Raw genomic sequence first — 512500 nt, forward strand, 5'->3', positions numbered from 1 at the left:
CAAGTGCTTCCGCTTTGGATGGGTACAACTGAGCGACAACTTGGACTACGAACACTCAGCCAATCAGAGGACAGTATTCCAAATTTTAACCAATCACGATGGAAGAACTACTTTGGAGACACTTCGTTATTGTACATGAAGTGTCTTTAGCTCTTGTGCTTTCAGTAGGTTGCTTTCAAATTTGCGAGCAGTTAGTGGAGGTCGAGTTAGCGAAGAATTTGATGAAAAGCTTTGAAATTTTGTGCAGTTCTTCTTCTGATCTGGCATGCCGAAACCTGTGGCTGGAGTCGCAGAAGGTAAGCTTGTTTCTCGTTTACAGGGTCAGTTTTACCTTGATTTACTTGTTATTTTGAATTTTGTGTCATCCTCAGCGAAAATGAGCTTACTAAGCTTATTTCAGTTTGGACAGTTAGAGTGGTGCAATACCTTTCCTTAAATCTCATAGTATATATGTAAATAAAACAAATTAACTTTACAGCATATGGTCAGATCATTTCCTCTGTCGAAAACACTTTCCATTTCTCAGATTCGCGGTTTCATGCACCCGGTAAGCTTGGAAACGAAAGAACACGCTCTACTGAAAATATGGTTTGTTGACCGTAAACGTTTTGGGGCATAGATTATGTCTTGGAAATTCTTTACTGCGTAAAAAGTATTCTAACAAGAGTGGAGATTACTGAACGAACGTCCACGTATGAGAAGTGTAATTTTTTAGTAATGAAATATCGACTTACTTTGTACTGTAGTAGTATTTTAATTATTATTAATTGACGCGGACCAAATTTTTAAATGTTGAAATTTTAAGAGAGCTGGAATGTACCAATGTGCTGCTGTCATGAACTTTGTAGTCAGGAAATAAACAGCTGCAGTCAGTTGTTTTCTTCAATGTGTTGAGCCATTAGATTACTTATTTTGAAACTTGTAAACTATGTGTTATTGAACAAAAGGCAGATCATGACTGTACTAAAGGCATCCACGGCTTAGTGTCGATCAATACCCTGGACCGATATCCTCAATCAACATCTCGATCGGTACTTGATTGGCATCCTGATTGATACACAGTTGAGACTCTGTGGACACTTGATCAGCACCTGAACATTACAGTCAGTTGATAGTCAGCCAATTAAGTGTCAACCGACTCATATGCATCAATCAAAAATTAATTGACTGTCAACTGAGATTACAATGGATTGTTGATTGAGTGTCAACAGAGGTGTCGATGGAGTGTTGATCTAGAGTCGATGGAGGGTATCAATGGAGGGTATCAGTTGACACACGACTGGGGATGCCTTTGGTACAATTGTACACATGATCCCAGGAGGCTGTCTGATGTTGTATTGCTCCTAATGAGACCCTTCCCTGGTAACTTATTTAGGACACGAGGATGCCAGTGGCAATGGAGTTTATTGCTTCATTCGAGACTTGATTGTTGAAGGAAGAGATGCGAGATTTGTGAACAAAAAGGGACGCTATGTAATCAACTGGTCCAGAGCCCTCAAGTGTTACCACGATTACAAGTCCAAGAAAAACCCTCAATATAAGAGCAAGAATATCAACAGAAGAAAGGCCAGTAACGGTTTGAGGGCAGCCCTTCTTAATTTCTATAAAAAAGAAGGAGCTAAAGAGTACAAAGACTGCAAAAAAGTCAACGAAAAAGATGAGGTTGTTGAACGACAGTTTCAGATGCCACCCAGGGTGTTTGAATCACTGTTTGGATCCGATGTACAACTTTCTGATGATAGCAGTGAACATGAGACAAGCAGTATTGCCTCAGAGGTATTCTCAATTAAATAACATTTATAACAATAAATGCATCTGTAAATTGAAAACTTAAGTGACGATTTAATTGATGCTTCCATTGATTACAAAAATATTACATGTACATTAATTAGTAATAACAAAGAATTTCTAAGAAAATTACTAATCTATATGTATAGTCTATATACACTTGATTGAAAAAAATGTTGTTAAACAAGGGTATAGACCATAAACAATACAACTTTAAAAAGACTGGAAAAGGGTTTGCGTTATCATGAATATGCAAGATTGTTTCCTTGTGGCATTTAATAATCACAGGTCAGCTGACCAAAGGGGTGATTTAGGAAAACTTGGAAACTGCCCATGCCTTCCTAAAGGTAGCTAAGTTAGTAAACAAAAGAAAATTCGAATGCTAATGAGAGCTTTGAGATATGCCCAAGTTTGCAACAACAACAACAACAACAGACTTTATTTCTCAACAGTAGTTAGTGAACACCAGGTCCGTTTTAATGCATGTCCGTAAGAATGTAAAGTAGTATTAGTTGTAATCGCAAGTTTCCCAGAAAACCATGTTACTGTATTGTATTGTTTATGGTCTGTACCTTTTTCATGAACTTTCTTCAATTAGGTGAATACCACCAGCAATAATTTATGCAAGCCATGTGAATTTTTGAACCTAATGGAATATTAGCATTTTAATTTTCCTGACAGAGACACCTCAGAGAAGTTTTTGCATACATAATTATGTAAAATAAATCGTTAGTTTGTAGTGTATGTTGTTTATAGCAAACTATTTCAAACAAATTTTTTTATTCGGACACAGGCTGATGAAAAACCTCTAGCCACTCCTAACTCAAGTGATACTGGATTTGATGAAGCTATGGATATTTCTGATGGTAAGGACTCTAACATTTGATATCAACTTGTGTAATTGCAGGCTCATCCTGGGTGGTGGTGGTGGGGGGGGGGGGGGGGGATTGCTAAGAAAGCTGAAGATAAGTGCTGGACTGATGGTTCACTATGAATCGTATCTAAACAAAAGGGCATTAATTTTGGGGTTATTAAATTTGGCTACGTGGACAATTTCTGTTTTGCTTTGGTCATGATATACATGTACATGAAGCCTTTGTTTGAAACTTCTCTTTTGTACAGAGACTCAGTAAGAGGCATTTTTAATTGGTGGTATCTGTATTGGGCTGAAGTTATATTGTAGAGCCTTTACTATGAGCAAAGTATGGGGAGCAGGGCTGGCACAGTGGTGAGAGCGCTTGGCCCTTCCACCAATGTGGCCCAGGTGCAATTCTGGCCTGGTGCCATATGTGGGTTGTGTTTTTTGTTGATTCTGGCCTTGCTCTGAGGGTTTTTCTCTGGGTTCTCTGGTTTTCCTCCCTCCTCAAAAACCAACATCTCCAAATTCCAATTCAACCAGGATAGAGGATGTGCCTGAAAACCAGCTAAGGCTGATCTTGCTTCCTCTCTAACTTGTAATATTGTCATTTAAGCCTTGCCTGGCTCTGTCCATGTGTTCTTGGGCAAGAGTTTGTTGTTAGCAGTTATCCGATTGGACTAGTGGGCTTTTGATTGACTGCTACAAACTATCTCTGGTCAGGAGCGAACATCTTTCCATAATAATTATTACAAGACTTTCACAAGAATTGCTTGATGTAATTATACAACTTAGTCAGTTTACAATGTCTTAATTAAATGTTCAGTTATTTACTTGTAAACCTTCTTTTTAAGATTTATTCAATGCAAATGCAGAACCAAGCAGTGAGTGTGCTCTTGGGGGTTTGCCAACTGGTGATCCACTTTGCAGCAATGTCAAAACTGAAGAAGACCAAGTTGCTCCTTCAGACATCACCACCCCTTGTCAGGTATATGAATTTTGGAAAATTTATTTTCAATTGGCACTCTGCATCTTTGGTATATAATACCACTGTACAATGCCAAGTTGCCATAATGTGTACTTACAGTAGTGCACAGTCTAACTTGTAATTTTTACCATTTGGAGCAAGATACTCAAAAGATATGTATTCATGTTATAAAACTTGTCACAAAAAGAAAATTATGTGTAAACTTAGTTTTTCCGGATTTTAGGATCTCTCACAGTCACTGTGTGCTTAATTCATGCACTCAAGAGATAAGCAAGACTTGTCAACTCAATTTGGATACATGCATGCATCTGTGTGCATGTAATAACTTGGAAGTGAAAATTTAAAACTTTGCGACAACCAGTTGCCGTGCTGACAATATTTTTGATGATGATGATTCATGATGATTTACAAGTAATCATACTTTGTTAAAAGAATGTGTTGATCTGATTGTTTTTCAAATGAACCACAAAGAATGGATCTCTGAGAGAGCGGTGTCAGCAGCTTGTTTATCCTTAAGCTTAAGGTTTCTTTTACCTTTTAAGTAAGGTCTGACTTGATGTGTGTTCTGTTTTATATCTCGTCAGATGTTTGATATTTCTGAAGAGGAACTGGATTTGGCATTAGAGGAAATTTGCTCTAGTTCAGAGACTAATGACATTGACCTGCTGGGAGGTACAGTGTCCAGTGTATTATTTGTACTTGAGTTATAGTGTATATTTAAAAAAAACAGAGAGTTGCCTTGTGATTTCTTTGTTTAGTTTTCTCAATCAACATTTTGATCAATACTTGGCTGACATTAGATTGACACTCCTGCGACAACTTGGTCAATGCTCGGTCAACACTCGATTGACAGTCGGTCAATAATTGGCCGAGTATCATCCAACTCATATGTATTGATCGACACTTGATGACATGTCTGCAAAAATTAGTCGACTCTCGACTGATGGTCGACTGAGATGTTGATCATGTGTTGATCGAGATGCCAATCAATTGTCAATCAAGGGTTGATTGATGGTATTGACAGCTGACACTCGACTGCTGTTGCCTCTGGTACACGTTATCCATTTTTTTTATTATCACTAATTGCAAAGGTATCATTTAATTAATAATTTATGTTGTATTATTGCAGTGGTGCATGACATCTGCCCTTCATCTGGCTCTGTGAAGGTAATCATACATTGAGTTATATGTTCACCTTTGTCCTCTGAATTGGGGGATGGGGTCGAAACAGTGGGGAATCTTGGGTCATAACCTCAATATGATTGATTACCTGAATAGTGAGAGAACTTCTAGTATTGTTTTAATAATATTATGATAATTAATAATATTATGTACTTATTGACTAAGTGGGAGGGCTGGACGGGAAAATATTAATTTTGTCTCGAGGTCAGGACATATGGACTGAGTACAGTGAGGTCCGTATATCCTGACTGAGAGCCAAATACCTTCCAGTTTGGCCCGACCTAATTAACTAAGTCAATAAGCATTTTATCATATGACCTGAAAATTTTGAAAATTCTGTTTGAACCTAAAAAGAATGCGATTACATGACATCAGACAGCCGTGCGTGGAACAACTACAATTAAGATTTCACAGTCAAAACTTGTCATTTATTTCTTTGCGTTGAACAAGAAACTCTCAATTCATCGAAAAACATGACTTGTTTTCTCATTTTTGTTTTTCAATGTAAGTCCTCAATTACAATTCATGCTAATGGGATTGGTTAACCTGTTTAAAAACCAACAGAAAGTTGACATAGAGCTGTCAAAAATATGTCAAAACCATCAAAAACTTAGCGAGTGACAAAAGTTTGCTTCGCTAACTATGATGCTTCACTGAAATTGTTCACAAATCTTCTTTGTCGGAAGACTCAAGAAAATGTCAGCATCATTTCAAGTGATTTGTCAATGTCTTGGATTCTCTTGAACAAGGGAGAACCAGCAACTAAATATTATTGACATGGATGTTGGCTCCCACAAACAATGTCAGGGTTTGCTGACTTTGCTGGCTTTGCTGTGTAGTGGAAATTACAGTCTATTAAACACAAGCAAGTTTTATTATCTGGATGAACTGTACGGTAATGAACTTGTGTTCATACTCAGTTTTGTCTTTTCAAACAACATTAATGTTGAAACTGCTGAGCAATTTATCCTACTGTACACAAGGTATGTTTGTGATTTCTCTTCTCCCACTCGAAGAAAACATTTTTATATCGTACACGTACTTTGTTTTCTTCGTGACTAATGCCGGTTTTCCTGCTTTTGATCCACGATCAATTCTTTGATGCTTTCCACTTAAAGAAGTTTCGCCTCAAGACTGTTTACTTATTTGAAGGTTAATTATCGAACAATTCATCCGGAAAAGTTGTTTTCTTGACCGCCTGTTTGCGTGTTGTTGGCTTCTGAGAAAGTTTTGAACTTCTTCAGTTGTGTGGAGTGTTGACGTTCTTTCTTTGCTTTCAGAGTGAGTTGGCGACTGAAGTATTTTTGCCAGGGCTCGAAAAATATTTGAATTCCACCTTGCCCATTGGGCAAGTAACTCTCAAATTTTGCTTGCCCAAGGCACTTCCCCGCTTGCCCAAGTTTTCAAACTCATTAATGATTCATGAACCCAAAAATGGACAAACTACAGGCGTGTTTTAACGTAATACGTGTAAACTCATCTTGACTATAGTCCTTAGTGCTGATCACTTTCATGTTTACGCCATTATATTGTAATACTTCCACAACTTTTAACTTCTTCATTACGCTTTTATGGCGTCAAATTCAACTTTCCCTGGAATTTTCGAAATTATCATCAGGAATTAAATTTTGTCCCACAGCATCTTTTGCAGTGCATCCCAGTTGAAGAAACAAAGTTTGTGAAGTTGTAGTTGTTGTTGCAGTAGTTGTAGTTCATTGTTACACTGCCTTGAATCAATTTGATCAATTTGTCGAAGATCGTGTTTGACTCCTTGAATGTTCACCTGCATCTTGTCTAGCTCCACAAAATCATTGTGAAGAGAAGTGCGAGAAATTTATAACACACAGAATTAACAACAAGTCACCTCCCCACTTCAGTTTTGACACAGGCACAGTGTCGAATTTGAAAAGCTGGCGAGAGCATAATTTTTCATTTGGTTGAAGGAAAAATAGTTTCAGTTGAGGGAAAACATCTTCGTTTGAAAGAAACACTATTTTAAGTCATCTTCCAGGAACTCTGAAAGTATTTTGATGACTTACTTATCCATTTCTTTTTAATAATATAATACTTTTCATTTCGCGCAGCGGCGCCCAAGTAAGTTATCACTGGCAAACTTGCATGTTCGCCGAAAACAGAGATTTACCTAGATTTTAGCATAAAAAATGCTGGCTTCATTTTCATGGTAGAAATATGCGGCTTCTTTTCGTGTACGATTTCTACAGCTTTAATATATCATTGTTGAGCTAAGTTTTGTACGGAGAAACTGGAAAATGCTCGCAGAAAATTGCTAAAATTTGGGTGTCTGGAAATAGTCGCGAATAGCGAATAGGGAATAGTCCCGGATAGTGTGAATAGTCTCGAATAGTGCAAATAGTGGCGAACAGTCGCGAAAAGTGGCGAATAGTGATGAATAGTTGTCAATAGCCACCGCTTTAGATCTAATATCCAGCGTTAATTAATTATCCAAATAAGCAACAGAATTTCAGTGAATTTATTACCTTTTCTTCTCCGGACTCAGGCTAGTAGGCTGTCCATTGCTGACATTAAGAAAACAGAATACAGAAGGATAACCTAATAAAGACATATTTACGCTTTTGCAGTGGTTAAAACAGAAGAAATTAGGTTTAGAAACACCTTTTGTCCTGATAAGCGTCTGGGCTTTTTAGCGGAAAAATCCCATCATGAGTTGCTATGAGGTTGACTGCGAGATACTGGGTACTCTATTTGTTTCTATTTTCCACTATTTGCTACTATTTGCTACTATTCGCCACTATTCGTCACTATTCGAGACTGTTTGCCACTATTCGCACTATTCGTACTATTCACTATTCTCTATTCGGGACTATTCACTGTTCGCTATTCGCTATTCGCTATTCGGGTTTTCCAGACACCCCTAAAATTTTAAGAAATAAACACAGCGTTTTTGTGCCCAACGTGGCTATTTTTAATCCTGGAAAGAAATTTGATCGGGGCAGATTTTGATCACGTGCTAGGCAACCACTTGTGAGCCATGAGTGCGCGTCACGTAATCAACAAAAATATGCTATAAATTGTAATTTTTGTCAAGCTTCATCTACTTGAACACTTTATTACCCTCGAGCCCTGTTTGCATTGTACAGTTCACCTGGATAGTAAAATTCGTTCTCAGAATGTTCACTTTCATCACTCATTTTGAAGAGAACAAAATTTTGCAGCGACAAAATTGTTTTGTCATTAACTCGCATCGAGTTTCTAGTAGGGCCGTACGCATTTCTTGTACGGCCGTACGCATTTTTCTGGCCCTATCACTTCGACGCATACGGCCCTAATACGGGACTTTTTTCCTTATAGTTTTCCAAGGAAATTTTTACGGGGCTGTACGGGTCATATGATAATTTATTTTATTGTGAGGCTCATTGCCATTTGCCTTTGTCAACCTGTTGGAACTCCTTGTTGACCCAGGCTTTCCTGGAACAAGCCCTGAATGTCCAATGTCCAACCTGCAGTTTTACACAATGGTGAAAACTTAAAATGTTTTCTTAGTTAGCATTTACAACCAAGTGAACCACGACTCTGTAAAAACTTCCTGTTCTTTCGTTATGTTAAAATTAGAATGGTAGTTTTTCTACACTGCGCAAATGTGTCTAAGGTTACATTATGGTACTGGAGCTTATTGTGGTGTCTGTAGTTATCTGTGTTATTGGATGGTTTTAAATGACCAGAATTACTGTACAGCTTCTGAAATTCTTCACTCTGCTTTCTACCAGGGAAATTAGAGATACCTGTAAGTGCTAGCCAGTGATGGGTCACTAGGCTTGAACACAGACCTTACCCATTCATAACGTAAATTAAAGTACTTTCTTTCAACAGGGTGGACTGCAGTTCCACATTAGTTTGACTGAAGCGTTGTCTGAAGATGACAAATCAGGAAGTGCGCACTTCGATGGTATAGGTGATGTCTTTTTGGAGAGATTAAACTGCTATACCCTTGCTGGGATTATTCCTGGTAGGTTTAATACATGTAGGTACATGTATGCATCTTGACTACAAGTGAGCTTTTTAATATTATAGATTTAGCTGAGCCTAAAAACGGAGCTCCAGGGCAGTGGTTGTTCAAAGCTCGATTAAGCTAAGAAATTTGATTTGAGTTTTGTAACTTTGTGGTGAGGTATTCTGTTTATATTGTTTGGCCTTCTCTTTTAAGTTTGAATAACCTGAAAGTACAGAAAACATGAGCAATGAAAAACATTTTTGTACAAGATAAATTTATACTTTTGTCAACTTTAATCCTTGGTTAGCATTTACTGGCTTCAGAAAACCCAGCCCTGATTACAACAAGTTAATCTCGCTTGAGCCCATGATCCAGTTGAAACCGAGTACTTGGTCAGCAGTCAACTTAAAAAATGTGACCTTGATGGGCTCTAAATTTGAGTCTGCAATATGGTCACATGATATTGGTCAGCAGATATCTTGTTTTGACTGGTGTCAATTGACCATAAAATTGATGTCCAATATTAAAGTTGTATGCTGTAAACTAAGGCTACATGACTTGCGATGTCCTTGATGTTGTCATCCTCGCCATCCTCTTAGGGTGCTTGTGCCTGCAATCCTTGCCGCTAGTAATGTTGATCATGAAAAAAGAGTTGTGTGGTTTTATATTTCTATACACGCATGTGGTTCTGTTCCTATAGTTATGATGCTCCACTTGACGGCCCTTCGGGCTGCCAGAGCTCTGTGATAAATATGCACTACAGTCGAACCTTGATTATCCGTACCTCGATTATTCGGATTTCTCGATTATCTGGACTTTTTCTCTAGTTCCAATTTTGTCATGAATATTTATTAGTCATGATCAAGATCCGTAACAATATTCTTTTCAAAACTTAAGCATTGATAAAAAGTGCAGTCAAAAGCGAGTTTGTTTTGCTTTTTTAAAAGAAACACGTCAAATCGGCTTTGGACCTGCCTTTACCAACAAATAAGGTTAGAACATTTCAAAATTATCAGCTCTGTGTCTATTTCAACTTAACATAGGTCAAGTCATGTGGCGCATGCTAAAATATATGTCTAACCCATAAATTGGAATTTGACGACTGATGGTCAAATATTTGCATTTTTGATATACTTTGAAAAGCTCTCGTGTCGCTCACAATCATTTGCCCAAAGACCATCCTTCTGCGATTCAACCACCAGAAGCTTGATCCATTTGAAGGTTTCGCACATGGTGAAAATTAATTATATTCACGAAGTACTTTTAAGTGAATGAAATACATGTCTTGGAAATTTAGTTATTTTGCACCCAAAAAGACAACGCAACATTCCCTAAAATCAACCTAGTACACATTTAAACATTGCACAAAAATATTTGAGTGTTTTAAAGACGGAAGAATGATGTGGTTTTGCATGCGAGGCTCTCAAACTTGTGTAATAAAATGATGCGTTAAATGACGATTTTAACGGAATTTGGTAATTTGCATATTTCTTTGAAATAAAAGGATATTTTGCCAAAAAAACTATCCAGTAGTTTTTGCCATGCCCTAGCCTATCTAACATGAAAATATGAGTGAAATCGAATTTTCGACCCTTGCCGAGTTATTTTCCATTTTTATGCACAGGGACTCTTAAAAGGGGTTGGCTGCTAAATAGAGGTAAAAACAATAGAAAACACCTCATCGGGACTTTGATTACTGGCTGCCTAATAGGGGTGGCCACTTAAAAGGGGTTGAACTGTAAATGTTTTTTTAAACATTTCATTACTGGCTGCCTAATAGGGGTGGCCACTTAAAAGGGGTTGAACTGTAAATGTTTTTTTAAACATTTCATTACAGCCTCCCAACAGCCTGGCCCTGTTCCTGTGACAGTCAAGACACAAGATGGCCGTTTGCTGGGGATGACATATTTCATGTATGTCGATGAGATACAGGAGGTATTGAAACAGGTTGTTAAAGACCCAGCACTGCAGTCCTTGTACCTAACCATGTGGTCCCAAGAACACGGCTTTTTTGGAAGTGATGGTAACCTTGCACAGAACCTGGGTCCATTCACTTTGCAAGACCAAGGTAAGAAACAATAGGACTTGTGTAACAAGAGCCAATGCAATGGAAGATTTATGCCAACTGACATAATAATATTCTGTTGCCTGACTTGATTAGGTTCTTCAGTTCAAGGAACACATGCACAAGCTCTCAAAGGTCTTCAGCTACTTGTCTATACGGCAGCTCAGACAAATGCTCAACAGTTTATCCAAATGATCTTTAATACATCAGCTGGAAAACTCATATTTGATGCATACAAGGATCGACCTCAACTACCAGAGGATGTTGCCAGGGCCAATGGCCATGACGACTTGGCACAGTACTTGCAAGATGTCAACACAAGGTTAGTTGATGACCCCTATGGTGTAAAGTTCACATGGCTACTTTCTTAGGAAAATGTTATTTTGATTGCTTTTTGATCATTGAAAACTGTGTCTTAAGTAATAGTTTGGATGGATGTTTTTGGCATGGTTTATTTACATGTAATTGTAGATTTTACATTTCCTACTAGCAGAAGATTGCGGCATCAGTAATTCCCTTCCCAAATTAGTGCCAATGCATGTTGTTAGGCATGGTAGAGGAATTAATTGTGAATATCTTAGCTTGCTGTGTCATCAATCTTATTGATAACTAGTGATGTGTCGCTGATTGCCTTGATTTGCAGGTTATCCAAAGAAAGTGGCAGTGATGATAAGCCCAATGCAATTGATTGGTTAGAACTTATTGAAGCAGTCAACAAGATTCAGAAACAATCTTGTAAGTACATAATATATCTTTTCTATTAGAGCAATATTTCATGACAACGTTGCTGCAGGTCATTGATAAGGATAATCGGTTTGTGATAATGACATGTATGATAAATTATTAAAATTATATGAATTATTATTATTATTATTATGATATATTTTATTTTTATCAAGTTTTTTTCTGGAACAGAAACTAAAACAAATGTACTGGTAAATTACACATTAGAAACTCTTTTTGTCATGTACAGTAATTATGTCAGAGGCAATAACTTTCTGGTCTAATGGTCTTGAAACCATTAGACCATTAGACCAGGTCTTGAGATTTTTCAAGGATTACATACAAAATTGAGCAATATTTAAATTCCAGGCATGTGCATAAGCCAAAATTTGGATTTTTTTTTTTGCCATTAACCGTTTTCAATTTTGTTTGTTGCCCCTTTCCTTTCTTTTTTTCTCGGCCCTTTTACTCTGGCTACCTTTTGCATTGCATGTTCTTTCTGGCTGCCATGAGAAGTTGGATGTTAATTATGGGCAAAGCCTAGAAATGGACCTTGATCAATCATACTGTAGGAATAGTGGACCATTTTACCACCATTTTTGCACTGTAACTGATAACATTGTTTTTCGATTTGTGACGTCGGAATGTCGTCGACATCAAAACCTGACCATTGTACAGAAAGGCCTATCCTTATGCTACTATCTGCTTATCAAGAATATCTGATGACATTTAATTTGATGACGTCCCAAGTTGTACAAAGAACATGACCATTAATTATGCATATATGCGTAATTGGGGCTTAAAGGGTTAGTTAAGTAGCTTCCTGCCACACTACAAAAAGAAGCCGCTGACATGTAGTGAATACTGAATCCAAATGTGTTGTGGCTTTATTTCTGCAGCTGTTATTGAAGATGAAACAGATCTAGAGAGTGGAAAGTCAAAAGATGATGACAACCAAAGTGATTATTTCGCGGATGCTGAAACTTCTTCTTGTGGATCGTTTGATCTTGAAATTGGATGGTCTGATTCAGAGGATGGGGAAGGTGTGTAAAATGATTTAAATAGTTTTGTTTTGTTCTACAGATCGTTTATATGTGATGTTACCAAAATTCGAAAATTAATTTAGTATATCCTTGACATCACTGTCACTAGTTACTGCAGCAAACATGGGGTAGTTTGAAAAATCAGGGGTTAAATTACAGTGTTTGACTGAAGGGAGCAAAACAACTTTAAGCTTTTAGGAGGTTCAAAAAATCTAGGGTTTGGGAAATAGGGATTGTATTTTACGATGACTCAAAAATAAACATGGAATAACTGAGTAAAGCTATTGTCCTTTTTTCTGTTCAAAAAAAGTGATGTTGTTTTAGAGCTGTTTTCATTTGAGTGTTGAGAGGTAATTGGTTTTGCACTTACTATGCTACATGTACACAATTGGCTTAAAAAACTAGCACCACTTTTTCATCTAATCTGTAGTAAAACCAGAATTGTGCGTACATGTACATGTTTTCCTGCACTTTGCTTCAACTACATGTGATTACATTTGTACTATCAGTTTTGATTGGTCCACTAGATTGTCTGTGTCCTTTGTGATTTTTTTTTAATTTAACAAAACAAATTTCTTTATTTTTTTACATTGACAATTACAGTTACAAGCATATTTACTAGACGCACTTACACTAAAAACACTGAACAAATAAATAAATAGTAATATAATAATGCAACACTACAATTAGTCAATCAATAACAAAAAAATACACTAAAAACCAAAAGACAGAATAAATAAATTGAATAAAGTACAAGACGCATGCTCAAAAAACTTTAAGGTGGCCGCACACAATTTCCGCACACGCTCTTGATAATGCAATTCAGCGCACACACAAGGATTACACAAAGCAAACATGGCGTCGATACAACGATCATTTTATTTGGTCAATGCCCTCGCTATCTGTACTTTTTTCTTCATATTTGAACACAGTGTATGTATGGCTTTACTCTAAGAATCTTTTATTAAAAATGTATGCTAGAAAAGGTAACGATGCAAAGCACCCAGGAATTCTCAGTTTTTTTCCTTTTTTACTGAAAGAACCAAGTAAAATGCAGCGCATGCATAGTATTGCAAAAAATTGCGATTGAATGCAGAATAGCTTTCTTGGAAATATGCCTATTTCTCAAGAACCACTCGCTAGAATTTCACGAAATTTGGCATGGAAATACTTTAGAAAACAAGTAACTGGAATATTGAAAAAAATTTGAAATTTAATAGGGGCAATTCTAGATATCCCAATTAACCTTCTACAAGGGATAATTAGATTTCTCTGCTAAATTATTATTAAAATAGTGTTGAGTTGTGAGCATTATTACAATCTTGTTGCATACAAATGAAAAAGAAAATCTAACGACTAGATTTTCTGCAAACAGACAAAACCAATTTTAAAGACCTGCTTATAATTATTTATTCATGTTGCCAATTGGCAATGGCACATACGTCAGCTTAGCTATCAAAAATCCGAAGTTTGTGTTGTTAACTTGCGTGTTGCCATTTTTGGCGACCAAAGGATCAAGCATCTTGGAGATAAAGGAGGATGAGACACAGGTATCAAAACTGTGTTTGGTCGCCTTAAATTGATGCTCAGTTAAGAAGAGACATTGTTTTTTCCCATTTTTTGTAGTGCTTTTGGAGCCTGTCATTTCTTTTGGCAATTTTTCTCTCTATGTGATAAACTAAATATGATCTTTTCAAAGAAAACTCTTAATGTTGGTTTGGTTTTGTTCAATTTACATGTATAAATAAAGATTTAGTAATGAGTATTAGTGATTCAAAATAGCAAAGTTTTCATTGTCATTAAACACGCCAAACAGAATATTAATTCATGTTTAACTTAACAATTCCATAGATATGTTTTGTTTAATAATCCAAGATGAGAATGCAGGCCAAAATTTTTTTGTTATATTACAATAAAAGAGTAAATGCTCGAGGGATTCATCTTCTTTCTAACAAAACGTACACAAAGGCGATTCAATTCTAAAATGGGACAACTTATCATTGGTGTATACGATATCACTCAGTATTTTATCTTGGAACTCTCAGATTTTTGTTTCTACCATGACCGTAAACAGTAACAAATAGATTTTTTTCCAATCAGCCACAAGTTGGGGATTTGACAAATCGAATGTGGTTTAGCGTGGTCTGTGCTCTTATCGACAACGATATGCATCATCACGGTGGTCAAAATGTTGTGAGTCCTCAACAAATTTTGACCACTGGTTTTGGATTTACCACACTCAATTGAAAACCGCTCTGATGCAAACCTATTTTGCCATAGTTAAACTGGACTGATGTGCACTGTTGATTGCTGCTTTTGGAGACTCTTTGCATATACAATAACGTAGACTCTAGTTGTGAGAAAATTAGTTTTACCTCTTAATTTTTTCCAGCAAAGTTTTGTTATGACCACTTGCAGTCCAGATTTGATATGTTGTTTATTGCTTGATGTATGCAGGTCCTTGCTCAAAAGATGGAGGATCAAACAAAGAACCAGATGTAAAGTCAACCCCTTCCATGACGTCATGCGAGGCATCTGCTGAGGTGGAAACACAGTCAGACAATGATCTGGACTTGGCAGATAATAAAAACTATGAGGAACCTGCCATTTTTCATTCTAAACCAACCTTGAATTTACCTCCAGGAATGTTTAGATTGCGGAGGAAACGGAGGAAGGGAGATGCTACGACTTCCACACTGCAAGGGGCATGTGTGATTCAAAAAGTACGTCAATTTCCAATTTTTGGACAGGAAATTGGAGGTGGAACACAGAAGAGGGAGAACACCAGTGAAAGAGACCAAGAAGCAAGAGCATGTCTCGGTCAAGAAAAATGCATCCAACTGAAAAGTAAGATAATTTAATGTACACATTCATTCACTAGACTATTTTCAGGTCTTAGAGGTATTCTCCTGTATTTTACTGACAAGTATAAAGCACCTTGGGAGAGTACATCTAGTAAATGAAATAAGCCTGTACTTGTACATGTATTTTAACATCTAGGAATAATAATTTGTTTTGTTGATGATTTGACAAGTTTTGAACGTGTAGTTTAAAACTCACCTTCAGTCGAAAACCAAGTTTGTTTATCAGTGCCTTTGTTTAAGTTAATGTTGACTTGATTTGTTGTTTGCGCGGAATGAATATAGGTCGTTTCTCAAAAGATGAACAACTAAAGAAAGAGCCAGATGGAAGGTTAACCCCATCTGTGGAAGTTACATCATCTGAGGCACCTACTGTTTCAGGAACAAACTTAGACAATGAGGTAGACCAGAAAGATGATGGTAAAACTATTATTTTGTGCGGTTCAGCAGCAGTTGGGAAGTCTAGTTGGATTAGCAAATTGTCGAAGAAAGTTGCTGCGAGTGGCAGAGAAGAAGAAGAAGCAAGGACAGCTCCTAGTCAAAGAAAAACAACCAAACCGAAAAGTAAGATATTTTTAGCCTGGGGAGGGGGGGACTCCCATTGGAAATGGACGAGGGTGCCCGTCGGAAATTTTGAAAGGAACCCCTAAGAAATACAAAGGCCCTGTTTTGTAAACATGGCTTGAATTTTTTGTTTTCACCCCTAAGAGGTACCAATTCTAAAAAGGCAACACATTAACCAATACCAACTTTTTTGGCTCAATGCCCTAAAAGGTATTGCAAAAACTCTTGCTGTGGGACCTTTTGAGACTGAACATCCTAGGAGGTACCAAATCGACTTTTTAAACCCTAAATGGTATGACAAGCACCCCTGTTCATTTTATATGGAAGTTCCCCCTGTGGGATTTTAAGATATACGCCCATTCATTATTTTCTGATCCCAGAGGAATCCCTCTGTCTTATATTGACGCAAAAATGCAGTCCTGCTAGAATACAAATAACCAATGAAATAAGCTTGCTGTTGTACATGTATGTATGCATGGTAATGTTCCAGAATAACCATGATTATATTTTGTTGATTTTTTTGTCAAGTTGTAAATAATTCAAGTAGGTAAAAAGCCACTTCCAGTTGAAAACTACATGTCCTGTGAATGCTACATGTAGCTCTCTCTCTTCACCAAAAATGTGCTCTCTTTACCAGAAGTTTGGATTTAAAATTATATATAGCAAACACGAAAGGCTGTGTTTGACCGCATCTCACTTCGAGGTGTTTGGAAATGTAGTCAAACACTGTCTTGAGTGTTTGATATATCTTCTCAATCAAAACTAATACTAAGGAGACAATGATGAATTGAAGTTAAATTGTAAAAATCTGTACTGCATATTTAATTAAGATCAGGTATACAAATACCGTCACGGTCGTTATTTCCTTTGTTTAAACTTGATGAATAAGTAATGAGTTTGAGCGCAATAACTCTCATTTTAGATAGTTTAGGGCATAGTTAGTTTAGGGTGTAATTCTAAACCAAGCTGGAATTTATCTAATGGATATGACTTTCTTAAAGGGACAAGGAAATGGCTAAAAGGAGATGATGTCACGACTTCCAGTCAGCAAGGGGCATGTGTGAACGAAACACAAGAAGTGGGATCATTCGGAGGGGGAATTTTCCAAGGAGCAAGTGGAGGTGGAACTCAGAAAAGGGAGAACATCAGTGACAGAAAACAAGAAACAAGGACAGGCCCAAGTCAGGCGAAAAGTAAGATATTATAATACAGTCAAACCCTTATTAAGCCGCTTTAATAGGAGTTTGGTGACGTTGAAGGTGATCACCATTGGGTCAATTTCTTAGTGAACATGGAGTCACTTTAAGACAGTTATGAAAAACGTGTGTTTGAATGTTTTTATCCCTCGTCACCTTCTATTTCAGACTCTCCTCTGCCATGGCCTTTTCCAAAACAGAGTTAATTAAATATGTGTATTAAAATTTCAGTGGCTGTTTAATAGGCGTAAAGACAATAGAAAAACCTTCATTAGGATGACCAAAAGGTCGCCGCGGCCGCTTCAATAGAGGTGGCTGGTCACTAGGGGTTTTAGTTTTAGTTGACAATAATTTCGGGACTTTGATAAATGGCCGCTTAATAAAGGTTGGCTGCTTAATAGAGGTTCGACTGTACTCTCTCAGAGGGGTCTCAGAGGTACAAGTCTTGAATGAATAACTTATTAAGTAAATAAATAATAGGTATGACCTTTCAAAATAACAATTTGTTCATTTTCTCTTCCATTTTATATGAAACTAGCAGATGGTAAAAACCAGAAGTTCGGAGTTTGAACGATAAAGCTCTGTTTAGACAGTTAATTGTGTTCTATCGTTGAAATACAGCAAAACCTGTAAAAATAAGAAGCGATAGTGTTTGTAGTTAATCCCCTAGTCTCATGATCAGAATAGTACCATCAGATGATTGTTATAAACACGTATATTGCTTTATGTTTGGAGAATGTGGTTCTCCAAAGGGTTTGCCCCAGTGCCCTTAAAGTCTCAGGCAATCAGGACTTAACATATACACGTATTTTCATACAGGACATAATCAACGTAGCCAGTGGAGGCCTTCTAGAGGAGCTCTGTTGAAACACTTCCTTCTGTTGTCCATTTTTGTGACAACAGTACTTTTAGTACCAGAATTCAAGCTAGGAGGTGCGTGTTTTCCACAAACTTTAAAGTACAATTATTATTAAAAAAAAATGTAATTGGCCGTTTGGTCAGGCAGATACCCCCATCAATATGTACATCTATCATCGTTCCAAATGATTTAAGAGTAAATGCAAGGAATTGTTTTATGCTGTTGCAAGGCAAAAAGCTAAAAGAAAGGAGTGCTATATTTCGTGTAATTCACATGCCTGTCAAAAGAACTTGAAATTTGGTCTGAGATATCGCCCCTCAATGCGCATCTTTGTTTATGGACTATCTTCAAGTGATGCCCAATGCCCAAGTTATAACACTAACAAAGAAACTGTCTTGTATAAACCCAGCTACATTGTATTACATGTACATTTCTATGATGGTAAGATCTGTGACCTTTTCTTTTCGCGTTTATTTCCTTGCAGAGAGGCAGCTCCTTCATTGGGCGGTTCGTAATGGGCATATTCGGATTTCTCAAGCTCTACTGAAGTTTGTCTCGGACGTAGATGCTCCAAATTTCCGCGACGAGACTCCGCTTCATGTGGCGACAAAGAATGGATACAAAGACCTGGCGGAACTGTTGATGAAACTTGGAAGTAATGTCAATTCTAAAAACTATCAACAGCAGACACCTCTTCATTTAGCGGCTTGGAGTGGACGCCAAGAAATTGCGGATGCCCTAATACAACATGGAAGTGACGTGAAGGCTCGAGATGACTCCCAGCAGACTGCTCTTCATTTGTCTGCGTACAATGGACACAGAAACGTTTTACAAGTCTTGATAAAACGTGGAAGTGATGTCAATGCCGAAAATAGATTTGGGTCGACACCCCTTCACTTAGCTGTAGTGGCTGGACAAACAGAAATTGGAGAAGTTTTGGTGCAACATGGAAGTGGTATCAACGTTAGAACAACTTTCGGGTACACTCCTCTCCATTTGGCTTCTATGAACGGACATCTCCAAATGGTACAATTCCTAATACAACGTGGAAGTGATGTCAATGCCGAAAATAGATTTGGGTCGACACCCCTTCACTTAGCTGCAGTGGCCGGACACAAAGAAATTGGAGAAGTTTTAGTGCAATATGGAAGTGGTATCAACATTGGAAACAACCTTGGGTACACTCCCCTCCATTTGGCTGCTATGAACGGACATCTCAAACTTGTACAATTGTTAATACAACGTGGTAGTGATGTAGAGGTTCGAGATGACAAGTTCCAGTTGAGTGCACTTCACATGGCTGCCATTTATGGACACAAACCAATCGCAGAGCTCTTGATTCATCATGGAAGCAATGTGAACGCTGGGAATAAGTTTGGGGGGACTCCTCTTCATTTGGCTGCTTATAATAGACACAGAAACATTGCAGAAGTCTTAGTACAGAATGGAAGTGATGTCAACGCTAGAGATATCTTTGGAGAGACTCCCCTTCTAATGGCTGCTCGGAGAGGAGATCAAGAAATAACAGAATTCTTGATACAACATGGAAGCGAGCCTAAGACACAAGCTGACTCCCAGCAGATACCCCTTCATTTGGCTGCTCGGAATGGACACAGAAACGTTGCAGAAAACGTAATACGATATGGAAGTGATGTCAACGTTAGAGATAAGCTTGGAGAGACTCCCCTTCATTTGGCTGTTCGTGGTGGACACAAACAAATTGTAGAAGTGTCCCTGCACCATGGAAGTGATGTGAACGCACGCGATGGCTTTCAGCAGGCACCTATTCATTTGGCTGCTAGCAATGGACACAAAAACACTGCAGGCTGTCAGGCTGCTTACATTGTCAACTTTCCGTCACGTATGTTATGTTCAACTAAATTAGCCACAAACGGGAGACACAAAGACAGAGATGGCAATGAAGGAACAATTAGCCGCTCGTTTGGTTTCGTGGACAAGTGCATCAAGAACGGCACCAATAAGGTGCTGATACTCAGCGAATTGTTTCTTAAAGAGATCGCTTGTGAAGGACAGCGTCAGCTCTTGATAACGTTGATAATATGCACTGGGCTGTGCATATGGCTGTACGTTCTCACTGGAATACGGCATCGAAGTCGGCAATTGGGACATTCTCTGAAAAGCATATATACGTCTTGCACGAAGACAACCAGTTTAAATAGAGGTAAGAACATCTATAGTTCACATGTAGACATCCATCGACGTTGACTAATCTTCACGTGCAGTGCATAAGTATAAGTATAGTGTAACTCCCCTCCTCCCCCGAAGAATCCGTCTGAGAGTGGTAATAAGTTGTTTACTTTCACTACCAGGAGTAAGCCCTGAACTGTACATTCCCTTATTTAGCAGTGTCTCCTCAGAGCTCAGTGGTTAATGTCGTTAAGAATGTGTGGCTTGGCAAAAAAGGAAACCAAGTTGCTTTGAGTATTGGCCTGCTGAATACTGTTTTTTCAACTTTCTTGGATCTCGTATTGTACGGTATAGCTTGTCCTAAGAGCTTGTTTTTTATGAAACTAAAATACTGTAGGAGAAGGTTTAAAATCATAAATGGTGCGCAAAAAGGTGATCCTTGCCATAACGGCCACCTTCGGACCACTGTTTCATCAGTGGTCCAACAAGTGGATGTGAAAGCAATTGCTGATAAGAATGTGAGAGAAGAATTTACATTAAAACTATTTTCCCTTTGTGACGTCCATAGTCGGTAATTGCAATGTTATCACACTGTTCTATATTCTCCAGTTTTAACATATATTCTTCATTTCAGACGCGACGGGGTGCGAAACAAACGGATCACAAAATGGGCCATCCTGCTTGCCCGTTCGGAGCTACTGTAAAAGAGAAACAGACGAATGTTACGACGTTATGAGTCCAACGACCTGCTCTCCCGTTCGGAACAACTGCGAAGAAGATATCCGAGACTGTTACGACGTTAAGTCAGACGAAAGCAAAACGTCTGCAAAACCAAGTTCAAGTAATTGCATCACCATAATAAACACTAAGGCGACCAAGCAGTGCCTTTTCTCTGTAAGTCAATGCGAAGAGGAGGGAATGGTCTGGATGTAGCGGGACGAGGGGCACGTTTGCATATAGTTAACATTCCTATGAAAAAGTCAATATACAGCATGCCGAAGCCCTGTTGATCTTGCTAATGGCAATTTTTGTTTTGTGTCTAGGACGCGTAGTTATGAGGTGAAATTAGAAGAGCTATTGAGGTACAGATAAACGCAAGTGAGGCCGAGGACTCGGTCTCTTCTGTACCCCTCGAAATGCGTCTTTAAAATTCACATGAACAATTTACTGGAAGTCTGCAACGAAAAGGAATTGTATTCTAGAACAGACAATTTAACAATTAAGAAAAGTAACTGTTGTGAAAATCGGGCGAATTCAAATGCTTGGCTACACCAGTCACTCTAACTCGATCTCACAATGGCCTTCGGCTGAAAAAAAGGTCACAACGAATGGACGCAACCCGAGAGACCACACACTAAAAAGAGATAAAATGAACAATAAAACAGAAAAACACCGAAATTTTCAAGAACGAAGGCCGAAATATTTTCGCAGCGATAAAAACGTTGCACGACAACGTATGCGAAGAAATGAGCAAGAAAGCGTTACTAATAATATAACGGACTAAACTAATTAACTTAAAATAGATATTTGTACCGTACATGAATCATGTTGAACAATGTCTCGTCCGTTTTACAGACTGTAGGCTAGAACTAAATTTGGCATTAAATTTTAGATAGGATGGATGCATGTGCCACAAGGCAAAATTTGTACAATTTTGTAAGGGAGTAGAGTTAGATATGAGAGAGAAACTTGTTGAAAGAAAGGTGCTCTCCGCATGAGCAAATTCGTTGAAGAGAAAGTACGGTAGAAATTCGTTGATAATAACTAGGAAATGTTTTGGCAACAATTATGCCATGGACGAAACTTTTGTACATATGTATATATGATATTGAAACACGAACAATAAATATTACTATAAAAGTTTAAGTGGTAAGGTATAGTTTTTTTTTTTGCCTTTTTGGTTTTCTTCTGGTAACTAAATTACGACCATTTTGACTTGCTTCACAGGGTAAATTGTGCAAACCAATGACGTCACAAACGTCAAACTCATTCTTGCAGCCCCAAGAGTGATCAAAGACTTATTTCTTCAATTAATTTCAGTTCATGATTAATGATACAATCGTGAGAATTCGGGAGGGGATCTGTTATTGAATTACTGGGTAGATATGTCGTGATACTATTTCAACTGCAGTCAAATTAACCTGAGCTTGCGGACACCTGCCCCAGGCTTACATAGAGCGTGTTCCTAGTCACGAACAATGTAAACCCACCCCTTCTGAGTAGATGGACACATGACAGTTTCAAAACCTTGTTGTCTGTTAGGGACCCCTCCCCATAACTCTGTTTTGTCATCGAGGCATGGGGCGTGTTCCCAATCACGTGCAATTTAAACCCACCCCTTCTGAGTAAACGGACATTAAAGAGTTGCAAAATTCTACTAATGACCATTATGGGTAGGGAAGAAGACATGGTCTGCCATATAAGGTTGACACTAACACGGCGTAGAGACTCTTGAGGAGAATTTGTTTTCAAAGGATGCACGTATCATCAAATTCTCTCAGCTAAAACTACGGGTAATGTATGAAGACCAGCCCTGAGAATTTGTAAGTTGACCCCCTGGTTTGAAGGGTGTGTATCGTCAAACGTGCCAACAAGCGTTTTAAGAAATGTCTGGAGCCCATGTGTTTGTTGAGGGACCAAGCATAGTTCTGAGGTCCGATAAAACGGGGTGGGGGGGGGGGGGGGGGCGAGGGAGGAGGGTATTGGTATCCCACATTCCGCTAATTTCCCGTATCCTGTTAATTGCAGCTGCAAAAATTAACGAGTTTCCCACTCGATATCTGATTTCATGTCCCTTATTCCATTAACTTTGTCTCAAAATATCCTGTAATTCTTCAATGTTTTACCTAAATATTGACCCTGTATGCTAAAAATTCCTTATAAAGCCTCAGTTGTTTTAGAAATATATCTATACAAACATCACAAATAAAATCTTGCTGCTGCCATTAACTGAAAACGTCCCTTTCTTTCGGAAACAAAACGATGAAATTAGAACGCACAGTACTGAATAAAAGTTTACAGGAAGGGATCGTCTGAAGGAACTCCACGGAGAAGAGGATGGACAATTCCGTACAAGAACAGGATTTAATTGTGATAGAGTGGCACTGACACAGACAGACAGACAGACAGGCAGACATAAATAGTATATTTTACTTGGACAACACACTTAGCTATGGTAACGGTGCGTCACATAGACTTGATAAGCAGAGTCTACAGGACGCACCAGCTAGTTTACAGGTGCGCCAAGAAAACAAAATACCGACTACTGATTACTGGACTATTGTATTTTACATTTCTACAAGGTTTTTCTCTTGTCAATTGCATGCTGTTAAGGCGGGGGTCTACCTGAAATTTGGTGGAAAAATGGAAAAAAAATTTTCGTTGGAATACACATCTTTTACTATTTACCTTTCCATTGACAAATGAATTTTTTGACTATTTTTAATAATTTAACGTCAGCGAGGCACTTTATTGGACGAGGTGATCTATAAAAATCGCGTTGCCATGGCAACGGGAATGATAACTTTTGTTTTTCTCTTGTTTACTACCTCTTGAATCCCCAGGAAAGCGCGAAAATCGAACCACTGTCAAATAGGGCATTCTCTGTTACCTCTTACATGAATTGGGGTATTGCCAATTGCATCATGGTATAGAATTTTAGCTGTGGGAGCATTGGAGGTCGGAGTATAGACATATAGGAATATTTTTGGTTGAATATGGCTGGGAAAAGGCATAGAAGTCGTTTCAGAAAAACACGGAAAGGAAAAGGGTTTAGTGGGGTTCCTTGGTACGCAAAATCGGTGGAAAAACCAGTGTTGGAAGAGGATGAAATTGCTCGCTCAAAACCGGAGATGCCCCACGAGAGTCACGAGGAGTTATTGGAAACAAGTGACATGGAAGGCTCAGACACGGAGCTTGATCAACCGGAGAGTGCATCTAGAAAGAAGATGAAGCTGTACAACTCCGAAGATGACAGTTCTGAAAGCTCAGAAAGCGAAACAGAAACTAAGAAAACTAAATTAGTGGAGGCAGAGGATGGTTACAGACTGGTCCATTTGAAGAACTTATCTTCAGTCCTTTCCAATGTGCACAGATGCGAGGAAGGTGAGTAAAGCAACATGAAACTTGTAGGACAGTTTATTTAACCAAATGTGTTTGAAATTGAAATTATAAATATAAATGTATGTAAGCAAATTTTATATATTTTAAAAATTATTGTGCATTAGTATTGTGGGAGCGGTGGGTATAGGGGGTATATGACAATAAAATTTTTGGTTGCTTTTACATTTTTGAAGAATGTATCTGTTTTTTAAATACACTATAATTGGTTTTAGGGAATCTGACTATTGAAGAGAACACTGGTAGGCGTGCAGGGCTGATGTCTGATCTTTCCATATGCTGTGATGGTTGTGATGAAGACACCACATTACACACCTCAGTCAACATCTCCAAAAGAGGAAAGTCATTTGACGTAAACAGAAGGGCTGTCTACCACTCAATTAAGACTGGTTGTGGTTACAAAGGACTTGCATCATTCTGCAGTATTATGAACATGCCATGTCTGTCTAAGAGGGCCTATTACAAGCAGGTGGAGACTATTTTCGATGTCTTAGAAAGTGTGACCAAAGAAGAACTCTTGAGTGCAGGCCAGAAGCTTCGAAAGCTTATCACGGAGGAGAATGGAGAGTCTGATACTGGAAATATTATAGATGTGGCAGTAAGTTTTGATGGCACGTGGGCCAAAAGGGGCTTCACCTCATTGACAGGTGTGGTTTTTGTGGTTTCAGTGGACACAGGTGAGGTACTAGATTACCATGTTTTGTCAAAAGCATGTCAAAAGTGTGCATTGAAGAAAAGTCAGTGTGAAGACGACAATGAGCGATTTGAAGAGTGGAGAAGAGAACATTTGGCATCCGGGGAATGCGATATAAATTTTAAAGGGAGTTCACCAGCAATGGAAGCTGAGGGAGCTGAAATTCTGTGGAAGAGATCCATAGAGCTGCATAACATTCGGTACAAATGGATGGTATCAGATGGGGACAGTAAAGTGTTCAATGCTGTTGAGAATTTGTACAGCAGTGATTGCAAAGTTGTAAAGCTTGACTGTGTAGGCCATGTCCAAAAGAGGATGGGAAAACACCTCCTGAACCTAAAATCTCGAACAAAAGGAAAACTTGAGGATGGAAAGCCCATTGGTGGTCATGGCCGGCTGACTGAAGGCAAGATAAAACAACTTCAAAAGTATTATGGCTTGGCTATCCGTCAAAACACTCTCTCAAAGGCAAATCCCTCAGAAAGGGAAGTAGATGTTGCTGTGTATGCAATGAAAAAGAACATTGTTGCCATACTACATCACAGTGTCAAATCAGACAATCCTACAAAGCAACATAGATTCTGTCCAGTGGGAGAGAACTCATGGTGCAAGTGGCAACAGGACCAGGCAACAGGCACAAAAACATACAAAGGAGATGACTGTTTGCCAGTGGTGTTTTTGGAACTGTTGAAACCAACATTTCTTACTCTCAGTGACTCCAAGCTTCTTGAGAGATGTGTAAGGGGAACAACCCAAAACCCCAATGAGTGCATTATATCAATGGTTTGGGTCAGGTGCCCGAAACATAAGCACCATGGAGCCAAAGTGGTGCGCTGTGCAGCTGCATCTGCAGTATGTCACTTCCATAAAGGAGCAGAAAGCAGAAAGAAAATTATGGAAAGACTTTCTATTCCACATGGGTCCTATACAAGCAGCTTAATACACATCAAGGACAAGAAGAGACTTTGTAAGGCTGATAGCCAGGCAACAACAAAAGAGAAGAAGCGTCGCCAGGGCCTATCACTTGTTTGCACAAGGCGGGAAGAAGCCCTCCGTGAGATGGAGGGCATCACTTATGAGGCCGGCGGCTTTTAATTTACTTCCCCAGACTCAAATAATGAGAACATGTACTGTTTGACACTTATTGGGAACACAGTTCGATTGATACTGTCTTTTATTTGTGTTTATTGACTTTAAAGCACTATTTCTTAAAATGTCGATATTCCGCCTTTGAGCAAAGATATCTCAAGATGGATTTGAGATATTGAGCTGAAATTGTCAAGGTAAATACTTCTTAGTGTGTTGATGGTAATAAGCGATGGATTTTGTGGTAGGAGTTAAAGTAAAGAAATTGTTGAGCATCAAAAATTCAAATTTTACCTAATTTTGATCTTGTAACTTGATACTATTGCTTTTTTGTGCAAATTTACAACTGAGCAAATCCCATCGCTTATTACCACTAACAGTATGTATTCTGTAAGATAATATGAAAAACACAGTTTTCTGTAGCCCAGAATGAGATATCTTTGCTCAACTACACATCAGTCATGCACAGCAGGCGGCAGTTTGACCAGCCCGTGTCACGTGATACATGCAAGGGGTGTCACTAAAACAGCAAATTTTATAATCTTTGATTAAATAGCTTTCCAATGATATATAGTTGTCTGTGGTTTGGAATTATATCCTGACTGGTATAAGAGTTCAAAAAAGTTGCATTTTTTCAGGTATACCCCCGCCTTAAATTTAAAAATACGAAAATGTAGTAATCTCAATTAAACGCGACTTCCCAGCAAGCAAACCAGTCTCTTACAATCACAAAAACTAGTTCCCGTATAAAATACAAAAATTTGCCTATTCGCAAAAATAAACTTCCCCCCCCCCCCCCCCCAAAATAGAATTTAGTGCCACTCGGTATACTGTGGCTCAAAAGGTTAATACACTGTCCAGTTCGTCTAGTTAGAACACGAGATTTGAAAGGTAACATCGAATTCTCGCAACCAATGTTACAAGAAATATGTGGAAAACCGTAGGGAGAATCTGTGCTCTGACGCCGGGGTATCAGAGAGAAATATATGAAGAGTAATGAGGGGAAATTATCTGCAGATGTTCAGGCATGAGGCGGATCGTCTCTCGACTGCGACTTTTTTTCACCGTACTCTGATGAGGCCTCTGATGAGGCCTCTGATGAGGCCCCTGATGAGGCCCCAGTTATATGGTCTCGGGTACCCGAGACAACCCTACCCTCGAGGCAACTTTATCGAGCGTCTACATGTGAAAACGTAGTCCCTGTATGCCGAATCAAAGTTGACCCTGCATGAATCAAAGTTTCCCTCCGTCATTCGATCACAGTGGGTTTTGCCGAGTTAATTTTCACTTCTTTGATACGAATTTCTGCTTTAAATCATAAATCTAGGCATTACGTGACACTCACCACGCCGAGCGTTGTCCCGGTTAGGCGAATCAAAGCGTTTATATGAAGAAAAGTTGTCCCGCTTGCCAGGGTTACCCTACCTGCCGAGGCGAGACAACTCGCCCATCCGAGTTGTCTTGAACCCCCGAGACGGGCTCGCGATCCTAATGTAAACGGTTGGTTGAATTTTGCAAAGAAATAAGCTAAAAGTTACCTCGGCCAGGGTAAACTCGAGTGGCGGGGGGGGGGGGGGGGGGGAGGGTTGTCTCGGGTACCCGAGACCTTATAAATGGGGCCTGAGTTGTGGAGTCCGATTACGACATTGTTGCGTGTATATAACTTATCGCCCGCCCTTGGGTTACACCGTGTTACTTACATGCAATTTTGTCTCTTTCTGTTGGAAATGACTTTTTAAACCTTGCAGAGCTAGAATTCGCTAGCCTAAGAGTTTGATGAAAACAAAGTACTGGTGCACGTTAAAAGAAGCAAACGCTGTGAATATTCAGGGCGGAAAAACGTACTGCGCAGCTTTCTGCGATTTCCTAGCGTAACTTGAGGGCTCAGGTAATAATGGAAGCTGGAAAAGTTCGCAATTTGCCAAGGCTGGAAAGAGCGGTGGGCTGTAATAAGGTACGCGAAGGTGTCGTTCGGTCGATGTATTTATACTTGGACAAGCAAGAATTTTTTTTGGCATTTCGCTGTTAAGAAAACAAGGCTCCCCCTGCCTGCTGAGAGGCCCTATGCTTATATATTCAGTGGGTTGCTTATATGAGCTTATATGGATGCAATATGTAAAGAGTGTTTGTGGAAAAATGTGTCTTCGCACCGAAATTTCTTGTATACCGTGGGAAAAAAAAGTCATCTTTAAGTTGATTTTGTCCGAAAAAAATTGATTCCCCACAAAAAAAAAGATACACCAACTTTCCATTAGTGACGTTAAAATGTTGCTGCTTATGGGAAAGCATATAAAGTTCGTAGTTTTTTTTGTTACAGCTAAAACTCGCGCATGCTTATTACGTTTTTCCGCTCTCACCTGAACTAATAATATGGATATGAATTGATTCCCCACAAAAAAAAAAGATACACCAACTTTCCATTAGTGACGTTAAAATGTTGCTGCTTATGGGAAAGCATATAAAGTTCGTAGTTTTTTTTTGTTACAGCCAAAACTCGCCCATGCTTATTACGTTTTTCCGCTCTCACCTGAACTAATAATATGGATATGAATTGATTCCCCACAAAAAAAAAAGATACACCAACTTTCCATTAGTGACGTTAAAATGTTGCTGCTTATGGGAAAGCATATAAAGTTCGTAGTTTTTTTTTGTTACAGCCAAAACTCGCCCATGCTTATTACGTTTTTCCGCTCTCACCTGAACTAATAATATGGATATGAATTGATTCCCCACAAAAAAAAAAGATACACCAACTTTCCATTAGTGACGTTAAAATGTTGCTGCTTATGGGAAAGCATATAAAGTTCGTAGTTTTTTTTTGTTACAGCCAAAACTCGCCCATGCTTATTACGTTTTTCCGCTCTCACCTGAACTAATAATATGGATATGATCCGACCGCTGGTCAATGGGGATGCGGGCTTAGGGTACAATCTTGATAGGGCAGCAACCGAAGCTTAATTATTTTACAAGTTGGCTTTTATCATGATCTAGATCAATTGATTCCTAAATTGGAAAATTCAGCTTCTGTAAATTGTATTTTTTTAATCCATTTCAATCCAACCTTGCCTAAATTAAAAGACTTTTGGCCGGACAAGTAATAATACCTCTTTAGAAATGTTTCTACCTTAGCAAGCTATTTTTTTCGTTTTTTGAGATTTCTAAGCCCTGACATAGTATTTGGAAAGGCCTTCTAACAAGGTTGCGTCAATATTTACGGGCTGTCAAGTTCTTCCTTGCATGTGATAGCGAATTGATTAAATGAAAATTGATAAATGTTGTTAAAACTGGAGCTTTGAGCGATGTGCTGATTGTCAAATTTGATGCTGTTGGTTTTAGACGCAAAAGGAAAGCACGAAAATGACATATTCCGATTTGAGAAACTACGCGGCAAAATTGAAAGTGAAGGGAATTTCTGCTTGCTAAATGTCTTGTCAATAATCGAAAATTAGTTTGATGGAAATGAGTTTTATTCGAAAAAAATTAATGTCAAATTTCCTTTGTATTTGTTAAGATCGAAAACTTACAGAGAAATGATCTTTCATAGCTCTTTCTTTCATATTTTACGCCTCAACAGCAATTCAGAACTGCTTGACCACGTCCTCTGCCTCCATTTTGGTTTTGCTTCCTCTCTTGATGATTTCATTTCCTTTGCAGAGTAGCCTATTTCCGCAAAAACCTTTTGCAAAATAAATACACCTGCCCACAGTTGTCACACGATTGGGTGCAAAAATAAAAAATCGAGACTGAAAGAGCTTGTGAGAGGTATACGGTTTTATTTTCCACCCTACACAGAAGATATAACCGTTCATGTTCAGAAGAGACTCGATTTTATACTTATTATGTTTCAAGCAAGTTTGCTCTTTTTATTGTAAGCGAGAGCGCGCCAATTTTATCGGAGGTAGCTTGTCGTTGTTGTAAATTTGCCAACTCTTGAAGCGGGATTTACAGTTACCACGTCTTCAAAGCTGAGAAAATAAGGGGTGAGTTAAAAGCGCTAGTTATAGAATTACGTAGATAACGTTTAGTAGGGGTCTTCTACCGTTGGCAAGTATCGTCTTTTTTGTGGTCTATTTTCAGCCAATAACTTATCTGAAATGTGTCGTTACTAGAAAAACTCGATCGGCGCATTCTAAAATATTTAAGCAGCACTGATTGACCAAAGGGTTGATATTTGCCCACCTCTTGTCAAGTTGATTTTGAGATATTGCCTGCTTCTTTTGTCTAATAATCTGATTCGTTAATAAGCAGCATCGTCATTGCGTGCAGAATTTACAAACTTTGGAAATTGCAGGCATTTATAATAACACCACGAAAGAACCATGTGTGTGATGTGCATGTGTGAAAAACTTTTCGAATTTGATGCATACAACAAGCTTCTACTAAATCACAGCGAGCGCACTTTTGAGGATTTGAAATTTACAAACAATCGAGCAGCTTCTTTTATTTTCTAAAAAAGAACAAAATTTGAGTCAGTGGTCTTTCTCTGAATAGCAAACTCGTTCCTGACAGGCTAATAGCAACAACTTTCTCCTCTATAGATGTTAAAACGTTTGTTATAGAAATCCGATAGGCGAGGTGATTGCAGATGCAAAGTCGTAGCTACGTAGCCCTGAAACTGCACTCACATCGCTCAGCGGACTCTCCGGTGCCCCCGAAAAATGAAACTTTTGCGGACGAGAGAGTGGTAACAACACGGGCTTAAAAAATTCGTCAAAAAGGCCGAAAATGTGTGGTTGTTTGATGCACCTCATTCCTTCCATTTTTAAAACGACGGGTTAAAATCAGCGGTTGATGCATTAAGCATAGAAAACCGACAAACTAAACCTCGTTTATTAACGTTTTTTGACCACTATTAAGGCATTGAACCGCGAAATGAAAGCAAGAGTCGAATTTCTAAATCGTGAAATTCCGAGACAATCATCATTGCAACGAATTCTGCGTTATTCGAAAATAGATAAAAATATATTCCGAAGAGACTTGGCTTCTAAAAGTGCATATAACAATGACGAGAATGATCTCGGGGTTGTGTTGCTATGGTGATTCTGTTTTCCTGAACCTTATATGGTTTTGGGCTGATTGAAGTCACCCAGCCGTTGAAATCAATTTTGTTCACAAGGTGTTTTCAATTTCCCTTTAGAAAGTCAGTGACAAAAAATAAAGCAATATTAAAAGGAGCTAATTTTTACATTTTGTTTATTAAAATCCCATTTTTGATTCGTTTCACAAATTAAATTATGTTGGAATGAGCACTGGAAAACGAATGTCGTTTAACATCGATTCTCGTCAGAAATAAAGATCTAGTTTTTTCAGTTTGTCCAACCCACAATTAACACTTACAATGCATTTATAATTACCCTTTCTTCTAAGAAAAAGGCCGGAAAGCGACTGATAGAATAGCTTGAGCTTTTTGTAATTAAGACAATAAAAAATTCAAGTTTGGCAGCAATTTATTACAATCAGAACGTTGACTGATAATATTGTAAAATAAACATCTGCCGTCTTCATTATCGTGAAAAAAAAATCGCCCTTTAACATCCCATGTGAGCTTACTTTGACCAATATACATAAGCCATTGCTACTGAAAGGTAGGTTATTTTATTTACAGACCTAGAAATTCGACAAGCTCTTCAAAAAATGGCATTTGCACGCAGAAAAATCTTACAAAGTGTCAGTAAATCAGTTGAGAATTCTAGCTGTTGCGTTGGTAAACGATCTTATATATATGTAAATGTCTAGGAACACCGGAGACTGATTTTGACCAGATTTCCAAAACGCTTAACTTCTCTGTGACTGCAACCTTATTCAGGAAATTTTGGTATGAAATGGGTCTCCCTCTAGCTTGTAGCGGGCTTCTTGACTAAGTTTGCTTACTTACATATTGTAGTTAATTTTTGATCTCCGTTCATTTTTGATTTCAACTATAGTGGTTCACTCTCTTCGGGTTAGTTACGGATTTTTCTAAATAGCATATATTGAGTAGGGATTAATTAGAAGTTAACCAACCCGTAGGAAACGAACTACATAGAGTAGAAATAAAGCCTGAATTGAGATCAAAAGTTACTTCAACATACACGTTTATGCGTCATTTTTACTAGCTGGAGACAATTTCGAGTTTTCTATGATTTCTTAAACTGTTTCAGTATACTAACCGTTTTTAAACGTAGAAGAAGGTCAACTAACTTAAAAATATTTTTATCTGCGTCTTTTACGTGCTCAGTATATGTTTATGAGGGTTAATTATAGCAGTTTACTGACTGTTTTCAGTGCACGATGCCTGTGAACTCGCCGGCTTTCTGGTTCGCTTGCGTGACTTTTGTTCTGTCAATCACGATGAAGGATAACATTGTAACACCACTTCTCTATGTCCACAACATGTTCACCAAGAATATCGCCATAGAGAAACACACAATTCACTCTGTAAATGACTCCGACCCTTGGGTGTGTTTCCGTCACTGCGCGAAAGATTGTGATTGCGTGACATTTCAAGTAACACAAAATACGTGTGAACTGTTGGATACGAACCAGCATGGCGCGGCCGAAGACCTGGTTAATAGACAAGGAACTCTTATATTCAGCATGCAACAGTCAGTTCTTAAGGTGAGTTGACATACCTCCATGACCATGTCTCACATAAATAAAGCTTTAAAGTCAATCGTTAAAGCGCAGTTAATGGAGCGTGACGCTGTTTACGTACAGTCACTAGCTTACTGTTGTTAAACGTAACGCAATAGAATTGTTACGCGTTAGAACATTATAGAAGTCTTTCTTGTCTAGTTTAAACAATATTCACAATAGCCTTTCACGTATACATGTTGCAACAACGTCCGGTTTAACTATATCATGCTTTTTGTATGGCTAGTCTTTTAAATAGCCCCATTCTTGTTTCGTTCAAGGCCGCATGAACTCTGTACGTTTCATGGTACACGACTTTATATTGGTTTAAACCTAGACATCAGTCTACCTATAAAAGAGGCTTAGCTTGGACTTTAGCATCATTCGCTCGTTATATCACTATTGTCAATTTTAGTTAGCCCTCGAAATTGTAACTCCCACCCTTCCCTCCCTTTGGAGGTTTATTGTCGTTGTTCATTAATATAAATAATAAACTGGGGTTCACCTCTCGTGCCACGCTATCGGTTAAGTCTTGCAGCGACTTCCCCAAGCTTCGTTTTCGCTAATTTAGTGGCGCTATTTAACGCTCTTTTATGCCTCTTCTTGTCCGATCCAGCACGTGCCGGCGGAGTCGGCTCGTAGTGCTGGGGAGATAAGTAAGGCTTGAGAACTGTCTACACTCTAGCACGATGCTGACCGGAGGTCAGCTCGTAGTGCCGTTTAGAGTTACGCTACTAGGACGCGCAAGCTTTTGGCCTCGCCGACTTGTCCGGTCCAGTGCAGAATTAACCGCTGGGGAGATAAGTTTGGCATTTGGTCACGCAATGGAAGTTCGTCTGTCACGCCGATTACGGAGCGGTGTTCCCCGTTTTACGCCATAGAACGCGTGTTTATTGCTTGTGTTTGTCGGGATAATTAAAGCATTACTCCCTAGGAACTGCAACATTAACGTCGATTTACTTATGTCATTTGTCCTGCCTCGGGGGGCTGGAAAGAGGAAAATTCCCTTCAAGAGGTTCAGTTAAGTACGTGTTACCCCAAACCTTATGATTTTAGTGTTTTGCTATTTAGGTATCATGCTGGTCTAAAATATGTTAGGTAAAAAAGAAAATACTATGGATTCGATAAAATGTGAATAAATACCTGTAAAATAAGCAATAGCTGGTTTTCATATGACGTCACCAAAATTCGAACTACAAAACTATTGATCTTCCTGAGATTTTACTTTAATGATGTATAAGAGCAGCTGAAAACTAACATTCAGGCAAATTTTCGCTCCGAATGAGTTCTTGGTTTTGTAATACACTACGCTTGAATTTCTAAGCTTTTGCGTGACGCGGCATTTACATGACGGCCTAGGGAGTTGTCATGATGGTTAAAAAAGTGACTTATTTCGGGGAACTTGGCTATCTGAACAGTTCATGTCTTAGAAAAAGTATTATTTTAATGTTTTAGAGTTCCTCGAGGGATAAATTCACGCTTTTGTAGCAAAACTCATTGACGGATGTTTCTGTTGGTTTCCGGCCGCCATGTTGGTGCCCATACGGATGGGCACCAGCATGGCGTCTCCATACAAATCTCTATAAATTTGGGTAAAAAATTTCTCCGCATATCTCGCATAAGAAAAATTGCTGTGACCAGAATTTTGGCGAGAGGCTTTGCATATTTACCTTCTTTCATTTCCCAGATTCTGGACTTTATCAATTGACCGGTTTTGATTTTTATTTTGATCTATTTTGAATTGAGTGACACTGAAAACCAGCAATACCTTCTGAGTTACACCTGAAATGGGGTGAAAATACGGTAGCACTCCAATGAGCCTATAATAGGGAAATGTGGGGCTCATCCTCATCCTCGATATTTTATCCTGATTTTGGCAATTATGCTATGATCATTTCTAGGGAGCTCACAGCTGTTTAAATGGTTGCTGTAAATCAAAACCTTGCCTTCATGGCGGCACATGCATGGAAAAATGTGATGACGTCAGAGAACGGTACGCCTGCGCATGCCCAAATCACTACCAGGGAAAGCGATGCGAGATATTTCACCCAGAAGTAAGCTCGTGCCAAGCTTACATAAAGTTGAAACCAGGATCTCTCTCGGGTGTTTATGGCCTTAATGACACTATTCAGACTTATTGTGACTTTGATTCTGAAGCTGGAAAAGCCTGGACTCTGATTGAATCGTTCTCTCTGGCAAACAAGGCACTTTATCGAAATCAACCATTTTATTACAACTTTACCCAAAACGAGAGAAATTTTAATTGGAGCAACTTTCGATTGTCTAACCAAACTATGGTTAACATCCGGGACAACTCGACGCACTGGCGCGTGACATGCGACTTCCCATCAGGCCTCAATTTCACTGACTACGCACGTGCGTCTCTTCTAGAAACAGATATTCTCACATTTGTCAATCAAGACCAATGCAGGAGATACGAGTTCATATCAGTCCGTGGAATAAGCTGCTCCAATTGCACGGGAATGCTGGTTCAAAGAGATAACCAGCATATGCACACAGACTCATACTGGAGCGGACTAAACCGCTGTCAATGGAATCCGGGGTCTGGTGCAGTAACGAACGAAGATAATTTTGGTTTTTATAACGTTATCAACCCGCAGCACAAGTGCACGGAGAAACCTCATTCTACCACACAGTGGTGGCTTGGATCAGAAATCTAAAACTGTTCAGCTGAAGATCTGTACTGTTTAATTCAAGAAAGATCAGCTTCTTTCGATCTTCGGCTTATCGCTGTAACGATATATATCACCTTAGGGGCTAGGATAGGGGTTTCTTAGCAACAAAGTCTTATGAAAACATCCTTTAAGCTTGCTAGCTAGCCTAGATGGTGCATACGAGGCTTTTAACTTAGAAATTGGTAAAAGGGCAAAGGCCTGGGAAAAAAGTTGCGCATTCACAAAATGAAAGGACAAAAACTATGGGATAATACTCGATTGAAAAACTCTCCATGAAGTTTAAAAGGAGACTCTGATCTTGAACAGTCTAAAACTTGAAACTGGGGATCAGTTTACTTGACATTTTTCCTAAGATTTTAGTTGGTGCCTGTCGAGTCTCCTCCTCAGCTTGTTTCTGTTGACTAATCGTTTGGAGAAGTTTTGCTTGTTCTCCCAACAGCTCATATATTCCTTTGATTCTGCAAGGTGAACCGCAAAAAAGGTTATTATTTAGCCTGCTACTGTTAGGTTTTATTTAAATCTATCTTTTATTCACCTAAGCCCTATTGCCAACCATTTTTCCCGTCCAGATATATGTCAGTCTTCTCTTCTCGAATAGTTTTAAGTTGTTCTGAGTAACTTTAATCTAGCTGTCTCCCAAGATCTTTTAATACTCGTTTATCAGAAATAATAAGGTTGTAGTTAAATTCAAGAAGTATATGCGCATATTGTAATTGAGTTCATTCTCGTCTCCGTGGCCCATTCCGCGTCTCTTAGCCGGTGGGGTCTTGGCACGAGAAACGAAGCGCTCTGTCTCGTGACAAGGCCCTACCGACTAAGAGACACATAAAGGACTCTGGAGACGAGAATGTGTGAGGTTTTATTTTCACAGCTTTTGCTCAGTTGTGTAAGTCTCGAACGTCCAATTGCAAGCCGCGGCAATGGAATTTTAATGATAGCTTTTTGACCAACGTATTCAGACGAAATGCTCAAGGATTTTGTAATCCCGTGAAGCGTCATCAAATTTTTTGGACTCGAAAAGACAGGACACTGATTGGAGTTTCACCATTACTTTTTCAATAAACCATACTAGTTGAAAAAGACTTGTCTGTTACATTACGTGAAAAGCGACTGATCAACGGCAGTCTCAAGTCCCCGGGGGATACTCCCTATAATGGCCTATACGGGGAGGCTCCCGTCTGAAAGGGGTACATTTTTCAGGCCTCAGGTTCATAAATGGGTAGAGATTTCACAAGTTGAGGTATATGAAAGGGTAGGGAAATCTGTCATTTAGTTATTCTAAAGGGCCTTTAATTAAAATATTTCGAATAGACGCATCTCATGGCTGTGTCATTTCATTTATTAGGCACTACATGAAAATGACAAAAAGATTTCCTTTTTTTGGCAATTTATTCACGATACGGGCCAGTTATGAAAGTATGTGGGGGGGGGGGGGGGGCAAATGGGTACTTTTTCTAAATTAAAGGTATGAGAAAGGAGTACCTTTTCTTTGTAAATGCTATACAAAAGGGTAAGGGGTTGGACCTCAAAGCGAAGCCTCCCCGATAAGACGTTGTAGAGTATACCCCGGGGTCTCAAGTCTCACTGGCCTAAAATAAATCAATAACGTACACATCTCCCTAATGCGTTCTTCACGGTGCATAGCACACACTCGTACCTGTTCTCCTGCTCTTCCATTCTGTCCAGGAGCGGCTGAAATTCAGGAGGGAGCTCTGGGGTTGAATAATCTTCCTCTTCTTCTTCTGTTGGTCGACTAAAGCCTAAAAGCTGCTCATAGAGCTGATATAAAAAATAACATCACAAGTCTAACATTTTCTCTTTAGTGGCCAGCGCAAATAGCTTATGTTTGCAGAAGGTGATATCCTGGTCAAAATGGATCGTAACGTTTTGGGATCAAGGATGATACAGCTAAGCGAACGGTTCAAAATTACTATACATGCATGCTTAGGACACCAGAAGAGCAGGGGAGTAAGGATGGCGCAGTGGAGAGAGCCCTCGCCTCTAGCTAGAAGTTCAGTCACAGATCAGAAGCGAACATCTCCCAACCTAAGTCAGTGGACCGTCCTATTTTTATTAAGGGGTGACCAACTAATTGCGAACATGAAGAGGTGTATTAAAGAAGTTAAATAAGAACTTGAATAAAGGTGAATTAAAATACCTTGGATGCATCCCTGTTTGGATATTCCACGTGTTTTGTAACATTTGCTCTCTTAGCAAAAGATTCAGGGACTGTTTCCTCCATATCTAAAACCATCTCGACCTGAAAGGTGAAAAGAGAGAAAATAAAGAACCATTATTCAACTTACTGTCTGTACTTATTTGTTAAAATTAGATTTGTCTATGGTTAAAATAAATTTGTTATACCTCCAAATTCAAATACGTTTTCCGATTGTTGTAGAATGTGTCACATGTCATGGGTCAAAACTCCCTGACTCCCTAAAGGGCGAATACAACTGACTAACTCCTTAGAGAAAAACAACTTGAACATTCGACTCGCACGTGATCAGGTAGGCTCGATTACCAGCCGCTGTTCGGGAAAGGAGTCCGCGCTCCTCGAGGAACGTAGACCGCACTCGAGAAAGCGGCGGAAATCGAGCTTAGTGATCAGGTCGTTCACCTTGAAGCCGCGGCAAAATTTGTGAGCCAGCCGACGCCAAGCAAATATTTTTTTCCAGTTTTCAGTTGGAAGCGAGCATAACAAAATACTTTATGACTGTCCCGCGCGAAGCATTGAGGGTCTCGGGGAAACAAAACTCACCGGGTCAGTCATTATAAGTGCTTATTAATTGCTCTGGGTATTCTGAGGAATCGTGTTCCCATTGTAGTCTGGGTTGTTCTACCTGCATGACGTAGCGATCAATCAACGCATTGACTTGAATCTTGTCAATATCTCCCACTGCGAGACCGACCTGGAAATCACATGAAAAAATAGAATACATGTTCACGAATGAATATGTAAATGATTCCCATAGCTCTCGCGATATTTTGACCTGTAGTGGCGTAGTACGTAGCTGCCACAAAAATATTTATAGTTGTAGCTTCCGTTGTTTTGGACGTAAAAACATAACAATATATAGCCATTTGTGATTTATAGAGACTTGATTTAAGGTGGGTAAGCACTTAATAGCTAAAGTTTGTGGCCCTCGGAAAATAAAATTACAAACCTAATGAAAAATGAACTACTATGAATACAAATGTACAATTAAATGAAAGTTAAAAACCTAAAATAGAGACGCGAATAGTCGAATTACATTAATATTAAAAACTTCCTTAAATATAGATATAAAAGCTAAATCCTTAAATGGTCTGCGCTGCGAAGATCATTTTAAATAAATGAGTTTTTGAACACTTAACGGATTCTGATTTTCTGGTATTTAGAGGCACATTGTACATCATACTGGGGTACAGAGGGTTTAAATGGGCACAATTAATGAATTTTGTCCTCCATAGACTCGAAATTTGAGATCATCATCTAGGAATGTTACTTACCAACATGTTCATAAGAATGATGGGCATTCCCAGCACAAACAAAAAGAACAGGATATTCGTCAGCGTTGCGTATTCCAGTTTACCCCACGGCATAAACGTGTCGGCGTAGTTGAGTTCACCGAGCGTCATCACAAATATGGTCATCATGGAATACGGAAAAGTTGAGTAGGTCTCCTGAAAATGATAACAATTGTGTTTAACGTTGTGTGCATGCGTGCAGGTTTTTGTTCAAACCGAAGAGAGATGTTGTAACACGGCGTCTTTAAAATGGCGCGTATTTGACATTTTTATATACGCAGGTAAGTAATGTTAACCGTTAACCAGTAACTGTAAGCTAAGTAAAAAGGCTTAAATGATTGTAAACGTATCATGAAACAGTTTTTTTTTTTTGAAAACCTGCCATAGAAAACGTCAGTGAGTGAGAGTGTAAAACAACTTTACGTAAGTGAAGTGGATTCATTGACAGATTGGAAACCGCTCTGTTTTCGTTATTCAGAGTTTCTGACTTTCTGCTTCCAGCTTGATAAGACCGCAGTTTTTAACGTTTAACCAAAACAAGAAATAAACCTCTATAGTGTCGGAGACTCACATCTATCACATGAAATGTAATGTTATCTGTTCTGGTTACGCTTTTGATATAATATTAATATTAACGAGAAAACATGGATGTACTTAAGATCACTCTTGAACCAATATGATAATGATTACAGCATCTCACCGTTTCATCATCTAAGAGCAGAAAAAACGTTGTGCTGAATGCCATGACGAACAAGAAAAACAACAGGAGGACCTGAAAAAAACATTTGATACTTTGTTCAGTTTTTTGCGGCATTGTACACAAACAGGAGAGAAAACAAAATATACTTTGCTCGCAACTTCATAAAAAAGTGAAAACAATTGAAATTACGTACCTTGAAGAGAGTGCCAAACATGGTTGTAAGCATAATTATATATTGACCATACGAGGAAAACCTGTGATAAAAGACATGAAAATTGCTAAGACAGGGCTGTTTTCAATAGCAATGAGTACAGTCATACAAGGAGCTCGTCTGGAACTTTAAAGAGGATTTCTTAAACTGGCACCTTGTTCAACAGACTGGGAAAAATTCTGTAACACAAGTTTCTCGATGTTTGTTATATTAGAGACAAATATAGCCTTCGAGGGCAACGTCTCTTTGACTCTCCTAGTTCATGCGCTCTTAAAAGGCCGCGTACTGATTCGTAGTCTCGATATTGAACTGGAACGGGCTTGTAATGGAGGCTCATGCGGGGGAATATCATTGAAAAGAGATTTTGAAATGTCAGTTGCATTTGAAACGAATCCACGCATTAGCCTCATTTGCAAGCTAGTTCCAGCCCAACACCGAGAATACGAAAATGGTCTATTACCTCTACAAAGTTCTACAAGGGGACGCTCCGCCCCTTACCTTTTGTATACCATTTTGACAGAAAATGGTAACCCTCTCGCACACCTTTAATTAAAAAGGTGTCCCTTCCATATACTTTCATAACTGGTCCATGTTAGGAATAAATCGCTTAAAAGTAAGCCTGCTTGTCATTTTCATATTGTGGCTAATAAATGAAATGATACAGCCATAAGGTGCGTCTGTTGAGAACATTTTAATTATAGGCCCTTTAAAATGACTAAATGACAGATTTCCCTACCTTTTCATATACCTCAACTTGTGAAATCCCTACCATGTTATATACCTCAAGCCTGAAAACGTACGTACCCCTTTCGGGCAAAACCGGGGGTCTATTACAACAAATGGCCCATTACCTTCTGAGGAACAAAATTAGGTTCATCCATGCGATAAACAAGGCTACGGCTCCGAACTCCTGTTTGAATCCCAGCTTACAGTCACAGGGCGGTACAACGTAAAATAGTGTCATGCCATAAGCAGCCCACTCCAGATAATTCGTCAACGAACAAAGGTATTTCAATCCCTACAACAGAAATAAAGAAGTGCCATGTTGGGAGGCGCGTTGGCCTCATGGTTATTGCGTTAGTCTCCGGATTCAGGTAAGTGCCTCGGTTTGCTTGTTACTAGCTACGGTGCTATATACATTGATATTTTATAAATATGTTTATAAATGGCAAAAAAGTAAACCAAAAAACAAATTAAGTAAAAGATGCATACAATGAAGACAGGAAGATCGGAATAAGACGTACGGATCGAGGTCGAAACCAACCTGTTGTCTGAACTGAACGATTTGCTTTATCATGTGAGACAACGTGATAACCCCGACTGCAAATTGAATAATCTGAGATTCCTGCAAAAAAAAATATTTATCGCAATAAACAAAAACAGTAGCAACAATAACAATTGAAAAAACAATGTCAAGAATTCCGTGTTCTTTAATACAACTATTAAGTTGCCATTACCGTCTCCACAGTGGTATAATGTACCACACGCGCGTCGCCCGCTGTCTTTCCCGCCAAAACTTTCTCTCGCGATACGGCCGCAAATTCGCGAAATCCCCCGTTTTCAAGTCTGGTTTCAAGTCGAAAGTCACTGAATTGCTTTCGTAATTTGATTTATGCCATCGTTCGTTTCCGCTTTTTCTTTTTTCATAACGTAAAAGTCTTGCACACTTTCGCCTCAAACTCTTGGAAGACTTCGATGCCGTGTGTCGTTGATTTCTTTGCGTTTGATCGCTGTCACTCGTTACCTGGCCTTTTAACACCACCTGACTTCCAGAAACAACCTCGTACCCAGGATGTTCTCGGAAGGCAAAATCCAAGATGGCGATCTGATCTAGAGGGTTGAACTTTTAGTTTGCCGTTTGGCATGGAAACGAAGCGAAGTCGATACTACGATTAGTTAAGGTACGATTATAGTTAAACGACAGCTTCAGTGGCCCTCGTGGTTATTTTTATCGTCACAATTTTAATTTGCTGTTAAAGAACAAGATCATTGTGCAAAGACCCATACTGCATTCCAAAGGTCAAATAATCAAGTTCTATATTTTGTACGGAACCCTCTTCTCTAATTATTATAAGAGATGCAAATAGGTTTGTATGGTACATGTCTGCCTGTGTCTAATGTAATCAAGGTGTACGTCAAACAAAGGTTAACTCAGATATGACGGCTCGCTGAACGGTTATTACTGGAGGAGGTGTGGGGGTTACTGCACAAACATTTACGTCACAAGAAGTTATACCAGGTGGTGCCTTACCAGACGATTCAATTGACACGGCACATCAGTCTCAATGTATTCCTGTACACAATGTGAAAAATTATAAAAAATCGTCACATCTTTGTCAATCAATATCTGCTGAGAAACAGAGCACTTGAGTAAAATATTTCCTGAATGCTTCACATTGCATACGGCTAGTTCGCCTGAAATTTGAATTGGCCAATCAGGAATCAGTAGGCGGGAAAACTGTTTTGTCAAATGCATGTTCCTCCTTATTAACAAGAAAGACATTGAGGTCAGGCAACTGTTCTCAATGAAGATGTCATTGAATATTCAGGAAAATGAATATTTAGTTTCGAAACAGACTGTAAAAAGTGAACAATATTAAACATTTTGTGTCTCCAAGATTACAATTTGGTGCCAAAAATGGGTCGCCCGCGTTCGGCAACTCGCTCGTCGTTGGTCGAGTGTCGCCAGGCAGCTAGAAAAATAGTTGTGTTATTTTGAACAAAATATCTTGTTCCTCGTAAAATTAAACCCTGAACTCTCCAGGTAAGTTTTAGAAGAGACCGAAGCAACTTTAGTATTGTCTTTATTGGTTAGCCTCAAAGAAAAAGACTATTATCGTATCGTTTCGGTAGGACAGCTCGGTTTTGACTGCCGCTCGTACTGCGGGCGCAACCACCGTATGCAAGGCAACGATTGCTGCTGGCTCCTGCTACTGTGTCTCCAGGGTTACTTTAATTTTTTTTCATGGAAAACCATGGAAAATGTAAATGTACAACTTTACATTTCCTACGGAAAAAAAAAAAAAAACAAGAAAAGATAACAAATATTGTTACCTTTCTTGGTATAGTTTCATTCACACCACAAAGAAGCCTCTCATTAGCCCGCGAGTACACAGCAAGACCGGTCAGCGGAAAGACAAAGAGTAGATAACCAACCAGGTTGATTGTCAATGATTTCCATCCAAAAGTCTTCCTGAGGAAGGGAAGGACATGGAGCAATTTCAACAGGTGTCATACACTCAAGAAGAAAACACAAGACGAACACAAACAGAAAATTAATCGAAACATAACAGTGAGGAACGAACGCTGTTTTCGCTAAACCTTCGTTGAAGAATCGGAAGGCATTTGGAAGAGTTCACAAGCATTCTTTAGCACATAGAACTTTGTCGCGTTGACGTCATAAGGGTGAGGGATTCCACTTATCGGGGGCTCAGTCTATGTTATTGGTGAAAGAATATACATGCAGTCTAAATGATAGGCTAACTTTTTTTCGGATTGAATAACTAAAAAATAGTGTCTCTAGTGTTACAAGATCCTCTTTAAAGATCACGCTAAATGAAATAATCATTAATAATGATCTTACCATTTTTTGTTCATGGCAGCGAAACAAACTGGATGAGTCAAACAGTTAATGCGACGATGCTTTATCATTGTCTGGGATAAAGAGCAGACAGAATCATTTACGATAATTATCACTTTACTATAAAACATAGTCGAACCTCCATTAACGGCCACCTCACTCCAACGGCGTCTTTTTTTCTGTTCTTACAGACGGTCCATACATTTACTCTTGTTTTAACGTCTCTACAACGCTCACTGACCTCTCCACGATGGCAACGGCCTCTAAAGTGCGTTTCAACTCCCAAAATAACTTCTTGACCACAGACAGTTAATCAATGACTGACGAACGGTGTATACAAAACCCAAAGTTCGCATTGTAAAAGGTTAAGAAGCGTGATCCGTTCCGCGCTTCGTTGGTCTCTATTTTTGTTTTTATTGATATGATTTAATTGTGTTACAATTTTCATGTCACAATGAGCATTTTCTAAAAATAAAAATGTTGCAAACCCGAAGAAGGCAGATGTCATATTACGCTCCTACTTCCCCATAACTGCCACTTAATGTCCACTTTCCTCTGTCCCAAGGGTTGTCGTCATGGAGAGGTTCGACTATAGTAAGAAAAAACGCATTTTTGTATGTTCCTACCTTAAGTAAAATCAAAGGGTCTTCGTCAGGCTTCTGAGCTCCTTGAATCATCGTGAAATCGTAAGTTATCTGGTTAAAAAAGTAACAAAAGGTAAAAATCATCTGCGTCAGGTCATCAAACGGCCCATAAGGCCGGCATTAAATTCACCGGTACCCATCTATACTCCTGGGTGGAGAGAGAGAGACACTGTGAGAATGAAGTGCCCTCGCCAAGAACACAACGTAATGATCTCGGCCAGAGCTCGAAGTACTATATTGAATTTCCAAACTGCATGTTTGTCTCACAGAATGAATTAACTGCGCTACTCGTGATTGCAAGGAGCATAGGTGATACAAGCCAAACTTTCAAAGATTTTTGGTTAACTATACTACTATACAAATAGGCATACCGTACTGTACAAAGCACGTCCAAGTATCTAAGCTCATAGAACAAATACTGTCATTTATGACTCCTTGGTATAAGAATCGTTTCTACATCTACAAGCTTAGCCAACGAGCGGGCTTAAATCTCCCGCTTGAATCTGAATCACACAAGTGAGCGGCGAAGTCGTAGCAACGACTCGACAGCGGAGCGCAGTGGCTCGTATGTAACACAGAGGAGTGCTGTTTCCAGGATGTTACAACCTTAAAACATTCTCGGCACCTATGTTCACTACACGTCGTTTAATGTTAGTTCTTAGAATTTGGTAGCACATAAATGATTTCCCCTTTTTGATGATCTTCTTTATTCTCATCGTCTGTTTACTTGAAAATATATTGATTTTGTAGGAGAAATTAGTTCACTTTTAATTTGGTTATTAGACGCTTCATGGTGTTTGAACATACAACTTACTTTGTAATCTTCACTGTCGGGGTTTCCATCTTTTGTAACACACTGATCCATAAATCGCTAGAAAGGCGAAAAACAGGCACAGTTCAGTTGATTTCTACTGATGAGAGAAAACTCTAAACTCTAATCACTGGAATTCAGACAACGACTAAGTCTTTTCATGAAGATGCAAGAACACAGTACGTCTCCTTACTGTAGCGACTTCCGGCATCCTTATCACAAGCTTTTGCATGGTTGCCATGTGCCCTGGGGCTGACGACGTCAGCACTTCACGCCATCTGTATAAAGACAAGAAAGGCTCAAATAATGTATCTTTATATTTTTTATATAGCAGTCGTTACCCCTACAGAGTTTAGTGAATCCCGCTATTTTGAACTCTCAGGGGAGTGAAAAATCGTTCAAAATAGCTGATAGTAAACGACTGGAGGGAAAATTCAAGAGAAATAGTTTTGAGTTCGCAATAATGCAGTTCGAATTAGCGGGATCCAACTATACTTTGTAACGGATGATGGTCTGTACCAGGAATTAAAGTGCCCATAATGTCAAAACTTTTTTTTCGCTCGTCTAATTCTCCATTTCACCTGATGAGCTTCTGCGAGAAAATTTCTCGATTTGGATAAAATGCAATTTTTTTACGAATCTTTACAAATTTCAAAATTCTATTTTCTAGCGGTCGACCCCTGCCGCTGATCACAAGAATAACGAGCTCAAAATGGCCACGAGACTTATGCCTGTGACGTAGGTTCAGGAACCTACGATGAAGACTGATGTTGTTTTCTGGATCATTAACGTTGTTACAAAGAGCGGCAACGCACCTTTCAGGCATTTTCAACTAAATGTAGACAACTCTGAAGCAAAATTTCCACTTGTTTTCAAGTCAGATAAGTCATGACCCAAATCACGTGTTCCTGAACCTACGTCACGACTCACTTCAAACCAAGCAAGACTGGTGCGAATGGTGGACCAAAATGGCGGCAAATTTGAACGTCTTTAGAAACTTATAAAAAAATTGCATTTTATCCAAATCGAAAAATTTTTTCGCAGAAGTTCATTAGGTAAAATGTAGAATTAGATGAGCGAAAAAACGTTTTGGAATTGTGGGCACTTTAAACTATAGCAAAGAATACTAAGGGGTCAGTCCCTCCAACAGTTCAATACAGTTGAACCACCCAGAAGGACATCTAAAGACCCGCATCTAAGGACCCCTATACGCGAGAGGTGCTCCTATATGGAGCTGACAAGTGCAGTTTGGTCAAAAGAGAATGAATGTCCCTTGGCGGCAAATTATGGAAAACGAGCGATTAGGCAAAAACTATACATAATTCCCATGTTGATTCACAGTTCAAGAAACTAATTACATATAGACGTGTGTTGATCACGTGTAGCGCACGTGATTTGTCACGCGCAGAACACTGGATGCTTGAATCGAATGAGTGATTTTCTTTAACTAACCTCTCGTGACTGGCTATAGCAAGTGACACGCTTTTCCTGTCAGCATTCAATGCAGCGTCCAGAACATTATGATTCTTATTGTTCAAGAGGATCTCCTGGTCCGGATAAGACAGCAAGCACGATACAACTTCAGGAGAATCATGGATGGCGGCTAAATGTAGAGCGGTGTTCTGGGCGAGAGGAGAAAAGACGACAAGAAGTTGAAATAATGTATTGGACGAAAAATAACAACACACACAGAAGCAAAACAAAACGAAGCGAAACAAAATAAAATAAAGGCCCCCGGCTCGCTTCTTAATTCACGTATCACGAGAATAGTTAAGAGTAGGGTTGAAATAAAGTAGGGAGGGGGGGGGGGGGGTGGGAGTCCAAGCGTTGTGTTTTAGATGCGCGTTTCGGGTTTCTTTTAACATAAACAAAAAATGCAACAGTAGTAACAAAAGAAAGATTTACTGACCTGATTTTTGTCAAAGAGGTTAATACACTTAGGGTGATGTTGTAGAATATATTGCACGCATCTCTTGGATCCTCTTATAGCTGCAATATGGAGGGCTGTTCTGTCGTTATGATCCCTGACACCAAAAATATTATAGCTTGTTTTATTTTTGCCTGGAATTAAGACTGAAACATTCACCTCATACCTTAACATCAAAGTCTTTCAGGGTGGATTTAGGGAGGTGGAGGGTGGGGTGGATTGGTCGGTTAGTCATCCCCATTTTGAAGAAGCGAAATGAAGAAACAATTGAAAAAAATTATGAATATTATGGCAGCAAACGCGCTGGAAAGGTACCTCATTGTAATTTTTACTTGGTGGCATTGCTTGTATGCAATTCTCACATTGCATGCCCCATTGATTATGCAACCCTAAGGTACCAGATATACTGATAATGAAAAAAAAAAAGAAAAAGAAAAAAAACACGCACGATACTTGAAACTTAAAGGAGCTTCGTCACGGTGTGCGAATCTTGAAAAGTTAAGCGTAAATTTTTCAAGTTCGTCGTTTGTAATCCGCGTTAATCTTCTCCATCCTTATCCGTCCTTGTTACTTTACGGTATAGTATTATCTCTATAGTGTTTTTCTATCTTAGCAAACTATCATTTTCCGGTTTTCTTTAATTTAAAATTAATTCTTTACTTGGCCAAGATAACTCAAAATACCATGACTGAGCTCCTTTAATTGGAATTATCAACAAGTTTGAGAAGTTGTTTATGAAAGTAATTTCGTCTCATTTCATCTTTTGGGAGAGCAAGGGTACTAGGGCCCAGTGGCACACAAATTTTAAATATCTTAAATAACTGCAGTCCTTAATATTTCTGTAAGCCTACTTTTCCACAGTGGCACCAAGATTAAGCAAAAGTTCAACCACTCGGTCGTGCCCTTTACGCATGCGAAGTGTAGAGCTGTCTTTCCTTGACAGTCTTTGAGGTTAATGGAACGAATGTTACGATCAGTCAGCAGCGCTCCAACTACTTCGTGCCAGCCATATCTAAGATAGGAAAAGCAAATTATGGTGTAAAAACGGTGTGTTTTGTGGTCTTAAATCCATGGTTTTAAGGTGCCCACAACACAATTAGTACATTTTGAAGGATAAAAGCCATGTATTCGCTAGTGTGCGCAAGAACAGGCTCTGATCAGGAACTGGAATAAGCGATGTGTTCACAACAATTGAATAATACGTGTTCCCCCTACCGGCCTTAATGAATTAAGTTTTTATATGGAGAGAGTGACAAGCTAAGGACGGTGATGGGGATTGGGTATGGGGGAGGGATGTAAATTTCACGATTCATGTTTGCGCCCCCTTCGTTAAAAGATACATTTTGTAATGACGTGATTACATTCTCGTGTCTCCCGGTTTTCGCTAACTTGGATTTTCGTTTCCTACTCTCTTTTTTCTCCCCTCCGTAAGCTTTAGAAGAAAGTACTGAGCTTTCATGCGAGGAAAACTAACACACGTTTGTAACAAAGGTGTTTGACTGAAGCAGGTTTTTATTGTATTGTAGAAGAAAGCGCAGTGCAGAGCAGACTGGGCATTCTAAATCTGCGCAGTTAATTCTTTTTTACCTGGCGGCGGCGTGGAGTGCTGTGTCCAGTCCATATGACGTCACAGTAGTAGCTGCTTTATTTCGATCCATGAACATTAAGATGTCCTGTCGGATACAAAACATGATAAAATACCAAGCATTAATACAAGACAATGGTAATGATATGTATTTGGTTCTTAATGATTACGGTGACAGTATTTCTAGTAACCTATAATATCCAAGATTCTTTTTAATGTCTTTTTGATGGTGGAAATCAACCTTGAAATGATTTAAATTGGGACAGTTTTTCAAGGCGATGTCTTAAGCATCAGCAATGTCAAAAATCTAAAATTTCTAAAATCCCGAATTCAATTGGCCATTTTCCTCTATTTCAAAAGGAGTCCTTGTGCAAAACCTTTCGTTTGAAAATGGGTTTGATTTGCATGAAAATGAACCACTAGGTGGAACACATTTTCAAATGAATGGTTTTTTGCACGAAGACTCGTTTTGATTCAGAGGCAAAAGCCAACTCGGAAACGGCTTATTACTTTAGATCGTTCTTACCTGAAGATGGCCATGTTTTGCCGCGTAGTGGACTGGGGCAAACCCTGTGATGTCCTTTTCAGTTATCAACCGGAAAGCCGTGCGATCCTGAGAAGAAAAATATTCTTGGTAAAATTTTACAAAAGTGTTGAATTAAAACTTACCTCAAAATAATAGGTACATTGTGTTTCTGACGTCTTCCGTTTTTGGGAATTGAGAAATAGATCGAGCCGTCTAGAGAATTTGTGACTACCCGGGTGGGGTCTTTATTAAATTTCAGGCAACATCAAGGCTTAACCAGGTCTGTTACGGAAGTTTCTCCCTCTTTGGTTAAATAATATCATTACATTATTAAAATATTATTAATACCTGTAGTAATACTTCCAGAGTAGCTGTGTGTCCCACGGCCACTCTCACGCAAGATTGCAAATCTACATCCTTCACCGTGACGTCAGCACCAGCTGTTATCAGCGCTTGAACAGACCCTGTCCCACCTTCCGCGGCTGCTAAGAAGAGAGGGGTGCGGCAGAGTTTGTCACGGGGGTCAACTGAAGCACCCTAAACATTATACAAAACCAATTTAGTTTCAACATTATACTTAACCAATTTAGCTTTAACATTATACAAAGCCAATTTAGTTTTAAGAATATAGAGCTTTTTAACAAAATTAGGCAAAACAGAACAAGACACCACACAACTCAACAAAACACAGCACAACAAGACACAACCAAACACAACAAACCAAAATACAAGCAACCCGACTTGTACTCTCCGGAGTGATGCCCCAATATAGTGCGAATTCAAAGAACAGAACAAAACACTACACAACCAAACCAAACCAAACCAAACCAAACGAAAGCAAAGCAACGCAACAAAACAAAACTGAGCACAACTATTATGGAATGTCGGTCTCTACCCCATCAAGTGCGGAAGAATTCACGAAAAAGGCGTCAAAAAAGTCACGATCTTATTTTTAAAACTATTAAAAAGTTAATTGTTCTGGTTGGCACTTATGAACCATCATAGTTTTAGGTCGCTCGCGACACCGTGAACATTTTCATTTACCTGTTCTAAAAGATATTCTACAACGTCTGAGTGGTTGTTGCGCGCAGCCATGTGCAGGGGAGTCAAACCTTGGCTGTCAATCAAAGTAATTCGACAAATGGAGGGATCTTTAGACGTGAAGAGTTGAACTATGTCCAGAGATCCTTGAGCGCACGCCTCGTGGAATGCGGTAATTCCATGACTACCCTAAATCCATCAAAAATAGAGAAATGCATGATTGAATAAATCTATCTGTCATTCAGGAAGTCGGCTGAGGTATTGCTCAGTTTGTTGGTCAATCAACCAACCAACCGACCAGCCGACCTACCTACCTACCCATCAACTACCCAACAAGCTAACAGTCATTCATTCATTGATTCATTGATTCATTCATCCAGTCAGTCAGTCTGTCAGTGGGTGGGTGGGTGGGTGGGTGGGGGTTTGGTCGTATCGGTCAGTTTGTTGTTCAGTAAAGCTAGTCAAATAAATATAACGTTTGCTGTATAAAAGTACAATTTTTCGTAAAATGTAACTAACGGGGAAATGTTAAAAGAACTTATATTTTTAGTAATACTGGTTACCTTTGGCTGTCGAATGATAGCGCCATTTTCCAGACAAAGTTGTACAACCTGAAATCAAAACGATTGAAATCACCAAGCCTAATTAGAGAAGATTATGTGTCGTAAGAAAATCATTTAAAATTGTCTTGAAACGGTTATTAACCTCAGAGTTTCCACTTTCAACTGCCAAGTGAAGAAGAGTGCTTTTCTCAGAATCCACATTGCAAAGTATTTTCTTCATGTCTTTCTTCCTTGCCTTAGCTGTCAAAAAGAATAATATATTGTCATCGGACGCAGTCGTGTCGGTCTCAGTTATTCCTATGTAGAGTATTGATGTCGCATTGCATACTTGGCGATTGAAAAATCGGATATTTATCATTCTTGTCAAAGGGTGTTTATTCAAAGCTAGAGAGTCAGGCGTTCGTTCGGTCGGTCATTCAGTTAGTCAGTGAGCCAGTAATTCAGTCGTCAGTCGGTCAGTCGGTCAGTCAGTCAGTCAGTCAGCTGGTCAGTCAATAAGTCATTGAGTCAGTGAGTCAGTCATTCAGTCGCTCAGTCGGTCATTCGGTCGTTCGGTCAGTCGGTCGGTGAGTCGGTCGGTCGGTAGGTGAATCAATCAGTCAGACGTTCAGTCAGTCGGTCGGTCATTCGGTCATTGCGTCGGTCAGTCAGTCAGTCAGGCAGTCTGTCGGCAGTGGGTCAGTGGGTCGGACGGTCAGTCGTTCAGTCGTTCAGTCGGTCAGGCATGCAGTCAGTCAATAAGCGAGCCACTAAGTCTATCGATCGCAAACAACAATAAAAGCCGCTGACCATCATCAAAGAGAAAAGTCGCTGTGTTCTTGGATCCTTTTTCAACAGCACGCGTCAGTGGCGTCATTTTTTCGTCATCACGGCAGTCTGGAGAGGCTCCGTGCTCCATCTAAGACAAAAGCACACATCCAAAGTCATTTGGCTACTGGTTATACAAAAAGTATTGCCTGCCCGATACGTACAGATAACCTTGACCAATGACCTAACTTCATCCGGAGTTCTAAAGTGGGGTTTGGTTCATCATCCCAGGTTTTTAGGAGGGTAGAGTGGTGAAGATGATAACATAAAGCCCAAATAACCCTAACTGAGTCGTAAGGGGTTGGGGTAGCCCTATAATTAAGGGGTTAGAGTGGGGTTACATCCGCGATGTAGGTGCTTGTAAAGAGTTTTTGAAAAGCTGAAAAGTAACAGTTTTCATAGGCATAAATCAAATTTTAAGGGATGCAACACGTTGTAGGTGGGTGGAGGTGATACGAAATCCTCTGCATGGGGCTTATACGGGCGGCAACTTCGGATAATACAAGGATTTCATGGGAGGTTTTGAGGTCAAGGTAGCAATTACTATTTCTTCCATGTTGTGAGCATCTTCGAGTTCACAATTGGTAAGGATTCAAGAGTAAATAAGCTATTGTGTATGAAGGGGCCATTAAGCAGGGGCTTTCGGTTTACAACCAGGACGTGTTGTTATCAGCAGGAGAATGACATGTAGTTACTAACCAGTAATTTACAGATGGATACTTTGTCCATATCGGCAGCGATGTGAAGGGCGGTTCGCGAGCTGTGTCCTCTGATGTCTACGTCACTATAAGCACGTCTAAGAAAAACCTGAATAACGAAAAATTACAACTTCATATGATAGAAATCAAGACCTCAAAATTATAATGGGAGTGGCCTTAGGAAAAAGTCTCGTTCCTGAGATCGCAAAAATGAAAACTAGCGAAACTTTCATGGTTTCAAAACATAACTTCAAGACACATTATTTTAGTATTATTTGAAGCAATGTCATAAAAATAGTGTTCAACTGTCGGTCCATTTCCTGCAATGATGCAAAAAGTATAATTTCGATTTACATTGAGAACAAACATACATTTATTTTTTTATTCTTGTATATTCTACTTGCCATACACTATAGTTTTAGGAGTTGGCATTTGCTTTGCTTTTTCATATCACATTTGATTCGCGCAAAATTCATGTGTTACCGATTTTCAATTTCTTTGTTTATCGTTTCTATGGAAATATCAGTTGCCTTGTGTTATACCAAACTTCAATCCATTTCTACTGACTGGTGTAATTTTCGTATCGATCCAATTAATTAAGGGAAAACTGTTAGAAAGCTGATTGAAAAATGTTTGGTATGGTCCAGAACTGAAAACTGTATCGAGACACCTTAAGCTCCATTTACATGTAGGTTACTGAGTCAGATATCTACCCCAACAAGGTTCTCGTCCCCAGATCGAACCGCAGTTTGAAGCGGTGCGTCTTGACTCTCATCCAGACGAGTTGTATCAGCCCCAGCCTCCAAGAGCATCTCCATGATTTTCACGTGACGCCCTAATATGGCATTGTGAATTGGAGTTCTTCCTGACTTGTCCACGAGATTCACATCTGTGCAGAAAACATTGTAATAAAAATAAATATTAATAGTAATTGATTACTGTTATTTTCATTTTAACATCTATGACAGAAACTGGTCCATGATGAAACTAAAAGGCAGCGAGGCAGAAAAGGCAGGTCTGCTTCTCGACCATAACAAACGAATCGGAGAAGACATCTCAAAAAAAGTAAAAGGAGAGAGAATATGGTTAGATGTATTTCAACGTTCGCGCAGCTACAAGAAAAAGCTTGATAAATTAAAGATTTATATTTGTCAAATGCACCCGTCCTGTCCTGTTCAACCCTGGAGAAGAACCGGCAAGTGATCCTTGGGGAATGAAAAATAAACCCTCAATCCTGTCGTGTTTCATGATTAAGTAAAAACTACATTTACTTTGATATATTTACTCCTTACCAGTCTCTACTCAATATGTGTCTGACTTCAGCCTCGTCTCCGGTCAAAGAGGCCTGGTGCAGTTTCAATGGTTTCACTTTGTTTTCGTATTTATCCTATAGAGCAAATCATCATATTAACGTTAAGCCAACCAAGTCAGTAAGGACATTACAGACCAAAACGAGAGAGAGGATTTTGCTATTTAAAAACTGTTGCCATGCCTACCGATTCTTCATCATCCCCAGCATCTGCCGCGTCATAATTTTCGCTACCTAGTGATTGGAGAGACAGCTGGCTCAATGCCTTTGCTCGCTGGCGCTGATCCAGGTCAGGACTTAAAGTCATCAAAGGCAGCTCTTCGTCACCAGGTTCTTCAGGCAGCAGTGGGCCGGCGATGGGCTCCTGGCCGTCGTCACCAGGCTCCTCAGGTAGCAGAGGGCCGTTCGAGTTTGTTTCCATTGCAGTGTGAAGGATTTAAGGTAAGCTTCTGAATTGGGAAAAAAAACAAAAACAAAAACCAAATCCGGCCAAAGGTTTGAAAAAGCCCAGGTATCGTGTTTCAGTAAAAATATGTTATATCTTACTAGTAATGGTTCGAGTTCCTTTACCACATATTTGGTGAATTTTTATCTAAGTAAACCATGGTTTGAAGTTCTACTCTTGCCTACTAGTTCCTTGGTCTCTACGTCTCGCTACTTTTCATTTTCATGTCAAGCGCTTACGTCTCCCATGACGTCACCGGTGATCGCCTGGGAAGGCCGTTTAGGGATTGGGAGCTACTTCGATTTGGAAATGCTTTTGATTGACATTTCTCGGTTATTGAAAAAAGAACCTGACTGATTTTACCTACAAATCCTTGCTAAAGTTTTTGAAATGGCAGAGATAACAAGATAAAGTTTAAATGCCTCACGCGGTTCAAGAAAATGGTTTAAATTTACACAGGATAATTTGTGATATTATGTCTGCGCGCAAATCGAGAGAAACAGAGCAGAACATAAACATAGGAAATTTGCATACATTAAAGATGTCACAAGTTTATAACTTTCTTATAAATAATTAAAAGGAAAATCTGCTCGATTTAAGCACAATACTTAACTAAGTAACTTTGTGAAAACTTTCTCGCATGCGTATATCTCTGCCAAGAAGCTGTCTATGACACGAAGGAGAACCATTTTTAGCTGGCTTATGTAATGGTAATAAATTACGAACTGCCTACGGAGCTGGTAAAAAAAGCGTGTGATATCTAGTCACTAGGTTGTCGAAGGACGGTATTGACGAGTCCATTTCCGTAGAAGTGTTAATACGAACAATTTCTCGTTCGTTTGACAACGGCAAATTTCCAGAGGCAAACTCATAATTAATCGGATAAACGTTAACTCAGCTGGATTGTGGACAGTGATAAGGATCTAAAGGTTTAATTACTTAATAAAGTTTTGATCGCCGTGTTTCAGCTGTAGGATCCAATCAAAAAGTCACCAACATCTTACAACACTTCGCCATTCGTATGCGCTATAAACGCTTTGTTTATGTATAAAGTTTCAACAACTTACAGATATTCGCCCGATTGAAAGTTAGTAAAAGTTTTTTAAAAATACGGTCAGACCTCACCTTCTCTGTATAGCCCTTGACTCTTAAGGAGAATTTCAATTACATCTGGGAGATGATAGCGTTCAGATCAAGAGATGCTTCCTTAATGCAGGAAATTATGAGCGAATGTAATTCGTGACAAGTTATAAGGCTCTTTCATAAAGATAGAAAGCGGTGATGCGTGACACGCGTCACACAACGCACAATAATTGGCGCCAAACACTAAACAGTTTTAAAACGCGTGTTTTCAACTTTGAGCACAAAAATACCTCACAACCTTGTGGTCTCTCTGTCATTTAGGGTTTTTAATTCCTTAATTAACCCTTCTACAGAGTCTTAAGGTGGATATTGAGAATAATTATTTATAGTTTGTGGATAATTTAGTACGGCATAATTACTGAAGCGTATGCGATCAAAATTAATTGGCCTTTCGTTCAATATACTTGATGATCGTTTTATGCAAATATAATTAATCCTTTAATCTCGAATTTTTAACGCTTCTTCACGTTTTGCATTTAATTAAAGAGAACAATCTGCATGTCGAATGAATGGAATCATATTTAACAGTCAATGCCACAAAGCTCATTCTTTCTTTTCCAATTTTGGGACTTCTTGATTTGCGTACGGTGAAAATGAATAAAACATATTTCACGACATTCAATCATTTTTCGCGATTTCAGAAAAAAATAGACTTAAAGAGAGTTATTTGTCGGAAAAAAATCATCATTGTTTAATCACAATACCAGTAGAACAAAGAGGCATTAATTTTGTAGAACTGTCGCTTCACTGTGATTGACCAAGCGCAGGCCAGCTTTATGCTACTTGTCATATTTGAAAATTCTAACAAATGTAGGGAGGGATTAAGGAGCATATGAGGGAATACAAGAGAAAACAAACTTGAAGGAGGGATACATATGGCATGAGGGAAGGCTCTAAGGAACTCACGATGCAGTTAGTTGGCACAAACGTGTGTGGGAACTCATTTGAAACGCAAGGTGTAGGGGGGAACGCGATAAACAGGACAGGCAGGAGAAAAACTTGGGGGAAATGCTAAGGGAGGTATACCAGGAATGCATGGCGTTACGGAGGACAAAAGGTTCATTCTACCGCAGCGAGTAGGCCATGAGGGAGTTAAAATAGGACATGTATTGAGGAAACGCACGTGGAGGAAACAAAAATTAAATGGCCAGGGAAAGCAACCTGCAAACTAATGGGGAACACGGAATATTTGCTGAGTATTTGAATTTCCTAAGGCTAAATGACAAAACTTTTCTATGGTATTTTCTGGAAAAGTGACACAGGTTGAAAGCGATATTAAAACAATTTGGCTTCTTGAAAAAAAAAAATGACCTCAGTCTTAAGGGGAATAACATAGGGTCATCATCGCTAGAAGACTCATTGAAGTTAAATGGGCTCAACTTTCGGCGCATGGCTGGTGCGAGAAAAATTAATGACCACGGTGAAAGGGAAACAATTTTCTTTGAAAAGAAAATCTTTCCTTTGTTATTTCCAGTTTGTAAAGATTTTACCAGAGAATTACGGTGACATGGAACAATGTTCAGAGCTTGTTGCAAGAAAAACGACCTTGCTTAGAAGATAATCAAGTGCAGAGATAAACGCAGAGACCTCTAGTAATTAAACTCCATTAGCTTTATTAACAGTCAATACTATCCTCAGTCTTACAACTTGCTGGAAAAAAAAGCAAACTATTCCTTTGGGAATGGGTCATGTTAACTCGGAATAAATGACTTGAAGTAATTGAAAGAGAGACTGATTTTCGGCTCATAATACGTGTAGTTAAAATGCTGGTTGAGAAGACTAGGGGTTGGGTCACACAATTTTAGTCAAGTTTATGACTAACCAAATGATCATTACCACATTATATAACGGCTTAAAACTATGAAAAACTTAAAAGCAACACAGAAAAGCCAAAAGGAGGCATGGATGGGCAAAATTGAGAACATTGAAACGGATTGCATTCGGGTAAACTTGAAAAACAGCGGACCAACTTTTTTCAAGTTCATCTCAATTAGTATGAAGGCGCTATTTATAGCGGTCGAAAAACATCCCAGTTTGTTGTGTGGCTGTGATTTTGCTCGAAGAAGACAGTTACATTGTCAATTTGAAGTTTAAACCTCATAATTACCGAAAATAAACAGAATTAACTAAAATACCTTAACCCAGCCTCTTAACTGCAAATGTAATAGGTAACAGTGTTCAGAGGCTAAATATGATAAACTGCAGCGAATCATCGAAAAACTAAATACTTCTGGATGAAAAGAATGCAATGTATTGAAAACGCTTAACTTGAATCATTGATAAAGCTAAGTACGAGTAATACAGTAGGGAAGGGATTAAACCCTTTTTTTAGCAGAGAAACTCATTAACGTCACAGAGAAATACATTAATATTTTGCAGTGGAATTTAATTAGCCTGTGTATGACGTCGTTGTCAATTTATTCTTTTTGGCAACGATGATTGGTCTAATCTACTTTCTCAACTTTTCAATGAGATTGATAGTGTCTCTTATCTTTAGAATAATGACAAATGCTTTCTCTCGCTTTTGATTGGCTGTCATCGTTGGTACGACTGGCTTGACAGGTTTTTTCATCCGCTCGACAGTCAAATATTTGATTTGAACGATTAATAAGTGTAATAATGTCAGCTATGATGTAAAGAAAGGGGACTTATAAACTAAACCTAGAACCTGTGGGGAGCTAATCGTCTTGAGATTTTTCTCTGCTGTGACTGCCGAAATTCCTCCTCTGCGTGCTTCAGTTGATTTATCGATTTGAGCATTTTTGATTGTTCCTCTAACAGCTGGTATATTCCTTTGATTCTGCAAAGAGGAATGAAACAAGGATAGTTACAGTCAGGAGAGAATGAAGAGTAAGAAAGTTAATCCCCCATATAAGCCTCACTTTCAAGTTAATCCCTCAAGTTATTTTTAGATATGATTGATGCAGTCCTCGCGTGGTTGCCACAGTGTTACCACACGTGTTGCGTTGATCTCTATTTTGAAAGTGAAAACGATCGATGAAACGACAATCTGAAAGCACTTTGGTCAAAAATAGAGTAAAATAGAACGTTATACAAGACCGTCATAGCAAATCTCGTACCTGTTCTCTTGCTCTTCCATTCTCTCCATCAGCGGCTGAAATTCAGGAGGAAGCTCTGGGGCTGCATTCTCCTCCTCCTCTTCTGTTGGTCGGCTAAAGCCTAGAAGATGCTCATAGAGCTGATTCAAAGAATAACATCTCAAAATTGATACCTCGTACTGATCCTTTTTGGGTATTCGCTATGGTGTATTTAGCACTTCAAGTTAAATTAAACGACTAAAGCCGTTGCACTCGGACAAGAGACACTGTATCACATAATAGACGATGGTATCTTTTCTCTCCCTCCCCCCTCCCCTCATCAAAACTTCAGTTCAAATTATTCTTACTGACTTTGCTTTATTACTTGCCATTCTCCATTTAGCAGTATTAACGAGAATAAAAAACGTTGTGTTGTCGGTAAAACGTTCAAAAGATGAATGAATTTGTATAAAGTCAAAATACCTTGGATTCATCCTTGTTTGGATACTCTACATGTTTTTTAACATGAGCACGATTGGCAAATTTTTTCGGAACAGTTTCCTCCATATCTAAAACCAACTCGACCTGAAAAGTAAGTAGACGAAAAAAAAACAAAAAAAAAACAGAAATGAACGTGCAGTAACGGCGAATTGATTCAAAATAAGCAATTGAAGAGGGCAAGGAGAAATTCGAATTACTCACTATAAATTCATAGCTAGGAGCTATAGCTAAGTATCCTATCTGCACGAGGAATATGTTTACTCTCCATACTACCTCCTATAATTTACGCGGTAACTGCATTCTGACACTGCCTGTACCTAAAACTACTACTTATGGCCTTCGCTCTTTTTCTTGTCATGACGTTAAACAATGGAACTCACTGCCGGACACTGTTTGAACTTTGAACTTTAATGACTTGAAAAAGGTATTAGCTATCCTTTACTTAATGTAATTTTGGGACATTTTGTAAATTAAATTTCTGCTTAATATAGTATTTTAAAATATTCACTATACAGATTTATTTCATTCTAGCCGTTAATTTTAAATATTGTACAGACTTGTAGTTTGTATATTATGTTGATTTCTTTCCTCATTTTTCTCTCGGAAAAATTATCTTGTTAATAGCTTCTCTTAAATTCGAGAAAAAATATAGTTTATGTATGTGTGTATGTATGTTTGATAAGAAATCTTTAAATTTCATCATACAGAAAAGTATCCGATAGCAATGTCCTTAATGTCATTAAACCCATTTAACTTTTCAGGGGGAGGGAGGGGGTGATTTGGTATAGGCATGAGTTTTTTTAAACCCTTTGCGTCTCTAGAATTTTTTTTCCTGGGGACATGGGTATGCATGTTATTTTTTTCTCTATATAACATGATTTTTTTCGGCTCATTGAACGTGGTGAATTATTCTTTTTGATAGTGGTCCTTTGCATGAGTTCTTCAGTACAAGCATGCATGCTGGATATTTTTTCAAAATCACCCACCCCCACCCCTCATAAGGCAAATTGTCCATCCCTTAGTAGCTCTAATTTGTGTATCGTTTAAGCGTCAACTAGGCTGGAGCCACGTCCAGACTGAAATGGGCTTAATTTTAAATTCATCCATGTGCATCCCGGCCGTTCTAACATGGGAGTCCCTGCCCAAGAAGGTCTTTTCTTTGCGTTGATATTATTTTCTGAAGAATAATTATAGTAATAACTGTTTAGTGGCTCTTCTACCTGCATGACGTAGCGATCAATCAACGCATTGACTTGAATCTTTTCAATATCTCCCACTGCAAGACCGACCTAAAATAGAACCAGTAAAAACAAGCAAAGTAGAGAACAGGAGTGGTTGGTGAAGGGCTAATTAACTCTCAAAACGTCAACTCCACCAACTAGCTACAGTGCTTAATTTACCTTTATCAACTCCAAAATAGCTTAGCTTCGAGCAGTTTTCAATCGAGTGTCGTGAAACCAAACCCAAAGTAATCACTCAAGCCATTCACAACTAGCTTGTGACACCGCAATTAGTACAGTAAACCAATCAAACCTCGAAGTAGTTACAGGTAGTTGACCCTGCGCGAAGCGCGGGAAAACGAGTGCCACAGACCTACGATTGGTTTTGTTTTTACTGCTGATTGGATGAAAAAGTGGCGCAAGTTTTTTTAAGCCAATCGTGTAGCATATAATGCAATACCAATTGTCTTTCGACACTCAAATGAAAACTGCTCTGTTAGCTCAGAAACTAATACCTTTATGCAGAAGAGGTGTATCGTATGACCTTGCTCCTTTAACATAGATGAAGACAGAATGTTTTCGCGGGCAATCCCCTGAGTTCATTTCGAGTAATTACATTTGGCAATGAAATTTCGAAACTGTGAGTTCTAAAATCCCAGGATAGGAGCGTTCGGAAGTAAAATTACCGGGAGGTGTCCCGGATAGTTTGATGCAGGAAGTCTAATCTTGAATGATATTTGAGTTATTTCTTGGGCTTGAACTTTTTAAGTTGGGGGATCCGGAGGGAATTATTTTTGTCTTTCAGGATTCTTTTTTGTGGGAGTTTGATCTTTGCCTCACTCTTCAACCCCTGATATATGAAAAATTTCTTGGGTTTTTACCCTTTTAAGGGGGGAGGGGGGGGGGGAGGAGGGATTATGTTTGTCATCCATGGAGTTCAGGCCTCACTCTCCCCGATCACAATCCCGATACTTAGGTATAAAACTCACCAGCATGTTCATAAGAATGATGGGCATTCCCAGCACAAACATAAAGAACAGTATATTCGTCAGCGTAGCGTATTCCAGTTTACCCCATGGCATAAACGTGTCGGCGTAGTTGAGTTCACCGAGGGTCATCACAAATATGGTCATCATGGAATACGGAAAAGTAGCATATGGCGCCTGGAAATTATGATAAGTGAGTAAAATAACCTGTAAATAACTAACTTTTGTGGTGTGAAAGGGGCGGGGGAGGGGGTGGAGTGGCCCAACAATTTGCGGAACAGACTCTGGATCGGGGATTGGGCGGTTCCAATTCGTGCGCTTATTGGGAAAGACATTTTACCCTGAGACCTGACAAAATATAATTCCCTTTCCCCAGGGGGAGTAACGATAAACGGTGTAGAATCCCACTGAAAGGAAACATTAATCTAAGTCACTTAATTTTACAGACAACGAGATCAGCACAGTGTCAGTTAGTTAGCGCACACTTTTTTCCTCACTGCTTGCTACGCTAACATGACATCAAATTTAAGCTATTATCCTAACAGGCATCGCAAAGTTGAAAACAGTATAGTATAGGTAAAAATAATATTAATGTTCAAATAATCTCACCGTTTCTTCGTCCAGCAGCAGATAAAATGTGCTACTAAATGCCATAACGAACATGAAAAACAGAAGCAAAACCTGAAAAAAAAAAAGATGAATCAAAAATGTCTACAGAAACTAGCCGACGTAAGGACATTCAACGTCTCAGTGAATAAGGAAATAAGGCAAACCACGCACCTTAAACAGGGTGGCAAACATGGTCGTTAGCATAATGATGTATTGCCCGTACGATGAAAACCTGTGTAATGTAAAGTGATGGGATGATTTTAGATAGGATTATTCAGATCTTCGCTTATCACAACAGACAGGGATTTTCATCGAAGAATTTTGCTTACCTAACATTAGAAATGACAACTTTCTTCATAATAATAATGGAATAATTTATTTCTTATATAGCGCTAGAAACAACAGGAAGATTAATAGTATAATAATAATAAATATTTACAGGAGTAATGCCAAAAAATATCGACAGAGATAAGAGCTAAATTTTCATGAAAAGGATTTAGCCGAATGTTAAGTAAAAGTTTCTAAACTTAGAACAAAAGGTAACGTTCAAGGTCAACGTCTGCTGGTCTCTCCTAGTTCATGCGCTCTTGAAACATCTTAATTCACCTTCGAAGGAACAGAATAAGGTTCAACCATCCAAAGAACAATGCCAGAGCTCCCAGTTCCTGCTTGACTCCGAGTTTGCAGTCACAGGGTGGAAGAATGTAGAAGAGAGCCATGACATACCCCGCCCAATCCAGATAGTTGGTAAATGAAAGAAGGTAGTTCAGTTTCTGCAACAGCAATAAACATGTGTTGTTAGCATAAGTGTATCAGCTCCCGTAAGTTTGTAATTCTCTTCATTGTTAGCAGCTGTTATTGTTTTAGGGTTAGGGGCATTGTTTCTGTTGTTTGTTCTATTGTTCTCTCAAAGGGTAGCAACCCATTCATGTGAGACCTTACGAGAGCTGCTACTTCACCCGTTGTTAGTCGAAGCTGAGATGGATTTTAGGTCAGGTCATGTCAAATCAGGTCAGTCTAGATCAGACTAGGTGAGGTGAAGTGAGGTGACGTCAAGTGAGGTGACGTCATGTGAGGTGAGGTAAGGTGACGTCAGGTGACACCAGGTGAGGTGACGTTAGGTGACGTCAGGTGACGTCAGTTGAGGTGAGGTGACGTCAGTTGAGATAAAAAGTTAAGGTGAGGAAAGGTGAGGTGAGGTAGGGTCAGGTGAGGCTAGGCAAGGCAAAGGCACTCAGGGCGTGATCCGGATCAGTGTTCGTGATCCTAGATCATTCGGATCATGGTCTATCAAAGGAGCTGATGAAACCACTCTGAGCAAGAATTCATCAGTTCCTCTGACACACTATGACCCGAGTGATCTTGCATCAATGTTCCTGACCTCGATCATCCCAAAGGAGCCTATTATAGACTAACCTGTTTTTTGAACTGCAGCAATTCCTTTATCATGTGGAATATCGTGATTATCAAAACTGCAAACTGAACACCCTGAGACAACTGCAAAAAAAACAACAAACGTTTACCAAGGCGGATGACTGGATTTGCAACTGTCTTGGTACAGAAAATGGCGATAGCTTTAAGAAAGGAAAATTGCAACTTGTCAGCTTCTAAGTAGGCATAGCTGCTATTTCATTTTCTTTCAAGTACTTGGTGTAAGGGTATCTGGCATCCGAGAACAACCTCGATTCCAGGCCCTGCTTGGATAAATTCTTGCCTGTGATCAGTCACGTGATAAAGGGTGGATTATAAAAGGGATACGTAACATAACATTATATTTGTCTTACCGGATGTTTCAATCTACACGGGAGATCAAAGTCAATGTATTCCTGTAAACAATGAGAATAATGAAACGAAAACACTGTTACGTGTTAGTGAAAAATGTTTGAGAGGCAACTACGTGTATCGAAGAACAATTAGCTTTTTGTATACCTATGCTAGATAAGTCTAATTATGGGTTCGGAATAATTTTCGTTTCTACTGATTTTGGAAAAACAGTTTTTTTCTCACCTTTAGGCTGTGCATGATTTATTTTGGCGCATGGGCAATAGCTTGTGCACATTATTGTTTTCTTTTAACAGGACTTGGATGGTAGAAAACACTTAGCTTGCTCGATTTTTCCCCATGGCTCTCCATGCACGATTTGTTTTCATCAGTTTTTGGTGTGCAAGAATTTGCGGGGGGGATCGCCCAACCTTCTCCACCCCGTACCCTCAAAGAAATAATGGTCAATCCCTTACTGACGGCATAATGTGGATTTCCAGTTTTCTAATAAAATTGTAGAAACTGTATATTAAAATGTACCATTCATTTGCTTGAATTTTGTCAGAAATCCTGATACTGTTATTCCCATATTTACGAAATTACTTAATTTCAATTTTGAACTTCAAATAGTTAGTTTCACTGCCATCATAAGTAGTTTCAAATCGAGGTCCATATGCTAAAAAGTTGACATATTATTAAAAAAAAAACTGTAGAAACGTTAGCAATTGCCATTCGTCAAAATCCAGCTATAAAGGGTATCTCTATTGGCAAGGAAGAGACAAAACTATTACAATACGCTGATGACACAACAGCAATGCTCGCCAACACTAGCTCGGCCAAAGTACTATTTCAAGTATTAGACCTTTTTAAGAATATCTCAGGCCTCAAGATCAATAACACAAAAACCGAGGGTATGTGGATTGGTTCATCAAAAGGAAACAAAGCACAACCGTTTGGCATTAAATGGCCTAACGAGCCAATTAAAGCACTAGGGGTGTACTTCACGTACGACCCAAAACTATTAAAAGAAAAGAATTTCATTGAACGTTTGGATAGTATTAAAAAACTTATCAACATCTGGTCCTCTAGAGGATTATCTGTGTACGGCAAGGTTACAATCATCAAATCATTTCTTATTCCAAAGTTTGTTTATGTCTGCTCGGTGCTGCCTACACCTAAAGAATTAGTGAAAGAATTGAATCAACTGTTATTCAAATTTTTATGGAATGGGACGGATAAGGTCACTCGAGTTTCGGCTATAAATAAATACGAGGAAGGTGGTTTAAAAATGATTGATATAAATTGCATGATTAAGTCTTTAAGGCTGGCATGGATAAAACGTATATTTGATGACAACAACGGAACATGGAAATCATATCTAAAACACTTGCTGGATCCCATGGGAGGGTTTTTCTTTTTAAATTGTAACTATGATATAAAGGATTACAACATCTTCTCTCAGTTCTACAGTGAAATGCTCTCATGGTGGTCGGAGTTTCGTGATTCCTTTGCCCCTCAACGAGATTGGCAAAATATTATTTGGAATAATAAGGAAATTCGTATCGAAAAAAGACCAGTCTTCTACAAAAAGTATTTTGAGGCGGGAGTGATTCGTATCCAAGACCTACATTTTGATTTAACTATAAATGACGCACTCAGCCACTGGTCTGACAAGATAGCCAATATTAGTTATTTGCAATGGGCTGGCCTTCGCCATTCTATACCGTCCTTTTTAAAGAATATCATTTCCTGTCCATCTTTAGCTCCTCCATCCTTCTTTATTGACGACAGCATCTTCGACGTCAGAAAAAAGAAATCAAAAGACTATTACTCACTTCTTGTTCGCAAAATAGCACAATTGCCTAATATCATAAACAAACTGCAGAACGATTTTAACTTTTCTATCGATCAGCTGAGACAAATCTTCAGTCTACCACACTCTGTTGTTCTTGAGTCTTATGTGAAAGGATTTCAATTCAAAGTGCTCAACTCTATTCTGTACACTAATTCAAAATTACACAAAATAGGCTTTAAAACAGACGATCTATGTTCATTTTGCAAGGCAGAACCGGAAACTTTATACCACCTACTTTATCATTGCTCCTTTGTTAAACGATTCTGGAGTGAGTTTCAAGGTTACTGGCACCAAATCTCAAATCAGCAGGTTCATCTTTCCCTCCAAGATGTTTTATTTGGAATATTATCCAAACCATGCCCTTTACTCAACTTACTGAACTATTTTATAATCATTGGTAAACTACTTATATGGGACTGCAGAAGATGCCAAATTCAACCCACAATTCAAGGATTTCGTACTAAAATTGCCATCAAATATGAAACGGAAAGTAAGATCAAAAAGAAAGATTATTTTAAAAAAAAGTGGGTACTAATCCCAAATTAATTTATGTATTATTTCTTTTTTTTTGTTAATCACGTAGATGGCGTTATTATTATTTGAACTTTTTGAACAGCATGACAACTGTAACTGTTTTTTTTTTTTTTTTTTTTTTTGCATTGTTAAAAGCACAAAGCTAATTAAAATATTCTATCTTCTGTTGTATCTCTTAATTTTCAAGCTTTGTAGTATTGTTAGTATTAATTTTTGTGAGCAATGTAATCGCGTTTGTATATTTCATGTGAATAATCTATTAGTAAATAATCTCGGTACTGTTAGTTAATATATAAGTGTGTTCCTCATCATTGTATATTGTAGAGTTGTTATCGTAAGCTAATTATATATTTATTTTTGATTGTAAGTTAATTGTAGATATTTTATTCTTCTGTAAGTAACTTTAATGTAAATAACGTATGTCATTGGTAAATAAAAAAAAAATTAAAAAAAAAATAATAATAATAATAAAAAAAAAAAAAAAAACCTGCCAAAACTGGTTACCTTTCTTGGCATGGTTTCATTCAAGCCACATTCAAGCTTGGCGTGGAAAGAGCAAGAGCGGTCAGCGGAAGAACGAACAGAAGATACAGAAGCATGTTGATAACCAAAGATTTCCATCCAAACGTCTGCCTGGACGGGAAACAATTTGAAAACAACTTGACTAAGAAAGAGAGAAACTTATCACCAAACATTCTATTTTTCTCGTTTAACAACTCTTTTGATTAAGTACAGGCGAGAGAAAAAAATTAAGTTTTCGGTAAATCTTCGTCAGACTTTCCGATTGCTATCGACCAATCGAAGTGTGACACGAGTACTTGGTATTACACCGAACGTTGTCCCATGAGTTTGAGGGTACAAGGGTTCGTGCTGGCACTTAGCAACCTCTTTCACGAAAATTTCGAAAATCTTACTTGAATCTTGGAGGAACGATTAAAAACGAATTAAAACGAGCTAGTTTTGGCAACTGAATGAAGATCACGTTGACTTTACAATATTAACATTTACTATAAATCTACTAGCGTTCTATCGCGAATGCCATTCTCTTATTGGCTACGCTACTCACTATCTGTTCTGTGCTAAAAAATGAGTAGCCTTGAAGTGTGCGGTTGTTAACAAAATGGCGGCTACTGATTTGCGTTTTCGAAGTGTTTGTAAAGAGGATTTGAATAAAGTTTTACACGACTAGTAGATTTATATTAAAACAATTCGATTTTTCGTTCTCAATTTCTTTGCGTGATGGAAATCTCGAGCTTATGATCTAATTGTCACATACTATGCCCCTCTGGCCGCGCGAAAAGTGGGGCGAGAACAAAAACTCGATGAAGAGGGTGGTGGTGAAAAAAAGCTCGCTCGTACGCAAAGGTTTTCTAAGAAGTATATATTAAGGATAAACTAAAATTAAATCGATACTGTCTTTACCATTTTATACTCATAACGTTATAGCAAACAGGGTGGCTCAAACAGTTGATGCGACGATGCTTTAACATGGTCTGCGATAAAAAGCAGATAGAAAAAATTAATTGCAAGGACAAAATCTTGTCTAATAGGGGGAAAAAACCAACCTAAGCTCTCGTACCTTCAGTACTGCCAAAGGATCTTGCCCAGGCTCTGCTCCTTGAATCATCGTGAAATCATATGTTACCTGGTAACACCAACAATTATAATGCAATTACTGAAATGTCTGGGCTGCATGCGTACATTCCTTTCGGAAGATAAACTGCTAGGAGAAATCTCTTTACAAAAATATAGATGATAATTCTACACTGGGAATCCCGACTAGTGAAAAATTCATTGATTCAAGCTGGTATTGGAACCGCGATATCCTCGCTTTATATGTCCACGGCTCTACCACATTCAGCGGGAGGAACAACCGAGTCAGAATAGAAAATCCCACTGTACAGAATATTACTGCAACAAACATGCCTACATGTAACATGACACTGTTCTGATTCTATATTAGAGCCATCTTCACGTAAATAAAATGACAATTTCTGCGCTATAAATCATCTTAATGCGAAATATCAAAAAATATAACAAAACTCACTTTGAAATCTTCACTGTCGGGGTTTCCTTCCTTTGCAATACACTGATCCATAAACCGCTAGAAAGGCGAACAAAAAAGGCATACATAGTCATAACTTGTTTATACCGAAAATCTGAGAAAATCCTAATATGTATTATAAGGTTTCAAACAAACCCCAAGTCATTACTACGCTAGAGTATATTTTGCCTTACTATAGCAATTTCTGGCTTTTTTATCACAAGATGTTGCATCGTTACGATGTCTCCTGGAGCTGATGACGTTAGCACTTCGCGCCATCTATGAAAAGCAAGAAGAGATGCTTAAATATATTTTGATATATCAAGAGTTAATATGCCACCCTTTTATAATCTATTAACTACAGTAAACGCAAGAATTTAAAATAGAAAATGGAAAAAATAAAATAAAAAATAAAATAGAAAATAAGCAGACAGTTGTACTGTCGAAAATTTTGAAGCCTACCCTGCCCTAAACCGAAATTAATATTTCAATTCTCGATATTTTGTTTATGCCCTTATCTATATAAAGTTGAGCCGCAAAAAAAGATCACATTAAAATGACGACGGCCGAATACTTGCACCTCCATACTACATTCACAGTTCAAAAGAACATGATCGTATTAGACGTATTTTGATCACATGCAACGCACGCGCAAATGCCACGTGCGCAAAGCTGGAACTAGTCTACAAGCTTGAACTTTAGCGAGGGAATAGTTGGAGGCATTTGCCTCTTTGTTTGTTTGTTTGTTTGTATTTTTTCTTTCTTTGCTGCTAACATTCTTAACTAACCTGTCGTGACTCGCTATAGCAAGTGACACATTTTTCCTGTCAGCGTTCAATGCGGCGTCCAGAACATTATGATTCTTTTTGTTCAGAAGGATCTCTTGTTCCGGGTAAGACAGCAAGCACGAGACAACTTCTGGGGAATCATGAATGGCGGCCAAGTGTAAAGCGGTGTTCTGGGCGAGAGGAGAAAGATAATTAATCTCTTAAAACCAAATCAAAAAGCACCTCATCCGTAAGGAGTTCCACGCGTAATTATTCCAAAATAAATTATATTACATTAGCAAAGAGGGAGTTTGGAAGGGGTACCTGGGGTTTGATTCGAGTCGGTTAATGGTCGGTCAGCGAAAAATGAGTTCTGGAAAATTTTTCGGACGGGACTTCTTAAATTATTTCTTGGAAATTTCATGATTCAATATGACGACTGCGGCACTCAAACATAACATTTTTAGGTTTTCTTACCTGATTTTTATCAAAGAGGTTAATACATTTAGGGTGGCGCTGTAGAATGTACTGTCCACATTGCTTGGATCCCCTTATGGCAGCGATATGTAGTGCTGTCCTGTCGTTGTGATCTCTGAGAATATGCCATAAGGAAATACAAAACATTTGACACAAAATATATACTCACCCCATTCATTCTGGACTGAAAACGTCCCTTCAGCCTTTTTAACTTTAATCAAAAATTTTAATATTGCGCATTTATAATTAAATTAAACAAAATTACGAAACTCAGATCTTTATTGGGGGAATTCTTTCCCATTTTGATTTGTGTTCTCTTATTACTGTAACTAAAAGTTATTTTTATCTTTTCTGTTACTTTTTCAGTCTTGACCTTTCACGAAACCAACAAGCCGATTAGAGCATTATGTTTTTCCCGCTTTTGCGGCAAAAATCTAACTAATATCAGTTTTACAAACATAAACAAGCGAACATTAGAGTAAATAGCCGACGTTTCGGCGTCATCCTGACACCAATCTCAAGGTTTACAAAACAGTTAAAACTCCAAATTTCAAAGCACCGACGTTTACACCACATCGTCCTGTTATGAAGTTTGAATAAAAAGACCAACTGATGTACAACTGAGAGCAGTTTTCGCTTGAGAGTCGAAAACTAATTGCTTTTGCATCATTGGCTTAAAAAAAATTTGAGGACTCTCGAGAAACATTTTGAAAACAAAACTCGCGCCACTTTATTTCACTTTTAAGTAAAACCAAAACCAATCGTTACTCGTTCGCCCACGTGTTCCCGCGCTTTGCGTCATCTACACGTAATTACTTCGGGTTTTGATTGGTTTACTTAATTTTCAGCGTCCTTTGTGATTGGCCAGAGTGATAACTTTGGGTTTGGTTTTACGACACTCAATAGGAAACCGCTGTAAAATATGTCTGATAAATTTTTATTCTTAGTATATAATCTCTCAGCCTACTTTTCCACAGTTGCACCAAGATTAAGCAAAAGTTCAACAACTCGGTCATGTCCTTCCACGCATGCGAAGTGTAGAGCTGTCTTTCCTTGACTGTTTTTCAGGTTTATGGAACGAATATTCCGACCAGACAGCAACGCTTCAACTATTTCATGCCGGCCATATCTAAAAGGTAAAGCAAATGTATTATTTAAAACTTGAATTTGTTTCTTTTGATTGTTTGTGAGTTTTAGCGCGCTAAACCTCTTCTCTCTACAACCTTTTACCCCTAATTCTCGCCCCATTTCCTTCAAAAACTGAAACGCGATATTGTAATTTTTTACTCGTTTCTCCTAGTTCCCGCAATATGTTCCCACGTGGAATGAACTGAGGCAACTAGCATATGTGCAGTCTGACAAGACTTGGATGAATTTACTTCAAGGTTCGCGCATCTTGAAAAGTTTAACCTAAAATTTTCAAGTTGGTGGTTTGTAATCTGGGTTAATCTTGTCCATCTTTAACCATTCTTCTTCCTTTATATTATCTTAGTAAACTACTATTTTCCGTTTTTCTTCAATTTAAAAGTAAGTTTTGTACGCGGCCAGAGTAACTCAAAATACCGTGACTGAGCTTCTTTAATATATTTTTGGTACCTGGCAGCGCCGTGAAGCGCAGTATCCAGACCATATGACATCACTGTTGTGGCCGCTCTATTTCGCTCCATAAACAATAAGATATTCTGTTGGTGTAACAAATACGCTAAAATGTGTACTGACTTTATGCAAAATGGTTATACTCATAACCTACGAGTATTTTACTGCAGAAATAAAGGGTCTTTTAGGCCATGAAATTGGTGTGAAATAGTATAGGGAATCGAAGAAAGCGTTAACGGAATCCTGACTAGAAAAACAAAACAAACAACAATACAAAACAAAACAAACAACAAACAACAAACAAAACAAACCAAAAAGAGCAGGAATGGTTGAAAGATTGTTACACTTTCTTAAAGTCCTTTGCAGATTGTAGATAGTCTAGGCACAAAGCTGGTGCACAGTCTCCCTTGCACTCTTTTAACTCAAGTTGTAAGTGACATTTTCCTCTTACCTGGAGATGACCATATTTGGCAGCGTAGTGAACTGGGGCAAATCCTGTGATATCCTTTTCAGTTATCAATCGGAAAGCGGCGCGTTTCTAAGTAGAAATAAATGCTTGGTAACTTTACATAATACTTCATCGAATATTTACTTAAAATCGTCCATATAGGAAAATTAGCTTCGAGAGGCTCTTGGGACCAGTATTTGACTGGTTCCTAGTCTTCTCTCACTAGAAAAGAGAGCCATATATTGTGATGGTTGAGGAGGCTCTCTTTTATCATACCCAGGGCTTCGCAAAGTACTCCACGAGGCGACTGGGCACGACTCAGTCGAGTAGAGTGCGGCATTTTCAGATATCCCAGTGGTGTCAAAATATTTTAACAGGGTCTACATTGTCGAAGCCATTGGAACCTCATAAACTGCAGCGGCTAAATAAAATCAGCGATGTATTTCGTACCTGCAGTAATACCTCCATTGTATCTGTATGTTCCACGGCCACTCTTACACAAGATTGCATGTCCACGTCTTTGATCGTGACGTCAGCACCACCGTCAATTAATGCTTTAACAGACTCTGTTGCGCCCTCGGCGGTTGCTAAGAAGAGAGGGGTGCGGCGGAGTTTGTCACGAGGGTCTACTGAAGCACCCTGAACAGAAAAACAGTTAAATCAAGGTCGTTGCCTCCTTTAATTTGTGGACACTCGTTCTGCGCAACGCAGAATGGGGAACATAGATTTTAAGCTTTCTTGATGGAGCTTGTTCAGTTTAAACCGTAAGATGTACACCGTACGAGAAAGGCGTATTGATACATTAAAGATCACGTAAAATCTAGTGTGAATGCGCAGAACGTATACAAAAGAGAAACCGCTGTAGAGTTGACGTAGTTTTAGAAAGTCGACAAATGCCAACTTTTAACACACCTAATAATATACGTGAAAAAAATTACTCGATTCTGATTGGCTGAGAGCAGTTAAGTTCAAGTGTAACACAAGTGCAAAAAGTGTAACATCAGTGTAAATTACACATCGTAATTCTGGATTATGATTGGCTGAAAGACTATAGGGAATTTTCTAAGCCAATGATATCACGTAAAATGATGACGAAAATTTTGTGCGGGAACTTTGAAAAAAGTTTTCACGAATGAGAAAGAAAGAAAATGAGAAAGAGAGATCTTCCAGCATTTCTTCCACGCGAATTTTTTCATGTTTATGTTATTGATAAGCGGCTCGTGCAATTTCAGCTTTTTGAAAAACTCACTCGTGCAAATGAATTCCAAATAGCCCTTTTCACGGTTACCTTTGCTTATTTGCATTACAATAAAATCTAGCATGGATGAGAGGCAATTTCGGGCTATTTTGTAGTTTTATCCCGAAATTGCCTCGCATCCACGTTGGATTACATTGTAATGCAAATGAGAAAAATTAACCGTGAAAAGGGCTATTGAAAGAGAAAAACCGTATGATTACTTATACATATATATATGTATAATAATATATATATATTATTACCTGTTTTAAAAGAAACTGTACAACGACTGAGTGATTGTTGAGCGCAGCCATGTGCAGGGGAGTTAAGCCTTGGCTGTCAATCAATGTTATTTGACAAATGGAGGGATCTTTAGAAACAAAGAGCTGAACAATCTCCAGAGATCCTTGAGCGCACGCCACGTGGAATGCAGTAATTCCTTGACTTCCCTAAATCAATCCAAAGAAATTAAAAATAAGGAAAATACAGAAAAGAATGAATGGATGGAATGAATGGATGGATGGATGAATCAAAGAATGAATGGATGAATCAGCCAGCTAGTCAGTCAGTCAGTCAGTCGGTCAATCAGTGAGTCAATCGGTCGGTCAATCAGTCAGTCGTTCAGTCAGTCAGTCAGTCAGTCGGTGAGTCAGTCAATCAGTCAGTCGGTCAGTCAGTCAATCACTCAGTCGGTCAGTCAGTCAATCAGTCAGTCGGTCAGTCAGTCGATCGATCGATCGATCGGTCGGTAGTTAAGTCTGTCAGTGACATTTATACATCGATAAAGTTGTGATAGACCAATAATCTATTTTGAATATAAATTTAAAATAAATTTATTTTGTCATTAATACTGGTTACCTTTGGCTGTCGAAGAATGGCTCCATTGTCCATACAAAGTTGTACCACCTAAAGCAAAACGATTCAATTATTAAGTTTTGGCCTCACACTTAGAATTGTCATAAGAAGATTGGTTACCTCAGAGTTTCCACTTTCGACTGCCAAGTGAAGCAGAGAGCTTCCCTCGGAATCCACGTTAAAAAGTATGTCCTCCAATAGCCTGTGTTTTGATTTAACTGCCAGCAAAAACAATGCAGTGTTATTACGCGTTTCTTTACTGAGTCGAAGAGCCGGGTGGATAAATGCTTATCTCGAGGCCTCGCAGACCAACTCATTTGGGGTGATTTTGTGTTTTATTCGATTTTAACCTACTGTAAATTTTGTGAAAGATAATAAAATGCCCATAGTAAGTGGATAGAACGAGGAAAAAGCTCTTACGGCTTGGGTTGGAGTCCTTCAATGGAGTCTAAGAATTCCTACCCCGCCTCAGATAAAACAATTATGTCGGCCTCAAGAGTTAAATAGTATACCCATCAACAACCCGAAGTGAAGAACTCTCGAAGGACTCAACCCCAACTCATAACCCAGTCACATTTAGCAACACATATCCATATAGTATACGTCACTCAGTCGGTCGGTCGTTCTTTCAGTCAATCACTTGTTCAGTCAGGCAGACAGTCATTCAGTCAGTCAGTCCGTCCGTCCGTCAGTCATTCAGTTAGTCAACTAGTTAGTCAGTCAGTCCGTCAGTCCGTCAGTCAGTCAGTCAGTCAGTCAGCCAGCCAGCCAATCAGTCAGTCAGTCGGTCAGTCAGCCAATCGGTCGGTCAGTCAGTCAGTCGGTCGGTCAGTCAATCCGTCAGTTATGAAATAATTCAAAATCACACTAGATGATGCTGACCATCTTCAAAGAAAAATTCAACAGCATTCTTGGCTCCCTTTTCAACAGCTCGTGCAGAGGAGTCATGTTGTCGTCGTCACGGCAGTCCGGAGAGGCGCCATGCTCAATCTAGAACGAGATTACGCATCCAAAGTAGACTGGTTAAGTTTCACTCGCCCATACAGTGTCTACTAACTTGGGAATATTGTTGTTGCCGGAGTTGAATTTATACTAGCTAGTGGGACCGAAGCCGTTTCTACATCAGGATACAGAAAGGTATTCTTAGAGTTAAGTGTCTTGCCCAAGAACACGCACAACACAGTGACCCCAGCCTATATTTTGGACGAGACCACTTGGTCTTTAGTATTGCAAGGTTATCGTTAAGTCACCGCACCTCTCATTCATACAAAGTATTCTGACTAGATTTCACGAAAACATTTCACAGACTAGATTTATTGCTTCAATTCAGGCCTTGGGCTACTTAGGTGACGCGAATGATTAGAATATATAATAAGAGCAATGAGTCTAAATATGGTGATGGAATTTACGATAATATGCTTTATCACTTGTACTCATTGGCAATTGTTCATGTTATTGTATATTTCATGTTATTGTATTTTTCCCGTGAAAAATGTGTCGAACTCAGAGAACTTTTATTTCATTTTGAACTGCTTTACTTTGAACTGTTTTATCACTTATACGTATTGGGGATTGTCCATATTATCACTGATATATTTCCATCACCATATTTACACTCATTGTCCTTAATATATTCTAATCACTCGCGTCACCTACACCACTTTTATATCTTTCATTCCCTGATGATACCGTAGAACGGCGAAAGCTTGGGGAAAAAAAGTAGCTCAAGGCCCCAGTTGAATCAATATATCTATTCCGAAATGATACTGAAGGACACTCCAAACGTTTATTTCACAAACTATTAGTTTTTAGGTGAGTATGTTAATTATTGGGAGTTTTTTATTGGGGCGAGGCTCATCCTCCGAGATTTAATTTGTTCAAGACTCGCGAGTTGTCTGGCAAGAGTTGGAGGTAGGGAAAAGAAATCGTGAAGTATTTTACGAGATAGGGCTAACATGGAGAAGAGGTTGGAGCATGCTATCAAGGACTGGGAATTTGAACTTTAACTTCAATTAACTATTACAATTAATTGGGCGAAGAAAGATACTCTCTGAGTCAGTGGCGGATCTAGGGGAGAGGCCCGGGGGGCCCGCTCCCTTATTTTGGGTAAAATAGAAGAAATCACAGACGGAAGAAAAGCCGACAGGGCGAGAAAAACAAAACCGGGCCCCCACCTTAGTTGAACGTCTGGATCCGCCACTGTGAGTGTCCATCTCAGAACACAAGGCGACGATTCTGGTTCCAGTAAGGACCTTTTGATCTACTGCCTATTGAATCAGTTAATTACTAACCAGCAATTTACAGATGGGTACTTTGTCCATATCGGCAGCGATGTGAAGGGCGGTTCGCGAGCTGTGTCCTCTGATGTCTACGTCGCTCTTGGCATGTTCAAGAAAAATCTGAAACATCAAACAGTATTATAATTCAGGTTCCGGAAGAACTTTTGGAGCGCGAAAATAACCTCTACTTCCACCAGTTTCTCTCGCACAGGACAAAACTACCATATAACGACTATGACTCCTAAGGGACACAGAGAGTGTCCTCACTCAGCGGTTTGATATATTGAAGAGAAAATGAATGGTTTGGAAAACCTCTCCCCGGCCCGAAGGAGTGAGTTTACGCAGCTAAATGGGCTTCGCCGAGGACAATGTGTCGATTGGAAAATTATTTATATCCTAGCATACGGCTGCGCATAAAATGCTTCACCACGTTGTTTTGACTTTGTTTTTCACCTCCAGCAGTTTCCTAACAGCCAGGTAACACAGAAACTGGGATGCAGTAATAGCGACGCTTTCTCCAGTTAAACTGACCTGTGGAATGGTAACTCAATCACACGTCAGCTCACATCCAGTAAATGTCAATCACTTGTAAACTTGTTAAACAGGTTTCTAAACAGTGTGCTGTTGTGGTGCAAAAATCCTTCAATCTGTACAGCAACGGACCGTTTCTCAACGCTAACAGCCACTCCCTTGCACTAGAAGGACGCTCGCTTTTATTAGATTCCATAAAGGCAACTGAAAATTATATTGGTTTCGATCAATTGAATGTTTAACTGATTTTCAGTCACATATCCTTTTATTTTATGTGGTACTGAAATCGTAAAGAAACTGCTGAAAACAAATAAACATGGAAATGTACGTTTCACGTTTTAGACCGACAGCCAACACCTCAAGTTGTTCTTCTGATACAGCTGAGTTGAACATTATACTCATCCTAGGCTATCGAAAAGTGAAATGTTTGTGCAGAAGTGAAGGATTTACGAGGATGGAAGCGGATTAAAGTTCATCAAATAGGATTTTTTTTTTGTAATAAGCTGGTGATTGAAAAACTTTCAATTTTTTACTCAGAAACTAACATGATTGTAGACTAACAGTAAGGGTGTTGTTTTCAACAGAAAAATCAAAGGATTAAGTTGCAATTTGCTTTGAAATCAACTGAAAACTCGCCATTGGTTCTTATGTTTGAGCTTAATTAGTACGTACTCGGCCCTAGTTTAACGACTTTATGTCACACTTACAAGACCACAATGCATATTGCTCGCTTATATCATTATCGTTCAACTGAACAAAAATTAAAATTAACAGAGTAATATGAATACAAAACCTAATTCTGTTTTAAGATAATTACTTGATTCATTCAGAAGGCAGTAACAAAAACTGAAGACAAGATACTAGAGTGATAATTTGGGGTCTATTTACGTTGGTGTGTCAAGGGGACTGGGGTGCGAAAACCTTACAGAAATTGTCATGGTTGTACTAACTGCAAATAACAAAACTTTAACCGTCATCATCGTCATCTGAATCTTTGTTTTATGTTTGTTCTATTTTAACAAATTCAATCAAGGAAGGCGAAAGAGAACAGAAATAAAGGACCATTTTGAATGTACTGATTTACGTGAGTGTGGTAAACAGACTCACTGGTACCAGCCACATTTTTGATGGATCACACCAGGCATGCGCAGTAAGAGCCTAGTAGAAACAGTCATCATTGTTGACTGAGAATTAGGTAATATAGGACTCAGCTCTTTGCTTCTAACAAATTCAAGAAAGATAATAGCAAACAGAAGACAAAGTGCCACTTAGAGAGTCTATTTGTACTGATACGAAAAGCCATCATGCTTGTTATCCAGAATACTCAAACACATAACTAAGTGGTGATCTATACTTTCTATATTCAGTGTTATCAACAAAAAGCCTTTCTCAGTTGGTTCACAGAAGACTAAACACGCGATGCAAACAAAGCTAGTTGAAAGTCGCGCTTAACTGAAATTTACTAAAATTATGCTATTCCAAAGCTGAGGTAAAGCACCTGCACTATTTGAATTCTGAATAACGCAATTCTTAACGTAATAACTTAACTGAAATTTTGCTAGAATTATAGTATTCCAGAGCAGGGAAATTTGGTAAATTCGGAATAATTAAATTTAATTGCTTCAGACGTGCTGATTCGCATTCAGCAGCTGAATTCACGCACAGCATGTGCGAAATTGAAAGACGACATTTCCTTTCAACAAATAATATCAATATTTTGTAAATTTGTTGTGATAAAAGAGATATAGTTAAGTTTGACTTAAGTGTCCTTCCTCAGTTGGTTCATACAAGACTAAACACGCGCTTAACTGAAATTTACTGGAATCATAGTATTCCAGAGCTGGGGAAATCACCTGCACTATTTGAATTCTGAAGAACGAAATTCATGTGTTGCAGACGCAGTGATTCGCATTCAGCAGCTGAATTCATGCACAGCATATGCGAAATTGAAAGGTGACATTTCCTTTCAACAAATATCAATATTCTGCTAATTTGTTTTGATAAAAGAGACATATTTTTAAAAGTTTGGCTATAGTGTCCTTAAATTGAAGAGAAATAAAAAGCAATTTCCTCCCAAGAACAAAACACGTTGAACTTGAACAAAATTTCCTCTGAGTGTGAGAAAAGTATACGACGAAGTAGGCTTAGAATCCCTTTTTTTCTCGAGGGGGGAGGGGGGGGGGGGCGGGGGCGGGTGGAGTTCAGAAATACACAAAGTCAGATTTACAAACATTTAAACTCATCGTTAAAAACATTTATACAGGGTTTATCTAGATGTATACACTTGCACAGGCGTCGTGTTCTCATTGCTGTCAAATTAAGAAGTCCTGAAAGTTTGTTTGATTTATTGACAAAATTATCACAGCTCAGTTTTCCACGAGGGGGAAAGATCATTTAATTTTTCTCCCTCTAAATCGATTTTCAACAAACGTTCATGTTTTACGCAATTCTTCAAAAAATAATCATGTGTTATAAGATTTCGTGTCTACGAAGGAGAAAACTCTTCTACGATTACGGGTTTCAAAAAGTAAAATTATAACGTCACTATTTAATGGATCTGAATTCTGCTGTGCCACTTTTGTTGATTCAGGTGGAATCAAACTTAGAAGCAATTTTAATCAATTGAGCGTCACTGTATGAGAAAACAAAGGAGGATTTTGTGGATTGCTGTTCATCAAATTTGATTTATTTGTGATAGGCTGTCAAGGAAACAAAATTCAGACATTCTGGAGATTAAAAAACTTTCAATCATTTCAGTCAGAATGCAATATGACTGTATAGACTGAAAGTAAGGTTTTCAACAGAAAAATCAAAGGATTAAGTTGCAATTTGCTTTGAAATCAACTAAGAAACACGCCACTCGTTCTTATATTTGAGCTCTTTACTCTTAATAAATTATAGAAAGATAACAACAAACAGAAGACAAAGTGCCACTTAGAGAGTCTATTTGTACTTATACGAAAAGCCATCACGCTTGTTATCCAGAATACTCAAACACATAATTGAAGTGGTGATCTATACTTTCTATATTCAGCGTTATCAACAAAAAGCCTTCCTCAGTTGGTTTATACAAGACTAAACACGCGATGCAAACAGAGCTAATTGAAAGTTGCGCTTAACTGAAATTTACTGGAATTACAGAAAAACGAAAATTCTGAAAAAACGAAATTCATTTGTTGCAGACGCAGTGATTCGCATTCAACAGCTGAATTCATGCACAGCATCTGCGAAATTCAAAGATGACATTTCCTTTTAAAAAATATCAATATTTTGCTAATTTGTTTTGTAAAAGAGATATATTCAAGTTTGGCTATAGTGTCCTTAAATTGAAAAGAAATAAAAAGCAATTTCCTCTCAAGAACAAAACACTTTGAACTTGAATAAAATTTCCTCTGAGTGTGACAAAAGTAGACGAGGAAGTAGGCTAAAGATCTCGGGGGGCAGGGAGGTGGAGTTCAGAAATACAGAAGGTCAGCTTTACAAACATTTAAACTCATCGTTAAAAGTATTTACACATGGTTTATCTAGATTATGCACTTGCGCAGGCGTCATGTTCTCACAGCTGTCAAATTAAAAAGTTCTGAAAGTTTATTTTATTTCTCGACAAAGTTATCACAGCTCAGTTTTCCACGAGGGGCAAAGATCACTTAATTTTTTCCCTCTAAATCGATCTTCAGCAAACGTTCATGTTTTGCGCAATTCTGCAAAAAATAAGCATTTGTTAGAAAATTTCGTCTCTACGAAAAAAAAACTGTTCTTCAATTTTTTTAAGAATTCTGCTTTGTCAGTTTCGTTGATTCAGGTCGAATCAAACTTAAAAGCAATTTTAATCAATTGTGCTTTGCTAAGAAAACGAAACGTGCCATGCCCATTAACACTAATTATAATTAATAAAGAACTGATATTCTATTGGATAAATGCAATATCGACGAGTACTAAACAAACCAAGACACACATAAGATTAAGCGGCTCTTCATCAAGAGGCCCATAACGTTTTGAACGAGGAGCAGTAAGTATTGAACAAGCCATGTCTGGCTTCCTCCGTTTTAACTTGCTATTCTGTGTTTTGTTTTAGTTTGTATCTTAAATTTCATACTTTCTTCCTTTTTTGATTTATCATCTGTACTGAGCAGAGACTTTTTGTGTTGAGTCAATCAACGGAACTTCTTGAAGTTTTACTGCTTCAACGCACCTCCAAAATGTTCTTCCACGTTAGTTTCGCTTTGGTTTTACTCTCCAGCAGTGCTTTAACACCAAGGTAAGATAAATAAGATAACTATATAATTATCTAAATCGTTTAAAATGCGATTTTCTTGAATCTTTCTCATTTTAGCCGCTTTACTTGACAACTCCAACAAATAAATACATAACGTCCTCTGGAAACAAAAACTTTCGATATCGACAGTGGATGAAGGTTCCGCTATAGACTACGTTTGCGGTAGACCCGAATTCAATTCTTGAGCTAGGCTTAAAAATGTCCAACTGGTATTTCTGAAAACATGCATTTGTGATTTTGAACCTTGAGCCTTTAATTCTCTACCCAATACGTCACTTCCAAAGGTAAAACGTTTTAAAAATACTTAATATTATATTTTAGTCCAAAGCCGCCACTTTTACGATCATAACAACAGTCGTAGTAGTATTAAGTTGCTGACTTCCCAAGTCTTACGTTTTTAAAGGAATTTCATTCTTCTATAAAACTCGGTTTTTCAGTCGGGTATCTTTCTTTCAGTCGTATATACTCTCAAAATTCCTTGAAACCGAAAGAGGAACTATTATTAAATCATACTGTATTGTCTTTTAAAACCATCAGGGGTCAGGAGCAGAAGAGGAACAGAATGTGTGTGTTAGACATCGATGAAAAAGGCAATCTTTACATTTACAAATTTGCACTACTCTGCAAGAACGAAATTATCAAGCGACTGATCAATGGATCTTATCACCTCGCAGAATCGAGTGACCGACTGAGTACAATAGGTAATTCATTGATAAAACTCTTTTCATGGCATGTATGTGATCTTCAATGTGAGAAACTTACTCTTGAAATGATCGTTTCATATTCTTTACTAAGGAGAATATATATACTGTTAGGCTATGATTAAATAATCCATGAGGTTATTATTGTACGGCTTTTTCCTTGGGTCATCTGCAGGAAGCCTTAATCATTAATCTCTGAGTGCTTCTCTGTCTGAGATCTTGGCGATATACCGGGAGGGCTTATTTTCGCCGTAGGCGTATTTTGAGGGGGCGGAAAACAGTTTTGGGAAAGTAGCAGTATGTTGAAAACGTATTTTGCGTATTTTGAGGGGGCGGAAAACAGTTTTGGGAATGTTGCAGTATGTTGACAACAGTGCTTGTAAAAGATCCAGTTTGCCACGGAAATCCTGTAAAATTAAGGGTGGGTTCCGTTGAGGTGATCTGGTTCAGGATCAGTGATCCTAGATCTGTCTGGATCATGGTGTATCAAAGGAACCGATGAATCCATGACCAGAGTGGATTCATCGGTTCTTTTGATGCACCATGATCCAGACAAATCTAGGATCACTGATCCTGATCCAGATCACCCCAAAGGAACGCAACCTAAGAAGTAAATTTAAGGCTTTAGTTCTTGATTTTCTTTTCTTTTCGGCTTTGAATATACAGGACAAAGCAAAGCAAACCCAGCCTTGAATTGCAAGGACTTGAAACACAAAGCGCCATCACTCGTGTCAGACGTCTATTGGATAGATCCAGATGGTGGTTCCCATGATAACGCATTCCAGGCCTACTGCGACCAACAGACGGACGGTGGGGGCTGGACACTAGTTTGGAGCTACACCTTTACAGCTTACTCATATTTCACGAGTAGCTCAAACGCTGTCACGCCGCGTCCAAGCTGGATAGCTTATTATGCTAACACTCAATTGTCTACAACAGTTCCTTTGAATGAGACACATTACGAGGCCATGAACTTTTCTTTGTGGCGCACCATTGGCAAAGAATTCCTGATCAAGAGCAACATCAACAACTGGATCTCATGCAAGAATGGCTTTGGCAGCTTGGTGGAACAGAAGACGGGGTCAATCACTTGTAAACTGGTTAAACAGGTTTCTAATCAGTGTGCTGGAGTGGTGCCAACATCGTTCCGTTCACTGTCCTACGGACCGGCCCTCCAAGCAAGCGGCTACTACTATTTCTTTGATGGTAGCACACGATATTACTCGTCTTACCCTACCCATGATCCATGTGGAAGAGGCCAAGCAAATCAGTTAAAAGGTGTGGCTAATCCACACGGAAACATTTTCGTTCGTTAAAAGTTCAGCCTTCGCTAAGTTTGATGTAAAGGTCAGTTTTCCAATGCATACTTAATTAACGGTCTTTTTGGGTTATTTAGGTGCATGTTACTGTGGTAGACAAGACATAATTCAGTGTATGTAATTCACTTAAAAAAAGAAATAGCTAAGTAGAAGAGCAATTTTTCATGCATGTCAATTTTAATCAAAGTTAAAAATATGACATTTGTCACGTTTCGTTATATTATAGAAAGCGGCCAAAAAAATCAATAAATATGTGGTTTTATGTTTACGGGAAATCAGTGTGTGTTGATTCCATTCTTTCTCTCAAGTCTGTGTTCGTCTTCCTCTATTAACTCTACCCTTACACATTTTTTTATGTTTTGTGTTGAGTGATATCATATCCCTTGTGAAACGAAATGTTGCACTGTTCTAACTCTAAAATTAAGCCAAAGAATTTCCTACTTCCTACATGCAGATAAGAGAGTTTCTCTCGTTCACGTTCTAGCTATTGTTTTTATTTTCTTTCTTTTTCCTGCCAGACATCCTTCTCTATTTTTTTCCAGTCTGTCTTCTCCTCTTTTTTAGGTTTCGGTGTTTGAATCTTTTCTCTGGTAAAAAAAGGTCGCTACACCTTTGTCTTTTTACAGTTACATTGCCTGAGCCACCAATCAACGCACTTTTTGCGTTAATTGCTTTTCCTGAAGTTTTTCAACTGAGCCTGGCATGGTATAAAAAGCCAGTAGTAATCTTTTAGTTTGACTTGGGAAAGTCGAATGGACGCAAGGATTGTTTTAGGATCCAACAAAAGGCAAAATTGTACATAGGTACTGAGTTTGCGGAACAAAGTGTGATTGAGACATAAACCATTTAAAGGGCTGACCAGAAAAAGAAGGTTGTTCCCTTCAAGTTTATTATCTTGTTTGAGACCTTTTATAATATAGCTTTCGTTGTGCTTGCAAATATCTAGTAAGTTTTTTGCTATAAAAAATATATTTTTATAACAACGTGATGATGTCATAGAAATCCACAGAAACGTATGCCTAATACATGACATCGAATCAATTGCAGTTTTAAGATTTTTGTTCCTATGTATGCATTTATGAAAACTGTATCTAAAAAAAAATTACCCTTCGTGTAAGGCATGCGCAGACGATATAAAAACTCCAAAAAAAATTTCAGTCTGTTTGTTTTTCGAAAAACTGGTTCGAAAAATCGGATATTTCGAGAAATCGGGGTAAAATTACAGTGTTCGACTAAGGAGAGGGAAACGACTTTTGTTTCGATTTATCGGAAAGTTCGAAGAAATGAGGGTTCGAGAAATCGGGATTCCACAGAAGTTATTTTGAAACCTCGAATACTCTATGACCTCGATCGACAACCTAGTAAAATCAGGAACTTATAAAAGAAGCAATAAATTCTTCCTCGTACGAGAAGAAAATGTAAAACTGCTTTTTGTGGAGCCATTCAGAACGGCTCTTTTCAGAACAACCACAAAAACAAAAGTCTAGGTCTTAGTTTGCTTTGATTCTCTCATTATTTTGTTGATAGAAGTCATATCCATCTCGTGGATTTCCACGATACACATTTAAACGATATATGGCTTTTTCAACGCAGATTTCCTGAAGCATTAGATCATTTGACCTTAGCTCCGTCTTGACAAGGCAAACGTCAGAGAAAGTAGCCTACAAGCCTGACTTTAACTACCTTTTAGAATGTTTTCTCCCAAGTACTTTTGCCCGAATCATCAGCTTTTTGCCCGAAAAATTTCAAAAATTTCTGTAACTGGGGGGACTGCAGCCCTCCCGCTCCCTCGGCCCGTACTCCTATGCATGTTAAGGATACATAATGACACAAAAGGGTTTATAACACACTGGAATTATAAAATAAAGGGGAACTAAGAAAACAAGACCATGAGCGCAGACCGAGGATAAGGAATAATAGGCTGCAATCCCTTGGGGGAACATACAGGAACAATGAAATAATAAAACATAAAACAAAAGGGCAAGGAAGAGAAAAACAAAAACACAAAGAAACCACCAAAGGGATGGTAGCCTGAGCGCCAGTAATCCGGCTAGGGCATTAGACACCCTTTCAGGCTACCATAGGGAGAATTAAGAAATTTAGGACCTAAGCCCAGTAAACATATAAAAGATAAATAATGAAACAAAAGGGTTTGTATAACACGCTGCGAAAAATAAACATAACAAAGCCTTTTTGGCTTCTCAGCACTGGTAACGCACATCGTAATAAAAATGGTCTTGGCTTCTCAGCCCAGCATACAAAATAAGAAGGCCTCATTGGCTTCTCAGTCCAACTTAACAGGTCTTTTCGGCTTCTCTGTCCAAGTTATACTCTGAGGAAAGCAATTTAAAAAGACCTTTCCGGCTTCTCAGTCCAAATTAAAAGACCCTCTTGGCTTCTCAGCCCTAGCAACACACAACGGGGAAAGAAATTGTAACGAAATCATCTTGGCTTCTCAGCCCAACATCTACGAAATAATAAGACCCCCTTGACTTCTCAGCGCAACTTCATAGGTGTTCTCGGCTTCTCAGCCCAACTTAACAGGTCTCCTCAGCTTCTCAGCCCAACTAATACTCTGGGAAATACAGTATAAAAGATCTTTTCGGCTTCTCAGCCCAAGTTAAAATACCTTCTTGGCTTCTCAGCCCTGCTAATTGTACTCTGAGGAATGAGATCATGTAGTAACATCTTCTTGGCTTCTCTGCCCACATTCCGGGTGGACCGTAACAAAGCCGTGTACAAGCACGTGAAAGATATGACGAGCGGGCTAAACGAAATACAAAAACATGCCGGGACGGCAAAAAAAAAAAACAAAAACAAAAAAAAAATTACGCAAACGGCAAATAAGCAGCAACGAACGAAGCAAACGAAAAATATCGGAAGTTAAACCGTGAAAACAACTAGGAGAGGCAGCGAGATAGCGAGGGCGAAGGTACACAACAGAAAGACAAGCGAAACATATACATACGAACAGGGGAAATGAACGGAAACAAATGGCGAAGAAAGCCGGCACAAAACAAAGCAACTGAAAAACCTGCAACTTTTGGTGAAGAACTGCAGCCTGGACGGCCTCAGTGCCTTGAACGGCCGGAGCTTGAACAACTTCATCCGCCATGGAAGCAAATTATTAGAGCGAGCAAAGGATAAGGTGCTTCGAGCACGCTAGCTAGTTACGTGAAAGTGATCTGAATACATTGGGCAGTCGGATCTAAGACAAGATAATAGAGTGATAATTTGGAGTCTATCACTTACGTTGGTATGTCAAGAGTCTTACAGAATCTGTCATGGTTGTACTTACTACAAATAACAAATTCAATCAAGGAAGGCAATAGCGAACAGAAAAAAAAGACCGCTCTGAATCAACTGATTTACGTGAATTGAATGTGGTAAACAGACACGTCCCAGCCACATTTTTGATGGATCGCACGAGGCATACGCAGCAAGAGCCTGGTAGAAATTGTCATAAATGTTGACTGAGAATTAGGTAATATAAGACTCAGCTCTTTGCTTCTAACAAATTCAAGAAAGATAATAGCAAACAGAAGACAAAGTGCCACTTAGAGAGTCTATTTGTACTGATACGAAAAGCCATCATGCTTGTTATCCACAATACTCAAACACATAATTAAGGGATGATCTATAATGATCACATCTTTTATAATGTATGTATTCTGTAAATCCTAAAATTTCGCATTTTCATTTTCCTCTTTTTTTCAGAAAAATATTGTTTTTCCTGCCGAGGCTGAATATTTTTATTTTCCAGCCCATTTTAGGCTGAAAATATTCTTGTGAATATTCTTAGATTCAGGATCATATGACATTTCTATTTTCGATTGTATTTGGAGTCTGGATGGTGTTGAAGTAATTTTGCAGCGAGTCTGTAGGCATCAAAGCCTGACAGGACGTACATAACGTATTGCTAAAGTGTTGTAAGCATCGAACATACAGCTAGTGTTGTTTTTGTTGTGCGTAAATATGTGTTAAGGATACCTTTACGCTATCCGTTAAGAAGCGTAAAGATTCCTTATCGAAATCTTTACGCAATGCGTAAAGGAGCGCACAGCGAAGCCGTCGCCGAAAGAACCGAGAGTCGGCCAGCAAAGCGAGTCGGTCATCTCTCGCGACTTTGCTCCTGCCGCAACGCATTAGATATTCACCTCAGCTGAACAAGTAAAGACAGCTTACATTCAATTCCAACTTTTCGCCCTCGCTCGTAGTTTTGTTCCCCCTCGCGTGCTTTTGCAAATAATGAACGCTTGCTACGTAGTCTAATAATTGGGTTCGCCACGCTACTTTTTCTTCTAATCTGTTTTGCCCTGACGAGGGGTTAACACCCAAAACGTCCTCTTACAAATTCACTCCGGTGGTTAATTTAACTTTAACAACAGCTGAGGACTAAACAAAGCATGACCCGATCACTTTTATTCTGCCAAAAAACCTACTTTCACAAGGTTCTCGTCCCTTGTCCGGACCGCCGTGTGGAGTGGTGCATCGTGGCTCTCATCCAGAAGACTTGCGTCAGCTCCAGCCTCCAGGAGCATTTCTATGATTTTCACGTGACGTCCTAATATGGCATTGTGAATTGGAGTTCTTCCTGACTTATCTAGGAGATTCAAATCTAAACAGGAAAACATCGAATATCATTATTTTGGTTGTGGAAGTTTAAGAGTAAACTGGTACAACTCGTAAGACTCATGTGCGTCACCAAACAAAGTTGTTTGTCATTGGGACAGCGCTACAAGTGCTGAATGCGATACTCGCTGTGAAAAAATAGAACGCATTGATATTTTCAGTGTGGATTTTTAAAACTGGGTTGAATGGAAGAGGTCTTGAGATGCAGTTTCGATCGTAAGACTCGTACTCAACTATTTAACTAGTGTAACTGCATCTCATTATAGGCACTTAGAATTTTCAGATCGGGTGGAAAAAAGACTCCTTGTCAACGCTTACAAGTCTTACAAGTTACGATCGAAACTGCATCTTACAAATCAAAGACACTATACCATGTTGTAGGTCACCATACTCGTTTGCGAGAAAATGACGATTTACCCCTATGGCGAGGTCCAGCTGTAAAGAAAAAGCCGCCATTTTTTAATGGGCGCGCGCTAATCTTGCGTGAAATTATGCGCAGTAGGGATGCGCAGTGCAATACTGGGGAATGACCTTAATCGCGTCGTTTTGCCTAAGAACTCGTTTTGTAGTTAAAAATTACTCATTACCAGGCTCTTTGCTTAAGATGTTCTTAACTTCAGCCTCGTCTCCAGTCGAAGACGCCTGGTGTAGTTTAAATGGTTTCGCTTTGTCTTTATCTTTCCCCTGTAGACAAAAGATTCAAATTAATTGTACAAAACTGATGAAACTGATGAGGAACAAAACAATGAAGTATTCTCAGAAAATTAAACGTGCAAGGTACTAAGACGTTGCCCAGTGTTAAAATCACAATAACAAGGTGTTTGAGAATAAAGAAAGAACTATATGAGGAGCACATAGAGTGGCTTTCGATTGAGTGTGGCAAAACCAGTGCAGTCACTCTAGCCAATCACAAAGGACACAGACAATCCGGTGAGTCAATCAAAACTCGAAGTAATTACATGTCGCTGATACGAAGCGCGGGAAAACGAGTGCGAACGAAATCACGATTGGTTTTGGTTTTACTTCTGATTGGATGAAAAAGTGGCACGACCTTTTTTAAGCCAATCGTGTAGCGAAGTAACGCAAAAACACTTACTCTTATACACTCAAGTGAAAACCACTCTATGTGATTAAAACATGAATGAATGAATGAATGAATGAATGAATGAATGAGTAAATCAGTGAGTGAATACATGTTCGACATGATAATCGTGGTGTGTAGTCAATTTAGCAATCGAAAAAAATGAAAAAAAATAAAATAAAAGCTAGCGAAGCTTCAGACAACTATGTTTTGCTTAATTTACAAGAAACATTATTGGAAGATTTTCGAATTTTTCGGAATATTTTCGTATGTTTTTGAGCCTCGGGTCATTCCGATCAAATCGTTTCAATCTAACACTGTTGCCATGCTTACTGTTTCGTCATCATCCGCAGTATCTGTTGCGTCATAGTGGTTACTAGCCATTGACTGGAGAGACAGCTGACTCAATGCCATGGCTCGCTGGCGCCGGTCCAGTGGAGGACTTCGATTTAAAGGTACCAACGGTAATACCTCGTCACCAGGTCCCTCCGGTTGCAGTGAGACATTCGAGTCCATTGCAGTGTAAAGGATTGTAAGGTTGTCTTGTAAATTGCAACAAAATCAGGAAGTAAATCTTAGAATAAGTCGCCGTCCCCGCTTTATTTCTATGGTTAGGCCTACCGTCCTCACTAATCCGTGACCAAAACGGAGCTTTTCGAAAACGTTCTTCAAACCGGAGGAATTTTCGTGTGGACAGAAAACATTTCGAAAACGGGGCTTTTGGAAAACCATGCGATTTCCCTGCCCAAACAGAAATACAAAATAACCGGTGATTGTTGCGTTTTCAGATTTCTCTGGCGTAGTGTATGTAATTTGTCAATCCACAAAGCAACAATCCCAGTTTCACCCACGGTTTAGCAAAGTGATCAGTGGCGGACCTAGTGGAGGGACCCAGAGGTTCGGTGCCCCCCTTATTTTGGGTAAAAAAAGGAAAAACCACAGAAGGAAGAAGCAAACCACCCCCCTCCCCTTTCTTAGCTCAAGGTCTGGATCCGCCACTGGTGATTATCAGTATGACCAATGGAAAGTTAAGATAAAACGTCAACAAAAGTTGAGCAAAGTTAAATATTTGACGGCAGAAGTCGAAAAATCGATTTTTCTCTTATTCCGTTCACAAAATAGTCCCTAAGGCAAGATATTAAATGTGATCTATTTTATTCAAGTTCGTTAAATTCGAGACTAATCGACAGGAACGATGTTTCCCTCAACGATCGCCAAATTGGCCGAACGCAAAGGCTGGAAATTAGAAATCTAAACTTAATTTTAGTTCGCCTGTAAAAGAGAACCAAAACTTCTCGATACTTTTTCTCGGAAGACAAATTATTCAGCTATCAAAATCAGGTCATATCTTGACTTGAGTGCCATACAAGAATAAACAAATATCGAAAACGTCCGTTTGGATTTGAGTTACTTGGTCAAATTCCTATCAGAGAGAAAATACAAAGATATATTTCGACGTTTACCTTGACTACAAATTCCTTCAAACGTCGTCCTTTGTACGCGAGAACAATAGTGCTGGGGTATTCTGCAATTGGAGGGGAGGGGACGGTAAAGGAGAAATATCCCACAATGCCTATCGATCGCTCAATTAAGAAATTTCTTTTTCCACGTGTTAGCTTCGAACGAGATATTTGACTCGATTCTAAACCTCTTGATACGTAAATGAGCTTTCTAAGGAATATTGTTATTTGGTGGCTTTCTCTCAATTCTAGATCACAGAAAAAGAATGGAGTATAGGAATCTCGAGAAGCCGCCATATCGCATCCTTGTTAGGTTGTCTTGGTTTGATTCGAGCTAACTTACTTTTAATTCGGGCATATATTGCCAAAGAGCTTCTTGCTGTATTTCGTGTATTGCTGCCTGTTGTAATTTGCTGGATAAAGCTGATAAAATGGCAGTAAAATGGCGGCAAATTTAAAACCCAGATGTATCAAGGGAGTTCATATTGTCGTTAACCTTGAATATGCGTACATTGTTCACCAACTCACGTTTAAACCAACCTGCCAAAAAAAAAGAAAAAAACTTTAAACCTTGTTTATGGAGATTTAAGTTCATCCCTGCTGACAACCTATTTGCATGTACACATTTATATATTTTTGGTGCAAATATAGTTGTTATAAATAAATTATTATAAGTAATTTTAGTAGTTTGTCCATAAACATGTATCCCCAGTACAAATGCAAAATGCAGACTGCAGACTGTGGACTGCAGACCGGGTACAAAATGCAGCATAACGAGCTTTAAGGCGCGAAAAAATTTATGCAAATTAGTCTGACGGTAGATTGAATCTACCGTCAACCAATTAAGACCTGTAACATAAGAACGCAGTTCTCACATTCTCCTGACCAAGAATATAACTGATATAATTAGTTAATGGGATTTTCGGTAACACCTCATGCATTGATAAATTCCCACGAGCACACGCAGTGTACGTGATAAAACCACAGCGCGAGGATTCTCGTCTAGTTCGCGTGAAAAGTTTTTTTGGAATAGCCGGCCATTCACGCTTTTCTTGCAATTGAGCCCCTTCCCCTGTTTCAAAGACTAACGTAACATTAAACAAATCGCGATAAATTTAAGCAAATACACATCATCAAAGACAGCATAAATTTGTTTGTGTGCTAAGGGCATTTATTGCACAGTAAAACACCAACAATTCGTGTCGTCATATTGAAATATACCATCGTCCATCAGTCTTGACAGTTCTAATAGGCTAATAATACTGAAAGCGAGTTATGGAAAAAATGAAAATTCGTCAATTCATGCTAATCGGCTGGAATTGTTCGCAGTATAACAATGTGTAACAATTGATTGAAAGTCCCGTGTCTATAGAACAGCAGCAAATTCATTTAATGATGGGCGCTTTGCTGGATCGTCAGAGGTTAATTTCTTCGCCACTTTCAGAGAAAGCGCTGTTGCGGTAGGCAATAAATTTAAAATTTTCAGCGCAATCTTTCCGAAAGAAAAGACATCAGAAGCTACACTTTGCTGTCCTTTTCCACTAACAATTTCTGGCGCGATACGTGGGTAAGACCGCCGGTATTCTTCTTGTGCGGAAGTTGACAAATCCATCAATGGTTTTGGGTTGGCAATGCGTCGCGCTTTCCCAAAATCAATAATTACGGGATTCCATTGTTCTCCAGGTTTTTCCAGCACAACGTTGTTTGATTTGATGTCGTTATGAACAACACCGGCTTTGTGCATATGATTGAGAGCGTCCATTATTTTTTTCAGAATTGCTATCCAAGAAGGCTTGTCAAGTGTCCCCTTTTTGATAACCTTGTGTAATGTTGAACAAGAGTTGTTCTGGCCATGGAACTGAGTTATCAGTCGCAGCGGCAGTGATTTAGTGATAACTCCAAACAGTAAAGGCAGTCCACGGTGGTCACCGAGCTGGCCAATCATTTGAGCCTCTCTGAGAACTTCTTGCTTTATCTCATCCTGTGACCTTGACTGCCGAGGCTTAAATTCTTTTACTGCTACCGAAATCCCTCTGTAGTAGGCCAGGTAACACGTGCCAAAAGATCCACAGCCCAAAAAAATTTCTGATCTCACTACTTCCGAAGGATTTATCTCTTTCAATGGTGCAGATACCCGAGTTCGAGCCTCGTCCGATTTCTTGGTTTTGGAGGTTGATCCAAGAACATCTACCACGACCGGGCTTTTCTTTGCTTCACAATGCTTGGCCGGTTTTGGCTCAGCAAAACCTTGCTCTGGCTCGGGAAGCTGACAGCTCATGGACGGTCGCACTGCTTCGGCAACAACTGCAGGTTTAGCTTCTGACTCGCGAGCAAGCTCAACAGCATTCTTGAGACATTTGGCTTTCGCCTTCTTATTCCTCCATCGTTTCTTTGCTTCAATCCGAATGCCTTTCATTTTCTCTCTGTCTACGAGTTTCTTCCGCTTGTTTCTCGCCATTCTCCTTGCTTCCAACACCCACAGAAATGAAAGGAGATTGAGACGAGCACGAAATGCAAAATGCGTTCAAAGAGCAGCATACGATCAAATCTTACTCAGGAGCAAATGCTACAATCATGTTTTCCGGCTCTTATTGATCCTTTGTTCCAGCGTGTGAGAACTATAATCCCTTTCAAAAAGATCGAGAATCTGCTGTGGGGTAGTGGGAGTCGACAGTTCTCAAACAAAAAGTTTAGTAAATATAGAAACTGAAGAAATGTGCTGCAAAATTTTCGAGAAAACAAAAACAGCGATCAGGAACCCGAAGAATATCATCCAACTAACGTTGCACTACTTTTCACGGCAAAGAGATAAAGAAGTTATTCAGTGCCCCCTCCCCCAATAAAATACTAATTGTCTGTTCCGAATCATTTGTGTGATTGTGCCAAACTGACAGATGTCATTCCATTTCCCCTACTTGGCAAAGCCCTCTTTTCGCAACACAACATTGTGTATAATCGCAGAGCTACATTCAAGATCTGAGTTTTTTCGGGGGCCTTCTTTGGTTAATTTCGCATTTTGGTTTGGAAGTGATGGCCTTAGTGGTATATAAGGCACGCTGTGACCTTTGCCATTGCTCCTTCAACACAACGGCTGCGCTTCTGCGACACAGACTTGTAAAACACAGCCAAGCGGAAACGGTTTCATATTTGCCCTTTTACAAAGGCGAAGAAGTCGTACAGCTTCCGCGAACAACCAAGAAAGGACGCAGGTCGGCGACCTATAAAGAATGGATCGGGGGCCTTGTGGATAGCATGAATTCCTGTTTACATCCCAAAGCTCCTGGTAAGAGCAATAACAACCCTATAGATAACCTTTGACCAGGCTCTATTTTCGCTTCAATGGTAAACCTTTTCCCATGGGAAACGAAAATTAGCGAATTGCGACATAAGAGGACATAAGAGCGATGCTAAAATTGGGCCTGATCGCAGGTTATCCTATAGACGAGATAATAAAATCTCTTGCGAAGTAAATCTATGGAAGTGATATTAGATTGAATCTATTTGCAGGAATATGGTACTTCCGGTCGAGAAAAAAATACCATCATTGTTTCAATAGTAGGTACGAGCTCAGGTAATACGTTGAAACGCATTAAAAGTCACCAATTCAAATCGACTCACGAATGAACTCCTCTTTTGGTTTGACCATTTTATTTGAATGTATGGGAAGCTTTCAATACTTAATTTAACATACGAATGACATGGGAGACGCACACTTACTAGTCCAAAAGGAGAGCATGATTAAGACTTTTTTCGGGGGGAGGGGGGGGGGGGCAGCAGCGAGGTATCAATCCTGCAAGGTTTGGACTCTTATGACTCCTCCTTTACTGGCATTAGGTAAATGGTGTCGCGTGGAAAGATATGACGTGCCACAAGAATACTTCCAGGCTATGCTGGCGGATATGCCAAATGCATTCATCAACAGCATAGGGGAGAAGAGACATCTACGCCCCCCTATATGGAGGGAAACCTCCAAAGTACTGTCGTACAGGGATTATCACATTAGCGATCTGGTTGACGCCCTACAGAAACGGAGCGGCGTAAAACTGCATATAAAAAAGGCTTACCTGGGAGAAGAGGAGATATCTGCATTTACCGAAGAACAAGATGGAAGAACCGCACTTGAAGCAGCCAAAGCAAGGGCACACGAACGTACTGCGAACAAATTTCCAACGCTTCAAATTCAAATTGTTGTGGGACGTGGTGAAGGAAGGGCTACAAGAGAGTTTGAACTGTTGTGGTGGCCGGAAATGTTCTCGACTAACAGGCATGGAAAATTAACACTACGATTTTTTGTGTCGAAAGTAAATTTTTCCTAAAATACGCAATTTCCAGTTACAAATAAACAAGAGGCCATGTTTATTTCTCGGATATGAGATTGTGAAAAAAGTATAACGTCAAAACACTGTGTAACAAGACGCTACAGATGTTAACTTTATGCAATGACAAAACAATTTGGTGGAATATTGATGTTTCAGTAGCAGTTCCGAACGAAAATAAAGGAAAAGAAAAAAGCTGTAACTGAGCTGACTACCCGAGAAAGACAGAATAGTTTAAAGTTAGTTGAAAAGGAAATTATATTCTGCCCTCAGATAACAACAGCTCAAATGAACTGACCACCCAAAAAAGACAGAATAGTTTAAAGTTAGTTGAAAAGGAAATTATATTCTGCCCTCAGATAACAACAGCTCAAATGAACTGACCACCCAAAAAAGACAGAATAGTTTAAAGTTAGTTGAAAAGGAAATTATATTCTGCCCTCAGATAACAACAGCTCAAATGAACTGACCACCCAAAAAAGACAGAATAGTTTAAAGTTAGTTGAAAAGGGAATTATATTCTGCCCTCAGATAACAACAGCTCAAATGAACTGACCACCCAAAAAAGACAGAATAGTTTAAAGTTAGTTGAAAAGGAAATTAAATCAACAGGAAACAAAAGATAAATTTTGGTGTGAGATAGCAACAGCTCAATTTGAACGAACTGCAGCGGAGCATTGTCACTGCAAGCTAAACAAACTAAATTTACACGTGGGCCCAATCAAGAATCTGAAGCATAAGGTTTTTCCGATGCAAGTCCATGTCACTGTATCTCCACGCAAAGCTGTTGATACATGAAGGGCCCCTCTCCAAGAAGTCTCTTGCTGCCATGATAACACCAACTCCACAGCTCCCAGCACCAATCATCTTCGAATCATTCACTCTTTGATCTGGCATTCCAAATCGTTTGAAGTGGTTGCAGTTTACCCAAAACTTTGTTTGGAGGGTCGCATGAGATGGATACATAATTGTCAGCAGTTCCAACAAATCTTTGATTGTGGGAAGGGTTGTAAATGGGGGAACATATCTTAGTCCATCATCAAAGTACATTTCCATCCTTGACAAATTGACATAAATCAAACCCCAGTGGTTTGGCATATGGACTGGGACTAATATTTGCTGGAGGGTGTTGAAATTCTTCAATTCAGATGCTGTTCTCGCCATCCACTTTTTCTTGAAATTGATGTCGGGTGCTTTCATCCAGTCATAAAATTCTGAAGGAAAGTAAAGTGTATTGTCATTTCCGTTCATTCTTGCTTCTTCTAAGTACTTTCCTATGGAAATGTCTATTACAAAACTGTCAATATACCTTTCCAATGCAAGATCTGCAAATGAAGTAACGTCAATACTTTTCTTTCCAAACCTAAGGATTATATTAGTGGCTGGTTGGTGCCAAAGGGCTTCCTGGATCCTCACTAAATCTGGTGATGAGCACCTCAACTGGTTGAGCCAATTTGCCTCAGAACACACCTTATGTCTAGTATTTGCTATGGTGCAAAACTGTTTCAAAACTGATAATCCACGTTCGGAGAACTGTCCAATACCCACTATGTTGATACCAGATGGATGGTTTCCCTTATTCGTTTCATCATCAAGAAGCTTTTCAGCTTCCTTGACAACATTTTCACAAGGGCGCATATTCAATGTGAACAGATCAGAAATTGTTGTAGCATCACGAACTGGATGAAGACCAGAGGACGGTTTACTTGATATAGGTGGTATTAGGTTGAATAGTGCAGCCACTTCCGCTCTTGTGGTGGCTTCATCCATAGAGACACGTAAGGCAGCCTGGTTTGATCCATCAAGTCGCCCTCCTTCAGTGATGGGAGGAAAACAAGAACCTCCACTGACAAGCGATTCTGCTGACATATCATCGATGGTGTCTTCACAAGTCACCTGCTCAGGTGTTTGGTGACTCTGAAACTCTGGAACAGTATTTTGAGGGACATCATTCCGCAAGGGAGCACATAAATCGGCCTCTATGTTGGAGACATCTTTGGCAAGACCCTGTGGTGAAGATGTTACATCCTCAATTTTGCAGTCATCAGAGTCCTCATGCATTTCTTGTTTGGGCTTTGGTGAACTTTGACTTTGGCAATTTTGCGTCACACTTGCAGGTATATCATCTCGTTGGTCATTGCCCAAATTAGCGGGGAACAGGCTTGCAGGAACATCATTTAGCAAGTCAGTGTTGAGAGGGGGTCTTGGTTTACAAAGATTCTCTTTTACACCCTCTCTGATAGATGATTGCTCCGTATTATTCAGTACATGATTGGCGTATTGTACTTCCCAATAATCATGATCATACTCCAGTAGTCTTGACAAATCTTCATCGCTAACTTTGGTACCATGATCAGCAGTGTATGTGTATACCAGAAAGTCATTTCCAAACATTTGGTTAAATAAGTCACAAACCATCGTTATCCAGTTTCTTTTCTCCTTTGTCCATGATTTCATGTCAATGCTTTTCCAGCCACATCCACGGTAAAAAAACTTCTTCTTGCCTAAGGAGGGACACACAATATAAAATCACACTCAGTAAGTAAATTTGGTTAGCAAAACAATGAACTTCAGTCATGCAGCAAACGCGAATCAGCTGCATATAGCAATGGAGTATAGGACACCATCTCTGCATGAAACAAATTATAATTTTTCTTCCTTCTTTTTATGCAATTCTGGCTGAACCAGTTTCACACCTGTTCCAGCTCTCTGTGTAAACTTTTCAAATTCAAATACATTTTGATAAAATAAACATAAAAAGAACCCTCAACACTAACCTGAAATGATGCATTCCCTTGCTTGTTGGAATGAATACCGCAGTGACAAAAGCATGGTTGTATACCAGTGAGTAAGGATTTGGTTCACTGAAAATGAATGGAAATTTTCACTTGCTTGTAGCAATTCCATTTCAACTTGGATGTATTACAACAACAACGAGTAAAGTGGGACTATAAAGTACATCTACTCGGGTTAAACCGACAAGTCAGAACACAAATATTCAAATTAAAACTCTGCCCCTATGTGACCATTTCAAAAGGCAGAACGTCATGTCTAATTTGCAAAAGCTGGAGATAAAGCAGTTTCCATCAACATTAAAATTTGTGTATAAGTGTTATTTTTCAACAATGGAATTTACTGATTGCAAATAGGTGTTTAGTTGGCTGTCCAGGCATTCTACGACACCATAATGTCAAACATGAATCACTCGTTTCTACAAGGGTAAGATTAGTTGCAAAAAGAGACTTTTCAATAAGTTTTTCATGTAGCTGTAAACCATAGCTATAAAGCAATTTTCCATGGTTTCAATAACTAACTTTCATTTTTTGTTATTTCTGTATGTTTAAAATTTATGCATACTTACAAGATTGGCCTTGTCCTGAACAATCATGATTTGTGGCCCTGGAATACAATTGCCTGTGTAGCTTGTGTGAAGACTCAAATCCTTGGCCAGAATATTTATATAGGGAACGAAAATGTCGCAACAGCATTGCACTGTGGTCCACGACAAGATGTCCGTAGTCCCCTGTGCCAAGGTGATGGCCAAATAATTTCTTTAACAGAAATCCCCACTCTTTGCACTGAAACAAAGACCATGAATAAATGCAAAGTCATCTTCCAATATGCTAAGACAATGGTTGAATGGGAACTTTCACAACAATTCCTGATTACTACAGTAGCAGCCCTAGGGATAGCAGCACTTGTGCACAAATACTGTAATTTGGTAAATGAAGGACTGTCACTAATACAAAGGCCAGCAACTCAGTTACAAAAAGAATACAATGTTTTGAAAGTGAAGAGAAGAAACCTAGAACCTCTGTGTTACCTGGCATAATGTTGGATCACATTTTTTGCAATGCCTTTTGTCAATGATACATCAACAGTAGCAGCAATGGTTCTTCATGCCATTAATAACTTAAAATTCTAGTTCCAGCATGGGTATTATTTCCTATACAAAGAAAAATACAATAAATTTGTAACCCCCTTACAAAAACCCCTGTCTTAAAAGCCACAGAGTATTTTGTTACCTTGACATCATGGATGTCTATCAACTGTTCCTCATGTTGATTAAATACTTTATCACGTATGGTAAGGGCAATGTCTCTCCAATCACAACAGACCTGAAATTAATATTTGGCAGGGTTATTATTCAGTTGAAGACCAGAGCCATGCAAATGGTTTTTTTACAGAGGGGCATGCAGGCATACCTGCAGATCTGAAATAAATCATTATTGCTACGATAAGAGATTTGTAGATGTCTACTTGTACATGTATGTTTAGGTACTTCTCCTACATACATACACACATAAACTTTATTTCACCTTTGATTTACGGAGTAGCCATAAACACTAATATCTCCACGAAGATAAATGTCCATGCTAATAATTAACTCCCACTCCCTACTATACAGACATGTACATGTTTACAGCTGATCACAATTTAAAATTTAGTTGGCTGATATAACATTTAAAATCATGGAGATTCAGGAGTATTCTCAAATTGCCAGGTAGGCTATCCCATGCTTTTGTGGCTGAGTATCTATAGGAGTGTAGGTCATAGGCAGTAGAAAGCTGCTCAGGAAGACTGAGAATGTTGGTACCTCATAAAGAATAGGGTAAACACATTTTTAAGTAGACTGGACAATTTGAAATATTTAGACATTTAAAGAGTACAGTTAAAATGAGCTTTTGCTCATGATTGGCCTTAAAAAAAGCTGGCATTTCCACCTTAGAAAACTTGTATAAGTGAAGGCTAATTAACATCTGATTTTACTATTTCAATCACTAACAGAATGGATCAGGCTTGACAAATCAGACTAAAGGGAATGGTGATAATAATTTCAATCCCTTTTTGATGCTTAAATGGTAACTGAAATCTTAGCAGCATCACGTTCCTTTCCCAAACTGTGACTACTTCTGAGAACAAATTAAAGGAGGTCTTCAGGCTCACGTATTGATTAGCTTTGCTTAAAATGGCACTCACTGGTCAAAAATTTTAAAACTGCCTGTAACATACAGGGTAGTACAGCTGTATTTGAAATCTGAACTTCAAATGCCGTTTGTCTCATAATAATAGTTTACCTTCACAAAAAACTGAATTTGAAGCTCAGCTGCATATGTTGAAAAAGTATCATCCCTGGTGTGTTCTGGTAGCATTTCTTTCTTCGATTTCCTCCTCTTTTTCTGCTTTGGCTCATTAACTGGCACCTGGCCTTGTGCTAACTCCATGTACCTTTCATCTGCTTCTCTTTGCTTTAGAGCCCAATACTCTTTATGGTTTTCCAAAAACAATTTAAACTCTAAAAGATAAAACCAGTGCAGATTTAACTTTAAGAAATTTGGCTGTCATAGCAAAATGTACACTTTACAAGGGCTTTTTGTTTGTACTATAGACAACTTTTCTGAAAATTCTTTTACAGTAATCTGATTTTTACTCCTTTCGAAAAATTGTCTCTTCAGGGGTAGGTAACACATATGGATGTATCTTCTGACCAGAACCACAAAGTACACACCACAGTTTTACACATCTTGTGTACAACTTTCCATGTCAAACTGCACAACAATAAAGAATTACAACTAAAAGCTAAAGTTTGTTTGCAAGATTAGTACCTTTTGTGTCCTCTAAGTTGACTGTTTCTTGTCCTGAGCCAAGATCACGTACAAATGTACCTTTTTGGAGTATCTCATTTATGAACTAGAAAAGGTGAAAATAAGTACTATTAGCTACTTTTACTTTCTATACCAGAACCAATCAAGGATTATACGACTGCATTCGACCCATCAAGTTGTTCTCCAACCAAGACAAAAAAAATTATTTTTCACAGTACAAAAATTTATACACTGTAATATGGTACATTAGAACTTGATTCATTGTCAGTTTCCAAGTAAAAAGTCAAGACCTACCACAATACGCTCTTCGAAGAAGGTAACATAGCCTAAGATCACTTGTTCTGATGAACCACGGTTTTCCTGGAAGTATTTTTTCACTTTTTCAAGGGGTAGTGATCTTTCAACAATTTCCTCAAAATTTCTCAAAATTGCTCTTTCAGTAGATCCTGTGACAAAAACAAATAAAGGTTTATGAGCTGATTTACATTAAGAACAATATTATTTTGTTATTATGAGAATCCTTTGTCATAACAAAATTGTAATAGTGCACACTGGAAATAGGTTACTTAATTCATGTAGACAGCCAGTGAGGCAGTCAATACAGAGACTGTCAATGTCTGTTGGTTCAGCTGACAAGAATGCCAAGAGAAAAAACCTTTAAGATTACTGTACCAATTATTATGCCCTATGGACATTCCTATTTATATTGTATCTTGTTCTGAACTATACCTGAGAATGAGGCCACATGTATGTTTGCTCTTTCTATAGATGTTTGTTGTCCTTTCCTTTCTTTGACAGTGACACGGGGAAACCCTCTGCAGTTTTCAGGCCCATAATTAGATAAAGCTTCATTTAACTTGTCGAGGCTTCCAATACGATGGGCAAACAAGCCTAGGGACCCCAAAAGCTGTTCACAGTTCCTCATTTCACAATGCAGAGAACACAAATTGACATTACACAAATCTTCCTCAAGAAGAAAGTTGAGGTCATCTCGAAGACCAGAACCTCTGGAAGATAACAAAAGGGAGGTTGGACTGGTACTTTTTTTAAGCCTGTGATTGAGCAGTTCATTAGATCTTGTAGAGTGCAATGTATACCAGTGACACATTATATTGAAGGCAACAGAAAAAAAGTATAAATGGTATAATAAACACAGCTACTGTAGTTAACTAGTTTGCTATAATTACAAGAGTCTTATAGGATGTTTATGAATTGAACCAAGCCGATAAAACAGATTAAACCAAAGCAACACATACCATGCTCTTGGCAGTAAAACAATATTTTAACACACACTGTGCATACCATGTTGCAAATGTGGCCCAGGTTAAGGATGTGTAGAATTAAATACACATATAGTACATGCAGGTACCTCAAAAGTTAACACACCCTCAGAGTCTGGTTATATCAAACTTAAGTAGCTTGTCATGGAAATACTAATTTTAAAGGATCTTCAGGATACAGAATTTGGCTGTAACAAGAATGCCTTCTGGAATGTAAGCTTCAGGAATGTACATAAAATAAGCTTTCCAAGTTGGACACATTATTTTGGCTCATGAAACAGTGTTGGTTTTCACCTTGAGATATCAGATATTACTTTTTGTTATGGCCTGTAATGTAAGAAAATATTGGGGAGTATAACGTACAAAAAAGAACCTTGAGTTCATAGATATGTAGCTAGGCCGAACTATATAGTCATGTAACATTGTTCCATCTATACATGTGCGTAATGATAATTATTATAAGTGCTGGAATTTGGTCAATTCAGGGCCTATCCTTTATGTGGGTGAGTTGAACTTGTAATAATTGTGCTTTTAGTTACCTTCCAATGTTAGCTTTTGATCTTAAGCAATCTAAACATGCCTCATCGGGATCAGCTCCATGTGATGTACAAGCCTTTCATAAATAAACAGCAAAAGATTTCAAGTTCTAAATATCACACAATATTACAATTGGACATAGCTAGATTTATTCACTTACATCTGAATTGTAAGCCAGCAATTAGTCTATATGACATCAATATGAATGGCAGAAGTCAATAATTGTTATATTCAATACAATAACTAGGATATGCATACTGTATTTAGAGATATTGTTTACCCTAATAGCATCGCAATAGGCACAGCATTCAACATTGTAGCCTTTTCCACCAAGAGTGAAGTCCTCATCATTTTTCTTATTCAGAAGAAGCAACAGGGCTTTGTAGTCCAGAGTTACTGTAAAAAATTTGTACTTGAGGTGTTAGGGACACTTGTACTGATAGCAAAGTATAATACAGTGAGCCCCAGCTCACTTAACACCTCTCACACATAAATGCACAAACATCATACAGAAAAATCAATGTGTTCACCACTCTGATCAAAGGAGAGCTTGGAACAGAAGGTCCAAGTTCATTTTGTTTGCATTCAAGATACACATCTAACGGAGTAATCAAAGAATTTTGTAATACCTGTGAACTTGATTTTGTACTTTCTGCCATCCACTACAATGCCATGTTTTTTAATGCAGTTCTTCTGGGAATTTAGATTTCTCAGGAGCTGCTTTAAATTGTCTCTAATTTGGAAGTAGAAAAACACATAATAAGTGTACTCAACAACTAGGTTGTCTGCAATGCAATTGCTCACAATACAGAGTCAATAACATTCACTTGAAATTAAAAAAAATAAGATTGTCAGCATGCAGAAGGCTGATGGGACACCATATTTACTCAAAAAGTGTGCTCCTCCCAGATACGCTACATCAAACAGCCCACAAAATTTAACAAGTGCTACAGGGATTTTTCAAGTTTTCAAATGCCCCACATGACTACAGCACAGACCTAGAAGGGTTTACATGCAAATTTACGTGGTGCTGACATTGACCCAGGCCTTTGAATTCCACAGGAGAATAACACTGACATTAATTGAAAAGGTAATTTAACTTATTTTCTTTATTTCAGTTAAGCACTTAATTATTATGACGTGTATGCACTGACCTTTTCTCTTTACAGTTTGCTATAGCAAGTGGGTAGATGGACAGTGCACTCTCTGAACTCTTGTTTGCAAAGCCAATGGGAGCTACACCCACAGCTACCTGATCTCTGCCTTTTGAACAAAAATATAGGATAAATAATATTTTGCTCCCACATATATAGCTTCTTCAGAATCATAACATATATCAATTCAGTGCCTTAGAGAAAACCTGGCACTGATATATAATATACTTCTGTAAAGATTTTTCCGTATACATAATCCAAACAATGACCATTTGAGCAATCAATAGTAAAGACAGCTATATCCAGCTCGAAAGCACTGCAGATTACAGATGTCAGGTCTGAATGTCTAAGACAGAAGTCGACAGGCCATTACTGTATTTATTTGAATAACTTCCCACTCTGAAAGCCCAAAAATTATGAATTAGCCCCCACACCCACTGACTCCCAACATTGAAGGGGCAGCACTGGTGAATTCACTCATTGCCATTATGGATTATGCCATTATTATGCCATTATGCCATTATTATGTGGATGAGATAAAAAAAGTGGATGAGATAAAAAAAGGTGGATAAGATAGAAAAAGATATAAAAATCGAGTGAGAAATGTGAACCTGACTGAAAGTTGCTCAGATTTTTGACCCAGTCAATGGACTTTTATATTGCTTATGCTTTGTTCGTGTTAGCTATTGCACTTTTTTCCATTATTTTGAAGCAAAATGAACTTGTTGCCCTTTATTTTGTTATTATCCAAAAATTAATGTCCTTACTAACTAAAAATGTTGAAAAAATAATAAGCGCCCACCTGAAATAAGTGCCCAGCCTTAAGGTCCCAAGACCAAGGCAGTAATTCTAATAAATATAATAGCTACATGGCAATTAAAGGCAAGCCGCAAAAATAATATTTTTCTTAAACTTTGGAGTTCAAGGCCAAACGATTGTTTTGACAGCGTTTAATTAACCTGTCAATTGTTGTCACAATGGACAAAGACCAAAACAACTTCTACACACCTCCAAGAGGACGGCCATCAAGCTTGATATTAAATTCCATATCCTCAGTGTCATTCGAGAAGAGGCGCTGTTCTCGGATGGCCCACACCAGCACTGCACTTAGGTCTACATCACATGCATCAAAATCAGCATTCATCCTGTCAATCTTCAATGTTTTCCTCACAACAGAGAAGATAAGCTTCTTGATGGCTCTGATCTCATTTTTCGTGAGCAGCACAGGTGTATCATCAGATTTCTTAACAAGATGGATATAATTATTAAAAAACAAAAATTTAAACTATAGCATAAGTTATCCTACTGTACTAATGAAATTCGACGGACACACTAAATCTTGCTTGAAACTGGCAGGCAAATTCTCCTGTACAAATTAATGTCAATGATTGAAATGGAAATCTTCAAACATGCTCTTTTCATCTTAAAATACAAAACTTACAAACTTACAAAACTCAAACAACTGCAGTGAAACTCTATTATTCAATAACCTTGAGCAGCAAACTGTACTATGTGTTTGAGTGTGTACTTGTTTAAAAACAAACCAACTGGGCCGCATGACATAATGATTTTGTAAGAGGGAACAGGGCGGGGATGACTAATTACAAAATCTCATGTTTCAAAAGGGGTTGGGAGGCTTATTAGAGAAGGGGAGCTTATTACAAAAACCAACTTTCAAACAGGGGGCTTATTAAAACCAGGGGTTGTTGACAGAGATCGGGGCTTAATAGAGCTTTTACATGTACTACTTCCTTATATATACATGTACGAGGGCTGTTCTGCAATAATATGTAATTAAATTTCTTTTAAAAAAAGTGATAAAAACGATGTACAGGTGATCATTCACAATCATCAAATATTCCTCAGTAATTTATATCGTCACCTTAAGTTAATTGATTTAATTAAGAAAAGAAATAAAATTAAGTAAGAATGTATACTCACTTCACTCTTTCCAAGCTGCGTCAAATTTAGCAATGTCTGCCACGCCGAGTCAGGAAGCCTTGACTGAAGCTTAAAAAACAAAAGCGCCCAATCTGGAACTCTCATGGATTTCATAATTCGCCCATAGGTCGACGATGATAAGAGATCAGATAAGCCTTTCTTGGGACCCTTGGCATCCAAGACCATATCCACGACCTCGGAAATTGTATCTCTCACTTGCTCTTTCTCGTTTTCATTTCCGAAGATAAACGCGTTCCCCAACACAGAAGATACTGACTCACGATACTTCTCACTGACGTCGTTGAGGGAAGCCATCACCTGACTGCATTGCTTTGCTATTTGCCTCTTTTTCGTCGTCGATCCTAGTGGACTGCTTTTAATTTCTTCAATTGAACTGCTGCTTGTCGATGGGGATGTCGGCGATGATCGACCCGAACAAGTCAGCGATTTCGTAGACTCTGGAGAAGATATTGATAGCGAGATGGAATCACCCAGAGTTTTTTCTTGTACTTGAGACTGGAGATTTCTTATCTCGGCTTGGAGTGCGTCCATCTCAGCCTTGAGCGACTCGATTTGGATGTTGCTCTCGAGTTGATCGAGGTAAACCATTTTCCCGCCAGAATCAACTTTGCTCGGCGGCGTCAATATGGGGCGCCGTTTGTAAATTTATTATTTAGACCGAATTTATGCCATTTTCCCCTTATTTATAAATAATTGGAAATGCCACAAAATTTGTTCATAAATAAGACACAAGAACTTGTCCGTTGATATGTAAATAATTATTTTAGGTACGTCCTGATTTATAAATAATCTTTTACCATAGAGTTATTATATATAAATAACAAACTAAACAACTTCAATTATTTATAAATCAGGTCATCTCTAAAATAGTTATTTACATATCATAAAGTTTGTAAATCCCATTATTTATAAATAAATTACTTCGCCGGGAGTGTAAATTCATTGTTTAGAAATAATAAATTTCACCTCGCCGAGTGTAAATTTATTATTTATAAATAATGAACTTTACTGAGTGTGTAAATTCATTATTTACAAATAATGAATTTCACCTCGCCGAGTGTAAATTTATTATTTATAAATAATGAACTTCACTGAGTGTGTAAATTCATTATTTAGAAATAATGAATTTCACCTCACCGACTGTAAATTTACTATTTATAAATAATGAACTTCTCTGAGTGTGTAATTTCATTATTTAGAAATAATGAAGTTTCATCTCGCCGACTGTAAATTTATTATTTAGAAATAATGAATTTAACCGTGTGTGTAAATTCATTATTTAGAAATTCATTGTTTAGAGATAATGAAGTTTCATCTTGCCGAGGGTAAATTTATTACTTAGAAATAATGAACTTCATTGAGTATGTAAATTCATTGAGTATGTAAATAGTGAATTTACACACACGGTTAAATTCATTATTTCTAAATAATAAATTTACACTCGGCGAGGTGAAACTTCATTATTTCTAAATAATGAATTTACACACTCAGTGAAGTTCATTATTTATAAATAATAAATTTACACTCGGCGAGGTGACATTTATTATTTCTAAATAATGAATTTACACACTCAGTAAAGTTCATTATTTATAAATAATAAATTTACACTCGGCGAGGTGAAATTCATTATTTCTAAATAATGAATTTACACACTTAGTGAAGTTCATTATCTATAAATAATTAATTTACACTCCCGGCGAAGTAATTTATTTATAAATAATGGGATTTACAAACTTTATGATATGTAAATAACTATTTTAGAGATGACCTGATTTATAAATAATTGAAGTTGTTTAGTTTGTTATTTATATATAATAACTCTATGGTAAAAGATTATTTATAAATCAGGACGTACCTAAAATAATTATTTACATATCAACGGACAAGTTCTTGTGTCTTATTTATAAACAAATTTTGTGGCATTTCCAATTATTTATAAATAAGGGGAAAATGGCATAAATTCGGTCTAAATAATAAATTTACAAACGGCGCCCCATACGTCAATGGCTCCAAATCAAGGGTGATAGAATTTATAATTCTTGCGACCGACTGGAAGGAGGGCGAACTGATCAGACCATCAGCTGGAATTTCCCTCTGTCTTAACAGACCAGCACATAGGCCAAAAGACGAAGCCACGCATAAATTTCTTGGCTGTCTGTTCCATCTCGATAAATTGGCGGGCTCGAGTTCGCGCGAAGCGATTACTTTGACTTCATCGGGAAAAATCTTAAATACGCCATTCTTTAAAAAGTCAACTGGTCTCGTTCCCCCACATAGTTCTTTCGTCAAAACATACCAATTCTTGTGCGGGTCAAGGAACGCGCTTGTGACCCGTGCAAGACGCGTAGAGCTGAACTCCGATGGCACTGGAGGAGATTGTTCTTCCTCCATGCCGGTGCCGTGGATGATGTCGAAATAAAATACATGATTGCTTTGAAACTTAAATTTCCCGCCTGAGTAAAATATTACCACTGCAGTCAACATTTAACTTTTAGACCCCGAGTGGTACCTTCGTGTTAATGGCGACGTACAACAATGGTAATACGTCACCTTACGCATCTATCGCGCGTTACGTGGTTGAGCGTGACACATTCTTACGAGGCAAAGCGTCGCGTGGAATTAGTATCGCTTTGCAATTCTTTATTTGCCATTTTGATTCATAATTTGCCTTTTAAAAAACGCTGGGATGTTTCCTCTTGAAAATGTATCGCATGTATACAATCATGCTAACTGATGAGCAATATCCTTCGTATAGTACAGACCATGACAGATATGACCGGACATTGCTCAGATCGCAAAGAGCTGAACTTCGGTCGCTTGATTTATAAAAGGTTTCGGTTTTTGAAAAAGCACCAATCGTCAGTCTCCGCTTTGCACGCGTATTCGCGAGGCTTTTTCTTCCATCCTCGCACAGCTGGTCATCTAGTGAGATGTACTTTATCGACCTAATCCAAGAGACTAATTAGTCGGCAAACACCTCTTCACCGTATGTTAAAAGACATCTTATGTCATGTAATTACAAAGTTTGAATGGTTACAGATCATCTCCCGAATCCTGTGGTGATTTTTTTCTTCCGATAAAGCTCGTTATGTAGCAGTGATGCCAACATAAGAAAATCGAAATCCGGGAGATCGTCAATTTTAACTTCTTGGTGTCAAAATATGTTATACATGTACTATCTGTACAGTATATTAGCTTATGTTACTGTACATGAATGACTTAAGAAAGTAATGATGGTGAAGAACAAATACGAACTAAACTCTTACCCAGCAATTATATTTACACTTTAGTATCTTTCCTTCAGAGATATATCAAGCATGAAATGCTACATGTAAAATCAACAAACTCTGTTTGGGAGAGAAGACCGGAGAGCTTCAGATGCCATGGATTGATGAGGTATGTTGATTACTTACACATTCGAAGCTTAAGCCACACTGGGGAACCTCCTTATAATCATAATCATATAATCATAATAAATGGGGAGGTAAGCTGTCGTTTAGCGCCCTACGTCAATTAGCCCCTAGCCTGTTAGCCCCCAACCAGGAGTCCAGTAGCCCACAACCTAAAGTCGATTAGCCCCCAGACAAGTCAATTAGCATAGTTAGAGAGAAGTCTAAATGTATTTGTTTGATAATTTGCACGTGTATTTGCATAAACTACTGTTTACTCAAATATCCTAAACAGCCACTCGACACACATAGCCGACAAGTTCATGTGTGAATAGGATGGAAACTCTGTTGCTCTTGACAACAAAAAGTTGTGTGTTGTTTGTTGCACTTATGCTCACTGAACTCAACTCTATTGTGAATTCAAAATTGAATCTTCACATACAAAAACAAACTTGTTTCCAGGGTTCTCTTTCTTCCTCGCTCATTAAGATGCCTGCCTGTAAAAATCAGACAAATTCTTAATTTCGCGGCAAGGGTCGAAAATTCGATTTCGCTCATATTCTTATGGTAGATAGGCTAGGGCATGACAAAAACTACTGGATAGTTTTTTTGGCAAAATATCCTTTTATTTCAAAGAAATATGCAAATTACCAAATTCCGTTAAAATCGTCATTTGACGCACCATTTTATTAAGCAAGTTTGAGAGCCTCGCATGCAAAACCACATCATTCTTCCGTCTTTAAAACACTCAAATATTTTTGTGCAATGTTTAAATGTGTACTGGGTTGATTTTAGGGAATGTTGCGTTGTCTTTTTGGGTGCAAAATAATTAAATTTCGAAGACATGTATTTCATTCACTTAAAAGTACTTCGTGAATATAATTAATTTTCACTATGTGCGAAACCTTCAAATGGATCAAGCTTCTGGTGGTTGAATTGTAGAAGGATGGTCTACAGATTCCTGTAAAAATTTCTTTGGGCAAATGATTGTGAGCGACGCGAGAGCTTTTCAAAGTACGTCAAAAATGCAAATATTTGACCATCCGTCGTCAAATTTCAATTTACGGGTTAGACGTATATTTTAGCATGTGCCACACGACTTGACCTATAATAAGTTGAAATAGACACAGAGCTGATAATTTCGAAATGTTCTAACCTTATTTGTTGTAAAAGGCAGGTCCAAAGCCGATTTGGCGTGTTTCTAGTCGATCTCTCACCATTCGTCGCACATAAAGCAGAAGTTCGCTTTTGTTTACACAAGGTTTACGTCCGATGTACATCGCCTACTGTCAACCTATTATTGGTCGAATACTATGAATCTGTGACCATCTTTCTGCGCTTATGAACATCACTGCATCTAAGTCTAAAACGGCTGAGTCATTTGTAGATAGTTGCTTGCTTAACGCTTCGCCAAAATATTGCGTTTGATCGATTGCTGACCATTGCTGATAAGCGTGTCGGCGGAGCACAATCTTACAGCCGTTATTTGTTCGTCACGCAATGCTGTCACGGCATATGCTGCACATTTTGATCTATTTTGTATAGAGTACTCTCGGGAAAACTGAAACAATTTAATCATTGTTCATCTGTTTGTTCATATATATAATAATATGTGTATATTTATATAATCGCGTTCTATAGTGTACGTGGCGTCGGTCCACATCACGTTTGTTGTACGTTCTGACGTTTCAGACAACAGCTGATAAAGCTAGTGCCTGTACTCACTAGCATTTTAAGAAAATCGCCATAAGCAAATTATAGATCAATGAAGCAAGAACTAGCTGAAATAAAAATAGGAAATCACAACGTGTCTAATTCGTGAGAAAAACAGACTAAATGTAATTAGTAATTACGTGAGTAAATAGCCCTGGCCATGCCATTTTATTTAGCGTACTTCGTTTGCTTAGTGGCGAGGCATTGGTATGTTGTTGTCAATACAGTCCAAAATTATCGTCAGTAAAATATTATAAATAAAACACCTATTGACCGGTTACCTCCGCGGCCACCATTTGGTCATTCCGATAAGGGTTTCATTATTGTCTTTACCCCTATCAAGCGGCCACCCAAAATTTTAAGAACTTTGTTTTGGAAAGGGCGATGGCAGATAAGAGTCTGAAATTGAAGGTGCATGACGAGTGATAATTCAAACACACGTCTATCATGATTGTCTTGAATGTTCACCAAGAAATTTATAGCCTGACAGTGAAAAATTAAATATTCAAGGTACACCAATCTCTATTTAAGCGGCTAGCCCCATTAAGCGGTCACCACCCATTTCCCCGACGGTAGCCCACTGTATTACATGTAAACCAAAAATAATTGCGTAGCGCGAAAAGACCTAGGTATGAGTTTAGCGTTACAGTATTACGCAGGGCATGTAGGTAGCGGTGGTCGAGTAAAAGATAACAACAGGGGCAATGGTAAACTATTAATTCTTTTCATTTCTCAATTCAATCTCTTCCTACTCAACACGATTGTGTGCTCCCAGTGATTCCAAGCCTTACGGAGCCTTACGTATTAGGATAGAAATTGTCCTACCCCTACCCCCTAAAATGGGATGACAGCATTGCGTGACGAACAAGGAACCGCTGCAAGCAAGGATTCAAGCCATCAAACCATGATGATCAAACGTAATAGTTTGGTGTAGTGCAAAGCAAGCAACTATCTACAAATGACTTAGCCGTTTTTGACTTAGATGCAGTGGTGATCATATGTGTCGAAAGAGGGTCACCGATTCATGGTATTCGACCGTTAAATAAGTTAACAGTTGGCGATGTACATCGGACGTTATGTAAACAAAACCAAACTTCTGCTTTATGTGCGACGAATGGTGAGAGAAACACGTCAAATCGGCTTTGGACCTGCCTTTTACAGCAAATGAGGTTAGAACATTTCGAAATTATCAGCTCTGAGTCTATTTCAACTTAACATAGGTCAAGTCATGTGGCGCATGCTAAAATATACGTCTAACCCGTAAATTGAAATTTGACGACGGATGGTCAAATGTTTGCATTTTTGACGTACTTTGAAAAGCTCTCGCGTCGCTCACAATCATTTGCCCAAAGAAATTTTTACAGGAATCTGTAGACCATCCTTCTGCGATTCAACCACCAGAAGCTTGATCCATTTGAAGGTTTCGCACATAGTGAAAATTAATTATATTCACGAAGTACTTTTAAGTGAATGAAATATATGTCTTCGAAATTTAATTATTTTGCACCCAAAACGACAACGCAACTTTCCCTAAAATCAACCCAGTACACATTTAAACATTGCACAAAAATATTTGAGTGTTTTAAAGACGGATGAATGATGTGGTTTTGCATGCGAGGCTCTCAAACTTGCTTAATAAAATGGTGCGTCAAATGACGATTTTAACGGAATTTGGTAATTTGCATATTTCTTTGAAATAAAAGGATATTTTGCCAAAAAAACTATCCAGTAGTTTTTGTCATGCCCTAGCCTATCTACCATGAAAATATGAGCGAAATCGAATTTTCGACCCTTGCCGAGTTATTTTCCATTTTTATGGACAGGGACTCTTAATCCTAATGTAAACGGTTGGTTGATCTTGCAACGAAATAAGCTAAAAGTTACCTCGGCCAGAGTAACTCAGGCGGAGGGTTGTCTCGGGTACCCGAGACCATATAAATGGGGCCTGAGTTGTGGAGTCCGATTACGACATTGTTGTTTGTATATACCTTATCACAATCATAACGCCCGCCCTTGGGTTACATCGTGTGATTTACATGCAATTTTGTCTCTTGCAACCGGAAATGACATTTCAAACCTTGCAGAGCCATATTGCTCTAGGCTAAGAGTTTGATGTCAACGAAGTTGTGGTCCACGTTAAAAGAAGCAAACGCTGTAAATATTCAGAGCGGAAAAACCTACTGCGCAGCTTTCTGCGAATTCCTAGCGTAACTTGCGAGCTCAGGTAATAATGGAAGCTGGAAAAGTTCGCAATTTGCCATGGCTGGAAAGAGCGGTGGACTGTAATAAGCTACGCGAAGGTGTCGTTCGGTTCATGTATTTATACTTGGACAAGCAAAAATTTTTTTTGGCATTTCACTGTTAAGAAAACAAGGCTCCCCCTGCCTGCTGAGAGGCTCTCTTGCATATATATTCAGTGGGTTGCTTAAATGGATGCAATATGTAAAGAGTGTTTGTGGAAAAATGTGTCTTTGCACCGAAATTTCTTGTATACCGTGGGAAAATAAAGGGTTCGGAAGCCATCTTTAGGTTGATTTTGTCCAAAAAAAAGTGGATTCCCCACAAAAAAAAAGTACACCAGCTTTCCATTAGTGACGTTAAAATGTTGCTGCTTATGGGATAGCATATAAAGTTCGTTGTTTTTTTTTGTTTAAGGACCGGTGCACAGCCAAAACTCGCACATGCTTATTACGTTTTTCCGCTCTCACCTGAACTAATAATATGGATATGATCCGACCGCTGGTCAACGGGATGCGGGCTTAGGGTACAATCTTAATAGGGCAGCAGCCGAAGCTTAATTATTTCACAAGTTGGCTTTTATCATGATCTAGATCAATTGATTCCTAAATTGGAAAATGCAGCTTCTGTAAAATGTATTTTTTAAATCCATTTCAATCCAACCTTGCCTAAATTAAAAGGCTTTTGGCCGGATAAGTAATAGTACCTTTTTAGAAATGTTTCTACCTTAACAAGCTATTTTTTTCTTTTTTTGAGATTTCTAGGCCCTTACATAGTATTTGGAAATGCCTTCTAACAAGGTTGCGTCAATATTTACGGACTGTCAAGTTCTTCCTTGCATGTGATAGCGAATTGATTAAATAAAAATTGATAAATGTTGTTAAAACTGGAGCTTTCAGCGATGTGCTGATTGCCAAATTTGATGCTGTTGGTTTTAGACGCAAAAGGAAAGCACGAAAATGATATATTCCGATTTGAAAAAACTACGCGGCAAAATTGAAAGTGAAGGGAATTTCTGCTTGCTAAATATCTTGTCAATAATCGAAAATTAGTTTGATGGAAATGAGTTTTATTCGAAAAAAATTAATGTTAAATTTCCTTTGTATTTGTTAAGATCGAAAACTTACAGAGAAATGATCTTTTATAGCTCTTTCTTTCATATTTTACGCCTCAACAGCAATTCAGAACTGCTTGACCACGTCCTCTGCCTCCATTTTGGTTTTGCTTCCTCTCTTGATGATTTCATTTCCTTTGCAGAGTAGCCTATTTCCGCAAAAATCTTTTACAAAATAAATACACCTGCCCACAGTTGTCACACGATTGGGTGCAAAAATAAAAAATCGAGACTGAAAGAGCTTGTGAGAGGTATACGGTTTTATTTTCCACCCTATACAGAAGATATAACCGTTCATGTTCAGAAGAGACTCGATTTTATACTTATTATGTTTCAAGCAAGTTTGCTCTTTTTATTGTAAGCGAGAGCGCGCCAATTTTATCGGACGTAGCTTGTCGTTGTTGTAAATTTGCCAACTCTTGAAGCGGGATTTACAGTTACCACGTCTTCAAAGCTGAGAAAATAAGGGGTGAGTTAAAAGCGCTAGTTATAGAATTACGTAGATAACGTTTAGTAGGGGTCTTCTACCGTTGGCAAGTATCGTCTTTTTTGTGGTCTATTTTCAGCCAATAACTTATCTGAAATGTGTCGTTACTAGAAAAACTCGATCGGCGCATTCTAAAATATTTGAGCAGCACTGATTGACCAAAGGGTTGATATTTGCCCACCTCTTGTCAAGTTGATTTTGAGATATTGCCTGCCTCTTTTGTCTAATAATCTGATTCGTTAATAAGCAGCATCGTCATTGCGTGCAGAATTTACAAACTTTGGAAATTGCAGGCATTTATAATAACACCACGAAAGAACCATGTGTGTGATGTGCATGTGTGAAAAACTTTTCGAATTTGATGCATACAACAAGCTTCTATTAAATCACAGCGAGCGCACTTTTGAGGATTTGAAATTTACAAACAATCGAGCAGCTTCTTTTATTTTCTAAAAAAGAACAAAATTTGAGTCAGTGGTCTTTCTCTGAATAGCAAACTCGTTCCTGACAGGCTAATAGCAACAACTTTCTCCTCTATAGATGTTAAAACGTTTGTTATAGAAATCCGATAGGCGAGGTGATTGCAGATGCAAAGTCGTAGCTACGTAGCCCTGAAACTGCACTCACATCGCTCAGCGGACTCTCCGGTGCCCCCGAAAAATGAAACTTTTGCGGACGAGAGAGTGGTAACAACACGGGCTTAAAAAATTCGTCAAAAAGGCCGAAAATGTGTGGTTGTTTGATGCACCTCATTTCTTACATTTTTAAAACGACGGGTTAAAATCAGCGGTTGATGCATTAAGCATAGAAAACCGACAAACTAAACCTCGTTTATTAACGTTTTTTGACCATTATTAAGGCATTGAACCGCGAAATTAAAGCAAGAGTCGAATTTCTAAATCGTGAAATTCCGAGACAATCATCATTGCAACGAATTCTGCGTTATTCGAAAATAGATAAAAATATATTCCGAAGAGACTTGGCTTCTAAAAGTGCATATAACAATGACGAGAATGATCTCGGGGTTGTGTTGCTATGGTGATTCTGTTTTCCTGAACCTTATATGGTTTTGGGCTGATTGAAGTCACCCAGCCGTTGAAATCAATTTTGTTCACAAGGTGTTTTCAATTTCCCTTTAGAAAGTCAGTGACAAAAAATAAAGCAATATTAAAAGGAGCTAATTTTGACATTTTGTTTATTAAAATCCCATTTTTGATTCGTTTCACAAATTAAATTATGTTGGAATGAGCACTGGAAAACGAATGTCGTTTAACATCGATTCTCGTCAGAAATAAAGATCTAGTTTTTTCAGTTTGTCCAACCCACAATTAACACTTACAATGCATTTATAATTACCCTTTCTTCTAAGAAAAAGACCGGAAAGCGACTGATAGAATAGCTTGAGCTTTTTGTAATTAAGACAATAAAAAATTCAAGTTTGGCAGCAATTTATTACAATCAGGACGTTGACTGATAATATTGTGAAATAAACATCTGCCGTCTTCATTATCGTGAAAAAAAAAATCGCCCTTTAACATCCCATGTGAGCTTACTTTGACCAATATACATAAGCCATTGCTACTGAAAGGTAGGTTACTTTATTTACAGACCTAGAAATTCGACAAGCTCTTCAAAAAATGGCATTTGCACGCAGAAAAATCTTACAAAGTGTCAGTAAATCAGTTGAGAATTCTAGCTGTTGCGTTGGTAAACGATCTTATATATATGTAAATGTCTAGGAACACCGGAGACTGATTTTGACCAGATTTCCAGAACGCTTAACTTCTCTGTGACTGCAACCTTATTCAGGAAATTTTGGTATGAAATGGGTCTCCCTCTAGCTTGTAGCGGGCTTCTTGGCTAAGTTTGCTTACTTACATATTGTAGTTAATTTTTGATCTCCGTTCATTTTTGATTTCAACTATAGTGGTTCACTCTCTTCGGGTTAGTTACGGGTTTTTCTAAATAGCATATATTGAGTAGGGATTAATTAGAAGTTAACCAACCCGTAGGAAACGAACTACATAGAGTAGAAATAAAGCCTGAATTAAGATCAAAAGTTAACTTCAACATACACGTTTATGGTCATTTTTACTAGCTGGAGACAATTTCGAGTTTTCTATGATTTCTTAAACTGTTTCAGTATACTAACCGTTTTTAAACGTAGAAGAAGGTCAACTAACTTAAAAATGCTTTTATCTGCGTCTTTTACGTGCTCAGTATATGTTTATAGCAGCTTACTGACTGTTTTCAGTGCACGATGTCTGTGAACTTCTCGCCGGCTTTCTGGTTCGCTTGCGTGACTTTTGTTCTGTCAATCACGATGAAGGATAACATTGTAACACCACTTCTCTATGTCCACAACATGTTCACCAAGAATATCGCCATAGAGAAACACACAATTCACTCTGTAAATGACTCCGACCCTTGGGTGTGTTTCCGTCACTGCGCGAAAGATTGTGATTGCGTGACATTTCAAGTAACACAAAATACGTGTGAACTGTTGGATACGAACCAGCATGGCGCGGCCGAAGACCTGGTTAATAGACAAGGAACTCTTATATTCAGCATGCAACAGTCAGTTCTTAAGGTGAGTTGACATACCTCCATGACCATGTCTCACATAAACGTCGATTTACTTATGTCATTTGTCCTGTCTCGGGGGGATGGAAAGAGGAAAATTCCCTTCAAGAGGTTCAGTTAAGTACGTGTTACCCCAAACCTTATGATTTTAGTGTTTTGCTATTTAGGTATCATGCTGGTCTAAAATATGTTAGGTAAAAAAGAAAATACTATGGATTCGATAAAATGTGAATAAATACCTGTAAAATAAGCAATAGCTGGTTTTCATATGACGTCACCAAAATTCGAACTACAAAACTATTGATCTTCCTGAGATTTTACTTTGATGATGTATAAGAGCAGCTGAAAACTAACATTCATGCAAATTTTCGCTCCGAATGAGTTCTTGGTTTTTGTAATACACTACGCTTGAATTTCTTAGCTTTTGCGTGACGCGGCATTTACATGACGGCCTAGAGAGTTGTCATGATGGTTAAAAAAGTGACTTATTTCGGGGAACTTGGCTAACTGAACAGTTCATGTCTTAGAAAAAGTATTATTTTAATGTTTTAGAGTTCCTCGAGGGATAAATTCACGCTTTTGTAGCAAAACTCATTGACGGATGTTTCCGTTGGTTTCCGGCCATACAAATCTCTATAAATTTGGGTAAAAAATTTCTCCGCATATCTCGCATAAGAAAAATTGCTGTGACCAGAATTTTGGCGAGAGGCTTTGCATATTTACCTTCTTTCATTTCCCAGATTCTGGACTTTATCAATTGACCGGTTTTGATTTTTATTTTGATCTATTTTGAATTGAGTGACACTGAAAACCAGCAATACCTTCTGAGTCACACCTGAAATGGGGTGAAAATACGGTAGCACTCCAATGAGCCTATAATAGGGAAATGTAGGGCTCATCCTCATCCTCGATATTTTATCCTGATTTTGGCAATTATGCTATGATCATTTCTAGGGAGCTCACAGCTGTTTAAATGGTTGCTGTAAATCAAAACCTTGCCTTCATGGCGGCACATGCATGGAAAAATGTGATGACGTCAGAGAACGGTACGCCTGCGCATGCCCAAATCACTACCAGGGAAAGCGATGCGAGATATTTCACCCAGAAGTAAGCTCATACTGGAGCGGACTAAACCGCTGTCAATGGAATCCGGGGTCTGGTGCAGTAACGAACGAAGATAATTTTGGTTTTTATAACGTTATCAACCCGCAGCACAAGTGCACGGAGAAACCTCATTCTACCACACAGTGGTGGCTTGGATCAGAAATCTAAAACTGTTCAGCTGAAGATCTGTACTGTTTAATTCAAGAAAGATCAGCTTCTTTCGATCTTCGGCTTATCGCTGTAACGATATATATCACCTTAGGGGTTAGGGTAGGGGTTTCTTAGCAACAAAGTCTTATGAAAACATCCTTTAAGCTTGCTAGCTAGCCTAGATGGTGCATACGAGGCTTTTAACTTAGAAATTGGTAAAAGGGCAAAGGCCTGGGAAAAAAGTTGTGCATTCACAAAATGAAAGGACAAAAACTATGGGATAATACTCGATTGAAAAACTCTCCATGAAGTTTAAAAGGAGACTCTGATCTTGAACAGTCTAAAACTTGAAACTGGGGATCAGTTTACTTGACATTTTTCCTAAGATTTTAGTTGGTGCCTGTCGAGTCTCCTCCTCAGCTTGTTTCTGTTGACTAATCGTTTGGAGAAGTTTTGCTTGTTCTCCCAACAGCTCATATATTCCTTTGATTCTGCAAGGTGAACCGCAAAAAAGGTTATTATTTAGCCTGCTGCTGTTAGGTTTTATTTAAATCTATCTTTTATTCACCTAAGCCCTATTGCCAACCATTTTTCCCGTCCAGATATATGTCAGTCTTCTCTTCTCGAATAGTTTTAAGTTGTTCTGAGTAACTTTAATCTAGCTGTCTCCCAAGATTTTTTAATACTCGTTTATCAGAAATAATAAGGTTGTAGTTAAATTCAAGAAGTATATGCGCATATTGGAATTGAGTTCATTCTCGTCTCCGTGGCCCATTCCGCGTCTCTTAGCCGGTGGGGTCTTGGCACGAGAAACGAAGCGCTCTGTCTCGTGACAAGGCCCTATCGACTAAGAGACACATAAAGGACTCTGGGGACGAGAATGTGTGAGGTTTTATTTTCACAGCTTTTGCTCAGTTGTGTAAGTCTCGAACGTCCAATTGCAAGCCGCGGCAATGGAATTTTAATGATAGCTTTTTGACCAACGTATTCAGACGAAATGCTCAAGGATTTTGTAATCCTGTGAAGCGTCATCAAATTTTTTGGACTCGAAAAGACAGGACACTGATTGGAGTTTCACCATTACTTTTTCAATAAACCATACTAGTTGAAAAAGACTTGTCTGTTACATTACGTGAAAAGCGACTGATCAACGGCAGTCTCAAGTCCCCGGGGGATACTCCCTATAATGGCCTATACGGGGAGGCTCCCGTCCGAAAGGGGTACATTTTTCAGGCCTCAGGTTCATCAATGGGTAGAGATTTCACAAGTTGAGGTATATGAAAGGGTAGGGAAATCTGTCAATTAGTTATTCTAAAGGGCCTTTAATTAAAATATTTCGAATAGACGCATCTCATGGCTGTGTCATTTCATTTATTAGGCACTACATGAAAATGACAAAAAGATTTCCTTTTTTTGGCAATTTATTCACGATACGGGCCAGTTATGAAAGTATGTGGGGGGCCAAATGGGTGCTTTTTCTAAATTAAAGGTACACGGAAGGAGTACCTTTTCTTTGTAATTGCTATACAAAAGGGTAAGGGGTTGGACCTCAAAGCGGAGCCTCCCCGATAAGACGTTGTAGAGTATACCCCGGGGTCTCAAGTCTCACTGGCCTAAAATAAATCAATAACGTACACATCTCCCTAATGCGTTCTTCACGGTGCATAGCACACACTCGTACCTGTTCTCCTGCTCTTCCATTCTGTCCAGGAGCGGCTGAAATTCAGGAGGGAGCTCTGGGGTTGAATAATCTTCCTCTTCTTCTTCTGTTGGTCGACTAAAGCCTAAAAGCTGCTCATAGAGCTGATATGAAAAATAACATCATAAGACTAACATTTTCTCTTTAGTGGCCAGCGCAAATAGCTTATGTTTGCAGAAGGTGATTGAATAATACAGGATAATACAGCTAAACGAACGGTTCAAAACTACTATACATGCATGCTTAGGACACCAGAAGAGCAGGGGAGTAAGGATGGCGCAGTGGAGAGAGCCCTCGCCTCTAGCTAGAAGTTCAGTCACAGATCAGAAGCGAACATCTCCAAATCTAAGTCAGTGGACCGTCCTATTTTTATTAAGGGGTGACCAACTAATTGCGAACATGAAGAAGTGTATTAAAGAAGTTAAATAAGAACTTGAATAAAGGTGAATTAAAATACCTTGGATGCATCCCTGTTTGGATATTCCACGTGTTTTGTAACATTTGCTCTCTTAGCAAAAGATTCAGGGACTGTTTCCTCCATATCTAAAACCATCTCGACCTGAAAGGTGAAAAGAGAGAAAATAAAGAACCATTATTCAACTTACTGTCTGTACTTATTTGTTAAAATTAGATTTGTCTATGGTTAAAATAAATTTGTTATACCTCCAAATTCAAATACGTTTTCCGATTGTTGTAGAATGTGTCACATGTCATGGGTCAAAACTCCCTGACTCCCTAAAGGGCGAATACAACTGACTAACTCCTTAGAGAAAAACAACTTGAACATTCGACTCGCACGTGATCAGGTAGGCTCGATTACCAGCCGCTGTTCGGGAAAGGAGTCCGCGCTCCTCGAGGAACGTAGACCGCACTCGAGAAAGCGGCGGAAATCGAGCTTAGTGATCAGGTCGTTCACCTTGAAGCCGCGGCAAAATTTGTGAGCCAGCCGACGTCAAGCAAATATTTTTTTCCAGTTTTCAGTTGGAAGCGAGCATAACAAAATACTTTATGACTGTCCCGCGCGAAGCATTGAGGGTCTCGGGGAAACAAAACTCACCGGGTCAGTCATTATAAGTGCTTATTAATTGCTCTGAGTATTCTGAGGAATCGTGTTCCCATTGTAGTCTGGGTTGTTCTACCTGCATGACGTAGCGATCAATCAACGCATTGACTTGAATCTTGTCAATATCTCCCACTGCGAGACCGACCTGGAAATCACATGAAAAAATAGAATACATGTTCACGAATGAATATGTAAATGATTCCCATAGCTCTAGCGATATTTTGACCTGTAGTGGCGTAGTACGTAGCTGCCACAAAAATATTTATAGTTGTAGCTTCCGTTGTTTTGGACGTAAAAACATAACAATATATAGCCATTTGTGATTTATAGAGACTTGATTTAAGGTGGGTAAGCACTTAATAGCTAAAGTTTGTGGCCCTCGGAAAATAAAATTACAAACCTAATGAAAAATGAACTACTATGAATACAAATGTACAATTAAATGAAAGTTAAAAACCTAAAATAGAGACGCGAATAGTCGAATTACATTAATATTAAAAACTTCCTTAAATATAGATATAAAAGCTAAATCCTTAAATGGTCTGCGCTGCGAAGATCATTTTAAATAAATGAGTTTTTGAACACTTAACGGATTCTGATTTTCTGGTATTTAGAGGTACATTGTACATCATACTGGGGTACAGAGGGTTTAAATGGGCACAATTAATGAATTTTGTCCTCCATAGACTCGAAATTTGAGATCATCATCTAGGAATGTTACTTACCAACATGTTCATAAGAATGATGGGCATTCCCAGCACAAACAAAAAGAACAGGATATTCGTCAGCGTAGCGTATTCCAGTTTACCCCACGGCATAAACGTGTCGGCGTAGTTGAGTTCACCGAGCGTCATCACAAATATGGTCATCATGGAATACGGAAAAGTTGAGTAGGTCTCCTGAAAATGATAACAATTGTGTTTAACGTTGTGTGCATGCGTGCAGGTTTTTGTTCAAACCGAAGAGAGATGTTGTAACACGGCGTCTTTAAAATGGCGCGTATTTGACATTTTTATATACGCAGGTAAGTAATGTTAACCGTTAACCAGTAACTGCAAGCTAAGTAAAAAGGCTTAAATGATTGTAAACGTTTCATGAAACATTTTTTTTTTTTAATAAAGTGTATTATCGTTTGTCTCACGATGTAGTCACTTGAGATGTAGATCGCGACGTTTCGACTGCTTACTGCTAGTCTTCTTCAGGCGATAAGGTCGACTGATTGCACGGTATCATTTATATCACAAAGGTCGGCTGTGATTGTGTCAACACCTTTGCTTACGACCTGTCTGCTTTCTTGGCTAACGTATTATCTCCTCTTGCAGGTAACTCGAACTTCACAGTGAAGAACTCAACTGACTTCGCCTCCACCATCGCCAGTGAAGAGATCCAGGACCACGAGATCATGGTGTCTTTCGACGTAGTCACTGTTTACCAACGTACCGATCGAGGGCGCCGTACAAGCCGCGCTACAAAAAATGGAGAACGACGCAGGCCTGGCTGACCGCACGACACTTACACCAGTTCAAATCGCGGACCTCTTGAATTTCGTATTAAGATCTACGTACTTCCAGTACAACGGATCGATTTACGAACAACGAGACGGCACAGCCATGGGGAGTCCTGTATCCGCGGTTATTGCTAATCTCTACATGGAGATATTTGAAGAACAAGCAATAGAGTCCGCACCTTACAAGCCTGAGATCTGGAAACGCTACGTAGATGATACTTTCACCATCCTGGATCGGGATAGAGTTGACGTCTTCCTGCAACACCTGAACAGTCAACAACCATCAATCCGTTTCACCATGGAGATCGAGAACAACAGCAAGATCGCCTTTCTCGACACGTCAGTTTACAGAGAACCTGATGGCCGCCTTACCACCAGTGTCTACAGGAAACCAACACATACTGATCAGTACCTAGCGTATGATTCACACCACCCTCAGTCAGTAAAGCGCGGTATTGTGAAGTGTCTGTACGACCGGGCTAAACGTCTCGTCACCAAACCATCAGTAATCGCTGGAGAGAAGAAACATCTGTCATCTGTACTTGTTTCTAACGGATATCCCTCCTCTTTTGTACAGAAGATCACAAAGGCACGAACAACCCCAAGAAGAGAGCCTGTCGCGGAATTTAAATCCACCGCCGTTTTACCTTATGTCCAAGGAGTCTCGGAGTCTCTCCGCCGCTGCCTAGAACAACAAGGCATTCGCACCGTCTTTAAGTCCGACACGACACTTCGGTCACACTTAGTGCGACCAAAGGAGACCGTCAACCCGGCTAAACAAGATGGTGTTGTCTACAGGATTCCCTGTGAGTGCGGCAAAGTCTACATCGGGGAAACAGGGAGATCTATGCAGGAGAGGATCAAAGAACACGACAGGGATATACGACTCGCCCGAACCCAGACCCCCGCCGTTTCTGAACACACCCACGAGACCGGCCACTATCCTATCTGGAATGAGGTCAAGTTTATTGATCGAGATCCTCACTGGTACACACGTAGGGTCAAGGAAGCTATTCACATAAGACTTCACCCTAACAACATCAACAGGGATAGTGGAATTGAAATTCCTGAAGCATGGATACCCACGATCAAGAAACACAACAACAGGAGAACGGTACAACAGCGGACCACTGAGGGAACAGCTACTCGCCGGAATAATGGAACAATAGGAGGATCGAAATGTACCAATCACAGCCGACCTTTGTGATATAAATGATACCGTGCAATCAGTCGACCTTATCGCCCGAAGAAGACTAGCAGTAAGCAGTCGAAACGTCGCGATCTACATCTCAAGTGACTACATCGTGAGACAAACGATAATACACTTTATTATTGCATCTACCACGATGAATTACAACAACCTTTTCCTCGACATTTTTTTTTTTTGAAAACCTGCCATAGAAAACGTCAGTGAGTGAGAGTGTAAAACAACTTTACGTAAGTGAAGTGGATTCATTGACAGATTGGAAACCGCTTTGTTTTCATTATTCAGAGTTTCTGACTTTCTGCTTCCAGCTTGATAAGACCGCAGTTTTTAACGTTTAACCAAAACAAGAAATAAACCTCTATAGTGTCGGAGATTCACATCTATCACATGAAATGTAATGTTCTCGGTTCTGGTTACGCTTTTGATATAATATTAATATCAACGAGAAAACATGGATGTACTTAAGATCAGTCTTGAACCAATATGATAATGATTACAGCGTCTCACCGTTTCATCATCTAAGAGCAGAAAAAACGTTGTGCTGAATGCCATGACGAACAAGAAAAACAACAGAAGGACCTGAAAAAACCATTTGATACTTTGTTCAATATTTTGCGGCATTGTACACAAACAGGAGAGATAAGAAAATATACTTTACTCTCAACTTCATTAAATAGTGGAACCAATTGAAATTACGCACCTTGAATAGAGTGCCAAACATTGTTGTAAGCATAATTATATATTGACCATACGAGGAAAACCTATGAAAAAAGACATGAAAATTGCTAAGACAAGGCTGTTTTCAATAGCAATGAGTACAGTCATACAAGGAGCTCGTCTGGAACTTTAAAGAGGATTTCTTAAACTGGCACCTTGTTCAACAGACTGTGAAAAATTCTGTAACACAAGTTTCTCGATGTTTGTTATATTAGAGACAAATATAGCCTTCGAGGGCAACGTCTCTTTGACTCTCCTAGTTCATGCGCTCTTAAAAGGCCGCGTACTGATTCATATTCTCGGTATTGAACTGGAACAAGCTTGTAATGGAGGCTCATGCGGGAGAATATCATTAAAAAGAGATTTTGAAATGTCATTTGCATTTGAAACGAATCCACGCATTAGCCTCATTTGCAAGCTAGTTCCAGCCCAACACCGAGAATACGAAAATGGTCTTTTACCTCTACAAAGTTCTACAAGGGGACGCTCCGCCAACCCCTTACCCTTTTGTCTACCACTTTGACCGAAAAAGGTACCCCTTTCGTACACCTTTAATTAAAAAAGGTATCCCTGTCATATACTTTCATAACTGGTCCATATTAGGAATAAATCGCTTAAAAGTAAGCCTTCTTGTCATTTTCATATTGTGGCTAATAAATGAAATGATACAGCCATAAGGTGCGTCCGTTGAGAACATTTTAATTATAGGCCCTTTAAAATGACTAAATGACAGATTTCCCTTCCTTTTCGTATACCTCAACCTGTGAAATCCCTACCCTTTTATATTGCGGAAGTCTGAAAAAGGTACCCCTTTCGGGGAAAGCCTCCCCGTATAGGCCATTATAGGGGATATCCCCCGGGAGTCTTTACAACAAATGGCGCATTACCTTCTGAGGAACAGAATTAGGTTCATCCATGCGATAAACAAGGCTACGGCTCCGAACTCCTGTTTGAATCCCAGCTTACAGTCACAGGGCGGTACAACGTAAAAGAGTGTCATGCCATAAGCAGCCCACTCCAGATAATTCGTCAACGAACGAAGGTATTTCAATCCCTACAGCACAAAGAAATAAGTGTCATGTTGGGAGACGCGTTGGCCTCATGGTTAGCGCGCTCGTCTCCGGATTCAACGGTACGGGTTCGAGCCCTGGCCGGGAACATTGTGTTGCGTTCTTGAGGAAGACTGAGGCAATGTCCATGGTTAAATTCCCTTCCTAGGTATTTAGGGTGTTTATGAGGACTACTACATGTATTAAACACAACACTGGGATCACACACAAAAAAAATGACTGAGGCAAGTGCCTCAGTTTGCTTGTTACTAGCTACGGCGCTATATACATTGATATTTTATAAATATATTTATAGACGGCAAAAAAAAAAATAATCCCCAAAAAATTAAATAAAAGATGCAAACAAGGAAGACAGGAAGATTGGAATAAGACGTACGGATCGAGGTCGAAACCAACCTGTTGTCTGAACTGAACGATTTGCTTTATCATGTGAGACAACGTGATAACCCCGACTGCAAATTGAATAATCTGAGATTCCTGCAAAAAAACATATTTATCGCAATAAACAAAAACAGTAGCAACAATAACAATTGAAAAAACAATGTCAAGAATTCCGTATTCTTTAATACAACTATTAAGTTGCCATTACCGTCTCCACAGCGGTATAATGTACCACACGCGCGTCGCTCGCTGTCACAGTTTCCCGCCAAAACTTTCTCTCGCGATACGGCTGCAAATTCGCGAAATCCCCCGTTTTCAAGTCTGGTTTCAAGCCGAAAGTCACTGAATTGCTTTCATAATTTGATTTATGCCATCGTTCGTTTCCGCTTTTTCTTTTTTCATAACGTAAAAATCTTGCACACTTTCGCCTCAAACTCTTGGAAGACTTCGATGCCGTGTGTCGTTGATTTCTTTGCGTTTGACCGCTGTCACTCATTACCTGGCCTTTTAACACCACCTGACTTCCAGAAACAACCTCGTACCCAGGATGTTCTCGGAAGGCAAAATCCAAGATGGCGATCTGATCTAGAGGGTTGAACTTTCAGTTTGCCGTTTGGCATGGAAACGAAGCGAAGTCGATACTACGATTAGTTAAGGTACGATTATAGTTAAACGACAGCTTCAGTGGCCTTCGTGGTTATTTTTATCGTCACAATTTTAATCTGCTGTTAAAGAACAAGATCATTGTGCAAAGACCCATACTGCATTCCAAAGGTCAAATAATCAAGTTCTATATTTTGTACGGAACCCTCTTCTCTAATTATTATAAGAGATGCAAATAGGTTTGTATGGTACATGTCTGCCGGTGTCTAATGTAATCAAGGTGTACGTCAAACAACGGTTAACTCAGATATGACGGCTCGCTGAACGGTTATTACTGGAGGAGGTGTGGGGGTTACTGCACAAACATTTACGTCACAAGAAGTTATACCAGGTGGTGCCTTACCAGACGATTCAATTGACACGGCACATCAGTCTCAATGTATTCCTGTACACAATGTAAAAAATTATAAAAAATCGTCACATCTTTGTCAATCAATATCTGCTGAGAAACAGAGCACCTGAGTAAAATATTTCCTGAATGCTTCACATTGCATACGGCTAGTTCGCCTGAAATTTGAATTGGCCAATCAGGAATCAGTAGGCGGGAAAACTGTTTTGTCAAATGCATGTTCCTCCTTATTAACAAGAAAGGCATTGAGGTCAGGCAACTGTTCTCAATGAAGATGTCATTGAATATTCACGAAAATGAATATTTAGTTTCGAAACAGACTGTAAAAAGTGAACAATATTAAACATTTTGTGTCTCCAAGATTACAATTTGGTGCCAAAAATGGGTCGCCCGCGTTCGGCAACTCGCTCGTCGTTGGTCGAGTGTCGCCAGGCAGCTAGAAAAATAGTTGTGTTATTTTGAACAAAATATCTTGTTCCTCGTAAAATTAAACCCTGAACTCTCCAGGTAAGTTTTAGAAGAGACCAAAGCAACTTTAGTATTGTCTTTATTGGTTAGCCTCAAAGAAAAAGACTATTATCGTATCGTTTCGGTAGGACAGCTCGGTTTTGACTGCCGCTCGTACTGCCGGCGCAACCACCGTATGCAAGGCAACGATTGCTGCTGGCTCCTGCTACTGTGTCTCCAGGGTTACTTTAATTTTTTTTCATGGAAAACCATGGAAAATGTAAATGTACAACTTTACATTTCCTACGGAAAAAAAAAAACAAGAAAAGATAACAAATATTGTTACCTTTCTTGGTATAGTTTCATTCACACCACAAAGAAGCCTCTCATTAGCCCGCGAGTACACAGCAAGACCGGTCAGCGGAAAGACAAAGAGTAGATAACCAACCAGGTTGATTGTCAATGATTTCCATCCAAAAGTCTTCCTGAGGAAGGGAAGGACATGGAGCAATTTCAACAGGTGTCATACAGTCAAGAAGAAAACACAAGACGAACACAAACAGAAAATTAATCGAAACATAACAGTGAGGAACGAACGCTGTTTTCGCTAAACCTTCGTTGAAAAATCAGAAGGCATTTGGAAGAGTTCACAAGCATTCTTTAGCACATAGAACTTTGTCACGTTGACGTCATAAGGGTGAGGGATGCCACTTATCGGGGGCTCAGTCTATGTTATTGGTGAAAGAATATACATGCAGTCTAAATGAAAGGCTAACTTTTTTTCGGATTGAATAACTAAAAAGTAGTGTCTCTAGTGTTACAAGATCCTCTTTAAAGATCCCGCTAAATGAAATAATCATTAATAATGATCTTACCATTTTTTGTTCATGGCAGCGAAACAAACTGGATGAGTCAAACAGTTAATGCGACGATGCTTTATCATTGTCTGGGATAAAGAGCAGATAGAATCATTTACGATAATTATCACTTTACTATAAAACATAGTCGAACCTCCATTAACGGCCACCTCACTCCAACGGCGTCTTTTTTTCTGTTCTTACAGACGGTCCATACATTTACTCTTGTTTTAACCTCTCTACAACGCTCACTGACCTCTCCACAATGGCAACGGCCTCTAAAGTGCGTTTCAACTCCCAAAATAACTTCTTGACCACAGACAGTTAATCAATGACTGACGAACGGTGTATACAAAACCCAAAGTTCGCATTGTAAAAGGTTAAGAAGCGTGATCCGTTCCGCGCTTCGTTGGGCTCTATTTTTGTTTTTATTGATATGATTTAATTGTGTTACGATTTTCATGTCACATGAGCATTTTCTAAAAATAAAAATGTTGCAAACCCGAAGAAGGCAGATGTCATATTACGCTCCTACTTCCCCATAACTGCCACTTAATGCCCACTTTCCTCTGTCCCAAGGGTTGTCGTCATGGAGAGGTTCGACTATAGTAAGAAAAAACGCATTTTTGTATGTTCCTACCTTAAGTAAAATCAAAGGGTCTTCGTCAGGCTTCTGAGCTCCTTGAATCATCGTGAAATCGTATGTTATCTGGTTAAAAAAGCAACAAAAGGTAAAAATCTACAGCATTAAATTCACAGGTACCCATACTTCTGGGTGGAGAGAGACACTGTGAGAATGAAGTGTCCTCGCCAAGAACACAACGTAATGATCTCGGCCAGAGCTCGAAGTACTATATTGAATTTCCAAGCTTCATGTTTGTCTCACAGAATGAATTAACTGCGCTACTCGTGATTCCAACGAGCATAGGTAATAGAAGCCAAAATTTCAAAGATATTTGGTTAACTATACTACTATACAAATAGGCATACCGCACTGTACAAAGCACGTTCAAGTATCTAAGCTCATAGAATAAATATTGCCATTCATGACTCCTTGGTATCAGCATCGTTTCTACATATACAAACTTAGCCAACGAGCGGGCTTAAATCTCCCGCTTGAATCTGAATCACACAAGTGAGCGGCGAAGTCGTAGCAACGAGTCGACAGCGGAGCGCAGTGGCTCGTATGTAACACAGAGGAGTGCTGTTTCCAGGATGTTACAAGCTTAAAACACTCTCGGCACCTATGTTCACTACACGTCGTTTAATGTTAGTTCTTAGAATTTGGTAGCACACAAATGATTTCCCCTTTTTGATGGTCTTCTTTATTCTCATCGTCTGTTTACTTGAAAATATATTGATTTTGTAGGAGAAATTAGTTCACTTTTAATTTGGTTATTAGACGCTTCATGGTGTTTGAACATATAACTTACTTTGTAATCTTCACTGTCGGGGTTTCCATCTTTTGTAACACACTGATCCATAAATCGCTAGAAAGGCGAAAAACAGGCACAGTTCAGTTGATTTCTACTGATGAGAGAAAACTCTAAACTCTAATCACTGGAATTCAGACAATGACTAAGTCTTTTCATGAAGATGCAAGAACACAGTACGTCTCCTTACTGTAGCGACTTCCGGCATCCTTATCACAAGCTTTTGCATGGTTGCCATGTGCCCTGGAGCTGACGACGTCAGCACTTCACGCCATCTGTATAAAGACAAGAAAGACTCAAATAATGTATCTTTATATTTTTTTATATAGCAGTCCTTACTCCTACAGAGTTTAGTGAATCCCACTATTTTGAACTCTCAAGGGAGTGAAAAATCGTTCAAAATAGCTGATAGTAAACGACTGGAGGGCAAATTCAAGAGAAATAGTTTTGAGTTCGCAATAATGCAGTTCGAATTAGCGGGATCCAACTATACTTTGTAACGGTTGATGGTCTGTAGCAGGAATTAAAGTGCCCATAATGTCAAAACTTTTTTTTTCGCTCATCTAATTCTCCATTTCACCTAATGAGCTTCTGCGAGAAAATTTCTCGATTTGGATAAAACGCAATTTTTTTTACGAATCTTTACAAAGTTCAAAATTCTATTTTCTAGCGGTCGACCCCTGCCGCTGATCACAAGAATAACGTGCTCAAAATGGCCACGAGACTTATGCCTGTGACGTAGGTTCAGGAACCTACGATGAAGACTGATGTTGTTTTCTGGATCATTAACGTTGTTACAAAGAGCGGCAACGCACCTTTCCGGCATTTTCAACTAAATGTAGACAACTCTGAAGCAAAATTTTCACTTGTTTTCAAGTCAGATAAGTCATGACCCAAATCACGTGTTCCTGAACCTACGTCACGACTCACTTCAAACCGAGGAAGACTGGTGCGAATGGTGGACCAAAATGGCTGCAAATTTGAACGTCTTTAGAAACTTTTAAAAAAATTGCGTTTTATCCAAATCAAAAAATTTTTTCGCAGAAGTTCATTAGGTGAAATGTAGAATTAGATGAGCGAAAAACATTTTTGACATTATGGGTACTTTAAACTATAGCAAAGAATAATAAGGGGTCAGTCCTTCCAACCCTTCAATGCAGTTGAACCACCCAGAAGGACATCTAAAGATCCGCATCTAAGGGCCCCTATACGCGGGAGGTCCTCCTATATGGAGCTGACAAGTGCAGTTTGGTCAAAAGAGAATGAATGTCCCTTGGCGGCAAATTATGCAAAACGAGCGATTAGGCAAAAACTATACATAATTCCCATGCGGATTCACAGTTCAAGAAACTAATTACAGACAGACTTGTGTTGATCACGTGTAGCGCACGTGATTTGTCACGCGCAGAACACTGGATGCTTGAATCGAATGAGTGATTTTCTTTAACTAACCTCTCGTGACTGGCTATAGCAAGTGACACGCTTTTCCTGTCAGAATTCAATGCAGCGTCCAAAACATTATGATTCTTATTGTTCAAGAGGATCTCCTGTTCCGGATAAGACAGCAAGCACGATACAACTTCAGGAGAATCATGGATGGCGGCTAAATGTAGAGCGGTGTTCTGGGCGAGAGGAGAAAAGACGACAAGAAGTTGAAATAATGTATTGGACGAAAAATAACAACACACACAGAAGCAAAACAAAACGAAGCGAAACAAAATAAAATAAAGGCCCCCGGCTCGCTTCTTAATTCACGTATCACGAGAATAGTTAAGAGTAGGGTTGAAATAAAGTAGGGGAGGGGGGGGGGGTGGGAGTCCAAGCGTTGTGGTTTAGATGCGCGTTTCGGATTTCTTTTAACATAAACAAAAAATGCAACAGTAGTAACAAAAGAAAGATTTACTGACCTGATTTTTGTCAAAGAGGTTAATGCACTTAGGGTGATGTTGTAGAATATATTGCACGCATCTCTTGGATCCTCTTATAGCTGCAATATGGAGGGCTGTTCTGTCGTTATGATCCCTGACACCAAAAATATTATAGCTTGTTTTATTTTTGCCTGGACTAAAGACTGAAACATTCACCTCATACCTTAACATCAAATACAAGTCTTTCAGGGTGGATTTAGGGAGGTGGAGGGGGGGGGGGGGGGTGGATTGGTCGGTTAGTCATCCCCATTTTGAAGAAGCGAAATGAAGAAACAATTGAAAAAAAATTATGAATATTATGGCAGCAAACGCGCTGGAAAGGTACCTCATTGTAATTTTTACTTGATGGCATTGCTTGTATGCAATTCTCACATTGCATGCCCCATTGATTATGCAACCCTAAGGTACCAGATATATGAGGCCTTATGTGCCACGAGGCACAAAGAAGCTAAGTGAAGTGAAGTGAAGGTACCAGATATACTGATAATGAAAAAAAAAAAAAAAAAAAAAAAAAGAAAAAGAAAAAAAACACGCACGATACTTGAAACTTAAAGGAGCTTCGTCACGGTGTGCGAATCTTGAAAAGTTAAGCGTAAATTTTTCAAGTTCGTCGTTTGTAATCCGCGTTAATCTTCTCCATCCTTATCCGTCCTTGTTACTTTACGGTATAGTATTATCTCTATAGTGTTTTTCTATCTTAGCAAACTATCATTTTCCGGTTTTCTTTAATTTAAAATTAATTCTTTACTTGGCCAAGATAACTCAAAATACCATGACTGAGCTCCTTTAATTGGAATTATCAACAAGTTTGAGAAGTTGTTTATGAAAGTAATTTCGTCTCATTTCATCTTTTGGGAGAGCAAGGGTACTAGAGCCCAGTGGCACACAAATTTTAAATATCTTAAATAACTGCAGTCCTTAATATTTCTGTAAGCCTACTTTTCCACAGTGGCACCAAGATTAAGCAAAAGTTCAACCACTCGGTCGTGCCCTTCTACGCATGCGAAGTGTAGAGCTGTCTTTCCTTGACAGTCTTTGAGGTTAATGGAACGAATGTTACGATCGGTCAGCAGCGCTCCAACTACTTCGTGCCAGCCATATCTAAGATAGGAAAAGCAAATTATGGTGTAAAAACGGTGTGTTTTGTGGTCTTAAATCCATGGTTTTAAGGTGCCCACAACACAATTAGTACATTTTGAAGGATAAAAGCCATGTATTCGCTAGTGTGCGCAAGAACAGGCTCTGATCAGGAACTGGAATAAGCGATGTGTTCACAACAATTGAATAATACGTGTTCCCCCTACCGGCCTTAAGGTTACAGTATACCTTCAGGGGTGTCTCGCGCGCAAGCGATGTAGCGCGTGCAGTTTAAGCTGTAGATAACTAAACCCCTATATCAAATTAAAGCTTATGGAGCTGGCTATCAAACTATACCAAGAATTTTGAAAGAAAATGAATTGTCGAATTTTTCACGACCACTAAATGCGAGCGCCCGAATCACCTTTCGAAAGCTACAAGTCAAAGCGAATTTCGTTTTTCGCCAATTTAATTTTTTCCTCGGTTTCAGGGCCCAAAGCGCTTAAAAAACGTGTCTGCGTTTTGGCATATTCGATTGCAGTAAAAAGTTACAGAACATTTTCGAAATAGGATTAAAAAAATGTGGAGTGATCGTACAAAAATCGCTCTCGAAGAAAAAGTATTTCGAAATTAACAATTCCCAGACACGCTTTTGTAGTTTATATGTTAAACTAGCCACTGTCCAAATTTAAGAGCAATTGAACAAATTTCCTTTGAGTTATAACTCTTTAAAGTGTCTGCTTCAAGTGAAAAAATTTATTCGAGAAAACAGCGCTAAGAAAAATTTTCTGCTTTGCGAACAAACTCCGCCCACAAACGCCTTCAACTGGGTTCTCAGGTAACTAAGCCAATCAGTGTAGGGAAAGTTTACTACCGTTAACCTCCTGGTGAAATTTACGCGCGAATCTCTAAAAAACTCTTGTGTTTCGCAATGCGCTCAAGGAACCGAAGGTAGAGAGATAATTTTTCTGTAGCTCGGTATTTCTTGAAGCTGGTCTGGCAAAATGGGGAAGACTAAAAAGGATACGAACGCTAGAGTGGCTGAGCGAAGGAAACAAACAAAAGACAGCGCGGAGAGCTACTGTGTGTAAACAACTGTGCATGGATAATATTTCAAATGGTCTCAATGAGTCCGACGATTCGTCGATATCGGACTCATCAGAAGAGTCTCTGTCAGCATCCCTGTTATTGCTGTCAAGTTCCGAAATTTTTACAGAACCTTTCTTTTCTCTCACCACGAATATTTGCCCGCCTTATACGATAACTATAGCTTCATCCGCGTGGCGAACTTTCGCTTCTTCACTCATTGATGTATTTTCATTCGTTCTTCGCTGTTTTCGCTTTTTCGAACCGGTCCATGGTTTAAACGTGGTCTATGTTTACTTATAACTTAATAGAGACACGCCTAATATCAAAAATGCTGGGTAGTCAGAACAACAGTGCTGATCAGCTGAGTAGTCAATTCGTGACATCCATATAGGTAATTCCCGCGAAAATCGTCTCGGTTGATTGCATACGCGCCATAGGGCTGTCAATCAAGAGGTAAACTTTTACTTCCGGTGAAAACGTAAAACCGCCATTTCTCCGCCAATGTTTAGCCTTTTTCAAAATTTTTTTTCAGAAATTAGAGATTATTCTTCGACCTCTATTTTGACCCAAAAATCCAAATTTGAAGAAAATTGCCGACCCGAAGGTATACTGTAACCTTAATGAATTAAGTTTTTATATGGAGAGAGTGACAAGCTAAGGACGGTGATGGGGATTGGGTATGGGGGAGGGATGTAAATTTCACCATTCATGTTTGCGCCCCCTTCGTTACTTTGTAATGACGTGATTACATTCTCGTGTCTCCCGGTTTTCGCTAACTTGGATTTTCGTTTCCTACTCTCTTTTTTCTCCCCTCCGTAAGCTTTAGAAGAAAATACTGAGCTTTCATGCGAGGAAAACTAACACACGTTTGTAACAAAGGTGTTTGACTGAAGCAGGTTTTTATTGTATTGTAGAAGAAAGCGCAGTGCAGAGCAGACTGGGCATTCTAAATCTGTGCAGTTAATTCTTTTTTACCTGGCGGCGGCGTGGAGTGCTGTGTCCAGTCCATATGACGTCACAGTAGTAGCTGCTTTATTTCGATCCATGAACATTAAGATGTCCTGTCGGATACAAAACATGATAAAATACCAAGCATTAATACAAGACAATGGTAATGATATGTATTTGGTTCTTAATGATTACGGTGACAGTATTTCTAGTAACCTATAATATCCAAGATTCTTTTTAATGTCTTTTTGATGGTGGAAATCAACCTTGAAATGATTTAAATTGGGACAGTTTTTCAAGGCGATGTCTTAAGCATCAGCAATGTCAAAAATCTAAAATTTCTAAAATCCCGAATTCAATTGGCCATTTTCCTCTATTTCAAAAGGAGTCCTTGTGCAAAACCTTTCGTATGAAAATGGGTTTGATTTGCATGAAAATGAACCACTAGGCGGAACACATTTTCAAATGAATGGTTTTTTGCACGAAGACTCGTTTTGATTCAGAGGCAAAAGCCAACTCGGAAACGGCTTATTATTTTAGATCGTTCTTACCTGAAGATGGCCATGTTTTGCCGCGTAGTGGACTGGGGCAAACCCTGTGATGTCCTTTTCAGTTATCAACCGGAAAGCCGTGCGATCCTGAGAAGAAAAATATTCTTGGTAAAATTTTACAAAAGTGTTGAATTAAAACTTACCTCAAAATAATAGGTACATTGTGTTTCTGACGTCTTCCGTTTTTGGGAATTGAGAAATAGATCGAGCCGTCTAGAGAATTTGTGACTACCCGGGTGGGGTCTTTATTAAATTTCAGGCAACATCAAGGCTTAACCAGGTCTGTTACGGAAGTTTCTCCCTCTTTGGTTAAATAATATCATTACATTATTAAAATATTATTAATACCTGTAGTAATACTTCCAGAGTAGCTGTGTGTCCCACGGCCACTCTCACGCAAGATTGCAAATCTACATCCTTCACCGTGACGTCAGCACCAGCTGTTATCAGCGCTTGAACAGACCCTGTCCCACCTTCCGCGGCTGCTAAGAAGAGAGGGGTGCGGCAAAGTTTGTCACGGGGGTCAACTGAAGCACCCTAAACATTATACAAAACCAATTTAGTTTTAACATTATACTTAACCAATTTAGCTTTAACATTATACAAAACCAATTTAGTTTTAAGAATATAGAGCTTTTTAACAAAATTAGGCAAAACAGAACAAGACACCACACAACACAACAAAACACAGCACAACAAGACACAACCAAACACAACAAACCAAAATACAAGCAACCCGACTTGTACTCTCTGGAGTGATGCCCCAATATAGTGCGAATTCAAAGAACAGAACAAAACGCTACACAACCAAACCAAACCAAACCAAACGAAAGCAAAGCAACGCAGTGCAACAAGACTGAGCACAGCCATTATGGAGTGTCGGTCTCTACCCCATCAAGTGCGGAAGAATTCACGAAAAAGGCGTCAAAAAGGTCACGATCTTATTTTTAAAACTATTAAAAAGTTAATTGTTCTGGTTGGCACTTATGAACCATCATAGTTTTAGGTCGCTCGCGACACCGTGAACATTTTCATTTACCTGTTCTAAAAGATATTCTACAACGTCTGAGTGGTTGTTGCGCGCAGCCATGTGCAGGGGAGTCAAACCTTGGCTGTCAATCAAAGTAATTCGACAAATGGAGGGATCTTTAGACGTGAAGAGTTGAACTATGTCCAGAGATCCTTGAGCGCACGCCTCGTGGAATGCAGTAATTCCATGACTACCCTAAATCCATCAAAAATAGAGAAATGCATGATTGAATAAATCTATCAGTCATTCAGGAAGTCGGCTGAGGTATTGCTCAGTTTGTTGGTCAATCAACCAAGCAACCGACCAGCCGACCTACCTACCTACCCATCAACTACCCAACAAGCTAACAGTCATTCATTCATTGATTCATTGATTCATTCATCCAGTCAGTCAGTCTGTCAGTGGGTGGGTGGGTGGGTGGGTGGGGGTTTGGTCGTATCGGTCAGTTTGTTGTTCAGTAAAGCTAGTCAAATAAATATAACGTTTGCTGCATAAAAGTACAATTTTTCGTAAAATGTAACTAACGGGGAAATGTTAAAAGAACTTATATTTTTAGTAATACTGGTTACCTTTGGCTGTCGAATGATAGCGCCATTTTCCAGACAAAGTTGTACAACCTGAAATCAAAACGATTGAAATCACCAAGCCTAATTAGAGAAGATTATGTGTCGTAAGAAAATCATTTAAAATTGTCTTGAAACGGTTATTAACCTCAGAGTTTCCACTTTCAACCGCCAAGTGAAGCAGAGTGCTTTTCTCAGAATCCACATTGCAAAGTATTTTCTTCATGTCTTTCTTCCTTGCCTTAGCTGTCAAAAAGAATAATACATTGTCATCGGACACAGTCGTGTCGGTCTCAGTTATTCTTATGCAGAGATCGATGTTGCATTATATACTTGGCGATTGAAAAATCGGATATTTATCATTCTTGTCAAAGGGTGTTTACTCAAAGCTAGAGAGTCAGGCGTTCGGTCGGTCGGTCATTCAGTTAGTCAGTGAGCCAGTAATTCAGTCGTCAGTCGGTCAGTCAGTCAGTCAGTCAGTCAGTCAGCTGGTCAGTCAATAAGTCATTGAGTCAGTGAGTCAGTCATTCAGTCGCTCAGTCGGTCATTCGGTCGTTCGGTCAGTCGGTCGGTCAGTCGGTCGGTCAGTCGGTCGGTCAGTCGGTCGGTCAGTCGGTCGGTCGAACGGTAGGTGGGTCAATCAGTCAGACGTTCAGTCAGTCGGTCGGTCATTCGGTCATTGCGTCGGTCAGTCAGTCAGTCAGTCAGGCAGTCTGTCGGCAGTGGGTCAGTGGGTCGGACGGTCAGTCGTTCAGTCGTTCAGTCGTTCAGTCGTTCAGGCATGCAGTCAGTCAATAAGCGAGCCACCAAGTCTATCGATCGCAAACAACAGTAAAAGCCGCTGACCATCATCAAAGAGAAAAGTCGCCGTGTTCTTGGATCCTTTTTCAACAGCACGTGTCAGTGGCGTCATTTTTTCGTTATCACGGCAGTCTGGAGAGGCTCCGTGCTCCATCTAAGACAAAAGCACACATCCAAAGTCATTTGGCTAATGGTTATACAAAAAGTATTACCTGGCCGATACGTGCAGATAACCTTGAACAACTTCATCCGGAGTTCTAGAATGGGGTCTGGTTCATCATCCCAGGTTTTTAGGAGGGTAGAGTGGTGAAGATGATACCATAAAGCCCAAATAACCCTAACTGAGTCGTAAGGGGTTGGGGTGGCTTTATAATTAAGGGGTTAGAGTGGGGTTACATCCGCGGTGTAGGTGCTTGTAAAGAGTTTTTGAAAAGCTGAAAAGTAACAGTTTTTTCAGTATCATAGGTATAAATCAAATTTTAAGGGTTGCTAGGTGGGTGGAGGTAATAAGAAATCCTCTGCATGGGACTTATACGGACGGCAACTTGGGATAATACAAGGATTTCATGGGAGGTTTTGAGGTCAAGGTAGCAATTACTATTTCTTCCATGTTGTGAGCATCTTCGAGCGTACAATTGGTAAGGATTCAAGAGTAAATAAGCTATCGTATATGAAGGGGCCATTAAGGTAAGCGCTTTCGGTTTACAACCAGGACGTGTTGTTATCAGCAGGAGAATGACACATAGTTACTAACCAGTAATTTACAGATGGATACTTTGTCCATATCGGCAGCGATGTGAAGGGCGGTTCGCGAGCTGTGTCCTCTAATGTCTACGTCACTATAAGCACGTCGAAGAAAAACCTGAATAACGAAAAATTACAACTTCATATGATAGAAATCAAGACCTCGAAATTATAATGGGAGTGGCCTAAGGAAAAAGTCTCGTTCCTGAGATCGCAAAAATGAAAACTAGCGAAACTTTCATGGTTTCAAAACATAACTTCAAGACACATTATTTTAGTATTATTTGAAGCAATGTCATAAAAATAGTGTTCAACTGTCGGTCCATTTCCTGTAATGATGCAAAAAGTATAATTTCGATTTACATTGAGAACAAACATACATTTATTTTTTTATTCTTGTATATTCTACTTGCCATACACTATAGTTTTAGGAGTTGGCATTTGTTTTGCTTTTTCATATCACATTTGATTCGCGCAAAATTCATGTGTTACCGATTTTCAATTTCTTTGTTTATCGTTTCCATGGAAATATCAGTTGCCTTGTGTTATACCAAACTTCAATCCATTTCTACTGACTGGTGTAATTTTCGCATCGATCCAATTAATTAATGGAAAACTGTTAGAAAGCTGTTTGAAAAATGCTTGGTATGGTCCAGAACTGGAAACTGTATCGAGACACCTTAAGCTCCATTTACATGTAGGTTACTGAGTCAGATATCTACCCCAACAAGGTTCTCGTCCCCAGATCGAACCGCAGTTTGAATTGGTGCGTCTTGACTCTCATCCAGACGAGTTGTGTCAGCCCCAGCCTCCAAGAGCATCTCCATGATTTTCACGTGACGCCCTAATATGGCATTGTGAATTGGAGTTCTTCCTGACTTGTCCACGAGATTCACATCTGTGCAGAAAACATTGTAATAAAAATAAATATTAATAGTAATTGATTACTGTTATTTTCATTTTAACATCTATGACAGAAACTGGTCCATGATGAAACTAAAAGGCAGCGAGGCAGAAAAGGCAGGTCTGCTTCTCGACCATAACAAACGAATCGGAGAAGACATCTCAAAAAAGTAAAAGGAGAGAGAATATGGTTAGATGTATTTCAACGTTCGCGCAGCTACAAGAAAAAGCTTGATAAATTAAAGATTTATATTTGTCAAATGCACCCGTCCTGTCCTGTTCAACCCTGGAGAAGAACCGGCAAGTGATCCTTGGGGAATGAAAAATAAACCCTCAATCCTGTCGTGTTTCATGATTAAGTAAAAACTACATTTACTTTGATATATTTACTCCTTACCAGAGTCTCTACTCAATATGTGTCTGACTTCAGCCTCGTCTCCGGTCAAAGAGGCCTGGTGCAGTTTCAATGGTTTCACTTTGTTTTCGTATTTATCCTATAGAGCAAATCATCATATTAACGTTAAGCCAACCAAGTCAGTAAGGACATTACAGACCAAAACGAGAGAGAGGATTTTGCTATTTAAAAACTGTTGCCATGCCTACCGATTCTTCATCATCCCCAGCATCTGCCGCGTCATAATTTTCGCTACCTAGTGATTGGAGAGACAGCTGGCTCAATGCCTTTGCTCGCTGGCGCTGATCCAGGTCAGGACTTAAAGTCATCAAAGGCAGCTCTTCGTCACCAGGTTCTTCAGGCAGCAGTGGGCCGGCGATGGGCTCCTGGCCGTCGTCACCAGGCTCCTCAGGTAGCAGAGGGCCGTTCGAGTTTGTTTCCATTGTAGTGTGAAGGATTTAAGGTAAGCTTCTGAATTGGGAAAAAAAACAAAAACAAAAAACAAATCCGGCCAAAGGTTTGAAAAAGCCCAGGTATCGTGTTTCAGTAAAAATATGTTATATCTTACTAGTAATGGTTCGAGTTCCTTTACCACATATTTGGTGAATTTTTATCTAAGTAAACCATGGTTTGAAGTTCTACTCTTGCCTACTAGTTCCTTGGCCTCTACGTCTCGCTACTTTTCATTTTCATGTCAAGCGCTTACGTCTCCCATGACGTCACCGGTGATCGCCTGGGAAGGCCGTTTAGGGATTGGGAGCTACTTCGATTTGGAAATGCTTTTGATTGACATTTCTCGGTTATTGAAAAAAGAACCTGACTGATTTTACCTACAAATCCTTGCTAAAGTTTTTGAAATGGCAGAGATAACAAGATAAAGTTTAAATGCCTCACGCGGTTCAAGAAAATGGTTTAAATTTACACAGGATAATTTGTGATATTATGTCTGCGCGCAAATCGAGAGAAACAGAGCAGAACATAAACATAGGAAATTTGCATACATTAAAGATGTCACAAGTTTATAACTTTCTTATAAATAATTAAAAGGAAAATCTGCTCGATTTAAGCACAATACTTAACTAAGTAACTTTGTGAAAACTTTCTCGCATGCGTATATCTCTGCCAAGAAGCTGTCTATGACACGAAGGAGAACCATTTTTAGCTGGCTTGTGTAATGGTAATAAATTACGAACTGCCTACGGAGCTGGTAAAAAAAGCGTGTGATATCTAGTCACTAGGTTGTCGAAGGACGGTATCGACGAGTCCATTTCCGTAGAAGTGTTAATACGAACAATTTCTCGTTCGTTTGACAACGGCAAATTTCCAGAGGCAAACTCATAATTAATCGGATAAACGTTAACTCAGCTGGACTGTGGACAGTGATAAGGATCTAAAGGTTTAATTACTTAATAAAGTTTTGATCGCCGTGTTTCAGCTGTAGGATCCAATCAAAAAGTCACCAACATCTTACAATACTTCGCCATTCGTATGCGCTATAAACGCTTTGTTTATGTATAAAGTTTCAACAACTTACAGATATTCGCCCGATTGAAAGTTAGTAAAAGTTTTTTAAAAATACGGTCAGACCTCACCTTCTCTGTATAGCCCTTGACTCTTAAGGAGAATTTCAATTACATCTGGGAGATGATAGCGTTCAGATCAAGAGATGCTTCCTTAATGCAGGAAATTATGAGCGAATGTCATTCGTGACAAGTTATAAGGCTCTTTCATAAAGATAGAAAGCGGTGATGCGTGACACGCGTCACACAACGCACAATAATTGGCGCCAAACACTAAACAGTTTTAAAACGCGTGTTTTCAACTTTGAGCACAAAAATACCTCACAACCTTGTGGTCTCTCTGTCATTTAGGGTTTTTAATTCCTTAATTAACCCTTCTACAGAGTCTTAAGGTGGATATTGAGAATAATTATTTATAGTTTGTGGATAATTTAGTACGGCATAATTACTGAAGCGTATGCGATCAAAATTAATTGGCCTTTCGTTCAATATACTTGATGATCGTTTTATGCAAATATAATTAATCCTTTAATCTCGAATTTTTAACGCTTCTTCACGTTTTGCATTTAATTAAAGAGAACAATCTGCATGTCGAATGAATGGAATCATATTTAACAGTCAATGCTACAAAGCTCATTCTTTCTTTTCCAATTTTGGGGCTTCTTGATTTGCGTACGGTGAAAATGAATAAAACATATTTCACGACATTCAATCATTTTTCGCGATTTCAGAAAAAAATAGACTTAAAGAGAGTTATTTGTCGGAAAAAAATCATCATTGTTTAATCACAATGCCAGTGAACAAAGAGGCATTAATTTTGTAAAACTGTCGCTTCACTGTGATTGACCAAGCGCAGGCCAGCTTTATACTACTTGTCATATTTGAAAATTCTAACAAATGTAGGGAGGGATTAAGGAGCATATGAGGGAATACAAGGGGAAACAAACTTGAAGGAGGGATGCATATGGCATGAGAGAAGGCTCTAAGGAACTCACGATGAAGTTAGTTGGCACAAACGTGTGTGGGAACTCATTTGAAACGCAAGGTGTAGGGGGGAACGCGATAAACAGGACAGGCAGGAGAAAAACTTGGGGGAAATGCTAAGGGGGGTATACCAGGAATGCATGGCGTTACGGAGGACAAAAGGTTCATTCTACCGCAGCGAGTAGGCCATGAGGGAGTTAAAATAGGACATGTATTGAGGGAACGCACGTGGAGGAAACAAAAATTGAATGGCCAGAGAAAGCAACTGCAAACTAATGGGGAACACGGAATATTTGCTGAGTATTTGAATTTCCTAAGGCTAAATGACAAAACTTTCCTATGGTGTTTTCTGGAAAAGTGACACAGGTTGAAAGCGATATTAAAACAATTTGGCTTCTTGAAAAAAAAAATGACCTCAGTTTTAAGGGGAATAATATAGGGTCATCATCGCTAGAAGACTCATTGAAGTTAAAGGGGCTCAGCTTTCGGCGCATGGCTGGTGCGAGTAAAATTAATGACCACGGTGAAAGGGAAACAATTTTCTTTGAAAAGGAAATCTTTCCGTGGTTATTTCCAGTTTGTAAAGATTTTACCAGAGAATTACGGTGACATGGAACAATGTTTAGAGCTTAGAAGATAATCAAGTGCAGAGATAAACGCAGAGACCTCTAGTAATTAAACTCCATTAGCTTTATTAACAGTCAATACTATCCTCAGTCTTACAACTTGCTGGAAAAAAAAGCAAACTATTCCTTCAGGAATGTGTCATGTTAACTCGGAATAAATGACTTGAAGTAATTGAAAGAGAGACTGATTTTCGGCTCATAATACGTATAGTTAAAATGCTGGTTGAGAAGACTAGGGGTTGGGTCACACAATTTTAGTCAAGTTTATGACTAACCAAATGATCATTACCACATTATATAACGGCTTAAAACTATGAAGAACTTAAAAGCAACACAGAAAAGCCGAAAAGAGGCATGGATGGGCAAAATTGAGAACATTGAAACGGATTGCATTCGGGTAAACTTGAAAAACAGCGGACCAACTTTTTTCAAGTTCATCTCAATTAGTATGAAGGCGCTATTTATAGCGGTCGAAAATCATCCCAGTTTGTTGTGTGGCTGTGATTTTGCTCGAAGAAGACAGTTACATTGTCAATTTGAAGTTTAAACCTCGTAATTACCGAAAATAAACAGAATTAAGTAAAATACCTTAACCCAGCCTCTTAACTGCAAATGTAACAGGTAACAGTGTTCAGAGGCTAAATATGATAAACTGCAGCGAATCATCGAAAAACTAAATACTTCTGAATGAAAAGAATGCAATGTATTGAAAACGCTTAACTTGAATCATTGATAAAGCTAAGTACGAGTAATACAGTAGGGAAGGGATTAAACCCTTTTTTTAGCAGAGAAACTCATTAACGTAACAGAGAAATACATTAATGTTTTGCAGTGGAATTTAATTAGCCTGTGTATGACGTCGTTGTCAATTTATTCCTTTTGGCAACGATGATTGGTCTAATCTACTTTCTCAACTTTTCAATGAGATTGATAGTGTCTCTTATCTTTAGAATAATGACAAATGCTTTCTCTCGCTTTGATTGGCTGTCATCGTTGGTACGACTGGTTTGACAGGTTTTTTCATCCGCTCGACAGTCAAATATTTGATTTGAACGATTAATAAGTGTAATAATGTCAGCTATAATGTAAAGAAAGGGGACTTATAAACTAAACCTAGAACCTGTGGGGAGCTAATCGTCTTGAGATTTTTCTCTGCTGTGACTGCCGAAATTCCTCCTCTGCGTGCTTCAGTTGATTTATCGATTTGAGCATTTTTGATTGTTCCTCTAACAGCTGGTATATTCCTTTGATTCTGCAAAGAGGAATGAAACAAGGATAGTTACAGTCAGGAGAGAATGAAGAGTAAGAAAGTTAATCCCCCATATAAGCCTCACTTTCAAGTTAATCCCTCAAGTTATTTTTAGATATGATTGATGCAGTCCTCGCGTGGTTGCCACAGTGTTACCACACGTGTTGCGTTGATCTCTATTTTGAAAGTGAAAACGATCGATGAAACGACAATCTGAAAGCACTTTGGTCAAAAATAGAGTAAAATAGAACGTTATACAAGACCGTCATAGCAAATCTCGTACCTGTTCTCTTGCTCTTCCATTCTCTCTATCAGCGGCTGAAATTCAGGAGGAAGCTCTGGGGCTGCATTCTCCTCCTCCTCTTCTGTTGGTCGGCTAAAACCTAGAAGATGCTCATAGAGCTGATTCAAAGAATAACATCTCAAAATTGATACCTCGTACTGATCCTTTTTGGGTATTCGCTATGGTGTATTTAGCACTTCAAGTTAAATTAAACGACTAAAGCCGTTGCACTCGGACAAGAGACACTGTATCACATAATAGACGATGGTATCTTTTCTCTCCCTCCCCCCTCCCCTCATCAAAACTTCAGTTCAAATTATTCTTACTGACTTTGCTTTATTACTTGCCATTCTCCATTTAGCAGTATTAACGAGAATAAAAAACGTTGTGTTGTCGGTAAAACGTTCAAAAGATGAATGAATTTGTATAAAGTTAAAATACCTTGGATTCATCCTTGTTTGGATACTCTACATGTTTTTTAACATGAGCACGATTGGCAAATTTTTTCGGAACAGTTTCCTCCATATCTAAAACCAACTCGACCTGAAAAGTAAGTAGACGAAAAAAAAAAAAAAAAAAAAACCCAGAAATGAACGTGCAGTAACGGCGAATTGATTCAAAATAAGCAATTGAAGAAGGCAAGGAGAAATTCGAATTACTCACTATAAATTCATAGCTAGGAGTTATAGCTAAGTATCTATGTACACGAGGAATATGTTTACTCTCCATACTACCTCCTATAATTTACGCGGTAACTGCATTCTGACACTCCCTGTACCTAAAACTACCACTTATGGCCTTCGCTCTTTTTCTTGTCATGACGTTAAACAATGGAACTCACTGCCGGACACTGTTTGAACTTTGAACTTTAATGACTTGAAAAAGGTATTAGCTATCCTTTACTTAATGTAATTTTGGGACATTTTGTAAATTAAATTTCTGCTTAATATAGTATTTTAAAATATTCACTATACAGATTTATTTCATTCTAGCCGTTAATTGTAAATATTGCACAGACTTGTAGTTTGTATATTATGTTGATTTCTTTCCTCATTTTTCTCTCGGAAAAATTATCTTGTTAATAGCTTCTCTTAAATTCGAGAAAAAATATAGTTTATGTATGTACGTTTGATAAGAAATCTTTAAATTTCATCATACAGAAAAGTATCCGATAGCAATGTCCTTAATGTCATTAAACCCATTTAACTTTTCAGGGGGAGGGAGGGGGTGATTTGGTATAGGCATGAGTTTTTTTAAACCCTTTTCTTCTCTAGAATTTTTTTTCCTGGGGACATGGGTATGCATGTTATTTTTTTCTCTATATAACATGATTTTTTTCGGCTCATTGAACGTGGTGAATTATTCTTTTTGATAGTGGTCCTTTGCATGAGTTCTTCAGTACAAGCATGCATGCTGGATATTTTTTCAAAATCACCCACCCCCACCCCTCATAAGGCAAATTGTCCATCCCTTAGTAGCTCTAATTTGTGTATCGTTTAAGCGTCAACTAGGCTGGAGCCACGTCCAGACTGAAATGGGCTTAATTTTAAATTCGTCCATGTGCATACTGGCCGTTCTAACATGGGAGTCCCTGCTCAAGAAGGTCTTTTCTTTGCGTTGATATTATTTTCTGAAGAATAATTATAGTAATAACTACTTAGTGGCTCTTCTACCTGCATGACGTAGCGATCAATCAACGCATTGACTTGAATCTTTTCAATATCTCCCACTGCAAGACCGACCTAAAATAGAACAAGTAAAAACAAGCAAAGTAGAGAACAGGAGTGGTTGGTGAAGGGCTAATTAACTCTCAAAACGTTAATTCCACCAACTAGCTACAGTGCTTAATTTACCTTTATCAACTCCAAAATAGCTTAGCTTCGAGCAGTTTTCAGTCGAGTGTCGTGAAACCAAACCCAAAGTAATCACTCAAGCCATTCACAACTTGTGACACCGCAATTAGTACAGTAAACCAATCAAACCTCGAAGTAGTTACAGGTAGTTGACCCTGCGCGAAGCGCGGGAAAACGAGTGCCAGAGACCTACGATTGGTTTTGTTTTTACTGCTGATTGGATGAAAAAGTGGCACAAGTTTTTTTAAGCCAATCGTGTAGCATATAATGCAATACCAATTGTCTTTCGACACTCAAATGAAAACTGCTCTGTTAGCTCAGAAACTAATACCTTTATGCAGAAGAGGTGTATCGTATGACCTTGCTCCTTTAACATAGATGAAGACAGAATGTTTTCGCGGGCAATCCCCTGAGTTCATTTCGAGTAATTACATTTGGCAATGAGATTTCGAAACTGTGAGTTCTAAAATCTCAGGATAGGAGCGTTCGGAAGTAAAATTAGCTGGAGGTGTCCCGGATAGCTTGATGCAGAATGATATTTGAGTTATTTTTTTTTAAGTTGGGGGATCCGGAGGGAACTCAAGTAAATTAAGGCAAGGGCCTCCAGTTATTCACCCGGAAAGCTAGGGGGTGGTGTATCTTTTGAAGCTTTAGTTGTAGCAGCATGAAACTTTGCCAGGTCAAAAGGTTGACAGTTTGTGTCAATTTGGAATGTCGAAAATATGCAAATTAGGTCACGTGGTCTCTGCAAGCCAAATAATCTCTTTTTTTAAATGGGAACACTTTTCTTATGTCCTTAAACTTTGATGTTAGTTTCATGAGTTTAGGGTCATTACATACATCGTTTCTGCGCTTGGAAAAGTTAAGATACGTAAATACGAACTTTTAAAAAGACAAATCACTTTTATTGGGGGACTGGGTACTAGTAGAAGAAACCGTTTATTTCCAGAAATAATGAACTATCCAACAATTGCCAAGCACAGTTCCTTTGCTGTTGTCATTAGGACTTGTCCCGTACCAGTTCTGTTGAAACCTTCTTTTTGCAAACTGTTCCCATTTTTGCTTAAAGATTTTCCACGTTTTTTGGCCGTATCAAGTCACGTGACCTAATTTGCATAAGTTTGACAAGTCAAAAATAATCACTTTAGAAGATGTATTTGTCTCCCAAAAGTTTATGTTGTTATGAACCAAGCCTCAGAACGTAGACCACCCCCTAACTGTTTTGAGGAAAATAATTGCTGACCCATGCCTTAATTTTCCTGAGAATTATTTTTGCCTTTCAGGATTCTTTTTTGTGGGAGTTTGATCTTTGCCTCACTCTTCAACCCCTGATATATGAAACATTTCTTGGGTTTTTACCCTTTTAAGGGGGGAGGGGGGGGGGAGGAGGAGGGATTATGTTTGTCATCCATGGGGTTCAGGCCTCACTCTCCCCAATCACAATCCCGATACTTAGGTATAAAACTCACCAGCATGTTCATAAGAATGATGGGCATTCCCAGCACAAACATAAAGAACAGTATATTCGTCAGCGTAGCGTATTCCAGTTTACCCCACGGCATAAACGTGTCGGCGTAGTTGAGTTCACCGAGGGTCATCACAAATATGGTCATCATGGAATACGGAAAAGTAGCATATGGCTCCTGGAAATTATGATAAGTGAGTAAAATAACCTGTAAATAACTAACTTTTGTGGTGTGAAAGGGGCGGGGGAGGGGGTGGAGTGGCCCAACAATTTGCGGAACAGACTCTGGATCGGGGATTGGGCGGTTCCAATTCGTGCGCTTATTGGGAAAGACATTTTACCCTGAGACCTGACAAAATATAATTCCCTCTCTCCAGGGGGAGTAACGATAAACGGTGTAGAATCCCACTGAAAGGAAACATTAATGTAAGTCACTTAATTTTACAGACAACGAGATCAGCACAGTGTCAGTGTCAGCGCAGACTTTTTCCTCACTGCTTGCTACGCTAACATGACATTAAATTTAAGCCATTATCCTCAGGCTAACAGGCATCGCAAAGTTGAAAACAGTATATTATAGGTAAAAATAATATTAATGTTCAAATAATCTCACCGTTTCTTCGTCCAGCAGCAGATAAAATGTGCTACTAAATGCCATAACGAACATGAAAAACAGAAGCAAAACCTGAAAAAAAAAAAAGATGGATCAGAAATATCTACAGAAACTAGCCGACGTAAAGACATTTAACGTCTCAGTAAATAAGGAAATAAGGCAAACCACGCACCTTAAACAGGGTGGCAAACATGGTCGTTAGCATAATGATGTATTGCCCGTACGATGAAAACCTGTGTAATGTAAAGTGATGGGATGGTTTTAGATAGGATTATTCAGATCTTCGCTTATCACAACAGACAGGGATTTTCATCGAAGAATTTTGCTTACCTAACATTAGAAATGACAACTTTCTTTACAATAATAACGTAATAATTTATTTCTCATATAGCGCTATATACCATGTATACAGCAGGAAGATTAACAGTGTAATAATAATAAATATTTACAGGAGTAATGCCAAAAAATATCGACAGAGATAAGAGCTAAATTTTCATGAAAAGGATTTAGCCGAATGTTAGTAAAAGTTTCTAAACTTAGAACAAAAGGTAACGTTCAAGGGCAACGTCTGCTGGTCTCTCCTAGTTCATGCGCTCTTGAAACATCTTAATTCACCTTCGAAGGAACAGAATAAGGTTCAACCATCCAAAGAACAATGCCAGAGCTCCCAGTTCCTGCTTGACTCCGAGTTTGCAGTCACAGGGTGGAAGAATGTAGAAGAGAGCCATGACATACCCCGCCCAATCCAGATAGTTGGTAAATGAAAGAAGGTAGTTCAGTTTCTGCAACAGCAATAAACATGTGTTGTTAGCATAAGTGTATCAGCTCCCGTAAGCTTGTAATTCTCTTCATTGTTAGCAGCTGTTATTGTTTTAGGGCTAGGGGCATTGTTTCTGTTGCTTGTTCTATTGTTCTCTCAAAGGGTAGCGACCCATTCATGTGAGACCTTACGAAAGCTGCTACTTCACCCGTTGTTAGTCGAAGCTGAGATGGATTTTAGGTCAGGTCACGTCAGATCAGGTCAGTCTAGATCACACTAGGTGAGGTGAAGTGAGGTGACGTCAAGTGAGGTGACGTCATGTGAGGTGAGGTAAGGTGACGTCAGGTGACACCAGGTGAGGTGACGTTAGGTGACGTCAGGTGCTTTGAGGTGACGTCAGATGACGTCAGTTGTGGTGAAGTGACGTCAGTTGAGATAAAAAGTTAAGGTGAGGAAAGGTGAGGTGAGGTAGGGTCAGGTGAGGCTAGCCAAGGCAAAGGCACTCAGGGTGTGATCCGGATCAGTGTTCGTGATCCTAGATCATTCGGATCATGGTCTATCAGAGGAGCTGATGAAACCACTCTGAGCAAGAATTCATCAGTTCCTCTGACACACTATGACCCGAGTGATCTTGCATCAATGTTCCTGACCTCGATCATCCCAAGAGAGCCTGTTATAGACTAACCTGTTTTTTGAACTGCAGCAATTCCTTTATCATGTGGAATATCGTGATTATCAAAACTGCAAACTGAACACCCTGAGATAACTGCAAAAAAAACAACAAATATTTACCAAGGCGGATGACTGGATTTGCAACTGTTTTGGTACAGGAAATGGCGATAGCTTTAAGAAAGGAAAATTGCAACTTGTCAGCTTCTAAGTAGGCATAGCTGCTATTTTATTTTCTTTCAAGTACTTGGTGTAAGGGTATCTGGCATCCGAGAACAACCTCGATTCCAGGCCCTGCTTGGATAAAATTCTTGCCTGTTATCAGTCACGTGATAAAGGGCGCATTATAAACGGGATACGTAAGATAACATTATATTTGTCTTACCGGATGTTTCAATCTACACGGGAGATCAAAGTCAATGTATTCCTGTAAACAATGAGAATAATGAAAAGAAAACACTGTTACGTGTTAGTGAAAAATGTTTGAGAGGCAACTACGTGTATCGAAGAACAATTAGCTTTTTGTATACCTATGCTAGATAAGTCTAATTATGGGTTCGGAATAATTTTCGTTTCTGCTGATTTTGGAAAAACAGTTTTTTTCTCACCTTTAGGCCGTGCATGATTTATTTTGGCGCATGGGCAATAGCTTGTGCAGATTATTGTTTTCTTTTAACAGGACTTGGATGGTAGAAAACACTTAGCTTGCTCGATTTTTCCCCATGGCTCCCCATGCACGATTTGTTTTCATCAGTTTTTGGTGTGCAAGAATTTGCGGGGGGGAGCGCCCAACCTTCCCCACCCCCTACCCTCAAAGAAATAATGGTCAGTCCCTTACTGACGGCATAATGTGGATTTCCAGTTTTCTAATAAAATTGTAGAAACTGTATATTAAAATGTACCATTCATTTGCTTGAATTTTGTCAGAAATCCTGATACTGTTATTCCCATATTTACGAAATTACTTAATTTCAATTTTGAACTTCAAATAGTTAGTTTCACTGCCATCATAAGTAGTTTCAAATCGAGGTCCATATGCTAAAAAGTTGACATATTATTTAAAAAAAAACCTGCCAAAACTGGTTACCTTTCTTGGCATGGTTTCATTCAAGCCACAAAGTTGCTTCTCGTTAGCCCGTGTGGAAAGAGCAAGAGCGGTCAGCGGAAGAACGAACAGAAGATACAGAAGCATGTTGATAACCAAAGATTTCCATCCAAACGTCTGCCTGGATGGGAAACAATTTGAAAACAACTTGACTAAGAAAGAGAGAAACTTATCACCAAACATTCTATTTTTCTCGTTTAACAACTCTTTTGATTAAGTACAGGCGAGAGAAAAAAATTAAGTTTTCGGTAAATCTTCGTCAGACTTTCCGATTGCTATCGACCAATCGAAGTGTGACACGAGTACTTGGTATTACACCGAACGTTGTCCCATGAGTTTGAGGGTACAAGGGTTCGTGCTGGCACTTAGCAACCTCTTTCACGAAAATTTCGAAAATCTTACTTGAATCTTGGAGGAACGATTAAAAACGAATTAAAACGAGCTAGTTTTGGCAACTGAATGAAGATCACGTTGACTTTACAATATTAACATTTACTATAAATCTACTAGCGTTCTATCGCGAATGCCATTCTCTTATTGGCTACGCTACTCACTATCTGTTCTGTGCTAAAAAATGAGTAGCCTTGAAGTGTGCGGTTGTTAACAAAATGGCGGCTACTGATTTGCGTTTTCGAAGTGTTTGTAAAGAGGATTTGAATAAAGTTTTACACGACTAGTAGATTTATATTAAAACAATTCGATTTTTCGTTCTCAATTTCTTTGCGTGATGGAAATCTCGAGCTTATGATCTAATTGTCACATACTATGCCCCTCTGGCCGCGCGAAAAGTGGGGCGAGAGCAAAAACTCGATGAAGAGGGTGGTGGTGAAAAAAAGCTCGCTCGTACGCAAAGGTTTTCTAAGAAGTATATATTAAGGATAAACTAAAATTAAATCGATACTGTCTTTACCATTTTATACTCATAACATTATAGCAAACAGGGTGGCTCAAACAGTTGATACGACGGTGCTTTAACATGGTCTGCGATAAAAAGGAGATAGAAAAATTAATGAGAAGGATCAAATCTTGTCCAAAAGTGAAAAAACAACCTAAGTTCGCACGTTCGTACCTTCAGTACTGCCAAAGGATCTTGCCCAGGCTCTGCTCCTTGAATCATCGTGAAATCATATGTTACCTGGTAACACCAACAATTATAATGCAATTACTGAAATGTCTGGGCTGCATGCATACATTCCTTTCGGAAGATAAACTGCTAGGAGAAATCTCTTTACAAAAATATAGATGATAATTCTACTCTTGGGAATCCCGACCAGTGAAAAAATTCATTGATTCAAGCTGGTGTTGGAACCCGCGATCCTCGGTTTACGTTCACGGCTCTACCACATTAAGAGGAACAACCTAGCCATAATGGAAAATCCCACTGTACAGAATATTATTGCAACAAACATGCCTACATGTAACATGACAGTGTTCTGATTCTATACTAGAGCCATCTTCACGCAAATAAAATGACAATTCTGCACTATAAATCATCTTAATGCAAAACATCCAAAAATATAATAAAACTCACTTTGAAATCTTCGCTGTCGGGGTTTCCTTCCTTTGTAATACACTGATCCATAAACCGCTAGAAAGGCGAACAAAAAAGGCATATGTAGTCATAACTTGTTTATACCGAAAATCTGAGAAAAATCCTAATATGTGTTATAAGGTTTCAAACAATCCCCAAGTCACTACTACGCTAGAGTATATTTTGCCTTACTATAGCAATTTCTGGCATTTTTATCACAAGATGTTGCATCGTTGCGATGTGTCCGGGAGCAGATGACGTCAGTACTTCGCGCCATCTATGAAAAGCAAGAAGAGATGCTTAAATATATTTTGATATATCAAGAATTAATATGCCTCCCTGTTATATTCTTTTAACTATACGCAAGAATTTGACATCTAAAATAGAAAATAAGCAGACGGTTGTGCTGTCGAAAATTTCAAAACCTGCCCTGCCCTAAACCGAAATTAATACTTCAATTCTCAATATTTCTTTTAACCCCTATATATATAAAGTTGAGCCGCAAAAAAGATCACACAACGACGTCCGAATGCTTGCCCCTCCATACTACATTCTCAGTTCAAAAGAACAGGATCGTACTAGACGTATGTTGATCATGTGCAACGCACGTGCAAATGGCACGTGCGCAAAGCTGAGCCTAGTCTGCGAGCTTGAACTTTAACGAGGAAATAATTGGACGCATTTGCGTCTGTTTGTTTGTTTGTTTGTTTGTATTTTGTCTTTCTTTGCTGCTAACATTCTTAACTAACCTCTCGTGACTCGCTATAGCAAGTAACACATTTTTCCTGTCAGCATTCAATGCGGCGTCCAGAACATTATGGTTCTTTTTATTCAAAAGGATCTCTTGTTCCGGGTAAGACAGCAAGCACGAGACAACTTCTGGGGAATCATGAATGGCGGCCAAGTGTAAAGCGGTGTTCTGGGCGAGAGGAGAATGATAATTCATCTCTTAAAACCAAATCAAAAAGCACCTCATCCGTAAGGAGTTCCACGCGTAATTATTCCAAAATAAATTATATTACATTAGCAAAGAGGGAGTTTGGAAGGGGTACCTGGGGTTCGATTCGAGTCGGTTAATGGTCGGTCACCGAAAAATGAGTTCTGGGAAATTTTTCGGACGGGACCTCTTAAATCCTTTCTTGGAAAATTTCATGATTTATTATGACGACTGTGCATTCAAGTATAATATTTTTAGGTTTTCTCACCTGATTTTTATCAAAGAGGTTGATACATTTAGGGTGGCGCTGTAGAATGTACTGTACACATTGCTTGGATCCTCTCATGGCAGCGATATGCAGTGCTGTCCTGTCGTTGTGATCCCTGAGAATATGAGGAGGAAATACAAAACATTTGACACAAAATACATACTCACCCCATTCGTTCTGGACTGAAAACGTCCCTTCAGCCTTTTTAACTTTAATCAAAAATGTTAATATTGCGCATTTATAAATTGAACGAAATTACGAAACTCAGATCTTTATTGGGGGAATTCTTTCCCATTTTGATTTGTGTACTCTTATTACTGTAACTAAAAGTTATTTTTATCTTTTCAGTCTTGACCTTTCACGAAACCAACAAGCCGATTAGAGCATTACGTTTTTCCTGCTACTGCGGCAAAAATTTAACTAATTTTACTGTACGACGTTTACAAACATAAACAAGGGAGTATTAGAGTTACAAGCCAACGTTTCGACGTCATCCTGGCATCATTCTCAAGGTTTACAGTTAAATTTCCAAATTCCAAAGCACCGAAGTTTACACCACATCGTTCTGTTATGAGGTTTAAATAAGAAGACCAACTGGTGCACAACTTAGAGCAGTTTTCACTTGAGAGTTGAAAAGTAATTGGTTTTGCATCATTGGCTTAAAAAACATTTTGAAGACTCGGGCGGGAAACTCGCGCCACCTTTTCATCCAGTCAAAAGTAAAACCAAAACCAATCGTCACTCGTTCGCCCACGTGTTCCTGCGCTTTGCGTCACCTACACGTAATCACTTAGAGTTTTGATTGGTTTACTTAATTTTCAGCGTCCTTTGTGACTGGCCAGAGTGATAACTTTGGGTTTGGTTTTACGACACTCAATTGGAATCCGGTGTAAAATATCTCTGTCAAATTTTATTCTTAGTATATAATCTCTCAGCCTACTTTTCCACAGTTGCACCAAGATTAAGCAAACGTTCAACAACTCGGTCATGTCCTTCCACGCATGCGAAGTGTAGAGCTGTCTTTCCTTGACTGTTTTTCAGGTTTATTGAACGAATATTCCGACCAGACAGCAACGCTTCAACTATTTCATGCCGGCCATATCTAAAAGGTAAAGCAAATGTATTATTAAAAAACTTGAATTTGTTTCTTTTGATTGTTTGTGAGTTTTAGCGCGCTAAACCTCTTCTCTCTACAACCTTTTACCCTGATTCTCGCCCCATTTCCTTCAAAAACTGAAACGCGATATTGTAAATTTTTCTCCTAGTTCCCGCAATATGTTCCCACGTGGAATGAATTGAGGCAACTAGCATATGTGCAGTCTGACAAGACTTGGATGAATTTACTTCAAGGTTCGCGCATCTTGAAAAGTTTAACCTAAAATTTTCAAGTTGGTGGTTTGTAATCTGGGTTAATCTTGTCCATCTTTAACCATTCTTCTTCCTTTATATTATCTTAGTAAACTACTATTTTCCGGTTTTGTTCAATTTAAAAATACTTTTGTACGAGGCCAAAATAACTCAAAATACCGTGACTGAGCTCCTTCAATATATATTTGGTACCTGGCAGCGCCGTGTAGCGCAGTATCCAGACCATATGACATCACTGTGGTGGCTGCTCTATTTCGCTCCATAAACAATAAGATATTCTGTTGGTGTGACAAATAGCTGGTTTTCAGATGACGTCACTAAAATTCGAACTACAAAACTATTGATCTTCCTGAGATTTTACTTAAATGATGTATAAAAGCAGCTGGAAACTAATATTCATACAAATTTTCGCTCCGAATGGGTTCTTGGTTTTGTGATACACTACGCTTGCATTTCTAAGCTTTTGCGTGACGCGGCATTTACATGACGGCCTAGAGAGCTGTAATGATGGTTAAAAAAGTGACTTATTTCGGGGAACTTGGCTATCTGAACCGATCATGTCTTAGAAAAAGTATTATTTTAATGTTTTAGAGTTCCTCGAGGGATAAAGGCACGCTTTTGTAGCAAAACTCAGTGTCAGATGTTTCTTTTGGTTTCCGGCCACCATGTTGGTGCCCATACGGATGGGCACCAGCATGGCGTCTCCATACAAATCTCTATAAATTTGGGTCAAAAATTTCTTCGCATATCTCGCATAAGAAAAATTGCTGTGACCAGAATTTTGGCGAGAGTCTTTACATATTTACCTTCTTTCACTTCCCAGATTCTGGACTTTATCTTTTGACCGGTTTTAATTTTTATTTTGATCTATTTTGAATTGCGTGACACTGAAAACCAGCAATACGCTAAAATATGTACAGACTTTTATGCAAAATAACCTACGAGTAACCTACGAGTATTTTACTGCAGAAATAAAGAGTCTTTAAGGCGATGAAATTGGTATGAAATAGTATAGGAAATCGAAGAAAGCGTTAATGGAATACTGACTAGAAAAACAAAACAAACAACAAACCGAAACAAAACAAACAACAATACAAAACAAAACAAAAACAAACAACAAACAACAAACAAAACAAACCGAAAAAGAGCAGGAATGTTTGAAAGATTGTTAAATTTTCTCAAAGTCCTTTTCAGATTGTAGATAGTCCAGGCACAAAGCTGGTGCTCAGTCTAACTTGCACTCTTTTAACTCAAGTTGTGAGTGACATTTTCTTCTTACCTGAAGATGACCATATTTGGCAGCGTAGTGGACTGGGGCAAATCCTGTGATATCCTTTTCAGTTATCAATCGGAAAGCGGCGCGTTTCTAAGAAGAAATAAATGCTTGGTAACTTTAACTGGAACCCCCAAGGTCAAAGAAAGAGAGGGAGACCACGGAACACCTGGCGGCGGGAGCTTGAAAAGGACATTAAAAGGACTGGACACGCATGGAAACATCTTGAAAGGATAGCTCAGGACAGAGGAGACTGGAGAGTTGTTATTGGTGGCCTATGCTCCGGGAGGAGTAAAGGGCCAAAGTAAGTAAGTAACTTTACATAATATTTCATCTGATATTTACTTAAAATCGTCCGTATAGCAAACTTAGCTTCGAGAGGTTCTTGGGACCAGTATTTGACTGGTTCCTAGTCTTCTCTCACGAGAAAGGAGAGCCATGATGATGGTTGAGGAGGCTCTCTTTTATCATACCCAGGGCTTCGCAAATTACACCACGAGGCGACTGGGTACAACTCAGCCGAGTAGAGTGCGGCACTTTCAGATATCCCAGTGGTGTCAAATGTTTTAACAGGGTCTACATTGTCAAAGCCATTGGAACCTCCTAAACCGCAGCGGCTAAATAAAATCAGCGATGTATTTCGTACCTGCAGTAATACCTCCATTGTATCTGTATGTTCCACGGCCACTCTTACACAAGATTGCATGTCCACGTCTTTGATCGTGACGTCAGCACCACCGTCAATTAATGCTTTAACAGACTCTGTTGCGCCCTCGGCGGCTGCTAAGAAGAGAGGGGTGCGGCGGAGTTTGTCACGAGGGTCTACTGAAGCACCCTGAACAGAAAAACAGTTAAATCAAGGTCGTTGCCTCCTTTTATTTGTGGACACTCGTTCTGCGCAACGCAGAATGGGGAACATAGATTTTAAGCTTTTTTGGTGGAGGTTGTTCAGTTTAAACCGTAAGACGTACACCGTACGAGAAAGACGTATTGATACATCAAAGATCACGTAAAATCTAGTGTGAATGCGCAGAACGTATACAAAAGAGAAACCGCTGTAGAGTTGACGTAGCCAACTTTTAACATACCTAATAATATACGTGAAAAAAATTACTGATTGGCTGAGAGCAGTGCAGTTCAAGTGTACCATCAGTGCAAAAAGTGTAACATCAGTGCAAATTACACATCGTAATTCTGGGTTATGATTGGCTGAAAGACTATAGGGAATTTTCTAAGCCAATGATATCACGTAAAATGATGACGAAAATTTTGTGCGGGAACTTTGAAAAAAGGTTTTCACTAATAAGAAAGAAAGAAAATGAGAAAGAGAGATCTTCCGGCATTTCTTCCAAGCGAATTTTTTCATGTTTATGTTATTAATAAGCGGCTCGTGCAATTTCAGCTTTTTGAAAAACTCACTAGTGCAAATGAATTCCAAATAGCCCCTTTCACGGTTACCTTTGCTTATTTGCATTACAATAAAATCTAGCATGGATGAGAGGCAATTTCGGGCTATTTTGTATTTTTATCCCGAAATTGCCTCGCATCCACGTTGGATTACATTGTAATGCAAATGAGAAAAATTAACCGTGAAAAGGGCTATTGAAAGAGAAAAACCGTATGATTACTTATACATATATATATATTATTACCTGTTTTAAAAGAAACTGTACAACGACTGAGTGATTGTTGAGCGCAGCCATGTGCAAGGGAGTCAAACCTTGGCTGTCAATCAATGTTATTTGACAAATGGAGGCATCTTTAGAAACAAAGAGCTGAACAATCTCAAGAGATCCTTGAGCGCACGCCACGTGGAATGCAGTAATTCCTTGACTTCCCTAAATCAATCCAAAGAAATTAAAAATAAGGAAAATACAAAAAAGAATGAATGAATGGAATGAATGGATGCATGGATGAATCAAAGAATAAATGGATGAATCAGCGAGCTAGTCAGTCAGTCAGTCAGTCAGTCGGTCGGTCAATCAGTCAGCCGTTCAGTCAGTCAGTCAGTCAGTCAGTCAATCAGTCAGTCTGTCAGTCAGTCAGGCGAGTCAGTCAATCAGTCAGTCGGTCAGTCAGTCAATTAGTCAGTCGGTCAGTCAGTCGATCGATGGATCGATCGGTCGGTAGTTAAGTCTGTCAGTGACATTTATACATCGTTAAAGTTGTGATAGACCAATAATCTGTTTTGAATATAAATTTAAAATAAATTTATTTTGTCATTAATACTGGTTACCTTTGGCTGTCGAAGAATGGCTCCATTGTCCATACAAAGTTGTACCACCTAAGGCAAAACGATTCAATTATTACGTTTTGGCCTCACACTTGATGAAGAAATTAGAATTGTCATAAGAAGGTTAGTTACCTCAGAGTTTCCACTTTCGACTGCTAAGTGAAGCAGAGAGCTTCCCTCGGAATCCACGTTAAAAAGTATGTCCTCCAATAGCCTGTGTTTTGATTTAGCTGCCAGCAAAAAAAATGCATTGTTATTAGGCGTTTCTTTACTGAGTCGAAGAGCCGGGTGGATAAATTTTTATCTCGAGGCCTCCAGACAAACTCATTTGGGGTGATTTTGTGTTTTATTCGATTTTAACCTGCTGTAAATTTTGTGAAAGATAATAAAATGCCCATAGTAAGTAGATAGAACGAGGAAAAAGCTCTTACGGTTTAGGTTGGAGTCCTTCAATGGAGTCTGAGAATTCCTACCCCGCCTCAGATAAAACAATTATGTCGGCCTTAAGAGTTAAATAGTATACCCATCAACAACCCGAAGTGAAGAAATCTCGAAGAACTCAACCCCAACTCATGACCCAGTCACATTTAGTAACACATATCCATATAGTATACGTCACTCAGTCGGTCGGTTGTTCTTTCAGTCGATCACTTGTTCAGTCAAACAGACAGTCATTCAGTCAGTCAGTCCGTCCGTCCGTCCGTCCGTCAGTCATTCAGTCAGCCAGCCAGCCAGCCAATCAGTCAGTCAGTCGGTCTGTCATATCCTTCAGTTATGAAATAATTCAAAATCACACTAGATGCTGCTGACCATCTTCAAAGAAAAATTCAACAGCATTCTTGGCTCCCTTTTCAACAGCTCGTGCAAGAGGAGTCATGTTGTCGTCGTCACGGCAGTCCGGAGAGGCGCCATGCTCAATCTAGAACGAGAATACACATCCAAAGTAGACTGGTAAAGTTTCACTCGGCCATACAGTGTCTACTAACTTGGGAACATTGTTGTTGCCGGAGTTGAATTTATACTAGCTAGTGGGACCGAAGCCGTTTCTACATCAGGGTACAGAAAGGTATTCTTAGAGTTAAGTGTCTTGCCCAAGAACAAGCACAACACAGTGACCTCAGCCTATGTTTTGGACGAGACCACTTGGTCTTTAGTCTTGCAAGGTTATCGTTAAGTCACCGCACCTCTCATTCATACAAAGTAGTCTGACTAGATTTCACGAAAACATTTCACAGACTAGATATATTGTTTTAATTCAGGCCTTGGGCTGGGCTATTTTTATTTCAAGCTTTCGCCGTTCTACGGCATCACCAGGGATTGAGTAAAAGAAAATATTCAATAGTACGTGATATAAAAGTGGTGTAGGTGACGCAAATGATTAGAATATATAATAAGGACAATGAGTGTAAATATGGTGATGGTGTCAAGGACTGGGAATTTGAACTTTTACTTCAATGAACTATTACAATTAATTGGGCGAAGAAAGATACTCCCTGAGTCAGTGGCGGGTCTAGGGGAGAGGCCCGGGGGCGCCCCCTTATTTTGGGTAAAATAGAAGAAATCACAGACGGAAGAAAAGCCGGCAGGGCGAGCAAAACAAAACCGGGCCCCCACCTTAGCTCAAGGTCTGGATCCGCCACTGTGAGTGTCCAGCTCAGAACACAAGGCGACGATTCTGGTTCCAGTAAGGACCTTTTGATCTACTGCTTATTGCATCAATTAATTACTAACCAACAATTTACAGATGGGTACTTTGTCCATATCGGCAGCGATGTGAAGGGCGGTTCGCGAGCTGTGTCCTCTGATGTCTACGTCGCTTTTGGCATGTTCAAGAAAAATCTGAAAAATCAAACAGTATTATAATTCAGGTTGCGGAAGAATTTTGGAGCGCGAAAATAACCTCCACTTCCACCAGTTTCTCTCGCACAGGACAAACCTACCATATAACTATGACTAAGGGACACAGAGAGTGTCCTCACTTAGCGGTTTGATATATTGAAGAGAAAATGAATGATTTGGAAAACCTCTCCCCGGCCCGTAGGAGGGAGTTTACGCAGCTAAACGGGCTTCGCCGAGGACAACGCGTCGATTGGAAAAATTATTTATATCCTTGCATACGGCTGCGCAAAAAATGCTTCTCCATGTTGTTTTGGCTTTGTTTTTCACCTCTAGCAGTTTCCTAACAGCCAGGTAACACAGAAACTGGGATGCAGTAATAGCGACGCTTTCTCCAGTTAAACGGACCTGTGGAATGGTAACTCAATCCCACGTCAGCTCATATCCAGTAAATGTCAATCACTTGTAAACTGGTTAAGCAGGTTTCTAAGCAGTGTGCTGTTGTGGTGCAAAAACCCTTCAATATGTACAGCAACGGACCGTTTCTCAACCCTAACAGCCACTCCCTTGCACTAGAAGGACGCTCGCTTTTATTAGATTCCATAAAAAACTGAAATTTACATTGGTTTCAATCAATTGAATGTTGAACTGATTTTCAGTCACACCTCCTTTTATTTTATGTGCTATTGAAATCGTAAAGAAACTACTGAAAACAAATAAACATGGAAATGCACGTTTCACGTTTTAGACCGACAGCCAACACCTCAAGTTGTTCTTCTGATACAGCTGAGTTGAACATTATACTCATCCTAGGCTATCGAAAAGTGAAATGTTTGTGCAGAAGTGAACGATTTACGAGGATGGAAGCGGATGAAAATTCATCAAATAAGAATTTTTTTGTTATAGGCTGTCAAGGAAACAAAATTTAGCCATTCTGGTGATTGAAAAACTTTCAATTTTTTACTCAGAAACTAACATGATTGTAGACTAACAGTAAGGGTGTTTTTTTCAACAGAAAAATCAAAGGATCAAGTTGTAATTTACTTTGAAATCAACTGAAAACACGCCATTGGCTCTTATGTTTGAGCTTAATTAGTACGTACTCGGCCCTAGTTTCCCGGCTTCATGTCACACTTACAAGACCACAATGCACATCGCTCACTTATATCATTATCGTTCAACTGAATAAAAATTAAAATTAACAGAATAATATGAATACAAAACCTAATTCTGTTAAGAAAATTACTTGATTCATTCAGAAGGCAGTAACAAAAACTGAAGACAAGATACTAGAGTGATAATTTGGAGTCTATATACGTTGGTATGTCAAGAGAACTGGGACGCAAAAACCTTGTAGAAACTGTTATGGTTGTACTAACTGCAAATAACAAAACTTTAACCTTCATGATCGTCATTATCTGAATCTTTGTTTTATGTGTGTTCTATTTTAACAAATTCAATCAAGGAAGGCAAAAGAGAACAGAAATAAAGGACCATTTTGAATCTACTGATTTACGTGAGTGTGGTAAACAGACTCACTGGTACCAGCCACATTTTTGATGGATCACACCAGGCATGCGCAGTAAGACCCTAGTAGAAACAGTCATCATTGTTGACTGAGAATTAGGTAATATAGGACTCAGCTCTTTGCTGCTAACAAATTCAAGAAAGATAGTAGCAAACAGAAGACAAAGTGCCACTTAGAGAGTCTATTTGTACTGATACGAAAAGCCATCATGCTTGTTATCCAGAATACTCAAACACATAACTAAGTGGTGATCTATACTTTCTATATTCAGTGTTATCAACAAAAAGCCTTTCTCAGTTGGTTCACAGAAGACTAAACACGCGATGCAAACAAAGCTAGTTGAAAGTCGCGCTTAACTGAAATTTACTAAAATTATGCTATTCCAAAGCTGAGGTAAAGCACCTGCACTATTTGAATTCTGAATAACGCAATTCTTAACGTAATAACTTAACTGAAATTTTGCTAGAATTATAGTATTCCAGAGCAGGGAAATTTGGTAAATTCGGAATAATTAAATTTAATTGCTTCAGACGTGCTGATTCGCATTCAGCAGCTGAATTCACGCACAGCATGTGCGAAATTGAAAGACGACATTTCCTTTCAACAAATAATATCAATATTTTGTAAATTTGTTGTGATAAAAGAGATATAGTTAAGTTTGACTAAAGTGTCCTTCCTCAGTTGGTTCATACAAGACTAAACACGCGCTTAACTGAAATTTACTGGAATCATAGTATTCCAGAGCTGGGGAAATCACCTGCACTATTTGAATTCTGAAGAACGAAATTCATGTGTTGCAGACGCAGTGATTCGCATTCAGCAGCTGAATTCATGCACAGCATATGCGAAATTGAAAGGTGACATTTCCTTTCAACAAATATCAATATTCTGCTAATTTGTTTTGATAAAAGAGATATATTTTTAACAGTTTGGCTATTGTGTCCTTAAATTGAAGAGAAATAAAAAGCAATTTCCTCCCAAGAACAAAACACTTTGAACTTGAACAAAATTTCCTCTGAGTGTGAGAAAAGTGTACGACGAAGTAGGCTAAAAATCCCTTTTTTTCTCGAGGGGGGAGGGGGGGGGGGCGGGGGCGGGTGGAGTTCAGAAATACACAAAGTCAGATTTACAAACATTTAAACTCATCGTTAAAAACATTTATACAGGGTTTATCTAGATGTATACACTTGCACAGGCGTCGCGTTCTCATTGCTGTCAAATTAAGAAGTCCTGAAAGTTTGTTTGATTTATTGACAAAATTATCACAGCTCAGTTTTCCACGAGGGGGAAAGATCATTTAATTTTTCTCCCTCTAAATCGATTTTCAACAAACGTTCATGTTTTACGCAATTCTTCAGAAAATAATCATGTGTTATAAGATTTCGTGTCTACGAAGGAAAAAACTCTTCTACGATTACGGGTTTCAAAAAGTAAAATTATAACGTCACTATTTAATGGATCTGAATTCTGCTGTGCCACTTTTGTTGATTCAGGCGGAATCAAACTTAGAAGCAATTTTAATCAATTGAGCGTCACTGTATGAGAAAACAAAGGAGGATTTTGTGGATTGCTGTTCATCAAATTTGATTTATTTGTGATAGGCTGTCAAGGAAACAAAATTCAGACATTCTGCCAACTGAAAAACCTTCAATCTTTTCAGTCAGAAAGTAATATGACTGTAGGCTGAAAGTAAGGTTTTCAACAGAAAAATCAAAGGATTAGGTTGCAACTTGCTCTGAAATCAACTAAGAAACATTCCACTCCCTCTCATATTTTAGCTCTTTACTCTTAAAAAATTATAGAAAAATAACAACAAACAGAAGACAAAGTGCCACTTAGAAAGTCTATTTGTACTTATACGAAAAGCCATCACGCTTGTTATCCAGAATACTAAAACACATAATGAAGTGGTAATCTATACTCATCACATCTTTTATAATGTATTTATTTTGTAAGTCATGAAAAACTTCACATTTCCATTTGTTGAAATTGCGTATGTGTTATTTTGTTACGAGTATCGTTGTAGAGCAGGGTTGTTTCCAGACAGAACTCAGGATCGCTGGTAACAGCAACAAACTAATTTATTTCCGTAAGATAACTTCACGAATTTACAGCACTAAGCTTCTTCAAATTTGAATCAATCTCTCTTACAGCAGAACCTCTCGCTCTAATATACATGAGGCTTAAAGTTCTAGAAACTAAATTAAGTAGTTTGACACAGTTTCTAATCTGAGTAATTACATAAGGATTAGAATGTTCTGGAATGTTCTTATACAAAGTGGTCACGGCTGAATGACTTCCGGTTCTAGATTGTTCTAGAAATTGACTTAGACAATTTTTCGTAACATATTTTTTAAGTCAAAAGATTTTTAGTTGTTATGTTTATTGCGCACTACCCATAAATATAAAGAATTTGTTTATTTCCATATTCAGTGTTATTAAGAAACAGTCTTCCTCCGTTGGTTCATACAAGTCTTAAAAAGCAAACAAAGCCTATTAAAACTCGCACTTAACTGAAATTTACTGAAATTATAGTATTCAGAGCTGGGAAAAGCACTTGTACTATTTAAATTCTGAATAACGAAATTTCTTTGATGCAGACGTGCTGATTCGCATTCAGCAGCTGAATTCATGCACAGCATCTGCGAAATTGAAAGATGACATTTCCTTTCAACAAATATCAATATTTAAGTTTGACTTAAGTGTCCTTAAATTGAAAAGAAATAAAAAGCAATTTCCTCTCACGAACAAAATACTGTGAACTTGAAAAAAAATTCCTCTGAATGTTAAAAAAGTAGACGACGAAGTAGGCTGAAAATCCCTTTTTTTCTCGAGGGGGTGCGGGGGCGAGTGGAGTTCAGAAATACAGAAAGTCAGATTTACAAACACTTAAACTCATCATTAAAAGCATTTATGCAGGGTTTACTAGATTATACACTTGCACAGGCGTCATGTTCTCACAGCTGTCAAATTAAGAAGCCCTGAAAGTTTGTTTGATTTATTGACAAAGTTATCACAGCTCAGTTTTCCACAAAGGGTAAAGTTCCTTTAATTTTTTCCTCTAAATCGATTTTCAACAAACGTTCATGTTTTGCGCAATTCTTCAAAATTAATCATTTGTAAAAAGATTTCGTGTCTACGAAAAAAAACTAAACTCTTCTACGATTGTTTTTTTCAAAAAATAGAATTATAACGCCCCTACTTATTTGATCTGAATCCTGCTGTGTCACCTTTGTTGATTCAGGTCGAATTAAACTTAGAAGCAATTTTAATCAATTGAGCTTCACTCCACGAGAAAATAAAGCAGGATTTTGTGGATGGCTGTATATCATATTTGTTTTAATTATATTTATTGGTCAAAAGCTGTCAAGGAAACAAAATTCAGACATTCTGGTGATTGAAAAACTTTCAATCTTTTCAGTCAGAATCCAATATGACAGGAGACTGAAAGTAAGGTTTTCAACAGAAAAATCAGAGGATTAAGTTGCAATTTGCTTTGAAATCAACTAAGAAACACACCACTCGCTCTTATATTTGAGCTCCTTACTCTTAACGAATTTTAGCAAGATAACAACAAACAGAAGACAAAGTGCCACTTAGAGAGTCTATTTGTACTTATACGAAAAGCCATCATGCTTGTTATCCAGAATACTCAAACACATAATTAAGTGGTGAACTATATTTTTAATATTAAGTGTTATCAATAAAAAGCCCGATGCAAACAAAGCCAATTGAAAGTCGCGCTCAACTGAAATTTACTGGAATTATAGTATTTCAGAGCTGGGGAAAGCACCTGCACTATTTGAATTCTGAATAACGAAACATAGTTCATTTGTTGGAGACGCAGTGATTCGCATTCAGCAGCTGAATTCATGCACAGCATCTGCGAAATTGAAAGATGACGTTTCCTTTCAACAAATATCAATATCTTGCAAATTTGTTTTGATAACTTGAAAGAGATACAGTATATTTACGTTTGGCTATAGTGTCCTTAAATTGAAAAGAAATAAAAAGCAATCTCCTCTTAAGAGCAAAACACTTTGAACTTGAATAAAATTTCCTCTGAGTGTGACAAAAGTAGCCGACAAACTAGGCTAAAGATCTCTTTTTTTCGAGGGAGGGGGTGGGGGTGGAGTTTAGAAATACAGAAAGTCAGATTTACAAACACTTATACTCATCGTTAAAAGCATTTATACAGGGTTTATCTAGATGTATACACTTACACAGGCGTCATGTTCTCACAGCTGTCAAATTAAGAAGTCCTGAAAGTTTGTTTTATTTATTGACAAAGTTATCACAGCTCAGTTACCCACAAGGGGTAAAGATCATTTAATTTTTTCCTCTAAATCGATTTTCAACAAACGTTCATGTTTTGCGCAATTCTTCAAAAATAATCATTTGTTAAAAGATTTCGTGTCTACGAAAAAAAAATTCTTCTACGATTGTTTTTCTCAAAAAATAGAATCATAACGCCACTACTTATTGGATCTGAATTCTGCTGTGTCACTTTTGTCGATTTAGGTCGAATGAAACTTAGATCCTTAGACTGAAGCAATTTTAATCAATTGAGCTTCACTCCATGAGAAAACAAAGGAGGATTTTGTGCATGGCTGTTCATCATATTTGATTTAATTATATTTACTTGTGAAAAGCTGTCAAGGAAACAAAATTCAGACATTCTGGTGATTGAAAAACTTTCAATCATTTCAGTCAGAATGCAATATGACTGTATAGACTGAAAGTAAGGTTTTCAACAGAAAAATCAAAGGATTAAGTTGCAATTTGCTTTGAAATCAACTAAGAAACACGCCACTCGTTCTTATATTTGAGCTCTTTACTCTTAATAAATTATAGAAAGATAACAACAAACAGAAGACAAAGTGCCACTTAGAGAGTCTATTTGTACTTATACGAAAAGCCATCACGCTTGTTATCCAGAATACTCAAACACATAATTGAAGTGGTGATCTATACTTTCTATATTCAGCGTTATCAACAAAAAGCCTTCCTCAGTTGGTTTATACAAGACTAAACACGCGATGCAAACAGAGCTAATTGAAAGTTGCGCTTAACTGAAATTTACTGGAATTATAGAAAAACGAAAATTCTGAAAAACGAAATTCATTTGTTGCAGACGCAGTGATTCGCATTCAGCAGCTGAATTCATGCACAGCATCTGCGAAATTGAAAGATGACATTTCCTTTTAAAAAATATCAATATTTTGCTAATTTGTTTTGATAAAAGAGATATATTCAAGTTTGGCTATAGTGTCCTTAAATTGAAAAGAAATAAAAAGCAATTCCCTCTCAAGAACAAAACACTTTGAACTTGAATAAAATTTCCTCTCAGTGTGACAAAAGTAGACGAGGAAGTAGGTTAAAGATCTCGGGGGGCAGGGAGGTGGAGTTCAGAAATACAGAAAGTCAGATTTACAAACATTTAAACTCATCGTTAAAAGTATTTACACATGGTTTATCTAGATTATACACTTGCGCAGGCGTCATGTTCTCACAGCTGTCAAATTAAAAAGTTCTGAAAGTTTATTTTATTTCTTGACAAAGTTATCACTGCTCAGTTTTCCACGAGGGGCAAAGATCACTTAATTTTTTCCCTCTAAATCGATCTTCAACAAACGTTCATGTTTTGCGCAATTCTACAAAAAATAAGCATTTGTTAGAAAATTTCGTCTCTACGAAAAAAAACTGTTCTACAATTTTTTTAAGAATTCTGCTTTGTAAGTTTTGTTGATTCAGGTCGAATCAAACTTAAAAGCAATTTTAATCAATTGTGCTTTGCTAAGAAAACAAAACGTGCCATGCCCATTAACACTAATTATAATTAATAAAGATCTGATATTCTATTGGATAAATCCAATATCGACGAGTACTAAACAAACCAAGACACACATTAGATTAAGCGGCTCTTCATCAAGAGGCCCATAACGTTTTGAACGAGGAGCAGTAAGTATTGAACAAGCCATGTCTGGCTTCTTCCGTTTTAACTTGCTATTCTGTGTTTTGTTTTAGTTTGTATCTTAAATTTCATACTTTCTTCCTTTTTTGATTTATCATCTGTACTGAGCAGAGACTTTTTGTGTTGAGTCAATCAACGGAACTTCTTGAAGTTTTACTGCTTCAACGCACCTCCAAAATGTTCTTCCACGTTAGTTTCGCTTTGGTTTTACTCTCCAGCAGTGCTTTAACACCAAGGTAAGATAAATGAGATAACTATATAATTATCTAAGTCGTTTAAAATGCGATTTTCTTGAATCTTTCTCATTTTAGCCGCTTTACTTGACAACTCCAACAAATAAATACATAACGTCCTCTGGAAACGAAAACTTTCGATATCGACAGTGGATGAAGGTTCCGCTATAGACTACGTTTGCGGTAGACCCGAATTCAATTTTTGAGCTAGGCTTAAAAATGTCCAACTGGTATTTCTGAAAACATGCATTTGTGATTTTGAACCTTGAGCCTTTAATTCTCTACCCAATACGTCACTTCCAAAGGTAAAACGTTTTAAAAATACTTAATATTATATTTTAGTCCAAAGCCGCCACTTTTACAATCATAACAATAGTCGTAGCAGTATTAAGTTGCTGACTTCCCAAGTCTTACGTTTTTAAAGGAATTTCATTCTTCTATAAAACTCGGTTTTTCAGCCGGGCATCTTTCTTTCAGTCGTATATACTCTCAAAATCCCTTGAAACCGAAAGAGGAACTATTATTAAATCATACTGTATTGTCTTTTAAAACCATCAGGGGTCAGGAGCAGAAGAGGAACAGAATGTGTGTGTTAGACATCGATGAAAAAGGCAATCTTTACATTTACAAGTTTGCACTACTCTGCAAGAACGAAATTATCAAGCGACTGATCAATGGATCTTATCACCTCGCAGAATCGAGTGACCGACCGAGTACAATAGGTAATTCATTGATAAAACTCTTTTCATGGCATGTATGTGATCTTCAATGTAAGAAACATACTCTTGAAATGATCGTTTCATATTCTTTACTAAGGAGAATATATATACTGTTAGGCTATGATTAAATAACCCATGAGGTTATTATTGTACGGCTTTTTCCTTGGGTCATCTTGGCGATATACCGGGAGGGCTTATTTTCGCCGTAGGCGTATTTTGAGGGGGCGGAAAACAGTTTTGGGAAAGTAGCAGTATGTTGAAAACGTATTTTGCGTATTTTGAGGGGGCGGAAAACAGTTTCGGGAATGTTGCAGTATGTTGACAACAGTGCTTGTAAAAGATCCAGTTTGCCACGGAAATCCTGTAAAATTAAGGGTGGGTTCCGTTGAGGTGATCTGGTTCAGGATCAGTGATCCTAGATCTGTCTGGATCATGGCGTATCAAAGGAGCCGATGAATCCATGACCAGAGTGGATTCATCGGTTCTTTTGATGCACCATGATCCAGACAAATCTAGGATCACTGATCCTGATCCAGATCACCCCAAAGGAACGCAACCTAAGAAGTAAATTTAAGACTTTAGTTCTTGATTTTCTTTTCTTTTCGGCTTTGAATATACAGGACAAAGCAAAGCAAACCCAGCCTTGAATTGCAAGGACTTGAAACACAAAGCGCCATCACTCGTGTCAGATGTCTATTGGATAGATCCAGATGGTGGTTCCCATGATAACGCATTCCAGGCCTACTGCGACCAACAGACCGACGGTGGGGGCTGGACACTAGTTTGGAGCTACACCTTTACAGCTTACTACAGTTTCACGAGTAGCTCAAACGCTGTCACGCCGCGTCCAAGCTGGATAGCTTATTATGCTAACACTCAATTGTCTATAACAGTTCCTTTGAATGAGACAGATTACCAGGCCATGAACTTTTCTTTGTGGCGCACCATTGGCAAAGAATTCCTGATCAAGAGCAACATCAACAACTGGATCGCATGCAAGGAAGGCACTGGCAGCTTGGTGCAACAGAAGACGGGGTCAATCACTTGTAAACTGGTTAAACAGGTTTCTAATCAGTGTGCTGGAGTGGTGCCAACATCGTTCCGTTCACTGTCCTACGGACCGGTCCTCCAAGCAAGCAGCTACTACTATTTCTTTGATGGTAGCACACGATATTATTACCCTACCCATGATCCATGTGGAAGAAACCAAGCAAATCAGTTAAAAGGTGTGGCTAATCCACACGGAAACATTTTCGTTCGTTAAAAGTTCAGTCCTCGTTAAGTTTGATATAAAGGTCAGTTTTCCAATGCATACTTAATTAAGGGTTTTTTTGGGTTATTTAGGTGCATGTTACTGTGGTAGACAAGACATAATTCAATGTATGCAATTCACTTTAAAAAAGAAATAGCTAAGTAGAAGAGTAATTTTTCATGCATGTCAATTTTAACCAAAGTTAAAAATGTGACATTTGACACGTTTCATTATATTATAGAAAGCGGCTAAAAAATTCAATAAATATGTGGTTTTATGTTTACGGGAAATTAGTGTGTGTTGATTCCATTCTTTCTTTCGTCTGTTTTCGTCTCCCTCTATCAATTCTGCCCTCATTCATTTTTTATGTTTTGTGTCGAGTGATATCATATCCCTTGCGAAACAAAACGCTGCACTGTTCTAAATCTGAAATAAAGCCAAAGAATTTCCTACACCCTGCATTCAGACAAGAGAGTTCCTCTCATTCACGTTCTAGCGGTGAACGGAGTTATTCTTTACGGGAATCCCTCGCAAGACTGTTCGCTATTGTTTTTATTTTCTTTCTTTTTCCTGCCAGACATCATTTTCTATTTTTTTCCAGTCTATCTTCTCCTCTTTTTTAGGTTTCGGTGTTTGAATCTTTTCTCTGGTAAAAAAAGGTCCCCAGACCTTTGTCTTTTTACAGTTAACTTGCCTGAGCCACCAATTAACGCACTTTTTGCGTTAATTGGTTTTCCCGAAGTTTTTCAACTGGGCCTGGCATGGTACAAAAAGTCGGTAGTAACCTTTTAATTTGACTTGGGAAAGTTGAATGGACGCAAGGATTGTTTTAGGATCCAACAAAAGACAAAATTGTACATAGGTCACTGAGTTTGCGGAACAAAGTGTGATTGAGACATAGACCATTTAAAGGGCTGACCAGAAAAAGAAGGTTGTTCCTTTCAAGTTTACTATATCGTTTGAGACCTTCCATAATATAGCTTTCATTGTGCTTGCAATGCTATAAAAAATATATTTTTACAACAACGTGGTGATGTCATAGAAATCCACAGAAACGTGTGCCTAATACATGACATCGAATCAATTGTAATTTTAAGATTTTTGTTCCCATGTATGCATTTATGAAAATTGTATCTAAAAAAAATTAACCTTCGTGTAAGGCAGAGGATATAAAAATTCAAAGAAATGTCAGTCTGTTTGTTTTCCAAAAAATTGGTTCGAAAAATCGGATATTTCGAGAAATCAGGGGTAAAATTACAGTGTTCGACTAAGGAGAGGGAAACGACTTTTGGTTCGATTTATCGGAAAGTTCGAAGAAATGAGGGCTCGAGAAATTGGGATTCCACAGTAGTTATTTTGAAACCTCGCATACTCTATGACCTCGATCGACAGCCTCGTAAAATCAGAAACTTATAAAAGAAACGGTAGATTTTTCCGCGTACGAGAAGAAAATTTAAAACTGACGGCTCTTTGTGGAGCCATTCAAAACAGCTCTTTTCAGATCTAGCAACCACAAAAACAAAAGTCTAGGTCTTAGTTTGTTTGGATTCTGTCATTGTTTTGTTGATGGAAGTAATATTCATCTCGTGAATTTCCACGATACATATTTAAACGATATATGGCTTTTTCAAAACAGATTTCCTGGAGCATTAGATCATTTGACCTAAAGTCCGTCTTGACAAGGCAAACGTCAGAGAAAGTAGCCTACAAGCCTGACTTTGACTATCTTTTAGAATGCTTTCTCCCAAGTACTTTTGCCCGAATCATCAGCGTTTTGCCCGAAAAATTTCAAAAATTTCTCTAACTGGGGGGGCTGCAGCCCCCCCCCCCTGCTGCCCCCGGCCCGTACTCCTATGCATGTTAGGATACATAATGAAGCAAAAAAGTTTATAACACACTGGAATTATAAAATAAAGAGGAACTAAGAAAACAGAACCACGAGTGCAGACCGAGGATAAGAAATAATAGGCTGCAATCCCTTCGGGGAACATAAGAAACAATGAAATAATAAAACATGACACAAAAGGGAAGGAAGAGAGAATCAAAAACAAAAAGAAACCACCAAAGGGATGGTAGCCTGAGCGCCAGTAATCCGGTTGGGGCATTAGGCACCCTTTCAGGCTACCATAGGGAGAATAAAGAAATTTAGGACCTAAGCCCAGTAAACATTTAAAAGATAAATAATGAAACAAAAGGGTTTGTATAACACACTGGGAAATCAAATTTGATTTAATTATATTTATTTGTGATAGGCTGTCAAGAAAACAAAATTGAGACATTCTGGAGATTGAAAAACTTTCAATCTTTTCAGTCAAAAAGTAATGTGACTGTAGGCTGAAAGTAAGGTTTTCAACAGAAAAATCAAAGGATTAAGTCGCAACTTGCTCTAAAATCAACTAAGAAACACACCACTCGCTCTCATATTTGAGCTCTTTACTCCTAACAAATTATAGAAAGATAACAACAAACAGAAGGCAAAGTGCAACTTAGAGAGTCTATTTGTACTGATACGAAAAGCCGTCACGCTTGTTATCCAGAATACTAAAACACATAATGAAGTGGTGATCTATACTGATCACATTTTTTATATAATGCATTTATTTTGCAAGTCCTCAAAAACTTCACATTTCCATATGTTGAAATTGCGTATGTGTTATTTTTTAGAGCCAAAAGATTATTAGTTGTTATGTTTATTGCGCACTACCCACAAATATAAAGAATTTTTTTATTTCCATATTCAGTGTTATTAACAAACAGTCTTCCTCACTTGGTTCATACAGGACTTAACACGCAAACAAAGCTTATTAAAACTCGCAGTTAACTGACATTTTGCTAGAATTATAGTATTCCAGAGCAGGGAAATTTGGTAAATTCTGAATAACTAAATTTAATTGCTTCAGACGTGCTGATTCGCATTCAGCAGCTGAATTCATGCACAGCATCTGCGAAATTGAAAGGTGACATTTCCTGTCAACAAATATCAATATTTTGCTAATTTGTTTTGATAAGAGAGATATATTTAAGTTTGGCTAAAGTGTCCTTAAACTGAAGAGAAATAAAAAGCAATTTCCTCTCAAGAACAAAACACTTTGAGCTTGAATAAAAGTTCCTCTGAGTGTGACAAAAGTAGACGAAGAAGTAGGCTAAAGATCTCTTTTTTTCTAGAGGGTGGGGGGGGGGTGGAGTTCAGAAATACGGAAAGTCAGATTTACAAACATTTAAACTTATCGTTAAAAGCATTTATACAGGGTTTATCTAGATGTATACACTTGCACAGGCGTCATGTTCTCAAAGCTGTCAAATTAAGAAGTCCTCAAAGTTTGTTTTATTTATTGACAAAGTTATCACAGCTCAGTTTTCCACAAGGGGGTAAAGATCATTTAATTTTTTCCCTCTGAATCGATCTTCAACAAACGTTCATGTTTTGCGCAATTCTTCAAAAATAATCATTTGTTTCGTGTCTACGAAAAAAAAAACTCTTCTACGATTGCTTTTTTCAAAAAATAAAATTATAACGTCACTATTTATTGGATCTGAATTCTGCTTTGTCATTTTTATTGATTCAGGTCGAATCAAACTTAGGAGCAATTTTAATCAATTGAGCTTCACTGCATGAGAAAACAAAGGAGGATTTTGTGGATTGCTGTTCATCAAATTTGATTTATTTGTGATAGGCTCTCAAGGAAATAAAATTCAAACACTCTGGTGATTGAAAAACTTTCAATCTTTTTAGTCAGAAAATAATATGACTGTAGGCTGAAAGTAAGGTTTTCAACGGAAAAATCAAAGGATTAAGTTGCAATTTGCTTTGAAATCAACTAAGAAACACGCCACTCGTTCTTATATTTGAGCTCTTAAACCCTTAACGAATTATAGAAAGATAACAACAAACAGAAGACAAAGTGCCACTTAGAGAGTCTATTTGTGCTGTCTATTTGTCTATTTGTGTTATTTATCCAGAATACTAAAACACATAATTGAAGTGATCTATACTTTCTATATTCAGTGATATCAACAAAAAGCCTTCCTCATTGGTTTATACAAGACTAAACACGCGATGCAAACAGAGCTAATTGAAAGTTGCGCTTAACTGAAATTTACTGGAATTATAGAAAAACGAAAATTCTGAAAAACGAAATCCATTTGTTGCAGACGCAGTGATTCGCATTCAGCAGCTGAATTCATGCACAGCATCTGCGAAATTCAAAGGTGACATTTCCTTTTAACAAATATCAATATTTTGCTAATTTGTTTTGATAAAATAGATATATTTAAGTTTGGCTATAGTGTCCTTAAATTGAAAAGAAATAAAAAGAAATTTCCTGTCCAGAACAAAACACTTTGAACTTGAATAAAATTTCCTCTGAGTGTCACAAAAGTAGACGAGGAAGTAGGCTAAAGATCTCCTTATTTTTCGGGGGGGGGGGGGTGGGGAGGGGGAGGGAGGTGGAGTTCAGAAATACAGAAAGTCAGATTTACAAACATTTAAACTCATCGTTAAAAGTATTTATACATGGTTTATCTAGATGTATACACTTGCACAGGCATCATGTTCTCACAGCTGTCAAATTGAAAAGTTCTGAGAGTTTATTTTATTTCTTGACAAAGTTATCACAGCTCAGTTTTCCACGAGGGGCAAATATCATTTAATTTTTTCCCTCTAAATCGATCTTCAACAAACGTTCATGTTTTGCGCAATTCTACAAAAAATAAACATTTGTTAGAAAATTTCGTCTAGCCTCTACGAAAAAAACTGTTCTACAATTTTTTTTAAAGAATAAAGTTACTAGAAATCCCTGCTAATTGGAACTGAATCCTACTTTGACAGATTTGTTAATTCAGGTCGAATCAAACTTAAAAGCAATTTTAATCAGTTGTGCTTTGCTAAGAAAACAAAACGTGCCATGCCCATTAACACTAATTATAATTAATAAAGAACTGATATTCTATTGGATAAATCCAATATCGACGAGTACTAAACAAACCATGACACACATAAGATTAAGCGGCTCTTCATCAAGAGGCCCATAACGTTTTGAACGAGGAGCAGTAAGTATTGAACAAGCCATGTCTGGCTTCTTCCGTTTTAACTTTCTATTCTGTGTTTTGTTTTAGTTTGTATCTTAAATTTCATACTTTCTTCCTTTTTTGATTTATCATCTGTACTGAGCAGAGACTTTTTGTGTTGGGTCAATCAACGGAACTTCTTGAAGTTTTACTGCTTCAACGCACCTCCAAAATGTTCTTCCACGTTAGTTTCGCTTTGGTTTTACTCTCCAGCAGTGCTTTAACACCGAGGTAAGATAAATCAGATAACTATATAATTATCTAAATCGTTTAAAATGCGATTTTCTTGAATCTTTCTCATTTTAACCCCTTTACTAGACAACTCCAACAAATAAATACATAACGTTCTCTGGAAACAAAAACTTTGATATCGACATGCAGTGGGTTAAGGTTCCGTTCTGCTATAGACTACTTTTGTAGTAGACCCGAATTCAGTTCTTGAGCTAGGTTTAAAAATGTCCAACTGGTATTTCTTAAAACATGCATTTGTGATTTTGAACCTTGAGCCTTTAATTCTCTACCCCATCCGTCACTTCCGAAGGTAAAACGTTTTTAAAATACTTAATATTATATTTTATTTCAAAGCCGCCACTTTTAAGAATCATAACAGCAGTCGTAGCAGTATTAAGTTGCTGACTTCCCAAGTCTTACGTTTTTAAAGGAATTTCATTGTTCTATAAAACTCGGTTTTTCAGCCCAGCATCTTTCTTACAGTCGTATATACTCTCAGAATCGCTTGAAGCCGAAACAGGAACTATTATTACATCATACTAAATTGTCTTTTAAAACCATCAGGGGTCAGGAGCAGGAGAGGAACAGAATGTGTGTGTTGGACATCGATGAAAAAGGCGATCTTTACCTTTACAAGTTTGCACTACTCTGCAAGAACGAGATCATCAAGCGACTGATCAATGGATCTTTTCACCTTGCAGAATCGAGAGACCGACCGAGTACAATAGGTAATCCATTGATAAAACTCTTTTCATGACATGTATGTGATCTTCCGATGCAAGCAACTTACTCTTGAAATGATCGTTTCATATTGTTTACTGAGAAGAATGTATATACTGTTAAGTTATGATTAAATAAGCCATGAGGTTATTATTGTACGGTTTTTTCCTTGGGTCACCTGCAGGAAACCTTAATCATTAATCTCTGAGTCCTATTCTGTCTGAGATCTTGGCGATATACCGGGAGGGCTTATTTTCCCCGTGCGCGCATTTTGAGGAGGTGAAAAACAGTTTTAGGAATGTTGCAGTATGTTGACAACAGTGCTTCTAAAAGATCCAGTTTGCCACAGAAATCCTGTAAAATTAAGGGTACGTTCCTTTGGGGTGATCAGGATCAGGATCAGTGATCCTAGATCTGTCTGGGTCATGGTGCATCAAAGCAATCAATGAATTCATGACGAGAGTAGGTTCGTCGTTTCGTTTGATGTACCATGATTCAGACAAATCTAGGATCACTGATCCCGCATGATCCAGATCACCCCAAAGGAATGCACCCTAAGAGGTAAATTCAAGGCTTTAGTTCTTGATTTTCTCATCGGCTTTGAATATAGGACAAAGCAAAGCAAACCCAGCCTTGAATTGCAAGGACTTGAAACACAAAGCGCCATCACTCGTGTCAGATGTCTATTGGATAGATCCAGATGGTGGTTCCCATGATAACGCATTCCAGGCCTACTGCGACCAACAGACCGACGGTGGGGGCTGGACACTAGTTTGGAGCTACACCTTTACAGCTTACTACAGTTTCACGAGTAGCTCAAACGCTGTCACGCCGCGTCCAAGCTGGCTAGGTTATTTTGCTAACACTCGATTGTCTACAACAGTTCCTTTGAATGAGACAGATTACCAGGCCATGAACTTTTCTTTGTGGCGCACCATTGGCAAAGAATTCCTGATCAAGAGCAACATCAACAACTGGATCGCATGCAAGAATGGCACTGGCAACTTGGTGCAACAGAAGACGGGGTCAATCACTTGTAAACTGGTTAAACAGGTTTCTAATCAGTGTGCTGGAGTGGTGCCAACATCATTTCGTTCACTGTACACCGGACCGGTCCTCCAAGCAAGCAGCTACTACTATTTCTTTGATGGTAGCACACAATATTATTACCCTACCCATGATCCATGTGGAAGAAACCAAGCAAATCAGTTAAAAGGTGTGGCTAATCCACACGGAAACATTTTCGTTCGTTAAAAGTTCAGTCCTCGTTAAGTTTGATATAAAGGTCAGTTTTCCAATGCATACTTAATTAAGGGTTTTTTTGGGTTATTTAGGTGCATGTTACTGTGGTAGACAAGACATAATTCAATGTATGCAATTCACTTTAAAAAAGAAATAGCTAAGTAGAAGAGCAATTTTTCATGCATGTCAATTTTAACCAAAGTTAAAAATGTGACATTTGACACGTTTCATTATATTATAGAAAGCGGCTAAAAAATTCAATAAATATGTGGTTTTATGTTTACGGGAAATTAGTGTGTGTTGATTCCATTCTTTCTTTCGTCTGTTTTCGTCTCCCTCTATCAATTCTGCCCTCATTCATTTTTTATGTTTTGTGTCGAGTGATATCATATCCCTTGCGAAACAAAACGCTGCACTGTTCTAAATCTGAAATAAAGCCAAAGAATTTCCTACACCCTGCATTCAGACAAGAGAGTTCCTCTCATTCACGTTCTAGCGGTGAACGGAGTTATTCTTTACGGGAATCCCTCGCAAGACTGTTCGCTATTGTTTTTATTTTCTTTCTTTTTCCTGCCAGACATCATTTTCTATTTTTTTCCAGTCTATCTTCTCCTCTTTTTTAGGTTTCGGTGTTTGAATCTTTTCTCTGGTAAAAAAAGGTCCCCAGACCTTTGTCTTTTTACAGTTAACTTGCCTGAGCCACCAATTAACGCACTTTTTGCGTTAATTAGTTTTCCCGAAGTTTTTCAACTGGGCCTGGCATGGTACAAAAAGTCGGTAGTAACCTTTTAATTTGACTTGGGAAAGTTGAATGGACGCTAGCATTGTTTTACGATCCAACAAAAGGCAAATTGTACATAGGTACTGAGTTTGCGGCACAAAGTGTGATTGAGACCAGAAAAGGAGGTTGTTCCCTTCAAAATTATTATATCGTTTGATACCTTCTATAATATAGCTTTCATTGTGCTTGCAAATATCTAGTAATTTTTTTTTAAAAAAACAGACTTTTAAAACAACGTGGTGATATCACAGAAATCCGCAGAAACGTATGCCTAATACATGATATCGGATTAATTGTAATTTTAAGATTTTTGTTCCCATGTATGCATTTATGAAAACTGTGTCTAAAAAAATTTAACCTTCGTGTAAGGCAGACGATATAAAAAATTCAAAGAAATGTCAGTCTGTTTGTTTTCCAAAAAATTGGTTCGAAAAATCAGATATTTCGAGAAATCGGGGGTAAAATTACAGTGTTCGACTAAGGAGGGGGAAACGACTTTTGGTTCGATTTATCGGAAAGTTCGAAGAAATGAGGGCTCGAGAAATTGGGAGTAGTTATTTTGAAACCTCGAATACTCTATGACCTCGATCGACAGCCTAGCAAAATCAGAAACTTATAAAAGAAACGGTAGATTTTTCCGCGTACGAGAAGAAAATTTAAAACTGACGGCTCTTTGTCGAGCCATTCAAAAGAGCTCTTTTCAGATCTAGCAACCACAAAAACAAAAGTCTAGGTCTTAGTTTGTTTGGATTCTGTCATTGTTTTGTTGATGGAAGTAATATCCATCTCGTGAATTTCCACGATACATATTTAAACGATATATGGCTTTTTCAAAACAGATTTCCTGGAGCATTAGATCATTTGACCTAAAGTCCGTCTTGACAAGGCAAACGTCAGAGAAAGTAGCCTACAAGCCTGACTTTGACTATCTTTTAGAATGCTTTCTCCCAAGTACTTTCGCCCGAATCATCAGCGTTTTGCCCGAAAAATTTCAAAAATTTCTCTAACTGGGGGGGCTGCAGTCCCCCCTCCCCCCTGCTGCCCCCGGCCCGTACTCCTATGCATGTTAAGGATAGATAATGAAGCAAAAAAGCTTACAACACACTGGAATTATAAAATAAAGAGGAACTAAGAAAACAGAACCACGAGTGCAGACCGAGGATAAGAAATAATAGGCTGCAATCCCTTCGGGGAACATAAGGAACAATGAAATAATAAAACATAACACAAAAGGGAAGGAAGAGAGAATCAAAAACAAAAAGAAACCACCAAAGGGATGGTAGCCTGAGCGCCAGTAATCCGGTTGGGGCATTAGACACCCTTTCAGGCTACCATAGGGAGAATAAAGAAATTTATGACCTAAGCCCAGTAAACATATAAAAGATAAATAATGAAACAAAAGGGTTTGTATAACACACTGGGAAATCAAATTTGATTTAATTATATTTATTTGTGATAGGCTGTCAAGAAAACAAAATTGAGACATTCTGGTGATTGAAAAACTTTCAATCTTTTAAGTCAGAAAGTAATATGACTGTAGGCTGAAAGTAAGGTTTTCAACAGAAAAATCAAAGGTTTAAGTCGCAACTTGCTCTAAAATCAACTAAGAAACACACTACTCGCTCTCTCATATTTGAGCTCTTTACTCCTAACAAATTATAGAAAGATAACAACAAACAGAAGACAAAGTGCCACTTAAAGAGTCTATTTGTACTGATACGAAAAGTTATCACGCTTGTTATCCAGAATACTAAAACACATAATGAAGTGGTGATCTATACTGATCACATTTTTTATATAATGCATTTATTTTGTAAGTCTTCAAAAACTTCACATTTCCATATGTTGAAATTGCGTATGCGTTATTTTTTAGAACCAAAAGATTATTAGTTGTTATGTTTATTGCGTACTACCCACAAATATAAAGAATTTTTTATTTCCATATTCAGTGTTATCAACAAACAGTCTTCCTCACTTGGTTCATACAGGACTTAACACGCAAACAAAGCTTATTAAAACTCGCGATTAACTGACATTTTGCTAGAATTATAGTATTCCAGAGCAGGGAAATTTGGTAAATTCTGAATAACTAAATTTAATTGCTTCAGACGTGCTGATTCGCATTCAGCAGCTGAATTCACACACAGCATCTGCGAAGTTGAAAGATGGCATTTCCTTTTAACAAATATCAATATTTTGCTAATTTGCTTTGATAAGAGAGATATATTTAAGTTTGGCTAAAGTGTCCTTAAACTGAAGAGAAATAAAAAGCAATTTCCCCTCAAGAACAAAACACTTTGAACTTGAATAAAAGTTCCTCTGAGTGTGACAAAAGTAGACGACGAAGTAGGCTAAAGATCTCTTTTTTTCTAGAGGGTGGGGGGGGGGGGGGTGGAGTTCAGAAATACGGAAAGTCAGATTTACAAACATTTAAACTTATCGTTAAAAGCATTTATACAGGGTTTTTCTAGATGTATACACTTGCTCAGGCGTCATCTTCTCACAGCTGTCAAATTAAGAAGTCCTCAAAGTTTGTTTTGTTTATTGACAAAGTTATAACAGCTCAGTTTTCTACAAGGGGGTAAAGATCATTTAATTTTTTTCCTCTGAATCGATCTTCAACAAACGTTCATGTTTTGCGCAATTCTTCAAAAATAATCATTTGTTTCGTGTCTACGAAAAAAAAACTCTTCTACGATTGCTTTTTCAAAAAATAAAATTATAACGTCACTACTTATTGGATCTGAATTCTGCTTTGTCATTTTTATTGATTCAGGTCGAATCAAACTTAGGAGCAATTTTAATCAATTGAGCTTCACTGCATGAGAAAACAAAGGAGGATTTTGTGGATTGCTGTTCATCAAATTTGATTTATTTGTGATAGGCTGTCAAGGAAATAAAATTCAGACGTTCTGGTAATTGAAAAACTTTCAATCTTTTCAGTCAGAAAGTAATATGACTGTAGGCTGAAAGTAAGGTTTTCAACAGAAAAATCAAAGGATTAAGTTGCAATTTGCTTTGAAATCAACTAAGAAACACGTCACTCGTTCTTATATTTGAGCTCTTTACTCTTAACGAATTATAGAAAGATAACAACAAACAGAAGACAAAGTGCCACTTAGAGAGTCTATTTGTGCTGTCTATTTGTCTATTTGTGCTATTTATCCAGAATACTAAAACACATAATTGAAGTGGTGATCTATACTTTCTATATTCAGTGTTGTCAACAAAAAGCCTTCCTCATTTGGTTTATACAAGACTAAATACGCGATGCAAACAAAGCTAATTGAAAATTGCGCTTAACTGAAATTTACTGGAATTATAGAAAAACGAAAATTCTGAAAAACGAAATCCATTTGTTGCAGACGCAGTGATTCGCATTCAGCAGCTGAATTCATGCACAGCATCTGCGAAATTCAAAGATGACATTTCCTTTTAACAAATATCAACATTTTGCTAGTTTGTTTTGATAAAATAGATATATTTAAGTTTGGCTATAGTGTCCTTAAATTGAAAAGAAATAAAAAGCAATTTCCTGTCCAGAACAAAACACTTTGAACTTGAATAAAATTTCCTCTGAGTGTGACAAAAGTAGACGAGGAAGTAGGCTAAAGATCTCTTTATTTTTCGGGGGGGGGGGGGAAGGGGGAGGGAGGTGGAGTTCAGAAATACACAAAGTCAGATTTACAAACATTTAAACGCATCGTTAAAAGTATTTATACATGGTTAATCTAGATGTATACACTTGCACAGGCATCATGTTCTCACAGCCGTCAAATTAAAAAGTTTTGAGAGTTTATTTTATTTATTGACAAAGTTATCACAGCTCAGTTTTCCACGAGGGGCAAATATCATTTAATTTTTTCCCTCTAAATCGATCTTCAACAAACGTTCATGTTTTGCGCAATTCTACAAAAAATAAACATTTGTTAGAAAATTTCGTCTAGCCTCTACGAAAAAAAACTGTCTACAATTTTTTTAAATAATAAAGCTATAAAATCCCTGCTAATTGGAACTGAATTCTGCTTTGACAGTTTTGTTAATTCAGGTTGAATCAAACTTAAAAGCAGTTTTAATCAGTTGTGCTTTGCTAAGAAAACAAAACGTGCCATGCCCATTAACACTAATTATAATTAATAAAGAACTGATATTCCATTGGATAAATCCAATATCGACGAGTACTAATCAAACCATGACACACATACGATTAAGCGGCTCTTCATCAAGAGGCCCATAACGTTTTGAACGAAGAGCAGTAAGTATTGAACAAGCCATGTCTGGCTTCTTCCGTTTTAATTTTCTGTTCTGTGTTTTGTTTTAGTTTGTATCTTAAATTTCATACTTTCTTCCTTTTTTAATTTATCATCTGTACTGAGCAAAGACTTTTTGTGTTGAGTCAATCAACGGAACTTCTTGAAGTTTTACTGCTTCAACGCACCTCCAAAATGTTCTTCCACGTTAGTTTCGCTTTGGTTTTACTCTCCAGCAGTGCTTTAACACCGAGGTAAGATAAATCAGATAACTATATAATTATCTAAATCGTTTAAAATGCGATTTTCGTGAATCGTTCTCATTTTAACCCCTTTACTGGACAACTCCAACAAACAAATACATAACGTTCTCTGGAAACGAAAACTTCGATATCGACAGTGGGTTAAGGTTCCGTTCTGCTATAGACTACTTTTGTAGTAGACTCGAATTCAGTTCTTGAGCTAGGTTTTAAAATGTTTAATTTTTAACCTTTAGCCTTTAATTCTCTACCCCATCTGTCACTTCCAAAGGTAAAACGTTTTAAAAATACTTGATATTATATTTTATTTCAAAGCCGCCACTTTTAAGAATCATAACAGCAGTCGTAGCAGTATTAAGGTGCTGACTTCCCAAGTCTTACCTTTTTAAAGGAATTTCATTGTTCTATAAAACTCGGTTTTTCAGCCCAGCATCTTTCTTACAGTTGTATATACTCTCAAAATCGCTTGAAGCCGAAAGAGGAACTATTATTACATCATACTAGATTGTCCTTTAAAACCATCAGGGGTCAGGAGCAGAAGAGGAACAGAATGTGTGTGTTGGACATCGATGAAAAAGGCGACCTTTACCTTTACAAGTTTGCACTACTCTGCAAGAACGAGATCATCAAGCGACTGATCAATGGATCTTTTCACCTTGCAGAATCGAGTTACCGACCGAGTACAATAGGTAATTCATTGATAAAACTCTTTTCATGGCATGTATGTGATCTTCCAATGCAAGCAACTTACTCTTGAAATGATCGTTTCATATTGTTTACTGAGGAGAATGTATATACTGTTAAGTTATGATTAAATAAGCCATGAGGTTATTATTGCACGGTTTTTTCCTTGGGTCACCTGCAGGAAGCCCTAATCCTTAATTTCCGAGTCCTTTTTTGTCTGAAATCTTGGCGATATACCGGAAGGGCTTATTTTCGCCGTACGCGCATTTTGAGGAGGCGGAAAACAGTTTTGGGAATGTTGCAGTATGTTGACAACAGTGCTTGTAAAAGATCCAGTTTGCCACGGAAATCCTGTAAAATTAAGGGTGCGTTCCTTTGGGGGTGATCTGGATCAGGATTAGTGATTCTAGATCTGTCTGGATCACGGTGCATCAAAGGAATCGATGAATCAATGACCAGAGTGGATTCATCGGTTCCTTTGATGCGCCATGATCCAGACAAATCTAAGATCACTGATCCTGATCCAGATCATCCCAAAGGAATGCACCCTAAGAAGTAAGTGTTTAGTTCTTGATTTTTTTTCTTATCGACTTTGAATACAGGACAAGGCAAAGCAAACCCAGCTTTGAATTGCAAGGACTTGAAACACAAAGCGCCATCACTCGCGTCAGACGTCTATTGGATAGATCCAGATGGTGGTTCCCATGGTAATGCATTCCAGGCCTACTGCGACCAACAGACGGACGGTGGGGGCTGGACACTAGTTTGGAGCTACACCTTTACAGCTTACTACAGTTTCACGAGTGGCTCAAACACTGTCACGCCGCGTCCAAGCTGGATAGTTAGCTATGCTAACACTCGAGTGTCTACAACAGTTCCTTTGAATGAGACACATTACGAGGCCATGAACTTTTCTTTGTGGCGCACCATTGGCAAAGAATTCCTGATCAAGAGCAACATCAACAACTGGATCTCATGCAGGGAAGGCAGTGGCAGCTTGGTGCAACAGAAGACGGGGTCAATCACTTGTAAACTGGTTAAACAGGTTTCTAATCAGTGTGCTGGAGTGGTGCCAACATCGTTCCGTTCACTGTACACCGGACCGGTCCTCCAAGCTAGCAGCTACTACTATTTCTTTGATGGTAGTACAGGAGGTTATTGGCCTACCCATGATCCATGTGGAAGAAACCAAGCAAATCAGTTGAAAGGTGTGGCTAATCCACACGGAAACATTTTCGTTCGTTAAACGTTCAGCCTTCGCTAAGTTTGATGTAAAGGTCAGTTTTCCAATGCATACTTAATTAACGGTCTTTTTGGGTTATTTAGGTGCATGTTACTGTGGTAGACAAGACATAATTCAGTGTATGTAATTCACTTAAAAAAGAAATCGTTAAGTAGAAGAGCAATTTTTCATGCATGTCAATTTTAACCGAAGTTAAAAATATGACATTTGTTACGTTTCGTTATATTATAGAAAGCGGCTAAAAAAATCAATAAATATGTGGTTTTATGTTTACGGGAAATCAGTGTGTGTTGATTCCATTCTTTCTCTCAAGTCTGTGTTCGTCTCTCTCTATTAACTCTACCCTTACACATTTTTATATGTTTTGTGTTGAGTGATATCATATCCCTTGTGAAACGAAATGTTGCACTGTTCTAACTCTAAAATTAAGCCAAAGAATTTCCTACTCCCTACATGCAATTAAGAGAGTTTCTCTCGTTCACGTTCTAGCTATTGTTTTTATTTTCTTTTTTTTCATGCCAGGCATCCTTTTCTATCTTTTTTCCAGTCTATCTTCTCCTCTCTTTTAGGTTTCGGTGTTTGAATCTTTTCTCTGGAAAAAAAAGGTCGCTACACCTTTGTCTTTTTACAGTTACATTGCCTGAGCCACCAATCAACGCACTTTTTGCGTTAATTGGTTTTCCTGAAGTTTTTCAACTGAGCCTGGCATGGTATAAAAAGCCAGTAGTAATCTCTTAGTTTGACTTGGGAAAGTCGAATGGAAGCAAGGATTGTTTTAGGATTCAACAAAAGGCAAAATTGTACTTAGGTACTGAGTTTGCGGAACAAAGTGTGATTGAGACATAAACCATTTAAAGGGCTGACCAGAAAAAGAAGGTTGTTCCCTTCAAGTTTATTATCTTGTTTGAGACCTTTTATAATATAGCTTTCGTTGTGCTTGCAAATATCTAGTAATTTTTTTGCTATAAAAAATATATTTTTATAACAACGTGGTGATGTCATAGAAATCCACAGAAACGTATGCCTAATACATGACATCGAATCAATTTTCAATTTTGTATGCATTTGTGAAAACTGTATCTAAAACAAAATTACTCTTCGTGTAAGGCATGCGCAGACGATATAAAAACTCCAAAAAAAATTTCAGTCTGTTTGTTTGTTTTTTGTTTGTGGTTCGAAAAATCGGATATTTCGAGAAATCGGGGGTAAAATTACAGTGTTCGACTAAGGAGAGGGAAACGACTTTTGGTTCGATTTATCGGAAAGTTCGAAGAAATGAGGGTTCGAGAAATCGGGATTCCACAGAAGCTATTTTGAAACCTCGAATACTCTATGACCTCGATCGACAACCTAGTAAAATCAGGAACTTATAAAAGAAGCAATAAATTCTTCCTCGTACGAGAAGAAAATGTAAAACTGCTTTTTGTGGAGCCATTCAAAACGGCTCTTTTCAGAATAACCACAAAAACAAAAGTCTAGGTCTTAGTTTGCTTTGATTCTCTCATTATTTTGTTGATAGAAGTCATATCCATCTCGTGGATTTCCACGATACACATTTAAACGATATATGGCTTTTTCAACGTAGATTTCCTGAAGCATTAGATCATTTGACCTTAGCTCCGTCTTGACAAAGCAAACGTCAGAGAAAGTAGCCTACAAGCCTGACTTTAACTACCTTTTAGAATGTTTTCTCCCAAGTACTTTTGCCCGAATCATCAGCTTTTTGCCCGAAGAATTTCAAAAATTTCTGTAACTGGGGGGGCTGCAGCCTTCCCGCTCCCTCGGCCCGTACTCCTATGCATGTTAAGGATACATAATGACACAAAAGGGTTTATAACACACTGGAATTATAAAATAAAGGGGAACTAAGAAAACAAGACCATGAGTGCAGACCGAGGATAAGGAATAATAGGCTGCAATCCCTTGGGGGAACATACAGGAACAATGAAATAATAAAACATAAAACAAAAGGGCAAGGAAGAGAAAAACAAAAACACAAAGAAACCACCAAAGGGATGGTAGCCTGAGCGCCAGTAATCCGGCTAGGGCATTAGACACCCTTTCAGGCTACCATAGGGAGAATTAAGAAATTTAGGACCTAAGCACAGTAAACATATAAAAGATAAATAATGAAACAAAAGGGTTGTATAACACGCCGCGAAATATAAACATAACAAAGCCTTTTTGGCTTCTCAGCACTGGTAACGCGTATCGTAATAAAAATGGTCTTGGCTTCTCAGCCCAGCATACAAAATAAGAAGGCCTCATTGGCTTCTCAGTCCAACTTAACAGGTCTTTTCGGCTTCTCTGTCCAAGTTATACTCTGAGGAAAGCAATTTAAAAAGACCTTTCCGGCTTCTCAGTCCAAATTAAAAGACCCTCTTAGCTTCTCAGCCCTAGCAACACACAACGGGGAAAGAAATTGTAACAAAATCTTCTTGGCTTCTCAGCCCAACATGTACGAAATAATAAGACCCCCTTGACTTCCCAGCGCAACTTCATAGGTGTTCTCGGCTTCTCAGCCCAACTAATACTCTGGGAAATACAGTATAAAAGATCTTTTCGGCTTCTCAGCTCAAGTTAAAATACCTTCTTGGCTTCTCAGCCCTGCTAATTGTACTCTGAGGAATGAGATCATGTAGTAACATCTTCTTGGCTTCTCTGCCCACATTCCGGGTGGAGCGTAACAAAGCCGTGTACAAGCACGTGAAAGATATGACGAGCGGGCTAAACGAAATACAAAAACATACCGGGACGGAAAAAAAAAAAAAATTACGCAAACGGCAAATAAGCAGCAACGAACGAAGCAAACGAAAAATATCGGAAGTTAAACCGTGAAAACAACTAGGAGAGGCAGCGAGATAGCGAGGGCGAAGGTACACAACAGAAAGACAAGCGAAACATATACATACGAACAGGGGAAATGAACGGAAACAAATGGCGAGGAAAGCCGGCACAAAACAAAGCAACTGAAAAACCTGCAACTTTTGGTGAAGAACTGCAGCCTGGGCGGCCTCAGTACCTTGAACGGCCGGGGCTTGAACAACTTCATCCGCCATGGAAGCAAATTATTAGAGCGAGCAAAGGATAAGGTGCTTCGAGCACGCTAGCTAGTTACGTGAAAGTGATCTGAATACATTGGGCAGTCGGATCTAAGACAAGATAATAGAGTGATAATTTGGAGTCTATCACTTACGTTGGTATGTCAAGAGTCTTACAGAATCTGTCATGGTTGTACTTACTACAAATAACAAATTCAATCAAGGAAGGCAATAGCGAACAGAAAAAAAAGACCGCTCTGAATCAACTGATTTACGTGAATTGAATGTGGTAAACAGACACGTCCCAGCCACATTTTTGATGGATCGCACGAGGCATGCACAGCAAGAGCCTGGTAGAAATTGTCATAAATGTTGACTGAGAATTAGGTAATATAAGACTCAGCTCTTTGCTTCTAACAAATTCAAGAAAGATAATAGCAAACAGAAGACAAAGTGCCACTTAGAGAGTCTATTTGTACTGATACGAAAAGCCATCATGCTTGTTATCCACAATACTCAAACACATAATTAAGGGATAACGCCTTCCAAACTAAAATGTGGCATTCCAATTTGGAACAATTCCGAAGGGTACAGGTATTTGATACCGAAAAAGTTCGTGTTTCCGAAAGGTTTTGGCTTATTGGAAGGAGAAAAAGAAGTGTTCAGTTGAGTCCGCCAAGGACAATACATCCAATTTCACCAAAATGTACAATTTAATGTAAAAAAGATCGTGCACCCGTCGCGCTTTCCTTTTTTGAGAGATTCAGATTTTCTGATCTCCCGGCCCACAACTTATCAGAATAAAACGGTCATCTATCTATGATTCTAAAAGGATTCAGAATTTCTGATCCCCCAAGACTTTAATAGATTCAAAAAACTGATCCCCAGTCCACAACCCGTCAGAGCAAAACAGTCATCTGCTTATAATTCTAAATGCATTCAGAATTTCTGATCCCCATCACTTCACGGGACAAAAACGGCTATCTGTTCATGGTTCTAAAAGTATTGCGAATTTCTGATCCCCCTCCCCCACCAAATCTGCTAACATGATAGAAAGAGCTGTCGATTTATAATTCTACAACAATTCAGAATTTCTGATCCCACATGACTTAAAGGGATTCAAAAATTCTGATCCCCCAGTGCATAACTTATCAGAACAAAACGGTCATCTACCTATAATTCTTAAAGGGATTCAGAATTTCTGATCCCCCTTATCAGGTGACAGGACAGAAATAGCCGTCTATTTATAATTCACAAGAAATTAACTAGATGTCTGATAGCTAAAAAGTAACGATTGGATAGTAACTTTAAACACATTACAGACAAAATGGATCACAGAGCAAAGGGCATCAGAAAAGTACACAAATGAAATATTCACAGATAGGTCATTATTTTAACGATTTAAAACCACGCCAAACGATCGAGACAAAAATTGCAGTTTCATGCCGGACAGTGAAAGGTTTTATTTTCAATTCAAAAAGATATGAATTTAGGCTCCAGAATTACAAGCTGTTATTTAAAGTTCACATCAAAGATAACAAGAATTTTAATCAGGACTCAGCTGCCGTCTGCGCCACCTCCGTTTTCTGCTTTAATGTGTTCGTTTCGGATTGACGGCCGCTATTCTTGCCTTTTTTTTTCCTCTGCTCTGCAATGAAGTAATTGAAGCTAAATATTTTTATAAATAGCGATAGAATTAACATTGTTTTTCATTAATCAATTGAGAGCAGTAAAAGAGCAGTATGTAGGCAATGCGGTAGTGAAGTGTATCGAGCGTGATCTGTAGCTTCAAATCAATTCAGTGTAAACTTTAAGTTACCTCTTCAAAAAGCACACTAACAAGCTATTATGCAAGCATTTCATACATAGGAAATGCGTGTGAATAATTTCCTCGTTACGGGTGCTAATAAAATCAGGAGAACAAACGTTTTTCTTGTGTTTCAGTGATCGCGAAATAAATATAACAACGAAATTTCTTCAGCCACAACATTGATTTCGATTCAAAGATTGAGCAGCTAACTTTAACGTTGAGCAACAATTATGATATACTTACTTTTCTGTGACTTGCCTTTCTTTCACCGAAGCAATCAAGATACTCATTTGAACTTGGACAAATCATTCCATGTTTCTTGCTGCTGAAAACTACCTTCTTGGATTCGAAATTGCGCGCAAATAACCGACTCCTTTGGAAAGGGAATCTGCTGGTCAAAAGTATTCATTTATCAGATTCACCGAAGGATTATGGGATCGGACGGAAACACCAAAATGGCGGGCAAAGATCGTGGTGAATGTTGTTAGGATTCGGTAACAAAGCTCTCTGTTATTTTATAGCCTTGCTCTACGTTGGAAAGCAGTCACAAATTGTTTACAGATATCAGTTGTTGTTCCAGTTGAGTCAAATCCTAGTAAAAGTGGAAAAGTATGAAGTTTCGTCGGCAAAACAGTGTGGCAATCAAACTATTTGCCAGCAGCTGGCGGTTTCTCTTTCACTCGTCAGGTTTACAGAAAGCTTATGGTCCCTGCAGCTTTCCAAGGTAAACTGATTTTCTTGCATAGTTTGTGTAGGTTCTCGAAACACTGGAAACGTTCTGGCCGGTTAAATTGATCGTGGAAGATTACAGAAGATGCAGATGCTTTAACACACTGTTAAGTCTTGTTGATTTCGTGAATGCAAATGTTCATTTCCTAAAGGAGTTATGAAAGCAACTGTATTCAACACAACAATATACGAACAATTTCGCGTTGGGAAAATCATTCATTGTAAAAGTACAATAAGTGCAATAAATGTGAGCTCTCTCATGTAGTTTACATATACTTCATATAGCTAGTGTATATCTTGTCTAGGATCAAGTGGGCATACATGTATTTATTATACAACAACGAAAACACAAGATATCAAAAAGCAACATCCTTCACCTTTTTGATTTTCAGGTTGATGGTGGTGCTCTTGAGGTTATGTTAGATGTGCATATTACATTATCAAGACCTTTTGTTTGCCACTTATTACTTGAGTTGCAAAAGACTGATGCTATTTTCATTAGTGTGGTTGAAGTTCTCTTTAATTGGGCAGTATTTCAAAGGTTTTTTTATAATTTGGCATTACGTTATGCAAATAGAGGTTATTTAGAACAGCAAATATAATTCACAGCTAGGTTACGGAAATGACTTTTAACCACTTCCAGAAATTTGTACATAAGGCTTACCATAATTTGAAAAACACATGATTCATGGATAAAATTAATTGAAAAAAATACTTTCGTGAAGAAATTAATGTAATTGAAATTTGAAATTCATTTCAAGAATATTTTGTGCTTTTCTGGTCATGAAATCTGTTAACATTTCATGAAAATATACTGAAGAATGTAAACATTTACTAGACTCCAATTTAAGTAGCTGAGAAGTGTTTCAAACAGGATTTTTGAAAGATATATGTTAAATTTAAGTAAGATTTGTGATAAATCACAACGTAATGGAAACTCATTTCCAGCCAGATTTTGTCCTCCTTTTGCATCTGGATGTGCCTGGTTTTTGGTATTAAATTTTAATGTACAACTGTAGCAGGTTTAAATAAAACTATGAGTTATTTATACATTTTCCTATGTAAATACAGAGATTTCACTTAGGTTTAGGATTTGAAGAGCAGGTATCAAAGTTCAATATAAAATGAGTAATGAAGAGTTTTCAATAGTTAGCTATATTTTCACCACCTGTGACTAAGAAAGCTTTTGGCTAGGTTAATATTAAAGTGCTACGTGTACATGAGTGATGGATAATTTTTAGATTGGCTGCTATCTTTTTACTATCTCTGGCTTTTGGGTAGGTTATCACAGTGCGATATGAGTGATGGGTAGTTTTCAGATAGGCTATCTTTTTACTAACTACAGCAGAGGTAGGTTTCAGATAGGATAGTGTTTTATTGTTCAATATAAGGACTAGTCTTCAGATAGCCTAGTTTTTGGCTTACTACAGTAGTGGTGGTTTTTGGATAGACAAGTTAGTGGATAGCTAGGCCAGCTAAGTATCTGTTGAATATCTATACAGGAAGCTAGTTTTTAGCTAGTCTATCTATTTCCTAACTATCTGATGGATAGATATTAGTTAACTTTAAGCCATGCCAAAGATAGCTATCCTCTATCTACAAAACCTCTTGGATAGAAGAAAGATAGAGATTTTCATCCGTCAACCAGGAATGAGATAGTTGCAAGTAGCATGAAGTTAGTAATAAACTAGTAATAAGATATGATCGTTTTTGGGAGGGCTTCTTTAACTGAGGACAGCAAACTATTGCCAGCTACCAGGAAACATCTCCAAGATGAGTGTGCCAAATTAAAAAAGAAAGAATAGAATTGCTTGTAGCATTAGCTACAATACTTGCATCCATATCTGTCAGGTCTTTATAAAAACAATTTTACCCACACCCTTCTCCTTTGAGCATGGTTAAACTGGTTGCGTAACTGAAGTGTGAATGGACTGGTAGCCCACTCAAAAAGTTAGACTGAAGATGTAAAAGCATGTTGGGCAGAGCTAAAGTCCATGGCCGCTGCTATATGACAACAGGTTTTTGGAGGACACGGTATACATGTATGTAGAGTACATTGACCCACTTAAATGTATCAACTGTAAATTTAAATGTACATGTAAATTGCAGTTTTTAATTGTCATCCCTGTAATGTACTGTAGTGTTCCTGAACGCTCTTTTTGTTTGATAACAGTGAGGTGCCTTGTTTCCATGTTAAACAGAAATTGTTAGAAATTTTTCCTTCACACAAGGTGAGCTAATTCTGACAGAGAAAGTGGAGTCTGCATTTATGCCTACAGTTGTGCAGTTTGAGTAATCTCACTCTTTTGGTCAATTCTGAACTTTCCTATCCTCTTAGGTACTGTTTGATATTGTTTTTTTAGACTTACAGCTACTGTAATTTTGAAGTGCATAGATCATTGTAATACAATGTGTGATGTTTACAGTTACTTATATTAATAGACTGCTGTGAAGAAACTTGTTCTTCATCACTCTCTCAGTATAATCTGAGTGTATGGAATCTGTTAAGAATTATGCTATATTTGTATTAAATGTCTAATTGAATATTGTTATCAAGAAAAAATATTTTGATTAGACATTGTTCAGGCAGGCAGCAAGATCTAAACCCTGTCTTCAATGTTATGATTTAATGTGGCTACCTTGGATGTAACACTGGCTTTGCTGCAGGGGATCAGAAATTCTGAATCATCTCCTGTGTTCTTTGGGGGATCAGAAATTCTGAACCCTTTCTAGAGTTCTTTAGGGGATCAGAAATTCTGAACCCTTTCTAGTGTTCTTTGGGGGATCAGAAATTCTGAACCCTTTCTAGTGTTCTTTGGAGGATCAGAAATTCTGAACCCTTTTTAGTGTTCTTCGGGGGATCAGAAATTCTGAACCTTTTCTAATGTTCTTTGGGAGATCAGAAATTCTGAACCCTTTCTAGTGTTCTTTGGGGGATTTGAAATTTTGAATCCTCTCTTGTGTTGTTTGGGGATCAGAAATTTCGAATCGTTTTCTATGGAGGTACCTCTCGAGACAAGAAATTCAAAAAAATCATTTGGTGTCTTATGCGTGACTTAAACATTACATTTCAGTTCAAATAAAGAATAGGAAATTGCTTGGAAGAATTTTTTAATTCCTTGCAAACAGGGAAACTTTTCCTCTGAGTTTTAACACAAGTTTAAGATTCTTAGTATATTACAAAAATCGTCTTTGGGATTAAATGGCAATCATAGACTTCCGTCTAAGCTCCACGTTTCACTTTAGGCCAATTTTGCACTGATTTCCAACGGAACTTCCAAGCCTGCAACGTAAAAATAACTTTTCTCCGAGACAGGTTTCTATTTTACACCGAAAAAGTAGCCATTTTTGAAGTGGTTCTTAGTATTTACTCTGAATTTTATCAAATTGGAACACCACATTTTAGTTTGGAAGGCGTTGGATGATCTATAATGATCACATCTTTTATAATGTATGTATTTTGTAAATCCTAAAATTTCGCATTTTCATTTTCCTCTTTTTTTCAGAAAAATATTGTTTTTCCTGCCGAGGCTGAATATTTTTATTTTCCAGCCCATTTTAGGCTGAAAATATTCTTGTGAATATTCTTAGATTCAGTATCGTATGACATTTCTATTTTCGATTGTATTTGGAGTCTGGATGGTGTTGAAGTAATTTTGCAGCGAGTCTGTAGGCATCAAAGCCTGACAGGACGTACATAACGTATTGCTAAAGTGTTGTAAGCATCGAACATACAGCTAGTGTTGTTTTTGTTGTGCGTAAATATGTGTTAAGGATACCTTTACGCTATCCGTTAAGAAGCGTAAAGATTCCTTATCGAAATCTTTAAGCAATGCGTAAAGGAGCGCACAGCGAAGCCGTCGGCGAAAGAACCGAGAGTCGGCCAGCAAAGCGAGTCGGTCATCTCTCGCGACTTTGCTCCTGCCGCAACGCATTAGATATTTACCTCAGCTGAACAAGTAAAGACAGCTTACATTCAATTCCAATTTTTCGCCCTCGCTCGTAGTTTTGTTCCCCCTCGCGTGCTTTTGCAAATAATGAACGCTTGCTACGTAGTCTAATAATTGGGTTCGCCACGCTACTTTTTCTTCTAATCTGTTTTGCCCTGACGAGGGGTTAACACCCAAAACGTCCTCTTACAAATTCACTCCGGTGGTTAATTTAACTTTAACAACAGCTGAGGACTAAACAAAGCATGACCCGATCACTTTTATTCTGCCAAAATACCTACTTTCACAAGGTTCTCGTCCCTTGTCCGGACCGCCGTGTGGAGTGGTGCATCGTGGCTCTCATCCAGAAGACTTGCGTCAGCTCCAGCCTCCAGGAGCATTTCTATGATTTTCACGTGACGTCCTAATATGGCATTGTGAATTGGAGTTCTTCCTGACTTATCTAGGAGATTCAAATCTAAACAGGAAAACATCGAATATCATTATTTTGGTTGTGGAAGTTTAAGAGTAAACTGGTACAACTCGTAAGACTCATGTGCGTCACCAAACAAAGTTGTTTGTCATTGGGACAGCGCTACAAGTGCTGAATGCGATACTCGCTGTGAAAAATAGAACGCATTGATATTTTCAGTGTGGATTTTTAAAACTGGGTTGAATGGAAGAGGTCTTGAGATGCAGTTTCGATCGTAAGACTCGTACTGAACTATTTAACTAGTGTAACTGCATCTCATTATAGGCACTTAGAATTTTCAGATCGGGTGGAAAAAAGACTCCTTGTCAACGCTTACAAGTCTTACAAGTTACGATCGAAACTGCATCTTACAAATCAAAGACACTATACCATGTTGTAGGTCACCATACTCGTTTGCGAGGAAATGACGATTTACCTCTGTGGCGAGGTCCAGCTGTAAAGAAAAAGCCGCCATTTTTTAATGGGCGCGCGCTAATCTTGCGTGATATTATGCGCAGTAGGGATGCGCAGTGCAATACTGGGGAATGACCTTAATCGCGTCGTTTTGCATAAGAACTCTTTTTGTAGTTAAAAATTACTCATTACCAGGCTCTTTGCTTAAGATGTTCTTAACTTCAGCCTCGTCTCCAGTCGAAGACGCCTGGTGTAGTTTAAATGGTTTCGCTTTGTCTTTATCTTTCTCCTGTAGACAAAAGATTCAAATTAATTGTACAAAACTGATGAAACTGATGAGGAACAAAACAATGAAGTATTCTCAGAAAATTAAACGTGCAAGGTACTAAGACGTTGCCCAGTATTAAAATCACAATAACAAGGTGTTTGAGAATAAAGAAAGAACTATATGAGGAGCACATAGAGTGGCTTTCGATTGAGTGTGGCAAAACCAGTGCAGTCACTCTAGCCAATCACAAAGGACACAGACAATCCGGTGAGTCAATCAAAACTCGAAGTAATTACATGTCGCTGATACGAAGCGCGGGAAAACGAGTGCGAACGAAATCACGATTGGTTTTGGTTTTACTTCTGATTGGATGAAAAAGTGGCACGACCTTTTTTAAGCCAATCGTGTAGCGAAGTAACGCAAAAACACTTACTCTTATACACTCAAGTGAAAACCACTCTATGTGATTAAAACATGAATGAATGAATGAATGAATGAATGAGTAAATCAGTGAGTGAATACATGTTCGACATGATAATCGTGGTGTGTAGTCAATTTAGCAATTGAAAAAAGCGAAAAAAAATAAAATAAAAGCTAGCGAAGCTTCAGACAACTATGTTTTGCTTAATTTACAAGAAACATTATTGGAAGATTTTCGAATTTTTCGGAATATTTTCGTATGTTTTTGAGCCTCGGGTCATTCCGATCAAATCGTTTCAATCTAACACTGTTGCCATGCTTACTGTTTCGTCATCATCCGCAGCATCTGTTGCGTCATAGTGGTTACTAGCCATTGACTGGAGAGACAGCTGACTCAATGCCATGGCTCGCTGGCGCCGATCCAGTGGAGGACTTCGATTTAAAGGTACCAACGGTAATGCCTCGTCACCAGGTCCCTCCGGATGCGGTGAGTCATTCAAGTCCATTGCAGTGCAAAGGATTGTAAGGTTGTCTTGTAAATTGCAACAAAATCAGGAAGTAAATCTTAGAATAAGTCCCCGTCCCCGCTTTATTTCTATGGTTAGGCCTACCGTCCTCACTAATCCGTCACCAAAACGGAGCTTTACGAAAACGTTCTTCAAACCGGAGGAATTTTCGTGTGGACAGAAAACATTTCGAAAACGGAGCTTTTGGAAAACCATGCAATTTCCCCGCCCAAACAGAAATACAAAATAACCGGTGATTGTTGCGTTTTCAGATTTCTCTGGCGTAGTGTATGTAATTTCTCAATCCACTAAGCAACAATCCCAGTTTCACCCACGGTTTAGCAAAGTGATCAGTGGCGGACCTAGTGGAGGGACCCAGAGGTTCGGTCCCCCCCTTATTTTGGGTAAAAAAAGGAAAAATCACAGAAGGAAGAAGCAAACCACCCCCCCCCCCTTTCTTAGCTCAAGGTCTGGATCCGTCACTGGTGATTATCAGTATGACCAATGGAAAGATAAAATGTCAACAAAAGTTGAGCAAAGTTAAATATTTGACGGCAGAAGTCGAAAAATCGATCTTTCTCTTATTCGGTTCAAAAAATAGTCCCTAAGGGAAGATATTAAATGTGATCTATTTTATTCAAGTTCGTTAAATTCGAGACTAATCGAGAGGAACGATGTTTCCCTCAACGATCGCCAAATTGGCCGAACGCAAAGGCTGGAAATTAGAAATCTAAACTTAATTTTAGTTTGCCTGTAAAAGAGAACCAAAACTTCTCGATACTTTTTCTCAGAAGACAAATTATTCAGCTATCAAAATCAGGTCATAACTTGACTTGAGTGCCATACGAGAATAAACAAATATCGAAAACGTCCGTTTGGGTTTGAGTTACTTGGTCAAATTCCTATTAGAGAGAAAATACAAAGATATTTTTCGACGTTTACCTTGACTACAAATTCCTTCAAACGTCGCCCTTTGTAAGCGAGAACAATAGTGCTGGGGTATTCTGCAATTGGAGGGGAGGGGACGGTAAAGGAGAAATATCCCACAATGCCTATCGATCGCTCAATTTAGAAATTTCTTTTTCCACGTGTTAGCTTCGAACGAGATATTTGACTCGATTCTAAACCTCTTGATACGTAAATGAACTTTCTAAGGAATATTGTTATTTGGTGGCTTTCTCTCAATTCTAGATCACAGAAAAAGAATGGAGTATAGGAATATCGAGAAGCCACCATATCGCATCCTTGTTAGGTTGTCTTGGTTTGATTCGAGCTAACTTACTTTTAATTCGGGCATATATTGCCAAAGAGCTTCTTGCTGTATTTCGTGTATTGCTGCCTGTTGTAATTTGCTGGATAAAGCTGATAAAATGGCAGTAAAATGGCGCCAAATTTAAAACCCAGATGTATCAAGTGAGTTCATATTGTCGTTAACCTTGAATATGCGTACCTTGTTCACCAACTCACGTTTAAACCAACCTGCCAAAAAAAAAAAGAAAAAAACTTTAAACCTTGTTTAGGAAGATTTAAGTTCATCCCTGCTGACAACCTATTTGCATGTACACATTTATATATTTTTAGTGCAAATATAGTTGTTATAAATAAATTATTATAAGTAATTTTAGTAGTTTGTCCATAAACATGTATCCCCAGTACAAATGCAAAATGCAGACTGCAGACTGTGGACTGCAGACCGGGTACAAAATGCAGACTAGCAGTGATGCCAACATAAGAAAATCGAAATCTGGGAGATCGTCAATTTTAACTTCTTGGTGTCAAAATATGTTATACATGTTCTATGTGTACAGTATATTAGCTTATGTTACTGTACATGAATGACTTAAGAAAGTAGTGATGGTGAAGAACAAATACGAACTAAACTCTTACCCAGCAATTATATTTACACTTTAGTATCTTTCCTTCAGAGATATATCAAGCATGAAATGCTACATGTAAAATCAACAACCTCTGTTTGGGAGAGAAGACTGCAGAGCTTCAGATGCCATGGGTTGATGAGGTATGTTGATTACTTACACATTCGAAGCTTAAGCCACACTGGGGAACCTCCTTATCGGTTTAATGGGGAGGTAAGCGGTCGTTTAGCGCCCTACGTCAATTAGCCCCTAGCCTGTTAGCCCCCAACCAGGAGTCCAGTAGCCCACAACCTAAAGTCGATTAGCCCCCAGACAAGTCAATTAGCATAGTTAGAGTGAAGTCTAAATGTATTTGTTTGATAATTTGCATGTGTATTTGCATAAACTACTGTTTACTCAAATATCCTAAACAGCCACTCGACACACATAGCCTACAAGTTCATGTGTGGATAGGATGGAAACTCTGTTGCCCTTGACAACAAAAAGTTGTGTGTTGTTTGTTGCACTTATGCTCACTGAACTCAACTCTATTGTGAATTCAAAATTGAATCTTCACATACAAAAACAAACTTGTTTCCAGGGTTCTCTTTCTTCCTCGCTCATTAAAATGGCTACTCAGTTACAAAACTTTAACTTTAATTTGTCATATTGACAAGACGAATAACTTAATAGTGAGTTAAACAGGCAAAATTTGTTTGGGGGGCTAATTGGCTTGTGTGGGGGCTAATCGACTCTATGTTGGGGACTAACAGACTCCTGGTTGGGAACTACCGGTAACCGGCTAGGGGCTAATTGACTTGGGGGATAATCAACTGATAACCAATGGGGATGCTCGTCAGAAATTTTGAAAAACACCCCACCCCTTGGAGGTACCAGAATACCATTCTTCAGGTTGCAGTTCAAGTTCATTCTTAACTTGAATAATTGCTTACTAATTTTTCTTGTGGTAATTTTGAGAGCAAATTTCACTCCTTTGGTCTTTCTTTCCTTCACTTAGACTTTTTTCCATGTGCATGTAACATGAGTTAGTGTATCCCCAAGTAATTTGCTTTAACAGCAAAGATATCTGTCATGGATCAGTAAGATGGTGGATTTTTGCAAAACTACATAACAATGGTAATTTTTCAGAGTGTGACATTAAAATGCTTTAATTTATAGAAATTGGTTTGCAGCAGAAAATTCCTGAGAGAAAGCGATACTTTTTATCCAGATGGTATTTACATCCATTGTTTGCTTTCAATTGATAGTTTGTTTTCTGATGTACATGTACATCATAGTTCAACTTAAATTTCCTGAAGAAATGGTTGCACACATGCAATATGGTTTCTTGTTGTGGATGACCATAGGAATTTTTGGATCTTAAGGAATCTTTTGTCAATAAATGGGAATCTTTTCTGAGGTACATGCATGTGAAGTGACAAAGAAAATAATCACTTGCCACAACTATCTGATTAACATAGGCCCCCAAAATAACATTAGTTGTTAACAGCATGCATGCTGTACCATGCAATAAAGTCTACAGTGTAATTATTTTTTTCTCACTTCTTGAGTGGGCAGAATTAAACAAATCCTGCAATCTGATTGGTTCCGGAAGTGGGCAGAATTTTCCAATCTGGTCCACTCACAGCAAGTGGAATCGTTGTGTTCAGATCTATTTTTGTGAACGAATTAGCAATAATCGTCAATCTTTTGCCTATTTTACATGCTCAATGTAAGTTTATCTCTATTTACTTTTAAATGGCAAGGAAAGTCACTGTAAGTAAATTCAGTTAAGTGTTTTGAAGTCGTGAGAGTGTAGTTGTTTGTAGCTCGGTGCTGTAATGGCATGTAATCCTGTGTTTCTTTTGCTGTAAAGTAAAAAAATTGAGTCAGTTTCAGCCAAGTTTACCTCTCTGTTCGTTGCTGTATTTAAGAGAATTTCTGTGGAATACTTTTACTGAATTTCCTCGCTTTCAGCTCAGTGCTATTCAGTTTACAACAGAAAAGTCCGATTTCAAGTGATTCGCAATGACTGACGGAAACTGTTGTTGTAGTACAACTTCAAACTTAGCATGGAATTTCACACCAGAAAACAATTTTGGAGACCTTGACTGGTCAACTAAATGAAACTAACATAAAATAGTTAAAAATAAGTTTGTCCTTTAATAGATTTTTCTTTGTCTAACATCTGAGTTACTTGCTCAATGCAAAACCGTAACTGGGCAGCAAATAAGTCGATTCCATGACAAAATTGCATAAACAAACCCATTTGTTATTTGCTAGCCTAGCTACAGTGCAGGTTGGTCCATATTGGGAAGAACTGCCGGGGTCTTAAGCATGTCCCGAGGCCGCACTCAGCCAGCAAATAACATTACATGTATATTTATTAAATTACAGCCATGTTGTGGTGAACTTTTTTCAAAAGTTATTCTTACCATTTGTTGTTTCTATTCTGCCAATTCATTCTTAACACAGACTCTGGATTTTTTTAAATTGAGTGTCATGTACTTACACAACAGTATGTAGCTGTGTTGTGAGTTTTGAAAATAGTACATTGTTTAATAATTCAGAGTAATTTTTCTGGGTTCAGAAAATGGAAAATCCAGGCAGGTGGGGGGTTTTACGTGAAATTCCCTCTGTTGTTGGGGTATGGACATCTGGAACTGCACATTCAGAATCAAGAAGAGATAAACATAATAAAAAGTAGTTAAAAACTCGTTTTTAATCCTTGATTATAAATTCTGCCTTGTTAAGAAATTGAATTATCGAATTGAAAAAAATTCTTAAGACCTTGAGTTAGTTGAGGTTAATTCTCTCTCTCAAGACTTTCTACAACAAATTCTTGCTATTGGGACTCTGCAGACTTTGACATGATGACTTCCCCTTCATATGAAATTCAGGATATTGTTCAGTTCCAGAAAATATCCATACTCCCCCCACAGAAGGGATTGGAATTTCCTGGGGGATGGGGGATCTGGAAGACCAAAAAATTTAAAGAAATGTATGAGCTCAATCAGAATTTCCGGAGGGGTGGGGGGGACCTTCTGTGGGGGAGGTATGGATATTTTCTGGAACTACACATTTTTTTTTTTGCTAAGTTTGAACAGTTACTGAAATAAAAGCAGAGTAAAACTTCTTTCCAAGTCCAAGCGGAGTCCTACATGTAGTGTAGTAAGTAAGAAACAAAAGTCCAAGTTAAATCACTCATCAACTCGTCAAGTGTAGTTGAGACACATTCAAATACTCCAAATTATTATCCTCTTGACTCAGAAACACCACTTCCGATCCATGTATTCTTAGCATTTTCACTGCGGCTACAGATGCCTTACAGAGAGGCGCAGTGGTCTCATGGTCAGTGTGCTTGTCTCCAGATTGTACGGTCGGGGTTCAAGCTGGGCAAGGATATTGTGTTGTGTTCCTGGGCAAGACACTTTACTCTCACAGTGCCTCTCAGGTATATAAATGGCTACTGCCAAACTTAATGATGGGGGTAATCCTGTGATGGACTAGCATTCCCATGAAGGGGGGAGTAGAAATACTCCTAGTTGCTTCATGCTACATGTACAGAAACCGGGATAAACTCTGGCCTGTATGCAGAATTTACCTTTACTTTATCTTACAGATGCCTTACATGTAAGGGACAACTGTAGAGATGTGACATCATCAGGATGGTTAATGTAATTAGTTGCAGTAAGATATATTGTTGAGACCAGCATTAATTGTACAAGTAGGTAAGAATAGAAAAGAAACACTTTAAAACAGTCAATTTCTCCTTGCCTTTGACTCTGTCTGGAGTACAACGATAAATGTGCTGTTCCTGTCCAGTTAAGACATTTCCATATATAGATGTACATGCATATTGCCCCTTGACCCAATTCCGAATATCCTAGTAACAGTGTACTATCTGCGGCATATACACCTGTACAAGATTTTAGAGAAGGGGGCTTGAGATATGGACCGCCGAAGGCAGTGCCCTGTAGGGGCATCTTCCGGCATTCTGAGGTTAAGTCAGCATTTTGTAATGTCTTATCTTTTTTTTAATTTAGGGGGTTCAACAAAACCCCCCAAACTCCCTAGATCCGCCCCAGCACTGTTGTGGATGGCATGATGTCATGGCATCATGCCTGTAGATCACTTGATAGTGACATTCGTCTCAGTTTATACTTTCAAAACTACATGTAAATAGTATCCCCTTTTCAACTTTAAATACATCTGAAATTATTTTCTAGCAGCAGACTGCGGTAAACCTGTTATATCAGGAACAGATAATCAATTATTAATTTCTTCTGTTTTTAGAAAATTCTTGAAATACGAGTAAAAACGTGAAACTAAACATTCAGTGCAATATAAATACTGTATATGTGATCGATAGATTATTTGAAATCATAATTTTGATTATATCACAATGACATCAGACATAAGGAAAACAATTTATTGGACATGTAGACAAATGTGAAGCTTTTGAGCCCAAAAGTTGTTGCTTGTCACATCTGGTCACAAGAGTACACTTTAAACTCTTTAAAAGAAAGATATTGAGAGGAGATTATTTTGTACAGCAAGCACTACCTCCCACTAAAAACCTAGTACCTCTTCGGTGTGAATATAAATTCAAACCACATGACCCATAAAACAAGAGTCAGCTACACGTACATGCTCAGGACTCTCGTACAAAACGTACGGGGGGGGGGCTCATCGTACCTTTCAGGGGTTAAAAAGTCAGTTTTGATACCTCTTGGGGTGCCCAGCCTCTAAAGGTCCACCGAGGAAGACAGGAGAGGATGTGTTGTTTTAGAACTGGTACCTTTTAGGGATAAAAATATTTCGAGCCACGCCGACAAAACAGGATCTTGGTACCTGTTTGGGGTTCTTTTCAAAATTTCTGACAAGCACCTTCAAGTTGGCCTTTTTTTATTTACGGAAGCTCCCCCACCCCACCCCAGGCTAGCTGTACCTTTTATATTACAATGTACATGATCATGTAGGTTCCTTTTGAATTTTCTGACCATCACCCTTGGCAGTACTTTAGTATGGATAATTTGGACATCTTCACCAGATTAAGAACTGTCTTCTTTCACTCGAATAGACAAATGCATTTCTTCCATGGAGGCCATTAATTTGTGTTGAAGCTTATATATGTTATTAAGCGCATATTTGTTTTGAAGCTTTTGTGTCTGTCATGTGCTAGGCTAGCTTCTATCTAGTCCAAAAAAAAAAGTGAAGCCTTGGAGCCGACTGGCTCATAGCTGCCGGAACTTATCCCAGTTTCTGTAGCATGAAGCAGCTAGGAGTATTTCTATTCCCCCTGGATGAGATGCTACATGCAGTCCATTGCAGGTCACTCCCGTGCAATTTGTCAGGTTTCCCTAACAATTTGCTGGTACCCATTTATACTCCTGGGTGGAGAGAGCCACTGTGAGAGTAAAGTGTCTTGCCCAGGAACACAACACAATTTTCCCGGCCAGGGCTCGAACCCAGACCACTCAATCTGTGGACGAGCGCACGAACCATGAAGCCACTGCTCTTCCACAAATGTAGGCAAAACAACAAATCATGCATCTCTCGAAAGGGAATAATATTAAATGAAAAATACAAAGTTCTTGACTTGGGGTGAAAATTATAGCCACTAGGCTTTTGCATCAATTTGGCTGTATTGTAAATGAAATTTAGATACATTTCAGTAGGACAGAGAGAGTCGAAGATTTTCAAGACTAATTCCACAAAAACTCTTAGCGGGAAAAAGTTTATCAAGATGATTTAGCCTGGAACAAAATAAGTGGTTAGTCATGAACACGCCAAAAAATGACTTGTTAAGATTTGAATTGACTAAATATAATGACACCTAGTAAATTTCCAGTTTTCTGCGCACAGAATTGACGAAGCCAATTTTGATCTTTAAAATCCAAAGGTGAAATCAGCAACTGGATTGATCTCTTTTTGTGTTGGGTTTCTTTTTTTTTTGTTTTTTTTGTTTTGTTTTTCTTAGTAACTTAGTCTTTTCTTTTTTTTATTGCACCAGGATAATCACAAACTCGCCTGTTTTTTTTTCTTTATTTTATTGTTTCGTATGATTAAAGTTAGCAAACCACGCTTTAGTTTCATACTTTGTTTACTTTGACTGGCACGTTACGTTACTTCGACTGTTACTTTGGTTGTCACGCTAGTCTACGTTACCTTGGTCGTCACGTCACGTAACGCATAGCAACGCTGCCCTTTCGACCGCAACTTTTATTTTCCCTTAGGAAACACATTATTTGCTCACAAATAAAATTTTATTCGACAATTGAACCATGTATTTACATAATGATTTTTCCCATTGCGCGAGGAGAGGTTGGGAGCTTGTTACCGAGCATAATGTTTTGAATTTTGAATCTGCAGTGACGTACACAAATAATGTCCTATTCACGAATCTTCGTATAATGGATGTCGTGTTTGTGATTTCGTTGACACACTAACCTTTTATCAACCCACCTCCTCCCCAACTCCTGTTTCTTTCTAGTACAGTGGTGATATTAGTGTTGTAGCGGTTTCATTGCCCTCGCCTTCGCAGGCAATACATATTTAATGATAACTGGTATTGATATTTTCACTTGTTTTTTTCTGAGTTTAATAAACCGGGTATGTGTAATAATTTTCACATAGCTATTTTATTCCATGGTGTGTTTTGTATTGTCTTTATGAACAGAGCTCAACACATATTTCATTTTGGCTAATTTTATTCTTCAATTCTGCTTGGGGAGATTGAAGTATAAAAATGTTTTTTTTTTTTTTTTGTGAAATTGCATTTATTGATTTTCGTTGTGCTTTATTTTCATGCAGGTTGCTGGACGGCTATGTACAGTGTGTGCTACAAGTGAAGATTGACTGATACAAGATATAGTTAGAGGTAGAGTAGAAAACTGAACAAGACTTTGCTTCAAGATTACTTGAGAAGAATCGAAGCTCAGAATTCATTTTCCGTTCTGGAGTCAAACAGTTTCACAAGTCAAGCACTGTCGTTATTACTATGTTGAATTGTCTTGGAAATGCAAAATTTACGAGCAGTTTATTATCAGTATTGAAACGTGGATTGTAAGACTGATCCGTACGGCAAAAAGAAAGAGGCGCAAAGGGTTAAAGTAAGAAGTTGGACTAGTGCAAAGAATTAAAACGCTGTAATTTTGTAACGAAGGCTTACCAAGTTTCTACAAACTTGAGTGTGTTGCAAATTGATAGTTTTCACTTTGTACCAGTTCAGCTTCTTGCTTTCATCTTTTTCGTCTCTTTTTGCCGCCATACGAAACATTTTTGTCGTACAAGGACGGAGCGATCTTCTGTAGTCTTTTTTAATCGTCTGGGAATTTAAAATTTTCAAAGATATTTAGTTTCAAATCGCTTTTACAAATACAATGTTAAATTCTGTAAAATCAGAACTTTCCCAGATATTTATTATACGAGTAAAAAACGAATATTCTAAGACAGTGTTATGTCAATTTTCTTTCGTAAAAGTTGTTTCCTTGTCAACATCGGTTTGACCGTGTCTAATTTTCCCGCTATTCAAATACGCATGCGCCTTTTTTTTTTTTAAAAAAAACAAAAAAACGCTATAGTTGCTGTAAGTAACTTCTGTTTAAAGGGTCTTATTTTTCCCGCCAAAAACTTAGAAAAAATACGGGCGCTCAAAATACGCATGCGCCGTTTTTTAAATTTTCTTTTGGTTATTAATTTCAAACTTAAAGAAATACTCAACAATTAAATATATTTTTGCTTTGTCTGCGCTACTTGATGTTGTTTATTAGACAGTGTAATTACTAGTCATTATTTGAAATAGTTTTCATTGTAGCCTTTATTGTGGTTAATAAAATATTTCAATAAACACAATCAAATGTTAAGTGTGAAATCACTTTTATTCGCCTCAAGTATTCTCTAATTTTGAGTTTATGAGGTTAATAGAAATCGATTAAAATTATTAAAAAGGTGCCAAGAAAAAATGTGCCCTGTATATGCTAAGACTTTTGGCGGGAAAATTTGGAAAAATTTGCATAGCGTTTCCCCTGACAACTTTCTCGGCGAAATATTCAAAATGGCTTCCCTTACAATTTCCCGCCAAAAATTGTTTGAACATCGCCTCGTGCAAAACTGTTGGAAGTAAAACGCCAGTTTGTTTCCTACCCGTAAAAAAATCCCAAAACGATATTTTAACCGCGTCGCCAACTGAATGAATCTCTCCGAAACAGTTTAGTTTTCTTAAACTCTTTGCACGAGGTGATGTTTTGGATAAAAATATTTTTCCACCAATTCTCGTTTGTAACACAGGACAAATTAAATCAAAAACATCAAGAAATGGTTTACCCTTCTGTAACAACAGTTATGAAGTTTTGGAGTAATACAGACAATTTCAACTGCTGTTTTGCTGAGAAAGTCAAGAAATTTAACCGTCCTAACCAATCCGCAAAAACAGTTACGAAGTTTTGAAGTAATGCAGACAAATTCAATATAGAAATCAGTTCTTCGTAATTTAATGTCCTGTTATTTATTTATTTATTTATTTATTTATTTTTGAATCGTATTAACGTAATGTCCTGTGTTACAACGGGCGCCGGCAGTCAAAGATCTTCAGCCATTTACATGTAAATCTTTTTTTAAACACCAACTTATCGTAAAACCCACTTGCCTGATTAATTAAAGGAAAGCAATTATATTCTGCGAGTTTAACTCCACCCTTATTAAACTCGAACATTTGATTAACATAAATAAAGCTTATACGGACCACAATAAAATGAAGGCGAAGTAATATGAAACTGGTTGAAGTTTGCAGAATTTGCGATGTTATTTTGTTTCTTCGCTAAGAAAACACAATCTCAAATTGCATTGTTATTTAAAATTATCGGAAGGTAAACAAGACAATTGCGGAACCAAGTTATTCATTTCAATTCTATTTCTTTCAAAAGACTTGATTTGCAAACGAAACGAAAATAAAGCTCTTATAAGGCTGTTGATTTCCAACGGAAATGAGGACAAAACGTTTTTAAATCAGATCGAAAATAATGCAAAGTTCATTATTTTGGCAATGTTTAGCAAAAGAAAGCAATCCTAATTTTAAATTTTGAAAATAACCAAGACAGTTGTGGAGCCGAATTAATCAATACAGGGATTTATTTTTCACAAACTGAAAAGTCAACAGCAAGAGAAATAAATTGTTTTCGAATAATTCATCAGCAAATTTTGTTTAATGATTTTTGGCCTGCATAATAAAAAAGCTGAAAATCCTGACTTAATTTGCACAGCAAACGAGACAGTTACGTTAAACCAACGAACATAATTCCAGGTTGTTTCTTTATTCGAAAATCTGAAAAGTTATCAAAACATGAAATTTGATGGGTTATTGTGTGGTCTTGCGGTCCATATAACTCAAAAATTGGAAATACGGACTTTTTCTAGACCTCTTAATCTCAATATTCCAAGAGCCAGGCATTAGGGTTTTATAACAAGCACCCTATATATGACAAGAGAACACGAGCATCTAGAAACATTCTCCGCCCGGAAGTTTATCCGGCAAACGAAAACAAGCCACTGAAATGGAAAACACATCGGTCCTTAGAGTTTAAAGAATAAAATGTTTTTAATATTAAATTGTTGGAACCCTGGAGTAACGTAGTTCGTATAATGTCGGCGTAGAGAATGTTGTGTCAGTTTCATCACTGTATTTGTTGGCTGACAAGTTAAGACTCGCTGATGTTTTGGAAACAGTGACTAAAAATAGTCAGTTGTTGTCAGTTTTGATTGGTAAATATCGGAAACATTAGTAGCTTCTGTTTCGGTTGATTTTGTTACAGGAGAAATTCGTTTGTAACGTGACGGTGATTGTTCTAAGATGGTGAGCCAGCCATTCAGAGTCAGTCGCCGCAAGTAGTTTGTACTGATATAAATCAATTATTGACATCAAACAGTCGATAGTTTCGTGTCCTGCGTTAGCGTTCAATAAGTCATTCAGGGTTCCACCAAAAAGAAAAAAAAAGATGAAAAACTAAGATATGCTATGGATTTGGAGAAATCTGGCTATTCTTTATAACAAAAAGCTCATATTCTCTTGTCAACTACAATTATAGTAACGTGTTACGCACGTACCGACTGTTTTGCAGACATGACGAAAAGATCTTTTAAGATTTTAATTAAAAGAAAATTAAACACCGCTAAACAATCGTAGACTCGTTTCTCTAAAACCCAAAATAATCGAATGTATTTCATCAGCCTTTGAAAAATCATTTAATTAATTTTGAATCAAGACAATTAAGAATTTGCTACGCACGAGATGAAATAAATCAAAATATATCAACAGTTGACAAAAACTGAACGAACGTTATTAGTTCGCAATTATGTCTGCAAAAGAATCGGCAAATGGTGGCTGATATTTAAACCACGTTTGAGATTTAAGTATTTCGTTCCATTTCGCAGTCTCCAAGTAAAGCACTTTTTTTCTCCAGTCCAGACAATTACTGTGCGATTTGATGACCCAAGAGCAATACTTTTCCCTTGTAGATTAAAGTACTCTGTTCCATTTTCCAGTCTCTCATTGATAATTATTACACTTCTTCAATTTTCTCCACTCCGGACAATTAGCTAGTGTGCGATTTGATAAATCGCAAATTAAAGTACTTTCTATCATTTTCCAGTCTCCAAATAGAGTTCGATTTTAATCCGATCTGGACAATTAGTATGGAATTGTTTCTTAGCAAATTTGAACATTGTTCAGCCACCATTTTACCTAGTTATCAGACACTTTCAAAGTTCTTATCTTTGAAGAATTTCTCCTTGTTTGGCGATTTAAGTTTGTCCACTTCTCAAACTTTCTCCGTGCCAGAGTAAGCTTCCTTGAATTCCTGCAAGGAGAATTGAAAAAGTCCAAGCTCAGCAAATGCAGAAATGTCCTAAACTACTGCATGTATCAAAGCTTTAGCAGACACTGCAAATACTAAAGAAGCTAGGAAACTGGCAGATAACAAAAGCCACATGATAGTTAAATTATGGTACAATATCGTACATTCCACGACCAACGAAACTAAGTAATAGAACGAAAGACTTGGCGAGGCAAGGTAGTTGCCTCAGAAAAAAATTACACGAGGAGAAGACCTTTAGAAATCCACATGGATACAATTTTAAAATTTTAGCGCGCGTTTTTGACTTTTAATTGGTAAAAGAGTTTTTGTCGCCAGATCCCTTAATTGGTCGAGTGTATTCAGATTAAACCTTGAATCTTGATTTCAACGTTTCTTTCAGGCGCATTAGACCACCAAACATCCGAAATTTCAGAAAATTTGAAACACTAATTAGCTTTTTCCGCAGTACCATTCAAATTGGCTGCCCTGTAAATATTTCAAACAATACACGGAATTTAAATACCGCTTTGCTGTCCTGTTTCAAGATGCGGCGACGCTCAAACTAAGAGCCTCGAAACGAACACAGCGAGTCCACGTGTTCACTCGCTTGGGCAACAGTTTGGTGCTCGTGTGGCCATTCTGAACAAAATTAAGGGATTGTTTTTCAACAGCAGTGCTTACGTACCTTTGAATAAGGATTTCTTTCCAAGTGTTAGGTCCATCCAGCATCAAGCATCTTCTTCCTTCAGGAGTAAAATTGGCCCTCAGCCGGACAACCCGTCTTCAAACATTCAGAAACAGTTTGAAATGTGCAACACTCTGCGATTGCTATGAATATGGATCAGAGACAATCGCTGGCAAACACGGCACTGATCCAACGCCGGAACTTGTTTGCACGCTTTTTCTGCCAGCGAATCATAAGGCGCGAAAAAAGAAAGAGGTCGTGCATTTATATAATTATGCAAGTTATGAGAATGTTTTTGTGACCAACCCGTATTGTTTTGTTAATTTACCATGTTGTTACCAATTTGCACACAAATTGAAACCAAACCGAATTCATACTATCGTGCGCCTTTCCAGTATATTACAACTGTAATATAATATTTCTGTGACAAATTTTTCATTTCCTTTCTGTAAATTTTACTTGTACATTTTTATATTTCTTCCTATTAATCTATATGTGATTATTTAGTCCATTTGTTCTTTAATGTATGTTCTATTTTTTTCCGTTCTAAGTTAGATTTTTTAAATTTGTTCTAATTAGGATACAACATGTGATCACATGTCTGTGATCTTTCGCCATGTTGGCCTCTGGTCACATGAAGGAAGAACTGTCCACTGCATGTTCTACAGCCGCGGGTTGCCTTAGGAACGGGCCATTATTATTTTAAGGGGGCGGGGGGTCTGGGCAATTTCCTAAAAAATTTCCTACACAGCAAAATTAACTGCTGAAAAGAAAAAACCAAACCTGCAAGGGGTCAAGGGGAGCCATGAGGAAAAAAATCGAGGAAGTGCTCCCTACTATCCAGGTTTTGTGTTTTACTTCAAAAAAATTCTTGCCCAAGGTCTTGCCCACGAAACAAAGTAATGCACAATCTAAAGGTGAGAAAAGATTGTCATGCCCCAGAAAATTTCCCACCCTTCTCGCTTCAAAAAAATGGTCCGTCCCTTACAGGTTTAAAAATTATTTGAGACCTGGTTTTATCAGAAGCGTTTTACCCCTGCTGAATTCAACGTCAGTCATATACGTGGGATATTTGTTTTTTTCTGAAGACTGTTCCCGTCTAGGCTCGATTTCCACCGCTTACTGGAAGAGCGCGGGCTCCTCTCCGAACAGCGGTTGGCAATCGAACCTGTTTTTGAAAGTTGAATACTTTGTCTTTCAAGAAAAAGTGTCGAGAACTTTTGGTTCTTCCTTACACGCGAACGCAAATTACGTTTAGTTTCTAATTTTTAGCCTTTGCGTTCGGCCGCTTTGGTGATGGCCGGGGCGAAAATCGTTTTTCTCGATTTTCTCGGGTTCAAAAGCGCTTCGAGCTTCAATAAACTATATCACATTTCATATCAAACTAGAGGCTATTTTGTCGACGAAATAAGAGAAAAATTGATTTTTTGACTTCTATGTTTGATAAGAGAGGAGAGAGGATACCTAAGGTCGCCCTTAGGTGAACGCCTGTAGGCAGAAGGAAAAGAGAGAGGCCCAAAACCACCTGGAGAAGGACGGCTGAGATTGAACTAAGTGAGATGGGTTTGACATTGGGAGAGACTCAGGCAATTGCGCAGGACAAGACTCGGTGGAGGAGAGGTATTGTTGCGGCAATATGCCCCACTGGGGGCTATAAGGAATGATGATGTTTGACAATTAGATAAAATCGCCTTGGCAGGGTATGATTGCAGCCTCATGTCCCAGCCGCGATGAAGAGGATAAGTAAATAAGTAAGTACTCTTAAGATAACGATAAATTACTTGAAGGTTAAGTGCCTTCACGTCAATCAATGATCATCGCATTTCAGTCATTGTAACCAACAAAACACGATATTCATTAATTACAATATTTCGACATTCGTAGCATTCTTGGTTAGAGCGACCTATGAAAGACTTACAAACGTACAGTCTGAACGACGTACATACAATAATGCAACTTCCTGTTTAGTAAGAAATAAAATGGGACACTTTACTTTGACCATGTTTTCTTGCCTTTGTCTTATTAAGATATGGACTTGTCAGTTACCCCTGAGGAGAAGTGCAATTCAAATGGAGCAGCTGGCAGAGTTCAAATCTTCCTTTGTACGTGAAATCAAGGGTGTAGATTTTACAAGTGTAACTTATAATGCCAGCAAACGGTTAACTGTAGTAACTAGGTTATTATTCAAGCACGTTTTGGTCGTTTTGCGCTAAGATCGGCGAAAACGCTTGCAAAGCAACAGGGGCCTGTGTTCGTGTTAAAACGCTCTTAATTTATGCATGCGTTTAGAAAGCAACAATCCAATCCCGCGAATTTTAGCTTAGTGAAAAATAGATAACAGGACCTTACCTTTGCCTTACTGCTGAACCTAAGAGTTATCTTGTATCTTGAAAACAATTAGAAAGCAATAATCGGATCGGATGGTAAGAGTTCAGACGGAGAGGTACTTGAAAACAAGGGCGGAGTTACTGATATGGGATTAACCTGTAATCTGGTGATGTGTGCATGATGGGTGAGTCACGCACTCTAGGAAAAAAATTAAGCGCCTATTTTCTGTTTTTAGATTATCACGCTCAAGATTAGTATGCGTGCGAAAGCTTCCAGGAACATACAAACGGAAACGGGAACAAACGATCGTTGAGAAAAAATATTGCTTTTTAAAACATTGCTCGAAAGGGGTTAAAAGTTATGGGTACGTGAGATACTCACGTTTGACGTCAATGAAAAACACTAGCAAAACAATAAGCGTTTGTTTTTCCTGTGTTCTCAAAACCTGCGTGGTCAAAGGCTATCAACTGGTGTCAGCCAGTCAAGATCTTTACTACCTTGGGTGAATGTTGGAAATAATTATTCATAGGTAATAAGTATCATTTTAGATTTGTTTGTTTCCTTTTTCCAATCGCACTGCGGTGCATTTTTGAGGGTCAGGCGCGGTTGATAGACGTATCATATCCCGACGGATAATGCCACAGACTACTTTACGATTAAGTTTTAAGTTGCCTCGAACATAATACGTTACTTCAATCCAGTAATATTCCGATCCAGGGTTGATTGCCCTAAGGGGAGGGAAAAGAGTAGAATGGAGAGGGGAGGGGAAGCAGAGAGGTCGAGAAAGGCCTTTTCGTCTCTTTCCCTTCACGCTCTTCACTGGACCAACCCCTACCTTTGAAGAGGCTGAAACACTGGCCGTAGGTTGATCAGCTTTCGGGCGGGCTATCTTCAGTTCACTTTCCCAGGTTTCGATGTCACAGGAAGCAAACGAATTTTTGCACATAAGGGTCACATAAACACGCCAAGGGGGCTTCATTAGTGTTTATTTGAGATGCCCGTTGACAACCAGTTCGCGGCAGTTCTATCAATGTGTCTGTTGCGTTAGTTTTCTGGGGCCGTTTTTCGCTAATTTTGCTCAGTTCTATAGCTTTACAAATCCATCGTCTTTGAGATCAATTCGTTTAGCGCGACTTTATCCACGACGTCTGTCTTTCTTAATAACTGTTGACTTTCGACGTCATGTCCATAGCGTGAACCAAACAGGTTGGGTTTAGTGCAGGCTAGTCGATTGTGGTTTTTGTGGTCTAGGACAAGCGGGGCGAGCCGAGAGCGGTCTGGTGACGAAAGAGAACGCATCCCACTCGCTTCGCTGGCGAATTCTTTATTTCGAGCTAAACGAATATTCTTTGCGCTCTCGCTGGGAGCCTGCTCGCAGGCTAGAAGGGTTATCGTCACCCAAGCAAATCCTTTCTTGACCTCAACCTGCGGTTAGACGTTTTTTTTTTTTTTCGGCGTTAACGTGACCCAAAAGCTGTTGACAGCATTGAGCGGTCAACTGGAATTCCACTCGTGCTCAACATGCTGGCGTATTTTCTCACGCCTGATTTTCTTTCCGATGCTTTCAGAGCCTCTTCCAGGCGTTCAGTTAGTTAGGCGCAGCGCTAAAAACGGCTGCACCTCAACTAACTGAACGCTTCGAAGAGGCTAATGCTTTCGAAATTTATTTGAGCGAAATTCGTTTTACAAATTTACATGTTTTGCACCATGACGTAAGTAACCCAGAGTGGTTGTGACGAAAACTGAAACCGATTTTTCACTTTGGACGAAATAAGAGTTCTCTTATATCTTCGTCTATCAGTTTTGGGGTTTTACTTCTCGTAATTACATTCATTCGGGTCCGCAGAGCCACCTCTCCCTCTCAGCCGGCGGGTGGACCCTTGGCACGAGGAAAAAGGAGCCGAGGTGTAGACAGGTAGCTCTGGGGACTGGGGACAAGAACGAATTATCTTCCTTGTGAGTCTGGCCCTTGTTTTCTACCTCACACGGTTTGAGCATCTTGAAAAGTTTAGCCTAAATTTTTCAAGCCCGTGTTAATCTTTTCCATCCTTAATCATCCTTCTTCCTTTGTGGTTTATTATTATCTCATTGATGTCTTTCTATCTCCTTCTATTAAAAGGTAATTTTGCACCAGACCAAAATAACATAAAAGCTCCGAGGGGTACATATATCTCTTCAAACCTTGTCAAGTCACCATTTCGATAGGTCCGGATGTTGCTGTCAAAATCGTGTACAACGATTGACATAACAGAATTTTAAAGTACAAAGGGAAGAACAGTTGTTTTAGAAATTTGAATAAAGCTATTGAAACAGTACTTTTGATTTCTCGACCGACTTTTAAGACATGACTGATGAAAGTACACTGGCCGTGAATAATTATTTCGCTGTCATTCGAATCAGGAAGTTAAAACTATTTAATTAGCGTCAACTTTCGAATGAAAACTTCTCGAATGCAAAATTTTCTCGACCGATCAAAGTCCTTTCTACCGACAAAAAGCACTCGCGATGCATTTCATTAAAAGTGGATTCTTCAGGCAGGAGATCATTCAGAAATAGAATCTTGTGACAGGGCATAAATCTACGACTACACCTTTTTTTTTTAATAAGAATATTGTCTTTTGGGTAGAAAAATTCTTATTTTTCTGCCGATTTTAGTCTGGAAATATTCTTGTGAATATTGTTAGATTATAGCATATGACATTTCTGATTTGGAATGTATTTTATCTGGCGTTGAAGTAATTTTGGAGTCAGTCTGCAGGCATTTAAGCCTAATATGATGCAAATAGCTTCTTGCAGAAATGTTATCAGCAGCATCGAACATACGGCTAGTGCTGTTTTTATTGCTTGTTTTGGACAGTTTTGCCGTTTAGAGAACGGAAACATTTTATACGGTTTCAGTTAAAAGCATATAATTGTATTGTATTGACAAATTTTCAACACACAAAATTGTATTCTTTTCAAAATCTCAGCCTTGGGTTTTTTCTTAAAATATTCTTAAAATTTCGCAAATTTCAGCCTGGATATTCTTATAGAATATATTCTTATAAAAAGATTGTAGTTACCCACTAGTTTCACGTGCCATCTGCACAATCTTGAGTTGTCCTCCATGTTTTTCTGTACTGCTCGTCCAAGGGGCCTGGGGAATATTTGGTTCCAGTCTTTCTGAGAAAAAAATGTCACGCAACTCGCCGATTTCAAAACAAAACTTTTGCTTCGAACGAAGGTTAGTCGCCGCCTTTTTCGCTAACGCTCCCAGCCAAAACGGAACCACTCGTGCCAGTTATAACCGTTCCAAGAGCATATTTCTAAAAAATTCTTGTAATCGGGGTCTTCTTCTACGAGAAGTTTTGGCCCCGGCCTTACCGAGGGTTCATGAATAGTTCCCTCCATTTCGAAACAGGGGAAACAGCAACACTCGAAACAACAGTACGGATATTCAACGCAAACTACCATTCGCACAATTTGCTGCTCGAATTCGCAGAATGGCAGTTTTAGAATATTCTTGTGTACCTTACCCCACCCCATTTCCTTTTTTTCCTTAATTTTTATCGCTATGTACTCCTTGAGAATCATCTCACGAAGCTCCGGAGGTAGGTTTTGAATGGCCTCTGAAAGTCCGCCGGCAGCCATGTCGGCGTATACACTGTGCATATACTTGTTCAATACGAAAATATTTCTGACACATTTTTGTATATACTAGTGAATGGCACATCCGCGCATATTGATTACAGACGTTGCAGCTTCGCTGGACCCGTTCTGGCACAGTGGTTGTCGAAATTTCTGGTAACCACCGACCGCTCGCGCGATTCTATTTTGTGGCACACACACACATATATAGTGAGGGTTCTGGACACAAGCGAACGCAACACAGTGCAAGCGTAACGCAACTCCGAATCTTCAGATGAGGAGTTGCGTTACGCTTGCACTGTGTTGCGTGAGTGCTGTGCCAGAACCCTCACTATATATGTGTGTCGGGTCCACAGAGCAACGAGGAAAAGACAGAGGAAAAGGCAGACAGGTGTAGACAGGTAGCTCTGGGGTCTGGGGACAAGAACGAATAATCTTCCTTGTGAGTCTGGCCCTTGTTTTCTACCTCACACGGTTTGAGCATCTTGAAAAGTTTAGCCTAAATTTTTCAAGCCCGTGTTAATCTTTTCCATCCTTAATCATCCTTCTTCCTTTGTGGTTTATTATTATCTCATTGATGTTTTTCTATCTCCTTCTATTAAAAGGTAATTTTGTACCAGACCAAAATAACATAAAAGCTCCGAGGGGTACATATATCTCTTCAAACCTTGTCAAGTCACCATTTCGATAGGTCCGGATGTTGCTGTCAAAATCGTGTACAACGATTGACATAACAGAATTTTAAAGTACAAAGGGAAGAACAGTTGTTTTAGAAATTTGAATAAAGCTATTGAAACAGTACTTTTGATTTCTCGACCGACTTTTAAGACATGACTGATGAAAGTACACTGGCCGTGAATAATTATTTCGCTGTCATTCGAATCAGGAAGTTAAAACTATTTAATTAGCGTCAACTTTCGAATGAAAACTTCTCGAATGCAAAATTTTCTCGACCGATCAAAGTCCTTTCTACCGACAAAAAGCACTCGCGATGCATTTCATTAAATGTGGATTCTTCAGGCAGGAGATCATTCAGAAATAGAATCTTGTGACAGGGCATAAATCTACGACTACACCTTTTTTTTTAATAAGAATATTGTCTTTTGGGTAGAAAAATTCTTATTTTTCTGCCGATTTTAGTCTGGAAATATTCTTGTGAATATTGTTAGATTATAGCATATGACATTTCTGATTTGGAATGTATTTTATCTGGCGTTGAAGTAATTTTGGAGTCAGTCTGCAGGCATTTAAGCCTAATATGATGCAAATAGCTTCTTGCAGAAATGTTATCAGCAGCATCGAACATACGGCTAGTGCTGTTTTTATTGCTTGTTTTGGACAGTTTTGCCGTTTAGAGAACGGAAACATTTTATACGGTTTCAGTTAAAAGGATATAATTGTATTGTATTGACAAATTTTCAACACACAAAATTGTATTCTTTTCAAAATCTCAGCCTTGGGTTTTTTCTTAAAATATTCTTAAAATTTCGCAAATTTCAGCCTGGGTATTCTTATAGAATATATTCTTATAAAAAAGATTGTAGTTACCCACTAGTTTCACGTGCCCTCTGCACAATTGTGGAAGAGTGGGTTGCATATCACTTGCTGAAATGATATCTGGGCCTGTATTCATAAAAGTATAGGCTTATTGCTTTTCCATAGTTATCTTGACTGTCAGAACAGTGTTGTTGACTGAAGACGCAATGAATACAGAATCGTAGAAAAAGGGAAAAAAAATCGAAAACCGTAACACTCAGATGTCAAGACCGAAAAACCGGAAATAGAAAAACCCATGCATAAGAAACTGTAGTTTTCCAAAGTAGCCTAAACAGGTTTTTATATGAATGGGATAACAGATTCTCATGTAAAGGCTATCTAAATGGAGAGTCTTAGCCTAACAGGTCCTCACAATGCAGGTTCTTATACCTGGTTTTTTACTCGATTTTAAGAACAAAAACCGAAGATAAAAACCGACCTAAAATTTCGGAAAATGACCAGAACCGAAACAGGACCTCTTCGATCTTGTCTTTGTCATGAAATTCTCCCTCCCAAATACAGCGTTGCGCAGGAGGCGAAACTCCGCCGTCCGACTGAAGCCATAAAAAGCTTTTAGACTATTTACTGTTTAGTCTTTCTGCGGCTGTCGAATACTGACGAACGCTCATCTATATCAATACATTTGCAACACTGGTGGGAGGAGATATTTCTATCTCTTAGTAATTCGCAATAGCAACGGTTCAGAGACTTCCTGCACGACATACGGTGCGTGAATTATCGCAGCTCTGATAAAGTTAATTTCACGAACACTTGAAAATTGCGACCGAGTTTGAAATGTATATCTTTGCATTTTACTTCAGGCAAACATTAAATGAATGCTTAAATGCTTTGTTATAAGATATGATAAGAAACTATGGAGCATTCATGTGGATTCTATAAATCGATTATTCGCCATAGGACAAACGATTGAGAGTGTGTCATTATGACTCAGCATCGAAACATCTGGTATTCCAAAATGGTACATTATTGGTGTGACAAAGAGGGAAAAAAAAGTTCGCAATAAAATTATAACACAACTGGCTTTTGTTGCCTTCTTAATGATTCAAGTAAAAGAAGTTTGTTTGTTGATTCTTGGTTTTCCTAATATTAATCATCTATGTGCGAATCAGCTATTTGTATTTCCCAATGTATATTACAAAACAAGCTTATTGAATTTGAGAAACGGACCAGAATAGCTAGGTCTCAGAAAGCAACTACTTTCTGCCACTTGTTTGTCATTAGTCAACAGAACAGAGGGGAAATAATAATATTAATAACTAGATGTTAATATTGTTGATTCCTGGTACAAATGTGACTTACAACGCAGCTTGGACGTTTCCCTTCCAAAAACGCTAAAGCTTCATTCCGGCGCCTCCTGTTTGTTGGGACCTTGATAGGATCCTGAGCCTTCTGTGCTTTTAGCGGCTTTGAAAGATCGTGCTAACCCTTTTCACGGTGAGCTTTTCTCATTTGCATTACAAAATAATTCAACATGTATGCGAAGCAATTTCGAGTAATTTTGCACTTTTTTGCCCGAAATTGCCTCGCAACCGCTTTGGATTAAATTGTAATGCAAATTAGAAAAGCTAGCCGTGAAAAGGGCCGTTATTAATACGACTGAAAAGACAAAAAGGGCATTGAAGCACTTGGGAAGATTGTTCAGACTTGTGGGGTCTCGCTGAAAATCTATTCTTTCTTCTATTTTAGTATTGGTGCTTTTACCTGGATTTACGTATCCCACCATGAGAAGTCTTCATCAACGGCGTTTTGTACATACACGTATTTGAAATGTAGAGTTTTCAAAGGATAACACACATCAAAGCTGTAAGCAGCAGCGATCAGTGATCGGCTAAATTGCACATGTTGAAAATTTCAAACAGAGATAGAGAAATTCGAAAAGCTCTCCCAGGAGTGTAACAATTGAAAGATACAAGACAAGAGGTCTAACTAACTTCTTCAGTTGATTTGCAGTTTAAATGAAAAAGTAGTGATGCTAGTGTATACAAATATTTCTTGCTGATTCCGGACTGCCAGAGTTACCAATGTGGATAAAGTGGTCTATGATAGATTTGCTTCTATGCGAAAAACGAATCTTTTTGATATTATTGTTCTATTACTTCTACGACATTTTCACCATCTGGCCAAGGAACAAAGACCAACATGGGGCATCATAAGATACCTGGGATACTACGCGCGCTCTCATCGGTCGATAGGTGCGATTAGATGAAAGTATGTAAAAATAGATGTGACGTTTTATATTCGCGCGTATTTTTGAGAAATATTTTATTAAAGTATTAGAGTACTTTTTTCCGTGTTTACATAGCCTTTTCTAAACACTCGTGGGGATGGGAAAATTCTCGAAAGTTACGCAAAGCCTCGACTGCGTCTCGAGTTTGCACAACTGTCTCGAATTCTCCCAGCCCCCCTCGAGTTTAGATGAGGCTATGTAAACACGGAGAAAGTGCTCCATTGCTTAATTATGCAACGGTCTTTCCTTATATATATATCTACATTTACTGATTGGTCAAAGACACTAATGCAAGAGCATGGTTGGCACTTGAAGATTTAAAACCCCGCGCCTTTCCACGATTGTTTCTAACAACTGCTGTGGCCTTTCACGTGCCAACTAATCTCATGAGAGATCAAGTTTTTCCTTCTGTGCTGAGTGAAAATTCAACATTTTCTCGATCCTTAGCTTTGCTATGGCGTGTAAGTCAATGTTTTCCTCACGGCTTTTTCTGTACACGTGTCTGTTGTTGTGACATGGTTAGCAGGTTTTATATTGTATTTCTCACGCAGTCGATGATATGTTTTAGAAAAGTCGTGATAGAACTTCTCCACTGATTCTGTGATATCCCTCTTCATGATGCCACATCTGCATGTTCCTGAAATATATAGTAATGTCAGTAAAGTTTTCATGATTACTTCAGGCTTCCTTCCAGCCAAGCAGTCAGCAAACCAGCAAGCCAACCGCCTTCCAACCACTCTGGACGGCTGTGACCAGCCATTCAGTCTGCCAGCTGGGCAGCCAGCTAGCAAGCTAGTCACCCAGCCAACCAGTCAGACAGACACACAGACAGACAGTTAGTCAATCAATCAGTCAGTCAATCAGTCAGTCAGCCAGTCTGCCAGCCAGCCAGCCAGCCGGCTGGCCTGTCAGCAGTAGGGTCGTTCGGACAATCATTTAGGCAGCCATCCAGTCAGTCAGCCCGTAAATGAGTTAGTAGGTCGTTCGGTCGGCGGTAGGTCGGTCAGTCAGTCAGTCAGTCAGCTAACCAGCTAACCAGTCAACCAGCCAGTTAATTAGCCAGCCGGCCCGAATGGTTTGGACGGTCAGTCAGTGACGTGAAGGCATACGTGAAAAAGTACCAAATCAGGTCCCTCAACAGAAACAGGTGCCAAATTTTGGCTTATATACTAAATATCTACTCAGTTGATGGCCAATTTAACATACCTTGGGTACCAGGTTCCCTACACAGCCGTTTGTAACAGATGGATTGATAAAACAGGCCACATAACACGGCAAAGAACAAAAGCGCGATACTGATGACCATGGTGTTGAGGAAGTAAGGACTACTTGGTTCAAAGAAAACCACAAACGACGAGTCAACCTGGATTGAAAGCGTAGAGGAAGCAGAAAAAAAGAATATTTACCGAAGAACCTAACTGATCTACTTGAAAATTGGCTTTTAAAATCAAATAACAACCGTAACCTAATTATATCGACTAGCATCTACGAGTCTACATATTTAAGTTGTAGATCGACCAAGAAGCTTTTGCCAATGATTGGTTGGTACTTTTCTCACAAAAAAATGTCTCCGATTGACCATTTCCTAGCCAGTGAGGCCTCATTAGGCGGGGAGCGGGGAGGGGGGGGGGGGGGGGGTCTGAGTTTCCCACATCCCGAGAATTTTTGGCCTAAATATCCCCCATCCCGTTAACTCCAATTGCAAAAATTAACGATTTTTCTACTCGATATCCCGTTTTATCTGATCTAAATATGCCATATCCCATTTATTTCCCCCTTGGATATCCTGTATTCCGTCAGTTTTTCACCCCTATATCCCGTATCCCGAAAACCCCTAATCGGGCCTCAATGGTGTCCAGTTGCATATTCTCTTCACATGCCTACTTGTAATATGAGATCCTTGTAAGGAGAAATGAGCTGTTTATCGATATTGCACTGGTTGTTTCAAGTCTTACCTCAGATTGATCCACGACGTCGTTTTGCTGTGCTAAATATTTTGTCTGAATGTTGTTCGTCGCTATTAAATTCTTCATCTCTTTCGCCAATTTTGAGACCCCCGCCCCTTGGAGTAGAACTCCATGAGTTATTTCTGCCTCTAGAAGTTGCTTGACCACAAACCAGGAGTTGTTAAACAGATCTTTTCTCTTGACAGGAACGTACATCTCCAGTAACACTGAAGATATGTTACCGCTTTGTAAAGCTTCCACCATCGAGTTTACATCCGGAAACGTAGATCCTGCAGTGAAGTCACTCTGGTCAAATGATATGTAGTTTAGGTAAGATATCAAGACCGAAAGACCGTGTTTGACCACATTTTATCGAACACCAAGAAGGGAGTTGAAAATAGGACGCGTAAAGGAATATATTTTACGAACTTTGAGCTGTCGGAAATAAGGTCAATATTTCACATCTTCTCGATCGAAACTAAAACTAATTGTAACTATGCATGTTAACATGCTTTAAGATTTTTACATTGCCATTTCTTTTTAAGACTTTTATATTTGTATGTTATTTTATAGTTTACTGGAACTTGAAAATGACCTCGGAGAGGTCGAAACGATGTTCGTTTTTATAGCTGAGTTTTATTACCAAATAATGAGAAAACGTAGAAATAAAATTCGTAAAAGTCCAAAAATTTCGAGGTTATGATTTCCTTTCGTGACTAAAGAGTTTGAAAAGGTGGCTGACCACCGGTTTTCAACACTTTTCAGCACTTTTCCTTTGATAGGTCAGTATTGCGATTATCTTTTAGTCGATGTGGCGATATTGACATTTAAAAAATGGCCAAACATTGGACAATGCCTAATCATTGTTCACCGATGATTCGGCATTTGTTTAAATATAGTATATTTGTATGCCATCAACTAAAAATTAGCGGTGGTATCGATTCGTTAAAGAAGAAGGGCTGAAAAATCTTGGAAACCGTTGGTAGCCATCTTAAATATGCATGAATTTGAAACAAACTTATACAAGAAATGTGAGAATTCAACCGGGTTAGGACACAGAACTTGAAATCCGGAGGTCTCGCGTTCAAGTCCCGCTCTGACCAATAAGCTGGAGTTGTTTCTTGGTAGACCCTAGTTCAACTCCTCGGTCATGCTTGTAAATAGCCAACTAGTCTGCCTCCCGCCAGTACTAGTTGGAATTTTTAAGCCTATTATGTTTAGTTGATACATTTGTTTCTTTCAGTTTAAGTGGCATGCCTGTAAACTAGCTAGGTATAGCTAAGCACGCGCATTGACCACCATAAACAGTAACATTTGAATATTTTTTCTTACATCGCGGGCTTGTTCGCCAATGACAGCGCGTGGATAATACGCTACGTACTCACCGATATTTATCTTGTTTCGGAATTTCTTAACCACCATCTGATGTTCAGAAGAGTTCGCAACTACCGCAATCTGTAATGAACGAAAAACAACGATATTCTACATATTCTAGCTACTCAAAGAATTTTCATTGAATATCTGTATTGGTGTCTTATTTGACAGTCGAGCTTATCCCTGTCTAGGAATATGCCTGACCCTCTCCAACAATGCTGTCCTCAATTTTTTTTCGATGGAGAAGCAACTGCCGAAGACACTCGCGAGTTCCATGCGGAATGAAACTCGCAATTGTCTTCGGCTACTTTACTATGATTATCAGTTGGGTAAAACGCGACGGACGTTTGGTGACCAGGCAGTTTAAGGTTAAAATCGTGTTGTTGTCACAGACAACTGGATCCGTTTCCAATGGCAAATTGTGGGCTTTTGGCGTCATAGCAGCAAAGCGCGCGAAATCGTAGGCGACGCACAGCCGTTGGAAACGAGGAACGTTACCCCTGTCAACACCGTATTTTAAGGCCAAAACTTCTTCACCAAAGCTCCGTCACGACTTACTCAACTGATAAACGAAGTAAGAATGTTCTGCTCCAAACATTCGACAACGTGCGGGCATCTTGAGAAGTTTTGCTCGTTTGTGGCTAAGTTTGACTAGCTATGCCAGGATTTTCTGGTCGAAAGTTCAGTCAGTTATCTATATTAAAACTCATTTTTATTTAAGTTTGCTGCAGAGTGTTGACACCACACTCAATACCTTGCCGTCGCTAGAGCTGGTGGCGCTCGCACCGTATAAATCCATTGAAACGATTGTAACGGTAAGTACTGCTGTCAATGAGCCAATGAAAAGCGAGAAAATCACGAGTCCAATCAGAAACCAGACCACCGCAAATACCTTTGCTGGTATGGACTTGGGACAACGGTCACCATATCTGTTTACGAGAAATAGAACAAACACTTAATCCGGGTCCCTCATACTTAACAAGATAAGCTGAAAATGCGAGGTTTCCATATATCGGCTGATATTCGGCGAGGCCAGGGACAAAGCCCTAAGCCAAAAAAGATAGCGGCTGTACATTTACCACAATAACGTGTAAGCCTTACACAGCCTATAAAGTAGAATGAAAGCCATATTTTTGCAATATTTGTCCTTCTCTTTCGATCTTGTGTATGCTAGGTTTTCGTGCGCCGTGTACTATGGGTAAATGTACCAGTCGCCATCTTTTTCATACAGAGGATTGCTTATAGACCATTTCCGAATTACCTTTAGTCTCTCTCACAAATCGAGTCTTGGTGTCCATCCTCTCATATGAAAATGAAATTTCATCCACATGAAAATTAAACTCATTTTAATATGAATGGTTGTGCACCAGACCTCGCTTTGATAGAAAGGCTCAAGACAACTCGATAATGAGCTAATATGATAAAGGAGCGTTCAGTTAGGAAATATAGACTTGCTTGCTAAAGTGAGGAGCTAGCTTAGGGTCAGTCATATTTCAACTCACCCGACTGTTGAAAAGGTAATGACCGACCACCAGAAACCCTCACCAGCTCCTTTGCAAAAAGTTCGAGGGAATTGTTCTTGATTGGAACTGGAGTCCTGCAAGGGGAAATGAACTGCATGTAAGAGTCATGGAATGCAACCACATTGGATTTGATCGCCCTTATGGTATACTATCACAAGTGTTTTGTACCGCCCCCTCCTCACCGACAACGTTTTACTTTGTATTATGCTGTACAAGGTGGTTCTAAGTCTGTTGATAAAACCCTAGTGTGTCACCATTCAAATTAAAGCTATTGAGCAGTACTTTCATGTGGTACTGTTTATTATGCTGTACAAGGTGGTTGTAACTCTTAAGTCTGTGGATAAAACCCTCGTGTGTGACCATTCAAATGAAAGCTATTGAGCAGTGCTTTCATCTCGTACTATTTATTATTCTGTACGAGGTAATGCTACCGGTTGCCGTATACAGCTGATAAAACGCAAGCAAGCACTGAAGTACTTTCATGAGATGTTTGTTCTGAGTTTTAGCATTGCTGTGAATGAAAGGTTAATATAAGGCCAGGGCAACTCACCAGAATCCAAATGATAATTCCCGCCAAAAGAGCTGTTACCATTGTCAAAAGGAAAACGGGCCAAGAATGAAAAATGGAGCTTGCCATGACTTTTGTCAGCAGACCTCTGTCAGTGCCTTTCTTTCCAATAACCACAATACCAGGGACATTAATAACCGGAATGAACTTGCTGTATTCTGTGTCGCCGAAAGCCTGGGTCTTGATCACGGGGAAAGATATCTTCTCTTCCGCGACGCTGTCGGCGGAGACTAACTTCGTGACGTTGTGTTCGTCGCATGCACCACACGTGGTGGTTAACAAGTCAGTGATGACACCGGCGAGGGAGGTTAATCCTGATGAATCTAAGGGGCTTTGCACTAAGGTGACACTTAAGTGTTCTGTACATCGACAAGTTTCTGAGCAAAGATGGAAATATTGTTGTTAGTAATAAAACAAGCTTAGAAAACGAGTAAGGTCAAAAAGACAACAATTGATTTCCGCAAGACAAAGGTTTTTATAGACAGTAAGAAAATAGCTGCCGGGAGACTGGGAGCTGCAGGGTGTGATCCTGAGATTTATGAAGAATTTTATGTAGTAAAACAATCCTCCGTAGGAAAAAGGAAGAGCGCATTTTATCTACCGCAACATCTTGCAAACCTAACACAGCCACAAAAAAGTCATATTTTTGGCAATATTTGTCCCTACACTAACGACATTGTGCATGCCATAGATTTGAAGTTTTCTGTACTCTTTTTAGAGCTGTTTTCAATTTAATGTCGTAAAAGCAAAAGAAAAGGAAAATCACTCTAGCCAATCACAAAGGACACAGACAATACAATGAACCAATTAAAACTAGAACTAATTAGCTGACAAAAAGGGCGGGAAAACGTGTACGATCGAGTCATAATTGGTTTTGGTTTGACTTCTGATTGAATAAAAAAGCGGCGCGAGTTTTTTAGGCCAACCGTGTAGCGTAGCTGATACAAAAACAATTACTTTTCGACACTCAAACGTACCATTTTTTTTTTTTTGACGGATAAAATTTTAATTTATTTTATTTTTTATTTATTTTTTTTTTTCCAAGTGTGACCTCAAACGTACCATGCCGTACTCCATGTGCGTACTACCTGCGGGTTCATGCTACTATTGTATGCACGTAATAAGTTTTTTTCAACGTTGTTATTTAACTGAAGAGGCCCCATTTAAATGAAACGTGCAAAAGTGTGTAAAATGATGCGTTGATATTTTCGTCCGTTACGAATTATGGGTAAATGTGCTAGTCGCCTTTTTTTTCCTGCAAAAGATTCTCTACTGTAATAATCAGGCGACCGAGATTCGTCTGACATCTTGCAAAGCTGACTAATAAGATAGTTATTCTCCTCAATAATCTATCTCTAAGTTGTTAGAATAGAGTTAGCACATGATATAACTACGAGTTATTTTTGTAATTAACTTTGAAGTATATTTGTACATAAAATCTACCTCCATATATGGGCTCACTGAAGTTTCCTATCCCGCTGGGTGTTATAACTGCCACTTGAATCTTGTACATAGTGTAAGACTTGAGATCGGTAAGAAGTACTTCATTTACATTAGCACAAACTATCACAGTATACTTTGGCTGAGCAAGTTGGTCTTCAACTGGTTCACCGCCGACACGGATGGCTTGATACTTGATGTAAAAACCATCCAAATCTCCCTTCAATCCTTCTCTCGTCCCATGTTTCCACGTGACCTTGATTTTTGTTAAACTCATTGCTGTCGAAGCAGCTGTTTTCGGTGAAGTGGTGTCGGGCGCTGACAGAGAAAGAAAAGGTTTTTCGTGGCGTGGCCTTATAACCACAAAGGGGAATAATTACCGTTGCGATGTTTTAGTGAGCCCGCGATATCCAAGATTATGGCCGGTTGGTTAATTTTATGTCTTTTATGGCAGCAACCAGAAACGACCACTGTGTTTAGGCTTTGTCTAATTGTGGCGAATACGAGAAAGTAACATTTTGAGCGTCAACCTTTTTGTCGAAGCATTACTTGCCATGTTTCTGTTCTGATGAAGTGCTGCCAATCTTTAAATGTCATTTTCCTGGATTAAAACCGAGACATTTGTGCCCCCCTTCTCCCCGGAGGATGTTCAGGCATTAATAAAAGTAACTCAAATTTAACTACCATCAACTTCTAGTTGGCATTAACGCGTCTTATAAGATCTGATGTGGTTTATATTCCTTATGGGAATGTAATAACCGGAGAAAGATTTACCAAAATGGCAGGGTTACTACCCAGCTATAGCGGTACAAGGACAAAAGCTGAACCTACCGAAATCAATTTGTGTGCAATTCGTCATCGGCCCAATCCCGACTTTAGTTATAGCGGCCATTCGGATACACGTGTCGCTTGAAATGTTCACATCGCTAAGCTCAAGTGACGAGAAACACGGAGCAGCAAACAAGAAGTTGCCGGATCCATTCACGAGCACTGTGTAACCTAAAAGCTCGCCATTTACGTGACCTTCGGGAACTGGGTCCCAGGACAAAATGACCGTACTGTAGTCAGAGCTGAACGCTGATAGGTTGATAGGAGCTGCTGATGGTACTGTAAATGAGGACATTAAAAAGAAATGAAAGACGTCTCTTAAATTCTGGTGCTTAAAATTTTAAGTATAACAATTGTCATTTATTTAATTTGCTTGTTGATGGTATAAATGTAGATTCGAAACACTTTATTACAATAACTGCAGAAATTCTCGCGCGTTCATTGGCCAATTTTCTCATGTCAATAAGCGGAAAGACACATGAATTTTTAACTGTATGCGATCATTTCCAAAAGGTCTAGATAGCAGCAGACATGTAAAGATTTTAAGGAAAACGACCACTTTTTTAAGTTTAAAAAACGTTTCGACAGAACTTCTGTCATCTTCAGTTGAATGAATGATTACAAAGCAAGTTGAATAATAAGTAGGCAAAAGTGCTAATTAAGACAAATAGTAACAACAGAACGTGAAAAGGTGTAAATTAAAAGGATAGTTTTAGATTTACATGGTGTAATTGCTGATTGAGGCAAGGTAGTTCTTTTTGAATATGGATAGCCTCCTTTATCTTGAGTTGAAAGCTGGTAGTGGCGTGATCTAAAATATGAAAACAGTCAATTGAACACAATGAGCGACAACGTTCAGAATTCTGAAGATGTTGGAAGATGTGAGAGGCCCTATCAACGGCTAAGTGCTCACGTACGCGTGTGGAAAAATGTCGTGTCGTTAACCGTTACATCACTGGGGCCCATAGCAATCATTGTCCCCGGGGCTACCCCCTTACCACCTCGCCCACGTTTTACTTTAAGCTGCCGTACATAGGCCATTTTTCTGTCATCACTCAGAAGAAGATTCGGCACTTAATCAAACGCTATTGTAATGATTTAGACATCAAATTAGTTTTTTCTTCCTTTAAGATAGGTAACCTTTTTGGTGTGAAAGACCCCATCCTAATGCCTGTTATGTCGGCGAAACCTCCCGACATTTTTCCACACGCGTACGTGAGCACTTAGCCGTTGATAGGGCCTCTCACATCTTCAAACATCTTCAGAATTCTGAACGTTGTCGCTCATTGTGTTCAATTGACTGCTTTCATATTTTAGATCACGCCACTACCAGCTTTCAACTCAAGATAAAGGAGGCTATCCATATTCAAAAAGAACTACCTTGCCTCAATCAGCAATTACACCATGTAAATCTAAAACTATCCTTTTAATTTACACCTTTTCACGTTCTGTTGTTACTATTTGTCTTAATTAGCACTTTTGCCTACTTATTATTCAACTTGCTTTGTAATCATTCATTCAACTGAAGATGACAGAAGTTCTGTCGAAACATGTTTTTTAAACTTAAAAAAGTGGTCGTTTTCCTTAAAATCTTTACATGCGATCATTTATTGTAAAAAACAAATTGACGACAGTTTTTCACGCATCTGTCCCGTTATTGACAATGAGTTTCGTCATAACTTTTGTCAAAGTATAGTTTAAAATCTCTACAGCTTTGTTTTTAGTGGCTTGAAGTTGCGTAAAATCGTCCAACGTCGCCATGTTTTCACTGCCAATTTAATTAAACGTCGTAATCGCCCCAAAATTGCCTCACGCTGTCAAAAGTCATAGTGACTATGGGTTCCAGAGTAGGCTTAAGTTGTCCTTTACTCTTTCGCACGAGAAATTCCGTGTTGCCTTTTGCCTCTGTGTCAAAACGAGTCATTTTGTGCGAAATCATTCGTATGAAAATGTGTTCCCCCTACAGGTTCATTTTCAAGCAAGTCAAACTCACTTTCATATGAAACGTTTTACACGAGGACCCGTTTTGAAAAAGAGGCGCAAGGTAACTCGGAAATGGCCTATTGCATACCTCCTTCAGCAGTTTTGGCCAAGATACAATCGCTCAGCGGTCCATCACCTCTCCGTGTAACCGCTAACACCTGGATACAGTAATTAGTGTGAACCAACAGACCACTAAGTTTGACTGATAACGTCGAAGGCGGAACGTTTTTATGGAGCTTCGCAACAGAGTTGGCCTGGTCCACATAAAAGACTTTGTAACCAGTGATCACACCATTCTCGAAACCAAGGGGAACTGGGTTCCAGCTTACTGAAAGTGACGTCGAGTTTGTTGTGTGTACTGTAATGTTCACGGGAGACGAACTGGGAACTGGTGAGAGATAATTAAAATATCAGCGCCACCAGTAGAAAGCTTATTGGCCAACTTTAATCAGTTGAACGGCTTTGATCACCTTTGATTCACATCACAGTATGACCTTTTGATGTAGGGTAGCGCTTTGCTAAGCATCGATGGTACCTATACCAGCACCTTAACAGCACGCAAAAGATATCAACTTTCTCAAAACTCTGTTTTCGTTTTTGGCAACTTCGTCGCTCAAGTTTCTTGCAGGGAAGACTGAGGTCTTATTAGGCGTTTTTTAGGGTACGGGATATTTGGGGGAAAATTGATAGGGCGTTAGGATCAGATAAAACGAGATGTAGAGCAGGAAAATCGTTAATTATTATTTTTGCAATTGAAATTACGCTAAATTAAGCGATTACGGGATATTTAGGCCAAAATTAACGGAATGTGAAATACTCAGTCCTCCCTCGCCCTAATGGGGCCTCAAGACTCATATTCAGTTTATAAAAAAAAGTTTACAATAAAGTTTATTAAAAAAAAAATTCCACGTTACGACTGAAAGTCGACTTGCCGCAATTCTAAAACAATGATTCGTGCAGTCAAAAGCACATAAGTTTTAAGGGCAACTTTCTGCGAATTTGTTTGAAATCAAAGGTGTTTCATTTTTGATCCGGAAAGCTTTGTTAATAGAGGGCAATGGTTAGTTAGAGAAGTTGCACGTTTTGGCCTTGACTGTGCACCAAACAAAATAGTTGTTTGTTATAGAAACGTTTTGGTTACGTAACTCATGCATAGTGTATGGGTGCAAAACATTGAAATGTCGACTCTACTCGGTCGTGCAGTTTCTGACATAAATCTTGTCATCTTTAGACATGATGATAGCTGCGAGTGCAGCCATAACACTACTGGAAAAACAGACCTGAAAAAATTTTCAGGCTTTGAACGGGATTCGAACCCACGACCTTTGCGATGTCACCAGCCTACACACGACCGCTCTCATGCGGCTTTGATAGCTCAGTTGGGAGAGCATTGCACCGGTAGCCAACCCACACACGACCGCTCTCATGTGGCTTTGATAGCTCAGTTGGGAGAGCATTACACCGGTAACGCAAAGGTCGTGGGTTCGAATCCCGTTCAAAGCCTGAAAAATTTTTCAGGTCTGTTTTTCCAGTAGTGTTATGGCTGCACTTGCACCTATCATCTTGTCTACATTTAATTGCTTTTGTTGGACATCTATTACTACCTTGTCATCTTTGTTCGTTCCTTTGAAGTTCGTTAGGCTTTACAACCATTCCCCTCTGTTAACCATGGTGCAATGAAACAAAACTATTTGTAAAGGCGGTGTTTAGTTCACCAATAGTCATATAGAGGGAAATGGTTATGAAACCTAGCAAAGTTCTTTGTTGTATGTTTTTGTTGGCCTGTTTGTTTGCTTCTTTGATGTTTACCGGGCTTCTTAACCATTTCTCTCAATTACCTATGGTTCACCTCACCCGCTGAAGCACTAAAATTAAACAAAGGTAAATATCTTCATAGCTCAAAAAAAAAAAAAACGATTTTCCGTTAGTTATGTATTGCACTTACCACCTTCAGCAGTCGAAATGATCACGCAGTCACTCGTATTTCCATCGCCCAGTCTGGTGAATGCCAAAACTTGAATGCAATAATTTGTAAAAGGCATCAATCCCGTCACTTCGAAAACAAAGACGTTGGCTTGTACGGACGAATTGAGCCTTGGTTGAGTTTCGCTTTCGTCGACATACAGTACTCTGTAACCAATGATTACTCCATTCTCATGACCTGGAGGGACGGGACGCCAACTTACTGTGATCGAGGTGGAGTTTGCAGCTTGCGCTGTAATATTTGCCGGTGGCTGGCCGGGGACTGGGGAGAATATAAAATGAAACAGGGAAATTTATTATCAAGTGAAGATTGGACGATATCATTTTCCAAAACCCCACCTTGTTAAGAAACCACAACAGGCTTAGCCTTACATGCAATAGTGATGAATCTCTGAAAAGTCGACTGAAAGGGCAGCGCTTTCTCAATATAGGGCTCCTGGTAGCTTTCAATGGTTTCAATTTGAGAGCATTATTGTAGAGAGCAGCCAACGTGCACAGCAGCGCCAGCAGCCTCGTAGTAATTCGCATGACTGATGGTTGAAAAACCAAACTAGAGTGGATTGAAATGGTTCACCACTGGGGCCCATAGCAATCATTGTCCCCGGGGCTACCCCCTTACCACCTCGCCCACGTTTTACTTTAAGCTGCCGTACATAGGCCATTTTTCTGTCATCACTCAAAAGAAGATTCGGCACTTAATCAAACGCTATTGTAATAATTTAGACATCAAATTAGTTTTTTCTTCCTTTAAGATAGGTAACCTTTTTGGTGTGAAAGACCCTATCCCCGGCGGGCTTCGTTCACGTGTAGTTTATAAGTTTACATGTGCGGGCTGTAATGCCTGTTATGTCGGCGAAACCTCCCGACATTTTTCCACACGCGTACGTGAGCACTTAGCCGTTGATAGGGCCTCTCACATCTTCAAACATCTTCAGAATTCTGAACGTTGTCGCTCATTGTGTTCAATTGACTGCTTTCATATTTTAGATCACGCCACTACCAGCTTTCAACTCAAGATAAAGGAGGCTATCCATATTCAAAAAGAACTACCTTGCCTCAATCAGCAATTACACCATGTAAATCTAAAACTATCCTTTTAATTTACACCTTTTCACGTTCTGTTGTTACTATTTGTCTTAATTAGCATTTTTGCCTATTTATTATTCAACTTGCTTTGTAATCATTCATTCAACTGAAGATGACAGAAGTTCTGTCGAAACATGTTTTTTAAACTTAAAAAAGTGGTCGCTTTCCTTAAAATCTTTACATGCGATCATTTATTGTAAAAAACAAATTGACGACAGTTTTTCACGCATCTGTCCTGTTATTGACAATGAGTTTCGTCATAACTTTTGTCAAAGTATAGTTTAAAATCTCTACAGCTTTGTTTTTAGTGGCTTGAAGTTGCGTAAAATCGTCCAACGTCGCCATGTTTTCACTGCCAATTTAATTAAACGTCGTAATCGCCCCAAAATTGCCTCACGCTGTCAAAAGTCATAGTGACTATGGGTTCCAGAGTAGGCTTAAGTTGTCCTTTACTCTTTCGCACGAGAAATTCCGTGTTGCCTTTTGCCTCTGTGTCAAAACGAGTCATTTTGTGCGAAATCATTCGTATGAAAATGTGTTCCCCCTACAGGTTCATTTTCAAGCAAGTCAAACTCACTTTCATATGAAACGTTTTACACGAGGACCCGTTTTGAAAAAGAGGCGCAAGGTAACTCGGAAATGGCCTATTGCATACCTCCTTCAGCAGTTTTGGCCAAGATACAATCGCTCAGCGGTCCATCACCTCTCCGTGTAACCGCTAACACCTGGATACAGTAATTAGTGTGAACCAACAGACCACTAAGTTTGACTGATAACGTCGAAGGCGGAACGTTTTTATGGAGCTTCGCAACAGAGTTGGCCTGGTCCACATAAAAGACTTTGTAACCAGTGATCACACCATTCTCGAAACCAAGGGGAACTGGGTTCCAGCTTACTGAAAGTGACGTCGAGTTTGTTGTGTGTACTGTAATGTTCACGGGAGACGAACTGGGAACTGGTGAGAGATAATTAAAATATCAGCGCCACCAGTAGAAAGCTTATTGGCCAACTTTAATCAGTTGAACGGCTTTGATCACCTTTGATTCACATCACAGTATGACCTTTTGATGTAGGGTAGCGCTTTGCTAAGCATCGATGGTACCTATACCAGCACCTTAACAGCACGCAAAAGATATCAACTTTCTCAAAACTCTGTTTTCGTTTTTGGCAACTTCGTCGCTCAAGTTTCTTGCAGGGAAGACTGAGGTCTTATTAGGCGTTTTTTAGGGTACGGGATATTTGGGGGAAAATTGATAGGGCGTTAGGATCAGATAAAACGGGATGTAGAGCAGGAAAATCGTTAAATACTATTTTTGCAATTGAAATTACGCTAAATTAAGCGATTACGGGATATTTAGACCAAAATTAACGGAATGTGAAATACTCAGTCCTCCCTCGCCCTAATGGGGCCTCAAGACTCATATTCAGTTTATAAAAAAAAGTTTACAATAAAGTTTATTAAAAAAAAAATTCCACGTTACGACTGAAAGTCGACTTGCCGCAATTCTAAAACAATGATTCGTGCAGTCAAAAGCACATAAGTTTTAAGGGCAACTTTCTGCGAATTTGTTTGAAATCAAAGGTGTTTCATTTTTGATCCGGAAAGCTTTGTTAATAGAGGGCAATGGTTAGTTAGAGAAGTTGCACGTTTTGGCCTTGACTGTGCACCAAACAAAATAGTTGTTTGTTATAGAAACGTTTTGGTTACGTAACTCATGCATAGTGTATGGGTGCAAAACATTGAAATGTCGACTCTACTCGGTCGTGCAGTTTCTGACATAAATCTTGTCATCTTTAGACATGATGATAGCTGCGAGTGCAGCCATAACACTACTGGAAAAACAGACCTGAAAAAATTTTCAGGCTTTGAACGGGATTCGAACCCACGACCTTTGCGATGTCACCAGCCTACACACGACCGCTCTCATGCGGCTTTGATAGCTCAGTTGGGAGAGCATTGCACCGGTAGCCAACCCACACACGACCGCTCTCATGTGGCTTTGATAGCTCAGTTGGGAGAGCATTACACCGGTAACGCAAAGGTCGTGGGTTCGAATCCCGTTCAAAGCCTGAAAAATTTTTCAGGTCTGTTTTTCCAGTAGTGTTATGGCTGCACTTGCACCTATCATCTTGTCTACATTTAATTGCTTTTGTTGGACATCTATTACTACCTTGTCATCTTTGTTCGTTCCTTTGAAGTTCGTTAGGCTTTACAACCATTCCCCTCTGTTAACCATGGTGCAATGAAACAAAACTATTTGTAAAGGCGGTGTTTAGTTCACCAATAGTCATATAGAGGGAAATGGTTATGAAACCTAGCAAAGTTCTTTGTTGTATGTTTTTGTTGGCCTGTTTGTTTGCTTCTTTGATGTTTACCGGGCTTCTTAACCATTTCTCTCAATTACCTATGGTTCACCTCACCCGCTGAAGCACTAAAATTAAACAAAGGTAAATATCTTCATAGCTCAAAAAAAAAAAAAAACGATTTTCCGTTAGTTATGTATTGCACTTACCACCTTCAGCAGTCGAAATGATCACGCAGTCACTCGTATTTCCATCGCCCAGTCTGGTGAATGCCAAAACTTGAATGCAATAATTTGTAAAAGGCATCAATCCCGTCACTTCGAAAACAAAGACGTTGGCTTGTACGGACGAATTGAGCCTTGGTTGAGTTTCGCTTTCGTCGACATACAGTACTCTGTAACCAATGATTACTCCATTCTCATGACCTGGAGGGACGGGACGCCAACTTACTGTGATCGAGGTGGAGTTTGCAGCTTGCGCTGTAATATTTGCCGGTGGCTGGCCGGGGACTGGGGAGAATATAAAATGAAACAGGGAAATTTATTATCAAGTGAAGATTGGACGATATCATTTTCCAAAACCCCACCTTGTTAAGAAACCACAACAGGCTTAGCCTTACATGCAATAGTGATGAATCTCTGAAAAGTCGACTGAAAGGGCAGCGCTTTCTCAATATAGGGCTCCTGGTAGCTTTCAATGGTTTCAATTTGAGAGCATTATTGTAGAGAGCAGCCAACGTGCACAGCAGCGCCAGCAGCCTCGTAGTAATTCGCATGACTGATGGTTGAAAAACCAAACTAGAGTGGATTGAAATGGTTCACCACTGGGGCCCATAGCAATCATTGTCCCCGGGGCTACCCCCTTACCACCTCGCCCACGTTTTACTTTAAGCTGCCGTACATAGGCCATTTTTCTGTCATCACTCAAAAGAAGATTCGGCACTTAATCAAACGCTATTGTAATGATTTAGACATCAAATTAGTTTTTTCTTCCTTTAAGATAGGTAACCTTTTTGGTGTGAAAGACCCTATCCCCGGCGGGCTTCGTTCACGTGTAGTTTATAAGTTTACATGTGCGGGCTGTAATGCCTGTTATGTCGGCGAAACCTCCCGACATTTTTCCACACGCGTACGTGAGCACTTAGCCGTTGATAGGGCCTCTCACATCTTCAAACATCTTCAGAATTCTGAACGTTGTCGCTCATTGTGTTCAATTGACTGCTTTCATATTTTAGATCACGCCACTACCAGCTTTCAACTCAAGATAAAGGAGGCTATCCATATTCAAAAAGAACTACCTTGCCTCAATCAGCAATTACACCATGTAAATCTAAAACTATCCTTTTAATTTACACCTTTTCACGTTCTGTTGTTACTATTTGTCTTAATTAGCATTTTTGCCTATTTATTATTCAACTTGCTTTGTAATCATTCATTCAACTGAAGATGACAGAAGTTCTGTCGAAACATGTTTTTTAAACTTAAAAAAGTGGTCGCTTTCCTTAAAATCTTTACATGCGATCATTTATTGTAAAAAACAAATTGACGACAGTTTTTCACGCATCTGTCCTGTTATTGACAATGAGTTTCGTCATAACTTTTGTCAAAGTATAGTTTAAAATCTCTACAGCTTTGTTTTTAGTGGCTTGAAGTTGCGTAAAATCGTCCAACGTCGCCATGTTTTCACTGCCAATTTAATTAAGCGTCGTAATCGCCCCAAAATTGCCTCACGCTGTCAAAAGTCATAGTGACTATGGGTTCCAGAGTAGGCTTAAGTTGTCCTTTACTCTTTCGCACGAGAAATTCCGTGTTGCCTTTTGCCTCTGTGTCAAAACGAGTCATTTTGTGCGAAATCATTCGTATGAAAATGTGTTCCCCCCACAGGTTCATTTTCAAGCAAGTCAAACTCACTTTCATATGAAACGTTTTACACGAGGACTCGTTTTGAAAAAGAGGCGCAAGGTAACTCGGAAATGGCCTATTGCATACCTCCTTCAGCAGTTTTGGCCAAGATACAATCGCTCAGCGGTCCATCACCTCTCCGTGTAACCGCTAACACCTGGATACAGTAATTAGTGTGAACCAACAGACCACTAAGTTTGACTGATAACGTCGAAGGCGGAACGTTTTTATGGAGCTTCGCAACAGAGTTGGCCTGGTCCACATAAAAGACTTTGTAACCAGTGATCACACCATTCTCGAAACCAAGGGGAACTGGGTTCCAGCTTACTGAAAGTGACGTCGAGTTTGTTGTGTGTACTGTAATGTTCACGGGAGACGAACTGGGAACTGGTGAGAGATAATTAAAATATCAGCGCCACCAGTAGAAAGCTTATTGGCCAACTTTAATCAGTTGAACGGCTTTGATCACCTTTGATTCACATCACAGTATGACCTTTTGATGTAGGGTAGCGCTTTGCTAAGCATCGATGGTACCTATACCAGCACCTTAACAGCACGCAAAAGATATCAACTTTCTCAAAACTCTGTTTTCGTTTTTGGCAACTTCGTCGCTCAAGTTTCTTGCAGGGAAGACTGAGGTCTTATTAGGCGTTTTTTAGGGTACGGGATATTTGGGGGAAAATTGATAGGGCGTTAGGATCAGATAAAACGGGATGTAGAGCAGGAAAATCGTTAATTACTATTTTCGCAATTGAAATTACGCTAAATTAAGCGATTACGGGATATTTAGGCCAAAATTAACGGAATGTGAAATACTCAGTCCTCCCTCGCCCTAATGGGGCCTCAAGACTCATATTCAGTTTATAAGAAAAAGTTTACAATAAAGTTTATTAAAAAAAAAATTCCACGTTACGACTGAAAGTCGACTTGCCGCAATTCTAAAACAATGATTCGTGCAGTCAAAAGCACATAAGTTTTAAGGGCAACTTTCTGCGAATTTGTTTGAAATCAAAGGTGTTTCATTTTTGATCCGGAAAGCTTTGTTAATAGAGGGCAATGGTTAGTTAGAGAAGTTGCACGTTTTGGCCTTGACTGTGCACCAAACAAAATAGTTGTTTGTTATAGAAACGTTTTGGTTACGTAACTCATGCATAGTGTATGGGTGCAAAACATTGAAATGTCGACTCTACTCGGTCGTGCAGTTTCTGACATAAATCTTGTCATCTTTAGACATGATGATAGCTGCGAGTGCAGCCATAACACTACTGGAAAAACAGACCTGAAAAAATTTTCAGGCTTTGAACGGGATTCGAACCCACGACCTTTGCGATGTCACCAGCCTACACACGACCGCTCTCATGCGGCTTTGATAGCTCAGTTGGGAGAGCATTGCACCGGTAGCCAACCCACACACGACCGCTCTCATGTGGCTTTGATAGCTCAGTTGGGAGAGCATTACACCGGTAACGCAAAGGTCGTGGGTTCGAATCCCGTTCAAAGCCTGAAAAATTTTTCAGGTCTGTTTTTCCAGTAGTGTTATGGCTGCACTTGCACCTATCATCTTGTCTACATTTAATTGCTTTTGTTGGACATCTATTACTACCTTGTCATCTTTGTTCGTTCCTTTGAAGTTCGTTAGGCTTTACAACCATTCCCCTCTGTTAACCATGGTGCAATGAAACAAAACTATTTGTAAAGGCGGTGTTTAGTTCACCAATAGTCATATAGAGGGAAATGGTTATGAAACCTAGCAAAGTTCTTTGTTGTATGTTTTTGTTGGGCTGTTTGTTTGCTTCTTTGATGTTTACCGGGCTTCTTAACCATTTCTCTCAATTACCTATGGTTCACCTCACCCGCTGAAGCACTAAAATTAAACAAAGGTAAATATCTTCATAGCTCAAAAAAAAAAAAAAAAACGATTTTCCGTTAGTTATGTATTGCACTTACCACCTTCAGCAGTCGAAATGATCACGCAGTCACTCGTATTTCCATCGCCCAGTCTGGTGAATGCCAAAACTTGAATGCAATAATTTGTAAAAGGCATCAATCCCGTCACTTCGAAAACAAAGACGTTGGCTTGTACGGACGAATTGAGCCTTGGTTGAGTTTCGCTTTCGTCGACATACAGTACTCTGTAACCAATGATTACTCCATTCTCATGACCTGGAGGGACGGGACGCCAACTTACTGTGATCGAGGTGGAGTTTGCAGCTTGCGCTGTAATATTTGCCGGTGGCTGGCCGGGGACTGGGGAGAATATAAAATGAAACAGGGAAATTTATTATCAAGTGAAGATTGGACGATATCATTTTCCAAAACCCCACCTTGTTAAGAAACCACAACAGGCTTAGCCTTACATGCAATAGTGATGAATCTCTGAAAAGTCGACTGAAAGGGCAGCGCTTTCTCAATATAGGGCTCCTGGTAGCTTTCAATGGTTTCAATTTGAGAGCATTATTGTAGAGAGTAGCCAACGTGCACAGCAGCGCCAGGAGCCTCGTAGTAATTCGCATGACTGATAGTTGAAAAACCAAACTAGAGTGGATTGAAATGGCTCACATACTCAAAGTTTGAATGTTACTCAGCCGAAACAAGAATCACATCAGGGAAAAATTACATTATGTAAAATGTGAATAACTGAGCTCCTCCAGGCACCAGACCATAAATTAAGGTGGCTCCATAGGGTAATCATTTATGGCGTTGCGCGCGCAAGTGTTATGTTTTGAATGATGTTTTTGCATTCGCTTTCACGCCTAGTCTTCTCAAACTTATTACATGTAATAAGCAATGATCAATTAGTGTTTCGCTATCATCTCTATTAAAATTTTGGGATTTAGTCTTAAATTATAAATGCCCAAACAAATGTTTTTTTTTACTGTTTTTATCGCTTTATTTGTGATTTTCATGAATTTCCTTCGGTGAAATCTTCCAAAATTTTTACATCACATCGCTTCCAGCGGAATGCGAATTTTAAACACGAAAAAAAGTAGGGTTTGTAAAGGCAGTTTTTTCGATATTTTCAAATTTATGTCTTTTACCGCTGCAAAAACCTGGTCTTTTAGATTTCCCTGAAAAACGAACTCCGACTAAAGTAAAATATTTGCTACCAATCTGCCAAATTTTACGGAATTTCACCGAAGGAAACGCGAGAAAATTCACTGTCAGTTTTGCTTTTTGTGCTCATGTTGACGTAATAAAATATCGAAAACCACTGACGTTTTCCTTTGAGCGCGCGCATATTACTTCCTCAGCGCTCGTGCGATCGTAAAACTATAGGGAGCCACCTTAAGTTAGAATGGGGTGGTTACATTATCGGCATATAGTAATCTAAAGCTCAATTAATGTTGTTTTAAAAGGTCCTCTTACTTTCATTCTGATAATTCTTCAATAATGGCATGCATATCATCAAATTTATCGTTCATGCTATTACCGCTTTCATTAGTCATCGCAGTCGTACAAGAACCGTAGTACCCAGTCCCGTAACTGTTGACTGCCGCCGCGGACAAACAGTACTCTGTGTAAACATCCAAGCCCGTCAAATTTACTGTGGCAGTTTCTGCAGGAAACGTCTTTATTTGGTATGAACTATTTGTTTCACTCTTCCAGCAACGAATGTTGTACCCGGTAATTTCATACGCGGCATAGTATGGCCGCGGGGGAATGAGATTTAACTGTATGGTGCTTGCGTCAATGCCAAATGCTCCTTGAATTTGAGGTGATTTTGTTGGAGCTGCAATGAAAATAATAAAAAATAAATATGTCGGGGGTTATGAAAGAGGTGACGTCTCAGTCTTTTTCCCTCCGCACTCTTATCTTCCATTCCCATCGCTAGGTCAGCGTTATTCCCGGATTTAGGATTCAAAGAAATTAAATCAGTCTCTAGTTCGCGTGGTGCAAAAGAAACAACATCTTATTAAGTGATAATAACGAAATTCTCAACTGACTTTTTTCACAGAGTAAAAAAGTAATTAAAAAACACATGCTTTATGGGTAACAGCCTCAATTAAGAACAGGTAAGCTACTTGAACGTTTCAAAAAAAACAAGCCAGAAGAAACAAGTTTTAAGCTAAACATAAGATGCTTAAGAATTTGAATTGGTAGGCGATGGCTGACTTAACTAATCTTAGCCAGAGAGCTGAACTCGAAAGAAAAAAAACAAAAACAAAAACAAAAAAACAAAATAACAGAAGTGGTAAGCTTGCAATTCTTTTGCTTCTTAGAAGCTGTTATTATTTTGGGGAAAGGGCCATATTTGTTTCGGTCGTTTGTTCTATTGTCCCCTCAAAGGGTATCAAGCATTTCATGTGAGACCTTACGAGAGCTGCTATCCGACGCTAAAACCAAGCTAAAATAAAAGGAAAAACTGTAGATACTAAATTAAGTACACAGTCCTGTAGATTTAAGAATTGACAACATTACGTACGTGGAAATGGTCGTGCTGGTTTGCTGTAGATCTCGACTCTCATACAAGGTAATAGATGCCATGCTTCAGGATAAAACCGAACGAACTGTGCCACCACATTGCTGTTTAGATAATTCTTTCTTGCTTTATAGTAGTTTCCAGCAGTGTTCAATTTCTGGAAAACGATAGACAAGAAAATTCACGTTAATGATATATAATTAACATGTTGGATAAATTGTCTTTTGAGCAACTATATGTCTTAATTAAGCTATTTTTGTATCTATTTTTTTCATTACCTGTGATCATTTTCGTTGAAGTAATTTCTATTTATTACCTGTGAAGTTTTCGTGACTCGTTTGTGCTGAATTAGCAACTGAGCGCTATTTAACCATTCGACGTCAGTTTTTCATGCGTCTGTCCTGTTTTTGATCATGAATTTCCCCATAACATCGTCAACTACTTTGACAATGTTATCAAGAAATTCATTGTTAATAACTGGACAGACGCATGAAATACTGACGTCAATTTGTTTTTTAAGATAACAAATTGTCGAATTGTCCGCTCTCGCTCGTTGCCGCATCGCATAAATTACAAATTCATTTGTCTGTCCGTCTATTGACAATGAAAATTGTCAAATTCTCCGCTTTCGTTCGTTGCTGCATGGCATAAATTACAAATTCACGTGTCTGTCCGCCTATTGACAATGACAATTAGCCAATGAGCGCTCGAGATTTCTTTAACTATCGCAAAATTTGTAGTGCTATTTTCCTCCGGGGTGTTGTGATCAAATGTTTTGAACGTTGTTTCGCGGTTTTTCGATATTCGCGCTTAATAAAAGGTCGTACCCTAAAGAATTATGGAACCTTGTGATACTATCTCACTACATCTGGTGATATGTTGAAAAATACAACAAGCTCCCTTTGAGTTTGAGATCTTCGAGGCTTCCTTTCTTGGCCAAAAAATTAGTCGTGGGAAGCATGCAAGAACAGACGGGTTTACGTTACTAAAATATATTGAAAGGAACCCCAATATAACGAAACCTCGTTGTAACTAACATATTTCGTCAATCCCTTGGCCCTTCGTTATGTCGAGGTTAGTATATGTAATACGAGAGACCGTGTCTTATCACTTTTCCAAACACCGAGAAGAGAATTGAAAGTACAAAGCGTAACGTCGTAACGGAGTATTGTTGACGAACTTTCAGGTGTTTTGAAATTTGGTGAAACACTGTATCGAAACACTGTATACTCATTGTCAATGGAAACCAAAACTGATGTGAAGAAAGAGAAAGTGACCGGTAAAATCGACAATAATTAAGGTCATGATCATCTCGTTTAATTATAAACTTGATGAGCCTAAATAGTAATTATGCAGTGTTGCGATATACCTTTGATGATTAGTAACAGCACAATGAAGCTGATGCATGTGCAATCATAAGGTTATGTGCATTGTTGTTTTAAATTTACTGACAAGATAAGTTGTACTTTAACTACATTCTACCATCTCAAATTCTGTCCAATTTCCTCCATCCAGTGATAACATGATGGCGTAACGTTTTACGAAGCTTCCATTTGAACGACCCTGGATCGCTACAGCAGGCAAGCGGTAAGGAACACCCAAGTCAATTTGCAAGAAAGCACTGGCAACGTTCTTTGGGCACCAGCCTACGTGCAAGCCCAGCCGAGCAGCCGATGGGGGATTGGAGTCGATGTATGACGACGCGGTTATGTTAATGTCGGGAACTTCACCAGTTTCCAGTCCTATGGCGTTTTCCCAGCAGTATCTGTCGCTAAAATAAAACCCTAACAATAGCAAAAATATAAAAAAGTAATTATTATTAAAACTCCTCAACAAAGTAATAGGTAAATAGATTTCGATACGTCTCGATATTTTGAATGATATTTGCGACATATCAACTTACGTACCGTCAAAATGCAGGAAACCTCGGTGTAACAACTTATTTCGCTAGAAAAACACTAAAGAGGTAACAACGAACGAAAACGGAGCGAGGATGGTCAAGGATGAACAAGTCGTTAATCAGCAATTGATAGTATTAACGCTTAAAATTAATTGTACGCGTCATTTCTCTGCTGACAGGTAAATTTTTGACCAATTCTATGCTATCGGTCAAACCACATCCAAACCCTGTCGGCGGGTGCCACACCTTTTTCGGAGGCGCTATAACCAAATGGTTAGTACGCTCGACTCCGCATCTAACGGTTCGCGTTCAAGTCCTGGCCAGGGTCAACGTGCTGTGTTCTTGGGTAAGACACTTTACTCTCACGGTGCCTCTCTCCACCCAGGTGTATAAATGAGTACCTGCGAATTTAGACCGGGAATAACCATGGAATGGACTAATATCGCATCCAGAGGGGAGTAGTCTTACCTTTTTTCTTGCAGATGTAAGGCAAAGATTGTAAACAGTTTACAATCTTCCATTGACCTTGCACACTTGTATTCTTCGCCACACAATCAGTTCCACTTGAGACCCACTCTGCCGGGCTGTCGTACCAATTAGTATACTCAAGGGTATTCCCGCTACCCCAGTTCACAAATCTGTTTATGTCATTCTCGTCTTCTATGAGTCCAATGAACACTTCCCTGATTGCTGATCTATTCATTATTTGTGAGTCTATAAACTCCTCTTCTCTGGTATTCAGTATATAAAGTAGATCGGAGTGGCGATTGAGGCAATCAATTTCTGCGTTGTACCAGTTTTGAGGTCTCTCGTCAACAAGCAGGTAGCAGTTTGTTTGGAATAGAATATAACCTGGTAGACAGTCTTGAAAACAAACATAAAACACAAACAATACTCGAATCTTTTAGTATAGCTATACACGAACAAAGTCGGTCAAAAAAATTCAGGAATGTCTATAGGCATTCCAAAAGAACTGTGAAAACATCAAAAAAAAAAAAACAAAAAAAAAAATACAACAACAACAATGATAATATTTAGTCACAAGCTAAGTATTGAAACTGGTAGATAGGACAAAATTCCCAAATTCCAAGGTTTAACGGACTCTGCTCCATTTGTGAATCTGATCAAATTGAAGATCAATCTCACTTTCTTATGTATTGCATTAAATACTCTATTCTAAGAGATGAATTTTATAGACAGATAGAAAATGTATGTATCTTCTTCTTTCAAATCAAACCCATGTAACTTGATTGCCATATCATAACCTTATTATATGTTCACGATAATCATTACTGTTTTAGTTGTAATTAATGAATTCTTTTGCAACACTGTATGTATTTATAGTCATGCAAACAAAGCTAGTTGTTGTTCAGTTGTAGTCAGTAAGCTCCACCCACCGCGGTGGTTTTCCAATTTCTAAAATGATAATAATTATTACTAAGTTTAGAGATAAACATTATGTATGTGCTGGGGAGCAATGTTGCTAACGATAAGCTACATAACAATGAAAAAGATGCTTCAAACTTGCACCGTCACGTCAGTTACCTGGAAGGGACTGCGTTAATCAAATTGATTGGTTAATACAGATAATGACCGCGGTCAATAAAACGCCACATACAGACCTATCAGGAAGATATTGCGTTACCTGTAGCCGTCTTTACTTCCGTACAGTCGCTGAGGCGACCGTGGCCATTTTTGTTGTAAGCAAGAATTCTCACACAGTAGGTTTGATTTCTCTCCAAACCAGCTACTGTGTAATTTGTGGTATTTCTTTCAACCGTCATTGTGACATTATTGCCGTCAAGTACTCCTTGTTGTGTACGGCGTTGGTAAACTATTTTGTATCCAGTTACTTGTTTAGTTGATTGACAAGCATGCAGGATGTCCCAAGAGATGACGAAGGAGTGCATCTCAATGCTGTAAAGTTTGATGTCTGTAACCAAAGGTGGCGATGCTGAAGTAATAATTAAAATTTGCCACATTAAAAGAAATCAGCACTCTACGAAAGAGAATTTCAACAACAGTGCAATGCTTTGGTTCATCCCGTCTCTAGCTAGAATTCTTTACCAAGAATTCAGTTTCACCTAAGTTGGGTTGAAGAATGACTTCTTGTACATTCTTCAATATATATTTCCGCGCGGGAGACCTCTATATAAAAAGGACGGTGGTGCTCGTGGGAAAATTTGAAAAGAACTCCTAAGAGGTACCCAGATGTTGTTTTGTGGGTGTGTCTTTTTATTTTATCCCTAAGAGGAACCATTTCTAAAATACCACATTGCCTCCTGTCAAATGTTTTTCGGAATGTTACCTGTTTCCCATCCAATCGAGTTCGCACCCCTAAACTCATTATGAACTCTATGTTTTGAGTTCGCCTTCACCTTCAATGGGTTAAAGATCGACAAATAAACAGTGTTGTCTTTTTTGCTCGGTAAGAGAATGATACATTTTAAGCACTTGATCGCTAGTTGATTCGATGTAAGTGCGAACTCGCTTGGATGCGAAACCTCCAGCCACCGTTTTTCGGCCCAATACCTTACAAAGTTGCGCGAAAACTCCAACTGTGGACCATTTGAGGCTAAACACCCAAAGAAGTACCAAAAACGCTTTTTAACCCTAAAAGGTGCGACGAGCACCCCCGTCATTTACATATAGGAGTACCCCCTCTGGGTATATTTCTCCAATGAACAAAATGGAATCTTTTATGGTTTCAAAATTTAGTTCATATCAAGGCAACACTGAGAAAGGTCAAAAATGAAAGAAAAAAAAAAACAGTGGAAAGGGTTCAGAGGTAAATTTAATTCAAGACTGAATAAGATGGCTCGCAATTCCTAACCGATTTTTTTATCACTTGGTACAAATGTCGCTTTTGGCGAAAATGATTCATTGTTTAAAGCCACTAAAATCTTTGCCAATAGACCAATTTTGATATATTGAAATTCAACCTAAAACAATAAATTTCAGTAAGAGGCTGTGGGGAATAACTACAGAGTTTGTGGGGTTTATTCCCCAGAACCACGTGCTGAGGTCTATTGTGCTAGGCTGAATTTTAATATATCGAAATTGGTCGATTAGACTTCAACCTCGTTCCCATGGTCTCTCAGGGCCATGAGAACGAGGCTTTTAGATCTGGTTTCCAAATAAACGCTGTTTTCAGCGACGTTTCATCCTCTGAATTTAATTTTCAGTAAGTTTGACAGAAGGTCTTTTGGCACCCTCTTACCATTTCACATGCAAGCACTCCCTACCTGATGCTGTCTGTCTGCTCTTGTCTAAGAGCAGATGAAGAGTTAGAGACCTAAGGTAGTCCCTCTCAAGTTATTTTTAGACTACTCAGGATATGGAAATCCCAACAGAGTCGAGAAAAAGCCAATTCTAGGGAGTTTAAGAAACCACGACGGCAACGGCAACGTCGCGGCTAAATAAAAGGTTTAATGAGGAAGACAATGGCTGTACGCGAACGTTATAATTCTTGGTACATTTCTTAGCCGTCTTCTGCAAAACAACAACGTGAAATGACCAAATTCTGCGTTGTCAGGGGAACGTAAGCCACGACGGCTAAATTTTTTAAATTTTTATTTCGAATTTGTCGATGTGTTCTAGATTCAGTTTCGTGGTAGTTGTGACAGTGATACACAAAGTAAAAGACTTTAGGGTATCGCGAGATTCTTAGGTAAAATATAAATTCATTTTTTAATCGACGTTGTCCTCGCCGTCGCCGTCGTGCTTTCTTAAGCTCCCTCCTGTGACGCACAGTTTGTTTGCGTGAACAGCGCAAGCGGTTTTACACGGATTGACGTCCTCCACGAAAACTTCCACGTAACGCGCGTGGTAACTTTAGCTGCAGAAGAACTGGGTACCATTCCTTAAAATAACTTGAAATCAAGTCCTATAGGGGAACAATAAGCACTTAATGGCTGGCTCCAAGGGAAACGGTGAGTTTTGTTTCCCCGAGACCCTCAATGCTGAGAGGAACATTGAGTACCTCCCAACTCAAAAACAGAAAAAAAACTTCGAAGAAATCGTTTGCTTGACGCCGGCTGGCTCACAAATTTGCCGTGGTTTCAAGGAGCACGACCTGATCACGTACGAGTCGAAAGTTCAAGTTATTGTTTCCCTAGGGAGTTAGTGAGTTTTGACCCATGATACGTGACACGTCCTCCTCCAATCGGAAAAGGTGTTTGAGTTGGGAGGTATAACAAACTGTCTTACCGTTCATCCTATCTATCTATTATCGCATTACCTTTAAGTATTTCACAGATGGAAGCCCTTCCATTTGACCCTGGCAGATCATTGAAAAGGCCTTGTGTGTTCGGCCTATATCCCTTTACTATTTCTCCCACGTTACCATGACCAGATGGCTCCTCATCTTGCCATTTACTGATCGTCAGCGGCCTCCCATTCACCCACTTCCATTCCTGTCCCATATTTTCCAATCCTATGTACCATTTAGTGGGTGTCGTACGTTTTTGAATCTCTTTATTGATGAACTGCCATTCTTTTTCTGTTTCCATGGTAACTAGGTCACCTCCTTTGTCTGCGCATGTTTTTCGGTTCTCCGTCCATGTTTTGCGTGATTCCGTAAATACGTAACAAGAATCCTCAAAAATTATATTTTCACTTCCTATCAAGAATAGAAGTAGGAGTTCTACTCAGCGCTGTAAACCGGAAATGTGAATGAAGCTGAAGCTGAAGCACATATACTCTCTAAATGGGCCATTTCCAAGTTGCCTTTAGCCTCTGTGTAAAAACGAGTCTTCGTGCAAACCGTTCATATGAAAATTTGTTCCGCCAAGAGGTTCAATTTCATGTAAATCAAACTCCTTTTCTGAATGGCTTTAACAAGGACTGGTTTTGAAACAGAACCACAAGGTAACTCGGAGATGGCCTGTTGTACGATGTGTATTCAAATTACCTATTCATCGTTTCAACAGTAGAGTGAAAAAGTCATCGGTGTTTTCTATCATCTACGTAAGTGTGACGGGAAAATCATAAAACCGATCAAGATGAGAAAGAAGTTCGATAGACTACGGTAAAAATCACTGATCCGGTCAGCAAAATTCGCCATCAATCAAGCACTAACTCTCCCGACCACAGTCTCTCAGACATCGCTGTGAGAGGTCTGAGGAAGAGCACTGGCGTTAGTTTCACACGGAAGCAATTAGAAATGGAAATCATTTGTAGGCTCGCCACTGTGCAACCAGAGGGCCTAAATAATGTTTTCCATTATATAGTTACGGACTTACGGCGCGCGTGCGTCTAGTTTCCGCGCGCTTCGCTTCTGTAGGCTACTTTCAAATGAACAGACGCGCGAACCGAACATTTAAAGGTTTCACTGAGGAAGTGTTATACCCGAAACGATTGTGATTTTTCACAAGATGATACTTTGACATTTTTCTATGTGATTAGTTTTCATTGTTATTTTCTTTTGAACTTTTATACTGCTCTTATTAACCGGTCAATAAATCAGGATCGAACGATTATTTCTATTATTTGGACCGCAAAACAATCGACTTACCAATCTCGACAAAGGGAACGTGGCCGTACAACTCAATGCGCATGCACGGCGCCTGTGACCACTTTGTTGGCCAAATACGGACATATCTTGCGTAAACTCGTTCAGCAAAGATGTTCTTTCGGACATTGTAGGTGTCGTTATTTCCAGTAAAATTCTAAAAAATAAAAAAAAAAGTGCTGAAACGACAGTTACGTGACCATATCGCCGGCTCAGGTTTAGACTACATGAGATCTCGTGTTTTTTAGAAGTTATCCGCTGAACGAGTACTGGTTTTCGATTGGATCCGCAGGCTCAAGCCAGGTTAATTTATTGTAATCAGGAGCTCCACTTGGCTAAATCTATAGTACCCTGCTATTACGTTTCAAGCTTATTGGCTTTTTTGCCATTCCTATATAGTTATGGAACCTACCTTGATACCTGTTAAACCCTGATAAAACTCCCACCGTGACCCATTATTTGACAATTCCACTTTGTATTCTTCGACAAATGAGCTGGAATTTCCTTGAGTTGCCACAGCACAGATGACATAAGTTGAGTTCAGATCTACTTGCAGATATGAAGGCAAACTCAAGTTCCCGCACCAGACGTTGCCGTCATTTAAGCGAACTTTGCCAATCGGTTCGTCTTCGCATGGCGGGGGGCTGAAACCTGTGTTTAGACGCACCAAGAAGGTTCATAATAAAATCAGTATTTAATTTTATGAATTAACTGGCGCAGAAAAACCACACAGGATTGATATGTCTATATATCTTGATATATCGAGCGAATCTTTAAATGGCTTAGATTCTCGATGGTATCTTTCTTTTAGAAAGTAAAGGAGCTCAGTCACGGTATTTTGAGTTATTTTGGCTCTGCACAAAATTACCTTTAAATTAAAGGAAAACTGAAAATAATTGTTTACTAAGATAGAAAAACACCAAAGAGATAATAATAAACCATAAAGGAATAATTAAGGTTAAGAATGGAGAGGATTAACACGGATTACAAACGACGAACTTGAAATATTTAGGGTAACCTTTTCAACCAGGGCAAGAGAACAAATCTAGTTTGTGACAGGGTGAAGAACTGACCTTGGAAACTCCGAATTACAAAATTAGCACCATAAAAACACTCAGCGACTCTGCATCCGACTATTTAAGCAGTTTGACTTTTTAACGTAATTAAATATAGATAATATTTTGATTCAAGTTTATTCATCCCTAATCTTAATTGGCAACACTTTTTCAAGTGGTACTAGGCAGGGATGGAGAACAGTAGGTCTAGAAGGAATAGGTATAGGTGGTAGTATTATTTTGACCTGAAGTGTGAAAAATCCTCACAAAGTGTGACAGGATCGGGGGGGGGGGGGTTACTCCCTTACGTGGGCTATATAAGTATGTGCAGCCCCAAAGGGTACGGTATTTGATCCGTTTTGGTCATAGATAGGGTATCAATTTTGGCCATTCTAATCCCAAATAGGATATGATTTTTGCACGTGCACACTAGTCTTGAATTGGGAATGATTTTTAGACGAAACTACTTTTTCATCATTATCAATGAGACCATCAACAAAAGCCCTTCACAATGCCTTTAACATCGGTCTGAACTAGGGAACTTATTATAGGGCAGGTCTGACACAGGGTAGTGATTTAAGGATCAGGTCTTACATAGGGTAGCGAAATTTTGGCCAGGTCATAAATAATATGGTAGGGAAAATAGCAGATTTTGGTCATAAATAGGGTAAGGGTTTTGGGAAGCGGGTCGTACACCCTAACCCAATTTTTCTGTGAGTATCCCCTCCCCCCAGGAGAGGATTTGCAGTATAGCATGGTTGGAGAAAACTTTCTCACCTCGTTTTTTACAGATGTACTGTCTCTTGCCAGAGCATGAATGTTCAAACCATTCTCCATTCTTAATAAATACGCAGTTTGCCCCTCTCCCATTAACAATGTCAGTTTTACTAAAAATTGAGAAATTATACGGTGTCCCATCGCTCCAATGAAATTCGTCTTCCTTTTCCTTATCATTGAGTCCAATCCAAGCCCTTTCCTTATTATCAAGAAGGAAAGCTGTATTTATGAAGCTATTCTCTGCAATGCTCGTTATTGACACGAGGTCTGAGTTTAAATCCAGGCATTCTTGTCTAGCGTCGTCCCAGTTAACTTCTACTTGAAATGCTTTGTAGCAGTGGCTTTCATATTGAATCCAGTCTGTTGAGCATTCTGTAATTCATGATCAAGAGCAAACAGCAGTTGATTGAGGAAGTAGATACGTCAAGAGGACTTTCTCGTGTACCGTGCTCAAGGGAGAGAGGGAAGGGTGGAGCCTTGAAATTATTCCTTCAAGCAGACCAAGGCTTTTCGCAGAATCATTCGAAGGTGAATTGGAAGAGGAGGAAGAATAAAGGATAGAATAATATAAAAAGCATCCTCAGTAATTTTGGGAACGGCCTTTGAATGAAAAATAATACTACAAAAAAAAAAGACGTTTTAGCTCACGCCGATGACTTACACTCATTCAAATATTTAAATTTCTCCCATTTAAAGTTCGTCAAGTTCAAATGCGACAGCATAATCATTTAAACAGTCCGCAAGATGCTCAAAAATGCAGTAACCAAGAGGGCCCAATTAGCACATCATTATAGTGTCCGAAAGCGAGGTTAGAGAAGTTTAACTTTGCACAGGGCTTCTGCTTTGCATGAATTGAAAGTATGTCGTTGGAGTCACAACAAAGCGTCCGTTGTCAAAACTAACTGGAGTTCATATTAAGCAGTATAATACTGTAAATGTCAGTCAATCAATCATATTTTTTATTGTGCACTATTTACAGAATTTTAAAATTGACGCCAGTGTTACAAAACAAAAATCGGAAAAGAAATAAATGTTGCATATGGCTATGAAAAAAAAAATTAAAAAATATGTGCGTGGTAACCAGAGTAACCATTGGCTTTCGAGCTGGTTACCACCATGTGAAGTAGATGCAGAGAGCAAAATAAATTACTGAAAATACATTACCGAAAATAAATTACTGAAAAGACATTACTGAAAATAAATTATTGAAAATGTATTACTGAAAATACATTACTGAAAATAAATTACTGAAAATAAATTACTGAAAATACATTACTGAAAATACACTACTGAAATAAATCTTATACAGTACCTGCACAACCATAGAGTTCCACCCTCATTGATATCCAGTCGTGCCAAGCCACTGGTACAAAACGAATGTAGCGTGCTTTGATTTGTGGGTTTAAGTCATGTGACACAACCGTGCTTTGGTTTTCGTTTCCAGCAAATTCCTAGTCCAGTAAGATAGAGAATGGCAAGTTAGGGTCTAACTGCCGAACATTATCACCCATAAACTTGAGAAACCTCATCTGGAGAACATCACGACGCTACATCATGATAAAATACCAAAAAGACTATTCACGTGACAATTCATTGGGGTCTTTAATAGCTTATAACCGGAAGAAGTTATAGAGCGTTTTCACACACGTGACCAGCAACTTTGCAAATTTATTGGAACAAAAGAAAGTGTTTACATAGGAAAAGAGTTCAACTCCCACAGAATTGGTTTGGGACACCGATCGTGTGACTAAATGGCCTATAAATTATCTTTCTTCAAGAGATTTAAGTTAACATTTGGCTATTGAGCTATGGCCGGCAGTATTAAGCGAAGGTTACGAAACAGCACATGTGTTGTACGTTTAACCGCTGTGCAATTTTCACCTTGTCCGTGGTCATTCCTTGTTCCCTGTAGTACCAGAAGGTCATTGCATCATTACTGTACTGAAGCTTGTACTTCGTTACCCACTGTTGGTAATTGGTAGAATGCCTTCCCTGTGTCGCTATACGCGTCACTTTGTAGTCATGACTACCCAGATCAACCTGTAACCACTGACGGTTATTGTTTGTGGCTGCCGACCAACCTCCAGCTTTAATTCCATTTTGTTGAAAGTGGAGTCTACTGTGATTGGCAGCATGAATATACTGAAAATTTTGTTGTGAGGAAGCTGTAATTTGAGCATCCGAGATTGCTCCGCTTTCCATGCCCAGAGCGTCTTGACATGTTGGAACTTTGTGGCATCGACACAAAAATAAGGTTAATGTAACTAGTCAGTATTGAACTAGCAATATGAACTAGTCAGTATTGAACTAGCAACTAGTCAGTATTGAAAATAACTAAGAATGGCTTTGGCTCGCTTTAATTACTACTCGAAGGCTATTTGATATAGCGCTAGCTTGCTCAATCGTCTCTCGTTCCTAGACTGCGCCAAAGAAAATGAATTAAAATTTAACCCCGCGGAAAAAGTGCCTACTACCCCCTGCCAGATAAGTGCAAGTACTAAGAATTCCCATTGTTTTAGTGCGATTTTAATTGAATGTCGAAAAGTGATTGGTTTTGCACTAACTACGCCACGTGATTGGCTAAATAAAAAACTCGCGCCACTTTTTCATCCAATCAGAAGAGACTGCCAGCAGTCTCTCTTTTCCTCGAAAATCCGTCGGGAAGAACGCAGAATAAGTAAGAGTGTGACTGTGACTGTGAGAGTGACGTGCGAGCGGTGTTGTCGCGAACCGCTAGTACAGCAAAAAAAAACTCTAGTAAAAATTCTCGAACTAGTACCTCAAAAATTTAGCACACGTCTTCTCCGGCATTTTGAGAGGAAAAGTGGACCATTAAGTCTTACCTTTTTCCAATGTTATGACATCCACGCATGCGCTCAAAGGTCCATCTGCCACGGTATACGCCATTACCTGTGCACAGTAGTGGGTGTTATGCACAAGGTTTGATACTATCAATGACGTCACGTGAGCATCCACAGTTGACGTGTGTTCTAAGATCTGGTCTGAATTTGTTACGTATACTCTGTATTTCCGGACTATACCATTTCGTTCCTGCATTGGAACCTCGTTCCATGTGATAAATATCGTATCGAATGTTGTTGAAGTGGCTAATATGTTAGCTGGTGACGCAGAAGGCGCTAAAAGAAATGGCATGGAAAATGCGTTGACACAGTGAATGGTGAGAATATAGCAATAGGCTATTTAATTCAATCAATTAATCAATTGATCGATTGATGAATGCTCAATCGCTCAACATTCTTATGATTAACTTCTTCGTTCACCGCAGTGCTCAATTTCTCTTTTATTTTCTGCTAAGAATGCACTTGCCAGTTTTAGCTTTCAGTTGTGATTGGTCATTTTGACGTTATCCGCTTTGGCGTAATTGGGCAGAGGTTCAGTTGTACTTTGAATTAATTTAGTTTTCCGATAATGATCAACAAAACCCCTCAAAGGTTCTAAAACATTCAAAGGAAATGCGTATGATCAACCATTTTTAAAAACTAGCCTTGAGCACTTTTGAAGACAGTTTAAATTTTGGTAAGGTATGGTATATCATCACCAGTACATTCTAAGTGCCGTTAATTAACAATTATTTCACCAGCGCGCGCTGGATATGAGTTGGCTATAATCATCTCATATGGCGAGAGTGAAATAATTGTTGCATCAAAAACGCACCCAAATTACAGAAAACTAAAATAAAATGAAAACACCCCCAAAAAATCACGCAAACGCTTACCATATTTGTAGAGCGTAGTATAATGGCTCATAACCCATGATGACTAAGCCAATGAAAACTCTTGAATTGCATTATCGAATGATTCAGTTTTTTGTGTGTGTGTGGGATACCTATGCTATCCCACACTATTGTCATCGGCTCATGTCCGTTAATGCAAATTAGTTACAAAGATTGCATTGCTTTCTGCCTCTACGTATCCCACACATGTACCCTTTAGGTCCCTATTTTTTTTTTTTTTTTTTTAATGACCCCGTATTAGCCTCATGGACGAGCTACGTTCATACCATCTTCCGCGGTAAATGCACAGACTTCATCACTTTCACTCCCGTAACCTTCTCCAGTTAATGCCCTCACGATCATGCAATACTCCGCATATTTTTCTAATCCAGTAACTTCTATCTCATTTGCCAGGATGCAGACGTTACTTTTTGTTGTTTCACCGCTGAGGCTTGTTACGCTTATCTGGTAACCATCGACTGCATCAGAGAGAAAATATGGCTTCAAGTGTCCCCAGCGTATCAGTAGTGAAGTGGTATTCGGACTGAAAACCCGGATTGTTTGCGCTGCGCCAGTGGAAGGAAAAAGACGAAAATGATAACTTAATTAGATCCTAAAAGTGGAGACTCCAAAAAATACGCATGCCGTAAATACTCGAATTAGCGCTACCCCTCAAATAAGCGCCCCTTTCAAGTAAGCACCCCGCCAATCGGCTAAATTTAAAATAAGCGCCTCCCCTCGAATAGGCGCCTCCCTTCCCCCTGTTTTATGGGAGAGCACTGAGAGAACAAAGGATGTGTAGTTTTGGTCGTATTCAATCACAAGCAAGTGATTATCGACTCATTCAAGCGCTGCGAATTGACCTTCGCCACGAATGGTAGTGAAGATCTGCTGATTAATTGCTTCAAGCTCAACCAACCTTGTGCAGCAGGCCTAAACCGGCTAAAAAGGATTGTGTTACGCAGTTCTTCAAGAGAGCCAGAATCCTTCTGAGACTTCTGAGGGCCTGACCCATACATATTTTACAAAAAAACCCGGAGAGATCTGACCACGATTTGGAAAAATTAAATAAGCGCCACCTCGATTAAGCGCCCCCCTCGAATACCCCCCACCCCCCCCCCCCCACCCCTCGTCTTCTTCTAAATTTGAAATAAGCGCCCCGGGCGCTAATTGGAGGATTTACGGTAGTTGGACAAAAGCTGGGATTGATAATGACTGTAGACTTTGATGCCTGGAAAAGCTTTCAAGAAATCGTTACTCATTCAGTTATTTAGTCTTTTCCTGTGCTCAATAGAAGTTTTATACAACTTACATCCAGTTTGCTCTCCGTAAACTTTGAGAAGTATACAGCTCTCATTCGAAGGCATCAACCACACGCGAATTAACGACGCCATTATGTTGCCATCTGTGAGGTAATTTACCTTACTGGAGAGAGGGTCGTCATATGTGTTACCCGCAAAAACCTGTCAAATTAAATGACCAGAATTTATATACAGCGCTTCCAAGTTGAAATTTTGCTTTGTATAGTACGGAAAAGAGAAGCTGTAGGCTAACTTAGTTAAATAGGATGTTGTTCGTCATTACATAAGTTGTGTTGGCCGATTCAACTGACAATCGGAAAACAAGGATATTCAAATCAATATTAAACTTAGAATAAAATTTAGCACTGGCATAACACATCATTCGAGAATAGCACTTTTAAAAGACATGAAAAATAAGTCCCAAAACGTATCCTAAATGCTATCTTGAAATCGCGGGCTTGAGATATGACTGATTAAAAATTTCGTGAACGTAGCTGTAGGAATAAACTGAACAGCTCTCATTTTGGTGCAGTGGCTTGATGCTTCTCTCGCCCTACAAAAAACGCACGGCTTAGAAGCTATAATAAAGACTTCTTAATCTTTTTATTTGTTAGTAGAACTTAACAAGCATACTGATGCAAATAATGCGGCGATCTGATTGGCTGAGGTCGAACACTATTAGTCATTGGCTATTGTGCAGTGGTTTTGAGGTCGTTTGCAAACTGGCGACTTTTTCTATATTTAACAATTTGATTTAATTTGAGCTCGGAGAGATTGATGAGGACGCAGCCCGAGTCAACCATTACGCGCACAAGTCGAGTGCAAATAATCTACCTTTTTCAGTCTAAATCTACTAGTCCTTTAAAACTTTATCTTAATCCTCCTCACAGACACTTCGAAAACGCAAAGAAGCAGCCGTTATTTTGTTAACAAGCACACACTGCTAGGCTACTCACTATCTACAACAGAATGGATTCTCAATAGCGAAACCAATCAGAGAACGACATTCATGATAGAACTCTAGTAAATTTTTTTTAAGAAGTGAAAGTTCTCCGGCTTTTAGGCCTCACCAACTTTATATCACCTCATAAAAGTCTTGATTGAAACTGGTCGTGAACCCACGCATAGTTAAGACGTTCAAACTACAAAGCATCTTGTAGATTCAAGAAAACTTACTGTTATGTTTCCAGATGAGTTATAAAACCTCCACTCACTGCAGTTAGGTGAGACTTCAAACACCTCGATAAGGTACGACGAGACATATTTCGTTTCGTTATCCGCCGTCTGTACGCCTCGAGTTTCAATCGCACATATCTTATACGGGACTGTGAAGTTGAGCTCTAGATAGGACGCGGCTGATTCCCCGAAGCACCATACAGGGGGGTCATCATCTGGGTGGGGTCGTTCCCAAGTAGGATCTCCAGGCACCGTGAAAACGACGCCCAGTGGAAGAGAAAAACGTGTGATGTTGTCATTACCGAGTGTGATGGGATACGCTCCACAAGAATCTGAAAAAGGCAATGACGTTTGCATTGACGTGTTCAGTACGAAATATTACTACGTGGCTTGTGTTTGTAGCCAAGATAATGGACCATTCATCATTTATGCCTCGGGGTGGGGGTGTCTGGTGGGGGGAGGGGGGGGGGCTGGAAAGATTCATTACAAACAACAACAAAACGTTCCCCTTCCAACAAAACAGAAATATTATGACCCCTATAGCACACCGTGCTAAAAATACATCCCCCCCCCCCCCCACTCTCCCCCTTCCCCACTCACACTTCGATACCGGCAACCACGTCATAATATCAAAAAATATTTTGACGATGGAACTTAAGAAGTAGATGATGGCGATGCTATCTCCTCTTTTCCTACAAAATTTGTGGTGGAAAGGGGACTTATTACAGGGCAAGAAAAATGATAAGGTGCGACGGATGGCAGAAAGAGTGGCATATACTCATCCATTAGGTAAATATGGCAACTGGAGTAATTTTCCTCTCCAGCTGAACCTAGGAAACTTTTTATATTCCTTATTAAAGAGCACTGTGTAATAAGCATCTCTTAGATCAACTAATGCCCTGTAGCAATTCTTTTTCACGAGCATATTAGCAGATTGCAGAGTTTTCATCTTGAAATGATACTGCACGTGTTCATTAAGGTTCTTTAGAGTTTAATAGGAGCCTATAAGTGCCGTCCTTCTTAGGGCGGATGGACATAATAGAAACATATTCCCCTTGACAGTAGGTAGTTTCTTGAGTAACTCCTTTATATATATATCAATTTTACAATTTCACTCTGAGTAATGTGTTGTTCCTGAAGGGAAAAGCATATTTCCCTTGGAATAGCATCTTGCTGTAGAAACTCAACAGCAATTTCAATTTTCCAGTGAGTGATACTGTCAAGAATAAAAAGGGTCAGAAGTAATATTCTGCCAGTGTGATGAAATTTCTTTCAGTCATCCTGCAATACAGTCATTAGACATATATGGGGTCAGGCAAATGGTCCACTACTTGTGATGACCTTTTTACTAACTGGGTTGACTTCTGTAAAGTCCTATACCTGCTTTGGTAAATCATTCCCAAACAACTAATCTGTGATTAGGATGAATGAGGAGCATTAATGCTAATAATCATTACGTGAGTCAGGCTTTATTAACTCTTTACGCCTTTGATTAAGCTCAGTGTTAGCATTAGCCAACAAAGCAAAGGCATCTGTAGCCTCTTGAAGCAGCTCACTTCCAACAGGTGGAGGTTCTATTTGCTCTATGAGCTTGTCAATCATGCACATACCTTTGAACAAGGACGTTTGTACCTTTTGCATTTTAACGTCTTGCGGACGTACTGATGGGCTCAAATTATCCCATGCAGCCTGGTCTACACATAATTTTGTCAGGCTTTCACAAATTTCAGGGCGATGATATTTGTTCATCTTTTCCGGGAGTTTTTCCTCTGTCTTTCATTAATGTATTGATGACGCTTGCCAGTTCTGATTCCACATTCGGATCAGTAAGCACTTTGCTTTTACCCTCATTAGAGGGAGGATAGGACGTGTCAAGCAACTGTCCGACGGATGCGTCCAGATCCATACACTTCTGGCTTTTGCCATAAGCCTCTTCCCACTTCTACTTCGTGGTGGGGGGGGGGGGGGGGTGGGTGGGGGGGAGAAGTGGGGCTTGCCCTCGTATTAAATGATATCTTCCTCTTGAATTTCCTCGTCATAAATGAAATGTAGGCTGTGTAGGTATAGGTAGGGGATATGAGATGTAGGCTGTGTATGTATATGAAGGTAATTAATGAGATGTGGGCTGTGTAGGGATATGTGGGAAATTAATGAGATGTAGGCTGTATAGGTATATGTGGGGGATTAATGAGAAGCGGGCTGTGTAGGTATACGTGGGGGAATAATGGGATGTAGGCTGTGTTTAATAAGATGTAGGCTGTGTAGGTATATGTGAGGGAATAAAGAGATGTAGGCTGTGAAGGTATATATGGGGGAATAATGAGATGTATGCTGGGCAGGTATATGTGGGGAAATTAATGAGATGTCGACTGTGTAGGTAGATGTGGGGGATAAATGAGATGAAGGCGGTGTAGTACATGTGGGGGGGTTAATGAGAGGTAGGCTTTGTAGGTATATGTGGGGGATTAATGAAACGTAGGCTGTGTAGGTATATGTGGGGGATTAACGAGAAGTTGGCTGTGTAGCTATATGAGGGGATTAATAAGATGCATGTCCTGAGGGGATATTGAGGGGGTATTTAGGGTGGGATGGTTTAGGAAGAATAATTGATTATATATCATGGCCAGGAGGTATTGTATTAAGAGAGATTAAGAGCAATGTGTATATTGCGGTGGAGTAAACTAGCCGCCCAACCATCCGGGTGGTGTCGCACGTATAAAGCGAAAGAACAAAAAGCACAGACGTCATAGCCAAAGTGGACAAACGAGGTTCAGACACGGGTTGGATTTGACTATTCAAGAAGGCGGACATGCCTAAATTGAAGGTTATAATATGTTAATTTGCCAAACATACTTTATATGCACGCTTATGCTCTACAACGGCTATGTAATTTATGCTATACATACAGTTATATAATATGTGCGTTCACCTTTTGTATTTTAATTAAGTTTCAGTAGCCGGATTAAGCCTTGATTCATGAGGTTCGTTTAAGGTTCTCTCTGCCATTTAATATTACATGTTGCAGCGAATTCGACGACAACGTATACTGCCTACGAATGCCTACGATCGAGCGAAAACAACTTTCGTTGCCTCGCCGTCGAAAGCATTACAATTTTAAGTGTTATTCCAGCAGATATCATTGTCTCCGCGCGCAACATTTAGATTTGAGGTCAATTAAGTAGCTAGATCCCCGAAGACTGGAAGTTGTGGACAGAAAAATATTGTAATCATTACTTGGTTTGAAGCAAGAAAACCCCGAGTTTCAACTCGCCATGTTCAAGCACGATTGATGACGATGGCCTTTAAGTGTTCAGAGCCGTAAGCTATACTGAGGAAGAAGATGCAAACGTTTGGCGCGTAGTTATGGGGAAGATGAAAAGCTATTGCATCGGCGAACAAACCTCCTAACCGAAACGTTTGACAACTTAATCGAGTTAAAACTAGAGAGCTGCAATTTACGTGATTGTTTACGATTTTTACACGATACTCTCAACTGCGTTCGATTGGTCTTGGGGTAAAACACGAGCAAAGCACAAAGCAGCCCCTTTGAATGAAAGACCTCTGTTAAAGAAATGTATCGAAATTCTGGCAGCCGAGATGCAAATAGGAAGCTTAATAATGACGACGGCGACGCCGAGGACGACGCCTTGTAAAATTGTTGTTATAACATTTACTGCGAGTTTTGCAATATTTTGGATTTGTCGAGGATGCCTATGTCTCTGAAACCTCGCTCAGGCTAAATATGTAACGGCAGCGTTCAATTCCAAATGGAAATACGAAAAATTAGCAGTTTGACTCGTCGTTCGCATTCTCCGCCCTCCGCAGAACGCGGTCATTTTGCGTTGTTGTTTTGCAAAGGACGGCTATGAAATATTCAAAAGTTTGCAGAATACACTTGTACAGCCATTGTTTTTCTCATTAAACTTTTTGTTTGGTTTTGCTCATTGTCGTGGTGGTTTGCTTCAGGCTCCGTCCAGATCCGTCCACACTACACCGGCGGAATCCAAAACCCATACAGCTTTATTCAACAGTTAAACCGGAAATACCTTTTTTAGTGACCCCCCCCCCCCCCCCGCCCCCTCTTCGGGAAAATCTCAAACCTTGGCCTTGCCGTATTGAACTCGCTATCGCTCGGTCAATAGGGCAAAGTCTCGGTTTAAAGACCTCGCGGTCTCGGTTAATAAGGTGAGTTATTGATGTTGACAAAATTACTGATTCGAAATCAGTACTTACCATGTACACAAGGAAAAACGTCAATGTTGCATTCTTGGGATTCGGTTAATTCATAGCCATCAGTCGAATAATTAAATATTGACGGGTAGATAAGACACGAGCGGTTACGAGATTGTTTACCATCAGGTCCACAGGGTGTGCTGCAAGGTGACCAGGCTTCCCACTCACCCGGATGTAGGGTGCCATATGATCCGTCTAAACAGACAACGAGGAAATAAATACGCTAATCAACCCTGAATCGGAAGTGCACAGGATTTAAGGTGCATACGATTGTATTTACTAAGGATTTAAAGATAAGCGGTGGTCCAGTACCAATGCCACAAAAAAAAGGTTGGTACTCATTCTGCTGTAGGGATTTTAAATGAATATAATAAGGCGCCTTTTGGAGAGGAGATAAGTGATGTTATTATCTTTGGGTAGATTCAAGCGTTCTGATTGGTTTTTACTTGGTCAGGATTTTGCCGTATGGGCCGTTTCTGGAAATGGTCGTAAGCCGTGTATTTTTTGTTTTTGAAAGCTGGCAAATTCAGTGAACCAGCACGGGCCAAGTGCCATATAAAAAACTACTTACTAACCTAGCTTGCTCGAGCCGTACTGTGCAATATTAGCCCCGTTCGTTTTTCCACGTACCGAGCGTACTGCCACGATCTCGGGCCAATATTTCCCAGCACGGCCCTTGCGCTTGATTAGTAAGAAATTACTCTTCTCCAATTCCACTCAGGAGAGCCAAAAAAAAAAAAAAAAAAAAAAAAAAAAAAAATATTGAAACGAGGACAGATATCCCAGCCATTTAAACGATAATAAACTTATTTAACACTGAGGTTAGCATTCTCGACTCCAGGCCTTCGCTTTCTTGACCTCAATCATGCGCAAACGGCAAAAGAGAAGAACTATGGGACAGAAAAATGAATATATCATTTATGATCTTCTAGTCTCACTGCATAATTAATTAGCTCATTGCAAAAGATGCTGTTATTACGTCACATTCTCCCCTTATCGCCCGTGCTGGTAGCGTCGGTAATGCTTTGCGCCATGTGGAGTTTAAATTTGGTCGTTCCGCTTGAAGCGTGGTCTTTTCGTCCTGGCTCCACAAAGATAGTCGTTTTTGGCGACCCGCCCACTTCTCCTGGTGGCGGTTGACCAAGCTCCTATCTGCTCATACCCTCGTTAAATGCCTACTGCCTCATCAGTCGCGGACTCTTCCCATAACTTAATGAGTAATGAGTAATGAGTATGCAGTGAGGATATGGTACTATTTATTCGGAGCATTAAAAACACAAAACACAGTTCAAAGTTTGGTTTACGGGAAAATGTTTCTTTACACATACAGAACGTTTGACTTACTTTGTTGGTACGCGACAAGATGTTCCCGGGGTACTGAAATCGACCTGTTATCACCGGGACCTCTGACTCTGAGATGAAAGTGACCTTCTGCTCCTTTTGGTTGAAATCTAAGAATTTCAATGTAGTATGTATGTCCCCCAGTAAGGTTTACAGATGGTTCCACTCTGGATCAAGAAGGAAAAAATTATAATTGAACATAGCAGCTGAATATGATTTCAGAGTGAAAGAGATCCCAGTGTTGTGATTGCAATTGGTCGAGAGGGTCTGATTATAACGCTTCATTTACCACGTGGCTTCTTCAAGGTTACTGAGCAAAGCCGAACTTTTCACGCGGAAGTAATCTGACGTGGAAACCAACTCAGTGTCGAGTACTTTAATAATGACTTGATTTAGCTCCCTCTTTCCAATAAGCATCCTCTGAGGGAGCTTCGTTACGGTTTCCGCAACTTGAAAATTTTAGCCTAAATTTTTGGATTCGTCGTTTGTAATCCGTTTAAATCTTCTCCATCATCAGCCATCCTTGCTCCTTTATGGTTTATTATTATCTCTTTGGAGTTTCTCTATCTTAGCAAACTACTATTTCCAGGTTTCCTTCAATTTAAAGGTAATTTTGTACGTGGCCAAAATAACTGAAATTTTGTGAATGAGCTCTTCCAAGCACCGCTTCTACTCAATAACCAAACAACAGTAACTCACGTTTCAAATTCGAGTTGTCCCATGCCTTGAGGCGAGCTTCCTCCAGTAATATTGACTTCCTTATCCTCTGATTCTTTAATAAACCATTCACAAGCTCCAAAGCACGAAAAATAAAACTCGTATATCCCGGTTGATGAGCATAGAAAAAACGTTCGCATCCGAACACCAACCGAATCACCTCCAGCTCTCAACGACACAGAAAAGTGACTTTCCTCTATGTCAAGGGTTCGTGAAGCTGGCATACCTAAACTCTTCAACAATTTCAAGTCGTGTAATGACTTTATGTCGTGGTCAACCCACACTTCTCCTGAAATCCCTTTGAAGGCTGTTAAACCAAGAAATTTAGTAATGATGATAGTTTTGGAAGGCAAAAAATAGAACCAACAGACGACTCGGCCCATCTCTCCTCTGCAGGGGCTCAAGAGTGTTTTGGGTTGGGACGATGTGAGCGTAGGCGCAGGATTACGACTTTGCGCCTGCACACACATCGGACAGCGAGGATGTCTCTAACGAACGCCCAAACCTTTGCGCTTTGCGGAGGAGAGAAAGCCCAATCTATAGCTTTGGTTTGGTAAAACCCACACGACGAATATTCACATTAACAAGTAATTTCAAAACATCAATTTGTTATTTTTTTTCTCTATCCAGTGAACTGAATTAAGCATGCAATGTGATCTCTCAGTTTCCTCTGTCTTAAAACGTACAAAAAGTTTCGGAAAATTCTGAGAGGTTTAACGAAATCTAACGCAATTAAAGTACTGGGATAATGGAAATAAGAAAATGGACGAAAAACCAGATTAGTCTCTTGACGAGCAAAGGGATCTGGAGTTTATCATAAAGCCTCGTTCTCAAGGTCTCTCTAGACCCTGGTAACGAGGTTGTCTATCATAAGCGTTGATGTAACTAAATAGCTCTCGCTCATTTCGCAATATCTCCCAGGCATCTCGAGGTCATTTGAACAAGATTGAACATCAATAGAGAGGGCTAAAAAAATATTTTTTAAGAAATGCATAAAAAATGTAGAATTCGACTTGGACTGCTATCATGCATTTGACTTTTTTCTATATCGTTTAAACCAAGATATGCCGCGTACTTTCATATTCATGGAGATCAATATCACAAAATACTCAAAAAAAAAAAATAATAATAATAATACTTACATTCTGGAACACATGACACATTGTAGAATGTGTGACATGTTGGAAAGTATGAGAATAGCATCAACGCTACCTGAAAACAATAAAAAATAGATCAAATTCTAAACAAAGGCCGACAAGCCATTTACAAGGTGCCTTTCGCCTCTGTTTCAAAACGAGTCCTGATGAACAACCTTTTACATGGAAATGAATTTGTTTTGCAAGACAATGAACGTGCAAGATAAACTCATTTTAACATGAAAGGTTGTGCTCCAAGACTCGTTTTGAAACATCGGTAAGAGCAACTCGGAAATGTTTTATTCTGTTAGCAGTTAAGAGGAGCGAATCGCATCACAATATTAGAACTTGGGGGGTGTTCATTTTTGCGCTCTTTTGCGATGACAAAATCCCATGGGCTGATGATTGACTGTATTCACGAGATCTGCGATGGGAATAAATAACTTGCAAAACCTTGGGCCTCTTATTGTGGACGTTTAATTTTCAGACACCTTTTATTAAATTTCCGACAAATTTCGGACAAAAATATCTGACACTGTTAAAACTACCTAAGGTAAATTGGCGCCCAGAAAACACAAATTAAGGTCTGTCTGAAACAATTGCAACATCTTTGAAAATGATAGTTTTGCTGCACCCTTGAGGTTTTAGACCGACGAGAAAGTAATACAAATGGTACCAAGCGGTTACGTATCTTAAGTAGTGGCTCAACTAGAGTTCTCTCCATAAAGGAATCTAAGAGCTTTGGAGCTACTTAACAAGTTTATGCTGTACTGTAAATATTTCAGACGTTTAAAATTGCGGACGCTTAAAAATTTCGGACGGTTTTATCTTCTTCGGACACTTTTTTGTGTCCGACCTTAAAATCGTCTGAACGTTTTTGCTAGTAATGTAAATTGCTAAGGAACACGATGTTCCTCACTGTGTTACGCTGACGTGACTATTTTTAAAGACCTCGCTAGTGCTTCGCTATTTTATGAAGAAAAGAAAAGGTCAATGTGCCCCTCTTTGGGCCAGCTAATCACACAAAGCTGACTTACCCACAAAAATCATGTGTCGCTTTCAAGTGGAAACCGGTTTCAATGAATTCAAATTAAAAATTAGTTGTAAGTTGTGATAGTTTGCCTCTTCTGAAAAGCATTTGTTTACTCGTATGATCATGTCGGGAATGTTATCAATTATTTAACTCTTGCAAAACTATTTTCAAGTTGTTTAATTTGCGTTTAGTTGTCTTGACTCTATCATTTTTAACCACTGTAGATATATTTAACCGCCTAAATTTACGAAGAATTCTTCCCGCACTGAATATATAGTTAAATTTGGAAAAAAGTCTGGCCCCTTTATGAAAAATTTAAAATCATTTTAAATAGCGGAACAGCACCATTAGACAGCAATATTTTAACAACAAACAAAGAAAAAAGAAGCGAAAATGTTTTATTGACGATAAAATTTTATTAAAAGAAATGAATTGCTATCTTGTTGTACGAAAAACAAATTTAAGTCGCTTAAGTGATTTTAAAAGGGCAGAAAACGAAAAAGAAATTTCGAGAAATTCAAATTTGGCCGTTTTGAATCGAAAGCAAGTCAAACCACAATTAATAATTAATAACATTTATTGTAAAGAGTTTTTAGTTGAAGTCAACTTGAAAAACGTGTTCAAAATTATTTCATAACTAGAGTCATGAAAATAACATCTTCATCCGACTTATTGTTTTGTTGTGGTAACGGCTTAAATGAAGTACACTTCAAGGTTTCAATTTAGCTCGGAAAACCGTGATACAATGACTAAGTTCAGGGATGTTGCGCATTAGTAAAGAACTTCTCGTCTTCAATATTTCCATTTTTTCCCATTCGTGATGGAATGACATTTAAGTTGAGAACTTAGGAAGTGTAATGCGCTTTAGGCCAGGCCACATGCATTATATGCAGACACAAATATGAAACACAGTTGTAAGTTTTTTTAAGTTTAAAAACTCATTAAATGCAGGTATTTCTAAATAAAATTGCTGAACTTAATCCCCAAGAACGAAACCTTACCAACATCCGAAGACTCTTCATTTATAAATCGTCCGGTTTTTTCTCGCTTCTGTTTGTTCCAATTTCTATATAAAGTTAGTTTTTTCAAAACCTTTCCAAGTACCCAAATGTTTGTCCTTAATATCGATGTTTTGATTTGCATGTGAGAGCCTGTCTGGATCAATTCAAATCGACCTAGATGTAACAATGAAATATTTCAACCACGCCAGGGGTCTGCTGTGAAGAAATTATTTGTAAGGTGTGTTAACTATCTACCAGGGGTCTGTATTTTTTTTGTTATTCCTTCAAGCCCTAAGCATGACAGTTAACAAGTTCTCAAATTGGAATAAACACAGCGTTATAATTCAAATTTTCCTTGCATTGGGAGCTGATTAAATATAGATAAAGTATAGTCCAACAAGTAAAGATTTCCTATATAACGGGCCCAATTTTTCTAATAGACTCTGTTTTGCTATAAGAATATTGTTTTTATTTTTCGGCCGAGGTTGAATATTCTTATTTTTCTTGTGAATATTCTTAGATTATAGCGTATGACATTTCTGTTTTCGAATGTATTTGGTGTCTGGATGGTGTTAACGCAATTTTGGAGCTAGCCTGCAGGCATTAAAGCCTTATATGGTGCACATACAGCCTTTCAGAAATCCACGAGAATTTCAGTCATTAGCATCAAACACACGTCTGCACTTGATTCAAAACTTCCCATGGGTGTAGCTTAAGAAACAAACTTTCAAGGCAACGAAATTTCACTCCATAGATCTCTTTCTGCGCTATATGATGAATACAAAAATACAACCATAAGTCATTATTGTGAGCCTGGGATCCCCTATGGCTAAATTGAACGGTAGGTATTCTAGCTTTTTTAACATGTTGTTTCTGTTTACAGTCCTGTTTCGATCTATATTTTGCATCCTCACAGTTTTCAAAAAGTGTCTTTTTATTCTATTATAGATGGCAGAATAGAGGATAGTTGATAGCACGGTGGTCTTCAAAACAAGCAAGTCTTGAAGGCAAGTCAAGCATCCTTAGAGCGAGGCCTGGTGTGACAATGAGCCCGCGGTTGCTTATTGTTTTAGTTATAAGACGAGTGTTAGGTCCACCCGTATAGAAGATGGAAATTAACAAATCTTTGTCACTCGAGATGTTTTAGTCAATGTTACTAGAAGTAAATTTGAAATGTTAATTTCAACAACAGGTATTACTTAGATATCTGCATTAATCCTGTTTACGCAAAAAAACACAACAACCTTTTGGCAAGTTCCCACGTAAAAATACTTGTGGTTACAATTTTTGTTGATAACGCGACTCATGTCTGAAGTTAATAGTATCTAAAGGCTCGTTTACTTTTCGTCGGCCGCTTCGTTTAGGACTTTGTATTCAAGATAACACCATTAAGGAGAGTATTGAGTTTTTCCGTCACATTTTAGCTTTTCCGCCAAGCTCATTATAATAATCTGCTATTAAATTTTCTATTGTGCGATGCAATGTTTTTGACCGAAGTTCCGCCTCCAAGCAACTAAAATGACGTGGATACGCTAAAAGTTGATTTTAGATGTAAACACTGGTTTCAAATTAACACCCTTTTGCGCTGTTTTGCATGAGTGCACTTAGAAATGAAAAATTAATTATTAAACCGCAACCCGCAATAGGAAAATCTTCGTTTTCATGTTGCAGAACAAATAATTTTTTTGAAAAAAAAATTACATATTCGTTAAACCTGCAGATTTAAAACATGTATAACATAAATTTTATGCTACTCAAAATTGCACACAGCCATTTTTACTGAAAAGGTCTTAGGATTTAAATGACCAAAAACTAAATTATTTCCGGCCTTCCACAGTACATTTATCGTGTTATATTCTCCTGCGTCAACAAAGAGATTTTGCGATTTTAAAAGACGTAAACGCGAAATCAATTTCGCTAATAGCTAAAACTAAGCATTTTATTTCGCAAGTTTTGTGTTTGAGCAGTGTTGTACCTTAAGCAAATTTATTAAGCAAATCCATCCATGACTTTAAAAGACGCCCAGGTAATTAACACGAAATGAAGTTCAGCCAATCACAATTCTTTAGTTGAACAAACAGTAATAACTATCCTATGACAAGTAAAGAACTTAAAAGGCGCATAGTGCCGTAAGCAATCTCTTTTGACAAATACTCTTCTCTTAGACAGCTTTAAACCTATGTGCTTACAAAAGGAGAAAACATCTGCGTGGGACAACGCGTGTTTCAAAGATTTGAATTCATTTATCGTTGGGTTGTTAGTCTGACAAGCGCGTTCTGTTTTCGCCGCCTACTGGATCGGTGTTACCGAGCGATGGAAGACCACGTTTCTAGGAAAGTCAGCGTTTCTGTCCGAAACGCGTTGAGCGTTAACTCGCAAAAAAGCCATCAGCTTGAGAGACAAGTGAAAAACTTGGAAGCTGAAAGAGATATGCGGCTTTTAAATTTGCAAATTAAGAGAGACGAAGTATTTTTTACGTCTCCATCCACGCGGCGTAAAGTTCTCGTGAAGTCGCCGAGCGTATCTGAGGGTCTTAGGACAAGCACACCAACCTCGCAACATGAAATGCTCGATTTAAAAACAGGCTCGCGCAAAGACGAGGAGGTCAATAAGCTGCAGAAAGCCCATAACCTTCCGCCACTAATGCATTTAGATAGAGCCGGTGTCATCGCAACACCACCGAGGGTTCGAAAAGCCAGGAATATTCCTCCAGCCACGTCGCCGAATGCCGCACCCCCACCGCTATCGCCTCTCGAGTCATCACAGCCAAGTCACAAGCTTTTAACAAGGCAATCGAGCTCGCCACAGATGCTATCAAATCCTAATTCAATTGCTAATGCGAACGACTTGCGGCGTGAAGGAAATACAGAAAGTAAGCATCTGTTATCACCGCGGTTACTAAGGTCAAACCCGGAATCACCTCCCCCATTGCATTCTTCCACGAGTCCAGGAGTGTTCAAATTTAACCTGGCACAGAATCAAGCTCAACTGCCGAGAAGACCTGCCACTGCTTCCTCCGGAGATAGCGGAGGAAGCGAAGTTCATAGAGGGCTTTTGTTACTTCCAGTAACGTCATCTAAAGAGCAAACAAAGCAAAAGGAAGCGAAAAAGATCAACGTTTTTAATCGGCTTTATTCCGGTTCAAAGAAAGGAAAGCGAACGCATCACCTCAGCGACGATTTAGCCCCTCGAGAAATTCCGTTCCCGAAAGGAAACCCAAAGCTGGACCTAGCGACACGACGACGATCGCTTTCGCTTTCGGATTTGTCCGAAATCTGCGACAAATTAAAAACGTGTCGCTACTTAAGAGATAAAAGCCAACTTTCTTAACTCAAGCTATGGAGTGTTCAATCAATTCAATTTAATTTTCAGTGTTTTCACCGTTCGAGTACATAACATAATCCTGTATTTTCAATCTAAAATACTCCACTGTATTTTGAAACAAAGCAAATCAATTTAGCCATATTGTTTGAGTTTATTTGTTCTAATCTAAATCGTTTTTAGCGCAGCACAGATTAAAACCAAAAGTAAACAGTATTTAAATTAAGTTTTACTTTACAGCTTCATTAGTACTTTGTATTAACGTTATTTCGTGCGAAAAAATCGAACGCGCTTAAATGCTACCTGCCAAGCTTTGTTTTTTTTAAATTAAATCTTCAAGTACCTCACTCTTAACTTATTGTCTTTCGATTAACAAACTCGTATTGCGTGGCATAGAAGTATAATTAAGAGCAAGACTAATAACGTACTAGACAATAAAACATGCAATTCGCGGTAATGAATATATTATATTGTTTACTTCGAGGAGGTCAGTAACAGAGATATTGTTGCTTTTAATATAAACTCAATGTCTTTAGTATAAACTCATTGCTTTAAGTACAAACTCATTATGTTGTATTTGGTCCTCGCTATGGGTGGCTATTCGTTGTAAACTCCTTATCTACCAACCTAAATTGTTATTTTAACTCGAAGAAAGACCTTCGCAGATGAATACACAACTTACTGATTAAGTACTTGTGATCGAAGAAAATTCTCACCCTTACCTTTTCGCTCATGAACTCCGGCTGGCAATTTAAAGGAGTGGGTCACGGTTTGCGCGTCTTACAAAGTTTAGCCCAAACTTTTCAAGTTCGTCGTTTGTAATCCGTGTTAACCTTCTCTGTCTTTAACCATCCTTGTTCCTTTATCAGGGGCGTAGCCAGGATTTTTCAAGGGGGGGGGGGGTCCATACTGTGTCAAAGTACTCATACAAAAGGGGGGGTCACGGGCACCCCAGGACCCCACTAGCTACTCCCCTGTTTACGGTTTAAGATTATCTCTTTGGTGTTTTTCTATCTTGTGAACGACAATTTTTCAGCCTGGTTTGCTTCAAATTAAAGGAAATTTTGTAACTGGCCAAAATAACTCAAAATATGTACCGCGACTGAGCTCCTTTAATTGTTAAAAATTCTTGAAATTCATACCAAAAAAAAAACATATTTTCTTTCAATCTATTGTATGTCCCACATGTTAACAAATTCACCACAATGTCTTCTCTTTTTTTGTTGAAACAACAGAAACGTAGGAGTATAGGAACTTTATACACTGCTATTAATTACTAGTCTAAAATTAACCCATTAACCTCAGGCTTGTTCCTGAGTAAAACTCTTAAAGACACCTTAACGAGCTAACTATGAACTTCTTTTTGATTGGTTTAAAAAAGCTCCCGCAAAATTATATCTATTACAGAGTACCACGTGAGGTACCACGTGAGGGATACCAGCTTTTCAACCAATCACAGTTTCCTATTTCTGTTTCTGTATTCATGCTCAGTGCGCTCTTTTTTCAAGACTGCCATAAAACCAAAACCACAATAATCACATCGCAGGTACCATGACAGATCAATCAAAACTCAAGAATAGCTAGGAAAATATTAGGACGATGGCAAGAGCTGGGCTGAGCGTGTGGACTAAGTGGTAGAACTGTGTACCATGGCGGAGGTCATGGGTTTGAGTCCCAACCAAGCCTGAATTGTTGTTGTTGTTGTTTTTTTCTCGCTTCGTTTTTTTTTTTCACAACTGAAGTTGTGTACATAAAGGCGATGATCATTCATACCTTTAATTTGCATGACTTTGTTGAACGAATTTTTACTTATTAACAAAGATCAAACGATAAGAACAAATTAAACTAAGCACAAGAAACAGAGTTATTTTACGATAACCGGTTGCGTTGAAAACTGTTCTCAAGATTTTTTTGCTTAAAATTACTACGAAATTACCTATTTTTGTCTGTTACGATAAGCATTAATTATGATAACTAACGATGGCTGTTTCTTTAAAGTGTAGCTTTTTATTAAAAAAATTTTTTACCACGAAAATATTAAAAACAAAAACCTCTTTTTGAAATAAAAGTTAAATCAATCTGTCAGGTTTAGTTGCTGAACATTTTAATTTAATTGCTATTTTTGGATTTACACCTTACATCATAGCACTGGTTGAGGAGTGGATAAACACGATTTGGAATGTACATAAAATATTTTGATTTGACTTCTTAATTCTTGTGTTATAAAAACGATTAACTAGAGTAAAGACTGGTTTCTAAATCAATAGCCGCTCGATTTTTTGATTATCTTAATCACATAATTAATGTCATTCTTTTAAAAAGCGAGACAACAAGGTCTTTTGATGCAGCAAATTATATGCAGTATAATTGTGTGCATAATTACAATTATATGCAGTCAAATTATACGTATTATAATTTGGATTTGAAATAGAGATTTCTTTGATCCTTAAATTCTATGATCCCCAGCGATCAGGCTGCCAAAGTAGTTTATGGCTCTAGAGCTCTAGAATTAATAAAAGCAAAAACAAAACAAACCAAAATATTGGATTTGGAATACAAATGTCTTTGAAGTTTCTATAATCACCACCGACCAGGCTGCCATAGTAGTTTATGCATATGGCTCTAAAGCTCTAGAATTAAAAAAAAAAAAAAAAAAAAACTACTGGCTTTAAAGCAGACAAGTCTAGGGCTTCAAGGCTCCGTCGGATTACCTCGAGGTCTCAAGGAACGAAAATCGACATTTCTGTCGGGGAAGAGAAATGTTCTCGAGTCCAGCTCTTGTGAGACTCTGGAAGACCAATCTTCCAAGGCTGTTAGCTAACGGAAAATTAACTTCTCAATCAAGTGGTCATTTCGACAAAACAGGTTCTTTTCTTGGTGCTGGCATTCTCAGAGGACCAGGGGATCGCGTCCTCAGGGAAGCATGCCTCTTTAAACTGGCGGCGTCCAACATCGCGGCGAGGTCTGGTAACGAGCTTGAACGACGTCGACTTTTCTGACACGATGCAGTACTTATGGTCTGCCCTTCTGACCCGCCATCCAGTTGCGTTATTCCTTTGCGTATGCCAAACTGCTTTCTGAACCACTTTTTGGTCAAGGGGCTTATAGGTGGCTTCAGGTTTCCAAGTTTATCCATGTCTTTTATGGATTGAACATCTGCATTGTTGCTTGTCTGTGTTTCAGACTCGCTCTTATTTATGTCTTCCTGCCGTAACGGTAACTGAGGTGGTTTATTCTTTTTTGATGACATCTTTGTCTTTCAACTAAAAAGAACAATACGTTAAATTTGTGACAAAATCGATTTCAGGGCGGAAATCAATTGGGCGACCTACACTGTTTACAAGATTCTTTGAATTGACCACACAAAACAATCGACAAAGAATCAACGGATCGAAATTTTCAGCGATACGGCACCTTAATGAATTCTATTGTTTCAAATAGCTATTATGGGATCTTCAGGGGGCAAATTAGTATGTATTTACCCCCTGAGCATCCCATAATAGCTATTTGAAACAGTAGAATTCAAAATGGCCGCCGTATCGCTGAAAAGGTCCATTTCGCTGACAGAAAACGCGCGGGCTCTGGGGAGGAGATTGCAGTTCACGCGCGCGGAGTTGCCGTCATTGACAAGAGCAAGAAAGCTTGTTATAAAAATTTAATTAAAGAACATTTTTAGAACGCCTCAGGCTTAGATCAACAAAAAATTTTAATAATGCTCAGATTCATCAGCCTCAAAATCTTATCAGTTTGAAAAATAGCCTTGAGTTTAAACTAAGACCGATGCCGGTTTTCTTGTTGCAATATCTACATTTACCACCCTTCCAGCACTTTACGGACTATTTCCAAAACAGCTCCACGCAAAACATTGTAGCATTTTTAAACAAACATGATATTTTACATTTGACTACAGTAAGCAGGTGTCCAGGTCTAAAATCCAAGATATCTGTTGGGGTGGGGATGGGATTATTTGTTCACCCTTCATGGCAGCTGATGGTGAAGAATTTTCATCTTGTTTATAATTTTTTTCGTCTAATTTATGAACTTCTTCTTGGCGTATGCGGTCAATTTCGTTTTCTAAACACATTGTACCTGTTTTCTGTTCATAAATGCGACAGTCCTTCGGATAGTAAACTGTTGCTTCGTTGTATAATTCGGATTAATTTACTTTCAGCGTTTATATTACTAAAATATAGCAGTAACACAGTAGGGAAACGGTACAAATTCCAATTAGTTTTCCGTCTATAGTTTTCTCTGCGACTCTACTATCTCATTACGTTTCTTTACGGAAGCGCCCAGATTACTTCTCGTCAAAATATCTTGTTGGCGTTTTTCCATCATTTTCCAATCGAGATAAGAGAAATAAACATTGAGCTAGAAAAATAAATCGAAAAGTTTCGAACCGGATGTTTTGACGTAGAAATATCTCAAGAGAAAAGGTTTGCTTATGCATAGCATATATAGTTTTGATAGCTGTTGATTTTTGTTGCTAGTTTCTTAAGTGTTTTGGTTACCCCGCTGAGTTATGCATAGCATATATAGTTTTAATAGCTGTTGATTTTTGTTGCTAGTTTCTTAAGTGTTTTGGTTACCCCGCTGAGTTATATGGATACACTTGGCTGCCCAGAGCAAAATATTGAGTCGGCAACCCTTAACGAGGTATCCGAGGAAAAGATATAATCGGCCATCTTCGACTGCAGCGAGAAATTGAAAGTGGCAATGACATCTGGCGAAATATTTTTCAGTTTTGATATCAAAGGCTACGTGCTTTCTTCGTTGTTTTATAATTAAGAATCCCTCAGACTTTGTTCAGGTAGTTATTGTTCTGGGTTTGTTTTGTCTCATGCTCGAGTCAACGTTGGAGATAAATATGTCAGCAATATAGTTGAATTTGCTATCAACTGTATAAGGTGAAGATCTTTTGAATGCGCCCAAACAAATACAAGGCATGACTGTGACGAAGCAGCGAAAGTTTCGCCATTTTCCAAGGAATTTGAAACAAAAATTAAATCGAGTAGCGACTACAGTTTCTTACCTGACTGTGAATAAATGATGATCTTGGAGGTATTAATTTAACACGGATTTGCACAAAGGAAGGTAAAGCTCGGCAGCTTGACTGAAGTAGAATGTAGATATGTACAAAGAAGACAATTGGTGGACGCGTGCCTGACAGTGCGAAAGAAATAAATTTACATATTAGTGGACGTGTCAAGCGATGGACAAAGAAAACTCCAGTTTCATACGACTTATGTTATAATTAATCATTTTTGTATTATAGGATCTAGCATCATCATTCATGATCCTCTTTGACGTTTACACGATGTTTTTCGATGCATAATTACCGAGACACGAAAAACGCAGTTTGAAAAACGAAAATCGCAAACTACCAGCTCTGACCAGAACTGTGGTCTTGTGTTCAATTAAGCAGCTAGCAAAGTGAAATGTTCTTGTGCCAAAATCTTCGGTTACTCCGTCGTTACTGAAAGCAATATCATAAAACTGAAATTCGATTTCGCAAAGAATAAGGATCGTAATTATCTAGGGATCGTATCGCTGCGGTTCAATTCTTTTCAATATTATTGACCTAAAGAGTACGCCGACCGAAAACCGAAAACCGAAAACTGAAAACGAAAACGTTTGATTCCGAAAGTTGACAAAACTGGCGAAATTGGATATAATTTTCCTAACATACCTGACTTACCTTTTTCAAACGGAAAATAACTGGGTAGTGTAATCTTCAACGAAGCAACAGCTGTGCAATGTTTGAATTCTAGGCCATTGATATCAATGGACGACCGGCTGGCAGACCACAAAACACGAAACAAAAACATTGGCAGCCTCGGGGTTTCTTGCTTTAGGAAAGTTTGCGAGCGCGGCGTGATTGTGAAGGCTCGCCTATCATCCTGATTATCGTTGTTGTGGTATATGGACAGAAAACAAAGGATTTTGTACGTGCAATGTAAATATGTCCGAACTCTCAAAATATTGAGAAAAGGAAAAAATCTAAAATATTTTCTGAAGTAAATAACTCAGTCTGGCCGATTGACCTTCTAAAAGATTGGTTTCGTCCGAATCGTGAGGCCAAAAAAGATTCAGCTTGTAGTAAGGAAAAACAGAAATGCTGACAATGGTCAAGTAAATGACTATTCTTGATCGAGTGAAGAATTTCTATTGGATGTTTTAACACATGTTTAACAGGCGTGGGCTCCTGACCTTGACCGAGAATTTGTCCGGGAACTGGGTACTAGTAAAACAGTGCTTCTTTTCGGGACAAACGCAAGAGGAACTGGTAGTAGATAGGCCCTTCCCGATTATGCTAGCATTTTTGGGGGGGCCATTATTTGATTAAAGAAGCATTTTTTTTCACACTTTTTCTGTAAAAAGACTTGCTAGCATTATTTAGCATTTTGCATTACTAGTACACGGTAGCATGCTAGCCTTACGAAAACATCGCACCCCACACCCCCTCCCCCCTACCCCCCGCTCGGTCCTTTCTGCAAGAATGACCGTAGGATCTTTTTCAAGTATACTAAGTGGTAAACTCAACTGTGTAAGAAAAGAGTTGAAGTGACAAACTCCCTACATAAAACGTGCTTCAATACATCAAATCCCGCTTCCTCATTCAATCGTCATTAACTGTTATATAGTCCTATCACAACTTATCACATACCCTGAGAATTCTAGCCTTTTCCTTCCGCCATTTGGGACGATCGAAAAAGCGAGCAGCGAAAGACAGACGAACGGCCTCGTCGTCCCTTCTCTCCCGTTCGCATTTTTCGATCGAGAACTTGGACGGGCTTTGAAACCTCAGGTTTGCTTTAAAATCAAATTTAATACTTGGTTTAATACCACTACTGGTACACAGTTTTCCGTGAAAAGCTACGATGACTGGTTTGAAACTCATACCTGGCTTCCTTCCCTGTTTTCTGTTCTTTCTCTAGTTTGCCCTTCTTAATAAATGTCTTCTAGCTTCTTCTCAACAAATTATCAAGACTTGATTACGCAGCAATCGGCGTATTACTAATTAACTTATGTAACCAGTGATCACAAAACCTATTATTGTCCGGAAATAACCTGGGTGTCTGGCGTCTGTCGACTGACGAGTAATATCGAGAAAAACAACAAATACCATCTCAATATATCCAAAAACAGATAGATAACAAAACATCGGCCATGGTAATATTCACCAAAGTTAATGCTTATCGCAAATATTTGTAGCTTGAAACTGGTTGAAAAGACCTCGGTTAATTGATCAAACCCATCAAACCAGCTTGAATTAATTTCCAACACCAGTCTTATCTTCCTCGCATTTATAGTTTTTATACTTGACCTTCCAATTTTTGCCATCTTTAATGTAGTGACAAACCATTAATCATAAGATATTACATTTTAATTGGCGCATGATATATGTTTTGAGAGTTAATACCAAAAATAGAGGAATGCATAGTATTATGTTAGAATGTGTTGCGTTAAGCACACGGATCAAATTAAAGCTATCAGTATTCGCAGCTATAATTGCAGATCTAAACCTTCCAGATATTTGTATGAATGACTGCATGTATCCTTGGCTTTTCATCAAAGGAAAAATGACCGTGCGAGCTTTTGGAATCGGATAGAAAATTTCAACTTAACTATCGAATTCAGTGGGAACTTGAGAACGGACGGGAACTATCAAGCCAGACTCTAAAAACTGATGTTGGTGAGGATCGGTGAGTCCCCCCCCCCCCCCCCCTACTGTGTTTGAGTTCAGAACGGCTTTGTTAAGTTGAGGGACATTTTCCCAGACTATTTTTTATCGGATGTACAAACTCGGAAAAAAAAAAAAAACATTCGGAGACGCTACAAGAGTGGTGTCAAGTGATTTTAACCACTTCTTATCATCAAGAGACGAGGATCATGAATGTATTAGTGACTGAAACCAGGCAAAGAGAGAGCTGAGCTGCAGAGGGTGCCGGTGGGAGGGAAGGGGGGGGTACTAAAGGTCTGAGCAGGGTCCGCTGGTTCTGGCCTCTTAAACTACCCTTACCATATTAGCGGAAAATGAATTGTTCAAACAAGAAACGATGTGTTTTCACGCCTTGTTGCTGATGTTAGACACTGTCTACCCCACTCGAAAATGTCTCCGTTCAGACTCCTGGCTCCTTCTCATTGAAACACAATTTCACAAACATGCTGATAGCTGGCGCCCTGTCGACGGCCTGCTCTTGCGGTCAGACTAGCCCCAACCACAATCTTAACAAATATGGCGACTATTCACTCTGTCAGCTGATACGATACTTTTCGTGAGCACTTGTATATTTTCCAAATACTTTCGGAGGATTGCAACCGTTCGGGGAGGGGAGGGATGTTTCTTGCGAAACTGTGGCCTATGAAATAATTAAATTAAAAATATAAGTTCCCCAGATTTCGCTGTCTGCGGGCGATCCCCGAGTCGCAGACAATAAACCCACCAGCTTTTGCAATTTTGAGGTATTTCTGGCACTGAACCAAGAGAAAATGAGAAAATTTTCTGTTGTGGCAACCCGTAAATATTAGCAGATGTCAGTACGCAAGAGAGATAGCCTCAATCCTGGACAAAAGAGTTGGGACAAGAAGCAAGTTCTTCCCTGCCCCCACTTTCAATGTTGATAATCAGGTGATTTTTTCCCTTTTTGTCGGAAAAAACGCGATATTTTCCAACATTGATTAGGGGGAAGGGGGATACGTGATACAGCTCAAGTGTCCCAACTACTTTTGGCCGGGATTACTGGTATCAAGAAGCTGGTAGAGAGCTAAGCATTAAACTTTATACAGACGAACGTGGCGTTTGGCAAACTCCGATAGATTTTGTTCTGTTGGCATGACTAACTCGACGTTGATAGCTCTTATTAAAGTCAGATTTTGACATGAAAGTCTGTTGAATGGTGAGTGAAAATAGTCCAATGATGATAGGTAAGTTAGATTTTGAGTTAATTTCAAAGTCTGATGTTGACAACTGCTAAAGGGTCGCCGCTATCACGAGGATTTTACATGAGTGGTTTTCATCAAAATGGTGCTAAAATTATAACTGATTTAATGAGTACCTCCTTATACACTTTAAGTGCCGAGAACGACCAAAATGATTGGAGAGTAACAAATTTTAATAGCCTTTTAGCAATTTTACCAAAAAAATAAGGGAAAAGCTTGAGGCTGCTCGGCTTTTTCTTTCAGAATCAAACTGTCAGGCATGTGGTAACTCCAGTCAACCTCCTTTGTAGTGACAGTAGACTAATGACACTAGTGTAGTCATTTTTAACAAACTCAGCTGGTTTCCAATGATGTAGATATGCGATTTTTGCTTTGGTCGTTTCGAATTCATGGTCATATAAATTTCCCTTTCGTTGGATCAGTGAGCTACAAAGTTCGGTGCAAACAGTGGGTGTGAGTTTCAAAGTTTAAGCTGAAAACGGCAAAACCCGGATGCTGAGTTTGAAGTCCAAAGCCGTGACATCCATAAAGTGGGATGTTGGGCCACAAAGTCCAATCTTGACAGCTGTAGAGTTAGGTGCTTTGTTCCACTTTTGATTCTCGGTGGAGGTGTAGAACAAACTGGAACCGAAGTTATTCCGGTCATAATTTCAAGTTTTTGAAAGCAACCGGGGGCCACTGAAAGCAACTTATCTGAGCCGATAACCAGACCCACGCCCCGAGCAAATCTTCTACCGCGCGGGTGAGATCGTCGAGATCTGGTGACTAACTTCGTCGCCATTTTGAGTCACACATCGCCAGCCAGACGTACATGCATAGGCTTCAGATCTTTAGCGGAAAGCAAGGACGCGGAATAAATAATCATGGAGGTATGAGTAACACTTGAAGTTTGCTTTCCGGCAGCTGATATGGTGCAGATCTCGCCAAATACACTTTATCAGACCAGTTTTACTGAAGATGTCGAGCCAAGTTGTGCAACCGTTCGGCGCGTCTGCTTTGCTGGAAACGCAACTGCTGTTAATTTTTTTTTTATCTTTCTACATTCTGTGCCTCACTGTTTTCAACGCTGAAGCCTTATTTTGCGTCCTTTTCATTGTTCCAGGTTCACTTGTTGTGATCGGCCATTATCTTCAGTCGAAGTACACATACTAGTTCTTCAGCTTTCATGTGCTAATTCAGTCCACAAGCTTTAGCTTAGTTAAGAGATTTAAGACTTAAGCTTATTTTCTTCTGTGTAGAAGTCATCTAAATCTCAAAAGGCCTAAAATGATCCGACTAATTTCAAGCTACATGTACTGTCTTTTCAACGATGTGATGTTCTTGTGCAGATGCAAAACTTGTACTTGTACATTGTACACCTCTCACTGAATGCATAGAGTGAGGTGTTTGTTCTTGCTCAGTTTTCAACGTTTGATTTTGTGTACAAAATTATTATTTTACATGTACAGTAAATTTAGGGAGATTGTGTGGCATGATAGTAAGTGTGCTGTACTCCAGATCGACCAGTCCTGGTTCGAGCCTTGCACGGGGTCATTGTGTAGTGTTCTTGGGCAAGACACTAAACTCTCACAGTGTTTCAATCCATCCAGGTGCACAAATGGGGACCAGCAAATTCAGGGTAACCCTGCAATTGACTAGCATCCCATCCAGGGGTAGTAGAAAATTATTAATACTCCTTGTCACTTCAAGAATTGGGGTTAATCACAGGCCCTATTTGCCACTAGGTTCAAACAGGGACTTTGTAATTGCACATAGATTTAATGCATGTTTCTGCTTTCTGTTTTAAACAGGTAGAAATTCTAGATGCCAGAAGCAGGAGGGTATTGTGTGTCCTAAAAGATGTAAGATATAAATCATGCTATCCTAGATTTTATGCACATGTATGTTCTTGTGCCGAAGCAGAGCAGTGAGTTGATTCTGAATTTTATCAGTGAATCAAAAAATGTCTGAGCTCACAATAAATCAAGTTTCCTACACGCTGTTGGTGGAGGTGCAGTGGCCTCATGGTTAGTGCACTTGACTCTGGATTGAGCGGTCCGTGTCTGAGCCCTGGCCGGAGACATTGTGTGTTCTTAGGCCAGACACTTCACTCTCACAGTGCCTCTCTCCACCCAGGTGTATAAATGGGTACTGGTGACCTAAAATTCTGGGGATAACCCTGTGATAGACTAGCATCCCATCGAAGGGGGAGTAGAAATACTCCTCGTCACTTCATGCTCCAGAAACTGGGATTAGCTCCAGCCTGATCTGCCACTTGGCTCGGATGCAGACTTTACTTTTTGCCACACATTGTGGAGTTGATTTTCAAATGGCCTGCCTTTTTATTTATTTCTAGCTGTCTCCATCCTGCACCATTTCTGATGTTAAAGAGGAGTATCACAAAAAATGTAAGTAGCCAGTTTGTGAGGTTTGTGACAGTTGTATAAGATTATATTGTCAGTATACAATGTATATTCTGTATGTCATTCTTATATGATTTCTAATTAACTCATTACAAAGTGAATCCAAGAGATTGTAACTTAGAATTATGTTCTGTTAACATTTTGCCCCAGTTTCAAAGTTATATCCTGAAAGACAATCATTTCGGCTTGAACCAAGTAAGTAATATCCCTATTTAAATGGATTTGATTCTGTTAGTACTCCACCATCATGGTAATATTTATACACAGTGTAGGGATATATTTTTCATTATATTATGCTTTTTAGCAAGATATTTTTGGTAACTATTTACTTGACAAAGCCTTTCATAAATTACCACCAAAATTAATCTGTTATTACAGTATGTGTGGTTTTCCCAGAAGTTATTATTATTTAGTTCTGTGGATATTTCAATGCCATTAATTTACCCCTTATAAATTTAATTAACAGTCGCATCAGGTACCAGGTCTGGCCTTCCCTTTTGATTCCATCATTTTTTATTTACATGTACATGAATGTTTCAAATATGTTTCCCTTTCAAGGAGGAAAAGCTGTGAAAGATGAAGAAACATTAGAATCCTTAGAAGTTAAGGATGGAGGCAAATTATACTTTAAAGATTTAGGTATGTATAAGACCTAAGAACACTCCTAGCTTGATTTAAGTCACCTTACATTGATATGTGCAACCACCAAAGTTTACTTAAATAGTTTACAAACAGCTTGCTTTGACTGCTGAATCCATAAGAGGAAAAAAATGAAAATTCTCTATATAACTGTTTGCCAACCTTGTTCTCTCAATTTATAATAAGCCAGCCCATTTATGCATTATTGCTGAATATTATTATTTCATCTACTCAGGTCCCCAAATAAGCTGGACAACGGTAAGGAAATCACCCAGGTTTCTGCTTAATAAATTAGAATGTCAGCTGCTTTTAACCTTGGTAAAAAACTGAAAAAGTCAATTACAGGTGTATCACTACTGACAGTAATTAATTGACATATTTTTCCTCCGTTTGCAATTAGGTATTTTTAGTCGAGTACGCTGGTCCTCTAGTAGTCTACATGCTGCTATACATTCGACCTGCTATTGTTTATGGACCTGAAGCAGCCAGCAAGCCTTATGCCACTGTAGTACAGTAAGTTTGCTTTGTAGTGGGTAAAAAAATTAGAGTGCATTTCAGAAACCTTTTGACAAATGGCTTTCGAAGTTCATTTGGAATTCCTGAAGTTCGCTAGGAACTTGGCAATTTCATTACCTAGTGGTTAATCAAATTGCCAACTTGGAAATGAAGTCGTGAATTTCACGTTGAACTTCGTTGGGAAGTTGCGAAGTTTGTTGCAAGCGAAGTTCACGCCATTATGTGTGTTTGGTTTGGTAATATAATTACAAATGAATCTCTTCACATTGCAAATGAAAGCAACAAACTGAATGGCACAAACTTCACTTGCAACGAACTTCGCAACTTCCCAACGAAGTTCGGCATGAAATTCACAACTTTGTTTGCAAGTTCGCAATTTGATTGACAACTACATAATGAAATTGCCAAGTAAGTAGCAAACTTCGGGAATTTGAAACAAACTTTGGAAACCATTTGTCAAAATTTTGTGAAATAGTGTAATGGTGCAATTCAAGATTCTCTTAGTGAGATCCTAAGACTTTCACTGGAGAATCCAGGGCTGAGACTGACTGACAACAAACAAATGCCAGAATGTGTGACTCATCTTAATTAGGCTTCCAAGAGTATAAGATCAAATAAAAAATTTTCCAAGACCCAAGATTTTCTTAGTGCCATTTGCCACTCTCTTTTGCTTCTCTCAGTTAATCACTGACACAGTAATCTTATAATTCTTTGTTTGTTTATTTGTTCATTCATACATTTTAGTGCTGGTTTGTAGGTTGGTTTGTCAGATAGTTGTATGTTTGTTCAAGGTTACTTTGTTTGTTTCTTCATTCATTTGTGTGCATGCTGGTATGCATGCATCTATTTGTGGTTACTCATTTTGTTCCTTCTTTCTTCCAGTTACTCAGTCACTTTGCCATTAAATTTTTGCAATGTTTAATTGTGTCTTTTTGTTGGTTTCTTGTAGTATAGCAGCAGCCTGTTGGTCAGGACACTATGCCAAAAGACTGTTGGAGACACTTTTTGTTCATCGCTTTTCCAAGGCAACAATGCCCTTGATGAACATTTTCAAGGTAAGGACAATCTACTTTCCTTTGTCATAAGCATCTCCACAAAATGTGCAAAAGATTTTCCGCTGAAAACCATGAGAAGTGTGACTCACATAAATGTATTTCAAAAATATACTTGTCATTGTAGCTAAGTGAAAAGTGTGATAAGATTGACAATCAATGCTCACAGACTAGCAACCATATTTACTGTACAATGATTTAATGATTGCTATTGACAAGGGGAGATTCATAGCTTAATATCCACATGATTTATTTTAATCCCATTTTTTTCCTTTTGTTTTTCATGGTATTTCTGAAGAATTCTGGTTATTACTGGTAAGGATAACATACATGTATAATTATACCTTTAGTCAGAAGCTTTGAGATTTGTTTTGTGTTTGTGGGGTAGAGTACCCCAGTTTGATAAAGGTTTCTGACTCAATGCTTACAATAGGTGTGAACAGCATTCTTGGACATTAGCCTAACTGCAGATACGTTGAAACTTATGTTGTGGCTTTTTCTTAGGGGTTATGGAGCTCTAGTTGGATATTTTGTGAATCACCCATTGTATACACCACCAAGTAAGTTTTATCTCCTTACTAAGTTTTTTTCAATCATGTTCTGATTTACTTGTATTGTCACTAACTCTTTTGTTTAACCAGAATTCATACATTATATACACGTACGTAAATGTAGATTGTTTTCACTGTCGCACAACATTAAGTTTTTATTCACCTGTAACCTTGATCTCCACACTGTAACAAACTTGTTTCTTTTTGAGTTAATTGTATCAGCTATTGGCAAGTTCACCCGTAACATCAAGGGTTTCAGGTTACAGGCCTTATTGACAGTCCTGCTGTTCAAAGTTATTGAGCCTGTCTGGTAAGACCTCCCCATAAAGGCATAAAGGCCATGAAATGAAAGAACCTTCCCCCCCCCCCCCCCCCCCCGGGCTGCAACTGCTAGAAAAGTCTTGAAACACCTCTCTTTCTGTTTTTGTTAGTGTATGGGGATGCACAAGTCTACACCGGTCTGGCAATGTTCTTGGTGAGTTCTGTTAAACATATCCATGCTTCATTTTTATGTTAGCTAATTGAAATTAATTTTGCAGTTGACTACAATAAGGTGAGCTGCAGTATTTTAATGGTTTGTGTACAGGAACAGAATATTGAACGTGTGCATTAACTTCCTGGTAATGCTGTTGCTATAGAAACTAGTGTTGAGCCATTGGTCACCTCTAGATAGCAATGTAGAAATTGAATCTATTTTAATCACTTTTTTCTTCTAGTTTAATGAGTATGGAAACTTTGTTATCCACTGTGCTTTGCGGGACTTAAGGCCGGCAGGTATGTTTGTGTGCTTCTATTTAGAAACTGTATTAATCAGTCGGTAAGGTGAGCACTGTTCTTCATACCAAGCGGTCCAGATTCAAGGCCTGGCCAGGTTCATGGTGACGTGTCCCATGCAAGGCTCTTTACTCTCACAGTGCCTCTCTTTACCTGGGGGATTAAATGGATACCGGCAAACGTAATGCTGGTAATGCTGGGGGTAACCCTACATGTACAATGCGCTAGTGTCGTTTGGCTTGGGTCCTTGTGCAATGCTCCCTCTCCCAACAATGGCTGCTTAATATTATATTCAGAGTAATGAAAACTCATCTCACCTTGTTACAAGGTGGCTTTGGTGAATGTGACCCCAGCTTAGATATAAATCACCAGACACCTGCTCTTTATGTTACTTTGTTGTTACTCTGCTTTAGGTACAAAAGAGAGGAAGATTCCCTACCCAACATCGCACCCAATGACTCAGCTGTTTCGATTTGTCTCCTGTCCTAACTATACTTACGAGGTGAGCTCCAAATGGACCAGAACTGATCTCACAAATTCCTTAAATATCAGTCACATTGCGCCATCATTGCAACGAGATACATGTATCAGTCAAGAAAGCGTTAGTGAATGCAAATAAAGAAAATAGATAGATATTGTGCTTTCGAAGCGCTCGTTTCGCAAACTACAGATTTTTTGAGAATCTGTAGTTTCAAAGACAACTCATGTTTGACTTCTGGTTCGTTTCTGACATACGGTGATACAAAAGAAAAAAAAAACATAAGTTACTCTTTACGTATTTCGAGAGACGGCTGAGACTGGATACGAAATATTCCGTTCTGGTGACGTAGCTCTACAGAGATCGGTGTGGAGTCTCTGATTGGTTGTTATTTGCACGTGAAAATTCAAAAACCAAGAAACGACCAATCAGGAACGCTACACGGATCTCCATAGAACTACGTCATAAGAATCGAAAAAGACTCCCAAATATTCATTTAACAACCTCAAGCGCTAGCGGTAAGGGATTCGCATATTTATTTTCAACAATTTTTCTATCTTCCTTTCTTTCTCAGGTGGGGGCTTGGTTATCCTTTGCGGTGATGACTCAGACATTGTCAGGTATGTAGTTACCAAATGATGCTGCCATGCGCTTTATTTAACTTGTGGAAAATTGTTTCATTCCTCCACAAAAGAAACAGAGCGATCTGAAATTTTGAAGACGCAAAATTGTTGATACGTTTTCTTCCCTATTAAATCAACGAAAAGTCCTATTCGTTTTCGATAACGAAAAAAAGGAGCGGGGGAGGGGAGGGGATTTGAAAAACATTTTGTCGCGACTATGTCTTGCCAAACTTCGAGCCATGCCTCGACCAAGCTGGCCTGATATACCACCGAAGCTACCAAAAAAGTACGATTAGGTGTAAAAATTATTTTCACAGTTACTAACGCGTGTCGTTTATTTTTCAGTGGTGCTGTTCATCTTGGCAGGGTTTTATCAAATGTCAGTGTGGGCAATCGGAAAGCATCGCAATTATCGCAAAGAATTTAAAGATTACCCCAAAGGAAGAAAAGCAATCGTTCCTTTTCTGTTATAAATAAACTTCAAACAGATTAACAATTATTAGGTCTCAGCTTGTTTGCGGAGTGTGTTTATGAAGAATTCATGATTAAAACAAACAAACTTTCCAAACTAGTGATCACTTGTTGTACTATCACATTTGAAATAGTTACGCAATATATCAAACACGAGAGACAGTGTTTCATCGGGATATCCAAACACCAAGAAGGGAGTTGAAAATACGACGCGCAGCGGAGTATTTTTGACGAAATTCGAGGTGATTGAATCGCCGATGAAACACTGTCTCGAGTATTTGATATATCTTCTCAATCGAAACAAAAACTAAGGAGTAAACGGAGAGGAGAAGTAAAATCGTCAAAATCTATGCTAATTAGGACCGGGTATCCAAGCCTCCTTCACGGTTGTGATTTCCTTTGTTTTGACTTGATGAATTATTAGTTTATGTCATTTTTGTAACGAAGTGTTTTTTTTTTTTTAAGCACCTGTTGTGATGTGAAAGCTAGACAAGGTCGGTGAAATGAAATAAATAACTTATTCACTGTTACTGTTCTGCTACTTCAGGCTGATTGGCAGTATTTCTGAAGACAAAGGGATATGACGACTTGCCCCTCTCCTCTAGGCCTGGGACCCATTTCTCGGAGGTCCCGAAAAGTTTTCGCGCCTGGAAAGCCACAGCAAAATCTTAAACGTTATGATTACGGAGCTGTAATTCTTGATATGAATATAGTTTCCCTTTATAAAAGAAGTTTCAGGCACACACATTCCTCCCGTTTTAGATACAGATTAACTAACAATGGTCTCGAGGGCCCGAAAAGTTTCCGGGGCTTTCGCGAAACGGGCCCCCGAGCCGATTGTGCTCGGCAACTTTTGAGCAACTTTTGGTGTTTGGAGTAACCTTTTGCGGTTCTAGTAACCTCGAGCAAGTTTTGCCTTTTTGAGCAACTTTAGATCAAAATATAGGTTAAAAGCACATATCAAGCAGCAAAAAGTCGACAATTTCATAGAAAACCTAAATTTATGCGAATTCCTTGGATGTTTATCAATCTTTGGAAGTTTGGACAGATAACTTGTCACTTGACAACGTTTCGCGGGCCCACTGGTTCGTTCATTTTTGCGAGCAACTGTTTAAAGGAGCTCAGTCACGGTATTTTGAGCTATTTTGGCCATATACAAAATACCTTTAAATGGTAGGAGACCTGAAAATAACAGTGTAATAAGATAGAAAAACACCAAAGAGATAATGATAAACCATAAAGGAACAAGGATGGCTAAGGATGGAGAAGATTAACACGGATTACAAACAACGAATTTGAAAAATTGAGGCTAAACTTTTCAATATGCGCAAACCGTGACGTAGCTCCTTTAAAGTTAAGCTTCAAGCCACTTTTAGGTGTGTATTTTTAAAAAAAAAAAAAAAACGATTTATCTCTCATTTATCTGTGGACCGATGTAAGCGGTTATTGTAAATAAAGAAAAATAACGTTTATATCATGAAATATCAAGAAATTTAGGCAGCAACTTTTTGGATTTTTGGCAACTTTTTAGCAACTTTTAGCATTGAAGTGAGCAACTTTCCAGCATTTTAGAAGCACAATCGGGGTGCCTGGAAAACCCGAATAGCGAATAGCGAATAGTCGCGAATAGCAAATAACGAATAGTCCCGAATAGTGCGAATAGTCTCGAATAGTGCGAACAGTCGCAAAAAGTGGCGAACAGTGACGAATAGTCGTCAATGGTCACCGCTTTAGATCTAATATTCCGCGTTAATTAATTATCCAAATAAGCAACAGAATTTCAGTGAATTTATTACCTTTTCTTCTCCGGACTCAGACTAGGAATTGTCCATCGCCGACATTAAGAAAACAGAAAACACAAGGATAACCTAATAAAGACGTATTTACGCCTTTGCAGCGGTTAAAACAAAAGAAATTACGTTTAGAAACACCTTTTATCCTGATAAGCGTCTGTACTTTTTAGCGGGGAAATCCCATCCTACGTTGCTGCGAGGTTGACTGCGAGATACTGGGTACCCTATTTGCTACGATTTGCAACTATTTGCCACTATTCGCGACTGTTCCAGATTTGTCGCCACTATTCACACTATTTGAGACTATTCGCACTATTCGTATCATTCGCTATTCGCTATTCGCGACTATTCGCTGTTTGCTATTCGCGACTATTCGCTATGCGCTATTCGGGTTTTCCAGACACCTGCACAATCGCTCTATGCCATCGGATTCCCATACAAACACTGCAGTTTCTAACCCTACTGTGGTCTACCCCGGTCAAGGTGGCTTTCAAAACCGTGATAAGGTCTATTAGCTACACTAGTAGACAGACAGCAGGTGAGAACATGAATGACTTAATACTTTATTAAGTTCCTCTCTGCAAAGAAATCTTGCAAACTCTCCTTGATACAGAGGCCTCCGTCGCAGACCTCGCACTAACTGAACGCCTATTTAAAATTGAAAATGGCCACCACAAAAAACACAATGGCCCCACAGGGCTCCCCACGGGCGGGCGCCTGAGAAGAGAGACACTGGGAGAAAGAGGTTTGGTACAAAGTTCTTAGACCGGATTGAGAACGTGGAAGAGCCGTTCGCTGTGTAAAAATTCGTAAAATGGACTCCTCCAACGCCAAGGAAATCAAGTCCATGAAGCTATGTAAGTTGAAGACTTACTTAATAAACCCTTGGTCAATGTTACGTGTGGTAAAACCCTGTGAGATCATTTGGATCAGCTGGATAATTTGCAACCCTTCGGGTCGTTTAATTCCGCGTTTTTGCAGACTTCGGACTTCAGATATTTCAGGCCGAAATAGCGCTCAGGTTTGCCTGGTTACAGTTAGCTTTCGATTATAGCTGATAATGGAAATGGAATAGGACTTGTTAAAAAAATCTGCAAATATATGTAGACTGCAAATGTTACACCAGTTTATGTTTAATATACGAAACAACACTAGCTACCCGAGTAGCTAGCGAGCTTCTAGCGTTGCCTTCAAGAATCTTGGTTAAAGGCCATATAATTTTTCACGTTCTGTGTGGAAAATGACCTCATTAGTTCATTGATCGTTTCCGAGTAAGTGTTAATAAGGTGCAACGTTTGTACATTGTACTGTTACTAGATACGAACCTGTTCTCTTCATTGCATTAACTTTTGAACGTTCTCATTTTTTTTGGCCCTTGGGCAGAGTCTTCTGTGGCCACTCATGATGTCAACTCTTACATATCCATGTTGGTTTGATGTGTTTTTCAGTCGATCAGTGTAAAACGCAGACTGCTGAGTATAGACCAGGGGTAAAATGCAGACTGAGGGTAAAATGGAGTCTGAGGGTAAAATGGAGTCTGAGGGTAAAATGCAGCCCGCAGACTACAGACTTTTTAAGTACACATATACTCCGATTGCAAATATGGCGACAATCGCACCAAAGCGAGGCTTTTCGGTGGTAACCGTTGCTAAGGCGGCTCAGCTCTGTGTTTTCTTTGCAAAGGCGAGTCGATTTATAAACGTTTTAGAAATCTTTACAGCTTCTACACGGAAAGAAAATCCCATTCTGAAAGAGATATTCGAAGAAATATTACCAAGTTACATCTGAGAGGAGTTGTAAAGGTCAGTGCTATTATAAAAGCAGCGTTTGCATTTGTATTGTTATGCATATTTGAGTTCGCGGCGACAACACAATGGCGATGTTTATTGAAATGTCTCATTGACTTTTACTGTATGTTTTTTGTTTCCTAAATAAGCATGGAGAGACCAGTGGAGAACTTACATGTAAACGAACTTAAAGAGCTTCTTCGCAGCAGAAATGTGAGCCTCAAAGGATTAAAAGTGAAGGCACAGCTAGTCGCAAAGTAAGCATTATTGAGACTGTTGATAATCAATAAATTTTCAACTCATTTATTTTACGTTCGTTTCATTGTCTCTGTCCGTCTGATTACTAGTTTAAGTTAAGCGTCCTTTATTCACTTCCTTTTGTAGAGTAAAAGAAGTCTTAAAAAATTCCCTTGCCGTGGCAACAGGCGATCGGGAAAACGATAGTGGCGATCAAGCGAAAGCTGTTTCACCTTTTCAAATCAGCAAGAGTAATTCAGATCTTGTTAGAGAGAACGAAGAAACATTTCGGTTCTGTCCCTAAGGGAACGATATGGACAAAATGCTGAACGACCTTCCCCCCTTCACTTTCAATTCTATTATCAAGTATATTAGAAACTCTGGTAAAAATATTCAGCATTCCCCTGACTACATGGTCATGAAACCGTTTGAGCGTGGTGTCAATTTTTTTATTGAAGGGTATCTCCGTAATGTTTTAGTCAAGCATCACAGAGAAAGCAAAACCTTTTACTTCAGGGCCCGTTGTTATCGAAGCCTTCGGAAAAGTGAATCTCCACATAAAATCAAGTTAGCAATTTCTACTGAACAACCTTTTGATGTCCTGGCATCATCGTGCACCTGTGTGGCTGGATCTCTTGGGTTTTGTAATCATGCGGTAGGCCTAATGTATCTTGTTTCGCACTATTACTTGACTAAAACTAAATCAGTCCCAGATGATTTGGTGTGCACCTCCCTTCCCCAGCAGTGGCACAAACCTAGAGGAAAGAGCATCTCATCAGAACCATTGATGAATATGGTCTTTAAAAAACCCAAACTAGGCACAACAGCATCAGGAAGCACTTCTGTACAGTCCTCACCTGGTATTGCCTGTTCACTGTATCCTGCAGTTAAGGCAGCCCCAAGTGACATAGAGATTGAAAGTTGCAAAGCCCATTTTCAAAACATCAACAACAACTTTGGGTTCAGTTTGTACATGGATACTGGGGGTAAAAGTGTACCCGCTAGAGCTGGGCCTGCACCCTTGGGAGGATATCTTAGCTATCAAATGGCACCCACTGAAGGAAATTTCAAAGTTACATGCAATGTTGATTTGTCTAAGCAATGTAACAGCAACACTGTACCTATCACAAATTATCGTTCATTCCCAGTATCTTTATATCTTCCCCTGTTTATTGTCACACAATGCACTTCAGAACATCAGCAATTTTATGATTCTCTAAGAATCAGTGAACAGGATGCTAATTCACTCGAATCTGAGACACAGTCACAGTGAAATAACAGTTGATGGGAGTGAAAGGAGACCCAGATTGACAGCTTCGACATTTGGAGACATTTTAAGTTGAAAATCTGTCAGTAATGCTTTTCTCAAGGGCCTTGTTGGAGATGGAAATACCTCTAGCAACTCGAGAAATTTACCTGAACCCTTGAAACATGGGATTGAGTATGAAAGTAAAGCCCTAGAGCAATATGAGAACTATTTAAAGCACAGTGGGCATCCTGTAAAAACATTTCCATCGGGATTTGTGGTAAACCCTGCTTTTCCGTTCCTTGGATGCTCACCAGATGCAAAAGTTATTGATGTGACAGAGGACAACCCATATGGGATCCTTGAAATTAAATGTCCCTACAAACATAGAAATGTCACACCCGAGACAGCATGTGCTGGTGATGGTCAATTTCATTTGGAAATGAAAGATGATTTCCCGGTTTTAAAGGAAAACCACAAATACTACTGTCAGGTCCAAGGGCAGATGGGGATAACAAGGGCAAAGTGGTGTGACTTTGTCACCTACACCTTTCAGGGGGCCTTCAAGGCACTGCCAGCTGAAGCGTGTTCTGCAAGCACAGCTGGCACAGTTAATGTTGTGGCAACATCATCAAGTAGTATCAGTGGAAATTAAGTAGAAATTATCATGTTAAACTTTTTACACGAAACCTAGTAATTGCACTGTAATAAGCCACCAATTATTTATTGTGTTGTTCCAGAAAACATGATACCTCCCCATAGAAGGCTTTTTGGGTAAAACCCCTTGCCCTGAAATTCTCTGGAATTGTCACTTTCACTTGAAAAATAAAATATTTTGGCTTTTGAGCCTTTTCCTCCCTCTCCCCACCCCTGCCAACTGACTTCCCTAAAATCAATGGAGTGGGTATTTATATTTTCTGAAATCACACATTAACATAATTTACAAGGTTTTTTTCCAGTTTTCTTTTTGTCGTTACTCAAAATAGTTTTGTTAATTAACAATTATTTACTGAAGTGGAGGTGAACAGTGGTGGATATTTACCGAGCTGCAAAGCAGCGAGGTAAATATCTACCACATTCACTGAAACTGAGGTGAATAATCAGTGCTTTAGTGTATATCACACAAGTTGAATAACTACTAGACCAAAACATCACTTTTGGTAAACACAGCGACATGCAAAGACAGTTTGTTTCTCTTTAGTTGCTCAGAGGTATATAGTACTTTGTTAATCACCGCAGTGAACCAATCAGCGCATGTGAAAAGCACTATTCACTTGTGTGGTATATACCAATGTTAAAAGTGATGGCTAAGTAATAATGGGATTTTGCATGTTGGTAAGCATGGCACAAACAGTCCACATTTGATTTAGACTACCAGCTAAAGACAATGGAATGACTTGATTAAAAATGTGAAAGTTTTTCACTTTGTTTATAGCTCTTTCCAGATGAATTCTTTCTGAAGCTATTTCTTGGGTGGCAATAACTTCTGAAGGGGTCTGTTGACTTCGCAAACCAAGAAATGGGGGGATATTCAGGCCAACACCAATAGGTTCAAGCAGGTCAGAAATGGTAAACCCCTTGTCAGCCATCACCACATCACCTTGATCAAAAGGCAAGTTGAGTAACCCTGACCTTACTGTGAGCTCCCTGTCTGAAATACTTCCTGCATAGAGTTGGGAAATAAATGTTATGTGGCCACTGGGTGCGATGCCAATCAGACTTTTAAATGTTGTATGGCTCTTGTACAAAGAATAGGTTTCACTGTGTAAAACTAGGGAAGAAGGGGTCTGACATTTGATCTCTGTTCCATCAATAATGATCCTTGTCTTTGGATACTTATCCCTGAATGACTGGGGCATTGCTTTATCTATTGCCTCTCTGTTTGGCCAGATGTTAAGGAAGCCAAATTTTAAGTACAAAAAATTGATCCAGGAAATACAAATCCTGTTTACTGTAGAAACATGTATCCTGAATCTGTGGGCTAAATCAAGTTCAAATAACCCAAGTCTCATTCTCGCAAGCACCAGGAAAAATTCGTCCAGGGTACTAAGTTTTCGACGTGGGCCGGGTTTATTTCCCAAAAAGCCATCTGCATTAATTGATGATGAAAACTCTAGGTCCTCCTTCGCACTGTTAACATAAACAATGTTAGAACCATTCTCACCTGGGTTTAAGAAATTGTAGCAAGCCAGAAGGGTTTGGAAATTAGGAAATCCCGTGTAAAAATTGATATCAGAGTCCGAGTCTTTAAATCGTGCTATGCCAAACTGGCTTTCGAGAAATTCGTCGACGTTCTTCAAAAGTTGTTTATTTTCGAGCTTAAGTGAATTGACCTGTTGTTCTAACTTCGCAATGTGTGCGCGTAAATTGTCGATTTCATCCGGAGCGGAAGTATCGCTGTCTGCTTCACTCACGCTACTGAAGGATGGCATTTCAGCCGATGAAGATGGAGGTTGTGACCGCTTACATGGTGATTTCCTCTTAGAAAATGGTGCAGACCATTGAAAAATTGAGGGAACGGCATCATGTTTTAAAACTCGGCGACCTGTTAAGCCTTTCCGAAAATCAGTTGGCTTGAAATGCAACGAGCAGATAAGCAGATCTTAGTTCGCTTCGTGATCTGGAATGTTGTGGATACATCTCGTTTAATCTTTACAAGCCAAGTCTATGAAATAAGACACGTGAAACAAAATTACCACAATTTATGTAACAGCAAGTGTATCAAATCAATAGAGATCGAAAAAATACCTTAAGCCTTTCTGGATCAGTCGTTGGAAGGCTGTGGTATGTGATCTTTTCTCCGTCCGGCCCTACTCGATATCCACTCTTACAACACAGTGGCACGCAACAGTTATCAGGCATGTTCTAACGCTGGAAAAACACTTATTCAGCCCAAATTTTAGATATTGAAGAACGCGGCTTTCAACTTTAAAGCTCTAATGAAGCCTCGAATGCAAAGAATTGAAAAAGAACTCTTGTGTTTATATACTGAACGTATTCAGTACGCAACCGTTTCAACGAAATCGAGCGTTTGCCACTAGCGCGACAAAACAGGATTCAATGCGTAATTTCTAAACTGTAAACTCTTTGAAAGTAAAGAATTGCCTTACTTTGATCGGATTTTTTTCAAATTTCTCAACTCAGAAGAGAGAAACACTGGGAATCGGCCTTAAGAAACTCTAATAGACGGGAAACTAATATTTGAAAACAAACGCGATCGGCCCTTAGCAACGGTTGCTACCGAATAGCCTCGCTTTGGTGCCATCGTCGCCATATTTGCAATCGGTGTATTGTGTTGTTATACCTCCCAACTCAAAGACGCTTTCTGATTGGAGGACGTGTCACGTGTCGTGGGTCAAAACTCACTAACTCCCCAGGGCAAACAAAACTTGCTAACTCCTCAGGGAAACAACAACTTGAACTTTTGACTCACACATGATCAGGTCATCTATCTTGAAACCACGACAAATTTGTTGTGCCAGCTGATGTCAAACAAATAAGTTTTTTGCAGTTTCCTATTTTTGAGTCGGAAGATAGGACAAAACACTTAATGACTGACCCCAAGGGAAACAGTGAGTTTTGTTTCCCCTCGACCTCAATGTTCCCCTCGGCTTTGCCTTGGAGAACATTGAGAGTATCGGGGAAACAAAACCCACTGTTTCCCTTGGAGTCAGTCATTAAGTTCTTTTTTTCCCCATTATTGAGTGCTAATCGTGAACAGGGTTATTCAGGCTAAACACAGGAAAAGTATGCACTCGGGTTAGCCTGATTATCACTCAACTGGTTCTGAAGACTGAATATCACTCCAGTTAGCCTGCATATCACTCAGGTTAGCCTGAATATCACACTGGTTAGCCTGAATAATGCTCATGTTAGCCTATTTACAGTTATAGCTCTTAATGATTGAAATGGCAACCCGACTCAGTTAAAAAGTCTACAGTCTCCAGTCTGCATTTTACCTTCAGTCTGCATTTTACCCAGTGGACAGTCTGCAGTCTGTGTTTTACACTGACCAGTTTGTCATTGTCGGTGTGTGCCATAATGATTGAAAGAACTGAGTATTAAATCTTACTCAAAATAATCATTTCACATGTTTGAGCAACATAATTTGCATTAATTATAACAAGTTTGACATGTAGTAATCATTGATGTACCAATTTGTTTAATTTATTATTTCATAGATAGTCACATTGAGAGAGTAAATAGAGAATTACAAGAGGTATGTACCGCAGGAGGTGGGGGGGGGGGGGGGGGACCCTTATGGCAGTCATGTGTTCAACCAATACCTACAAAACAAGATTCTGGTACATTTTGTTGATTCCCTTCAAAATTTCCTGTGGTTAACACCACTTGTAAATCAGAGTTCGCTTCTATATTGAAATGTGTTACATACATCATCCTTGTGCTTTTTAAGCTATTTACGTTATGTTGCATGGTTATGTGCACATTTTAGCTAAAGGCCTCACAAGAGAGTTTTCGTGCTTTCTGATTCCCAGCAATCTCCTTAGAATTTTAAGCTCTTGAAAATTAATATTTTGTTATCCTCTCATGAACAAAACTATGGTGTTCGATCCCTGCATGGCACGATGAAATAGCATGTTATGTGAATCGATACTGTGATGAATAAAGAATACCTACCTACCTGCAGCTCGGGTACAAACCAGGGGACCCCTTGACTGTAGATGTTGTCAGTAAGGTGGATCAGATGCACTATTATGGTACAAAGGCTGTTGATGAAGCTGTTGGCCTCTTAGGGATAAGGTAAGTATCATGGTCTGTATTGAAAAAGGCACATATATGATATGGCTGTGTTGCATATTAAAAGACTGGGAACTACTGAATTCATTGATTTGATTGGCTGAAATCGTTAAAACCGCAGTCTAGATTTTCCCATCTAAATATACAGGCATGTAGAACCTTCTAGACCCATTCAGTTTGCGATGAAAAAGTTGCAAACTAAAATATAAAAGATTTTAACTATTTTCTTCTAAAAACAATTTATGGAAGTTTCAAAAAGCCTGAGGACAAATAAGAGGTAAACAGGACTACTTAAACAGATTTAAGTTCAGCTCATTGCCGTTCGCAGCAAAATGCCAGCTTGTACAAACCAGTTAGACTTCCAACCAATTTCTGAAGATTCTCCAAAAATTGTTTGAAGGCCAAACAAACATTTCCAAACATTTTCCGAAAATTTCTGCAGATTACCGAACATTTCTAATAAGGGTCAAACAAGATATCAGTGATATCTTCACTATTGAGAATATAGAAAATACGCCACGTGACTCCCGGATTTGGTTTTGTATGAATGTTAGGAGTGGTGTATTTTCCAGTGAAAACACTCATGTCTGTATAGTAAAAATAATTATTACTGACAGGGATCCATATTCGCAATTGTCTGGTTTTCCGAGACAACCAAAAAATTGTACAGACGACCAAACAATGCGGAAACTTGTCCAGCGGACAAGTTACATTTGACTCTACCAAGAAAATATCATTTCTTAAATTTTCTTAAGAGTTCCCTGCATTCTAACCACCTGTCATCCATTTGAACTGTTAGAAAGCTGAGAAAGATTTGCAGCTTTCTTTGTCAACCGCTGATGCTTTGAATTGCATCTGCAACCGCAAAATAATGCAGCGCGATCCCATCAACTGTTTTGATCAGGATATGGCATTTAGTAATGTTAAAACATCGGAAAAACAATCCAAATACGAGCAGGAAGAGCGAAAGCATTCCTTTCAGCCTTCATGGCAGTCGAATATAGGCCTTGATTTTCATTTGCACATGGATTTTCTGTGTCCGCCGAGTCCACAACACCAACCGCTGAAACTACAGACATGGTGTTCTGCAAGACTGGTCACATGAAAATAATAGAAAAGTAAACTTTCCATTTACATGTTGTTCAGTCCCCATACTTCCCCACTGAACAAGCAAGTAAAATTTTGTGAGGGCAAGTTTGTCATCTGGCATACTTGCCCAGTGGATATTTCATTTTCTTTGTTTTTCTGTATGCTTCTAATAGCTCATCCCACAAGATTCTTGATGTGGGTTCAGGGTTTGGAGGGCCAGCACGTCACTTGGTTCACACAACAAACTGCTCAGTCACTGCCCTTGAGCTCCAGGAGGATATTCACAAGGAAGGTGAAAACCTGACAAAGAGATGTAACCTGCAGAATAGGTTGACACATATAGCAGGGGATTTTCTTCAATTAGACTTAGGTAAGTTCATAACAGTTTGTTGTATTGTAAAAGTTAACCTAAAAATCAAATTCAAAGAACATACATTTGAGCTGACACATAAGCAAGGGAAAATTATGAGCGTGAGCGAATCATGATTGGTTGTGGTTTTACTGATTAGATGACAAAGTGACACCAGCTTTTTGAGCCAATCACTGAAGCATGGTGATACAAAACTAAACCAAATGCAACATACTTTTGACACTCAAGTGAAAATCACTCTATGGACATACACCCGTAGAAACTGCCAGAAAGTTATTCAGTCAGTCTTTTGCCCTCCTCAACCGGATTAAGTGTCCTGTCACCCTAGTCCTTAGCTTCTTAATCGAAAATCAGTTCTCTACGTGTATGTGCAAAATTGAATATGTGATCTTCTGAACTGAACAATTTTCTGTCAGTGCATAGAGACCACAGAGGAGGAGAGGTTGAAAGGGCTATATCCCACCAGTCCTACCACTTTTTTGCTTGGGTTGTCTTTTAGAGCACCAGATTACATAGATAATGGTGTGCAAATACATGATAAATGGCAGAACACTGATCGCTATTGCTTGTCTTGGCCAGATTTTTAGCGCAGCCCCTACAACTTTAAAATGGTCCCCCAGTCCCTAATGCACATTTTAGTTGAAATGTATTTTTGAAATGTACTTTCAGGTGCTGGATCTTTTGATTTCATTGTATCTTGGTTGGTATTTCTACACATCTCGGACAAGAAGAGCTTATTTGAACGCTGTTTCCACAGCTTGAAGCCTGGCGGGAAAATGTAGGTCCTGAACAGTATTTGAGATAACAAAAAAGCTGAGATTTTTGCAAGTATCTCTCTGAGGTATTTTCCCTTTAGGAGGGGCAATTTCCGTTGGGAAAAGCTATTCCTGCTGCTTCTTTTCCTGCAAACACTTTTTTTCTCCCTTCCCCACTCCTTGTGTCCCCCTCCCTCACCCCACTCTTCCTCTCCACCCACCCTCCCTCCCTCCCTTTCTTGCCCCCACTTTCCCTTCCCACCCACCCTCCCTCCCTCTCCTTGCTTCTTTCCCTTCCTCTATTCCTTGTAATCAATAATTTCTAGTTTTCTATCTTTTTTCCAGGTATATTGAAGATTTTTTTCAGAAACCAGGTGTCATCTTAACTGATGAACAAATAAGAATTTATGAAGAAGACGCGTACATGAGTAATTTGCCTGAGAAGGACGTGTACATTAGCCAGCTTAAGGCGGCTGGATTTACTGATATTCAGGTTTGTCAGTGATACTCTACAAACGAAACATTTCACTAAAGCACACATTTTTTAATCGCACCTTCGCATTGCTACATTTTCGCAGCGTCACATCGTCGGGTTTCCCTACACTTTCAATACTGTCTCGGCAAGTTTCTTTTATTAACGAGAGCTTTTTAAAAGACAGAAGAAAACACTTTAACTCAAGGCAATGAATCCGCGAGGACTCGAAGTGAAACCATGTTAACCAAACCCTGCAAAGCGCGGGAAAATATGCAGTTTGTGTCAAGCGCGGAAAACTCATGATTGACAGCTTTTAAATGTATGGACAACTAGATTTTTAAAGTTGCAACGCCTGACCAATCACAACAAATGCAGCTAACTCAGTGAACCAATCAGAACTAAAAGCAAGAACATGCAATCCGTGCAAAGCGCGGGAAAACATTTAGCCGGTACCAAGCGCAGGAAAACGGACGATCACTGCCAAGCGCGGGAAAACAGGCAATCAGTAACAAAGGTGGGAAAAGTTAGGATTGGGTTTATTTTGGGTTTTTTTCTTGTTTATATTATTATTATTTTTTGCGGAAGTTGCCTGATTTGCCTGATCGTATATTATTCTTGGCAGATGGATTATTGTGCGCATTGTTTGTTTTCAGTTTGAAGATTTAACAGAGACTTGGACTTCGTTCGTTGAGCAAAGGCATCTGGAATTCAACCAGCAGAAGGAACGTCATGTACGGGTGCTGGGACAAGATGCGTTCGACTCCTTGGGATATTTTTATTCAACGGTAAAGATGTTGTTCGTAAAGGGACTCACCGGGGGATGTCGTGTTATTGCGACCAAACCAGCAATTTCGCAAATTGTATGAAAATTTTAATAACTTTGGCCTCAAGTGGGTGGAAAAAGTCTATCACACACTATTAAATATACCAACATGTATTGGTCCACTTTAGTGTACGATGAGAAACTCTCTGGGTAGTGTTGTATGTGCTATTTATTATATGGCTGTGTCTCACAAGGACTGGGAACTACCGAATTCACGAATTTAATTGGCTGAAATCGATATTGAAAGCGGTCTAGATTTTCCCATCTAGACCGGAATACAGACCGGTTACATTTTGTGGTGAAAAAGTTGCAAACCAAAACGCAAAAATATTGACTATTTTGTTCTAACAATATATATTTATGAAGTGCCAAAAAGCCTGACGAGAAAAAAAGTGAAGGGGGCGAGCAAACTTTGGCAAAATGAAGTTCGGCTCATCGCCGTTCGCAAGCAAAATGTCAGCTAGTACAAACCAGTTACATTAAACGAATTTAATTGTTCTTGTTTACCATATAATAAACATCTTATTAACTGAGCTTAGTCGGTCTGTATGGGAGAATCTTGACCTCGGTCGTGTGTACAGCGCTCACTGCGTTCGGTCTGTACTCACGATCTCGGTCAAGATTCTCCCATACAGACCTGCTCGGTTAATAAGAGCTAATTAAAAAAGACTTACAAAGCCCTTTTAAATATATCAATGCGTGGAGCCAGAAAGAAAAGAAAAAACGTTTTGTTAAACCACGCAGATTTGATCTGTAGTCAATTTTAAAATGTTTTTTTTACTACTTTTAATATAATGGAATAATTAAAATATTTTTTGTAATAGTTTCATGTCTTAATAGTTTGATGGTCTTGAAATAAATTCATTGGTAAAATTGCAGGCGAACTACTGAGTTGCAGGGAGCAATAGTTTTAAGAGATTCATGCATCAGAAATCGAAACAGGGTTATCACAAGTCAGAAAATGGTCAGGGGAAAACGTCTTCACGGTCAGAGGAAATTAAAGTCAGGGAATGGAAATTTTTTGAAAAAAAGTCAGGGCTAATTGAAATCATAACATTGCTGATGAAAGGTTGGAAGAAATATTTTGGGTCACTGTGACTGATCTCAATGTTGAAAACGCTGAAAGCGTATCGATATTAGGTAAATGGGTGGAAAGTAAGCCAGGAGGCCGCTACTATATCGGAAATTCTGTATTCATTTAGTCAGGGAAATGGTAATTTTTTCAGAAGTGTAGCTGCTCTCGTAAGCTTGTAATTCTCTTCATTGTTAGCAGCTATTATTGTTTTAGGGTTAGGGGCATTGTTTCTGTTGTTTGTTGTATTGTTCTCTCAAAGGGTAGCAAGCCTTTCATGTGAACGAGAGCTGCTACATCACGCAATTTTTTTTGTCAGGGATCAGGAAAGCTCGAGAATTTTGTAAAATGATGTCGGCGGCTACCAAGTTCAAAGGTCGGCACACACCAGGTGACATGTTGCCGGGAAATGAAGCGGGGAGCAGTTATCTTGCGAAAATGCTCGTGTATTTAGCCGGTTTGAAATTCGTGTGTCATGAAGCTGCGACAAATTGACCTCAGTTTTCAATGTCGCATCCTGTGCACTGCTTTTGCAAACTGTCCCTGCTATAACACATTTTTATGCCTCACTCCGTTTCGTGTGCTGCCCCTGCAAGAGGCATTCTATGCGTACGCATGGAGGGGGGGATTTGTTCCCGCTTGACATCACCTCAACACGTTCCCTTGGGTGTCTCGTCCTGAGATGCGCGCACTGTGGGCATTATTAAAGTCGGGCTGAAGTTGTAGGTGGTTTGAGAGGCGTGGCGCGAGTCATGGCCTGGCCATTGTGGTTGTTTACTATTTACACGAAGAAATTGGCTTGTAAACAGTTTGTGCAAATGGTAAGCAGAACTCCCTGGTGGTAACTTGCGTCCGGATTTCCTAATCAACAACCCCCAATTTACCGAGAGAGCCTGGGATGAGTTCATCCTCATCATAATTCCAAGATGGCGGCTGGAACTGATGAAGAATTGCATTCCGATATTTTGGTTGGAAATTTTGGGCTACATTTCACGACGCTCCATTTATTTCGGAATATTTCTGGTTGGTCGAGACAAAATTGTCTTGCCATTTACATTCTAGACCGAATTGAAATTTCCGGAAATTTTGTGTTAGTAGCGAACAATAGGCACTTAATGACTGGCCTCAAGGGAAACAGTGAGTTTTGTTTCCCGAGTCTCTCAAGGGGGTCGAGGGGAAACAAAACTCACTATTTCCTGCGGGACCAGTCATTAAGTGTTATGTTATACCTCCCAAATAAAAAAAGAAAAAAACTGCAAAGAAATCGTTCGCTTGACGCCGGCCCGGCTGGCTCACAAAATTTGCCGCGGTTTCAAGGAACACGACCTGATCACGTAAAGATGTATGCATATCTTATTTATATATCTTGCTAATCGAAAAGTTCAAGTTGTTGTTTCCCTAGGGAGTCAGTGAGTTTTGTTCGCCCTAGGGAATTAGTGAGTTTTGACCCAAGACAGGTGACACGCTCTTCTCCAATCGGAAAACGTATTTAAGTTGGAAGGTATAACAACGTATTTTGGTTTCTCGTCTATGGGTATCGACAAGCTATTGGGGACCCCTAACAAAATTCTTTGGTGTAACCATCAATGGACTAGCATTCCACCTAGGGTAGTAGCTATACCCTTGTAGTCTTACTTATACCTCTAGTCCAGTTCCTGAGCAAGCATATAGGACGGGAAGAAAGGAGAGTTGGGGGACTGGTACCTCGGGGTCGCGGGAAACCTCTCTTTTTTGCCGTGTCTATTAGAAGAGATTCAGCGATAGTGTGTTCTTGTTTTCATGCGAGTTGAGAAACTCGATATTATTTTTCAGCTCACAAAATTTTCCAAGTTGAAATACCACAAAGAAAGGCGACAAGTAACAAAGGGTACCTAAAAGTCGCAACAAGACGCGCAACACGAAACACGTGACACGAAACACATTTGACACGAAAACCGCAACACGAAGAAAACATGAGAGCTTTTTATAGATCGTTTCTCACTTCGATTGAAAGGCCCTCTGGTTTAAGTGCCCTACTTTGGCGATTTGCTAGTAGTTTCTCACAGCTCTAAGATAACAATCGGATCTGAGGAGAAAAGGCCGAAGCCGCGGTAGCCCGCAATATGGGAAAAATTTCGATCCCAAAGGGATTCAGCTATTTTTCACAATCTGCATTTATCACGCACACGTTTTGTTTTCGACTTGTTTTGAACATTAGTGTCCATTTTTCTTAGTAAGCAGGTCAGATTAAGAACCTAATTTTGAGGTTGCAAAAATATGTCTAGAACTCGGTTGAGATGAGAGGTAATTTTTCATAACTATGTTGGAGGTAATCCCGGAAAACCACAGAGGTCAACACGGGGGGGAGGTACTCCCCGGAAAGTTGGGTGGGGGAGTGCGGCCAAAACCCTTACCCTATTTATGACCAAAGTGTGCGATTTTTGCTACCCTATTTATGACCAGACCAAAAATTCGATACCCTATTTATAACCGTTGTGGCTGGCACAGTTGCCTTAAACATAAGTTATGAAGGGCTTTTGTTGACGGTCTTGATCGACAACGATGAAAGAGTAGCTTCTTCTAAGAAATATACCCAATTCATGACTAGAGTGCAAAAACCATCTCTTTGGGGCCGCACATACCTATATAGCCCAAAAAAGGGAGTACCTCTCCCTCCCGGAGTTCAACATAACCTTACAGACAAAAATTCAACAAATTCTTGAACCAAGATATTAGGTTCGAAATTTTATTGCCACTATTCTTGTAAATGGCTTAAGTTAAATCCGCTCCGTGGTGGGTTAGAAGTCTTCGTGACCTCAACGCCTGCTGCTCAAATTTGGTTATACTCTTCATGCTTTTACAATGGTGCGGTTACTTTTTTGTCCGAAACGTCTTATATGACATTGCCTCCCTTGATATGCCGCAGTAGACGAAATGGTAACATAATGCCGTATGTAGGTTCCTTCCAAGATCTGGCTAAGGAAATATCTTTCGCACAGAAAAACTATGGGGGAAGAGAAGAGGTAAACCTTGAGAGTCTTGCTAGGATCACAGCTTGCAACGATATGAAAAACTCATTAACTAAAGCGTAACCACAACTTGAAGCCCTAAAATAGCGACAGGGTTATGTCCGATCAGGCGGGCATGTTTACGATCAATAGTTCGCCGATGAAACCCGAGTTGCTGAAACGCTTATATATATTCGTGGAATGTTGCTCAAGGCTCAACCGTTCACAAAGGAACAAAGTGGTACCGACCAAAGATGGAATCGAAAACAGCTCCGGAGTGTCGAATGGTCACATCGAGTTGGGCGTGATATGTTTACTTTGCAGACAAGATTTGAGACTCACGCGTGCCGAAAAGGCATTAAAATTATCGCCCGACGGAGCTGAGATCGAGATAACTGAGGAAAAACAAATTTTGAAAGTTCCTTTCTTTAGTAAGTGGTTCGCTGCGGATGGAAAATTTTCCTCTAGACTGACTCTCCTTGACTCGCTTAGTGAGCTTTTCCCAGGGTTATCAGGAACGGGGCGGGCCAAAGTGCTTTTAAATTGATTTTCAGTAATGACTTGCTTTTAAGTTAAGTTTGTAGCGTCTTAATGAAAGGACCTGTTTTCCCCAAACCTTTAATTCAGTTCAGCAAGTCTGTGTGCAAAATGATCGTGGCACGTTACTCAAAAGACGTGTTGTTCATCACTTAAATGGTTTATCAGCGAAGTGAAAATTGGCAATCTTCCCATGACGTATCTAAATTAAGAATCTACGTTACATATTTTTATTTCAAAATAAAATGCATATATCAAAGCTAGGAAAATGCTTGACTTCTAATTTTTTTATGTATAGCATGCCAATATTGCCATGCCTGACTCTGGGACAGATCTATACGTGCTTCAAAACTGGAGCACTTGGTAACTGTTTGATCAAATCTGAGAACACGCGAAGAAAGAATTAAAAAGTAGTATTTTTAAGGCAATTGATTTTCAAGAGGTAAAATGGCTCATTTAATTTGGCACCAAATGTTTTGTTTGGCACGTCTCCAGGCCTGCTACTTTGTTGGTGAGCTTCACAAGATCAGACAGAACTCCGTCAACATGGTGGTGAAAAGTGAGAAACGGGGAATTTGACGAACGATTTAGTTCGTTTTCAATAGTTTATTACCCAATCCCGGCCGCTAATTAATTATACACTGAAATGGAGTTGTTATGATTGACAGGAGACTTCAACATCATGCACTTGTCATGGCTAGTTGGCTATCGTCTGACATCGTAAAATTCCAGTTTTGTTTTTGACACTGTGCTAAAGGTTGTTTCTCACGCGCACCACTGAACCTTGAGACAAAATTATTTAGAATATGGACTAATGTGTTCTTGGGCAAGACAATTTACTCTCACAGTGCTCCTCTTCACCCGGCCCACTGGTGTATAAATGAGCACCGGTGAATTTAATGCTGGGGGTAACCTTGCGATGGACTACCATCCCATCCAGGGGGGAGGGGGGGGGGTAGAAATACTCCTGGTCGCCTCATGCTACAGAAACCGGGATAAGCTCTGGCCTGATGGGCCACTTGGTTTGCATGCAGACTTAACCGTTACCTTTACTGTCCAAAAGGTTGTTTCTCACGCGCGCCACTGAATGAAAGGACCTAGACGAAATTATTTAGACTATGGACTTCGAGCAGGCCACCTTTTAAACTGGAATGCAGACACCTATAATATCGAATGAAAAGTCAAATGGCCCTTTTTTTTAACAAAAATTAATTATACTTTACAAAGGCTAAAATTTAAACTGACCTTGCTTGGAGCTTGTCAAACGCCTAATGAATATATTTGGAAAGCAAAACTATATTCATAAACTACCGTACGCATCTTGAAGAATTTAGGCACACCTTTTCAAGTTCATCGCTTGTTGATCACATAATTCTCTCAATCTTTCTCAGAAACCATACTTTTGTTTTGGTTTTTGGTTTATTAGGCCGTCTGGATATTTAATTTTGCCTGAAGATTTTCTTCACCATGAAAGTAGTCTTTTGCATAACTAAGAGAATTCGCTTCAACATTGAACTTCACTTCACGAAAAGTAGATCCTGTAGGCAATCTTTTTCATTTGAAGCTGGTAACAAAGTTCATGAAAGTTAAAATGGTCTAAAATTACTTAGACTAGCCAAGACAGACCCCATATAGTCTGGAAATAACAGCATCATAATCTTATACAATGCCCTCAGGCCGAAGACCCTTGGCGCCTATAAGCGACATTAATTAAATTAAAGGAGAGGAACAGAGCTGTACATTTGCAATTCTTGTACTGTACATAATAGCTCATTTTTAGTACTATGGGGTTATAGGTGCTTTTGGTAATTCGCAGCAATGAACAAGCCGATGCTTGCCGGCATGTTCGACTTTTTGAACCATTGAAAAGAGTGCGCATGCGTGGAAAAGAGACGAAAAAACTTGAACTCCTCTTCTAACTACAACCCTTGTATTATTAGTAAAACACACAGTTAGAAAGGTATATCTCATGTCTGCTCACTGTAAGTATGACAAAACTATGTTTTTTTAAGTGATATTAAATACTACCTCTTTTTACGCTACTTTGCCCCATTGTGATGATAGCTGACGAAAAAAACTGAGAAGAAGAATATTGGTCGTTTTGATGTTTTCCGAGACTTTTCATCTAGGGTGGGCAGTCTCCTTAATCCCATGTCTTGCTTCCGGATGAATTTGTTAGCAAAACAATACAGATAAATTTAGGAATTAATCGCTTCCTGGTTGCAGAACAAGATAAATATCTTATTCTGTGCTGGGATTAACCCAAGTGTTTCCATTTGTGACCACAAACAGCCACTGACGCAATGTCGTTAATGCGCGTGGATAATTAATCCTGCATGCAATTAATTCTTCCCGCTCCTGGGAAGACCACTGTATGCTTTTCTCTCCTCTAGGAAATCTGAGCGGCAAACACTTTTCCTCCGATGCCCAACCAAACTACAAATCGCTAAATTTCCGTGATCCAGAAAGACTCCAGCGAGACTGGCTAGTAATTGAGCAGCGCTTTTCTGCTCCTTCCAATTTCTAATGAGAAAGCCCTGGGAGAGGAGCTGACGAGCACACGAGAACTAAGGCGAAGAAGGAAGTGGGTGGATAGGGGAGGGGGAGCCTGGAGCTCTGAGGTCAAGGCTATCCTGTTCAGGACGCGCATTAAACAACCGATTTTAAACATTATTTCTGTACCCTAAGGCAATTGATTTATTCACGGAGAACCTGACTTATCCTGGTTTAGAACCCCCCGCCAAGGGCTCTGAGACACAACAAACTACATCTAGATCTAAGCACACTATACCGCAACGTTTCTCAACACAATTAGGAGTGAAGCACTTTCGAAACAAGAGTAAATTTTACGATTCTCAGTAGCCGGGCGTTGCTAAACACGGGGAAAACATTTCCAATTTAAAAAGGCGGATATCTTGGTAGGGGGGCTTGGAGAGAACATGTACGTGAGTTGATAAAACTGATATAGGACTGTTAATTGATTATTTCTTGTCCAAATAAGTACACGATATTGCCTTCGGGTATAATATTGGAAATGCCGATCGATTTTGCACGGAATTACAGCACTGTACGTGAAGCAAGTCTGTGACTTTTCTTATGTTTTACAAACTCAACAGGCTTTTGAGATAAGGTTTTGCACATGAAGTGGAAAATCACAAATTTGGTCAGAAATGCACTTTGGTCAGAAATACACTTTCAAAAAAACACCTAATTTCTTCAGTGTTAGAGGTTGATTAAACCTATATCCGGTAATGTAAACTGGTTCTCAAGTTTCAAAGTCAAAATACCGACCAGTTCAACGTCTCTGAATGCGTATCATTTTCGAGTGTAACCTATTCTTGATTAATTTGATTACAAACGTCAAACTACTTAATTAATTGTCTATAATATCCCAAGGGCCTGTTTATTTGTTTTCCGCAGTTCGGCTTAAAATGTTTTCCGCTGGGTTTTTGACGAAAAACTTGTCCAGGGCTTCCTCAGTTGGCTATGAAGATACCTTTCTCTTTATCCAGTTGCTAATGTACTCCGAGTGTTGGCCGTTCCCCAGAGGTGGTCGATTAAGCAGGCAGGTTGGTAAACCGGTCCAGCTGGTTTGCTCGCTCTAGTGTAAAACGCCTCGCAAAAGGCGGGAATTTTTTTCAGAAATTAATTACCTGTACTGCAACAACAGTCATTAGTTGTACTGATGAAACTTGTAAAAACAAGTTCCTTTGAGCCGGCCACACCTGAAAAACAGGTTATAACAGCATGGCGCGATTCGTGGAGTTTAGCCTGCAGAACAGGCGAATAGCTAGAGAGTGTGGCCTGCTCTGCAGGCCACGTAGAGTTAGGCATTGCCTTAAATTTCATTATCTTTTCTCAGTTCGTTACTGAAGTCCACATTTCGAAAGCTTCATCAGAGAAGAGTGTCGTTTAGGACAATGATCTTACGTGAGGCGCATTGCAGTTGTCTTAGAGTTGTCTGGAATGAGCGAGAAAGGAGTACTATTGATATACTAGCAGCAGATACAAGATATCTGGAACTCGTCATTGTAGCGAACCGTGAGTTCTCTCCGGCTCGTATAGCTTGAAAAAAGTAAAAGAAAAGAAAACACTGCGTGTTTGAGTTTTGCTTACTTTTCAATGGAAAAACATTTACCTAGTAAAGCCAGATTAGTGTTAACTTTAGGGGTACGTCCGCAAGTGTGGTCAAAGGGGAATCCCTTGTTATATGAAAAAATAAACCCATTAATTATGGTGTTAAAGACGACAGGATATTGTACAGTGCGTTACAAGAGGACAGTTGCCCTTTGTAGAGCTTACAAGATTTCTCTGCGCTTTTTTTTTTTTTTTTTTTTTTTATGTCATTAATTTTTTTTGGAAATAAGTCGCAAGAGCACACAATTTATGACTAGTCTCGCTCTATTCCTTCTCTACCAGCAGCTCCCCCCCCACCCTCCCCTCACCGGACTAATAGACATAATGGCTGAACCCTTTTATGGAATTGAGTCTTCAGTTAAAAGGCATTACTTTCTTTAGAAAATCCTGAAAATCACTCCATGTTGGTAACGAGGGTCGAGGCTGACACTTTTCCAGACAGAGGAATGGTATGTCCCCACCCGGCTTAAAAAACGCATTTGTCAACCCAACCGACAAAATGGCAGTGAAGCTGACAATTTTTAACGATACATAATTTTACATTGTATCTGCACACGGGAGGAAAAATATGGGTTTTTATTGACCGAAGGCTGATCTTGGTTCCCTTATCGCTCTTGAACCGTGACCTTAATGCCGCATTGCTTGCTTAACTGAAGAGTGATATAAACAATGGGCAGAAACTCGAAGAACGCACAAACCTGATACATGATCGATTAGCGGGCAAACAGTTCGTTCCTGATTTCAGCGATCGACACTGCCGGGTGAGCATTCAATGAGTTGTCACGAGGTTGCTGAACACACACTCGCAGTTGCGGGACGACTTGGCGGAATACCATGTTACGAATCAAATTTAATGTCAGATCGACGGCAGATAGGAGATCGGATCAGACAAAGCAAGCACAGACAAAGGTAATAACAGAGGACATCAGATAAAGAAACAGGATTGAGCATATAAATCAGCGCGTTTGGTGGGACAGGCGGAAATGAGTTGTGTCCATTTCAGGCACACGCTTTCGAACATGTCATCAGAAATGATGCAGAAACGATCTACTTTCGCCGTTGAATGTATTCTCAATCCTGTCTTCAAGGTTTTAGAACGTAGGAGATTCTCAAAAATGATAGGCAAGGGAGTCCGATGACTTCATTACACGCCATTGGTTTATGATACTCCTGCCTTGACCCTTGAACAGTCATCCGGTAAATCTTATAGTTTTCAACGCTGAGTTTTGGTCCAAAATGAATCCGTCATCTGGTTGATGGAAACAGCTTTAATAGCACTACTATTTGAGAACGCAATTAACTTTCATTTTGGCAAGCTCTTGTAAAGCTACATCAAGCATTTAGAGACAGGTCATTTTATTCTTCTTCGTCCAAGAACCGCAGCTGTAGAAAAATTTAGAAAGTAATTATGAAGATGGTTTACACTGAGAAAAGAACGAAAAATCAATCATTTTAATGATGTGTCTTTGGTAAAAACGTAAGCTGTCTTCCTTTGCGCGATATAAAAAGCCTTAGCGCGAAACGATCAAGATGGCCAGATTCCGAAGACATTTTAGAGTAAGAAACGAAGAACGGCGGAAACCTGGCGGAAGTCACCGAACTTGCGTGTAAATGACATCACATTCCCGCGTGTTCTCGCGTGACGATAACACATGCGGTTTTTTCTCGCACGCAAACGATCGGGTTCACGGGTGGTTAAAAATCCCAACTTTCCTGGTTTTTGGCTTCGCGTCTTCAGCTTAAAATTGTGTAGAAATTTTGTTTTTTTTGCGAACAAAACGGCACTATTGTCTAACAATCTCGGCAGCAATACTTAAAGGCCAGGAGGGCAAGTTTCAATAGTTACAAAAGTGAGGGTTTTAGTTTCACTTTCTACAATTGACCTTTAAATTTTCGGCGAGATAAACATAGTTTACTGGATCAGAGTAGCATCCGATGTTACGTGATTTATTATAATCCCCGTGAAAATGTGTTGTAGAAATATTTACAGTTTGTTATTAAACCTGATATGATTCCTGGCCATGAAAAAAAAAAAAAAAAAATTTCACCAACTGACTAAGTTCTCAGCCAAAGTCAATAGATGTTCAAGGAAAGTGTTCCGATATGAAGAAATTTTTAAAAAAAGTGATTGCTTTTGCTTTCACAGCTCATCTTTCGAATTTGATCACAAAATTTTTCAGCATGGTCTGTGAATGTATTCTTAAATGAAATGAATGTACACATACCATGAATTGCAATTCGCTTTTAAGACAAGGGTCTTGAACCATTTTGGTGTAATTTGAATTGTGGGACCATTTTAGTCTGACGGGGTTACAGTACAGTTTCTACGCTCTTATCTGGAATTGCATATTGTTTACGAAAGAAACAAACTATATAAAGAAAACTAGAAAAAAGTAATTGCTTCTGCTTTCTCAATTGGATCAGAAAATTCTTCAGCATGGTCTGTGAACATAGTCCAAAACAAAACAAAAAACTGAATGTTCGATTCTCATTCTCATCACACGTACAAACCTCGATTCGCTCCGTTTCCTACACGTAATACATGGGTCTTGAACCACTTTGGTGTAATTTGAATTACCGGATCATTTTGGCCAGGGTTAGGATACGGTTTTTACACTCTCATCGGGAATTGCATATTGTTTACGAAAGCAATTATTTTTTTTACTTTTCTTCATTCCTCGAGAAGCGCAATCTGGTCTGAACTATGGTGCGAATTTTCAGAATGTTTGGGTCAAATCTGAAAAAGGTTATAGTCTGTGCATACTTGTTTGGAATTTAGAAAGCATTTTTCACTGCATATTTTAATCCTCCCTTGCCGGGTGAAGTGTCGTCTGGTCAGAAATGTTAAAAGGGTGTTATAGTTGGGAAAAATAGCTTGTATTTTGGTCGAAGAAGGTTCAGGGCTTCAACAAGGGCACCGCACCCTCCCACCCACATTTTCCGACTGTGTCCTCCCCCGGGGTTTTGCGCCAAATTTCTGTAGAGGACCTGATCTGACATTTTTCTATTTTTTTCCCTTCCTGATGTTGAAAAATTAATTATTTATACCGTGAAAGCAAAACTTTTAGTTTTTGAAATATTTTACACTGATTGTGACCTACCTTACACGCGTTATGATGCTCTACCTGTTTTAAATATCTTAATCAGTGTAAAATCTTTCCTGGCGTCAGAATTCTCCGTGTTTGAGAGGGTACTAAAGCACAAAATCCGTCTGGCGCGCGTTGTGAGATCACTAAACGATTAAACTGATTTGTGCTATTTTAAACAATCAATTTGATGTCTTTATAGCACTGGCGCATTTCTGTACAATTCTAAATTACAGAATCGTCCATTAACTTCTTTTAGTGGGACAAAATTTAAATAATACCGGTAACGCGGCACTCTGTTTCAGCGGTCGTGCTTCAAAATGCATTCCTTGGAGAGACACGTACATCTGATCAAAGTGTCACACTGGAAATACACAAAACGTAATTTATGATATCTTAAACAAATATCAAAGCGCTGTACGGTTTCAAAATTGGCTTAATTATAAAACTGAAATACCAACCGCAAAATGAGGAAATATTTCACTTATCGTCAAATTGGATGAAGATATAATTGTCTTTCAAAGGGTTTATATTGCTAATCAGCGAAGCAAGGCCAGGGTTGAATGGATGGAATTTTTTTGTCTCGCACTAACGGCCCTTTTACTAGGCGAGACACACATTATTGCATCTTGAAAAACCTTCAAGAGGGCGGTAAATTCCGTCACTGTCCTTAAAGAAATGATGTTATCAACATAACGAGAAATTTAACCGCTTAGATGACTATTCGTGTTAGCCGTTCAATGCCCACCCCTTTTCCTCCTCTAAAAAAAAAAAAACAAAAACAAAAAAAAAACGCCACTACAACATGAGCGCACCAACACGGCTTAAAGTTGTTAACATTTGAATTTTGCGTTCCTTTTGTCAGCGAATTGTTTATTTTTTCCTGGCCTTTTGAACTTTTTTCGGTGTCGCCCAGGAGAGAAAAGACGGAGACTAGAGCAAAGAAATACTTACTGCGAGCGTCAGCTTCTGATATTAACTATAGACATGACAATAAAAACATAAAAACACGAAGAAAACTAAACAATCTTATTTTCATTATGAAAAATTATTTAATAAGGGCTCGAAAGGCGGAAGGGGGGAGGGGAGGGGGCGGCAACTTAGAGCCCTGTACCCCCGTCGAATTTGCTTGGTTAGCCCTGAAACCAAAGTGTTTCTGTTTTCGAACATTACTATCTCTGTTTAATTGGTCTTGTTTCTTGAAGCCCTGGGGCAATAAAGTCGTGGGAGCCAGCTTTTTAATTTTAGCCCTGGGGCAATAAAGTCGTGGGAGCCAGAATTTTTAATTTCAGGTCGAGACCCTGGAGCGCGATAACGTTTTGCGGGCGTTCAGACATCGTGTGTACAAAAATTTAAAAGCTTTGAATACCTTGATAATTTGCGCCTTAAAATCGTGACTTTGGCCTACAATAAGTTGTTTGCGAGCGAATAAAGTAGCCGAGTAATACGAGCCGATTTAGAATCCGGAATGCGTAGAAATGATGACATGAATTTCAAATATGTGAAGCGATGAAAAACACTCTTTTTTGTAATTGTTGTATTGAGGAGGCGAGTACGAAGAGAACTGAACAGGTCAAAACAATGGCATTGTTGTGGTCCGTTCATTCCCAATTATGACAAAGGAAATTGCTCTCTGGTCCACTTTTAACGAGTCTAGCAGCTTGCACCGGGTTTGGCTAAAAATAGCTAGGGTGATAAAACCCGGTAAAAACCTGATATCCGATGAGCAGCAGCGACGTCAGACTGATCCGTTAGATAATAATTTCTTGTCCACCTCTTGTAACTGATACCTCGTCCATGATTGTTTTGAAAGAACGGAAAACGCACGAAAAAATCCCAATCATCGTTCTTCCCAGTTTACAATCCCCCAAGATTAAAAGAAGCCCCGGCTTCCCTCGCTAAAAGCCCCTATATATAGTCATGGATGGTAACAATGTAGAGGTTATAAGGGAAAAAAATGTTTTCGAATGAGCACTTTTCTCAACTCTTTCTCCCACGCCGAGCATTTTTATAAAAATAACATTAAAAGTTGCTCAGGTTCTGGAGAGCTTGGTGGTTTGTTTGTAAAAAACATCAGGGCTTCGTTGGTGGCTAAATTCCGGGAACCAAGCTGTGTTTCGCCTCTGCAGGCCATGATCCATTCAATGGGTCTTCACTCAACCAACAACGAGACAAGACGAGAACTGACATGCAACGACAAGAACTTGTTGCGCCGTCACGCAATGATTCTTTTCGTAGAGGAGCGCGTTGCGTGACAACAGTTGAAGCAAGAGAAACAGTGTTGATGCAAGAAAAGTTCCTATTCTGCAGTCTTCAAGGCTTTCACTATAAAGCAGGAGAACGGAACTACTGAAGACGGAGTTGAGTTACCAAAATTTCAACATCCGCTGGTCATTGCGTTACTTCTTTGCGTGACAACTGACTTTCCCCCGGGAAAATGCAGGTGATTTCTTTTGAAGTTATTTGAGTTTACCTCTCGAATGAAAATGCTCTAAAACTATAGGAAAAGAGAAAATGTTTGGAATTAAGTTTGACAATTGTTTTGTTACGTTTACACTGAGGAACAGCAAAATACGGCAAAGAGGATTTGCGCTTGAAGTACAATCTTTACATTACAAGCGGTTCTCCACAATGGAAAATCTGTTGTTCTTTTCCTCATTTTGGAGTTCAGTCAAATAACTAATACCTTTGATAATAGCTTGGCTTAAGAAGCAATTCTGCTGGTGTTCTAGTTCTGTTTACAATCCACAGGCCGAACTCCAATCAAAATATTAACACAAAAAACAGAGGACTTCTGCAAAATTTCAACAGGCTGCAAATGGAAACTACCGAGACGCCATGTAGTCTGCGAATGTTGTTTAAGTTCTAAAATGGCCGTTTTTCCTGGTGGCCCAATCAATGTAATGAAAGGCTTAACTGATAACGGGAAAAAAGCTTCACTTTGGAAACTTGTTTGAAGTCAACCGGGCGTCAAATTGAGACACAAAGAAACATTTAACTTGAGATCAAAGCGATACTTTTTGCATCGGAAATGACCCGTAATGGTTAATAAATCCTAAAAGCGGCCATTGCATACCTTCACGCGGCTCTGGAGCAATGCAGGTCTTTAGAAACAATGTAAAATCATCTCGAATCGATTAACTCTCTGTCAAATTTGTTCTGTAGAAAATAGCTGACGTTTATTGATAGCGCCGGAAATTGCCATGTTCGGGGGAGAAATGGTAATTGCTTGTCACACGTGACTCGGGCGGAGAGATGCTAGAAAGCGATTTATTGCAATTTTTTTGTTGTCCTTTTGTTGTGTTGTTTATTCAATGAAGCTAATCTTCGACGCAACCTCTAACATGAAAATCTGCCGCAGGAAGGGTTTTCGATTCAAACGGGCAAACAACCACTCGAGAGTTGAAAATTTTGTGGTATGAAAAAACATTCCTACATGTCTTCTTTGTTACGGTGCATCCATCTTTGCACCGCATAAGTTCGGGATTTAGCGCGATTTATTTTGAAAGTCAACTTTAGCCGGAGTTCTTTGCTGCAAACCTTTTAGTACGCATTGTTTTTTTGTGATTTGGACAGGCAGAGATAAAAGATAGCATGTAATGTGCATCTTTCCCCTGCTTGTGTGGTCCCCGTCGCTTAATGGAAGACACCACTTGTTCCGATAGACAGCATCGGCCAATCAGAACAGCGCTAAGGTTGACGTTGAACAAGAGCGCTCTACCAGGATTATTTTTCACGTAGGAATGACAAGGGCATATCGGTTTTCATTTAACTCAGGGAATGTACAGTTGCGAACAAAGTGAATGGTTCTTAGCACGGATTATGGCCTTACTACGCCATGTTTTGGCCTCGTGGTTTCTTCATGACGGTCGGAACACTGTTCTGGGTAGAATTTAACCGTTGGCTCCTGTGCCGTGAGCGCTGAGGCGAACGCGCTTTGAAAACCTTTCACACCGTTTCAAGTTTTGACTCCGCGTGGTCGACAACTTCAGGATTCAAACCCGAAAATGAGCGCTTTTCCGTCCAGAAATTTGGCTTGGGCAGATGAGGGTCTTCGAGAAATCGACCAGGTGAGGATAGATTAGTAATACAGCGCTATTTAGTGGGCCAGTTTGATTCCATATTGTGGCCTAGTCGCAATTTTATTGTCAAGTGCTGCCCATGGTCTGGGAGATTGTTTACATTACAACGTTTCGAATTCGCATCAATTCCAGCTCGAGCTGTTCCATGCTTTCGAAAAACGTCCCATTTATTGCGGTTTTAGGTCTGGTGAAGTACTTGAAATGCGATGTTGGAAGCTCATTCGCTTCTGTTACCTACATGGCCGAATCGCGCAAATGTTTCACCTTCTAGGGGTACGGTGGTGCCGTTTGTTGTTGTTTTTTTTTTCAGGCTGGCGATATTTTTGAAAGGATTTGCGACGAGGGAGGTCGAAGATTGTCAGGAACTAAGTTTTAGGCATTTTGACCTTGAAGTTGTAATTCGACTTAACAGAAATTTGTCTTGTCGGACGCCAGTCGCTTGAAAGGACAAATTACGATGTATGAAATTTTAACATGACACCTTGTGAGGTACATGTAGTTTATCTTGGACCTTATGCAACAGATCTGTGGTTTCGACATTTTTTATTTCACCTCCGTCCTTGGCCCACCAAGTGTTTTGATAGCTGTATATAAACTTTTGCTATTCGTGATGGCGTTCTCTCGATTTCCCCCTTGGTTGTTTTGTCAGAAGAAGTACTCTGTCCGATGGTTTGTTTTTGGAAGGGCGCCGAAATAGTTTCACTTCTGTTGTCGGCTTCGTCTGTGCTGTTGTTTTTGACGTCTAATAACAGAGATCATATTCTTGACTGGTGATCATTTGCTTGGGTCGACTAGCAAGCGCTTTGCATGGCTAAATCTGTTACGAATTCCGGCCATTGCAAGGCTCTCGAGCGACTGCAAAGTGATCGCTAAAAACTTGCGACACCGAAATATTTCGAGACGGAGCATAAAAGATTCGATGTCGACTCGAGCGCCCTGATCTTGCATGGTAAGTCGCTGATCGAGCGAGACGTCGCCCATCCTGTGTTGTAATGCTTGTTATGTTTAGCAAAACTTTGGCAAGGTTGTCGAAGTTGGGTGGTCCGGGCTGGTCCGGGAAATGCACGTGCTGTTTAAACATTGTTTGCAGTAAAACCTCGCGAAAAATCTTCGGGTATGACAGCAGTTTAACGTAAATATGCCGAGATAACATGGTTCGGATTTTGCGAAAGGAAACGTGGCAAAATTCTGTGTCGTATCTCGTTGATGTTACGTTAGAACTAGAATTAAATTGATCGCGAAATTTTGGATTAGTAGGAACTTTAAATGACAGAACTAAGGGGTCGGTAGGACTATAAAAATATTTTCCGTTGAAATTCTTGCAATAATGATAGATGCGTATTTTTTTCAGGGCCATGCAAGGGGGAACAGGACGGCTTTGCTTGTGCGCTCTGAGTTACAGTCTGTTCTTAAAAGACTTGGACGGTTTACCCAGAGGCACTGCGGAAAAGTTATTTTATTTGGCTTCCTGTTTTTGATCGTGTCTGCGATTGGATTGATCAAGGCAAAACTGGAAACTAACGCGGAAAATCTCTGGATAGAAGGTGTGCTGTTTTCCCGTCTTGTATGCTGTATGTAAACAACAGCTTTGATTTCACAGACTTTGTTCAAACAAAGTGTATTGTTTTTCATTGCGTTCGTCCTGTGTTAGCTTCCTGTGCTTTTAACTGGCGCGGATGCCTTTTATTGTACAGTGTAAAATGTGCTCTATAACAAAGCTTAAGGTTTCTTACAAGTCAATGTTCGTCACAGTGTTTAACTTTCATAGCCATAGCCAGAAAAAAAAAAATATGACTGAGGCAATTATCCATGGGTTAATTCTCTTCCTAGATATTTAGGGCGTTTATCATGACTGCTATTAAACGCAACACTGAGATCACGAAAAAAATGACTGAGGCAAGTGCCTATACTGGCTGCAGCCCTGACTTACTTAAAGTCCAGTGAAATGGCTGTGATTGGGTGCAATATAATTTGTCTTGTGAAGCACTGTACACAAGCTGGTAACAGTGCCTGGGTTGTGTTCAGCTGAGGCTCTGTGTGTACCACTTGGGGTGGTGTTTGTCCTCAGTTCAGCTCATCTTAAATTAAGTTGCATATCATTTTGAGGTTTTCAAATCTTTGAGTTGTTGGTGTTCTAAGTTTGAGCATCAAGAAAACTGACTTAAGATATTCAAATATGTAGAGCACTTGCCAAATTCATTCAACTTGTTCCTCATCCAGGACCAACTGTTTTGGCCAAGTCCAGTTACACTTTCCTAATTTGCTCCTGTTTGGCAGTGGTTGTGTGAAAACCATCCCTTTAATATTTAGCAAAACATTTGCATGAAAAGTGCATTTGCAGTATTGTATTATTGCTGACTATTGTTTAGTAGCTCAAATGTAACAGATGACTGGATAAATCAGCAATTTCTTGGAACAAAGATGAGATTTGTCCAATCACACATGAAGCAAATAATCTGAATGTAGATCAATTCCTGTTTATAATGAGCACCTTTTTCCTGGTCGTACCATAGTTAATAGAGGGGAATGGTCATGAAACTCGACAGAGTTCTTTGTTGTATATTTCTGCTCTCTTTTTTGGCCTTCACTGCACAAAACCCAACAGTTGTGTACTACTAACCGAGGAACTAACCAATAGAAATGTTTTGATTACATAACTCATGCATAGTGTATGAACGTAAAACAAAAGATTGTGCACGGTCATGGATCTTCCAACATAAATCTTGGCATATTTGTTTGCTCCTTTGATGTTTGCTGGGCTTTGTAACCCTTCACCTCTATTAACTATGGTCGCACCAGCCTAATGCATCATTAGTGATTGTAAGAACATATTAAATTCAGAGAAGTGCTGTCTTCAATTTCAAGGAGATATCAAACAGACCACAAATGATGTAAAATTGTCCAGTGGTTTCATAGAGTCGACCTGGCTGACCTCACACAGTTTCTTTTGCTTGTGTTGGTTTGTTAGAGTAAACTTTAGGGTAATTAAGTCACTCCGAGGTTTCCAATACATTTCCGAGTACCTTAAACGGATCATGAGATTAGTAACTAAAGATTCTGTAGCACTGCATTAGCAGAAAAGTGACCACACTTAGAAACTTATTGGCCCATGTCAGAGTGGATAAGGGAGTTAACTACTTGTTAGCACAGTCTCCTCAGATTTACGCTTGATATCTACTCAGCAGGTGGGCAGATACTTGCAGTGTCAGCTACTTTGATCTGAGTGACAGTTAATTTTGCAAATTTATAATCTCCAGCTTCGGTTATGAACTCTAGAGTTTATCTAGTTAACAAAATGTCAGATTTGACGTTGAAGTGATCTAAGTTGGTAGGTTGCCAATTTTACATGACGATAGGTCTCAAAGAGGTCCAAAAGTGGCAGACCACATAAAGTTGTTATTCTTTTAAACATTAAAGTGGCAAAATCCAATGTTTGGTTTGGTTCGACATCAGCTTTTACTTATAACGACTATATACTCTAGCAAAATGGTGTGAGATGGGAATCAGATTTGTCTCCCTGATGAGATTCCTACAAAAGAATTGTTACTGAGAGCACTGTAATTGTGGCATTGTAGCCTGATCATCCACACTTTTGTTAAGAAGTAATCCCTTCTTCTTAAAGGACTCATATCTATTCACTGGGCTTACAATCTGCAGTACCATCTTGACCATCTTGTTTATTCAGGCAGGGCTGTGACCAGGAAAGAAATTATGACTGCAAGGCATTGTCCATGGTTAAATCTCTTGCTTGGTATTAATACTAGGGTGTTTATGATGACTATAAACTAGAAAAATGCAAACAGTGACAGAGACAAGAGCCTCAGTAAACGTTTACTTATACCTGTTACTAGCTACAGCCCTGCACATGTGTCTGTGTACATGTATGTGGATGATAAATACAACTTGGTTGTTATATGCAAGTGCAGAATGTTTCAACCTGTCTGTTGTTCATGATTTTAGTGGATGGACGACTGGAAAAAGAGCTAGAATATACCAAAAAAGCGCTTGGAGAAGGTTACGGCGGCACAAACGAGCTACTGATACAAACACCCAATGAAGAAGGAACAAATATTCTTACTGTACAAGCCTTGAAGCGGCACTTGGACATTTTAATGAAAGTCACAAATGTCTCCGTAGATTTGTTTGACCAGTAAGTCAATTTGTTTATGTGGCATATGTTGAACATGGTTTGTATTTCATAAACAGGATATTTATGTGTGGGCATGTGTCAACCAGCTGCGAGTTGTTATTTTATGCAGGTCATTCGAGACAAGCTGCAGCTGTTAGAAAGTTTTTCAGTTTTTCATGACTTAACAGACCTCCCAAATTGTTTCCACAAATTGAAAAAAACAAAAAAATTGTCATATCTCCTTCATGTCTTGAACTTTGTTATCTCAATATCCCCACAACTTTGACCTGAAAAGAAAAAAAACTCCCTCTGATACTGTTGTACTGTTAGTGTATTGTACAGGCTTTGTGTCAGTTTTGTTTCTCAAACAATTTATCTTTTCCCTTATGTGTTTAGTCTAGCAAGAACATACGGTTTGTTTTGTTGGGGTTATGTCCATGCCTATTTTAGAGTTTTGCTCGCAAGTTTGCTCCTATTATATAAACAAAACAAAGTCATGGTGCAAAACGTTATGGAAACATAAACAATTGTGTTCATCAGTCATGCCCTATTAGCAAACTTGGGTTTGTAAATCAGTCGCAATGAACAATTATTGGTCATTGCGACCTTTATAGATGTATGTGTATACACTAGTTATGCAACACTTTTGAGCGGCATACCATGGAATATCCCACTTGTCAGTTTTATTTTCTTGGTATACACACTCACCTTTCTATTAATTTTATACCATGCCATATAAAATAGCGTGGCCAACAGAATCAAGGGGACATGCTCATGGTGCTTGATGGGAAGTTTGGGTATAATACCATCAAATATACAATGGCTTTCCCCTATTCTGATTGGCTGTATTTTCCATGGCACATTGATATAAATAATATGTACTGGTGTTGTTTTGTTTCCTGCAGAACCTGGACATTAAAGGATATTTGCTACACTCTCGATCTTCCTCCTATGGATGATAATATTGGGTTGGATACCGTAAGTTCAGAAGAATTCAAATTCATGTCGAATTCCTGATTCAAAAAACATAATTATTAATGTTTTGAGAGCCAAATTAAAATGTTCAACAGCATGTGTCTAAATGTTTTACCATCAAAATCTATTGACTGGCATATTTCTTAGGTACTGTGTACAAGTAGACTGGTATTTTTTTGACAATGGACTGGATCATTCATGTTGTTCGCAAAGTTCTGGTGGCCCAAAGGGGCTCAAGTTTATTGCTCATCGAGGTCAAGTGTTTTTTTTGAAGTTGACTGCTGACCAAGTAGTGGGTTTTCATTGGATCGTGGGCTCAACCGAGGCTATTTTGTTGTAATCAGAACCGGTTAAGGCTAACCCAGGATTAAAAGTTAACAAGTTCAATGAGCTTATGTTTTGTGCAGTTTGAGGTTATTCAAACTCAAAAGAGAAAGCCAAACAATACAAACAGAGAACCTCTCCGCAAAGCTACAGAACTCAAATCAAATTTCTTGCTCATCCTGGGTTAGCTCAATCAGGCTTTGAATTACCCCGCTGGAGCTTCCCTTGTAGGCTTGGCTAAATCTCTCTATTATATTGTAGGTCCTTCCGCAACTTATGCCGTGTGTCATGATAAGTCCTTTGGATTGCTTCTGGGAAGGAGCAAAGCCACTCGGACCACACAACAAAGTAACCTTTGGGTACGCAATGTGTTGTAATTTGTTGACGTGAGATGAAAATTTTACATGCAGTTAGCAGAAGTTGGACAGTGCAGTTTTCCTTCTTCTAATTTTAAAAAAGACACTGGACATCCATGTAATATTGTTCACAACTGATTAATAATAATTATGAATAACTTAATATTTTAATAATTAATTATTGGTAACTCTTGTTAAGTGCCTGCAATTTCAATACACTGTAGTGTACAGTAGTTCTTATTAATTTTAGCCAAATGGGCCCTATAGATGAGCACCTAAAATGTCATTTCTACACAATGTTATGTAGGTAGTTGCATACAGTACTGACACATCTTTACTGGCTTGGAGTCACTGAATATCTGACTGCAAACTGTATTTTGGTTGTACCACTTTTCTATACAGTTCTGGCCAATGTAATATCTTTCATGTTTTAGGTCGGATGATCATGATGATCCTATTGGCAATTTGAAATGGATAAGCATGAATCCGAAGGAAAAAGTACAATTAATGGAGCAGTATATGCTTCCAAGAGATTATGAGAAACTGATGGGACTTCTGAATGAGGTAAATAAATTGTTTACATTGTCTGTGACCATTTCCCTAACTTGCAGTTCAGCTCTTGGCTCATATTTGTGTTGCATGTGTTCAAGGTTACTAAAACCTGTACATATGAAGGGTTCTTAGTTGTCATGTGTTGAAATGAATGTTCAAATGTTGTTGTTTATAGTGGTCAATGCACTTAGCTACACCTAGGTAGTTCACAGGCATGCCATTTAAACTGAGAGAAACAAATATATCAAGTAAACATAATAGGCTTGAAAATCCCAACTGGCAGGAGGCAGACCAGTTTGTCATTTACAAGCATGACTGAGGAGTTAAACTAGGGTCTACAGAGAAACAACTCCAGCTAAGTGGCCATGTCCTCCGGTTTAAAGACCGGCACCCTGACCACTCGACCGCTCGGCCACGCTGTCTCACACTGTAGATTATAAGAATGATCTTTATACTTTTTTGTCAATGATCTATTTCTTAATTATTGATTGATTTTAAGGCTGGAATCAACAGCGGCTATGTGATGAAACCTTGTCTTGATCCATATGACCCTGACTGTCCAACAACTGCACCAAATTACAAGACCAAGAAGGTAATTATGCCAGTTCTCTTCAAGGAGCCAGTCAAACATTTGTCTTAGAAGGGTATGGCAATCTTGGCCACCAACAGAATCGGTGAAGAGAAACCCTGCACTGGTGTGAATTGTGCAGAGGGGTACGTGAATCCTTCAGAAGCTGGAAGAAGAGATAGTTGAGAGTGGAAATCTCAAGGTGGCAGAAACCAGAGAGTGAATGTTTTTCAACATTGGGTAGTAATTACTTTCTTGTAGAAAAATCTCAAAGCAGTAGGAACCACTAGAGGAAATGTAGGAGGTAAAAGGAATGAGAAATGGGAAGTAAAGACTTCAAGAGGTTGTCTGCAGTGCATATAAATCTCTTTTTTCCTTTTTTGCAGAAACCCGACATAGGTGTGGAATTGACGGGTGGCTGCAAGGGGTTTGCTACCAAATATATGGACTGGCCGGAAGAACTTATTGTGGGAGGAACTGTCAAGAACAGAAGCAATATTATTAGAAGGTGAGGTTTGTTTCTGGACATAATGGATAATCTACTTGTTGGATGGAGAAAACTAATCAAAGTAATGACACACTTCTGTCATGACAGTGGTGCAATGTTGATAAACCTGAAGATTTACAGTTCATGACAGGGTGAAAATAAGATTGATGCAGTTTAGATAACAGATTTATTGTAGGTCGGAATCGTATTTGAGTGTAAATCTAACAAAGTTGATAATAAGTAACTCTATTGGCTTGGGTACGGAAGGCGTCGACAAGTGGGAAGGTCTTAAGTGCAGGCATGATTTATGGCATTCCCCCTGTTATCTATTAGCTAAAGTGAGTTTCTGTTCTTAGCAGACGAGCTTTCTTGTGGTTGTGCTTCTACATGTAGATGAAGGCTACAGTTCACCCCCTATTAAATGGCCACCCTCAGGGAAATTAATAGTGGCCGCTCAAAAGGGGCTGGCTGTTTAATAGAGGTTAAAACAACAGAAAAGCCCTCATTGAGACATTGATTACTGGCCACCTAATAGGGGTGGCCATTTAATAAAGGTTCAACTGTATTTTCAACCCTGCAATGACAAATCAAATCAAATGGCAGTGAACCAAAAATCATATCTGCTTACTAAGAGGATAGTGTCTGTTAGCCAGTATTTGATTTAATTTGTGTTTTGTTTTCTTTTATGTACGTTGTCTAGGGCTGATGCATATCAGAGCATAATCATGTTGATGGGGAGGCAGCAGCTCTATACTCATTGGTATAACCAAGCAAAAGTGAACCACATGGAGTGGACTGAAGATGAAGCAACGCAAGTTTTAGAGGCATGGAAGCGCAAGTTCACCAAGGTAAGATGAATGATAATGATAACAATGACATGTAATTATGTATAGTGCTAATGATATATGTAACATTAGACATCAAAACACTTTAAATTAAATTAACTACCTTACTACAGCAAAGATCTTAAAAATTATTGATCATTGAAATGTGTTTAAAACATTATGCAAAAAACTAAGATCTATTAGAACTGTTGAAATTAATGTCATAACCATTTGAAATTTTCTTAAACAGCATGGCTCCTATCCCTTTTTGGATAAAAATCTAAGGTAGCGCTTGTTTTATAAGCGTGGACTGAAATGGGCGAATCTTTAGTCCCAGGTGTAGTGCAGTTTGCCGCTGGAGTAGACAGAAGAGTCTTATCACTGCAGGAACAAAGGCAAAGTCCTAAATTAGACTTGTCGCTGTGGAGACCTGAAGAGTTTAATATAACAAATACAATAGTCTCAAAGTCATAACTTGTTTTAATTATCTACTGTTGCTCTGCTCTTAAAGTGACAATTCCTCTTGCAGATCATTAACTCAGTTGATCAAAGCAAAGAAGATTCAACAGTGTTGGCATTCTCCTCCACATCATTCAATGATCTTTTGAAGGAGTTTTCTCAAACAAGCTATTCAAAAGTAGCAATTGGATATGTTCTGATGGTAAGATAATGAAATGACAGATATTGATGATTTCCTTGACTCTCTTTATCCATCTCAATTGAAAGGCCATGGGCAAGAACGCTCACTAGATTTTTTTTGGCCATTTTTGGTAGAGTTCAAAGGTAACTGAATTTTGGCATATTGACTTTGTTTTACTTGAGAAACATTGCTCTGAGGTTTTTTTTCCTGGGTTGTGCTTTGTTTTCAAGAAGTGATGTATGCAAAAAGCCTGGACTTTTGTGGCAGCTTTCTTTTCTTAAAGCCAAAACAAAGGAAGCCGTTTGTTTCTGCAAACAATATTTCCTCAATCTTAGCCACCATTGATAATGACTGTTTCTTAGAGTGTGTCTGAAGTGCTCGTTTACCCCAGTAAGGTTTCAATTTTATTTGAAGGCTACGTGTACTTTGTATCTCACAAAGAATACTAGGCTATTTCCGAGTTACCTTGTGCCTCTGTTTCAAAATGAGTCCTTGTGCAAAACCTTTTATATGAAAATGAGGTTGATTTGCATGAAAATGTATGTGTAGGTGGGTCACATTTTGGTATGGATTGATTGGTTTCGCATCAAGACTTGTTTTGGTACAGAGGCGAAAGGCTACGTGGAAATGGCCTATTGCTAAGCATATTGTGACATCAAACACCATCCACTGATGTTAGCATGTTTTAACGGCAAAAATTCATCTATGGTGAAAAGTCAAGTGAATGGTGAATGGTGAATGGGTACATTTACCTCAAAGTGATATACAATGTATATGCCTTTGCGACACAGTCACCGTGTATAATCACTATACACAGTGACTGCATTGCAAAGGCATAAATTTAACAAATGGTAAACGCCATAGCGTGCACTATTGAGTTATGGATGCACACGGAAGGTTGCTAAGCACTCAAGAAGTTAGAGTTGCACTTGGCTATCGCTTCATGCAACTCTAGCTTCTTGAGTGCTTAGCAAACCTCCCAAGTGCATCCATAACTCAATAGTGCACGCTATGGCATTTATGATTTGTTTTATATCATAACATTGAGACATTGGAACAACAGAAGTCCTTTTATCGAGCTACATCACAAAAAAAATGTTCATGTAGTCTTACATGACAAGAAAAAACAAGCATGTGAAAATTCATTCATGACAACCTTGCACACCAGTAACTCGATAAAGTTTCATCTTCAGACAACTGTGAAGACAGTTTCGCATTTCTGGCAGAAGGACGTCGGTCATTACTTTAGAAACAATGTCTGTCAAAAGATGTGCTTTGTAAACATTAGCACACACGTCAGCAGTGTACACCCATGGATAAATAGTAGATGCTAAATTAACCAATCAGAGCGTGCACTTTGCTTTAGTTAATTTCTAATATGCTGATCTAAGGTTTGTTGCTTTCTCCATAGCTCATTTATGCTTTTTTGACTCTCAAACACTGGGGTAATTCTGTGGATTCACATGGTGCTCTCGGATTTGCTGGGGTTCTGCTTGTTACTGTTGCTGTTGCATCAGGCCTGGGATTTTGTTCATTTGTCAACATCAAATTTAATGCTGCTTCAACACAGGTGAGTTGGATATTGCAGCTTGATGTAATATATCAAACAGGAAAAACCATGTTTGACTACATTTATGGAGAAGAGAGTTGAAAATACAACGCATGGCGGCAGTGTTGTGCTCTAGCAGCGCCCAGGTGCCACAGGCATGCTCCAACTTTTACCTTTGTGTGACTGGATAAACTTGCTTTCTTCTTACAAAACTCAAGTGCTGGGCATCCAGGATTTCATGGTTAGGAACCTTTGCCCAGGCTCCTCGTAATTTTTCTTAGACCACAGCCTTGTATGGCAGGGTATTTTTGATGAACTTCAAGGTGTTTGAAAATGTGATCAAACACTGTCTTGAGTATTTCTTGATATATCTTCTCAATTGAAACTAAACTAAGACTAAAATAGAGCAATAAAATTGTAAAAATCTATGCTAATTAAGATCCGTTATCCAAACACCGTCATGGTCATGATTTCCTTTGTTTAAACTTGATGAATTATTAATTAAAATAGATGGAGAAGTAGTAATAAAATATTGTGAGGAGACACTGTTGATAAGCTTGTTTAAAAATTGGCTTGGATGAGGTGGAGACAGATTACACGTAAGTAGCAGTGGCTAACTGGATGATGAAATTTGGATTTTGGATGAAGCATGCACTGAGTTCAAACTCGAGAAAGTTGGAGAGAACTTGAAAAAGCTGTGGAAACACTTGCCTGTTGGCTTTTATCCCCACAGCATTTCTCATTCTCCCAAACTTCCTCTAGTGTTTCTTTAACTCAATAGAAACATGGAACATGATTCTTTTTTCTTAATTGTTATATATATTTGCTACTTTTTTTGAACTGCTGTTTATTTCTTACAGATTTTGCCTTTCCTTGCACTGGGCTTGGGTGTTGATGATATGTTCCTCCTGGCACACACATACTCATCGGCAAGAGATAAGAACAAGGTACATGCAATTTGTGAATTACAATGTCTATGATTATAGTAATGCCTTAACTAAGGGATGCTTTGTTTGACTTTTGTGTGGTGGGGTGGGGGGGGGGGGGGGGGGCAATTTTGAAAAAAAAAACAATATTCTTCCAGCATAATGGTTACCAAAAAATCTTCATGGACACAACCACTGCCAGAACTTTCACACACTTTCAGTGAACTGCTATAAAGCATGTTACAGTTGGAGGAAAATATCATGCATGGACATGTAACGAGAAAGAAAATTCCTAGAGAAGAAAAGGGTTATAAAAAAATTCATGCCTATACCCAATCACCCTCCCCTCCCCTCAAAAGTCAAATGGTTCAACCCTTAAGTAACCAAAAGTACATGTAAGACTTCCCCCCCCCCCCCATCCAAAAAAAAAAGAAAAAAAAAAGTATCCCAGACAAGGAAAGCCCCTTGAAGATAATCCCCCTCTGAGACCGTGAGAGCTTTATTTAGATTACTGGTAAGCTCGTAACATTGTAAAGAACAATATTATTTCTTCTGATTTGGAACCTCCCACGGTATGTTTAGAGATTAAGGAGCTCAGTCACGGTATTTTGAGTTATTTTGGGCATGTACAAAATTACCTTAAAATTGAAGAGAACCTGAAAATAGTACTTTACTAACATAACAAAACAGCAAAAATATTATAATAAATTATGAAGGAACAAGGATGGTTAAGGATGGAGAAGATAAACATGGATTACAAACAACAAACCTGAAAAATTTAGGCTGAACTTTTGAAGATGCACAAACCGTAAAGTAGCTCCCTTAAAAATTTTCATTCCGTGTCTGTATTGTATCTTCTACCTCATAATTATTATTTTAGAGTTTAAAGAGTTGTACCATGTTGTATTCTTCTTAATAATGCATACCAAAAGTCTTTTAGCCGTAAATCTCTTTGTAGTGTTTTGAAATTCTGAATTCCCATGGTGATTCGTACATTAATAGATCCCTTCCAGAAAAATAATTTCACTAATAAAATAATCTGTTCATGACAAGAAAAATAATAATACCACTGTCAAGTGATGAGTATTTCTGCACTCTTAGACATTTTAGTTAAAAGTATGCAATGCAACAATTTAAAAATCTGTAATTTTGCTTTTTATTTTAGGACCCAGCAGTATACTGTCTTGCCAGCACAGGAGTCAGCGTGTTCTTGACGTCATTCAATAACATGTTTGCATTCTTCATGGCAGCACTGATACCCATACCAGCCTTGAGGTCATTTTCTTTACAGGTTTGTGCAAATTGGATTAAAGCACTGGATATTGTTATTGACGGTGATCATAATGATGAAGTTATAAGCCTGTAAACTTTGGTTAAAATAACATAGGCCATCTGATTTTCTGGTGTTTTTGTGATGAACATTTAACCCGATAGACTTTGGTTAAAATAACATTTATAGCAAACTGATTTCCTGGTGATTTTTTTGATGAACATTTTTTCTGGCCCATAACTTGTGACATTAGTCTATCCACAGAAGATGTTTATCTTTTGCTATGAGTTATTTTTCTTGGCGTGCGAGCACAGAGGGGGAGAACAGTCGAGAAGTGGGCGCAAAATCTTTTCCCAGCCCCACTGCCTAGGGCATGTATCCCATGTGCTGGGTTAATGTTTCACTATGCTTGTGATATCAACAAACTCAAGACAAAATGGAGGGTCCGTAGACAGACTAGTGACAAACTGAGTACATGCTCAAGATTTCACAAAAATGTCCTCTTTTGAGGCATGAAATTACTCTTAGATCAAAGATTCTGAGACCTACAATACCTATTTTTTTTGTATTCAATATTGTTGTTTTCTTCTTTGCAGGCAGCTATTGTTGTTGTGTTCAATTTTCTTGCTGTAATTGTGATCTTCCCTGCAATGATTGTAATTGACAAAAACAGAAGGAGAAGTGGCAAATATGACCTTCTTTGCTGTTGTGAAAGGTTAGTGTGTGTTCGCTGAAATTTGACTGATCTGAAACTGTTAGTAAACCATGCTCCTTTACAACTTCAGTGATGAATTAACGTTTCATTGATCTCTTAGAAGCAGCAATTTATTTTCCACAAGTGATGGTTTTGTTTTGGTATCCTGTTAGTGCAGTCAAAAAAATGTACATGCCCTTTCATTAGTAGCAGGGTAATAAATGTGAAACTTCCTTTCAAGTATTTTAACTGTTGGTTTTTCTCTTGCAGGAGTTCTGAACCTCACAGCATTTCGATTACACCAAGCACATCGGTAAATGACAGTGGTCTTCTACACTACCGATACCAACGTTCTTGCAACTCTCTGTCTGAAACCCCTGTTCTTCAGGGTCTCAGTGGCACTGTTATTCTCCCCGGAAGTGTCCAGGCAGCAGCTTCACAGACAATACATTTGCCGAGTATGGTGACAGTCCAGGCATCTGCGTCAGCAGAGCTGGGAGCCACCCCAATGACAGAGTGGCCACGTTTCAAAAGGATGAGTTCCAGGAAAATGGCGGAATCAGGTGACATTGAACTAGCGGCGATGGGTAACATCTGCAGTAACAATGGAATGGGAACTACAAAAGCTAGGGCAGGAGCTTCAGCGAACGTTGTGCAAGTTCAGTTTGCTGGGTCAGTAGACAGAGAGCAGCGAAGCAGCCGAGACTGTTACTCAAGACCTCCTTATCAAAGTCAAGGAACAAGTAGATCATTAAAAATTTTCCCTGAACAAAGTGGGAGTGACTACAGTCATTGTACTTGCTCAGAAGGCATCCCTGAGCAAAGAAGTAAAAGATATGCGTACAAGAGCCATGCAAGGGATACAGTCATCAATGAAAATGCTGTAGTTTTATCTCCCAGAGGGGAAAGCAACATGCGAACGCAACTCCCAAGAAATGTGCAATTTCATGTATCAGCTAATGCTGCGTCAAATGGAGAAACTTCTGCCGTGGCCACGGCTGAACGTTCCTCCTTGAGATCATCAAGTTCACACTCGAGATCATCGCCAGGCCTGGACTCAATGAGTGGGGTTTCTACATCACAAAGCATGCAAGACTCGGACTGCGAGTGTAATAGTCGGTGGAGTTCACTGAAGAAGAAGCTACGATTCCTCTCGCTGTCATACTTTGCAAGACATTACTATGGTCCGTGGTTGCAAAAAATGCCAGTCAAGGTGACAAATATGACTGCTAAATTTGATATTCAAATTATTCATCAGGCAAGGGTTGTTAAATATCGTTGGTCACTGATTAATCTGGATTTAAAAGCAAAATCCTTTTCAATTATAGCTTGATGTTATTTACTGCTAGTCAGAGTAGAAAATGATATCCTGAGCTACAATGGAAAATAGCAGGATCTTTACTGTTTACTGTAGATACATGTATAATATTGAATTCAAAGCACATGCTATATCAGGTTAGTGCGGTAAGGGTGTAACAGATATGAACTGCTTAGAATACATGTGGGCTGCTTATCCTTTCTGTCACTGAAAATATGTTTAACACAGTGACAATTCCAGAACTACATGTACTCAAGATGTAATTTATTTCACTTAATTGTTGTTTTTTCTTTTTCTTTCAGATTTCAGTCTTATTCATGTTTGCATGTCTGTTTGCTGCTGGTGTCTATGGCTGTATGAAAGTGGAAGAAGGTTTGGACCTAACTGATGTAGTCCCACGAACAAGTCCAGAACACGAGTTTGTCAAAGCACAATCAAAATACTTCTCTTTTTACCCGATGGCTGTCGTGACCAAAGGAGGCTATGACTATCCTAATGGACAGGAGCTCTTGTACAAGTTTCATGATACATTCAAGAAGGTAAAGCCCTGATCTCAACATACAGATTCCCTTTAACAGTACAGACTCATTTCTTCTAATAGAAACCTAGTAGGTGCTTCACTCTGAAGTGTGAAATACTGCAAGGTATTTATTAACCTCCCATTAGTGAGACATCTGTACCTTCACTGATTGCCCTCACCCAAGTTATTGTTAAAGTAACAATTCTGTGTACCCAGTGCGAAGTGCATTGCCCAAGAACACACCAGAATGACACTGAAGTCCAGTCCAGAAACTGTATGAGCACCTCATCTCTTGTGTGCTGTGTAACTGAAGTAAAGTGAACTTGTAACTTGTTTTAAGCTTGATTCTAATCTAACTTGCAGATTCCCAACATAATCAAAACACCTGAGGGGGAATTGCCACCTTTCTGGTTGATGTATTTCAGGGACTGGCTTATAGGTATGTTACAGATGTGCATTAATTGCATCATATACTCAGGCATAAAATGTATTGTCGTACAGTCTGCATGTGGAGGGTTGGAAAGCACTTTTCACCTAGAGAACTGGTTAAAGGTATCCAATGATATCGTCCACATTATGTATATCTCTGGTTTGTTATACATGTATCTGACATATACATGTATGCAAGTAATCAGTCTTTGGTAGAGTGAGCAAAATATTTGGAACAAAACCACCATGTTGATAAAATTAGAAACACATGTACCAGTGACAGGGTAAAAAAAAAAACATGTGGACTGGTAGAGCTATTCAGTGTAATGAGAATTTTCAGAGTTGGGAGTGTAATGGTTGATTGAATCTATTACAGTAACTGTAACATTGTGTAAAAGTAATGCTTATTGTTTCAGAGCTGCAAAAGGCATTTGACAGAGACTGGGCTGAGGGGAGAATTTCATATGATGGGTGGCAGAAAAATGCATCTGATAATGGTGTGATGGCCTACAAGCTGTTAGCACAGACTGGAGAAAAAGAGACAATCAACAGATCCATAGTATGGTTTGAAAACTAAATTGTACTGAAAGGTTGCATTTTTCACTTAAGGCTAAGGTCTAAGTAGGGTTTTCACAAAGTTGTGAAACTGTAGGTGGCACTATGGCTGGATTAGGCAGTTGATTTTGCCGCCTCTAAATTTTTTAAAGAATCTAGTGAATAGTTCAGGAGAGTAGCTGCTGTTGCCAGCCAGCAGCTGGCAACATTTGACATCTCAGTCATGCCAGCTGACTAGATTTCGGACTTACACTTGGCTTATTGTTAAAGTGAGTTTAGTGTTTTGAGGAGGTTTAACTATCTTCCTTCATGCCAGAACGCCCTGTTTTGCAAATTTATTCTACCATGAACTTTGGGAAGTGATTACTTCCCTAAAGTAGCCATAGAAAAAGATGGCTTAGTAAATAAGGACCCTCATTACTTTCAGAACTGTGTGGCACGGGAGTAATAAAAACTACGAGACTCAATTAGTTTACTCCTTGTCAATCAACAGGTTCGTAGTGTAAGGTTGGTTGATGATGAAGGAATTATCCGCCCAGAGACCTTTTACAAGTATTTGATGGTTTGGTTCAATGTGGACTTTATGGGATATGCCATGTCGCAGGTTTGTGAACTCAAATTATATCATGATGTGTGCCACAAGTAAACATCTTGTGTTACATGCTCAACTTTTCTTCTCTGCAGATAAATGCAAGATTATTCCTAAAAATGTTACATTGATCAACATAGCTTGAAAGAGATCCTAGCTTGGAAGAGATGCATTGAGTGTGCGATCAGTTGTTACTTGGTGCTTCTATTGACTATCGTGTTTACCGGGTAACTGCCAATATGACAGCTACATGGATCTTGATAAACCTAAATGTGTATCTTCAATTTGAAGGTTTTTTAAGGCCATTTCTCTTACGTAGGGAAAGCAGTGAAAAAAAAGTATAAAAGTGAGAGATTAATTTGGCAAAAGCTACATTGTAGCATGGGCCTCCCTCACTGTTCAGACCAGTGACAATGTTTGTAAACCTTTGTGTAATAGAGTTCTGCTCTTAATTCATTTAACACAGGCAAACATCAAGCCAGAACCAGAGGAATCATGGTTTAACACAAGAAGACACCAAGAATACAACGCCATGCGAGGTATGTTGTGATTAAATTCGTTCTTGGTAAAACCCAGGCCAAATTTGAACCACAGCATGTACATAAACTGAAATAAATTCTGTGTTGTCACTGGTTTAGATGTGCCGTAGTTAAGTTTACTGATAACTTGTGTTTTCTTTTTCCTTTCAAAACAGTTGAGCCACCAGCACCACCTTCAAACTTCACTTATATTCCATTTAACCTGATCAACCTTAGGACTACAAAGGACTTTGTTGAAACAATCAAGGTATTAACAATTATTTATGTAGTAAAAATAATAATTTTTTTTGCCAAGTTACATAGCATGTAGGCAAATAACAGAAAGGGGGTTTACTGAAATGGAAGGTGCTGACAGGTACTGGAAAACTCAATTAGCTGCAAGACACATTTAGTGCAACTTATCAGCAATGTCTTTATATTGGAGGCTTCACTTCAAAATAGTTATAAGTTTTGTAATGCTACATTGTACATGTAGGTGTGACAGGTAAGTTGCTGCATATTTGATTCCCACTTGTCTCCCAAATCAGAATGGCAACTGATAATCAAGGAGCCTAGGTTGTCAAGCGGAATTAAAATTTTGCTTTGTTGTTTGCAGAGTGTCCGCACCATATGTGAAGAGTTTTCAGCGGCTGGCCTGCCTAATTACCCAAGTGGTATCCCATTTATATTTTGGGAACAGTACATTTGGTTGGGGGAACATCTCTTGGTTGCTGTCGCGATTGTGCTGTCAGCAAGTTTTGTGGTCATGGCTGTTATTCTTTGCAATTTCTGGGCAGCGATGTTGATAGTAAGTGTGTAACATAACGAAATTTAAAATAGTACTATCGTTTCTCAAAATGATGTTTTAATTATTGTAATTCATGTGACTCATGTACTTTGAATAGATGAACTTGCTTCTTTCTAGCACTGATAAAAATACAAGTAAGCTATTTCCAATGAAAAAATATGGAAAGGTTTCTCGAAGTTGTAGTTATTGTTTCAGAAGTTTTCTCTTTTCAACAAGTGTTGAGGTGGCTAAGTGTATTTCTGGGCTCAGAGAATTTTTCTGTGAAACTGAAAAATTGTAAAGTTATAAGTAGAGTGATCATGAATGAGATGTTTGTTTTTTTGATCGCATAGGTTATTGTCCTGGTAATGATAACAGTGGAAGTGTATGGCTTTATGGGTCTGGCTGGTATAAAACTTAGTGCCGTGCCTGCAGTTACACTCATTCTGTCTGTTGGAGTTGGTGTGGAATTCACTGTACACATGTGTATGGTATGTTGTACATGGATATGTTAAGATTAATTTTTCTTGAAGTGAAACGTGAGAACAAGGGCCTTACCCTTGGAATAAAAATATTAAGAACATTAATTCATTGGCAATCAGGTTGTGTGCATATGCATTATAAATCCATATTGTTTGCGAGGAATTTAAAAATCAAAGTGTTAGGTCCGCTGAAAATGTCCAACTATCATGTATATAGGATAGATGAATTTTAATTGAAAATTTTAGTTTTATCATGTTTTTGCATAACCCCATCAGTTATTGAGCTTTGATTTTAATCGTGCTTAAATAAAGGTTGTCTGTTTATGTGTCTGTCTGTCAGTCAAAAGCTTATTATAACATAACTAAAGCAAAGCGCGCGCTCTGATTGGTTAATTTAGCGTCTACTATTTGCCCATGGGTGTACGCTGCTGACGTGTGTGCTAATGTTTACAAAGCAAATCTTTTGACAGACATTGTTTCCAAAGTAATGGCCGACGTCGTTCTGCCAGAGATGCGAAACTGTCTTCACAGTTGTTTGAAGATGAAACTTTATCGAGTTACTGGTGTGCAGTCGGTTGTCATGAATGAATTTTCGCGCGCTTGTTTTCTCTTGTCATGTAAGACTACACGAACATTTTTTTATGATGTAGCTCAATAAAAGGACTTCTGTTGTTCCAATGTCTCAATGTTATGTTATAAAACAAATGGTAAACGCCATAGCGTGCACTATTGAGTTATGGATGCACTTGGGAGGTTTGCTAAGCACTCAGGAAGCTAGAGTCGCAGGAGGCGATAGCCGAGTGCGACTCTTACGCTTCTTTCGTGCTTAGCAACCTCCCGCGTGCATCCATAACTCAATGGTGCACGCTATGGCGTTTACCATTTGTTAATTTTACAATAACTGTCTAATTTCTCGCGCGCTGATTGGCTCATTTTTATCATCAATTAGAGTACAGACGGATAAAATTTTAATTTATGCTAGCTTTCAAGTTCAACTGTCAGCTGTCAAACTGTCAAAATGTTTCACAGTATTTTTTAGTTCAGTTAAACAGTTGGTGGATTTATGGTTGAACGTGTAAACACAGTCGTGATCCTAAATAGTTTGCTTTCGTTCCATATTCTTTTCTTTTAACTTACCTGTTTGCATTTTCTCTCCTTTTTCTTTCAGCAATTTTTGACGAGTGCAGGCGACAGAAATCAGCGAATGCAGAGAGCTGTCGAACATGTGTTTTCTCCCGTTGTGGACGGTGCCATGTCGACCTTACTCGGTGTCATTATGCTTGCGGGGTCAGACTTCGATTTTATCGTCAGGTACGGTTATTAGAGAAAAGAATCGTGAAAAAACTTATGCAATAAAAACAAGAACTTGCAGCTTTTTCGCTTTACGCTTTCAAAAATGGCGGAAAATTGGTAACTAGGCTTTAACTCCCATCATGCTTCACGAAGCTAAGGACCCGCTTTTCCCGGCAAAAATTTAGGGACCGGAGCGGGCAACTTTGGAAGTAGGCAAATTTCCTAGGAAAGCTTCCAGAAAGTCCGAAAATTTTCAACTAACAATAGGCTTTACTAACGGAACGTCATTTACTGATTTACTTATTACAGGTATTTCTTTCATCTGCTGGCTGCACTGATTGTGATTGGAACTGTAAATGGTCTTGTGTTTTTGCCAGTGCTGTTGTCTCTCGCTGGGCCTGGACCCGAGGTAGGTTTCCCTTCAATTTTCCAGTGAACCATAACTCGTTCTTACGAGCGGATGAATGAAACTGAAGACATAGCTTCTCGTTAATTTTACAGTCGTCATTTTGTCCCCAGACGCAAAGAATACTGTTATTATTTTTGTTTGTCTCGTCAATACCTTAAATCTGGAAATGCTGATTTTCTACGGCTGGGATATAACGTCAATAACGCAAGACAGTCAAACAACTTCGTTTTGTTCTCTGTTTTGTTTTAAAGGTTGAAGAAATGCTTCCTCCAGGAACAGCCTCTTCTGCCGGGTCAAACAGAGAATTGTTTCCCAGCTCTACTTGTAGACAGAGAACCCCTCCTGCGGATTCCGAGGTTTGTATCCTGGAGAGAATCGCCAGAGAAGAGGAAAGGTCATCTGGTTCCGGGAGGAGACGTACTCGCCATAAGAGGGGTCCTCACAAGAGTAACAGCCGGAGTAACAGACGTGCAAATCGAAGCAGGTCTCCCCCGGTCGATTCGGATTCGTCAAGTTCGACCGTGACTCGGGTAACGGCTCGTGCTACGGTCACGGTCGAAGTGCATACCGAACAAGTCTCCACCGAAAGAGCGGCGTATCAGAATTTCCGAGGTGGAGCACAAGTTGGGCCGATTCATAACCAAGGGGAGATAGACGAGGAGGATTTGCACGTCACGAATTTGGAGTGCGATGGCATAAGAAGATAGGACAGTGAAACGTCGACTGTTTCCTGACAGTCATCCAGTGGAAAATGACGCCTAAAGGTCAAGTAGAGGTACGCGCGAGACGTGCGCGCGAGGGCGCAGAGCGCGCGTGACATGAGTAACCTGCGTGTTTCCTCGCGAGTTAGTAACATGGTTACTATCAAGGACGGAGAAAAGTAATGGGAAAACGCTCAGTTATTCATGAGGTGTTACTTTTGTACAGGAAAAAAAACCCAGTAAAACCGGATTTTACTGGATACAGTACTTCTAAACTGTTTACGGACGACAACAGTCTGGTTTGACGTTGTGCATCTCCATTCTAATTTAGAATCGAATACGAGGAATATTCGAATTATTTATATCAGTGTACAAAGTTCGATGTAATTATCCAGTTACCAGCCGGCTTGGCCCATGTTACGTAACACAGTAAACCAGTGTAGAGTTATTAGGTAAGGGGTTTTATCACTCTATTTATAGTAGGAAAGTAGAAAAGAAGCGGTCTTGGTCGCTGCTCAAGCTACTTTTCGATTAGATGTTGGGGGAAATAGCGCCCTGTTAATTGGCTACTTTGATGATATTCGTCAGTTGTTAATTCACTTAAGCACGAGCTCGTATTTTAACTGTTTCACTCCCAAAGTACTGAAATGCTCGAGTCTTTGAGTGAGGTTCTGCCTTCTTCGTCTTTAGACGAAACTAGAGTGTAATCAATGAAACGAAAGCCAACTAGGGGTACAGTTTGGGTTTAAGTTTTGAGTGTGTAGATGAAACCCTAGTGTGTGACCATTCAAATGAAAGCTATTGAGCAGTACTTTCATGTTGAATTTTCCACCCTTTGGATGAAACGCCAGTGTGTGGGTATTCGAGTGAGATGTATTATTTTTGGCAGTGCTGTTTGTTTTGCTGTACAAGGTTGATGTTGGGAGTGAAACGGTTAAAGAGTTTGGCTCTATAGCAAAGGGTTCGTGGAATGAGGTCTTTTAATGATCCAATAATAGCGATTCGCCGAGAGAACTGAGCCTGCCATTTTCAAGAGCGGGGTTGCTAAGCAACATGGCGTATCTTATGACGTCATGTTTGACAGCTCGGAAGTTTCGTGCTGTGTGAGAATCAGAAAATTTTCAGTTGCTGCAAGACTCAGTGTTTGTTTTGTTCGTGCTGGTGTTTCACTGTTAATCGAAGTACCTTATGAGGGTAATTAAGGCTCGATCTAAAGTTTTGTTTAGCATATTTAGAATGAAGATTGGAATAGTCTGCGGTGTGCATTTAACAGTTCGGCTTGGGTCTGCAATGTTTTTGGGCTGTCTGTCTGCCCGCTTCCCCTGCCCTCGCCTCCCCCCCCCCCCCCTCCCCCCGTGCTCTGATAAAAAATCACTGAACATGTTAACTGAAAACAGACAACAAATGGGTCTAGTCTAGGGGGGTAGCTATCCTTCTTTCGTGCTGTTCGTTTTCAGTCATACAAAGCTCCAATTCCGTTGCATATAATCTTAATTTTTAAGATTTACTTTATGACAGAGTTGTTGACCGGATTAGTGGATAGTTTTTAAAATAAGGTTAGTTGTAATTTGCATGATAACGGTTCATATTACCCGAAGACTTATCAATCGCCCTATCAGTTGTATCATATTTTTCCGAGGCAGTAGTCTGTAAGTTATTTATTTATCCCATATCGTAATCAAGTAGCCTGGGAAAACGGGCATTTCTCTTCACGGGCTCAATTCCCCTCCCTCGAGGGACAGAGATTAAACCGGAAAAATTCCGTCGTGTGAAGGTGATCCGTGCAGCATCTCTGATTGGTTTTAAATTGCGCGCGAAAATTCAAAACCCAGCACTCACCAATCAGATGTGCTGTGCGGTTCTTTGTAGTGCTACGTCATCTTAATGGAATTTTTCGGTTCCAGTCTCGCATGGGAAAGAATTGAGCTTGGTAAGAGAGAGTTGTGTTTACTGAGGCTAGCGTTCAAGTTGATTGATTAGGACTGCCGACAACTCTATCCGATACATGTACACAAGATGATACCCGTTCGTCGTTTAGTCGTTGGTCAAGAATACTAAATCAGGGACCAACGAGCAAATATTAAATTATTGTTACTGATAAACCCTACCGGATATTTAATGAATAAAGTTACGTTTAAAAGACATCGTTTTGTGCGATATTGCATACCTCGATATCCATGACCTCAGTCCCTCAAATTTTTATTCAAGCACGGCGAAGCACTAGTTAGGCTTCGCTCTTTGCGACGGCATGAGGAATAATAAGTACTTGAGGAGCTCATCGCTGCTACTAGAATAGAATACTGACGCCCTATTAGTGGCAAACAAATAACGGGATAAGGGGTATTTGGAACAGATTTTTCGGGATATCGAGTAGGAAAATTGTTAGTTTGTGAAATTGAAATTTACGGGATACGGGATATTAACGGGATAAGGGATATTTAGATCCCCACCCCCACTCCCTAATAGAGATTCAATACTGACGATGCGGGGCAAAAGGAACGAGGCAATAGAACTGCATAATGTACGTCGGAAGGCTCACGTAGGCGGCTAGCAACTCGGGTACCCTTCAGTGGGCGGCTGCTAACGTGATTTTATTTTTAAGCTGACCAGCTCTAATTTCGATCACCACTGATAAAAAAAAAACCTGGGGTATTGGACTTCATGTATACTTCCAAGAAATGTTTGTCTCAGTAGAACGAAACAACTGGTGTTGGGAACAAGTTGCCCGTGGAACCTAAGAAAGGCTAATTCCTTGAGAAATTGAACAAAAATCCAAAACCGGTGGGCTCAAAAAATTGCCCATTGTAGAAGCCTTTGTTTGACGCTAATCCTCTCAGACAAGCGGGAGGGTCAGCGGAAGCCTCCCATAAATGTCAAGAGTTGATTCCGGCTTCCTGCACGCGCGCGACTTCGGTTATCAAGTTTTGGCGTACAGAAGGAGACAAACCTATACCATGTATTTCAATTATGAATTAATTATCTAATTAATCAACTGGCCCTCTCGACGAGCCATTAACACTTCGACCACACACAAGTGCGGCGAATGCTTTGTAGTTTGGAACTAAAAAATAAAATCCACGAGGAAAATAAAAATAAAAATCCTGTGCGCAAAGCAAATGGACGCATAGACTGGGAGGAATCTCTCTCTACTACTTAGAAATCTGCGTGAAGATCACAAACAAGTGAGCGAACAAGCACGATATTCGAGGGGCGAACGGCGAAGCTGCGGCGAGTATCGCGGTGTCTTAGTTTTTGCCAGTTCTCCGACGATCAAGCTACTTGCGACTCGCGTCTTCGCCGCATCGTGCTCGTTCGCTCAGTTTTTGCGTTCTTCTCGTGGATTCTAGAGAAAAGCTAATTATTGAGAACACAATTTCAAAGACGAACCGTCATGCACATGAAAATCATACAAGCGTTTCTAATCTGCGAACGCAAACGTATTTCCCGCTGTCACGCTGTCACTTCGGTGGAACCAGGCTATATCTCATCTTTGTAGCCAGGACGCCATGAGAAGTGCTGCGCGAAACATTTTTGCACGATTACATAGGGTCAAGCTGTTTTGTAACGGTTTATACCATGTGATTTTTCTCTGTAATTAAACCTAGAGGGGTATAAAACCTCTAGTTTTGGAGAAGGAAGGATGAGTGTCGGACGAAAACTGAACATGTTACTAAAGAAAGAGGGTCAAATCTGTTCTAGTTATCAAGTAAATGAACATATTTTGGGGAGAATATATTAAGCAATTCTTTTGTTTGCAAGCTGCAAACGAAAATAAATTTTCTGCTTGCTTAGTTGTTGACGTTTCACGTCATCACGAAACCCATGTTTGTTATGTTACTAGCGATCATCAACAAAAACAAGGTGGCTTCATTTACATTTTCCCGCTGTTCCGGTGAGCCTCGATTGCATGCACGATATTTTACGAGCTTGACAGTGTTTATAAAATGCGGCGTGAATAACACATTTCTAGGACTCTAGCAGGCCACTAGGAAATGCTGCTTGATCACACTGTATTCACAGTAGAATGTAGCATTCTTGATGTTAGCAATATTTGAATTTTTTTCACGAGATCGTCCGTAAAAGGCTACATATAGTAAAATGGGTCAACAAGTTGCCATTAAAATACGATCGAAGCTTCAAGCGATTTTCTTCAAGTTGGGACGTTTTTCTCGGCGAAACTGTTGGGCAGTTCTTGCTGCGGGTTTCTTCGTTCTGATCGGACTTTCTGTCGGGATCATAACAGCAACAATCGAAACAGATGTGGAAAAATTGTGGATGGAAGGTGAGTTGTAACCTGCTTGTAACATACGTGATATCACTAGGTTTGTATTTTTAAGTGTAGGTGTAAAATGATCGCATTCAACCCGACTCGGAAAGCTAGCTAAAACTAACATCAGAATTTTCTTTTGCAAGAGAATCGGCCTTGGTTTCAAGAGCAAGATCGCAGCTTGCCAGTGCCTCCAATTCTACCACTCTATAACGTACTTCATTATCGAAAATCGCAGCGGGTCAGTCAGTATACACGACTAAGCTTACATTTACGACCATGACATCGCGGTTTTTTCGAGAACTTAATTCTGCTTCATAGTTCTTGTTATCAGTTTTAAGTTTAGTTTCGTCAGTTCACAACGAAACAGACCTAAACAGTCTAAATCAGAGCGATCGTTAAAAATTTACTCAATTTTACAGGCGACCATTAGATTTGTTTCAGTAATCGTATGCCGTGTTCATGCAATGCCCATGGGCTCGCCCTGGGTTTACAGGCAGAGGTCACGATTCAAGCGAAAATACGCTTGGAGATGGAAACGGCGCTAGAAATTAAACATTATACGAAAACTTAAGGCATTAAGTGGCATTATCTCTGTTTAATTTTCAAAATAACTCCCAGTTTGGTGAACAGTTCGCTATTTAAAAAATGTCGAGGGAACTCAAGCGTAGTAGATGTAAACATGATGGACCGGAAGTCGCGTTTGTGCATACAAATGAGCTTGTTCGAGTGGCGTGATCTGACGCCATTCATACATCACGCAGGGGACCTGTGATCAATGTTTTTGCTTCTAGCAGCTGATTTTACTGCTTTTAAGTCTGATTGGACGGCGTTTCCTCTTTATTTTCATTTTTCATCCACCCAAGGGTTGTTACCTTCCGCCATAATGAAAAAAAAAAAAAACGTTTAAGTAAAGTTAAAACTTGGAAAAGAAAGAAAACTGAGTGTCGGAAAATGCCTTGAGAAAGCTTCAGAGAGCGGATATCTGCCTGATGAAAGATTTATGTAAACATGCAGATTAAAAGATTGAAAGCAGTTGTTGTAATTGCGAAGAATCAGCATAAAAACAAGTTAAGGCTAAATTTTTAATTTCGTCGTTTGTAATCCGTGTTAATCTTCTCCACCCTTGTTCCTTTAAGGTTTATTATTATCCCTTTGATGTTTTTCTATCTTGGTGAACTACTGTTTTCAGGTTTCCTTCAATTTAAAAGTAATTTTGTACGAGGCAAAAATAACTTAAAATACCGTGACTTGAAATCGCGATGAAATCGTGTAACTGTTGGTCGGTTTACAAAACCTATACCATGTATACTACACCTTTTTAAAGGTGGGGCTTTTCAGTGGCAATACAAACAAAACAGTTTAGTGATAGCCTAATTCGACGAGTTTTGTTATTTAATAAGTGGATAATTATACAATTATACAATACCCTTAATAGCACTCCCCTGGTAGGGCTTTTAAATGACAATACAAATCTGTACAAATAAATATATGTTATTTTCCTAGGTATCGCTTATGCCACGAAGCGCGGAAATGTCAATTCGTGTTTCATCAGTTCAGGTTACACCGTTTCAAACAAATTGTTAAAGCAGACCAACGTAGCAGTTCAGTTTACAGTTTACTGTATCTGACTATCTTTTCGTACGACCACTGACAACACTGGTCAAACATTAAGAGCCGACCCATGTGACAGCAACATAGATTTAAACTGGAACGAAAAAATTAATTTGATGTTTAAAGAGCTGTTTTATTTCGTAAAAAGAGCTCAGTCGTACCAACTTTATTCCCCGAAAGTAACGAGCCCCAAAGGCTGCTAATTCCGAAAGTATCACCGGAAGCAAGGGTGGTTACTTTGGAGTTTACGGTAGTTATGTGCCGCTCCAAAAGGTTTGGTTTTTGTGAGCAGTTTGCTTCTGTCATAGGGTTAAATTTATCTCTGAGGGGTAACTACAGGCAGGTAGCCATCAAAGCGCCCCCCCCCCCCCCCTGCCCCTTCCGTATTCTCAGAATACTACACTCTCTTTTTTTTTCCTGTAAATTTGTATTGTGGGAGTAATCGTGTTTGATTTGTTTTGTTATAGTTGATGGACGACTAGAGAAAGAATTACAATACACAAAGGATTCACTCGGAGAAGGCAGTGGAACAACTAATGAACTATTAATCCACGCTGCCAATGATGATTATGTTAATAATAATGATCAAGAAAGCAACATCTTGTCGATAGATTCATTACAGCGGCATTTGAAGGCAGTGCAGGCTGCTATTGATGTCAAGGTGGACATTTTTGGCAAGTAAGTTTTCCATTCATCGTGTAATAACTTAACTTGACACGCAGAGCACTTCTCAATTCTTGTTTACCCACGTGAAAGATGTTTTAGTCGCCCTGTCCACACTACGCCGGCGAAATTTGAAAACGCAGCTTTATTTCTACGGTTAGGTCTACCGTTCACACGAATCTGTCACGACAGCTAAGGAAACTACTATTTTTAAACCGCAAGGACTAACTAATTTCCTCATCAGAAAAAAAAAAATGACTTGAAATATTGTGACATTAGCTTCTTCAACCGATATCTAAGGTTTTCTTTTCCTTTAGGACCTGGACGCATAATGACCTGTGTTATGTCCCAGAGGTACCGAAGTTCAACATCTCACTGGTGGATGGGGTAAGTGGAGCGAAGACTGGTGCGAATAGGCCAGTGGGGAATCGGGGCGGTAAAGTTGGTATCTAGATCTTAATTCTTTATTACCTGCCTTCAGTGAAATTAAAAATCTCTTTAACTTTTGATCCTACAAATCTGTTCTGCTCAATTGACCAACAATTTCATGTTGATACGTTTTGAAGTAATATATCAAACACGAAAGACCGTATTTGACCACATTTCCAAACATCGAGAAGGGAATTGTAAATAAGACGCCTAGCGGAGTACTTTTGACTAACTTCGAGGCGTTTGGAAATGTGGTCAAAGACGGTATTGAGTGTTTGATATATCTTCTCAATCGAACACAGCAAAGTTCACAATAGCTTTCAGACGCCCGCATTTTTTTTGGTACATCAGATGTAAACAAATATCGACGATATAATTTTCCTTACTTCTAACGTGTTTATCATTTTGATGACTGGCATGTTTCTAGCACTCGGCAGAAGATAAAAAAACTGCTGTACGTAATAACTAAAGGCTGGTTTTCACTAGCGACGGAGTCGGATTTATAGTCGGAGTCGTAAGAGCGCTTACTACCTGGTGAAAATCGAAAATTGGAGTTGTAAGTGGAGTCATAAGCTCGATGGAATCGGAGTCGGAGGAATCAGAACGTTTCCATTTCTTCCGATTGCGTTTACGACTCCGTCGCTTATGATCCAGTGAAAACTAGGCTGTCAGAGTCGGAAGCAGAAGCGGAAGAACCAACCAATCACAAGGCCCGGAATCAAACATTGTGATTGGTTTATTCTTCCACTTCTGCTTCCGACTCCGACAATCTAGTTTTCACTGGATCGTAAGCGAAGGAGTCATAAGCGGATGCGGTGTTCTGTTTCCGACTCCATCGGTTTGATTTTCACTAAATCGTATCACTCTACGCTTCTGATTACGACTCTGACTACGACTCCGTCGCTAATGAAAACCAGCCTTAATGAAGCAAGTGCTTTATGAAAACCTATTGTTGATGTTGTAACTATTTCTTCTTTTGACAAACGTTTAGATTGTCTCAGCCATTATCCCGTGTCTCATAATATCTCCTCTGGATTGTTTCTGGGATGGCGCGAAAGTTCTTAATCTAAGAGCTCCTTTACCAGACGAAGCTAAGTAAGTATTCTGAATATTTAGCAAGCTCTCGTTAATATTTTTTCCAGTTAGGTTTGACCATAAAGCGAATTTTTGCGAGTTCAAGGCTCGTTAGCCGATTTCGCCCGGTTTTCATTTCGGTGTCATAAAAACCAAGACCGATCAATTGCAATGGCCCATCACAGTCAACGAAAACAACTCAGTGAACCAATGAAAACTCGAATCAAATACAAGTATCGGGCGCTTCACCAAGTCAAGTTTTGGTTTTCGTTGTATCGGATTGTTTAAGTTGGTTGCGCGAGGTTTAGTTTTAAACTATCACAGAACGCAGCAAAGCAAAAACCAGAGCAATTCCAGACGGAGCACTTTCGACACTTACTAGAAAACTTCTCTTTGTCTGAGTTTGCGTTCATAAATAACACCAGACAAAGACTTTTGCAGTTTGATATGAATCATAGATTTAGTGCTTGTAAATACTGGCTTTTAATTTTTAGAAAGTAGAAAGGCTTACTTATAGTACCGTGTAATTGCAATTGTAATTGTTTTTTTTTGGTTTTTTTTTTTAAGTTCCTCTTTATTTTGGTCCAAAGTGTCCTTTGGAATTTTTTCCCTTGTGGATTATAGAATTCGTTGTAACGCATTTCTTGTTTTGTTGTCAGAATCTTTCCCTTGGAATGGACAAAGAGCGATCCCGCTTTTCTTCTGGGTCTGTTGGATGCATTTCAAATTGAAGGCAGACAGGAAATCAAGGATTTGTTTTTCAAGGTTGGTGATCTGGAAAATAGCTGTTTGATTTTGTGGGATCGTACAGGGGGGGGGGGGGGGTGGACGCCCCATATATATCTCTTACGCCCATATTAAAGGGACGTTGGTGCTCGTCGTACCTTTTAGGCGTTAAAAAACGGTTTTCGTACCTCTTAGTGTGTTCATTCTCAAAACGCCCGTAAATAAGTTCAAGCCACGCCCCCGGATCGTCGTGGCGAAGATCAAGGCATATTTAAAAGCGCTAGGGTCGGTTTAGATATAATTAGATAGTTCCTAAAGGAACTGTCTTACTGAGTTCGAAAGCAGGTAAACAGCTAAAACTACTGGCATTCTGTTGTTCTCTCGAAATGAGGCGGGGATTATAAGACGAGACTTTTAAGACGATAGGGGATTGGGGCGAGACATGGGTGGAGCACTCGCCTCAACCCCTTCACGCCCAAACCGCGCTTATGCGTTCCTGTTGACAGATAAACACTCGTCTGACCCTAAGAGAAAAAACCGACTACCAGCAGTCTAGAAAGCAAGTGAACACTGATTGACACACTCGGTTCATTATTAACATCGAAAGGGTCAGCCACGCCCTTGTTTTTGTTTACATGCAAGAATTTGGCTATTATATGTTATTCGGAGCATGTCGAAACGAAGTAAATCCCTTTGAAACTACTCAAGATAATTAAACATACCTTCAGGAACACAACTTACAGTAAAACAATAAGAATTCGCTTCACTATGCATTGTCAATCATTTCGATGGCATCGAAAATGGCAGAGGTTGACTAGGGTCCTTCAAGATTCACGCTTGAACCATTAGCCTTTCATTGTGTTACGTCCTTACAGGCTGGTATAATCAAAGGTTATCAAGAGAAACCGTGTCTTGATCCGTCAGAGCAGGACTGTCCGACAACAGCGCCGAACAAGAAAACAGGAAAGGTAAGAGGATTACCATATATGGTAAGATCATGCTTTATATCATGCTATAGAAAATACAGCCAATCATAATACAGAAAAGCCGTTGTATGTTCGACAGTATTACATCCAACCTTCCCATCATGGGCCGCACGTTTGTCGCAGAGATTGTGTTGACCACTGTATTTTTTATGGAATGGTATACCACTCGAAAGCGTTGCATATAACTAGTATGTATATGTGAAATCACAAATAGGGCTCTGGCCTGTTTGTGTTTTTTTGTTTTGTTTTGTTTTGTCCATTGCAAAATACTCTATGGCATTGCGCAGTGTCTTCCTGTTGTCCTGGCTCCCTTCACTACAGGTTCCTAGCTTCCTATTCTCCTTTTCCTCTTCCCGAGGAAACTTCCCGCCGCCTATCTGCTGCAATCCAACAACCAGCCCCCACCTCCACCACCACCACCAACCCAACCCCAGCCAGGCATTTATCGCTGTCAAGCCTCTTCCTCAATCAATGAAATGCATTTTGGAAACCCGTTTATGCTTCCCTCTTCGCACAGGTGCCAAATGTAAAGGAAGAGCTGACTGGAGGGTGCAGAGGATTCGCTACAGAATTCATGCAATGGGCAGAAGAGCTGGTAGTCGGAGGAACGGAGAAAAGCAATAGCACGTTGAAAAGGTGAGAGAACAAGATTTTCAAAGCTTTAGTCAATCCAGTAGAAAAAAAAGCCTATGAACTACCAGTAGATAGAAGCTTCTGAGAATGGTCTTCTGGCATTCAAATTTACGGCGTGGCAAAAGTCAGTACCAAGAATTATTATTGTAATACAACTTCAGACTGAAAGGGTTCAAAATTTTATTGAAAAGTAACGTTGTCAGCTTTCTCCATTCTCGTAGGCAGCGTTTTTCTGCCGTACTAGGGCCAGCCGCTCTGGAAACAAAACAAAAAGCCGGGTTTTTTTTTTTTTACCAAACTGTTAGGTCGAGGTGGTCTCAGACATATGTTTCAGGACTGCGGCGGGCGCAGTTCATTCTCTGGCGTACAAAGAGAATTCCAACTACCTTCGACTATAACATAGCAAAAACGTACTTTAAACACTTTCTCTGTACTTTGGAACTAGCAACTAACATTGAATTATTTCTTTATCTCTTAGTGCAAAAGCCTTGCAGACAATTCTAGTTTTAACCGGTCCGCAAGGTTTGTACAAGCGATGGGCTGATAAATCCCAAGATTTGAATGTCGAGTGGAACATGGATGCAGCCAAACAAGTTTTAGAGGCATGGCAAAGGAGCTTCACAGAGGTAAAGGAAAAAAAACTGCCAGAGGACTCATTCTGTATACTACGTGAAGTTCGTTCTCGCTCACTGAGAGCAACCTCGATCCCAGGCTCCCTCTCCTTTTCCTCAGGCTGGGATCGAGGTTGAACTGAGTGATGATGGTTTCTGCATTTTAATCTTTGATCGAGAGTTAAATTACAAGCTTACCATCACTGACATTTGTCAGAGCAAAGGACAAACAAACAGACAGAACAAATAAAACACAAAGTGTCTAGTTCTGAGACATCCGTTTTCCAAATTCGCTAGGGCGGATGAGTTTACCTTTATCGATTGCTAGCTGATTATCAACTGTATTTTTCAGTTACCCTTCAACGCAGTACAACCGTTTTTTAAAAATAAATTTAATCGCTTTGCATGGTGTCTTCAATTTTTTCTCAACCTGCAGGAAATCAACAAAGATGTCACAGACACAGAAGAGTTCAATGTCCTGGCGTTCGACTCAGCCTCTGTCACGGACTTACTGCAAGAGTTTTCACAGACAAGCGTGACAAGGATTGCTATTGGTTACATCCTTATGGTAAACACTATATAAAAATAGCAACGCAACGCCACGCGTGACGATCCAAGTGACAGCTTATAGGGAATTCTTAGTTCTGGGCATGCTTTCGGACCCAATCGTTTTCCCCTGGCGTCCTTTATATTTCTCTTTCGACTGTAAGAGGAAGAGAGAATCCTGTGAACGAGTAGAATACCTCGAACCCAGGCTTTCTCTCTTTTTTTTTCCTGGAATCGAGACTAGTCCATGGAGTAATCGGCTTGTAAACGTCATAGACTTTGATTATAGCCATCAATAGCATTTTATAGAATTTTGCAGTAACTTATCTAAAACCAACACCGACCAGAAAACAATCAAAAGCAACTCAGACTGCTCTGAAAAAAACGAATTAGCTGTCAAATCTCATGTTGCTTTTTCCCGTTACTGTGCGTATAAACTCTCCCTTTATAATCATGTTGATAATTAACAATTAGACCCGTAACCCGCAAGGGCTTACATACATACATACATACATACATACTTTATTTGCAACTCCCCAAAGGGGCTTTTCAGTTACAAAAGGAATAAAAAAGATAAAAATACGTCAATTAAAATGAATAAACAAACTGGGTAAGGAGTCTAAAATTAATTACAGTATTAAAGATTTAAAAATTTACAAAGTTTAAAATTGAATATTAAGAATTTACATTATTAACAGTTAAAATATGTTTGGTCAAGTGTCCCTTAAAAGCTTTCACAGAAGGTAAACTTTTCAAATCATCACTTAGCTCATTCCAGATTTTTGCTCCGCGATATGCAAATGATCTTTGTCCGGTAGCCAGTCGGCAACGTGGAATGTTTAAGTCATTACTCTGTCTGGTGTTTCTTGTAGCGATTTGAGATCGGAAAATGAATTTATCAATCAAGTAGTCTGGAACAAGATTATGAATACATTTGAAAGTCATCACAGCGTCATTTATGTAGAGTCTATCGCTGACCTGCAGCCAATTCAAGGATTTGATGCCTTGTGAGATATGGTCGTACTTACGCAGTCCCAATACAATACGTGCAGCAAAATTTTGCACCAACTGTAATTTCTCGATGTTAGACTTGCTTGTGTTCGACCAGACTGTAGAACAGTAAAACAGCTTACTGAAGATAAAAGAATCCATAAGTAGAAGCAATGTCTTCTTATCCAATAAATGCTTTATCCTGTTTATTTCTATCAGTTTGTGCATGCAGTTAGAAGCTGTTTTTGTAACGTGATCGCTGTAAGTTAAAGATTGATCAAGATAAAGACCAAGGTCTTTGGCGACAATGACGGGATTGATTTCTTTTCCAAGCATTAAGACAGGTACTGCAGGCAATTGGCGGAGAAGTTGCGGCACGCCAATAAACAGAACTTTGGTTTTGTCCGGGTTAATTAGAAGAGAATTTTTGCAGCACCAGACACAGATATTTTTTAGATCCTCATTCAAATTGTCGATTGCAGTAGTTGTATTAGTTGAAGGAAAAGATAAATAGAGTTTGTTATCGTCAACATAGCAGGCAGATTTGCAGTGTAGAGGGACAGACAACAGGTCATTTACGTAAATAGTGAACAGAACTGGTCCCAGAATTGATCCCTGGGGGACACCATATTTCAACGGAAGTAGGTCGGAAACAGTGTCATGGATGCGAACCCGTTGGCAGCGGCCCGTAAGATAGCTGTGAAACCAGTCCAAGCTTGGAGAGGAGACACCAAGTGCTTGCAGTTTCTGCAATAGAACAGTATGTGAAATGCTATCGAAGGCCTTTGACATGTCCAGTAACACTACAACAGACACTTTTTTGTTATCCATTGCCAGCAACAGGTCATCTGTAACACACAGAAGGGCAGTTTCCGTCGAGTGGAGTTTACGGTTACCACTCTGGCTTTTAGCCAACTTCTTCTTTTTAGTTAGGTAATCCACAAGCTGTCGATGAGCAAGACGTTCAGATACTTTCGATAATATGGGTAAAAGAGAGATTGGACGATTATTACATGGATCTTCAAAGTCACCTGACTTAAGGACCGGAGTTACCTCAGCAATTTTCCATTGCCTTGCAAAGGTCCTGGTGTTGAATGAATTATTCATGATACAAGTTATTGCTGGAAGAGTGGCTGACAAACTATCCTTGAGTACTTGTGCAGTGATTTTGTCATGACCAGGTGCTTTATTGGAGGAAAAGCCCTTAATAACACATTCAACATCTTTCTCTATCACAGAGTGGAATTGAAATAAGTCAGACATCTCATCAGGCATTGACACCACAGTTGACATAGTAGGATCGATATGAAAATTATGTTCACGGGCAAGGTCATTAGCTTTCTGGGCAGCTGAGCTTCCAACAGATGTAAAATATTCGTTAAACCTGTTAGCCAAGGAAACCGGGTTGTCAGGTATGCGAGTACGGGTTTTGCTCTTCTTTGGCAGACAGTTGTTAATGGTCTTCCAAATTGCATTGGTATTTCCTTTACTTTGTAGTAGCTGGGTTCTCACATGAACTTTTTCCGCAATTCTAAGTTCACGTTTGACTTCCTGTCTAAAGAAGCGATATGCATTCCAATGCAAGACGTCATTTGATTTGTTGGCTCTTTTGTGCCATCGATCTCGTGTCTTCATTAGTTGACGAATTTCAGTCGTGACAAATGGATTTGGTCTTGACTTGATCTTTACTCGCTTCAAGGGAGCGTGATCATTTAAGATGTCTGTAAATAAGGCATTAAACGTCTCCACTTGGTCGTCAAAGTCGTCAAACATGGATATCATGTGAAATGGTACAAACGCCAAATCCTCACAGAATCGTTTAGCATTGTATTTAGTGTAACTCCTAATGGTGACATAAGAGGGCTTAAGGCGTGGGGTCTTCAGTGCCATTACAACGTAAACAAGATGGTGATCACTTATTGAGCAGGCGACTGCATCACTGAGGGTGACAACATTCACGTTTGTAGTCATAATTACGTCAATGAGAGATTTTGTGGTTTCTGTGATTCTTGTCGGTTTCTCAATAAGTTGATGTAGATTAAACGTTGATGCAAAATCCGTAAGTGAGGTAGCCTCGGGGCTAGAACCCAAGAGATTGCAATTTAAGTCACCAAGTACAAAAATATCCAAGTCTAGGAGTAATGCGTCCGTGAGGCTGTTGGAAAGAGATTCAAAGCAGGTGGTTGGTGTTTGCGGTGGTCGGTACGTGTTACAAATCAAGAACGATTTAAAACTCCTGCATTGCACCTTCAACCACTGCTGCTGAAAGCCATCGTCATAAGCAGAAGATAAATCCTCCAGCACAGTAATCTTTAGGTTTGACTTTGCATAAATACACAAGCCACCGCCAGCTTTATGTTGTCCACGGTCCTGTCTGAAGAGCTGATAACCAGGAATCTCAAGACTTGCATCGGACACAGTTAAATCCGCCCACGTTTCAGAAATGGTAAAAATATCAAATCTATTCTGTAGCACAGTATCCTTAACTAGACAGAAGTTCTCCCTTGCTTTCAAGGACCGAACATTCAAATGAGCGAGTTTAACATTTGCCTTCAATGCTTTTGGTATATCAAGCTTGGCTGACTCGTTACGTTGTCTAATAGGTCCTGGCTGTGGATGAATATCGCCGCTCCTGACTAGGGTAACACCAGCCGGGCTAAAAGAGGCCGTACAGTTCGAATAATATGCCACACGCGACTTCTGAAACCTTTTGCAGACTACGATGACAAAATGGCCGCCGGTTCGCCTCGGATACCTTGTTGATATAAGTTGGAGTTTGACCAAATATTTGGCTTCTGTGCTCGAAAATCTCTCCCAGTTGTACACATGAGTATTCCCGTCAGGGTTGAGAGAATTCAGATTGACGAAATACGAAGCAAGAAGCGAAAAACTTAACAAAATTACGGACGAACTCAAAACACGTCTGTCCGCCATGATAACCGCTGACCCCTTCCGCTGACTTCGGGTCAGTAGCCAATGAGGCGAAGCCGAATGGGCTATTGACCCGTGGCCCTTGAGGGCGAAGGGTAGATCTTACTGTTTTAGTATCACCCAACTAGTTGGACAGAAAAGGAAATAATAATGTTAGCAAATGCAAGTTAAAGAAATATTTATTTGGGAATAAAACGAAAGAAAGCGTCACGTTCGATTGCGCCAATTTCGCTACTCGAGGACTATTACTAATAGTCCTCTAGTAGGGTAGCCAATTAAAATGCAGGATTTGCATTAGTCCACTAGTTAGTTGATACTAATTCTGTATTAGAGCTAAACTTTACCGTAAGTTGACCAATATCTCCCTTAAGGTGCAATACAGGCATCCTCTAGCGTAATCACTCAGTGTGTTCTAACTTGCTTCCTATTGTTGCAGCTCGTCTACGCATGCCTTACCCTGAAGCGCTGGTGTGATCCAATCAATTCCCATGGTGCTCTGGGGTTTGCTGGAGTTCTACTTGTGACTCTCTCGGTGGCTGCCGGGCTAGGTTTCAGTGCGCTTTGCGGCATCACATTTAACGCAGCTTCAACACAGGTGAGAACTGACAAGATTTTGGGAAACCAAGATCGCTTTAAGAGGTGATTAATTTGAAACCGTATGTTGAAATTTTGGACGTCTTTTTGCTTCTAAATGCATTTCGTGGCGTTATCTTTAAATTATAATAATCAATCTTAAACGAAGATTGCTTAATATTTCTTTAATTCGGCCACCTTTCGTTGAAAGTTTTATGTTTTAAAAGCGACCAGTATTTGCTATATGACACTCGGACGGGGCGAGTTGCGAATTGTGTTTATAGCGATGCCTCGTTTTGTTCAATTCATTCGGTTTAGTGAAATGCTTGTTGGTGAATTTCTTTCAAGGTTATCGTGTCGAGTAAATGATTAGCGTTCAGTGGGAGTTCTGCTTTTAATCTCGGCTAAATCAATATACTAATTTCTTGTTTTACAGGTTTTACCATTCCTCGCTCTGGGCCTGGGCGTAGATGATATGTTTCTGCTCGCACACTCATATTCATCCTTAACACAAAGAGCAGACACTCGCCATTTGGTGAGTATAGTGAAAGCCAGAATCAAATAGTAAAATGATATCATTTGTAATCTTTCTTATTGTATTGTAATTGGCAATCTTTTCTTAATTTCCTGTATCCCTTCATAGCAGGTTTTACGCTCGTCCGTTCCCGCCAAAACTACCACTGCCAAATTTGTGAAATCATGCGCGACGAAAACACATAGTGACGAGCCAAAGTTGGTGCATAACCGTTATTTAATTCTCTGTGCCAAGAGACGATGATCTACTCTGTGCATATTGGGCGTAAAACGCGATAATTTTCAGAAAATGTCTTTTTTTGGCCTGAAACTGGAGGACTTCACAAACATGAGACATTTGCTGTAGGCTGTCACTACCAAATGTTTCAATTTTCCCGCCAAAACGTTCAGCAGGAACTTTTCATGCAGAGAGCGTTTGACCGCTGTAATTAATATCAGGATAGACCATGTCACTTAGCAACGCTCTTGGATTCAAATCCACGACCAATTATCTGCGTATAATTAATCTGCATAAATTATGCATAACTTATAAATGATAAAGTATGCTTAAGTTCTAAATTATGTAAAAATTAACCAGTATGTATAAATTATAAATTATGCACAAATTATGTACTGTTGTTTTAACAGGAGGAGCCTGTAGGTTACTGTGTGGGGACCACTGGGGTCAGTGTGTTCCTTACGTCATTCAACAACATGCTGGCGTTCTTTATGGCTGCGCTGATTCCGATTCCAGCTCTGAGATATTTTGCTATACAGGTGAATACAATGAGAATGCACGTTTACGTAACAGCCCTGATTGAAGTGTGAACATATTATGTTTCCAGTACTATGGCCAAATTTGAGTAACGATTAAAACAAAAAATAATTTAGCAAACACTTTTCTTTTCACGCGCTTAATTCGTTTCCCCACTGTAGAAGCGTGTGAGACTGGACCCGAAATTCCATATTGATTACATAACATTACAGAGATCCGTGTCGCGTGTCTGATTGGTTGTTGTTGCACGCGAAAACTTAAAACCCAGCAAGATATCAAAATTCTGTCATGGAACCAAAGCTACCTACCAAATTTCATTTTCTTTGCATCAGTTTCTTATGGGAATAACCAGAGAAAGGAATCTTAAAAAGGTCGCACTTTTGGGTAGAAAGCAAAAAAAGCATAGTTCATTTCTTTTTTAAGCTAACTTCGTTCCTTATACTTGCATTTGACGGGCAGCTGTCAATAAAGGGAACTGTTTTTCTTCGATAGGCTGCTGTCGTTGTTATCTTCAATTTCATCGGTGTTATCATCATCTTTCCTGCCATGATTGCAATCGACGTGAGAAGAAGACAAGATCAAAGATACGACATAATCTGCTGTGTTAAAGGGTTAGATACTGTTCGCTGTTCGTCATATTCTGTCTATCCTCTTATAAATAAGCCCAGTAAATGCGCTGAAAAAGAGTCAGCGCAGATTTCAAAATTGTGCATGTATCGATTTTGTAATGTAGCGGAAAAATCTGAAAATCCAAGATGGCGGACTTTTTGTTGGCTTATGACGTCACGTAAGCCCGCAATAGACGTCATAGTAATTACGTCACCACCATTATTTAAAATAAATATCTATACTTTCTGATAGTTATACGTGAAACGTTAAACGTGAAGAGCGTATATCGCGCGTGTGAGACGTTGGGTGTGCGAGCCTTCGAGTACACATGCATGCAATGTTTAGAGAGAGATCAGACGAAGCGTTTTAGTCAAGTGAAAATCTATTTCAGGCCTTTGTTCAGTTTTATCCGTAACATGACCTCTTAGCTCCTCTTATTACGTACGAGACACTTGAAAACCAACTTGAACTTGATTGGGGCTAATAGGCAGCGTTTAGTTTACTTTTATCAACTTCAAGAAAACGTCTGCGCGATTGTAGAATTCTGCTTCAAGATTAAGATGAAGACATTCACTGGCCCACTGCGGCAGCACAATTAATCGATCCTTATACTTTGAAAATAACTTGGCAGATCAACACAAACAGAAGGTACCGTGTTACCAACAGCACACGGACAAAAGGTTCCACCCAAAAACGGCCTCTCGAACAGTCACGCGCCGCCACAAACTAACAACACCGTCGTGATGAACAAGTCTGACTCGTCCATCGCTGAAGTGCTGGTCAACGAGTACGCTAGTAACGTGGATAAGCATTCAAAGACATCGTATGGCAGTGAAGCCAGCGTGACGAGAAATCATGTTGGCTCTAATGCCTCGACTGCTCCGGGGAGTGGAACTGATTCTTCAATGAATTTTAATGGTAACGGATCTTGTCCGGCGATGTGTGCTCCTTTGTCCCTTCAGCATTTTGCCACGGTTTACTATGGACCGTTTCTGCAGAAAACTCCAGTAAAGGTGAGCGTTTGTCATCAACCTTTTCAGAGTTCAGTGACTTTTCAATTGTTAAACGATGGCGTATTTGAAACGTTTTGGCCGCTCGAGAGATCGATGCTAAACTTCAATTTCTGTGGTATGAAGCGACTAGGAGAACTGCTACTCTCCCTGGATGGGATGTAGCGTATTGCAGGTTACCCCCCTCCCCTGCGTTAGCAGTATGTCAGGTCGTTGGGACAATGAGAAAAGGTGCATGTTCACTATGACTCGAGCTTCTTTCAGCCGTTCAGTTAGTTAGGGCGCGACGCAAAGAATGGCGCTAAAAAAAGAGGAGAAGCGCGGCGTTCCTCGCATAACGCCTCTCTCGCCTTGTCGCTCCGTCCCAATTTCTTTTTGCGCTGCGCCCCAACTAACCAAACGCCTGGACGAAGCTACCATGCCTTCCTTGGGTGTCTGCAATGAAACGGTTCACGACCTCTAATTTCAGTCGAGGAGATCAAAGCAAGTGCCTTGGCCTTCTCTTGTTTCAGCATATTCATCTATCCAAATGAAGTTTGGTATAGGTGATCGTATGAATGCGGTAATGAAATTCTACTTGGCGCACACCGGAAAATGTGCCCGTTGTTCGCAAGCGGGAATTGTAATCATTCTGTCCCCGTTGTTATTCACGTAGAAACGTTCCGTCAAAGACTTATAATGGTATAATTTTTTCTTAAGTCTAAATTGTATTTCTCTTTTTCAGGTTGTTGTGATAATTTTCTTCCTTAGTCTCCTCGCCGTTGGAATTTACGGCGCGCTGCAAGTTGAAGACGGTCTTGAGCTCACAGATGTTGTACCAAGCGAAAGCGTGGCACACAGATTTGTCGACGCTCAATTCAAGTATTTTTCGTTTTATCCATTGGCGCTTGTTACACAAGAGGGATTTGACTACGCTTATCAGCAAGAAAAGTTATTATCCTACCATGAAGACTTTAAACAGGTTAGTGGTGAGAAATGGTATGGTCTGCCATAGGAATCCCTAAGGCTCCGTCCACAGTTCGCCGAAAAAATTTGAAAACGCAGCTTTATTTCTAAGGTTAGGCCTACCGTCCACACTAATCCGTCACGAAAACGGAACTTTTCGAAAACGCTCTTTGAACCGGAGGAATTTGAAAACGCCGGCTTTGCGTTTTAGTGTGCACGGAAAACAATTTGAAAACGGAGCTTTTCGAAAACGATGGCGTTACGATAATCACGTGATTTCCCTGACCGAGTTTTCCTCAACCAGAAATCCAAAATGGCCGATGATTGTTGCGTTTTCAAATTCCTACGGCGTAGTGTGAACGGAAAACATTTGATGCGTTTTTTTTTTCACACGTACAGTGAAACCTCCGTTTTCAAAATTTTCCCGGCGTAGTGTGCACGGGGCCTTAAGTAAGTGGTCAAGGCAGGGAAATTCTTCTTCGCTCCAGGCAAGCGAGTAACGTACAGTAATTAGTGTGACTGAGAGTAACCGGCTTAAAATCATAAATCTAAACCAACTTTCTATTCCTTTCCTTGCCAACAGATTCCAAATATAATCAGAATTCCTGACTCAGAAGAAATTCCTGAATTTTGGTTGATGTACTTTCGAGAATGGCTAAATGGTAAGGGTTAAGAATCAACTTCGTCCAAAAAATTGTAGTTAACACTGGTTTTCGTTCAAACCCGAACGCGCAGTCGAAAGGGGCCTTCCTATGAAATTCCGGGCCTTATCCGTCTGCCATTGCCGAAGAAAAGGAATTTTTGTCAGTAATTTGAATCTTGTAATTCCTTAAGAAATGAATTAATGACTGATGAATTCGGGGCGTCACCGAGGAACCTGTAACTGCGATGTTGTATGAAATTAATGAGTAAAGAACTTTTGCTTAAGACGTCTTGAAAAATGTTTGTTTGATAGAAGTATACGGCGACAAAAAAGACAAGGCGTTAAAGGCTTACCAAATAACTTTTGTTTTGCCATTTCGTAGTAATTGTAGTCAGCTGAGTTATCTCTTTATATTTAATTTTAATCATTTGTAGGACATCACAGAACATAACAATGTAACAATGTTTCTTGCTGTCTAGATACTCAAACATCATTTAATCAGGACTGGGCAAAGAAATATATTACATATTCTGGCTGGAATGATAGCGCATCAAGTACTGGTGTTATCGCCTACAAATTACTCTCTCAGAATGACAGCTCTGACAAGATTGACAGATCAAGGGTAAGCACAGCTGCAAAGTTTTACCTGCGGCAGAAACCAAAAATTCCAAAGTGATGACGTAGCTTCTCAGAGAAACGTATAGTTCTCTGATTGGATGTCACTTGCGCGCGAAAACGAAACAACGACCGATCAAAGACGTTTTACGCATGTCATTAAAGCTACGTCATCAGAATGGCAAGGATCGGGGGGGGAATCCTATATAAAAAGGACGGGGGTGCTCTTCGTACCTTTTAGGGGTTAAAAAATCGGTTTTGGCACCGCTTAGGGTATTCAGTCTCAAAAGGTCCACAGCGGGAGCTTTTGCCGTACCTTTTAGGGTATTTAGGCGAAAAAATATGACAGGAGATAATGTGTTGTTTTAGCATTGGTACCTCTCAGGGGCGAAAAAACAGATTCAAGTCATGCCTACAAAACAGGATCTTGGTACCTACTAGGGGTTCTTTTCAAAATTTCCGACGAGCACCCCTGTCCTTTTCTTGCGCTCTTGGATAAACTTGATTTGATATTTTTAAAAACAGATAGTAATATTTGAGTGACCAGTGATATGCATATGTACATGTGCTGTTTTCAGGCTCGAAGCTATAAACTGGTCAGCGATGCTGGAATCATTCGTCCTGAAATATTTTACAAAGCTCTCACAATTTGGATTGACAGGGACGTGCTGGGATATGCGTTTTCACAAGTATGTAATAAAAGCAACATATTCAGTTGAAAAAAGTGCTTGTCATGACTCTCGTAGAAAGCCATACAGGATGAACGCGAAGAAATTACCCATCACTCTTTTTTCAACAATGCTCTTACAATAGCAGCTAGTAGTGGGAGCAAAGCTAATGATTGGCTTAACGTGCCTGCCTAGGCACACGCTTTTAAAAGAGATACGTCATTGTTTGCGCATCTGAAAAAAGTTTAGCCTAAATTTTTCAAGATCGTCGTTCGTAATCCTTGTTGATCTTCTCCATCCTTAACCATCCTTGTTTCTTTATGGTTTATTACAGTCTCTTGGTTGTTTTTGTATCTTAGTAAAAGTACTATTTTCAGGTAACCTTCAATTTAAAAGAAGTTTTGTAAGCGGCCAAAATAACTCAAAATACCGTGAGTGCGCTCCTTTAACAGTTGAGAAAAGTTTCTTAACGCCCGATTGGCGTTCACGAGGGTTATTTTATAACCCCGTTTGTGGTCCGGCCTTGATTTGAACTCACGACCTCTGCGTTCGAAGAAGCTGTCCTATCAACTGAGCTATTTTAATAAAGCTAAGCCGGCCTGCATGTGCCATTGATGACTTGTACGTCATGTTCGTCTTTTTCTTGTAGTCAAATATCAAACCAGAGACAGTCGATTGGACAAACATCAGAAGCGAACAAGATGACGAAGCAATGAAAGGTGACCATCAATTTCAAGAGTTTATAGTGCTTCACATTACATACCAGATGAGACGCGGTCTAACGCTGTTTCGCCTCGTCTTGTTTATTTCAGTGCCTGCTGCCAAGCCAATCACATTTGCGAAGATCAACTTCAACGTCATTGGCCTTAAGGAAACCAAGGATTTTGTGACGCTGATTAAAGTAAGTTAAAGCTACTTTCGAGCCATTGAAACCACCCAGAAACAAACTTCTACATATTAAGGCAATGATTTTTTTTTAAATTTAAAATGCTTCATCTCTCTGAAACCAGAGTGATTAAATGTATAAATTTACGCTGACATAGAAGAGGGAAATTCTGAAAGGGCGGTCGCCGGGTGAATTACCCTCCCCTCCATTCTCCTTTTTTCCTCAGTTCAAACGTGCCCGCGTGAGTGAATTCTTTTTTTAGTAGGATTTGATTTTGTCACAATGTCTTTGCTAGCAAGCTTGAAACGGAAAGGTCCGCCTTTGAATGAGAAATTTCCAAAGAGCGTCCTGTAATATATTTAGTAGTGTAACTAACCCTAACCCAAAAACCATCCCCTCCCACCACTCCCTGCCAGCAGGTCCCTAGTCCCTCACTACGATCACCGTTATCCTAACAGGACGTTAGAGAGATCTGTGACAAGTACTCAGACGATGGATTACCAAACTACCCTAGTGGTGTACCCTTCACGTTTTGGGAACAGTACATCTGGCTTGGAAGGCGAATATTGATTGCGATTTCTATTTCATTGGCGGTTAGCTTCGTTGTAATGGCAGCCATGTTGTTCAATCCCTGGGCAGCTGCTGTTATTGTTCTTGTCCTGATAATGATCACTGTGGAAGTGTATGGCTTTATGGGTCTGGCTGGTATAAAACTTAGTGCCGTGCCTGCAGTTACACTCATTCTGTCTGTTGGAGTCGGTGTGGAGTTTACTGTACACATGTGCATGGTATGTCATCTCAGCATAATAGACACTGTGGTAAAACTTAAGTCAAAGAATGTTTTTGTATGGCAAGTTAAAATTGAAGGCTGTTCTGATTAAACGGTTTTTGCAATCGTCGCAATTATATTTCTGTGCGGTTGTAGCTGAGGTTTTAAATCTGGTAGTATTTTAATTCAATTTGGAATTTACTCCGGTGGTTTGAATTACATCAAAATTCCTGTTGCTATTGCGGGTCGTTATATGACTTATTTGAGCGGCTTCAGGTTGGCGCCAGTCTTCTAATCCCTGTCGTAAGCTAAGCAGAACCGATTAGAACTGGTAACCAGTGGTAAGCGCGGGAAAAACATGCAACGTGCGTCAAGCATGGGAAAATATGCGCGTAGGCCAAGTGACAGTTTTGTTTTTGCTCATAATTTGTCGATAAAATCTTATTCTGATCGCTTAGAGCACTTGGCACGATCATTTTGTAATCATTTGGAGAGCTCAGTAACTACCTAAAATAACATCAGCATTTACATAATAAAAATCAATCTGTTCTTCACTTTTAGGCGTTTTTACACGCCCCTGGAGACAGGAACCAAAGAATGCAGAGGGCTATTGAACAAGTGTTTGTACCCATTGTGGATGGCGCCATTTCCACGTTTCTTGGTGTTGTAATGCTGGCGGGATCCGAATTTCAATTTATAGTCAGGTAGGATTAGTTATAAACTCAGCTGTTGACACTGGCTTATTTTTCAGTGACGAAGAAGAATTTGCCAATTCCTAGCATTCTTTCTTACACGGATGTTTTTGTGGAAGGCATAGGTGGAGACCAGTCTTTGCGAGGAAAGGCTCGCTCGTGTTTTTTTGCTTTTCGCTGCGTCTACTTGTAGTTTGTACCATATTTTCTTGTCAGCAGGTTCTTGGGAATCTATCTCCATTTTACTCTTGCCCCAAAGTTTTTCTTCCGCTTCGTGCGTTTAAAAATAATATTAAGTAAAACTAGAAGAAAGAAAATCTCTGAGACCATGGGTATCTCCGAGCAGTCCAAGAAATAAATTCCATATTTACCATACAGTCATGTAAGCACTGCGTTTATAATTCACTCTACCCAAAATTTAATTGCTATCGTATCTGCACGCATACATGTTAATTCCATATTTTCCACCGACGACGTAAGTATATGAACTGTATATCTCCTATCGTTAAGCAATAGACCACAAGTTTTTATGGTTTATAGGCTGATAAACCACGCGGGATGTTGAAAGAACACGAGAAGAATTCGTAAATCACTCGCCTGCGGCTCGTGATTTACGAATTCTTCGAGTGTTCTGCCAACATCCCAAGTGGTTTATCATGCCTCTAAACCATAGAAACTTGTGGTCTATTACTTTTATATAATAATTCAGAAGACACGCGAAATTTCCATGAGTTTACTGGCACAATAAACCATAGCTGATTGACCAATCAGAGCGCGCGCATTCATTTGATTATTACATAATACAAAATAAACTACATATCTAAACTGCTTGCCAATCTTGACCTCTACTGTGTGAGTAGCGTAAAAATTGTTTCTTAATTAATGTCTTTGTCTACATTCTTTTCTTCACAGATACTTTTTTAACCTCCTTGTGGCGTTAATTCTGATTGGTACATTGAATGGCGTTGTGTTTCTACCTATTGTTCTCTCTTTAGCCGGACCAGGAGCAGCGGTAAGTTATAAAAGGAGTTTTCTCTTGGTTGTAATAATCACTCATTGAGAGAAACTTGTTACGAACGGAGCATTACTTGTCCAAGGCTCCGTGCACACTACGCCGGAGGAATTGGAAAACGGAGGTTTTACTCTGAAAACGCATCAAATGTTTTCCGTCCACACTACGCCGGAGGAATTTAAAAACGCAACAATCACCGGTCATTTTGGATTTGTGTTTGAGGAAAACTCGGTCAGGAAAATCAAATGACGATCGTGACTACACCGTTTTCGAAAAGCTACGTTTTCAAAATGTTTTCCGTCCACACGAAAACGAAAAGCCGGCGTTTTCAAATTTCTCTGGTTTGAAGAGCGTTTCCGAAAGGCTCCGTTTCCATGACGGATTAGTGTGGACGGTAGGCCTAACCGTAGAAATAAAGCTGCGTTTTCAAATTTCTCCGGCGTAGTGTCGACGGTGTGTAGTGTGAAAGTAAAGATGTTGGACTTTCAATCTTTCTTTAAATACACATCAATGTTATCACTCACTTACACTGAAGCAAGTTGTCTAATTAATGTATTATTATTTTTTATACTTGTCCAATTATTTGGGTCTGCTTTTGTTTTTGCTAGGCAACAGAAATCCCAAAACTGAGCAGCCCCTCGAATTCACACGCCATTCAAAATCCCTCCTCCGCTGAGTCAGCAATTAACGTTCTGGAACTAGAGGAGAACCAATTAAGTACTGTCATGAAGGTAGACGAAAAACCAAATGATAATAATGGGTCCGTTCTAGAAAGGACCTATCAGAACATTAAACATGGGACACAAGTTGAACCATCCGATAAAGAGCCAAGGAGCGCGGGCGTGACGACGGGCGAAGGGCCAAACCCAAGATATTAAACTGTGACGTGATGAAGGTCACTTGGATTTAATAATCATCGTATTAACCCTTCGTATACACTAAGAACTGACTAGAAAAAGGAGCTGCCCATACGGGATACGGAAAATTGAGGTGAAAAATTAATGGAATACATGGATAATGGGGGGGGGGGGGGGGGGGGGATTAGTGGGGAAAGGGATATTTACAACAGATGTCCCGGAAAATCGAGAAGGAAAATAGTTAATTTTGCAACTGGAATTTACGGGATATGAGATATTTAGGCGAGAAATTAATGGGGTCTAGGATACTCAAACCCCCTCTCTAATAGGACCTCGTATAAACAGTGTAGCTTCCATTTAGCGCGAAAATATGCGCGGATATTTGCCCGCGGACGTTGTCTGTTCCGAGAAGCGAATAGTTTTTCAAAGCAAAGCTTGAGGAAAACTGTGAGCTTCGAGGAACAGTCGAACAAAGAAAGTTCAAGGACAAACATCCGAGAATATTTTTAAAGTCAAATGGAGGCTATAAATTGTGTTTATTGTCCTTCAAATGTCTTTCGTAACACGCGGGATCTTTTGAAAATTGGGGAATATCACTCGGATATTCCCCAATATTCAGTCATGTGACGCGTTTAGACCAATTGCGTGCGAGCGATATTCGACAGATATTCTCTCCCCAGAGCTACTCGTTTTCGAATCGAAGCGAAGGCTCCGAGGAAGACTTTGTCGAGAAGAGTAAATTACCTGCGCCAGTTAAACAGGGTCAAATTCAAGTAAATTCCTACTTGTCTGGTACCTAATAATTAGCGAAGTAAGATTGAAATTTTTTTCTTCAAATTAATTTTGCGTCAACAGCAAGATGGCGATTTTGTAATAAGGTCATGGAATGGGAGATTCGAGATTGCACGTGCAAGTGTAAACTTCTCGCTCTCAAAATGCCATTCTCAAGATGAAGTAAATTTTATTACAATGGACTACTACTGTGATTTAGCTTTTGGTCGAAAATGCCCCGCACTAGCGTCCAGAAATGGACTCGCCTTACCCCTCCCCCCCCCCCCCCCTTAACGTCCATTTGACCTTCAGCAGGGAGCAAGTGGATTCCTTCCAGGGTTCCAAGAGCTGTTAATTGTAATTTTGGAATGTGAAGATACTTCAAGCACCTGTATTTCTCTGGGCCGGGTAGTTCAAGGCCTGATTAAGCTAACCCAGTTTTTGTACTTTTTTGGCGAGGTTTTCTGTTTATATTGCTTGACCTTCAGTTTTGAGCTTCAGTAATCTCAAACTACACAAAACATAAGAAGTGAAAAACATTTTTACTCAATAAAAGTTGATAATTCGGTTAACTTTTAATCCTGGGTTAGCGTTAACCAGCTTTCGAACAACTTGGTCCTGGCTATCACCAATATTGTGTAACATATATTTATTATTGCTAAGTTTTCTATGTATTTTTATGTATTAATTGTGTATTTTAAAAAGTTCCCATGAACTGCTATGACAAATTTACCTTTATGTACCTCTGTCTATAAAACATTTAAGTTTAAATGTACATGATAAATCAGGTTATTGACCTCAAAGATATATACTGGGAGTAAATCTGATAACCAAAAACAAGCTCAAATATTCCGTCAGAATGTGGAACAGTGAATATTTTCAACAAAGAAAAAACTCTCTTTTTATGTATCGATGTTTCATCAGTTTAAATGTCGTTATTTTGAAGTAAAATAAAAAACAAACAAACTAATACTGTACAAACAGTTCTATAAATCTACCGTTATCTCACCAGTTTGCGTATATCCTTTTATTATTAAAATTTACAAAAAAATGTTTTTCATTGTTTCTTATACTAAAATTTATTCACTTTAATTCAGCCAAAATATGGCCTTGTGAAGGAGCTTTATTTATTACACAATGTCCTAACTATATTACAATATTATTTTAAAAAATGCACAGTTAAATTTAAATGAAAAGTAACTTCTTTATTATAATTTAGTAGGCTTGAAGTAGTTGCTCTCTTTTTTGAGTTCCTATGCGCGAGTAGAATTTTAACTATTCTGTCCTAAGATTTTCTCTTTTTTTTCTTGTGCCATAGAAATTCAGGAAAACAAATACTACTCTAGTCTACTTGGCTTTTAAAGCCCACTCCAATATTTATAGAACACGGAAAATAAATAAAAATATTTGTTTTATTAACTTGTTCTTATTGCATATTATCAATATATCAATATTGTTTGAAGAAAAAACGGGTGAAAGCGAAAATAAAACCTAATGGCTTCCGCGTATTTATGGCATGTTTGTAAGGCTTTTCCACGGTGGCCATATTGGAATTTCCAAACTATGGGAAAACTTTGCCCACGGAATGAACTCATTTCCCTCAGAAGAGAAATTTTATTTTTCAACATTTCCTAACACAGTAGGCTACCACAGTAACAGTATGACCTGTTAGAATCATCCTTAATTGTCGAAAATCAGGAATCTAATGTGGCTCTGAACCCCATGAACAGAACGTTTTAAATTTTGTTAAACGTTGCGTCATATCCTGATAATCAAAATTCGATCATAGTGAATGCAGGTCCCGACCGAGCTCAATTTTGAGTTATTAGCAGTTTAATTAAGTTAAAATTAAGGTGTTTTTAGCGGGTCATATTGTTGCTATGGTAACCTATCGTGTAGAGAAAATGATAACGCCGTGTTCACCAGTGATTGGGCAGTTTTTTGATACCATGATTGTAGCATCAACTGATAAAGAGTGTTTACAATGGCTCATCAAAATCTAAGTCTTGGAAAGTGCTGGAAACTGTTTTAATATGTTTTACATGAATCATCTATATACTTACACGGATTGACCGGACCGAAGTGAAATAAGGAGGCCTTGAAACCATGCAAGCGATTAACCACGGCAAAACCGAAACACCACTTCTCTTATCACCAAAACCCGAATTGCTAAAACAGGAAAAAGAAACCAAACACCGCAACAAACCGAAAAACAGGAAATTGTTATCCTAAAAGCCGAAACGCCCCCAACCCATGGCCACCCACAGTTAAACAACAGGAAAACCAACACTCGAAAGTTAAACACTTTGCGGTATGAGAAAAAAAAATGCTTTGTCTTTTCTGTTACACTCAACCTTTCGTGATTGTCTTGACCTTCGTTTGGAAAATTTATTTTGAAAGTCAACTTAAGCTGGAGTTCTTTATGGCAAACCTTTTACCACATTGTTGCTTGGGCAAAGGTAACAACAGACTTGTAAATGTTGTTCTTTCTGTTCTCTGCAGGCTATTTGTAAAACAGGAAGTCTTAATAATTCAAATTGGGGTTCTCTAATAGCGGGAATCTTTGAAATGGGAAATCTTTAGAAGCAACATTATTGAACAAAAACAGAATTTAAAAGCGAGAATCTTTACAATGGGGAATTTCCAAGATGGGGAGGTGGGAATATTTTGAAATTCTTTCGACGAAAGTGCAAACTGGAGCACGAATTTGGTAAGTGCGTGGCCTTTAAGACCTTTGAGAGGATAGCTGTTTTCACAAACCCATGTTTCTTGTTTACAAAATGGTTGGTTAACTGGTCGTGGTCACTCGGGTGTTCTAATAAAAGCGCGTTATGTGGTACATTTAGAAATATAAATCAATTCCCCTGAGAGTTGGTGAGTTCACTGCCCCGGGGGGGGGGGGGGGTACTCTGTGAATCTTTGGGTAGGGTTGTGCTGCTGGAACACTGAAACCCTATACTAGACAATGATCAGCTTGATTTTGCAACGATCAGCTTGATTTTGCAACCAAAAACCCCTACCCTATCCCAGACTAGCTATTTGCAATGCAGAAACTTTAACCACCATCGTAGTCCAACATACGCTAACTAAACCAATATTTCACAAAGTCACTTCCAAGTTTCAATTTCTATTACAGAACCCCGGATGAAGAACCCTGTTCTAGACTAAATTATTTATACATCGGCCGCTTTTCCGGTAAATTACACCTTGTTCTAAACCAAAACTGTCTGATTTCTGTGCCCTATCCCAGACTAAACCACCATACCCTTCACGGCGGCACGTACCCATATGGCTTATGTATGGGAGTACCTCCCCCCCCCCCCCCCCCGGTTCATTGCAACTTGTTTTCAAGGACCAGTACATTTCCCGGGTGGATGTCATCACGGCGCTTCTAACGGTAACAAGAGACAAGTCAGTTTTTAAACCCATAAGTCAAATAACTCGTAAAAGGTCACATTCCACATAGCGAGGACGCAAAATTCAGCCACGCACAAAGCCGAGTTGAAAATAGCTTCAAGAAGTTTTAAATTTTAAGGTTAAGAGACCACTTCTAGACATTTTTGGATCCAAAGTGAGATCTTAGACCCTCTCTCAGCGTGATGAAGAAATGCCATTAAGCATGTTAACTGTTCGCCTGTAAGCCAAGGAAACACCGTGATATGATCATGTTGATAAAGATTAGACTTCCGTTGCTTGTGTGCGGTACTGGTGTGGTGCCCTCACAGGTCGTCATCACCTTTTGTGTCGTCGAGTTTCTTGTCCAATCACGGATGAATCGGAACAATGACAAGGGTGAAATGGAACAAGAGAGCAGAATTAGAAACCGATCGCGTTTCACTGATCCAATGTGACTAAAGCGAAATTATGCTTGTGAACGCGTGAATGGCTCTAAGCCCGGATTATGGCTTTACAAATGTTCCCTTCCCTTTCCCTCAACCTGGAAATGCTGTTCTACGTTCAAGAACTGCAAGATAACCGATGCTTTTCGGGTCCTGTACGTTCAAATGTCCGCGAGTTGAAAACCTTTGACGTCGTTTCATGTTGAACTTCGCGTGGTCGAAGTTTCAACATTTGAGCCCGAAAATGACTGCTGTTTCGTCGAAGGACTTCGTTTGGGCAAAGGACGGTCTTCGAAAGATTGACCAGGTAATAAATGTTGATATTGCCCAGCTATCCAGTGGGCCAGTTTCATGCATATTGTACATTGTGTTCGAGCCACTCGCGGCCTGTGGTCTTTAGGGAGTGTTTACACAGACGGTAATGACACAGTTTCGATTTCGCGTAGATTTGTTTTGCTGATATGCTGTGCTTTTAAAGCCTTCCTGTTATTTTTCTGGTTTCACTTTTTGCATTTCGACTCGAAAAAACAGTTTCCTCCAAACTTTGCCCACGAGTCTACCTTACCTTATCGCAAAAGTAAACGGAGCCGTCTAAGTTTTGCAAATATTTTTTTATCTCAAATGTAATTTTTGCGGGTCAAAGAAGAGCTTCCTATTTTTAGCAATGGCGAGGAGATAGAAAAGAAAATATTCCAAGCTCACCGCTTCAAAACGCTGTATCGTACTTATTGAATGTGCCAAGTTACTTTAACATGTGGTCGTTCGGTCTGTCACAGATCTTGACATACGTGTGGTTTGCCTAGCCGCCAAAGATTTAGATGCCCTTTGCCTTCACGGGATTTAGCACTTACTAAAGCCGGATTTTTTCACTTAGTTTACGGATATTGGTGGTCAGATCAGCCGTGACGGCAAGTTTATACGGGATTTAGCACATTACAAGAATATCCTCACAGTAACGTTAGACCCTCAAAAGCGAATTTTCGCGCATGCGCCATGCAAAATAATGTTACTCGCAACTCGGTTATCTCGAATTCCCCGTTATCACGAATTCAAGTCCGCTTCCCTTAGATTTGTCTTTGTTTTTTCAGTGATTTACTATCGATTATCTCAAACTGGGTTATTTCGAACTCCCGCTATTTTGGGCTATCTGTTTCCTAGCTTGTCTTGAAATCAACTCTGTACGTTCCTTCCGACCTCCACTGGTAGAGTTGAAAAACAAACATCATGAGGTCAGACCACGTTAGAACAAGGCTGGAAAACTACAACTGGGGCATTTCATTGCACTTTAATAATCTTGTACTGTAATGAACCTCGTCCTCAGGCGATTACATATTAGCATAGTATGAATTGTTATATTTTTGATATTTAATGCTGACCAGGTTATTTCAAACCCTCGATATTTCGAACTTATCCTTTTTTTCTTTTCCCCTCAGAGTTTGAAATTGCGAGGTTCAGCAGTTAGTAAATAGAGTGGTTTTCAATTGAGTTTCGTGAAACCAAAACCAAACTATTTACTTCCCAATAAGACTACTCAACCAAACCCAAACCGTAGTAAAGCCAAAACCAAAGTAATTGCCTGATTACTTTCGACACTCAATAAAAAAAAACGCTCTAAAAAGATGAATAAGTAAATTAATAATTACGAAATAGCGCACATTTTCCGTGTTTACATAGCCTCCTCCAAGCACGAGGAGGGTTGGGAGAATTCGAGACAGTTATGCAAACCCGAGATGTAGGCGAGGGTTTGCATAACTTTCGAGAATTCTCCCAGCCCCCCGAGTGTTTAGGTGAGGCTATGTAAACACGGAAAAGTTCTCTATTTCTTTTTGCTGGCGAGCCCTAGCGAGGCAGTAGTCTATTCTTTACAATAGCAATCCGGGCATACCGGGGTGCGTGTGAATGCACGTTGAAATATCGATCTATTTCGAGCAATAGCTGTGTACAGCCGTCCCGCTCTGCTAGAAATCAAGGACACGATAAACGAGGTGAAATGTAGATGTCTTTAATTGCTTGTGGAAGTATTCATCAAGGTCATGAACGGTTCAGTGATGACTTGAGAGGAAGACAAGAGATTTTTATGTGTTTGGCTGCTCTATTACGTGAGCAATTTTTGCCGATTCGCGAATGGAAGTGCCAAGATATCGATCAAGTCCTTCTCCATGAAGATCATTTTTTTTCTCAGTGCATTCAGCAGCAGTGAAATGTTAGGCAAAAATGCTTCCATTCGGAGTAAACTGCCGACTGCAGCTTGCTGGTCGCGGGAGAAAAGAGAGGAAGGTGTGAAGCCAATCTGCTTTATGTCGAAAGCGACTTCGGTACCACAGGCAAATCATTCACAGTATTCTTCGCCCGTTGAGGCGATAAATTTGATCGTTAAGTCAAAATTTCTGCCCGTTGAGATAAGTCTAACTAAAGTGGTCCCTGTCTTCAAAAGTGGTGAGGATACCGACCCCAATAATTATTGTCCTGAATCGCTGCTCTCTATATTCAGCATAATCCTTGAAAGACTAATGTACAAGCGTTTAAAATCGTTCTTTGAGATGAATGGTCTGTTTTATGAGTCACAGTACGGTTTTAGAGAGAAACACTCCACACAGCATGCATTAATTGATATAGTAAATAGGATCCAAAACAACATGGACAAAGGGATGTTCTCTACTGGAGTGTTTATCGATCTGAAAAAGGCGGTTGACACGGTTGATCATGAAATTCTATTAGATAAGTTGTACCGCTATGGAATCAGAGGAATTATACTAGAATGGTTCTCATCCTATCTGAAGGGAAGATCTCAAGTAACCCAAATCAAAAAGAAAAATGTTCAAATGTTGTTGTTTATATTGGTCAATGCGCTTAGCAACACTTAGCTAGTTCACAGGCATGCCACTTTAAATGAAGGAAACAAATATATCAACTAAACGTAATAGGCTTAAAAATCCCAGCCGGCGGGAAGCAGATCAGTTGGCTACTTACAAGCATGACCGAGGAGTTGAACTAGGGTCTACAGAGAAACAACTCCAGCATGGGCATGTCTCACCTAAAGAACTAAATCCTTGTGGTGTCCCCCAGGGATCTGTGCTGGGTCCTCTCTTATTTCTTATTTATATTAATGATATTCATAAATCTGATAAATTAAATTTCTTTCTTTTTGCGGACGACACCACTATCCTATTTGCTCACAAAAAATTTAAAAGTACTTGAACAAGTGGTTAACTCAGAGTTGAGTAAAGTTTCAGAGTGGTTAATTGTAAATAAGCTTACTCTAAATATCAATAAATCCAATTTTGTTATCTTTTGTCCGAGCCAGACGAAGATTAATAAGGAAATTAGTATCAAAATGTATGATAACAGTGCCAATAAGTTATGTTCTCTAGATCGTAAAGATGTATTGAAATTTCTGGGAATTCTTATTGATTGTAACCTAAAGTGGAAGCACCATATCGACTTTATCTCGTTGAAAATAAGTAAGACTATTCCTGTTTTCATTCAATCAAAGATTTTACCTGTAAATATGATCTATTTTGACGCGATTGTGAATTTCATGCATGATATTTGGAAAAAAACTAGCCCCTTAGCTTATCAGAGCTCTTTTCACTAGGTCAAATGAAATTCATGGGTACAACACAAGGCATGCCGCAAAAGAGAATTATCTTCGGAAAGAAGTTAAGTCCTGGTCAAACGGACTCGCAAGTAGTCGCAAGTAGCCACAAGTTGAACATGCGTAGAGACTTGCGTTGGGTGGCCAAACGGACTCGCAAGTCTCCTCGAAAGTACACGCAGGTCGCAATAAAACCCATTTCAAGGCAGACATATGCTGTATTTCATTGGCTAATAATAGGTAAATGGACGTCACTCAACTTGCGTTGACTTGGGTTGGGTGGCCAAACGGTGAAAAACTTGCGTCGACCTGCGTGCAAATTTGATCTCGACCAAAGTGAGCGCAAGTCATCGCAAGTCAACGCAAGTGCACGCAAGTAGACGCAAGTTGAGAACTTGCGTCTACTTGCGACTCCGTTTGGCCAGGGCTTTAAGTCGGAAATTTTCAAACGCTCTTTTTCGAGAACTGGAGCGATATTATGGAATCAAATTTCTCAAGACTGAAGAGATTTATCTAAACCAATCTTTAAGAAAAAAATTCGTAGATTTTTATTTGAGACTCTTTCAGACAGGGATGACTATGTTGCAGTAGTCGACACCCTGACTCAAGTTCTTAAATTTAGTTCCTGATTAATTTCAACCCATAGTTTAGTTTATCTCTAGTAAATCATAGCTCCTTGTGTCAATGAAAATATGTAAATGTACTTGTATTAAACGGTTTCGTAAATCCTGCTATAAGTAGTTGCATAGCAATCTTATTTATGTATTAATGGTCTAATATAAATATAGATGTGGCCCGCCTAGATTAGCCCAGACTACCTGCGGGTTCGCGCTGTTGCTATTGTCAAGCTTTTTTAACTTAATGAGTATATATTTCTGTAAAATTGTAAATATGCCAGTCATAATAAAGTGTTGTTGTAAGTGTTGTTGTTGTTGTTGTAAATAATTCGACCATTGAGTTACATTTGCCCGTTGAGGCGAAACAAAAGCTTGTAATCATATTGTTCGATCAGTGGATTTAGATTTCCTTGCTTTAATGCGATTTGATATGACCGTTGATCGCACGTTGCGTGACAGCTCCAGTTTCGGTAAACTCACAAATTCATGCTATTAAAACGTCTCATTTTCACTTTTACTGGTAATGTTTAAGCACAGAGGCTAATTTTTAAAAAGAAAACTTGTGGAAATACATCTACTAAGGGTTTCCTGGGTCTCTTAAACCAAGTTCTGGCATTTGTTACGTTCTTTTCTTAACTCAAGAAAAAAATTTGGGGGCTCTACTGTTGGAAAAATCGTAATTCTCTTTTAAAAAGCTAGACCAACCCCAATTATACATTTAATTTAAATTCCTATTATCAGTATTTCCTTCAAGCTCTGACGCCAACACCCACTTTCACATCGAAACTACTAGTATAAATTAATTCTCAAAAATACGCGCGAATCTAAAACGTCACAACCGTGTTTACCTACTCTCATCTAAACACACATATCGACCAATGAGAGCGCGCGTTGTAACTCAGTGATATTATAAACACCAATATTTTCGTGTTTTCAGGGCCATGCAAAGGGAAATAGGAAAGCTCTGCTTGTGCAGTCTAAAGTACAGTCATTCCTTGAAATACTCGGCATGTCTAATCACCGGAACAATGGAGGCTTTATTTTGAAGCGTTTCGTTGTCCTGATCGTTCTCGCCATTGGACTGATCTGGGCAAAACTCGAACCAAACGTGGAAAATCTTTGGATAGAAGGTGAGAGATGTCGCTGTTGTTTTTGCACACTGCTTGCCTCTTCTATAATTGTTTGTAAATTAACTGGTCCCTGGTATAACGAGCGCGTTATGATTGGTTAAAGCTTTGTACCGGTAAACACCCGACTCCGCTAGATTCCCAGTATGGCAGAGTTTGGGAGTAGAACGCGGGAAATGCGAAATGCGAATGCCTTTAATTTCACCTTTATTGGCTACGCTTCTCACTATCTACTCTGTTGTAGATAGCGAGTAGCCTAGCAGTGTGCGATTGTTAACAAAATGCCGACCCTTTCTCTGCGTTTTCGAAGTGTCTGTGAAGAGGATTTAGATTAAGTTTTGAACGATAAGTAGATTTACACTAATCAATTAGATTATTCGCTCTCGATTTCTATGCGTGATAGTTGACTCGGGTTGCGACCTCGTCAACTATAACGCGATAGAAATCTCGAGATCATAATTTAATTGTTTAATGGGATGTGAAATAGGTCATAATACGTCCTTTCCACCGTCCGGCATCCCCGGCACCCCGGACAACCCCGGCATTCCCGGAATCCCCGCCACTTCCGTAAATGAACAAATACGGCTTAGGGACCGTTCATTTTTTATAAGGTAGGGGGGGCTGGTGGGATTTGGGGGGGGGCATGCGAAAAAAAATGGCTTTCGAGGGGGGCCATCCCAAAAAAATAAGGGAAAAAGGGGGGGTCACGTGAAATATTTTAGTAAAACTTTAAAATGGCATAATGTTTGAATATCAAAAAAATTGCTATAGAATAAACATAGAAGGCAGGATACAAATTTATTACAAACTTTCCTTCTGCTTTAAAAAAACGTTTAGCGACAAAAAGCATTTGTAGCTACTGAAAAGAAGTATTTAACACTGTTATTTTCGAATGCAACTTTCACTGGCACTCATCTTCATCTCCGCTGTCGTCGAGTTCTTCGTCGCCGCTTGTGCTGCTATGGGAGTCTCTTTCACCAATGCTGCAAGAAGCAGCACTGCTTTCCGTCAGAGTGTACTCTTCAGGGTACATGAAGGTGTAAACATAATCTCTGACTTCCCGCTCAAGGTTGGTGATGATTCTGCTTCTTGCAGCATTGGTGAAATAATTCCCTTCCAAGAGCTGTGCGATGTATGGCCCATCTCTTCTAAATATCGACGTGGCAACATCCTCAACTTTAAGACACTCTACCGGGACGGCCGTTCTAGGAGGGTACACAAGGCATTGTGGAAGATCATTTCCTAGCGGTTTTCCAACACAGATTCCATAAACTCGTTGGACGTTGTTTTCAGTCCGCTTCCTCTTTCTTTCATTTGACTTTCTGCGGTTTTCTTTTTTCCTTCTCCTTTTGTTGATGTGCTGTTTGAGTATGCCTTTGAATATGCTGTTATAATTGCTCTTCTTATTTTCTAGTGCTTCCATGTCCTGCGTGACCTTCGTCAACTTAGCCTCTGTACATTTGATCTGTTCTACATTAAAACTGTGGGCAAATTCTTCGCCCTGCTTTAAAGCAAGTCCATTGGACTGAAAGAGTGTGGAATCGTGCTCCTTTACATCTTTCAATATGACATTCAACTTTTCCACCACTGCTCTGTGCTCTTTGATGGAGAAGTTCAGTTTTCTTCCATCACTGGGCTTCAACTGGTACCCTTGCATGGAAAACTTACTCGCCCTTTCTGAACAGCCATCCGCACCTAGAAAAATTGCTTCTTTTGCTTGTAAGATGTCAAACTGCCTGGATCGTTCAGCTGTAAACCTTTTCTTAAACGACTCGTCGCTTTCGCCATTATTGCGCATTTTGGAATGAGCCTCTTTCATGATGCTCATGTAGTAATGCGCTCTTTCCCCGATTGGATTAACAATATAAAGAAGAACGAGCATGGAAGTGGCAGGCTGGTTTTATCTGACCCAGAGAGCGTTGCTCTATTTGCAGATAAGTTTATTGTCAAATCGAAGTTTGTGGTGGATTATCTTCAGCATCTTGAAGTGCTGGAATTTAAAAGGAAAAAGAGAGCACAAGAAAAGGCAAAGTTAAGTAGGGAGGAGAATTATCCTTGGACTGAGTTGTGCGAAGATCTAACCAAGCTTAAAAAGCTACGTGTTCCAGAACTAAACAAGTACTCAAACCACCACGGGCTAAAGCAGCATTTGAAAAGCAGCAAGAGTGAGAAAGTAAAGGCAATTGTAAGACATTCATGCTTGCAGCAGAAGAGTCCTCTCAGAGCTGGCCAACCAACACTGAGAAATGCCAGGACATTGACACAAAATGACAACAGTGCAAGTGCTGACAGCAGCGAAACGGATGAAAGTGACAATGATGAGTATGACAGTGATGCCATTGACTCTGGGGGAGAAGATGACTCAAGTGACGTCACTCTTGCATTCATCAATTCAGATGAGGAAGATGCCAATTAGAGGTCAAATGCCACACGCTCAGGGCGAGCCATAACTAGGAGATCTGAAATTGACTTCTCTTTCTTTTGATTTGTTTTTTAAACAACAGCTCTCTGTCGTATAGAGATTGTAAATATTGTCTTCATAGTGAGCACAATAACGTGAACTAGGGGGATAAAAGAGAAATATTAAAAAAGTTGAAATCTAAATATTGTTTGTTCAATTTTTTTTTTGGGGGGGGTCATCCCAAAAAATGTCCACTATAAGGGGGGGGCCATGTGAAAAAATTGGTAAGCTGAGGGGGGGTCATGCGATTTTTAAATGGTGCTTCCCAAATCCCACCAGCCCCCCCTCCCTCATAAAAAATGAACGGTCCCTTATCCCGCCAATGATAATTTGCATAACGCGCGGAGGCCTTTAACTTGAATAAAACGCTATGCTTTTAAATTGAGGCCCCCTAGCCCTCCACAGTGCGACGGAGGAATTTGAAAAAAAGGTGTTTTCACTCCAAAAATGTATCAAATGTTTCCCGTCCACACTTCGCCGGAGAAATTTGAAAACGCAAAATTACCGGTGATTTTGGATTTGTGTTTGAGGAAAACTCTGGCAGGGAAATCACGTGATTATCGTGACGTCATCGTTTTCGAAAAGCTGCGTTTCTAAAATGTTCTTCGTCCGCACAAAAGCGCACAGCCGACGTTTTTAAATTATTCGGGTGAGAAGAGCTTTTTCGAAAAGCTCCGTTTTCTTGACGGATTAGTGTGGACGGTAGGCCTAACCGTAGAAATAAAGCTACATTTTCAAAATCCTTCGTCGAAATTTATGTGGACGGCGTCTGAACTGCCGTCTGCTTGTTCTACTTTTTCTAGTCCATCTTGTTTACACACGTTGTACGACTTTTATTGATGATAAAGACAATTCAGTAGTTATTGCATTTATATGTAGAACGTTTTAACCTGCCTGTTGTTCGGGATTTTAGCGGATGGACGACTAAAGAAAGAGCTAGAATATACCAAGAAATCGCTTGGAGAAGGTTACGGCAGCACAAATGAGCTACTGATACAAACACCCAATGAAGAAGGAACAAATATTCTTACTGTAGAGGCCTTGAAGCGGCACTTGGACATTTTAATGAAAGTCACAAATGTCTCAGTGGATTTGTTTGACCAGTAAGTCAATGTGGTTACGTAACACATATCGAAGTTCGTTGGTCTTTGAGGGTGCGTTCCTTTGGGGTGATCTGGATCAGGTTCAGTAGTCCAAGATCACTCGGATCATGGTGCATCAAAGGAACCGACGAATCCACTCTGGTCACGGATTAAACGGATTCGCGGATTCACGGATTCACGGATCCTAAAACAGCAAATACTAATTACGTGCGGATTTATCAACCCTGTCAACTTCTTTTTTCGCGACCTGTGCGCAAAACTGTCTTTTCTTTTGAGTGAAGTCTTTCTAAGTTAGTTGCTTTTGTTCAAAATTGACTGCCAAAACTATAGGATCTTTAAGTCACTGATGGTTTGCTGCTTAATCCGAGCCGCTGCTAGAAGGGGCATTCGAACATGCTCGCCGGTAATTGAACATGTTTCCTAGAAGATTTCAAAATAAAACATCAGTTATTTGCAAGCACAAGATTTGTTCTTTTTTCTTTTTAATTTAGAACCTGGAAACTGACGGATATTTGCTACACTTTGGTTCCAACTTTTAACAATCCCGTAAGTTCTACGCTTTTAATTTCTTTGTTTGTGTTCTTTTTCAGGATAACTGAAATTCGTCGTGAATTTTGCATGAACTAAATTCTGTGCAAAAAACGAAGTTTAGAACATGTGGAAAAACCTGTGAAAAAAAATGCCTTTTTTGGCACAGTTTGCTTGGTATTTTGAATTGTATTTTGGCCGCTTACAAAATTACCTCTAAATTGAAGGAAACCCAAATATAGTAGTTTACTAGGGTAGAAAAACACCATAGAGATAATAATAGACCACAAAGGAACAAGGATGGTTAAGGATGGAGAAGATTAACACGGATTACAAACGATGAGCTTGAAAAACTTAAGCTAAACCTGTCAAGATGCGGAAACAAGTTTAACATTTCAGATGTAAAATGTAAAAAAAAAAAAATGTAAATCTTATTTATAGTGCTCATGCACTTGGCCATACAAGCACTAAGCATGTAAAATGTAAAAAAAAAAAATGCAAATCTTATTTATAGTGGTCATGCACTTAGCTATACAAGCACTAAGCTTAGCTAGTTTACAGGCATGCCACTGAAACAGAGGAAACAAATATTTCAAATAAACGTAACGTAGTTAAAAATCCCAACCGGCAGGAGGCAGACCAGTTGGCTATTTAAAAAGCGTGACCGAGGATTTGAACTCGGGACAACCGAGAAACAAATCCCGCTAGTGGCAGAACCATTCGGCCACGCTGCCTCCGCAGATTAACAGACATATATCTCTTAATCGTTTTGCCAAAATACACAGCAACACGACACACTGAAATATCTAATATCTTTTTCGCAACCATGTTAGAATCTTGGTCGATTAATGCCATGTGTTATCATAAGTGCTTTGGATTGCTTTTGGGAAGGAGCGAAGCCACTCGAACCGCAAGTCCAGCCCGTTCTGTAAGTGACAAGTTATAATATGCGACATAAATGTGACAAGACTTGTTAGGTAGGAACATGTCTAGGAAAAGTCTATCCAGGAAAGTTGAATCTCTTTCCACAAACTTGATATGTGGTAAGCACAAATAATATCAAACGTTGTTAATACGGACGCTAACATTAAAGGAGAAGAGGCGAGTGTCCGCAAGAAGGTGACCCAAGTGGGTGAGAAGGAACTGTACCTTGTTTGCTCGGGATTACCTGCTCTTTTCCACTAGGAAATTTTGTTTCTTGCAACCATACAATAAATCCCTTATTGACCAAGGCTCTCCGGTCAAGATGACGGGATATCGGCTTCGTTGTTTTTACCTTTTTGTGGACATGCATTAGCTCTCGGTCCGTAAACACCGACGCAAAAAAAAAATTCCATTTCCAGTCGCTTTTGATCAATTAGACAATACCCCTCACATAATTTTCATTATTAAATAACAGAAATGGGACCTTACCCTTACAAAATGTAGGTCAGTAGATGATTGTCTATAGTCTATACTTACACCTCAGTTGTTTCAAGTCACTGCATATTTATTAAATTAAACTTCATGTGCGAATAGCCACGTTTCTAGTGTTTACAGATGTGTAATATTTCATAGACCGAGTGGTACTCCTCTACCGAAGTGGAAAAACCTAACCATCCCGTCACTGACACGAGCAGTGCGCACTGAGATTCCTCAGGACTACGAGAAGTTTATGTGGCTGCTCAAAGAGGTATTGTTATTGTACATTAGGGGTTCATGTAAAACACGATGGGAACGGGAACTTCTCAAACTCATTAAGTTTAAGGTGGCTCAAAAGAGTTTCCAGCACTTATATTTGGATGGGTCGTTATAACCACTCTTTATCACTTGATGCTATAATCATGGTATCAAAAAACTGCCCAATCATTGGTGAACACGTTGTTATCATTTTCGTGGCACAATAGGTTACCATAGCAACAGTATGACCTCCTAAAAACACCCTTAATTACTGCTTTAGGGGCTTATAATTCAAAAACGGCACGGTGCAATTTTTTTATATTATCAAGTTTTGATAAGCATGATAAGACGAAACTTTTGACAAAGTTGAAAAAAATTCTGTACATGGGGTTCAGATCCACCTTAAATTTTTGAAAAATTAAGGTGGCTCTGAACCCTAAGTACAGAATTTTTTTAAACTTTGCCAAAAGTGGCGTCTTATCATGCTTATCAAAACTTGATAATATAAAAAAATTTCACCGTGCCGTTTTTGAATTATAAACCCTTAAAGCTATAATTAAGGGTGTTTTTAGGAGGTCATACTGTTGCTATGGTAACCTATTGTGTCACGAAAATGATAACAACGTGTTCACCAATGATTGGGCAGCTTTTAGGTACCATGATTGTAGCATCAAGTGATGAAGAGTGGTTATAACGACCCATCAAAATCTAAGTGTTGGAAACCGTTTAGAGCCACCTTAAACAAAGGAAATCATGACCGTGACGGTGTTTGGATATCTGATCTTAATAAGCATAGATTTTAACGATTTTATTCCTCCGTTTTCTCCTTAGTTTTAGTCTCGTTCGAGGAGATATATCAAACACTCAAGACAGTGTTTGACCACATTTCCAAAGGCCTCAAAGTTCGTCAAAAATACTCCGCAACGCGTCGTATTTTCAACTCTCTTCTCGGTGTTTGGAGATGTGGTCAAACACGGTCTTTCGTGTTTGATATATTACTTAACAAGATGTTAAGATGATGTAAGATGTTTGGTTATTTCATTTATGACTGTGATTTCTGACTTTACTAAGTGTCTTCTTTTTACCTTTCTACTGATTTAAAGGCTGGAATCAACAGCGGCTATATGACGAAACCTTGTCTTGATCCACATGATTCAGAATGTCCAAAAACCGCACCAAATTACAAGACCAAGAAGGTAATTATTGGAGTTTTGTTTGAAGCCATTTGCTGTCAAACATGCATTATGTTTGAAGCGTGTATCATGTAAACAATCAATCTTGAGAGAAAATGATAAAAGTGCAGAAAAAAAGAGATTGCTTGAAAATGTTCTCAAATCGGTTTGAATTGGGACATCTGCCATGAGAAAACCCAATCTTTGAATCGTGCGCATTGGCAAACTGGATAGACAGAAACCCTTTCAGTGTCGTTTTGATAAAAGAACCAGTCGCGTCTTACCTAAGATGTGGTCTGCAGTACATTAACCTCTTCCTGGTGTAATTTACATTTTGCCAGAAACCAGACATAGGTGTGGAATTGACTGGTGGCTGCCAGGGGTTTGCTACCAAATATATGGACTGGCCTGAAGAGCTTATTGTGGGAAGAACTGTCAAGAACGGAAGCAGAATTATTAGGTGGGTTTTGTTTCTGGATAACGTGATGTTTACGCGTACGTCGGTTAAGGAGAACCACGTGGGCAACGGCAACGAGAACGTCACCAACCAAAAGGTTTAACAATGACCATGCACGTGCGTTATAAATCTTTGTACGTTTCGTAGTCGTCCTCTGAAAAACAACTACGTGGAATGGCCAAGTTCTGCGTATTTTGGAGAACGTGATCCACAACGACTAATTTTTCGTATTTCCTTTTGGAATCAGGAGTTGGAATTTATCCCGAGAATTTCGTATTTAGCTTGGCAGGTTTTTACACCGATCGGCCTGCTAAACAGGATTTAGATAATTTCGAAATTTAACCAGGTTTTGCTTTTGCGTTGTATTTCCTTTAATGTATCTTGTCTAGGGCTGAAGCATATCAGAGCATTGTAATGTTGATGGGAAGTCAACAGCTTTATACTCGCTGGCATGGAGAGACAAAAGTGAACCACATGAGCGACGGGGATCCAGCGTGGACGAATGATACGGCGTCGCAAGTATTAGAAGCGTGGAAGAGTGAGTTCACCAAGGTAAGTAGAGATACAAAAACTGTCAGCTGCAAATATTTTAAAAGATGCGGAGGCTTGATCGTTTGTAGGCAAGATTGCAGCAGTCCAGGTGCTATGTGTGGTTCTTTTGGAACACTTCACTCTCACAGTACCTCTCGTCACCCAGTTGCATAGATGGGTAATAGCGAATTTAATGCTGGAGGCAACCCTGTGATGGATTAGTATCCCATCTAGGGGGAAGTAGAAATACTTCTGGTCTTTTTCATGTTATGTCCTGAACTAGTATTAGCTCTGGCTGTAAAGGACCCTTCGATCGATGCGTAATTCTCAAACTCTTTAATACCTCATCAAGTCAGTCATGGCCGGATGGTGTTTGGAGATCTAATCTTAATTAGCATAGAATAGATTTTGACGATTTTATTTCTCCGTTTTCTCCTTAGTTTTAGTTTCGATTGAGAAGATATATCAAACACTCGAGACAGTGTTTGACCACATTTCCAAACACCTCGAAGTTCGTCAAAAATACTTCACTGAGCGTCGTATTTTCGACTCTCTTCTCGTTGTTTGGACATGTGGTCAAACACGGTCTTTCGCGTTTGATATGTTACGTAAAAGATAGTGAATTCGATGCATACTTAACTTACAGACTGTTTTGGATTGTGTTGCTTTGTTCTATGATTTTCATCTTAAAGGTCATCAACTCAGCTGACCAAAGTCAGGAAGATTCAACAGTATTGGCTTTCTCCTCCACATCGTTGAATGGTTTACTGAAGGACTTTTCTCAAATAAGCTATCTCTACGTAGGGATTGCATATGTGCTAATGGTAAGATAATGACATAAAAGATTGACGACAGCCATGAACCTATTTATTCATTCTATACTGCAGTTTTGGCTCTCGCTTACCCTCATTTGGTAAAACTTCTCTTCCACACAAACAGAAAGGGTGTAATCTTTATGTTAAGCAAAAGCGAGTGTGAAGAGATTAGATCTATATTACATGTATATGCATACAGGATTAAAAAATAAAAAGTATAAGCGGTATTAAACTTCCCCCTTGAGCGAAATCGTGCTTCGACTGAATTGTCAATTACAACCTTGCAAGCGCTATTTCGTCCAATTCTTTCAGATCGCGAAACCTCGAATGCCCCCCTTGAAGTCTTTTTGGGAATTCAGTATTTTATTAGTAACGAATAGCTTAGCCAATCAAATTGCAACATTAACTATAAGAACACAAGCAAAATTTTACTATTATACCATGACTTGTCGTTTGCTTTGTAGCTCCTCTACGCATGTGTTACCCATGGTGCTCTTGGGTTTGGTGGTGTCGTTCTTGTCACTGTTGCAGTTGTTTCGGGCCTGGGATGTTGTTCGATTTTCCAGATCAAATTTAGTGACGCATCAAAGCAGGTGAGTCAGCTATTGCAGGCGGACATAAGGATTTACAAGCCTTTTCAATTTAAAAATGTTTTGTATTAAACTTTATGTAGCGAAGTTGATTGTTGCATTCTGTGTTTTCTTTTTTGCGGTTTCTGGAATGGCATTGCCAGTTATATCATGTATTTCCGCGGTAGAAAGCTCGCCGAGTCTGTTGTTTTCAGCCTTTTTTCTAACGGAACTTTCGCTTCCCGGCTAGAACATTTCAGCTAAGCAATACTTAATGCAGTCATATTCTATATAAGGTCAAACACAGGTATAATGGTGGGAGGCGCGGTGGCCTCATGGTTAGTGCGCTCGTCTCCGGATCAAGTGGTCCGGGTTCGAGCTCTGGCCGGAGACATTGTGTTGTGTTCCTGGCCAAGACACTTTACTCTCACCGTGTCTCTCTCTACCCAGGTGTATAAATGGGTATCGGCGAACTTAATGCTGGTGGTAACCCTGTGATGGACTAGAATCCCATCCAGGAGGAGTAGAAATACTCCTAGTCGCTTCATGCTGCAGAAACCGGGATAGGCTCCGGCCTGGTGGGCCACTTGGCCCGTATGCAGACTTAACCTTACCTTTTATATGTGTAATGTCTGATAACCGAGGTTCAGTAAACCTATCAAAAAAACTAGAAATGCATTATCCGAGTTTAAAAATGTAACAGTAAGAGTACTTTCAAGTTGTTAAAAAACTTGTGTGCTATTCAGGCTAAAAGGAGAGCTGTTCAGGTTAAAGTATTCGCCACTATTCGTGGCTAATTCGCCACTATTTACTGTTCACTATTCGGGTTTTCCAGACTCCCAAAAAAGGGAGCATAAGCAAACCACGACGGCGACGACAACGAGAACGTTGCAAAACAAAAGAGTTAGTGAGCACAACAATGGCTGTGCACGTGCGTTAGAAATTTTTCTGCATTTTGTAACCGTCCTCTGCAAAACAACAACGTGAAATGACTAAGTTCTGCGTATTTTGTGGAAAATGACGACGACGGCTAAGTTTTCGTATTTCCTTTTCGAATTAAACTCTGTAACTGCATTTCTTGGCGTCGTCCTCGGCGTCGCCGTCGTCGTTGATTAAACTCCCGAACTGACATTGCGTATACTACGCGTTGCCAAATACGATACTTAAGTGTGTTCAACGGACTGAACACGCGTTGCACTGTTTTTCTTCTCGTAGATCTTGCCGTTTATTGCTCTGAGTTTGGGTGTCAATGATATCTTCCTACTATCTCACACTTATTCATCTGCTAAAGATAATGACCAGGTACGTAATCAGTAACGATGGCCAGAGCTTCTCTGTTGACGCGGAGGGTGTCCAGACCCCTTTGCGCGGTGTGGTTTGTGAACGCGAGGGGAGTTTGTAGTTTATTACACTGGATTTTGGGTTCGATATCTGACTGATAAATTTGAGAGTTCTCTCTTTACCTCTCAAAAATAAGGACGTCTGGCGGAAAACGTCAGGTTTCTTACCTACTTTAAAATAGCTATTTCTCAGCAAAAACACTACGAGTAATCGGATTCTTCAGCTCGATCCACGAAATCTCACAAGAGTTTGCTCAACTTTTCCTGATCTTAGCTCCTAAAGTAGTTTATCACAGGGTCTGCTTCTCATAGTTATGTGCCCAAAGTCTCATAAATTTACGTAACCTCTAATGTAAACCCCCTTGTCCAAAAAAAAAATACAAACCTAGAAATGTTTGAGAAAAAAGACTGCCACAGTAGTATTTTCGTATTCTAACCCGATAATCTATTAATGCTGGTTAGCTTTGTTTTTTTTTTTTATTTTAGGATCCTGCAGTGTACCTCCTTGCTAGTACTGGAGTCAGCGTGTTCTTGACATCCTTCAATAACATGTTTGCATTCTTTATGGTAGCACCCATACCCATACCAGCTTTGAGGTCGCTTTCTTTACAGGTTTGTGCAGATTAAAGAAACAAATATGAAAAGCAATCATGATCTCACAGCTGACGTTACCAACCAGTATACTTTGTTTATAAAAGCTGTGACAAGGCAAATTTGTTCAGGGTTTTTTCTGGGGCATGCTTTAGCTAGCTGTCACGTTGTTTTTGACAGACTCACTATGTACCCGAGACTAGTTCAGCAAATACAGTTGTCTTTGCAACAAAATGGAAATTTAGTGACATACAAAAGAAGACTGGCTAAGAAAATAATAGAACCAACAACAGAAACAATAAACCGGGCTCTTCGGTAGCGTCCCCACTACGACAGAGAAATTTGAAAACGCCGTTGTATTTCTACGGTTAGGCGTACCGTCTACACTAATCCGTCACGAGAACGGAGCTTTTCGAAAATGCTCTTCAAGCCCCAGGAATTTGAAAACGCCGGCTTTTCGCTTTCGTGTGGCACGGAAAACATTTTGAAAACGGAGCATTCCGAAAATGGCGTCACGATAATTGGGGTTTCCTTGACCGAGTTTACCTCAGACACAAGTCCTAAAAGACCGGTGATTGTTGCGTTTTTAAATTCCTCCGGCGTAGTGTGGACGGAAAGCATTTGATGCGTTTTCAGAGTAAAACCTCCGATTTTAAACTCCTCCGGTGTAGTGTGGACGAGGCCTTAAAACAAAAGAAGTAGGTACATACACTGAGAGAGCGAATGAAATTGTAGGTTTTGAAGAGGTGCGCGGCTTCTGAATACAGTAACATTGTATGACAGTAACATTGTATGACAATTGATTTTCTCTCAATCTTTTTCTTTCTCTTTAGCTTGCTATTGTGGTTGTGTTCAACTGTCTTGCCGTAATTGTGATCTTCCCTTCAATGATTGCGATCGACAAAAACAGAAGAAGTCGCGGCTGTGACCTGCTTTGCTGTTGCAAAAGGTACAACTTGTGGGTTCACTTAAACTCGAGTGATTTAACCGGCAATCATGCTCTCCCATCCAAAATAGCCACCAAACGATGTTGCCTCCTTTGAACAACTTTCCGTGGAAGAAAAAGGTGACAGAGATTTCTCAGAGGCGGCAATTTGTTCTCAATTACTATTGATGCGTGTTCCGATAATTTGGATGGCTCTGTATTCTTGCGGGAGTGGTGAAACTGTTATCTAATGTAATTATGTAATATGTTTTATATAATAACCCAAGTTATTCTTGCATTTTGATTGGTTCTCGCTTATGATCTATTAGAGGACAGACGCACGATGACGTTATCGTTTCAAAGTTTTTCCCTCTGTGTTTTAAAATGGCGGAAAGTTTTGAGAATTTAGATAATATTTTACATGACTGGGCAAAAGATAAGGTACAAGAAGGTCTTGTCCAGGCATTAAACAAGTACTAGAAGCATAGTCTAGCAGGAAGAAGAAGGATAAAGCCGTTTCTGTTTTATAAAATGACTCGGAAAAAATACTCGAGCAGTTTCAGTCGGCAGTCGAGCGAGACTAAACCAAACACAAAATTGGTCTCTTGGTAGGCCGAGAACCATTGCTTTGTCTCGACCCAGTAAACAAAATGTTTATGAGATTCATTTATTTAAAACATTGAGCTTTTCTCAGTCTCAAAATAACTGTTGACACAGTGATTGTCTGGAATGAAACATCAAAACCACTTCAGTGAAAATAAACACATAACCTTGCTTTCCGATGCGAATGTTCCGGTCCGTTTCAGGATACAGCAGCGAGCAAAGTATAGCTCACTACAGCTCACGGCCAACTGTATCGCAGCTAAAAGGTGTCTCCGACACTATTTCACACTAATTTGAGAATCACCAACCACAGAGGACACAAATTTCCACCGTCACTAACGTTCCTTTCATTCAAAACTCGAATCGAATGGCCTCCAGATTGACCACAACCGCAAGTTTTCCGAGCGTAGTTTTTCAACTCCTGCAATATTCGAAGCAACATCCAAGCTTTTCGACTCACAGGGCTGCTCTGATGACAAAACCTGACTTGACTTATCCATGATTTTCTTTAAGATTTGTAGATTTCGCAGTTCAATTCTGCTTTCGCTGTAAGTTTTCATTCCACGAGAAGCGACGCTCGAGTCAAGTTTGACAGTGGCGTGATTTTCCTGGACCAATCAAAATTCTTTGCTACGTATAGCAACCAATGAGATTGCTTCAATTTGTATAGACAATAGATTACGTCAAATGGCTTTTTCGTGTTCGCCAAAGTGGGCAGAGGCCGGCTTTTTGTTCTTACCACATTTTGACGTCATCTGTGATCTATTACTGAACAGACGCACGGCAACATGGAATCTATTTGTTAATATTATAATATTCTCACATTTTGATTGGTTCTTACTTATGATCAACTGGAGGACAGACGCATAGATTACGTCATAACAATTTATTCCTTTATTATATAATACAAATAGATTTCATGTTGCCGTGCGTCTGTTAAGAAATTGATCACAGAAGTCGTCAAGATGTGGTAGGAACATTGATGACACACTCGGCTATCGCCCCATGTGCCACTTTTTTGTTCTTATTACCACAATTTGACGTCTTCTGTGATCACTTACTGAACAAACGCACAGCAACATGGAATCTATTTGTTAGTATTTCTCCTTTCTTTTTCTTTTTCCTGCTACAGAAACACAAGAATTGAATCTCTAGACCCGAGAAGTTCAAGAACATCAGAAAGTGATAGTAGTTTCCTACAGGTGAAGAATCGGTACCGACCTAGTCCTCCATCGGAACATAATTCCAGTGACCCTGTCATAATCCCAGGAAATGTCGAGGCAACTGCTTTAAAGACAGTACATTCCTCGAGTGTGGTAACATTTGAGGTATCTGCAGCGTCCGAGTGGAGCCTTCACAAGGCACCTCGTTCCAGGAGAGACAGGCAAATTGAAGATCCAAGTGACCTTGAATTACCAGCTGTGGGTAGTACTCCCAGCAGTGGTGGAGTAGACACTTCCAAAAGCGGGGCGGACGCTTTAGCAAATGTTACGGAAACTCAGACAGAAATAGAACAAGGCAGGCGAGATCCTGGCAACACAAGACTTTGTTATCAAAGCCAAAGGACTACAAGATCTTCAAAAATTTACCCCGAACAAAGTGCGAGTGGAAATAATTTTTGTAAACAATCAGAAGCTTGGACTGAGGGAAGACATAACAGTCATGGCTGCACGAGTCGTCCAGCCACTGCTGTAGGTTCATCATCCCGAGATGACAGAGACGCGCGGACCCAGCAGTCCACTGATGCGCCAAAGAAGGTTACGTTTACGTTACCGGCTAAACCTGCTTCAGCAGGAAAAACTGCTGTGGTTATGGATGATGCTTCTTCCTTGAGAACATTAAGTTCACACTCGAGATCGTCGCCAGGCGTGGAGTCAATGAGCAGGATTTCTACATCACAAAGCATGCAAGAGTGTGACTCAGAGTCTGAATGCTGGTGCAGTTTTCTTAAGACAAAGCTTCAATGGCTCTCACTGGCATACTTTGCAAGACGTTACTATGGTGTGTGGTTGCAAAAAATGCCTGTCAAGGTAAACCAGGTCTACCCTTATTCGTAACAGGAATTTGAAGTAACCACGACAGTGACCGGCCTCGCCGATCCTCGACTCACGATACTCTTAAGTCATTTAGCTTGTTTCTCTTTGTCAAAGCTATCTCGAAACTGAATATAGAGCTGAGGACAGTAGCGTTCAATTGAGAAAATGAAATTTCAAAGATTAGCCGTCGTGGTTCACGTTCTCCAGAGAACGCAGAACTTTGTCATTTCACGTTGTTGTTTTGCAGAGGACGGCAAAGAAATGTACCAAGAAATATAACGCACGTGCACAACCATTTTCCTTAGAATCGTTAACATGACGAGCAATAACAAAGAACATATTTCTCTTTTCCAGGTTGTTGTGATAATATTTTTCCTCAGTCTCCTCGCCGTTGGAATTTACGGCGCACTCCAAGTTGAAAGTGGCCTGGACCTCACAGATGTTGTACCAAGAAAAGGCGTGGAATACAAATTTGTCGAGGCTAGGCTCAAATATTTTTCGTTTTATCCAGTGGCGCTCGTTACACAAGACTTCGACTACGCTAATCAGCAGAAGAAATTGTTGTCCTACTATAATGAGTTTAAAAACGTAAGTGGTTAGAAATGTTATGGCCAGAGAAATTTAAAAACGGCGTTTTCACTCTGAAAACGCATCAAATGTTTTCCGTCCACACTACGCCGGAGAAATTTGAAAACGCAACTATCACGGGTCATTTTGGATTTCTGTTTGAGGAAAACTCAGACGGCCGGGGAAATCACATGATGTCATCGTTTTCGAAAAGCTCCGGTTTCGAAATGTTCTCAGTCCACACTAAAAACGCTGGCGTTCTCAGATTCCTCCGGATTGAAGAGCGTTTTCGAAAAGCTCTGTTTTCGTGACGGATTAGTGTGCTCCCTTTTCAAATTTCGTAGTGTGGACTGGGCCGCACTGTTGTATAGAGTAGGTAGGGTATTGTCGAAAGAAGCAACAAGTTTTTCTTTTCCGTTTCTTGTCACCAGATTTTCAATATAACTGGAATTCCAGGCTCAAAAGAAAGTCCCAAGTTTTGGTTGACGTCCTTTAGAGAATGGCTAAATGGTAAGGGATGTAAAATGAACTAGAAACAGTTGACACTACAGTTGCCCCGCTGTGAAGAACAGGTCTGATAAGCCTCAGAAATGTAATTTTCGCTGATAATGACCATAATATTAATCTGGCAACCAGGTTAGCTGAACATCTTTGGCGACTGTGTACTGTGGATTTCTTTTGTGCTTCCAACTGACTTGTCATGTAAGCTAAGTCTGCATACAAGCCAAGTGGCCCATCATACCAGCGCTTATCCCGGTTTCTGTAGCATGAAGCGACTAGGACCATTTCTGCTTCCCCCTGGATCGAATGTTAGTCCATCGCAAGGTTACCGCTAGCATTAAATTGGCCCTTACCCATTTATATACCTGGGTGGAGAGAAGCATTGTGAGAGTTAAGTGTCTTGCCCAAGAACACATCGCTACGTCCCCGACCAGGGGTCGAACCCGGACCGCTTGATCCGGAAGCGAGCGCACTAACCATCAGCTAAAATTTGGTTCGTCATACGCTGTGTCTATTTGTTCTTTTTTGTTAGGGAGATTTTGCTTTCGCGTGGCCGAAAGTCCTTAATTTTATGCGTTCATTTCTGTTCGAGAGCGTTTCGCGAGTGTATGCATGATTTCGAAACTATTATACAGTGGATTTTGTGCCCTTTTCTTTTATGTATACTGGTTGTTGAGTTAAAGTTCAGTGCTGCTCCGGGACGACACTAGACATCAAATTACGTTTGTTGTGCGTTTTTTATTTGTCTCAATAGAGATGGGTAGCTTGTTCAAACCAAGGGAAAAAGCGCTGATCGTTCCCAAATGTTTACATTCGCTTACTACTTTATTCTGCTTAGTACACAAAAGAATAACTAGCCAGTGATTCCGGGAATTTCTAGTCCGCGGGGGGCTCCGATATGAAAAGGACGGGGTGGGGGGCTCGTCGGAAATTTTGAAAAGAACCCCTCCGAGTTACCTAAATCCTGTCTTGTGGTGTGGTTGAAATGTTTTTCACCTCTAAGAGTACCAATTCTAAAACAACACATAACCTCCTGTCATACGTTTTTCGGCTTAACACCCTTGAAAATTCTGCAAAGGCTCCCGCCGTGGGCCTTTTGAGGCTGAACACCCTGAGAGGTATCAGAACTGCTTTTTTAATCCCTGAAAGGCACGCCGAGAACCTCCGTCCTCTTTATAAGGGAGTCCCTGCACCTCCCCCCCCCCCCCCCGCTCGGATATCTAGGCTAGGTCATTATCACTGGATTATTCCGCGCCCGCTCTGTTCAGACAGTATCAAGATTTTTTAGTAACAATATTTGTTGTCTATGTAGATACTCAAGTATCATTTGATCAGGACTGGGCCAATAATTCTATCACATACGCCGGCTGGTACGACAATGCGACGAGCACTGGTGTTATTGCCTACAAATTACTCTCACAGAATGACAACTCAGACAAAATTGATAAATCAAAGGTAGGCACCGACGGCGAATTTTAACCTATGGGTAGGGGGTTTGAGTAACAACATAGTACAAGTAGGAGTTGTCTCCGCCCAAGGGGGACACCCGTATGAAAAGGTCAGTGATGTCTGTCGTCTCGCTTAGGGATATAAATCAAGGATTCTGGTCTTACCTTGGGTGTTCATGACGAAACCCCACTACTTTTAGCCGAGATAGGTGTCATTCAGGGTTTAATTCAAATTTTCCGAAGAGCATCCCCGACCGGGAGTTCCCCCGGGGGTGCCCGCCCGACGCGCTGCACGCACCACCCCGACTCACTCCCTACAGTCCCTCCTCGAGTGTCTGCTACGTAAACTGCAGAATTTTTTCGGCATTCTGAAAGCAACCTCGGCAAATTATGACAGGAAACAAGAGAAGATGTAGAGTAAGAGAGTTCATTCCCCATATAGGCATTATTCTTAAGGGAAACCGTCTCAAGTTATTTCTAGATATGGTTTGTAGTTCTCTCGACGATGTATTGCGTGGATGTTTCGTGGAGGATAAAACTCTACGCGTGTAAAATTCACGTCAAAGGATCGGCTAATTCTAATAGTAATCTAAAAATAACTTGAGAGGGATCACCTTAGGAATGAGTCCTTTATGGGGGACTAATTCGCTTACTCTTCATGCTCTCTTGGAGGAAACCATTACGAAGTGCGAAAGAATGATTATGGCCGAGATGGAAATAACTTCAAGTATGGGCAAACTTAAGCCTACACTACGCCGCAGGAATTTTAAAACGCAGCTTTATTTCTACGGTTAGGCCTACCGTCGACACTAATCCGTCACAAAAACGGAGCTTTTCGTGACAATCTTTAAACCGGAGAAATTTGAAAACGCCGGCCTTGTGTTTTATTGTGGACAGGAAACATTTTGAAAACACAAATCTAAAATGACCGTTGATTGTTACTTTTTTAATTCCTACTGCGTACTGTGGACGGAAAACATTTGATGCGTTTTCAGAGTGAAAACTCCGTTTTCAAATTCCTCCAGCGTAGGTGGACGGGGCCTGGAACACTGAGGCGCCTTGCAATGAGTTTGATTGAATGTTTTTCACCATGAAATGTAACCTTGGTGATCAATTATGGGTGTATTTGTGCTTTACAGGTTCGAAACTATAAACTTGTCAGCGATGATGGAATTATTCGTCCAGAAATATTTTACAAAGCTCTGACAACTTGGACCAATGAAGACTTCTTGGGGTACCAATTCTCACAAGTATGTTATAAAAGCAACGTATTTTAAACACAGTTTAACACTCGAAGAAAGTCGTAACACTCGAAGAAAGCGAGCCATCAGTTAGCTGTGTTAAGACCATATCTGTAATCCTGTACTGTGACAAGTTAATACGTGCATTTCGATAACGTAATATCCGTCTATTTCTTGCAGGCCGTCATCAAACCAAAGACAGTCAACTGGACAAACATCAAAAACAAACAAAATGACAAGGCAATGAAAGGTAATTTTCCATGCCAGTTTCTTCTTTTTTTTTTTTTTTTAATTAACACTGAACTATATCACTTTGTTACCGAACCAGTCTCCTTTCCAGACTTCCTATTTTCAATACCGTGGCGTCATGACAATCTTCTCTTATTCTCTCCACGCCATAGAATGTAAACGGTGAGAAAAGTAAAGGATTGTGGGGAATAACTGCATACCAGAAATGAAAGAGAAACTGTCAGTTAACATTAGTAAAAATTAGCGTGGTTGTAGACACAACGTAGAGCCTGTAAACTGAATTATAGCCAAAGGAACTGAAGTAATCTGAAAATGAAACACTTTAAAAGAATTTTTTTTAGCCTTACGCTCGTTCTTTTTCAGTGCCCACTGCCAAACCAATCACATTTGCGAATAACAACTTTAATGTTATTGGCCTTAACGAAACCAAGGATTTTGTGAAACTGATTGAGGTGAGTTCGCGTGCTTTCATGGAATTTGACTAATTTAAAAGAATCAAGCAATCCAATAACGAAGCGCGCGAAGTCTAAAAAGAGAATGCAAATTAAACGCGGGAGCCCCGCGAGAGCCAGACAACATAAGCGTGTTCTGAGAGAAATATGGGAAAATGAACGCAAAATTTTCGTTTTAAAAATTGTTTTAGGAACACTTGCTTACGCGCTTGAAAAAGCGTCAAATTTTCCATCATTCCGTTTTGTTTGTCTGAGTTTGTCTGAGTTATGACGTCACTCGCGCGCTTCGCTATTCTGTTTTATTTTCGTCAACGTCAAAAACCGTTTAGTTAATATCGCGTACCAAAGTTTCTTCTTTCTAAGGGAAGATTCTACGACATTGTAGCACCATGTAATTTAGAACTGTGGATTATTAGGTAAAATTTCTCCACCGCTTTTGAAGCCAACTCGTAATATCTATGACTAGTCCATACGGATATGGTTGCGATTATATAGGCATTGAAAATAAAACCGTTTAAGCCAAAAAAGTTTTGTAATTATGTAAGAAAATGAGACAGAAATATAATTCGCGGAAGTAAATCACTTTTAAGCGCAAAACCCTCGCACGTGGTTTTTGGCAACGCCTCTATTAAAGGCTGTCAAAGTAATCGATGAATCGAATTATACACCCACCTTTGTTGTCTGCCAAATTGTCTTTAATTTAGAAGTACTTGTTCGACTCTAAACGCGAAAGATCAGTCCATCACTTTGGCAGCCATTTCAAAATTTTTACTCATGAACGACTGTTGTTCAATCATCGCTTTCATCTTCCCAGGCCGTTCGAAAGATCTGTGACAAGTACTCAGACGACGGATTACCCAACTACCCTAGTGGTGTGCCCTTCACGTTTTGGGAGCAGTACATCTGGCTGAGAAGGCAAATGTTGATCGCGATTTCTATTTCATTGGCGGTGAGCTTCGTTGTCATGGTGATCATTCTGTTCAACATCCGGGCAGCTGCTGTTATTGTTCTTGTCCCGACAATGATCATAGTGGAAGTGTATGGCTTTATGGGTCTCGCTGGTATAAAAGTCAGTGCTTTTCCTGCAGTTAGAGTTATTTTGTTCGTTGGAGTCGGTATGGAATTCACTGTACACATGTCTATGGTATGTTGTCTTTATCTTGTGATAACAATTTTTTCGATTGGATCGTTCAAAATAAGACGTTTATAGGCTTAGGAGAAAACCGAAACTACGACACCTGTTTGTTATAGTTACGCGATCTGAGACTGGAACCGAAAACTCTACAGAGATCCGTGACGACTGGTTACTGTTGCGCGGGAAAACATCCAACTTGTGCCTAACGCAGGAAAACAAGCAACGTGTGCTAAGCGCGGGAAAAACATGCAACGCGTCCTAAGCGCGGGAAAAACATGCCACGTGTGCTTAGCACGGGAAAATGTTCCCAGACCAAGCCACGATTATTTAGAGCGATTTTCAATTACGTGTCGTAAAACCAAAATCAAACCAATTACTTACCAATTAGATTACTCAGCTAATCTCAAACCGTAGTAAAACCAAAACCAAAACCAAAGTAATTGCCTGATTACTTTCGACATTCAATTGAAAACTGCTCAAAGCTTTGCGCCTAATTGGTTTAAAGCGCACCTAACCCCAAACATTTTCTTTCGCTAAAACAATAAAGCTTATTTTGTGGAGTAATTTGCCGCAAAAATCTTGCGATTTGGTTAAATCCTCGAATTTCTGTGCCCCCTCGAAACCGAGTTTCGAATGGTTCGCGACCGCGCATGGGGAATCTGGGGAGAGTTAAAGCTGTGACGTCAAATCCAGAACGAATCTTCGGCTGTCCCAGTCAGGTCTTTTACTTTGTCCGAGTGTAGAAGCCTTGGGTTATGTTTTCTTTGCCACTGTTTAGAGAGCTTTGCAAGCATTTGTAGATACATGTAGCAACTAGTCTGTAACGTCTTTTAGTCAGTCTTTACCCAGTACCATAAAATGACCGAGTCCTTCACTTTGCAGGCATTTTTCCACGCCCTTGGCGACAGAAACCGAAGAATGCAAAAGGCAATAGAACACGCTTTTGCTCCGACTGTGAATGGTGCTATTTCTTCTTTACTAAGTGTTGTGGTACTAGCAGGATCCCAATTCTATTTTGTATTCAGGTAAGAGAGGTTACCAAGCCGGCTTTTCTCAGTAACATATTTTATAATGACACTTAAAAGATAATTCTAACCGTTGTTGTTTCTTTATGTTGATTGTTTAAGAAAGACGCAGCAAATGGCTTAATAGCCGGTTAAGTACGTTGGTAGAGAAGTTCTCTTTATTAAAGACTGTGTAAAGAGAATTCCTTGCAATATTAAAGCGTTTTTAGGGCTATTTCTCTCGCTCACTTTTCGCTTCTTGATCCGAAAGATCTTTGAGCATTGGTATTGACCGACCATACTCTGTACCATTATTTTTGTGCTGATTCCTTGGGTTACTGTATCCGCTCTCCTGACACTCGTGTAAAATGAATTCCATAACCTTATGCAAATCCTCAACTCTTCGCTTTACAGTGGACCCCGCCTTAACTCCACCTCGTTATTACAGTCACTTTATTCTGGCCCGAACAAAAGCTCAGTCAGTAATTTTCTTATTTAAAAAACTCCTTTAAACACTCGCTAATATGACCAGATTTTTGTAGCCTGTTGGTGACCGGATTAACGGAGTTCCACTGTATGATATGTAACTTAAGGATCGTCCCTTTAAAGACTTTTTAATGCATTTCTTTCGCAGATACTTTTTTATCCTCCATGTGGCCTTGGTACTGATCAGCACATTGAATGGCGTGGTGTTTTTACCTGTTGTTTTGTCCTTAGCCGGTCCAGGGCCAGTGGTAAGTCGTAATAATTAATCATTGAGGGAAACATGTTAAGAAGAGCGAATTACTGGCATGATTTTCCAAAATCAAGACACTGGTCATCAAAAACAGTGCGGTAACCTCTCTTCACCGAAGAGTTTCGAAACGTTCGTTTTAGAAAGCCGCTGTGCGAGGTGAGTGCAGGCACAAAGTTAACCTTGCGCCTGCACTCATATCGCTCAGCAGATTCTCCCTACCCGAAAACCCTTTGAGCCTCTGCGGAATGGAGAGTGCAAATTGCTACGAGGTCGTTGCACGAGCCTTAAGTCTGGAAACTACTTTATTAAATGAAATCAGCAAACGAAATATCAATCATGCACTCTAAGTCCAAATCCTTTTCAAGACGTAAAATTCTCCACCTTAATCCTAACAAGAAGCAGACTTTGTGATGAATATAAACAATGAAGGTATTTGGTACCACAAACTTACGCATGCCGTGTAAACACTATCAAGTTGTGACTTTTATTTGTAAGTTTATATTTTTTTTTCGGTTTGTGTCTATCATTGCTAGGTAACAGAAATCCCTACGCCGGCCATCACCCCAAATCCGCTCGCCATTCAGAACCCCTCTGCGGTTAGGTATGTTTATAATGAAGCGGAACTGAACACTGTTAAAGAGGTAAACAATAAGTCAAATGATCATGGAGCCGATCTGGAAAGAACCAACGAAAACGGGGCTAAAGTGGAGTTATCCGATAATGAACCGCGGAGCTCAGACATGACGACGGGCGAGGGGCTACGCCCATTTGTACTGGCTTGGACGTGATGAAGGAGGCTTTGTGAAGATTAATCGTTCATAAGTACGAACACCGGAAAGAGGTTGCTGGCCATGCCTCACTTGACATGACAGACATCCTCGTCCCAGTGCCCCTCCTCAGATCGAACCGAGAGCTCTGAAGAAGACTACGCCCAAAGATATAAAGTATTGGTCAGCTTTTCATAACAGGGCTAAATAAAACCTTACTCGTCTAAATTCAGAAGATATTTAGTTCTGTTGATATCTAACAATTTCTTTTTAAAGCAAAGTGCGATTGTAGTTCTTTCAAGTTTCTTCAAGTACAACATGGGGATTTTTTAATAAGGACGCGAAATGGAAGTTTCAAGGTACTATTTTCAAGGTGGCGGCCATACATATTTCATGAGAAAAACCCTTTTTACACAAATAACTTACCCATGATTGTACTTTGCCTTTTCATGTTTATCACTAACTCCCTATTCTGCAGTCTTCTTTTTCTTTCGCGTTGTAATTTAAAAGATATTCTAAATTCGTCGTATTTATATCACATCGATTAGCGGTTAAGTTTTATGATGGATGCAGGACATCCATGGCATGTTTATCATGTGTGTATATTTATCTAAAGATGATTACTTTCGTATTTTGAAACGTTATCGTGTATGATTTACAAAAATATAATCTAGAGTGTAAATATACAAGAGAAAGAAGTTTATCTAACCGCCAGTTCATTGATATATATTGAGAATAATAGCCCTTGTGTATGTTGACATCAAACAAGCTAATTTCTCCACTAAGCTTTGCGTTTGAAAATTCAAATTGTAAATTTTATCGTGAACCAATAGGCCATTTTCGAGTTTCCTTGTGCCTCTGTTTCAAAACGAGTCTTCGTTCAAAACCTTTCTTATGAAAATGAGGTTGATTTGCATGAAAATAAAGCTGTGCGTTGAACAAATTTGATATAAATGGTTTCGCACGAACTGAGACTTGTTTTGACAGAGGCAAAACTAAGACATCTCGGAAATAGCCTATTCCCAAAGCAGCAAAGATGAAAAAGATAACGCTCGTAAAAACAACACGAAGGAGCCAGAGGTTTTAGAAAATTTCGCTCAAACAAGGCTTGGTGGTGAATTTTGAGCTTGTGATGTTATCACGCATAAGACCTACTCGGATGACAAAGAATTCATTATTTCGTTTATGAAATGTTCCATTAGAATGTTAATATTTTCAAGGGAGATAGCAATCATCTATCGTTTTGCCTTATGTAGATGTAGATAATATTTCATCAGTTTAGGATGTAGTCAGTTTTGTCAAGAAAGAAAGTAGTATTGGTTTGTAAAAACGCTGAAGGCAAACACTTAATTTAAGTTGTGTTTTATCATTAGACTACAAGTCACTTTCTTTTCTTTTCACGTGTAAGCAGAAATTTATCGTTTTCCTTGCCTTTCCATTTTTCTCTTACTTTCTGCTCTCGGAAAAGTGATAAACTATTTGTGGTCTATGTTGTTACAAGATGTGGCTTCCAAAGCCTACATTTAAGATTTGTTAATGTAACAGAGAAAATAAAGGACAAATTTTACGAAAGAATTTTACTGCGTGTATTTCTTGGTAACATCAGGCGGTTCCTCTCGCAACTATTGCGACACAAATGTCTCCGGATGTCACTTCTCAGATTTATCTCCAGACGCCTCTCTTCCTTTGTTCGAAGGGTCATGGGGAAGACTCTCCTCTTTATGTGCTCCTTCTCATATCGTTCCTGATTGTTCCCAGTCTCCAATATCGACTGCAACTGGTCGCAAGACAACACAAAGTAAAAGATTTTTGTACCATGCAATTCATCTTTCAGTTTTCTTTCTCGGTTGCACGTTTCGGGCGTTTTTCAGGTTAACTCGGGCTCAGGCCACACTACGCGGGAGGAATTTGAAAACGGATCGGAGGTTTTCACCGAAAACGTATCATATGTTTTCCGTCCACACTGGGCGGGAGAAATTTAAAAACGCAACAATCAGTGGTCATTTTGGATTTGTGTTTGAGGAAAACTCGGTCAGGGAAATCACGTGATTATCGTGACGTCATCGTTCTCGAAAAGCTCCGTTTTCAAAATGTTTTCCGTCCACACGAAAACGAAGAGCCGGCGTTTTGGCCGGAATTTCTCCAGCCGTTAGTTCCCCACAATAACGGTATGAAATGAAGTGGCTACGCGATGTGGGTAACACGAAATGTAAGACTGTCTTCAGTCTTTTAATAAGTCTCTTGTCCAGTAACCACACTGAACGCATCGAGACAGGACAGACAAAATAACGAACCACCTTGAGATAGCCGGCCTGGCTGGATGATTTTACCTCTGTAACGAATGTCGACAACGTTTATTTGGAGCGAGTGGTTTCTGCAGACACTAAAAATACTTTCTAAAGTATATAACGTCCACAGCTATTTGAGGGACAAGAGCCCGTAAACGGAACTCTCCCATGTACAAAAGGAGAAAGCTTCAAGTGTAAGGATAGCCACAATAAGAAAGATGGTTTTTCTTTTTTGCTTCTTCTTAACGCTACAAAAGCGAGGATCAGTCTCCACAAGTGATTATCAACGCGTTTTGCAATCACTAGAAAGTACGACATAAATACAATTACCACTGACACACACATACAACTAAAATAAATAGACGCGAACTTGTACAGTGTTCTTTGAATTTGGGTTAAAAAGAAGAGAAGTAAATTTTTGTACAAAAAAATTGTTAAAAAAAAAAAAGAGACGACAAGAGGACGACGAAGATGCAGTTCATTCTGTGATGATGAGTTCATCTATGGCCCAGTCTTCGTGGCTCCCATCTGGAAGGTATCGGCGGATAATGATCGGAATTTTTCTTGCTCTGAAAAAAAGAATAAAAAAATGATATTTTTATGTCCTACTTGTTTAACATACATATGGGTTTTGCGGGATGCAGGATGAAAGTAAAAATGGAGGCGCGGTGCGAGATGATAGAAATTTTAATGGTGGTATGCGGGATAAAAATATTTTGGCGGGAGCTGGATTTGCTCATTTTAAAAGACGGGATGTGGGATAGTTTTAAAATTGACAGTGGGATACAGGATGAAAAACAAGATCACACGTCACGGATGGTTTTTTTTTTTTTTAATGCGAAAAACTGTAACTTTAACCAGGTGGGATCATGAGAAGCATTCTTGAGTGGGGCAGGATGGAGGGATTGAGCCAAAACTCTTGGCGGGACTGGGGATCGAAAGTACCTTTGTTGGATCCCTATTGTACGATTCCGTCATTTCAGCAGTTAGTTTCAAGTTAGAGAAGACTGCTGAACAAAAAGCGCAAAAAAACCAAGGAAACTAAGTAACTACACACTTCTGCATGAACAGATGTGTCTAAACTCACAAAGTCAAGGAGCAACACATTTGGAGACACTGAAGTTGCAGCACTACTTTTTGTCACCATAATCTCAGTGGTGTTCTTTTCTAGTGCCCGTGACTTACATATCTAATCTTTGTACACACATCAATTTGTGTGTTGGTTTTTGACTTACTTGAGTTCTTTCATAGCTATCTGTAAAGGATCTGTTTGACCTTCAAGTTCCACCATCACAGGAGCTCCCATACTGTGAATGTTAAAACAACAGAGGTGAGAGTTGTACCTGTTGCATGTATGAGGAGAAGATGTCTTTTCATTCAAGTAAACGTGAAATAAATCCAGGAAATAAATGAGAGGATTCAATAGTGCGAAGCAACAAAAATGTTGCTACTCTCCCCAGGATGGGTTGCTTGTGAGTTTCACCCATTCCAGGATACTCTTGACATTTTGACAGGTCGCTCAAGTTTACACTCTAAGGTGGTGAGAATAAAGTTTCTAACCCAAGAACACAACACAATGATCCTGGCCAGAGCTTGAACATAGACTGCTCAAGCTGAGACTACATACTCAGGGTGGCTTCCCTATATGGACTATATAGCTAGGTACAGTGTCTGTGCAGTCCAACAGGGATAGTACATGAGCAATTTTGGTCTGAAAAAGGTATAGGCGAATCTTTGCTGACGTCATTGTTTACATTTTTCCTCATTAACATATGACTTTGTGCACAGAAGGCATCATGCTAGACACGATTTTACTAGAAAAACGTAAAGAGCTTGTGAAACTTAGTAAGTGGTGAAATTTTTGGCCCTTTGGGTGTAATATTTGAGGAGAAAATGGCTTTCAAAAACATCAAAATTTCTGTGTGGCAAAAGCACTAATGAGCTTACACATTCTTTGCAAAATTTTGAGCTTTTAAACCCTCGTTGCACAAAAAGTATTCAATACATTGCGCTCAAATTCCTTGGGAAACTTAATCGTGCTGTGCCCTTTCAATATTCAGTATTAATCTCTTTGTAGCTCCATCAGAAACTGTATCACTTATGGTAATGACGCAAATATTGTAAACAAAGATTCTCTTATAGATTTTGACCATTTTGGTCTGAAATAGGGTATCTTTTTCACGCTGGCTTGGCATTGTGTATTTTGTTACAAGGAACTATTTTTTTCCACATCAATATTGACAAATGTTTAGCCCTTCAATCAAATGTTTACACAAATGGAAGCCATTTCTGCTTAGCTGCAGTTCTATATTGGAGCCGTGTACTACTGGAGTAGGGTATGGATTTTTTGGCACAAGTTTGAAATAGGGCATGGAAAATCACAGATTTTGGTCTGAAATTTATATACGAGTTTCAAGGTTTGGACCACACACCCCCACCAAACACTTTGGGGTGCACCCCACCAGGGGGAGGGGCAGGGGCTGTAGATATACTAACCATTTTGCAACTGTGCCTTCTAGAAAAAAGACCCAATGTTACATCAGCACTTCAGCCAGAAAATTTCACTTGAGGGCCAAATTGGCCCCTGAAGATCTTTTTTAGGGGCCAATTTTTTAGGAAAGGGGCCAATAAATTGAAAGTTACAAAAGGGAAAAATGCATCAGGGTACCAAGAAAAATAAACAGCTTATTAGGATCTATGATAAGATTTAATAGTAAGTGCTTTTTGAAGTGTTTCTACTCCATAAAGTTTCTTTTACCAGTATGAAGGATCCATGCATTATGAGCAAAAGGACAGATTGACTTCTTTTCTTATGTTGAATGTTTTAGAATGTTGAATGTTGAATATTTTCAATATGATTTTCTAGAAGGACATTATATGTGTGACAAAATAACCGTTGATCGTCAACACAGAGAAATGTAGTTGCCATTATGGGGACTAAACCAGAATTTTTGGTCGCCAAGGATGAAATGTTAGTTGCATTGGCGACTGATATGGTCGCAATTTCGAGCCCTGGGATGGCTTTTAAAATACTGTGTCTGTGTTAAGCCTGCAGCCTTGTAAAAAGAAAGGGCCAAATTGGCCCTTTTTTTGTTTTTCTGGGGGCCATCTCTGATTCCAACGTGGGATTCCTGCAATGGCACGGTCTGGCGGAAACACTGTACATGTACCCTTAATAACAAGCTGGATTTTTGCTGTACCTTATCTGTAATGCTCGTGTCCCTAGAACTCTTGCCCTCTCATATTTGGTCATGTAGGGTGTTGTTATTCTTTTTGCTGGTTCTTGACTTTCTTCTAGAAGTTGAAGAAAAATGTTTCAGAATATGCAATGTCATGTATTTTAATCAATCAAATATTTTTAACTCGCACTCAATTGGTCTAAATGTGTCACGGGACTGAATACTATGATTACTATGATTACCAATTGAGTAAGGCACAACAAACGTTTGGTGACCAGGTTCAACTTGTGTTATTGTCATAGGCAACTGGCTACATTTCCAGAGAAAATTTGTTGCTTCTTGGAACAAATAATGTTGGTGGACAAATATCCAAGCATAATTTTAGGCCAAATGGAGGCTATTGTTTGTACATTATTTTTTAATCAAGAAATGGCCTCTGTATGAAAAGGAGACCTGTCACAAAAATGTGGACATAAAATTGAATTTGTAACCTGCAAATAGCCTATTATCTATCATCATAGGCCCACAATACATACAGAGAGCTTTATTATTGAGCTCTCTGTATGCATTTCAGGCTTAGAATGATAGATAATAGAAATTACAAAACCTAACTGTGGACAGTTCTGCAACTAGATGAGTTTTGAAACTAATGCAAATGGTATGGTGTAATAACTGTAGACTGGAGACTTGTGAGACATTAACAAAATCATGTCACTACACTAAAACTAAAAATAAGACTGAAGCTGGATTTTTTATTAGGTTACCATTTCCATTCTCGAGAGCTACATGTAACCCTAAACATGCTAACCAAAGGGCTATTAAGGGTGATTAGTGAGCAAGAATCTGAGCACTCTGGTAAACCTAAATATTCAGCACTCTGGTTAGCTTGAATAGCTCTCTGATTTGCCTCTCAGTTTGTGCTAATGGCAAGTCAGAAAATTACGCATGGTCTATATGGTCTTTCTCTCACCTATCTTCTTTGCGCTCTGTTGCACATAAGGCCTATATGGTCTTTGGTGGGCTAAAAAGAAGTTGCTATTAAGACGTCATTGTTCATCTTGTTCAAGCCTGAATATTTTTTTTTTTTAGGCTTTAATTTTGCAACAGCTTAACAAGCTGTGTGTATAACTGCAATGATCAACCCTGTCTTCATATCTTTCTCTGCAGTTCAAATATATGATATTTCTTATATTTACTTGTAGTAATTGCTGTAAATCTTAACAAACTGACCTGTGGCTGGCAAAATGTCAATATTGTCAGGGTCTTCTGTTGGCTAGAAAAGAATGTTGCAGATAATTAAATTGGTGAAATCTCCCTGTTTGGTAAAGATTTGTGCATTAAAGAGGTAAGGTAGGTAGATAAATTAAGATCTGTGTAGGGGCCAAGTAGCCCATACTGTTGCAGCCTGGTAGTTTACCCCCACATTAAATTCACCAGTATCCATTTATACACCTGAGTGGAGAGAGGCACCGTGAGAGTTAAGTGTCTTGCCCAAGAACATAATACAGTGTCCTTGGCCAGGGCTCGAAACCAGACCACTTGATCCGGAGCTGAGCCCACCAACCATGAGGACACAGGCCATGCCTCCATATTGGAGCCTGGTTCCTCTGGCATTGTTAAAGTGACAAAGATTACTTCTACTCCCCCTGGATACCTGGATGTAGAGAAGCACTGTGAGAGTAAAGTGTCTTGCCCGAGAACACAATGCCATATTCTAGGCGCCGCTGCACCATCACTAACTGTACAAACAGGAAACCTCATCTTTCCCGCTGAACTAACCTCTAAGTCGTCTACATCTTCGAAATGGTCCTCTTCTTCGACCTCATCGAGGTCATCATCATATCTACGGTGAACAAAAAGCACATTACTTAAACTACGAGTTTCGAGCCCATTAAAATAGTTTTGTGTGTGTGTTAAGAAACGTCAGTTTTTGTTTAATATATCTTTACAATTTAACGACTTAAAGGACCATAGAAAATATTATCACTCGGTCAAAACCTCACTATGATACTTAGCTATTAGTAAAACGCATCGCTGTAATGATTGAACAAGAAGAAACACAAAATAACGGCATTTTCTTTCGCTTACCCTTCCATGTCGTCGTCCGCCATTTTCAAACCAGAGCGCGAGCTTACAGTATTCTGGTCAGCAGCTTCACTTTTGGATCATGAGCAGAAGTCTCGATAGCCACGTGCGTTTGTTTTCAATATGGCGGCCGATTTGACTTATGAGGGTTGCAATTTCTTCCGACAAAGACTTGTTTTAGCGACGCTTAGCGGAAAATCGGTGAAAATTAAAAACATAAGGGCTATTGAAGATGATCCTGGTTTGAAAGGTGGTGCCTTTTTCGTAAATTAAATGCAAAAATCGTGCCTTTATCTAATGTTTTTGCTTGTATTTTTTTTGAAAGATTTTGAGGCTAGCTTTATACGACTGCTGGACAAGTTAACAAACGGATCTAGAATCGAAGTAAACGAAACAGGTAAAACTTACGTCACTCAAACATCGGAATTGATTGCTCGTCAGGTTTCTATTGTTAGATGATAAAGACTGATAAATACTCTTGATAAATACTGGAATAAATTTTGTCTCAACATTATATGTAAGCTTACATGTAAACGTGGTTAAAACTCAGTGAGCATTATACGAATCTACAGCTGGAGAAATGTTGGCTGTCCTCGTTTGTTCATGAGGATCGAGGCAAACTAGTGAAAGAGTAAAAACGGACGAGATCAATATTTCAACATCTCAAAGAGAAATGTTGCTTGTACAGACTACAGAAGTGCAGCTTTAGCAGCCTTTTTTGTCATATGTCTATTTAACACAGGAAAGGCTGCTGAAAATAGCTTGTGCATGCAAACAGTCTAGATAAAAGCACTTGTGTTCCAAGTGTAAAATTGTGGACCACTCTTTTAGCCAATCAATGGACTATATGCAGAGCAAAAAATTAATATCTATACTAATAGCTATTTTCAACTTTGTCACCTTTACAGGTACAACGCTCTTTTATAAACCTGGTTTGCTAGCAGGAGGTCCCATCGACCATGACTGCAATCCTCAACGTTCTATTGGCTACTACTTAGAGGCTGTGATATCACTAGCACCGTTTTGCAAGAAACCTATCAGACTGACTCTAAGAGGAGTAACAAATGACAGACATGATCCAACGGTATGTCAGTAATCCCTAAGTCAAGGGATTGCTGTAAATATTGAGTGTTTGATTGTTTGACGAGGTACCTTTTTATTGGTTCTACAAGGTAATAAAATTATTGCCAGGGCATTGACTGACGTGCATAATTTCAGGTCGACATCATTAAAACTGTAACTATTCCTCTGGTCAAGAAATTTGTGGTTGACGATGAAGGACTTGATCTGAAGGTATGAAATCAGGACAAATTATCTGTTGTATGAGGAGTCACTGAGGGTTGGTTGGGGAAAAGGACTCCTGGTCTGCTTCTTGATTCTTCTCTTACATGTACTTCCTATGCTTTTTCCTCTCAACCCAAGGTTTAACTTTCCAAAAGGTCTAGATAGCAGCAGACATGTAAATATTTTAAGGAAAACGACCAATTTTTTAAGTTTGCAAGACATGTTTCGACAGAGCTTCTGTCATCTTCAGTTGAATGAATGATTACAAAGCAAGTTGAATAATAAGTAGGCAAAAATGCTAATTAAGACAAATAGTAACAACAAGAACGTGAAAAGGTGTAAGTTAAAAGGATAATTTTAGATTTACATGGTGTAATTGCTGATTGAGGGAAGGTAGTTCTTTTTGAATATGAATAGCCTCCTTTATCTTGAGTTGAAAGCTGGTAGTGGCGTGATCTAAAATATGAAAGCAGTCTATTGAACACAATGAGCGACAACGTTCAGAATTCTGAAGATGTTTGAAGATGTGAGAGGCCCTATCAACGGCTAAGTGCTCACGTACGCGTGTGGAAAAATGTCGGGAGGTTTCGCCGACATAACAGGCATTACAGCCCGCACATGTAAACTTATAAACCACACGTGAACGAAGCCCGTCGGGGATAGGGTCTTTCACACCAAAAAGGTTACCTATCTTGAAGGAAGAAAAAACTAATTTGATGTCTAAATCATTACAATAGCGCTTGATTAAGTGTCGAATCTTCTTCTGAGTGATGACAGAAAAATGGCCTATGTATGGCAGCTTAAAGTAAAACGTGGGCGAGGTGGTAAGGGGGTAGCCCCGGGGACAATGATTGCTATGGGTCCCAGTGATGTAACGGTTAACCACTTTTTCAATTAAATGGGCAGGGAAAAGGTTCTTTTTGAGAATTTCAGTAAGCTTGGTTATATCCTCGTGTAACCCCAACCAAGTGTTGTTGATCTTGTAGGCCCTGTCAACAAGAGTCCTAATGAGACCTACTTTGTATGAGTACGAGGTGAAGCTAAAATAATTAGTTAATAACCCAGTAAAGGTTTTCTTACGGTAAACCCTAGTTAGGAAGGAATTAGTGTCACTATTATCAATAAGAACATCTAGAAAGGGTAATTTGCGATTAAGTTCTTTTTCCATAGTAAACCTTATGTTGGGGTGCCTAGAGTTAATGTAGTCAAAAAATATAACAGCATCGTGCTCCGAGTGAAATAAACAAAAAGTGTCGTCAACATACCTACGATAAAATAAAATTTTAGAGCATTGAAAATTCTCCAACCATAGTTTTTCATGATGCCCCATCAAATTAGTTTTTTCTTCCTTCAAGATAGGTAACCTTTTTGGTGTGAAAGACCCTATCCCCGACGGGCTTCGTTCACGTGTGGTTTATAAGTTTACATGTGCGGGCTGTAATGCCTGTTATGTCGGCGAAACCTCCCGACATTTTTCCACACGCGTACGTGAGCACTTAGCCGTTGATAGGGCCTCTCACATCTTCAAACATCTTCAGAATTCTGAACGTTGTCGCTCATTGTGTTCAATAGACTGCTTTCATATTTTAGATCACGCCACTACCAGCTTTCAACTCAAGATAAAGGAGGCTATTCATATTCAAAAAGAACTACCTTCCCTCAATCAGCAATTACACCATGTAAATCTAAAATTATCCTTTTAACTTACACCTTTTCACGTTCTTGTTGTTACTATTTGTCTTAATTAGCATTTTTGCCTACTTATTATTCAACTTGCTTTGTAATCATTCATTCAACTGAAGATGACAGAAGCTCTGTCGAAACATGTCTTGCAAACTTAAAAAATTGGTCGTTTTCCTGAAAAGGTTTAACTTATTTTAACTCTTTTTAGTTATTTTTTGAAATAACCAGCTTAACTCATCACTGTACCTCATGGTGACCCCCACAGGGCAATAAGTTTAACCAACTTTAACTTTTGCAGATTGTAAAAAGAGGAGCTCCTCCTGAGGGGGGAGGTGAAGTGGTTTTCTCTTGTCCTGTAAGAAGAACCTTACGACCCATCCAATTTACAGATGCTGGTAAAATAAAAAGAATACGAGGTCTTGCGTATCCTTTAGAAAAGTACACATTTTTGAATAAAAACTAATAAATAACGATCCAGAGTCTAAATACTAATTCCCTGAATTACTTGTATTACCCTTAACTAGCATTTAATTTTGATTGGTTTATAAAGTTATGCGATGCGAGTGTCACCTGCAGTATGCAACAGAGTGGTAGATGCAACACGTAGTGTATTAAATCAGTTTGTCTCTGATATCTATATTTATACTGATCACTGCAAGGGAGCTCAATCAGGAAAGTATGTCATGCTCATTTGTCTTTCTAATTGTAGCTTTAGATAACACTATTGACAAGTAACATTTTGTTAAGTAATTGCAATGAAAATATATGGCCTTCGCAGAAAGATCTTATTGTACAGACAGCCAAACGTCAATGTACAGTGCAAGTTGTGCATGGAGGAACTTAGAGAAGTTTGCAACACAAACCTGTTCTTAGCTGTGAGATTTATTTAATGATAATATTGTTTATAACTGTTCTTTCATGCAGGTCACCAGGATTTGGCATCTCATTAGTCGCAGAAACAACAACTGGTGCCATGCTGTGTGTACAGACAGCATCTGCCCCTGCAGGGGAGGGTCAGTCCGTTGTCCCTGAGGATCTTGGCAAGCAGGCAGCTGAAATGTTACTTGAAGAAATTTACAGGGTGAGTCACAGGCTAAAACAAAACCTTGCTTTACATTTTTGTGGCAATTTTGCACAAAAAGTTGTAAAAAATGTTGCGTGAGTGTAACAGCCTTCAAAGGTGGTGATGCTTACCTGATGTAAAAGCAGGTTGTCCTGTTGCTTCATGTCTTTGCAAAATGTAGAACTTCATTCAACAGTCCAATATTCATGAAGTATTTATTTTGTTTTTTTTCCTTCAATAGGGAGGTTGCATTGACTCTCGGCATCAGAGTCTTGTGTTTCTCTACATGATCCTTGGACAAAGAGATGTTTCCAAAATACTGACTGGACCACTGACACCATACAGGTAAGAATTTACTTTGCATAATGTAGAACTAGAACATATTGATGCTGAGTCAGGAGAGTTGATAATGGAACATGTTTTGTGCTGTTTTCGAATTTGCTGTTTCGAAAAGTCTACTAAAGATCAGACATTAACTACATCATTTAATTGGATGGGTTGGGTGCAAGGACGTGGAGATGGAGGAGGGAGGTATGGAGAAGGAACTGAAAGTAGGTAGGGGTAGGGAAAATGGATGTAGGAAGAGGGTGGAGGGACAGGGCAGGGATGGAAGAAAGGAAGAAAGATCACTGTTCTACATGTATTTATGTATGACTGTATTGATTTTGGTTATTTTGTAGCCTGTTTAATTAATTATTGTATTACTATTGTGTTTTCCTTTGCAAACAGCATCCAGTTCTTGAGGCATTTGAAAGAGTTTTTTGGAGTAATGTTCAAAATTGAAGCACAACAAGGTGATGACAATGACAGAGAGACAGGAGGAGAAAACAAAGTCCTGTTATCATGTGTTGGAGTGGGATACACCAACATCAACAAGACAATGGTTTAAGTGTCAGACTATTTTCTAAATAATTCTGTAAAAATATAAATAAAAGAAAATAAAATGTTATGCAAAGTGGTAATAAATATTTGTTTATCTGGAACTAAGACACTCATGTCCAATATACCAGTTCATGAATAGGACCGTATGATTTGTCAAAAGTTGTAGTGAAGTCGATCCATTGATGATCTGTAAAATCATATTCAGTTTCTGATCTTGTTAACGTAATTTCACCATTGAATTGTACCAGGTGTCAAACTGTTTTACCCTCGGTACTCAGACTGAAATGCAACAATATTCTTAGTCCCACAATGACATGGAATGAATGGATTGTCAATCTCCACCATATTTGCCAAATGTGTAAATCTTATTAATAAGTGCACAGAATGGTAAAAACAACCATTTGTATGGAGGTGCAGTGGCCTCATGATTAGTGCCCTAGACTGTGGGTTCAAGCCCTGGCCAGGGACATTGCCTTGTGTTCTTAGGCAAGACACCTTACTCTCACAGTGCCCCTCTCTACCCAGGTGTACAAATGGGTACTGGCAAATTTAATGCTGGGGGTAACCCTTCAATGGACTAGCATCCCATCCAGGGGGGAGTAGAAATACTCCTAGTCTCTTCATGCTATAGAAACCGGGATAAGCTCTGGCCGGATGGGCCACTTGGCTTGTATGCAGACTTTGCCTTTTTTACCATGAATGGTACAGATAGTATAGCTACTTTAACGAGTCATACTCATGATTTGTTTGTATTGGACTACCCTCAAAGTATGCATTACAATTTTAATTCCCAAAAGAACCATGAAAAAAGATATAAAACAATAAATTATTTCTCCCCAATCAACTTGCTTCATGTCATTCCATTTCTTTAGAAAGATCTCTGCCTCTTTGCTCTTGTAACTTCTTGGTGAGTTCGATTTGTTCCTTTAACTCCTCAACATTTCTCCTCTTCTTTTCCTGCCGCTCCAAATCCCTGATCACACCTTCCTTGAGTCTCCTGCGATCAATATTTTGCATCTGATGGACCAAGAAAATGACAGCAGCAGCAAAACAAAATGCTCCTCCTAAAGCAACTTTTGCTCCCCTGGAAATCATGCTGCTGATTAATAGTCAAAATGATGTCATCACTTACATCCAAATGTATTTCTGAAAGTGCATAGTACTTCCTAAATAGAAATTAGAAAATAGCCATCATTCCAAGAAATGTAACTTTCACCACCATCATCCCTGGGAGTTAAGCATGTGAAATTCAAAGACATTTTTCTACCCCAGGACAGAATAAAGGTTGGTCAGCTGACAAAACCAAAATCAAGACAAGCAACAAATAATATGAAAGACAGTCTGTACTGTTACTCTCACGTTTATTGAGGGAATGTCGGAACGAGTTTGCAATACCGGCCCACTCATTAACAAATCTCTCAAATATTATGCTTCTAATTAAGAATGAAGCATATAGAAACAAAAAGAGCCATTCAAATTCAGTGAGATGCAAATGAGTGGCATGGTATTCTACAATCTAACCGGAATGTCTCCCTCTTTTCCATTGAGGCCCCCCAAATTTCTCCCTCTCTTGGTAGCAAGCCCCCTCTTCCAAAATAGATTATGATGGGAAACAGGATATTTAGGCCAAAAATCAAATTATGTGATATGGTATGGTCAGACTGCCGCTCCAGCTAGTGGGGCCTTATTTTTCACTCCTCTACCCCACCACTCCCCTTTAAACGCCTCTGGATAAATCGCTGATTTCGACCATTGCCCCCACCCACCGTGGCAAATTTTACGTCTAGATATTGTTGCATCGACTGATGACAGACAAAACAGGTACGTCTGTACCCCTAATATGAAAATAAAATAAAAATAAAAAGGCTACCCACAGGCGCGCGCAAGCTACCTCAAGACAACAAATTAACGCCTGTTGAACGGGGACAAATCGTTAACAACGCAAACACTATCCTTACGAGAGGATGAACCTGAGTCATAACGTACTCTTCTTCCAGATAATTAGTCAAAAGACAGCAAAGAATGGTGATATTTACCATTTCAGATGGTCACGTATTTTAGCTCCTTGAAGCCGCTATCTTGATTACGCCGCGCGCATGGTATGATGGGAAGTCTGTTGTGCTTCGCAAAGGAACCACGCTTGCTTAGCGTCCACCATCTTGAGTGTTGTTTTGGAAAGGCGCGGTGACTTAGCAAGATTTCGACTTTCTTTGCTTTCTGAGGTAGGAATTTATGATCAACAATCTTGAGAATGGAACTGGATCATTTTAGTACGATTTTATGGGGAATTACGACCGAAATACATCGTAGATAGATTAAGGGGCCTGTGGTTTGGGTTGAGCTGTTTGTTGATTTCATTGTGTTTGCTAATAAGCGTCAATTTTATCCGTTTTCTCGTAAAATCTACGGTTTCGTTCGGTTCGAAAGTTAGGCATAAACACTGATGTTGATATTCGCTTTGATCGAGTCCTTGTTGCAAAAGAAGACCGAATAATTCGATCAGCTAATATTAAGACCGTATAGTAGATACTTAGCTAACGGCTTCAGTCTTATTAAAAGTTTTCGGAAATTTTCCTTTCTGACTGAACTAAGACAAGAATAAGTGTTTTTTTTTTATGAAGAACTCTCCAATATGATCACTTATCTATTATAGTTAAGGTCAGGAGAAGTGGAAACATGTACAATTCAAGCGTAAAATTTCATTGGACGTTTTCTTGAAAAGCGGAAAAGAGCATTTTGTATCTTGCATAAGTTATTTCCTCATCTTCAAACCCTGACCCTTGTTCTTTCCACCAGTCTTAATTCATTAAATGTATGCAAATTATGAGAAGCAAATTGTAAAAAGCAGATTTTGTATGCTAAAAGTCTATGGAGACTTATAAGAAGGAAGGGGGTGTTTGTCATACCTTTTTGGGGTTAAAAAAAGTGGTTTTTGGTACCTTTCAGGTGTTCAGCCTTAAAAGGTCCATAGTGGGAGCTTTAGCGTAACCTTTTAGGGTATTGAGCCAAAAAAATATGACTGAAGACATATGACAATCAACTCTACGTCGAGTAAAAGCTGGAAAGCAGTGATGTCTGTTCCGGACAGCCCAAAGTTTTGTTCTATTTGTTCCTGACAGAGAACATTTAATTACCTTATAAAGTCCACTGGATATATTAAAAAAAAAAATTAAAATGCAAATGTCATGATTTTTAGTTCATTTGTCAGGTAGCAAAAGTAATTTGGTGGCCTCATGGTTAGTGTGCTTGTCTCCGCATTGAGCGGTCTGGGTTCGAGCCCTGGCTGGGGACAACATGTTGTGTACTTGGGCAAGGGTCTTCACTCTCACAGAGCCTCTCTCCACCCAGGTGTATAAATTGGTACCAGCGAACTTAATGCTGGGGGTAACCCTGCGATGGACTAGCATCCCATCCAGGGGGGGAAGTAGAAACACTCCTAGTCACTTCATGCTACAGAAACCGGGATAAGCTCTGGCCTGAGGCCACTTGGCCCATATACAGCTTTACCTACCTTACCTCTTTGACAATTCTTTGAACTATAATTTAAGGTGGGGTACCTCACTGGCAACCATGACCCTCAAGGCTATTATAGCACTTAAGATATATCTATCTCTTTCCATTCTTAGACACCCTCATAGGTTTGTTTCACTGTTACAGACTGCTGGCAGGGCTCATGTTGTTCTGTTTTTCAACAAATGAAGACAATTCACTCTCAATGGCTCTCTCCTGCTACCCTGCAATAAAAATAATTTGGAACCATCAAACTGTTAGGCTCAAATGCTTTGGGTGGCCTGCAATGGGATAGCATCTTGTACCTTAAACAACCTCCCCACCCCCTCCCCCTCCCCCCCAGCCTTCTCACTGCTCTAAAAATTCTTTTGATAGACATTTTGTTAAGGCCAAGGTTACATGTATATGGGTTATTGACCAAGCTCGTTCAGTCAAGATGGCTGAGTGTTGGCCAAGTTCTTTTTTGCGTGTTTATGGACCTGCCAATAAACCTCGCAGCAAACCGTAGTGGTTGGAAAGAGAATGTCAAAGCCTTATGTGCCTTATGGCATAACGAGATATAGGATATAGGATACATGGACCTGCCAATACCCAGCCATCTTGACTGAACAAGCTTGGTTAATAAAGAATTTATTATATTGAAAAAGAACACTGTTTTCCTGCAGGATACAGCGGGTAGGTAATCCCAAGCGGGCAAGATAGCACCATCTTGCCCACTTGGGTAGCTAACAGCACAGGACTCTCGCCATGGGGGCTGAATAGGAGAGGACCCTGGGAACATGGTTGAGGATTTGGTTCATCTTGTCTGTTCATGGAGCTAGCCACATAATAAGTCAAGTTATTTACAGCATTTGGGTTTGAATCCTTTCTCTTTCATGGCCATGCCACATGCTAGCTTCAGGAACATTAAAACTCTGGTTCAGAGTTTAGTTTGAGCATTGGGATGTTGACCTTGTCTTGTTGATTTCCAAATTATCCAAATATCAACCTCAGTGTTGTGGTATTATAATCGTGGTTACCATGGGTAGGGTGGTTGAGTTGATATTAAAATACATTTTCATATTTTGCATTTTGTAGTTTTTGAAGAAATTGATGGTCAAAGTGAGAACAAAGAAGGTTTCAGCTATGTCAAGTGAAGAAGAAGCTACTGCTGCTAATGTTTTGTCGCAGATGTCTCAGATTCAGCAGATAAGCTGTGAAACTATTGAAGCAACAGTTATTAATGTTGGGCATCACTGTGATGTTGAGACCACTGCTACTCAAGGTTACTGGAACTTCTTTTTTTGTATTGTGTAAGGGTATTTTGCCACACACACTCATCTCCAGTGCACTGGCTTGCTTAATTAAACAGCACCATACTGGTTGTTTCTTTGTGAGGGAGGGGGGGGGGGTTGGGGGGGGCAGCACAGGTCAGGTGAAATTATAGTCAGGGAAATATACACTCCCTTAGGGTCAATAAATAGTAGGGGAATTTGTACCTAGTCAGATATTGATTCTAAATTTCTTGTTTAGGTGAGGGAAGTTTATTTCAACTTTGTCCTGCAAGTGACTGTTGTCGATAGTTGGAATTTTTGTTAAAGGGTGTTATGTGTTGCGAAAAACTGAGCAGTGCTTTTTTTGGTTACATTAGCTTTGATTTGTCATAAGTAGCAAAATGTAGGATTCTGTTTGCACTTGGGGTATGGACCATTGGGGAATGAACCTTTAAAAGCAGGTTAATGATGACATAGTGTTTTCTGATAAGAGGTGGGGTGTGCATAACAATGGAACATCAAACTGAATGTCTATAATTCTCACTTTGTAGTGATGGAGATCGTACAATCTGACGTTCAAGATGAAGATGCCAGTGAAGTACTCCGACAAGTGCATTCAGCTGTGCAGACAATGCAGCGCCCTGCTGTTGTAGATACCAGTGAACAAGTGCATGCTCAGCTGGAGACTGGTGATGTTGCCATTATGCCCGGGCCAGGTGATTCCACACCAGGTATGTTTCCAAGGAGCAGGCAACTGTTTACTCCACTGATAAATTAATAAAGATGGTGAATTTTAAGCTCGGTAGTGAAATGTGAAGGTGAATTAATCAACAAGACACGAGCGTGGGACAAAGAAAAATTCTGAGTCCCCGGCAGGAATTGAACCCATGACCTCCCGAACACCGGGCGGGCGCTCTATCCACTGAGCTACGAGAACTCATGGAGAGTGAGGTCATTTAACTGAGTTCATATATGACAGGTGTCCTGCATACTGCTAGGATCAACGCTATCGAAGTCATCGTGAGTAGTGATAAACTAATAAAGATGGTGAATTTTAAGCTCGGTAATGAAATGTGAAGGTGAATTAATCAACATGACACGAGCATGGGACAAAGAAAAATTCTGAGTCCCCAACAGGAATCGAACCCATGACCTCCCGAACACCAGGCAGGCACTCTATCCACTGAGCTACGAGAACTCATGGAGAGCGAGGTCATCTAACTGAGTTCATAGATGACAGGTGTCCTGCATACTGCTAGGATCAACGCTATCGAAGTCATCCTGAGTAGTGATAAATTTCTTTATCCCACGCTCGTGTCATGTTGATTAATTCACCTTCACATTTCATTACCGAGCTTAAAATTCACCATCTTTATTAACTTATCACTACTCACGATGACTTCGATAGCGTTGATCCTAGCAGTATGCAGGACACCTGTCATATATGAACTCAGTTAAATGACCTCGCTCTCCATGAGCACCCACGCGGTGTTCGGGAGGTCATGGGTTCGATTCCTGTCGGGGACTCAGAATTTTTCTTTGTTCCACACTCGTGTCATGTTGATTAATTCACCTTCACACTTTACTCCATTATTATGAAAAAATTTTGAGTTCATCTGTTTTCTTCTACTAACCATATTTTTTTCAAACACTTTTAGCTGTTTCAACAAGGATTGTCTCAAATGGAGGTAATTTATAACAAACTTTTTACTGCAATTATTTCCTTGTTATATGTGACCTGTTTAATAATCAATTCAGGCATCTATCCATGGAAAACATTTCCCAAATGAATTTGACGGAAGATATGCAGAGGCTGCAAAATTTCCCATGTTTGGAATTTTTATCGTCCAATAAATGTTTCTGATATTGGAGATATCTCTCAATAATTATCATTAAGCAAAAGCACTATTTCAAGAGGTCGTAGCAAGCACATAAGGGCAGATCCAGGATTTTTCTCAGGAAGGGGTGCACCACTAAGGAATGGACTGGTGAGATAAACAAATTTTAAAACTGTATTCAAAGAAGAAGGCTTCACCTCAGCGAAAGGTGAGGGGGGGGGGGGGGGAATGTGCACCCCAGCATCCTCCCCCTAGATCGTCCCCTGGCACAGTACTCTAATGTCTAGATATTCAATACTCTACTGCTACTCTCCTCAACTGCATGCCAGGTCTCTCCACCGAATAAAAGATTTTAACTAATATTTTCATTTTCCTTTCTTCCCTTTCATCTCCTCTTTTCTATTTCTTAAATATTTTCTTAACAGGAAGAGTTTATCCTTGTGAATACTGTGGCAAGGAGTTCAACAAGTCCTATAATCTTAAGACGCACATTCGTGTTCACACTGGTGAAAGACCTTATCAATGCGAGGAGTGCGGCCATGGATTTGCCAACTTAGGAGATCTCAAACGCCATGCAAGGACACACACGGGGGAGAAACCGTTCAAGGTAAGTTTCCATAGCCATTCACTTCAAACGAGTATTGATTCCAAGAAACGTTTCAACGAGAAGACCATATCTGATAAACGTAAACAGTGCTACTTGATTGAGATCTGTGGTCATGTATCTTGCATTCTCACCTGAAATATTTTATGCAAACATAAATGGTTTGATCTAAATTCTCCTGAACTGCTCGTAATTATGCAAGCGATGATTCCTTGGCTCAATTATGAAATTCTAATATTTTTTTTAAACCCACCCACAAAGTCCTGGGCTTAACCACAGTAAAAGCACCATCGGAAATATCGGAAATGTCGGAATAAGGCGAAAAACCAAGAAATCCTGTTCCCGTTTGTAGCAAAACAAAGATGGCCGTTCTAAAATCGGATCAAATGTTCGCACACGGGGTTCACCTTTTCAAGAGGTAATTTGATTGGTTGTTCATAGAAGCCCCAATCTGGTTGGTGTGACAGTCACCCTCTGATCCACTCGACTAAGAGGTGTTTTTTTCTACAAACAAAAATAACTCAACCGTTATTGATCGTCAACACGGAGAAGTGTAGTCACCATTATGGTGACTAAACCAGAATTTTTGGTCGCCAAGAATGAAGTGTAAGTCGCATTGGCGACCGTATCGGTAGCAATTTCGAGCCATGCTTGGGTTTCTATTTTTCGCTGTATTTTCTGTAAACTTTCCGGCGCGTCGATTTTGCTTTGGCTCGGCTTTCGGTTACAAACGAAACACGACTACAGTACACGCCTTCTAGTACATGTCTGCATCCCTCACATTTGACCAGGCAATGCTTTGACAAGAATGCCAGCAAAGCCCGTAACTGGTCAATGGTTTTTAATTTTGTTTGTGCTTTTAAAATTCATCTTTTATTTCACCTGATGTTAAGAGTTCTTTTCTTGCCTTTATAGTGTGGTTACTGCGGGAAAGTTTTCTCGGATTTTGGAAGCCACAAGCGTCATCTTCGACTACACACTGGTTTTAAACCCTTTACTTGTGAGCACTGTCAGAGAGAATTCACTCGCTTGGACAGCTACAAGAACCACAAACGCTTGCACACAGGTACGTGTGAATAAATAGTTTACCGCAGAAACTTTTCAAGTCGTCACGCTTTTTGGCGTGATGATGACGTCATACTGATGATGACATACTTATGACGTAACTCTACAGAGACCCGTGCATTGGTTGTTGCTCGATTTTAGCCGTTCTCTGATTGGCTATTTTTAACCATGCTTGTAGGCGACCGTCCTTACAAATGCGACACTTGCGGGAAAGAATTCAATTACCTGACAACGTACAAACGACACTTGAACATACACAAGGGAGAGAAACCTTTTGCCTGCGAGCATTGCGACAAGAAGTTTACGCGTCTCAATTACTTGAAAAACCACCTCAACACTCACGCTAAACACTCCAGTCAGGAAAGCCAAACCGACTTCAAGTACGAAGACAGTTCCTCTCGGCAAAATATGGACGTGGATAGTCAGGAAGACCTGGGTGCTATGGAGGCGGAATCCGCTGCTCAAAGCATACAGAATGAAGGCAAAAGTATCGTGGATAACGAGGCTCGTAATGCTGAGTCTGAGGGAGAGCTGCAAACAGAACCAATTAAGGAGGAAGAGGTATTTGTTAGCACACTTATTTTAAAAGAAATAGAAAACATGTACCGTGTTTCTATCGAGTTTTAGTGTAAATCTGCTATCATTCTATCACGAATGCCGTTCTCTGATTGGCTACGCTACTCACTATCTATCCTGTGATAGATAGTGAGTAGCGTAGCAGTGTGCCCTTGTTAACAAAATGGCGCCCGCTTCTTGGCGTTTTCGAAGTGTCTGGGAAGAGGATTTAGATAAAGTTTTGAACGACTATTAGATTTATACTAAAACAATTAGATTATTCGCTCTCGATTTCTATGCGTGATAGTTGACTCGGGCTGCGCCCTCGTCATCTAGAAATAGAAATCTCCAGCTCATAATCTAATTGTCCAATAGAAATACTTGTGGAAGTTTGGGAGAACGATTTTTCTCGACTTATTCAAAACTTTCACAAGTGTTTCACTTGAATAAGAGCGATGTCGACCCAAGATCAAGCTCAAGTGATAAAGGATGGAAATAAGATCAACATGGACTACTGTTTCAGTGTTTTTTACAAGTCACTCATTCAAACAATTTCAGTGATGTACTATAATCTTAGAATATACAGTCCCAGCCTCACTAACAGTTGATCTTTTTCTTTGTTGCGCTGCTAGAGCGAAGTCCCGGATGCAACTAAAGCATCAGAACCTAAGGTCCCGGATACGTCTCTCCTACAGCAAGTTACCCAGGTCCTCGGCGAGATCGTGCCTCACAATCTGAGCGCGGAGCTGACCGAGGGAGCCGGGGGACCACAGATTGTTGTCCAGGGTGCGGATCAGACTGGAAGTGAGTTCAAGATCACTCTGGCGCAGCAGTTGCTTTTAGCGCAGCATCTACTGAATCAGGTGCAAACACAGCGACTTGGAAGGAATGAAGGTGGCGCTGGGGACGGTGATCAGGAAACAGAACAGCCTCAGATTACAACAGGTAAATCTCGAAGAGGTTTTAAACTGTATTTTATAAACGTTGAGTGAACACGTGTAACTGCCAAGCGCGGGAAAACTTTGAAGCCAGTGCCAGGCGCGGGAATGCAGCTACCTGGCGCCAAGCGCGGAAAAACAGACAACAGGCGCCAAGCGCGGGAAAACAGCTAGCAGGCGTTAAGCACGGGTAGACTTAGTAACCACTGGCAAGCGTGGGAAAACAGCTAACAGGCGCTAGGCGCAGGAAGAACTAGTAATCACCAACAAGCGCGTGAAAACAGGTAGTAGGCGCTAAGTACGAGAAGCGTTGGCGAACGCGGGGAAACGCACAATAGCAAAGTCCCCATTGTTTTTATTTTATTTTGTTCCTGACTGGCTGTGATAACAGCATGCTACTTTTTTTTTCGGAGCAGGTTGTTTCCGTTGTTTGAGCCCGGCACTTTACGCAGCTCAGCAAATACAGTATGCATAACCAAACCCAACTTAAACATTGCTTTCGACATTCAACTGAAAACCGGTGTATTTTTTACTTATTTTGGCCACGTACAAGATTAACACGGATTACAAACGACGAACGTGAAAAATTTAGTCTAAACTTTTGCAGATGTGCAAACCGTGACGTATGTCCTTTAAATCTTCTCAGTCACCATCCCAGAGATAACCGCTGAACTTGCAGAACAGATTGTGAACCAAGCGGCGGCGGCGCAGCAAGCAGCGGACTTGATTCAGACGCCCGCCGGGTTGTTACATGTCCCCGATGCTAGCACTTCCCAGGGAACTTCGCAAACAGGGATGGTGGTGGGAACGGAAATGATGATTCACGAGCAAACTGACGGACAACATTCCGAGGTACCTTGCGTCATGTACTATAAAGGCAACGTGCGATTCCATGTAAAACAGTGTAATATTCTACCCTGGGTATTGTTATTAATGACATGATAATAAGTTATGCGGTCAATCGCTCTCGCCTGGGACAAGCCCAAGACCAGGCGAAAATAGAACCGGCTAGCTAGATCAAGACCGACTTACTCGTTGGGTGGGAGGTGGGTCGCCAATCTCTTCGCTTTCGCGGCCTCGGGTAGAGTGATGGGATGAACACATGTAAATTCTTTTAGACTGTCATTTGCATAATCCCCAGGGTATTAATTACCAATGCAAATGGAGTTTGCGTACACACACGTAATTTACAATACTAACATAACTTACATCGCTAACATTACACTCAATACTAACCCTACTTACAATACTGACTCTACTTACAGTATTACCATTACTTGCAATATTAACATCACGTACAATCCTGGCATTACTTACAATATTCACATTTCTTACAATACTGTCTCTACTTACAATATTATCGTCACTTGCAATACTAACAATACTGACAATGCTAGCTCTACTTTTTTGTCACTATATACTTACTTGAAAGTAGAATACTTCTGTGAATAAGGTATTTCCTAAACAGCATGATGTGAAGGTGAAATAGAAACATGGAAAGAGTTTCGTTCTTCACCTTTAATTTGATACTTCGTATTTTTGTTATGGATTTGCTGAATTTTCTGTGCTTTTAGTTGTCGACAAAAATCATCGAGTTGTTCAAAAAAACAGGTGAAATTTGAAATGGTGAATATGTATGATGCTAAAATTCTCGACGTTCTGTTCTCTAGAAAAAAAGGGGTTACTTCTAGAATTAAACTCTCTCTGAATCAGGCATCGTCGTTGATTAGAAAACGCCAATTTTAGATTAGCTTTCACAGAGCTTGGTTACTACCAAAGTGTTTTTCAGCTCTAGAGGTATTTCAGAATCTTGGGAAGTTTCTGATTAAAACCTGGAATTTTTGGCTAACGGATAAACAACATGTTCACCAGTCAAACATCGCTAGCGCGTGAATCTATCATTCTTCACTTTTCTTTATTAGGTTGTCACGGAGCATGTGCTACAGGAGAGTACCGCTGTGCCAGTGACGTCAGAAGATGGCGTGCAATTGGTGGACAATGACGCGGTGTATGTCGCAATCGATCCAAATCAACCGGATGTTCAACAGTTGCTTGGACAGATTCAAGCCATAACGGCCTCACAAGTCCAGCAGGCTGAAGGAAACGAACAGCAAAGTGTACAAGAAAGCTGATGATTGGTTTGAATCATCCACAAGAGGAGGAGTGGTGCTAGTCAAGTTATGCTAGTGTCCAGTTTAAACGCGGTCCCACGAACGGAACGGGAAAAGGAAACAAGAAATTTTACAATATTTCATTCATTTGACTTATTGTCTTGACATGGCTTGCTTTGAGCCAAATTGGTGGACGCGAGAGAGTTTAAACCTGATTGTATTGTAAAAATAATTTATTACACAGTTAAGCGTCTCTGAGTTGTACTTCAGTTAAGTCAAGAGAAGGTAAATTCTTCTAAGTAAGCAAACTCAGATTAGTTTTAAATTCAGTCCGGCAACAAGTATCACGTGACATCACCGTGAATTTATTGAGCCCGCGAATCTCGTCAGAAAAGTTGCCTAGCAACATGATGTCAGTTCATTCCGCTATACTACGTTTTCGGAGCATCGGTGAGAGGTCGTTCTAGTTTTTGATTGGTTGATACGAATCGGAAACTCGCGAGTGTTTTAACGAAGATTTGCGGGAAATGGTACTTGTTTCCTCGTCTGAATCCTCCTGTTCAATTTTTCATCCCTAAAAGTGTTCAACACCTACAAAATTTCTCCTTATGAGTGTCAAGATGAATTTAAAAATAAATCAGTCTGAGAAATGTTATTGAACAAGCCAAAACCAAGTACACGATTATTTTTTGTCAGTTTTCAACTGACTACAAATCAATGAGCTTCCGTAATTTCTTTGTTTTGAGAGCGACACCTTTGAGCCAAAGTTATGATTCAACTCTTTTATTTTCGGTTACTTAGGTAACTCCTTCTGAAATTCAAATAAAGGTCAAAGGAGTATTTTCATCGAATGAAGAATTAAAAGGTCGAGCGACAAATAAATATGTTAGCGCTAACTCGAGGCGGGAACGCTTGCTATCTTTTTTTCCTCCTACCTCGCCAGCAGTCTTGGTGGAACTACCATTTCCTTTACCGTGTTTCCCTTCCCGCTACGATCAATGGTTCAATGTCATTCATTTAAACTACTCGCGGTTTGACAGTAGGAACCCTTTCCGAATCGTTCTTTTCTTTGATCCTATTCCTGGCCTCTCAGTGATGAGCTTTTGCCAAAAAGGAGCGAACAGGAGTTAACTAAACCGAAGCATATCCAATCCATTCTCAAGTTTAGTGGTTTCTAGTTGAATAGGCCTTATCACGGTTTTCGACGCCATCTTGACGGGTAGGCAAAGCGGTCAGAAATCACAGTGTTTGTATGGAAATCTGATGGAAAATAACTTTTACAAAAGTCGAATTTTACACAATTTGTGAATCGCAACGTTAAAATACTACGTAGAAGATTTTATTCACCAAGTTTGAAGGATGTAGCTTGGCTAGAAGACGCTCAGTTAATTTTTTTAATTTTCAATACATTTGTCTAAATTTGGCTGGGTAGGGCTGTTCGCGGGAAAAAAAAATTTAAACAAATGTATGGGAAATTAAAAAATAACTGAGCGTCTTCTGGCCCAGCTGCGTCCGAATTTGGTGAATACAATCTGCTACCTATTTGCCATCCGATTCCCGTACAAACGCTGTAATTTCTGACCGCAAGGCCTTGCCTACCCGGCAAGATGGCGTCCAAAACCGTGATTAGGTCTATTCGTTTGCCAACTTCCTCCAATAGTGAAATGTTGCTCAATTTTTGAGTGGTTAACGTGTGTTTAACCTTTCAGATTTCCTTCCTCCATCGGCACCTCAGTGGCGTTCGAAAGTTTCCAGTTTCGTTTCTTTTGTTATTTAGATTTAGGATCAAAACCAAAACGTCAGAGCAAGGAAGGAAGTTTTCAACGTTACGCGAGCGAGTTATTCAACTCTGCAGCAGCTTATTAAGAGCGATACTGTTATTTCTATATCTGGGATCATATAAAACCACTAAAGGTCTTAATTGAACTCATACAAGAGTTATATTTTATCGATCCTTGCCATGTAAATATGGTTGGCCATACCGTTGTAGAGATCATTGGACACATCGTGTACAGTTTCACTCGCAGCGTCGCCGAACACTACAACTTTAGGGATGAAGCAGACCAGAATTCACACCTGCTCGGCTACAATCCTCTAGAGGACACGGACTTCGAATGGTACCGTCAACCGGTAGATGATCTTATTTACCAAGAATACAGCAACAGTGACGCAACAGAGTTTGATAATCTAGAGTCTAGTCGAGTACATGCTAGGCTAATCGATGCCTCCTCCACAGAAGACACAGAACGAACGCAGGACGTCGCCACCAAAGATAGAGCAATGGCTTGGAAGCAAATTAGACCGTCACTTTTTCGTTCACTTTGGCAATCATTTTATTTTGGATTTCTGATATCAATTTTGAGTGCTACCATGGTCGGAATCGTGTCAATTTTGATCTACTACCTTAGCTATCAAACTTTGCTCAAATGCGAAAGTTTCTCCACTAAATCGATCCCAGAGAAACTCCAATGGATGAGGACTATTTCAGAAGTGATCGTCTGTTCCGCTTACTTTTACTGGTTCTTTCTAAACACTCTGTTTTACTTTCGATCGTTTCAGATCTCAGGACTTAAGCTCAAACTCTTCCTGTTATGTTTGACCTTCTACGTTATGGATGCGGCTTATCGCATTTTTTTTCAAGCTTTTGGAATCACTCGCACCAAGTTGACGAATACACAGAAAATTCCTTTGATAGCTCTTTTTTTTCTGTGCGTTTGCACACAAGCGTGTATGATTGTAAAGCATCTTTGCCAAGGCCCCCGAAAGGTGCTCTGCAGAATGTTCCTGCTCACTACAACTCCTTGTATCTTATCATATTTCACGGCTGTTATTATCGCTTATTTGATCTACCCAACCTACAGAGGCGAAGGGAAAAGCGGAAAAATGGTAATTGCAATCTTTACTCCGCTTATAACACTTGTTGTCAAAGTAGTGTCGCGAGTTTGTGTTCAGCGGTTGTCGCGAATCAGTCATCCGGGAACCTCATTCGTGCTGTTGGTCCCACTGTACTGTGGGGCAGCGGTAATGCTGAGACTCTTACAAGTGGATCTCAGATTATTTAAGTTCCAATCCGTTGTTGTAATTGGAGTAATCCATGGCGTAGCAGAAGTCGTTGAACGTAGTACTACGGTTTTAATAGACCACATAAGCCATCAGGTTTTCGAAAGAAGAAAAGTTCCCTGGGGAGGGTTCCGTACTCCTCGCCGCGAGAGACTGGGAGCGGATATTAACATCATGAGCATGCTGTATGAATCAAGCGCTATTATCTCCGTGAATGGCTACCTGTATCTCTATCAGTATTTTTACACAAGCGACAATTCTTCCTTGCCCCTGCTGCAGTCGTTTGCCATCACTACATCAGTTACACTGGCCATTGAGTGGTTTTTCACCAGTGTGTCAATAGCCATTGAAACTCGCTACCAGAACATGCCCATCATGGCGGTTTGGCGCATAACTTGGAAGAGACACATTCTGGTGGCGGTGATAAACATGGTAGTGGTAACAGTTTGGGGAAGCACTTATCTGTTTATTGCCATAAAACGACGTGCTACTGGCGAAAATAATTACAACTGCAATATGCCATTCACCCGGCTGTAATGCAAAAGAACTTTATGAGAACTTTTGTCCATTCTGACGTAGGGATCGACCATTATTTTTTGAGAAGGGGGGACGGAGGAGGGGGAACGGGTTCGGCAATTTTTTTTTTTTTAAGTCAAACACAGGACCTGGTTAGCGGAAAGCACTTTCTCGATCACAGCTCCCGTTGCACGATTTTTTCTTTCAGCACTTTAAGCTGCGCATGATTTTTTTTTGGGGGGGGGGGATGGAGGGTGCGGAAATTGCCCAACCACCCGACCCTTCTCAAAAACTAATGGTCCGTCCCGTAGAGTAGGTTTTAACGGAGTGTCGTAAAACTAGCAGCAAAGTAATTACGATAACCAACTATAACTGCCATTAAAAAACACAACAGTGAAGGCAATGTCACTGTCACGGGCAATCTACAATTTTACCGCGAATCATTGTTATTGTAGAAGTATAATTCGTCACAATATTATTTTTAAATTTGAATTATTTGTTTCATTTGTTTGCTCGGACTCACTGGCCTTTCTGCAAGAAACACTGCCGTTGGTAAATGAAGATTATTAATATTTTTCTATTTTTAAATAAAAACATTAACTTGATGTCTATAATTTTATCTGGAGATTTTGGATTTGCAGAGTCGTGACAATAGCTCAAACTCTGCGTAGGGGCATTCCTGTTGGCATATACTTTAATGTTTTTGCAAGGTCCCTCTCCAACCACATATACAAACACTGCCGTTTTAACCCTCAGTTATCGCACGCCTCTGCTCTACTAACTGGTCATCTCTTCTGGTCTCATGTGAGTATGGTCACGGGACTGTTTGCCAGATTTTTATCCGCTGGTAATATTCAGCGCTGCGAGAGGACCAGGAAATGGATAGTTAAACATTTGAAGGTCGTTTTTAAAGGCGTCTCCCAGTTGTAAAATCATGTGCTTCGGTACCTCGGAATATCTTTCGAGTACTTTCCTCGAGGTGTTCAGCGATTTTATCGGTGGAAAAGCGATGATATTATCCAATCCTGTCTTCTTCAAAAGGTACGGGGCTTCTTGCCGTAAGTTCTCAAAATGACCAATGAAATCGTAATCAACAGCACAAGGATGACAAAGACCTTGGTAACTTCGCCAATGTTCATTTCTAGCTTCATCTCTTAGACTTAAAACGTAGTGAATAAACTTTGTTAATGTTATATCGCCGGTAGTATTTGGATGCTCTTTGCGATAGCGGTTTAAGATCTCGCTGGTATGATGCGGGGTTTCGGCCCAATTCCAAATATTCGAAACAAATTTATCCTCGAAACCCGATAACAGTCTTTCAAACGGTTCTCGGACGAAGAGAAATTTGTAGTAATGTCGAAGTCGTCTTTGAATCGCTCCTTCAGAGTATTGGCTTAGATAATTAAATCGCCATTTCTCGTGGTACTTCTCGTGTTCGTTGTATTGAATTCCTTGTGTTTTGTCATGAAGAATGAGAAATATTTTCTTCCATTGCGTGCACGCCACCTTAGGTATGTAACAATACAACAGCTTGTATTTCTCGCTCACGATAACGTGATGGTAGCTTTCTTTCGCGAGTTGTTCGTTTTTCTTCTTGTAGGATTCACAGAACTTCTTTAAGCGTCGTTTCCTCTCCTCTAGTCTTTCCTCAATCTGTAGATCAACGTCCACCTGAAATTAAAATATATCTCAAAAGATTTAATGGTTTAATCAATGACTCGACTAGTTAAGAGCCATTGCTCCGGAAATTTCCGAAGATTACCCGATGGCCTGAGGAGATTACGAGCCCGACCCGAAGACTTTCGAAAATCCTTGTTGACCCCAAAACTTTCAAAGGTTACCCAGAGACTTCAGAAAGATTTCCAAAGATGACCAAGAAATTCCGAAGTTTTCAGACGAAATCAAACGGAAGGTCGGCTAATATTTCCGACAGTTTCCCAAAGATTGTCGAGATAACCTGATATCCTGATCAAACAATTTCTGCCCCTTTCATCATGCTGTGCAAATTTTGTTTCGGAAAATTTGTCGTGACAAATGTGCATAAAACTATAGCGTTGCTTAAGTCAAATTTAGTCAATAAAATCTCCTGCCTACAGTGTACAAAATGCAAGCGTTATTTCAGAAAATATGTTTTAGTAGAGAAAACTTTGACTTTAAATAAGTACAAAACCTCTTAGAAAGTCTAGAAATAGCGGGTAAATATGTAAACTATTCTTCTCTGTTACCTGTGGAGTGAGTGTTTCAGATAGTAATGTTTCCATGGAATTGGGACCTGTCAATGAGGAATGCAATGTCGTGTTAATAGTATAGATATTATGGAATGTGAACATCCAAGGGAAACGAAAATTGATTCGGGAACTCGGGGGTTAGAGCCGGATATCAGGGCTAAAATTACAGCGAAACAAATCCGGGGGAAAAGACCTCTGCTTGGAGTTATCAATAGGCTCGCTAAATCGGTACGTTATTTCACCGGCTGTTCATGAATGGATAAATAAAAAGATGAATAAAGGAGGCAAGAAGGGAGGGTTGCAGGCAGGCGGAAAGGCGCGGGGCAGGTAGGCAGACAGGCAGGTAAGTAGGCAAACAGGCAGGCTGACAGGCAGACAGACAGACAGACAGACAGACAGAAAGACAGGGGTAAAAAGGGTAAAGTCTGCGTGCGAGCCAAGTGGCTCATCAGGCTGGAGCTTATCCCGGTTTCAGGCATACTGACAGACAGACAGACAGACAGACTGACTGACTGCAGGCAGACAGACAGGCAGACAGGCAGGAAGGGAGGGAGGGAGGAAGGAAGGAAGGAAGGAAGGAAGAAAGAAAGAAAGAAAGGAAGGAAGGAAGAATGAAAGAAAGGAAACAAGCAAACAAGCAAGCAAGAAAAAGAACTGAGGAAGGGTTAGAAGAAAGCCAAGAACGACTGAGTAATTAGTAACAGTCGAAAAGTACACTTAATATTTGATCCTTGCTCCCATTTCTGAAGGTGAAATCCCCGTTTGTATTACACGCAGTCTTGGATGACTAAGACCAGTGTAATAGCAATGATCATTTACCTCTATGCCGTAATGTTACAGCGCGCGTCAGAAGCAGATAAACGGTTAATACAAAAATCCCCAATAACGTGAAGCAGAACAAAATGAAACGTCTGCAAAGCGCCATCTGTTGTCGAGGAAATCACGTCAATTCTGAAATGACAGAGGGAAAACTCATATCGAGAAATAGTAATAAGTATCTTATTCGTAGAATATAAATCTGATTATTAAAAACTGGATAATTGGACAATGAAATTCAAGAGTTTTCATTAATTTTGGCTTGGCCATCATGGTCAGTATACGAGTCATTATACCATGCTCTGGAAATATTTGTAAGCGCATGCGTGATTTTGGGGGCCGATTTTATTTTTATTCTATTTTAGTTTTCTACATTTTGGGGTCGTTTTTAATAAAACATTTATTCCACTCTCGCTTGTTGCATATGTTACAACTGTCATCAAGAGAAAATTGGTGTCATATCCAACTCGAGTTCGTGGAATAATTGTTAATTAGCCCTAAAGCTTTGTTGCTGGCTATGAACCGCACACACTTCTATCCACCCCTGCTCTCCACCCTCCCCTCCCCCCCCCCGTCACCCAAGTCAGCCTGCCCTGAAGGTGGCTATAAACGGTACATGGTATTTGAGGTATTTTAAAGCCTGCAGTTGCGTTTTCAAATTAACATTTCTTAATTTTGCTTGCAGATTGGACCGAAATAATTCTTCGCTAGGAACTGTACATCATCTCTTGACAATAGATCGTTTTAACGTGACGTCATCATTTTCTAAAATAACAGCTGCTAAATTTATATCTATTTACAATTTTCCAGCTCATTAGCGTGCTTCATTTGGAAACAAGCGCATTTTGAATTTCAGAGTTATGACCGCGCGTGACATAAAGCGACGATCGCGTTTGTCGAAAAGTATATACTTATCTCGTGATTTTTAGCCTTTTTAGATGGCAAAGTACTAGGAGAGGTGTTTATGTAAATGCTTGTTTGTTCAATACAGATAATCAGTCGTCTAGATAGCGAAAGTAAGTTCCAGATGTTTACACTATTTTCTAGCCTGCGTAGCAAGCGTTTCCGTGGGGTTTGGAAGCAAATAAAGACCGAGGAAGGGGATTTTCGGTGTTTTGCCTGCGCGGAAAATGGGGCGAGAGCCAAAAAAGCCCCCTTCTTTTACTCGCTCCATATTTCGCGCTGTAATTCTTTGCTCCCAAACCCCACAGAAACGCTTGCTACGCACGCTAACTATTTTCCGGCCGCCATATTGGTGTACAACGGATGTACGCCAACATGGCGTTTCCATACTGGGCTCTGTGAATTTCTGCGAAACATTTCAACAAATATCTGATGTCTGGGAAAAATGCACAGACCTAAAATTTGGATAAGTGTATTTTTTATTCATCTTATATAACATCACAATTTCTTGACTATCCACTGAATGGTTTTCTAGTTATTTTTTTATTGCATGATAGTGCACACAAAGAACACTAATATGGCCGCCGTGGTACGGTCGAGTTGCGGATTTTAGTCATAATAGATGCAAAAGATACGCAGAGAAAGAATACTAGAAACTAGAATTATTTAAAGCTTCAAAGCTTCATTTTTTCTTAGCTAATTTCTAATTCAATAGTGCAAACTAAATAATTGTGTGGTCGGTCACTATTTATATTGACCATATTCAAATTCCCGAATTTCACTTCACATATTTACTATATATATTTGACCTCCATAGCGGTCACCTCTATTAGGCGGACGCGGTCACCGTTTGGACTTCTCGATTGGCTAATTTTATTGTAATTCACGTCTGTTTTAAAAACGGTCACCTTGTTACATTTGATGTTCACCCAGGCCAGAGCATAGACTATATGGTCACGAGGAACTATCGTTTTTGCCTGCTGGAAAAAGCTGGGCAATAATTGTTTTAAATGGTCGTCGATATCTCAATTTGCTTGTTTTGAGTTGATTTTTACCATGATGTTCCATATCAAGAAAATTTTGGCCAACTGAAGTAATATTGGCATAACCACAAGAACTAAATGACCGCCTCAGTGATTACAAGTATCAAAACAAAGGTGTTTTTAGCATTACCAAGGAGCATAACGTGGTTAATTACAGAGCATAAGCTGTTTTCCAGTGCAATAAACTGCCACTCAACAACTGTCAATTATACAAAACAACACGAAATAAGCAAATAGTTTGATAACGTAACTCTTCCAGATATTTCTGCGACAATTCAAGTACCCATATTTGCCATGTTCTTCGGCTTCGATTCTTCTTTCTATTCCTTAAATATGTTCTCGGCTATACGGCAGATCACTTCAATCAACTTATCTAGCTTTTAACTGTATTATTGTAGCTGTATCGCAGCTGATATTCTCACGTTTTCCTCATTAATCCGTCATTGGAGGGCGCACAGAAGAATTCGGAGAGCGAAGCGATCGGGGCGGTACAGGGGTCGCTTCGCTCGGGCTCACCGTGAGCCTGTTCGCAGGCTACACTGATAAACTTACAGACAAATGTATGGGGAATTAGAAAAATTAAAAAAGCGTCTTCTAGCCGAGATACATCCTTCAAAAACCGAAAACCGTGACAAGGTCTATTTTAATCCAGGTGAATCGCTATATTGAACCAGTTTTGCATCAGTGACTTTTCCTTTACGATACAGTTACCCATTGGTTTTTGAACTGACAACTTGGAAACGATCTCCATTAAACGAATGTCAGTAAAAGGGACACATTTTAGTCAAATACATGATTAAGAATCAAACGTTTGAACTGATTGTCTACTTTGTTAAGACCTTCTGATAACGAGCTTATTACTCATGGTCAATATGTGCCTTTCTCAAATCCCGAGAGATCGCAAATTTCGATTCATTGACATAAGCCATCCCTTGTATGTGAACTTTTCATTACATGCTTTTAGAATAATCCCAAGACATAATCCCAACATAAATAAGATTAACACAACTCACCTCTCTGATAATCACGCCGGCATAAATACTCGACGTCGCTGTATTATAAAGTTAGGTTTCAAGATTCCTGCTCGCAAATTTTATTCCGCACATCGTTACATCGAGAGGTCATACTAACCAATCAACATTGCCTTCATATTGAGTTCGTATTTTGATGAACAGGCCCGTTATACACAACATCGTTGTATTACAAAGTTAGGTTTCAAGATTCCAGCACGCATAATTTATTTCGCACTACGGTCCACTGAGAATTGCTTTTGAATTGAGTTCGGTTTTTGCGCTACAATGATCATAACGATGTGAAGTTTATATGAAATAATTCATATATGAACTGCGGTTGTGGATGAAAGTGAAGAATGATCATCGCAGTTAATTTCCCAATTTAAGCAATTGGAAAGAAGAAGCTTGAAAAAAAAATCAGGGCTTCAACGGGATTCGAACCCGTGACCTCCGCGATACCGGTGCGATGCTCTACCAACTTAGCTATGAAGCCACACATTGGGAGCGAGGTCAATTAATCGAGTTCATATCTTCCCGTGAGGAGTGAAATGATGTGAAGTTTATATGAAATAATTCATATATGAACTGCGGTTGTGGATGAAAGTGAAGAATGATCATCGCAGTTAATTTTCCAATTTAAGCAATTGGAAAGAAGAAGCCTGAAAAAAAAAAAAAAAAAAAAAAAAAAAAAAAAAAAAAAATCAGGGCTTCAACGGGATTCGAACCCGTGACCTCCGCGATACCGGTGCGATGCTGTACCAACTGAGCTATGAAGCCACACATTGGGAGCGAGGTCAATTAATCGAGTTCATATCTTCCCGTGAGGAGTGAAATGATGTGAAGTTTATATGAAATAATTCATATATGAACTGCGGTTGTGGATGAAAGTGAAGAATGATCATCGCAGTTAATTTTCCTTTTAATGATCATAACCATAGCAACAGTCTAAAAAATTATTCCTAATGGTAATGTTAAAGGACATTTCGTGAGCCGTGGTTTAGGCAAAAACACGAAGATAGTAAGTGGTATGCGCGGAAAGGAATTTCTCATAATCGTAAAATGCGAGTTTTTTATCCGCATTTACATGAAATATTACAGACCTGAAAATTGGTGCATGAAAAGGATTAAAATTACCTCTTAATGGAAGGAAACCTGAGAATAATAGTTTATTAAGATAGAAAAACACTAAAGAGAGAATAATAACCCATAGAGGAACACGGATGGTCAAGGATGGAGAACATTAACACGGATTACAAACGACGAACTTAAAAAATTTAGGCTAAACTTTTCAAGATGGGCAAACCGCCACGAACCTCCTTTAACGCTCTAAAAACGTTGGAATGTTCTAAAACAATTTCCATTATCGCAAACTTTCCCTCCTGTTTAGTGTAGTCCAAATACGAACGCCATTAACTATTTTTTCTTAATAGCCCTTTTCACGGTTAATTTTTCTCATTTGCATCACAGTGTAATCGAACGTGGATGCGAGGCAATTTCGGGCTAAAACTACAAAATAGCCCGAAATTGCCTCACATACATGCTAAATTTTATTGTAATGCAAATGAGCAAAGGTAACCGTGAAAAGGGCTATTATTTTTTCCATCTGAATAGCAATCACTACACTTGAGACCAAAATTGCTGTCAATGTGTCTTTTTTATTAAATGCAACAAATCCTAGATCTTGTGCGTGGTTTATTAAGTAATGTAGCTCGCTACAAACCGTCCAACGGTTTTGAAGCTACTTGTAAGAAGTTAACGTTATGTAAATGAGTTATTTTTTGAGTCCTTTGCTTTCTAAGAAAGCTTCCTGGTTAGGCTCACGACCGAGGAAATTCTTCAACATGTCTGAAGCGTCCTGAAAAAAGACAAAAAAGGATATTGAAATGTAGAAATAAATTAATATATTTAGAGAGGAAGCCACGTCAGCTTTAGCTTGTTTCCATGTGGGTCCTCTATATCCGGGTCAAATTGGAATTTGGAGATGTTGGTTTTTGTATAGGGAGGAAAACCGGAGAACCCGGAGAAAAACCCTCGGAGCAAGGCAAGAACCAACAACAATCTAAACCCATATATGGCACCGGGCGGGAATCGAACGCGGGCTACACTGGTGGGAGGCGAGCGCTCTCACCACTGCGTCATCACTGCTCCCCTATACACATTTCAAAGAAGCAAAAACAATTTTATAAAACCTAAAACAGTCGTGGTTTAGAAATTTTTTATTTAAAGGTCCGGTAATACGGGTAACATTTTTCTTCAACTTGTCTCGCAACATTTTTGCATTGCAAGTTGAAACACATTGTTGCGCGTTTTACGTTTGTGACCAAACGCAGCTTTATTTCTCTGGTTACGCCTTCCTTCTACACTAATCCGTCGCGAAAACGGAGCTTTTCGAAAACGCTCTTCAAACCGGAGAAATTTGAAAACGCCGGCTTTGCGTTTTAGTGTGGACGGAAAACAGTCTGGAAACGTTGCTTTTCGTAAACGATGACGTTACGATAAACATGATATTCCCCTTCCCAAGTTTCCCCCAAACACAAATCCAAAATGAACGGTGACTGTTGCGTTTTTACATTCCTCCGGCGTAGTGTGGACGGAAAACATTTGATGCGTTTTCAGAGTGAAAACGCCTTTTCCAAATTCCTCCGGCTTGTGTGGACAGGGCCTTGGTGTGGACAGGGCCTTGGTTTTCCCCGACCGTGGATACCCTGTGCCTTCTCCTCTCGCATATTACTTACCACAGTGCCACCAGGCTGTAATATGAACGTTCTGTAATCTATTCCTACTGAAGGATTCATTATTCCTTCTTTCTTAAACCGGGCGTGAAACATATCCATCGAAAACACTTCACTCCACTGAAAAAGGGAAGAATAAAAACACTAAAATAAAGAACACAGTCACAATCACGAGAAATGTCCTCTCCAATATACGCACATCTACTCAGACACGAGTTAAGCTCTTAGAAATACGCTTATACTCTTGCTGTTAATCTAACAACCGCAGAATTTGTCCTGTTTTGTGTTTCACGTGGTATTTTTAACACACAAGAACTCGTTCAAATACAACCAATCATTTTGGCGAAACAAAATTCCTTCAACTGGCAATAACCTCCATTTCTCCCCGAAAATAATTTCACCACAAGAGCCTTTTCCACAGAACTAAGGTCAAGGCTTATTTCCAGAATTTTGCTGTATTCTAAACCTTCCTCAAATAAACGAATGATGGGGTTGCTATCTTAAGAATCTACATTTGAAATATAAGTAGTCTCACATGAAAGTCAGAGCTGAGCAACTCTGTCAGCCAAGACAAACAAGGTTAAGACCTGCCGATGTGGTTAATTTTTTTTTCCAGTTATGAGGATCACGCCAGTAAGACGATCTATTCAAATGGATGACACTATGTTTTAACGCGATGGCGATTTTTTTTCTTACCAGATATCCATAATATTGTGCGTCATATCCTCCAGCCAGATGACCAAACGATGCCGGCATGTTGGTATCTAGAAGATATATTAACCATTACGGCATCATTACGCATTGAACATACGTTTAATTTCTAATGGCCCAATGGCTCAGATTCAGGAGTTACAAGAGAGAAGCGTGATGGACAATTGGCCAGAAACACAATTTGGGCGACCCCCTCTGCCACTTCAAGTTCCCGGATTAACTGAGTGACGAATGTGAGCTCTGATTGGTGGTTAATGGTTGCCTTTGGACACCAGCAACCAATCAAACGCGCTTACCCAAACGTTCTCAGAAATCTCAGGGCTGGAAATTTGTGCCCATTTTCCCTAAAGTTTCTCGAGTGGTAAATACGAATACAAAGTTCTTACACAAACCTGGTGTGGATGGAATACGGAGAATCTCACTAGAAAGTTTGGCAAAAATCTCTGCTGTGTTTGCCTGTAAGGATTAAATGATATCGTAGTTATAAGACTATCTGTCACACTGGGATCAAAACGCCAAAAAGGAGGAGGACATCACGGTACAGGGCACCTTGGGTTGAGTGTGAATTGTTTGATCAAATGTTGCCAGCAAAATCTGAAAAAAAAAAAGAAAAGAAAAAGAAAAGAGTGTGATCTGCCTGACTTCAACGAGCAAACCAATAGACCAGCGCGCATTATCACTTACTTGTCTTAAGTTAAATACACCAGTATTTGCATTACGTGATGCTATGAGTTTTTCAAGCATTTCATCTGGAACAGCACTAGAATCTGTGACCAGAAAAGAAAACCAAAACATACTTTAATGATCGAACACTTGAAGAGATATTTGTCTACCCAGGTCATAAAATTCTACCCTTTCCACACCTTTGTAATGAGCTGACATGCGATGAAGAGGCTCTTTTTCCCAGCACCAGTTCTCCAGCATCTGCGAAGGAGCTTCAACAAAGTCTCTTTCAACATGAGTGCCACTGTAGCAGAGTAAAAAAAAAATGAAAATGAGGCTACATTACAAACTGAGCTCTTGCTTAGACGAACCAGACACTACTGATCCATTCTAGTATAAACTAAACTAATCAACTTCAAGAAATTTCCATGACGATCTTCAGGGTTTCTGATAATTTTTCAGTGCAGGGTGCCAATAAGGAATTCCAACGGGTCAATTTCCACTGTTCCCACCAAATCATTATAAATTTTCCATTAATTTGTCGGGTCATGTAGCTCAACTTGTCGGGTTTTAGACCTGAGAACCCTGACTTATCTGGAAGACCGGATCTTACAAGTAAGAACCGGGGCAAAAACAGAAGTAAGTTTCTAGAGTGAGCTGGACCACAAGGTTTTGTTCATGCGAAGCAAATATGCTCCACAGTGCTCAAATCCAGTTAACACAGAGCATTAAGCATAGAGTTGTACTCTCCTCAACGTTCTGCCAGGCTGCCTCTGCAAAGAAGTTATCAATACGCAACACACCAGGGTAGAGAGAGTATGTGAGTGTAGACTACGGGTAGTCCGGCCCTCTTTCGCTTGCTCCGTCGAGCGAGACCGTAAATAAAGCGTGAGGGGAAAATGGCCGCGTGAAATCCTGGGGGCTACACTCGCGTGCTTCTCGTGCCCACGAGTTCCACGGCCATTTTTTTTCTCGCGGTTTTCTTTTGAGTCACGCACGACGGACTAAGCGAAAGAGGGATTACTCGTAGTCTAATGAGAGTAAGGGTTTTCGCTTCTCTTAGGAACACACACCTCTTAATACAGTTTCTGCCCTCCCGCTGAGACCTCTATTGTAACAAAGGAAAATAAATCGTTTCACAGCTACAGACATTTACCTGAACAATGCAAAATCTGTTTTTGCACACAACTGATGCATCACGTGACCAAACTCGTGAAAAAACGTCTCTACCTGAAAGTGACATGTTCGTGTAACGATCAGTAATCATGTCAGTTAATGAGCCGACAAAGATGTATGCTGACCTTCGATATTCTAAGGGCGGATTACCTCTTGATGCATCAACAAAGATGGCTGTTCTGCAGTTGGTTTGGTAAAGTTTGCTACCATGGCAGCGACGGAACGCTATGATCAGAAGTATACAAGAAACAAGGAGCTCAGTCACGGTGTTTTGAGTTATTTTGGCCCGTACAGAAAAAGGAACAAGGATGGTTAAAGAAGAAGAAAATAAGGGGTAATTGACACGGCTTACAAACAATGAACACGAAAAATTTAGGCTTAACTTTTTATGATGCCCAAACCGTGACATGGGTCATTTAAATGAAACCAAGAATTGTCCCACTTAATTATGAACTTGTTGCTCTCAAAGATTTATGATAAAGGCCTGCAAATGTTTGGAGAACAATTTCAGTTCAAAGTTCACAAAAGCGACATGAGAAACGTAAGTAAATGTTTACCTTTCGTGTGGGCGTGTACTGACAATGGATTGCAGAGACACATCATTTTAGAAGCATATTCAAAAAAGCCATTATAAAAAAGTACTTCTCCGCTACTGATCTCACACTATCATTGTTTAGAATGATCTAGATGACTGTTATTACTTATCAGTAGGAGTAAAAAATAAATTGTTCAATACCTGTCTGCTTCCATCAGCCACCAAACATCCAGGCTATAAATGGATAAAAATTTGCCACGAAAAGAGCTTCTACATTTCAGTTTTCTACTAAGCAAGTTAAATATCTTATATAGAAAACAATAAAGTAGATGGTAAAATGCTAACAGCCATAGACTAAATTTTCAAGATCTAATTGATAATAAAAGCTAAAACGTGGGAATAACATATTACAGGTTACTTTTCAAAGTTTAAATACCACAACAGAACACTTATGATGACATTCAATCATGGGCTTGAAATGGACCATGTAATGTAAACAATAATGCACACCACACTTAGATTTAAATAATAATTGTTTACAAATGATCATAGTCCCTAGAAATCATATTACATTAGAGTACATGTACATGTGATTGAGTTTTACTAAATCATGGAAATTTGATCATAACTTTAATCCTTACAATACATGTACATGTAACAAGCTCTGTTCGAACTTGACCAATGCAGGCACTCTTTCCCGGTTAAGCACTTACGGAACACTTAAAGTCAATTCAACGTAATGAAAAGATAATGGTGAATTGACTTTAAGAACTCAACAAGTGCAATCTGAAGTGACCAATCCGAAGGATAAATTATGCATGTGTCAACATCAAAGTTACATACTGTCTCCTATGTGGAAATACCACAAACTCCCGCTTATAAACCCTCCCGCTTATTAGCCCCTCTGGTTATAGACCAGTATATGAAAAACGCATTGTGATAAACACTGCTGTACATGAAGCTCATTTCGTGACAATATTTTGAATTTGCGTATACCAATAAGCTTCCCCCCTCCCAATATAAGCCCCTCTGTTTATAAGCCCCTCTGCTTATAAGCCTATCCAAAACCCCTTACAAAGTTGTATAAGCCCAGGGCAGAAAACAACCAAATAGTCTGAGCACTAGACTGAAGGATTGAAACACCCTTTGCAGCTGGTTGAGGAATCTCAACAAAACTCAAAGAACTGCACAAAGGCAAGGTGTATTGACTTAGAAAGCTAAACAAAAGAGTCTTCATGACTTAAACTTAACTTTAATACCTCATGCAATAGACACAAAACATAACGCTAATTACTTGTTGCAATATTAAGTACATTAATTGTATCTAATCTTGTCTGGAAGCAACACACAGACTAATTTGAAACTGCCACTAAACATCTGGCTAAGAGCTAAAACGTTTATATTACTATTACATGTACCCCTCACATTAGATCACATTTTTGAATTAATTTTGGCAACTGATTCCAAACTGGGAGTGAATTGTCTGTGCAGTTACTGCCACGGAATCATGCCAAAAAAACTACCAAAATAAGTTACATTTATTTTTCCCAAGACAACTTTAACAGAAAGAGTAAACCCTGGAAACTAAGACTGATGGTAAAACTGAGATCCTGTCTCAGACAAGGAAGTTCTAAGGGGCAGTGCTGCAAAGTGAAGGAGTCACACTAATCTGTATAGTTCCTAAATGGAGAGTACCATCCCCCCCTGCCCCTGCCAACCCAGACCACTCAATAAACACACATGACAACATGAGCCCTACACACGTTTCCTCTACTTTCACAAGCCTGTAACTTTAGAACTAAGTTATTTTAACTCGTATTCGACCTCTTGTAAATAACCATGTCCAGCACTCACACATGACAACATGATCCCGACACACAAACAAGTTGACCACTTTTCCACAAATTTCAAGAGCCTGTAACTTTAGAACTAAGATATTTTAGCTCGTATTTGACCTCTTGTAAATAAACATGTCCAGCACTCAAATGATTTTAAATAACCAAGAAGTTACTGTGAGTACTTGAAGACTGCTCTTAAAGTCAATACACATTGATGTGAAAACCAAGAATGTGTCTTGACTCTCAGAACTCAACAAGTCAAGTAAAACACCAGTGTGACGAGTCTGGGAAATTCAGCATACAGATGTACAAGCTCTAGTCATCTACATACTTACTTTTGCTATTCACAAGTACTTGAAGACTTGCCTAAAAGTCAATACACGTTGATGTGTAAAACAACAACGTGGAGTGACTCTCGGAACTCAACAAATTTATACCACAAGCCTAGCTGTTGAGGAGAAAAAAATTCTTTCACACACACTCACATGTATGTCCAAACAAGGATATGCAGTACAGACCTATTTGCTTGTTTAAACAATTACGGTGTGACCTGTATATGTATAATACAGAATCTAATATAATTACAATACAAGTGTAGCCAGTGAAGGTAATGTAGGGTAAGGAACAGCAAAGTTTTACATACATGTATATGTTAACACTCCAATTGTCAACCTTGTTCACTGCCAAGTACTTGAAAATTTCTCTTAAATGCAATACACATTGATATGTAACCCAACCACATGTAACAAATTTTGGAACTGAACAAATACATGCACTGCAAATTCTTCATTATCATTATTATTAAACAAACATAGTTAACTAAAAGTTCAATGATTCTGGACGATGAAGTTTTTTGGTGGGACGTTGATGCTTCTCATGTTTGATATTGCTGAAAGGTTGATATATACTTTGGGATTTGGGAAGCACATACATGTAAGTTAGTCTGGGGATATCCTGAGAGCAGGTAATTTCTCCTAAGCCAAAGCTTTGCTGTGAAATTTCTCTCTCATTCGCAGCATAGCATTTGACGTGAGAGAAACCAACTGCTCACAGGTTTGTCCGCGTGTAGGAGAAGAACACTATCTATCTAGACCAGTTGGGAATATTTCTTCTTCACCTGCTGCAGTTAACTGACTCACTTGTAATCCAAAGCATGCTGCATGGCCAAACTTGCCTTCCCTTGGGAACAAATCAAGGTAGAAGTAACCAATAATACTACCTGATGCTACGTCTTTCACACTAAACTGTTGCAACAGAAAGGAAGGACAAATCTACATTACAAATCATGCCGAACTCATAATTTATACCCCAACCAACTTGCACTTTCTACTGCTGTCAGTGTCTACTGCCAGGAAAGAGACGGTGACGTCAACAGATTCAGCAGGTCATGTCTGTGGACTGTGATAGCTACACGCAGATTCGATTAACTTTTTTTACAAGATTTGTTATTGACGTCGTAATCACGATTGATGGGCCACACCAAAAAAAATCTTTAGTTAAGTTTTGAACTTCAGAGGTTGAAAAGTGCAATACTTATCAACAGTGTTTTCAAATGACATCATGGCAGTTGTATTGGTGTCCTAAAACAATGAAATGGGGCCTGCCATGTTGCCAGACAATGCAGGGTCTATAATAATAGTGCTGAACTCTGGTCTCTATACAGCAAATAATAGGGGAAAAAAAACCAATTTACCATTTGGATATCCTTGTTCCAGACATGTGGGTCTTTAATTTCTTCAAAATGCAATCCTAAAAGTTCCTGCAAAAACAGAAATTCAAGAAAATGCCCACATGTTTCTTGCTAAACTTCACAGTGGCTACAGTTTTCAACACTTGCAACAATTCTTCTCTTATACTGGGTAAAGTTTTCCTGTGTTTTGCTCTACAGGATTAAGAGAGAAAAATAAATACTCTGCCTCAATCCACCGTAGGAAAAAAGATGGCGGCTGTACATTTTACCACAATACCTTGTGAACCTAACACAGCCTATTGCTGGTTTTCAGTGTCACGCAATTCAAAATAGATCAAAAAATAAAAATCAAAACCAATCAATAGATAAAGTCCAGAATCTGGGGAATGAAAGAAGGTAAATATGCAAAGACTCTCGCCAAAATTCTGGTCACAGCAATTTTTCTTACGCGAGATATGCGGAGAAATTTTTTACCCAAATTTATAGAGATTTGTATGGAGACGCCATGCTGGTGCCCATCCGTATGGGCACCAACATGGCGGCCGGAAACCAACAGAAACATCTGTTACTGAGTTTTGGTACAAAAGCGTGAATTTATCCCTCGAGGAACTCTAAAACATTAAAACAATACTTTTTCTAAGACATGAACTGTTAAGATAGCCAAGTTCTCCGAAATAAGTCACTTTTTTAACCATCATGACAGCTCTCTAGGTCGTCATGTAAATGCCGCGTCACGTAAAAGCTTAGAAATTCAAGCGTAGTGTATCAGAAAACCAAGAACCCATTCGGAGCGAAAATTTGTATGGATATTAGTTTTCAGCTTCTCTTAGGCATCATTTAAGTAAAATCTCAGGAAGATCAATATTTTTGTAGTTCGAATTTTAGTGACGTCATGTGAAAACCAGCTATATGCAACAAAGAAAGCCAAATTTTTACAATATTTGTTCCTCTACTAGGCACACTGAGTAGCCTCGATTTGAAGATTTCACAACTCTTTCTGTACATTTTTATGAGCGTTGTTAAGGTTTTCTTGCCCTAAGAACTATGGGTAAATGTACCAGTCACCATCTTTTTTCCTATGGAGGATTCCAGGTGGCCTTATTCACAGGGTGGCCATAAGGCAGGGTTCCACTGTAATTCAGCAATTCTGTTTAAGCACCTTGATGGAAGCTGGATTAAAAAGAGTCCTGTATGGAAATTGTTCATACAGGAAGACTGCACAATAAAAGATACAAATCTGTTGAAATTAGTATATACATGTATAGTTTTACCTGGTAAATATCCAATAAACCTGAGGGGGAAAAAGGTACACACTGATTAACATCAAATACGTCACTGAAGATGTGAAAATTTGTGATCTAAGTGTACAAATAATCAGTCACATTTCACATGTACTGTAAGTTGTGAAAGTAAAAGGGTAATCTTGGTCAAAAGTTTGAGGATGTTATTAAAACATATTGCCAACAAGTGGTCTTAGTCTTCACCTTCCCCTCCCTAACATGGTTAACAGTCTAAGCAGGGCCTAAGATTTCATGAGTCAAAGCGGGGGGGGGGGGGGGGGGGGAGTTTGGAAAGCTGAAGGATGACTCAACACTAAACACAACTTAACACTACAGCTGTAGTTCACAATTTTGTCAAGTTCGCCAAGGACTTCCGCCCTTGTTTCTAGCCATGTAAACACAGAGGTTTCAGTGCTTAAGTCCTCAAAAGTTGCTAAACAGGAGCTAAGTCAACGAGGGTTCTCCTGCTTAATAAATTTAACTGCAAAAAAATAATAATAACAACACCAAACTTACCTTTGGTAACTACATGAAGAGGAAAGTACTCTTTTAATTTGTTTTGATCCACTGCGTAGTTCTTTTCCTCAACCATGGTCATGTAATATCTCATGTCCCAGTAGTTAATCTTGCCATCATAGTCATGGCCCAATTCCTTGCACTACAAAAAAAAAAAAAAAAAATTAAAATAAGTAGACATTAAAAAAATAATAGCCATCTGAACAGAATTGCCAATTAAAGGGCTCAAAAAAAAAAAAAAAATGAACTCCAGCTTGCCCTTCAGAAAGGTAGCTCTCAAATTTTGCTTGCCCTGGGCAAGTCTTAATTTGCTCTTCATTAATTTAGTTGGCCAATGGCATGTCCTTGCCCTTGCCCATTAGGCTAATGAGAGTGAAGAGTTACTTGCCCAGGCTGCAAGGAAATCTACTTATCCCAGACAAACAGACAGCACTTTGTTTGAGTCCTGTAATTAGATACCGAATTTCTATTAAGTACCTGTTCTAAAATATAGATAAACTGAATAAAGTTGTGTACCAATTACCAATACATGTATTACTGCATCTTTATAAATTTCATATATTAGGTTACCTCAGCCTCCTTTAGACGTAGCATTTCTGATAAATCGGCTTCTCCAAGAGGTCTTAACTTGGTACACAACTCTGCTAGGAAACTGGAAACTGCTTCTGCTGTTTTGGACATCCGTAACTACCGGTAACAAGAAAACAGTTGTGCTAAAATCTAAAAGCATTCTTCAGCTAAAAGTATATAAAAAACACAAGCTTTTGATTGTCTTAACTAGAGTCTTCAATGGGAGAAATGGCAAAAGGAGCTGAAAATAATTCTAAAATAATATTTAGAATTTTCAGCACCTTTTAACCATTTTCCCTGATGAAGACTCTAGTTAAGACAGTTAAAAACTTGTGTTTTTATATATTTTTAGCTAGAGAATGTTCTTAGATTTTACCAAGATTTATCCTGGCTGCAGCCCTTCTAAACTTTCAAGAAACCAGTTGATTTAGCACATGTACAATAAATGAGCTAAAGTGTTGAAATATGTTCCTGCCAAGGTTACTGATTCAGCTCAACTCATCACATGTATACAAGTAGATCTTTTTATATTTTTATTGTAAAGAACAAACTACATTGGCACTTAAGTTAGTTTTACCTCTGTAATATAGCTTGCATGTGTTAGATAGCCAAGAAGGTCTGCCATCTATCACAAAATAAAATATACCTCAGTCATGATCCTTTTAAATTAAAGTGTTTCTCTTGATAACAAATCTTGCAACATGAAAAACTATTTGAAGAACTTGGTTGTCTACCATTCACTTGACTTATCATTTTACTTCCTTGTGGTTAACTCAGGGCTCGAAAAATATTTGAACTCCACCTTGCCCATTGGGCAAGTAACTCTCAAATTTTGCTTGCCCCGGGCACTTCCCCACTTGCCCAGGTTTTCAAACTCATTAATAATTCATGAACCCAAAAAAGGAAGTCAAACTACGGGCGTGTTTAATGTAACAAACCCATCTTGACTGTTTACGCCATTATATTGTAATACTTCCACAACTTTTAACTTCTTCATTCCGCTTTTATGAAGTTGTACGGTTTGTAGTAATTAACTTTGTTATTATACAGCCTTGAATAAATTTGTTCAGTTTGTCGAAGATTGCATTCGACTCCTTGAATGTTCACCTGCGTCTTTTCTAGCTCCACGAAATCATTGTGAAGAGAAGCACGAGAAATTTATATCACGCAGAATCAACAACAAGTCGCCTTCTCACTTCAGTTTTGACACAGGTACAGTGTCGAATTTGAAAAGCCGGCGAGAGCAAATTTTCTCATTTGGGTTAATGAAAAATAGTTCCAGGAACTCTGAAAGTATTTTGATGATTTACTTATCGATTTCTTTTTAATAATACAATAGTTTTCATTTTGCGCAGCGGTGCCCAAGTATTTTATCACTAGCAAACTTGCATGTTTCACCGAAAACAGAGGTTTACCTCGATTTTAGCATCAAAAATACTGGCTTAGTTTTCGCGGTAGAAATATGCGGCTTCTTGTTGCGTACAATTTCTACAGCTTTAATATATTGTTGTTGAGTTAAGTTCTGTACAAAGAAACTGGAAAATGCACGCAGAAAATTGCTAAAATTTTAAGGAATAACTACCACGTTTTCGTGCCCAACGCGGCTATTTTTAATCCTGGAATGAAATTTGACCCGGGCAGATTTTGATCACGTGCTAGGCAACCACTTCTGAGCCGTGAGTGCGTGTCACGCAATCAACAAAACAATGCTATAAATTGTAATTTTCGTCAAGCTTCATCTAAACACTTGTATTGATTACCCTTGAGCCTAAAATTTACCTTTTCCTCTCAAAATTGTTATCAAAAATTTGGTTGGCGAATGGCTTGCCTGGGTCCTTGCCCGTGGGCCAAGCAAGGAGAAAAAGTTTCTTGTCCAAAGGAAAAATCTACTTGTCCCGGACGAGCGGACGGGAGTTTTTTCGAGCCTTGTTAACTGCTGTTTTACTGCCTTCACTCACACTTCAAAATCTTTGACTACCTCGAGTATTTAAATAATGAGGTTCGAGAATACAAGAAATGCACAATGTACCTTTTGTCTCAATTCCACGAGTTCTTCCAAAATAGGAGTGTTTTCCTGGATGCATCTAATGAAGTTAGCATAAAATATTAAATCTAGTGTAGAATGTTAATCTAAATTAAACCACGTACAATCAATATTACTAACTCTTTTCGTCCCAAGAGTATCTTCAAAATTCTTTGCCACTCCCTTCAATTCAAATCTTTCCCCCTCCCCGCAGCGGTGCAAAAATCAAATCATACATTGAACTGCACTAAGAAAAAGTTCAATGTTGATATTTTGGGAATTTACAAACACCATCCAATGAAGGAACCATTGGGACAATGAAACAAAGGAAAAGAACAAAGCATCTTGATGTAGCTTGTACCTCCTGTTGAAGGCATATTCCATTCTCTGTCTGGTGTGAGGATTGGAGGCTTTTCTCATTATTGGAAAGTAATGAGGGTACTTGAGAGTAACTTTGCTTAGGCCAGCATCTGTCTACGCAAAGTAATGAAAAATACATTATTGAGAATGAGAATCTGTCATGTTACCATAAAGTGAGGAAGACCTAATAACAACTATATAAACATGTAGAGGGTCAGCTGAACAACAACTGGGGCAGATAGGGTCACGGTGACACAAAATGGAAAATATCAAAGCCCAGCAACTAAATGATGAGAGGAAATCTGTGGATGCTCCTTTGCTCCTCTATGGAATAAAGGGGGTGAAAAACAAGAAAGTTAGCAGCCAGCTGCTACTTTTGATAACCAAAATACATATTTAAAAAAAATCATCATGTACTATATGATCTCAGCCAGCTAATCTGCAGGCATATCTGTCTGATTCTTTACAAAAACAGAAGGTAAAATTAGCTGCCTACATCAACAATGCAGTAAAATCACACTGCATAAATCACAACTTTTTGACACCCCGAAGAATAACGTCATACATATTCCATTCACTAAAATTAATTTACCTTTTCTAAGCTGTTAATAAAATCATCTGGCAATCCAGCTGCATGTTAGAATAGAAACAAAAATAACAAAAACAAAAAGCTTAATGTATTTTTGTCTTCGCCTTTAGCAAATAGACATTCAGCTTTTTCACTCACCGAAGTTTCAGCCGCTAAAGCGCCTGCTATCCTGAAGAAATTTGTCTCGAAAGAAGTGACTTTGGAGGCCAGCATTTTGAACAGTACTTGGCAGCCAGGCCGAGTTTATGAATGTTATTCCATCCGACTTGAAATTGGCGGGAAGGAGAAAAACCTGCAACTGACTTTGCATCCTTCACAAGGTCCATAAAGTGCATTTTTTTGCAAGCAATTACCCACTTTCCTACCTTCACTGCTTTTGAACGTTTTCGGAGTTTAGAGCATGTTTGGCCCAAAATAATACCGTTTCAGAACAGCAATAGTCCAGAGTGGACAAAATGGCTTGGACGGAATGATGTCCCGAAAACACAGCCTGGCTGCTGAGCACTGTTCAAAATAGTGGCAACAATGTCGAATTTTTGGCTTCTTTGGAGACAAATTTCATAAGGAAAACCTACACTTAAGAGGCTGAAACTTCGGTGAGTGATTATTAAACTCAGTGCAAGGTTTTTGTTACCGTTGACAAAAACAATACATTTTCCGGAGTGACCTTCCCTTTAAGCAGCACGCTAAAGTTCAATGTTTACTTCTCAGTCATATTAATTTCACAGAAAGTGGCCAGCAAATTTAGCTCAGTGAATTTGCTTCACAAAGATAACATATTTTGTCAGTTGCCAGCTCTTATTGAAACCTCCAGTTTGTGAAAGTATACTTTCTCAATTTAGCCAATGATGACTCCACTTTAACCCTGTCATTGGAGAAAAGCAGCTCAGCTAAATCTCAACATCACATAGTTACAAAGGGCAGGTGAGTGCTACTTGTACACTGGTTTGAAGTGTCTAGAGGAGACATACCCAATTCTTCCTTTGTAAGTTCTAAGATTGTATTTTCCTCGTTTAAATTCTTGTTGAAGTCTATACACAGATTGCTCATCCGAGTCTTGATTGCCTTTATTTCTCCTTGTACTTCTACAGGTAAATGAAGACCTGGGAGAAAAAAAATGTACACATACTGAATTAATACAACTGCCAATTAATTTAAAAAAATTCCAGAACTAACACAAGCTTTTAATGTAATGATGGTGTGCACACAAAAAAACATTTAACAATTATTTTCACCCTGTTTTAAATATATGAAGAAAGTAATGTGTATTTTCTCATTCCTTTTCCTTGTATTTTCTCCATATAATTTTCATAGTTAGGTTTCAGTTTTAAGAAACACTCATGAATGTTTGGGAGAACTCACAAAGGTGTCAGAAAACTTACCTCTGGCTAATGCACCTACTGCATTTCTATTAAACAATAATTAGATTGTGTGGTTCCAGAAAATATCCATACTCCCTCCCCGAAGGGTTTTTCCAGTTTCACCCCCCAACCCCCAGAATTTTCCATTCCAGGGGGCTTCACGGTACCCCCCACCACCCCCTGGGATTTCCATGATTTTTCTACTTGGCCCCTCCCCCCTAAACCTAGGAAATTCTGTATCCATATAAAACAAGACTTAACTCATTAATTGTAATAAAATTTAGCCACAGCTGTTTATAGTTACATTGTAGACAAAGACGTACTTTTTCATGGTAGACTGCAGACGCAACACATTCCTTCACGTCATGTGTACCTGCACTACACTAAAGCTTTTATTCAATGATTCAGTTAATTACAACACTCAAACAGCCTGCATGTAGATCATTCCTAATTTACATCCAGCAATATATTGTACAGTAGCTGGCAGCTGCTAACCTCATGCACACCTTTATGGTGGGTCAGGAATCTAACTTCAGCATATTATATAAACTTGTTGGTGTGATTTGTATACATGTAAGCTGTTTCACTGAGCACCTTCCCATTTCTTTGTTCTCTTATGTTTAACAATCTGTCGCTGGAAATTTTCTGTAGACATGAGAAACATACCATCTCTTTTTCCATGTTTAATTAGTCTCTCCAAAACACGTACAGCTTCAGGAGACAAGGGTTCTTTATGTCTCTCCTGTGTAGAAAGATGTCGATGAATTATCTACAGCTACTAAATAATTTAATTGTTGACTATTCTAAAAACCAAAACAGTTTATCCACAAAATTTTTTTATCACAAAACATTTTTAGCTCTTAGATATTTTCATTACCTGAAAAGCCACAAGATTGTCAAAGACATCCTTCCGCATGCTGGAAATTAAAGTGAAAAAGAAACATTTACTTGTAATATCATTAGTTTGTAATGGTGATAAGTACTTAAAGGAGCTCAGTCACAGTGTTTTGTCGTTTTTTTTTCCGGCTACATACAAAATCTCCTTTAAATGGAAGGAAAACTAAAAATAATAGTTTCCTAAGATAGAAAAACATCAAAGAGATAGTAATAAATCATAAAGGAACAAGGATGGTCAAGGATGGTCAAGATTGACACCGATTGCAAACAACGAATTTGAAAAATTTAGGCTAAACTTTTCAAAATGTGCAAACCATGACTGAGCTCCTTTAAGAACATAATTCTTGTCCCCAGAGAACGCAATCCTTTTGGGAAATAATGATCTCTGGCCAGAGACAGATCCCTATCAAATGTTTTGTAAATTATAACTGGCAGAATAGTATGACAATGCTATTTACAGCATCATCCAATTCAATACTCTTTCTGTTTCATGCAAACACTGTACTCTACAGTGTTTCAAGCAAACACTGTACTCTGTACTCTTGTCCCCAGAGAATGCAATCCTTTAGGTAAATAATGATCTCTGGCCAGAGACAGATCCCTATCAAATGTTTTGTAAATTATAACTGGCAGAATAGTATGACAATGCTATTTACAGCATCATCCAATTCAATACTCTTTCTGTTTCATGCAAACACTGTACTCTACAGTGTTTCAAGCAAACACTGTACTCTGTACTCTTGTCCCCAGAGAATGCAATCCTTTAGGTAAATAATGATCTCTGGCCAGAGACAGATCCCTATCAAATGTTTTGTAAATTATAACTGGCAGAATAGTATGACAATGCTATTTACAGCATCATCCAATTCAATACTCTTTCTGTTTCATGCAAACACTGTACTCTACAGTGTTTCAAGCAAACACTATACTCTGTACTCTTGTCCCCAGAGAATGCAATCCTTTAGGTAAATAATGATCTCTGGCCAGAGACAGATCCCTATCAAATGTTTTGTAAATTATAACTGGCAGAATAGTATGACAATGCTATTTACAGCATCATCCAATTCAATACTCTTTCTGTTTCATGCAAACACTGTACTCTACAGTGTTTCAAGCAAACACTGCACTCTGTACTCTTGTCCCCAGAGAATGCAATCCTTTAGGTAAATAATGATCTCTGGCCAGAGACAGATCCCTATCAAATGTTTTGTAAATTATAACTGGCAGAATAGTATGACAATGCTATTTACAGCATCATCCAATTCAATACTCTTTCTGTTTCATGCAAACACTGTACTCTACAGTGTTTCAAGCAAACACTGCACTCTGTACTCTTGTCCCCAGAGAATGCAATCCTTTAGGTAAATAATGATCTCTGGCCAGAGACAGATCCCTATCAAATGTTTTGTAAATTATAACTGGCAGAATAGTATGACAATGCTATTTACAGCATCATCCAATTCAATACTCTTTCTGTTTCATGCAAACACTGTACTCTACAGTGTTTCAAGCAAACACTGCACTCTGTACTCTTGTCCCCAGAGAATGCAATCCTTTAGGTAAATAATGATCTCTGGCCAGAGACAGATCCCTATCAAATGTTTTGTAAATTATAACTGGCAGAATAGTATGACAATGCTATTTACAGCATCATCCAATTCAATACTCTTTCTGTTTCATGCAAACACTGTACTCTACAGTGTTTCAAGCAAACACTATACTCTGTACTCTTGTCCCCAGAGAATGCAATCCTTTAGGTAAATAATGATCTCTGGCCAGAGACAGATCCCTATCAAATGTTTTGTAAATTATAACTGGCAGAATAGTATGACAATGCTATTTACAGCATCATCCAATTCAATACTCTTTCTGTTTCATGCAAACACTGTACTCTACAGTGTTTCAAGCAAACACTGCACTCTGTACTCTTGTCCCCAGAGAATGCAATCCTTTAGGTAAATAATGATCTCTGGCCAGAGACAGATCCCTATCAAATGTTTTGTAAATTATAACTGGCAGAATAGTATGACAATGCTATTTACAGCATCATCCAATTCAATACTCTTTCTGTTTCATGCAAACACTGTACTCTACAGTGTTTCAAGCAAACACTGCACTCTGTACTCTTGTCCCCAGAGAATGCAATCCTTTAGGTAAATAATGATCTCTGGCCAGAGACAGATCCCTATCAAATGTTTTGTAAATTATAACTGGCAGAATAGTATGACAATGCTATTTACAGCATCATCCAATTCAATACTCTTTCTGTTTCATGCAAACACTGTACTCTACAGTGTTTCAAGCAAACACTATACTCTGTACTCTTGTCCCCAGAGAATGCAATCCTTTAGGTAAATAATGATCTCTGGCCAGAGACAGATCCCTATCAAATGTTTTGTAAATTATAACTGGCAGAATAGTATGACAATGCTATTTACAGCATCATCCAATTCAATACTCTTTCTGTTTCATGCAAACACTGTACTCTACAGTGTTTCAAGCAAACACTGCACTCTGTACTCTTGTCCCCAGAGAATGCAATCCTTTAGGTAAATAATGATCTCTGGCCAGAGACAGATCCCTATCAAATGTTTTGTAAATTATAACTGGCAGAATAGTATAACAATGCTATTTACAGCATCATCCAATTCAATACTCTTTCTGTTTCATGCAAACACTGTACTCTACAGTGTTTCAAGCAAACACTGCACTCTGTACTCTTGTCCCCAGAGAATGCAATCCTTTAGGTAAATAATGATCTCTGGCCAGAGACAGATCCATGTCAAAATGTTTTGTAAATTATAACTGGCAGAATAGTAATGTTATTTACAGCATTATCCAATTCAATACTCTTTCTGTTTCAAGCTAACACTGTACTCTAAACTCTCGAAAATGTTGCACTAAAAGTCATGTTACTGTTTGAAATACCTGACTTCCACTTCAAATTCCGAAAGTTTTTTATCAGCTTCAGTACTGGCCGTTCTGATGTCTTTGTCTAAAATAAAATGTTAGGTGAACAAAAGTAATGTCATCGCATAATTTTTGCAAAGGATTATGTACAAATTCTTAATCTTCCAGTCCTCCCTTCTCTCGGTCTTAACCTACTGATCACTCACATTTAATTTGATCCCTCAGCCACCCTCCCTCTTATTCCACCCTCAGCTGCCCCTTGCGTATTTAACAATTAGCAGAATTACCCCAGAAAGTTTACGGCCAATGATCTGACTGACTGACTTAGGTGTTATTCCAGAAAATATCCATACCCCTCTCAAAGACCTTTTTCAGTTTACATCCCCTTTCCCCGAATCCCTCTGGAAATTCCAGTTTACCATCATACTTTCCTTTAAAAATATTTGTATTTTGAGACCCCAGCCCCTCTCCCTTGGAATTTCAATAACCCTCCGCAGGGTTTGTAGGTATGGAAATTTTCTGGAACCACAAAATCCATACATTGCATTCAGTGACAAAATAATATAGAACCATGTTATTTCCATTGGTTTTACTTTCACAAGTCTTTCTATTTAACAGTAACATTACATGTAAGTGCTCAAGATTTCTATCGCATGATAGTTGACAAGAGTGCAGTGCGAGTCAACTATCACACATAGAATTTAAGAGCAAATAATCTAATGTTTTAGCATAAATCTATATTTAGTCACTCAAAACTTTATCTAAATCTACCTCACAGACACTTCAAAAACATAGAGAAGTGGCTGTCATTCCTTTAACAAGTGCTTTGATCATCAAAATGTAAATTCTCTTTGCTCACTCCATCATTATGTGAACAGCACGTATGTTCTTTAGAGTTATAGAAAGATGATTTTTAACCAATCAGCACGCATATTTTTTCTCGGTTATTTTCTAAAGGGGATCAATACCTGTGGAGACATGCTGTGGAAAATCCAGGACAGACTTTGCGGTGTGATATTCAGCGGTATCATCACACAAGGCCTGAGTAAACAATGAACCAGTGTTATGAGTCAGAACCGATTAAATTTAAGGAAACTTAGGCACCTTATTACTCTTACAGAATTTTAAAAATAACTCAATCTTATATTTACATTGGCAAACTTTGGTTTCACATGATCAGGGTTTACACAGAAGTTGCCCACTATCTTTCGAAATCGGGGGAAAAAATTCACAGATTATCTTCACCCCCCGTTGTTTCTGCAGTAAAACCACTTTCAGGTACATTAACAACTTATTTTTTTCATAAAAATGTGTCCCTTCCTAGCATTTTGAAGTAGGCACACGTAGATCAGTTCTAAGAGCCTTTTGCCACGAGGAAAAGATACTCGATGGTGTCTTCCAAGGGAAAATAAGGCATCGTGCTCAAACCAGGTCTCTACAGCAACAACAACAGCTAAGAAATTTTCGACCCTTCCATTGGCAGGAACCAAACTTTCCACTTAAACTTTGCACAATCCGAACAAAAGCACCATTCGGGGTTGGCGAATTAAACAAAGCTCACGCCCTTTCAGACAAAACATCACGGCGATTTGCACGGCAACACGACTGAAAAGCAAAGAGCTTGCACGTGCATAGCTCGTGAAATGTGATCTGACTGACAAAAAAACCAACACGTTTACAGTACCTTCAAGCAGTTTTCGTAAGTCAGTTGATCTGGTTTCAGCGCGCCGACGGCGTCGTAAACTCTCTTCGATCGCTCGATGAGTTCGTCTGTCCGCTTAAGGATTTCTTCTGCGGATAAATCCCACCGGAGTTTAACGCCCTCAACGCCGGTCGCCATATTGTACAACCAGATAAATTCATTCTTGGACCACAATGCCTCGGTTGCTTGCAAGACGCCGAAGCAGGAAAAGCAGCAATGATCACGTGACTCCTTATCCCAACATGGCGGCGAAAGAGCGTAGAGATCAAACCTTGATCTCGAAACTGTGTATCGGGAACTATGTGCTTGGAACTACTTTGGGTGTTGGAACATTTGGGAAAGTCAAACGTAAGTATTCCGAGGATTTTCTTTGTTTAGGCTTCCACAGATGAAGGAATAAATTAGTTCGTGCTTGTTTCCACGTACGCAAATTTGCACGTTTCTGCACACTTGCAAACCCGCCGGCCTGTTCTCAAAACTCGAATTCTCGACTAACGCGAATTCATGAATGTGCAAGGGAATGTAGTGATATGACAATTATTTAACAACCATCCAAGAGAAATTTGTTCACTCAAAGCCTGAAGTTATGTTGAATTCGTATTTTTTCGGCGGCTTTACGCGTCACTGAAATGCACAACTTGCAAAGTGTTAACGATATTCAGTTGTTTACTATAAACTCTGGATTCCCAGCTGAGACTTTCTAGATAGCGTAATTCTCACACCTTGGCTTTAGTTTTGCAGGCGCACCATTAATTTAACTGTAACTATTTGGGATTTTTTTTCACTTCCAAACGCAACTAAAATTGTCAGTATAAAAAGTCTGTGGACTTTGACCTTTTTGGCAAACTTTCCTTGAGCTTAATATTTGTCTCTGAGTCGCAACACAGGAACTGGTTTTGCAGCAATTTATACTTGGCTTAATATTTTTATTACTTTCATATGTTTGTTCCCTTGTTATTTTGCAATCAGAATATTCAAACTCCTATTACCTATATTGTAGCAGACACTCCACCTTTAATTACAAGCCTTGTAGAGGGGGGCACTGGGGTTTGCGGTATTGCGGCACTGGACAATTTTTCTTGTGGTATTTTGGTAATTTTAATTTCGAAATGCGGTATTGCGCTATTCCCCGAACCTGCAGGATGCGGTTTTTTAGAATTTAGGAAAGTATTAAAAATTATCCTCCTAATCCTCCAACTTTTTCCGAGCCTTTACCAGTTTCTGATTGGACATTCCTGACTCGTGGTAACAGTAAACTGCAATTCCTTGTGTTGCAATTGTGAAAGGGTTTGTTATATTTTGTTAATTATTAGCCAATCACGCCAATGAGTGTTACTTATTTTGTCTAAATTGAAAATTACCTGTCCTAACATTCATTAACAAATTCTTAACTGTTATTTCCGTTTTGTTTGCTCTAAACGTTAACATACAGAGAAGTGGTTTCAGTAGAACCCCCCCCCCCCCCCCAATGTCCACCCCCTTGTATATTTTAAACTAGTCTACAGTCAAATCTCTGGAGATGATTTTAATGACAGCTGAGAACTGTAAATATCAGTTGGTCATCAGAAAAGGGCTGACCAAAATTTGTGCCGTGTCTGGCAACATCCCAACCAGGGATGAACATGAAGTCTGGCTAATCATCACTGCCAAGTATTTTTTTCCAGATAAATTAAATTTCAACAAGAAGAGAACTTTCTTATGCGCTCCTTTCTCCGCTTTATGTGGCGCTAATAATATTATGGATCAATTGTATGAAAAGAAAGGATGGAAAATAATGCAGTTTTGAATAACATTTCTGTTTTGTCTGACCAAGATAAAATATATATATATATATTAGCATTATTTGCAATCCTGTCAGTCACATTATAGTACAGTTACCCTCTTTAATCGACTATTTTTGGGCAGAATCACTGGTTTTTGGAGAGAAATGGCTATTGAAGGTATTAGGCTAGTAAGAGTGTTTGTATGCAGCCAACAACCAGGACAAGAAACCCTGTGCTTATGTCTCTAGACTAGAGATTGCACTATTGAGAGACTGACGCTTTTATAGTGAAAGTTTGGCAGTTTTTATGTTTTTTTTTCAGTGGCAGTTCATCAGCTGACAGGCCATAAGGTGGCTGTAAAAATCCTCAACAGACAGAAGATCAAGAACCTTGATGTGGTTGGCAAAATAAGAAGAGAGATCCAAAACTTGAAACTCTTCAGGCATCCCCATATTATTAAGCTGTAAGTATCTGATTATATCATGCTGTGGCATGCTCAAAGGTGACCCTTGTCTAAACAACCATCAAGCTGTTTGGCTCAGACCCAGTGTTAGGCTTAAATGCAAAATGATCATCACCTCATTTCCCATTTTGAAAAGTAAATATTAAATTGAAAAACTGGGGCAAAAAAACAAACAAACAAAAAAAGTGGGCACCCAGGTTTAGGCAACTTAAATAAGAGAAATAATTTGTTCGTCCATTGATTTTGATGTTATTTTGTGTGTTTCATTTCCTTTAAGTCACTGACAGCATGGTCACAAAGTTTAGAAATAGGTGACTTTACCATTGGAGTAGGTAGTTAATTTTGCCATCTTTTTCTAAAGAATCAGTTGAATAGCTGAATGGTGATTTTCTCAGGCAGCAGATTAGTTTTGGCAACCCTGTTCTTTATCTTAGCACTATTTTCAAATTTTGATATTTCCCAAATTTAAAACTGAACAGTACATGTACATGTATGGACAAGCCCATCACAATTATGATTGTATGTTTTAAAATTGTAGTATTCATTTTTTCGTAGATACCAAGTGATCAGTACTCCTTCAGATATATTTATGGTTATGGAATATGTGTCTGGTGGAGAATTATTTGACTATATTCTCAAACATGGAAAGGTGAAACATTAATACTAATGACATCAGTTTGGTTGTAGAATTATGTTTGTAATTATTGAACCTTTTAATTTTTAAATTGCAATTATGAAAGAATCACTTAACAATCTTTTTATCATTGTGTAGTATAAATATTATTGTGATTCTTGTGGCTAATTTCTGGCATGTAGTAATACTTTATTTTCTCCATCAGCTACAAGAAAAAGAAGCTCGGAGGTTTTTTCAGCAAATTATCTCTGGTGTGGATTACTGTCATAGACACATGGTCGTACACAGGTACAAATGTAATGATTAAATTATTTTTGTAACCTTGTATTGTATTTTTGTTTAATTGGTTGGTTATTTTGTATACTGGGTTCTAGAAAGTGAGATAGATGCTGCTTAAACTGTTTTTATCTCAATATCTTTGGCACAACCAAGGGATTGATGTAAAATCAATACAGCAATTCAAACATAAAATTTTATACTGACCAGATGTTAAGGTGAGATCTGAGTTGTGCCTACAGCTATTGTCTGCAAGCAAGTAATAACCAGCTACATGTAACAATGCAAGAGCAACATTTGTTTGCAATTAGTATGGATGTTTATTATATGGCTCTGTCTCACAAGGACTGGGAACTACCAAATTCAAGAATTTGATTGGCTGAAATCGATATTGAAAGTGGTCTAGATTTTCCCATCTAGGCCAGCATCTAGACCGGTGATGTTTTGCAGTGAAAAAATTACAGACTAAAATGCAAAATCATTAGCTATTTTCTTCTAGCAATATTTATTTATGGAAGTGCAAAAAAGCCTGATGAGAAAAAAAGTAAAGAGGACAAGCAAACTTTGGCAAAATTAAATTCAGCTCATCGTTGTCCGCAAGGAAAATGTCAGTTAGTACAAACCAACTACATTAAACAAATTATATTGGTCTTATTATTTGCCATATAATAAACATCTTATTAACCAAGCTTAGTCAGTCTGTATGGGAGAATCTTGACCTCGGTCATGAGTACAGACTGAACGCAGTGATTCTTCCATACAGACCTCATGCTTGGTTAATAAGAGCTAAATTCTGACCAGAATTGAAAATTTTGAGGAAATGAATGAGTACACATGTTTAAATGCACATTTTAGGTATACTTGCATGTTCTCTTCTTTCTGACTAATTTGCTCTGCTGGTAAACAACTGCCCTTAGCAGTGAGGTTGATTTGCATTTAATTCGTCAATCTCAGGGACCTTAAACCTGAAAATCTGTTGCTGGATTCTCAAGCAAATGTAAAAATAGCAGACTTTGGGCTGTCCAATATGATGACAGATGGAGAGTTCCTCCGAACAAGTTGTGGATCACCAAATTATGCAGCCCCTGAGGTCATCTCTGGAAAGTAAGTTCTCAAATTAGTTTTTTGTATAATAATTAATTTGGCTTACTTCTGAGGTGTAATATAGTAGAAGTGGGTGGTTATATACACATATTTTGAAAGCAATGGAGCTAAAAATTGTACTTAAGGAATTTTTCAACAGTTTATGAGAAGAGAATTTTTGCCATACATTGTACAATTACCATGTTCAATTTTTCTGACTGACATTTATTTTTATGTGACAGACTTTATGCAGGTCCAGAAGTCGACATCTGGAGTTGTGGTGTGATTCTTTATGCCCTTTTGTGTGGAAGTGTGAGTATATTACCACAATTTTTATTTCAAGCTCTGATTTTACTTTTTTACTACCTCTTCCTTCAGGTTTGTTCTTGCAGTGAAGTTCCTCATAACAGCATACTTATGTTTGTTTGTTTATTTGTTGTTAACTAGCTTCCCTTTGATGACGAGCACATACCAACTCTATTTAAGAAAATAAAAGGTTGGTAAAATAAAATATGTATGACATTAAATGTGATTTTCATGTTTTAATGTAGCTATAATGATGTAATTTTTATTCAATTTAATTGGTGATTTTTTTCTTCTTGACTATGTCTTTTTTTTAAAGGTGGTGTATTCTTTATACCATCACATCTCTCTTCTGAGACAAGTGGTCTGTTATCCTCTATGCTTCATGTTGACCCAATGAAGAGAGCAACTATGCAACAAATAAAGTGAGTACATTGTTAAAGTGATGTGTTGTCAGTAGCTTGTATATGTATGGAAATATATACAATCAAACCTCTTCACAATGGCCACTTTGGGGAGTGCAACATTTTTATCTTCAAAAAATGCTTAAATTGTAGCATGTAAATACATAACAAATTCAACGAAAACCAAACAGAAATAGCGACCAAAGACACATAGTATGGATTAAGTTTCATGACCATTTACGAGAAAATATGGGGTTTTTATACACCGTTCTTTACCGCGAGGTTATTTCTTTACTGGCTGCTGCCGTAGTGGATAGATGGCCTTTGAAGAGAGGTTATAATAAGAGTAAATATATGTACCATCTGCTGGGACCAAAAAAAAGTAGCCATGCATTGTAGAGAGGTGGCTGTTAGTGGAGGTTCGACTCTGGTTAAATTAGTAATGCTAGTCAATTGAATCAGTACAAGAAGAAGTTACATGTTGATATGATATTCCTAATTATTATGGACTATTTTTGTCTCCCATCATAGAAATCATGAGTGGTTCAGAAAGGACCTTCCTGTTTATCTGTTCCCATCGTCAACCTTAGAAAGTGACATTGTAGACCAAGAGTGCTTGACACTTGTCTGTGAGGTTAGTGTTTAATTTAGTGTTGCCATAATTGATCTTGCGACACTCTGTCGAGGTAGAGGTGAGGGGCTTGGGCCACTGCTGGAGCTCCATACAAAAGCTGGCCAGGGAAAGACAGCTTTGGAGATCCTTTAATTTAATTTGTTGCTGTCCTGTGTTCCAGTGGGTATATGGGCAGTGAGTGAGTGAGTGAGTGATAATTGATCTTGCGTTGTTATGGAGACAAAACAGCATTTGATTTCAAATTTTGTACACATTACAGCTGAAATTATGCAATTTCAGATGTCATTACTGAAATTTGAGGGATTTACCTTTCACTAAGTTGAATTCCTGCAGATTTTCAAATGTGATGTGATATACATATAGTTGTTCACAACCAGGGTGGTTGATGCACTTGGAGGAAATTTTTTGTTATAACTAACAGAAACTTTGAGCTCCCCGCTAAGTGATAGTTACCATTTTCCTGGCCATACACACACTGGTAAAAAATGTTTAGATGAAGCCTAGTTAAATGAAGCTATTCGATCTATTTTATTCTGCAAGAAACTTAACTGTGGAGAAAGTGACGTGCGCTGGGCAATAAAGAATGGAGATCCTCATGACCAGCTGAAGATTGCTTATCATCTTATACTGGATAACAAGAGAATGAAAATGTTGGGTGAGTAAATATACGTTTAGATAGTTTCATTTTGTCCAAACCTACAATAGGTTATTTCCAAGTTACCTAAGTTGTGTCTCTGTTTCAAAACAAGTCCTTGTGCAAAACTTTTCATATGAAAATGAGTTTGATTTTCATGAAAAAGAACCTGTAGAGGGAACACATTTTCATGAAGACTCATGGTGCATGAAGACTAATCATGGTTTTGCGTGAAGTCTCGTTTTGACACAGATGCAAAGGCAACTGGGAAATGGTCTTAATTGTACACAAATTTGACATTCTTTAACAGGAAATAGCTTTTCTAATTTTATAAAGTGCAGGGCTGTGCTCTAGAAGGACCCGAATGCCACAAGCCACTAACTTTTTCTTTGGGCGGCTGGAAAAACTTACCTTTTTCATACAAGCTTAAGCACTGGGCACCCAGGATTTCATGGATAGGAACCTTTGGGCTCCTTGTAATTTTTCTTAGACCACAGCCTTTGAAATAAATCCTTACTTGACTACACTTGTTCAGTCAATGTGGCATTCTTTTCTTTGCATGTTCATGGACCTCAAAGGCAAAAAAGAACGTGGCAACAGTTAGGCATCTTGACCTCCTGCTAGGTCAATGTCCCATATATATTACTTTTTGAAGTATTGTTTGTGAATTGATTGTGATTGTGTTTTCAGCCACTCAGGGTGGTGGTAACATTGTGGGCAATTTCTACTCCTCTGTGTCTCCTCCCACCTCTTCCTTCCTTGTGAAAGACGAAGCACTGTTTGTAAGTTTACTGCTTGTTATTATATATGTGTAATGTACTATTTTTGTAGCTATTTGAGTTGTAAAGTGGCATGTTCTTACATCTTATCAATCTTGTGGGGAATAGCATATTTGTGTAAACGGTACGATGTAACAATGGTGAAAGACCACGTAGTAAATATATATAGCATACCATTTGTTGGTTATGGTCTGTCGTAGATCGTACAAACAGATAGACGTTGTCAATATTTGTCCAAAGCAAAAAAAGGAAATAATTATGTTGAGAAATATCTCACTCTCAATAAATTTGGGGTATATCCCTAAACTTTTGATGCTGTTGTTAGATATTAGCCTGATGGTAACAATGTATGGAGAAAAAGTTTTAAAAGTTATAGGGGCTGTTAATCAACTATCTTATAATAGGGGAGGGGGTGCCAGTGATTTTATGCTTTCAAAAGACAGATTTGTTTCAGAGCCGTTTGCTGTCCAAATTTGCTGCAAATGGACCCGATATTGAGAATGTAATGATATTATTGTTTTCTGCCACATCTTCTGAGGGTGCTATGCCTGTTTGTTCTGATAGTACCTAGGGACTTCAAATACCTTCACTATTCACTCTTAAGCTAGCAGTGGTCTTCAACATTAATTCTTTTTATTTGACAGACTACTACTGTTGCAAATGAGGGAACTTCAAACACATCAGTTGAGAGAATAAGAACTGGTTGGTGTGGCTTCCTTTTGTGACATACATAAATTAGATCTATAGTTACAGTCATATTGGTGGGATGCAGGTCATTTTTAAGACCAGTTCAGTCTAGTCTAGTATAGTGAAGTCTAGTCTAGTCTAGTGTAGTCCAATTTAGTCTAGTCTAGTATAGTCTGGTTTAGTTTAGTCTAGTGTAGTTTAGTCTACTCCAGTTTAGTCTAGTGTAGTCTATCTTAGTCTAGCCTAGTGTAGTCAAGTCTAGTTTAGTCTAATCTAGTCTACTTTAACTAGTCTAGTCTAGTGTAGTCTAAACTAATATAGTCTAATCTAGTGTAGTTTAGTCTAATCTAGTCTAGCCTAGTTTATTCTAGTCTAGTCTAGTTTAGTCTTCCCAGGGTTTTTTGTAGCTCAGTGGTTAGAGCATCTGTCCAGTATGTGGGAGGTGACCAGTTTAAATCCAACCAGGGACTCGAATTTTCATATTTAAATCATTTTTAAAAATAACTTTGTAAATGCAAAAAAATTATAGATAAGTATGTGATGTAAGGACTTTTGAAGGAGCATGGCATTTCTAATTTCCTGGTTTGTGTTTCATGATTTCTTTTAGGTTCCAATCATACAACACCATCAAAGAAAGTCCCGTATGTCAGATTAGCGCTGGGAAAGAGACCCAAATGGCATTTAGGTAGGTTTATTCTATATAATTATTTCATGCCGCAGATGCCAAATTGGTTAGCTGTCTGGCTCTTCAGTTTAATACTCATCCTCTAGATCTAAAAAAAGCTCAAACAAACAAAATTGTACTAGCATACTTTGTAAGTACAAATCCCTGTTCCCTAAGCCTATTATGAGTTTAGTTGATATATTTGTTTTTTTCAGTTTAAGTGGCATGCCCAAGAACTAGCGAGGTATAGCTAAGCGTATTGACCACAATAAACAACAACATTTGAACATTTGAGTACAGCAAAGCAAGATGTGTTCTCATTTGCTAATTATTATGGTCTGCCCACAGGTATCCGATCGCAGAGCAAGCCAAATGATATCATGGGAGAGGTTTATCGTGCAATGATGTCGTTAGGTTATGTAAGTACAATGGAAAATTCTTAGAAGTTTTCTCGTCAGTTGTGCACATAACCGAATCTTTCTTTTATTTTTTTGTTCTCCCAGGAGTGGAAAATAATCAATCCTTTTAGTCTAAGAGTGCTTCATCGAAACAGGATCACTGGAAAATTTGTAAGTACCTTTGAGCTATATATCAGGGCTCGAGGTTAAGTTGGACGCTCGAAGACTTCCCGATTCTCTCGATTAATCAGCTCATCTTAGTCCATCACATCAGTTTAAAGGAGCCACGTCTCTGTTTGCGCATCTTGAAAACTGTAGCCTAAATTTTTCAAGTTCGTCGTTTGTAATCCGTGTTAATCTTCTCCATCTATAACCATACTTGTTCCTTTATGGTTTATTATTATCTCTTTGGAGTTTTTCTATCTTCGTAAACTACCATTTTCACGTTTCCCTCTATTTAAAGGTAATTTTGTACGTGGTGAAAATTACTCAAAATACCCTTACTGAGCTCCTTTAACGTCATAAAAATTCGTCGTGTTGCTTTAGCAGCAACATTAAAGCAAGCTTGGTCCTTTGACGGCAAAACCTCTGTTTTCTTAACTTCTGTCTTTGTTTTATATTTCAGACCAAAATCGCTCTTCAGCTCTACCAAGTCGATCACAAGAGCTATCTGCTGGACTTCAAAAGCCTCCCCACCCCAGAGAACAATTCAGAACACAATGAGGGAATCACATCAGGCAAATCGTCCCGAAAATCTTCTGCTAATTCGTCATTTAGCAGCCTTAAAGACTCTGATAGCTTCACAAGTCACGTGGGATCCCACCACACTATGGAATTCATGGAAATGTGCGCAAGTCTCATCGTTGCCCTTGCTTGCTAAGGAAGCGACCTTGTGTTAAGAGACGCATAAACAGCGATGAAACTATCGCACGGGTTGCAGTCGGCGTCTTTCACAGTTAAGCTTGAGTAGACAAGGGTCTTTCGCGCGTTTAATTCATCCCTTGGTCGAGAAACGTCTGAGACTGGACCCGAAAAATTCCATACTGATGACGTACTTCTACAAAGATCCGTGTACTGTCTCTGATTGGTGGATTTTTACGCGCGAATATTCAAACCTAAGAAACAACCAATCAGAGACGCTACACGGATCTTTGTAGAGCATGTCATCAGTTTGGAATTTTTCGGGCCCAGTCTCAAAACGTTTCTCGAGGGAAGGAGAGTTGAGCGCAGAAAGAGGAAAGTCTGTCTGCCTTAAGCTGAGGCTTCCTAGCGGAAACATCAGAGATGAAGTCTGCTTGAAAGCTAATTTAGAGCAAGTAAATGTGGAAGGCGCAAATGTACTTGGAAGAAATTTCAGACAAACAGAAGACATTGAAGCAATCTGTTGTTTTTGAGGGTTTGACCCCAACCTTCAATTCTTAGATGGGACAAGTTGGTGCGGAAAATCTTAAATTTGGTTACGTTTCTTTTCTTGCCGGCCAGAAGATAACTTGCCCAGTTAAAGAAGTTCTTGTACATAGAAAATTCAATCCAGCTGCCACGGTCTTGTTTCAGAATTTTACGCCACAGTACCACGCATGTTGGGTTTTTCATCGTTGTGGGAGCCTTTATTTCCGTGCAGCTTTGGATTCAAGCATTTTCTTTCTCTACACAGACCCGAGTGCTGGGAATGCAGAAAGGATTATCGGCCATTAATACCCTTAAAATGTGAAATTAAGAGATGACTTTGTAATCTGTTTGGTACAAAATTGGAAGTGGAGCGGTGCGGGGGGGGGGGGGGGGGGCGGGGGCGGGGTGGAATTCGGAGACATTGCCCATGAGGCACAAAACAAATTTGAAATTTTCAACGAGGCAACAGCAGTTCGAAATTAAGCTGAGGGTGAATTGCGTCTAGTGATCGTCATTTAAGGTTGACTTGAGATAAATTTTAAGACGAGAACGACAAGTCCGTTATCAGTCAGGAAACAGTTTTGTCAGCAGGCCATTTCCCAGTTACCTTGTACCTCTGTTTCAAAACGAGTTCTCATGGAAAACTTTTTATATGAAAATGAGGTTGATTTGCATGAAAATGAACCTGTAGGGGGAACACATTTTTATATGAATGGTTTTGTACGAAGACTTGTTTTAACATTGCAATTTGTTGTCGTCTTTTGAACTGACAGGAGTGCTATACATCACGGATGGCGTGGCGCAAATTCCTGTCGTGGGAACAAATGTGTTTAGGTGAAACTTTAAGTCAACTTTAAGAATGGAAAGCGTTTGGCGTTTTCTCAGGAAGCCAAACCGAACTTGTTCCTTCGACAGGGATAATATAGAAACTCCCAAAGTTAAACTATGTCGGTTGACTTAGTTTCTAGCTGTACTGTTCTAAACATTTGCGACTGTTAAACTGTTTTTTTTTTGTATAATTTTACATCTTTCGGCATAATAATAGGGCTTGTTTCAGTTCAGTAGCCTATTTCGTTGCCTGAGAAAAGTTAATATTTAGCGTTTTGCTATTTTAAATTATGTGCACTCCGTGTAATCTCACTGTAGACCGAAACTAATAATGAAATTTGTTTCGGAAGATGACTCCGCTTGAAATGACATTTGTACAGATTAAGTTAAATTAAAATGGAGATAATTATGGTTACCTACAGTGTGTTTTTGATGGGAAGAGACTGGATGCTTCAGGAGATAAAATACTGTGGACGTGAGAAAATAAACCCCCTCCCCACCCCTCTTAAATGTCGGATATGGCACAAGTCCCAACTTCTCCCGTGTGAAGAACCAGCGAAGAGGAACCTCTATTTTTCTGCCGTTTACAGCTTGTTCAGAGACTTGATGTTCTCTCAGCACTCCCAAAATTTGTTTTGTGTTTTACATCGTCGAGTTTGGAAAGTCTACTTTCTTGTCAAACCAAAATTTATTTGATGATAAACCCAGCTTGTCGGCTTGCCTTTTCTGTGGAATGTAATTTATGATATCACAATTCTATTTGCATGGAATCTGAAAAACGGTTAATAAGAAGAAATATTTTACCAGTAATTTTGAAAATCGCATAAACTGAAGACTCGCGCGCCCTTACTAGCCCTACCCTGACAGCATAGTAAAGGTTAGCAACCCGCGGCCCGCGCCTGAAGTTTCCCGCCAAAATTCGTCTCACGAGTTCTAGAGCCTTGTTCGAAAAACTACTGTAAAAATAACAGTCTAGTTACTACTGAACCTTACGGGTCGTCTTTGTTCGGAAAATACACTATTGGGAAGCTAAGCAATAGATTTTCTTGAAGTGGAAGAAGTTACAAGGCGAATTGCAGACTTCTTTTCCGGTGGTAAGGTAAGCATTCAAATTTAAGACTTGAACTTATCAAATTATTGAGCTCTGAACATTCTCTGTAAGTTAAGCTTATCTATCATTTAACTTGTCGTATTAAAAGTCAAGCTTATCTGGGATAAGAATAACTTCTACGGTCAAAGAGTATTCGATCTTGAAAAAAAGAAAAAACATTTTTGCAATGTCTGATGTTGTTCAACATACTTTCTTCAAGTTAGGATCACAAGCCAATAAGTCAAGAACAAGATGGCCGCTACAGGAGACTCCGTCAGACAAGCGGTTGACTTAGATAATTTGATTCAAGAATACATGCACTTTGAAAAGGTAAGTTTGAATATCGAAAAAGAAAAGACTGTGTCTTTTTTGTTGTTGTTGTGGAGGTGTTTTCGACAGGGAACTCCTAGGCTCCGGCATGTTTTTTTTTAATTTCAAATAGCAGCTCCTGAGCAGTTAGTATTAAGGTCTTCGATCGTGAGTGACTTCCTCTCACATAATTAATATAAGACGTAATTTTGGCTGCTAGAGTTGGTAACCCTCGCTGCTACAGTTGAGGTGAATAAACTGGCTCGTTTTTCTTTTTCTGACTTGCAGTTAGTGAGGAACACTGGCCAAGAAAACAACTGCCTGAAAAAGGAGAACCGTTTACTTAATAAGCAGCTTCAATCATGCCAGGAAGCTGAAAAGATTGCACTGGAAGGTTTGAATATCCCCGTAAACATACTAAAGATTGACTCGCGCTATTTCGGACAACGTTCTACCGGTATCTTGAATTCCTTGGTTATATGGAACTCAAAACGGCTTTCTTTGAATTTACAAACCGTTTTCCTAACAACAGCGGAAAAAAAAATCAGGAATTATGGCGAAGGAAGGGAATAAGAGCGTAGAGTCCACGCAACACTTATTTTGTTATGGTTGACAGAAGGGAATTTGTGTATGGTGTCCCATTTTTTAGCAAAAAATCCCAACTTCCTCTATCCCAGTTTTTAAGCAAAAATGCCTATTTCCTGGCCCATTCTTACCGTGCAAATCCCCACGTCTTCCTTCTTGGGACACTGGTTTAGAGTTGGGCAGAATTTTCTTAAATTATCAAACGATTTGAAACTGTATGAATGAAAGTTGGCATAATCTGTCTGCCAAATAAGCGAAGCTGTCGACTCGCAAAAAATATAACAGGCTCAGATTCAGTAAGACTGCACTTGCCTCGGTGTGATGGCATGAGAGCGAGTTAGGGGTCATAAGACCAGCTTGTTAGTCGGTCCTTTATAATAGTTCGAGGCTGTCAGCCATAAACATGTTTAGCCTATCCCAAGTTTCTCGCTACCCGCTTGAACTTAGCAAAAACATATTTCCCTTGAATAATGAGCTACACTAGTTTACTGTTGGCTGATCTCCACTTTCTCGAAAAGAGATTTTTCCTCAGAGAGTGCTTTTCCGTGCCATAAGGACGTGCACGCCCCCCTCCCCCCCCCCCCCCGCGGATACCACCCCCTGTTCCCGATTTCTTTTAACCTCCATCATTTCTGATAAGCCCTCTCTTGTTTCCAGTGACCCTGCTTTCTGCTTCGTTGAGCGGCTTCCAAAGATGGCAGCCAAGCCGATTTATGAACAGTAGTTCTAGGACTGTTTGAAAGTGTTCCTTTGTTTTTTTGATTTTCAAGAAGCTGAAAAGTTTAAAGCAATGGTGGACAGTCTTCAGAAAGTTTTATTAAAACGATGTGACAAGGAAGGTAAAACTGTACAAAAATTTCAATTTCATCTACTCTTTGAGGTCGCCTCAGAGGAAAGTATCATCTGCAAGGTACGGACTTGTTTACATGGTCCAGTGTAAGAGTTGAACTTAGCCTCTGATTGAAAAGAACAAATGACGATTTCCCAATCAGCGTCTTTGCGTTAATTGGTTAGGGTAGTAAACTGCCCTTAAAACCAAAATAAACATAACATGTAATCAGTTGAAAAAACCGTGCTTTTGTTAACTGAAAACCTCTGCAAGTTGCTGTTCCTTTGTTTGTTTAGAGGAGAATGCGGAACTAAAATCACAGATCACAGTAATGGGAGAGAAATCAATCCGTCTAGAGCAGGTGAGCATGGTTACCATGGTTACAATTACTTGTTTGTTGTCGTCATTTTTATACATGACTTTTTCTTTATAATGTTAAACATTTAAGTATTTCAAATCAATGTCTTCTCTCATTATTCTCCCCTGATTTTATCTTAGTAGTCTTAATATGCAGAAACGATAGCAATATTATTTTTATTTAATTAATCTTGTTATATGCATAAGCGATTAAAAGCACGCCTAGATTAGCACTTGCTACCCGCGGGCCAAATAACGTAATTTTAAAATCAAGGAAAATACATAAACGTTCATACCAAGTTTCTAGTCGACTTTTAAGTCTTAATAGCGGAAGAATTCCCTCGAGAGATGTATATTCCCATAGAGATACGATCGATTGAATTAGCGAGCTCCAGCTGGCTCTTTGAATAAATATTAAATGTTTGTTTTATTAAAATAAGCCGTTTATATCTTTATTTTTAAGGAACACAAAAGTCAAATTTCTGAGGCGATAAACAGTCACAAACAGGAGATGTCGAGGGTCAGAGAAGAGGCACTTCAACAAAGTAAGAACGCCGAGTCTTTACTTTAAATGTCAATCCTCGCAAGTATATGTGCCGTGCAGGCAATATATTTTATCGTCACCTGCCGAATCAGTTCTCCTTTGTTCAAATCTTGTTCAAAAACTCAATCAAGATCTACCAATTGAAATCATTTCAAAGGAAACTGATGCGCAATTAATCCCGTATTCTCAAGCCCGTCACCACTCTATTGTGCGAAAAGTTTTACTTCCTTCGTACTCTGATGATACTTCTATCTCAGTTAACAAGGCAATCAAAAGGTACATTTGCCCCACTGGCCCCGTAAAATGAAACCAGCAAGGAAGGAATCAACCGGTTTTTTTCGAGTGCGCCGTAATAAAGAAACGATACATGATGCCTTCAAAGCATTTCGCCCCTGTTGTTCAAAGCCAGGGTGGATAACGCTATATAATTTGGATAAAACACTATCCAGTGGACAGATGTGCAGAAAAACAGACTACTTTATCCAGTAGATAGCGACTTATCCAGTGGATAACGTTATACCTACCCTGCGAACAACTGGGTTTCAGTAACCATACAAACAAGAAAGGAGGAAATTTGTGACTGAATTTGTCACTATTAAGTTTTAATTTATGTCCACTTCTTGGGCTCCGTAGTATAAAAGCGCCACTGTTTCGATACCCTAAGCCTGTCTTAACTTGACTTACTTCTCCTTAAATCGTGTAAGAACTTAAACTCGTTGCATCTCTGAGCTAAAAGCGTGTTTGTTTTTGAACGTCAGGAAAGAGGGAGATTGCAGCACTGGAGAAATCACAGCAAGATAAGGGTGATCAAATACAAAAACTACAGAAACAGTTGACCGATGCAACTCAAGCCCATCAAACAGAGATAGTCAAGCTTCGCCTACAGGTTAACAAACAAGTGTAGACATCTTTACAATTTATTCGGCTCGTAGCTCCTCTCTCTTTTCTTCGCTCTTTCCTTCGCTCTTTAGTTTTTTCTTGAAAGTAGTTTTTACGCATCAGAGTATTTGGCACTGATATGCTATTAAACTGGGGCGTCGGTACTTGGGTAAGTACAACCAAATATGTTAATCTAACTTCTGAATCCGCAGGCATTTTTAAAGGCGTATTAAACTGATGGACAGTTCTTGCAAAACCGTTTTTTCTCTTTAACAACTACAGTCGAACCGCCGGTTGCCACAACCTCTTCGTAAGCGACCACCTCTCCTCAGCGACTTTTTCAAGTGAAATCACTATATTTCTCCTGTTCTTTGGTTAATTTTTCATCCGTTTGTTTATTAATTAATTCGTTTACAAAATTAACATCATATGTAATTGCTATGGAAACGTTTCACTGACTTCTTAATTTCATAAACTTCTCAGTTTAAATCATAAACTCAGTTTTTTCGTCTTTAGTTGGTTGGTTCATTCGTTCATATGTTCCAGTAAATTAACGTGGTGTCCTGTGCCTCTTTTCGTTTTCAGTATGACGAGAAACTTCTCAAACTTCAACGTGAAAGAAACAACGCTAAAGCCCAGGCTGGTCAATCGTTTAATGCCAACACCGACATATTCAGAAAGGTAACTCTAAATGCTGTGAAACATCTACCACCTTCAAAGGATTATCAATGCGTGACTCAATTACGAAAACGATTTTTCAATTCTAGTTTGCAGGCGTTACATTATCACCTCACATACCCATCTCATCCTGTGAGCTACCCTCTCTACCTAAAAACATGAAGAGCAAGGGCTTTGAAAACGACACTGATTTGAAATTCGAAAATATTGCCCGTTCTCAGTCTTGTACTGACTCGTCGTCCAATCTTAATGTCCCGAACACCAAGCTGAGAATACTGAAATCACACAACGGCGAGCCTTGATTAAGTTGTGGAATAAGATGAGCGTTCAGGACTAAATTAAAATGATATATTTGTTAATTCTTCTAGGTTTTTATTTTCGCCAGGAGACTGCTTTCCAAGTTTTCCATTCAGTCCTCTATTCTTAGTTTGGTCTGGTTATTTCAAAACAACTTTACAAATATCTAATTTGTTGATTGCTTGGTCCTGTTCCCTCATTATTTAATTGATATACTCCCATCTTAACCTTAGTGAGTACGTTGTTAAGAATTCATATCCAGAAACTCCAGTTTGTGAAAGCTGAAGCACAAAAAGAAATAAACTCCTTGAAAAGTAAAGTTGCCGAGCTTGAAAGAAAGTTAGCACTGCAACAGATGCCAGCCACCAAGAGGAAAATGTGCTAACTTCAAAATGGAATTGCTTATTCAAGACTTTTTCACTTTAAATTTACATATGAGGATTATTCAAGCGTGATTTCAAGACGGCTGAAAGCAAGGTTATGGACCGAGGCTCAGTCGAGAATTACAGCTATCCAAACAAGAGCAAGTAGCCGATATCCAGCCATCTTGACCAAACAAGCTTGGTCAACTAAGGATTTGTAGTTAATATGGCATAAATAACGCCACTGTTACAGCTTATATGTTTAGTTGAAACATTGTTACCTCCGAGGGAGTCTTTGTTTTTCTCTTGAAACACTAATCTTGGCTGATAAATATGGCCATTGTCGTGAAAGAAACGTACGCTATCCAGTATGAACAAAGGCCAGTATGTGATGCTTTCTTTTCACAATATTGTAGCAATATTATCTTATCTTAAAATTTCATCTTTACCATTTTACCTCGGCGTCATTATCGAATTCACTAATTAAGGACGTTGGCGCGAAAATTTTCCAGTCGATAATTTTTTTATAATTTTTACTGCAGTCAGATAATGAGTTACTTGTGTCAGAAATGCAAAAGAAAATTGGGGGTCACCGACTTCCTTTCAGAGATAAAGCGCGTGGAAAACTACCCTGATTTTGAAAAATTAGCGCACGTAATTCAGCGTGGTCTACACTGGTTTATAGCTAAAACTATCGAAGGTGAGTCAACGGAGGCAAGCGATCTTTGTCATATTTTGTAGAAGTGGGTCTGTTGCATGAATAATTTCAAATTTTACCAACGTTTTCACAAAACTTAACCCTTCAAGAGACATTTGAAACCGTCGCACAGATAAACGAAGAGCTAAAAAGAACGGAATTCAATGGTGCATTTTGCAAAAATTCAAACTTCTAGTCGATAGATTTTCTTCATCATTTCCCTAAACGTAGAAAATCGGTAGAGAAAATGATCCATCAAAAGAAAAATAGGGGTCACCATACGTCCAAGATCGTTAAATCCAGGCAAAACTATAGCAATGGCCATCTGCCCTATAATTGTTCATCTTATTACTTAGCGCGCGCTCTCATGCATGACATGGCGTGTGAATTTGCGTGCGCAGTATGGATGCGTCCTAACTGAGTGACTTCCGCCAACGCGCGAAAGTGAAAGGTGCACTGTTCTAACTTGTAATCAATGCTGGGCGAGACTTTAGACTACAAGTCCTGAGGAATTCCTACCAATTATATGGGACCGAATAGCGCTTGTAAGCTAGTAAACGGTGCGTAGTACGCGACTATTCTCTGTTGTTCCGTATGTCATAATAATATGGATGGGGTTAGTGTATTTCTTAGAAACTCCATTCCAAGTTCTCGAACGAAATTTAACTGATATAACACAAGCAGGTGCTAAAGCTGGCGCAAACGCAAGCAAAGTTGCAGGTAGAGTGATAATTGTCGTCAGTGCTGTGTTCCTGGCGTGGGATATCTATGATCTCTACTTCACGATCAGAGGTTTACTCAACGAAAAAGGCTCGGATGCAGCAAAGGCTTTGAGAGCAAAGGCAGACGAACTTGACAAAATATGCTCCTGTTATTAAAAGAAAAGTTCCTTCATTGATTACTCAGGAAAACTGCTGTACACCTTCACGCTTGACTCGGACTATAATGGATGTAAACTAAAACTTAACGTGAGAAATAGAGTGATATATTAGTCCCTAAACGTGTTTAGAGTATAGAATCCAGTTCAGGTTTTAACCAATATAATTGAATTTATATTAACAATGTCCGAGGTTTCTATAATCATTTAGACGCACCGTTACTTTCCACGATTTTTAAGAGTTATAGAATCAATGTTAACTGCTGTTATCAGTTGTGTGTACCAAAAAGTTGGTTTAGTTGGTAAAGAAATAACGATTTGTCAGGTTTTGCTAAAGGAGTTTCCTAGGCTTCGTGTTGTAGAAGATTTACAAGGTCAGTTTTTTTGTTTTCGAAAACCAGGGGTAGTATTTCTCTTTTATCATATGAGAATAGCTGTTGTACATATACGTCTGTAAATTAGAAAAAGTTTGGCAAGGGATTCTGTTAGGTTTCTTATCAATACTTGAAGAAGAATAATTTAAGAGTGAATAATAAAGTGTATTATCGTTTGTCTCACGATGTAGTCACTTGAGATGTAGATCGATTTTGAAAGCGATCTACATCTCAAGTGACTACATCGTGAGACAAACGATAATACACTTTATTATTGCATCCACCACGATGAATAACAACAACCTTTTCTTCGACAATTTAAGAGTGCTTTTTAAATAGAACTGCAAGAGTTAAGAATACATTTAAAAAGAGAATTGTAGCGAGATGTGGCGATTGCTGAGTTAAGTTGATAAATGATGCTTTGATATATCGTGTGCACCAATATAAGTTTTGCTTGTCAGGCGCTCCGTCCACACTTCGCCTGAGAAATTAAAAAACGCAACAGTCACTGGTCATTTTGGATTTGTGTTTGAGGAAAACGCCGTCAGGGAAATCACATGGTTATCGTGACGCCATCGTTCTCGAAAAGCTGGGCTTTCAAAATCGATCGTTTCCTTCCGCAAGAAAACGAAAAGCCGTCGTTCGCAAATTCCTCCGGTTTGAAGAGCGTTTTCGAAAAGCCTCGTTTTCTGACGGATTAAAAAGCTGGGTTTTCAAATTTCTCCGGTTCATGTGTGGATACTGCTTCAAAGAATGATCAGATACACAGTCACGTGGCATGTGGCACGTAGCACGTGCCTTAGTCACGTGTCGCACTATTATTTCTTATTTTTTATTAGTTGTAAGGGGACTCGATTATTTTCCCACTGCCGAGAAAAAGAAACACTTGTTGGGATACCGACTAAAATCAGTCGTCGAACATCGTGGGTACATTTTCAATGTGTAGAACAGTGTTATGTTGCAAGGCACGTGAAAGAATTAGTCTTTCTTATTGAACAAATCAGTTGATGTTAAAACGATTGCACGAGGCTAGGAGTCTAAACTCCCACTTTTGGGGGCTACCTTTAATCCGAACCCCCCTCCCATTCATCCCCAACCGCCCCCTGAGCGGAGTAAATACTTCGTATTGATAGTGAACAACAAGCAGAGTATCGCGTATGTCTATTATATTAACAGTCAGCATGAATGCAGATGTAGTATGATATACCGCATTTATTCGATTAGGCGCCTACCTCGAATAAACCCCCCACTAGGTGGGAAAAGTCAACAAGCGCCCAGCCTCAAATGAGCGCCGACGCGCCCAACCACCTCCCAGCTCCCGGAAAAACGCACAAGAGGAGAACTGATTATTGAAATTGACTAACCACTACTAAGAGACTTTCACGAAAACCGAGCTTTCTTGGTATTTTATAGAAAGTTTCCAATTCTAATGAACAGTTAAAATTCTGCTTTGGTACATCTTCAGATACAGTGACAACGGAAGTACCTGAGGGAGTGAAAAAGAGCGAGAAGGCTTTTTACCTTCTCAAGGAAAGCAAGAATATTTACAGTTCCTTTAGATTTCGTTCATTGACGAGCAGAACGCCGGTCTGCAGCAGTTTTCAACATATGCATTGTCAGTTCAATGAACCAGAAAATGATGCGTTCGAGATCCGTTTACCTCTGATTGCTTCCGAGAATTGTGAATAGAATTTCATTTTCATTGTGCTTGGGCAGATCAGAAGAAGCAGTCTCGAAGATTTCATTCACATTTCACTCACATTTCATTCGCGCAACTGCCAAACTGCATCTGAAATTAAAATCATAACATAACTAAAGCAAAGCGCGCGCTCTGATTGGTTAATTCAGCGTCTACTATTTGCCCATGGGTGTACGCCGCTGACGTGCGTGCTAATGTTTACAAAGCAAATCTTTTGACAGACATTGTTTCCAAAGTAATGGCCGACGTTCTTCTGCCAGAAATGCGAAACTGTCTTCACAGTTGTCTGAAGATGAAACTTAATCGAGTTACTGGTGTGCAGTCGGTTGTCATGAATGAATTTTCGCGCGCTTGTTTTCTCTTGTCATGTAAGACTACACGAACATTTTTTTGTGATGTAGTTCAATAAAAGGACTTCTGTTGTTCCAATGTCTCAATGTTATGTTATAAAACAAATGGTAAACGCCATAGCGTGCACTATTGAGTTATGGATGCACTTGGGAGGTTTGCTAAGCACTCAAGAAGCTAGAGTCGCATGAGGCGATAGCCAAGTGCGACTCTTACGCTTCTTTCATGCTTAGCAACCTCCCGCGTGAATCCATAACTCAATAGTACACGCTATGGCGTTTACCATTTGTTAAATAAAGGAAACCGTTTTTAAAAAACAGAATTAACAACAAGAACCTTGTTTAACGTTACAAAAAAATGCATTGATCTTTGCAGTGATTGTTGACATGGGAAAAGTCCCTTCTACAAATAAAGTAGTGTGTAACGATGTGTACTGATCAGTATCTCTTTGCCGCAAGGGTAAACAGGATGACTCTGCACTGCTAATTTTGAGTACAGCAGTTTTAGTCCAAAGGTTTGCTCATTAAATTTTCATTTACTACCTTCGACTGTGAATACACCCTAATGCCTTTTTTTTGCGAGTCGAAGTCACTTGTCGGGATGAGCGAAGCGTCTGTGAACGTTTGGAATGTGTTATTGCTAAAGAAAACGAATTAGAAAGCTGTCAGTTTATAGACCAGTAGCAAGCCGAAATGATTGATGGGCTGCTTGAGGCGAATCCTGCAATGAAGCCGCCGAAGCATCGAGAAGAAAACCTTGAAACTGCCAATCGGCAGGACGAAAACGACTTTCTGGGATTATATCTTTAAAAAGAGCAACATTTTTTGAGAGCAATGAGCCACACAGAAGAAATTCGCATCAAAGTTTTGGCAAATTGCAGAGCCTCAAATCTACGCGAAATTTAACCGCAGAACTATGCAGACTTCAGATGACCTCTAAGCATTAGCTGCACGAACCGAATGGGCCAAGTTACGTAACGTTAAATAACACAGCGTAGCGCCAACTTCTTATAATAAGGTTTTTCTCAGTTATAAATGATCAATCATTTCAATCATTTTCAGACCGCGCAATACGCAAACTGTAAGTTAACACGAAAACCGGTTTTGAAACAACAGATATTGCGAAGAAAACCTTGATTAACTTATACAAAAAGCAGTGTGTTGTTCAGACAAGGGAAAACTCCCGTCTACCTAAACAATGGGCTTCTTGTAAACACTGCACTGCAAGGGATTTGTCCCAGGGAAAAGTCCCTTCACCTGATTGGTTCACCGAGGAGGATATAATTCTGATTGCATCATCATGTACACCGATCAGTCGATCTCTTTGCGGCAGGGGTACAAAGGAAGACGCCACACACTGAGTTTGAGTAGAGAGATTCACCTAAGCCTCTAATCTTAGGTTTGTGCAACTTTCGTTTAGTAATTTCGAGTGTGAATGGATTTGATCGCAATCCATTTTATTGCATGAGGTAAACTGCATCTTGTTTGAAGCCCCAAACACCGCTTCATCTCAAAGCACTTTCACATTCGTCACGTCACGAACCTACATGTAGGAAGTTATCTGCTGTATATTCAATAGCTGAGATTTCGGTTAATGCCGATAATTCAAAAATCCGCAAGAGTAAAGATTTCAGCGAGTAAAGATTTCAGCGTTATCCCTCATTGAGCTAGATTGAACACCGACTTCATTCGATTTTTGCAGCGCACCAAGTTATAAAGACTGAACTGAACCGCATGTTAATTTCAATAGAGTTCTCTCTTGATCCCTTGTGATGTATCGTCTGACTTTTGTTGCACTTTAGCACATTTTGCGCGCGAATTTACATACCAAATACTTTTTGCAGTCTCTTGAGCCAATTTTTGTGGGCTCTGTATTATCCTACTGGTTTAATAAACCGTATAGTAAAACAATTTTTCCTATCAGTGTCGATGTTGATTCACAGCTTGGTATAAATATCACAATAATTGTAATAATGATAATTCCAAGTTTCCTTGCCTAGAGTAATCTCAAGGATAAATTTCAGCGTCATCCATCATTACGTGCAGGTAGAGCAAACATTGGACTACAAATCGCTTCATCTGCTTCCTAAATATTCGGCCTCTACTTCCACTTTTATTATGCGTACACAGAAGAAGCAGCCCTCGACGACCAGCAAAGCAGATCAGAGGCAATTGAAGTTTTCGCAGATCTCGTTTATGAACGATCTTGACCAGTATTTCACTCCTGTTCAGTTTAATCAGGAAAATCACAAATGGATTCTAGGAACTGATGCATTCGAGATGCATTTACCGGTGACTATTTCTGGGAATTGCTGAAAAATAAATAATGAACTCCCGTTAGTCAGCGCGATCAGTTACCAACAATTATTTCAATCACTTTTTATTCGCGTAATTTTCAAACTAAAACTGAACTAAGAAAGGGGAACTGAAACAACAGAACTAACATCAAAAACCTTGATTAACCTTTATAATAAACAACATTGAGACCTTTGCAGTGAAAGTTGGCATAGGAAAAGTCCCTCCTGTAAAAATAAAGTAAAATATACCAATCGCAAAAGAGCCTTATTGCTAGGGAAAGTCGCTTCGCCTGCAGGGATCGATCTGATTGGTTCACCAGGTAAAATTTATTCTGATTGCAACACTGATCAGTATCTCTTTGCTGGAGGGATATACAGACACAGCACCTGATCTAAGGATAGCCGTTTCGTCCAAAGTTTTGTTTGATTACGATCGAGTTTTATCACTATCAATTAAGTTATCAAATGTAAAATTAGAGGCTTAGGTGAATCTCGGGTGCAGGATTCAGTTGACATTCGCCCTAAGAACTGATCCCAAATCCCTTTCACTTTCGGCATGGGTGGTAGGAAGCTACTGAGATTTTGGATAATGCCGATAAATTCTAAATTTCAAAAGTACAAACAAAGTTTCTTCGGCAAGTTGTTCAGATTTCATCTGTGAACGTTTTGCACCAGTTCTCAACAATGTTCAGTTAACAAAATTACTCTGGATCGACGTTCTAGTATCACAACTTGAATCTTTGATTCTCTAAATCGCTGATGTATCGCAGGGTTATAGCGCTGTTTAGATGGATTATTGCTCCTTCCTCATGCGGCATCTCGTCGAATTCATGAAAAAAAAAAAAAAAAAAAAAAAAACCACAAACACGTAATGATGTTCTTCGCACAATAACACTGGTCTAACACTACGATGTTGAGGTAAACCACAACTATTTTTTTCGCGCAATTTTCCGTACTTTTGTGATTCAGTCCCCAAATTTAGATACGCTGTAATGTGAGTCTTCCTTGCGTCGTGATCTATATGAAAATAATTTTCCATGTGTGGAACTGAATAAGGTTTAAGACAATCATAAAATTATTTGCATCGCTTGGTATTTTGCTTGTTTTAATTTTGTGTCCTAAAACTTCGACCCAGAACAGTTTTGTCTACCGTACTATGATCTTTCATATAATCAGTTGAAACTTCTGTAGTGTCAACCCATTTAGGTCTGTCAGTCATCAATAGTCGGCACTTCCAGTCAATCAATTTTTTGTTCGCCTGATTTTCAAACAGGAGTTGACATTCGCAAGAAAAACCTTTTAAAAACTACAGTTCTAAAACCAAAAACCTTGATTAAATTGTAAAAAACCTGCATTGATTTCTGCAGCACACAAGAGTACAGTGTTCACGTTTTGACTTTGAAATGCCTCTTCTCGTTGGATGTTTTAAAAACACGTGGTGGTTGGTCATGTTACATCTTGTTTGTATCCTCATTTTTGCAGAGAGGACGCTTAAGAATGGAACACCCTGAGAACATCACGGAAATTGTGAATGACATAGCGGTGATTGCTGACGATCTATCTGAGGATGAAACTGAACAACAGACGATGGGATATCTACACCAGCTTCAAAGGATGACAAAGGATCCTATTACTCTGGGGAAACAAACAGCAGTTGGAGATTCCGTCAAACGGCTGATACACCTGATTTCTTGTGGATAAATTGCAAGAAAGCACATATTGCAGGAACGTCTGCTGGAATACTGGGAGGGGCTCTAACAATTGGTGGAGGAATTGCAACAGTGATGTCAGCAGGAGCCGCCACGCCACTGTTGCTAATTGGGCTTGGTTTTGGATTTGCTGGTGCCGGCACAAATATAGCCCTAAGCTTCATAGAGGCGGCTGTGAACTCAAACGAAATCAAGAAAGCGGAAAAGGAATGGAAGGAAACTTTAGATCGCCTAAGGAACATGGAAAGAAGCCTACAGGAATGGATGAAAAAGTCAGGGAAGCTCTCGCTCAAAATACGTCACCTTGTACGAAGACTTACTTCCAACGGTGTGGCATCATTCTGCGCTAAGGCAGGAGTACAACTGGCTGATGAAGTACTAGGAGCGACGGCTAAAGCAAGCGCACAAGCTGTAGATGATGTAGCAGGAGCAGGTACTAAAGCAGGAGCCAAAGCTCTAGGTAAAGTGATTATTGGTGTCAGTGCTGTTTTCCTGGTGGTGGATGTCATAGATCTGGGCTTCACGATCAATGATTTAGTTGAGAAAAAGGGCTCGGATGCGGCGACGTTTTTGAGAGCAAAGGCAGACCAACTCGACCAAATATGTGCTGTATGCTAAATGGAAAGATACATGTATTTCATCGCATACTCAGGAACACTGCTGAAAACCTTCATACTTGACTTCTAGTTTGACTCTTTACGGATGTCAGTTAAACGTTAGCGTGTGAACTTACTTTCCACAGTTTTTAAGGCTTAGAGTCAATTAAAAGTCCGCTTATAGATGATATATTTTAAACATTTGCCAAATGTGTGTACCAATGAGTTGGCTTAGTGGGTGAAAGAATAACGGGTCGTTATTGCTTAAAGTGTTTGCTAGCGTCTAGTTTTGGTAGGTTTACAAGACTATAGGGGAATCCTTGTTTACAATATTTGCCTCATAAGTAATTCAGTTTCTGATGGAGCTGCAAATAAATCAGTTCTGAATATTGAAAGGTCATAGTACGATTAACTCCGCCAATGAGCATGAGCCTGAAGTATTGAATACTTTTTGTGCAACACGAGTTTAAAAACCCAAAATTTTACAAAGAGTGTATGAGCTCATTAGGGTTTTTGCAACTCAGAAATTTTGTAGTTTTTGATAGACAATAGCTCCTTGAATATTACACCCAAAGAAATAAAATTTTCACCATGTATTATGTTTTACTAGCTCTTTAGCTGCCTGGAGTCAATTGATATCTAACTTGTTTCATTCTGTATACAAAGTCGTATGCAAATGCGCAAAAATGTAAACAATGACGTCAGATGAATCCCCTATAGTTATTCCTTTTCATAATCATTAAGAATGCTTCTTTCGCACAGATATGAATTATAATTAAGATGAGCAGGCCAAGGAATTTCGTTTTATTTTTTCTTAATACTTAAGAATAATTTTAAGAATACCTTTTTTTTAATAGAGAGTACTTTTTTAATAGAGAGTACTTATGTAACGATTGCTCAGTTTAGTTGATAAATGAAGCTTTGATATTATCTGTATATTTGTTGAACATTAGTTTTGTGTGTCAGAGAATGGTTCACAGTCACGTGCCGTATCTATTACCGGAGTGTTTTTTTCTGTGTAAGCCAATATTATATTGCAAGGCATGTAAAAAGCAGGCTAGATTTTCTTAATTGACAAATCAATTCATGTTGAAATATTAGACTTGTGTTAGTTGTGCAGTGAAAGAAATATATAGTCTCAGGAGCCGCAGGTATCTTTTGGTAACGATGCCTTATATCTGAAGAGTGAATGAAACTGTGTTTGCTTGTATTAATTGAAAGGTGAAATATTCAGTATACATATAAGAAAAATAACTCCGGATTAAGGCTTCATTTTGAAGTTGTTTTCTGGTCTCATTGCTCATGAGATTTCAGTTGCTGTAATAGTAGATGTACTTAGGTGATTATGCATTAAATGATTTGATAACTGAAACTCTGGGTTTTATTTCGTGACTGAGGATCAGATGGGGGATTAAGGCTTGCCACTATAACTGAGTAGTAATAACATTTTAGCGCTTAGCAAGGCAAAAGGGTATCAGAGGAAAGGTTTCAGAGAAGCACGATTTAAATATCGTGATTAGCAAGTCCGTGGATCGAGCCTATAGGGGTATAAGGGCCCGCATTAACTCTGCACCTCCATCCCCACCGCCTCCCTCCCCCTCCCTACCCGAGGCATCAGGATCCCCTAATGGCTCCATCCCTTCAACACGACTTTGTCGATATAGGAGTAAATATTTCGAATTCATATTGGTAGCGAACACGAAAAGCAGAGCAACGCGCATAATTCTATTTACTCTTGTGTAGCATGTAGATCTGACATGAAATAATTGTTGTAATCACTGTTTTCTCTTGAAAGAACGAACATGGTGGATCCGATTTTTCGCTTATTTTGAGTCCAGTAGTCAGCTTTCTTTCTTACGAATATCATGAGACCAATCTCTTTTGCATATGAATAATGAATCAATCGCTCCAACTGGCGTGAACTTAGCCACCACTCGTCATTCGTTACTCGTCACTGACCACACCCAAGGCTGGAACACATTTGGCCTCCTCCCTGGCTCGACTTTGAGCACATATCTTTTCCTTAAGTTATTTGTAGTTATTTTAATTTTCTTTGCATATGTTATTAAGTGTCCAGAGTAAATAAAGCATTATTGTTGCTGTTCAGTTAGTTGGGTTCTACGCGAAAAACGGCGACCGAAACTGGGAGAGGGATTTTTTTTTTCTTACTGCACGCACCCCATCAGAGGATCCCCTCCGCATTCTCCTTTTCCTGGTGGTTCAGGCTGTCATACGTAAATGCAACACATAGCTTCAGCTCATCTTTGCTCTTTATTATCAATGTAAAATTAATGTTACACCTTGGTGGCCTCATGGTTAGTGCGCTCGTCTCCGGATCGAGCGGTCCGAGTTCGAGCCCTGGCCGGGGACATTGTGTTGTGTTCTTGGGCAAGACAATTTACTCTCACAGTGCCTCTCTCCACCCAGGTGTATAAATGAGTACCGGCGAACTTAATGCTGGGGGTAACCCTGCGATGGACTAGCATCCCATCCAGGGGGGAGTAGAAATACTCCTAGTCGCTTCATGCTACAGAAACCGGGATAAGCTCCGGCCTGATGGGCCACTTAGCTCGCATGCAGACTTTACCTTTACCTTGGTCAGATGCTGCCATATGACCTCATAACCGTATTACCTTAACCTCATGCCAGCCAATAAACTGAAACGGTACATCGTCCAATCTTGAAAATATCAAGATTACCAAAAAAAAAAACGTCATCCATATTTTCCGCAGTTTTATGCCAAAAATATACTTTTAAACAGTTATAACAAAGTTAGTTCAGAACTTAAATTCTTCTTTTTCAATTCTGTTTCAATACAACCGGTCGAATCTGCAAATATCGGTATTCAGTTTAAAGCGCAAAAGGCTTTATACTTTGGAAATAATGCTAAGAAGAAAATATCTTTTCCAACATCCGTTTGCACCTAAAAGTGAAAACAAAGCCGGCGCCCAAAATTTGGCGTTTATTGTGCGGCTTTTTTTCTTTTTTAAGAAAAGCCCTCCAAATCCCATGGGCGACAACATAACATTGATAACAAAAGCAGTTTCCATTGTTGTTAGTCAGTTTGGTGACTAAATTATTCTATTTGAATGTTTAAGTTATTGATCATTGTTGTTTTCACGTCCTTAAAACGGCACGTACACGCCGGAATTTCTAGTTCGCTTCGCTGGGGCTGTCGATGAAGATTCGACGTCTGGTAACACTTTCGAAAAACGGAGTCCCGAGCAGAGTCATCGATTGAGTTGCAAAGCGCGCTAATTGCGCAGTAGTTGGAGCACATTGTGATTTCAGCAGTTATCAGAAAGATTATTTCAGTTTGCTTGCGGATCAAGATATTAAGCTGTGTTTGTTTACAGTTGACAACGAATTGGAGCTTGATTGTCTTGCAAACTTTTAAGAAATCGTCTTGTTTGGAAGAAGGCGTTGAAGCCCCGGAGTTAATTGTAAGAGAACCTGTTTTCGTATAAAGATCGATATAGTTATTCAGCGATACAGTTTAAATCCAAGACGATGAGCGAAGATAAAGAAGCAAGCACGATGGATGTTGTTTCCAACATCAAGACGAACCTAACTTGCCAAGCCTGCGTCAACTTATACGTGGATCCGAGAATTCTTCCTTGTCTACACACGTTCTGTTGTCAGTGTATCGAAACACTTCTGCGAAACCGACCGCTTAAGGACAAGGTACTCATGTGTCCCACATGTCAACTAGATACCGGTCTGGAAAACCGCAAGGCTGTGAGAAATCTTCCTGCCAATTCTCTGCTCGTCTCGCTGCTCGATCTGTTGTTGATTCAAGAAGGGGAGACTGTCGAGTGTGATATTTGTGACAACAGCGAGGAATCGTCAGCTCGTGTTAGATGTAGAGAATGTTCGTTTTACCTGTGTGAGCTTCACGAAGAAGCTCATAAGAAGGCCAGGGACACAAAACAGCACGTTGTTCTTTCCTTGGGTAAGCTACTAAAATATAGCAATATAACTGTATAGTGGTACTTGTTTCGTCCTTGTTTCGTGTTGGAATTAAAATAATTTCGGTGCGCGCATTGGTTGTGGAGGTTATTTTTTTTTTGCTCTCCCTTAAAGCGTACATTTGCCGTCACCGATTTATGTTTCTCCTATTACGGCATCTGCTAGTTTACATATCTCTTGCATGTACACTCCACATAGAAACGTGCGTGGCCGATCGTTTCTACAGGCTAGTAATTGTATGCCTTGTGGACTCCTGTGAACATTATTATGCCTTTTTTCTTGTATAGACACATGTATATATATTAACGATTAGAACAGCGTCCCCAATTAGCCATCTGGCTAAATACCTCCGACACTTAAATAAAGTTGATAAAGATGATGATGATGATGATGATGATGATGATGTTGACGATGATGAAGTTAAGGCGCGGTGACCTCATCGCGGTTAGTGCGCTTCTCTACGGATCGAGCGGTCCGTGTTCGAGCCCTGGCCGCCGGGGCATTGTGTTCTGTTCTTGGACAAGACACTTTTCTCTCACATTGCCTCTCTCCACCCATGCAGATGTATAAATGAGTACCGTCAAATTTAATGCTGGGGGTGACCCTGTGATGTACTAGCATCCAGCCAGGGGGGAGTAGAAATACTTCTAGTCGCTTCATAACGGGAGAAAGCATCGGCCTGATGGGCCACTCGGCTCGTATGCAGACTTTACATTTTTCTTGTACAAACATAAGACACCATTTAATGAAACTACTCGTGTTGATGTTTTGTTTTACAGAGCATTTGAAAACCATGTCCCTGAAAGAACTGAATCGCCCGACCTTTTGCGAAACACATACTGACGAAAGATTAGCGCTGTTTTGCGATACATGCAACGTGACCATCTGTCGGAATTGTGCGCTGACAGATCACAGAAAACACAACACACAGTTTATAGAAGACGCGTATTCCAAATTGCGTCCAAGATTGTCGCAAGTGTTGGAACAAACAAGGAACATTTGCGTCAAAGTGGAAAACGCCATTCCTGTGCTAGACTGGATGCAGGCCAAGGTAAACTTGAAAGCTGATGGCGTCCTGCGTGATATCGAAGATAGCATCAATAGCAAGATTAAGGCTTTGCAACAAAGGAAAAGCGAGCTTCGAGCCGCGGTGGAGCTGGTACGAGTGAGCAGAAAGACCGCTCTGGAAATACAGAGGAAACGACTGGAGGCCTCCCGGGATACCTTGCAAGTATCGTGTCGCTTTGTCAAAAGGGTGCTCGAAGAAGGTAATTACAATAGTTTGTGTAAATGGCAGCGCTGTCGTTTTCAACGTAAAATAGTTATTGCCCGTGAATTGAAGGGTGAAGCCACAAGAGCAATGGTGTGGAGGGGTTCTTCCCACTTCTTTGGCAACTTTATCTCTTGTCTCAGTCCTATCCTGTTTTATCTCAACTATTTTTCTACGATGTAAGAGGAAACCCTCAGTTCCGCAAGCTGAAATACGTGGCAGAGACATAAACGACTCAGACTGGAAACGAAAATTCCATTTTGATGACGTAGCTCTACGGAGATTTAGAGTTTCTGATTGGTTGTGAATTACGCGCTAAAATTCACATATCTCATCACTTTGGAATTTTCGGGTCCAGTCTCACACGTCTCTTGAGCGTATGTCTGTCCACTCAGTTAACATGAGTTAATTCTAGATTAAGCCATGATTAAGTTTACCATGTTCTTCTCTTTTATCAGTTCTGGGAGTAATATCATTATCAGTTCTGAGAATTGATGGTTCTGCTAAGCAGTACAGCAATAGATGTTGCCGATATCGGTAAGAGAGGATTTAGCGGGATAAACGCACTGAGAAGAGCTGTCGAATGAGAATGAGACCAGACCTCTGTTTCTCTTATCCGTATTTTCTCCGTATAGGTGACCCAGTATACCTGCTGTCAGCCAAAGATCTTCTTTCCGAGAGACTACAGACACTAGCCATTGAGCACTATGAATTGCAGCCCCGTGAAGATCATGCCATCAGTTTCTGTGCTAATAACGACGCGCTACAAAGCCTCATTGACTCATTCGGTTCAGTGGACGCGTCTTACGCTTGCTACGCGACCTCCACAGCCGAAGGACATGGCTTACAGGAGGCAAACGTCAACCAACCAGCTTATTTCACAGTTGTTACCAGGTTTGTTGCTAACACCACGACTGAAATTTAAAAAAAAGTTAAAAACGTAATTTGATTACTTAAAAGTAATTTGAACATATACATGTAATAATGAATGTAATTAAGCAAACATGTTGATTTTTTCTCTTTCCCGCCTTGCAACTGGGTTCATTTCAAGTCGTTTGTAAACCTGAGTACCTGGAGTCTGATTACCGTAACATACAAAACTCCAGCGTACACTGCTACCCTGAGTGATATTGTCTTGGCATAATTCATAGATTCGAATTCTGTTTGAATGTTTAGGCTTTCATGACAACGTAGGAGGAGGCGGGGAAAGGCACTATATGTGAATATACATTTGCCGCTCAGTTTGGTTTTTTTTTTTGCTTCCGTTCCTCGCCACTTCCTTAGTAGCCCAGGCAACTGGGAGCTCTTTTCGTTGTAAAATATCATGCGATATCTACCCTGCAAGAAAGAGAATCCCTTCTCTTTCGCCGGGAATCTCAGCGTCTCGCTGGGTTTACCATATCAAAACTATTTGTGTAGTTTTTAACGGTTCATCCCTCAGTCTCGGTCTTTAACTATCCCACACCACTCCCCCGCCCCCCCCCCCCCCCCCCCCATGTTCCGACCACTCAGACTTTGCAATTGTTTACAGCCATAAAAGTCAAAGGAGATTTTTCCTTTTGCTACGTTCCCCGGCCACTAGCCCCCGTGGTTATACGAGGCAGCCAGTACTTTATTTAATTTAATTTTTCTCTTTATTAAATGCGCCTTTTTGTAACAGCTAATAAAAATAAGGGTTGTGCGAAATTGCGTGTAATACTGAAGTTGTAGACTGATGTAATACTGTTGTATTACGAGTAAAATATAGCTCGTGATTAATTTTAGTTTCGACGCTACGTTTTAGGGACAGGAAAGGAAGACCCATTGGATGCGAAAGCTCCGACGTTCGTGTTCAGGTGGAAACCCCTGATGGCAGCATAAACGATGCTGAGGTGACCGCACAGAATGGCGGGAAACACAGCGTCAGCTACACTCCCTCCGTCCCAGGGCAGTACCTCATTCACGTCACTATTCGAAGTTGTATGATGAATGAAAGTCCGTTTGTTGTCACTGTTCCGTATGCGTCACGCGATTACGAAAAAGTAAACCATCCACAGTTGGTGATCGGGGGGCCTGGAGGAGAGCCTGGCCAACTGAAGGGAGCCAGAGGAGTAGCAGTGGACAAGGATAACAGAATCGTTGTTTGCGACCGCAACAATTTCCGCGTGCAAGTTTTTGACTCGTCCGGAGAGTTTCTTTTCACGTTTGGAATGAAAGGAACCGATAACGGCGAATTTCCAGGTGGTCCTTTGAACGTAGCTGTTAGCAACGAGGGAACGTTTTTCGTCACCGATTGGAGCGGAGGACTGGTGCAGGCGTTTGATAACAAAGGGGAGTTCTTAACGAGGTTGAAAATACCCGCTGAAGATGACGCGAAAGCTGGCAAGCTGAGTCACGTGGTCGTTGGTAATGAACTCGTGTACGTTGCCGATTCCCGAAACAGATATATTTACATGTTTAACAGTTTCGGAGGATACCTGTCACATTTCAAAGTTGGTTGCGTGGACGAGGACGATGGACTTCAGAGCAAACTCTATGGAATTGCAATAAACAGTAGAGGTAAGGAAGAGCTGAGAGAGAGAGAGAGAGAGAGAGAGAGAGAGAGAGAGAGAGAGAGAGAGAGAGAGAGAGAGAGAGAGAGAGAGAGAGGAAAAAAGAAAAAAAAAAAAAAAAAACAGATCAAGAATTACCTTACTAATACGTATCTCTTTAATTAATCACAGAGTATGCTGAAACTTCAAGCACAACTTTAGCTGCTTAAATTCACGCATGTAATGGGCTGTCTTGATGAACGTAAACTCCACTTTATAAAGAAATAGTCAGGAAGTAATCATTCTAACCCCTCTAGCCCCTCTAGCCCCCTACAATGCTACACATATCTATATATAAACATGGTTAAACTGGTCTACGATGAATAGGATAATTCTGATTGGCTCCCTGAGCGGTCCGAATTTTGCAAGGTATGTGGTGGGTGAGCGAAACTGGGATGAGGCGAGCGCGAGAGTGAAGGTGAGAGCGAGGGCGATCTGGCGAAGAACGCGGTGTTTTTCCACTCGTTCTTCGCGCCGCGCTACCCGAACGCCTGCAACAGGGACTTGGAACAGGCTTTTGGACTAGTTGCCGGGGATTAAGGTCGCTTCAAGCTCATCCTAGACCGCAGTACTAATATATTTCTGTGTTTATTTGCAATTTAAAGGTGAGGTTGTGGTGTGTCTCGCTAAAGACGGTGGTTTTCAAGTTCTTAGCAACGATGGGAAACCCTTGCGAAAAATCCCGCTTCCGTTCGCAAAATGTAACAAGGTTTTTGCTCCCGAAGCCATTGCTCTTGATTCCAATGACAATATTTTGATCGTTGACAGTATGAGGAATTGTCTGCTGGTCTTCTCGCCTGAAGATGGGCATCTTATTGCAGAATGCGCAAGAGATAGTCTTTGTAATCCGTACGGTGTTGCTGTGGATAGAACTGGAAGAATTATTATCTCGGATTCTTCAAATCAAATTAAGTTTTTTTAAATCGCGAGGCTACTGTTTCCATAGTAAACACACATCTCATAATGTCTTTTTGAGAGTTAAATTCTTCTTTATTTCATGTGCCAACAAGTAGGCAAAGCTGTAAGTAATGTATGGAGGAAAATAATAAAAAAAGAGTTGAAAAAGAAAAAACCTCCCACTAGCGTCAGTGACCCAAACTGTTATCCCACCAGCTTCGCCCACTGATTGGAGAGTCGGGGCACAGGATGGGCGGGGGGTGGGGCGGGGGGGGGGGGGACCATTCAAGTTTCGCAGAGCTGACTGGCTACTCAAGAAAACTAAAATTATTAACACCTGGTTCCATGTTTCTTTCTCCGTCATCTGTGACCTGGCTGAAAAGCTTGACTAGTTCGAGGAGAAAGTAATATTCGAGAACATGTTTTTTTCGACGTCTCCGCTAAATCGCCGTTACCGTTTACTCGTAACGCGACGGCGTTGTAGACCCAGTCCTAACCGGTCATAGCACAGTGCGCGTGGTCGTCGAAAGGCTCAGGGTGCGTTCCTTTGGGATCGATCTGGATCAGGATCAATGATTTGAAGATCACTCGGATCATGGTGCATCAAAGAAACCGATGAATCCACTCTGATAGGAGGTGGCTCGCTAATTTTTCTCAGCAAGGACTTTTCCCAACTTCAGATTGTGCAAGGTCTTTCTTGGATTTGGGCAACGTATTTCTTTTTCATTTTATACCTTTTATTCCAAAAAAGCAAAACAAATGAATTCTGGTGGAAACTAAGGTAGACACTCTGGACAAATACCTCATTGTAATTTCTACTTTGTGGAATCGCCAGTATTTCTGGCAAATCGCAACATTTTGGGGCTGCATTGATACTAATACACCTATATAGTACACCTTCAAAAAATCATCCTACGTTGTGCCGGTTTTAATTTGCTTTTGTATTCTTCATTGATACTAGAACCCCACAAGGTACCAGCCACCACATCTTGAAAAATCCTGGATCTGCCCTCACATGGCAGCTTAGACTTGTAAGCTTATTGATTTTAATGGTTGCAATGTCATGCCTCAGATGACAGCTTGTAATTGAGCTTATATTAATAATGACTCATCTTGGTAACTTTTATTGATACTGCTATAATAAAAGTTAATAGCAGATAGACCAAACATTAAATTAAGTTCCCTTCAATTCAGGCAGTATTTGAATACATTGCTCATAATCACAGAAAATATAATTACGAAGCCAATATTTATTAACCTGTGAACAGGCAACCTGACATTTTTGACTGTTTCAGGTTATTTTAGGCTGTCAGTTACCCTTATTTTAGTTTAATTATTATACTACTTAATGTAATTTAATTTATAAAAAAAAACAAGAGATAAATAAAGCTGTTGTTGTTGTTACTGGAAGGGTCTGACCACGCCTTGAACGAAGGGCTGAGAAAGAACTGGCCGGAGGGTGAAGTGGCTGACAGGGGAATGGTGTGGGGGCCGAAGGGGGGGGGGGGGTACTCTCTTTATATTGGCTACATAGGTATGTGCGGCCCCAAAGGGTATGGTTTTTCAGATGTTTTGGTCATAAATTGGGTATCGATTTTGGCCATTTTGGTCTTAAATAGGGTATGTTTTTTGTACTCTAGTCTTGAATTGGGTATGTTGTTTAGAAGAAGCTACTTTTTCATCATTATCGAAGACCATAAGCAAAAGTCCTTCAAAAATTATGTTTTGGGTATCATAAACCCTGTCATAAAAAGGGTATTGAATCTTTGGTCAGGTCATAAATAGGGTAGGGAAAATCGCAGATTTTGGTCATAAATAGGGTTAAGGGTTTTGGGAAGCAGGCTGCACACCCCCACAAATCTTCTTTGTTCCTGCTTTCTCTTCACCCCATCCTTGACTAGAGAGCCTGTTCACAGGCTAACATTTGGAAAAAAAATGAACTTAGTTTTGATTAACTGACAAACTCTAATTAGAACTGCAGAGGTGATGGCTTGCAAGCTGGAGGAACTAGGTAGTTCTATGTTAAAACCAGTCAAAAGATCAGCTCAACACTTTTAAAAATAGCTCTTGTTACATTTATCAGCGGCTTGACACACAAACGAGGCAAAAGGGTCAATTCTGCATTGTATCGACCCTTTCGCCTCGTTTGCATGCCTTTTAAAACAACAGAATATTTGACTGCAGACTCAACTGCAATAACAGCTATTTAAAAATTCATAACCAGTTCCAAGAAAAAGTCAGGTCCTTAGAAAATTATATAAAAATTACCAGACCAGGCTTTTTAGGCTTGATTCTTAGACATTATGAAACCTGTTATTAATATTGTGGGCGTGAGGCTGAGTGTTTCATGCTTTACTTAAGATTTGTTTTCTGTTATTCTGTTACTCACCCTGTGATTCCACCCAGGCAACATAACAACATTGCCAAGTACATACAGGAAGGGAAGGGTGAGATGTTGAGTATGATTTGGGGTAGGGCACGAGAGAGATGTGCTGGCTTAGATGGGAGGGGAGAGAGGTGATTTTAAATTGCAATCTTCAGAGGTTACCAATGTCTTACCCATCAAAGTGCGTAACACATGGGAGAGGAGGCAGAGAGTGGGATGGCTTTGGTAAGGGAAGGGCTATTGGACCTAGCATTTAAACATTATAACAAATATTGGAACTGTGATTTAGACTTTTCGTTGATGGCAACACTAACTTCCTTGGCTTAAATTTTCTCAGACCCTTAAAAAGGAATCCTGAATTAGTTTTAATCGAGTTATGACAGCTGTGCTAAATTATGTGAACTTTGAGTAATAACAAATGAGCAATTTCAATGAAATTCAAAAATGGTCAACAAATATTGTTAGGCACACGATGTCTGCTGGAGTGCAAAATTCTTCAAATCACTGAATGTAAAGGTGTGCATAAATTTCTTGAGTTTTTAGTCCAAAATCCATTATAAATTACATTCATCTGCAGGTGAAAATTATCAGTCCTTTTAGTATAAAGCCTTTATCTGTTGCAGACACAAAATACTAAAACAACTAAATTCTGAAAAAAGATGAAGTGAATTGCAAAGTTTTGTATTGAAATTGGAGGGCACAATAATCCATGTTCCAAGATTGGGCTTGAACAGGTTTAATGTATGCTTGCATTATTAGGATAATTCATTCAGAGGAAATCTGCCACACCTGTGTTAGTAGGGCTAATAATAGCTCTGACTTTGTAAGGAAGGCATGCAAGGATTGCCATAAAAAATGCTTCAAATTCCAGACTCTCTTATCTCAGAAAAGAATACCCGTCTAACTTCCTGTTTCACAGTGCACGTGGGTGTTAGAAACTGCAACAAATCGTTTTCTTTTGCTTTCCCAAAAGAAAATCTGGGAAAACCCCCACACATCGAGGGAATTTAACTATTCAGCTGTTTCACTTTCTTGCTTCAATCTAGATTTCAAGAATCAAACACAAATGCTTTTTGACTGTGTAAAATGTATTATATTATAACTTTTTCAAATTGCTTCTTAACTACATTCAACACACATGGCAACTTGAAGTTTATGAGAACAGTAATTTCATGTCTTACAACATTTAACATGATCTTAGTTAGCCTGATAAAACTACTTTTTGACTCAAGATCTCATCTTGTAAATAGTCTCTATTCCTACTCGGAAGATTGTCAATATTATATTAGTGAATGCTTACCCGATAAACATAAGTTAGAGTTCGGATCTCATCTCTGCCACTATAATTTCGATAGGCCAAAAGTTACGCGGTATAATTCCTCCTTTCTGTATTCTATAAAGCACTAACATATGAATCTCTCATTCAATTTATATCCTGAATGTGTAATAAATAAATTGTGATCGACTTATAGGGCTTCAATAAACTTTAGGCCTTTGATATGCTTTGTATAAACGTATGAAAAATTGATTGGAACACAGTTGAACACTTGTAAAACGCAACATACCTCAGTCTGATATTTTAAGTCCAAACTTCGCATGACACACATGGTCTAGACTTGAACAATATAATATACCAAATAACTAATAATTTCTTACAACTTCAATTTACTATTCTATGGTCGTGTACAGTACAATGATCTAAGGAGTTTACTACTATAGCTAGATCGAAAATCCAGCTTTCGAAACTAGAGCAATAAACTTTAAATGCAGTGAGTCTTATGCGAGCTTGCACGTGCTTTCGAAGCACGAAGTTCCGCTTGTAGAACGTCTCATCATGATCACTGACTAGCAACTTTCGGATGTTCTCTACTGTCACGATCAAACTTTCGCCTCAGTTAACAGGAAGATACAAGCTATTTTCGTTGAAGGCCTCTCGCCCTCTAACTTTACAGTTTATAACTCACGCCGAGGTAGAAACTTGTGCCTGACTCAAAAGCATGATCTCACAACCGCCTTGGACATGATCCATAACTTGTAGCTTCAACTGACAAACTTGTTTCCTAAGTTCATTCACTTCTGAGCTGAGCTTCGAGTTGATGTTCTTAAGTTTGTCTACTTTTTCCTCCAGATCTGCTTCCTTTTCAAGTTTTCTCTTTCGGCATTTCGAAGCAGCGACTCGATTTCTCTGCTTCTTTCGCTCGTTCTTGACCGTTTCCTGTAGCGCCAAATCGATCGGTGGGAGAGGCGGCGTTCCGGGTACGACTTGCGGCTCGTTCTCCAATTTAACGTTATCCAACCGCTGTTGCTGAGGTGGAATCTGAACGTTCAATGGCTGACCGTAGCTTGTGCTTGGAATCGGGCCTACTGCGGGTCTTTGAAAGTCAGGGAAAATTTGCGTCGCGCCGGAAAACGACGACAACGGAAGTGCTTGTGTCGAAATCGTGGACGTGCCTGTTGATAACAATGGAGTTGAACTCGTCGTGCTATTAATCCCATTTGCTGCCGCTGAGGCAAATGACAAATTGAGAGCACCTTGTACAAGAGCGTTCGAATTCAGAGCATTGAGAGCAGCGTTCTGTCCCCTTGGTTCTTGTTGGTCGTGTAGTTTTTGAAGGGCTTCCATAAACCCTCGTGCGTACATTTCTTGCTGTTCTGTCACATTTTGTGTTCCCTTGAAGAGCTGTGTCGGTGTTGGCGTCGTCAAAATTCCTCCATAACCCATGATTAGCTTCTCCAGCTCTGGTGAGCCTAAAGTTAACAAATTCAAATCTGGCGATGTCAACAGAGCGCCGTCCAGCGAAGTTTGTCGTCGAGTGTTCGCCGACGAAAAATCCAGCTTTAGATTGCCTTTATCGTATATGGCAGTTTGAGAACTCGATGTTGTGGGCATAATTTCTTCGTCATACAATGATGCTTCCATTCACGAAGCAGGTCTTGCTAAAACTAATATGAAAATCAGCTGACTCAGTGTTCAGGGATTGCTTAGGGCTTTTCGCAACCAACGCACTTTTATTTCCGTAGAAAACCATTCATATATGAACTGTGTCATTTTCTATTTCAGTCCAGCTATGTCATCGCAAATTTGATTGGTTGAAAATCTGAACTTTGTTCTTCGGCGTGTTGTAATTGGTCAACTTTTTGTTGACTGATTCGCACGTGACATACGACACAATTCGTATGACGTAAGTCGGAAAACATGCCGAAAACAAAAGCTGTATTTCCTAGGTTACTCAAAGGAGCGCGAATTTTCGATTTATTAACTTCACGAAACTTGTAGAATATTCAGTTTTGAAGCGAAACACGTACACGATCAGTGTTTGATTTTCTGAGAGAGATCAAACCCAAACAAATTTAGGCAAATGTAATTATTTGGTAAAAGATTTCGTAACGAAAGCGGTGCTAAATATTACAGAAAATTGTCTTTGAAATACATACTCTGTAAACTCAAAATAATTCCTAGAACATCCAGCACAAATTTTGCATTTATACGAAAGTGTGCAGTAAATATTTTATGACTTGCTTTTACGAAAGAAAACGTCGGTTTTCAATGAAAACCAAGACTAAAATATTACGACAAGGGCCGTGCCGGTCGCGCCCAGCCGCCCACTTTGTTTGAGCTCTTTTCAGTATTGAAGATATTTGTTTTTCGGAGAAAGCGTAAGGATGTCTATTGTTTTCTTATTGATTGTTTCTTATTGATTTTCCGCTAATCGCTTCGCTAGCGTGACGAGACGCCATCTTTGAGCGTGTGCCCCAAACCGCAACAGGTTCGAATTTCATTTTTTTCACCGGAACCAGAATTTTGGAATCCTCACGTTCGGCCGGCTTTAGTCTATTTCGCATCAGTTACTATTTCGCAGTTGGTAACAATTTCGCAGTTGATAAAATAATTGCAGGCAATTATTTTCACCAGAACTATTTTCTTAATTCAGCTGAATAATAATATAATTGATTCAAAAGTCACGTACATGTTTCATTCATGTTTCATTTCTATCTCGTGTACGTACGTCTAGACTGAAACTTCGAAATCCCCACCTACGTAGACCCGTTTTCTACTTTTAAGTTCAGCATTTTAAACTAGTCTATCTTGTGTGCCATCTTTCTTGCAAAGGACTTTAAAACAGTCCTCAGGTAAAAAAGCCATTTGTTATGATATCTCTAAACGTGCTTCGAATTATAAATTTTTGGTGTTTTCTCGTTCGAAACAGGTGTAATTTGTAAATGTCAAACTCAGACTACCATAAATGGCCATAAAAACTAAAAAAAATATCATCCTTTTATTACAGCCGGTCACGATTTATTTAAATCTTCCAAGGTGATCCTTTTTTGTCCGGAAAATAAAGCTGATTTGTTTATCCGAAATTTACTTGGCGTTAAATTAGCTAAAACAAGGGAAGTAAATTATTTTTGCGAAGAAAATGCAAACTGGATTGTATGATTTTGCGGGCTTGCGAACATGCTGATATAAAATGGAATATTCATAACTTCTGATTTATATTTTGAGACCATTTTTGGTAATATTTTGTTCGGTTTGTTTTATTACCGATCATCTTGATCCTCTATTTCGGAAAGATTTTATGTGGAAAGATAATGCCGTAATATTTAAGTACAAACTCAACAGAAAGATTCCGAGAATTGAAAGAAGTGGCCGAAAGACGGCGTTTATTTGGGAGTGTCAGAGTTTGACATGTTCATGAGAAGTTTTAGAAATATTTTGCGGGACTGTTTTCCTAAATTAAGCTTCCTTTCTCTGGCTAATGTATTAGTTTGTGCTTTGAATGGTGTTGCATCAATCACCAAGTTGATTTCAATATCAGAAAAAGAGTCTTTCATAGTATGATTTCTGAACTACACATTGTTGTCGGTCGCTGTTGTTTTAAAATGGGTTCCTTGCAGTAGAATCAGGTTTTCCCAGAACTAACAGGTACAATGACTTCCGCTCTGATACGATAAAAGCCATCAAAAGAAGATCAAAAGGATCATGCATGTAAATTTATGTGTAATCGGAAGCACACCTCTCAAATAAACGCGGAATCGGTGTCCGAACATATGAATGGATAGGGAGTGGTCTTTTGAACAAACAGGAAATGCGGCCAGAGATTATTCAAAGGAGGCTTTCCCTGAAAGAAACTGAAAGGACTTCTGACACAAGATATCCTGTGAGCAGAGTCTCCGTCGATCTTCCTAGAGAAAACATTTGTTTTTACTAGGAAGATAGAAGGAGACTTTACTCGCAGAGTAGCTTTATCCGACACAATGATTGCTCAAAAAGCTCACCTGATATCATGTTCACTCTGTGTTACTAGCAAACTAAATTAAAATTAATTTTTAACTTCACTTGATGAGTCTGACTCTGCCAGTCGCTTATCCAGGACGCAACAAGAGTGGAAGCGTTCAAATACAGAATAAGAGGACCCTTGTAACCCGTAAAATACTAACTACAAACAAACGACGAGCAAACCGGAAGTGCGATTTGTGGCGAGAGGACCAAAAACGCGCAGGCACTGGAAACAAGAGTGCTTTCCAGGTCACACAACACTCGGAGTGTCACTGCACTCGGAGTAACACAAGTCAGTTGGTCTGCTTTCGGCTGCGGGAAGTTTGTTTAGAAGTTCGCCCATTATTTGCTGTCATCGAGTTTTGTTAGTAAAGCCAAATGGTAGAAAAGCTGGTGTAGCCAAATGTTGGCCGCAGTGATAGGAAAAGATGTTTTCGGACGCCTTGATGATAACAACGTGACAATGGCTTCTGGCGGGAAAATGGATCGGCCGACGGACCGGCCGCGGCCGTCGTCTTTGCAAGTTTTGTTTCTTCGTGGTCTTAAAGCAATAAGCTTCTCCTCTTTCAAATTAAAGTCTTCAAAGAATGAGTGCTTTTCAATATGCGTCGACTTCGTCATTTTCAGAAGAACTTTCTACCCCGACTGGTGGTGCAAAAGCATTTCCCAAAAGTTCAGGCTGGACTTCTTCTACAGCCGACAACGAACGCAGTGCGAAACGACAGAACTCAGCGGGCCATCAGGGAGCTGCTTTCAAACACCAAAAGACTCCTTCAACGAGTGTGACTACGGACAATGAACACGTTTCTTCAAGCGACCGACGTTCTTCAGGGACGGAATGTGATAGAGACAGAGGGGAAGGCATGAACGAAAACGATATTGTGCATCAAAGAAATCTTGCTGCGCTAGAAGATGGTAGTCCAGCAGAATCCGAAGTGAAGGTAGCTTAACATTTTTTTCTGCCCTAAAGATTTAAGTTTATGCTGTGTTTTGTTTTGACGAAGTCTCACTAAGGGGGTGTGTAGGGACACAAATTTGTTTGGGTTGGGATGTAGATGGAGAAGGGGGCGGGGGGGGGGGGGGTGAGTATAAAGCCTAAGGTATTTTGGAGTCAAATTTTTTCCGGCATTTTTAATTGTGTATGAGCATGGAAAGAAAATTGTGTGGGATAGTCCAATGGGCTAGAAGATTTTGCAGTCAGGCTAGCGAATTCTTGGCTTCATCAGCCCAACGGGCAAGTGAAGTTTCATGGGGAAACTTTTGAGGAGATTTAAAATCACTGAATTACTGTAAGAGAAGAAATTTTGGGGGCTAGCTAGAGAGAACAGCTTTTAGCCTAGGACATCATAGTTACAGGTTGCCCAAAGGGCAAGCCCAAAAATTGGTTTCCTTAATTTGTACATTTGTGAATATTTCGGAAGGCTGCATCTCTAAAAGGTATTTTGTCACAATTGTTTCGCTTAGCCTAGCTCCATTTACCTTATTACCATTTATTTTATTTTGCAGAGAGTTTTGTCAGTGGTTTGGAGTAAAGGAAAACTAGGTTCTGCTTATTATGACACAGAGACTTCACAACTTCATCTCCAAATGGATGTTGTAGAGACAAAAGATTTTCAGTTTCTTAAGAGGGGTAAATATGCTGTGTTACATGTATTGTAAAGATCAGTTTAACATGTAACTGATTTTTTGAAAAAGTTATGTATGGCTCACTTCATTTTATAATTTGCACAATACAAAAACCAAAAACATTTTCTTATTTTGTAGTGGAAATTAAACCCAAAGAATGTTTCATTTGCACTTCACTTGTTTTGTTTTGCTTTTTTTTTTCAGTAAAAGAGCAAGTACAGGCTGATGTTATCCTTACCAGTGCAGTACAAGATGAGAAGTTGCTCAAGATTTTACAGGGGCAAGGTGTGCATTTAGATTTATTTCCTTTGAACACTTTCATTTTCATTAATTAATAGAAGTTGGATATTAGCAAAATTTATAATTTTGTGTGTACAGTGAAGCAGCTGAATCCTCTGCACAGTTGCCCATGGCCAACAGTGTACCTCTTTACAATTAAATTATTCTTTTTTTTTTGTAATGTCAACTTGTGTTGATGTTGCTACTAAGTACTCTGACTATACTTTCCCTTAAATTGATCTCATTTGTTGTCTTTGGTGTATTAATTTAGTGAAGATGCAATTCCTTAACACATTTCAAGTCGTTTTGATTTTTGATTGATTTGTAGAAGGTGAAAACAATGATGAACTAATTTGTGAGACAACAGAGGTTGAAATCCTACCAAGCATAGATTTTTGTAAGTTCATGATACTGTTTTTTTTATGGTACAATGTTCTAGTTAAATAACTTCTATGATAAACCTATCCCAATGACCCCACAAAGGACCATAATACATCTACAAAGTCCTGCCATATTCAAGGTTCAAAACTTGGTAATGTTCCTAGGTGAAAGAAGAGAGGTTGGCCCTGCAGCTTCTGTTGTGAAGGTTTGTCTCTGTGACCCCAGCCCTAGAGTTACATGTATGTTGGCAGAAGGGGTGTACTCCTGGTGGGCCACCCATGCTGAACAGGTTGAAGGGTAGGGACATGACCTAAAAAAGAATCCCCGGTCCTCCAGGTTGGCGGTTGAGTGAAGGCCAACTACCTTCCATTGTGAAAGCTTCACAGTTATGGAGACAACAGAACATGCAACTCAATCTCTCTTGGGCTGAGGACTACTGGCTGGTATTTTGAAGCCATGTATATAATATTAGTAAAAAGATTAAGTGATCTCACCAAGTTAATACAATTCCTGTGCTACTACTAGCAAAGTGAAGCAGAAGCCAAGTTAATGTGAATGTTTGCCAATGAATAGTCAGAACAATCTATCACTGATCAGCATCCTCTTTCATATATATTTCTTTACCTCTGTAGCTTATGAAGTGTGCAAGAGAAGGATCATTGCCTTGAATGCATGCCTTCCAGGAATCCCACAGCACTTCACAGATAATGAAAGGGACATACATATGAGCTCACTTGTACCATTCGACAGTATCAGCATGGTAAAAATGTACTTAAATGTTATTCCTTCTATAGCTAGATTACAGTTTGAAACATAACAGTACTCTTCTTATCCTTACCCCACCATACCCAACTATATTCTACTTTACCATACCCTATAGTAAAGTAGAGTGTAGTGGAGAATGGTAGGGTTACCCTACCCTACTCTACCCTACTCTTTTAGGGTAGTTTACATTATACTATCCTACCCTGCTCTACCATACTCTGCCTTACCCTGCACTACTCTCTCCTACCCTACTCTACCCTAGCCTGCAATACCCTATCCTATCCTATCCTATCCTATCCTATCCTATCCTATCCTATCCTATCCTATCCTACCCTACCCTACCCTACCCTATCCTACCCTACCCTACCCTACCCTACCTACTCTACCCTACCCTACCCTACCTTACCCTACCCTACCCTACCCTACCCTACCTTACCCTATCCTATCCTACCCTACCCTACCCTACCCTATCCTACCCTACCCTACCCTGCCCTGCCCTACCCTACCCTACCCTACCCTACCCTACCTACTCTACCCTACCCTACCCTACCCTACCCCATACTAACCTGCCAGACCCCCCTCTTCCCCCCTCTCTTTCCCACTCTATTTTGCATGTACCTTACTCATTGCAAGGTTTTTTCTTTTCACTTTGATATTTAACCAGAAACAGAATGATAACTGGAAGATAATAATAACTTTCAAGTGTATGGGATGTAAACCTTTTGTACTTCACACAGGTACGAAGTGCTGGTGCACTGATCAAGTACATAGATAAAAAGAGAATTGGAGTTGAAATGGAAGATCCAGATGTGCGAGTTCCCATTTTGGGGCTTAAAGTATTCTCTTTGTAAGTATGTAGAGTATTGTGAAGATGGCAGTGCAACCCTCCCCTCTGGTTAACATAATGTGCCCCCATCGTCATTAGGAGTCACCATCTCAACATTAGTTTTGTGCTCCGTTGAGATGCTCTAGAATAACTATAATTTATTCTTCATGTAATTTATGAACCCTAGCCAGGTGTTGACCATCCCAGTAGCTAAAGAAAGAAATTATTATGACAATTATCAAGTTTTAAAAAGGCCAATAAACTCCCTAATATGGTCATTCTAAAACCTGTTTGTATGAAAAATTCAAATGAACAGACTAAAGAAAACTAACATACACAGTAATACTCCCAGACTTTAGTGGTTGATTTTAAAGAACCTGGTTAGAACTGTCACCAATTTGTGTCCGTAATTAGGGGTTTTTACTGTACTTCACTGAGCATTTTAACAAACAGGTTTCAGCTCAGAATATCAATGACATTTTAAGAAAAGTCCTAAACAGGTTTCAGCACTATAGTCAGGTACATGTATGTCAAGTTATGAATAAATCATTTGAATAGTAGCAAGTGAAATTATAATTGTATCACTAATAACTATTATGTACACTTGTGAGGTTTTTAATGTTAATTTCTCGGTGTAATTCTTATTGTAGGAGTGATCTTCTTATTGTGGATAACAACACTTACAGGTATATGAATAAAGTACTTGTGAGAAATCCTCACATAGGTTTTGGCTACCTGGCCAAATCTGCAACTTTATTCAGCACTTCTAATTAAGCTATAACAAAGATGTGATATAATAAATGGTAGAAAATGCAGAAAATAGGCTGGAAGCAGAGACCTTTAGTATAAATAATACAAAGAGGGAGTTTGGAATATCCCAGATGTGATCTAAATATCACATCATATGGGAATAAGTTTTGGAACGTCTAGATAGTATATGAAAGCATAATGTTTACCACCAAAATAATTATCGATAGCTGCCTGGTCAGATTTACAGATTTGCAAACTTTTATCTTTAGACCATGTGCATGTTAAATTTGTTTTACCATGGAGGCCATGCTTATGTATGCTGTTTTGCTGTGCACAAAAGTGCTTTGCAGATCTTTCAAAAGGAAAGTCACCCATCTGTGTACAAGATGGGAGCTGGAAACAGTGGTGCTAAGGAAGGACTCTCTCTTTTTGGTAATCAATGTATTGACTCAAAGTAAAACTTTGTTGGAGGTTAGAAGTTACAGATGCTTGTGGGACCATTGCTAGGGGCAAAATGAAAGATCTGAAAAGCCATTTTGTCTGCAGTAAGGGGACAAGCAACTGTGACTCAGGGTTCCTGCTAGATTTCTACTTGTGTCCTCTGTTTAAAGTGGACAATTTAACTTGTAATAATTGTTATATAATAGTTATTATTATATAGCAGTATTATTGTTATTACTATTGTGACTGGAACTGAAAGACTTACATGTATTAACCATAATTCTTTCCTTTTCTGTAGGGATCACAAATAGAACTAGATCTGTTATTGGAAGTCATATGTTGAGGTTTGTTCTTTAAGAAAACAGTCCTTCCAGGCTTCACTGATATAACATTTTCAGTTTCCGCTGAGTTTTTTAACACCAGTGGAAGTTTGGGAGAGTGAGAAATATATGATCAGGGGTTTCATTAAGGACTGGGTACCAGGCAAATTGACTGATGATTTTGCCCATCTGGTTTGATCAACTGGCTAAAAGTTTTTGTAATAAAGAAGTTCAGTTCAAATAGTTTTGTCTGCCTGTGAAAACCAGTTGTCCTCTTGCTGAAAACATTAACGAAACCCCTGTTTGCTGGAAGCACACAGACAAGTTTGAACAACTTCTTCAAGTTCTCCCAAAACTTCATGAGTGGTGTTTCTACTTACAAAGATTAATGTACTAGCAAGATTAGATTGTGACCTCAAGATTTCATTTGCATGATAATTGATGAAGGTGCAGCCCGAATCAACTATCATGCATATAGAAATCGAGTGAATAATCCAATTTGTTTCAGTAGAAATCTAGTAGTCACTCAAAACTTTACCTAAATCCTCTTCACAGACACTTTGAAAATGCAAAGAAATGGCCACCCTTTTGTTAACGTCACTCTGCACTGCTAGACTACTTACCATATTCAACAGAATATAGATAGTGATTAGCATTGCCAATAAGAGAAAGGTATTTGTGATGGAATGCTCATAGATATATACAAAAACTTGACAGAAACAGAAAAAAAATTAATGAATTACATTTTATTAATCTTTGAAACTAGGATGTGGTTTTTACGTCCTTCAAGAGACATCAGCCTTTTACAACAAAGGCAAAAGGCCGTGTCTTATTTTATGAACCTCAGGAATTCAGAACTTGTGGCGTCTTTACAAGATTGCTTGAAGCATATCAAGAATGTCTCTGTAAGTATGGGTATGACTCACAGTAATGAGAAGAGCTAGAATCTTCAGGATGCAAGGAAAGTCATGCCCAATGTGGGAATCGTAGATTTTTTCAGGCTAGTGGCTTGCAGATCTTATCCTTTGCTTGCTTTATGGGCAACAGAAGGTATTGTTAGTTTCTGAGAAAATTCAACTCAGCTGGAATTGAAGTAAATTGCCCACCAAAGATAGGTGTTGACTTTAGTCTGGTATGGTCACACTTGTGAGATTAGCACAAGCATTAGTACAACCATAAGCACAGGAGAAAGAAACATTTTCCTTTTCTTGAACTTATGCTTATGCTTGCATGTATTTCATGAGTGTTATGCTTTTTTCAGAAGTGAGAACTGGCCTGAAATACAGACAAGCATAAGAGCAAGAATTCAGTCAATCAGAATGGTACTGTTCCAAATCTCCAAATCTCCAAATCTCCAAATCTCTCAATAACTGCTCATACATATGTCGCTAGTGTGAACGTCCTTGTGCTACTGCTTATGCTTATCTTACAAGTGTGAACCGGGCTTTAAGACAAGTTAAAAATTTAGTATGTGGCTGCAGGGAGCATGCATATGACCAAGTGTCAACTTATTGGAGGTGTTTGCCTATGGGTGACGTCTGTTCATGGAAGTTTTAACTGTACTTTGAAGAAATTCAAAATATTTTTTGTCTCATGCAGGGAATACTTTCAAGAATGACAACAGCTCAAGCATCTGTTGGTGACTGGCAAGCACTGTATAAGGTATTACAAAACATGCCCTCACTAGCATCCACCAGTGTACTGTAGGGCAGGGATTTCTACAAAGATTTCTAACCACACAGATTTTGAGAATTTTGTTATGTTTACTGTATAAATTTGTATGTGATTTCCATATCAATACTTGAATGTGTTAATACCTTGTACTAAGCTTGTCTTCTCGGTCTGTACCGTCAGTTACAGACCGCCAGAGGTTTTTCCCTTTCAGTCTATATGTATGGTCCAAGAGCTTTGTGCACAGGCCATAAATTGAAAGGGAAAAAAAATGAGGATCCATGACTTACATTATCGACTGAGAAAATGAGAAAAGTATTTATCACATCTCTATTTGTGTTTGACTGGTTTGGTTGCAGTTTCAAATTTTAGAGGCCTATACAGTAGAATATGGCCCACTAAGTTGACCAATCACAGCGTATGGAGCTGTGTTACTAAGAGGTGCAATAAAGTCTAATACATGTATAAGAGACAAAGTGCTGTTATCTTTCCGAGACTTTTTTCATTAAATTGCTTGCTACACAGACAGCCTATAATGCAACCTACATTGCTGACCTGTGCAGAAGAATTCCAATGGATATTGAAATTGCCAAAAAGGTAATAACTTTGATTCTTTGCTGGAGTATCTAATATTATGTGATCATTGCAGAGGCAAACAGGTAGAAAAAATCCCACTTACTTTGTCTGAGCTGAAGCTTTTTTACTCCATTTTGTAGCATAGGGCACCGACAAAACCCTCCAATCCCTTCTGTCCTTGGCTTGGCATTTCATCTGCATTCTGCATCCGGGAGTAGCCTTTTGACTGGACAGCGCATTCTGCATCTCTCCTCTGGCTGTTACGCAGTCTCCCTCTCTATCTGTTACCCTGTAGGTTCCACAAGAAGGCTTGCTTGGCTTAGCGTAATTACTTTGTATTGCTTATCAGGACTAGAAAAAAAAAAAACTTTGATTCCAGCTTGCCCTTTGGACAAGCAGGTCCCAAATTTTGCTTGCCCTGGGCAAGTCTTAGTTTACTTTTTACGAGCATTGCTTATAAACTGTTTTTTTTTTTTTTTTTTTTCTGACAGGTTGCTACACGATTTACAGATGAATTGCTTGAAATTGGGAGTCTTATGAGTAAAATAGTAAGGCCAGTCTTGACTCATTATCTAATATATTTTTTTTGCATCTAGCAATAATAGTCTATTTGTACTTCCTTCTAAAGTAGGACTTTTTTTCTTAGATCGACTTTGATGAATCAACGGAACAAAATCGGTTTGTTGTTAAACCTGGAGTTGATCGTGCTTTGGATGAAAGTAAGCATGATCTCAGTTGTAACAAGTTGTTGACCTTCTCATAATTTTTAAACTTATGATGACCAAGTTTGCAGGTTTTGGCTGGTTTGCTGGACATGTGAAATTTGACGGATGTTATGATTATTATTGCATGTTGAGAAACGCTATCATCAGTCAGCCGTGCAACCTCTGTAACAGTACATTTACTAAACCTCTGTTATTGTATCTTAAATCTATACAGAGAAAAGAACATACAATGGCCTTCCTGACTTCATGACAAAAGTAGCCCGAGAGGAGCTTAACAAACTTAGTTCTTCCATTACAGAATGTAATGTTATTTACCTACCACAGGTAATTTTCAATTGATGTTTGTCCTTTTAACTTGCTTTTGGGGTTGCAAAGTTTTTGAGTTTTCACCTTTGGTATTTGTCTCACAGCTGGGCTACTTGTTAGCGATTCCTCGATCTCTGGAGATGAAGGAAGAAGGGGATTTTGCGGTAGATGGCCTGGAGTTTGTGGTAATTATAAGCTCTTTATTAAAATTTTTGAGCTCATGTTGGTATAGTTACCTCCTTTTATCAATCAAAAACAATGAGAAGTTAACTTAAAGTAGCCAACTTTTTTCTCCTAGTTTCTTAGCAATAACAGGGTTCACTACAAGAGTGCTCGCACCAGAGGTATGTTAACGAGACTTACAATCCGTCAAAAATTTTCGCCCGCTAGCGATTAGTCTAAATGCGTCAACGTACTGAATATACTTCAACTAAAACTGGGGAATATCCGAGTGATATTTTCCAATTTTAAAAAGATCCTGTGTGTTAGAAAAACTCTTCTCGGAACAAGTAATGTCCGCGGACAAATATCTAAGCATGTTTTCGCGCCAAATTAAGGCTATTGTTTGATAATACATTTGTAATTACCGAGAAAGTCCGACTTGTAGTCTTTATCATAGTGCCGTGCTTTGGTGGCAAACCATGCGTGCTCATGAGGCCTTTTCTTTGTTAAGCCGTCTGGATTCAATGCATTTCCAAATACCTCCTTTTGTATCTTGTTTTAGAGCTTGATAACCTTTTGGGGGACACACAGTGCGAAATAACAGGTGAGTCAGTTCTAGACCATTACGTCACCTAGGAAACTCTTGTATAGAAAAATGTAAAACGTGGACTCTTTTTGCAGTACAAGTTCCTTACTTTAATAATTTAGTCAAGTAGATTTGTTTTTTTTTTTATCATCGTGAGTTACTGGAATTTGTTGATATTCAATAAAATAATGTTTGTTGTTTCTTTCTACAGATCATGAGACTGCTATTATGCATCGCCTACAGACTGTCATTCTGGAACACACCAAGGTGTTGATCGATGTAATGGAGTGCTGTGCAGAGTTGGACTGGTAAGTTCTTAAGCGGAGCAAGGATGGTGCAGTTGTGAGAGTCCCCGCCTCCCACCAATGTGGCCCGGGCTCGATTCCGGCCTGGGGTCCGTTTCTCGAAGGTCCCGCAAAGTTTTCGCACCCGGAAAATCATAGCAAAATCTCAAACCTTATGATTACGGAGCTGTTTTATCCACATATCCTTAATGTGAACAGAGGTTCCCTTCATACAAGAAGTTTCAGGCGTATACACTTCTCCGTTTTTTGACACAGATGAACTAAAAATGGCTTTACGGGCCCGAAAAGTTTCCGGGGCTTTCGAGAAACGGGCCCCTGACGTCATATTTCAGTGGATTGAGTTTGTTGTTGGTTTTCGCCTTGCTCCGAGGGTTTTTCTCCGGGTTCTCCGGTTTTCCTCCCTCCTGAAAAACCAACATCTCCAAATTCCAATTTGACCAGCATAGACGACCCGCACGAACACCAGCTAAGGCTAATGCGACTTCCTCCCCAAATAATGTCATTTATTTTATTTTTTATTTGAGTGAAATCAGTGGACCCTTGTAGCCTCCAGTTTTGGTATTTAAAATTTCGACAGTCATTCTTTAGCAAAATTTAAACCTCTCAGTATTATCCACAAGTTTCCTTTGGCTTGCTAAACGCAACTTCTTTTTGTTCTTTTTGCTTTTAGTTTGATTTCGTTGGCCCTGTGTGCTAGAGAGAACAACTATGTTTGTCCTCAGTTGACTGCAGACTCGGTGTTAAATATTGAACAAGGAAGGTAAGACAACACTGATATGGTTAGAAATCAGAAGAAAACGAAGACAGACGAGAAAGTATAAATGTGTGACCGCGATTTGACATTGTAAAAGTACGTAGTAAATATCCATATGGTGTTTGCCTAAACCTTACTGCAAAGTGCCCAAAATAGCTCTTATAGCGTATGACACAGCCCCCCGAAGGGGCGGGGGAGGGGAAGGGTTCGAGAAAAAAATGGGCGGAGGTGTGCGGCCTGCTTTCCGAGACCATTACCCTTATTACCCTTGCGATTTTTTCCTACCCTTTTTATGACTTGACCAAACATTCGATACTTAATTTAAGACCTGACCCTTAAATGAATACCCTTTTTCACACCTACTTTATAATTGAAAGTAGCTTCTTCCAACAAGCATGCCCAATTCAAGACTAGAGGGCAAAAACCACACCCTATATGAGACCAAAATGGCCAAAATCGACACCCTATTTCTGACCAATACGACCAAAAGACAATACCCTCTGCGGCTGCACATACCTATATAGCTCATGTAAGGTCTCAGCATCGAAAAGTTCTGGAGCTAGCGGTTTATGATCCTCTCCTCCCAGAATAGTAAAATCTCCACTTTGGTGAGCACTCTAATATCTTTTAGATCTCCCTGCCTTTTTTACCCTTGAAAACACCCTCCCGGTTAGGATTTTACTGTAGTTCACTGCACTGGAGTCTTTGAAAACTGAGTGAAGCTAATGTTCTATTTGTTTTATTTTCCTCAGGCACCCTTTGCAGGAGCTCTGTGTCAGCCTGTTTGTTCCAAATGACACAGTATTTGACAAAGATAGAGGGCGCATGAAAATTTTGACTGGACCTAATGCCAGTGGTAAAAGTGTCTATCTTAAACAGGTAAAGGCACATCTTAAGTTATCTGCACTTTTATTGATACCCTTACTAACACGCGTGTTGCCTCGCGGAATGAATTCACTTTCAGCGAGAGAGACTACCATCTAAAAAAAATGCTTCCGCAAGCTTAAAACGAGATTCGTCTTTCTTTCGCGCTTCGCTTTCCTTGTCCTTTTTCCTCGTTTCTTGCTCGACCTTCTGTGAAGTCATATAATAACTGCTCTTACGATAAATACTCTTGTCCTTACAGGTCGGCTTGATCGTATTTTTGACGCATATTGGCAGTTTTGTGCCTGCCGAGTCTGCTACTATTGGCCTGACGGACAGAATTTTTACACGGATACACACAAGAGAAACCGTATCTGTGGGTTTGTCAACCTTTATGATAGATCTAAACCAGGTAAGCCATTGAGAGTCGGTGTAGGTTGTTGTTAGAGATGAAACGAAAACTGAAGTAATCACATCTTCATGCAGCCAATCACCAAACTTTTTTAAGCAGGAGTATTAGGAGTATTAATATATACTCTCCTTACAGTGTATGCTAGCTCATCGTGGTTACTTCCCTGTCCACTCTCCCCCTCCTCGCACACCATGTTTCAGATTTCTCAAGCTTTCACCAAAAACCCGTTTAGACTTCTGGTCGTTGAGAGACACTGAGAGTAAACTGTCTTGCCTAGGTAAGAACAGGTTCAAGTCGAGTCAGGCTGGACTCGATCTCTTGATCGGGAGTCTCGCATTTAATCTAACACTGTAACCAATGGGCCACCGGCTTTCTCTCCAAAGAAAGATCGCAACTCAATCGACAAATGTTTGACTGACTTCGAAAAGTCGAAGAATTTCGTTTGTAATCCAAGTTAAATAATAATGAGCAGACATTATGCTCCATGTTATTTCATCAGGTAGCCACCGCAGTGAACGGAGCAACGGAGAATTCTTTGGTCATCGTTGACGAATTTGGAAAAGGAACTGCTACGGTACTATCAAACAGCGTTATCATAGCAACATGACACTCCTTTTTTCCTTACGCATCCTGGCAATACCCTCAACGATGCATGTTTTCTTGTGTTCCCTTGTTTAGATCGATGGCCTGTCCTTGCTGACTGCCACACTCCGTCACTGGCTTAGGAAGGGAACTAACTGTCCAAAAATTCTGGTGTCTACGCACTTTCATGGCCTTGTCAAACAAAAGCTGCTTCCTCAAACTCCTCTGGTTACATATCAGGTATATTGATCCGCACAGTAACTTTAATTTTATTCCAATTTCCAATAATGAACAGCTCACCAAAATGTGAAGTGTCTCGTAGAGGTATACAACTCACATAACGCCGACCAGAGCTACATCCCGGAGTGCTTCGTACTGAGCCCAGCTCACTAAACTTTGGCCCATAGGGGTGGACCTTTTGAGTTTTGAGGGGGAGAGGGTTATTTTGAAAAAATATATATATCCTGCAAGACTACTTGTGCCAAAAAATTCAGGCACACGACCACTGCCGAAAGAAAATTCGCTCACGGTTGGTGAGCCGAAAAAAGCATGTTACACGGAGAAAGAATATCTTTCATACATACGTCATAGGAAAAAAATTCCTGATGCATGAACTGAATGGGTTAACAAAAAATTCGTACCTGTACCAAATCACCCTCACACCCCCTGAAAAGTCAAATGGTCCACCCCTTACACTGACTCTTTAATCTTAAAATAATGCTGCATTGTTTTTGTCTTTGTATTGTAACAGACGATGCAAGTGATGGAAGAAAACGAAGAGATTGCTTTTCTCTATCACCTTGTTGAGGGTTACGCTGAGAGCAGTCTGGCGTGCCACATAGCTTCTTTGGCTGGACTGCCAGATGAACTGGTCAAGCGAGCTCATCAGGTTTGTACAAACACATCTTAACTTATCAAGAAGAAATGTCGGCACGAACATGGGACAAAGGAAAAAAATCTGAGTCCCAGACAGGATTCGAACCCCATAACCTCCTAGATCCCGGTTGGGCGATCTAACCACTGTGCTACAGAGAGACTCTTGGTTCGCTGGGCCATTTTACAAGGTTCATTTGAGCGCCTAACCGATATGTAGGAGGTCATGGGTTCGAATCCTGTTGGGGACTCAGATTTTTGCTTTTTCCAATGCTTGTACCAACATTTCTTCATCATTTATTCACCGAGCTGTAAATTTACCACCTTTTGTTTATCACACATCTTGTCCATCTTATTTCGACCCTTTGTTCTTGAGAATGATTGACATTTAATTTCTCCTCATACTATCACAGCATTGTTTAGCAGAGATGCGATAAGGATAAAGAAAATCATCAACAAGAGGATATCGTCTCGATGTACTAACAAATGTTATAAATGAGCTTACTTTTAAGAAAGCATATATGTATGGCCATAAGAGAGGATAAGCTAAGGGTGAGCGTAATCCTCTACTGATAGCCGTCTGTTAATGGAGAATTTATACTTTGCCACTCAAGAACGGCAAGATTATATTGAGGAAGATTTAAGGTGGATAAGCTTACGATATACAATCCGTATAAGTTCCTCTTTTCGGTATACCAAGTGTATGTGAGTTTGAAATATAAAAAGTTCACGTTTGTGTAGGGAACTAATTAAAGTGGTAAACCTTCGATAATTAATTGTTATGTACAAGGAAGTGTATGAACGGCGAAGAATCATTTCAGTATAAGAGGAGGGGAGGAGCAGAGTTGGAAAAGTGATAAACTTTGCCGTACTTAAATTGAATTTGTAGAATCTGAGGGGTTGTGTTACTTTGCAGGTGACAGAACTTACAAGATGTAATAAACCAATCCCTAGAAAGGACACCAAAGATGACGAGGAACAAAGAAAAAGGTTTGCTTTTATTAAATCTTCCGACTTTATTTCGTGTATAATAAATATAAATATCGTCATATATTATCGAAAAATCATAGTGAACTCCTCTAACGCTAAAATATTTCTATCGTTATTTTCGTCAATTGAATAATTTTCCAACGACCCCAAAATCTTTCTGCATTAACTTAATACCTATCGTGTTAAAATAAAGCTCAGTATTATTTTTTTTCAGCTCAGACTTCTAAGACACGATTACTCATGTAACAATTGTATGCAAATAGATGATTGTTTAGTTTTTCATTAAAATTGACGAGAGAGAACGATTCCATTTAGTTGAAATGCACATACTGCTTTTTTTCTTTTTTGACTGTTTTTGAGGCTAGAGCGCATTTCAGTGAGTTTCATGTTTCTCAGTTCACCACTTCCGAGAATAGGTGAGCCAAAAAGCGTTAACCTCGCTAAAATGCGTTAAGTCCAGCTCTGATTAATGTCGTTTTTTAGCTTTTTTTGTCAACAAAACGCGAAAGTTTTTGTTTTATATTATTCGCCTGACTTTTAGCCCGGACGTTTAGCAATAACTTTGTTTACTTAGGGGGATATTTTAGCAAGAAAATTATAGACATAACATCTACGTATTATGTGTGGGATTTCCAGTATTTTAATCCCAACTCTGTTATCAAAGGGAAGTTAAAAATTGCCACCAATATTTATCCTGTCAGTCCATCTATGTTATATTGGCTTGGACTGAAATAAAATACCGTAATGGAAGTGGGTTAGAGGAGCTTAAAATGTCACGATAATAGAAGTCTAATTTGCGATTTACATATGTACCCTAAGTTTTCCAAGGTAGAAGTTCCCAAGCTATGAAATGAAGAGTTTAAAAACTCGGGTTAATTTTTTTACGATGGTATGCTGTTCGTGACAAAATTCTTTTAAACCCGGCCGCGTTAAACCCTTTTATAGAGCACGTTGTCCTCCTTCGTGAGTTTGAAGTGCACGAAGTAACCTTAGATTTAAGTCGACTAAGGACTTTGTTGATTTGAAAATGTTGTCACCGTGGAGAACATAATAAGCAGATTTGTGCTTTGTTTGCAGGCACAAAGCCATCGTCACGAAGTTCTTGTCTCTGGATTTGGACAACGATGACCCTGAAGCTTTTCTTTCTGATCTCGTAAATGCATTCGATGGTTGTTGATTTTAAAGAATTGTTCTTCAAACGCTTAAGGAGATTTGAGCACAATATTTAATTAAGCACGTTAGAATGTTCCTCCGTATTGATATTGCAAGCTCAAACATTCCCGCGAGCTCAATTCTATTTTATCGCACTCAAAATATTTACCAAGTTCGCATTTCCTTTGTTCTATTGAAATTCTGCGCTTTAAGCCTGTCCTGAATAATTTGTATCGTGAATCAATTATTAGTCCTGAGGTCAGGTAATACAGCATGTTCATTTCTGTTGTCAGGTTGGCCTAGCGTGGTGTTGAAGTCACAAATGTTTCTAAGGGGTTTTCGTTTCCGTTTTCCATTGAAAACGTTGACTCGTGACAAAACGCGTGAATCCAATTACTGTCATCGTGTGGCGTGAGATGACGTCACGTGTGATTTACGTGTGCAACGAGGAAAACTTTCCATGCATGTCCGGTCCAACTCATAACTGCGTTTCGTTGCTGGTGATGAAATCAAATTCGACTGACATTTGTACAAGGAGGTGTGTTGAAGAACAGTCCCCAAAAACAATCTGACAAGTCTTACAACAGTGGACGCTGCCTTGATTCTGGCAAAAACATGAGACATTGTAGGAAACACAGAACTCACCGAAACTCCTTTGAAATTGCTTTGTTTGGAGCTGCTTGCGTGGGGAAAACTTCGCTTGTTCGACGCTCTTTTTATGGAGAATTCAACCATGAATACACTCCCACGGTGGAGGACTATTACCGTCATGAGATTCACAGAAATGGCGGCGTGACTGTGCTTGATGCCACTGATTGTGCAGGGAGTTTTCAGTTCCCTGCCATGAGGCAGGTGACAATACGTCGAGCTGCTGGGATAGTATTGGTGTTCTCATTAGACAGTGAATTCTCGTTTCGCGAATTGCAAAGAATATTGGACGAAATCATCGCAGCTAAAGCCGAGGAGGGTGTTCCGATTGTTATAGTTGGTAACAAAAAAGACTTGAATGTACGGGAAGTTAGAGAGGAAGACATAACGGAACTAATCAGAATGAACAGCTCGGATAAATTCCAACTGCGGTATGTAGAGACATCTGCTAAAGACAGTGCCAACGTGGACGAAGTGTTTGACCAACTTCTTAGACTTCTTATGCCAGAGCCTCCACTAAAGAAGAGCAAAATCAAAGTTTTTAACTTCAAAGCTAAAGAAAAATGCAGTATTATGTAAATTATTTAGAGTATTTTGTACAAAGCAACTTGGAAATTATTAGACATCGTGCTTTACAGTTCTTGCTTTGTGACTCCTTTGTGAATTAATTTATTTTTAAAATATTGTACATATTTCAATTGAGCTGGAGTAAGTTATTATTAAATGCGATTATGAAGACTTTATTTCTTGTTTGACTGTTGATAAGACGGCAAGTCGGGGCAAAAGAAATGTTTTCCTTTGTGGGAAAGGAATTTGAATAGTAATTATAAAGTATGCAAACAAAAACATGGGTCTTTCAAATATCGACCGCTAGTCAATTCCAACTTCATCGACTGTTTGACTGTTAATTACATGCACTAATAAATTGTATAGCAAAAATTAGCGTCTTTGTAAAGGTATTTTCAAGTCTTACATCATCGAAAAAAATCGGGAAGACAATCATGGAACAATTTTATTTTATCTCTGTTTCCTTGGCTCTATTGCTCTCCGCACGAAAATTGACTGTTGACAATGAGGGTGTGTATTGCAAGCGGATGTTTGTCTTACTTGACCGTGGCCGTGGATGAAGTTCCGCTCTCTTTGGCAGCTCCTTGTCAACTAAGAGAATAGCCTAATCTGCGTAATAAACGACACTTTCATTTGAAGTACTCATCAGCCAACCACAAATGAAACCGCCCTCGCATTGGAACTTCAAAGCTAATATTTTAAATCAACTAAATCAGACCATTGCGAACCGTGCTGTCTCGCTGAGATGTTGGAGAAACCAGTCTTGCAAATCGACGTTGACTTGATTGTTTTTCTTTCAAATTTTCGCCTTGAATTTTGATATGCTTTAAATTGTTTATTTGTACTGCGTTAATAAACTTCGTGTGCGGGAGTCAAAATACCGAATTTATTAAGTGTATAAAGTGCTTGTATCTCGTCGAGCTTGTTTTGACCGTGTTTTTAGCTCAGGTGGAACTAATTTCTCTTGATTATCCTCGGATATCTAGCCAGCCAATTCCAACCCTAGGACGTCATGTTGCCCAAAATATTTTTAAGGTGTCATGGGACTAGAATGCTGCTGTAAGAATAAATTATTTTCACTGATTTTTCTTAGAACTGGACCACCAAGAAGTGCATGTTTTTGTTATCTCTTTCTATAATTAAACCTTGATAGTATTCAAGGAAGAAATAACAAAAAAGAAACAAAATAAAATACTGTTCTAACAGAGAAAATTTGCACTGAACAATTTTGGTTGTATTTTCTTTCCTTTTTTTCAACTTATATCTTTTCCCACCCGCGACTAATATGATCTGATCAACATACATATTGAATTTGACTTGAACTTACAGTAGTAATTATTATTTTTGTAGGGAGTGTTTTATTCCCACTCTCAACTACTACAACTGAGCAAACATACACAATTTTTTATTTAACTTGAATAAATTTATATGTTCATTGGCGTTTCTTCCTTGTATAAAACCTGCTCCAGGCGTTACTATTTTAAAATGTACTTTAACTTCATGACGTAATAACTCTTGTCAACTCTTCCTAATTCCTTTCTAATAAAGAGAATTTTAAGTTAAGGCTGTCGAACGTACCTCGGAAGTAAACGTTATAAATACTCATTAAAGCAATCTCACAGGTGCTATATTAATCGAAATTTACTTTTCGTGTGACGTTTACTATATCGTGGGTCGACCAGTTCTTTGCCTGTTTATACAGTGAGAATGCATGAAGATGACTTTGGCTATAGCTAAGCTTTTTTTTTTCTCGGCAAAATTGACGTTCCTCGGGTCTTGTCTTATTTTCAGCCTCGTTCATAATTACGGGTAGTTCCTAACTTATGGTTGTAACATACTTCTCAATTCTGATGTATTTCGGACCTTTAATTTTGAACACTATTTTTTTTCTTGTCCCCGTCTGATCCGGTTCGATTCCCACACACGACAGAAATTTGCCGATTCGGCAAATAAAACTCCTTGTATGATAATGTATGGCGGGCAGACAAGATAAGACAGATAGGCGAAACAAAAGCTGCTGACGACTATAGTAATAAAACCGGTTTTCTGTTCAGTGTCTAACAGGAAAATAAAATCACCCTGTAATTTACAACTATAAAAGGGCAATAAAAAGTCGATTTGCTGACGTCAATATTGTCGGTGTCCTAGTGACTTATTCGGCAGGGCGCCCTTCACGGCCGACCGCGCTGCCAACGGATGCTCTTACGGCAAGCGGGGAATTTTTGCGGATATAAGAATGGTTTAAGATAGTTAGTCAATGACACAAGCTTCTCGTCAAGACGAATCTGAATTCTTCGGAAGTCCTTTCTATTTTCGAATAGCTTTCTTTACACTTTGTTGAGGGAGTATGCATAAGTTTTTCCCTTTTCACTTCCCCAGAGTCGTCGGCCGCGAGTCTCTTCCGCAATTCCGTTGACCCGAATTCTCTCATGATCAGCTGTTGCAGACCCCCTGCAGACCACAAGCTCCTTATCAGACGACTCTCAGTCCAGCTATTTTAAGTAGTCAAGGAAATTTTTGCTGTTTGTTCCCGATTCTAATTAAATTTTGGAATGAAACCTTTTGTCTAGCCAGCGGGGGATCCGGTGTTTTCGAAGAGCCGAAATAACCGGTTCCTTTTGTCCGTGAAACACTGAGAATGTGGGATACTGGGTAAGAATGAAGGTTTAGAACAGTAACAACACTATCATTGCACAGCGGTTGTAAACACAAGATGGCGGCCGTTCAGTTTCTTCTGCGGCGAGCAAGACATTTTGATACAATACCACACAGGTCTTCTGTTTTTGGCAACAAGATTGCTTGTAATATTAGATGTATATCTCAAGGAAAGATTTATGACTTTAAACTGGAGCAGAAGATGCTTGGGAAGGTAGGATTTACAACTAAACTTAAAAGAAGCTCATGATTCGTGCTGTGCATGGTGACCTGGCAGTAAGCTCTCCTGTTCAAGGTGGTGTGTGTGAGATGAAAACTCAGCAGGGTAATACCAATAAGCGAGTGAAAAATCTAAATACCAAACAGCTAGCAGGGAGAGACATAAAATGTAATGGCCGTTATAGCAGAGTGTAAACTGGGTTTCAAAATTCTAAAGATCAGTTCGTGAGAAGGGTGGGATGGAGTGAAGGGAGGAAGGGAAGTTCGTGAATCCCTCCAAAGAACTCGTGAAATTTTTATCAGTGGCGTGTCTGACGCTGTGCAAAATGAAAAGCCAGATCAAGAAAAACAGAAATTCGTGCTCCCAGTGCCCATGCTTCAAAGTTCAATGATGATTTTCTGAATAGGAGCGAGGGGTAGAGAGACCAACTGTTGTGACTACTGGAGGTTCACCTTCCAATTTCACCAAGATGTCCTGATTACTGGTGCTGACCAAATGGATCGTGGGCCCTGGGAATTAGATTGGGGTGTCCCTCTACTACCCCTGACTCTCTCCTCCCATTTTGGTATATTTTGCCGGTAGCCTGTTCTTTTTGCCTTTTACCCCAGTAAGGGCTATGTTTATGCAAGACAAGCTTGTTTTGTGATTTCAAATATTATATCCCAAACAACAGTCTTTTTTTTTTCTATCAAGACATTTATGTAAGGTACACCAATAAGTGGGAGGCACAAAGTGCCCATAAACAAAGGCAGTGAGCAGAACATAGTCTAACCTCAAGCTGACTGGGCAAATTATTAACCTTGTAATGGATCATTGGGCCTTGTGATATACATAAGACCTTTTTGCTAATGTAACAGTCGAGGTAAATTAAGGGGGATGTTAAATGAGCCTTGAAGCAATTCAGTAAATATCTTTCACTTTTCACCAACACTAAGAACCAAACTGACTTGAAAAAAATAACTGATGACAGTTTTTATTCTCTTTAGTCAAGAAGTGGTTCACGTCATTTGGTTTTTCGTGGTCCATATCAGGCCTTAACATTTATCAGACCAGTGAGTAGCCATTCACAAGGCAACTTCTTGGTAGACCTGAAGTCCAGCCCACCACCAGCTCTTTATTTGGGTTTCTCAGGAGCAATTCCATTTTGCGGTTTGGCTGTCATGGCTTTTATCTCCCCTGAAAACTTGCCCCTCATTGTTCACGCACAACAAGCATATGGGGCATGCATTCTCTCCTTTCTTGGAGCAATACACTGGGGTTTTGCTTTGGCTAAGATGAGTGAACTTAAGCCAGACTGGAGAACACTCGGCTACAGTGTCACACCCTCGCTCATTGCATGGCTTGCTTTACTTGCAAAGCCAGTGCCAGGACTAACAACTTTATGCATTGGGCTTGCCATAGCGTTATCAAGAGATCTGAGCACACCTTACTTTCCAGCTTGGTATTATGCCTTAAGAAAAGCACTTTCTACATTAGCTGTGAGTTCTATCGGTTTAACTGCAGCTGTCTTGTATTTTCATTAGTCAGCTGGATACTTTACTGATTTTAAAATCGTTTTACGAGAGTCTTGTGGATATTTCACAATAAAAAGATGTGAATCGCTGCTGTTTCCTCATATATTTGTTGAAAATGGCATTAAATATGCGATTGTCAGAAAGAATTATATTAGTTATTTTAAAAGAGGCTGTCCGTGTAAGAACCGACCACTCGATTTTCGGCCGAAAACAGAATTTCTTCAAATTTTCTGTGTGAGACAGCTAGTCCATATGATAAATAAAAATAGCAATAATTTGGCTTTAAGTGCTATTTTTCAATATTTCTGGCGACGATTTCCGAGTACGGTCCAAAACCGTAAAAACCGTTCTGTTTCGAGTCAAATTTAGGCGTTGCGCTGAAGGAGCTGAAAATTTCCGCTTTTACTCAAATACAATAAAACTTACAGATAATTTTATTTCATGTTTTTTCTTTCGATTAACGGTAAAACATTTAAAATCGGGCACAAGAAAAATTAATTATGATTTTTTGAAAATGCCCCACAGAAGGCCTTTTGCAAAATTTTAGCGAGCATACTACTGGTTGAAGGAGTGTTTCTCAAAAGTATAACGTGATCTGGAGCCCTGACCAATATCCATGTTTAGTACTAGGGCTAGTGTACCGGGAACAGGAAAAAAAACTTTGGGCACTAACCTTTTGGAACTACAGGAGTACGATCAACATAGCTAATATTCAGACGCGAAAGCTTGCGTGACACAGTTTTTCACCGATTATTGTTCCTAAGTTCCCCACATAAATTCTTAAGTTTCCCGCATAAAATAATATTACCTTGAAGCAATTATTCTCAAAACGTACTCTTTGTTCGGGATAAGGCATGAATAGCCTTAAATTCACCAAAGATTTCTCCAAAATTGGGAATTTATTAGCTAACTGCTGTGGCGTGAGTTGCCTTAAGTTTCGCCTAAACACAATTGCTGAAATTGGGTCATCACAGGCCTTGGACTATACAGAAATTCCATATTAAACATATTTAAGAAGTAAAAGTGTTTGTCATATGATTATTGCCAAGAAAAAAAAAATAATGGTGTACCGCGAATGGGCCTCAGATGTACAGATAAGATGTCGATTTCAGTCGGCCGCTGGAATGTCAAAGTTATTTTGGCGGCTCTCCTTATCCACTTTTTGCTTATTTTGCATTGCGCGTTAAAAAGCAATACCAGTCCTGGATACTTGAGAAATAAATTATTTTACTGTTGATATTTGATTTTAGAAATGGCTTGGAAGCTTTGCCTTTTTTATTCAACATTCTTGTTTTTTCGTGTTGCTATTTTTGCGTAGCCCTTCGTGCTAAAATTGAATTATGCAAACTGTAGAAGTCTGACGTCGACAGGGTTTTACTCAGTTTACGCAAGAGATAACGAATTTATTTTTTGCGCTTTGCGTCGTTTTTGCTGTTTGCAATGGCAGCATTGTGTTCCTTCTCAGCAGTTACAAGTGGCACGTGCGGAAGTAGTCGTGGATTTACAGAATGTGTA

The 512500-nt window shown here is 39.2% G+C and overlaps 42 protein-coding genes, 3 long non-coding RNA genes and 2 pseudogenes across 60 annotated transcripts; 25 read left to right on the forward strand and 22 right to left on the reverse strand.

Moving 5' to 3' along the window:
- The first annotated feature begins 145 nt into the window (after positions 1 to 145).
- On the forward strand, positions 146 to 22109 carry LOC110062166 (uncharacterized). Of its 2 annotated transcripts, XM_089287060.1 has the most exons (18): positions 146 to 296; positions 1376 to 1776; positions 2582 to 2654; positions 3499 to 3632; positions 4217 to 4304; positions 4762 to 4799; positions 8664 to 8799; positions 10622 to 10852; positions 10946 to 11171; positions 11493 to 11584; positions 12472 to 12615; positions 15073 to 15462; positions 15924 to 16040; positions 17042 to 17233; positions 18056 to 18169; positions 18580 to 20277; positions 20878 to 21084; positions 21287 to 22109. In XM_089287060.1, the coding sequence occupies exons 1-18, from the start codon at positions 266 to 268 to the stop codon at positions 21304 to 21306; spliced, it is 4332 nt and encodes a 1443-aa protein (XP_089143186.1). In that variant the 5' UTR covers positions 146 to 265; the 3' UTR covers positions 21307 to 22109. The 2 variants fall into 2 exon arrangements, with proteins under 2 accessions (XP_089143186.1, XP_089143187.1); XM_089287061.1 differs by lacking the exon at positions 15924 to 16040.
- Positions 22110 to 23868: 1759 nt separating this feature from the next.
- Positions 23869 to 26711, forward strand: LOC110049549 (uncharacterized). The gene is made up of 2 exons (XM_020755352.2): positions 23869 to 24347; positions 24578 to 26711. Exons 1-2 carry the CDS (start codon positions 23960 to 23962, stop codon positions 26149 to 26151), a joined length of 1962 nt encoding a protein of 653 aa, XP_020611011.2. The 5' UTR covers positions 23869 to 23959; the 3' UTR covers positions 26152 to 26711.
- Positions 26712 to 29855: 3144 nt separating this feature from the next.
- LOC149114498 (uncharacterized) lies at positions 29856 to 36530 on the forward strand. The gene is made up of 3 exons (XM_089287067.1): positions 29856 to 30122; positions 32407 to 32739; positions 34656 to 36530. The coding sequence occupies exons 2-3, from the start codon at positions 32413 to 32415 to the stop codon at positions 35433 to 35435; spliced, it is 1107 nt and encodes a 368-aa protein (XP_089143193.1). The 5' UTR covers positions 29856 to 30122; positions 32407 to 32412; the 3' UTR covers positions 35436 to 36530.
- On the reverse strand, positions 35441 to 47753 carry LOC110062199 (transient receptor potential cation channel subfamily A member 1-like). 2 transcript variants are annotated; one of them, XM_089287065.1, is made up of 18 exons: positions 47682 to 47753; positions 46813 to 46927; positions 46356 to 46525; positions 45097 to 45181; positions 44907 to 44963; positions 44075 to 44143; positions 43452 to 43522; positions 42923 to 43061; positions 42120 to 42161; positions 41133 to 41213; positions 40720 to 40886; positions 39851 to 39911; positions 39658 to 39729; positions 38940 to 39113; positions 38291 to 38359; positions 37609 to 37710; positions 37108 to 37229; positions 35441 to 35908 (listed from the first exon to the last, which is right to left on the reverse strand). In XM_089287065.1, the coding sequence occupies exons 1-18, from the start codon at positions 47741 to 47743 to the stop codon at positions 35758 to 35760; spliced, it is 1809 nt and encodes a 602-aa protein (XP_089143191.1). In that variant the 5' UTR covers positions 47744 to 47753; the 3' UTR covers positions 35441 to 35757. The 2 variants fall into 2 exon arrangements, with proteins under 2 accessions (XP_089143191.1, XP_089143192.1); XM_089287066.1 differs by lacking the exon at positions 47682 to 47753 and having other exon boundaries at positions 46813 to 47668.
- A 5131-nt stretch (positions 47754 to 52884) lies between these two features.
- Positions 52885 to 55082, reverse strand: LOC149114499 (uncharacterized). The gene is made up of 4 exons (XM_089287070.1): positions 54930 to 55082; positions 53547 to 53808; positions 53343 to 53437; positions 52885 to 52939 (listed from the first exon to the last, which is right to left on the reverse strand). Coding segments are annotated over exons 2-4 (330 nt in total). The 5' UTR covers positions 53781 to 53808; positions 54930 to 55082; the 3' UTR covers positions 52885 to 52938.
- A 1458-nt stretch (positions 55083 to 56540) lies between these two features.
- Positions 56541 to 62811, reverse strand: LOC110062165 (transient receptor potential cation channel subfamily A member 1-like). The gene is made up of 9 exons (XM_089287071.1): positions 62718 to 62811; positions 61908 to 62074; positions 61473 to 61533; positions 61302 to 61373; positions 60696 to 60869; positions 59707 to 59775; positions 58469 to 58570; positions 58028 to 58146; positions 56541 to 57747 (listed from the first exon to the last, which is right to left on the reverse strand). The coding sequence occupies exons 1-9, from the start codon at positions 62748 to 62750 to the stop codon at positions 57609 to 57611; spliced, it is 936 nt and encodes a 311-aa protein (XP_089143197.1). The 5' UTR covers positions 62751 to 62811; the 3' UTR covers positions 56541 to 57608.
- A 3164-nt stretch (positions 62812 to 65975) lies between these two features.
- On the reverse strand, positions 65976 to 76407 carry LOC110062162 (transient receptor potential cation channel subfamily A member 1-like). The gene is made up of 17 exons (XM_089286076.1): positions 76393 to 76407; positions 75608 to 75685; positions 75167 to 75274; positions 73758 to 73865; positions 72879 to 72926; positions 72284 to 72469; positions 71234 to 71422; positions 70787 to 70873; positions 70336 to 70421; positions 69707 to 69868; positions 68740 to 68854; positions 68284 to 68453; positions 67690 to 67774; positions 67499 to 67555; positions 67031 to 67096; positions 66874 to 66944; positions 65976 to 66084 (listed from the first exon to the last, which is right to left on the reverse strand). The coding sequence occupies exons 1-17, from the start codon at positions 76405 to 76407 to the stop codon at positions 65976 to 65978; spliced, it is 1740 nt and encodes a 579-aa protein (XP_089142202.1).
- A 3196-nt stretch (positions 76408 to 79603) lies between these two features.
- LOC149114500 (uncharacterized) lies at positions 79604 to 82256 on the forward strand. 2 transcript variants are annotated; one of them, XM_089287068.1, is made up of 4 exons: positions 79604 to 79694; positions 79819 to 79943; positions 80499 to 80662; positions 81329 to 82256. In XM_089287068.1, exons 2-4 carry the CDS (start codon positions 79885 to 79887, stop codon positions 81976 to 81978), a joined length of 873 nt encoding a protein of 290 aa, XP_089143194.1. In that variant the 5' UTR covers positions 79604 to 79694; positions 79819 to 79884; the 3' UTR covers positions 81979 to 82256. The 2 variants fall into 2 exon arrangements, with proteins under 2 accessions (XP_089143194.1, XP_089143195.1); XM_089287069.1 differs by having other exon boundaries at positions 79636 to 79694; positions 79797 to 79943.
- Positions 82257 to 86402: 4146 nt separating this feature from the next.
- LOC149114501 (uncharacterized) lies at positions 86403 to 88210 on the reverse strand. The gene is made up of 3 exons (XM_089286078.1): positions 88028 to 88210; positions 87201 to 87297; positions 86403 to 86599 (listed from the first exon to the last, which is right to left on the reverse strand). The coding sequence occupies exons 1-3, from the start codon at positions 88208 to 88210 to the stop codon at positions 86403 to 86405; spliced, it is 477 nt and encodes a 158-aa protein (XP_089142204.1).
- A 2093-nt stretch (positions 88211 to 90303) lies between these two features.
- Positions 90304 to 93334, reverse strand: LOC149114502 (uncharacterized). The gene has a single exon (XM_089287062.1). The coding sequence runs from the start codon at positions 91610 to 91612 to the stop codon at positions 90521 to 90523; it is 1092 nt and encodes a 363-aa protein (XP_089143188.1). The 5' UTR covers positions 91613 to 93334; the 3' UTR covers positions 90304 to 90520.
- Positions 93335 to 93486: 152 nt separating this feature from the next.
- Positions 93487 to 107106, reverse strand: LOC110057799 (uncharacterized). The gene is made up of 15 exons (XM_089287063.1): positions 106015 to 107106; positions 103989 to 104634; positions 103056 to 103290; positions 102048 to 102156; positions 101523 to 101626; positions 101174 to 101289; positions 100896 to 100969; positions 99806 to 100083; positions 99371 to 99522; positions 99077 to 99161; positions 98549 to 98766; positions 97496 to 97588; positions 96832 to 97048; positions 96248 to 96334; positions 93487 to 95974 (listed from the first exon to the last, which is right to left on the reverse strand). Exons 1-15 carry the CDS (start codon positions 106491 to 106493, stop codon positions 94176 to 94178), a joined length of 4692 nt encoding a protein of 1563 aa, XP_089143189.1. The 5' UTR covers positions 106494 to 107106; the 3' UTR covers positions 93487 to 94175.
- A 5354-nt stretch (positions 107107 to 112460) lies between these two features.
- LOC110062112 (uncharacterized) lies at positions 112461 to 117900 on the forward strand. The gene is made up of 3 exons (XM_020768972.2): positions 112461 to 112932; positions 115205 to 115540; positions 116488 to 117900. The coding sequence occupies exons 2-3, from the start codon at positions 115211 to 115213 to the stop codon at positions 116803 to 116805; spliced, it is 648 nt and encodes a 215-aa protein (XP_020624631.2). The 5' UTR covers positions 112461 to 112932; positions 115205 to 115210; the 3' UTR covers positions 116806 to 117900.
- On the reverse strand, positions 116811 to 139931 carry LOC110062197 (transient receptor potential cation channel subfamily A member 1-like). The gene is made up of 30 exons (XM_089287064.1): positions 139801 to 139931; positions 138418 to 138679; positions 138212 to 138308; positions 137634 to 137809; positions 136922 to 137029; positions 136213 to 136321; positions 135515 to 135612; positions 135373 to 135420; positions 134813 to 134998; positions 134122 to 134310; positions 133774 to 133860; positions 133250 to 133335; positions 131048 to 131209; positions 130088 to 130202; positions 129633 to 129802; positions 128371 to 128455; positions 128181 to 128237; positions 127388 to 127456; positions 126766 to 126836; positions 126237 to 126375; positions 125438 to 125479; positions 124447 to 124527; positions 123868 to 124034; positions 122964 to 123024; positions 122771 to 122842; positions 120275 to 120448; positions 119626 to 119694; positions 118944 to 119045; positions 118469 to 118590; positions 116811 to 117278 (listed from the first exon to the last, which is right to left on the reverse strand). Exons 2-30 carry the CDS (start codon positions 138649 to 138651, stop codon positions 117128 to 117130), a joined length of 3327 nt encoding a protein of 1108 aa, XP_089143190.1. The 5' UTR covers positions 138652 to 138679; positions 139801 to 139931; the 3' UTR covers positions 116811 to 117127.
- A 1453-nt stretch (positions 139932 to 141384) lies between these two features.
- Positions 141385 to 158019, reverse strand: LOC110062200 (transient receptor potential cation channel subfamily A member 1-like). The gene is made up of 25 exons (XM_089287077.1): positions 157756 to 158019; positions 157078 to 157175; positions 156949 to 156996; positions 156365 to 156550; positions 155359 to 155547; positions 154719 to 154805; positions 153632 to 153717; positions 153012 to 153173; positions 152072 to 152186; positions 151616 to 151785; positions 151059 to 151143; positions 150867 to 150923; positions 150405 to 150470; positions 150246 to 150316; positions 149318 to 149456; positions 148616 to 148657; positions 148247 to 148327; positions 147417 to 147583; positions 146974 to 147034; positions 146802 to 146873; positions 146193 to 146366; positions 144544 to 144612; positions 143312 to 143413; positions 142871 to 142989; positions 141385 to 142590 (listed from the first exon to the last, which is right to left on the reverse strand). Exons 1-25 carry the CDS (start codon positions 157820 to 157822, stop codon positions 142452 to 142454), a joined length of 2652 nt encoding a protein of 883 aa, XP_089143203.1. The 5' UTR covers positions 157823 to 158019; the 3' UTR covers positions 141385 to 142451.
- An 8175-nt stretch (positions 158020 to 166194) lies between these two features.
- LOC110062249 (uncharacterized) lies at positions 166195 to 168777 on the forward strand. Of its 2 annotated transcripts, none has more exons than XM_089287072.1 (4): positions 166195 to 166270; positions 166395 to 166519; positions 167075 to 167238; positions 167856 to 168777. In XM_089287072.1, exons 2-4 carry the CDS (start codon positions 166461 to 166463, stop codon positions 168497 to 168499), a joined length of 867 nt encoding a protein of 288 aa, XP_089143198.1. In that variant the 5' UTR covers positions 166195 to 166270; positions 166395 to 166460; the 3' UTR covers positions 168500 to 168777. The 2 variants fall into 2 exon arrangements, with proteins under 2 accessions (XP_089143198.1, XP_089143199.1); XM_089287073.1 differs by having other exon boundaries at positions 166204 to 166270; positions 166373 to 166519.
- Positions 168778 to 173466: 4689 nt separating this feature from the next.
- Positions 173467 to 176037, forward strand: LOC110062161 (collagen alpha-2(I) chain-like). The gene is made up of 4 exons (XM_089287075.1): positions 173467 to 173536; positions 173661 to 173785; positions 174350 to 174513; positions 175116 to 176037. The coding sequence occupies exons 2-4, from the start codon at positions 173727 to 173729 to the stop codon at positions 175757 to 175759; spliced, it is 867 nt and encodes a 288-aa protein (XP_089143201.1). The 5' UTR covers positions 173467 to 173536; positions 173661 to 173726; the 3' UTR covers positions 175760 to 176037.
- A 4668-nt stretch (positions 176038 to 180705) lies between these two features.
- LOC149114503 (uncharacterized) lies at positions 180706 to 183245 on the forward strand. Its single transcript, XM_089287074.1, has 4 exons — positions 180706 to 180783; positions 180910 to 181032; positions 181564 to 181727; positions 182325 to 183245. The coding sequence occupies exons 2-4, from the start codon at positions 180974 to 180976 to the stop codon at positions 182966 to 182968; spliced, it is 867 nt and encodes a 288-aa protein (XP_089143200.1). The 5' UTR covers positions 180706 to 180783; positions 180910 to 180973; the 3' UTR covers positions 182969 to 183245.
- A 4193-nt stretch (positions 183246 to 187438) lies between these two features.
- On the reverse strand, positions 187439 to 188369 carry LOC149114504 (uncharacterized). Its single transcript, XR_016206485.1, has 2 exons — positions 188060 to 188369; positions 187439 to 187654 (listed from the first exon to the last, which is right to left on the reverse strand). It is a non-coding gene; the product is annotated as an uncharacterized LOC149114504 (long non-coding RNA).
- A 4284-nt stretch (positions 188370 to 192653) lies between these two features.
- On the reverse strand, positions 192654 to 194892 carry LOC110062160 (uncharacterized). The gene is made up of 3 exons (XM_089287076.1): positions 194372 to 194892; positions 193553 to 193649; positions 192654 to 192952 (listed from the first exon to the last, which is right to left on the reverse strand). Exons 1-3 carry the CDS (start codon positions 194552 to 194554, stop codon positions 192756 to 192758), a joined length of 477 nt encoding a protein of 158 aa, XP_089143202.1. The 5' UTR covers positions 194555 to 194892; the 3' UTR covers positions 192654 to 192755.
- A 22309-nt stretch (positions 194893 to 217201) lies between these two features.
- LOC110062176 (uncharacterized) lies at positions 217202 to 254853 on the reverse strand. Its single transcript, XM_089286079.1, has 30 exons — positions 254495 to 254853; positions 253330 to 253480; positions 252284 to 252583; positions 251128 to 251421; positions 250166 to 250512; positions 249597 to 249735; positions 248285 to 248656; positions 246865 to 247103; positions 246456 to 246609; positions 245181 to 245561; positions 242586 to 242894; positions 241409 to 241804; positions 240523 to 240824; positions 239044 to 239197; positions 238051 to 238350; positions 236568 to 236867; positions 234708 to 235007; positions 232929 to 233228; positions 231071 to 231370; positions 229292 to 229591; positions 227435 to 227734; positions 225367 to 225642; positions 224539 to 224853; positions 223078 to 223472; positions 222507 to 222601; positions 221759 to 221933; positions 221016 to 221085; positions 219640 to 219920; positions 218891 to 219047; positions 217202 to 218321 (listed from the first exon to the last, which is right to left on the reverse strand). Exons 1-30 carry the CDS (start codon positions 254849 to 254851, stop codon positions 218137 to 218139), a joined length of 7944 nt encoding a protein of 2647 aa, XP_089142205.1. The 5' UTR covers positions 254852 to 254853; the 3' UTR covers positions 217202 to 218136.
- A 952-nt stretch (positions 254854 to 255805) lies between these two features.
- Positions 255806 to 256400, reverse strand: LOC149114505 (uncharacterized; annotated as a pseudogene).
- A 9508-nt stretch (positions 256401 to 265908) lies between these two features.
- LOC110062103 (uncharacterized) lies at positions 265909 to 267842 on the forward strand. The gene has a single exon (XM_020768962.2). It carries the CDS (start codon positions 266269 to 266271, stop codon positions 267283 to 267285), a length of 1017 nt encoding a protein of 338 aa, XP_020624621.1. The 5' UTR covers positions 265909 to 266268; the 3' UTR covers positions 267286 to 267842.
- Positions 267843 to 269027: 1185 nt separating this feature from the next.
- LOC149114506 (uncharacterized) lies at positions 269028 to 274382 on the reverse strand. 4 transcript variants are annotated; one of them, XM_089287079.1, is made up of 3 exons: positions 274180 to 274329; positions 272309 to 272439; positions 269028 to 270539 (listed from the first exon to the last, which is right to left on the reverse strand). In XM_089287079.1, exon 3 carries the CDS (start codon positions 270524 to 270526, stop codon positions 270125 to 270127), a length of 402 nt encoding a protein of 133 aa, XP_089143205.1. In that variant the 5' UTR covers positions 270527 to 270539; positions 272309 to 272439; positions 274180 to 274329; the 3' UTR covers positions 269028 to 270124. The 4 variants fall into 4 exon arrangements, with proteins under 4 accessions (XP_089143205.1, XP_089143204.1, XP_089143206.1 ...); XM_089287078.1 differs by lacking the exon at positions 274180 to 274329 and adding an exon at positions 272975 to 273397; XM_089287080.1 differs by lacking the exon at positions 272309 to 272439 and having other exon boundaries at positions 274180 to 274382.
- Positions 274383 to 276769: 2387 nt separating this feature from the next.
- Positions 276770 to 283822, forward strand: LOC110062158 (very-long-chain enoyl-CoA reductase-like). Its single transcript, XM_089287084.1, has 15 exons — positions 276770 to 277088; positions 278010 to 278060; positions 278555 to 278606; positions 278772 to 278816; positions 279180 to 279260; positions 279496 to 279518; positions 279661 to 279773; positions 280726 to 280831; positions 281127 to 281143; positions 281333 to 281388; positions 281811 to 281854; positions 282096 to 282153; positions 282567 to 282655; positions 283206 to 283251; positions 283600 to 283822. Exons 1-15 carry the CDS (start codon positions 277083 to 277085, stop codon positions 283725 to 283727), a joined length of 915 nt encoding a protein of 304 aa, XP_089143210.1. The 5' UTR covers positions 276770 to 277082; the 3' UTR covers positions 283728 to 283822.
- Positions 283823 to 286248: 2426 nt separating this feature from the next.
- LOC110062196 (uncharacterized) lies at positions 286249 to 297936 on the forward strand. 3 transcript variants are annotated; one of them, XM_089287085.1, is made up of 7 exons: positions 286249 to 286375; positions 292970 to 293007; positions 293437 to 293549; positions 294809 to 295005; positions 295675 to 295783; positions 296106 to 296253; positions 296889 to 297936. In XM_089287085.1, the coding sequence occupies exons 1-7, from the start codon at positions 286333 to 286335 to the stop codon at positions 297099 to 297101; spliced, it is 861 nt and encodes a 286-aa protein (XP_089143211.1). In that variant the 5' UTR covers positions 286249 to 286332; the 3' UTR covers positions 297102 to 297936. The 3 variants fall into 3 exon arrangements, with proteins under 3 accessions (XP_089143211.1, XP_020624726.2, XP_020624725.2); XM_020769067.2 differs by lacking the exon at positions 286249 to 286375 and adding an exon at positions 292054 to 292231; XM_020769066.2 differs by lacking the exon at positions 286249 to 286375 and adding an exon at positions 292246 to 292617.
- On the forward strand, positions 287856 to 290211 carry LOC149114507 (uncharacterized; annotated as a pseudogene).
- Positions 289486 to 291608, reverse strand: LOC149114508 (uncharacterized). Its single transcript, XM_089287083.1, has 2 exons — positions 291537 to 291608; positions 289486 to 291453 (listed from the first exon to the last, which is right to left on the reverse strand). The coding sequence occupies exon 2, from the start codon at positions 291218 to 291220 to the stop codon at positions 290096 to 290098; it is 1125 nt and encodes a 374-aa protein (XP_089143209.1). The 5' UTR covers positions 291221 to 291453; positions 291537 to 291608; the 3' UTR covers positions 289486 to 290095.
- An 8564-nt stretch (positions 297937 to 306500) lies between the features above and the next one.
- Positions 306501 to 335998, forward strand: LOC110062153 (protein patched homolog 1-like). 4 transcript variants are annotated; one of them, XM_089287086.1, is made up of 26 exons: positions 306501 to 306700; positions 314311 to 314503; positions 316920 to 317109; positions 317994 to 318066; positions 318649 to 318746; positions 319178 to 319307; positions 319795 to 319887; positions 320250 to 320371; positions 321051 to 321198; positions 321704 to 321835; positions 323226 to 323384; positions 324224 to 324310; positions 325455 to 325580; positions 326156 to 326274; positions 326524 to 327466; positions 327874 to 328110; positions 328455 to 328530; positions 328937 to 329079; positions 329569 to 329679; positions 330131 to 330203; positions 330359 to 330450; positions 330799 to 330990; positions 331323 to 331460; positions 332620 to 332762; positions 333054 to 333153; positions 333405 to 335998. In XM_089287086.1, the coding sequence occupies exons 1-26, from the start codon at positions 306626 to 306628 to the stop codon at positions 333858 to 333860; spliced, it is 4449 nt and encodes a 1482-aa protein (XP_089143212.1). In that variant the 5' UTR covers positions 306501 to 306625; the 3' UTR covers positions 333861 to 335998. The 4 variants fall into 4 exon arrangements, with proteins under 4 accessions (XP_089143212.1, XP_089143213.1, XP_089143214.1 ...); XM_089287087.1 differs by lacking the exon at positions 306501 to 306700 and adding an exon at positions 312468 to 312947; XM_089287088.1 differs by lacking the exon at positions 306501 to 306700 and adding an exon at positions 313251 to 313448.
- LOC149114509 (uncharacterized) lies at positions 320524 to 332717 on the reverse strand. Its single transcript, XR_016206487.1, has 2 exons — positions 332589 to 332717; positions 320524 to 321555 (listed from the first exon to the last, which is right to left on the reverse strand). It is a non-coding gene; the product is annotated as an uncharacterized LOC149114509 (long non-coding RNA).
- Positions 335999 to 337744: 1746 nt separating the features above from the next.
- LOC110062182 (protein patched homolog 2.S-like) lies at positions 337745 to 362081 on the forward strand. The gene is made up of 24 exons (XM_020769044.2): positions 337745 to 338136; positions 340203 to 340413; positions 340716 to 340785; positions 341819 to 341922; positions 342561 to 342666; positions 343503 to 343595; positions 344131 to 344249; positions 344725 to 344872; positions 345294 to 345425; positions 349761 to 349919; positions 350334 to 350432; positions 351059 to 351187; positions 351678 to 351796; positions 352426 to 352807; positions 353529 to 353765; positions 354333 to 354411; positions 354872 to 355014; positions 355586 to 355696; positions 356325 to 356394; positions 356488 to 356576; positions 357020 to 357349; positions 357892 to 358034; positions 358935 to 359034; positions 359643 to 362081. The coding sequence occupies exons 1-24, from the start codon at positions 337953 to 337955 to the stop codon at positions 359910 to 359912; spliced, it is 3627 nt and encodes a 1208-aa protein (XP_020624703.2). The 5' UTR covers positions 337745 to 337952; the 3' UTR covers positions 359913 to 362081.
- Positions 345911 to 349327, reverse strand: LOC110059773 (uncharacterized). The gene has a single exon (XM_089287354.1). The coding sequence runs from the start codon at positions 349325 to 349327 to the stop codon at positions 346079 to 346081; it is 3249 nt and encodes a 1082-aa protein (XP_089143480.1). The 3' UTR covers positions 345911 to 346078.
- Positions 362082 to 364448: 2367 nt separating the features above from the next.
- Positions 364449 to 394305, forward strand: LOC110062129 (protein patched homolog 1-like). 2 transcript variants are annotated; one of them, XM_089287650.1, is made up of 25 exons: positions 364451 to 364808; positions 369651 to 369843; positions 373215 to 373404; positions 373896 to 373950; positions 374766 to 374860; positions 375490 to 375604; positions 376695 to 376787; positions 377105 to 377223; positions 377610 to 377772; positions 378444 to 378575; positions 379031 to 379159; positions 380351 to 380437; positions 380962 to 381087; positions 381900 to 382015; positions 383727 to 384624; positions 384985 to 385218; positions 385629 to 385707; positions 387011 to 387153; positions 388286 to 388396; positions 388568 to 388637; positions 389000 to 389088; positions 389903 to 390232; positions 391106 to 391248; positions 391862 to 391961; positions 392497 to 394305. In XM_089287650.1, exons 1-25 carry the CDS (start codon positions 364701 to 364703, stop codon positions 392749 to 392751), a joined length of 4173 nt encoding a protein of 1390 aa, XP_089143776.1. In that variant the 5' UTR covers positions 364451 to 364700; the 3' UTR covers positions 392752 to 394305. The 2 variants fall into 2 exon arrangements, with proteins under 2 accessions (XP_020624652.2, XP_089143776.1); XM_020768993.2 differs by lacking the exons at positions 385629 to 385707; positions 387011 to 387153 and having other exon boundaries at positions 364449 to 364808.
- A 764-nt stretch (positions 394306 to 395069) lies between these two features.
- Positions 395070 to 400365, reverse strand: LOC110062132 (DNA-directed RNA polymerases I, II, and III subunit RPABC2-like). Its single transcript, XM_020768995.2, has 6 exons — positions 400286 to 400365; positions 399977 to 400040; positions 399428 to 399470; positions 398219 to 398312; positions 396254 to 396325; positions 395070 to 395587 (listed from the first exon to the last, which is right to left on the reverse strand). The coding sequence occupies exons 1-6, from the start codon at positions 400306 to 400308 to the stop codon at positions 395497 to 395499; spliced, it is 387 nt and encodes a 128-aa protein (XP_020624654.1). The 5' UTR covers positions 400309 to 400365; the 3' UTR covers positions 395070 to 395496.
- Positions 400366 to 400377: 12 nt separating this feature from the next.
- Positions 400378 to 405278, forward strand: LOC110062131 (RNA 3'-terminal phosphate cyclase-like protein). Its single transcript, XM_020768994.2, has 9 exons — positions 400378 to 400532; positions 400608 to 400679; positions 401191 to 401366; positions 401501 to 401575; positions 403548 to 403672; positions 403800 to 403925; positions 404174 to 404330; positions 404554 to 404657; positions 405042 to 405278. Exons 1-9 carry the CDS (start codon positions 400406 to 400408, stop codon positions 405199 to 405201), a joined length of 1122 nt encoding a protein of 373 aa, XP_020624653.2. The 5' UTR covers positions 400378 to 400405; the 3' UTR covers positions 405202 to 405278.
- A 679-nt stretch (positions 405279 to 405957) lies between these two features.
- Positions 405958 to 407297, reverse strand: LOC110062225 (uncharacterized). Its single transcript, XR_002298056.2, has 2 exons — positions 407231 to 407297; positions 405958 to 406360 (listed from the first exon to the last, which is right to left on the reverse strand). It is a non-coding gene; the product is annotated as an uncharacterized LOC110062225 (long non-coding RNA).
- A 30-nt stretch (positions 407298 to 407327) lies between these two features.
- On the forward strand, positions 407328 to 417919 carry LOC110062224 (uncharacterized). Its single transcript, XM_020769100.2, has 10 exons — positions 407328 to 407416; positions 409782 to 409968; positions 410509 to 410688; positions 411616 to 411645; positions 412221 to 412402; positions 413315 to 413465; positions 413643 to 414025; positions 414652 to 414964; positions 415604 to 415809; positions 416880 to 417919. The coding sequence occupies exons 2-10, from the start codon at positions 409797 to 409799 to the stop codon at positions 417087 to 417089; spliced, it is 1827 nt and encodes a 608-aa protein (XP_020624759.1). The 5' UTR covers positions 407328 to 407416; positions 409782 to 409796; the 3' UTR covers positions 417090 to 417919.
- A 968-nt stretch (positions 417920 to 418887) lies between these two features.
- On the forward strand, positions 418888 to 420665 carry LOC149114510 (uncharacterized). The gene has a single exon (XM_089287660.1). The coding sequence runs from the start codon at positions 419037 to 419039 to the stop codon at positions 420663 to 420665; it is 1629 nt and encodes a 542-aa protein (XP_089143786.1). The 5' UTR covers positions 418888 to 419036.
- On the reverse strand, positions 420574 to 427077 carry LOC110062104 (carbohydrate sulfotransferase 11-like). Of its 2 annotated transcripts, XM_020768963.2 has the most exons (4): positions 426648 to 427077; positions 423692 to 423823; positions 422870 to 422916; positions 420574 to 422315 (listed from the first exon to the last, which is right to left on the reverse strand). In XM_020768963.2, exons 2-4 carry the CDS (start codon positions 423795 to 423797, stop codon positions 421482 to 421484), a joined length of 987 nt encoding a protein of 328 aa, XP_020624622.2. In that variant the 5' UTR covers positions 423798 to 423823; positions 426648 to 427077; the 3' UTR covers positions 420574 to 421481. The 2 variants fall into 2 exon arrangements, with proteins under 2 accessions (XP_020624622.2, XP_089143789.1); XM_089287663.1 differs by lacking the exon at positions 423692 to 423823.
- Positions 427078 to 428282: 1205 nt separating this feature from the next.
- Positions 428283 to 448338, reverse strand: LOC110062151 (thimet oligopeptidase-like). Its single transcript, XM_089287659.1, has 25 exons — positions 448183 to 448338; positions 447467 to 447539; positions 446517 to 446583; positions 443569 to 443608; positions 443358 to 443433; positions 442302 to 442433; positions 441334 to 441371; positions 440743 to 440855; positions 440388 to 440442; positions 438936 to 438983; positions 438359 to 438475; positions 437789 to 437930; positions 437264 to 437283; positions 435996 to 436061; positions 435442 to 435546; positions 432666 to 432698; positions 432080 to 432154; positions 431910 to 431983; positions 430954 to 431057; positions 430775 to 430857; positions 430640 to 430684; positions 430483 to 430546; positions 430076 to 430143; positions 429383 to 429499; positions 428283 to 428502 (listed from the first exon to the last, which is right to left on the reverse strand). The coding sequence occupies exons 1-25, from the start codon at positions 448336 to 448338 to the stop codon at positions 428419 to 428421; spliced, it is 1995 nt and encodes a 664-aa protein (XP_089143785.1). The 3' UTR covers positions 428283 to 428418.
- A 35-nt stretch (positions 448339 to 448373) lies between these two features.
- On the forward strand, positions 448374 to 459554 carry LOC110062110 (5'-AMP-activated protein kinase catalytic subunit alpha-2-like). Its single transcript, XM_020768970.2, has 16 exons — positions 448374 to 448548; positions 450285 to 450426; positions 450982 to 451075; positions 451266 to 451348; positions 452291 to 452440; positions 452662 to 452731; positions 452867 to 452915; positions 453042 to 453147; positions 453658 to 453760; positions 454301 to 454415; positions 455085 to 455176; positions 455818 to 455875; positions 456468 to 456545; positions 456873 to 456943; positions 457028 to 457093; positions 457548 to 459554. The coding sequence occupies exons 1-16, from the start codon at positions 448374 to 448376 to the stop codon at positions 457800 to 457802; spliced, it is 1707 nt and encodes a 568-aa protein (XP_020624629.2). The 3' UTR covers positions 457803 to 459554.
- An 88-nt stretch (positions 459555 to 459642) lies between these two features.
- Positions 459643 to 465496, forward strand: LOC110062150 (uncharacterized). The gene is made up of 8 exons (XM_089287664.1): positions 459643 to 460559; positions 460827 to 460932; positions 461894 to 461962; positions 462249 to 462313; positions 462773 to 462854; positions 463612 to 463739; positions 464318 to 464413; positions 464970 to 465496. Exons 1-8 carry the CDS (start codon positions 460482 to 460484, stop codon positions 465090 to 465092), a joined length of 747 nt encoding a protein of 248 aa, XP_089143790.1. The 5' UTR covers positions 459643 to 460481; the 3' UTR covers positions 465093 to 465496.
- Positions 465497 to 472937: 7441 nt separating this feature from the next.
- LOC110062269 (uncharacterized) lies at positions 472938 to 475037 on the forward strand (the record flags this gene model as incomplete). Its single annotated transcript, XM_020769145.2, has 1 exon — positions 472938 to 475037. A coding segment is annotated over one exon (750 nt), but the record flags the coding sequence as incomplete, so codon positions are not given.
- A 2138-nt stretch (positions 475038 to 477175) lies between these two features.
- LOC110062149 (E3 ubiquitin-protein ligase TRIM45-like) lies at positions 477176 to 482546 on the forward strand. The gene is made up of 5 exons (XM_089287678.1): positions 477176 to 477617; positions 478414 to 478902; positions 479540 to 479798; positions 480688 to 481442; positions 482080 to 482546. Exons 1-5 carry the CDS (start codon positions 477176 to 477178, stop codon positions 482394 to 482396), a joined length of 2262 nt encoding a protein of 753 aa, XP_089143804.1. The 3' UTR covers positions 482397 to 482546.
- Positions 482547 to 485827: 3281 nt separating this feature from the next.
- LOC110062119 (transcription factor Jun-like) lies at positions 485828 to 487772 on the reverse strand. Its single transcript, XM_020768983.2, has one exon. The coding sequence runs from the start codon at positions 487675 to 487677 to the stop codon at positions 486718 to 486720; it is 960 nt and encodes a 319-aa protein (XP_020624642.2). The 5' UTR covers positions 487678 to 487772; the 3' UTR covers positions 485828 to 486717.
- A 1843-nt stretch (positions 487773 to 489615) lies between these two features.
- On the forward strand, positions 489616 to 505948 carry LOC110062125 (mutS protein homolog 5-like). Of its 2 annotated transcripts, XM_020768989.2 has the most exons (28): positions 489616 to 490976; positions 491542 to 491665; positions 491866 to 491946; positions 492269 to 492337; positions 492954 to 493081; positions 493824 to 493933; positions 494563 to 494598; positions 495003 to 495094; positions 495402 to 495447; positions 496190 to 496328; positions 497023 to 497085; positions 497620 to 497691; positions 498162 to 498218; positions 498317 to 498389; positions 498610 to 498719; positions 498806 to 498886; positions 499000 to 499045; positions 499426 to 499467; positions 499661 to 499757; positions 500425 to 500514; positions 501261 to 501387; positions 501635 to 501784; positions 502284 to 502358; positions 502463 to 502606; positions 503118 to 503255; positions 504156 to 504229; positions 505307 to 505382; positions 505675 to 505948. In XM_020768989.2, the coding sequence occupies exons 1-28, from the start codon at positions 490623 to 490625 to the stop codon at positions 505693 to 505695; spliced, it is 2715 nt and encodes a 904-aa protein (XP_020624648.2). In that variant the 5' UTR covers positions 489616 to 490622; the 3' UTR covers positions 505696 to 505948. The 2 variants fall into 2 exon arrangements, with proteins under 2 accessions (XP_020624648.2, XP_089143782.1); XM_089287656.1 differs by having other exon boundaries at positions 505307 to 505948.
- On the forward strand, positions 505850 to 506772 carry LOC110062123 (GTP-binding protein Di-Ras2-like). The gene has a single exon (XM_020768986.2). It carries the CDS (start codon positions 505997 to 505999, stop codon positions 506606 to 506608), a length of 612 nt encoding a protein of 203 aa, XP_020624645.1. The 5' UTR covers positions 505850 to 505996; the 3' UTR covers positions 506609 to 506772.
- A 2509-nt stretch (positions 506773 to 509281) lies between these two features.
- On the forward strand, positions 509282 to 511074 carry LOC110062122 (transmembrane protein 69-like). Its single transcript, XM_020768985.2, has 2 exons — positions 509282 to 509465; positions 510458 to 511074. Exons 1-2 carry the CDS (start codon positions 509310 to 509312, stop codon positions 510992 to 510994), a joined length of 693 nt encoding a protein of 230 aa, XP_020624644.2. The 5' UTR covers positions 509282 to 509309; the 3' UTR covers positions 510995 to 511074.
- The last annotated feature ends 1426 nt before the right edge of the window (positions 511075 to 512500 follow it).

This window comes from Orbicella faveolata, unplaced genomic scaffold (assembly GCF_042242905.1).
Source record: "Orbicella faveolata isolate gen_17 unplaced genomic scaffold, um_ofav_v1 contig_14, whole genome shotgun sequence".
Classification (NCBI taxonomy): domain Eukaryota; kingdom Metazoa; phylum Cnidaria; class Anthozoa; order Scleractinia; family Merulinidae; genus Orbicella; species Orbicella faveolata.

Bases quoted from the DNA above. Each gene is read 5' to 3' on its own strand.
- LOC149114500 (XM_089287068.1), top strand. From the start codon at position 79,885: ATGTTCTTCCACGTTAGTTTCGCTTTGGTTTTACTCTCCAGCAGTGCT. The intron at 79,944-80,498 runs GTAAGATAAATA...TAAAACCATCAG, and splicing joins AGCAGTGCTTTAACACCAAG to GGGTCAGGAGCAGAAGAGGA. The intron at 80,663-81,328 runs GTAATTCATTGA...TTGAATATACAG, and splicing joins TGACCGACTGAGTACAATAG to GACAAAGCAAAGCAAACCCA.
- LOC110062166 (XM_089287060.1), top strand. From the start codon at position 266: ATGCCGAAACCTGTGGCTGGAGTCGCAGAAG. The intron at 297-1,375 runs GTAAGCTTGTTT...TAACTTATTTAG, and splicing joins TGTGGCTGGAGTCGCAGAAG to GACACGAGGATGCCAGTGGC. The intron at 2,655-3,498 runs GTAAGGACTCTA...CTTCTTTTTAAG, and splicing joins AGCTATGGATATTTCTGATG to ATTTATTCAATGCAAATGCA.
- LOC149114508 (XM_089287083.1), bottom strand. From the start codon at position 291,220: ATGCCATCCTTCAGTAGCGTGAGTGAAGCAGACAGCGATACTTCCGCT.
- LOC110062132 (XM_020768995.2), bottom strand. From the start codon at position 400,308: ATGGCGGACGACGACATGGAAGG. The intron at 398,313-399,427 runs GTCAGTTTGTTA...TTCAACTTCTAG, and splicing joins TGACATTTTGCCAGCCACAG to AAGAAAGTCAAGAACCAGCA. The intron at 396,326-398,218 runs GTACAGCAAAAA...TAACATTCACAG, and splicing joins ACACGAGCATTACAGATAAG to TATGGGAGCTCCTGTGATGG.
- LOC110062123 (XM_020768986.2), top strand. From the start codon at position 505,997: ATGAGACATTGTAGGAAACACAGAACTCACCGAAACTCCTTTGAAATT.
- LOC110062112 (XM_020768972.2), top strand. From the start codon at position 115,211: ATGTCTGTGAACTTCTCGCCGGCTTTCTGGTTCGCTTGCGTGACTTTT. The intron at 115,541-116,487 runs GTGAGTTGACAT...GATCATTTCTAG, and splicing joins TGCAACAGTCAGTTCTTAAG to GGAGCTCACAGCTGTTTAAA.
- LOC110062158 (XM_089287084.1), top strand. The intron at 279,519-279,660 runs GTAAGGAAATCA...GTTTGCAATTAG, and splicing joins CCCAAATAAGCTGGACAACG to GTATTTTTAGTCGAGTACGC. The intron at 282,656-283,205 runs GTGAGCTCCAAA...TTTCTTTCTCAG, and splicing joins GTCCTAACTATACTTACGAG to GTGGGGGCTTGGTTATCCTT.
- LOC149114502 (XM_089287062.1), bottom strand. From the start codon at position 91,612: ATGGCGAGAAACAAGCGGAAGAAACTCGTAGACAGAGAGAAAATGAAA.
- LOC110062196 (XM_089287085.1), top strand. From the start codon at position 286,333: ATGGACTCCTCCAACGCCAAGGAAATCAAGTCCATGAAGCTAT. The intron at 295,784-296,105 runs GTAGGTCCTGAA...TCTTTTTTCCAG, and splicing joins TTGAAGCCTGGCGGGAAAAT to GTATATTGAAGATTTTTTTC. The intron at 296,254-296,888 runs GTTTGTCAGTGA...GTTTGTTTTCAG, and splicing joins CTGGATTTACTGATATTCAG to TTTGAAGATTTAACAGAGAC.
- LOC110062119 (XM_020768983.2), bottom strand. From the start codon at position 487,677: ATGGAAGCATCATTGTATGACGAAGAAATTATGCCCACAACATCGAGT.
- LOC110062199 (XM_089287066.1), bottom strand. From the start codon at position 47,004: ATGTTAAGGTATGAGGTGAATGTTTCAGTCTTAATTCCAGGCAAAAAT. The intron at 41,214-42,119 runs GTAAGGCACCAC...TTTTTTTTGCAG, and splicing joins CGTGTCAATTGAATCGTCTG to GAATCTCAGATTATTCAATT. The intron at 38,360-38,939 runs GTAAGTAACATT...TGTGATTTCCAG, and splicing joins TCATTCTTATGAACATGTTG to GTCGGTCTCGCAGTGGGAGA.
- LOC110062110 (XM_020768970.2), top strand. From the start codon at position 448,374: ATGCCTCGGTTGCTTGCAAGACGCCGAAGCAGGAAAAGCAGCAATGAT. The intron at 450,427-450,981 runs GTAAGTATCTGA...ATTTTTTCGTAG, and splicing joins CATCCCCATATTATTAAGCT to ATACCAAGTGATCAGTACTC. The intron at 455,876-456,467 runs GTTGGTGTGGCT...GATTTCTTTTAG, and splicing joins AGTTGAGAGAATAAGAACTG to GTTCCAATCATACAACACCA.
- LOC110062153 (XM_089287086.1), top strand. From the start codon at position 306,626: ATGTTACGAATCAAATTTAATGTCAGATCGACGGCAGATAGGAGATCG. The intron at 329,680-330,130 runs GTTTGTGAACTC...CATTTAACACAG, and splicing joins TGGGATATGCCATGTCGCAG to GCAAACATCAAGCCAGAACC. The intron at 332,763-333,053 runs GTACGGTTATTA...TACTTATTACAG, and splicing joins GACTTCGATTTTATCGTCAG to GTATTTCTTTCATCTGCTGG.
- LOC110062151 (XM_089287659.1), bottom strand. From the start codon at position 448,338: ATGGCGACCGGCGTTGAGGGCGTTAAACTCCGGTGGGATTTATCCGCA. The intron at 430,685-430,774 runs GTAAGTGATAAT...TTTTTTTTTCAG, and splicing joins GTGTATTTAACTTAAGACAA to ATTTTGCTGGCAACATTTGA. The intron at 428,503-429,382 runs GTAAGTAATATG...GTCTTTTTTCAG, and splicing joins TACAGCCTGGTGGCACTGTG to GACGCTTCAGACATGTTGAA.
- LOC110059773 (XM_089287354.1), bottom strand. From the start codon at position 349,327: ATGGCGGACAGACGTGTTTTGAGTTCGTCCGTAATTTTGTTAAGTTTT.
- LOC149114503 (XM_089287074.1), top strand. From the start codon at position 180,974: ATGTTCTTCCACGTTAGTTTCGCTTTGGTTTTACTCTCCAGCAGTGCT. The intron at 181,033-181,563 runs GTAAGATAAATC...TAAAACCATCAG, and splicing joins AGCAGTGCTTTAACACCGAG to GGGTCAGGAGCAGAAGAGGA. The intron at 181,728-182,324 runs GTAATTCATTGA...CTTTGAATACAG, and splicing joins TTACCGACCGAGTACAATAG to GACAAGGCAAAGCAAACCCA.
- LOC110062129 (XM_089287650.1), top strand. From the start codon at position 364,701: ATGTTGAACTTCGCGTGGTCGAAGTTTCAACATTTGAGCCCGAAAATG. The intron at 375,605-376,694 runs GTATTGTTATTG...ACTGATTTAAAG, and splicing joins TTATGTGGCTGCTCAAAGAG to GCTGGAATCAACAGCGGCTA. The intron at 391,962-392,496 runs GTAAGTCGTAAT...TATCATTGCTAG, and splicing joins TAGCCGGTCCAGGGCCAGTG to GTAACAGAAATCCCTACGCC.
- LOC110062200 (XM_089287077.1), bottom strand. From the start codon at position 157,822: ATGACTCCTCTTGCACGAGCTGTTGAAAAGGGAGCCAAGAATGCTGTT. The intron at 156,551-156,948 runs GTAACCAGTATT...GGATTGATTTAG, and splicing joins CCATTCTTCGACAGCCAAAG to GGAAGTCAAGGAATTACTGC. The intron at 153,174-153,631 runs GTACCAAATATA...TTTACCTTTTAG, and splicing joins GCGCTACACGGCGCTGCCAG to ATATGGCCGGCATGAAATAG.
- LOC110062176 (XM_089286079.1), bottom strand. From the start codon at position 254,851: ATGCAAACGTCATTGCCTTTTTCAGATTCTTGTGGAGCGTATCCCATC. The intron at 242,895-245,180 runs GTAATGCGATAA...TTATTACTTCAG, and splicing joins CATCTGTGAAATACTTAAAG to CATCGCCACCTTTGGTTACA. The intron at 224,854-225,366 runs GTAGGTTCAGCT...TTTCTCTGTCAG, and splicing joins TTGCACACAAATTGATTTCG to CGCCCGACACCACTTCACCG.
- LOC149114510 (XM_089287660.1), top strand. From the start codon at position 419,037: ATGGTTGGCCATACCGTTGTAGAGATCATTGGACACATCGTGTACAGT.
- LOC110062125 (XM_089287656.1), top strand. From the start codon at position 490,623: ATGAGTGCTTTTCAATATGCGTCGACTTCGTCATTTTCAGAAGAACTT. The intron at 495,095-495,401 runs GTAATCAATGTA...CCTTTTCTGTAG, and splicing joins GGAAGGACTCTCTCTTTTTG to GGATCACAAATAGAACTAGA. The intron at 499,758-500,424 runs GTAAGTTCTTAA...TTTTGCTTTTAG, and splicing joins TGCTGTGCAGAGTTGGACTG to TTTGATTTCGTTGGCCCTGT.
- LOC110062149 (XM_089287678.1), top strand. From the start codon at position 477,176: ATGAGCGAAGATAAAGAAGCAAGCACGATGGATGTTGTTTCCAACATC. The intron at 477,618-478,413 runs GTAAGCTACTAA...TTTGTTTTACAG, and splicing joins GCACGTTGTTCTTTCCTTGG to AGCATTTGAAAACCATGTCC. The intron at 481,443-482,079 runs GTAAGGAAGAGC...TGCAATTTAAAG, and splicing joins AATTGCAATAAACAGTAGAG to GTGAGGTTGTGGTGTGTCTC.
- LOC149114499 (XM_089287070.1), bottom strand. From the start codon at position 53,780: ATGGAAACAAACTCGAACGGCCCTCTGCTACCTGAGGAGCCTGGTGAC. The intron at 53,438-53,546 runs GTAGGCATGGCA...TTTGCTCTATAG, and splicing joins CTGGGGATGATGAAGAATCG to GATAAATACGAAAACAAAGT.
- LOC110062249 (XM_089287072.1), top strand. From the start codon at position 166,461: ATGTTCTTCCACGTTAGTTTCGCTTTGGTTTTACTCTCCAGCAGTGCT. The intron at 166,520-167,074 runs GTAAGATAAATG...TAAAACCATCAG, and splicing joins AGCAGTGCTTTAACACCAAG to GGGTCAGGAGCAGAAGAGGA. The intron at 167,239-167,855 runs GTAATTCATTGA...TTGAATATACAG, and splicing joins TGACCGACCGAGTACAATAG to GACAAAGCAAAGCAAACCCA.
- LOC110062165 (XM_089287071.1), bottom strand. From the start codon at position 62,750: ATGATAAAGGAATTGCTGCAGTTCAAAAAACAG. The intron at 62,075-62,717 runs GTTAGTCTATAA...TTGCTGTTGCAG, and splicing joins TGCTGCAGTTCAAAAAACAG to AAACTGAACTACCTTCTTTC. The intron at 57,748-58,027 runs GTACGAGATTTG...TCCTCTTTGCAG, and splicing joins ATGGAAGAGCAAGAGAACAG to AATCAAAGGAATATACCAGC.
- LOC110062161 (XM_089287075.1), top strand. From the start codon at position 173,727: ATGTTCTTCCACGTTAGTTTCGCTTTGGTTTTACTCTCCAGCAGTGCT. The intron at 173,786-174,349 runs GTAAGATAAATC...TAAAACCATCAG, and splicing joins AGCAGTGCTTTAACACCGAG to GGGTCAGGAGCAGGAGAGGA. The intron at 174,514-175,115 runs GTAATCCATTGA...CTTTGAATATAG, and splicing joins AGACCGACCGAGTACAATAG to GACAAAGCAAAGCAAACCCA.
- LOC149114506 (XM_089287080.1), bottom strand. From the start codon at position 270,526: ATGTCATCAAAAAAGAATAAACCACCTCAGTTACCGTTACGGCAGGAA.
- LOC110062122 (XM_020768985.2), top strand. From the start codon at position 509,310: ATGGCGGCCGTTCAGTTTCTTCTGCGGCGAGCAAGACATTTTGATACA. The intron at 509,466-510,457 runs GTAGGATTTACA...TATTCTCTTTAG, and splicing joins AGCAGAAGATGCTTGGGAAG to TCAAGAAGTGGTTCACGTCA.
- LOC110062182 (XM_020769044.2), top strand. From the start codon at position 337,953: ATGGGTCAACAAGTTGCCATTAAAATACGATCGAAGCTTCAAGCGATT. The intron at 338,137-340,202 runs GTGAGTTGTAAC...GTTTTGTTATAG, and splicing joins GGAAAAATTGTGGATGGAAG to TTGATGGACGACTAGAGAAA. The intron at 350,433-351,058 runs GTGAGTATAGTG...TTGTTTTAACAG, and splicing joins GAGCAGACACTCGCCATTTG to GAGGAGCCTGTAGGTTACTG.
- LOC149114501 (XM_089286078.1), bottom strand. From the start codon at position 88,210: ATGGACTCGAATGTCTCACTGCAACCGGAGGGACCTGGTGACGAGGTA. The intron at 87,298-88,027 runs GTAAGCATGGCA...TTTTGTCTACAG, and splicing joins CTGCGGATGATGACGAAACA to GGGAAAGATAAAGACAAAGC. The intron at 86,600-87,200 runs GTAATGAGTAAT...TTTCCTGTTTAG, and splicing joins CATCTTAAGCAAAGAGCCTG to ATTTGAATCTCCTAGATAAG.
- LOC110062104 (XM_020768963.2), bottom strand. From the start codon at position 423,797: ATGGCGCTTTGCAGACGTTTCATTTTGTTCTGCTTCACGTTATTGGGG. The intron at 422,917-423,691 runs GTAAATGATCAT...CCTCATTGACAG, and splicing joins TGTAACATTACGGCATAGAG to GTCCCAATTCCATGGAAACA. The intron at 422,316-422,869 runs GTAACAGAGAAG...TTTTAATTTCAG, and splicing joins CTGAAACACTCACTCCACAG to GTGGACGTTGATCTACAGAT.
- LOC149114498 (XM_089287067.1), top strand. From the start codon at position 32,413: ATGCCTGTGAACTCGCCGGCTTTCTGGTTCGCTTGCGTGACTTTTGTT. The intron at 32,740-34,655 runs GTGAGTTGACAT...GATCATTTCTAG, and splicing joins TGCAACAGTCAGTTCTTAAG to GGAGCTCACAGCTGTTTAAA.
- LOC110062197 (XM_089287064.1), bottom strand. From the start codon at position 138,651: ATGGAAACAAACTCGAACGGCCCTCTGCTACCTGAGGAGCCTGGTGAC. The intron at 134,999-135,372 runs GTAACCAGTATT...TGATGGATTTAG, and splicing joins CTATCATTCGACAGCCAAAG to GGTAGTCATGGAATTACTGC. The intron at 119,695-120,274 runs GTAAGTAACATT...TGTGATTTCCAG, and splicing joins TCATTCTTATGAACATGTTG to GTCGGTCTCGCAGTGGGAGA.
- LOC110057799 (XM_089287063.1), bottom strand. From the start codon at position 106,493: ATGTTGACTGCAGTGGTAATATTTTACTCAGGCGGGAAATTTAAGTTT. The intron at 101,627-102,047 runs GTCAGTGCATAC...CTTCCAAATTAG, and splicing joins GCAAACTGTAAAGAGAAAAG to AGACAATTTAAAGCAGCTCC. The intron at 100,970-101,173 runs GTAAACAATATC...TATTTATGAAAG, and splicing joins CCTATTGCGATGCTATTAGG to GCTTGTACATCACATGGAGC.
- LOC110062103 (XM_020768962.2), top strand. From the start codon at position 266,269: ATGGAAGACCACGTTTCTAGGAAAGTCAGCGTTTCTGTCCGAAACGCG.
- LOC110062224 (XM_020769100.2), top strand. From the start codon at position 409,797: ATGGTCAAAGTGAGAACAAAGAAGGTTTCAGCTATGTCAAGTGAAGAA. The intron at 409,969-410,508 runs GTTACTGGAACT...CTCACTTTGTAG, and splicing joins TGAGACCACTGCTACTCAAG to TGATGGAGATCGTACAATCT. The intron at 411,646-412,220 runs GTAATTTATAAC...TTTTCTTAACAG, and splicing joins AAGGATTGTCTCAAATGGAG to GAAGAGTTTATCCTTGTGAA.
- LOC110049549 (XM_020755352.2), top strand. From the start codon at position 23,960: ATGGCTGGGAAAAGGCATAGAAGTCGTTTCAGAAAAACACGGAAAGGA. The intron at 24,348-24,577 runs GTGAGTAAAGCA...AATTGGTTTTAG, and splicing joins TGTGCACAGATGCGAGGAAG to GGAATCTGACTATTGAAGAG.
- LOC110062160 (XM_089287076.1), bottom strand. From the start codon at position 194,554: ATGGACTTGAATGACTCACCGCATCCGGAGGGACCTGGTGACGAGGCA. The intron at 193,650-194,371 runs GTAAGCATGGCA...TTTTGTCTACAG, and splicing joins CTGCGGATGATGACGAAACA to GAGAAAGATAAAGACAAAGC. The intron at 192,953-193,552 runs GTAATGAGTAAT...TTTCCTGTTTAG, and splicing joins CATCTTAAGCAAAGAGCCTG to ATTTGAATCTCCTAGATAAG.
- LOC110062131 (XM_020768994.2), top strand. From the start codon at position 400,406: ATGGCGGCCGATTTGACTTATGAGGGTTGCAATTTCTTCCGACAAAGA. The intron at 401,576-403,547 runs GTATGAAATCAG...TAACTTTTGCAG, and splicing joins ATGAAGGACTTGATCTGAAG to ATTGTAAAAAGAGGAGCTCC. The intron at 404,658-405,041 runs GTAAGAATTTAC...CTTTGCAAACAG, and splicing joins GGACCACTGACACCATACAG to CATCCAGTTCTTGAGGCATT.
- LOC110062150 (XM_089287664.1), top strand. From the start codon at position 460,482: ATGGCCGCTACAGGAGACTCCGTCAGACAAGCGGTTGACTTAGATAAT. The intron at 460,560-460,826 runs GTAAGTTTGAAT...TCTGACTTGCAG, and splicing joins AATACATGCACTTTGAAAAG to TTAGTGAGGAACACTGGCCA. The intron at 464,414-464,969 runs GTAACTCTAAAT...ATTCATATCCAG, and splicing joins ACACCGACATATTCAGAAAG to AAACTCCAGTTTGTGAAAGC.
- LOC110062162 (XM_089286076.1), bottom strand. The intron at 67,775-68,283 runs GTTAGTTAAGAA...TGCTTTTCATAG, and splicing joins GCTATAGCGAGTCACGACAG to ATGGCGCGAAGTGCTAACGT. The intron at 66,945-67,030 runs GTACGAGAGCTT...TTTTTATCGCAG, and splicing joins ATCCTTTGGCAGTACTGAAG to ACCATGTTAAAGCATCGTCG.